This window comes from Geotrypetes seraphini, chromosome 3, assembly GCF_902459505.1.
Source record: "Geotrypetes seraphini chromosome 3, aGeoSer1.1, whole genome shotgun sequence".
Lineage (NCBI taxonomy): Eukaryota > Metazoa > Chordata > Amphibia > Gymnophiona > Dermophiidae > Geotrypetes > Geotrypetes seraphini.
This window is the reverse complement of record NC_047086.1, coordinates 502,315-1,055,018: the sequence shown is the minus strand read 5'-3', so window position 1 is coordinate 1,055,018 and position 552,704 is coordinate 502,315. Positions and strand designations below refer to the sequence as shown.

The 552,704-nt window shown below is 44.5% G+C and overlaps 3 protein-coding genes across 5 annotated transcripts; 2 read left to right on the top strand and 1 right to left on the bottom strand.

Annotated features, from left to right (window-relative positions):
• Window positions 1-153,411: 153,411 nt before the first annotated feature.
• DSE (dermatan sulfate epimerase) lies at window positions 153,412-397,568 on the top strand. 3 transcript variants are annotated; one of them, XM_033937233.1, is made up of 6 exons: window positions 153,412-153,541; window positions 198,231-198,699; window positions 245,143-245,396; window positions 277,477-277,716; window positions 283,601-283,808; window positions 397,486-397,568. In XM_033937233.1, exons 2-6 carry the CDS (start codon window positions 198,284-198,286, stop codon window positions 397,490-397,492), a joined length of 1,125 nt encoding a protein of 374 aa, XP_033793124.1. In that variant the 5' UTR covers window positions 153,412-153,541; window positions 198,231-198,283; the 3' UTR covers window positions 397,493-397,568. The 3 variants fall into 3 exon arrangements, with proteins under 3 accessions (XP_033793124.1, XP_033793122.1, XP_033793123.1); XM_033937231.1 differs by lacking the exon at window positions 397,486-397,568 and adding an exon at window positions 344,387-346,213; XM_033937232.1 differs by lacking the exons at window positions 277,477-277,716; window positions 397,486-397,568 and adding an exon at window positions 344,387-346,213.
• Window positions 397,569-418,432: 20,864 nt separating this feature from the next.
• On the top strand, window positions 418,433-435,301 carry CALHM6 (calcium homeostasis modulator family member 6). The gene is made up of 3 exons (XM_033937234.1): window positions 418,433-419,289; window positions 425,984-426,424; window positions 434,772-435,301. Exons 1-2 carry the CDS (start codon window positions 418,738-418,740, stop codon window positions 426,398-426,400), a joined length of 969 nt encoding a protein of 322 aa, XP_033793125.1. The 5' UTR covers window positions 418,433-418,737; the 3' UTR covers window positions 426,401-426,424; window positions 434,772-435,301.
• A 15,822-nt stretch (window positions 435,302-451,123) lies between these two features.
• TRAPPC3L (trafficking protein particle complex 3 like) lies at window positions 451,124-552,404 on the bottom strand. Its single transcript, XM_033938414.1, has 5 exons — window positions 552,336-552,404; window positions 513,202-513,299; window positions 488,047-488,146; window positions 480,908-481,093; window positions 451,124-451,538 (listed from the first exon to the last, which is right to left on the bottom strand). Exons 1-5 carry the CDS (start codon window positions 552,381-552,383, stop codon window positions 451,419-451,421), a joined length of 552 nt encoding a protein of 183 aa, XP_033794305.1. The 5' UTR covers window positions 552,384-552,404; the 3' UTR covers window positions 451,124-451,418.
• Window positions 552,405-552,704: the final 300 nt, after the last annotated feature.

Below are 552,704 nucleotides of genomic sequence, written 5' to 3'. Positions count from 1 at the left end.
GGAGACTGTGGAAGCAGTGCTCCCTGACCAGGGAGCAACTGCAGAAGAAACCGAGGTAGGACAAGCAGACGGAGGTGGATTCCAATCAGAATCAAGCCAAGACAGCTTTCCTTTTCAGGACGGTGAGCATTTCTACACCCAGCAAAGGTTTCCTATTTGGGAGAAACCAGCACAAGTGACTTTCGACTCTTTATGGGATCTGATTGCAAATTTTACTAAAACTATCAGTCCCAATTTCCAATATATAGAGGGGAAATTGATTCAACATACTAGAGAGCTGAAAGATTTAACAGCGGATTTGACTGTCTCAAAGGCTACGATTCAAACGCTTGATCAAGATATGCTTATAGTTAAACAAGTACAAGAGTCCCTAATCAAAGATAATACTAATCTCAGGAAGAAAGTGGAAATACTTGAAAATAATTCACGGAATAATAATCTGAGATTTATTAATTTCCCTAGATTAACCACTGTTACTCCTAGGGAAATGTTAAGGAGATATCTGATTGAAATATTGCAAGTTTCTGAGGAAATTTTACCACCATTTACTCAAGTGTATTATTTACCAAATAAAGATGGGGCTCAAGTGCAGTCTAAAATATCGAATCAAATACCATTGAATGTTTCTGAAATTTTAGAAACATCAGATAGAGAGACAGCAGTACCTTCTACAATGGTTGTGACTCTAGCTCTCGCAATAGATAAAGTATGGGTATTGAGACTTTTCTTCAAAAATAAACAGAAAGAGTTTCTTGGATGTAAAGTACAAATGTTTCCTGATTTTTCAAGAGAAACTCAAAAGCGTCGTAGAGAATTTCTACGTTTGAAACATGGAGTCACTTCACTGGGTGCGACGTTTTACTTAAGATATCCTTGCAAGTGTATTATTTGCTACCGTTCAGTTAAATATGTTTTTTTGAACCTCATAGAAACATAGAAAATGATGGCAGAAAAGGGCCACGGCCCATCTAGTCTGCCCACACAAAATGGCCCTCCCCCTAACTACCTCCATCTTTTCTTAAAATCTGGCATACTGCTGGCCTCAATTACCTGTTGTGGAAGATTATTCCAGCGGTCAACCACCCTTTCGGTGAAGAAATATTTTTTGGTGTCGCCATGAAATTTCCCACCCCTGATTTTCAACGGATACCCTCTTGTTGCCGTGGGTCCTTCAAGGAAAAAGAGATCCTCTTCCACTTCGATACGGCCCGTGACATATTTGAACGTCTCGATAATGTCTCCCCTCTCTCTGCGTTCCTCGAGTGAGTACAGCTGCAACTTACCCAGTCGTTCCTCATACGGGAGATCCTTGAGTCCTGAGACCATCCTGGTGGCCATTCGCTGAACCGACTCAACTCTCCGCACATCTTTTTGATAATGTGGCCTCCAGAATTATACACAGTATTCCAGATGGGGTCTCACCATGGATCTGTACAACGGCATTATGACCTCGGGCTTATGGCTGACGAAACTTCTACTGATACAGACCATGATTTGTCTAGCCCTGGATGAAGCTTTCTCCACTTGATTGGCAGTCTTCATGTCTTCGCTAATAATCATCCCCAAGTCACATTCTGCTACAGTCCTTGCTAGGATCTCACCATTTAGGGTGTAAGTCTTGCATGGATTTTTGCCGCCAAGGTGCATGACCTTGCATTTTTTGGCATTGAAACTTAGTTGCCAAGTCTTTGACCAATGCTCCAGCAGGAGTAGGTCCTGTGTCATACTGTCGGGCACTGTGCTTTTGTCAGGCACTGTGCTTTCATCTGTTGTGCGGTTGCCTATTATGTTGCATAGTTTGGCATCATCGGCGAATAATGTAATTTTACCTTGAAGCCCCTCAGCCAAGTCTCTTACGAAGATGTTAAATAGATCGGGCCCAAGACCGAGCCCTACGGCACTCAGCTGATCACCTCCGTCGTATCAGAGAGGGTACCGTTTACCACTACCCTCTGAAGTCTACCTCTAAGCCAGTCCCTAACCCATGCGGTTAATGTTTCACCCAGTCCCATCGAACCCATCTTGCTCAATAACCTGCAGTGTGGGACGTTATCAAACGCTTTGCTGAAGTCCAAGTACACGACGTCCAGGGACTCCCCTATATTCAGCTTTCTTATTACCCAGTCAAAGAAGCTGATTAGATTTGATTGGCAGGACTTCCCTTCGTAAAACCATGTTGATGGGGATCTCGTAGATTCTCCTCATTCAGGATCGTATCCAATTGGCGTTTGATTAGTGTTTCCATAAGTTTACTCACTATCGATGTGAGACTCACCGGTCTATAATTCTCAGCCTCCGTCTTGCATCCCTTTTTGTGGAGTGGAATGATGTTAGCCATTTTCCAATCCAACGGGACACTTCCTGTACTTAGGGAAAGATTGAAGAGCACGGATAACGGTTCCGCCAGGATGTCACTCAACTCCCTGAGCACCCTGGGGTGTAGTTTGTCCAGTCCCCTAGCTATGTTCACCTTGAGTCTTGATAGCTCCTCGTAGACACTGCTGGGCGTAAACTCGAAATTTTGAAACGGGTCTTCCGAGTTTTCCCTTGTCGGCAGCTGAGGGCCGGATCCAGGCGCCTCGCAAGTGAAGACCGAGCAGAAGTATTAATTTAAAAGTTTGGCTTTGTCGGAGTCCAATTCTACATAGTTCCCCTCGGGTTTCCTAAGGCATACTATCCCATCTGTGTTTCTTTTTCTGTCACTAATATACCGGAAGGATTTATCGCCCTTCTTGATGTTCTTCGCAAGGTTCTCCTCCATTCAGAGTTTGGCCTCCCTGACTGCCGTTTTGACCGCTTTTGACTTGGCCAGATAGTCTTCCTTGGATTCTCGCTTCCATGATAGTTTGTAGAGGATGAACGCTCTTTTCTTCTTTTTTTATGAGGTCTGATATCTCCTCAGAGAACCACTGTGGTCTATTATTTCTACGCCGTTTACATACTGATTTGACGTAGCAGTGGGTTGCTTTGTGTAAGGTTGATTTCAGAGTTGACCACATTACCTCTACATTATCTGTTTCGGCATGGTTTTGCAGTACCCGATGGATGAAATCTCCCATGCTTTCAAAGTTTGTGCCCTTAAAGTTGATGTGCTTGATTTAATGAAACCTTTCCTGAGGTTGAACCATATCATGTTGTGGTCACTGGAGGACAACGTATCGCCTACCGAGACCTCTGTGACACTTTCTCCATTGGTGAGTATTAGGTCTAGTATCGCCCAATCCCTAGTGGGCTCTAATACCATTTGTCTGAGACTCGCTCCCTTTATAGAGGTTAATAGCTTCCTACTGCCGCTGGACACAGCGGAAAGTTTGTTCCAATCCACATCAGGCATATTGAAGTCTCCTAACAATACTGTGTCTCCATGCAAAGTGATATTCTCAATGTGTTTGACTAATTCTATATCCATGTCATCCTGTTGTCTTGGAGGTCTGTATACTACACCAAGATACAGGCATTTGTCCTTCCCCCTAGCCAAATTCACCCAGAGGGATTCCCCGGTGTACTTGACATCTGCGATTTTGGTAACTTTGATGTCCTCTTTAGTGTATAGTGCTACCCCTCCTCCCATTTTGCCCTCTCTGTCCCACCGAAGTAAGTTGTATCCCGGTATAGCCAAATCCCACCCATGGGAGTCCGTGAACCAAGTCTCGGATATCGACACTACATCTAGGTCGGCGTTCCTCATTTCCGTCTCTAATTCCAGAATCTTATTGCCCAAACTGTGGGCATTAACGTACATAGCCCTCCATATCTTATGTTTGCTATATCTCTGTGTAGATATTCCTGCTTGAGCTAATTGGATTCCTATAATGCTGTTTGCAATGTGTGTACTTATCTCTGACTCAGAAATGCAGTGTGTACTTACCTCGGACTCAGAAATGGATTGGCAACTTACCTCGCCAAGTTGGTTACTTGTGCCAGCACGTGAGTGGGTACTCTCCCCCAACTTACTTAGTTTAAAGCCCTACAAAGTAGGCGGGCTAGTCGGTGTCCAAAGACGTTCTTTCCCCTTCTGGTCAGGTGAAGTCTGTCAGGTCCCTGTAGTCCTTGCAGTGCCTCTCCATGGTTCAGGAATCCGAAGTTCATCTCCCTGCACCATCCATCCAGCCAGTCGTTTGTCCTCTGGATACGATCCTCCCTGGCTCTCCCCTTGCCTCTCACTGGGAGGATCGAGGAGAAGACCACCTGAGCTTCCATCCTCCTCAGCTTCTCACCCAGGGCTCCAAAGTCTACAGATATGTTCTCCGTGGTGTTCCTGGCAGTGTCATTCATTCCAACGTGGATGAGAAGCATGGGGAAGTGGTCATGGGGCTTGATAGGTCTGTCTAGGTAGGCGGTTACATCTCGGATCCTGGCTCCTGGCAGACAGCAAACCTCTCTTTATTGGATATCTGGTCTGCAAATTGGTCCCTCAGTGCCCCTCAGCAGGGAATCCCCAATGACTACCACTCTGCGCTTCTTTGGGGGGAGTTGATCTGTTGTCTCCAGAACCGGAACCGGAATTGTCTGTTGGACAACTTCCAGTACCTCATTGGCAGGTCTAGAGAATGACACGGGGAAAAAATCTGTTCCCGTCACTGCACCGTCCCCGGCCCACCATCCTCTGCACCGCCCCGTCACCGCCGTTCCCTTCACCGCCCCGTCACCGCCATCCCTTTCACCGCCCCGTCACCGCCACTGCCATCCCATTCACCGCCCCGTCATCGTCCCCGCAGCATCCATATAAGCCTTAGTACTGCAATATTTAGCTTATTCCTTTCTTATAAATCAAAGTTCCTGCTGCTGAACTAGAGAAAGATGTTCAGCTGGCAGGGCTTTGTTTATAAATTTTTATCAACACAACTAATATACCATTATTGATCAAGTCCCATTGGCTGCCCATTAACCATCGAATTACCTTCAAAATAGCATTTTTAGTTTTCAAAGTACTATTATTTAACGAGCCACAATTCATATCCAGAATGATTATCCCATATCATTCATCTTGATCTCTCCGATCTTCTTATCAAGATCTACTATCGGTTCCATCTCTAAAAATAGTGGGAACAAGGAGAAATGATATGTTCTCTGTTTTAGCTCCCCAAACTTGGAACGCCCTGCCACTTTTTATTAGAAAAGATAAAGATCTTATCTCCTTTAAAAAACTTTTAAAAACATTTTTATTTAATGATGCTTTTACTGACTAATTATTCATGCCAAGGCCCCTTTTTCCATTTTTAAAATTTTTTTTTTTTTTTCCTTTTTTCCTTCCCCCCTCCCTTGTGGTTTTTTCCCTTATATGTTTTTTCTCTATTCTGAGACATTTGTAACTTTATTTCCCTCTTCCCTTTACTTCCTGTTTGTCACTAAACCACTTGTATAGAGAAATCTTTAAATCTCTAGAGTTTTGTTTTACATGTGTTGTTAATAATTTTTGTTTTCTTAAATTGTTGTTCTTTTTTTAAAAGTGTCCTAAGATTGTCTGTTCCCCCATAAGTTGTTTTTAAATTGTACATTGCTTAGAATGTTTTATATAGGCGATTCATCAAATAAATTTGAACTTGAACTTATACTACTTTATCCTAAAGCAAAAAATAAATAGAATTTTTTTTCTACCTTTGTTGTCTGGTTTCTGCTTTCCACATCTTCTCATTCAATTCCTTCCATCCACTGTGTGTCTTCTCTCTGCGTCTTCCATTTGCTGTTACTGTGCCTCTCCCTTCAACCCCTCCCACAATTGGTCTAGCACCCATCTTCTTCCCTCCGCTCCCCCATATTCTGGCATCTGTCTTCTTCTTCCCTTCCAGCGTCTTCTCCCCACTCTGCCTTCCACATTTCCAAGGAAGAGAAACTTTTCCCTTTCACCTCCTCCTTCCTTGTGTGAGCCGGAACACGCGGTCCCCACAGCCCCCACCCGCACGCCGGCTCGATCATTTAACCAGCTTCCTCTCTCCAGCTCTCCTTAGTTTGCCGGCTTTCTTTTTCGGCGACCGGCACGCGCAGCTGCTCAAAGTTCAATCTTCTGCTCTGCTGCAACTTCCTGTTTCCAGTTGGGTCAGAGCAGAAGATTGAATACTGAGCAGCCGCGCATGCGCGGCTCTTTTGAAAGCGTTCCGGTCGCCGAAAAAGAAAGCTGGCAAACTAAGGTGAGGTGGAGAGAGGAAGCTGGTTAAATGATCGAGCCGGCGTGCAGGTGGGCGGGTGGGGGCTTCGGGGACCGCACGATCCTTTATGCCTCACTGCAGTGACAAGACCATTCATCGCTCCACGGGGCGGTGATGGCCTTGTCCCCGTCCCCGCAGAGGCTGCTAATTTTCATTCCCCGTTTTTGGCGGGTTACCCGCGGCTAAAAGCGGTAGCCGCGGGTAAACCGCCACCGTGTCATTCTCTAGGCAGGTTCCTCCTGTAACAGCTGGAATCTGTTCCTCAAGATGATTAGTGGGGTCGATGTTAAATTGCCCTGTGAACGAGAGAAAGAGACAGAGGAAGAGGAAGAAGAAAGTCTTCTACGTTTGCCGGTGGATGAAGTCACCAGCTGCCAGAGTCAGCGTCTCCAGCCTCTTCTTGTACCCCAATCGTTGGTTTCAGGGTTGCAGGTTCGGACAGTTTGGGCGTCCTGAGGATGGTCTTGTTTGGCTCCTGCTCAGTGACCTGGGACAACTTCTGGATGACTCTGTCGATGAAGGCCTCGTCCTCTCGGATGCTTCTCAAGCGCTTTACCTCCTCTCTCAGGCTCCTCAGCTCCTGCAAGATGTCTCCGTCTAGCTGATCCATCTTTTCTGTCTGTATCTGGCTTTTCTGGCTTTGTCTCGACAGGATAAAGAGGAATTAACAACAATAGCTCAATAGTTTATATAAGCTGTTCTTATATCTCAGTTCTGTCTGTATTTTGTCTAATTTATATAATAATTTTTCTTCTTTTTCTCGCTTAATGTAATGTTGGATCTCTTTTTTTGAGGACTTGAGTTGGGTTAGTTGAAAGAATTTTCTTTATGTTTATTGTGATTCACATTGATTATAAGTTATATTTCACTAACCTACTTTCTGTACAAGTGAATACTTGAATATACTATTAAAAATGATGCATATTTGTTTGTATTGAGCACCTTGAGGTGCCTGGGCATTGTATTTGAAGTTGTTTGCATCAATAAAAATTGTTTGAACCTAAAAAAAATATTACTATGTAACTTCATTGAGTATTTCCTAGTCTTTGTACAGCCTCTCTAGATCACTTTGTTCGACTCAACAAAATCTCCTTTCAATCCCTTCGATTCGCCATATCGTATATGATACCACCTGGAAAACTATCTTCTCAGTCACTGCACCAACCCTATGGAAAGCCCTACTTAATCACCTAAGACAGTGGTAGGCAAACTCATTAGTCAAAAGAGCCAAAGATCAGCAGTACGATTAAGATTTCTTTTGAGAGCCAAATTTCTTTTCAAGAACCATGTTTTTAGGATTTGTTTTAAACTAGATACTAACATTCAATAAAACCAGATATAATATTAATAATCTTATTTATTGCCCCAAAAATATTTTTTACATTAAAATATAAATATGACAAAACACGTATTTAATAACACCCCGCTCGCCCACACGTAGTCGAAATCGATTTGTGGCAAAGCCTAGAGAATGACACGGGGAAAAAATTTGTCCCCATTCCCACAAACCATCTGATCCCATCCACACAAGCCTCAAATAGTTTTATACTGAACTTATTAAAGTATAAAAAGAAACAATATTCTGTACAATTGTCAATTTATAAATCAGCGTCTTCTCCCCACTCTCTTCCCCATTTCCCTTCAGCATCTTCTTCCCACTCTCCACTTCTCTTGCCCATTTCCATTCAGCGCCTTCTCCCCATTCTCCACTTCTCTTCCCCATTTTCCTTCAGCGTCCTCAGTCCACTGTCTCTCCACTTCCCTTCAGCGCACACGCATAAAATCAAGCAAGCAATTTTGTATCATTTTCATTCTATTCATTCATAGAAATTAAAGTCTAAATAATGCCAGTCACAAAACAAAACATGATTTTATAAAAATAATTCCCTGCACAGTCAAGCCTACAATGATTACTAGATGTCTTTCAGCAGCTCCCCTCCCTCCCCCTTACCTTCGTGGTGATTTTTTTTTTTGTCTTCCAGCTGCCTGAGCCGACTTTCATCAAGTCACGTGTGGCTTCCAAAACTTCTCCTCTGATGCAACTTCCTGTTGTGTCAGAGGAGAAGCTTCGGCAGCCACACGCAACTTGATGAAAGCTGGCTCGGGCAGCTGGAAGACAAAAAAGAAAAATGCTACAAAGGTATGGGGAGGGGGGAGGAAGATGCCCGATCGGTGATGTGTCATTCTCTAGCTCAGGGGCACCCACACTTTTTGGGCTTGCGAGCTACTTTTAAAATGACCAAGTCAAAATGATCTACCAACAATAAAATTTTAAAAATACACAAAGCACACAGTACACAGAGAAAATGTTAATTATCATTTATATTCTGTGGGTTTTCAAAGAGGTCAAGGCAGATGACTTTATGCAATGTCACCTCGGTAACAACTATACAAAAATAGACAAATATACCCCCTCCCTTTTTACTAAACCACGATAACGGTTTTTAGTGCAGGGAGCTGTGCTGAATGTCCTGCACTGCTCTCGATTCTCATAAGCTCCCTGCGCTAAAAACTGCTATTGCAGTTTATTAAAGAGGGCCATAGTGCAAAATATAGACAGCAGATATAAATTCACAAAATGGACACATTTTGATCACTAAATTGAAAATAAAATCATTTTTCCTACTTTTGTTGTCTGGTAATTTCATGAGTCTATGGTTGCACTTTCTTCTTCTGACTGTGCATCCAATCTTTCTTCCTTCTTTCAGCCTGTATGCTTCCTCTCCTCCAGACCTCATTCCCTCCCCAAACTTTTTCTTTCTTTCTCCCTGCTCGCTTCTTTCTTTCTCTCTTCATGCCCCCTTTCTTTCTATATGTCTGTCTTTCTCTCTCCATGCCCCCTTTCTGTCTGTCTCCCAGTCTTTCTGTCTCCGGTCTCCCTTCTTTCTTTCTGTCTCCCTGCCCCCCCTTTCTTTCTTTCTCCTTGCCCTCCCCCAAGCCACCGCCATTGGGGAACAGGCCACCACCACCGCCGACATCGGGGAACAGGCTGCAGACAAGTTCTGAGCTCTCCCTGTTTCCCTTGCCCGTAAAGAGGACGCTGAAGCGCTGGGTCGACCAACCTTCCCCACCCCTAGTCAATTCTAATATTGGATAGGAAGTTCCAGGCCAGCCAGGCAGCGATTGGCTGGCACGGAACTTCCTCTCCGACATCAGAACTGATGTCAGGTGGGGAAGGTTGGTTGGCCCAGTGCTTCAGCGCCCTCTTTACAGGGAAGGGAAGCAGGTTGGGCACCCCTGCTGTAGCTAGCAGACCCGCGAGCCACACTCAAGTGGCTAAAGAGCCGTGGTTTGCCGATCACTGACCTAAGACGAGAAGACTGCTTAGCAAAATTCAAATCCAGTCTTAAAACATTTCTGTTTAAAGATGCTTTCACTGCATAATTTCATTCATCAAGACTTACTTCTAATATCTCCTCCCTGCTGTGTTGCCCTCTTTTTTTATTTATTTTAAAAATGTATAGTCCGCCTATCCTGCAATTCTAGGCGGGTAACAATAAAGCATATGTAATAAAATCACACACAATTACATGACAATGAAAATTTATACAAACCCAGGCAAAAAGCATGTCAAACATAAAATTAAAACACCAGTTTATGAAAGGAACATTTGTTCAAACAGCCTAGTTTTTAACATCTTCCTAAACTGCAGAATCTCTGAGACTCAACTCCATGGGTAACTCGTTCTAGTACAAGACCCCTTGTATCGTCAACATAGCCCTCCGTTGCCCCAAGAGTCTCACCACACTCAAAGATGGCACATCCAGACACAATTTGTCCATGGATCGTAATACTCGTAATGGCTGATAACAGAGAACGAAGTATCAAAAGCCCATCATCCTTCAAAAGCTTGAAAATCAGGCACAAGACCTTAAATTCAATACGTGCGTTAATGGGCAGCCAGTGCAAATTGCATAAGATGGGTAAAATATGATCAAACCTCGAGGCTTGCACTATAGTATGTGCAGCACGTTCTGAGCAACTTGTTGCAATTGAACATATTTTGGCAGCCCAAGGTACAAAGCGTTAAAAGTCGAATATTGGAGTCAGTATCACACTGATGGTAGTTTTAAAATTGTCTACAGTCAGATAGTCTCTCAGTCTACAAAGTAGATGAAGTTTGAAGAAAACCCTCGACAACACCGACTTCACTTGGGGCTTGAATGACAGTGTGGAGTCCACAAAAACTCCTAAATACTGTACGCTATATCAACTGGCTCACCTTTATCCACATGTTTATTCACACCTTCAAAGAAGTCAAGCAAATTTGTGAGGCAAGATCTCCCTCGGCTGAACCCATGCTAACTCCGTCTCATTAAATCATGTTTGTCTTCGTGTTCCACAATTTTATTTTTTATAACAGCAGATCAACAATTTCATGTTTGAATCTTTTAGTACCCTGGGATGTATAATAATAATAATAATAATAATTTTATTTCTTATATACCGCCAAAGCCATAGTAGTTCGAGGCGGTTTACAATGAAGAAGGGCTGGACAATCAGCGAAAATGGTACAATGGTACAAGCAGAGAAAATAGGTACAATGGTACAAGCAGAGAGAAAAAAAAATGGTACAGAGAAAAAAATGGTACAATCAGCGAACAGTGGTACAATCGGCGAAGGATGGTACAATCGGCGAAGATAGGTACAATCAGCGAAGATAGGTACAATCATGGCAATAAATGGTACAGGGAAGCAGGTCAATACAATCCATCCAGTCCAGGTGATTTATCACTCTTTACTCTGTCAGTGTGGTTTAGTACATTTTCCAGGTTCACTGAGATTTCTATTAGTTCTTCTGCATCATCACCCTTGAAAACCATTTCCAGTTCAGATAGATCTCTTACATCTACTTCTGTAAAGACTGAATCAAAGAATTTATTTGGTCTCTCTGCTATGGCATTATCCTCCCTGAGTGCCCTTTTTTCTCCTTGATCATCCAACATAGTAACATAGTAGATGACGGCAGATAAAGACCCGAATGGTCCATCCAGTCTGCCCAACCTGATTCAATTTAAATTTTTTTTTTTTTTCCTTCTTAGCTATTTCTGGGCGAGAATCCAAAGCTTTACCCGGTACTGTGCTTGGGTTCCAACTGCCGAAATCTCTGTTAAGACTTACTCCAGCCCATCTACACCCTCCCAGCCATTGAAGCCCTCCCCTGCCCATCCTCCTCCAAACGGCCATACACAGACGCAGACCGTACAAGTCTGCCCAGTAACTGGCCTAATTCAATCTTTAATATTATTTTCTGATTCTAAATCTTCTGTGTTCATCCCACGCTTCTTTGAACTCAGTCACAGTTTTACTCTCCACCACCTCTCTCGGGAGCGCATTCCAGGCATCCACCACCCTCTCCATAAAGTAGAATTTCCTAACATTGCCCCTGAATCTACCACCCCTCAACCTCAAATTATGTCCTCTGGTTTTACCATTTTCCTTTCTCTGGAAAAGATTTTGTTCTACGTTAATACCCTTTAAGTATTTGAACGTCTGAATCATATCTCCCCTGTCTCTCCTTTCCTCTAAGGTATACATATTCAGGGCTTCCAGTCTCTCCTCATACGTCTTCTGACGCAAGCCTCCTATCATTTTCGTCGCCCTCCTCTGGACCGCCTCAAGTCTTCTTACGTCCTTCGCCAGATACGGTCTCCAAAATTGAACACAATACTCCAAGTGGGGCCTTACCAATGACCTGTACAGGGGCATCAACACCTTCTTCCTTCTACTGACTACGCCTCTCTTTATACAGCCCAGCATCCTTCTGGCAGCAGCCACTGCCTTGTCACACTGTTTTTTCGCCTTTAGATCTTCGAACACTATCACCCCAAGGTCCCTCTCCCCGTCTGTGCATATCAGCTTCTCTCCTCCCAGCATATACGGTTCCTTCCTATTATTAATCCCCTAATGCATTACTCCGCATTTCTTTGCATTGAATTTTAGTTGCCAGGCATTAGACCATTCCTCTAACTTTTGCAGATCCTTTTTCATCTTTTCCACTCCCTCTTCAGTGTCTACTCCGTTACAAATCTTGGTATCATCTGCAAAAAGGCACACTTTTCCTTCTATCCCTTCAGCAATGTCACTCACAAACTTATTGAACAGGATTGGCCCCAGCACTGATCCCTGAGGGACTCCACTACTCACCTTTCCTTCCTTCGAGCGACTTCCATTAACCACCACCCTCTGACATCTGTCCGACAGCCAGTTTCTGACCCAGTTCACCACTTTGGATCCTAACTTCAGCCCTTCAAGTTTGTTCAACAGTCTCCTATGAGGCTTTGCTGAAATCCCATACAGACAAACAGTCCTGGAGGGTCAATATTAAGTTCTACAATACAGTACTTAAAGAAGCAAGGAAAAACTTCTATGATGATAAAATCTCCAGATCCAACAACTAGAGTAATAATAATAATTTAATAATAATTTATTTCTTATATACCGCTATACCGTGAAGTTCGAAGCGGTTTACAATAAAGATACATTTGACAGTACATGGGATAGAAACGGTTTACAATAAAGATACGTTTAGTCAGTACATGGGATGCAAGTGGTTTACATTAAAGATTCATTTTGTCAGTACATGGGATACAAGTGGGTTACAGTAAAGATATATTTTGTCAGTACATTGGATGCAAGTGGGTTACAATACAAGTGGTTTACAATCAAGGTGCATTTTGTCAGTGTAAGGGATACAGGTGGGTTACCATAAAGATACATTTAGTCAGTACATGGGTTACAATAAAGATACGTTTTGTCAGTACATGGGGTGCAGGTGGGTTACAATAAAGATACATTATGTCAGTACATGAGATTCAAGGTGGAAAATATAATTAGTTTCGGGCCTTGGAATTAGGGGGCGAGGTGGAAGGGTCATGGTGTGGAAGAGTTGGGTATGGGAATTTAGAATTTGTTAAACAGTCGAGTTTTCAGGGATTTTCTAAAGTCTGCGTATGTAGTGGCCTCAAGTATGGGCTTACCAAGCCATGTGTTCAGCCTAGCTGCCTGGAATGATAACATTCTATCTAGAAACTTTTTGTATTGGTAAGATTTCAAGGAGGGGTAAATTAAATAGGTTTGTTCTGCGAGTGCTCTTGTTGGACTCGTTGGGGGAGAACTGGGAGATTAGGTAAGCTGGAAGAATCCCAAAGACAGCTTTGTAGCAAAAACAAGCAAACTTGAAGAGGACTCTGGATTCTGTGGGTAACCAGTGGAGTTTCAGACAGAAGAGATGGATCAGCTAGATGGAAGCATCTTGCAGGAGCTGAGAGAGGAGATAAAGCGCTTAAGAAGCATCCGTGATGACGAGGCCTTCATCGACGGAGTCATCCAGGAGCTGTCCCAGATCACCGAACAGGAACCAGACAAGACCATCCTTGAGACACCCAGAACGACCAAACCTGCAACCTTGAAACCAACAATTGGGATACAGGAAGAGGCTGGAGACACTGACTCCTGGCAGCTGGTGACTTCCTCCACAGGAAAACACAGAATACCTTCCTTTTCCTCTTTTGTCTCTTTCTCTCGAATACAGGGCAGCTTTACATCGACCCCACAAATCACCTTGAGGAACAGATTCCAGCTGCTACAGGAAGGACCTGACAACGAGGCTCAGGAAGTGGTCCATCAGATGGTTATGGTTCCAGAGACAACAGGACGGGTTCCCCCCCCCCCCCCCCAAAGAAGCACAGAGTGTAGTCATTGGGGATTCGCTGCTGAGGGGCACCGAGAGACCAATTTGCAGACCAGATATACAATCAAGAGAGGTTTGCTGTTTGCCAGGGGCCAGGATCCATGTAACCGCTTGCCTAGACAGAACCTTCAAGCCCCAGGACCACTTCCCCATGCTTCTCATCCACGTTGGAACAAACGACACCATCAGGAACACCCCGGAGAGCATACCCGAAGACTTTGGAGCCCTTGGTAAGAAGCTGAGGAGGATAGATGCGCAGGTGGTCGTCTCCTCGATCCTCCCAGTGCGGGGCAAGGGAAAAGCCAGGGATGATCGTATCCAGAGGGCAAACGACTGGATGCACGGATGATGCAAGGAGATGAACTTCAGGTTCCTGAGCCATAGGGAGGCATTACAAGGACTACAGGGACCAGACAGGCTACATCTGACCAGAAGAGGAAAGAACGTCTTTGGACACCGAATAGCCTGCCTACTTCATAGGGCTTTAAACTAGGTAAGTTGGGGGAGGGTACTGGCACCAATAACCAACCTGGCGAAATAAGATGCCAATTTATTTCTGAGTCTGCGGTTAGAACACATTGCATTTCTGAGTCTAGGGTAAGTACACATTACAATTCTGGGTCTAGGGAGAGTACACACATTGCAAACAGTACACATTGCAATTCTGGGTCTAGGGATAGTACACACATTGCAAATAGTACTAAAGAATTCAAATTAGCTCAAGCGAGAATATCTCCACAGAGTCATAGCAAACATAAGGTATGGAGGGCTATGTACGTCAATGCCCACAGTTTGGGCAACAAGATTCTGGAATTAGAGACGGAAATGAGGAACACCGAGTGGAGAAGGCTTCATCTAAGGCAAGGCAGATATTGGGTTGTATCAATAGAAGTTTCGTCAGCCGAAAGCCTGAAGTCATAATGCCGTTGTACAGGGCCATGGTGAGACCTCATCTAGAGTACTGTGTGAAATTCTGGAGGCCACATTAAAGATGTGCGCAGAATTGAATCGGTTCAGCGGACGGCCACCAGGATGATCTCGGGGCTCAAGGGTCTCTTGTACGAAGAGAGACGGAACAAATTGCAGCTCTACACTCTCGAGGAACGTAGGGAGAGGGGAGACATGATCGAAACATTTAAGTACCTCACGGGACGTGTCGAAGTGGAAGATGATATTTTATTTCTCAAGGGACCCTCGGCCACAAGAAGGCATCTGCTCAAACTCAGGGGCGGAAAATTTCATGGCGACACCAGAAAGTATTTCTTCACAGAGAGAGTGGTTGATCATTGGAACAAGCTTCCAGTGCAGGTGATCGAGGCAGACAGCGTGCCAGACTTTAAGAATAAATGGGATACCCATGTGGGGTCCCTATGAGGGTCAAGATAAGGAAATTGGGTCATTAGGGCATAGACAGGGGGTGGGTAAGCAGAATGGGCAGACTTGATGGGCTGTAGCCCTTTTCTGCCGTCATCTTCTATGTTTCTATGTTTAGATGTGGTGGCGATATCCGAAACCTGACTAATAGACTCCCATGGGTGAGATATTGCCATACCAGGTTACAACTTACTCCGTTGAGACAGAGAGGGCAAATTGGGAGGAGGGGTAGCACTCTACGCTAAAGATGACATTAAAGTTACCAGAATTGCAGATGTCAGGTACACCGGAGAATCCCTCTGGGTGAATTTTGCCAGGGGGAATGACAAATGCCTTTATCTTGGCATAGTATACAGACCTCCAAGACAACAGGATGACCTGGATAAAGAATTAATCGGACATAGAGAACATCACCTTGCGCGGGGACACAGTATTGGTAGGAGACTTCAATATGCCTGGTGTGGATTGGAACACACTTTCCTCTGCGACCAGCAGCAGCAGCAGAAGGCTGTTAACCTCTATGAAGGGAGCAAGACTCAGGCAAATGGTATTAGAGCCAACTAGGGATCAGGCGATACTGGACCTGATACTTACCAACAGAGAAAGCGTCACAGAGGTCTCGGTAGGCGACATGTTGGCCTCCAGTGACCACAACATGGTATGGTTCAACCTCAGGAAAGGCTTCACTAAATCAAACACACTGACCAAGGTCCTCAACTTTAGGGACACAAACTTCGAAAGCATGGGAGATTTCATCCATCAGGCTCTGCAAAACCAGGCAGAAACAGATAATGTAGAGGAAATGTGGTAAACTCTGAAAGCAACCATACATGAAGCAACCAACCGCTATATAAAATCAGTAAGTAAACGGCGAAGAAACAATAAACTGCAATGGTTCTCTGCGGAGATCTCAGGCCTCATAAAAAAGAAAAAAAGAGCGTTCATCTTCTACAAACAATCAGGGAGGCAGAAATCTAGGGAAGACTATCTGGCCAAGTCAAAAGCCGTCAAAACAGCAGTCAGAGAGGCCAAATTCCAAATGGAGGAGAATCTAGCGAAGAACATCAAGAGGGGCGTTAAATCCTTCTTCAGGTATATCAGTGACAGAAACAGAAACACAGATGGGATATTACACCTTAGGAAACCCAACAGGAACTATGTAGAATCGGACTCCGATAAAGCCAAACTTTTAAATGAATACTTTTGCACTGTCTTCACTTGCGAAGCGCGGGGATCCGGCCCTCAGCTGCAGACAAGGGAAATCTCGGAAGACCTGTTTCGAAACTTCGAGTTTACGCCCAGCAGCGTCTACTTCGAGCTATCAAATCTCAAGGTTAACAAAGCTATGGGACCGGAAGCTCGAAGCCCGAGGTCATAATGCTGTTGTACAGATCCATGGTGAGACCCCATCTGGAATACTGTGTACAATTCTGGAGGCCACATTACCGCAAAGATGTGCTGAGAGTTGGGTCGGTTCAGCAAATGGCCACCCAGATGGTCTCAGGACTCAAGGATCTCCCTTATGAGGAACAGCTGGATAAGTTGCAGCTATACTCACTCGAGGAACGCAGAAAGAGGGAAGACATGATCGAGACATTCAAATGTCACAGGCCGAATCGAGGTGGAAGAAGATATCTTTTTTCTCAGGGGGCCCACAGCAACGAGAGGGCATCCGCTGAAACTCAGGGATGGGAAATTTCATGGTGACACCAGAAAATATTTCTTCACCGAAAGAGTGATTGATCGCTGGAATGATCTTCCACTGCAGGTAGTTGAGGCCAGCAGCGTGCCAGATTTTAAGAAAAAATGGGATTGGCACGTGGGATCTCTTCATAGAGGTAGGTAAAGGGGGGTCATTGGAGTGGGCAGACTAGATGGGCCGTGGCCCTTTTCTGCCGTCAGTTTTTATGTTTCTCTGAGCTCAACTGCTGGTTTAAAAAGAACCAAACCAAATCCACCGACACCTGAAAAAATGGCCCCTGAAAAGAAAGCTGCAACCTCTAATGTTATGTTAGATGAAATAAGAGCTCTTAGAGAATTGACCACCAGACACTTTGAGACAACAAAGGATCTTAAAGAAGATTAGTTGCAATCAATTCTTCATTATCTGCATTTCAGGTGAGAATTGAAAAACTTGAATCACAAGCAGATACTACTGCTCTTGAAGCAGCTCAATACCAAGACCTAACAGACAAAAAGATAAAAAAGCTGGAACAAGACCTGGAAGACCTGGCTAACCGTAGCCATAGAAGTAATGTGCGTATAATTAGGTTAAAAGAAGGAATTGAAGGAAATAATATGACTGCCTTCTTGCAAAAATGGCTGCCTAAAGTTCTCAACCTTAATACTGTTGATGCTCTGGACATTGAGCGCTCCCACTGCGTGCCATCACATCTGCACTTCAATCAGCCTTCTCCAAGACCTATAGTCGTCAAATTCCTTCGTTTTCCACAAGCGCTACAAATCCTCACGGCGGCTAGAAATCACCGTGGTCTGACCATCGACGGCAAAAAAATATTGCTGGTTCCGAATCTAGTGAAAACCACTGCGAGAAAAATGAGATTTTTCCTGGCCATGCAGCCGCATCTAAAATCACTTGGGGCATGCTTCGGCCTACACTCATAACAACTTAACGAAGGTCTTCGACTCACCTGAATTACTGCAAACCTTTCTGGATCAGCTTCCCCACCAAAGCCAGGGTCTTTGATTCTCCTGCAGACAGCGAAGGCTTCTATTTAACCTTGTTTATCAGGCTATCGACATGCTGTGACTGGTAGTTCCTGGGTTCCCGCGCTGCGTCTGCTCCTACGCTCGGTTTCCTGCAACTGTACCGGCGAGCGAGTTTGGACTTTTTTCCATTTCTATGCTGTTTCATATAAGACTCTTTAAAATTGTTGTTTCAAGGTACTCTGACCTGCCGCTTCTGTAATGTAGTATATTTTTTCTTGCATTTTTTTTCTTCGGTTCCTGTCACGTTCTTTCCCTTTATTTTTGTGCATCACTTCTCCAATATAATTCTACTTCTGATTTTATCTGGCTTGTAAATACCCTTTAAGCTACTATAGTTTTAACGCCTCTCAACATACATATTCTCCTGTCGCTTGCTTTTAATTTGTATAACTGGTTTTTCCCTACTTTCCTACGAGACTATATCACTGCCATTAATTGTATGTTTAGGCATTTAGATTATTTCATAATGACTTCACTCACCCTTTATTACAATTTCAACTTCTTTACCCCTCTGAACCATTTTCCTTTCTTTATAATGAACTTCCATAGACAAGCTTTGTAGTTGCATCGACTCCTGCTCGTTTATGTTAATTTAATTTTCTTGTATACTATACATACCTCATGATCAGTGCATCAATCAATTGCTCTTAAACATTACAAGCGTTTTGAATATCCATCTCCTTTTATTTACTTACATCAATATCTTATATTTTTAGAATTTTATTTTAAATTAACTTTCCCGCTCCTCTGAAATATAGTAATGCTAACAGAATAAGGCGTTCTCTTTTTTTCCCTGCACCTTCAATCCCTATTCGTAATAATGGGCTTATTGCTTAAACGTCTTGTGTTACCGCAGTCATGCTTGTTTTTCTTTTCACAAATATATTGTTTTGTATATTCTTTTTCTTCTTTAGGCTTTCAACAGAGGCTCTCCCCTTCTTACTAAATCTTTAAATTAATGGGTTCCTCACATGATATTGTCTTTTATGAATTTTTTCATGAACTGACATCTAATATACCATCCTTGATATCATCAGTTATTCAGACTGATTTGACTATCCATTATTGTTCTATATCTTGAATGGCTCATATCATCTGTATATTACCGTATTTTCACGCAAATAACACGCACCCGTATAAAACGCGCACACGTGTATAGCGCGCAGAAATCACGATGATAAGCACAAAAACTTTGGTATAACGCGCTCACGATTATACCGCGCATACTGCCCGACTCTCCGTTCACCCCCCTGACTTCCGTGCACTGCCCCGCCTCTCCGTGCGCTGTCCCGACTCTCCGTTCACCCCCCCCTGACTTCCGTGCACTGCCCCGCCTCTCCGTGCGCTGTCCCGACTCTCCGTTCACCCCCCCTGACTTCCGTGCACTGCCCCGCCTCTCCGTGCGCTGTCCCGACTCTCCGTTCACCCCCCCCTGACTTCCGTGCACTGCCCTGACTTTCCGGGCGCTGTCCCGCCTCTCCGTTCACCCCCCCCTGACTTCCGTGCACTGCCCCGCCTCTCCGTGCGCTGTCCCGACTCTCCGTTCACCCCCCCCTAACTTCCATGCACTGCCCTGACTTTCCGTGCGCTGTCCCGACTCTCCGTTCACCCCCCCTGACTTCCGTGCACTGCCCTGACTTTCCGTGCGCTGTCCCGACTCTCCGTTCACCCCCCTGACTTCCGTGCACTGCCCCGCCTCTCCGTGCGCTGTCCCGACTCTCCGTTCACCCCCCCCGACGTCCGATTCATCCCCCCCCCCGGCAGGACCATTCGCACCCCCACCCCGAAGGACCGCCGACTCCCCGACAATATCGGGCCAGGAGGGAGCCCAAACCCTCCTGGCCACGGCGACCCCCTACCCCCACCCCGCACTACATTACGGGCAGGAGGGATCCCAGGCCCTCCTGCCCTCGACGCAAACCCCCCTCCCCCCCAACGACCGCCCCCCCCAAGACCCTCCGACCGCCCCCCCCGGCCGACCCGCGACCCCCCTGGCGACCCCCACGACGCCCCCACCCCCCCTTCCCCGTACCTTTGGTAGTTGGGCCAGAAGGGAGCCCAAACCCTCCTGGCCACGGCGACCCCCTAACCCCACCCCGCACTACATTACGGGCAGGAGGGATCCCAGGCCCTCCTGCCCTCGACGCAAACCCCCCTCCCCCCCAACGACCGTCCCCCCCCCAAGAACCTCCGACCGCCCCCCCAGCCGACCCGCGACCCCCCTGGCCGACCCCCACGACCCCCCCACCCCCCCTTCCCCGTACCTTTGGAAGTTGGCCGGACAGACGGGAGCCAAACCCGCCTGTCCGGCAGGCAGCCAACGAAGGAATGAGGCCGGATTGGCCCATCCGTCCTAAAGCTCCGCCTACTGGTGGGGCCTAAGGCGCGTGGGCCAATCAGAATAGGCCCTGGAGCCTTAGGTCCCACCTGGGGGCGCGGCCTGAGGCACATGGGCCCAACCCGACCATGTGCCTTAGGCCGCGCCCCCAGGTGGGACCTAAGGCTCCAGGGCCTATTCTGATTGGCCCACGCGCCTTAGGCCCCACCAGTAGGCGGAGCTTTAGGACGGATGGGCCAATCCGGCCTCATTCCTTCGTTGGCTGCCTGCCGGACAGGCGGGTTTGGCTCCCGTCTGTCCGGCCAACTTCCAAAGGTACGGGGAAGGGGGGTGGGGGGGTCGTGGGGGTCGGCCAGGGGGGTCGCGGGTCGGCTGGGGGGGCGGTCGGAGGTTCTTGGGGGGGGACGGTCGTTGGGGGGGAGGGGGGTTTGCGTCGAGGGCAGGAGGGCCTGGGATCCCTCCTGCCCGTAATGTAGTGCGGGGTGGGGTTAGGGGGTCGCCGTGGCCAGGAGGGTTTGGGCTCCCTCTGGCCCGATATTGTCGGGAAGTCGGCGGTCCTTCGGGGTGGGGGTGCGAGTGGTCCTGCCGGGGGGGGGGATGTATCGGACGTCGGGGAGTCGGCCGGGCAAGAGGGCTTGGGCTCCCTCTTGCTCCGATCGTGGGTGCGGGTGGGAGCGCGTGCGAGTGGTCGTTCGGGGTGGGGGTGCGAGTGGTCCTGCTGGGGGGGTGAATCGGGCGTCGGGCGGGGTGGGAACTATGTTTTAAAACTTTCGTATACCGCGCTCACGCATATAACGCGCGAGGGGTATGCGCGGTAGGTAAAAACGCGTATAACGCGCGCGTTATATGCGTGAAAATACGGTATACTTAGTTTTTTGGTCTTTTTTTCAACCTACACGTCTGTCAACCTCATTATTGCACTGTTTCTATAACTATATTTATTTTATATATTGAAAAAGATGACACCGTTTTTTGTACTTCCCTATATATTATATTACCCTTATGAATTTACATATGTACACCTCTACATAATCTCTTCCAACGTCTCCTGAACGTCAATTCCATATTTATTATTAACCTGCCTTGTCTCATGAATTGAACTTTTAGATGTTGGTATTCATGAACTCCTTGCCTTTTTGATCCCTTCTGTACACTGGTTTTTCTGTTTATATTTACTATATCTTTTTGGCAATGATGACGATTGTTTTACAATTTTTTATATTTGCACTCTATTACTATGAATTTTACCTACGTACACCTCTATATAATATTTTCCTACATCTCATGTGCCTTAATTCTATGTATATTTTTACTCAGAGCCGCATTATGAACTGCAACCTTAGATATTGCTACTCATGAATTATTTAATTAATTGATTAGTCTCTTACATGTATTGGCTTTTATACTTCTATTTCTCATGTCTTTTGATAATAATAATACTTGTTTATACATCTCTTATTCTATTCTACCATCCTTATGAATTTTACCTATGTATATCTTTAAATAATGTTCTCATACATTTCATGCACTTTAATTCTCTATTTTTGGTCAGCCTGACTTATATTATGAATTGCAATTTTGGATATATGTATTCATGAATTCTTTGATTGATTTGTCTATCTTGTGTCTGCATATTTTATTTTACATATTGATTGCATACCTCCTTGGAATATTGTCTTCTATAGATATAGTCCCTTTATAAATACGCTTTTATCAATTCCTTCCCTGCATAGATTAACTTGTATCTGTGAAAACACTGTTCCATGCAATGAATTTGACTAATCTACATGTCTTTTACCTATTTTCTCCCTACTATTACAGTTTGCTTCTCAATTTCATATCCTCTTTTACCTCTCTCTCTTATCTCAGGAATTATTATAATTATTGTTTACTAATCTCTTTTTGTTTTCTCGCTTTTACTTAGAATCCCATTGAACTGATTACAGTTTTTCTACTTAACCATTTTCTTTACTTTCTTTAAGAACATAAGAACATAAGAGGTTGCCTCCGCCGAGTCAGACCAGAGGTCCATCTCGCTCAGCGGTCCGCTCCCGCGGCGGCCCATCAGGCCTAGTTGCCTGAACAGTGTCCCTGACTAATTCTGTACTGTTTCTAATCCTATCCCTATAACCTACCTCTACTCCTATTTATACCCCTCAATCCCTTGGTCTTCCAGGTACCTATCTAAACCTTCTTTGAAGCCCTGTAGCGTGCTCCTGCTTATCACATCCTCCGGTAGTGCATTCCATGTGTCCACCACCCTCTGTGTGAAAAAGAACTTCCTGGCATTTGTTCTAAACCTTCCCCCTTTCAATTTCTCTGAGTGCCCCCTTGTACTTGTGGTTCCCCATAATTTGAAAAATCTATCCCTATCTACTCTTTCTATGCCCTTCATGATCTTGAAGGTTTCTATCATGTCTCCTCTAAGTCTCCGCTTTTCCAGGGAGAAAAGCCCCAGCTTTTTCAGTCTGTCAGTATATGAGAGGTCCTCCATACCCTTTATTAGCTTAGTTGCTCTTCTCTGGACTCTCTCAAGTACTGCCATGTCCTTCTTGAGGTCTGGCTTCCCTACATTTTTAATCTTTTCAATGAGGGACTGTTATTCTTTTTCAGGCGTCCCTTGTCTAGTTGCTTTTCCCCCGTTCTCTCACTTTGTTTTCACTTGGCTGAGCTCTTTCTTTCTAGCTCTATATGCCTTCTTCTGATATTTTCCCCCAGAGGTCCTCTTCTCTTTTTTTCTTTCTATTTCTGCCTGTTTTACAGTTGACTCTATGGACTTTAAACATTTCATACCTTTCATATGGCCTCAAATAGCGTACTATCTTCGCTGACCTTTATATCTTGGAATGTTAATGGGCTAAGACATCCGATAAAATGGAAAAAAATCTTCATTCATCTTAAAAAATTAAAACCGTCTATTGTATTTTTACAAGAAACCCATGTCCCTAATATTTCTCTTTCCTTAGGCTCTCATGCCTGGCTGACTTATGTTGCTGAAGCTCCAGCATGTGGTAGAAAGCATGGAGTTGCAATCTTATCTTACAAAAATATTCCTATTCAACTTCTGGAATCTAAGCAGGATCCTGCTGGTAGATGGGTACTAGTGAAAGCGACTATCTTTTCACAAGAGGTTCTTCTCAACAATGTATATGCTCCAAATACAGACTCTCCTGAATTTTTTACGCACCTTTTTCAGACTATTTTTGAATTTGATCCCCTTCCTATTATAATGACAGGTGACTTTAATCTACCACTTGATATCTGGCTAGATCGACATTCTTCTACCATTAACCCATCTAAAGCGAATTCTACTCTCCACTCTTTCATTAAACTATATAATCTCTCAGAACCATGGAGATTGCAACACCCAGATACTAGAGATTATACATACTTCTCTTCGCCCAATCACAGTTATTTGAGAATAGATTATTTTCTTATTTCTTCTTCCTTGGTTCCTAATCTGGAAACAACTGATATGAAACCAATGGTTATATCCGATCACGCACCAATTTCTCTCTCATTGCAATGGTCTTCCATTCTGTCCACTAAATCTCCTATCTGGCGACTGTCTAATATTATTCTTAGTGATGACTCAGCTAAAAACAGATTAACTACATTTTTGATGATTTTTTTCTGTTCAATAATTCCGATACATTGGATACATTAACCATATGGGAGGCTTCGCTTAGAGGTGAACTTATTTCTATTCAAGCTTACCAAAATAAACAGAACAATAGGGAACTACAAACTCTTGAGTCCCAAATTAAAAGTAAAGAGCATGCTTTTTATAATTCTAACGATAAAAGCCTTCTGCCAGATATATATAGATTGAAATATTCCTATATTAAACTAACTAGTATAAAAGCTCAACAGGATCTTTTCCTTACTTCCACTAAATATTATGTGGAGATGAACAAAACTAGTAAGATTCTAGCTAACTATCTTTAAAAAAAAAGAATTAAAGTGCAGATTCCATCCATTAAATCTACTCATGGTCACCTTCTCTCCTCTCATACTGATATCTCCGCAGCTTTTCACTCTTTTTATTCTAAATTATACTCCTCAGATATATCAGATCATCAGGCGACTATTAACGACTTCTTTGCCTCTTTACACTCTCCCAAACTAAATATAAATGAATATCAATCATTACAAAATCCATTTGATGTATCGGAAACTTTAGCATCTATTAAACACCTTTCCTCTGGGAAAACACCCGGATTAGATGGACTCACAGTGGAGTTTTATAAAGTCTTTTGTGATAGACTGTCTTCTATTCTTACATCCTTGTTAAACTCTCTTAACTCTCAGAAGATTTCCACCAGCCATTTCCTTGATGCCGCTATCACGGTTATTCTTAAACCCAATGGGGATTTTCCAGTTGTAGGGATCGTGCTGATGAGATGGAAAGTCTCTTTTCTCCTTGTGATCTACGAGGACGGTTAGGGATACAGGTTTGTAATTTTCCTGATATGTAAGCTGAGGCTTTGTTGTCAAAGAATCTGAAGGCAAGCATTTGAGCTCTGAAGAAGCAGCGATTTCGGATAGGCAACCAGCGTGCAGTAGCCAATGCTGGGGAGATGGAATCGCGGAAGTTCAGATTTTATAGGAGGCGGATTGCTGCATTTTGCACACGTTATAAAAACATAAGAATATAAGAATTGCCGCTGTTGGGTCAGACCAGTGGTCCATCGTGCGCAGCAGTCCGTTCATGCGGCAGCCCTTGGTCAAAGACCAGTGCCCTAATTGAGACTAGCCCTATCTGCATATGTTCTGGTTCAGCAGGAACTTGTCTAACTTTGTCTTGAATCCCTGGAGGGTGTTTTCCACTACGACAGACTCCGGAAGAGCGTTCCAGCTTTCTACCACTCTCTGAGTGAAGAAGAACCTGGAGTACTGCGTGCAATTCTGGAGGCCGCATTACCGCAAGGATGTGCTGAGACTGGAGTCGGTCCAGAGGATGGCCACCAGGATGGTCTCGGGACTCAGGGAGCTCCCGTACGAGGAGCGGTTGGGGAATTTGCAGCTCTACTCACTCGAGGAGCGTCGAGAGAGGGGAGATATGATCGAGACATTCAAATATCTCACGGGCCGCATCAAGGTGGAAGAAGACATCTTCTTCTTCAAGGGTCCCGCGGCAACAAGGGGGCATTCGTGGAAAATCAGGGGCGGGAAACTGCACAGTGACACTAGGAAGTTCTTCTTCACTGAAAGGGTGGTTGATCGCTGGAATAGTCTTCCACTTCAGGTTATTGAGGCCACCAGTGTGGCGGATTTTAAGGCCAGATGGGATAGACATGTGGGATCTATCCGCAAAGATAGATAGCGAGGATCACTGGAGTGGGCAGACTTGATGGGCCGTGGCCCTTATCTGCCGTCTATTTCTATGTTTCTATGAACTTTCTTACATTCGTACGGAATCTATCCCCTTTCAATTTTAGATTGAGACATATGAAATGTACTCGTATTAAAACTGTCTAAAAACTTCACCAGCTGGTCATTCACAATCCCCTCCATAATTTTTACAAACAAGGGAATTGAGGTGATTGGTTTAAAGTTAGTTACTAAGGATTTTGAATCCTAAAGATTTTTTTTTTTTTACAATTGGTGTAACAACTATATGGCTTATTTCTTCTGGAAATGATCCTTTTTCCAACATATCACACAACCATTCAAACCGCTGAAACTTAGAAGCAGTAGGAGCTGCAGACATAACAACAGGAGGGCATATGTCTAATGGAGGATAGGATTTCTAGTGCAATAGGTGTGTCATTCTGGACAAGTGGGTTATATCCCAGTACTCGTGAGCCTTGCAGTAGGAATCCACTCGTTTTTGAGGGCTTCACAGAGGGCTCTGCTGTTCCCTGCATGTGAGCTGGAAGGAGTGCTTCTGATCTGCTCTGCTTATTTCTTTGTCAGTTGGGGGGGTAGGGTTTTTGCTTGATTTCGGTGCTAAGAGCTCCCCTAGTTGAAGGTCCAGATCTGCCTCTGTAGGAGAGAAGCAGACTAAGGTCTGCAGCTGACAGCTGTACCTGTTGGTCAACCTGCATTGCAGAGGCTTGATCACAGGCTGTTAGGTATCCGTAGGGGGCTCAGCAGGGTCTCGCCAGATGCTGGCTGTGTTTCACCTCCACAATCGTTGCCTGCACTAACCGCTGCTGGGCTACTGTTGCTGGAGGGTTAGAACGAAGGGCCCCTTCCGCTTCCCCATGTCTCCAGACAGGGGAAGGTTAACAAGCAGTATCAGCAGAGCAAGGTAATGAAGCTCTCCTCTCAAGTGTCTGCTTCCGACGCCATCTTGTTTTCTCGATAACTCCCATAGTCATTTAGAACACTGGTCTTTGACCTGAGGGCCACCGCGTGAGCGAACTACTGGGCAGGATGGACCACTGGTCTGACCCAGCAGCGGCAATTCTTATGTTCTTAAGACATGGGGGAAGCCACTACTTGCCCTGGATCGGTCGCATGGAATGTTGCTACTCCTTGGGTTTTGGCCAAGTATTAGTGACCTGGATTGGCCACCGTGAAAACGGGCTACTGGGCTTGATGGACCATAAGTCTGACCCAGTAAGGCTATTCTTATGTCAGCTTCGGAGGAGGGGGGCATGTAGCTGGAGGGCAGGATGGAGGCCTGTTTACATATGGGATCCCTGACTGCAGCAGTGAATGACAGTGGCTCCACATTGGGGAGGAAGGGGGTGGAAGACCCATGCAATGCCATGTATCCCCCCAAGCGGTTAATAATGGTAAGGAGCAAGGGGGGGGGGTACTTCCAACTGCGAGGACAAAGCTTTTCACCATTCTTGCGGGTGGTGAAAAGTTTTGTTCCCATATCTGCAGTGTCTTTGTAGCCACAGGCAAACCATGGTGTACCATGGTGTTTGTTCTCCGTGTCATTCTCTAGCACCCAGTTAAACCAGATTTAAAGGCACATCAATGCCAGTGTCCATTAGAGCAGGCTTTTACCATGTGGTAAATGAAGGTCCTCAGGAACTCAGCACTAAACTCATGTACAAGTTCACATGAGGACATCCACCACATCATCTAATCCCAAATGCCACCTGTAGCCTTAAACCCTCAGCTTCTGAGTAACAGTATTCAATTGGATAGCTTGGGTTCTCAGTGAGCTTGAAGCAGTTGCTAGATCAGACAAAAGAGTTCCTTTTGCTTGCACAAACACCCTAAACGCAGGTGCTCACTCCCTGCTTCTGGCCTGCCGCCTCTGTGTACAGTATTATGCAGACTCCCTTCACAAACACACAATCGCTTACAGTCCTCGTCTATACCAACTGTAAACATGAGAACTTTTGCACAGCACTGTCACAACACTCGTTCTAAGAGGCCACTTTCTTTGGACCTGGTCAGCAACACCTCTCTGGCCACATTCTCAACAAAGGGTGCATTCTGCCCCAGACATTGGCACTTTATATAAACCTAGAACAGCTTCGAAGTTCCTAACTTCCCCCCCCCCACCTATGGGGTTTTCCTCCTAACATTATACCTGTCCCTGCATTCTCTGGCTTGTTTAAAAGAGAGTCTGTCTTTTTGAGCTCTCCAGAAAGCTGTTTTTAATTGGACTCAACAAGTACTTCATTGATCCCCTGTGCCCCCAAGCCACTCCTGAACTACAGTTCCCAGCATTCCTAAGCTCACTGCCTTTTAGAGCTCCCCCTAGTGCTGGGCACTCTGCTTACCACAACAGGTCCTAATGAACTCCAGTGCTGCTAATCCCACATTCAGGGCCACCATGTTGGCACTTCTGAGCCTAAGTGGGAAAAGGAGTAGGTTTGGAGGTCTAACCTTAGCCGAACGCCCCAGAATCCGAACGCTGCTTTGGTATCCAAACGTACAGGAACTGTAAGCGTTGCTCAGGTCAAAGCTTCCCCTCCGACGTAGCTTCCTGTTTCCGCCTGGGCGCTGTGCTGTCTATGCCATAGCGCATTGTTCCTGCACAACCCTCAGGCCATCTATATTAGCCATGTGTCCAGCAGAAAGTAAGAGCAAGAGGACCAAGAAACAGATTAATCCAGTTTCTATTATTTTCAATGGAAAAAATTGTCTTGGAACGTGAATGGGGTTCTGGAACGGATTAAGTTCACTGTATATGAATCCTCCTCCCCTAAAGGAGCAGCATTTCCAGAAACAGAAGGAAAGTAAGAAATCTCTGGGCAAAGTGATTTAAAGGCAGATCTGAGGAACATGATTTTTAGTAACAAGCCACACGTCACACATGAGTACCTAGGAAAAGGCAGCATCTTACATACTGCAGTGAGCAGTACATCAATACACCCATTGTAAAACTAAACAAGCCAGCCTAGTACAGATCAATCTTACACCGTCAATCCTAACAGAAAACCATGTCTTTCGAACACACAGAACACAGAAAACACCTTCGCCTAGTATGGAATAAGTCATCACAAACTAACCCCTCCCCCTTTTACAAAACTGTAGTGTGGATTTTAGCCACGGTGGTAACAGCTCGGACGCTCATAGAATTCTGAGCATCAGAGCTGCTACCACCACGGCTGGCGCTAAAAAACGCTCCACAGTTTTGTAAAAGGGGGTATAAAATAGAAATACATAGACAAAGGTTAAATTGAACCAGCAAGAAGCTGGACTCTGCATAAAATGAAACACCACAGAAACAGTGACACATGTCTCCTAAAGCAATAAATAAATAGAAAATTTTTGTTCTACCCATGTCTTCTCTGGTTTCTGCTTTCCTCATCTTCTTGTTACTCTCTTCCTTCCATCCACTGTCTGCTGTCTCTCTGCCCCTCCCTATATGGCATCTTCTCTCCTTCTATGCCCCTTCCAGAAACTGTATGCCTCCCCCTTCCATTTCCCCTTTCACCCCCATTGGTCTGGCATCTCTCTACTCTCCTTCCCTCTCCCACACCTCTCTTCTGCAATCCCTTTCGTCCCTCATTTCCCTTTTCAATTTATTTTCTGCAATTGTTGGGCCTGAGGAAAAAAGAAAGAAAGAAATCACCAGACAACAAAGGTAGGAAAAATGATTTTATTTTCAATTTAGTGATCAAAATGTGTCGTTTGGAGAATTTATATCTGCTGTCTATATTTTGCACTATATTTGTCGATTTTTCTATAGTTATTACTGTTTGATGGTCAGTATATCAAATTGTAAATAAACTTGGAAACTTGGAGGTGACATTGCATATTTTAAAGTTATCTGCTTTGACATCTGTGCCCTGTCCCTGCCCACCCTGTGCCCTGTCCTAACCTACCACTAGACCACCAGAGTAGGGACAGGGTGTAGAGCCTGGTAGGGATGGGGGACATGGTGCAGAGCCTGGCAATGAGTGTTTTCAAGTTTCATGTTTATTAAAATTTTTGATTAAACGCAAATCATGATTTCTAAGCATTTTACAAATAATATTTAAAAAGGGGGAGACAAGACAAATGAATATCCACTTAACAATATTTGACCAACAAAAAAAAACACAATAGGAAAGTTGGGAGAACTACAAATTCAAAGTAAAGAAGACATAAAAGGTAGACCACAGTAGGGAGGGAAACAATCAGGATTATTGAATAACTCTGGCTGTATTCAAATTCTATTTAAGAGTCATATGCATCTTGGAAAAGGTAAGTCTTTAAATGACCCTTAAATTTGTCTAAGTTTTTTTCCATCCTGATATACAGAGGTAAGGAATTCCATATTGTAGGGGCTGTAATTGCAAATGAAGTAGCCCAATGTGTGCTAATAATTTTTAATGATGGTGTATGAAGAAGATACTGAGAGGAAGATCTTAAGACTCGTGTAGGTTCGTGAGGAATAAGAAATTTATGGATAAAGGCTGGTTCTTTGGTGTTTTGAGATTTAAAGGAGAGAATAGCTATTTTATAAATGATACAGTGTGGGGTTGGGTGCAGAGCCTGGCAGGGAGAATTTGGTTCAGAATCTAGGATGCGTCTTATGGTCAGGTGCGTCTTATGGAGTGAAAAATAGGGTAATCACTATTTTAGTTATGTCCTCTGAACTCCCTTCTTTTCTGCACTGTTTTATGGTTCATTATATTGCACAGAGATTTCTTCGTTCATCAAATCAACATCTCTTGAGTATTCCTTCTTTTAGGCAGTTATTTCTTGATGTACATAGAAACTCATTTTCAGTTAAGGCCCCCATTCTCTGGAACTCTCTTCCCATCTATCTTCATGAAGAAAAATAATTCTCTACATTCAAAGCTCCATTGAAGGCATTCTATTTTTCTCAAGCATTTTTCTCATAATTTTTTTAATATATTCTAAATTATTTTTTAAAATCTTTTTTTAAGTAGGTTATATTATGGTTTCCCTGTTTTTGCCCTTTCCCTACACAATTTTTACTGTAATCTAACCTTATTGTTTTTTCCTTTAAGTGTTATGAAGTTTGTTTTTACCGCCCCAATTTATATTCATTGTAAACCGCTTAGGTTTTAACTCTGGTTTTATATTTGCTGTATATTACATAAATTGAACTTGTTGGTAAATAGCATCCACTAATCTTGCATTCAAATGGGTCTCTACCCTGAGTATGTAAAGAATGAGCTCACTGATCTGGACAATTCTGATATGGGCAGAGGCCAGAGCTTATTGCTTCAAAAGTATTGAATGAACTGAACTTGGAGAAACTTTAGAACAAAGAAAACAGAGCTTTGCATTGTAGAGACAGACTGGGAGTTGTCGTCGTGATTCATTCCAAATGTAGTTGCCAAAAAAGAAAAATCCTAGACTTTATTCATATGAGAAAGTGTGTATAAAAATGTGTAATAAGAGAAGGCATTTTTGAGACTGAAGTCAAATTTAAGTTGCAGTATATGGTTACTTTTCCTGCTGGCTAAGATTCAATTTTAAACATGCCGAGAGACTATTTCAAACAGCAGTAACTCCCTTCAAACCTGGGATAATGAATTCTACCAGCAGGTTTAAATGCTCAGAAATGAAGATACCGGTACATTTTTTTTGTCCATGTCTGACATGACATGTCAAAGCAATATTGAGTCTTAATCTCCGATCAGTTCTGGGTGTTAAGAAAATAATTTGCATCACTGAGAATGAGTCCATGGCAATCACAATTTTTTACACACTTCTGCTGTGGGTGAAATGGTGATATTCGGCTGCAGTATTGGGATACAAGTGATATTTATCTCACTAACCCAATAGCTCCTTACTGGCTAAGGTCAGTGGTCTCACTAACTAGACACAAGTATTTGGAGGGGGCAGAGGGGATACAGGGAAATCAACTAAGGTATTGGGAGAATCAAGCTAAACTGATTTTTCTGCCTATCATAGTCCTTTACCCCCCACCCCCTTCAAATTAGTTATATGAGGGGTTACTGAAAAGTTCTCAGCCCGACCAACAGAGTTGGTGCAGTTTCCATTGAGGATTATACACTTAGTTCAACAATTTTCCACTTTTTCATTCTGTATTTTTCCGATGAAACAAAAAAAGTGAAAAATCATTGGACTGTGTATAGTCCTCAATGGAGACTGCCCCAGCTTTGTTGGGTGGGCTGAGAATTTTTCTGTAGCCCCCGTAACAGCTCCTACAATATTTGTTGTTGTTGCCCTACTGGCACCGACCGAAGGTCCATCAAGCCCAGTATTCTGTTTCCAACAGTGGCCAATCCAGGTCCCAAGTATCTAGCTAGATCCCAAGTAGTAAAACAGATTTTATGCTTCTTATCCTAGGAATAAGCAGTGGATTTCCCCAAGCCAGTTCAATAATGGCCTAAGGGCTTCTCTTTTAGGAAATTATCCAAATCTGTTTTAAACTCCGCTAAACTAACTGATTTCACTACATTCTCCGGCAATGAATTCAAGAGTTTAATTACACAATATGTGAAGAACTAAGAGGACTTTCTTAAGAGATCAGACTCCACAGTAGACCCTTGAGGGGAGGAATGCTCAAACACTAAATAAGCATCCAATATAACCCTAAGATTATCTATGAAACAAACACTAAATAAAGCAAATAATATAATCCTAAGGCTCTTTATACTAGTCTAATATATTAATCAGCTCAATAATAAGATGGAGACAGTAGTCCAGCAGCAAGAGGTTGCTATCCAGTCTTTTGCACATGTATGATTTTCTCCCGGTTGGCGAGAAGTTATATGTGTGTGCTCACTGCAAAGAGCGAGTACGTTCCCTTGAGGTTGAGATGAAGTTCAACATTGAAAAATGTAAAGTATTACATGTGGGGAGCAGAAACTTGAGGTACAACTATACAATGGGAGGGATGTTATTGAAAAAGAGTACCCAGGAAAGGGACTTGGGGATAATGGTGGACATGACAATGAAGCCGTCGGCACAGTGTGCAGCGGCCGCTAAGAGAGCGAATAGAATGCTTGGTATAATCAAAAAGGGTATTACAGCCAGAACGAAAGAAGTTATCCTGCCGTTGTATCGGGCGATGGTGCGCCCGTATTTGGAGTACTGCGTCCAATATTGGTCGCCGTATCTTAAGAAGGATATGGCATTAGTCGAGAGGGTTCAAAGGAGAGCAACACGTCTGATAATAGGTATGGAAAACCTGTCATATTCTGAGAGATTGGAGAAGCTGGGTCTCTTTTCCCTGGAGAAGAGGAGACTTAGAGGGGATATGATAGAGACTTACAAGATCATGAAGGGCATAGAGAGAGTAGAGAGGGACAGATTCTTCGAACTTTCGAAAAATAAGAGAACAAGAGGGCATTCGGAAAAGTTGAAAGGGGACAGATTCAAAACAAATGCTAGGAAGTTCTTCTTTACCCAACGTGTGGTGGACACCTGGAATGCGCTTCCAGAGGACGTTATAAGGCAGAGTACGGTACTGGGGTTCAAGAAAGGATTGGACAAATTCCTACTGGAAATGGGGATAGAGGGGTATAGATAGAAGATTACTGCACAGTACCTGGACCTGTTGGGCCGCCGCGTGAGCAGACTGCTGGGCACGATGGACCTCGGGTCTGACCCAGCAGAGGCATTTCTTATGTTCTTAGGCTAGAGTAGCACTCTTGGAAGAGCTGAGGGAGACAGAGAAGTACATAGATGAGACCTACAGGGATGTTGTAGAGAAGTCCCACCTCCAGTCCAGTAGCCCCTGTGCTGCCTTGGAGGAGAGAGATCTCCTAGAAGGAGAGCATCACCCTGGTGAAGTAGGAAATAATCCTGTAGCTAAGACCTGCCCACCAGGGGATGCAATATCCTCTCGCACCAAGGATGTGTCTCCAGGGACTTCTGCCTAGGAGGGAAAAGTTAGGACAGCGGTTATAGTTGGTGATTCGATTATTAGGCATGTAGATAGCTGGGTGGCTGGTGGGCATGAGGATCGCCTGGTCACTTGCCTGCCTGGTGCGAAGGTGGCGGACCTCACGCGTCACATAGATAGGATTTTAGATAGTGCTGGAGAGGAGACAGCTGTTCTGGTACATGTAGGTACCAATGACTTAGGAAAATGTGGGAGGGAGATTCTGGAAGCCAAATTTAGGCTCTTAGATCAAAAGCTGAAATCCAGATCCTCCAGGGTTGCATTTTCAGAAATTCTCCCAGTTCCACACACAGGACCCAAGTGACAGGTAGAGCTCCAAAGTCTCAATGCGTGGTTGAGACGATGGTGCTGGGATGAAGGTTTTAGATTTGTTAGGAACTGGGCAACCTTCTGGGAAAGGAGGAGCTTGTTCCAAAAGGACGGACTCCACCTTAATCGGGATGGAACCAGGCTGCTGGTGCTAATGTTTAAGAAGGAGATAGATCTTAACCAATTGTTAGTGTAGTCCTTATTTACTTCTCTCTAAATCACTAACTATACTCTATACTCTTTTTAAATCTCTAATATTGTAAAGCTATATGGTGCCTATTTATATATTGTGGCCCCATATACACTGTAAAGAGATTATTGGTCTAATACTAACATATACTTCATAATATAAATTCTTTATTTTTTCATTTGTATGGACCTTCGGATATCAACTGGACCATGAATAATGCCCAGCAATCTCTTGTACGGAGACCAGTGCTGGACGCAGTACTCCAGATGAGGGCGTACCATGGTTCGGTACAGCGGCATGATAACCTTCTCTAATCTGTTCGTGATCCCCTTCTTTATCATTCCTAGCATTCTATTTGCCCTTTTTGCTGTCGCCGCACATTGTGTCGGCTTCATCGACTTGTTGATCAGAACTCCCAAGTCACTTTCCTGGGAGGTCTCTCCAAGTACCGCCCCAGACATCCTATATTCGTGCATGAGAGTATATGTTAGTATTAGACCAATAATCTCTTTACAGTGTATATGGGGCCTCAATATATAAACAGGCATCATATAGCTTTACAATATTAGAGATTTAAAAAGAGTACCGAGAATAGTTAGTGATTTAGAGAGAAGTGAATAAGAAGGAGATAGAGCAGCTTTTAAACTGAGATGGGGGAAAAGCCAATAATCACCCTGTAGCGGATGGTTCGGTGTGAGGTATCCTTGGAGGATACTATTGAAACAGGATATTTAGGGAGTCCCATTCGAGAGGTTCCAATAATGGTGAAAGAAAGCCAGGAGAGTATAAGCGGAAGGCAGAGTAAAAGACTCAAATTTTCCCTGTCTTCTCAGCAGCTTATAGTTGCAAGGAAAAAAAACACAATTTGAAGTGTCTGTATGCAAATGCTAAAAGCCTAAAAAATAAAATAGGAGAGTTAGAGTATATAGCACTGAATGATGAGATAGATATAATAGGCATCTCAGAGACCTGGTGGAAAGAGGACAATCAATGGGACACTGTGTTACCTGGGTACAAATTATATCGCAAGGATAGAGTAGATTCCGTGATGCACAAGAATCCAGGGCTAAGATCCTCAAGTAGGTCCTTCAAAATTTGAGTCTTCTTGCATGCAGATCTGGTGTTGAAATAAAGAGTCGGGACTGGCGTTAAGAGAGTCAGAGGCATGGTTGAGAAGATTGGCAGGGGGAAAGGCTTTAAAGAGGCGTGATTGACTCTTCGAGGGGTTTTTTTTGGAGGGATGACTTTTGGTGCGCATAAGTGTGGGGATTCTGAGGCCAGGGCAAATGTTACTGCCATTTGTAGACTCAAGTAAGTTGCGAGAGGGATGATTAATTTATTTATTTATTTATTCAATTTTCTATACTGTTCTCCCAGGGGAACTCAGAACGGTTTTACATGCATTTATTCAGGTACTCAAGAAGTTTTCCCTGTCTGTCCCAGCAGGCACACAATCTATCTAATGTACCTGGGGTAATGGGATTAAGTGACTTGCCCATGGTCACAAGGAGCAGCATGGGTTTGAACCCACAACCTCAGGGTGCTGAGGCTGTAGTTTTAACCACTGCGCCTTAATGGATCAGACTAATGGTCCATCAAGCCCAGTAGCCCGTTCTCAGGGTGGCCAATCCAAGTCACCAGTACCTGGCCAAAACCCAAGGAGTTGCAACATTCCATACTACCGATCTAGGGCAAGCAGTGGCTTCCCCCATGTCTTTCTTAACAGACTATGGGCTTTTCTTCTAGGCCAGCTGAAAATGCCGAACCCAGTGGAAAAATCCATCGTTGTTCGCGTTGATGCAGTGTACATCTGACATCACCACGCCAAGCTGTGAAATTGATTTGCTCTGGACTGACTCCATCCTTTTTATATATTTTTGAAAGTGCGGTCTTCAGAATTGGACACAATATTCTAAACGAGGTCTCATAAGAACATGAATAGCCTTATTGGGTCAGACCACTGGTCTATCAAGCCCAGTAGCCCGTTCTCACGGTGGCCAATCTAGGTCACTAAAACCTGGCCAAAACCCAAAGAGTAGCAACATTCCATGCTACCAATCCAGGGCAAGCAGCAGCTTCCCCCATGTCTTTCTCAATAAGAAACTATGGACTTTTCCTCCAGGAAATTGTCCAAACCTTTCTTAGAACCAGTATAAAACTCACCAGGAATTGGTTGGCGGGTAGGAAACAGAGGGTAGGAGTGAAGGGCCACTACTCAGACTGGAGGAGGGTCACGAGTGATGTTCTGCAGGGCTAGGTGCTCGGACCGCTGCTATTTAATATATATATAAATGATCTAGAAACAGGGACGAAGTGCGAGATAATAAAATTCGCGGACGACACCAAACTATTTAGTAGAGCTCGGACTAAAGAGGACTGCGAAGAATTACAAAGGGACTTGAACAAACTGGGGGAATGGGCAACGAGTTGGCAGATGAAATTCAACATTGAGAAATGTAAAGTACTACATGTGGGAAGCAGAAACCTGAGATACAGCTATACGATGGGAGGGATGTTAATGAATGAGAGTACCCAAAAAAGGGACTTGGGGGTAATGGTGGACATGACAATGAAGCATACGGCACAGTGCGCAGCGACCGCTAAGAGAGCGAATAGAATGCTAGGTATAATCAAGAAGGGTATTACAACCAGAACGAAAGAAGTTATCCTGCTGGTGTATCGGGCGATGGTGCGTCCGCATCTGGAGTACTGCGTCCAATATTGGTCGCCGTACCTTAAGAAGGATATGGCGATACTTGCGAGGGTTCAGAAGAGAACGACACGTTTGATAAAAGGTATGGAAAACATTTCATACGCTGAGAGATTGGAGAAACTGGGTCTCTTTTCCCTGGAGAAGAGGAGACTTAGAGGGGATATGATAGAGACTTACAAGATCATGAAGGGTATAGAGAGAGAGTAGAGAGGGACAGATTCTTCAAACTTTCGGAAAATAAAAGAACAAGAAGGCATTCAGAAAGGTTGAAAGGGGACAGATTCAAAATGAATGCTAGGAAGTTTTTCTTCACTCAACGTGTGGTGGACAACTGGAATGCGCTTCCAGAGGACGTAATAGGGCAGAGTACGGTACTGGGGTTCAAGAAAGGATTGGACAATTTCCTGTTGGAAAAAGGGATAGAGGGGTACAGATAGAGGACTACTGCACAGGTCCTGGACCTGATGGGCTTCCGCGTGAGCGGACTGCTGGGCACGATGGACCTCTGGTCTGACCCAGCAGAGGAACTTCTTATGTTCTTATTACATACAATCACACCAAATCCCGCTTTTCTGTTGCACACATAAGTTCTTCACCCCTAAACTGTACCATTCCTTTATGTTTTTGCTGCTCAAATACATGACCTTGCATTTCTTACCATTAAATTTTAACTGCCATATTTCAGACCATTCTTAAAGCTTTGCTAGGTCATGTTATTCACACCATCAGGGGTATCTACTCTATTGCAGATTTTGGTATCTGCAAAGAGGCAAATCATACCTGTGAACCCTTCAGCAATATTTCTTACAAAAATGTTAAAAAAGAACAGGCCCAAGAACCAATACTATGAAATGAAATGAAAAGTGTGGAGTAACTTATAAGTTTCATGGCTCCACATCATTCTCTTCTTGGTTGGGCTGAGAACTTTTCAGCGGCACATTGTACATTTAACTTAGCCAATTTAGATGTCTATTTTGCTGATCTTGTAAAAGAGACTGATATCCCTTGCCAGTATGAGTTTTTTGGTGGGCAGGGGGTCATTCACCACTGGGGGATTAAGGGACAACCTCCATATATTGCTACTCATTCAAAGATGTTTCCCAAGTTATTATACCAAATAGATCAACAGCTATTTTAATGTGTACTTACGATCAGCAACTTGCTGATGAAAGAAGTTAACAACCCTTTCCCCTCACAAACACACACACATACACACTGGGGCTGTCCTCAGAAGCACCTGATCTGGGTAATAAGGACCCCCTGTCAGGCAGAAGAGCTGTGAATGTGCTTCTTATGGGCAACTCCTTAGCCATAACCAGCAGAAAATGTATTCAAATAGAAATCATAATGAACCTTTAAGTATAAATTGTAGTGTAAACAGACAGGAATGTCCCAAAACCACAGGAAAGAAAGGTGCCAGGTGAATCAGAAGGCATTAAGCTAGAGATTATATGAAAAGTTTCAAATGTGGAGAACTCTAAACCATGATTGAAACGAGTCAGTTTCATCTGAGCAGAACTACGAGAAGAGATCATATTTAATCTGAAAATAATAAAAATAAATTTTCAAAGAAGCAAACACCAGGAGTTAAAGACAAATTACAGGACACAAAAATGTACACAGAATTAGAGTCTCAGAATATGATACAGTTTTTATGTTCATGGGGATGTGTAGGACTTGGCTCCCAAAAGCACTGGAACTTTCCATGTTTACAGTGAAACATGCACAAAAAGCCCAAGGGTAGGCACAGTAGCAATACTTGTAACCCAGACTGGCCACTGCCAGGGACAGGATGCTTAGTTCGGTGGACCCTGCTCTGACTCAGCACAGCACGGCTTTCCTTGTGTAATTAACACTAATTCTGTCCCTTAAGTGCAAAATGAAATAGCTTGGTTCTACTAAACAAATCCTTCTATTGATGTTGCAGTAAAGAGACATCTTGTCTCCCCAAAAAAGGTGTTCATACTGTGCAAATAAGATTCTTTGAATCCCCAAAGGAGTACCTTTCAACCTTTTCAACACAATCTGGTCCTTCTTGACTTGAATGACATTGGCAAGGTTAATAACAAGGATCAGTGCTGGACTCTTTCTTCAAGTCCGCTATGACTGTGTCTCTGCTGATAAGGTTCACTTGCCATAACTGTGTTATATCTGGTTTGTGTCCTTCATTCCTTTGAAAATCTCTTTTCCAAAGAATGTTATTAAACTGTGGACAGAGGTGCAGAAAATCTGTTCAAAGCCATGTTTCTGAAAATGTAAACCTTTATTCTAGATGTCATGGGCAAGAATCTCTTTTTTATTCCATGAAGTCCATGTGTTCCTTACAAGAGAAAACACAAACAATAAGAACACCTGAGGAGGAGACAGTTCAGAAATGGTTGTTTTCCCTTTCAGACAATATCAGAACTAGGGTAAACTTCATGAACAAACGGGAAACACAGTTTTTCATTCAGCAATACAGATAAACTATGAAATTTGTTGCTACAAGATGTGGTGAAAGCAACTAGTACAGCTGATTTCATAAAGGGTTTACTTTCCAAGAAAAAAAGTCCATTAGCCAAGTGGAATTAGGAAAGCCAAAGCTTAATGAATGTATCTACTCTTTAGGATGGGAAGCTGGACTTGATGGGCCTTTGGTCTGATCCAAATGGTAATTCTTACAATTTCATATCCAAAAGAGAAAAAGTTGATATAGTGCACAATACTCACATCACTAAGAAGATAAAAGCTAAGGAGAAACTGAGTTGGGCAAAATCAGTCATTGATAAATGAAACCCTGCCCCTTTTCATTCGCCAATGGCAGTCTTACACAAGCAGAGAATGAGGTTGGGCATTTTTAATAGGACTGGGCAGTCAATAAAGACATTTCCTCTGTCATCCTGTGATCCTTGGACCCTCCCTTGATCCATAACCCCCCCCTCCATCCCATGGCCACAGAAACATCCAATATGGTAGCAGAGGCGCTGACTTTTCACCTGACTAGATGCTACTGCAGCCATGAACAAGAGTGAGTGGACATTAGTACTTCCCCAATGGACCTCTGTTGACCCTCCAGGGATTCAGATAAGCTTATGAGACATACAGAGAGGAAATGGCCACAAGGAAGTCAGGGGGGGAGGGGGCTCTCGTCTGCTCTTGATAGGGGGTACAGCAAGGAGACATGGCATGGGGGCCAAGGGAACAGGAAAGAGGCCCTGGAAATTTACATTATCATCTCCCATGGCAACAAGGGGGGGGGTGAACTCCAAACAAAATGTTTCTGTGTACCCATCCCTTCATATATATTTCATCCCCTTATAGGGAGCTGTGGTACATGGAAGGCAAACAGTCTCGTACTTTTACTACTGTTCAGCCAGATTGTCATGTTCTAAAGTCTGTGTTATATACACATTACATTTTTTTGAAAAAGTGTAGTAAAATTTTTGAAATTTGAGATGATTGTACATTTGGGGAGGGGGGAGAGAAATCTTTATCATGCAGATATTGAAAAAGACAAATCCCCACACACAAACAGTTGAACCTAGACTCAGATTTGCTCTCCAAGAATCTAATGTTAATTGAGTCTTGGAGAAAATCAAACCCTAACGTAAGAGAAGTTTCGGTATGTTCTTTTCCAAACCACATGCAGTGTTCTCCAGGCTCAACTGGGCTCTTATCTCTGGACAAATAACCACTGTGGACACTTGAGAGGCTAATACTCCCATTTTAGTTGCAATAGATCTCCCTTGCAAAAAGAATCTAATCTTTTCTTTGGAAACATTGCCTTTGCCTATATTTGGACAAACTTTTCAAAAACATCTTTCAAAAGTGGGAAAACTACAGTATTTCTATCATAAAAAAGACCCCCAAGATAATTCTTTTCTGTTATGGGACATTTGAAAAGCAATTTTTAAGAAGCAATGCTTCTTTCACTGCAAGAAATGTAAAAAATATAATGAAAAATGAAATCAACAACTTGAAAATGTAAAAAAGGTCTTTTGAATCAACTGTACAATATCTACTCTTAATAGTTTGCTGAAACAGTGAGCTTAATGTATGTGAAACATGGCTTCCATCTGAATAATAATAATAATAATAACAGTTTATATACCGCAGGACCGTGAAGTTCTATGCGGTTTACAATGATTATAAGGTATTACAGATCGAATGGAATAAACAAAGTTCAGAGTTGGTGAATAACAGTTCTAAAGATCATTTGTTGAGGACTAAGATTGTATAGATCAGTTATCTAAGCACTTCAAGAACAGATGTGTTTTTAGGCATTTAGGTTGTTCCAGGTCTTTACCCCATAATGCTGCTTGATGTGAGAGAAGATGTTGGTGATGACTTTTAAATTTACAACCTCTAACCGGTGGAGAAACAAAGGTCGGATGTGAGGTTCTCCTGAATCTGTTGGTTGTGAAGGAGAAAAGGTCTGTTATATATTTAGGGTCTAAGTCGTAAAGTACCTTGAAGCAAAAACAACCAAACTTGAATTTCACACGTGCCTCCATTGGCAGCCAGTGCAGAAGTCGGTAGGAAGGTGTCACATGATCAAACTTCTTCAGTCCGCAAAGTAACCTAACTGCTGCATTTTGTACCAGTTGCAATCGTCACATGTTCTTCTGGGAGGGTGCCAAGTAGGCGATGTTACAATAATCAAGTTGACTTATTATGAGGGATTGTACCAGAATTCTAAGTGATGAGACATTGAAGTAAGCTCTGATGGACCGAAGCTTCCAGAGGGTGAGAAAGATCTTTCTAATCAGGGAGTCTACCTGGTCTTTCATGGTCAGGCTCTGGTCCAGTGTTACTCCCAATATCTTCATAGTGGGTTGAATAGGATAACTAAGGTTATTGATGCACAATGATGCTTTGGTGTCAAGTGGGCGTGGCAATGCTATAAAAAATTTTGTTTTCTCTGCAAGCTTTAGTCTGAATTCGGTCATCCGTTGCTCCATCCAATTTAGTACTTCTGTTGCTTTGGGGGTGACTTCTGAGACAGAGGTAGTAAATGGGATAATTATCGTGAAGTCATCAGCATAGCTAAATAGTTTTATCCCCAGTTGGGAAAATTGCGCACCCAATGAGGCCATGTAAATATTGAAGAGCAGTGGGGATAATGGTGATACCTGTGGCACGCCAGATGGATTGGCCCATGTATCAGAGAGATCGTAATTAAAACGGACTTGGTAGGTGCGTGAAGTAAGGAAACCTCGAAACCAGTTTAATACCTCTCCTCTGATTCCAATTGGGTCTAAGCATTGTAATAGTTTCCCATGGTCTACCAAGTCGAAGGCAGAGCTCATGTCAAATTGCATGATTAGGGCATTGAGGCCCTTACTAAACAAGTATGGGAATATACCTGCAAGCGCAGAAACAGAAAGCAGGTCAGTCTTCAATATCCCATTTTCTCTACTTGTCTCAGGCTTTCTTGAATTCAAGATATAGTCCTTATCTCTTCTGCCTCTAATGGGAGGCTATTCTACACATCCACCACTCTTTCAATATTACTCGAGTCTCTTTCTCACTCCAGTGCATCCTTTCTATCTAAAGACCAACTTTTCCTGGGCATTTATACCACTGAGATAATTAAGTCTCTATCATATTTCCCCTTTCCCTCATCTTCATGATACAGTTGCACTCCTATCACTATCCTTTTCCCCCTTGCACATGGAATTCCTACCATAGGGATTCCAAAGTGTGTTTCTGCTCCTGTAGAATTTTTAGACCGTTCAATTCAAGGCCCTTCTTAACATATAACACTACGTCTCCACCGATTCGATCCACCCTATCACTACAATATAGCTTGTACTCTGGTATGACAGTGTCCTATTGGTTATCTTCCCTCCACCAGATTTCAGAGATGCCTATTATAGCTATCTTTTTATTTAGTGCAATATATTCTAACTCTTCCATCTGGTTTCTTAGGCTTCTGGCATTTGCATACAAACATTTCAAACAATGTTTGTCATATCTATGTACAATTTGCTCAGCAGTTGGCATGGATAATTTGCAATCTTTAAAATCAGACTGCTCTGTATTTAAGGAAACCTGGTCTATCATGGCCTATATTGCATCTCGCTATCGGGGTGCTCTGTCTTCCCTTTTATGGTGATATCTATTAAAGATACCTTGTTCCGAATCATGCTCTTTGGAGCAACTGTCGGCCTTCCCCTAGTTTCTAGTTTAAAAGTTGCTCTATCTCCCTTTTAAATGTTGATGCCAGCAGCCGGTTCCACCCTGGTTAGGGAACATTTTCTAGTCAGGAATGTTTGTGGTTTGAATGTGCAGTCTGATATCCCTCAGCATATCCAAGACAAAGCTTAGTTAGAGTGCTGACCTGCTTCAAGTCGACAGGTTGAGAAATGTACAATCTGTTCATTTATACATAAGCAAACTTCATGAAATGGTCTTAAAAGTACTGGTTATAAATAAGTAACAGCAGTAGGGTGTGAGCTTGGTAACTTTCCTTTCCTGAGAAAAAAACAGGAGGCAGCCTTTCTTTAAATGAATGCAATAAGACTAGGTCAGCAAATTAGTGTACCAGATGGAAAGATTCTTCTGCTAAAATGGAGAGACATGAGAGAGAACCCACTCTTAATGGGAGCTCTGAGGCTGCTATTCTAAAGATTAGACCAGATAAATTCGGGAGTGATATGGATGTACTTTATATCAATAAAATACATTTTGAATTTCTCAGTCTCTCATTCTGGTAAATGTAACATAGTAATGTAGTAAATGACACCAGATAAAAACCTGAATGATCCATCCAGTCTGCCCAATAATTACACGCATTATAAGTTCATGATTAAATTAAATTGTCTTTTTTCATAGTTATTTCTGGACCATTAACCATAGAGTCCTTAGGTTCTAGCTACTGGATTTACCACCAAAGCTCACTCCAGACTGTCCAAACCATCTCTTTTTGGGGGAATACAGTCTGAAAAGTCTGTCTAGCATTATCCTCATGTTCCAAATGACTTTCATTCCCATCGAAGCCATCCCCAGAACCGAGCTGCCATATACATGACACAGACCATGGAAGTCTGCCAGATACCAGCCATAGTTCATCAATTTATACCATTCATCCCACACTTTTAATTCATAAGAACATAAGCATCGCCTCTGCCGAGTCAGACCATAGGTCCATCGTGCTCAGCAGTCCGCACTCGCGGCGGTCCCCCAGGTCCATGACCTGTAGTGTTCTTTCACTTAAGACATTTTATCCTTTATAGTACCCCTCTAGCTATACCCCTCAATCCCCTTTTCCTTTAGGAACATGTCCAACCCCTTTTTGAAACCCAAAATCGTACTCTGCTCTACCACCTCCCCTGGAAACGCATTCCAGGTATCCACCACCCGCTGGCTGAAGAAGAACTTCCTAGCATTTGTTCTGAATCTGTCTCCCTTCAGTTTTCTTGTGTGCCCTCTTGTTTTTGTTTCCCCCGCCAGTCTGAAGAATCTGCCCCTCTCCACCTTCTCTATACCCTTCATGATCTTGTAAGTTTCTATCATGTCCCCTCTAAGTCTCCGTTTTTCCAGAGAAAAGAGCCCCAGTTTTTCCAGCCTCTCAGCATATGAGAGGCCTTCCATGCCCCTTATCATTTTTGTTGCTCTTCTCTGGACCCTCTCGAGTGTCGCTATATCCTTCTTAAGGTACGGCGACCAGTATTGAACGCAGTATTCCAGATGCGGGCGTACCATCGCACGATATAGCAGCAGGATAACTTCTTTGGTTCTGGTAGTGATTCCTTTTTTAATAATTCCCAACATTCTGTTTGCCTTCTTGGAGGCCGTTGCGCATTGTGCTCCCGACTTCATTGATTGGTCCACTAAAACCCCCAAGTCCCTTTCTAGGTTGCTCTTCCCCAATACCATCCCCCCCATCTTGTAGCTGAACATTGGGTTTCCTTTCCCTATGTGCAAGACTTTGCATTTCTCTACATTGAAACACATTTGCCATTTATTTGCCCATTCACTCAGTTTGTTCAAGTCCCTTTGTAGTTCTTCACATTCTTCAACAGTTCTAACTCTACTGGAGAATTTTGTGTCGTCCGCAAATTTTATGACTTCGCACTTTGTCCCCACTTCCAGGTCATTAATGAATATATTGAACAGCAGTGGTCCCAGCACTGACCCCTGCGGGACACCGCTCGTGACTGCTTCCCAGTCAGAGTAGTGTCCTTTTACTCCTACCTTCTGCTTCCTGTTCGCCAACCAATTACAGATCCATCTGTGCACTTCCCTCTCCACCCCATGGTTCCACAGTTTCCTTAGCAGGCGTTCATGGGGTACCTTGTCGAAGGCTTTTTGAAAGTCCAGATATATGATGTCTATGGGGTCACCTTTGTCCAATTGTTCGTTAATCCCCTCGAAGAAGTGCAGTAGGTTCGTTTGGCAGGATCTCCCTTTACAGAAACCATGCTGGCTGATTCTCATCAGATTATTTCTTTCTATATGTTCATTTATGCTGTCTTTGATTAATGATTCGGCCATCTTTCCCAGGACTGAGGTCAAGCTCACCGGTCTGTAGTTCCCCGGGTCACCTCTGGATCCCTTTTTGAAGATAGGTGTAACATTCGCTTTCCTCCAGTCCTCCGGGACTACCCCTGTTTTCAAGGATAGGTTGCAGATCTTCTGTAGTAACTCCGCTCTTTTGTCTCTGAGCTCCTTCAATATTCTCGGGTGGATTCCATCAGGTCCTGGCGATTTGTCAGTTTTTAGTCTATCTATCTGTTTGAGTACGTCCTTGAGGCTCACTTCTATTGATAATAATTTTTCCTCTTGATCCCCCCTGAAGGTTTTTTCCGGTTCTGGCACGTTATTTCTGTCCTCTTTTGTGAAGACTGACGAGAAGAACGTGTTTAGTCTGTCTGCTACCTCCTTTTCCTCCTTTACTACTCCTTTTCTGCCTCCCTCATCCAGGGGTCCCACTTCCTCCCTTGCCGGTTGTTTTCCTTTCACATATCGAAAGAATGGTTTAAAATTTCGTGCCTCCTTGGCAAGTCTCTCCTCGTACTCTCTTTTCGCTGTTCTAACCACACAGTGACATTCTTTTTGATGTTTCCTGTACTCTTTCCAGTTTTCCTCAGTTTTATCCTTTTTCCACTTCTTGAATGATTTTTTCTTGTTCCCTATCACCTTCTTAACTTCATTGGTTATCCATGCTGGGTCTTTTGTTTGATTCTTTTTGCTCTCTTTCTAAATCTGGGTATATATGTAATGTAATGTAATGTAATTTATTTCTTATATACCGCTACATCCGTTAAGTTCTAAGCGGTTTACAGAAAATATACATTAAAATTAAAAATAAGAAAATAATAATAAAGGTACTTAAAAAATTCCCTTTCTGTCCCGAAGGCTCACAATCTAACTAAAGTACCTGGAGATTAATAAATGAATTAAAAATAAAGATAGAAGAGAAGAAAAGTAATAAACATTTTAACAAGACAGCATTGAATTATATTCTTAGGTAGATAGAAGAGAGAAGAGCAAAGAATAAATGCATAAGGGGAGACCGTTAAACAATAGAATTCTGGCAATATTTAAAATGACAGGAATGGTATAAAATGAAGAAAAAAGGCAAAACAATAAATAAGATTAAAGATAATTCATAATATAGTAGGGAAAGAAAATAAAAATAACACATTGTCTTTGAAAAAGGGCTTCTTCATGGAAGAGACTTGGTTGATTGTCCTAGGATGTTATGTCTTCTTCCCTTTGATGGACTCTTATCCTTCTCACGACTTACTGCCCGTATCACATCTGCCATCATAATTGTTGCCAATAAGATTTTGCTCCAGATGAGGCCAATAATGAATGGGAGATATCCTCCTCTGTGGGAAAGTTACTCGGTGTTGAAAGTCATTATGTTTTGTTTCTGTTGTAACTGGGTCTGACATGAGACTACTGTCCTGCTGTTCCTGTGCACATCGGCCGAGAGCTCTGGAAAGAAGCCGAGTTAATGGGCGAAGGGGATATATATATATATATACAGGCTTTGCGCCTCATTTACCGTGTCCTTGAATAAGGTCCAGGCTTGCTCCACAGTCTGTGTTTTCCTGGAGCTGTTCTTGAGTTTTCTCCTTACCATTTGCCTCATAGCGTCATAGTTCCCTTTCTTGAAGTTAAACGCTATTGCAATGGTTCTCTTCCCCTTTGGCATTTCTATTTCCACTTTGAATCAGATCATGTTGTGATCACTGTTTCCTAATGGTCCTACTACTTTCACTTCTTGGGTGGGTCCTTTCAACCCGCTGAGGATTAAATCTAGTATAGCAGTCCCTCTTGTTGGTTCCTTGACAAGCTGCTCCAAGAAACAGTCCCGTACTGCCTCCAGGAACTTCATTTCCCTTGAACATCTTGAGTCTCCATGGCTCCAGTCTATCCCAGGATAATTAAAATCTCCCATAATTATAGTGTTTTCATTTTTACATTCTCGTCTCAGTTCAGCCCTCAGTTCTTCATCCATTGCTTCTGTTTGTCCAGGTGGGCGATAGTACAGTCCCATCTTTATCTCGGTTCCCTTTCTTCCTGGTATTTTAACCCATATTGATTCCGGTTGGTCCTTTGTCACTGCTGCATCCACTCCGGTTGAGTGAATGGTATCCTTTATATAAAGTGCTACTCCTCCCCCTTTTTGATGCGTCCTGTCTCTTCTGTAGAGCTTGTATCCTGGTAGTACTGTGTCCCATTTGTTTTCTTCGTTCCACCATGTTTCCGTAATTGCTATGACTTCCAGGTTCTCATCCTTGGCCATGATTTCTAGTTCACCCATTTTGTTCTTCAGGCTTCTTGCATTAGTGTACATACAATTTAAGTCTTGATATTTTTGTTTTTTCATTACTTTCCCATGTGATTTGTTGTTTGCACTGTCCCCTTCCTGTCCTGTAGACTCCTGTTTAATGTCTCTTATGTTATCCCCTTGTGATACGTTCTTGTTTTCCTCCTTATGCTCCTTCCCCTCCTCCTGTTTCTTTTTGTCTTCCCCTTGTAGTAGACTCTTCCTAACCTCCTCTTAACTCGTCTGGCTCTGTCGGTCTTTCACCACCCGTTGTGTGTCTTTGGTGTCTTCCCAGCACATTCCCCACCCAGTATCCTTTCAGGATACTGTCTTCCGAATCATCGACGCCTGGTCGACTGTCGGCTTTCCCCTTCTTCTTAGTTTAAAGCTTGTTCTATTCCTTTCCTGATGTTGTTTGCTAGTAGTTTAGTTCCCGCTGTGCTCAGGTGTAGTCCATCTCTCCTGAATAGCTTGTTCTTGCCCCAAAACGATGTCCAGTTCCTCACGAAGTGGAAACCCTCCTCTTCGCACCATCTCCTCATCCACGCATTAATTGATTGTAGTTCCGTTTGCCTCTTCACATCAGCCCTCGGCACTGGTAGGATCTCCGAGAACGCTATCCTCTGTGTCCTCATCTTCAGCTTCCTTCCCAAGATCTAAGAACATAAGAAATGCCTCTGCTGGGTCAGACCTGAGGTCCATTGCGCCCAGCAGTCCGCTCACGCGGCGGCCCAACAGGTCCAGGACCTGTGCAGTAAATTTCTATCTATACCCCTCTATCCCCTTTTCCAGCAGGAATTTATCTAATCCTTTCTTGAACCCCAGTAACGTACTCTGCCCTATAACGTCCTATAATCTTGAACTGTTCGGTGAGTGCATTCCTGTTGTAGTCTCTCCTGGCGACATCGTTTGTCCCGACGTGGACTATCACTGCCATCTCCTCCGTTTCTGCTCCTTCCAGGATCCTATCAATTCTGTCAGCGATGTCCTTAGTCCTTGCTCCTGGGAGACAGGTCACCAGCCTATCCTCTCTTCCTCCCGCTATGTGACTGTCCACTTGTCTTAGGATCGAGTCTCCCACCAGGATTGCAGATTTCCCCTCTTTCAGCCTCCATCACCGTTTTCCTCTCCACCATCTCCCTTAGGAGGGTATTTCAGGCATTTACTACCCTCTCTGTGAAAATGAATTTCCTAACATTACTCCTATGTCTACCACCCTACAAGCTCAATTAATGCACTCAGTTTATCTCTCCTGTCCCTCCTCTCCTCTAGAATATACATATTCAGGCCCTCCAGTTTCAAGTTTCTATTAAAATTTGATAATACTGCTTATCCGACTACTAAGCGAGATACAGATTAAAATAAGGGGAAAACAGATTTAAAAAAATAGCCAATAATAGACAATTAAAAAAAGAGTAAAAAACAACATTAATCAAATGGCATAACTAGTCAAGCAAAAAGAAAAACCCTCTTAGATATTATAGCCAATATGAACCTGACCAAGATGCTACTAAAGAATTGGCTAAATCTCCTTGGACCTGAAAAGAAAAGTCTGACAAAATAGTTGCTCTTAGAAAAAACACTGGGGATGGAATAAAGGACATCAGTATGAGCCCATCATAAATCGCATCAACCTCTGGCTCAGGCTAAATCTCAAAGGTGACTAGCACCAGACATACATCTAAATGAGAAAAGCCTCATACATCATGTAGTCAATAATCATCCCCTGTGAAAAAAATAATATTCAAACTTCCAAAATAAATAATTGCAGACTTGACATTCAGGAGAAAGGGGGGAATAAAGACATCACAACATATATCCCTAAAACGACTAAACCAACACAATATATAATGAATAAGTGAAGGGTGTGAAGTGGGATTGATAATTTATACTCTAAACTGTAATAAATACATGATAATTTATACTCTAAATTGTAATAAATACATACATAAACACTGACCAATTAATACATCACATCCAACTTAGCAAATCTCACTAAATAAATATCAACTATACTAAAAATGTACAAAAGGAATATACAAAGAGATAAATGTGCAAAGACCCTGAGATAAATAGATAAAATATTTATGAAAATGTTATATACTTATAAAAATGTATCTATAAAAAATGTCAGTGCAAAAGTTACTATCTATATATATATAAAATCGGAGGTATGTATGTGTGTATGTATGTGTGTGTGTATGTGCCGCGATCACGCAAAAACGGCTTGACCGATTTGAACGAAACTTGGTATGCAGATCCCTCACTACCTGGGGTGATATGTTCTGGGGGTCTCGCGGCCCACCTAAACACGTGGGCGGAGCTACAAACAGATAATCAGATTTCACCCATTCATGTCAATGGAAAAAATGTAAAAAGCTGCCATTCTCACAGTAATTCAAAAACGGCTTGACCGATTTGAACGAAACTTGGTATGCAGATCTCTCACTACCTGGGGTGATATGTTTTGGGGGTCTCGCAACCCACCTGCACACGTGGGCGGAGCTACAAACAGAACATCAGATTTCACCCATTCATGTCAATGGAAAAAAAAGTTAAAAGCTGCCATTCTCACAGTAATTCAAAAACGGTTTGACCAATTTGAACGAACCTTGGTATGCAGATCCCTCACTACCTGGGGTGATATGTTCTGGGGGTCTCGCGGCCCACCTGCACACGTGGGCGGAGCTACAAACAGAAAATCAGATTTCACCCATTCATGTCAATGGAAAAAATGTAAAAAGCTGCCATTCTCACATTAATTCCAACTACCTGGGGTGATATGTTCTGGGGGTCTCACGGCCCACCTGCACACATGGGCGGAGCTACAAACAGAAAATCAGATTTCACCCATTCATGTCAATGGAAAAAATGTAAACAGCTGCCATTCTCACAGTAAATCAAAACCGGCTTGACCGATTTGAACGAAACTTGGTATGCAGATCCCTCACTACCTGGGGTTATATGTTCTGGGGGCCTCGCGGCCCACAACTCTATGTTGCTTGCTCAAGGGTGGGTTCACCCAAGAATTTATATGTTCTTGCTCCAGGAGGTGAAACTAAAATTGTTGTTTATAATCACGTTTTGCGTTAGTTGTATTGTATTCATTTTGTCAAATATTTCACATTATAATTTGAATATTGTACTTTTTATTAAGCTGTAAAAAAATAATTTCATTCACCACTATAAAGTATCTTTATTTGAATCCATTTACAGTGTTATTGCTATAATTAAATACCCGTGCAATGCCGGGGCATCAGCTACTCACCTATAAAATACCAAAGACAAAAGCAAAACCTAATGAGAAAGCTTAAAAGATCAAATGAATCTACTAACATCTAATAAGCAGCTTGTGCGTGTTTCCGTTATTTGACGTCATCACGCAGTTTTAGGGCGTTGTCACGGCTGATTCTCCAAGGCGTTCTTAAATCCCGCAGACGCCATGTTGCTTTCCTCAAGTTTCAGCGTTATTTGATTGTACACGCTGTTGCTTTTTTCATTTCCAGCGTTGTTTGAATAGGTATAAGTGACACACAAATGGAAGATTAGAGTAGATTAGAATGACTAAAAAGGAAATTAGAAGGGTTTAAATGTTGAAAACATCCTTAAATAAATGGCTCTTAAGTTGGCCTTTAAAGTGGTTTAGATTATTTTCTTCTCTTACTGGGGTTGGAAAAGTATTCCACAGTTCGGGGGCAACCACTGAAAAAAATGACATGCCTTTTAATTCCTATTATGCACAGAGAAGGAACAGTGAGTAATTTACAGTCATAAGATCTAAGGATGCGGGACGGCTTATAAGGAATCCAATATTTGTCTATAAATTGGGGTGCTTTTGTTTGCATTGTTTTAAAAGTTAATAGGGCTATTTCATATGAGATCCGTTGTTTGGTTGGCAACCAATGAGCCTTTCAGAGCAAGGGGGGTCACTTGATCATTTTTCCTAGCTTTAGTTATGAGTTTGATAGCCACATTTTGAATTGGAGGCATCTCAATTATTTCTGGGTGGCTCCTATGAGTAAGCTATTGCGGTAGTCTAATTTTGCAATGATCAGTGAGTAGACGAAGATGTTCAATGACTATTGTGCTAATATGTTTGTGGTATGAGAGTTTTTTGTCGAACATAACCCCTAGTATTTTTTTGAAGAGACATCGTCTAGAGCAGTGGTTCCCAACCCTGTCCTGGAGGATCCCCAGGACAACTGGGTTTTCAGGTTAGCCCTAATGAATATGCCTGGAGCAGATTTGCATGCCTGTCACTTCCATTATATGCAAGTCTCTCTCATGCATATTAATTAGGGCTAACCTGAAAACCTGATTGGCCTGGAGGTCCTCCAGGATAAGGTTGGGAACCACTGGTCTAGAGGACAATTGTTCAGAATTGGGGAACATAGCGTGATTCCCTCTTTCCAAGGGAAGATTATGGTTTGTGTTTTTGAGGTGTTTAAAGCTGACATATTCTCTTCCGTATGCCTTTTGACTCAAATTCCCTATCATTTTTGTCACCTTTATCTGGACTGCTTCAAGTCTTCTTATATCCTTCGCAAGATACAGTCTTCAAAATTGAACACAATACTCCAAATGGGGCTCACCAATGACCTGTACAGGGTATCACGGGTAGGGCAGCGCTGCACCATCTGTAACGCCCGTGTGCCCTAAGCAGACCTAGAAAGGGACCTATATTCCTTGCCCAGAAGATGCCAGAGCATCCCAAACCCATAAGAATGACCGGGATGTGGGTAAAAGTAAAAACTCTCAAATTAACTGGAGAGAGGTTAGCTGTCAAACCAGACCTTGGGTTGCAGTTTCCCAGGGGAAGGAAAAGAGAGCAACATCAGGGTGCATGGAGATTAATAACCATACTAAATACACAGAGGAAGCACCTGTGAGGAAAAACAAGGGTGTGCCCCGCTACACAGAGGGGAGACAGGAGAGAGGAACCCAAACCCAAGCAAGTTTGCCAGAGGGAGGTTGGCCAGAGGGAGGACTTGGAAGAGAGCTCCAGCCTTCAGGAGAAGTCAGACATAGAAATGTTAGATGCTGCTGAGAGTAATGGGGAGTCCTCATTAGAACAGTTCCAGCCTATGGAAGTTACTCCCGAGTGGGCAAGTAATCTCCTGAATGGGGCTGGAGAGGAAGTAGCCATGGAGATGCTGTTGGCCAAGCAAAAAGGTTGGGAGCTACAGAAACTGTAAATGTTTTTCTTTCAACTTTAAAAGAGAACTGGCTACTGTTTGGGTAGAAACATAGAAACATAAAATATGACGGCAGATAAGGGCCATAGCCCATCAGATCTGCCCACTCTACTGACCCACCCCCAAGTCTACTATCCTAGGGATCCCACTCCTGGTGACAGATTCCCTTGGCTTAACCCTCTAAGGGATCCCACATGGGCATCCCATTTGCTCTTAAATTCTTGCACTTAATCACCTGCACCGGGAGCTCGTTCCAAGGATCAACCACTCTCTCGGTGAAGAAATATTTCCTGGTGTCGTCATGAAATTTCCCGCCCCTGAGTTTGAGCGGATGCCCTCTTGTGGCTGAGGGTCCTTTGAGAAAGAGAATCTCTTCTTCCATCTCGATACGGCTAGTAATATACTTAAACGTCTCGATCATGTCTCCTCTCTCCTTACATTCCTCGAGTGAGTACAGCCGCAAATTTTTCAGCCTTTCCTCGTACGATAGATCCTTGAGCCCCGAGACCATCCTGGTGGCCATCCATTGCACCGAATCTACTCTCAGCACATCTTTTCGGTAGTGTGGCCTCCAGAATTGCACACAGTATTCCAAATGAGGCCTCACCATGGTTCTGTATAATGGCATGACTTCAGGCTTCCGGCTGACGAAACTTCTGTGGATGCAACCTAACAACTGTCTTGCCTTAGATGAAGCCTTCTCCACATGATCAACAGTTTTCATGTCTGCGCTGATGATCACTCCCAAGTCTCGTTCTGTTGAAGTTCTAGCTAAGGTCTCACTATTCAAGGTGTAAGTTCTGCACGGATTTCTGCTGCCAAGGTGCATGATCTTGCATTTCTTAGCGTTGATGCCCAGCTGCCAGGTCGAGGACCAAAGCTCCAACAAATGTAGGTCCTGTGTCATACTACATATATAGTAACATAGTAACATAGTAGATGACGGCAGATAAAGACCCGAATGGTCCATCCAGTCTGCCCAACCTGATTCAATTTAAATGTTTTTTTTTAATTTTTTTTAATTTTTCTTCTTAGCTATTTCTGGGCAAGAATCCAAAGCTTTACACAGTACTGTGCTTGGGTTCCAACTGCCAAAATCTCTGTTAAGACTTACTCCAGCCCATCTACACCCTCCCAGCCATTGAAGCCCTCTCCTGCCCATCCTCCACCAAACGGCCATACACAGACACAGACCGTGCAAGTCTGTCCAGTAACTGGCCTAGTTCAATATTTAATATTATTTTCTGATTTTATATCTTCTGTGTTCATCCCACGCTTCTTTGAACTCAGTCACAGTTTTACTCTCCATCACCTCTCTCGGGAGCGCATTCCAGGCATCCAATACCCTCTCCGTAAAGTAGAATTTCCTAACATTGCCCCTGAATCTACCACTCCTCAACCTCAAATTATGTCCTCTGGTTTTACCATTTTCCTTTCTCTGGAAAAGATTTTGTTCTACGTTAATACCCTTCAAGTATTTGAACGTCTGAATCATATCTCCCCTGTCTCTCCTTTCCTCTAGGGCAGTGTTTTTCAACCTTTTTTGGGCAAAGGCACACTTGTTTCATGAAAAAAATCACGAGGCACACCACCATTAGAAAATGTTAAAAAATTTAACTCTGTGCCTATATTGACTATATATAAAGTAATTCACTTGAGTGCCACCGCCGCCATCGGGAACAGGCCGTCGCCAAGTTCTCCCTGCTTCTCTTCCCCGCGGGGCCGACCAACTCTCGCCACCCGTCGTCAATTCTAACGTCGGAGAGGACGTTCTAGGCCAGCCAGGCAGCGATTGGCTGGCCCAGAACGTCCTCTCCGACGTCAGAATTGACGCGAGTGGCGAGAGTTGGCCGGCCCCACAGGGAAAAGCAAGGAGAACTTGGCGCCGGCCTGTTCCCGATGGCGGCGGTGGCACTCAAGTGGCTAAAGAGCCGCAGTTTGCCGGCCTAGGGACAACACTGGAGGGTGGCCAGCTGTGCACCCCCTTGGGACGTAAACCCGGGGTGGGGCAGACCGCCCCCCCCACCCTGGTATGCCACTATCTGTACCTCACTCCCTCCCTATGACCAAAAATTCTCCTTTCTTCTATTCCCCGTGTACACAACCATCTCTTTCCCTCCCTTCCTCTCTCCAAAGTCCATGCCTTCTGTGTCCAAACACTCATTCCCTCCCCCACCTCAGCATCTCTTTCCCTCCCTTCCTCTCTCCCAAGTCCATTTCTTCTGTGTCCAAAAACGCATTCCCTCCCCCACCTCAGCATCTCTTTCCCTCCCTTCCTCTCTCCCAAGTCCATTTCTTCTGTGTCCAAAAACCCATTCCCTCCCCCACCTCAGCATCTCTTTCCCTCCCTTCCTCTCTCCCAAGTCCATTTCTTCTGTGTCCAAAAACCCATTCCCTCCCCCACCTCAGCATCTCTTTCCCTCCCTTCCTCTCTCCCAAGTCCATTTCTTCTGTGTCCAAAAATGCATTCCCTCCCCCACCTCAGCATCTCTTTCCCTCCCTTCCTCTCTCCCAAGTTCATGCCTTGTGTCCAAAACGCACTCCCTCCCCCCTTTTGTGTTCCGTGTTTGCCTCCCAGCCCATCTTTGCAACTTTCTCAGCAAAACGAAGCTCAAGCCGCGAGGCTTGTCTTCTGCTTCCTGCCTGCCCTGCCGCGCACAAATAGCCGAACGGAAGTATTCTCCGACGTCAGCGCTGACGTCGGAGGGCAGGCTTTGCTTAAGCCCTCCCTCCGACGTCAGCGGTGACATCGGGGAAAGCTTGCGATCGACTATATGTTAGCTGCAGGGCAGGCAGGAACAGAAGACGAGCCTCGCGGCTTGAGATGTATTGAACTCCGTGGGTCCCCCGTCCAGCTCTCTCCTGTCCACGTGGGGCGGATCGCCCCTCTCCCTAGACTGTGGCCTAGGACCCTGGGGGAGCCCGGGGCCCCTAAATGCAGGACTGGTGGTACTGCCCTGATGGCGGCCCTGACCGTACGGCACACTAGGCAACATCTCGCGGCACACTAGTGTGCCGCGGAACAGCGGTTGAAAAACACTGCTCTAGGGTATACATATTCAGGGCTTCCAGTCTCTCCTCATACGTCTTCTGGCGCAAGCCTCCTATCATTTTCGTCGCCCTCCTCTGGACTGCCTCAAGTCTTCTTACGTCTTTCGCCAGATACGGTCTCCAAAACTGAACACAATACTCCAAGTGGGGCCTCACCAATGATCTGTACAGGGGCATCAACACCTTCTTCCTTCTACTGACTACGCCTCTCTTTATACAGCCCAGCATCCTTCTGGCAGCAGCCACTGCCTTGTCACACTGTTTTTTCGCCTTTAGATCTTCGGACACTATCACCCCAAGGTCCCTCTCCCCGTCCGTGCATATCAGCTTCTCTCCTCCCAGCATATACGGTTCCTTCCTATTATTAATCCCCAAATGCATTACTCTGCATTTCTTTGCATTGAATTTTAGTTGCCAGGCATTAGACCATTCCTCTAACTTTTGCAGATCCTTTTTCATATTTTCCACTCCCTCTTCAGTGTCTACTCTGTTACAAATCTTGGTATCATCTGCAAAAAGGCACGCTTTTCCTTCTAACCATTCAGCAATGTCACTCACATACATATTGAACAGGATTGGCCCCAGCACCAAACCCTGAGGGACTCCACTAGTCACCTTTCCTTCCTTCGAGCGACTTCCATTAACCACCACCCTCTGGCGTCTGTCCGACAGCCAGTTTCTGACCCAGGTCACCACTTTGGGTCCTAACTTCAGCCCTTCAAGTTTGTTCAACAGCCTCCTATGAGGAACTGCATCAAAGGCTTTGCTGAAATCCAAGTAAATTACATCTAGCATATGTCCTCGATCCAGCTCTCTGGTCACCCAATCAAAAAATTCAATCAGGTTCGTTTGGCACGATTTACCTTTTGTAAAGCCATGTTGCCTCAGATCCTGTTACCCATTAGATTCAAGGAAGTACACTATCCTTTCTTTCAGCAACACTTCCATTATTTTCCAACAACTGAAGTGAGGCTCACCGGCCTGTAGTTTCCTGCTTCATCCCTGTGACCACTTTTATGAATAGGGACCACATCCGTTCTCCTCCAATCCCCAGGAATCACTCCCGTCTCCAGAGATTTGTTGAACAAGTCTTTAATAGGACTCGCCAGAACCTCTCAGAGCTCCCTTAGTATCCTGGGATGGATCCCGTCTGGTCCCATCGCTTTGTCCACCTTCAGTTTTTCAAGTTGCTCATAAACACCCTCCTCCGTGAACGGCGCAGAATCTACTCCATTTTCTCGTGTAACTTTGCCAGACAATCTCGGTCCTTCTCCAGGATTCTGTGAACACAGAACAGAAGTATTTGTTTAGCACATTTGCTTTCTCCTCATCACTTTCCACATATTTGTTCCCAGCATCTTTTAGCCTAGCAATTCCATTTTTTATCTTCCTCCTTTCACTAATATATCTGAAAAAATTTTTATCTCCCTTTTTTACATTTTTAGCCATTTGTTCTTCCGCCTGTGCCTTCGCCAAACGTATCTCTCTCTTGGCTTCTTTCAGTTTCACCCTGTAGTCCTTTCTGCTCTCCTCTTCTTGGGTTTTTTTATATTTCATGAATGCCAACTCTTTCGCCTTTATTTTCTCAGCCACTAGGTTGGAGAACCTATTGGGAAAATTGCCATCTCTCACTATATTGCATAGTTTGGCGACGTCAGCGAATAATGTTACCTTACCTTGAAGCCCCTGAGTTAGGTCACCTATGAATATGTTGAAAAGGAGCAGGCCCAAGACTGAGCCCTGCGGTACTCCACTGGTCACCTCCGATGTTTTAGAGAGGGTACCGTTAACTACCACCCTCTGAAGTCTGCCACTCAGCCAGTCATTTTACCATGTAAACATAGAAACATAGAAACACAGAAGATGACGGCAGAAAAGGGCTACAGCCCATCAAGTCTGCCCACTCTGCTTACCCACCCCCTGTCTATGCCCTAATGACCCAATTTCCTTATCTTGACCCTCATAGGGATCCCACATGGGTATCCCATTTATTCTTAAAGTCTGGCACGCTGTCTGCCTTGATCACCTGCACTGGAAGCTTGTTCCAATGATCAACCACTCTCTCTGTGAAGAAATACTTTTTGGTGTCGCCAGTTAGTGTTTCTCCCAGCCCCATTGATTTCATCTTGCTCAACAGCCTGTGATGCGGGACACTATCGAAAGCTTTGCTGAAGTCTAGGTATACGACGTCCACGGATTCTCCCAAGTCTAACTGTTTTGTTACTCAGTGAAAGAAGCTGATGAGATTGGATTGGCAGGACCTACCCTTGGTGAATCCGTGTTGACTGGGATCCCATAGATTCTCCTCATCCAAGATTGCGTCTAATTTACGTTTGATTAGTGTTTCCATGAGTTTGCATACTATTGATGTGAGACTCACCGGTCTGTAGTTTGCAGCCTCTGCCCTGCAACCCTTTTTGTGCAGGTACTGTGAAGATTTGCAGTGGCTCTTACCTAGAATGGGGGATGGGATAGAAGCACTGATATCCCTGCAGTACGGGCTGAGAGGAAAGGTTCCAGCTGTGTGATTACTGCTATCTCCCTTTGCTCTAACCTAAATACTTACCTGATAAAGCCATTAAGGACTAGTGCTGTGCACAAAGCCTTAGGAGTTATGAATGATAAGCACTAATGCCTGTCCCGGGAAGAGACCTGAGAGTGATTCGCAAAGTCCTGCTTTCAGCAGAGAGAGGAGGGAAAGACCTCTGCTAAACTGTTTCAGTTTGCCCTAGAGACAAGGGGCTTTTTTTCACAAACTGTTTGAGTTTCAAAGTGATTATTTTGACCTGTTTGAAGCTGAAGAAGATTATTTTGAATTGTAAATGATTGTGGACACTCCCCAGAGCACTGTTTGTGGTCAAGTTCTGGGTTTTTTTGTGTGGTAAAAGAAATAAAGAAATTGCTGAATTTAAGCCTTGCACCGTTCTGACTATTATTTGGAGGCTCATGAGAATGAGTAACCACATGGCCGTCCAGAAGTGTGCGCAACGGCTGGTGGCACAAATTACATCAACACCTCCCTTCTTCTGCTAGTTATTCCTCTTTCTATACAGCCTAGCATCATTCTGGCTACAGCCACCGTCTTGTCACACTGTTTCATTGCCTTCAGATCCTCAAACTATCAGCCCAGGTCCCTCTCCCTGTGCGTGCATATCAATCTCTCACCTCCCAGCACATATGGCTCCCTCGGATTTCTACTCCCCAAGTACATCACTCTGCACTGAATTTTAGATGCCAGACATTAAACCATTCTTCCAACTTTGAGATCCTTTTTCATGTTTTCCACTCCCTTCAAGATGTCCATTCTGTTGCAAATCTTGGTATCAGCTGCAAAAAGTCAAACCTTATGTTCTAACCCTTCAGCATTCAGCCCCAGCACCGATCCTTGAGGCACTCCACTACTCACCTTTCCTTCTTTCAAGCAAATTTCATTAACCACCCTCTTTGCATCTGTCCGTCAACCAGTTTCTAATCCAGTTCACCACTTTGTCTCCTAACTTCAGCCCGTCAAGTTTATTCAAGAGCTTCCTATGAGGAACCGTGTCATAAGCTTTGCTAAAATCTAAGTAATTACATCTAGCACACGTCTTTGAACCAATTCTCTGGTTGCCCAGTCAAAGAATTAAATCAGATTTGTTTGGCACAATTTACCTCTAGTAAAGCCATATTGTCTCAGATCTTGCAACTCATTAGATTCTAGGAATTTCACTATCCTCTACTTCCAATAACCGAAGTGAGGCTTACTGGTCTATAGTTTCCCGCTTCATCTCTGCGACTACTTTTGTGAAGAGGAACCAAATCCTCACTATTGTCATCCCTCTTACAAACAATCACCTGTCATTCATCCTGAAACAGATCGGATTATGGATGACTGAATTCAAACTAAAACTCAACTCAGACAAAACCAAATTTTTCTTAGCAAGCCCAAATGACAAAATTAAAGACTCAACAATCTTGGTGAATGGTCAGTCCTTCCCTGTTGAAGATTCCTTAAAAATCCTAGGAGTGACTCTGGACCGCCACCTTTCCCTAAATATACACACAGATTTACTGGTTAGGAAATGCTTCTCAATATTATGGAAACTCAGAACCATCAGAAAATATTTTGACGCAGTCTCATTCCGCTTACTGGTTCAATCTTCCATTCTTAGCACACTTGACTACTGTAACATCATTTATTTGGGAACCTTCAAAAAATCCCACCAAAGACTCCGAATCATTCAAAATTCGGCAGTTCGTCTGATTTTTGGGCTGAGAAAATGGGAACACGTTAGTCCCTACTACCAGAAATTTCACTTGCTGTCTCTGGAAGCACGAGTTTTGTTCAAGTTTTTCTGCCTTTGTTATAAATCAATTTTTGGCCTATTAGGCCCACACGCCTAATTCACATGTTCTCCTTCCCATCCTTAAAGGACTGCCGCTACATAAGATTTCTGGACAGAACTCTTGCCTCCCAGGCAGGTAAATGAAATGACTGGCTGGGTAACATTATCATGCATTCCTCATCCTACTTCAAAACAAATTTGTTCAATCGATTGTAACCTAATTATCTTATAATGTATCATGGTACCCCAAATACGATGACTTTGTATTGTACCACTTCACTGTATTGTACCACTTCGCTGTTTGTCCAGCACCTCTTATTGTAAACCGCCTCGAACTATCATGGCTTTGGCGGTATATAAAAAAATAAATTATTATTATTATTATTTATTACTAGCTGATGCCCCGGCGTTGCACGGGTATTTAATTATAGCAATAACACTGTAAATGGATTCAAATAAAGATACTTTATAGTGGTGAATGAAATTATTTTTTTACAGCTTAATAAAAAGTACAATATTCAAATTATAATGTGAAATATTTGACAAAATGAATACAATACAACTAACGCAAAACGTGATTATAAACAACAATTTTAGTTTCACCTCCTGGAGCAAGAACATATAAATTCTTGGGTGAACCCACCCTTGAGCAAGCAACACAGAGTTGTGGGCCGCGAGACCCCCAGAACATATCACCCCAGGTAGTGAGGGATCTGCATACCAAGTTTCGTTCAAATCGGTCAAGCCGGTTTTGATTTACTGTGAGAATGGCAGCTGTTTACATTTTTTCCATTGACATGAATGGGTGAAATCTGATTTTCTGTTTGTAGCTCCGCCCACGTGTGCAGGTGGGCCGCGAGACCCCCAGAACATATCATATCACCCCAGGTAGTTGGAATTAATGTGAGAATGGCAGCTTTTTACATTTTTTTCCATTGACATGAATGGGTGAAATCTGATTTTCTGTTTGTAGCTCCGCCCACATGTGCAGGTGGGCCGCGAGACCCCCAGAACATATCACCCCAGGTAGTGAGGGATCTGCATACCAAGTTTCGTTCAAATCGGTCAAGCCGGGCAGCTTTTTACATTTTTCCCATTGACATGAATGGGTGAAATCTGATGTTCTGTTTGTAGCTCCGCCCACATGTGCAGGTGGGCCGCGAGACCCCCAGAACATATCATCCCAGGTAGTGAGGGATCTGCATACCAAGTTTCGTTCAAATCGGTCAAGCCGTTTTTGCGTGATCGCGGCACATACACACATACATACCTCCGATTTTATATACTGTATATAGATTATTTTCCAATCCAATGGAACCACTCCCATTTCCAGGGATTTATTGAATAAACATTTAAGTGGAGCCGTCGGCACCTCTCTGAGCTCCCTACATATCCTGGGATGAATCCCGTCCAATCCCATGGCTTTGTCTATCTTCAATATTTCAAGTTGTTCATAAACACTTTCTTCCAAGAATGGTGCAGTATCCACTCTGCTCTCACATGGAACTTTGCCAGCCAATTGCGGTCCTTCTCCGGGATTTTCTTCCATGAACACAGAACAGAAGTATTTGCTTAGCATGTTTGCTTTTTTCTCATCACATAAGAACATAAGCAGTGCCTCTGCTGGGTCAGACCAGGGGGTCCATCATGCCCATATCTTCTTTCAGTCTTGCAATTCTATTTCTTGTCTTGCTTCTTTTACTAATTTATCTGAGAATTTTTTATCTCCCTCTTTTTATATTTCCATTTGTTCTTCTGCTTTCGCTTTTGCCAGATGTATCTCTGATCAAAAGGTGACCCAGGAAATTACAGACCGGTGAGTCTGACCTCGGTACCGGGGAAAATGGCAGAAACACTGATAAAAGAAAAAATTGATGAACATTTTGAAAGAAACGAACTTCTGATAACCAGCCAACACGGTTTCTGCAAGGGAAGATCTTGCCTAACTAACTTATTGCACTTCTTCGAAGGAATTAACAAACGGATGGACAATGGAGACCCCATAGACATCATTTATTTTTTATTTTTCCTTTCTCTCCCTTCTTTCTGCCTCTTACCGCGAGTAAGTACTTGCCTCAACAATGCTACCCTATCCCTCACGTTCTATCCCCTCCCCACTTTCTCCTTCTTTACTAAAGTACGTAATTTCTCCCCTCCTTCCCTTATATTCCTCACCTTCCAGTTTGTCTAGTCTATGTCATTTACGTTCACTTTATTTTATAAAATTTTTAGCCTTTACAAAACATTGTTAACCGGCCAGACATTTGCTTGATGGTCGGGATATTAAAAACTAATAAACTTGGAAACTTGGAAACATATATCTTGATTTCCAAAAAGCCTTTGACAAGGTGCCCCATGAACGCCTACTCCGGAAACTGAAGAACCATGGGGTGGAAGGAGATGTACATAGATGGATCAGAAGCTGGTTGGCGGGTAGGAGGCAGAGGGTGGGAGTGAAGGGCCACTACTCGGACTGGAGGAAGGTCACGAGTGGGGTCCCGCAGGGCTCAGTACTAGGGCCGCTGCTATTTAATGTATTCATAAATGATCTGGAAACAGGGACGAAGTGTGAGATAATAAAATTTGCAGATGACACTAAACTATTTAGTAGAGCTCGGACTAAAGAAGACTGTGAAAAACTGCAAAGGGACTTGAACAAACTAGGGGAATGGGCAACGAGATGGCAGATGAAGTTCAATGTTGAGAAATGTAAAGTATTACATGTGGGAAACAGAAACCCGAGGTACAACTATACGATGGGAGGGATGTTTTTAAATGAGAGTACCCAAGAAAGGGACCTGGGGTTGATGGTGGACTTGACAATGAAGCCGTCGGCACAGTGCGCAGCGGCTGCTAAGAAGGCAAATAGAATGCTAGGCATCATCAAAAAGGGTATTACAACCAGAACGAAAGAAGTTATCTTGCCATTGTATCGAGCGATGGTGCGTCCGCATCTGGAGTACTGCGTCCAATATTGGTCGCCGTACCTTAAGAAGGATATGGCGATACTCGAGAGGGTTCAGAGGAGAGCGACACGTCTGATAAAAGGGATGGAAAACCTTTCATACGCTGAGAGATTGGAAAAACTGGGACTTTTTTCCCTGGAGAAGAGAAGACTTAGAGGGGATATGATAGAGACTTACAAGATCATGAAGGGCATAGAGAGAGTGGAGAGGGACATATTCTTCACACTTTCAAAAAATAAAAGAACAAGAGGGCATTCAGAAAAGTTGAAAGGGGACAGATTCAGAACGAATGCTAGGAAGTTCTTCTTTACCCAGCGTGTGGTGGACACCTGGAATGCGCTTCCAGAGGGCGTGATAGGGCAGAGTACGGTACTGGGGTTCAAGAGGGAATTGGACAACTTTCTGCTGGAAAAGGGAATAGAGGGGTATAGATAGAGGATTACTGCACAGGTCCTATCAGGGGAGGGAAGTTTCGTGGAGACGCTAGGAAGTATTTCTTCACGGAGAGAGTGATCGAGCATTGGAACAAGCTTCCAGTGCAGGTGGTCGAGGCACGCAGCATCCCAGACTTCAAGAACAAATGGGATACCCATGTGGGATCCCTACGAGGTCATGCCAAGGGATAGGGTCACTAGGACTTGAATGAGCGGGTCAGTAGAGTGACAGTATAATTACAATTATACTTAAGGGGTCAGAAGACTTAAGAGGGTGGGTAAATAGTGTGGGCAGACTTGATGGGCTATATGGCCCTTATCTGCCGTCATCTTTCTATGTTTCAATGTTTCTATGTCCTAGACCTGTTGGGCCACCGCGTGAGCGGACTGCTGGGCACGATGGACCTCAGGTCTGACCCAGTAGAGGCATTTCTTATGTTCTTATGTTAAAACCCACATTTGAGTCGCAGCTGGAACAGGCTTTCCATATAAATGTTGTCAGCTTGTAGTTCAAGGAGTCATGTGTTTTCTTTGGCTGTGATAAAGGGGATTGATAAATGCTGGTTTAAGCTTTTAACCAGAAAACATTTTTATACAGCACTATCCAGGTAAAATGTAGTCGGGGGAAATACCTAACCAAAAGGTAAAAGGAAATGTACTGAGTAAATCTAGCCAGGACTTAAAAGATTTACTTATCATGCTTAGCTTTAACCAGACATGCCACCTCTGAAAATTGTTCCCAAAACGTCTGCTCATAAAAGAAATCCCTTCAGATGTGAGCTCTCTGTTAGTAATTTACAAGACTGGCCATTGAACTAGTCCTTCTGTACTGTTGCTGTGGTGTCCTGTAATTCCCTAAAAATACAAGAACGATCTGTCAACTGCCTCCACAACATGAGGGTTTTACACATGAAGAGAGAGTAGGGAGTATGGAGTAGAGAATGATGCGGGGGAAAAATTTGTCCTCATCCCTGCTTAGTCCCCGTCCCCGCAAACCGTCTGATTCTATCCATACAAGCCTCGAATAGTTATGATTTTATATTGAACTTATTTTATTAATATCAATAAATAGGAATACTCCACTTGTTAATCTAAGAGCAACGGAAGAAAAAGCCTCAGGTGTTATCATGGCAGAGCATGAATGCTCAAGCCTCCTTCACCCATATCATCGGCAAAAACTCTCATTAAATGGAGTAAGAAAAAAGCCACTACAGCGACAGGACGGTCCTGCACGAAAGAATAGTGGTTAAAGCACATTATCTCTGGAAGGTTTGCCGATGACGTGGGTGGAGGAGGCTTGAGCATTCATGCTCTGCCATGATAACACCTGAGGCTTTTTCTTCCATTGCTCTTAGATTAACAAGTGGAGTATTCCTATTTATTGATATTTATTTGCCCACTTCCACTATTTTAAATAGATTAGCATTTGACTTATTTTATTAAAGCATAAAAAGAAACAATATAATTCTCATTTTATAAATCCCAAATAATACAGAGCAAGGATCAACAAAACCCCTGTCTCCCCTCTACTCTCGAGAAAACTGAATAAGCCAAATTATTATGAAACATCATGCCAACAGAATACCACAGTCACCCATGACAGGAATAGTATTAGGTGAGTACAACTAGGGTAACTGCCCCTTGGTCAGAGAGAGCCCTGAGCCAGCTGGAAGCTAAAGAAGCACAGCCTGGGCTTTGCGGTCCCCAGTAATGCCTAACATCAGCTTTTAGCAGGACACATATTTCAAATCTGATATATTCTAATCACAAAATAGAAAATAAAATTGTTTTTTCTACCTTTTGTTGTCTCGGCATTTGATTTTTCAAATCATGTTGGTCTTTTTTCTTTTATCTTCTCTTAACTCACTTGCCAGGGTTTCCTGCCCATTTGACGTCTTCTTTCTCCATGCTCACCATCCATCTTCTATCTCTTTGCATGTACTGTTCTTCATGTTCAGCATCTTCCTACTCTGTCTCCTATATTTCCCTTTCTAGTATTTCCCTTGTGCCCATCCCCCTGCCTTCATCATCTCTCCATTCTATGACCCCCCTCCCCCTGTGTACAGTATCACTCCTCTATATTCCCTTTGCCTAGCATCTTCCTTCTGTGTTCTTATTCTTCCCTATGTCCATCTTATCTCTGTATCCATATACCCTCTTGTGTCTAGCATTACCCCTATGTGTCCATAGATCACCCCCATGCAGCATTCCCCTTTTGTCCCCGTTCCTATGCTCCTATACATGCTCACTATCTCCCCTAAGAACATAAGAAATGCCTTCACCGGATCAGACCGTGGTCCATCTTGTCCGGTGATCCGCGCACGCGGTGGCCCATTTAGGTCCTCCTCTTTGGAGACCCGGATTTCCCGTATCCCTCAATATGACTTGCAAGAAGGTGCGCATCCAACTTGCGCTTGAAACTCGGAACAGTATTCTCCGCCACAACCTCCTCTGGGAGAGCATTCCAAGCGCCAACCACTCGCTGTGTGAAACAGAACTTACTAATATTTGTCCTAAACCTGCTGCCACTCAGTTTCAGGCTATGACCCCTTGTCCGTGTCACCTCCGAAAATGTTAGTAATGCTGCTTCCTGGTCTATTTTATCAAAACCCTTTAATATTTTAAAAGTCTCTATCAAATCTCCTCGTAATCTTCTCTTCTCGAGAGTGAATAGTCCCAGTTTTATGAGGCATTCTTCGTAGCTCAAATTTTCCATACCTTTGACTAGTTTCGTGGCTCGCCTCTGCACCCTCTCCAGCAGAGTTATATCCTTCTTAAGGTATGGAGACCAGTGCTGGACACAGTATTCCAAGTGAGGTCTGACCATTGCTCTGTAAAGTGGCATTATGACCTCTTCCGATCTGCTCGTGATCCCCTTCTTAATCATGCCCAACATCCTGCTTGTTTTCTTCGCCGCCGCCACACATTGAGCTGAAGGCTTTAGGGTTCTGTCTATCAGTACCCCCAAATCCCTTTCTTGCTCGCATTTGGCTAATGTCACCCCCAACATCTTATACTCATGTTCTTTGTTTTTCTTTCCTAGATGCATCACCTTGCATTTGTCTATGTTAAAATTCATCTGCCACTTTTTCGCCCAAGTTTCAAGCTGGTCTAGATCCTTCTGGAGATCCTCGCAGTCCCCTAGAGAGCCAACCACCCGACATATTTTTGTATCATCTGCAAACTTTGTTACATTGCATGTTGTTTCCTCTTCAAGGTCGTTTATAAAAATATTAAACAAGATAGGCCCAAGAACCGAACCCTGGGGCACGCCGCTGGTCACTCTCTCCCAGTCCGAGAATTGCCCATTAATGCCCTTCTGTTCTCGAGCCATTTTCCAATCCATCTGTGCACTTCTCCTCCTATTCCATGGCTCAGTAGTTTTCTCATAAGCCTTGCATGTGGAACCTTTTCAAATGCTTTCTGGAAATCCAAGTAAACTATATCCACTGGATTTCCACTATCCAATTGTATATCTCCCTGTTTCCAGCTTCTCCCCTCTCTTACTCCCTTATACCAATGTGTCTCTCACACTCTCTCTTTTCTCTCTTCTTCCACTATCAATATTTCACTCCCTCTTCCTTCATCCCCTTGGTTCAGCTTTTTTCTTTCCCTTCCCTTCCTTTCTCTTTCTTCCTCTGTGCAGGTCCTTCACCTCTCTCCCTTCCCTCTAGCCCTCTTCCTATGGGTCCAGTACCTCTATCCCTTCTCTTCAGTGACCAGGTGTGGGTCTGGCACCTCTCCCTTCCCTCCAGCACCAGTCCCTACATCACAAGGACCCGGCACCTCTTTCCCTTCCCCCCAATCCCCAGACCAGATCCAACACCTGTCTCCCTTCCCTTAAGCTCTAGCCAGTCTACAGCCCGAGCAACCCCTCCCCCCTTTGCATGTACAACAGCAGCCCCCCCTCCCGATTGAGTCTAGCAGCCCCCTCTCTCCCTCCATATCTCCATCTCATGGGTTCAACAGCCTCCTTCCCTCCCTCTCATGGGTCAAATGGCAAAAAAAAAACCCCAAAAACATTGCAACTCCCTTAACGGGTCAGCCCCTTTGTGCCTTCCGGACCCCCCCCCCCCCCAATACATCGCCTTAGGCACCTGGGCCAACTGGAATCTTAGTCCCTATTTGCAGTGCTTTCTGGGATGCATTGGGAGTGGCCTGATTCTGATTGGCCAGATCCCTTAGGCCAACCCCTCCCCCCATGGGATGCAGGGAGGATTCCTGCGATGTTTAGGGGGGTTCCAACAGGAGGGACTGGGCATCCCTCCTGCCTTAGGCAATAACTGAGTGGTTTACAAAATTATAGTTAAAATAGAAAGGAACTTCATATCCATAAAAGAAAGAAGGGATAGCAAAAAATGGGAAAAAAATATTAATTTAGGAAAGAAAAAAATATATAAAACATTTTGCAGATTGCTTCACTAGTACTCATGACACCAGAATCATCTAACTAAATAGAAAAAGTTTTCTGGAAAAGAAATGTCTTCAAGAGAGTTCTAAATTTCCAAATAAGTGGGTTCAAGACTATCCCCCCTCTTTTAGAAACGCATAGCGTGGGTTTTAGCACTGGCATATGCTCATAGGAATTCTATGAACGTCAGAGCAGTTACCGCCACTGCTGGCGCTAAAACCCTTGATAAGCATTCATAGAAGAGAATTCCAAATAGATGGTAAAATACAAAAAAAGCTCTTGCTCTATTTAATTCATAATGGACTGAATGATCAGGGGGAATTTGAAGACACCAATCATTCAAAGAGCACACAAGTGAAGAAAGATAAGCTGGACTATTGCAATGAATTGGTTTTAAAGTTAAAAGAAATTGGAAGCCAATGATGCTGAAAATGATCAAAACGAGAGATCATGTGATGTTGTGAGCTGAATGGCAGCACGTTCGTTCGGCTCCGGAGCCCTGCACTTCTAACAAGCGCAAATTGAGCACAGGCGCGAGACAAAATTACCCCCATTACAGGCGGAACGGGTGCAAACTTTATGGACAGATCTGTGGCACACTCACCCGCTCCCATAACTTCCCGAACGGCGAAAAAGGACCGGGAGAAGGCGCGGCCTGGCGAGGACAAGATGGCGGCCGCGCCTCGTGCAGATGCATCAGCGGCAAATTTTTCCCCCGAAATGCTGTCAGAACTGCACAGGGTGATCTTAGAGGCTCTGGGACCGCGGATGGAGACGATTTCCACTCAACTAACTAAATTGGAAACTCTCCTGGAGGACAATGCAAAGCGAGTAACGGACCTGGAGACGAGGGTGTCGGCGGTGGAGGATGGGGCAATAGCAATGGACGCTACGGTGTCCACATTGACCTCTCAGCTCCGCTCCTGCCAAGACAAACTTGAAGACTTGGAGAACAGGTCTCGTCGTGGGAACTTGCGCTTTATAGGCTTACCAGAGACAATCTCAGATTCGGTACTCCTCTCGGTGGTGGAATCCTGGCTGGCCAGCGAGCTCCCCATGCCTACCTCCTTGGGCCCGACCCGTTTTGAGCAGGTACACCATGTGGGCTCTCGAACTGGAGCCGAACAACGACCGTAAACTTCATTGGTAAACTTCATAACTACAGACATAAGGTGGAACTGCTGCGAGCCTTTCGTGCTAAAAGAGAATCTCTGACCTATGAACCCTCCCCGGTGCGTATAGGACAAGACTACTCTGCAGCGCTCACCGAAAAGCGTAAAGTCTTTCATCCTCTATGCTCCAAACTTGTGGAACAAAAGAGACGATTTATGTTTTTGTATCTTGCAGTGCTGAAAATTCACCAAAATGGAAAATGGCATGTGTTTGACTTTGCAGCATTAGCGAGAGAGTTTATTAACCGTCCAGACTAACTCTGGAGCTGTGTGATAAAAGTACACTGCAACACTGATAACACTGGTACTGGGGTGTATTGCACTTTTGTTTGAAAGTTGATTGTTGTTTGTACATCTAGCAAGGTACAATTTAAGAAGGCAGGGCTCTGATAGCCTCAGAGATGTGATCTGCTATCCTAAGGCCTGGTGGGTTTTGGGTTAGTATCAGAACTAGATGGGTAGGGCATTGGAGGGAGGGATGGGGACGGAGGGTGGGTGGGGGCTGGGTTGGATAGGGATTAGTGGGGGGATGGGGTTTGACTTGGGGGATTTGGAGGGACTTATTTGTTCAAGTGAACTACATTCCGGTGCAGTTTCTGAGTATTTTTTCTATTCTTCCTATCACTATACAATGCTGTTTTGCTTGTGGTTGGGTATTCCCCGAATTGGCTGGGAGTCAGGGGTACCAGGTATGAGATACTGGGCAATGTACTATTTTCTTGTGTTTTCATGACTCCTTCTACATTTCGTATTATATCTTGGAATGTCTGTGGGATTACCTCCCCGGTTAGAAACATAGAAATAGACGGCAGATAAGGGCCACGGCCCATCAAGTCTGCCCACCCCAGTGACCCTCCCTATCTATCTTTGCGGATAGATCCCACATGTCTATCCCATCTGGCCTTAAAATCTGGCACACTGCTGGCCTCAATAACCTGAAGTGGAAGACTATTCCAGCGATCAACCACCCTTTCAGTGAAGAAGAACTTCCTAGTGTCACTGTGCAGTTTCCCGCCCCTGATTTTCCACGAATGCCCCCTTGTTGCCGCGGGACCCTTGAAGAAGAAGAAGATGTCTTCTTCCACCTCGATGCGGCCCGTGAGATACTTGAATGTCTCGATTATATCTCCCCTCTCTCGACGTTCCTCGAGTGAGTAGAGCTGCAATTTCCCTAACCACTCCTCGTACGGGAGCTCTTTGAGTCCCGAGATCATCCTGGTGGCCATTCTCTGGACCGATTCCAGTCTCAGCACATCCTTGCGGTAATGTGGCCTCCAGAATTGCACACAGTACTCCAGGTGCGGTCTCACCATGGATCTATACAGTGGCATAATGACTTCAGGCTTACGGCTGACGAAACTCCTGCGTATGCAACCTATGATTTGCCTTGCTTTGGATGAAGCTTGCTCCACTTGGTTTGCAGACTTCATGTCTTCCCTGACAATCACCCCGAAGTCTCTTTCTGCTTCAGTTCTTGTCAGAATCTCGCCATTTAGGGTGTAAATCTTGCATGGATTTTGGCTTCCCAGGTGCATGACTTTGCATTTTTTGGCATTGAAGCTGAGTTGCCAGGACCTAGACCAGTGCTCCAGCAGAAGTAAAATTCTTCAGCGTCTTCAACATCATAAAGCAGATCTGGCCTGTCTACAGGAGACCAGACTTTCGGATACTGAACACGCTAAGCTCTTGAGAAGTTGGGTGGGTCATGTTTTCTATTCTTCTTCCACAACTAAAAAAGCTGGAGTGGTGCTTTTGGTCAGAAAGGGATTTCTGGGGAAAGTGGAACAACTATACCGGGACACACTGGGGAGGACATTACTTTGTAAGGTTACCATGTCCGGATCTACCTTTAATCTACTAATGATATATGCTCCTAACCAATATGACCATTCCTATTTTAAGACTTTGGCGGGGGTAGGTGTGCGTGATCCGGCTACTCCCCTGATTTTGATGGGTGACTTTAACCAGGTGCAAGACCCATCTATGGATAGAACGGGCCCGGGGCCTTCTCAGTCCTGTGGTCCCACTAAGGAAATACACTATCTATGTGATACTTTAGACCTCATTGATCCCTGGCGAGTAACACACCCTACAGAACGTGACTACACGCATCAATCTCGGACACACCACACGTTCTCTCGCATAGATTACATTTTGACATCGTCTGCATTTTTACCTAAAATACAGAATTCTGAGGTGGGTCCCCTTTCGGTGTCTGATCATTGCCCTATTTGGATTGATGTCCAGAGTGATGCCGACCTGGGGTCTGGAGGGACCTGGAGGTTTCCATCATACTTATTCAACAATTCGAATTTTAAGAAATATATCACACAGAAATGGGAAGATTATGCGACTTTTAATTCACAGCATAAAGATAGACCCTTATTATTTTGGGAGGCAGCTAAATCCGTATTACGAGGGGACATCATATCTTACGTCAGTGCACATAAACGTCGGATCTCCCGGGGAGTTTTACAGTTAGAAAGGGAATACCAACGTTATAAACGCGCCCATATTGCACACCCTACACTGCAATCACAAGAGGCCCTGACGGCGGTGCTGACTGCCTTGAAAACTTTATTGCATGAACGCAGCCAACATTATTTTCATTATTGTAAGTATAAATTTTTCAGATATGGTAATAAAGCAGGGCGCCTGCTGGCCAATATGACTAAACCACGCCGTCCAAACCGCCATATTTCTCGAATTGTACTTGGCTCGGGCCAGGTATTGACCTCTACCCCTGAAATTGCTGATGGTTTTCTACAGTATTATAGAGACTTTTACGCATCAAGGGATGGTGGGGAGGACCAGAGGTGGAGAATTACTTGATGGACGCGGGGTCCCCAGATTGTCATCCCCAGATAGATCGCTTTTGAATCGCTCTATTCAGCGTAAGGAGCTGCAGTTAGCCATTAAACAGCTTAAAGGGGGAACTTCCCTTGGCCCTGATGGTTTTTCCCCAGAGTTCTACAAACTCCTCACTCATTCTCTCTGTGGCCCCCTGGAAGCATACTATAATGCAGCTTTAGAGGGTGGGACCCTTCCCTTGGGGGCAAACCAGGCCTTTATTACTTTAATACCTAAACCGGGCAAACCGGAGACGGACCTAGAGTCCTATCGGCCTATCTCCTTAATTAATGTAGACATTAAAATCTATATATATATATAAAATCGGAGGTATGTATGTGTGTGTGTATGTGTGTATGTGCCGCGATCACGCAAAAACGGCTTGACCGATTTGAACGAAACTTGGTATGCAGATCCCTCACTATCTGGGATGATATGTTCTGGGGGGTCTCGCGGCCCACCGGCACACGTGGGCGGAGCTACAAACATAAAATCAGATTTCACCCATTCATGTCAATGGAAAAAATGTAAAAAGCTGCCATTCTCACAGTAATTCAAAAACGGCTTGACCGATTTGAACGAAACTTGGTATGCAGATCCCTCACTACCTGGGATGATATGTTCTGGGGGGTCTCGCGGCCCACCTGCACATGTGGGCGGAGCTACAAACATAAAATCAGATTTCACCCATTCATGTCAATGGAAAAAATGTAAAAAGCTGCCATTCTCACAGTAATTCAAAAACGGCTTGACCGATTTGAACGAAACTTGGTATGCAGATCCCTCACTACCTGGGGTGATTTATTCTGGGGGTCTCGCGGCCCACCTGCACACATGGGCGGAGCTACAAACAGAAAATCAGATTTCACCCATTCATGTCAATGGAAAAAATGTAAAAAGCTGCCATTCTCACTGTAATTCAAAAACGGCTTGACCGATTTGAACGAAATTTGGTATGCAGATCCCTCACTATCTGGGGTGATTTGTTCTGGGGGTCTCGCGGCCCATCTGCACACATGGGCGGAGCTACAAACAGAAAATCAGATTTCACCCATTCATGTCAATGGAAAAATGTAAAAGGCTGCCATTCTCACAGTAATTCCTACTACCTGGGTTGATATGTTCTGGGGGTCTCGCGGCCCACCTGCACACGTGGGCGGAGCTACAAACAGAACATCAGATTTCACCCATTCATGTCAATGGAAAAAATGTAAACAGCTGCCATTCTCACAGTAAATCAAAACCGGCTTGACCGATTTGAACGAAACTTGGTATGCAGATCCCTCACTACCTGGGGTGATATGTTCTGGGGGTCTCGCGGCCCACAACTCTATGTTGCTTGCTCAAGGGTGGGTTCACCCAAGAATTTATATGTTCTTGCTCCAGGAGGTGAAACTAAAATTGTTGTTTATAATCACGTTTTGCGTTAGTTGTATTGTATTCATTTTGTCAAATATTTCACATTATAATTTGAATATTGTACTTTTTATTAAGCTGTAAAAAAATAATTTCATTCACCACTATAAAGTATCTTTATTTGAATCCATTTACAGTGTTATTGCTATAATTAAATACCAGTTCAACGCCGGGGCATCAGCTAGTATTGGATAAAATACTAGCCAACACTGGAAAAATGGTCCAAAAAGTGGCAAATGAGTTTCAACATAGGGAAATGCAAGGTCATGCATATAGGGAAAAAAACTCCGATGTTCACTTACAAAATGGGGGGGGGGGGGGGGGATCAGCGCTAGGGGTGAGCGACCTTGAAAGAGCTATCAAAAACTGGATAGTGGAAGATGTATATCAACAATAACAAAAACAAGTACTACAACAAGTTGATAATTAATTAAAAGTTTTACCTATTAGGAGGAAAAGATCTCAGATTTTACCACATAGGGAACATGTATGTTTTCTCCCTATATAATTGTGGCATATGGTTTCTTTCATTGATCAAAAACCTCCTCTATTAAAGATTTTTATGTTATAAATTTTATTTAATTTTTATCTTTTTATGTTTTTATAGTAGTGGAATGAAACTTATTCGTAACTATAATTATTAAAAAACTTTATAAAGTGCAGAGAGAATTACTTATCTGCCTCTTTCTGTATGTAGAAACATCTTGTGAAAGTGCTGCGTGCTTTAAACGAAAGTGCTTCAATAGAAGGTGCTTCAAAATAAAGTGCTTATGCCTGAAAAAAATTGCACATAAATAGAGATAAAGTGCAAATGCTTAAAGCTGCCACAATATTCCACATCAAACTGGCAAAAAAACAGCACTTATCTCAAGAAGCTAACAAGCTGTTAAAGTGCAACGTGCTCTTGAAGTCACTCCAAAAACTTAAAGGCTGGGAACAGCACTCATGCAGCAACAATTCACTGTCTGTTCAATCATCTACGGGCCCCGTTTCACCCCAAAAGAAGGGGCTTCATCAGGAAACACTCTAAATATGAATACAATTAAACAAAGTTAAGTATCATTCTATACCACATAAATATCTCATATAGTCATACGGACTTACTTAGTGTCTGCAATGCATCAATTCAATACACACTTTAACAATAAATAAAATGGCGCTTTTATCTCAAAGAACGCTGGCACATGCGCGTTGCATCGCCAAAAACATGACGTCATTTAAAGTGCTATCGCGCAAATTGCAATTCATCAAAAATAATGACTAATTTGAGGGAAGAAAAGAAAATATTGTTGTCAGACATTAAGAAAACCATCCAAACTGGAATGTTAAATGAAACTCGACCATTCAACTTTCGAATTTAAACCGTGTGGATGCACACTATTTAATCTGAATATCCATCTGGATTCACGTTGTTTAAGACGACCAATACGGTCCCCTCCTCTGGACAACTTAGGTTCTACATCGATTACAAAGCAACGTAAATCATTAAAAGAGTGGCATTTTGATTGACAGTGCTCAACAATGACTTCAGAGCACTGACCCAATTTTAAATTTGACTTATGTTCACGCATGCGTGTTCTAAGATCGCGTGACGTCATGCCGACGTAAAATTTGTCACACGGACAAATAATTAAATAAATTACAAAATTGGTTTTACAGTTAGTAAAATGTCTTAAAGTGTATTTTTTCTTGTCTTGAGGATTAATGAATTCCTTGAATTCTTTCGTGATATTGCATATAACAGCCGCACTTATAATGTCCTAAAACAATGTCTTTCACTGAGCGTTTGAATGGAATAGAAGAAGGACTGAGAATTTCTTTTAAGTTCTGATTCCTAGAAAAAGCAATTCGTAACTTGCTATTTTCAAAACAAGGATGTAAGTTGATGATCTCCCAATTTTTTCTAATGATGTCAGCAGCTAACTTACTTCTTGAACAATATCTCATAATAAATGTAAGTTGATCTTCTTCTTGAGTAGGGATACCTTTCAATTGTTGTAACAGATGATCACGATTTAAATATTTGGCACGTTTTCGAGCCTGATTTAATGTTGTTTTAGGGTATCCTCTAACTGCAAGTCTTGATGATAAATCTTTTGATTGTACATTAAAATCACTGAGAGATGAACAGTTCCTTCTAATCCTGACCATTTGAGAAAATGGGAGACTTTCCTTTAACTTTCTTGAATGACTGCTGTCAAATTTCAAAAAAGTATTACGGTCTGTTGGTTTGAAATATACTTTAGTAGAAAAATTGTTATACATATCCAAAAAAATATCAACGTCCAGAAATTGAATATTCTCGGTTGAAGATTTTAAAGTGAATTGAATGTGTGTATCACAAGTACCCAACCAAGAATAAAATTCATTTAACTCTGATAGGGTTCCCCCCATAACATGAAGATATCATCAATGAAGCGATACCAACATAAAACTTTTTCTGCGAAGGGAGAATGTTGTACCCATTCTTTTTCAAAGTTGCTCATATATAGGTTAGCAATGGACGCCGCAATTCAGATTGTTAAAATTACATTAGAAAATCTTCCCAGGCCTCATCTGATTCCTTTTGAATTTTTGACTAATATTACCAGATTAGCCGTCACTGAAAATTTTTTTATGTTCAACAATGAACTTTATTTGCAAACATCAGGTGTAGCGATGGGGGCAGCATTTGCACCCTCCATTGCTAACCTATATATGAGCAACTTTGAAAAAGAATGGGTACAACATTCTCCCTTCGCAGAAAAAGTTTTATGTTGGTATCGCTTCATTGATGATATCTTCATGTTATGGGGGGAACCCTATCAGAGTTAAATGAATTTTATTCTTGGTTGGGTACTTGTGATACACACATTCAATTCACTTTAAAATCTTCAACCAAGAATATTCAATTTCTGGACGTTGATATTTTTTTGGATATGTATAACAATTTTTCTACTAAAGTATATTTCAAACCAACAGACCGTAATACTTTTTTGAAATTTGACAGCAGTCATTCAAGAAAGTTAAAGGAAAGTCTCCCATTTTCTCAAATGGTCAGGATTAGAAGGAACTGTTCATCTCTCAGTGATTTTAATGTACAATCAAAAGATTTATCATCAAGACTTGCAGTTAGAGGATACCCTAAAACAACATTAAATCAGGCTCGAAAACGTGCCAAATATTTAAATCGTGATCATCTGTTACAACAATTGAAAGGTATCCCTACTCAAGAAGAAGATCAACTTACATTTATTATGAGATATTGTTCAAGAAGTAAGTTAGCTGCTGACATCATTAGAAAAAATTGGGAGATCATCAACTTACATCCTTGTTTTGAAAATAGCAAGTTACGAATTGCTTTTTCTAGGAATCAGAACTTAAAAGAAATTCTCAGTCCTTCTTCTATTCCATTCAAACGCTCAGTGAAAGACATTGTTTTAGGACATTATAAGTGCGGCTGTTATATGCAATATCACGAAAGAATTCAAGGAATTCATTAATCCTCAAGACAAGAAAAAATACACTTTAAGACATTTTACTAACTGTAAAACCAATTTTGTAATTTATTTAATTATTTGTCCGTGTGACAAATTTTACGTCGGCATGACGTCACGCGATCTTAGAACACGCATGCGTGAACATAAGTCAAATTTAAAATTGGGTCAGTGCTCTGAAGTCATTGTTGAGCACTGTCAATCAAAATGCCACTCTTTTAATGATTTACGTTGCTTTGTAATCGATGTAGAACCTAAGTTGTCCAGAGGAGGGGACCGTATTGGTCGTCTTAAACAACGTGAATCCAGATGGATATTCAGATTAAATAGTGTGCATCCACACGGTTTAAATTCGAAAGTTGAATGGTCGAGTTTCATTTAACATTCCAGTTTGGATGGTTTTCTTAATGTCTGACAACAATATTTTCTTTTCTTCCCTCAAATTAGTCATTATTTTTGATGAATTGCAATTTGCGCGATAGCACTTTAAATGACGTCATGTTTTTGGCGATGCAACGCGCATGTGCCAGCGTTCTTTGAGATAAAAGCGCCATTTTATTTATTGTTAAAGTGTGTATTGAATTGATGCATTGCAGACACTAAGTAAGTCCGTATGACTATATGAGATATTTATGTGGTATAGAATGATACTTAACTTTGTTTAATTGTATTCATATTTAGAGTGTTTCCTGATGAAGCCCCTTCTTTTGGGGTGAAACGGGGCCCGTAGATGATTGAACAGACAGTGAATTGTTGCTGCATGAGTGCTGTTCCCAGCCTTTAAGTTTTTGGAGTGACTTCAAGAGCACGTTGCACTTTAACAGCTTGTTAGCTTCTTGAGATAAGTGCTGTTTTTTTGCCAGTTTGATGTGGAATATTGTGGCAGCTTTAAGCATTTGCACTTTATCTCTATTTATGTGCAATTTTTTTCAGGCATAAGCACTTTATTTTGAAGCACCTTCTATTGAAGCACTTTCGTTTAAAGCACGCAGCACTTTCACAAGATGTTTCTACATACAGAAAGAGGCAGATAAGTAATTCTCTCTGCACTTTATAAAGTTTTTTAATAATTATAGTTACGAATAAGTTTCATTCCACTACTATAAAAACATAAAAAGATAAAAATTAAATAAAATTTATAACATAAAAATCTTTAATAGAGGAGGTTTTTGATCAATGAAAGAAACCATATGCCACAATTATATAGGGAGAAAACATACATGTTCCCTATGTGGTAAAATCTGAGATCTTTTCCTCCTAATAGGTAAAACTTTTAATTAATTATCAACTTGTTGTAGTACTCGACCTTGAAAGAGACCACAACATTGAAGGCGTCGGCGCAGTGTGCCACGGCCTCAAGGAAAGCAAACAGAATGTTGGGTATCATTAAGAAGGGTATCACGACCAGGACAAAGGAAGTCATCCTGCCACTGTATCGTGCTATGGTGCGCCCGCACCTGGAATACTTTCAGTTCTGGTCGCCGTACCTCAAGAAGGACATGGAGGTACTTGATAGGGTCCAGAGAAGAGCAACTAAGCTAATAAAGGGCATGGAGGACCTCTCATATACTGACAGACTGAAAAAGCTAGGGCTTTTCTCCCTGGAAAAGCGGAGACATGATAGAAACCTTCAAGATCATGAAGGGCACAGAAAAAATAGACAGGGACAGATTTTTCAAATTAAGGGGATCAATAAGTACAAGGTGGCACTCAGAGAAATTGAAAGGGGAGAGGTTTAGAACAAACGCCAGGAAGTTCTTTTTCACACAGAGGGTGGTGGATACACGGAACGCGCTACCAGAGGATGTGATAAACAGGAGCACGCTACAGGGGTTCAAAGACGCTTTGTATAGGTACTTGGAAGACAAAGGGATTAAGGGGTACAGATAAGAGTTAAGGTAGATTATAGGGATGGGATTAGAGATAAGTTACAAAATTAATCAGGGACCACTGTTCAGGCACTAGGCCTGATGGGCCGCCGCGGGAGCGGACCGCTGAGCAAGATGGACCTCTGGTCTGACTCAGCGGGGGCAACTTCTTATGTTCTTATTATCAACTTTGCTGCCGAAATTGATGTTTGAAAAAAACACCCAATTGGGCAGGAAAATCGAATCAATAAACCAATTCAATAGGCTGAATTGACTCGAAATTTTTTTTCCTGAATCTGGCAGCACTAGTTTGCGCTACTGTCTTAGACTTTAGGACCTGGGATTGGGGAGAGATGGCATCCTCAGTACTTTATAATGCAAGTGAAATGAGGATTTGGTCAGATTTTTGAAGGGTCTGCACTCTGCAGAAGAAAAATATTGTATAGGCCGGGGACATGAGACAGCATGAAATGGGAACTTTTCTTCCTTCTATTTTTGTGAATGGAAAAGCTGAGGATGTCAGAGAATTCAGTTAAAATATGTGCTTTATAAGAAAATATAATAATGTGTTTTATAAAGTTTATAGCATTGCTGGCCTACCCGGTGAGGTGTTCCTAGCGGTGGTGGCGGCAGCGTGTCAATGTGTTGAGAGGAAGAGGTGATCTGGGAAAGTCTGCTGAGCAAACTCCGGGCCCATTTCCACCCCCCAGTTAGTCCACTCCACTCAACTGGTTCACACACTGAGTGGGTCTTTGGGTGTTGTTCCTGGGTAGTTGTTTTGGGATCTCTTCCAGTGGTTTGTCAGTATCTCATTGAGGTCCAAAGAAGGAAACTTTGTTATCCTTAGCATTGACCTACAGAATATGTTTGTAACAGCGCTGCTTGTGTGGCATTAGTCTATGTAGTGATCGAAAGAAAAAACCAGACCTTTGCACATTTTTGCACTATATGATGGGTGTATGAGGAGATTCACATTTCCTGCACAGCTAAGTCCGTCTGAAGTTACCTTGTGCTGTATTTGACATCTAGCAAAGTCTCTGTTTGGAAGGAAAGATCTAAACTTAAAACTGAAGTGGCCAGAAGTTATGGTAAAAGCAGATAGCGTAGCTGGTTTTAAGAAAGGTTTGGACAAATTCCTGGAGGAAAAGTCCATAGTCTGTTATTAAGACGTGGGGGAAACATCTGCTTGCCCTGAATCGGTAGCATGGAATGTTGCTACTCTTTGGGTTTTGACCAGGTACTAGTGACCTGGATTGGCTTCCATGAGAATGGGTTACTTGGCATGATGGACCATTGGTCTGACCCAGTTAGGCTATTCTTATGTTATGTTCTCATTTGTTTTCACTTCTTATTTTAATGTATTTTTTTTTCTGAGAACTTATCAGTGTTTTTTATAATGGGAACAAAAATGGAAGAGAATTAATGTGTGTGGGATGAGGGGGTAACTAATTTCTTCAGCTAAATAATTCAATCCACCTCAACCAGACATAGAACTCACGCATCATTCACACACCCTCCAACCAAAAACGTCAAAAGAAAAAAAAAAAACAGTTCGACAACCTCCTAGCCATTCCAGCTGCAACACTCGACCCCCAACTCTACAACCTATTGACCTCGACCACAGACTACAAAACCTTCAAAAAGAAATAAAAACCCTTCTATTCAAAAAACACATAAAACCGAACTAACACAATCAGAACTGTCCCAAGCATCACCTGCAACTACTCCATATGTACTTCTGATGTCATGACAATTCAGACATAATTTATGTTATGTTATGGTATGGTATGTTTGGAATAATGGTTACATATATGAGGTTCAATAAAAGAAAATTTTCACTGCCTGTTTCTATTATGACCATTTATTCAGTTTCATGGTTATTACAAAAAATATTTTTTTACATGGTGGGGGGGGGGGGGGGGTCAATAAATTATGGGCCCCGGGTGCCACATACCCTAGGTACGCCACTGGTGATAACTAATTTGAGCTTTCTTTTCACAAATGGATTACTTGTCTGACAGTAAACTGCATTTGGCTATTTTTATATAAGAACTAGCTGATGCCCCGGCATTGCACGGGTATTTAATTATAGCAATAACACTGTAAATGGATTCAAATAAAGATACTTTATAGTGGTGAATGAAATTATTTTTTTACAGCTTAATAAAAAGTACAATATTCAAATTATAATGTGAAATATTTGACAAAATGAATACAATACAACTAACGCAAAACGTGATTATAAACAACAATTTTAGTTTCACCTCCTGGAGCAAGAACATATAAATTCTTGGGTGAACCCACCCTTGAGCAAGCAACATAGAGTTGTGGGCCGCGAGACCCCCAGAACATATCACCCCAGGTAGTGAGGGATCTGCATACCAAGTTTCGTTCAAATCGGTCAAGCCGTTTCTGCGTGATAGCGGCACATACACATACATACATACCTCCGATTTTATATATATAGATTATATTTAGATGATGGTTTTCTACAGCTTGCATCAAATATCTCCTGAGATATATTTTGGTGCATCTGGAAGTGATGAGTGTTGTTTATCTCAAAGAAAATTTTTTGTCAGGTGTTTTTTTTTTCTGACATTTTCTGTTAGAGATAAAGAAGGTAGACAATACATGTAAATCTAAAGAAAAGTATAGCAAAACTAGAAAAGGTTCAAGAAAGAGCGACCAAGATGGTAAAAGGGATGGAACTCCTCTAAAGACTAAAACAGTTAGGGCTCTTCAGTTTGGAAATGAGACAGATGAGGGGGGATATAATTGAAGTCTATAAAATCCTGAATGATGTAGAACGGGTACAAGTGGATCGATTTTTTTTTTTTTTTACTCCTTCAAAAATTACAAAAACTAGGGGATACTCGAAGTTACAGGAAAATACTTTAAAACCAATAGAAACAAATATTTTTTCATTCAGAGAATAGTTAATTGTGGTAAGAGCGGATAGAGTAGCTAGTTTTAAGAAAGGTTTGGACAAGTTCCTGGAGGAAAAGTCCATAGTTTGATATTGAGAAAGACAAGGGGGAAACTACTGCTTGCCCTGTATTGGTAGCATGGAATATTGCTACTCCTTGGGTTTGGGCCAGGTACTAGTGACCTGGATTGGCCACCGTGAGAACGGGCTACTGGGCTTGATGGACCATTGGTCTGACCCAGTAAGGCTATTCGTATGTTCTTAAGCTCTGGAACATGTTGCCAGAGGTTGAGGTAAGAGTGATAAATATAGCTGGTTTCAAGAAAGGTTTGGACAATTTCCTGGAGGAAAAGTCCATAGTCTATCACCTACCGCAAAAAAATCACAAGTGAACTGTCTGGTTCCAGTTTCTCAACAAACTTCCCCCTTTCCCCAAACATGCGGACCCAGACTCAAACTGGCACAACTGGGTAACTCTTTCCAGGACCACGTACTGTGCTCTTGCCCCATTATCCACTAAACCCATCTCCTACTCCCACAAGGCTCCCTGGTATCTCCCTTACCACAGGGAATTAAAGCAGAAATGTCGAGCCTTGGAGCAAAAATGGAAAAAAATCGAATTCCCCTTCAGACAGACAATCCTGGAGAGACAACATCAAGTTCTACAACACCGTATTAAAAAAAGCTAGGAAGAATTTCTATGGAGACAAAATCTCCAGGTCAAAAAACCAAAACAGGACACTGTTCCACATCTGGCGCAACCTAATTTCAAAAAACGACTCCACCTTTTCCCCCTCCCTCCCATCTCCAAACGACCTAGCCAAATTTTTCAACGAAAAGATCACTACCATAAAGAGTTCACTCACCCCAGCTGTCTCTTACAATTCTCTACCTCTGAATGACTCCAACCCTATCCCTGCTGACAGATCATGGACTTCCTTCGAACTCGTATCCGAACCCCAGATCTCTAAATTTTGTCTCAAACTTAAATCCTGCAAATGCATCCTAGATCCTTTCCCATCCTACCTTTAAGAAAACATTCCTGCTCAGGCCATCTCCTCCCTTACCAGCCTTATAAACAAAGCATTACTATCGGGCCTGTTCTCCACAGATATGGGACACATTGCTTTATCCCCTCTTCTAAAAAAAGCCGATCTCGACCCTACCTTACCATCGAACTACCGCCCCATAGCAAATATCCCTCTTCTAACTAAACTGCTAGAGACCATAGTCGCTATTCAGCTTTCCTCTTACCTAGAGAGATTCTCCATTCTCCAACACTACCAATACAGATTCAGACCCAACTTTAATTGCCTATTCCCCAAAGAAAAGAAAATAGCTATTGCTCCCCTCAAACTTTGCTTTTGTGACCAGGACATCGATATTTTGAAATTTACCTTTTTTGCAGAACATTCCTGATTGAATCAAGCTGAGCAATCTTAGGGCCCAATGTGCATCCTAAGAACATAAAAACATAAGCAATGCTTCCGCTGGTCAGATCTGAGGTCCATCGTGCCCAGCAGTCTGCTCACATGGCGGCCCAACAGGTTCAGAACCTGTGCAGTAATCATCTATCTATACCTTTCTATCCCCTTTTCCAGCAGGAAATCATTCAATCCTTTCTTAAACCCCAGTACCGTACTCTGCCCTATTACGTCCTCTGGAAGCGCATTCCAGGTGTCCACCACACGTTGGGTAAAGAAGAACTTCCTAGCATTCGTTTTGAATCTGTCCCCTTTCAACTTTTCTGAATGCCCTCTTGTTCTTTTATTTTTTGAAAGTTTGAAGAATCTGTCCCTCTCTACTCTCTCTATGCCCTTCATGATCTTGTAAGTCTCTATCATGTCCCCTCTAAGTCTCCTCTTCTCCAGGGAAAAGAGACCCAGTTTCTCCCATCTCTCAGCGTATGCATCATTTTGTATTTGTCCGCATTACATTTCATCCCCAGTCTTCACATTTCCTAAGGTCTGTTTGTACTTCATCAAAGACTATGTTTTTCAAGATCTGACTGCTAAGATCAAGTTCAAGATAAGTCATTAAGGATATTTTCAAGCTATAATGCACTAAAGATGTTAAAGGGGAAAGAGAATGTGGCTTGTATACTGCCTGTTTGTGGTTACATATTCAAAGTGGTTTATATACTGTATATACAGGTATGGAGGATTAGGTGACTTGCCCAAGCTTACAAGTAGTAAGTGTGCTGGGTGCAGAGGAAGCAGCCCTACCACTAGGCCTCTCCTCACCACTTTGATGTGTGAGAAATTGAAATATGAAATTTAAAAAAATGAACTGCTGAGGATTTGAGTGATTGGCATTGACATTATTCATGACAGACTCACATACTGAAGGTCCTACAAGTCTTGAAACCGGGTACGGTATGTGAGAAGTTGGTTTGAATGGTGACAGTTAGAAGGGAAACATAAGGGTTGATGGATTTTGGGGCTTTTGGTTTGGACATTTGGGATTGAATTTTTATTGCCGATTCCTTTGGAGGAATAGCGGGAGATGAAATGTTGATTAAATAAATAAAATGAACATTTTTAGCAGACATCAGCAAATCATTGCCCTAGGAAATAAAGTGGGTGGGGAAGATGGCCTTGTCATCCCAATCTGCAGTCTGGGTGGCTGTGTCAGCTGAAGGTCTGGATAGTGTGTTACTATTGGCTATTAACTTCAGAAAGGAATAACACTTGAAAGATTTAACCAAAGAACTGAGTAAAAAGGGCAAATGCTTTGATTTGTTTGAACAGAAGTAATCAGACCATTTCCAAACAATTCTGTGGGATTGTTCATGAAACCAAGCTGACTCTATTCCAGGAAGTAAAAACAAAGCACATTTCATTCTAGCATCATTCTCATACACCTTGTGATTGAATACAGAGATTTGTTGATCAGTGATACAAACCTTTTTAAATGCATGTCTGAATACATACAAACTTGTTTCTTGAAATGAAACTGAACCTGAATCATCTTTTTTGGGAGATTTTAATGAACATGTTAACTGGACGAGAAACTAATAAAGCCAAAGAAAAGGAACTCAGAATGTGGCATTTGATGGTGATGGTAAAGTTTCCAAGTTATTTAGTGCTTTATTTTCTACACATCAGGGGGGATAATTGCAGGCGGAAAGGACACAGAAAGGGACATGACGGTCAAAGAGCATGGGAGCGGGAGATTCTGCAGATTAGAATGAGAACGTGTGAGAGCGGCAACTATCTGTGGTTTTAAGATAGGAATGACACAGTATGTTAAAGTTTCCTGGAACCCATGATCAATTAGATGGAGGTGCAGTAATCTGAGTACAAGAGAGTGTATTAATGTGTAGAGCAGACTAGATTCAAGTTCACTGAATGTCCTCGAACATTCACTGATCATTTCAAAGCTGGACTACTGCAACTCGCTCTAAAAGAAATCTGACGATTACAATTAATTCAGAATACCGCAATCAAAATTGCCCATAGAATCTCCTTTAAAATTGCATTATTAACATTCAAATTATTAACAACTAAAACCCCATCTTTCCTAGAAAGGTACATTATCCCATATATTCCTACTAGAAGCCTGAGATCAGAGAATAAAAACCTTCTAGTAATTTCAGTGCTAAGAATAATAAATACTAGACAAGATATGATCTTTACTGTTACCACGACCAAAATATGGAACTCTCTACCAGCATTAATTAAGGAAGAAAAATTGCTAATTAAATTTAAAGGATTGTTAAAATGCTGGCTGTATAAAGATGCCTTTGAGACATAATCATTGCAGGGTATTCTTTCGACCCTGCACCTTGCAGAAATTTCTGGTTCCTTTATTCCAGACCTTGAGAAATTAAAACACTTTTAGTTTCTTTTTATTATTTTAAAAATTCTTGCCCTCCCATTGTTCTTACCTTTTATGTCTTCTTTACTATGCTTATTGTAGTTCCCCCCCTTCTCTTATGTATAAATCTGTAATGTCCATGTGTTTGTTGTATTTAATAATTGAGTCCCCGTTTTTAATTGTAAATCGCTTTGAATTTATGATTCTGCGAAACATCAAAATTTTAATGAAACTTGAAGAAGCAATGCTGAACTAGAGAGGTGATTTGGGGTTGAAAACCCAGGGTGACCCCAAATATCTTTAATGAGAGCCCTAATGGGACTTCTAGGCCACATAACAGAAGTGGAGAGGAAAGGGTTCTACAATCAGAATCAGAAGAAAGAAGAACGTAAGCTGGGCAGGAGTTGAACCTCAATTGCTCGGTTCCAGGCATAAAATGGTAGCTGTAACCTCTAGCTGTACTCATGTGATACTAAGGCTAAAGGTCATGGCTGTAATTTTACACTTGGAGCAAGCATAGGCAGGAGCGATTGGGGGTCTACAGTGGGTAAGGAGGGTCTCTCTGCAGGCATGGGGAATAGGGAGGAGGAAGTAAGCTCAGAGAAATTGGGGTAGGGTAAGCTCTTGGCACTGGCACTACCAGCCGTACCAAGAGGTTCCTAGATTGGACTTTATCATTTCAAGCTGGTAAATGGAATAAAGGTTTAAGTGAATTTATCGTAAATGTTTTCTCTTATCAAACCTTTAGAAGATCAGTTAAAACTTATCTTTTTGACAAATTTGTTGATTGTATATCTTTGCTGATGTATTTTTGAATGCCTCCTGTAATATCACTGTCTCTTTTTGCTGTAAACTGTTTTGAACTGTTCTAGGTATTGCGGTATACAAAAATAAAGTTATTATTATTATTGATGTTCTCAGAATATAGACGCGAGCTGGACGCGAGTTTTGGGAAAACTCGCATCCAAATTATGTAGATGTGGGGTTACGAGGGCGTAACGTGGGCATGGTTAAGAATAGGTACACATAGACCAGGGGTAGGGAACTCCGGTCCTCGAGAGCTGAATTCCAGTCGGATTTTCAGGATTTCCCCAATGAATATGCATGAGATCTATTTGCATGCACTGCTTTCAATGCATATTCAAAATACCAACCATAACCAACATTGAAATCAACGCAATCAACTATCCCATACAAACCACCCTAAAACTGCTAGGAATAACTATCGACAGATGCTGCACCATGCAACCGCAAATCAATAAAACAATACAAAAGTCATTCTTAGTCATGAGAAACTTAAGACAAGTTCAGAAATTCTTCGAGAAAACTCAATTCCAGCTCATAGTTCAGTCCTTAATACTAGGCCTACTTGACTACTGTAATATCCTCTACCTCCCATGCCCTACAATTATAACAAAACAACTACAAACTATCCAAAAAACAGCACTAAGACTCATCTACTCATTAAAGAAACATGATCACATTACAGAAGCATATCTCCAATCGCACTGGCTTCCGATCCCAGCAAGAATACAATTTAAATTCTACTGCCTACTATTTAAGACTTTATACGGAGACAGTCCAAACTACCTGAATAACCACCTCATCTACAACACCACAACCAGACATAGGAAAACTCACACCCCATTCTCATACCCCCCCAATTAAGGAGGTCAAACAGAAAAAACTATATGATGGCCTCCTGGCCACTCAAGCAGCCAAACTAGACAACCAAATCGCCAATCTACTGACGGCATCCCTTGACTACAAGATTTTAAGAAAATAAATAAAGACCATACTCTTCAAGAAAACTCTGAAAAAAAGAAATAATACCGCAAGTCTCAAACTTCACCTCTCACTAAAGCCAACTACCCCAAACAAATAACCTTACCCATTTCTCACTCTTTTTGAAAATGACCAATTTTTTTTTTTTTTGTAAGTTCTTGTTGTAATACATCTTGGATAATTCTTTTGTAATCCGCCTTGAACTGCAAGGTAATGGTGGAATAGAAATCCCTAATGTTATGTAATGTAATATTCATTGGAGAAATCCTGAAAACCCAACTGGAATACGGCTCTCGAGGACCGGAGTTCCGTACTCCTGACATAGACGCTAGTTAGGCGGCAGACCACATCTAAACATCGTGGAAAATGTAGGCGAAGGAAAAGCTGGTCTAAGCAGGATGTAAGTTTGGGGGGGGGGAATACTGGAAGGGAGAGGAATAGGTCTTATCAGGCTGCTACCTAGAAGTTATCTGGGGACTGCCATTATTCAGTGCTGGAATAGCTAACTGGTAAAGGAAGAATGTTTTTTTTTTAATGTGGTTCTGTCTGTCCAGTTAACAGTGTCCAGAGAAATGTCAGCTCTATCCCTCTAGAATACCCTGGCACTATCTGGATAATGTGAAAGGAGTCAGCGCTGAAGACAGAATTCCAGAGAACAAGAGAGCATAACCTCGAATGTGGCATAAACAGTTGGAGAGAGACTTCAGAGGAACAGAGCAGTGCCCCGAATACAGCATAAACAGCTGGAGTGACTTAGGGAAACAGAAATCAGTGCCCTGAGTGCAGCATAAACAGCAGAGAGGACAAGGGCATTAGAGGAGGAGGCTGAAGACAGCAGAGACCACTGAAGGCAAATCTCAAGAGAGGACAGTTCATGGACATTGGGGGTGGAGGGAGGAAGACTAAGAATTCAGTTCAAACAGCTTTAGGATACATTTTGGAAAGAGGAATTCTCGGACTTGTCATTCTTCTTTCAGGAGATTGTAGAACTAATATTATGAATAGCTTCCTATCTCTTAATGAAGGCGAGAGCTGCCCTGAAGGGACAAGGATGCAGCTGAGGTGAATCTTGGGCTACAGACGGAGCAACCTTTCCCTGCCTCTTGTAAGTGCCGAGAGACAGACACTTTGGCAGCTTCTTCTGTGCTTGGCTCCAGCAGGCGGGTTACCAGAATTCTTTCCACTGGTTTCACTTACCACACAGGTCTCCCAGATCAGCTCTCCTGCCCCCTCAGACCACTACATGTTTGGCAGCGTCTCCTGGTCTGTGAATTTTCCTGTTTGGTCTTATTTTGAGCTAATACAGCATTTGTATGTTCATTCGCCTTCTCTTTGGTGTACACAGACTTCTTAATCCTGTTTCACTGCCAATCCCTAAAGCAGGTGGAATTATTTATTTATTTTTCTATACAGTTCGCCCAGGGGAGCTCAGAATGGTTTACATGAATTTATTCAGGTACTCAAGCATTTTTCCCTGTCTCTTCTACCTAATGTACCTAGCTAGGGCAATGGGGAGATTAAGTGACTTGCCCAGGGTCACAAGGAGCAGTGTGGGTTTGAAACCACAACCCCCGGATGCTGTGGCTGTAGCTTTAACCACTGCTATACACACACACATACACTCCATCAATAGCCCAATACAACCCTAACATAGTAGATGACGGCAGATAAAGACCCAAATGGTCCATCCAGTCTGCTCAACCTGATTCAATTTAAATTTTTTCTTCTTAGCTATTTCTGGGCAAGAATCCAAAGCTCTACCCAGTACTTGGGTTCCAACTGCCGAAATCTCCATCAAAACCGACTCCAGCCCATCTACACCCTCCCAGCCATTGAAGCCCTCCCCAGCCCATCCTCCACCAAATGGCCATATGCAAACAGACACAGACCGTGCAAGTCTGCCCAGTACTGGCCTTAGTTCAATATTTAATATTATTCTCTGATTCTAGATCCTCTGTGTTCATCCCACGCTTCTTTGAACTCAGTCACCATTTTCCTCTCCACCACCTCTCTCGGGAGCGCATTCCAGGCATCCACCACCCTCTCCGTAAAGTAGAATTTCCTAATAGAGAATGACACGGTGGTTGTTACCCACAAGTAGCTGCGGGTAACCCACCGAAACGCGAAAAGAAAAAATAGTGGTCGCTGCGGGGACGGGGACAAGGCCAATCATCGCCCCGTGGAGCGGTGAATGGTCTTGTCTCTGCAGTGAGGCAATCAAGGATTGCGCGGTCCAGCAGCCCCCACCCGCCCGATCGCAGCATTCCGCCATCTCCCTCCCTCCACCTCACCTTAGTTGCAGAGTTTGCTGGCTTTCTTTTTCGCCCAGCGCGACTGCTCGAGTTGTTCAATCTTCTCCTCTGCTGAAACTTCCTGTTTCCGGTTGCATCAGAGGAGAAGATTGAACAACTGAGCAGCCGCGCGTGTGGCTGGGCAAAAAAGAAAGCCAGCAAACTCTGCATCTAAGGTGGGGTGGAGGGAGGGAGCTGACGGAACGCTGCAATCGAGCAGGAGGGGGCTGCTGGACCGCGCGATCGCGCGTGTTCCCAGCTCACACTAGGAAGAAGGGAGTGAAAGGAAAGAGATTCTGGGCTAAGGGGATGAAGAGGGAGAGAAAGAGACCCAGAGCAAGAAAGAAAGGGGAGGACAGGCAGGTGAGCCAGATGCTGGAAGCAGGGGGGGGGGGGTAAGAAAGAGGGAAAAAAGCTAGATGGGGTTGAAGAGAAGAGACACATTGGTGTGGAAGAGGAAGAGAGGGGAAATCTGGACACAGGAAGGTAACAGAAACAGAGGGAAAATTATGTGAATGGGGGCATAGGGACAGAGAAATAAAGGGAACATACATGCAATGGGGATGATATATGGACACAGGGGGGGCAATGCCAGATACATAGGGGAGATATTAGAAATGGGGACCGAGCTCACAGGCTCCAGCGGCTTGCACAAATTACATTGTAACGTGCCACGAAAGTAAGAGGGAGGGAGGGAGATAGGCCAAGTGAGAGGAGCTGAAGGGTGGTAGAAAGGAACAGATAGTGAAGGAGGGAGGGAAGGGTGGTAGTGGAAAGGAATAGAACAGACATTGAAGGAGGGTGGAGAGGAACAGACCCTGAAGGGAAATGTGGAAGACAGAGTGGGGAGAAGACGCTGGAAGGGAAGAAGACAGATGCCAGACTATGGGGGAGCGGATGGAAGAAGATGGGTGCCAGACCAATTGGGGGGTGGGTGAAGGGAGAGGCACAGTAACAGAGCAAATGGAAGACGCAGAGAGAAGACACAGAGTGGATGGAAGGAATTGAATGAGAAGATGAGGAAAGCAGAAGCCAGACAGCAAAAGTAGAAAATAAAAATTCTATTTATTTTCTTTTTCTGTTTTTTTGCTTTAGGATAAAGTAGTATATTAGTTGTGTTGATAAAAATTTATAAACAAAGCCCTGCCAGCTGAACATCTCTTTCTCTAGTTCAGCAGCCAGAACTTTGATTTATAAGGAAGGAATAAGCTAAATATTGCAGTACTGAGGCTTATATGGATGCTGCGGGGACGGTGACGGGGCGGTGAATGGGATGGCAGTGATAGTGATGGGGCAGTGAAGGGGATGGCGGTGACGGGGCGGTGAAGGGAATGGCGGTGAAGCGGACGGTGGGACGGGGATGGGGCAGTGACGGGGACAGAGTTTTTCTCCGTGTCATTATTTCCTAATATTGCTCTTAAATCTACCACTCCTCACCCTCAAATTATGTCCTCAGGTTTTACCATTTTCCTTTCTCTGGAAAAGATTTTGTTCTACGTTAATACCCTTCAAGTATTTGAACGTTTAAGTCGACCACATTTCTTCCACGCTATTGGTTTCTGCTTGTCCTTGTAACGCCTGGTGAATGAAGTCTCCCATTTCTTTGAAGTTTGTGTCCTTGAATTTGAGGACCTTGGTCAGTGTGGTAGATTTAGTGAAACCTTTCCTAAGATTGAACCATACCATGTTGTGGTCACTGGAGGCCAATGTGTCGCCCACCGAGACCTCTGTGACACTTTCTCCATTGGTAAGTAATAGGTCCAGTATTGCCTGATCCCTTGTTGGGTCCAACACCAGTTGCTTGAGACCAGCTTAATAGCCTCCTGCTGCTGCCGGAAGCAGAGGTAAGTGTATCCCAATCCACATCAAGCATGTTGAAGTCACCTAACACTACTGTGTCCCCACGCAGGGTGATATTTTCTATATCACTGATTATTTCCATATCCAGGTCATCATGTTGCCTTGGGGGTCTGTAAATTACACCAAGATACAAGCATTTGTCCTTCCCTCTGGCCAAATTAACCCAAAGGGATTCCCCAGTATACTGGACATCTGAGATTCTTGTGACCATAATGTCATTTTTAGTATATAATGCTACACCTCCCCCTATTCTGCCCTCCCTGTCCCGGCGAAGCAAGTTGTAACCCGGTAAGACCATGTCCCACCCGTGGGAGTCTGTGAGCCAGGTCTCAGATATTGCCACCACATCCAGGTTGGCATTCCTTATTTCCATTTCTAATTCCAGGATCTTGTTTCCCAAACTGTGTGCGTTGACGTTGTCACCACCACTATAGCCCAGGGCTGGGCTCTATAGCAATCCCAGTGGTTACCATAAACAGTGCACCAGCGTGTGACCCAGCATGGAGTCACCCTGCAGGACTGAATTCTCAGCAGTAATCAAAATTAAAGCCAAATAAAATAAAGTTCCAACAATTGTAGTGGATTATAGAAATAGTTCTTTTTACTCAATCCTTCATGCAGGTAAGTAATTCATTAAACTTTCACAACATTGGTCAGGATTTCACACAGCATTAAAGAAATACTATCAAAAATGGCAAGAAAATAAAACAGTCCAAAATAAAGTCCAAAACTTTCTTTCACTCCTAATAAAGTCCCAATTGCTCTTGAGACCACAGCTCTCCACAGAGCTAGCACTGCCTGCTCCAAAGCAGGAAATTCAGTAAATCAAAAAATGCAGTTCAGGATAATAGTTTCCCCAATTCTCAGTCCTTAAGAAAAATGAGGAAAGCCTCTGGCAACATTTATGACTGCCAGGAAAGGAGAGTGTACAGGTTTTGTCAAAATACAGCCACAGAAATGGCTTTCAAAATCCCACCCCGAGTGAAAACAAAACCTCTCCCCACACACTCCTAGCTTTCCCAAAACCAACATCAAAAAACACACAGCAAACAAACAGTTCCCAAAAATCCAAACTCACTGTTTGTAGCTTGAGGCCAAGTCCACCTGCATAGGCTCAGGATAATTAGCTTCACAACCTGCACAAGCTTTTTGACATTCCATAGGCTCTCCATTCAAGAGTGGCAAGTCTTCATCTTGTCCAGCCTCTGTCAACTCCATAGGCATAAGGTTGTTGCTCCTGTTTGGCCCAGGTGGATCTTTAGGGAGGCAAGGCCTGAACTTCCTCCCTAACTGGCCTGCTGGTTTGAATGCCACTGCTGGCTTACATACCCTAGGGGTGTGGCCTGATCTGAGTGAGTCAGCAGAAGTCCAGGGGCCTCTTGAGCTCCCCCGGTGGTGACTCAAATAAAGCTCACCTACTTCCTCCTCAGACGAATCCAGCTCCCTCTGGTGGTCAATGGCATTATCTCCTGAAACATAACCCTGTATTTTTACATTTTTCCCTGGCTTAACTGGGACCTTGGCAGGCCCCGTGTCTGACTGGTCACAACGTACATAGCCCTCCATGTTGTATTTTTGTTACGTCTCAGTGGGGATGTTCCTGCTTGAGCTACTTGAACACCTTTAGCATTGTTTGTATTCTCCATAGACTCATGACTACAATGTGTACTCCCCTTGGACCCAGAATTACAATGTGTGCTCCCTCTAGACTCAAAATTACAATGTGACCCATAATTGTCATATGAACATACCCCCGATTCGAAAGTTTTCGTACTCGAATCGGGGGTATGTTCATATGACAATTATGGGTCACATTGTAATTTTGAGTCTAGAGGGAGCACACATTGTAATTCTGGGTCCAAGGGGAGTATACATTGTAGTTATGAGTCTAGGGAGAATACAAATAATGCTAAAGGTGTTCAAGTAGTTCAAGACGACCAGCAAGACTTAACATAAGAACATAGAAACATAGAAAATGACGGCAGAAAAGGGCCACGGCCCATCAAGTCTGCCCACCGTAATGACACCTCCCCCTAACTTCACCCTACCAGAGAGCCCACATGCGTATCCCATTTCTTCTTAAAATCTAGCACGCTGCTGGCCTTAATCACCTGCAGTGGAAGTTCATTCCAATGGTCAACCACCCTTTCGGTGAAGAAATACTTCCTAGTGTCACCATGAAATTGCCCGCCCCTGATTTTCAATGGATGCCCTCTTGTGGCCGAGGGTCCTTTAGGAAAGAAGATATCATCTTCCACCTCGATACGGCCTGTGATATATTTAAACGTCTCAATCATATCTCCCCTCTCTCTATGTTCCTCGAGTGAGTATAGTTGCAATTTATTCAGCCTTTCTTCGTATGGGAGATTCTTGAGCCCTGAGACCATCCTGGTGGCCATTCGCTGAACCGATGCAATTCTCAGCAAATCTTTTTGATAATGCGGCCTCCAGAATTGTATACAATACTCCAGATGAGGTCTCACCATGGATCTGTACAAAGGCATTATGACTTCGGGCTTCTGGCTGATGAAACCTCTACGGATACAACCCATCATTTGTCTAGCCTTAGATGAAGCTTTCTCCACTTGACTGGCAGTTTTCATGTCTTCACTAATGATCACTCCTAAATCCCGTTCTGCCTTAGACCTAGCTAAGGTCTCACCATTTAGAGTGTAAGTTCTGCACGGATTCCTGCTGCCAAGGTGCATGACCTTACATTTTTTAGCATTGAAGCCTAGCTGCCAAGTCGAGGACCAATGTTCCAATAAGAGTAGGTCCTGCGTCATGCTGTCGGGCAAATGGCTTTTACCTACTATGTTGCATAGTTTGGCGTCATCTGCGAATAATGTTATTTTACCTTGAAGCCCCTGAGTCAGGTCTCTTATGAATATGTTGAAAAGGATCGGGCCCAAGACCGAGCCCTGCGGTACTCCACTAGTCACCTCCGACTTACTGGAGAGGGTGCCGTTAACCGCCACCCTCTGAAGTCTACCCCTGAGCTAGTCCCTGACCTATGCAGTTAATGTTTCTCCTACCCCATCGATGTCATCTTGCTCAACAACCTGCGGTGTGGGACGCTGTCAAAAGCTTTACTGAAGTCCAAGTACACGACGTCCAGGGACTCCCCTATATCCAGTTTTCTTGTAACCCAGTCAAAGAAGCTAATTAGATTGGATTGGCAGGACCTACCTTTTGTGAATCCATGCTGGTGAGGATCCTGTAGATTCTCCTCATTCAGGATTGAATCCAATTTATGTTTAATTAGTGTTTCCATGAGTTTACTCACTAGTGATGTGAGACTCATCGGTCTGTAATTTGCAGCCTCCGTCCTGGAATCCTTTTTGTGCAGTGGAATGATGTTAGTTGTTTTCCAGTCCAAGGGGACTCTTCCCGTACTCAGGGAAAGATTGAATAGCACGGATAATGGTTCCGCCAGGACATCACCTAACTCCCTAAGCACCCTGGGGTGTAGGTTGTCTGGGCCCATGGCTTTGTTCACTTTGAGTCTTGATAGTAGAAACATAGAAACATAGAAAGATAACGGCAGATAAGGGCTACAGCCCATCAAGTCTGCCCATACCATTGACCCCCTTTTAAGTCTACTGGCCCCCTTAACTCTACTGACCTGCTCTATTAAGTCTATATCCTAGCGACCCTATTTATTGGTATGACTCCCGCAGTGATCCCACATAGGTATCCCATTTGTTCTTGAAGTCTGGGATACTGCGAACCTCGATCACCTGTACTGGAAGCTTGTTCCAATGCTCTATCACTCATTCCGTGAAGAAGTACTTCCTGATGTCTCCACGAAACTTCCCTCCCCTGAGTTTGAGCGGATGTCCTCTTGTGTTCGAGGGTCCTTTGAGAAGAAAGATATCATCTTCCACCTCGACCCGTCCCGTGATGTACTTAAATGTCTCAATCATGTCTCCCCTCTCCCTACGCTCCTCGAGAGTATAGAGCTGCAATTTGTTCAGTATCTCTTTGTACGAGAGACCCTTTAGCCCCGAGACCATCCTGGTGGCCATCCGCTGAACCGACTCAATTCTGAGCACATCTTTATGGTAATGTGGCCTCCAAAATTGCACACAGTATTCTAGATGAGGTCTCACCATGGCTCTGTATAATGGCATCATGACCTCAGGCTTCCTGTTGATGAAACTTCTTTTGATACAACCCATCATCTGCCGTGCCTTAGATGAAGCCTTCTCCACTTGAGTAGCAGTCTTCATGTCTGCACTGATGATCACTCCCAAGTCTCGTTCTGCTGTAGTCTTGGTCAAAGTTTCTCCATTCAAGGTGTAAGTTCTGCATGGATTTCCATTTCCGAGATGCATGACCTTACATTTCTTGGCGTTGAAGCCCAGCTGCCAGACAGAGGACCAACTTTCTAAAGTACGGAGATCCTGTTCCATAGTATTCTGCAGATTGTAGCCGTTTATGATATTGCATAGTTTGGCATCATCAGCGAATAAGGTTACCTTACCTTGAAGCCCTTGAGTCAAATCCCTAATGAATATGTTGAAGAGGAGTGGACCCAGGAATGAGCCCTGCGGCACTCCGCTGGTCACTTCCGACGTTTTGGAGAGGGTACCGTTAACCATCACCCTCTGAAGTCTGCCACTTAGCCAATCTTTAACCCATGCAGTTAGTGTTACTCCTAACCCCATCGATTCCATCTTGTTCAGCAGTCTGCGGTGTGGGACGCTGTCAAAAGCCTTGTTGAAGTCAAGGTATACGACGTCTAAGGACTCTCCTGAGTCCAGCCTTCTTGTTACCCAGTCAAAGAAGCTAATAAGATTGGACTGGCAGGACCTACCCTTGGTGAATCCATGTTGACTGGGGTCCCAGAGATTCCCCTCATTCAAGACCATATCTAATTTATGCTTAATTAGTGTTTCCATGAGTTTACACGCTATAGAAGTGAGACTCACTGGTCTATAGTTGGCAGCCTCAGCCTTGCAACCCTTTTTATGCAGAGGAATGACGTTGGCTGTTTTCCAGTCCAACGGCACTTTCCCCGTGCTTAGTGAGAGATTGAAGAGCACGGCCAACGGTTCCGCCAGAACATCTCTCAATTCTCTAAGCACTCTTGGGTGTAAATTGTCCGGTCCCATGGCCTTGTTCTCCTTGAGCCTTGTCAGCTCGCTGTAGACGTCTTCAGGTGTGAACTCAAAATTCTGAAACGGGTCTTCCGCAATTTGTTTTGCCTTCAACTGTGGTCCGTGTCCCAGTGCCTCACAGGTGAAGACTGAGCAGAAATATTCATTTAGTATTTCGGCTTTTTCAGAATCCGCCACCGCGTAGTTTCCGTCCGGTCTTCTAAGGCGTACTATGCCGTCTGTGTTCCTTTTCCTATCACTAATATACCTGAAGAAAGATTTGTCCCCTTTTTTAATGTTTTTTGCCAAAGTTTCTTCCACTCGAAGTTTGGCCTCCCTAACTGCTGTTTTGACCGCTGCGGACCTGGTCTTATATTCTACTTTAGTTTCCCTTCTCTGCGTATGTTTGTAGGAAAGAAATGCTGTTTTCTTCTCCTTAATGAGGTGCGAGATCTCCTCAGTGAATCATTGGGGTTTATTGTTTCTTTGCCGTTTGTCTACCGATTTTATGTAGCGATTAGTAGCTTCGTGTATGGATGATTTCAGGTACGACCACATAGCTTCCACATTACCGGTCTCTGCTTGGCCTTGCAGCGTCTGATGGATGAAATCTCCCATGCGTGTGAAGTCCGTGCCCCGGAAGTTAAGTACCTTTGTTTTTGTGATTGATTTAGGGAATCATTTCCTAAGGTTGAACCATACCATCTTATGGTCGCTGGAGGCTAGCGTATCTCCTACCAAGACCTCTGAGACGCTTTCCCCGTTGGTGAGTACCAGGTCAAGGATCGCCTGGGCCCTAGTGGGCTCCGTTACCATCTGTTTTAGTTGTGCACCGTTTATGGAGGCCAAAAGCCTCTTGCTGCTACTGGTGGTTGCTGAAAATGTGTTCCAGTCTGCATCAGGCATGTTGAAGTCCCCAAGCAGTACAGTGTCGCCCCGTAGAGTGATATTCTCTATGTCCTCGATTAATTCCATGTCCATGTCTTCCATTTGTCTTGGGGGTCTGTATACCACACCAAGATACAGGCATTTATTGCCACCTCTTGCCAGGTTAACCCAGAGGGACTCCCCGGTGTATTTGACATCTGTGATCCTGGTGGTTTTGATGTCTTCTTTAATGTATAGTTCTACCCCACCACCTAACCTACCCTCTCTGTCATGACGAAGTAGATTGTACCCCGGTATAGTCATATCCCACCCATATGAGTCCGTAAACCATGTTTCGGGTATTGCCACCACGTCTAGGTTGGCATCCCTTATTTCAGTTTCCAGCTCTAGAATTTTATTGCCTAAACTGTGAGCATTAATATACATGGCCCTCCACACATTGTGTTTGCTAGGTCGCTGTAAGGCGTTTTCCACCTGAGTCTGTGTGGCTCCTAGAGAACTGTTTGCTATGTGTGCCCTTACCTTGGAAGCAGAGTGTCGACTCGTCCCATCTGGATAGTTCCTTTCCGCACCAGTACATGAGTAGGTACCCTCCCCCAACTTACCTAGTTTAAAGCCCTACGAAGCAGGCGGGCTAGTCGGTGTCCGAAGATGTTCTTACCTCTGCTGGTCAAGTGGAGTCCGTCTGGTCCCAGAAGTCCTTGTAACGCCTCTCCATGATTCAGGAATCCAAAGTTCATATCCCGACACCATCCTTGTAGCCATATCTTAGGATACATTCATCTCTGGCTCTTCCCTTGCCTCTGACTGGGAGGATTGAAGAGAAGACCACCTGCGCACCCGTCTGCTTCAGCCTCACAACCAAGGCTCCGAAGTCTCTGGCAATGGTCTCCTGGGTGTTCCTTGCAGTGTCGTTCATACCTATGTGGATAAGAAGCATAGGAAAATGATCATGAGGTGTGAGTAGTTTACCCAGGTTGGTGGTGACGTCCCGTATCTTGGCTCCAGGTAGACAGCAAACCTCTCTCGAGAGTGTATCCGGTCTACAGATTGGTCCCTCGGTGCCCCTCAGCATGGAGTCCCCAATGACTATTACTCTGCGCTTCTTTCGTTGTGGGGGGGGGGAGTCGGTCATCAGATGGAGCTGCTTGTTGGGTCTGCTCCTGTTCTTCGTGTTGGGTCTGTTCTTGTTTGTCGTCGGTAGCTTCTTGGAGAATCTGGAATCTGTTCCTCAGGACGAGGTGAGGGGTTGATGTAGGGTTGGCCTGTTGGGGAGAAAAAGAAGAGGATGAAGAAAATGAAAAAAGGGGGGGATCTCCTTTGTTTTCCTTTGCCTGTGGAAGAGGTCACCAGCTACCAGGTGTCATTGTCGCAGGCCATTGCCTGTATCCCAAATGTCGGTTTCAAAGCTGATGATTTGGGTGTCTCGAGAATGAACTTGTCGTGGGCATGTTCTGTGACTTGAGACAACTCCTAAACGACTCCGTCGATGTAGGCTTCATCCTCGCGGATGCTCCTCAGGCGTTCCACCTCCTCCCTGAGGCTCCACAGTTCCTGCATGAGGGCCCCATCCAGCTGAGTGGCCTCCTCTGTCTGCGTGGAGACTGTAGTGTAATGCCGAGGGATGGACTCGGTCTGCACGGAGACCTCTGTCCATCGTCCTGGATCCTCCTCCCTCTGCACGCCATCCGTGATCTCCTCCTTGATTCCCATGGTGGCTGGAATGCTGGAGTTGATTGTAGCCTTGGCGCTTCTAGTCCTCCCTGCCATTTCCAAGTTGTGATTTAGGTCTGCCTGTTAGAGAAAAAAAACAAAAAAGAGAGAGAAAGTTAGAAATAGCCGACTGAGAGTTAGTGTGAGATTGCGAGAGATATTGATGTCTGAGAGATTAAGGAGATTGAGAGATTAATGCGAGATTGTGAAGGTTTGGATTGTCTGAGAGATTAAAAAGTTAGGAGCTGAGAGTGTATGAAGGGGTGGTTGTCTGTGAGTTAGTTTGAGAGTAGCGAGTTTGTGTGAAGTACGAGGGTTTGTGAGATTAGGGGGAGGGTATAGGTTAAAGGGATAGGTTGCTGCTCTAAGATATCCTAGTTGAGTGTAGTTTGGCTCTCCTCAAGGCTCTTCGCAAAGACGCTCTCGCTAAGGCGAGTGCCTTTGCCGCTCGCCTTCGCCGTGCGCCGAACGGCTGGGCGCCGTTGGCTCCCTTCTTCTTAAAGGGGGAGCCCGGGCCCGATGCAACCTGTGACGCGGGTGGGGGGGGTGGAGCTAACTCTCGCCACGACCCCGGACTTGCAGCCTGCTCTGGCTGCTCTTCCTGCCTTCCCCTCTGCCTCTCCTCCTGCAAAAAGGAAAAAAAAAAGCACAAAAAAGCCTTGTTCGCAGTAGACGCTGCTGGGTGTGAACTCAAAGTTCCGAAATGGGTTTTCCAAGCTATGCCTTTCCTGCAGTTGTGGACCGTTCCCCGGCGCCTCGCAGGTAAAGACTGAGCAGAAGTATTCATTTAGTAGCTCGGCTTTATCAGAATCCGATTCTACAAAATTCCCGTCTATTTTCCTAAGGCATACTATCCCATCTGTGGCTCGTTTTCTGTCCCTAATGTACTTGAAGAAGGATTTATCCCCCTTTCTTAATGTTCTTTGCCAGATTCTCTTCCATTCAAAGCTTGGCCTCTTTGACTGCTGTTTTGACAGTTTTGGACCTTACCAGATAGTCTTCCTTTGCCACCCGTTTTCCTGATTGCTTGTAGGAAATAAAAGCCTTTTTCTTTTCTTTAACGAGGTCCGAGATCTCCGCAGTGAACCATTGGGGTTTATTTTTTTTCCGTCGTTTGCTTACTGTTTTTATATAGCGGTTTGTTGCTTCATGTAGGATACTTTTCAGGGTTGACCACATAGCCTCTACATTATCGGTTTCAACTTGGTTTTGCAGCTTCGATGGACGAAATCTCCCATGCGTTTACAATCAGTGCCCTGAAAGTTAAGGACCTTTGTTGCTGTATTTGATCTAGTGAAGCCTTTCCTGAGGTTGAACCATACCATGTTGTGGTCGCTGGAGGCTAGCATATCGCCTACCGAAACCTCCGAGACGCTTTCTCCGTTGGTGAGTACCAGGTCCAGTGTCCCCTGATCCCTAGTGGGCTCCAGTACCATTTGTTTGAGTCGCGCTCCCTTTATGGAGATTAATAGCCTTCTGCTGCCGCTGGTTGTAGAGGAAAGTATGTTCCAGTCTGCATCGGGCATATTGAAGTCCCCTAGTAATACTGTGTCCCCTCTCAAAGTGATGTTCTCTATGTCTTCGATTAATTCTATATCCTTGTCTTCCTGTTGTTTTGGAGGTCTGTATACCACTCCGAGATACAGGCATTTTTCGTTTCCTCTGGCCAGGTTCACCTAGAGTGATTCCCCGGTGTACTTGACGTCTCTGATTCTGGTAGCTTTGATGTCTTCTCTAGTGTATAGTGCTATCCCTCCCCCTATCTCGCCCTCTCTATCTTAACGAAGTAAGTTGTAACCTGGTATAGCCATATCCCACCCATGTGAGTCCGTGAACCAGGTCTCAGATATTGCCACCACATCTAGGTCGGCGTTCATCATTTCTGTCTCTAATTCCAGAATTTTATTGCCCAAACTGTGTGCATTAACATACATAGCCCTCCATACCTTACATTTGCTAGGGCCCTGTGTGGAATTTCCCGCCTGAGTCTGAGTGACTCTTATAGTATTGTTTTTAATGTGTGTACTTACCTCGGACTCAGGAATGGAGTTCCGATTTACCTCACCAGGATAATTACTTACTGCGCTGGTATGTGAGTGGGTACCCTCCCCCAACTTACCTAGTTTAAAGCCCTTCGAAGTAGGCGGGCTAGTCGATGTCCGAAGACGTTCTTACCTCTTCTGGTCAGGTGGAGTCCGTCTGGTCCCTGGAGTCCCTGTAGTGCCTCTCCATGGTTCAGGAAACCGAAGTTCATCTCCTTGCACCATCCGTGTAGCCATTCGTTAGTCATCTGGATACGCTCTTCCCTGGCTCTGCCCTTGTCTCTTACTGGGAGGATCGAGGAAAAGACCACCTGCGCTCCCATCCGCCTCAGCTTCTCACCCAGGGCTCCAAGTCCTTAGGTATATTCTCAGGGGTGTTCCTGGCAGCGTCGTTCATTCCCACATGGATGAGAAGCATGGGGAAGTGGTCTTGGGGCTGGATAAGTCTATCCAGGCAGGCAGTGACATCTCGGATCCTGGATCCAGGTAGACAGCAAACTTCTCTTGATTGTATATCCGGTCTACAGATAGGCCCCTCAGTGCCCCTCAGCATGGAGTACCCAATGACCACTACTCTGCGCTTCTTTGGGGGGATCTGAACGGTTGCCGTATGCTGGACATCTTCCTGTACCTCATCGGCAGCACCCTCCTGTAAAATCTGGAATCTGTTCTTCAGGGTGACTTGTGGGGTTGATGCAAAACTGCTCTGTTTGCAAGAAGAAGAAGAAAAAGAAAAAAGGGGAGTCTTCTGTGCTTGCCAGAAGAGGAGGTTACCAGTTGCCAGGAGTCATCATCACCAGCCATTTCCTGCACCCCAATTGTTGGTTTCAAAGCTGAAGGTTTGGTCGGCTTGGGTGTCTCGAGGATGGTCCTGTCTTGCGCCTGCTCGGTGATTTGGGAAAGTTCCTTGATGACCACGTCGATGAAGGCCTCATCTTCCAGGATGCTTCTCAAGAGCTTCACCTCCTCCCTTAGGCTCAACTCCTGTAAGATGTCTCCATCTAGCTGGCTCTCCTCCTCTGTCTGCGTAGAGACTGTAGTGTACTGCTTGGGATGGACTCTGTCTGTACAGAGACCTCTGTCCACCGTCCAGGGTCATCCTCCGCCTGTATGTGGGCCGTGGCCACCCCCTGGATCCCTTTGGTGACTGGAACGCCAGTCTTGATTGTAGTCCTGGTGCTTCTTGTTCTCCCTGCCATTTTCAAGTTGTTGTTAGGTCTGATTGCTTGTTGGTTAGATAGAGAAGTGACTGTTAGATAGTTTGAGAGTTAGATGGAGAAGTGTCTGTTAGATAGTTTGAGAGTGTGAAAGTTTGGGTGTCCTGCGAGGAGCGCAGAGAGAGGGGAGACATAGAAACATAGAAACATAGAAATTGACGGCAGATAAGGGCCACGGCCCATCTAGTCTGCCCACCCTGATGACCCTCCCCTACCTTTGCCTAGTGAATAGAGCCCACGTGTCGATCCCATTTGGCCTTAAAATCAGGCACGCTGCTGGCCTCAATCACCTGCAGTGGAAGATTATTCCAGCGATCAACCACCCTTTCAGTGAAAAAGAATTTCCTGGTGTCACCTCGTAGTTTCCCGCCTCTGATTTTCCACGGATGCCCTCTTGTTGCCGTGGGTCCCTTGAAAAAGAAGATATCTTCTTCCACTACGATGCGGCCCGTGAGATACTTGAACGTCTCGATCATGTCCCCCCTCTCTCTGCGCTCCTCAAGTGAGTATAGCTGCAGTTTGTCTAACCTTTCTTCGTATGGGAGATCTTTGAGTCCCGAGACCATCCGGGTGGCCATTCTCTGTACCGACTCCAATCTCAGCACATCTTTGCGATAATGTGGTCTCCAGAATTGCACACAGTATTCCAGGTGGGGCCTCACCATGGATCTATACAATGGCATAATGACTTCCGGCTTACGGCTGACGAAACCCCTGCGTATGCAACCTAGGATCTGTCTTGCCTTAGATGAGGCCTGCTCTACCTGACTGGCATGATCGAGACGTTCAAGTATCTCACGGGCCACATCGATGCAGAGGAGGATATCTTCTTTTTCAGGGGTCCCACAGCAACAAGAGGACATCCGTGGAAAATCAGAGGCGGGAAACTGCGTGGTGACACCAGGAAATTATTTTTCACCGAAAGGGTGGTTGATCGCTGGAATAGTCTTCCACTTCAGGTGATTGAGGCCAGCAGCGTGCCTGATTTTAAGGCCAAATGGGATCGACACGTGGGATCCATTTGCAGAATAAAGGCAGGGGAGGGTCAGTAGGGTGGGCAGACTGGATGGGCCGTGGCCCTTATCTGCCGTCAATTTCTATGTTTCTATGTTTCTATGTTTCTACTGTATTTCTACTGTAGTGCCACTTAGTGTTCTGACCAGGGAATACCAGTGGCCACTTGAAAATAAAACAGGGCAGATATTGAAATGACCCAGGAACATAAAATCAGTCAGGCTGAAACCAAAGAGTCACAGACAGATCCTTTCATATAGAGTGCAGAAATTTATGTATGAGAGAGGAAAGGTGCCACAGCATTTTCACAGCTCAAGTTTCAAGTTTCATTTAAATTTGATAAATCGCTTATATATAATTTACTAAGCGAATTACAATAAAATATAAAATAAACATACAATTTAACGTACAGCTTAAAATGGGTTAGACGGACAGACATATAGACAAACTTGAATACATGAGGAAAAAAGGGAGAAAGTTACAAAGTTAATATTTTTCATTTTAAAAAAGAAAAGAAGAAGCCATGAATGGAAGGTAAATGAGGAAAGGTAAAATTTTATTAATTTTTTTTTTATATATATATAAATGGTGTTGGTACGTTGGGTATAAGCCATTTAAAGATTAAAAGCGTCTCTAAAAATAAAAGTTTTCAGGTTGTTTTTAAATCTATTAAGATCTTTTTCTTCTCTGATATGTTGTGGTAGGGTATTCTATGTCTGAGGGGCCATTACTGAATATATGTCATGGCGTCTAGTACTAGTGATGACATGAAGGCTGCCAATCAAGTGGAGAAGGCTTCCTCCAGGGCAAGACAAATGATGGGTTGTATCCGTAGGGGTTTCGTCAGCAGAAGACCTGAAGTCATGATGCCATTATACAGATCCATGGTGAGACCTCACTTGGGAGTATTGTGTTCAATTCTGGAGACCACATTACCGGAAGGATGTGCTGAGAATCGAGTCGGTCCAGCGAATGGCCACCAGGATGGTCTTGGGGCTCAAGGATCTCATGTATGAAGAAAGACTGAATAAACTGCGGCTGTACTCACTTGAGGAACGAAGAGAGAGAGGAGACATGATTGAAACGTTTAAGTACATCACGGGACGTATCGAGTCGGAAGATGAGATCTTCTGTCTCATGGGACCCACGACCACCAGAGGGCATCCGCTGAAAATCAGGGGAGGGAAGTTTCATATCGACTCCAGAAAGTACTTCTTCACCGAAAGAGTGGTGGATCATTGGAACAAACTCCCACTGCAGGTGATTGAGGCCAACAGCGTGACAGATTTTAAGAGAAAATGGGATACTCACGTAGGATCCCTAAGGGAGTGAATTCGGGGGGGGGGGGTATTTGGAATGGGCAGACTTGGTGGGCTATAGCCCTTTTCTGCCATCATTTTCTTTGTTTCTATGTTTCTATATAGTTAAAGAGGTCTGCCTGTTTGTTAGTGAGCTAGAAAGGTCTGCCTGCTAGATAGTTAGAATAGTCTGCCTGTTAGATAGTTTGAGAGTTTGAAAGATTTGAGTGTCTTGCTATATAGTTAGAGAGGTCTGCCTGTTGTTAGTGAACTAGAAAGATCTGCCTGCTAGATAGTTAGAAAAGTCTGCCTGTTAGATAGTTAGATGGATTAGTTTGAGAGTTAGAAGGAGAGTTAGAGGGATAAATAATCTAGGAGATAGAGGGAAAGATAGTCTGGGAGATAGCTTGAAAGTTGATTAGTTAGATATATGTGCCTGATGATCCTACTCCACCTTGTTGTAGTTGAGTCCTTACCTTGGCGGTTATCTGGAACCCTGCAAGATAAAGATTTGGTCCTCCTAGAGACCCTTCTTGAGGCCCTTCGCAAAGGCGCTCTCGCTAAGGCTACTGACTTTTTAAAAATCTAAACAGATCTTTCCATTACAGGTTCAAGGCGATTTACATGATAAGAGGCCCATGTAGAGTAGCAGCAGTGTAAACCAGTGTTGAATTTGAATGAACACTGCACGTAGTTTCTTAGTGTGATGACAGTGCCCCCTTGTGGTCTGTCAGTATAATATTATGTGGAGCCTTATCAAGTGCTAGTGTAAAAAAGCTGTGTGTATAAACAGAAGCACATATGTGGTGGAAAGTGCAGTATTTTCAGCACATAATTTCATTAAGAGTTACCTAGACCCATTTAATTAATTGAATGGAAAGGAGAAAAGGCCCTTGTATCGCTCTATACTATGGCTGCACCTCAAATACTGTATGCAAATTTCAAAAATGATGTAGCAGAATTAGAAAGGATGCAGAGAAGGGTACAGAAATGATAAAAGGGATTGAATGACTTCCCTATGAGGAGAAGCTAAAGCGGCTTGGAGACAGCTCAGGGGTGATATGATTGAGGTCTGGAAAGGAATGAAGTGGAAAGGGTAGATGTGAGAAACTCTTTAGGAGGCTGATCAAAATCCAATGCATCCAAAAATGCTTTAGATTTCTTTGAATCAGATTCTAGAGGGATAGAAAGTGTCTCTGACATTTCCCTCAAAAACTTTGAAAAAGAAGTCTGTTCTGGTTTAGGAACAGGTTCTTGAGAAGAGGGATCTTCATCAGAGGAAACCTCATCTGTCAGAAGAGGCTCCTCAGAATCCTCCCAGAGATCTGAGTCTCACACCGGAGGTAAACGACCCTGAGAACCCGGAATTGAGGAGTCAATATGCTTGGTCTTCCACACCGATTTCCCCGATCTGACCGGCATCGTGTCAGGAGAGGTATGAGCAGACGAACGATGTCGAACTGGCTCCGATATTGACCCCTGGGCAGGCGCCGCCGAAAGAGGCCTTTGCTGAGGTGGTACAACTGGAGACACCGGTTCCACAAAGGTCGGTGCTGAGGAGACAGGCTCAGACTGCACCAGAGCCGGCGTTGGCATCCCAGTCAGAGCAAATTGGTGCCACAAGGGTCGATGCCGATAACAAGGGCTCAGACCGGACCGGCACCGAGGAAGCCGGTGGCAACAAGGAGGGAGTATTAGTTATAACTGCTCCCGTAATTGGACTTGCATTATTGCTGTAATTTTGTCGTCCAAGGATTGCACTGGTACCGCTTGCTTTTTCGCCGGTACCTTTGGTGCTGCTCTGCATTCCGGAGATGAGGAGGCTGATGACAAGGCACTCACCTCAATGGGAGCCGAGTGCTTTTTGGGGCGTCTTGAGGTCTGCAGGACTTGGCTCACTGCTGAAGCAAACTGAGGGCCTGTAGGGGTAGGGGAAGGCTTTTTAGCTGACTTACCTACTGGCTGCGAAACCAAGGAAGAATCCTGCGGTGTCGAAGTAGGCGACGTCGATTTCGACTTGGGTGCCGATGTTGGAGTCGATGCTGAATCACCTTCCATACCGGACCTGAACAGTAACCGCTGCTCAATTCGATGGTTTTTGAGGGTCCTTTTCTGAAGAGACGAACAATGGGTGCAAGAATCAGCCCTAGGATCTGGACCCAGACACTGGAGGGACCAGCGATGTGGATCCATAAGGGAAATAGGGCAGGCACACCGTTGACACTTCTTGAAGCCCGACTGTGGACGGGACATGAAGGGAAACACAGCCTCAGCAAAATCGAAGGTTGAGGCCTGAATTGTGGCAACAGGCCCCGCCAGGCCGCGGCCACAATAATGTGAAAAAACTGAAGTTTTGTGGGGGGGTTTTTGAAAAATAAAGAAAAGGAAAAACTAAATTAAAAAATGACAAAAAGTCAAGGAAAAAAGGCGCGCGAGCGGGAAGGCAGCGAGAAAAAAATTCAACAGCTGTTGAAACGCGACTTCTTAGCTCCGCAGAAACTAAGAAACTGAGGGACCGCGCGCCTCCGTCGGGCGGGAAGGCACTCGCGCATGCGTGGTGCGGGCTAGCCAGAACTTTCTAAGTTCTTAGAGTGCAATTCACTCTAAAATGTCTGTACCAGGGCTCCTTCGGTGCCATCACTCATCAGTGAGAATATGCTGCCTGCTTGTCCTGGGATAATATAACAGTGTGCTTAATTTTTGACCTAAAGAAATATGACCATATTAGCCCATTTTATCGGCAATTACATTGGTTGCCCTTTGAGGCACAGATTCTTTTTAAATTCAGTTGTCTTTGTTTTAAATCTCTTTTTGGTTTGGCTCAGGGATATCTAACCTCTCAATTTCATTTTTACACTTCATTAAAAAATACTCATAAGTTAATGTTCATGTATCCTTTAGTTAAGAACTGTTGTTACAAGAAATTTTTGAATAGGACATTTGCCTTTCAGCTAGGCAAAGTGAACTCTTGGTTAAGCCCGCTTATTTGTCAAAGAGACTCTTATAATGTTTTTAGAAAATTTTTTAAAACACACTTGTTTGATAAGTTTGGCAAATAATAGAGTAATATTCTTCTTATTTCATCATCTTTTTTATATTTTACCTGATGTATTTTTCACTGATTGCACAGTTCTTTGTTGTTAACCGCATGGAACTTTGTGGTAGGGCAGTATACAAGAATAAATTTATTATTATTATGTAGGAGACACCTAAAAACATATTTATTCCTGAAGCACTTAGGTAGCTGATTTTAAAATTTTACACAATAACTGATCTCTACGTTTTTAGTTATTAGCTTGTAGCTTTGTAAATTTTATTCAATTTGTAGCTTTTTTTTTTTTTAAATTCTTTATTAATTTTGAAATAAATACAAATGCAATATAATATACAAACATATGACAGGGAAGGTAAATCGGGAGGAGGTGTAGCACTATACACCAGGGAAAGCATCAGAACTACCAGAATCACAGATGTAAGATACACCGGGGAATCGCTCTGGGTGAACTTGGCCAGAGGGAATGAAAAATACCTTGGTGTGATATACAGACCTCCCAGGCAACAGGAAAACAAAGACATGGAATTAATCGAGGACATAGAGAACATCACACTACGCGGGGACACAGTATTGCTAGGAGACTTCAACATGCCCGATGCAGATTGGAACACACTTTCCGCGACTACAGGTAGCAGTAAAAGAATATTAACCTCCATAAAGAGCGCACGTCTCAAGCAAATGGTATTGGAACCCACCAGGGACCAGGCGATACTGGACCTGGTACTCACCAACGGGGATAGCGTCTCTGATGTCTCAGTAGGTGAGACACTGGCCTCCAGTGACCATAATATGGTATGGCTCAACCTCAAGAAAGGTTTCTCTAAGTCAAACACAGCAACAAGGGTTCTCAACTTTAGAGGCACAGACTTCAACCGCATGGGAGATTTTGTCCATCAGGAACTGTATAAACAAACAAAATCTGACGATTTAGAGGATATGTGGTCGTCTCTGAAGTCCATCCTACATGCAGCAACAAACCGATACATAAGAACAGTAAGTAAACGCAGGAGAACCAAAAGACCCCAATGGTTCACTAGAGAGATTTCAGACCTAGTTAAAAAGAAAAAGCAAGCATTCATCACCTACAAACATTTAGGAAACCAGGGGGCGAAAAAGGACTATCTAGACAGAGCTAAATCTGTAAAAAAAGAAGTCAGAGAGGCCAAACTTCGAATGGAAGAAGAGCTAGCACGGAATATTAAGAAAGGGGATAAATCTTTCTTTAGCTATATTAGTGACAGGAAAAGAAACAAAGATGGGATAGAACGGCTGAAGCAATCGGACGGTAACTTTGCGGAATCAGATTCTGTCAAGGCAGAACTACTAAACGAATACTTCTGTTCAGTCTTCACCTGTGAAGCGCCAGGAGCTGGTCCACAGCTTCAGACGGGAGATAACCAGAAAGACCCATTTCAGGATTTCGAGTTTACGCCCAGTAGCGTCTACAACGAACTATCAAGACTCAAAGTAAACAAGGCCATGGGACAACCTACACCCCAGGGTGCTCAGGGAATTAAGTGAAGTCCTGACAGAACCATTATCTGTGCTTTTCAATCTTTCTCTACGCACAGGAAGAGTCCCCTTGGACTGGAAAACAGCTAATGTAATCCCACTCCACAAAAAGGGCTGCAGGACAGAGGCGGCAAACTACAGACCAGTGAGTCTAACATCTGTAGTGTGTAAACTCATGGAAACTCTGATCAAACGGAATCTTGACACAATCCTAGACGAGGAAAACCTACGTGACCCCCACCAACACAGGTTCACCCAGGGTAGATCATGCCAATCTAATCTGATTGGCTTTTTTGACTGGGTTACTAGACAACTGGATGCCGGAGAATCACTGGATGTGGTATATTTGGATTTCAGTAAGGCATTTGATAGCGTCCCACACCGAAGGCTATTGAACAAATTGAAAACGATGGGATTAGAAACATAGAAACATAGAAAAATGACGGCAGAAAAGGGCCATAGCCCATCGAGTCTGCCCATACCAATGACCCACTCCCTGATTCTTACTCTTCTAGAAATCCCACATGAATATCCCATTTTTTCTTGAAATCTAATACGCTGCTGGCCTCAATCACCCGCTGAGGCAGCTCGTTCCAATGATCGACCACCCTTTCGGTGAAGAAGTACTTCCTAGTATCACCCCGAAATTTCTCACCCCTGATTTTCAGCGAGTGTCCTCTGGTTACCGAGGGCCCTGTAAGACTGAAGATATCGTCTTTCACCTCTATACGCCCAGTAATATACTTAAAGGTCTCAATCATGTCCCCTCTCTCTCTTCGCTCCTCCAGCGAGTACATCCGCAGTTTTTTTAACCTTTCTTCATACGTGAGATCCCTGAGCCCCAAGACCATCCTGGTAGCCATTCGCTGAACCGACTCAATTCTCAACACATCTTTTCGGTAGTGTGGTCTCCAGAATTGAACACAATATTCGAGATGAGGTCTCACCATGGATCTGTACAGTGGCATTATGACTTCAGGTTTTCTGCTGACAAAACCCCTACGGATACAGCCCATCATTTGTCTTGCCTTGGACGAGGCCTTCTCTACTTGATTGGCAGCCTTCATATCGTCGCTAATGATCACTCCCAAATCACGTTCCACCTTGGTCCTGGACAAGGTTTCACCATTTAGTGTGTAAGTTCTGTGTGGATTTTTTTTGCCTAGGTGCATTACTTTACATTTTTTAGCATTGAAGCCTAGCTGCCAAGTTGATGACCACTGTTCAAGCTGTCTTAGGTCCTGCGTCATAAAGTCAGGCACACTGTTTTTGCCAACTATGTTGCATAGTTTGGCATCGTCTGCAAACAGTGATACTTTTCCTCTCAGTCCTTGGGTTAAATCTCCTATGAATAAATTGAATAGAATCGGCCCTAAGATGGAGCCCTGAGGCACTCCACTCATCACTGTTGACGTTTTCGAGGGGGTACCGTTTACCATCACCCTTTGAAGCCTACCATCTAGCCAATCCCTTACCCATGTAGTGAATGTATCCCCTAATCCCATCGATTTTAGTTTGTTCAACAGCCTGCGGTGTGGAACGCTATCAAAAGCTTTGCTGAAGTCCAAATATATCACGTCAAGGGACTCACCGGCATCCAGATGACTGGTCACCCAATCAAAGAAGTCAATCAGATTAGATTGGCAGGACCTTCCCCTGGTAAATCCGTGTTGATGTGGATCACGTAAATTTTCTTCGTCTAGAATTTTGTCAAGTTCCTGTTTGATCATTGTTTCCATGAGTTTGCACACTATGGATGTAAGACTCACCGGTCTGTAATTTCCTGTCTCTGTTCTGCAGCCCTTTTTATGGAGTGGAATTATGTTAGCTGTTTTCCAGTCTAGGGGTACTTTTCCCGTGCGCATGGAAAGATTGAAGAGTACGGATAGTGGTTCAGCCAGGACTTCACTCAGTTCTCTGAGTACCCTGGGGTGTAGATTGTCTGGCCCCATGGCTTTGTCTACTTTGAGTCTTGAAAGTTCGTGGTAGACGCTACTAGGTGTAAACTCGTAATCACGAAACAGGTCGTTTTGGCTGTCTCTTATTTGTAGTTGTGGACCATCTCCCGGTGCTTCACAGGTGAATACTGAGCAGAAGTATTCGTTTAGCAGTTCTGCCTTGGTAGTATCAGATTCTGCGTAGTTTCCATCTGATTGCCTAAGGCGTTCTATTCCATTTTTGTTTCTCTTCCTGTCGCTAATGTACCTAAAGAAGGATTTGTCCCCTTTTTTAATGTTCCGTGCTAGATCTTCCTCCGTTTGAAGTTTGGCATCCCTGACTGCCTTTTTGACAGCCTTAGATCTGGCCAGATATTCTTCTTTTGCCTCCCTTTTCCCAAGATGTTTGTAGGTGATAAATGTTTCTTTTTTCATTTTAATGAGGTCCGAAATTTCCTTGTTGAACCATTGGGAGACACTCTAACTACATGGGTTGGGGACTGGCTGAGCGGTAGACTTCAGAGGGTGGTGGTGAACGGTACCCCATCCAAGGCATCGGACGTGATCAGTGGGGTGCCGCAGGGCTCAGTCCTGGGTCCAATTTTATTCAATTTATTCATAAGAGATATGACGCAAGGACTTAAAGGAAGGGTAGCACTGTTCGCTGACGACGCCAAACTTTGCAACATAGTAGGCAAAAGCGTATTACCTGACAATATGACACATGATCTACTGCTGCTGGAAAGATGATCAACTACTTGGCAGCTAGGCTTCAATGCTAAAAAATGCAAGATAATGCACCTGGGCAAGAGAAATTCGCGTAGAACTTATGTACTGAATGGTAAAACATTGGTTAAGACCACGGCAGAACGCGATCTAGGGGTGATTATCAGTGAGGACATGAAGGCTGCCAATCAAGTGGAGAAGGCTTGAAGAAGAGCGTCCAGACGTTGTTGTGGAAGGAATGCTCTGAGTTGGACAGTGTCCAGAACAATTCCGATGAATTGCAGATTCTGTGAGGACTGAAGTTTCCCCTGTAGAGGCTGATGGAAAGCCGCAATCGCACTCAGGTGGACTCGTATAGATGTCGACTTGAGACCAGACTGAGACAGGTGTAAAAGATAGTCCAACACAGAGGATAGAGAGGCTCACTGAGGCTCCTTAGAGTTGGAAATACACCATGAAGAAAATCTAGTCCATTTTTGGGAGTAGCATTGACGAGTAGCAGGCTTCCTGGAAGCCTCCAAGACATCCCTCACCTCCTGGGAAAACTGGTTAGGGGTTACGTTGAGAGGAACCAAGCTGTCAGGTGGAGAGACTGCAGGTTGGGATGAAGTAGAGAACCCTGATGCTGAGTAAGCAGTGAAGGAAATACCGGAAGGAGGAATGGCTCCCTGCTGCTGAGTTGAAGTAGAAGGGAGAACCAAGGCTGTCGGGGCCACCGAGGACCTATCAGGATCATGGTGGCATGGTCGGACCTCAGCTTGACCAGAATCTTTTGAATGAGAGGAAATGGCGGAAACGCATACAGAAAGCGATTCCCCCAATCCAGCAGAAAAGCATCTGCCTCCAGGTGATGAGGAGTGTAGATCCTGGAGCAAAACTGAGGCAGGTTGAAGTTGTGGGGAGCCGCAAAGAGGTCTATCTGAGGCGTTCCCCAGTGAGCAAAGATCTGATGAAGGGACGTGGAATGGAGTGTCCATTCGTGAGGCTGGAGTAGACGACTCAAGTTGTCTGCCAAGACATTGTCCTTCCCCTGAATGTAGACAGCTTTGAGGAAAGCGTTGTGGCGAACCGCCCAATCCCAAATTCTGAGAGCTTCCTGGCAGAGGGAGGCCGAGCCCGTGCCCCCCTGCTTGTTGACATAATACATGGCGACCTGATTGTCTGTGCGAATGAGGACCACCATGTCGTGAAGCAGATGTTGAAAAGCTTGAAGAGCATTGAAGATGGCTCTGAGCTCCAGAAGATTGATTTGATGGAGTCGGTCCGCACTGGTCCAGAATCCCTGAGTGCGAAGACCATCCAAATGCACTCCCCAGGCATAGGTCGAGGAATCGGCTGTGAGAACCTTCTGGTGGGGAGGAGTGTGAAACAGCAAATCTCTGGATAGATTCGAAGAGGTCATCCACCAAAGTAGAGACTGCCGAAGAGCAGGAGTGAAGACGATGTGTCGAGACAACGGATCCGAAACCTGAGTCCATTGAGACGCCAGGGTCCACTGTGGAATTCTGAGATGGAGTCTGGCAAACGGCGTCACATGAACTGTAGAGGCCATGTGCCCCAGGAGGACCATCATGTGTCTCGCTGAGATGGACTGGCGAGAAGACACAGACTGGCAGAGATGAAGAAGAGCATCCCTGCGCTGAGGAGGAAGGAATGCTCTGAGACGGCTGGTATCCAGGACCGCCCCGATGAAGGGGAGCGATTGGGTAGGCTGTAGATGAGACTTGGGGAAGTTGATCTCGAAGCCCAAACTCTGCAGGAAGGAAATAGTGGCCAGGGTCGCTGAGATGACCTCCGGAGCCGAGGGGGCCTTGATGAGCCAGTCGTCGAGGTAGGGAAAAACCTGAAGACCATTGCTTCGGAGTGCCGCGGCCACCACTACCAGACACTTCGTGAAGACTCTGGGAGACGAGGACAGGCCGAATGGAAGCACTCGATACTGCAGATGTAGATGTCCCACCCAAAATCTGAGGAACTTGCGGGAGGCCGGATGAATGGGAATGTGAGTGTAGGCCTCCTTGAGATCCAGAGAGCATAACCAGTCGTTCTGCTCGAGGAGGGGGTATAGAGAAGCAAGGGTCAGCATGCGAAACCTCTCTTTGACCAAGAACTTGTTGAGGACCCTCAGGTCTAGAATGGGTCGCAGATCACCCGTCTTCTTCGGGACAAGGAAGTACCGGGAGTAAAACCCCCGGTTGTGTTGGTCCACAGGCTCGACGGCACGAAGCTGGAGCAAGGCTTGAGCTTCCTGAAGAAGAAGGGCGGTCTGAGTCAAGTTTGAAGGATACTCTCTTGGAGGGTGGTCCGGCGGGACCCGAAGGAATTTATTTATTTATTTATTTATTTATTTTATTTTATTTATTTATTTGGATTTCTATCCCGTCCTCCCAGTAGCTCAGAACGGTCTACAATGAACATACATAGTGGAGAGTAAATAGACATATTGAAGAGAGTACCCTTCCCTGATGATAGTAAGGACCCAGAGGTCGGTGGTTATCGCCTCCCAACGATGACAAAAATGATGGAGCCGCCCCCGATGGGAAACACAGGAGGAGGCAGAACGAGACTGGTTATGCCCTCGAAGAGACAGTCAAAAAGGCTGAGGAGCCTTGGGGACAGTAGACGGCTGAGGCTTTTGCTGAGCTTTCTGAAGAGGCTGCCGCTTCGCAGGTTGCCTCGCAGGCGGAGCTTGCCTCAGCTGATAACGCCGTTGATAGATCAAAGGCGGTCGAGAGGGTCGAGACTGCTGAGGCTTAGGCTTCGGCCGAAGAATGGACTGAAAGGACTTTTCATGATCAGACAATTTCTTCGTGACGGTCTCGATGGATTCGTCAAAAAGATCCGCCCCAGCACACGGGACGTTCGCCAGGCGATCCTGAAGATTCGGGACAATGTCAATGGTCCGCAATCAGGCCAACCGGCGCATCGCCACAGAGCAGGCTGCCGCCCGGGCCGAAAGCTCGAAGGCATCATAGGAAAATTGCATCAACTGAAGTCGAAGCTGGGACAGCGAAGCAACCACCTCCTCGAACTCAAAACGAGCCTGGGATTCAATGTAGGGCGTAAACCTCCGAAGCACAGGAAGAAAAAATTCCAAATAGGTAGCAAAATGGAAATTATAATTTAGAACTCGGGACGCCATCATAGAATTCTGATAGATGCGTCGTCCAAACTTATCCATGGTTCTGCCCTCGTGGCCCGGAGGTACCGAAGCATACACCTGGGCCAGATGAGACCGCTTGAGCGAGGATTCGACCAGGAGGGACTGATGGGAAAGCTGAGGTCCCTCGAAGCCCTTATGATGCGGTACCGAGCATCCAATTTCCCAGGGACCGCAGGCATAGAGTAAGGAGACTCAAAGCACCTCATGAAAGTCTGGTCGAGGAGCTTGTGCAGCGGCAGGCGTAAGGACTCAGCTGAAGGACGAGGCAAATGCATGGTATCGAGGTACTCCTTGGAGTATCGAGAGCCAGAATCGAGGGTTATGTCCAGGTCATCCGCCATCTGCCTCAGAAACGAGGAAAAGGACAGTTGGTCCGCCAGCACTGGTCTTCGAGAAGGGCTGGAGGAAGTCGAGGCCTCGGGCTCTACTGAGGCCTGAGAACAACAGGGTGAGTAAAAAACTTTGGGGTCCTCGAACTCCGGTCCCAGAGGAGGAGATCCAGCCGAAGCAGAGTATCCCATACGAGGCAATTTCTTCTGAGGAGAGACGGTCGAGTGACGAGAGGAATGCCTCGAAGAGTGCCTGGATCAATGCCCCTCACGATGTCTGGAAGGGGATCGAGCTCGCCTTTTAGAATACTGATCCCCTGAAGACTCCATAGAGCAGATAGGACTCGAGGCTGTAGATCGGAGAGGCGGAAGATTCGTCGCCTCCCCAGACGCCGTCCAGGCTTGATAGGGGGTACGGAAGAACTCGTCCTGCTTCCTGCTATGCCCAGGACTGGGAGGCCTCGAAGGTGGACGCCACACTGACTCATGGGGAGGAGTAACAGGCTCCAAGGGAGGTAAGTCACTAAGGGAAGCTTTCCTAGAGGGAATAGGCTCCAAGGGAGGCATGTCACTAAAGGAGGCCTTCCTCGAGGCATTAGGCTCCAAGGGAGGCATGGCACTACCCGAGGCCGTCCTCGAGGAACGGGACGCCGACCGCTGCTCCTCCTCGCCGAGCAACGAGGTCGTGCGGTGCGGCGGAGGAGGAGGGGGCGGTCCGCCCCTCGGAATCGGAACTGGGAGGTCACCCTGGATCGAGGCAATCAGCCAGGGTCCCATGGTGGTCATGAGTTCCACAAACTGAGCCTCCAGAAGGGACCGCAACGAAGCCGATATGGAGGGATCCGCACCAAAAGGGGGCCCTTCCGCACGGTCTCCGCGCTCCTTCGGTGCCGAGTGCTTTTGCTTGCCAGCCTTCGGCACTTTGAGCACCACCGGTGGGACCGTAGGGGTAGGTACCTGTTCCGAGGAGACGGAGGAAGGCACTGGCGCCGAGGTCGAGGGCCGAAACCGGCGTGAACGATGCCGGTTTCAGAAGACTTGAAACAGCCGGGGAGGCAGAGGGCTTCGCAGATGGAGTCGAAGCACCAGTCGATGTCAAAGCTGAAGGATCCAACGCAGCTTCCATCTTGAACATGGACTCCCACAGAAGACAGTGACGCTTAAACGCTCGCGCTGTCAGAGTGGAGCAAGGCCAGCACAATTTCGGAAAGTGATCCGGACCCAGACACTGGAGGCAGCGTCGATGCGGGTCCGTGAGCGAAATCGCGCGCTGGCACTTGCTACACTTTTTAAAACCGGTTATCGGCCGGGACATAGGCCGGAAAAGCTCCGCCGCAAGGTCGAAGGCGCGGGGCCCAAGCCATGCGGCCGACCCGGTGTCGGAAGAAAAAATTTATTTATTTATTATTTTTTTTAAAGAAATCAAAGAAAGAAACAACACACGGCAAGAGTAAAAGGAACTCAACCCGCGGCGATGCAGAAGGCAAAAAATCGAATTCAATGGGCGCAGAAATGAAGTAAACTTCTCAGCTCCGCGGAAGAAAAAGAACTGAGGAGACACGCCCGGGCCATCGGGCGGGAAGGCACTGGCGCATGCGCGGTGCGGGCAATTCAAAACTTCTGAGTTTCTTCAAGCAAGACATGCTTGTGAGACGTCCGTATCGGGGCTCTGTCGGATGACATCACCCACTAGTGAGAATACCTGCCTGCTTGTCCTGGGATAAAAGGCCACCAGTTAGACATAGTTACCTTTTCGCAAAAAGAAATCCCTAACCCAAAGATCCATCATATTTATTTTTTCACTTTCTTTTTAGTTTATGATATTTTATTTTTAAATCTTATTCATTGTTTTTCCACTTGGTTTTTGTTTCCTATTTTATTATTTAAATTTCCCAAGTATTCTATAGTTTCAACGCTCTCCCTTCTGCTTCTATTTCCTATCTCCCCTCTTTTTTCAACCTTTCAAAGTCCTTTAGACCATTGTAGTCTTATTAGAATGTTTATTTTCTTATTTTTTCTCTTCTATCTCTATTTTATTTTTTCATTACTCTACTAATTGTCATTTTTCTAGGTACTTTAGTTAGACTGTGAGCCTTCGGGACAGTAAAGGAATATCTAAGCACCTATTTTACTTATAATTTTAATGTACCCTATTGTCTATTTTTCTATAAACCGCTTAGAATCCTAACGGAGTTTAGCGGTATATAAGAAATAAATTACATTACATTACATAACACAAGGAACTGGGGGAAATGCATCTGGTCAGATCACTACTCATGTTATTTTAATATATACTGGCAAAAAAAATCACCCAAACAAAAATATAAAAGAAAAAACCCAAAACCAAACACAATGACCAGAAGAGGAACCATAAATCCTACAGAATTCTGGGCCCACTACGAACTACAACCCAAAACTAAGGAAATACAGGATTTCCCAACTAGATAGGCTGAGTTTAGCAAAGAAGTGTTAGACCAAATAGCACCACTCCAAACATACAAAAAGAAAGAAAGGAAATTAAATAAATGGTTTGACTCTGAATTACTAACTCTAAAACAGGAACTGAGAAAACTAGAAAGAACCTGGCAAAAAACAAACAAAGAGGAAGACAAAGTACACTGGAAACAAAAAATGAAAAACTATAAAAACCGGATTAGAGAAAAACAAACAAAACATTACAAACAAGAAATAGGGACACCCAAAACAAATAGCAAAAAACTTTTCAAGCTGGTAAACAGTCTAACTGACACTACTCAAATCTTACTACAGAAAAATGAATGTATACCATCAGCAGAAACCCTGGCTACTTTTTTCAACAACAAAATCTTAGAAGTAAGAGCGACTGTACCCCCACCCGCACCGAACTTCACACTCCAAATCAGACCCCTCGAAAAAGAACCCAGAGTAGACATGATCTGGAATCACTTCGAACCTCCTGATTGGCACCAATTTCTTACCCTGTTCAATAAATATACTAAATCAAATTGCCTCCTAGACGTATGTCCCTCCAAGACCCTGAAAACATCCACACTAGATTTTAAGAGGGACCTATTCAATTGGATAACAACCACTCTCAAGGAAGGTACATTTCACGAGGAAATGTGACATATACTAATCACACCCATCCCAAAAGATCAAAAAATCTCTCTAGCTTTGAAAACCAACTACAGACCCATAGCAAGCATCCCCGTATTTACCAAGATTATTGAAGGATTGGTCAACGTGGAGCTAGGAAACTATCTAGACAAATTCAGCATACTAAACGAACACCAATCAGGATTCAGGAAAGGCTTTAGCACTGAGACAGTCCTAACCTCGATCCTAAATCACCTATACGGCCTATTCAGCAAAGGAACAAGTGCTCTAATTCTACAACTAGACTTCATCAGTGCTTTTGATCTAGTTGACCACGAAATAATGATACATTGGCTAGATGCAATAGGAATCATGGGAAAAGCAAGGAACTGGATACAGGGCTTCCTAACAAAGAGATCATACCGAGTGGTTAGTGGTGGGACATTTTCAAACTCCTGGAGAAATCCCTCGGGAGTACCACAGGGTTCACCACTTTCACCCACACTGTTCAACATTTACATATCATCCCTAGGGCACTTACTGCAAAAACTAAACTTGAACTACTACATATATGCAGATGACATTTCCATTTTAATCCCATGAACAGCATTACAAACGAAACCTCAAAATACATTTCTCATATTATGACTGAAATAGAACATTGGACAATCAACTTCAAACTGAAACTTAACACAGAAAAAACAAAAATCTTCCTTGCAAGCCCAATGGATAAAATTACCAACACAACATTACACATAAAAGACCACGATTACCCGATTACTAATACAATAAAAATATTGGGAGTCACATTGGGCACACACCTGACAATGGTTGAACACACGAACATAGTGGTAAAAAAATGTTTCCTGATATTATGGAAATTAAAGACCATCAAAAAATACTTTGACCCATTATCATTCAGATTACTAGTGCAATCACTAGTGCTTTCTACTTTGGACTATTGCAATATCGTTTATATGGGTATACCCCAAAAAACAGTAAGGAAACTTAGAATTATTCAGAACACAGCGTTCTGCTTGATATTTGGATTAAAAAAGAGCGACCATCAAAGGTGATTGCTTTGGGGGCAGTGTTCCAGTTAAGATTTCCCTGTAAATGTTTTGTCTCCTATCAAGGGAGTAAATATATTTTCTTTGAACCTGCCCAATTAGGTTTTTTCCTGGAGGGTAAAGGAATCTCTAAACAGTCCGAATGAAACAGGTTATTAATGCGGTATTAATTAATGGATAGGATAATATCTTACACCGCTCTATTTCCTAATTTGTGATTTTCTTGGGTATATGTTCCCCTTTCCCAAGGGGCTTTATTTAATTTTGTCTCTTCTCCTCTAATTGTGGACTGCATTTGATGATTGTTTTCATTGTTTATTTTTGTTTCTTAGTTTTTTAACTAAGTAAGATTATAATTTTTGTATTTCCTTTAACATCTTTGTAAATGGGATGTAATAAAATGATAAATAAATGATAATTTAAAAAAAAAAAAAGCGACCATGTCACCCCCTACTACAAACTACTACACTGGCTGTCAGTCGAGGCATGAATAATTTTCAAGTTTTCCTGCATATGTTTCAAACTAGTTTGGGGACTAGCTCCTACATATTTACTATCTCACTTTGTATTCTACTGCCCTATAAGACAAACCAGAAACTGCTATCTTTTTGCATACCCAAGCATTACCAATTGTAAATACAACACCTTTCTGGATAGAACTTTCGCATACCAAGCAAACAACAACTTTGGCTAGACAACTACATTAATAAAGCTAGACTGACCTACAACGCTTTTAGAAAACTCATAAAAACTGCCTTATTCGATAGATATATCACCTAAACAAAATCTTCACCGAACACTTTTTTTCTTGTTTCGTTTTCCCAATAGGCCCCCTCTGAAATCCTAATCAAACTGTATTTTGTAATTCGGGACCTTTCATCTAATATGTCCCCTCTGAAAATTCCTAACAAACTGTATATTTAATTTTCGCTGTATTTTTTTTGTAATTCGCGACCTTTTCCTAACAGGTCCGCTCTGAAAATTCTTAACAAACTGTATATTGTAATTTTCGCTTTCTTAAAATTTCTTTACTCTGTATTTCCTCTGACTATCTGCATATTGTAACTCGCTGAATGTCCAGCTCTCTTGAATATAAACCCTCTAGAATTCGCAAGATTGTGGCGGTACAGAAGAATAAAGTTATTATTATTATTATTAGAAGGAGCTGGCTTAGGCTTTGGTCTGATGATGGAGGCAAAAGATTTAGAATGGTCAGACAACTTTTTGGTGGCTGCCTCGATGGACTCATCGAAAAAGTCATTGCCTTCACAAGGAATGTTGGCCAGGCGGTCCTGGAGATTAGAGTCCATGTCGATGGTGCGAAGCCAGACTAGACGACGCATGGCCACAGAGCAAGCCGCTGCTCGGGCAGAGAGCTCAAAGGCATCATAAGATGACTGTAGAAGATGGATACGCAGCTGAGAGAAAGAAGCAATGACTTCTTGAAATTCGAAATGCATACTATCATCCAAGTAACCCACAAACTTTGCAAGAAGGGACAAAAGAAACTCAAAATAAGTGATAAAATAAAAATGATAATTGAGGACCCTCGAAGACATCATAGCATTTTGGTAAATGCGACGTCCAAATTTATCCATGGTCTTTCCCTCCCGCCCAGGAGGAACTGTGGCATATACTCTCGAAGGATGGGATCTCTTTAAAGAGGATTCCATGAGCAAGGATTGATGTGACAATTGGGAATTGTCAAAACCTTTATGATGCACCGTTTTATATCTGGCATCCAACTTTCCTGGAACTGCTGGAATGGAAAAGGGAGTCTCCATGCATCTAGTAAAAGTCTGATCGAGAAGCTTGTGTAGTGGCAGCTTGAGAGACTCAGCCGGAGGTTGAGGAAGGTGTATGACAGTCTAAGCAACAAAGTTCATGATCTGCAAGCCCTGATGTTAGAGGCAGATCTAGATATTGTCGCTATCACAGAGACATGGTTCAGTGAATCACATGGATGGGATGCAAACATACCGGGATATAATCTTTTTAGGAAGGACAGAGATGGTCATAAAGGTGGAGGAGTAGCTCTCTATGTAAAGATCAATATCCAAGCGACCGAAATGCAAGGGACCTGGGGAGAGGAAGAAGCGATATGGATTGCTCTGAAAAGAGAAGATGGAACTTCTATCTACGTGGGTGTAGTCTACAGACCTCCGACTCAATCGCAGCAAATTGATAAGGATCTGATTGTGGATATCCAAAAGTTTGGAAGGAAAGAGGAGGTTCTGCTATTGGGAGATTTCAACCTGCCGGATGCGGACTGGAATGTTCCGTCTGCGGAATCGGAAAGAAGTAGAGAGATTGTGGATGCCTTTCAAGAGGCTCTGCTCAGACAAATGGTGACGGAACCCACAAGGGAAAAAGCGATATTGGATCTGGTCCTCACAAATGGAGAGAGTATCTCTAATGTTCGAGTGGGTGCTCACCTGGGTAGTAGCGATCATCAAACGGTTTGGTTTGATATAACGGCTAAAGTGGAGAGCGGCCGCACGATACTTAAAGTCCTAGATTTCAAACGTACGGACTTTAATGCTATGGGAGAGTACCTGAAGAAAGAGCTGTTAGGATGGGAGGACATAAGAGAAGTGGAAAGACAGTAGTCTAAGCTGAAAGGAACGATAAAAATGGCTATGGACCTTTATGTGATGAAAATCAATAAAAACAAGAGAAAAAGGAAGCCGATATGGTTCTCCAACCTAGTGGCTGAGAAAATAAAGGCGACAGAGTTGGCGTTCGTGAAATATAAAAAAAACCAAGACGAGGAGAGCAGAAAGGACTACAGGGTGAAACTGAAAGAAGCCAAGAGAGAGATACATCTGGCGAAAGCACAGGCGGAAGAACAAATGGCTAAAAATGTAAAAAAGGGAGACAAAAATTTTTTCAGATATATTAGTGAAAGGAGGAAGATGAAAAAAGGAATTGCTAGGCTAAAAGATGCTGGGAACCAATATGTGGAAAGTGATGTGGAGAAAGCGAATGTGCTAAACAAATACTTCTGTTCTGTGTTCACAGAAGAAAATCCTGGAGAAGGACCGAGATTGTCTAGCAAAGTTACATGGGAAAATGGAGTAGATTCTGCGCCGTTCACGGAGGAGGGTGTTTATGAGCAACTTGAAAAATTGAAGGTGGACAAAGCGATGGGACCAGACGGGATCCATCCCAGGATACTAAGGGAGCTCAGAGAGGTTCTGGCGAGTCCTATTAAAGACTTGTTCAACAAATCTCTGGAGACGGGAGTGATTCCTGGGGATTGGAGGAGAGCGGATGTGGTCCCTATTCATAAAAGTGGTCACAGGGATGAAGCAGGAAACTACAGGCCGGTGAGCCTCACTTCAGTTGTTGGAAAAATAATGGAAGTTTTGCTAAAAGAAAGGATTGTGTACTTCCTTGAATCTAATGGGTTACAGGATCCGAGGCAACATGGCTTTACAAAAGGTAAATCGTGCCAAACGAACCTGATTGAATTTTTTGATTGGGTGACCAGAGAGTTGGATCGAGGACATATGCTAGATGTAATTTACTTGGATTTCAGCAAAGCCTTTGATACAGTTCCTCATAGGAGGCTGTTGAACAAACTTGAAGGGCTGAAGTTAGGACCCAAAGTGGTGAACTGGGTCAGAAACTGGCTGTCGGACAGACGTCAAAGGGTGGTGGTTAATGGAAGTCGTTCGAAGGAAGGAAAGGTGAGTAGTGGAGTCCCTCAGGGATCAGTGCTGGGGCCAATCCTGTTCAATATGTTTATGAGTGACATTGCTGAAGGGATAGAAGGAAAAGTGTGCCTTTTTGCAGATGATACCAAGATTTGAAACAGAGTAGACACCGAAGAGGGAATGGAAAAGATGAAAGAGGATCTGCAAAAGTTAGAGGAATGGTCTAATGTCTGGCAACTAAAATTCAATGCAAAGAAATGCAGAGTAATGCATTTGGGGATTAATAATAGGAAGGAACCGTATATGCTGGGAGGAGAGAAACTGATATGCACGGACGGGGAGAGGGACCTTGGGGTGATAGTGTCCGAAGATCTAAAGGTGAAAAAACAGTGTGACAAGGCAGTGGCTGCTGCCAGAAGGATGCTGGGCTGTATAAAGAGAGGCGTAGTTAGTAGAAGGAAGAAGGTGTTGATGCCCCTGTACAGGTCATTGGTAAGGCCCCACTTGGAATATTGTGTTCAATTTTGGAGACCGTATCTGGCAAAGGACGTAAGAAGACTTGAGGCGGTCCAGAGGAGGGCGACGAAAATGATAGGAGGCTTGCGCCAGAAGACGTATGAGGAGAGACTGGAAGCCCTGAATATGTATACCCTAGAGGAAAGGAGAGACAGGGGAGATAACCGCTTAGAACCTAACGGATGTAGCGGTATATAAGAAATAAAATAAATTATATTACATATGATTCAGACGTTCAAATACTTGAAGGGTATTAACGTAGAACAAAATCTTTTTCAGAGAAAGGAAAATGGTAAAACCAGAGGACATAATTTGAGGTTGAGGGGTGGTAGATTCAAGAACAATGGTAGGAAATTCTACTTTACGGAGAGGGTGGTGGATGCCTGGAATGCGCTCCCGAGAGAGGTGGTGGAGAGTAAAACTGTGACTGAGTTCAAAGAAGCGTGGGATGAACACAAAGAGTCTAGAATCAAAAAATAAGATTAAATATTGAACTAAGGCCAGTACTGGGCAGACTTGAATGGTTTGTGTCTGTATATGGCCGTTTGGTGGAGGATGGGCTGGGGAGGGCTTCAATGGCTGGGAGGGTATAGATGGGCTGGAGTAAGTCTTAACAGAGATTTCGGCAGTTGGAACCCAAGCACAGTACCGGGTAAAGCTTTGGATTCTTGCCCAGAAATAGCTAAGAAGAAAAAATTAAAAAATTTAAATTGAATCAGGTTGGGCAGACTGGATGGACCATTCGGGTCTTTATCTGCCATCATCTACTATGTATGTTACTATGTATGAGGTATTCCTTAGAGTACTTAGAGCCAGTGTCTAGTGGAACGCTCAAGTCCCCAGCCATCTGTCTCAAAAAAGAAGAAAAGGATAACTGGTCTGCAGTTGCACGGCTTCGAGAAGGGCTCGAGGATGTCGAGGCAGCTGGAGTCGAAGAAGAAGAGGCCTCGGCAGGAAACCATGGAATGAAGGAACCTGGAGACTTGGACGAGGCACATGACATCGGGATATCCTCGAGCGCCGGCATTGGAGACTTGGAACGAGGAGTTGGAGGTCTGGTCGAGGCTGGAGAGGACCGAGGCTTGGAGGCATGATGTCTCGAAGAATGCCTCGAAGAAGGCCTCGAATAATGTCGAGAAGTGTGTCTCGAGCTGGATCTCGAAGATCAAGCAGAGGTGGCCTCGGATGCAGTAGATCGAAGATCAATAGGCGTGGAGGAGCCCTGAAGTAACTTCGAAGACTGGACTCCCTTGGCAGTATGGGAGGTATCCTGTCGATGCACTCGCACAGACTCTGCTCTATGCGTTTCGTGCTTAGAAGCCCGACCAAACACTCGCAGAGCCTCTGCTCCCTGCATCGAGTGTGGATGATCAGACCAGGGCACAGGTGGCTCGACCTCGCGGGAGACTTCTGCATGCCCAGGCTGAAGCAGAGTGAGCAGTGTAGGCCCCATGGTAGTGAGGACCTTAAGAATCTGCACCTCCAAAGAGGGCTGGGGGGTAGCCGGCAAGGAGGGTATCGCGTCTGAAACCGGCCCACCTGCCTTGGCTGGAGGTTCTTGCACAGTGGGGTGAAAGTGTTTCGACTTGGAAGGCTTCGAAACTTTAATCACCACTGGCGGAACCGAGTGCTGAGCTATCTGACCTGAGGAGACAGGAGAAGATATGGCAGCTGAGGACGTCGAAGCAAGAGCCACTCCAAAAGACGAAGGTCTGATGAGGCTCGAGGTGGAAGCAGTAGGAGAGGCGTCGACCGGGGCCGATGCCAAAGACATTTTCGATGCCGAGAGATTAGAAGACTCCATGTCGAAGAGGTGATCCACCAAAACGCAACGACGGTTAAAAGCACGAGGCTTAAATGTTTGGCAAGGCAGGCACGAGGTAGGATGATGTTTCGGCCCAAGGCACTTGAGACCATGAGGGACCGTAAGAGATATCGTGCGCTTGCACTTGCTACACCATTTGAAACCGGTAACAGGCAGGGGCATAGACGGAAATACAGCCGATGCAAAGTCAAAGCTCGCGGGCCGCGGCCGAGCGGTCTGTACCAGACGAACAGACGGAAGTAAAAATTTATTTATTTATTTATTTTAAAAGAAAGAAAATGAGTAACACAGCGATTCGTGAGAAAATAAAATACAAACCACGGTGAGAGAAGGCACAAACGACAAAGTTACCGGAGAGAGCCAAAAAGACGGACTTTTCGGCTCCGCGGAAAACTAAGAACTGAGGAGACGCGCCTTGTGCACTGGGCGGGAAGGCACTCGCACATGCGCGGTGCGGGCGACTCGAAACTTCTAGTTTCTTCAAGCAAGTCTGCTTGTGAGGCGTCCGCATTGAGGCTCCGTCGGATGACGTCACCCATATGTGAGAATACCTGCCTGCTTGTCCTGGGATAAAAAAGGTAAACCAGCTGCAGACACAGAACAGGAGGAAGAACAGACAAACGAAGGTGAGGAAAATTCACTACCATGCCAGAGCAATACCAATAGTGCCCCTATAAGTGACCCAGCATCAGTATCAGTAGTGCTGCAGGGACATATGAAAGACAGTGACATTGAAAGAATAGTGGAGAAAGTGGGCCCAATGCCTTTTAACATAAATGAATGGTGCAAATGAGCTACTGACATACTGATTCACTTGGGTCTAGGCAAATACAAAAGGAACAATGCAGATTTTGATAAGCTTATGCACCTAGCCCTGGGTCCACATTATTATAAATTTGGATCTCTTGTTCATCCATACCAATTTGTAAAGGTGGGCATCGAACAACTATTTTGATGCACCTCTTTACAGGTACTTAGAACGGTTCATAGTCATTTGCGCGCAAGTCTCAATAGTGCAAGACAATAGGCATGCAATAGTCAGCGCATTGCCACCCTTAGAACTCTTTCACCCCTGCCAACCGATACACTAGAGCAGTTTGCATATAGGGTGTGGGTAATAAATGCTGTACTTAAAGAGCATGAACACTGGCCTAGTTCAGCAGATTATGGTCAGAGAAAGCATAAAGAATATCTATTAGAATTATTATCCCCTGAAATTACTAAACACCTTCTGATGATCTACTCATCACAACTACTTATCATAATCTACTATTAGCTTTCAAGTTCTTCCGAAAAACCCAGATTAACAATTGTATCTTGACACATTCTTGAATCTATGTACTGCACCGCTACTGGAAATGTCCAGTCTTATAAATTGTAATCCGCTTAGAACCGCAAGGCACAAGCGGAATATAAATCACTAATGTAATGTAATGTAATGATGTTTTCTGAGGACCCTAAAGCAACCCCTTTTGACAATTTACTGCTCAGGATTGGGTCTGTGTGGAAGACCCAGCCAGCTCAAATTATTTCAGTATTGGAAGCCAAGAGGTGGCCTGCTGAAGGGTTTCCCCAATACAAAGAAACCACACATACAGGAAATAGAGGGCATGGCAGAGGTAGTTACAGAAATTAAATGGGAACAGGATAGACATACAAAGCAGTTAGAATTGGACAAAGTAAAGCGTGATTTGACAGCCAGGAAAAATAGCACTACAGCATAGGGTTGTCCTGACTCTCTGTGTCCAAATACCCGGGTGACTCAAGCCGGACTCCTTTCACTTACCTGTGGACTCACTTTTGGAGACGCAGGATAAGGGAAAGAAGTCAGCTTGAGGCATGTGGCACCTTTGATACTGGACACTACCACAGAGGGTCAGGATAAATTAGCTTTGATTGATACAGGGGCCAGAATCAGTTTTACAAATAGAGCGCCTCCTACTGGATATAAGAAAAATGTGGAAATTTGTGAGATTCAGGGCTTAAATGACAGCTGCATAGTGTATGTCTATCCCTGTAGAAAAGGAAAAATTGAAAGACAGTGTAGAAACCACTGCCAGCACCAGTGAGAATACCAACAAAGAAATAGTTAATGTGACTGGTCTTGCAATGAGGCAGGATACAGGAATTCCAGTTCATGAGGGTATTCTTGTGCAGTTATCCACGCAGTGTAGCATGCCAGCATGATCTTAGTGTTACTCACTCAGAGGCTGCAGATGTTTCAGTTTGGGCACAAGATTGTGGGAAAAGGAACATGGAAATTTTGTTAAAGGGTGAAGATCCTCAACTACAAACACCACACCCAGTACTTCCTCCAGCAACAGAACTGGTGCCTAAAATGGAGGAGAGGGGTCTGGGTGGACCTATCTCTTCAGCATGTGTCTCTCCTGCTTGGTCAGTTGCTAAATACCTAGACAACTGACCTGTTCTTCTCCCTCGTACTCACTCACTCTTTCCGCTCTTAAGTCCAATTATTCTGTACCTACTCTAATCTTTTGTAAACCGCATAGAACTTCACGATATTGCGGTATATAAACTGTTATTATTATTAAAACAGGGGGCTCCATTAGGCTCACTATAGACTCTCAGGCCCTAAATAAGGTTTCAAAGTCCGTGGTACCAGTGGCAGCCTTTTACTCTGAAATTTAACCCCAAATGTGCCTTTTTCTCTGCCTTAGACATGTCTAATGATTTTTGCAATCTGCCTCTTCCCTCTGAATGCCAGGACACGACAGTGCAGACAACAGAAGATTCATCTAGCCTGCACAGTGGGACCCAGGTGGCAGACATGTGGTCCAGGTTGGCCTGAATGGAACATGGACAAATTTTGCTCTAAGTGACCCTGATGATGTTGTCGATTTAAAATGCTGCTTCTTTTTCTTAACCATCCCAGACCAGTTTTGGCACAGAGATATTATTAATGTACTCCAAGGATCCTCTTTATTACTGCAGAGATAAAGATGCTCCAAAGAGACATTAGCTTTATGCCTTTTCTGAATATGAGATGGTTATGCTATGCTTTATTTGTACATATACACTACTTGTCACATTATTAGATACAGCCCGACAACACATCAGTAAAGGAAAAAAAATGATATTAATACAATTAGACCTCTCCGCAGCATTTGACCTAGTTGACCACACCTTATTACTACAAATTCTCGACGCCATAGGAATCTCAGGCAAGGTCTACAAATGGTTTCAGGGGTTCCTCAAATCTAGAACCTACAGGGTAAAATACAATGATATCAAATCAGAACCATGGACAAATCCCTGCGGAGTTCCACAAGGATCACCTCTCTCACCTACGCTCTTCAACCTCTTTATCTCCTCCCTAGGAGCCACTTTAGATACCCTAGATGTCACATCTTTCAGCTATGCTGATGACATCACCATAATCCTCCCATTCGACCCATCAGAGACCACCACCACAACAAAGCTAGAAACAACCTTAGACACAGTAGAAAAATGGATGATGGATCACAAACTAAAACTAAATTCTGAAAAAACAAAATTCCTTTTGCTCGAAAAAGCCCAAACTCCTACCATCACTGAACTGAAAATCAAAAATACCAAATACCCAATACAACCCGAACTAAAACTCCTAGGAGTTACGATAGACAGATGTTGCACAATGCAGCCCCAGATCAACAAAACAACCCAGAAAGCTTTTCTAACCATGAGAAATCTCCGTAAAATCAGAAAATTCTTTGACCAAGCACAATTTAGACTAATCGTCCAATCCCTAGTCTTAGGTCTGCTGGATTATTGCAACTCCCTATATCTTCCTTGTCCAGCCACTATGATAAAACAACTCCAGACCATATAAAACACCGCCCTCAGATTGATCTACTCACTCAAAAAATATAATCACATAACAACTGCCTTCTTAGACTCTCACTGGCTACCCATACAAGCACGAATCCAATTCAAATTCCACTGCCTGATATTCAAAGCATTACACGGCTCTTCCCCCTCCTATCTAAATAACCGCTTAAACCAAATCTCCACCTCAAGACACAGAAGAACCTCGAACCCTTTCGCCTTCCCCCCACTCAAAGGCACACAACGCAAGAAAATGTTTGACAACCTTCTAGCAACACAAGCAGCAAAAATCAACCATTCCATCTCCAATCTTATGACAATATCAGACAACTTCAAAACATTCAGAAAAGAAATCAAAACCCTGCTTTTCAAAAAATTCATCCAAATATCTTAACCCCTCCTCTCTTACCTCCAGAAGATTCACCTACCTTCAGATAACCTTCCCCCAAATTACCCACCTTAACACCTTCCAATTAAACAAATACCATAAATAGATTGTAACCTACCCTCTCTAACTGAATTCCATATGTATTTTTCATACAGTTCTTCACTGTCAGTTTAATTTCCATCCTATAAATTCACATAGAATTTTTCTTTTTTCAACCATCTTTATTTTCTCTTCTTTATTAATTTCCAGGTACTTTAGTTAGATTGTGAGCCTTCGGGACAGTAAGGGAATTTTTTAAGTACCTTCTTACTTCTCATTTATAATCTTAATGTATATTTTCTTCAAACCGCTTAGAACCTAACGGATGTAGCGGTATATAAGAAATAAATTACATTACATTACATATACTTTGCTCATGTGGAAGAACAGTTTCAAGCCTAAAACTTTGTTCTTTTCTGTTTCTGTTTTGTCTGTGCCATGTGGTCTCTGTTTTGTTTGTTTTAGTTTGATACATAACATTGGCCATTTCTAGAGCTCTTTTTCCACTTTTTATAGTTTTCATAGCCTATGTGTAGCTTAGTCAGGGGTTCTATTATTAAGAAAAGGTTTTAAACAGGGTTTATTCTATGGTGCTCACTAGATATGATCAATTCAACACACATTTTTTTTTTGTTCAATACACTCAGCACATAATTATGGTCTCTCTGAAATGCCATAATAGCTGTGTGCAACACACAAAAACATATCTACGGTATATTGTCAGATGTTGCCACATTCAGTACAGGCAACCTAGTCTGTCTCTCACTTTTTCTATCTCTTCTTTGGATCACCTCACTGCTGCTGGACTTCTTTCAAGCCGGTGTATCTCTCCCTGTATGCACAGACACCATTTTATCCCAAGGGTGAACTTTACTAGTTTAAAGAGACTGTCAGCTCCTACTGGACCCTGACTGCAAAGATCTCCTACTTCTCTACTTCCTCACACATGTTGTATCACCTCAGAGCTGGACACTTGTGTTTTCACCTGTTCTTTCCACAAAATGTTTCCTGTTCATTGGATCCATGGATACATGACAGCCATCTTCCTAAGAACACTTTGATGTACAGTTCAAGCTCTTTACTGAACAATACCTGGTGTCCTCCATCAGCATTAATGGGACAACCTACTCCACACCTCTGGTAACTAATGATTCTATGGACATTCCAGACGTTATTTCATATGCTGTGCATCCACTCCCTCTTGGCATGGGGAACGAGACATTTCACAAGCTGCTGAACTTTACTGAACTCCATGCCTACATTGAACAACCTAAGAAAACCTCCACAGAAGTGAATCATACCATCACTTTTGAAAATGGACAGACTGCACAAACTGTTGAAAAAGTGCTACAAGACGCTCATTTCTCAGTTTGGGAACTTTTCTTTGGATATTCGCCTACTGCAAATCATATCTTTCATGTTTTAATTCACCTTATTGTTATCTTAATTATTGTACAAAGTTTGCTGTGTATTATGATTTTTGCTTTGCTGCAAAATGAAACATATGTACATCTCTTTACAACGCATATCCCACAAAGTTCCCCCTAGCTTTTATGACAGTTATACATGAATTTCCAGTATCGTCTCTGACACTTGCTAATTTGGTTCTAACTTGGTTGATTTGGCATGACCTACTGCGTTGTATACACTCTCATACTCATGGCATCTTGGTACCTTTAAGCCCGAACCTCCTGAGAAAGATATAGCAAATTGGGTGTCCCCGCCCACATGACTATACAACCTAAGACAGAGGTCTGAACTCATAATGGGAACTGTTTATCTTCATAGCTTAGAGATTGTGCAGGACAAGGAACATATTGATATAATGTTGGAGGTATGAAAGGTATCTTCAAAGGGCAAACCGGCTGTTTACAAAACAGTTGCAGAAGTGAATAAACTTGCCTTCATTTCAAAGAAAAAACAGGTATGGAGTGTCAGCCCAGCCTTAACTTGCTGGCCTTACCAATGTCAGCAAAGGCCTATGGGAGATCATATCATTCATATCAGTGCAAACAGCATCAGATTGCCTCAGACAGCTTAAATTACATCAGTGCTTAAAGGTAACAAAGGACCTTGGTACAGCTAAGAGGTGCTAATGTCTGTGCTTAAGATGGACAGCTAGTCTATGTCTAACACAGATAGTTAGCTTAATCAGAAACCATTCAGAGTGATACTGGAAATTCTCCCTCTTTTCTTCTCAAACAGAAAGATACTGGGACATACAATAGTTTCTATTTTTAGAATAAGACTCCAACCTATAAAAGCCTCCTCTCTGCAACACCCCCTTTCTCTCTCTGGAACCAAAGCTTGGAACATTACACCTCCCCCCCGGCCTCCTTTTTCTCTCTACCTGTCTCTCTTTCTTTGACCTCACAGCACCTTTTCAGGAAGCTGTCTTTTCTCTCTCATTCACAAGAGCACAGAAGCAGTCTGTATTTGTAAAGCTTATTTCTGTAATTGTAATGCTTGATTGGCCCTATTCTGATTGGCCCAGGCGCCTTAGGCTCCACCTGTGGGCAGGGCTTTGCAATGGCTGGGCCAATCCGGCCCCATTCTGCTGTTGGCTGCCTGCCGGACAGGCGGGTTTGGCTCCCGTCTATCCGGCCAACTTAAAAAAGGTACGGGGAAGGGGGGTGGAGGTGGGGGGGGGTCGGCCGGGGGGGTCGCGGGTCAGCTGGGGGGGCGATCGGGGGTTCTGGAGGGGTGATCGTTGCGGAGAGGGGGTTTTGTCGAGGGCAGGAGGGCCTGGGATCCCTCCTGCCCGTATTGTAGTGGAGCGTGGGGGTAGGGGGTCGCTGGGGCCAGGAGGGTTTGGGCTTCCTCCTGGCCCATTCAAGTAGCGGCGGGGGGGTCGCCGGGGCCAGGAGGGCTTGGGCTCTCTCCTGGCCCGATGTTAATCGCGAGGGGGGGGTGATGGATCGCGGCAGGAGAGATGCCTCATCTCCCCTACCTCGATGCCATCACTCCTCTACCGGAACTGCTGCGGCCCGCGGCAGGAGAGATAGGGCATCTCTCCTGCTGCGGGTCGCGGCAGATCGGGTAGAGGAGTGATGGCATCCCGGTAGGGGAGATGAGACATCTCTCCTGCCGTGATGCTTGTGGTAGGTAGGTTGCCGGGCCGCTAAACTGATGGCGTCAGCGGCCATCAGCTCAGCGACCCCTTTTTCGGCACTTAGACCTGGTTTGACTATGTCTAAGTCAAAATGGTCTAAGTGCCTACTAGGCAACCTGTAAATGTCACGCCCATCTTTAAAAAGGGATCAAGAGGTGACCCGGGAAACTACGCTGAGAGATTGGAGAAACTGGGTCTCTTTTCCCTGGAGAAGAGGAGACTTAGAGGGGACATGATAGAGACTTACAAGATCATGAAGGGCATAGAGAGAGTAGAGAGGGACAGATTCTTCAAACTTTCGAAAAATAAAAGAACAAGAGGACACTTGGAAAAGTTGAAAGGGGACAGATTTAAAACGAATGCTAGGAAGTTCTTCTTTACCCAACGAGTGGTGGACACCTGGAATGCGCTTCCAGAGGGAGTAATAGGGCAGAGTACAGTACAGGGGTTTAAGAAAGGATTGGACAATTTCCTGCTGGAAAAGGGGATAGAGGGGTATAAATAGAGGATTACTGCACAGGTCCTGGACCTGTTGGGGCCGCCGCGTGAGCGGACTGCTGGGCATGATGGACCTCAGGTCTGACCCAGCAGAGGCATTGCTTATGTTCTTATGTTCTTATGTACCTGTTGTACGCCTAGGTGTAGGTCGGCCCACCTCCTGCCCACTGCCCACCCTTTCCCCTCCTCTAAACACACCTCTTTTCTCTTTGTGCGTCTAGAGGCAGGGGAAAGGCCTAAGCTGTTTTTATGGGTACTTGGACGATCAGGCTTTTTGATCGTCCAAGTAGCCATTTAGGACACTTTTTAGACTTTTTTTTTAAAATTATTACCCCCTTATTCTTTATGCAAGCACTCTTAGCTGTCATTGTCAGTAATTTTACTGCCTACTAAATCTTCAACAAGGTTATTGAACCTGGGACCTGGCGGATTTTAAGGCCGCTTCAACATTACCCCTCCAAAACCTTACATTTTGGGGGCTAAACCTTACACTAGTGACCTGAATTGGCTACTGTGTGAGCGGACTACTGGGCTTGATGGACCATTGGTCTGACCCAATAAGGCTATTCTTATATTGTCATTGAACCACATCTCCATGATAGCGACAATATTCAAGTCTGCCTTTGTTAGATTGTGAACATTTGTGTACATAGCTTTTCAGTTACTTGTCTCTCACCATCTGTTTTTCCTTCTGTGGAGTCTTCCCATCTATCTTTTTGCTAAGATGGTTTATTTGATTTCTTTCTCCACTGCTGTCACACTCTTGCTTTTGGTTTGGGTGGGGGTGACTTCTGGAGTTCATATTTCCATTTAGCACCCCCATCTTCTAGTTTAAATGCCTAGAAATATATTGCCTGAATTTCTCTCTAAGGATCCTTTTTCCTGTGTCAGAAATATGGAGGACAACAAAATAATACAATTTTTCTTTTTGAAATACAGTATTGTCATCCATTCTAAATAATACAGAAAACCCCTTTTCCCCAGATCAAAGATTATACAACAAAAAGAAATGTTATACATTACCCAATTGACAGTAATCATCCATAGGAGCCCAGACCCTCTTGAATTGCTGAATCCAAGTGTTCAACATCAGCCACCTCGTCATATTTAAGTACAACACATACTCCAGCTGATCATGCATTAAAATACAGCAGTGCCAAACCCATAAGGATGACAAATAGCTTAGACTTTCCTTCTTGCACCAAATGAGGCAAAGCTGCTGACCGTAGAATAACAATTTTATAAGTTAACTTGCCCTCAAGTGTAAAAACATCTAGAACCCTGCGCCAAACCAAGCACCAGAAAGCCTTCACATTAGCACACCTAAATAACATATGATAAAAGGTATCTTTATCTAACTTACAAGCTCAACACAAACTAGATCCATGAGCAGAAAATGTTGAAAATTTATAAGGAGTTCACAGTGCCAGATGTGCAACGTATAAACAAGATTTGAATCACAGAGGCAGCCTTTTGTTTTTCAAGGTATTGCCCCATCTTCTGATATACAGTACTTAAAAATCTTCTTTTTGGCACCAGGTTTTTAGCCACTTATTGAAGTTTTCTATATTTGGTAGACTTTGGGCTCCTTTTATCAAGCCGCGCTAGCCGCTAACGCCTGCCTTGAGCAGGGGGTAGTTTTTTGGCCAGTACGGGGGTTAACGCGTGATTAAAAGTCACGCACGCTAACCCCGCTAGCGTGGCTTGATAAAAGGAGCCCTTTATTCACACTGTCCATAAGCAGACCTCCAACCTTCCTCCAGCTTTTGGAAATACAATCCATGCCCAGGTCATTTGTTCTCATCTCTCCCCTTCACTCTCTTCTTCTCACTGTCTCTCACATATATTTCCAATCACAACAGTCTCTCCTTTGTTTCCCAATCTTCTCAGTCTCTCCTTTTCTGTCTCTCACACACGTCCCATCCTCCTCTCAGCCTCTTTTTCTCTCACAATATTTTAATTATCTGTAGTTTTGTAAACCACTTAATACTTTTGTCATAGCGGTATATCAAGGATAATAAATCCAATCCAATCCATCCTTCTCTCTATCTCTCACATACATTTCCAGTCCTCCCCTCAGTTTCTCTTTCTCTGTCTCTCATGCATATACTTCCCATTCTCTCCTTATGGCTCCTTTTACTAAGGTGCGCTAGCATTTTTAGCGGGCGCATGCTGCCCCCCCCGCGCTACGCATAAAAACTAACGCCAGCTCAATGGTAGCGTTAGCGTCTAGCGTGTGCGGCAATGCAGCCTGCGCTAAAACCACTAGCGCAGCTTAGTAAAAGCAGCCCTTAGTCTCTTCTCCTCATAAGAACATAATAATTGTAAATACTAGGACAGACAGAAGATCCATCAAGCCCAGTATCCTGTTTCCAACAGTGGCCAGTCCAGGTTACATGTATCTGGCAAGATCTCAAGAAGTAAAACAGATTTTATGCTGCTTATCCTAGGAATAAGCAGTGGTTTTCCACAAGTCCATCTTAATAACAGTTTATGGACTTTTGTTCTGGGAAATTATTCAAATCTTTTTCAAACCCTGCTAAGCTAATTGCTTTCATCACATAAATTCATCAATGAATCCCAGAGTTTAATTACACGTTGAATGAATAAATGTTTACTCTAGTTTGTTTTACATTTACAACATAACATAACATCTTACTTATAAACCACATAACCGTAAGTTCAATGCGAGTAACAAAAGATTAAAAATAACATAACCTAGGGATCATTTAAATTAATTCACCAAGTATTTTGAAAAAAGACAAGTTTTCAGTTGAGTTCTACAGTGTTTGGAAGAACAAGCACTAGACAACAATGGCCTAAATTCCCTGTCATAGAAAGCAGCCTGAAATGCTAGAGTATGTTTAAGGATTTCCTGCTCTTACATCCTTGAGCAGATAGAAAATTAAACAAAGCATGTGATTCTCTCCTATGTTTATGGGATGCTATGAGGAATCTATCGGTCATATAGATTGGAGCAATACCATATGCAACTTAAACAAAATGCGCACCTCCACTGGAAGCCAATGCATCTCACAGTAGAAAGGAGTCACATGATCGTATTTCTTTAGACCATAAATCAATTTGACCCCCGTATTCTGAATCAGTCTAAGCCTAGCCATCTCTTTCTTGGTACATGTGAAATAGACAATCCTATATAATAAAACTCTAGCCGCGCATGCGCACTCCTACTTTCGTGTTCTGTGTTCCCTGTTCCATGTTCTGTAGGTCCGTGGCCAAGCAGGAGTGCGCATGCGCGAGTCCCCAGCTCCTACTTACACTCGCAGCACTGGCCGCCATTGCTGGACTCCCTGCTCTTCGGTAACTCAGTTCTCCCAACGTCTTGCCGCCCCTCCCCCTTCCCGTGGTCCCGACTCCAAACCTGCAGTACTCCAGCAGCCTGCAGTACTCTGCACATGCTGCTTCGGGCCCTTCTACTGCCCTGATTTACTCTGGCATGTCTCTGATGACATCATCAGAGACGCGGCAGAGTAAATCAGGGTAGTAGAAGGCCCCGAAGCAATATGCAGAGTGTTGCAGGCTGGATTCGGCAGGTTTGTTGGGACCGCAGGAAGGAAAGGGAAGAGGGGGGCGGCCATGGACTAAAGAAGCTGGCTAGACCGTGAGAAGGGAAAAGGGGGGGAAGGGAAAACGCTGCTGCTGCACAGGGAAGTGGTGTGGAGGGAGGGAAATGGAGAGGGAGGGAATGCTGCTGTGGCTGCACAGGGAAGTGGGGGGGAGGGGGAGAGAAATGCTGCTGCATAGGAGGCAGGGAGAGAAACAGACAGATAGAAAGAAAGACAGACAGCGGGAGGAAGGGAGATAGAAAGAAAAGAAGAAAGACACAGGGGCAAGGAGAGACAGAAAGACAGACAGACAAAGGGGGCCAGGGAGAGAGACAGACAGAAAGAAAGATAGCGGGAGGGAGAGAGAGACAGAAATAAAGAAAGACAGACAGACATATATTCTAGCACCCGTTAATGTAACGGGCTTAATGACTAGTATTACAATAGTTGAGAAGATTCAGAAGTAATGACTGCACTAAAAGATTAAAGGCCAGAAACTCAAAATATGATTTTATGGTAGGCAGTTTCCACAGTGTGTGGTAACCCTTTTGTACCACAGCATCTACTTGCTTTTTCATGACCAAGTGTTGATCTATAACAACCCCCAATATTTTAATTGTTGGATTGATCATATAGAGTGTTGGTCTATAGTAATTGATGGTTCATGTAAAATTCTATGTGGCGACGCAACAAAAAATTTGGTCTTATCAAGGGGGCACTCAGAGAAATTGAAAGGGGACAGGTTTAGAACAAACGCCTGGAAGTTCTTTTTCACCCAGAGGGTGGTGGATACATGGAACGCGCTTCCGGAGGCTGTGGTAGGCAGGAGCACGTTACAGGGCTTCAAAGAAGGTTTGGATAGGTTCCTAGAGGACAAAGGGATTGAGGGGTACAGATAGGAGTAGAGGTAGGTTATAGGGATAGGAGGTAGGTTATAGAAATAGTCAGGGACCACTGCTCAGGCAATAGGCCTGATGGGCCGCCGCGGGAGCGGACCGCTGGGCGAGATGGACCTCTGGTCTGCCTCAGCGGAGGCAACTTCTTATGTTCTTATCCATGATTCCATCAATTTCAATATAGACTCAATTATCTGAGTAATTTGGGGTAAAGCTGTGTTACAAGGAATGATGATCGTAATGCCATTGGCATAACTAAACAGTCTACAACCCAATTTGTTCAAATGAGACCCCAGAGAAGGTAAATATACATTGAATAATGTGGGAGAAAGTGGGGAACCCTGAGGGACCCCACAAAGGTTTTTCCAAGCTACAGAAAGCTGGTTGTTAGATTTACGATCCAAGGAACCCTTTGAACCATGAAAGAACATTACGGACTTGCCCCTAAATATATAACTGACCTTTTCGTCTTCTCAGCCAACAGACACAAGAGAAGCTCACATTCCAACTTCATTTCCCCCCCCCCAGTGAGAGGTTGTAAACTGAAAAAACACCATGAACATCTTCTCTCGCACCAAGCAGCGTCATGGGGTAAAGACCTAGAACAATTGCTTTCGCCCACTACTTATGAGGAATTTAGGAAACGTCTGAAAACACACCTGTTCTTAAAGTATCTAGACAACTGATCCTCTCTTCTCTCTCCCCTCTATAGCGATTAACTTGTTCTATTGATCACTCTCTCCTCAAAATGGATTTCCTGTCCTATTAACCCTCTTTCTTCCTCCCCTCTTAAAGTCAATCAATTTGTACCTTTGCTTAATCTTTGTAAACCGCATAGAACTTCACGGTATTGCGGTATATAAGCTGTTATTATTATTATTATTACCTTGCAACCCTAGGGCGTCTAGGCAGGCCAGTAACTTGGTGTCATCCACTCCTTGCTTCGGGCCCACCAGCATTCCTCTCCCCAACGTCAATTTTGCCATCGGAGAGGAAGTTCCGCTGGCCAGAACTTCCTCTCGGACGGCAGAATTGACGTCGGGGAGAGGAAGGCTGATCGGCCCAAGATCGACCTATTGAGAGAAATGCTGCCGAGTCCTGCCTTTGAGGAAACAGAAAGTAGGCAGGACCTGGCAGCAAGAAGAGAAAATCGCAAGCTTCACTGACCTGTCTCCCGCTTTAGCACGCGAACGGGGCTCTAACATGTGCGTGCCGGCTTCCCTTCTCTCCCCCTCCCACCCCCGGACATAACTTCCAGTTTCAGAGGGAAGCGAAGGGAAGCCGGTACAAGCACACGTTAGCCCCCGGAGCATAAATTCTCCAAGCCATTTTTTGTTTTTTTTTAATGTTGAGCAGCGGAGGCAGCAGCAGAATTCAGGAGCAGGCCAGTCAGGAGGGGAAAAAAGAGAAGGGAAGAAGGGAACCCGCTCTGCGATCGACTGGGGTCGCCTGAGCGAGCGACCTGTCGATCGCGATCGACGTGTTGGGCACCCCTGATTTAGATGATCTAACATTGTAGCTATCACCGTTTCTGTACTATATTAAGTTCTAAAGCCAGATTGAGAATTGCTCAAGGTATTTTGTCAACTGAATTTGGACCAAACCCTCCATAATCTTTACAAAAAAGGGAATCGATGCCACAGGCCTATAGTTAGCTGGTAGTGAGATAGATTCATTCTTATTTATAATTATTGGAGTAATAAATATATTACCCTCCTCTTGTAGAAATTTTCCTGCCGAATCAGATAGCCAATCCAATAATTTTAATTTAAAGTTGTTTTTGGGGTTGTTGTTTTTTTTAATTATTTATAAAATTTCAAATTTTAACATGATCAAAAAATACATCATATACTGAAATAAACAGTGTAGTCAGCAAGGCCTATTAAAGGAAATTCCCAATAAAATTCAAAATAACATCATAATATTGCTAGGCCATAATTAGTCTTCAAACAGTAGAGGAGGATAACCTTAATATATACGGATTAATCAAATTAAATTATTAAGAAAAAAAGGAAAATGAGGAATCCTGAGGGTTAGCCTGACCTATATATTGGAGCTTTATTCCTGGATATTGACTGGTGTACTAGTCAAAGTCTGCCTTTTACTTACAAGAAATCTAGATAGCTGCGAAGATTCAAACAAGATATATCTATCTCCTTGGAAGTTAACCAAACACTTACAGGGAAATCTTAAAACAAATGTTGCTCCCAACCGAAAACAGCGGCCACATCGGCGGGTCTCGAGCACCGCTCCGCCCACCCACCCCCAAGCCAGCAGGGGAAACTTTCCCCATGTTTAAGTCTAATTGTGAAATCTTTCATCGTTAAGCATAATCGTGAACCCATCCAACTGTAAAGTTCATTTACTAGCTCTCAAAAAAAAATAAAATAAAAAAAATATACATAAAGCAAAAGTAATCAAAAAATTATCTTAAATACCTGTTGAATCTTATAATCTGTTAAATGCTTGCTGTCTTCTTAATTTTTGTCAATTAATTGTTGTCAATTCTTAACTAATTTGTTAAATGCTTATTCTATGCTAATTTGAATACCGATTTGATAGCCAGATTATCTTCAACCCCCTTCCACGAGATCATTTTCAGAATAACTCCAATTCAGAAACGCTTTACTAGATCTGTCCAATATCGTTTGTGCTGATACCTAGAACGTTTTTACCTAGTCGCTCCTCCATCCTTAACCTACTCTCACACGCCTCAAACAGGACATCTAACCCATAGTTCTCTAATCTCTCATCATGAAGCCACCTTCATGGCTCCTTCTTCTCCTACTCTTCTCTTCTCTCAAACTCTTCCCCTGCCTGACACCCACTGCCTGACACCCCCTGCCCCCAACCTCCTCGACTCTACAAATGCTCGCAATATCTGCCCTGGCCTCAGAATTCCCACGCTCATTCGCCCCAAACACTACCCATCCTACAAAAACCCTCGCAAAGTCAACCATGCCTCTCTAAAACCTGTCCTCGCTTCCACTCCCCCCAACCATGCCTCACATTCTCTCACCCCAGTCCCAACACTCTATTCCAATGCCAGATCCGCTTGCAATAAGATACAAATCTTGAAGGACCTACTCGAGGATTCTGACCCCGGATTCCTATTCATCACAGAATCTTGGATCACAAAAGATGACCAGTTTACTCAAAACGAACTCTGTTCCCACGGCTACCAAGGCCTCTTCTCTCCCAGAACCAACCGAAGAGGAGGCGGCCTGGCCCTCCTTTTCAAATCATTCTTCGATGTCCAACTCCTTGAAAAGGGCAGCTACTCCTCATTAGAATACATGTTAGCCTCAGTCAATGACGAATTCCACCCTCATCCTCTGGGTATCCTGCTTCTATACAGCCCACCTGCCCCTTGGAACAATTCCTCCGAACTCGTCTTTGAAACCATAACAAACGCCTTCCTCAAATTTCAAAGATTACTGATCATCGGAGACATCAATCTCCACCTTGACGATGTCACCAACAAGGATACATCCAAATTTAATAGCTTCCTCTCCGCTTTAGGCTTTCCCCCCCCCCACACTCTCCCCAACCCCTCTACACCATCCAGCTACCGTCCAATAGCTAACATTCCCATTCTTACCAAGATGCTAGAGTCCATCATATCCACTCAACTATCTTCCTACCTTGAGAAATTCACCATTCTTCAACCCTACCAATACGACTTCCGTCCCAATTTCAGCACCGAATCCCTTCTGACCTCCTTAATCTCAAAAGTTCAATATCTCCATTCTTGCAACAAGTTCGCCGTCCTTCTTCAATTCGACCTCTCTGCAGCTTTTGATGTCGTCCATCATGATATTCTAATTTACCAACTCACCGAGATAGGCTTAAACTCCACAGTCTTTGACTGGTTCTCGAAGTTCTTACGCTCCCGCTCCTACATAGTCAACATGAAGGGCACTTCTTCCTCCCCATGGAACCCGATCTGTGGAGTCCCGCAAGGCTCACCTCTCTCTCCTATCCTCTTCAACATTTATATGTCCTCCCTTAAACTCCTCCATCTCTCCCCCCTTGAAACGCTCTACACTTATGCAGATGATATCTTTGTCCTCCTCGAGACTGACCAGAACCTCACCAACCTCTTGGCGAACATATCCTCATGTATATCGAACCTTCAATCCTGGGCCCACACTGTGCAGATGAAACTGAACGAATCTAAAACAAAACTTCTCTGGCTCAGCCCAAAATTGGACCAACTGCCCACCTCCATCCCACTGTCCTCTGGCCCCACTCTGCATCTTGAATATTCTAGTAAAGTTCTGGGAGTCATCATTGACTCTACACTTTCCTTCAACGACCACCTGAACTCCCTAGTAAAAAAATGTTTCTTCAGCCTTCACATGCTGAGAAAAGTGAGATCCTGTTTCCATCAAAAACACTTTGCCGTCCTTGTCCAATCCACCATCCTTTCCAGAATGGACTACTGCAACTTTATCTACCTTAGCCTAACAAAGAAAAACCTTCAAAGACTCCAGCGGATTCAGAATACCGCTGCTAAGCTTATCTTCGCAAAAAGCAAATTCGACCACATCTCACCGCTTTTATCCAAGCTCCACTGGCTTCCGATTATCTCCAGAGTCCACTTCAAATGTGTCTGCCTCACTTTCAAGATCCTACACGGTATCCTCCCTCCCTTCATTCCTCTTTCCTGGAACTCCTCTAACCCCAATTCTGCCAGATCCACCCAAAAACTGAAACTTTCCTTTCCCTCTCTAAAAGGCATTTCACTTGTAGGAAAACTAGGTTCTTCCCTCCCTTTCAGAATCACTCAGCTCTGGAACAACCTTACCTCCCCTCTTAGGAATCTGAGCTCCCTCCAACTCTTCTGTAAACATCTGAAAACCTGGTTATTCTCAAAAATGTAACTCCTCCTCCTTCTCTGGTTATTCTAGTCCTCTAAATTTTCTCTTCATTTTGCCTCTTCCCTCCACTGGAGTTCCTTTCTACCCTAACTCTTGTTAACCGTGTCGAGCTTTACGAATGTAGAGATGATGCGGTATACAAACCTAAGGTTTAGATTAGATTAGATTAGATTAGACTTGGGGTTGCAATAATAGGAATTGCTTCCTTTTTTTGTGTTACTCTGGACACATCTGGATACATTTGAATTCTATAGGTCATAAACAATTTTTCTCTGGCTTTAAAAAACATCTTTAACAACCATTCTCTATCAGATTCTAAAGCTAATTGTACAAACAAAGTACCTGTTTGAACTAATTCAGTCAGATTTTTCCAAAAAGCACAGTTACTTACCGTAACACAGGGGTGCCCAACGCGTCGATCGCGATCAACCGGTAGCTCAGGAAGGCAAAGTGAGTCGATCCCAGAGCCCATCCCAGGCTCTGTGATAGACTCGTGTTGCCGTCCCGATCTACCGGGCCTATCAGCCTTCCTCTCCCCGACGTCAAAGACGCCGACGCCGGGCATTAGGCTGTTTTTGTCATTTCGGGGGGGGGGGGCAGTGTGGTGGCGGCAGCAGCAACAGCCTGAAAAAGAAATCATTCTGACCCGGGTCGGTGTCATACTCCGGAACTTCTACCTCTTCCAGCAGCCCTCTCCCTTCTACCTGCTTCCGGCCACACCCCCTGCTCCGCGGATCTCTTCGGCAACTCAGCAGCAGCGATCGATGCAAGCTTCTGACGACGGGGCCTACCCTCTGCGAGTCCCGCTTGTTTCAACTTCCTTTTTCCACAAAGGCGGGACTCGTAGAGGGAAGGCCTCAATGTCGGCAGCTTGTCTTGATCACCGCTGCTGACGAGTTGCTTAAGAGAGCCGCGGAGCAGGGGGGTTTTGCCAGGTGCAGGTAGAAGGGAGAGGGCCAGATGCAGGACTCGTGGGTGAGGGAGGAGAAGAGAAAGAGAGAGGGGAGGGAAACAAAAGGAAATATTTCATACTGGGCTGGGCTGGAGTGGAGGGAGGGTGGAAAGATTCTGGCTACAGGGTGCAGTAACAAAGGAAAAGGGGGGAAAGCTGAAAATGGAGATAGTGACACAAAGAAGAGAAAGGGTAAGCAGGACCTACTGAATAAGAACAGAGGGGACATGAAGAGGAGGTGAAATAGAGACATAAAAGTAATGCTGAAAAAAGGGGGGGGAGATAAAGACATTGAAAGGGTAAATGGTGAACATGGGGTAAAGACAAGGACAGAGACAAATGAAGATTCTGAAAAAGTGTTGAGATAGGGATATAGGTGAGATGGACACAAAGAAGGGTGATGCTGGAAAATAGGTGGAATGGTAATTCTGACAGACACAGAAGGGAAATGCTGGATCAAGGAGAGATGGGGCTCAGGCTGGATGGAATGAGGAGAAATGCCTTGTTGGCCCGGAACTTCCTCTCCTACGTCAGAATTGATGTCAGGGAGCAGAATGCTGGTCAGCGCGACGCTTCTGCAGGGAAAGCTTGGGATGGCAGTGGCTTGGGGGCTGTTCCCCAATGGCGGTGGCAGCAAACCGAGTGGCTTGGGGGAGGGCACGGAGAAAGAATGAAAGGGGGCAGACAAGGAGACAGAAAGAAGGGGGAACAGGGAGACAGAAAGAAAAAGTTGGGGGAGAGAATGAGGTCTGGAGGAAAGGAAACATACAGGAGGCTGAAAGGAAGAAAGATTGGATGCACAGTCAGAAGAAGAAAGTGCAACTAGAGACTCATGAAATCACCAAACAGCAAAGGTAGGAAAAATGATTTTATTTTCAATTTAGTGATCAAAATGTGTTGGTTTTGAGAATTTATATCTGCTGTCTATATTTTGCACTATGGCTCCCTTTTATTAAACCGCAATAGCGTTTTTTAGCGCAGGGAGCCTATGAACATTGAGAGCAGCACGAGGCATTCAGCGTAACTCCCTGTGCTAAATCCTACTATTGTGGTTTAGTAAAAAGGGAGGGGGTGTATTTGTCTATTTTTGTATTTTGTTACTGAGGTGACATTGCATATGAATATGAATAATTAACATTTTATCTGCCTTTCAGTGTGCTTTGTGTTTTTTTAAAAATTTTATTGTTGGTAGATCATTTTGACTTAGTCATTATAAAAGTAGCTCGCAAGCCCATAAAGTGTGGGCACCCCTGCCGTAACAGGTGTTATCCAGGGACAGCAGGCAGATATTCTTGACTGATGGGTGACGACACCGACGGAGCCCCGGTACGGACAATTTTAGAGTGATTGCACTCTAAGAACTTGGAAAGTTCTAGTAGGCCGCACTGCGCACGCGCGAGTGCCTTCCCGCACGACAGAGGCGCGCGGTCCCCAGTTAGGATAAGCCAGCTAAGAAGCCAAACCGGGGAGGTGGGTGGGACGCAAGAATATCTGCCTGCTGTCCCTGGATAACACCTGTTACGGTAAGTGACTGTGCTTTATCCCAGGACAAGCAGGCAGCATATTCTTGACTGATGGGTGACCTCCAAGCTAACAAAAAGAGGGATGGAGGGAAGGTTGGCCATCAGGAAAACAAATTTTGCAAAACAGATTGACCGAAGTGTCCATCCCGTCTGGAGAATGCATCCAGACAATAGTGAGATGTAAAAGTATGAACTGAGGACCAAGTAGCAGCCTTGCAGATTTCCTCAATAGGAGTGGAACGGAGGAAAGCTACAGATGCTGCTATAGCTCTAACTCTATGGGCCGTGACAGAACCTTCCAGTGTCAGTCCGGTCTGAGCATAACAGAATGAAATGCACGCTGCAAGCCAATTAGACAACGTACGTTTAGAAACAGGACATCCCAATTTATTCGGATCAAAGGACAGAAAGAGTTGGGGAGTTGATCTGTGGGGCTTAGTATGCTCCATCATAGTGCAAAATAGTAAGCTAGAGCCCGCTTACAGTCCAAAGTATGCAGAGCCTGTTCTCCAGAATGAGAGTGAGGTTTCGGAAAGAAGACAGGCAGAACAATGGATTGGTTGAGATGGAATTCAGAGACAACCTTAGGGAGAAACTTTGGATGTGTACGCAGAACCACCTTGTCATGATGAAAGATTGTAAAAGGTGGATCCGCAACTAGTGCATGTAGCTCACTGACCCTCCTGGCAGAGGTTAAAGCAATAAGGAAGACCACTTTCCAAGTGAGAAACTTGAAAGGAGTCGTAGCCAAAGGTTCAAACGGAGGCTTCATTAAGGCGGAGAGAACCACATTGAGATCCCAGACTACAGGGGGTGCTTTAAGAGGTGGTTTCACATTGAAAAGACCCCGCATGAATCTGGAAACCAAGGGATGAGCTGAAAGGAGTTTCCCATGAACTGGCTCATGAAAAGCAGCAATAGCGCTGAGGTGGACTCTGATGGAAGTAGACTTGAGACCAGAGTCAGACAAAGAAAGAAGGTAATCCAACAAGGTCTCCACTGCAAGGGAAGTGGGATCATGATGATGAAGAAGACACCAAGAAGAAAATCTTGTCCACTTCTGATGGTAACATTGCAGAGTTGCAGGTTTCCTGGAGGCATCCAGAATAGAACGAACGGGCTGAGACAACAAAGTATCATTCGAAGTCAGCCCGAGAGATACCAAGCTATCAGGTGCAGAGACTGGAGGTTGGGATGCAGAAGGGTCTCCTGATGCTGTGTAAGCAGAGAAGGAAACAATGGAAGAAGAATAGGCTCCCTGGAACTGAGTTGAAGTAGAAGGGAGAACCAATGTTGCCTGGGCCATCGTGGAGCGATGAGAATCATGGTGGCCTGTTCCCTTTTGAGCTTGAACAAGGTTCGTAACATGAGAGGTAGCGGAGGGAAAGCATACAGGAACAGATTGGACCAATCCAGGAAAAATGCATCCGCTGCCAGACAGTGAGGAGAGTAGAGTCTGGAGCAGAAGAGGGGTAGCTGGTGATTGTTAGGAGCTGCAAAGAGGTCTATCTGAGGAGTGCCCCACTGAGCGAAGATAGACTGTAGAGTTAAAGGATCGAGAGTCCACTCGTGAGGCTGGAGAATTCTGCTGAGTTTGTCCGCCAAGGAATTCTGTTCTCCCTGAATGTAGATCGCCTTCAGGAAGAGTTGGTGATCTGTGGCCCAAGCCCAAATCTTCTGGGCTTCCTGGCACAAGAGGCGAGAGCCTGTCCCACCCTGTTTGTTGATGTAGTACATTGCAACTTGATTGTGCACAGCAGGAGGACTTGAGGAAAGAGAAGATGTTGGAAGGCCTTGAGGGCATAAAACATCGCTCTGAGTTCCAGGAAATTGATGTGATGTTTCATTTCCTGGGCTGTCCAAAGACCTTGAGTTTGGAACTCGTTCAAATGAGCTCCCCAGGCGTAAGGGGAGGCGTCGGTGGTGATGATAAGTTGATGAGGAGGTAGATGGAACAGAAGACCTCTGGAGAGATTTGAGGATATCAACCACCATTGCAGAGACTGACGAAGAGACGATGTCACAGATATGTGTCGTGAGCAGGGATCCGTCGCTTGGGACCACTGAGTAGCTAGGGTCCATTGAGAAGTGCGCAGGTGAAGACGTGCGAAGGGTGTGACATGAACTGTGGAGGCCATGTGACCCAAGAGTATCATCATTTGCTTGGCAGAGATGGAACGTTGTGGAAGTACCTGCTGACATAGAGACTGAAGAGTTTGAAGACGGTTGGACGGCAGGAACGCTCTCATGAGGACTGTGTCCAGCACCGCTCCAATGAATTGAAGTCTCTGAGTGGGGATGAGATGAGTTTTGGGTAGATTGATCTCGAACCCCAGAAGTCGTAGAAACAGGATGGTTTGGTTGGTGGCCAGAAGTACTGTCTGAGATGAATTGGCCTTGATTAACCAATCGTCCAGGTAAGGAAAGACTTGAAGGTGGTGAGAACATAGAAAGGCAGCCACCACAATCAGACATTTGGTGAATACTCTTGGAGAGGAGGCAAGACCGAAGGGCAGCACCTTGTATTGGTAATGACAATGATGGATCATGAAGCGGAGGTACTGTCTGGAGGCCAGATTGACCGGTATGTGGGTATATGCCTCTTTGAGATCGAGGGAGCATAGCCAGTCGCCCTGATTGAGAAGAGGGTAAAGAGTGGCCAGAGAAAGCATTCTGAATTTCTCTTTGACCAAGCATTTGTTGAGATCGCGAAGATCTAGGATGGGTCTGAGATCTCCTGTTTTTTTGGGGACTAGAAAATAACGAGAGTAGAATCCCTGTCCCTGCTGATCTAGAGGAACCTCCTCTATGGTGTTCAGAAGGAGGAGGGATTGAACCTCTTGAAGAAGGAGGGAAGACTGAGGAGTGTTCAAAGCAGACTCTTTTGGCAGACTTTGGGTAGGCAGAGTCTGAAAGTTGAGAGAGTAGCCGTGGCGGATGATGTTGAGGACCCACTGATCCGAAGTGATATTTTCCCAACGGCTTATGTAATGAGCAAGGCGTCCTCCTATGGGCTGCGGAAGATGGGCAGATGGTAGAATACTGGCTATGTCCTGGAGAACCAAGTCAAAAGGGTTGGGAGGACTTTTGTGGAGGAGGAGGCTTCACTTGTTGTTGCTGTTGTGCTGGTCTAGGGTTTTGCCTCTGTTGTTGCCGCTGACGCCGGGGCTGTTGAGAGGCCGGTGGCAAAGGACGAGCCACAAATCGGCGTTGGTAGGCTGATTGCTGCCGAAAAGGCCTGGTAGGTGGGGTCTTCTTTTTTGTTTTGAGGAGAGTATCCCACCTAGTCTCATGAGCTGAGAACTTTTGGGTAGTGGAGTCCATGGATTCTCCAAACAGCTCATCACCCAGGCAAGGTGCATTAGCCAGTCGATCTTGATGATTGACATCAAGTTCTGAAACCCTGAGCCATGCTAGACGACGCATGGCCACCGACATAGCCGTGGCTCGAGAGGTCAGCTCAAAGGTGTCATAGATCGACCTGACCATGAATTTACGAAGTTGTAAAAGTGATGAAGAAGTTTGGCGAAAGGCAGATCTTTTGCGATCAGGGAGGTACTTTTCAAAAGCTGACAAATTCTGAATGAGATGCTTAAGATAGAATGAAAAATGGAAAGCATAATTCCCTGATCTATTAGCTAGCATCGCATTCTGATACAACCTCTTGCCAAACTTATCCATGGCCTTACCTTCTCTGCCAGGAGGGACCGAGGCGTACACACTAGCTCCCGTGGATTTCTTTAAAGTGGATTCCACCAAGAGGGAGCTGTGGTTTGTCAAAGCCAGGAATGGGGATGACCTTATATAAGGAGTCCAGTTTGCGAGGGGCTCCTGGGATGGTCAAAGGCGTCTCCAGATTTTTGTAAAAAGTCTCTCTTAATATATCATGGAGAGGCAATTTTAGAAATTCCCTTGGAGGCTGTTCAAAATCCAGTGCATCGAGAAATGCCTTGGATTTTTTGGATTCAGCCTCCAAGGGAATAGAGAGAGAGTCACACATCTCTTTGAGAAAAGAGGTGAAAGAGGTTGCATCAGGCTTAGAGGACAGATCTAAAACAGAAGGATCCTCATCTGCCGATGAACACTCCCCCTCAGAGAGAAGAGGTTCTTCAGAGTCACCCCACAGATCAGGATCCCTTACTTGGAAGCTGCGGTCTCGGGACTCTGGTGTGGAGGGTTCCAGGTGTCGAGTTTTGTGTGTCGACTTACCCGACCTCTGGGAAACGGTAGCGGGAGATGTTATGGGTTGTGCCGGTGCCGAAGTTTGCACAGCCTGGTGTAAGGACCTCGGTTCCGGTGCTAAGATCGGCATGGATACCGACGAAGCCGAATGTACCGGTACCGACAGAGTGGATGCAGATAAAAGAGGTTGCTCCACTGCCGGTACCGATGGCTCAGACCGGACCGGGACTGAAAGGCTCGGTTTCAAAAGAGCAGGAAGGAGCTGCTGTAATTGCTCCTTGAGCTGCACCTGCAGGACGGCGGCAATTTGCTTGTCCAGCGAAGGCACCGGCACCGCTTTTTTCTTCTGCGGTACCTTCGGTGCCACTCTACACTCCGAAGAGGAACCCGAGGTCGAGGGGCTCACCTCAATCGGTGCGGAGTGCTTCCGCGGGCGCCTCGAGGTCGGCAGGACTGGGCTCGCTGCTACTGAGACCGGAGGACGCTCCAGCGGGGAAGGCTTCTTAGCCGGCTTACCTGGAGGATGCGACGCCGGTGCGGTGTCGATGAGGTAGGTGCTGACTGCGTCGGGGCCGATGTCGGGGCCGGTGCCGCCGAATCCGACATATCGGTACCAAACAATAACCGCTGCTGGATCTGTCGGTTTTTTAAGGTTCTCTTTTTTAGAGTGGCACAGCGGGTGCAGGTGGACGCCCGATGGTCAGGACCCAGGCACTGTAAGCACCAGTTGTGCGGGTCGGTGAGAGAAATGGGCCTCGCGCACCGCTGGCACTTCTTAAACCCGGGTTGGGGGGGCATGAACGTAAAAATGGCTTCTGCCAAATCGAAGGCTGAGGCCTCGATGGTGGCAGCAGGCCCCGCCGGGGCAAAACCGAAAAAAGAAGAAAAAAATAAAATTCTTTTTTTTTTTTTTTAAATAAGAAAAAAGAAAAAAAGGAAATACAATTTCCAGAAAGGTTTACGCGAGCGGGAAGGCGAATGAGGAAAAAAATTTCAACAGCCGTTGAAAGTGCGTCTTCTTAGCTCCGTGGAAACTAAGAAACTGGGGACCGCGTGCCTCTGTCGGGCGGGAAGGCACTCGCGCGTGCGCGGTGCGGCCTACTAGAACTTTCCAAGTTCTTAGAGTGCAATCACTCTAAAATTGTCCGTACCGGAGCTCCTTCGGTGCCGTCACCCATCAGTCAAGAATATGCTGCCTGCTTGTCCTGGGATAATATCAGTTATATTTAGAGCTTCAGTCCCTGGTTGAGCTTGATCTTCAATCAGTCTTTTCTTTCCCAAAGGAAGATAGAAAATCTTTGAGATAGGAGGATATGAAGATTCAGGCACTTTTAAGATCTCAGAAAGATATCTCTTAAACAAATCTAAGGCAGAAGCAGTAGGTACTTTAGAGAAATTAATCAATCTGAGATTCTGTCTCCGTGTTGCATTCTCCAATATCTCCAATTTACTATTAATATATTCATTTTCTCTCATTAGGAGCTGATTTTGTGCTCCTAAATTTTCTAAATTTTTCTGTTGGTCCAGGACTTTGGTCTCTAATTTCCATAATTTCAATTGTAGTTTAGAAGTTTCTAATGCAGATCCTGAGGTCTGTAGAGCTAATTTTTTAATTGAAGTCCCAGGAGAAGACTGTAGGATAGAAATTGCTTCCCAAATTGAATCCAAGTCTACTACTGGGGGTTTCTTCAAAGGAGTTTCAAGTTTTCAAGTTTTAATAGGTTTTTTGATTAATCGCTTAATCATACTTCTAAGCGATGTACAGTTTAAAATTACATTTCTTGGGTAACGATACAGTAAATTAAAAAAAAACTTGAAAAAGTACAGAATTACAATCAATTTAACATACTCATAATAGCAAAAGAAGATTCAATCTCTTTAATCACAGTACCTGGAGGTAATATCGCTGTGGCAGATCCCAGTAGTTCACCAGGCAAAATCAAGATGTCGGATGATGGTGAAAGCAGTGCTGAGGCAATGGAAACTCTGTGTACTGCAAGGTCTTCGTTCTTCTCGCTACCCTCCAGCATTGCGGCCTTGCTTTTTTCCGACAAAAGTCAGGGTCGTGGCTGATCTGGTGATCTCCGCTCCTCTGGAGAGAGGCTGACTGCCTCAAAGGAAGCTTGAGAGTGTTCCGTCTCGCTATCTTTTCTAGCCGTGGACTTCTCATCCGGCAACACCTCAGGCCCTCGCTCGATAAAAAGATCCATCGGGCCAAATACTTGAGGAGTCGACCCGGGTTCCATAGGATAAACCTGAGTCTTAGATTTCCTTTTACCATCTAGGCAGGAAAAAGGCACGATGGCATTCTGTCGCTCCCTCAGGACGCCATCTTGGTAAGCCTCCTCCCCTTAATTTAAAGTTTAAAGGTGCCGCTGTCATAAGATCTGAAGGGCAAGGATCCAACATACAATATGATTTAACATATCTACAGAATAGTTTAGAAAAATCCTCCCAATCTGGGTTTTCAAATGTAGACCAATACAAATCTGCATGGACCTCAATTTCATTCATATTTAGATGACTCATAATTTCCCAGACAGGGTAAACAAGAAGATCTCAGATTTAAGACTTTAGAACCGAAGAAATTTGCTAAATCATGCCCCCTAGTCCTAATATTTTTGGAAAGTATAAATAAGCAATTCACATCTACCTGTTCATAAGAACATAAGAAATGGCTTCGCCGGATCAGACCCTAGGTCCATCCAGTCCGGCGACCCACAACCGCGGAGGCCAAACCAGGTGTTCCCTGTTGAGAAACCTTGTTTACTCGTATCCCTCAATGTGATTTGCGAGAAGGTGTGCATCCAACTTGCCCTTGAATCCCGGAATGGTAGTCTCCATCATGACCTCCACTCAGTATTTTATAGACCTCTATCATATCTCCTCTGAGCCATCTCTTCTCTAGGCTAAGCCACTTTAGCCTTTCATCTTAGGGAAATCATCCCACCCGTTTTATTATTTTCGTTGCCATTCACTATACCTTTTCTAATTATTTCTTTGATTTATTTTTTTTTGCCCATCCTCCCAAAGGAGTGCAGAATGGGTTACAAATCAGGTACTCAAGCATTTCTGCTACATCTTTTTTGAGATGAGCAGACCAGAATTACACACAGTATTTGAGGTACAGCGGCACCATGGAGTGATACAAGGGCATTATAACTTTCTCATCTTTGTATTCCATTCCTTTCCAGATAATTTCTAACATTCTATTTGCTTTCTTAGCCGCTGTTGCACACAGAGCTGAGGGAAAAGGTAGTCTCAATGAAACCTTTTCCTCCATGGTGATTCCTAACCTGGAAATGTGTGTGAGAGTCAAAGGAGACTGAGAGGAGAGACAGAGGAAATAATGGGAGCAAATTAGAGGATTAACAGCCCAACAGTTAGTGCAGCAGACTGTAATTCTGGAGAACTGGGTTCAATTCTCACTGCAGCCTTCTAAAATCACTTAACCCTCAGTTGCCTCCAGGTATAAAAAATAAAGCTTAGGTTGTGAGCCCTTGAGAGACAGATAAAGTATCTGCATATACACACAGCACTGTGAATAATGATTAGTAGTAGTAATCTCCTCTTCTCTGTCTCTCACATTTTCCATTTTTCCTCTCTTGTTCTGTCTCTTGTCCTCTCCTAAGTCTCTTTCTCTCATACACATTTCTCATCATCTGAGTCCCTTCTTGGCTTTTGTCTTTCACACACATTTCTCATCCTGTCCTCATTCTCTCCTTCTCTGTCTCTTACACACATTTCCCGCCCTCTCCTCAGTCTTTTCTGTCTCTCATAGACATTTCCCATTCTCTCCTCAGTCTTTCCTACATTTTCCACCCTCACCTCAGTCTCTCCTCTCCTTCTCTCACAAGCATTTCCCATCCTCTGCTTAGCCTGTCCTTCTCTCTGTCTGTTTTGCAACCTCTCCTCAGACTCTCACACGTTTCCCACCTTCTTCTCTTCAGTCAGTTTTTCCCGCCCCTTTTTTCGCGCTCTTTTGTTTTTCGTTTCCAGCCGTGTTCCCTTTGACTGTGACGTCACCCTCCCCTTCCCCCTTCCCCTCCGCCTCACCTCCCCCCTCCTCCGCGTTCTTCCGCCGTCGAGTCTTGGCGGTTCCCGTTCTCCGGTTCCCTGAAGGAGAAGCGGCCACCGACCCCTCGTCTGAGCCCCGAGCAGAGGAAGAAGTTTCCCAGGAGGTGAGTGGGGAGGGGGAGGGAGGAGGTCGGGGCGAGAAAGTGGGGGGGGGGGAGAGAGAGAGTGGCGGGGAAAGAGCTACATTGGAAGGTAGGAAAGAGAGCGACCAGATGCTGTGCACGGGGCGGCTCAAGAGACTGGAAGAGAAAAGTGGCCGAAAATAAATGAGAGAGAGAGAGAGAGAGAGTGGAAAAGCCAACAGAAGCGAAAAGGTAAAATGCGTTTGGGGAGACCGAGTCCTAAGGAGGAGGAAGAAATGTCAAAGGCTCCACAGCACATGAGGAGGGATCTTACTGCTCCAAAACGGATTCACATTTCAACATGGAACAAAATATATACGATAGCATTTCTCCAATAAATACATTTGCATGAAAGGATAAATAAGTAGGGATGCTCCTAAGTTCAGTAGGTAATGAGAACCCAAACCTGAGCTTTATTTAATGCAGAGTTTATAGACCCACTGGCACCTTCCTTCCACGCCACACTCGCGCCCTCCCTTCCCAGTACCTTTTTAAAACCTTCACCAACATGAGTAGCTTCTCCAACCTGCTGCCCGTGCTGGCTTTCCCTCTGATGTCATTTCCTGTCCCCCACAACACAAGTGATTTCAGAGGGAGCCAGGCTGGCATGAGCAGCAGGCTAGATAGAGTAATTGCTGGCGAAGATTTTAAAAAGGTATGGGGGGGGGGGGCAAAGAAAGGAGGGCACGAGTGTGGCATGGCGGGATGGAGAGGTGCTGGTGCCCCTACCAAGATGGCACCCAGGGTGGTCCACCCCCCTTACTATGTCACTGTATATACTGCTGAATCATCACACTGGTTTCGAAGCGGTTTACAAGAAAACAAACAAAAACTAGACTTATACAATGACCAAAAATCTAATCAGGTACTTTAAGTAATTTCCCTCTCTATCCCAATGGACTCACAATCTAACTGTAGTACCTGTGAAAAGGAATGAACAAACAATGATTATCTTACATAACAATCATTATTCCCTATTATTTCCCTATCTTACATAACAAACATAGATAAAGAAAGGAAGAAGGAATAATAATACAGTACACTCTGGGTTAACTGGCACCCAAACCTATGGGGGACAGATAAATGCCGGATAAATGTACTTTCTGGATGCATCATAATGAAAACTCACTGGCAAACATTTTTCTATTTAACTCTGAAAAGGAAGGGGAAATGTAGCAATGAAATCCCCAGCTCAGAAGAAAACAAACCAATCAGATATTCAGGGCAGATCCCTAAGAACATTTTATAGACCCAACATGTAAGCTTAAAAAAATACCAGCACTTAATGATAGCCAATGTACTTTACTCAGACAAGGAGTCACATCTCTCTCTCCGAAATACCAACTTTGCGCCAGTATTTTCCCTAACTTGTAATTCAGAAAGTGATTCTATATCAGAAAAACAGGGGGTCACATCAGTGCTGCATCAATGATCCATCACAGAGGCCAATCCAACTCTTTTTATTCTAAGTTGTTATTTGTTAGAATTAGATAGGTTGATTGAATTGAATTGTTATTTATCTTTTTAAGTTTTTATTTTAGAGCTAACTATGTTGATGGATTTGGATTTGTATTAATTCTAAGCTCTTACTCTAAAGTTAGATTTTGTTTTTTCAAGCTATTAAGTTTTTAAGCCATTCAAAATGTTTTTTTTAAAAACTATTTTATAAGAACATAAGAAGTTGCCCCCGCTGAGTCAGACCAGAGGTCCATCCTGCTCAGCGGTCCGCTCCCACGGCGGCCCATCAGGCCTAGTGCCTGAACAGTGGTCCCTGATTAATTTTGTAACTTACCTCTAATCCCATCCCTATAATCTACCTCTACTCTTATCTGTACCCCTCAATCCCTTTGTCTTCGAAGTACCTATCCAAAGCTTCTTTGAACCCCTGTAGCATGCTCCTGTTTATCACATCATCTGGTAGCGCGTTCCATGTATCTACCACCCTCTGTGTGAAAAAGAACTTCCTGGCGTTTGTTCTAAACCTCTCCCCTTTCAGTTTCTCTGAATGCCCCCTTGTACTTGTTGATCCCCTTAATTTGAAAAATCTGTCCCTGTCTATTTTTTCTATGCCCTTCATGATCTTGAAGGTTTCTATCATGTCTCCTCTTAGTCTCCGCTTTTCCAGGGAGAAAAGCCCTAGCTTTTTCAGTCTGTCAGTATATGAGAGGTCCTCCATGCCCTTTATTAGCTTAGTTGCTCTTCTCTGGACCCTCTCAAGTACCTCCATGTCCTTCTTGAGGTACGGCGACCAGAACTGAACACAGTACTCCAGGTGCGGGCGCACCATAGCACGATACAGTGGCAGGATGACTTCCTTTGTCCTGGTCGTAATACCCTTCTTAATGATACCCAACATTCTGTTTGCTTTCCTTGAGGCCGTGGCACACTGCGCCGACGCCTTCAATGTTGTGTCTACCATCACTCCCAGGTCTCTTTCAAGGTCGCTCATCCCTAGCGCTGATCCCCCCATTTTGTATGTGAACATCGGGTTTTTTTTCCCTATATGCATGACCTTGCATTTCCCTATGTTGAAACTCATTTGCCACATTTTGGCTCATTTTTCCAGTGTTGTCAGATCTTTTTGGAGATCTTCGCAGTTCTCCATGTTATTGACCTTGCGATATAGTTTGGTATCATCCGCAAATTTAATAACCTCACACTTTGTTCCTGCCTCCAAGTCGTTAATGAATATATTGAATAGGAGCGGTCCCAGCACTGACCCCTGTGGAACTCCGCTCTTGACGCATTGCCAGTCTGAGTAATGTCCCTTTACTCCAACCCTCTGTTTCCTGTCCGCCAGCCAGTTTTTGATCCATCGGTGGACCTCCCCTTGCACCCCATGGTTCCATAGCTTCCTTAGTAGTCTTTCATGTGGCACCTTGTCGAAGGCTTTTTGGAAGTCAAGGTAAATGATATCTATGGATTCCCCTTTATCCACCTGGCTGGTTACCCCCTCAAAGAAGTACAATAAGTTCGTGAGGCATGACCTACCCTTGCAGAAGCCATGCTGGCTCGACTTTAGCTGCCCATAGTTGTCGATGTATTCCCAGATGCTGTCTTTAATCAGCGCTTCCATCATCTTTCCCGGGACCGAAGTCAAGCTCACCGGCCTGTAGTTTCCTGGGTCTCCCCTTGAGCCTTTCTTGAAGATGGGTGTGACATTTGCTATTTTCCAGTCTTCCGGAATCTCTCCAGTCTTTAGGGATAGGTTGCATATTTGTCGAAGTGGCTCAGCTATTTCGTTCCTTAGTTCCTTGAGCACCCTTGGGTGAATGCCATCCGGACCTGGCGATTTGTCGCTCTTTAGCCTGTCTATCTGCCTGAGGACATCCACCTTGCTCACCTCTAGCTGGACCAGATTTTCATCCTGCTCTCCTTTTACGATCTCCTCGGGCTCCGGAATGTTGGTTGTGTCCTCCCTCGTTATTATTGCTACTTTTACATAGACTTAGGAATGTTAATACTTTACCCCTGGAGTTATTGTCAGTAGATAATTCTCCACATAGAGCTATTTATTCTGGGCAACAAGTAACCTCTATTCCATCCAGATCTGGGGAGCCCCTATCATATGCTATCAAAATTCATACAACCTCTTATCCCAGGACAAGCAGGCAGCATATTCTCTACATGTGGGTGACGTCATCCACGGAGCCCCGTCGCGGACAGCTTTTCAAGCAAACTTGATTGAAGATCTTAAAGTTTGCTATTGCTGCACCGTGCATGCGTGTGCCTTCCCGCTCAGCTAGAGGGCGCGTCTCCTCAACGTGGTCCTCAGTTCTTAGTTTTCTGCGGAGCCAGAAAGCCCTGTCTTTCTTCTCTGCGAAACTAAGTGCCTTTCTTGCACTGCGGCATGTTTATTGTTTTCATCAGAAGTCGCTGTGCCCCGCATTTTTTAATTACATCGATCGCGACCGGGGGATCCCGGTTTATTCCTAGGCTGCCCGGCTTCGCGTGGCTGCGGCCTATTTTTCCTGCCTTATGTCCCGGCCTCTGACTGGTTTCAAGAAATGCATGCAGTGTGGTCGGGTGATCTCGATCACAGATCCGCACCATTGGTGTATACTTTGTCTAGGTGTTGATCACCCTACTCGTGCCACCCTCCAACCTTGAGCTCTTTGTCAACGACGGGCCAAGATTTTGGAGCTTTTCACCATGGATAAAGTCTCAACCCCGGTCTCGGTCTCGACGTCGACCTCGGCCTCGGTCTCTATGTCAGCCTCGAAGACCTTGGTCTCGAGCATGTCTCCCTCGACTTCGAAGGCCTTGGCTGCTCCGGCTTCGAAGACCTCGACCTCGGGTAAGTCTCCTCTTCCTCCTTCAGGTTCAGCTCAGCTACCGAAGAAGCCATCCTCGGAGTCTCTGGCCACTCAGGCAGTTTATTAGGATTTTATATACCACCTATCAAGGTTATCTAAGCGGTTTTACAATCAGGTACTCAAGCATTTTCCCTATCTGTCCCGGTGGGCTCACAATCTAGCTAATGTACCTGGGGCTATGGAGGATTAAGTGACTTGCCGAAGGTCACAAGGAGCAGCGCGGAGTTTGAACCCACAACCCCAGGGTGCTGAGGTTGTAGCTTGAAAGTGTAGTCCTGCCGGCCTCTGCAAGGACTCCTCCTAAGCGTGCCTCCACATTACGGAAATACTCTACATCGAGGTCGCCTTCGGTGGAGTGCACTGTTGCACCAGTCCGTCCAAATCCTTTGGTCTTGGTGCTGATGTTCGAGGATATGCTTAAAGCTATCTTAACCTCGCAGATCTCCTCTGCTTTGGTTCAGCTTGCCCTGACCTCGACCTCGCTCGTTGTTGACCAGCCTGGGTGTTGCGCCGAGGGCTCTCGAAGCAAGGTGCGTCGGTCCCACCGCTTGTCCTCGAGTGACTCCTTGCCTACTCCATCGAGGCAGACTTCCCCCGCCGCCCAACCTCGTTCGAAGCACTGGCCTAAACATACTTCTTCGAGGCAGCGGTCCGCCAAACGGCCCAGGGATTCTCCCCCGAGGCAGGGTAGGTCGCCAGGTCCTCGAGCAGAACGACTGGTTATGCTCTCTGGATCTCAAGGAGGCCTACACTCATATTCTCATTCATCCGGCCTCCCTTCAATATCTCAGATTTCAGATAGGGAATCTACATTATCAATACAGAGTGCTGCCTTTCGGCCTGGCTTCATCTCCCAGAGTGTTCACCAAGTGCCTCGTCGTGGTAGCAGCAGCTCTACGGAACCATGGTCTTCAGGTATTTCCCTACCTAGACGACTGGCTCATCAAAGATTCAACAGCTCAGGGGGTTATTGTAGTGACCCAATGAACTACCTGGTTCCTACAAAGCATGGAATTCGAAATCAACATTCCCAAATCCCAACTTCAGCCCTCACAGAATCTGCAATTCATCGGAATTGTTCTGGACACTGTCCAACTCAGAGCATTCCTCCCACAACAACGTCTGAACGCTCTTCTTCAAGTCTACATCGATCTGAGTCCATCTCAGTGCAATTGCGGCTTTCCATCAGCCTATTGAAGGGAAACCCCTCTCTGCTCATCTGGTGGTTTCCAGATTCATGAAAGGACTTTTCAATGTCAAACCTCCTCTCAAACCGCCTCCTGTGTTTTGGGACCTTAATGTTGTCCTTTCTCAACTGATGAAGCCTCCATTTGAACCAATTGACAAGGCTCATCTGAAGTATCTCACTTGGAAAGTGGTGTTTCTCATTGCCCTCACTTCTGCTCGACGAATCAGTGAGCTGCAAGCCTTATTTGCTGATCCACCTTTCACGGTGTTTCATCATGACAAGGTGGTCCTACGTACTCATCCAAAATTCCTCCCTACAGTGATATCGGAATTTCATCTCAATCAATCTATTGTTCTTCCAGTGTTATTTTCGAAGCCTCATTCTCATCCTGGAGAAGTAGCTCTTCATACTCTGGACTTTAAACGTGCTTTGTCCTTCTATTTGGAACGCACTATTTGATCCAAATAAGTTGGGACATCCTATCTCTAAGCGTACTATCTCCAACTGGATGGCTGCTTGTATCTCCTTCTGCTATGCCCAGGCTGGATTACCCCTCCACAGTAGAGTTACAGCCCATAAAGTCAGAGCAATGGCAGCTTCCGTAGCTTTCCTCAGATCTACACCTATTGAGGAGATTTGCAAGGCTGCTACTTGGTCCTCGGTTCATACTTTCACGTCTCACTATTGTCTGCATACTTTCTCCAGACAGGATGGACAGTTTAGCCAAACAGTATTACAAAATTTATTCTCCTAAATTGCCAACACTCCCACCATCCCATTCTGGTTAGCTTGGTGGTCACCCATATGTGAGAATAGGCTGCCTGCTTGTCCTGGGATAAAGCACAGTTACTTATCGTAACAGGTGTTATCCAGGGACAGCAGGCAGCTATTCGCACAACCCACCCACCTCCTCTGGTTGGCTTCTCTGCTAGCTATCTGAACTGAGAGACGCGCCTTGCGCTGGGCGGGAAGGCAGTCGCGCATGCGCGGTGTGGTCGATTTGAAACTTCTAGTTTCTTCAAGCAAGTCTGCTTGCGCGCTTCCGCATCCGGGCTCCGCTGATGACGTCACCCATAAGTGAGAATAGCTGCCTGCTGTCCCTGGATAACACTTGTTACGGTAAGTAACTGTGCTTTTTTGTTTGTTTATTTTGTTTACACCACAGCACAAGTGTGGGTAGGAGAGGGCAAAGGGGGTGAAGAGGCTATAAAATAAACCCACCAGGATGTTTGGAAAAAAAACACCTAATTGGGCATGAAAATCGAATCGAAAAATCGATCATTATTCCTTGTAATACAGCTTTGTCCCATATCACTCAGACATTGAAAGTGATGGATTCATGGATGCAGGAATTTAAGTTTAAATTAAATCATGATAAGACAAAGTTCTTTGTTGCGTCTCCACATAAGATTTTACATGACCCATCAATTACTATAGACTCAATACCGTATACAAATAATCCGACGATTAAAATACTGGGAGTTGTCATTGATCAACATCTGACCATGAATAAAGGATATAGATGCTATGGTACAAAAGGGTTATTATACATTATTACATTACATTACATTAGTGATTTCTATCCCACCAATATCTTGCGGTTCAAGGCGGATTACAAAAGAAGTTATCTGGCCATTTCCAGAGGAATTCAATAGTAGAGCGAGTTGCTTCAGAGAATTGGGATGAGTCTTGTGGTGTTAGTTTGTCTTCAAGGATTTCTTGAATAGGATGGTTTTTATTTGTTTTCTGAACGATTTGTAGTCTGGAGTTGTTGTCAGTAAATTGGAGAGTTGGTAGTCTAGTTTTGCTGCTTGTGTGGCTAAAAAGCCATCGTACAGTTTTTTTTCATTTGACGCCTCTGATTGGAGGATGCCTGAATGGTTTGTGAGTTCTCCTGTGTCTGGTTGAGGTAGTTTGGATTAGGCGGTTGTTTAGATAGGCCAGGCTATCTCCGTTTATGGTTTTAAATAGTAGGCAGTAGAATTTGAATTGTACTCTTGCTTGTATTGGGAGCCAGTATGAATCGAGGTATGCCGCCATTATGTGGTCGTGTTTCCTCAGTGAATAGATAAGTTTTAGCGCTGTGTTTTGAACTGTTTGTTGTTGTTTTATCAAGGTTGTGGGGCAGGGGAGACTGAGTATGTTGCAGTAGTCTAGAACAGTGGTTCTCAACCCTGTCCTGGAGGACCACCAGGCCAGTCGGGTTTTCAGGATAGCCCTAATGAATATGCATGGAGCAGATTTGCATGCCTGGCACTTCCATTATATGCACATCTCTCTCATGCATATTCATTAGGGCTATCCTGAAAACCCGACTGGCCTGGTGGTCCTCCAGGAGAGGGTTGGGAACCACTGGTCTAGAAGACCTAGGACTAGGGACTGGACCAAGAGCTGGAATTGTGTTCGGTCGAAGAATTTTCAAACTTGCCTTAAGTTTCTCATGACCGCAAATTATTTTTGTATTGTTTTGTTGATTTGTGGTTGCATGGTACAGCATCTGTCTATTGTCATTTCTAGAAGTTTTAGAGTGGGTATGTGATTGAGTTTATTACTAGATTTGTTATAGTTGGGGTTTTATTATTTTCGAGAAGAATGAATTTTGTCTTGTCTGGGTTCAGTTTCAGTTTGTGATTATTCATTCATGTTGCTACTGTTTCAAGTGTCCTGTGTAGTGTGTCTGTCATGGAGGATGTTGATTGGTCCAAAGAAAGGAGAATGATGATGTCGTCTGCATAGCTATAGAGGTTAAGCCTAATTTGTCCAGGCAGTTGCCGAGGGATGCAATGTAGAGATTGAAGAGAGTTGTGGATAGTGGAGATCCTTGGTGTATTCTGCAGGGGTTGGACCATGGTTCTGATTTTTCTTTGTTCAGCTTTACTCTGTAAGTTCTGGATTGTAGGAATCCTTGAAACCATGTGTGTACCCTGTCTGTGATTCCTATTGTATCTAGTATTTGTAGTAGGATGTTGTGGTCCACCAGGTTAAATGTTGTGGTGAGATCTAGTTGTATAATCAGCATTTTTCTACCTGAGCTGAGGTGTTGTCTGGCTGTGTCTAGGAGGAAACCTAGTAGTGTCTCTATGCTGTAGTTGGTTCTGAAACCCGATTGTGTAAGGTGGAGTATGTTGTGGTCTTTTAGGTAGTTGGTGAGGAGTTTGGCTACCAGGCCTTCCATTAATTTGACATAAAGTGGTATTGAGGCTATGGGTCTGTAGTTGGATGGTTGATCTGTTGCTCCTTTAGGGTCTTTTAGGATCGGGGTGACGACGATTTCGCTGAGGTCTTGTGGGAAAAGGCCATCTGTGAGCATGGTTTGTATCCATTGTAAGAGGAGAACGCGGAATTTGGTACTGGAGGATTTTAATAGGTATGGAGAGCAGTGGTTGAGGTCGCAGGCTGTGTGGCTGTATTTTTTGTAGAGTTTGTTAAGGTCGGACCATTGTATTGTGGGGAAGTGGGACTAAGTTCTGTCTGCCGCAGCTGAATCTTTTTCTGTGGGGGGCATTGTGATCTCTTCTAGGTGGGTTGAGCTTCCGGAGAGGGTAGTCCTGGCAGTTGTGATTTTGTTTTTAAAGTATTCGGCTAAAAGTGTAGCTGAGGGGGAAGGTTTTCCGTTATTGGTCAGATAGGGTTTGGTGTCTGAGTTCTTTTAGTATTTGGAATAGGTTTTTTGTGTCTTAGGTTTCTTTGCCTATTTAGTTGGTGTAGTTTGTTTTTCTTTTTTCTTTTAGTTTCAGCTTGTATTGTTGGTTTAGTTTTCTCCATGCTGATTTCGTGGGTTCTTGTTTATTCTTTCTCCACTTTCTTTCTAATCGTCTGCATTGTCTTTTGAGTAGGAGTAGTTCGTTATCGAACCATATGTCTGATCATCTGCTAATTCTGGTTTTTGTTTGTATTGGGGCTAGCTCGTCTAGGATAACTGTGCTTAGCCTGCACCCTTGTGAGATGAAGTCCTTGGGGGTTGAATTCTTGGATTGTTGCATCTGTTTTAGTCCAGAATTTGGAGGGGTCGATGTATTTACGAGAGTTGTAGGTTGATCTTTGGGGTTTTTGTTTGGTTTTGTCTTTGGCCCAGTTGAGGTTGGAGTATGTGTAGTGGTCTGACCAGAGTTCGAGACCACTTTCCATTTGATGTTTGAATCTCTGGCAGTAAGGACTGTTGGGTCATGAAGACTTCAATGTCTAGTTGGTGACCTTTCTCATATGTGATTTGTGGGTCTGAAATCTTGTATGTTAGGGCTTTGAGGACTGACAGATGTTTTCTACTTGTTTGGAGGATTGGTCTTCGAGATGGAGGTTTAAGTCTCCTAGGATTACCGTATTTTCGCGGATATAACGCGCACCCGTGTAAAACGCGCACACGGGTATAGCGCGCGGGGAACACAAATCTATGTAAAAAAAATTTAATATAGCGTGCACACGCGTATACCGCGCATGCTAAAACCTCTCCCGCCTACTCCGAACCGACATCCTCCCCCCCGCTAGCTTACCCGCGTTTACAACTTTTTTTTTTCAATCCGATCCGGCATCCCCCTACGAACCGGCATCCTCCCCCCCGCTAGCTTACCCGCGTTTACAACTTTTTTTTTTCAATCCGATCCGGCATCCCCCTACGAACCGGCATCCTCCCCCCCCCGCTCACGTCACACACCCCTCCCCCGCGATCCTACATCCCCCCCCCCCAGCACCGCAAAACATGTCTTACCCGATTGGGCACCGGCACCAGCACCAATGCACAGGATGTGCCAGTGCCAGTGCCCGAAGATCCTCCCTCGTTGGTTTGGGTTGGTTTGGGCTGGGCTGAGCTGGGCGGTGCGGTGCAGGAGAGATCCTCCTTCTTCCTGCGCCGGGCTGGACTAGGCTTTGAGCACAAATGCTCAAAGCCTAGTCCAGCCCGGCGCAGGAAGAAGGAGGATCTCTCCTGCACCGCACCGCCCAGCTCAGCCCAGCCCAAACCAACCCAAACCAACGAGGGAGGATCTTCGGGCACTGGCACTGGCACATCCTGTGCATTGGTGCTGGTGCCGGTGCCCAATCGGGTAAGGCATGTTTTGCGGTGCTGGGGGGGGATGTAGGATCGCGGGGGAGGGGTGAGCGGGGGGGGGGGAGGATACCGGTTCGTAGGAGGGATGCCGATCGGATTGAAAAAAAAAAGTTGTATACCGCGCTCACGCATATAACGCGCGAGGGTTATGCGCGGTACATAAAAACGCGTATAACGCGCGCGTTATATCCGCGAAAATACGGTAGGTTGTAAGTTGAGGTTAGTGAATTTTGGTATATAAAATCTTCAAATTCGGGTCTTGCTGTGTTCCAATTCCCTGGTGTTATGTAGTAGAGCATGCAAGTTATGGATCCTTTTAGTGTGGTGCATGAGAGTTGGCAGGCTAGTAGATCCATGTTTTGTCTAGTATATTCAGATTTAGGGAGTTTCTGACTTTGATGGCTAGACTTCCTCCTCCTTTTTTTTTTTCCCCTGCAGACCACTGTTATTTTGTATCCCTTAGGGCAGACTTCTGTTTTCCTGGGATCTGAGTCTGATGTAAGCCAGGTTTCTGTGAGAAAGAGGCAGTCAAGATTCTCCTTTTCTATCCAGTCTTTTATATGTTCTGTCTTAGGGCCTAGAGCTCTGATGTTTTGGTTTTTTTTCAGAATTTTTATTTTAACAAAGACACATACAAATTAAATACAACAGTCAGAGCACATACAAAACTTGTGCTCTGATGTTTATGTAGGCACATGTAAGTGTGGTGTATTCTGTTTGTGCACTGTTTATTGTTTTTGGGTAGATGAGTGGTCTTGGGTGAGGGTGTGGTTTGGTATTAGAGGGGTTTGTTGGTCTTCTCGTGTTGGTGTGATGGTGTGGTGTGTATAGGTCTGGTAATTTATGTGCCTGTCTACTGTGGTTCTCCTGGCTGGGTGGTAAATTCTGTTAGTAGTTGAAATAATTGGAATTGGGGAGATGTTGTTTGCTGCTGCTTTCCAGTTGGTTTGGAGTAGGATGATCAGTAGGATAGTTTGCGTTTGTTTTTGTGTTGTAGGAGTTGTTGGGCGTGCAGTTATAGGTGGTCCTTTAGGTTAGAGAGGTTTTTTTAATAAGAAAAGAAAAGGAGCGCCGCAAGGGCCATTGGAGGTGGAGCTGGTCTCCCACACCCGACCAACTCCTTCCCTTGCAGCTGCTGAGGTCCGGTTGGGTTGGGGCAGCTCCCGATTCAAGCAGAGCTGCCCTGAAGAGGAGAATCTTTTTATGAAAATGGAGTGCCGCAAGGGCCGTTGTGAGTGGAGTTGGTCTCCCACACCTGACCAACTCCTTCCCTTGTGGCTGCTGAGGTCCAGTTGGGTTGGGGCAGCTCCCGATTCAAGCGGAGCTGCCCTGAAGAAGAGAATCTTTTTTGAGAAAAAGGAGTGCCGCAAGGGCTGTTGGGGGTGGAGTTGGTCTCTCACACCTGACCAACTCCTTCCCTTGCGGCTGCTGAGGTCCGGTCGGGTTGGGGCAGCTCCCAATTCAACCAGAGCTGCCCTGAAGAGGAGAATCTTTTTATGAAAAAGGAGCGCCGCAAGGGCCATTGTGGGTGGAGTTGGTCTCCCACACCCAACTAACTCCTTCCCTTGTGGCTGCTGAGGTCCAGTTGGTTTGGGGCAGCTCCCGATTCAAGCGGAGCTGCCCTGAAGAAGAGAATCTTTTTGAGAAAAAGGAGTGCCGCAAGGGCTGTTGGGGGTGGAGTTGGTCTCTCACACCCGACCAACTCCTTCCCTTGCCGCTGCTGAGGTCCGGTCGGATTGGGGCAGCTCCCAATTCAAACGGAGCTGCCCTGAAGAGGAGAATCTTTTTAAGAAAAAGGAGCGTTGGGGATGGAGTTGGTCTCCCACACCCGACCAACTCCTTCCTTTGCGGCTGCTGAAGTCAGGTTGGGGAAGCTCCCAATTCAAGCAGAGCTGCCCTGAAGAAGAGAATCTTTTTGAGAAAGTTGGAAGTTGCGTACTATAAAACCATATTTTGAGTTTTCTGCTTTCAAACTTCTAGTTCAATCATTGTTGTTGAATCTTCTTGACTATTGTAATATAGTCTATTTATGGCTAGACTTTGATTAAGTCAGAATACGGCAGTGAAATTGATTTATGGTTTGAAGAAATGTGACCATGTGACGCCCTTCTATCGCGAGTTGCACTGGCTTCCGGTGGAGTTTGGTTGTCTTTGTTATAAAGTCGTGTATGGTACTGCTCTGATTTATATAACTGACAGATTCCTTATAGCTTCTTATAAACATAGAAGAGGATCATTACATTACATTACTGACTTCTATTCCGCCCATACCTTGTAGTTCTGGGCGGATTACATCTGGGCATTTCCAGGAGAAATTACAAGAAGATTGGTGGATTACCAGAAGCTTGGTGAATTACAGTTTTGGGAATGGGATACAACATGGAAGATTGGGCTATTCCAGTAGATTTACAATTTGGGGAGATGTACTAATTGGGGAAAGTGCAGTTCCAGTATATATACAGTTTGGGAAGCAGTTGACATGCTTGAGGCTTTGAAGAGTAAGGATAACTGGAGAGGGGGAGAGGTTGAGGGAATTACATGGAGGGGAGTCCAAGGTTAGAGTTAAGACATCTGGATAAATTTTTTGAATAGTTGGGTTTTGATTTCTTTACGAAAAGATTTGAAGTCGCTTGTTGTTATCAGCAGGTTGGAGATCACATGCTTTGTTTCTTTTTCCATCTGTTCAGGGTTGTGAAAGCAAGAAATCTAGCATTCCAGGCTGCTTCCTACGATAAGGAATTTAGACTTTTGTTGAGTAGCGCTTGTTCTTACAAACATTTTAGAACTCAATTGAAAACTTATCTTATTTCAAAGTACCTGGTGAATTGATTTATATGTTTCTTATGTCATTTTATTATTAATCTTTTGTTAACCGCGTTGAACTCACGGTTACACAGTTTATAAGTACGATGTTATGTTACGTTACCTGGCAGAAACCCTAATAGTAACAAAAACATTCCATGCTACTAGTACCAGGGCAAGCAGTGGCTTCCCAATGTGAAGGTGGGAGGTGGCCTACCTCGCCCTATTCTCCATCCCCCACTCTTTCGCTGCCCCCCCTGCTGCGCATGCGCCCCTTCCCCTGTACCTGTTTAGCTTTCCAGGTGCAAGTAGCATCTCCGACTTTTTGCCCATGCCAGTGTAGGCTCTCCCTCAGAAGTCGCTTCCTAGTCTTGGGACCTGGAAGTAATGTCAAAGGGGAGCGCTGATGCCGGCACAAGCGGGAGGCTGGAGATGCTGCTCACACCAGTGAAGAGCTATAGATACTTTGGGAGGGGGGGGGAGTGAAGGCACGTGCACGATGGGGGAGGAGTGGGAAGGTGCGGTGGACAAAGAGTTGCCAGTGCACCCATCAAGACAGCTCCCGGGGTGATCACCACCCCCCCTTACTATGCCACTGTCCCCACTTCTGTCTCAACAGCAGACTTTGGATTTTTCCTCCAGAAACTTGTCCAAACCTTTTTTAAACCCAGCTACGCTAACTGCTGTTAACACATCCTCTGGCAACAAGTTCCAGAGCTTAACTATTTATTTTCTGAGTGAAAAAGTATTTCCTCTTATTTGTTTACTTGGGGTGAGAGAGAAGATAAAACAAGAAGAGAGAGAATAAGACACCATAAGGAAGTGCTACAAAATGTGGCAAGCAAAAACAGTTTTATTTAAATCAGAATTTGAAAGGGTTGGTCCTATATTGAAACAATTACAGTATTGGCCTCCATTCCCCCCCTAGGAGTGTGTGGCGCGGTGGTTGAAGTTATAGCCTCAGCACCTTGGGGTTCTGGGTTCAAACCCTGCGCTGCTCCTTGTGATCCTGGGCAAGTCACTTAATCTTCCAGAGCCCCAGGTACGTTAGATAGATTGTGAGCCCACGGGGACAGATAGGGAAAATATTTGAGTACCTGATTGTAAAACCGCTTAGATAACCTTGATAGGCGGTATATAAAATCCTAATAAACTTGAAACTTAATCTGACTTTTAAAATTTTAACTGGCCTGAGCACTTGTTAGTTGGCTTCTTATTTGAAGTTGCTCTCTTTTCATGGCATGATTTACTTTTGTATAAAATTGAGCTTCTGTCTGTTTAATTTCAAATCTTTATGTCTGTATGAAGTATAATTTTACAAAGGTCTATCCCACATTTATAGAGCTCTTCATTTGACCTGAGACAAATATTTACATTTTTGTGTTTAAAAACATGGTTTGTTCACTAAATATTTTAATAAATCTTGAATATTTTTTCTCAACATATATAACTCTTAAGAGAGGCCACTGAAAATTCCTCTGCCCAACCAACAAAGTTGAGGTAGTCTCCATCGAAGGCTATACACTTACCCTCCCCCCCCCCCAGTTTACAAAAGTATAGAAGTATAGCTCGGTTTTTAGCGCTGGCTGTGGAGGTAGCAGCTCTGAAGCTCATAGAATTCCTATGGGCCATATGGCCTTTATCTGCCGTCATGTTTCTATCAAGGATTCATCACAAACAGTTCAGCATGGCATCAACTCATTAATTTGTCTCCTGGAGCTGCTCGAGTTTGCCATCAACTACCAAAAGTCGCATCTGTACCCTTCTCAGATGTTGGAGTTCATAGGGGCTCTCTTGGATACTACTCAGGGTCGAGCTTTTGTACCGAAGCAGAGAGTAGACAATCTGATTCGCCTGTGTCAAAACAGAGTCCACTCTTCAATGCACTTCAGAATGACAGATGTTACGCCTCTCCAGTCATATGGTGTCAGTGGTACACGTTACTCCATTGGCATGTCTTCACCTCATAGTTCCACAATGGACTGTGTTGATCCAATGGTCTTAAGTCACAGGACATCTGTCTGCTCTGATCCAAGTCACTCTCTCCAATGGTAGATGATTTCTCACAATTTAATTATTTATTTATTTTCATATTTATATACCGCTTATAGCCTAAGCGGTTTGCATTCAAGTACTCAAGTATCTCTTGAGGTCTTCCCTTCCAGCCCCTCTTTCCCCACCATCAAAAACTAACCACAAATGCTTTGATGCTAGGATTGGGTGCTCATGTGGACGGCCTCCACACAAGAAGTATGGTCTCTCCATGAGCAAACTCTCCATATCAGTCTTGTAGAATTGTGAGCAATAGGCAATGCTTTTAGAACATGGCAACTTGATTGTCTAGAATGACAAGAACTGCCAGTTAGAGAGATGCTCCTGGAATGTTTTATCTGAGCATACAAAGGAGCATGGAATCACATCCCCTTTGCATGGAAGCAATCAAGATCTGAAGTTGAGCAACTGATTATAGCATTCTTCCCAGAGCAATTTACTTAGTGGGGAAGTGGAATGTGTTAGCAGACAAATTGAGCAAACTCTATCAGAAGAGGTACTGTGAGAGAGAGAGACAGAGAGATCTTCACTGTAAACTTAGTAAATAATGGAAGATAAAGACCCGAGTGGTCCATCCAGTCTGCCCAACCATATATGCTCCATAAATTAATTATTTAGTTTAAATGGTCCTTTTTCAGAGATATTTCTGGGTCAGAAGCCCAGAGCCCTGCCTAGTAGTGTGCTTAAGTTCCATCTACTGGAGTCTCCATCAAAGCTCACTCCAGCCCATCTTAACCATCCCAGCCTTCGAAACCCTCCCCAGCCCGTTGTTCCGCCACTTATTTCTGTCAGATGGGATGATCAGTGACACTCAGAAAAGCACACAGACAATATAAAAGCATAGACAATAACCCTTTATTATACTTATATATATAGATGAATATAAAAATAGAATAACTTCACCGTGATCCCAGGCATCACCATCCTTCACAATCGGGAATCCCTGCGATTGATAGGTGGGTAGGGCACGGGACTGCCCCGTGGTTGCAACGAAATGGATTCTGATTCTGGGGGACAGTCCCGTTTCTTATATAGGGTGAAAACTGCTGAGTTCATAGTTATACAAGCCGATCCTGCAGTAACCAGCTTCCTTCACTACGACTCAGGCACACCTGGTCCTGTTCTTTTGTTCTTTGTTTTGGCAACACCCAGTTCACTGTGGTCAAGAGGTCAGGATAGCAGATAAGCAGGCTTGTTGCAGAAACCAGCTTTCTTCACTACGACACCTGGTCAACCTGGTTTTACTGTTCCTTTGTTCTTTGTTTTGGCAACATCCAGGTCACATTCGGTCAGGATAGCAGATAAGCAGACTTGAGGAGACATATCACGTAGTATGCTGAGTTTCAGTTACCCCCTGGCCATAGGCATAACACCCGTCCTCAACTGAATGTTCATTTATGGGACACAAGCCTTGCAAGCCTGCCTAGTACTGGCTTTAGTTCCTTCTATGTATACCCATTATTTTCTGATTAGAGATCCTCTGTATTCATCCCATGCTTGTTTGACAGAGTAAGACTTTGCTGGGAAATTGCTTACAGACTTGGGAAAAGGGAATCCTGAAGTTAAATAGATAAGCTCAGGGACTTATTTTATTTAAAGTACTTTGCTCTTTTACCAAGGGAGTTTTAGAGAGAGTTTTTCTTAGCATAGGAAGTGTCTGTTAGTGTACATATGCTAGCATTTCAAGGGGTCTATTTTGAAATTGCTATAGTATCAGTATACAGTAAAGCACAGCTAATAGGCACAGGCAGCTTCAGTTTAGACTTTAATTCTCTCCCTCCCACCCACTCCTGGCCTGATTTCTAATTTTAAGGCTCTTTAACCAATTAGAAGGCTAAAAAATAATTAGCTCTTAATTATGCAATTTTATGAACCGTTTAGCTATAAACGGTATAGAAATGTTTAAAATAAATAAATAGTCTAAAAAATACTTGGAGGGTAACCTATCAATTATAACATTGCAAAATAAAATAAATAATTAAACATTACCATAGCCTAACATAACTAGCAATCTTAGGGGATCTTAGAAACCTAACAAAGAAATCAAGGATATTAAGGCAGCAGTTCAGCAGCAAGATGGGGCTATCCGGTGTTTTGCGCTGAGTGTCACATGTTTGATTATCTCACAGTTGGTGAGAGTTCTTATGTGTGTGCTTGGTGCAAAGAGCTCCTAGCATTCAAGGAATGGGTCCGATCTCTTTAGGCTAGAGTAGCAGACTTAGAGGAGCTAAGGGAGACAGAGAGGTACATAGAGGAGACCTACAGGGACATTGTAGAGAAGTCCCACCTCCAGTCTGGAAGCCTCTGTGCTGCCTCGGAGGAGGGAGATCTTCTTAAAGGAGAACATCACCCTGGTGAAGTAGGAAGCAATCCTGTAGCCAGGACCTGCCTACCAGGGGAGTCAATATCCTCTCACACCGAGGATGTATCTTCAGGGGTTTCTGCCCAAGAGGAAAGGGTTAGAATGGCCTTTATACTGGGAAATTCAATCATTGGGCATGTAGATAGCTGGGTAGTTGGCAGACATGACATAACAAACTCAAAAAAATATGACCATGTAACACCATTTCTAAAAAATGCTCACTGGTTGTCAAAATTCCATCGTATCTCCTATAAAATTGCACTACTGTCATTTAAGATCCGTCAAGCCAATCCTCCTATTTTCCTAGATAGATTATTGATTCCATACACTCCGTCCAGAACTCTGAGGTCATCTGACGAAAATCTTTTTTCTCTACCATCTTTAAAAGTTATCGGAATGAGACGAGCAGAAATTTTTTCAGTAGCTGCGCCACAGTTGGAATTCATTGCCCGGATATATCAGAGGAGAAGCTGCTTGACAAGTTTAAAAATTTTTAGAAAATGTTTCTTTTTAATGATGCTTTCGAAAAATAGAGTTCCTTAGCCGATAGCATTTTTGAAGCCTCTCTATTTTTAAACTTTTGCTCCTGCTTTCCATCCCCTTCCTATTATGTGAACCCTCAATGTTGTCTTTTTCAAAAAATTTTTGTAGTTCCACTCTCTTTCCTACTCTAGTCTGTAAGTCTGTCCATTTTTGTCCAATATATGTACAACTAAATGATTTGTCACCCCATTTTTTACATTTGTAATTCGCTTTGAAACTATGTTATACTATGTTATATAAGCATTTGCATCAAATTTTAATAAACATGAAACATGATTGCTTGGTCACTTGCCTGTCTCATGCGAAGATGGTGGAACTCACGCATCAAATGGATAAGATTTTAGACATTGCTGGGGAGTAGCCTACTGTCTTAGTACATGTGGGTACCAATGACATAGGGAAATGTAGTAGGGAGGTTCTGGAAGCCAAATTTAGGCTCTTAGTTAGAAAGTTAAAATCCAGAACCGCCAGGGTAGCATCAGCAGTGCTCTCTGTTCCATGCTCATGACCCAAGAGACAGGCAGAGTTCCAGAGTCTCAATGTGTAAATGAGGTGATGGTGTAGAACATAAGAAATGCCTTCTCCGGATCAGACCTAGGTCCATCTAGTCCGGCGATCCGCACACGCGGAGGTCCATTTAGGTACTCCTTTATGGAGACCCGGATTTCCCGTATCCCTCAATATGATTAGCAAGAAGGTATGCATCCAACTTGCGTTTGAAACCCAGAACAGTAGTCTCCATCACAACCTCCTCCGGGAGAGCATTCCACGTGCCCCCCACTCGTTGTACGAAACAGAACTTTCCGACGTTAGTCCTGAACCTGCTGCCGCTCAGTTTCAGGCTATGACCTCTTGTCTGTGTCACATCTGAAAATGTTAATAATGCTGATTCCTGGTCTATTTTGTCAAATCCTTTTAATATTTTAAAAGTCTCTATCATATCCCCTCGCAGTCTTCTCTTCTCGAGGGTGAATAGTCCCAGTTTATCGAGGCGTTCTCTGTAGCTCAAATTCTCCATACCTTTGACTAGTTTCGTGGCTCGCCTCTGCAACCTCTCCAGCAGAGTTATATCCTTCTTAAGGTATGGAGACCAGTGTTGGACACAGTATTCTAAGTGTGGTCTGACCATTGCTCTATAAAGTGGCATTATAACTTCTTCCGATCTACTCGTGATCCCCTTCTTAATCATGCCCAACATCCTGTTTGCTTTTTTTGCCGCCGCTGCACATTGAGCCGAAGGTTTTAGGGTTCTATCAATCACTACCCCCAGATCCTTTTCTTGTTCGCATTTGGTTAATGTCACCCCCAACATCCTATATTCATGTTCTTTGTTTTTCTTTCCCAGATGCATCACCTTGCATTTGTCTAAGTTAAAATTCATCTGCCACTTTTTCGCCCATGTTTCCAGCTGGTTGAGATCCTTCTGAAGATCCTCGCAGTCTCTTTGAGCGCCAACCGCCCGACATAATTTTGTATCATCTGCAAACTTGATTATATTGCATGTTGTTTCCTCTTCCAGGTCATTTATAAAAATATTGAACAAGATAGGCCCAAGAACCGAGCCCCGAGGCACGCCGCTAGTCACTTTCTCCCAGTCCGAAAATTTCCCATTTATGCTCACCCTCTGCATTCTGTTTTCTAACCATTTGCTGATCCATCTGTGCACTTCTCCTATTCCATGACTTTGTAATTTACTCATGAGACTTGCGTGCGGGACCTTGTCAAATGCCTTCTGGAAGTCCAAGTAAATTATGTCCACTGGATCTCCCCTATCCAGTGGTTTGTTCACCTTGTCAAAGAATTGTAGTAAATTTGTCAAACATGACTTCCCTTTCCTGAAGCTGTGTTGACTAGTTCTTATCAGGTTGTGATCCTCCAAGTGTTGTACAATGGTATCTTTAATTAGTGCTTCAATAAACTTTCCAGGAACCGAGGTGAGACTCACAGGTCTGTAGTTTCCTGGTTCCCCTCTTATTCCTTTTTTGAAAATTGGGATGACATTTGCTATCTTCCAGTCATCTGGTATTTGCCTGGTTTTTATTGACATGTTAGCCAAGGATTGTAATAGTTCCCCAATTTCTACCTTAAGTTCCTTTAATACTCTTGGGTGAATTCCATCCGGTCCAGGGGATTTATCACTTTTTAGTTTGTCAATCTGGAAGTATACCATGTCCAACTCCACATTTACTGTTGTTAGGCTTTCCTCAATGTTGCCGGTGAATATATTCCCTGTGTCTGGCATTGTTCAAGTTCAAGTTTATTTGTTCTTAATGAATCGCCTATTTTAAATTACTAGGCGATGTACAATACCACAAAAAAAAATACAAATAAAACACTGGTGTCAACATATAAACTAACTTTTGTTATGCGATAATAATTATCATACAAAAATACATACATATAATAAAAAAAAAATATTAGTTATAGGTGAGAACATACAAGAGTGGTGAGGACAAGTAGGGGGGAAATTACAATGTTTAGACAGGAAAGAGAGAGAAACATAAAAGGGAAGAACACATCGGAGGGAAACCTATGTTAATCAGTTAAATAATAATTATTAAAATATTAAGAATCAAGCATCTTTAAAAAAAATGTTTTTAGTGTTTTTTTAAATACAGCTAAATCTTTTAATTCTCTAATATATTGAGGTAAGAGATTCCATGACTGAGGGGCCATAATCGAAAACATGTCGTGTCGTCTGATACCTATGACTTTCAACGAGGGAACCGAAAGAAGGTTAGAGGAGGTTGAGCGGAGAGATCGTGTAGTGTTGTAGGGAATTAGCCACCTATTGATAAATTGTGGCTCGTTAAAATTTATAGCTTTAAAAACTAAGAGTAATAATTGATAAGTAATGCGGTGGCTTACCGGGAGCCAATGAGATTTAATTAACAGAGGGGTGACGTGATCATATTTTTTTGCATTGTTGTTGTATCCTCATTCGTGAAGACAGAAGCAAAGAATGAATTTAGCCTATCGGCTACCTGTTTGTCTTCTTTAATTGTCCCTTTCCTTCCTTGGTTGTTGAGAGGGCCCACTGCCTCTCTTGCTGGTTTCTTGACTTTCACATATCTAAAAAAGGGTTTGAAGTTTTTTGTTTCTTGGGCTATCTTTTCTTCATAGACTTTTTTTGCGTCTCTTACCACTTTATGACATTTTTTCTGGTCGGTTTTGTGACAGTTCTAGGCCTCCGTCGTTTTTTCCCGTTTCCATTTTTTAAACGAGTTCCTCTTTTAAAAAATGGAAACGGGAAAAAACGACGGAGGGAGAAGGGTTTTAGATTTGTTAGGAACTGGGCAACATTCTGGGGAAGGGGAAGCCTGTTCCGTAAAGATGGGCTCCACCTTAACTGGGGTGGAACCAGGCTGCTGGTGTCAACATTTAAAAAGGAGATAGAGCAGCTTTTAAAAGAGAAAATGGGGGAAGACCAATAGTCGCTGAAAAGAGCATGGTTCAGAACAAGGGATCTTTAAAAGATATCACCATAAAGGAGATTATCCCAGGACAAGCAGGCAGGTATTCTCACTAGTGGGTGACGTCATCTGATGGAGCCCCGATGCGGACGTCTCACAAGCATACTTGCTTGTAGAAACTTTAGAAGTTTCGAGTTGCCCGCATCGCGCATGCGCGAGTGCCTTCCCGCCCAGTGCACCAGGTGCGTCTCCTTAGTTCTTACTTTTCCGCGGAGCCGAGAAGTCCGTCTTCAACTCTCTGTGCGAAGTAACTTCACTTGTGCCTTCTGAATCCGCGGTTTTGGGTTCTTTTTACTCATAATCGTCGTTTTTGTCGTATTTCTTGTTTTTTCAAAAAAAAATAAAATAAAATAAATTTCTTCCATTAGTTTGACTGGGCAGGCCACATGGCCGCAGCACCGCGGCTTCGATCTTGCGGTGGAGCTTTTTCGGCCTATGTCCCGGCCTATCACCGGTTTTAAGAAGTGTGTCAAGTGCCAGCGCGCGATTTCGCTGACGGACTCTCATTGACGCTGTCTTCAGTGTCTCAGGCCTCAACACCTTCCAAAATCATGCCGGTCTTGCTCCACACTTACAGCACGTGCATTCAAGTGTCGCTGCATCTTGTGGGAGTCGCTGTTCAGCATGGAGGCTTCGACGGAGCTGTCCTCCTTGAAGAGCGTTACACCTTCGACTTCCTCCTCGACTATTCAGCCTTCCACCTCTGCGGCTCCGAGTCTGCTCAAGCCTGCTTCGTTTGTGCCGGCTCCGGCTCCGACGCCTGCTGCGGTGCCTTCCTCTTCAGGTCAGATAGCGCAACAGCCCATTCCCCCCCTGGTGCTCAAGGTGCCCAAGGCTTCTAAGCCCAAGCACCAGGGCTCCAGGAAGCGCGAGGCCCGTGCAGGAGGACCCATTGCGAATGCGGATCCCTCCTTGTCGGCTTCGTTCCAGACCTTGCTGGAGAAGCAATTCATCGAGCTCTTTACCACTATGGGGCTGAAGCTTCTTTCCCAAATCCAGCCTGGGCATGCTGAAGCCTCCCGCGAGGTCGAGCCGCCTCCAGAGCCTCAGCGATGCACGCGCACTCTCTGCAGGGAGCCGAGTCTCTGCGAGTGTCTGGTCTGGCATCGATACATGTCTCGCAAGGAGCAGAGTCTTTGCCCATGCCTCCATTGGAACCGATTCACTCGATGAAAGGAGCAGAGTTTTTGCGAGTGCCTCCGTTGGAACTGATTCACTCGATGCAAGGAGCAGAGTCTTTGCGAGTGCCTCCATTAGAACCGATACCCTCGATGCCAGGCCAGTACCTCGAGGTGCTTCCACCCATCCACCTCTGCTGCGATCCACCACCTCCAGCCCCATCCACTCGCTGGACGCCTCGATGACGCCTCGCTCGCCCCGACGTTCGAAGCCTACTTCCAGGCACGGTTCTGGTCATCGCTCGAGGTATTCTTCGAAGCATTCATCCAGGCATGCCTCGCCTCGTTAGAAGCAGCCTTTCCTCGAATGTTCGCCACAGGCCACCTCGCCTCCTCCTATGCCGGAGCTCGAGGATACCATGGGATCTTTTTCCCCCTGTCGATCCACGGCCTCGTTGGATCCAGAGGCCTTGACGTCCTCGAGTCCTTCTCGAGGTCCTGCTCTGGCTGACCAGCTGTCTTTCTCTTCCTTCCTTCGGCAGATGGCTGTGGATTTGGACATTAACCTGGACTCGGGGTCCAAATTTTCTAAAGAGTATCTGGAGACGATGCATCTCCCTCAACCGCCTGCTGAGTCCCTCCGGCTTCCTCTGCATAAGCTGCTGGATCAGACCTTCATGCGCTATTTTAAGACACCTTACTCCATCCCCGCTGTTCCTGGAAAGTTGGATGCCAGGTATCGCACGGTACACCATAAGTGATTCGATGGTACCCAGCTCTCCCATCAGTCCCTCTTGGTGGAGTCCTCGTTGAAGCGGACTCACCCCTCCCAGGTCTATGCCACCGTTCCACCTGGCCAGGAGGGCAAGACCATGGACAGATTTGGCAGGCGCATCTACCAGAACTCGATGATGGCCTCTCGAGTCCTTAATTATAACTTTCATTTTACAACCTATTTTGAGTTTTTCCTCTCGGTCCTGCAAAAGTTCCTGCCCTATTTGGACTCAAGCACAGTTTGAGTACCAGGAGGTTTTGGCTTCGCTGTCCCAGCTTCGCTGTCCCAGCAGATGATGCAGTCCTCCTACGACGCCTTTGAACTCTCTGCAAGGGCTGCTGCTTGTTCGGTGGCCATGCGACGCTTGGGGTGGCTTAGAACCATCGATATGGACCCCAATCTTCAGGACAGGCTGGCTAACGTCCCTTGTACTGGAGCCGACCTCTTCGATGAGTCCATCGAGGCGGCACACAAAAAGCTGTCGGACCACGAGAAATCCTTCCAGTCGATTCTCCGCCCGAAGCCCAAGCCTGCTCCTCCTCGTCCATCACGCCCGCCTTTGATCTATCAGCGGTGTTACGCACTAAAACAGGCCCCTCCTATCCATCAGCCTGTTAAGAGGCAGCATTCGCAGAAACAGCCACAAAAACCTCCAACTTCTGCTGTCCCCAAGGCTCCTCAGCCTTTTTGACTGTCTCATAGAGAGCATAATGTCCGTCGTTCTGCCCTTCCCTGTTTTTCCCCCCATCGGAGGTTGCCTCCATCTTTTTTATCATCGATGGACAGCTATTACCACCGACCTCTGGGTCCTTTCCATCGTAAGGGAGGGATACTCTCTTCAGTTCCATCGAGTTCCTCCAGAACATCCTCCAAGAGAGTATCCTTCCAACTTAACTCAGACCGCCCTTCTTCTTCAGGAAGCTCAGGCTTTACTCCAGCTCCGGGCTGTCGAGCCAGTCCCTTTGGCTCAACGGAACAAGGGTTTTTACTCCCGGTACTTCCTTGTTCCAAAGAAGATGGGCGATCTGAGTCCTATTTTGGATCTCAGGGTACTCAACAAGTTTCTGGTCAAAGAAAAGTTTTGCATGTTGACCCTGGCTTCTGTCTACCCCCTCCTTGAACAGAACGACTGGTTATGCTCTCTGGATCTCAAGGAGGCCTACACTCACATTCCCATTCATCCGGCCTCCTGTCAATACCTCAAATTCAGGGTGGGACATCTTCATCTTCAATACCGAGTGCTCCCTTTCGGCCTGGCTTTGTCACCCAGAGTCTTCACCAAGTGCCTAGTTGTAGTGGCCGCAGCACTCAGGTGTTTCCCTACCTTGACAACTGGCTCATCAAGGATTCCACGTCTCAGGGAGTCGTCCAGGCGACCCAGAGGACGATCTGGTTCCTGCAGAGTCTGGGGTTCGAGATCAACTTTCCAAAATTCCATCTGCAACCTTCCCAGACTCTTCCCTTCATCGGAGCTGTTCTGGATACTATTCAACTCAGAGGGTTCCTTCCTCCACAACGCCTGGCTGCTCTTCTTCGTCTTTGTCACTCAGTGTCCTCTTGCCCGTCCATGTCGGCGAGACACATGATGGTTCTTCTGGGTCACATGGCCTTCACAGTATACGTGACTCCTTTTGCCAGACTTCATCTATGGATTCCTCAGTGGACTCTGGCATCTCAATGGACACAGGTCTCCGACCCTCTGACTCAACACATTCAGGTCACTCCTGCTCTGACACAGTCTCTTCACTGGTGGATGCTCTCTTCCAATCTCTCCAGAGGTTTGCTGTTTCACACGCCTCCCCATCAAAAGGTTCTCATGACTGACTCATCGACCTATGCTTGGGGGGCTCATCTGGATGGTCTATACACTCAAGGCTATTGGACGAGTGCAGACCGCCTGTGCCACATCAATCTGGAACTCAGGGCGATTTTCAATGCTCTCAATGCTTTTCAGCATCTCTTTCACGACATGGTAGTCCTCATTCGCACGGACAATCAGGTCGCCATGTATTATGTCAACAAGCAGGGAGGCACGGGTTCGGCCTCCCTCTGTCAGGAAGCTCTGAAAGTTTGGGATTGGGCCATTCGCCACAACACCTTCCTCAAAGCTGTATACATTCAGGGGGCGGACAATGCCTTGGCGGACAACTTGAGTCGTCTTCTCCAGCCTCACGAATGGACTCTCCATTCCACGCTCCTTCATCACATTTTCTCTCTATGGGGGATGCCTCAGATAGACTTCTTTGCAGCCCCCCACAACTTCAAGCTGCCTCAGTTCTGCTCCAGGATCTACACTCCTCATCGCCTCGAGGCAGATGCTTTCCTTCTGGACTGGACGAATCTCTTTCTATATGCGTTTCCTCTGATTCAAAAGACGCTGGTCAAGCTGAAGTCCGTCCATGCCACCATGATTCTGATTGCTCCTCGGTGGCCCAGACAACCGTGGTTCTTCCTTCTGCTTCAACTCAGCAGCAGGGAGCCCTTCCTTCTACCAGTTTTCCATCGCTGCTTACACAGCATCAGGGATCTCTGCTTCATCCCAACCTGCAGTCTCTACACCTGACAGCTTGGTTCCTCTCAACGTAACTCCCCTCCAATTTTCTCCAGCTGTGCGGGATGTTTTGGAAGCTTCACGGAAGCCTGCTACTAGACAATGCTATTCCCAAAAATGGACGTTGAAACCTTCTGTGGCGATGGCCAAAAATGCAAATAAGATGCTATGAATTATTAAAAAAGGGATGGTTAACAAGACTAAAAATATTATAATGCCATGGTGCGACTTCATCTGGAGTATTGTGTTCAGTTCTGGTCTCTTTATATGAAGAAAGATACAATGGCACTAGTAAAGGTTCAAAGAAGAGCGACCGAGATGGTAAAGGGGGTGGAACTCCTCTCGTATGAGGAAAGACTATAAAAAGGTTAGGGTTCTTCAGCTTGGAAAAGAGATGGCTGAGGGAAGATATGATTGAAGTCTACAAAATCCTGAGTGGAGTAGAACGGGTATAAGTGGATTTATTTTTCACTTCAAGAAAAATTACAATGACTAGGGGACTCTTGATGAAGTTACAGGGAAATACTTTTAAAATCAATAGGTGGAAATATTTTTTCACTCAGAGAATAGTTAAGCTCTGGAATGTGTTGCCAGAAGTAAAAGCGGATAGCATAGCTGGTTTTTAGAAAGGTTTGGACAAATTCCTGGAGGAAAAATCCATAGTGTGTTATTAAGACATGGGGGAAGCCTCTGCTTGCCCTGGATCGGTAGCATGGAATGTTGCTATTCTTTGGGTTTGGGCTACTGGGCTTTATGGACCATTGGTCTGACCCAGTAAGGCTATTCTTATGTTCTTATATTGGCACGATTGGTATGATGCCATTTATATTTCTGCTTCACAGTTGAGACACCTCCCATTAAACACCTCATTCAGCGACCTGATCATCTCACTTCTCACCCCCTACTAGTTTATTTTTATGTGCAAGACAGGAAGAGGTTACAGACGTGAATCCACAGTAACAAGGGTTAACATTTTTCTCATTGGATAGTGCCTTAAAGCCCTGATCTTAAATGTGTAATCTTCAGACCTGCTATCTTCATGAGCTTTGGATTTAAATGTGCAGTGAACACAGTTTTTTTGTGTACTGAACTTCTTTTGGCATATGGAAAACTCTGTGCACAACCCGCATTAAGCTCTGCACCACTTTTACTGTATGATATTACATACTTGCAGGAGATAAGGCTAGAATCACTCCGTCTCAGCTGTTACCTGAAATTTGATTCACTGGTTTATTTTGCTAAGAATGGAACACGCTAAACACACACCTTTTATGAAGCTGCGGTAGCGACGTTTAATCATGCGCTAACCCCCGCGCTAGCTAAAAAACTACCGCGGCTTCATAAAAGGAGCCCTAAATGCATGCATGTTATTCTATGGACACATTAGCGGTTAGCGCACGCTAAATCTGCGCTAAAACGCTTAGCGCGCCTTTGTAAAAGAGGGCACTACTGTGATCATTTATAACAAATGAATCAAAAGGAGAGTTGAAATTTTAAAATAACATTGTTTCTCCTTGTAGATTTTATTTACATTTATGTTCCATGTGAACATATTTTGTAACAATACAACTTCAGAGATCAAATAAGAGATTTGTTGACTGGATTAACTATTCAAAATCTTCCTTTTGACTTTTTTTTAAGTTATGAAAACAATATGTTGCATATTTTTTTTATTACATACTAACACTGTTTCTCTAAAGTTTGCTTTCTCTGACCTATCCCCTCGAAATAATTTCAACAATTCCTTCTTTCCTCAGAGGACTTGAGGCCTGTCTTAAACCAGGCTAAGGACTTGAAAAAAGGGCAGGGCTTGAAACTTTTTCGCCTTGCATACAATATTATGATGTACAGTCAGATTCTTGCCGAACAAACTTCCCTTTGCATGTCATTAAGCATTACTTATTTAAATGTGATTAATTAGAATAAATATTAACAAGTTATTTCGACCATTTTTCCAGCAATCAGCTCAGAGTTTCTTGTGGCAACGTGTCAGTACCAGAGTCATCCCTCTCATAGTTGAAAGCTCCAGGAAATCTGCAGCCCTGCCAAATGCATTTCCAGCTGTAGCTAACCCCCCTCCCCTTCCCCCACTGTCCTTTTTCTTTTGCTTCTTTTCTAAATCTGTAAGGATTTACTAAGCTTAGTATTCATAACTGCTCTGATATGTGAGAGGTTTATCAGTTCAAAGGCTATATTTAGAATGGAGTTGGAACATTTGTCTATTGGAAGTTTAAGCTTTAAGTGAATCGAGGAGCAAATCCTCTCAAAATGATTCACTTATTTTCTAGTACAGTATTGCTTTTTTTTTGCTCATTCTTTTCTGACCTCTGGAAAAGAGTGCTAGCAAACTTAACGTACCATAGGCTGGCCACAGAAAATATCATCGTATAGTAACATAGTAAATAATCATCCAGTTGCCCCAACAAGGTGGCCAAAGTCGTATCTAGCACTCTGCATAGGTTCCTCTTCTTCATACTTAAACACTTGCATACTTTATCTCATGTCAATTTTATTATTTTTTTAATAATGTATTTATTCATATTTTCAATAAACAAGCTTTCTTGATTAATGAAAACACTAATTCCAGAGGAAACATAAAAGAAAAAGAAAAATTCAAAAAGATACAGTATCAGAAAGAAAGTAATAAACCACATTTCAAGGATCAACAAATATTAAACAGGGGGCAAACAGAAAAATGAAAAGGCAGGTGATATCCTCCCATTATTAGGTAAATATAGGAATCTCTTCCAGATCAGGAATGAGCAGTTAAGAACATAAGAATTGCCATACTGGGATAGACCAAAGGTCCATCAAGCCCAGTATCCTGTTTCCAACAGTGGCTAACCCAGGTCCCAAGTACTTGGCAAGATGCCAAGGAGTAAAATAGATTTTACATTGCTTATCCTAGGAATAAGCAGTGAATTTCCCCAAACCATCTCAATAATGGCCTATGCATTTCTCTTCTAGGAAATTATCGCAGCCTTTTTTAAACCCCGCTAAGCTAACTGATTTCACCACATTCTCTGGCAATGAATTCCAGAGTTTAATTACAAGTTGTGTGAAGAGATATTTTCTCCAGTTTGTTTTAAATCTACTACTTAGTAGCTTCAATGCATGCCTCCTAGTATTTTTGGAAAGAGTGAACAAGCAATTCACATCTACTCTTTCAACTCCACTCAGTATTTTATAGACCTCTATCATATTACCCCTGAGCCATCTCTTCTCCAAGCTGAATAGCTTTAGCTGCTTTAGCCTTTCCTCATAGGGAAGTCATCCCAAACCTTTTATTATTTTCGTCGCCCTTTTCTGTACCTTTTCTAATTCCGCTATATCTTTTTTGAGATACAGTGACCAGAACTGCACATAGTTTTCAAGTTGTGGCTGTACCATAAAGTGATACAGGATTGAGAGAGGAGCTGCGGCAGGCACCTTTCAAATTTAAAAAAAAAAGTTACTCAGCTGCGGCGGACTTCCTCACCCCCGGCTCTCACTCTGCATGGTACCGGCTCCTCTCTCGAACTGCACCAGACTCTGCTGTTCTTCGGTCTGCCCTGCTCCTTGCCTTACTATATTTTTAAATTGAAAGATGAGGCAGCAGCTCCTCTCAGGATCCCCTCCTTGCATCGGAAGTCCAATGTAGTCGGGGATCTTGAGAGGAGCCGCCGCCACCGTGTCTTTCAACTTAAAAATATACTAAGGCAAGGAGCAGGGTAGAACGATCTTCAAAATGGCGGCAACTCGATCTCGAAAGCGTGCAACCCGGTCCCCGCGCCTGCCTACCCCCCCAACACAGCGCTTGAGGCGGTCCCCGGCTCTCGCCAACTCGCACGATTTCCTGCAATACGGAGCGGAGGCTGCTGGGAGGAGGGCTTTGAGGCAGGCGGCTGTCGGCTGAGGGCAGACGCAGTGCCAGGAGTGGCTTACAGGAGGAGTCGGTTTCGGCCGCGAGCGGCAGCTGCCAGGAGGAGGCCTTCACAGAGTGGCGCAGGCGGCCCTCCTTCAAGGCAGCACAGCTAAAGCACTCAGGTAGGAAGGGAGGCCTACTACTGGACAGGGGGAGCAGGAAGAGGTGCTGATGGACGGGAGGGGCAGAAAAATGAAGGGAGGCCTACTGCTGGACAGGGGGAGCAGGAAGAGGTGCTGATGGACAGGGGGGGGCAGAAAAATGAAGGGAGGCCTACTGCTGGACAGAGGGAGCAGGAAGAGGTGCTGATGGACAGGGGGGGCAGAAAAATGAAGGGAGGCCTACTGCTGGACAGAGGGAGCAGGAAGAGGTGCTGATGGACAGGGGGGAGGTAAAACAAAGGGAGAAGGGCTGCTGCTGGATAAGGGGAGCAGTGAAGGGGTGGTGGTGGACACAGGGGAGGTAAAAGGAAGGGAGAATGGACAGGGGGAGCACGCAAGGGGTGGTGGTGGACAGCCAAAAGAAAGACAAAAAGAAAAAAAAGAGCACGCAATAGGTGGTGGTGGACAGCCAAAAGAAAGACAGAAATACAGAAAGCGGCTAAGGAGGCAGAGAGAGAAAGAAATAAAGACAGACACACACATATATATTCTAGCACCCGTTAATGTAACGGGCTATAAAGCTAGTGTATTATATAATTGGAGGAAAATTACATAGATATGGTAATGTTGTTAAAAAATTTACAAGAAATGTAAAGAAGTACTGTTGCTGATAAACCTGAATTATTACTATGTATGTTCTTATGTAAACCGCTTAGTTTTAAGCAATCTATAATTTTTTTAAAGACAGAAAGAAATACTTTAGGTATTAAGGCTGCTTTGGCTACATTGTTTGTGGCACACAACTATTTCTCTTGACTTCTTATCCTGGAGAGTGAGGCAGTGGATCCCCCTCCTCAACTTCTGATGGCTGGGACAGATTATATGGCAGATCTCATGAGTTTTGGCAAAGATGTCAGCGAACTCCATCTCTGTCCGCCAAATGTTCTGGGTTCGCCAATGGGCTGGTGATTCCACTTCCAAGGCTACTTTGACTCTGCTGCCTTTTAAGGGGCAGTTATTGTTTGGCAAAGGACTGGACAACCTTATGGATTTGGTGATGGACCGTTGCCCAAAAACTCTGCTCAATAGTAGACCAAGACCCTCCAGGAGTTCTAGATGCTCTAATTTTCGTGGCGTTCTAGACTGTATGCAAGTGCCACGTCACATAGATTTTCCAAGGGCCCACAACAACGCTACACTGGCTACAGGCATTTCCAGCCTTCCACCTTCCGTTTTACACTCTCTGCCAAAAAGACTCAATGATGCCAGATCGATGGATGCCACTCTGTGGATAGGGGGCCAGCTCTCAGTGTTTCTTCCTGCCTGGATGTGCATTGTGTTCGACCAGTGGGTTTTGGACATTATTTGGTCGAGTCACAAGCTTGAATTTACTTGACTGCTGACAGCGTGGACTCTCCTTCTGGTTACCCGGACAAAGCTCTCAGGGTTCAAGCCACTGTTCAGCATTTGCTGGATATTCAAGCTATAGAGCCAGTACCATCAGACCTCTCAGGCTCAGGCAGATACTCCATTTACTTTATCGTGCCAAAGAAAGGCTCAGAAGATTGGAGGCCTATTCTGGATCTTCAGCATGTGAATGCGGTTCTCAAGATTCCTTGATTCCGAATGGAGACCATGCATTTGGTCATTGCAGCAGTGGCCCCCTCTCTGGATCTCACAGAGGCGTATTTGCACATTCCTGTTTTACCAGCCCATCACAGATTCTTGCAGTTTCATGTTCTGGAACAGCATTACCAGTTCTTGGCACTGCCCTCTGGGCTAATGACAGTGTTCCGTTCCTCCACCAAGATGATGGTGATGGTGGTGGCTTACCTGTGAAAGATGGGTCTCCAGATTCACCCTTACTTGGCTAATCAGAGCTCCCTTGTTGTTTGTGGGATGACATATGGTGGAGCAGGTGCTACAGATGTTGGAAGAGGTTGGGCTGGATTGTCAACCTCAGCATGAGCCATCTGACATCCACACAATCGCTGGAATACCTGGGAGTCCTTTTCAACATGGCAGCAGGCCGCGTCTATCTACCAGAAGCCCGCAGGCAGAAATGGTGTACTCAGGTTCCTTACCTTCTGGAGTGCCTGGTTTCTTTGGCATGGGATTATCTTCAGGTTCTGGGATCCATGGTTGCCACGCTGGATGTGGCTCCTTGAGCGAGGGCGCATATGCATCCTCTTCAGCATGCTTTATTCTCTCACTGGGCTCCACACAGGGATGCCTTGCAGATCCTTTTACCTTGGACTCTGGAAACACGAGCAAGCGTGGACTGGTGGCTTCTGCCGCAATTGCTCTACAGGGGTGGACCGCTATACATTGCCTCCTGGATTGTGGTGATGACAGATGTCAGTCTTTGGGGCTGGGGAGCACATTGCAATCATTGTCCTGATGGCAGCGCATGTGGTGGGAGTATACAACCTTAAAACACACTTCCTCAGCAGACAGTCTGGATCCAGGTGAGAGGGTTCTGTCCTCAGAGGTGTTCGAAATGATAGTGGGATACTGGGAGTGGTCCCCCTTCAACCTCAGGGCCATGGCAAAAAAAAACAAAAAAGTGGATTGCTTCTTCAGTCAAAGATTCGAGCCTGGAAGCAAGGGACTTGATGATCTGGTGCAGTCATGGCTTCAGGAGATTCTCCTGTATGTTTTTCCGCCTTGGCCAATGATCGGCTGGGTCTTTCGGAGGATTGCAGCTCATCCGGGTCACAGCCTTCTGGTGGCTTCAGATTGGCCTCGCAGTCCATGGTGCACAGATGCGATGAGGCTGCGCAAAGGTCCCTGCCTTCGGCTGAACGCCTATCCGGACCTTCTCACACAGGTCCAGATCATTTTGCTTTTATGGCATGACTCTTGAGCGCGCAGCATTAGAGCATAAAGGATATTCTGCCCTGGTGGTTGTTACTCTTCTGAAATCTAAGAAGTTGTCAACGGTGTCTACTTACGATAAGGCGTGGAAGGCCTTCCAACATTGGTATGCCCAGGAACAGGTGGACCCTTATTCAGTTCTGATCTCGCTAATTCTCGCTTTTCTTCAGGCTGGGTTGGATAAAGGCCTCACTGTAGTTTTTCTTCGGGTCCAAGTGGCCAGGCTCTCCTATTTTAGATCCTGGGAGCGCTAGATTCATGAATGAGGTTCTTCAGGTTTGACCACCAGTCAAGCATCCTTTCCCTTCCTGGGACCTTAACTTGGTGTTATCTAGCCTTACCAAGGCTTTTTTTGAGCCCCTCCAAGATGCTTCCCTCTTAGACTTGACGTTCAAGAAGGTTTTTCTGGTCATCATTACTTCTGCGCGTCATGTGTCAGAATGGCAGGCTTTGTCTCGAAGGACCCTTTCCTCCGTATTTCAGAGACAGGGGTTTCCCTTTGGACAGTTTCTTCTTTCCTGCCGAAGGTGGTTTTGGCTTTCCATGTCAATCAGGAATTGTGTTTGCCTGCCTTTCAACCGACAGGTTCTAAGACACACAACCGCCTGTTGAAGAAACTGGATGTGCGCAGAGTGTTTCTGCATTATCTGGAGGTCACTAACGAGTTTCGCCTCTCTGACCATCTGTAGGGCGCTCCCTCTTCCAAAGCCACGATTTCAAGATGGATCCATAGGGCCATTTTGTCAGCCTGCATTCTTTCAGGAAAACAGCCTTCTGTTTCCATTAAGGCACATTCTACCAGGAGTGTGGCTTCTTCGTGGGCCGAAGCTAGATCTGTCTCTCTTGAGGAGATTGTGGTCTTCTCTGCGTTCTCTTCAATAAATATTTTCTTGATAGAAGCACTCCAATATTGGGATGGGCCCCCAAAACAACTTCTGATTTCAAAATTATGAAGACTGTGCTGACGTTTCAGGCAGTTGATGAACTGGTATATATTTAGAGAATGGATACAACGTGTCTCTTGAAAGCTGCAGTGCCATCCTTAAATATCATTGTTTGTTTGATGCTGATCATTTAACATTCATTGATACATGTTCCAAAGTTGAACTGGAAGCAGTGGTGCTTGATGTCCCCTGCAATTAATTTGGCCAATATAGGTGTCTTCAAAGCAATTTGCTATTGGTACCAATTTGCTATTGGGATCTTCCTGCAATTCTTCAAATGATTGCACAACAGTCTCAGGCGGGACAAAGGCAAGCCTGGTATCATGTGGATCCAACAGGCAAATTTGTGATCGCCTTAATATTGTACTTTCAGTCCTTCATTTTGAACTCTACATCAGAGTGCCTGTGATAGGTGGAAGAAGCAACCTGTGTTCTCAAAACTGGGGAAGACAATATCTGGATTGCAGCTTGTTCAAAATCTGTCATCAGTTTTTGTGGCTGGAGTCCTGGCTGCATGTTCTTCAGCTCTTTTAACAAACCACTCTTCACTTCATGCCAACAAATAGAGATTGTCTCTTGTTCCAAAAATCAGCATATGGTTGTGTTCATTTCCTGAATAAAAATAAAAAAGAATACAAGAATAAAGTCAGATTTTTGAACTGATCTCCAGGAACTCCTGGGGGACAACAAGTTCCCCAATTTCTACAGAGTGGGTCCTTGGTCTTAAGGATTGGAACAGCAAGCCCACCCTAACTGTTCGGGGGACTGCATTTGTACATCCCTACTGGAAAAAGATTATGTTCTTACCCTGGTAAGCTCTTTTCCAGTGGATAGGTGAGAGACATTCTAGACTCCCGCCCTGTCTTTACTGTGCCTGCTTACAGTTTTCGGCCTGTTTATGCTTCTCCAAGCTGATTCTTGGATGCCTGTCAGCCCTTGGGGACTGGGAAGAATTTGTATATATGTTTCCATTTATTGTGGAGTAGTTTCAGAGCTCCTTTGAAGCCCATGTTTGAACAGTACAATTTGTTTTTGCCTGTTGCTACAAGGACTTCTACTTCAGGTATATTGGGTGGCTCGGGTACTGACTGAAGGTGGAGCTACAGAGCCCAGTGAATTATAACAGAGGCAGAGTGAAAAATCCAGAGTGGATTCCTTCTGCAGCATGCGGCTACTATCTAGAACAGTGTTTATTCCAGAACAAGCAGGTAGCCTATTCTCACATGTGGGTGATGTCATCTATGGAATAATAATAATAATAATAACTTTATTCTTGTATACCATATTACCATGGAAGTTCTATGCGGTTAACAGATGAAGAGACTGTACATTTACAGCGAAGTTACATTTTCAGCGATGCTACATTTACAGTGAAGTTATTATTACAGCAAAGTTACATTTGAAATGAAGATACATTTGCTGTGAGTTATATACAGCGGTGATACATAAGGCAGTGTTACATACGGCGATGTTACATACAGCGATGTTCAATAAGGTAGAGCAGAGGCATTTAGAATAAGGAGTTACGAAGACGGGATGGTTAGCTGGATTGAGTGATCCATTTTGCTAAGCCATTTAGTGGCTAAAAAGATTGGGGGAGTCGGAGAGACTGGGGTAAGTTGGGGTTAGAGGAGGTGGCAGGGAAGAGGGGGGAGAAGTTAGAGGAATTTGTCAAAAAGGTAAGTTTTGATTGACTTCCTGAACATTAGATAGGTGGGGGAATTGGAGATGAGGGTTGTAAGGCATTTGTTCCATTTGCCCGCTTGGAATGCTAGGGATCTATTGAGGAATTTCTTGTAGAGGCAGCCCTTCAGGGAAGGAAAGGAAAACAGGTAAGTGTTTCGTCTACGAGAGGGGCCTGCAATTTCGAGATGCTCAGATAGGTAGATTGGTGAAGAGCCTGCTAGGGTTTTGAAGCAGAGGCAGGCGAATTTAAAGATGATCCTTGCCTCTACCGGCAGCCAGTGGAGTTTAGTGTAATAGTGGCTGACATGGTCGTATTTTTTGAGGTCGAAGATGAGGCGGACGGCAGCGTTTTGGACTATTCTTAGACGTTTGATGGTGTTTTTAGAGGATTCCAGGTATATGATGTTACAATAGTCCAGTATGCTTAAGATTAGTGATTGGACCAGAAGACGAAAGGAAAGGTGGTCGAAGTGGTGTTTAATGGTGCGCAGTTTCCAGAGGGAGCAGAAGCATTTTTTGACCTGGGCACTGGCATGATCTTCGAAGGTCAAACATCTGTCTAGGAGGACTCCAAGGATTTTTATGGTGGGGTTGATTGGGTAGTCTAGGCCGTTCAAATTCAGGGAAGTGTTTGTTAGTTTATGGGTAGGACTTGCCAGAAAAATTTTGGTTTTTTCGGTGTTCAATTTTAATTTGAATTGTGAGGTCCATAGTTCTAGCTTGGTGAAGATAGCAGAGGTGAGTTGTTCCGTCTGTTGTGTGAATGAAGTTAGGGGAATGATAATGGTGATGTCGTCTGCGTATATGAATGATTTTAAGTTTGAGTCGGCTAGTGTATGTGCCAGAGGGGCCAAGTAAATGTTGAAAAGGGAGGGGGAAAGGGGGGAGCTTTGTGGGACTCCACAGGGATTGCGCCAGTAATGGGAGAAGGTTCCATTGCTGTGGACCTGGTAAGTACGGTTAGTAAGGAAGCTTGTGAACCAGTTTAGTACTTGGCCGGTGATGCCAATGGAGTCAAGGCAGCTGAGCAGAATATCGTGGTCGACCAGGTCGAAGGCGCTGCTCAGGTCGAATTGGAGTACTAGGACACTTTTGCCCAGTGAGAACAGGTGGAGGAGGTAATTGGTCAGGGCAGCTAAAACAGTTTCTGTGCTGTGGTTTGTGCGGAAGCCGGATTGGGAGTCATGAAGGATGTTGAACTTTTCTAGGTAGTTCATGAGGTCATGGTTAATTAGGCCTTCCATGAGTTTTTGGAAGAGTGGTATGTTGGCGATGGGTCTGTAGTTGGCGGTGGAGGAGATGGGTTCCTTGTTATTTTTGGGGATAAGGGGATACAAGAATGTGGCCAAGATGTGGAGCCCGGATGTGGACAGCCTCGCAAGTAGACTTGCTTGTAGAAAACTTAGAAGTTTTGATTCTGCTGCACCGTGCATGCGCGAGTGCCTTCCCGCCCAGTACAGGGCACATCTCTTCAGTTCTCAGTTTTCCGTGGAGCTGAAAAGTCCGTCTTTGACGCTCTGCGCTGAACTTAGTTCGCTTCGTGCCTTCTCTTCACCGTAGTTTGTGTTTTTATTTTCTTTATTACCGGATCGCTGTGCTTTTCTTTTCATTTTTGTTAAAAAAAAAAAAAAGTTTTATTTTTTCGTCGACTGACTGGTGGGGCCTGCCACACGCCCACAGCCTGTGAGCTTCGACTTTGTATGTCCCGGCCAGTCACAGGCTTTAAGAAGTGTATCCAGTGCCAGCGTGCAGTCTCCCTCACTGACTCACACTGTTGATGTCTTCTGTGCCTGGGCCTGACCATTGCCTGGAGTCGTGCGTTCGCTGTGCTACTCTTCAGCCTCAAGCCCGCAAACGTCATCGGGTTCAAGTGGAAAAGATTTTCAGGATGGACTCTTCTGCTACATCCTTGACCTCTGATTCGGTCAACCCTTCTGCGGGGTGCCCTTCTGCCTCCACAACTCCGACCTCGAGTCTCATCAGACCTTCCTCGTTTGGATCGTCCTTGACCTCGAATAAATCTGCCAAGTCTTCTCCTGAGCTTCCCTCAGGTCAGATACCTAAGCAGACAGTTCCAGCGGTGGTCTTCAAGCTATCCAAGCACTCCAAGCCGAAACATGCTTCCTCTGCCACCTCGGAGCCTTTAGCCTCAGCAAGTGGTCCAGTTTCAGACTTGGATCCACAATTGCAGGCTACCATCCAGACCATTCTAGAGCGGGAATTTGTTCAGTTACTGAGCAAATATTGTCCTGCTTGAATCTGCTTCCTGCAGTCCAGCCTAGGCACTCAGCAGGTTCACAAGAGGTCGAGACCTTGCCTGTGCCTCAAGCTGAATCTACACACTCTATGCAAGGAGTTGAGTCTTTGCGAGTGTCTGGTCTGGAATCTACACACTCTATGCAAAGAGTCAAGTCTTTGCGAGTGTCTCGACTGGAATCTTCACACTCCATACAAGGAGCCAAGTCTTTGAGAGTGCTTCGAGATTCTTCAATCCAAACTACTGAGTCTGTGGGGTTTCGATCTACAGCTTCCAGCCCTATACCCTCTCCAAAGGCATTGCCCGTTTCGAGGCACAGAGTGAAATCTCCTTGACCTCGCACGAGACCTGCTTCCAGGCAGCACTCCTGTCGCCGGTCGAGGCCCTCATCGAGGCATTCATCGAAGCGCAGATCCTCTTCCAGAGAGAGGCCTACCTCGTCCAGGCCTTCCTACTCTTCGAGGCCTCACTAATCGTAGAACCCAGTCTGTCTATTCACTGGGATACCAATACTCCAGAGAGGCCTTACCTTCGTTTTCCACTCGAGGCGCCATGAGGTCATAAGTTCAAAGAAGCGTGGGATGAGTTCAAAGAAGCGTGGGATGAACACAAGATTTAGATTAAGAAAATAATATTAAATATTGAACTAGGCCAGTACTGGGCAGACTTGCACGGTCTGTGTCTGTGTATGGCCGTTTGGTGGAGGATGGGCTGGGGAGGGCTTCAATGGCTGGGAGGGTGTAGATGGGCTGGAGTAAGTCTTAACAGAGATTTCGGCAGTTGGAACCCAAGCACAGTACCGGGTAAAGCTTTGGATTCTTGCCCAGAAATAGCTAAGAAGAAAAAAAATTAAAAATAAATAAATAAATAAATTTAAATTGAATCAGGTTGGGCAGACTGGATGGACCATTCGGGTCTTTATCTGCCGTCATCTACTATGTTACTATGTTACTATGAACATAAGAACATAAGCAATGCCTCCGCTGGGTCAGACCTGAGGTCCATCGTGCCCAGCAGCCCGCTCACGCGGCGGCCCAACAGGTCCAGGACCAGTGCAGTAATCCTCTATCTATACCCTTCTATCCCCTTTTCCAGCAGGAAATTGTCCAATCCTTTCTTAAACCCCAGTACCGTACGTCCTCTGGAAGCGCATTCCAGGTGTCCACCACATGTTGGATAAAGAAGAACTTCCTAGCATTTGTTTTGAATCTGTCCCCTTTCAACTTTTCCAAATGCCCTCTTGTTCTTTTATTTTTTTGAAAGTTTGAAGAATCTGTCCCTCTCTACTCTCTCTATGCCCTTCATGATCTTGTAAGTCTCTATCATATCTCCTCTAAGTCTCCTCTTCTCCAGGGAAAAGAGACCCAGTTTCTCCAATCTCTCAGCGTATGAAAGGTTTTCCATCCCTTTTATCAGACATGTCGCTCTCCTCTGAACTCTCTCGAGTAATGCCATATCCTTCTTAAGGTACGGCGACCAATATTGGACGCAGTACTCCAGATGCGGACGCACCATCGCCCGATACAACGGCAGGATAACTTCCTCGTCCTGGCTGTAATACCCTTCTTGATTATACCTAGCATTCTATTCGCTCTCTTAGCGGCCGCTGCGCACTGTGCCGTCGGCTTCATTGTCATGTCCACCATTACCCCCAAGTACTTTCATTCAATAACATCCCTCCCATCGTATAGTTGTACCTCGGGTTTCTGCTTCCCACATGCAATACTTTACACTTCTCAATGTTGAACTTCATCTGCCATCTCAACGCCCATTCCCCTAGTTTGTTCAAGTCCCTTTGCAATTCTTCGCAGTCCTCCTTTGTCCGAGCTCCACTAAATAGTTTGGTGTCATCCGCAAATTTTATTATCTCACACTTCGTCCCTGTTTCTAGATCATTTATGAATATATTAATCATCGAGGCCATGCTCTGTCGGATCAATTGTCCTTTTCCTCCTTCCTCTGTCAGATGGCTGAGGACCTAGACATTAAATTGGACGCTGGATCGAAATACTCTAAGGAGTATTTAGAGGAAATGAATATACCTCGGCCTCCTGCAAAGTCTCTCAAGCTTCCTTTAAACAGGCTTCTGTCTCAAACTTTCAAGCGAAACCTCGAGATTCCTTATGTGATTCCTGCTGTTCCAGACAAGTTGGAATTGAGGTATAAAACCCTCCATTGTAAGGGCTTTGAGAATTCACAACTATCTCACCAATCCCTTCTTGTGGAATCTTCATTGAAGAGGACCCATCCTTCCAGGGTTTATGCCACCATACCTCCTGGAAGAGAGGGTAGGACCATGGATAAGTTTGGCTGTCGTCTTTTTCAAAAATTCAATGATGGCCTCCAGGGTCCTCAATTATAATTTTATTTTCACTACTTATTTCAAGTACTTGATTGATATACTTTCTGGTTTTTCTAAAGACCTTGGTCAGCATAGACATTTGGAGTTTCAGCAAGTCACTTCTACCTTGGCACAACTCATGTTGCATCTTCTCCAGTTATCTTATGATGCCTTTGAACTTTCCTCCAGGGTCACTGCATTCTCGGTAGCGATGCGCCACCTGGCCTGGCTTCGCACCATCGATATGGAATCCAATCTTCAAGATCGTCTGGCTAATATTCCTTGTGAGGGCAATGACCTCTTTGATGAATCCATAGAGGCTGCCACCAAGAAGTTGTGTGAACATGAAAAATCTTTTGCTTCTATTGTCAGACCAAAGCCTAAGCCAGCTCCTCCAAAGCCTTCTCGACCTCTTCTATCCTACCAGAGGAGTTATCCTCCAAGGGTGGCTCCTTACACTCGAGCACCTCCCAAGAAACAAGAGCAGCAGAAGCAACAGAAACCTCAGCATTCTGCTGCACCTAAGGCTGTGCAATCTTTTTTACTGTCTCACACAGAGCATAACCTCCATCGTTCTGCCTCTGTCCTCTCCTCCTCCCATAGGAGGTCGCCTCCATTATTTTTACCATCGATGGGAGTCCATTACATCCGACCTCTTGAGTGTTGTCAATAATAAGGGAAGGATACTCTCTTCTTTTCACTCAGATTCCACCAGAGCTTCCTCCAAGAGAGTATCCTTCCAATCCATCCCAGACCGCACTTCTTCTTCAGGAAGCTCAAGCTCTGCTTCATCTTCATCTTCAAGGAAGTTCTTCTGGAACAGCAGAGCAGGGGGTTTTACTCCCATTACCACCTAGTTCCAAAAAAGACGGGCGATCTGCGACCCACCTCCATAATAATAATACTAATTGTAATGCAATTTCTTCCATTCATTTTTCATATACACATAATATAATCTTATTAATACATAATAAAGCTTAATACCATGATAAAGCTTAACCCCCCTCTTACCATCCCCTCCCTAACCCCAGATCCTACTTTTCCCTCTCTTGGAAACCTTCTCTGATCTAACGTTGTAACCCTTCTTCCATAACTCTTTTTGTAATCCGCTTTGAACCGAAAGGTAATGGCGGAATAGAAATCTGTAATGTAATATAATGTAATGTAATGTAATAATGGTAACCACAAAATTTAAAAAACCCAAAGTACACTGTATGCAGAGAAAATGTTAATTATCATTTATATTTGAGGTTTTTTTTTCAAAGTCAAGGCAGATGACTTTAAAATATGCAATGCCATCTCAGTAACAACTATAGAAAAACAGAAAATATAGTGCAAAATATAGACAGCAGATATAAATTCTCAAAACGGACACATTTTGATCATTAAATTAAAAATAAAATCATTTTTCTACCTTTTGTTGGCTGGTGATTTCATGAGTCTCTGGTTGCACTTCCTTCTGACTGTGCATCCATAAGAACATAAGAATAGCCTTACTGGGTCAGACCAATGGTCCATCAAGCCCAGTAGCCCGTTCTCACGGTGGCCAATCCAGGTCACTAGTGCGTGGCCAAAACCCAAAGAGTAGCAACATTCCATGCTACCGATCCAGGGCAAGCAGAGGCTTCCCCCATGTCTTAATAACAGACTATGGACTTTTCCTCCAGGAATTTGTCCAAACCTTTCTTAAAACCAGCTACGCTGTCCACCTTTATCACAACCTCTGGCAACGCGTTCCAGAACTTAATTATTCTCTGAGTGAAAAAATATTTCTTCCTATTGGTTTTAAAAGTATTTCCCGCCTTGGGGATTACTTTTCTGGAGCACATCGTTTCTCCCTGGTGGTGCTTTCCCTTCTTATCAAGAGCTTTTCCAGAGAGGGCTGGCGGGATGGGGGCATTGTTTCGCTTTCCATCAACTTAAGCATTATTTTGGTTCCCTTCCCGCTGATCCAGTGACCTTTTTGGTGGGTTGTAAGCTTTGAAAGTTCTTTGAAGATGTGGACCCGGATTGTCCTTCTATTGCAGGGATCCATAGAGCCTTGCTTTCTTTGGGTGTGCCTTTGAATTTTTCATCTTTGCGAGCTACTTGGGAACAGGATCTTGGGCTCTCTCTCCAAGCTTGGGATATTGGGGCCAGTTTGCATGGTATTCGTCACCTTGTTTACAAAGTCATTATCGCTTCCTTAATTGGGCTTATATCACTCCCACGCAGCTTCATCGTATGGGTTTTTTGGCTAACAACGTTTGTGCTAAGTGTTCTTTGGAAAATGCTAATTTTTTTTCATGTTTTTTGGACCTGCTCAATGGTGCATGTTTTTTTGGAAAAGAGTTTGTGCATATATGCGGTGGAGGATCACTATACAGGTCCTATACCTGATGGGCTGCCGCGTGAGTGGACTGCTGGGCAAGATGGACCTCTGGTCTGATCCAGCAGAGGCACTGCTTATGTTCTTATGTGTTGGGGCAGGTGATACTTTGCGATCCCATTCTTTGTTGGGTTTTTCAGAGACCTTTATTCTCCCAGGGCGGGGAACCCTTGCTTGGATTCGAAAAGTGTGTCTCTTGGGCTGCAAAGTGATTCTGCAGGTTTGGACCACTTCCTCTGTCCCTTCTTACTGGGCTTGGCAAGCTCATATTGCTAGACTGATTGCTTGGGAAGTGCAAGATGCGGACCATACATTTAAACGGTGGAAGCTTTTCTTACTTATCTGGAATCCATATTTGCAATCTCTGCCCCAGAGAGCGCGTAGTCATCTTTTGAACATGTTAGGGGACGCGTCCCTTTAGGGCTACTCAGGTCCCTCTTTCTTTCTCGCTTTCTATCTGGATCTCTTGATTTTGGTGGCATTTGTCTTTGCCTTTGGCATCTCCTACACTAGTGTTTTTGGATCGGGGGAGACCCCTGCCAGGAATTTCAGTTATTCTGTTGGTCCTGTGTTCCCGGACTTGTGATTGGCTTTGATGGGGGTGGGAGGGAGGGGGCTTTGGCTACTTAGTTGTTTACTGTTTTGACACCTGTCTGTATATACCTTCTTGAGATTATGGGTTTTTTTTTTATATGTTGCAGTATTTGGGCTCGGTGGGATGGGGTCGGGAGGGTGGGATTATAATTTTTTGTTTGGTTTGCCCTTTTTTATTGCATCTTTTGTACTGTTCAGGGTTTTCTTGTTGGCTAATAAAAAATATTTCATTCTAAAAATATTTCCCTGCAGTTTCATAGAGTGTCCCCTAGTCTTTGTAATTTTTGACCGAGTGAAAAATCGATCCACTTGTACTTGTTCTACTCCTCTCTCGTTCTACTCCCTCTCACAAAATATGCACTATGGACTTTGAGGCCCAGATTCTGTAAACTGTGTCCCAATTGTAGGCAGCTGTCTAATCCTACAGCTGTCTAATCAGCCAATCGGAGGCACATTTTCTAAAAAAAAAAAAAAATGCTCCCCAGGCAGGCTGCCTATATTGGGGGAGGGGCCTTAGGTGCCTGGGTCAATCAGGCCCTAGAATCCTGTGGGTTGGGCAGGGGAGGGGCGTGCCCACATCATAAAGACGGAGGCGGGCCTGCTGGCTGGCTGGTACAAGGACCCGTCCGGCCAACTTGCTGGTAAGTTGGCCGGGGGGAGGGAGGGTGGTGGAGGGGGGAGGGGGGTGTTCCAGGGTGGGGGTTTTGTTGAGGGGGTCCGGGGGGTTGGGGCGTTTTGTTGTGGGGATCGTTGGGGGGGTTCGGCAGGAGGGCTTGGGCACCCTCCTGCCGCGATCGTCGGGGGGGTTGGGGGTTCTACCAGCAGGAAGGGTTGAGCACCTTCCTGCCAGCGATCATGGGGAGTGTTTTGGCAGGAGGGGTTGGGCACCCTCCTGCCTCGTTCGTTTAGGGGGTGGGGGGAGGGGAGATTGGCAGCCATAGCCACGACTGCTATACTAATCGTGGCAGGGAGATCCGGTTCTGTAACTGGCGTCTGTAACATGGACGTCGGTTACAGAATCAGGTTTAGTGTGGGCGGGTGTAGGCTTGATTCTGTATAGGACGCCCATCCCGGGTGTCCTATACAGAATCCAGGCCTAAGTGTGTATTTGCAGAATAGTACTTAGCTGATATGCTGACATTTACACACATGCTAGCATTTAAAACATTTATGTGCACAACTAAAAAATATTCAAAGTATTTTCTAGAAGGATAAATGCAATGGCGAATATTGGAAATGAAGTTGGTAATTATTTTTAATTTGTTAACATAAAACTAGTAGTTATACTTTTTCCTTTAAACATCATTTGCTTATTTCTTAAGTATCTTTATTCTTAAATCCTCTAATTTTCAGTTCATCTGTGCTCTTTCCTAGGAAGTCCTAAAGATGAACTGGTTGATCCTAGGATTTGGAAACTCAATGCCACAATGAGGACTTACACGCGGGGGGCGCCCACTGTGTTTTTCTTATGTTTAGTTTGTTGTATTGTGTCCTGTAAAGCAGACAAAAATCCAAATCCTGTAATTCCGTTCCTCAATGCAAATTATGACAGCCACCCCATGCTCTACTTTTCTAATCAAGACATAGAAGATCTACGACTCAAGGCAGAGAGCACTCATCAGCATATTACGATTCGCATAACTCAGGCTGCTCACACAATGCTGGCAAATCCTGGTGAATATCTTCCTCCTTGGGACCCTGAGGATTTCAGTGCTCGTTGGAATGAAATATATGGCAATAATCTGGGTGCCCTGGCAATGTTCTGCATCCTTTTTCCTGAGAACACCAAAGCTCTGGACTTGGCCAAGGAGTATATGGAAAGGATGGCGGCTCAGCCTAGTTGGTAGATTTTTTTAAATCTTTGTCTCTTTAATTCCTAACTCTTTGATCTAGAATGACTCACAAGTTGTGCATGAAAATGTCTGTTGTATTTTCTGGTCAAGATTTGCTTAAACCATTAATGAAGTGGTGTATGTTGGACCAACACATAAAAACGGGATACAGTTGCAAAGATACAAATGTACAACACAAAAAGCAATCAGGGTATGCAAAATTAATAAAGGTTTAATCACCTCAGCTGATATTTTATATACAAAAACATAAACCATATAATATGGTGGGTTACCAAAAAGTAGAAATAATGTAGACAATTGCACAAATACTGTCTACTTAAGCATTTCCTAAAAACTAGGGGGCCAGATTCTGTAAAAGACATAGGCCCAGATTCACTAAAGATAGCGACTCAATCATTGTTGGCCGATTCTCTGGCAAATTTTTATACAGTGATTGATTCACTATCAAGTTTACATACAAATAATTTGCACGGAGGTGCTCACTGAGCGATTGAGTCAGTGCAGAGCCCTGACAGTAGTGACAGGAAAAGCAGCCTCCTGTCACTGCTGTCAGGGCTTCTGCCAGGGTTTTTTTTCCTTTTTTTTTTTTTTTTTATTGGGCAGATATTTTGTGTGTATTACATACACAAAATATCTGCCAAAAAGAAAAAAAGCCCCCCCGAAAAAACTCCCTCCCCGAACCCAAAAAAATAGCAAGAGGGATGCACACTACCTCCTGCCACCACCACCCTTCCCTTGGGAGGAGCCTGAGGCGCCTGAGCAAATCAGGTCCTTGGCTCATCCCTGTGCATCACATGATGCACTGGGGTGTGGCCTAAGGCCCGCATTGCTTATGGGGGGTCGGTGGAGGAGCAGGAGGGACTGAGCACCCCTCCAGCTCCCAACTTAAAGGTATGGGGAGGGTGACGGCGACGAGACCCGGGGGGGGGGGGGGAGAGGGAACTGTATAATTGACAGGTCTGCTGGTTTTTTTGACAGGTCTACCTGGTTTGTTTGGTTTTTTCATTTTTTTTAATGTAACAGATATTTTGTATGTGTGCCATGGAAAAAAAAAAACACAGTCAGACCTATCAAAAAACCAGCAGACCTTTTGGTAACACAGTTACCGACAGGTCTAGAGCAGTCGGGTTTTAGGATCATAAAACCCAATGCAAAATAGCCAAGCAAATGTTAGTGAATCAATTGCTTGGCTATTTTGCATAGGGGGTTTACAAATTTGCATGGCCAGATCGAAGGGAAAAATAGGCGGTGGGCCATTATGTGAATCAGGTCGGTCAGCAGTGATTGGTTAGTGACGATTGCTGACTTTAGTGAATCGGGGCCATATTAACATACTAAATGACGGCAGATAAAGACCCGAATGGTCCGCTGGGATAATACTATGTAAAGGACATAGTATTATCCCAGGACAAGCAGGCAGCATATTCTCAACATGTGGGTGATGTCATCCACAGAGCCCCTTAGCGGACAGCCTCGCAAGCAGATTTGCTTGAAGAACTTTCAAAGAGTTTGCAAGTGCTGCACCGCGCATGTGCGAATGCCTTCCCGCCGAAAGTAAGTCGTGCGTCTCCTGTGAGGTACCTCAGTTCTCGTTTTTCCGCGGAGCCAAGAAGCACCTGTTTCTCAGCTCTGCTGTCTTCGAGTTCTGTCTTCTTGCACCACGGCTTTCTTTTTCCTTTAATTGTCTATTTTTAGTAATCACTGTGCGGCGCGTCTCTTTTTTTTATATTTTTTTTTAAGTTTTCTTTTTTACGTCAGTTCTCATCCGGTGGGGCTTGGGCTCAGGCCCTGCCGCCAACCCTTGTTTGGCTGCAGCCATATTTTTTTCTATGTCCCAGCCTCTTACGGGTTTCAAAAGCTGTAGCCAGTGTAACTGGGCAATTTCTCTCACCAACCCACACCGTTGGTATATTAAGTGCTTGGGACCTGAACATTGCCCTGAGTCCTGCCCGCTCTGTGCTACCCTTCAAAAAAGAGCTCTCTGGAGACATTGTGTCCAAATCCAGCAGCTCTTTGGTTCCATGGAGCCGTCTGCAGAAAAGGCCTCGACCTCGAGCAAGTCACCCTCGTCTGTGAAGACCTCATCTGCTGTGCCTCTTAAGGTCTTATCCTCAGGCAAGTCTGCTCTTTCCTCTGCAGGTACGCTAGCTAAGAAGCCTCCAGCTGAGTCTCAGGCAGTCCAGGCAACTAGTGCAGTTGTGCCAGCCTCTATGAGACCTCCTCCAAAGTGTGCCTCCAAAAATAGGGAATACTCATCCTTGAGGTCACCCTCTGTGGAGCGCACTGCTGCACCTTCTAAACCAGAGTCATTGGTCTCGGTACCTGTCTTCGAGGACATGCTGCAAGCCATATTGACCAGGCAGCTCACATCTGTTTTCACCAAGCTTGCCCCTGCCTCGACCCTGCTTTCTGTGAGCCAGTATGAGCATTCTCTGAGCCAGTCTGCCAGTCTGAGCATTGCGAGCCAGTCTGAGCCAGTGTCGAGGCCAGTCTGTCAGTCTGAGCATTGCGAGCCAGTCTGAGCCAGTGTCGAGGCACAACGATTAAAACCTGTTAGGTCTTGGCCTTTGTTCTCCAGTGACTCCTCACCCCGTCCTTCCAGGTCCTGGTCTCCAGCTACTCAACCTGCTCGAGAGATGGAGGACAAGCCTTGATTGAGACCCCACTCTAAGCAGTCCTCGTCATCGAGGCACCTGGCTTTGAAGAAGGATAAAGAGTCTTCTATACCTCATCATTTGAGGCCCATCGAGACCACTTCAAAGCTAGGCATAAGTCTCGAACTCCGAAGCTTTCAACACCTCGTACTTCTGTATCTTGAGGCTCGTCTAGGTCCCGGAATCCTCTTTCGAGGCATACTATGAGTGATCCTTGTTCGCCTGTTTCTGTGAGGCACGAGTCGAGACATTCAGTTCCTCATACTCCTGGGACCTCTTCATCAAGACATCTCAAACATAAGCACTCTCTGACTCCGCCTATATCACACACCAGAGCTTCTTCTGTGACTCTTATGATGGATACAGATGTCCCTTCCCAATACTCCAGGGAGGCTTCTCCTTATTCAGAAACGCCTCAGTCTCGCTCCACTTCTCCTGAAGGCTCTTCATCTTCGAAATCCACATCTTTTTCAAGATTCATCTTTGACATGAGTAAGGCTTTTCAAGTTGATCTTCAATCTGAGTCTAAGTATACTCCTCAATATTTGGCTGAGATGGAATTGCCACATCTGCCAAAGGACACCATGAGACTTCCCATGAATCCTGTTTTGAAGCAAACTTTTCTGAGAAATCTCGAGACTCCTTATTCAATTCCGGCTATTCCCTCAAAAATGGAATCTTGTTACCGTACGGTTCCTTGTAAAGGGTTTGAGAAGCTGCAATTGTCTCACCAATCTTTGGTGATAGAATTATCTCTCAAAAAATCTAATCCCACCAAGGTTTATGCTGCAGTCCCTCCAGGCAGAGAAGGACGGACGATGGATAAATTTGTACACCGTCTGTATCAAAATTCCATGATGGCAAACAGGATTTTGAATTACAACTTAATGTTCACATCTTATCTGAAGTACTGCATAAAGACTATGCCCTACTCTGAGAGGGGGCACTCGGAGAAACTGAAGGGGGATAGGTTCAAGACAAATGCAAGGAAGTTTTTCTTCACCCAAAGGGTTGTGAACACATGGAATGCGCTCCCGGAGGAAGTGATCAGGCAGAATACAGTACAGGGATTCAAACAGGGATTGGACGGATTCCTGAGGGACAAAGGGATCGTAGGGTACTGAAACCAAGGGGTGATTCAGACAGGTCGTGACCTGTTGGGCCGCCGCGGGAGCGGACTGCTGGGCGGGATGGACCTGTGGTCTGACCCAGCAGTGGCACTGCTTATGTTCTTATGTTCTTATGATTTACCTGTGCACCGGTTGCCTGAGTTTCAACAACTCTATAGAGGTATAGATAGAGGGTTACTATACAGGATATTAAATGATTAGGGAATAAAAAGTTTTAGGTAAAAGATCACTTACAGGTCCATCTTCATCCATCAGTCTTCTCTCCTCCCCATAGGAGGTCATCTCCATCACTTTTACCAACAGTGGGAGCAGATTACATCAGACCTCTGGGTTCTCACTATCATCAGAGAGGTTACTCGCTTCAATTTCTTCAAATTCCACCAGATCTCCCTCCAAAAGAGTTTCCTTCCAACATGTCACAACTTCCCCTTCTTCTTCAGGAGGCTCAGGCTCTTCTTTGCCTCCATGCTGTTGAGGATGTTCCCTTGACCCAATGGGACACAGGGTTTTATTCCCGTTATTATCTGGTCCCTACTTCTTTCCTATTTCGCAGATGGAACATTCCAGTTCACATCCGGCAGATTGAAGTCACCAAACAGAAGTACCTCCTCTTTCTGTCTGAACTTTTGGATATCTGCAATCAGATCTTTATCAATTTGCTGTGATTGAGTCTGAGGTCTATAGACTACACCAACATAGATAGTTTCATCTTCTCTTTTCAAAGCGATCCATATTTCTTTTTCCACTCCCCAGGTCCCCTGCATTTCAGTCGCTTGAATATCGATCTTTACATAGAGAGCTACTCATCCACCTCTTTGACCATCTGTGTCCTTCCTAAAAAGATTATATCCCGGTATGTTTGCATTCCATCCATGGAAGTCACTGAACCATGTCTCTTTGATAGCAACAATATCCAGGTTTGTTTCTAACATCAGGGCTTGAAGATCATGAACTTTGTTGCTTAGACTGCGAGCGTTTGTTGTCATTGTTTTCCAGCTATCAGTTGTTTGTTATGCTTACAACCAACTTAAGTTAAAGCTGCACTTTGAATGGTCGGATCAAATGATTGATTCCCAAGTGCTGTTCGATACATAAATATTAGGTTGTGCATCAGTCTTGGAGGAAAAGTAACTATGTCTAAATGATGACCCTGCTGATGAGATTTAGAGAACTAGAGATTCCTGGTAGAGAGGTTCCAATAATGGTGAAAGAAAGCCAGCAGGGTTTAAGAGGATGGCAGAGTAAAAGACTAAAATTTTCCCTGTCTTCTCAGCAGACTGTAGTTGCAAGGAAAATCACAATTTGAAGTGTCTGTATGCAAATGCTAGAAGTCTAAAAAATAAAATAGGAGAGTTAGAGTATATAGCACTGAATGATGAGATAGATATAATAGGCATCTCGGAGACCTGGTGGAAGGAGGACAATCAATGGGACACTGTGTTACCTGGGTACAAATTATATCGCAAGGATAGAGTAGATCAAATTGGAGGGGGGTTGAGCTATATGTTAAAGAGAGAATTGAATCAAATAAAATAAACATTCTGTATGACATAGATAGCAGTGTGGAATCCTTATAGATAGAAATTCTATGTGTGAAGGGAAGGAATATAAAGGTTGGGTTATACTACTGTCCCCCGGGACAAAATGAGCAGACAGATGAAGAAATATTTTCAGAGATTAGGAAAGCTGCAGAAATGGGTAACACTATAATAATGGGTGATTTCAATTACTATATCTCAAAAAGAATGCATAATTCAAATATCAAAGAAAAAAAATTATGCTTGACACAGATATGATCACTCCACTAATCCCTATGTGCTACAATACAGAATATAGCAAAATTGGAGTATAAAGCACTCAACTAACCAAAGCATGTTTGTGGAGAAAAAAGCCTCAGTTAACACTTCATTGGCTCAAAAAAAACTTATTTGTGATCTCTTTCAGTCACACCGCTTCTGCTTGTTTCAGACACCAATACCCCGACAGGGAATCCCCATTTCGCTGGTCAAGGCTGCGTCAGGGGATAAATGACCATGCTCCAGTTACAGCGCTCTCACATGCTGCAACAAACTTGGGTTAATCCACACGGGTTTCAGGAAAGATGGCAAAACTCGTAGCAATTTTTTTAGGTACATCAGAAGCAGAAAACCTGTGAGGGACTCTGATCAAGGAGTGAAAGGGGCGCTTAGGGAGGATAAGGCCATAGCGGAAAGACTGAATGAATTCTCTGCTTCTGTCTTTACGGAAGAAGATGTAAGAGATCTACCTGAACCAGAAATGATTTTCAAGGGTGATGATGCGGAGAAACTGCAAGAAATCTCGGTGAATCTGGATGATGTACTGAGCCAAATCGACAAGTTAAAAAGTGATAAATCGCCAGGATGGCATACATCCCAGGGTACTAAAAGATCTCAAACATGAAATTGCTGACCTGCTGTTAGTGATCTGTAACCTGTCTCTCAAATCGTCTATAGTACCTGAAGATTGGAGGGTGGCCAATGTTAGGCCGATTTTTGAAAAGGGCTCTAGGGGAGATCTAGGAAATTACAGACCGGTAAGCCTCACTTCAGTGCTTGTCAAAATGGTAGAAACAATTATAAAAAATAAAATAACACGTAGACTAACATGATTTAATGAGACGGAGTCAGCATGGGTTCAGCTGAGAGAAATCTTGCCTCACAAATTTGCTTGACTTCTTTGAAGGTGTGAATAAACATCATGCCGCTGTACCGGGCCATGGTGTGCTCCCACCTAGAATACTGCGTCCAACACTGGTTGCCGTACATGAAAAAGGACATAGTACTACTTGAAAGGGTCCAGAGAAGAGCGCCAAAAATGGTTAAGAGACTGGCTAGAGAAACTGGACCTCTTCTCCCTTGAAAAGAGGAGACTGAAAGGGGACATGATCGAAACATTCAAGATATTGAAGAGAATTGACATAGTAGAGACAGTTAAAAGGGGATTTTTTCCTTATAAACGTAAGGAAGTTCTTCTTCAGCCAGAGAGTGGTAGAAATCTGGAACGCTCTTCCAGAGGCTGTTATAGGGGAAAACACCCTCCAGGGATTCAAGAATAGGTTAAATAAGTTCCTGCTGAACCAGAATGTATGCAGGTAAGGCTAGACTCAAATAGGGCACTGGTCTTGACCTAAGGGCCGCCGCACGAGCAGACTGCTGGGCACGATGGACCATTGGTCTGACCCAGTAGCGGCAGTTCTTATGTTCTTAACATGTAGATAAAGGTGAGCCGGTTGATTTAGTGTATCTAGATTTTCAGAAAGCTTTTGATAAAGTTCCTCACAAGAGGCTCCTGAGAAAATTAAAGTGTCATGGGATAGGTGGCAAAGTTCAGTTGTGGATTAGGAATTGGTTATCGGATAGAAAACAGGGTAGGGTTAAATGGTAATTTTTCTCAATGGAGGAGAGTAAACAGTGGAGTGCCACAGGGGTTTGTACTGGGATCAATGCTATTTAACTTATTTATAAATGATCTAGAAATTGGAACGATGAGTGAGGTGATTAAATTTGCAGATGACACTAAACTGTTCAAAATTGTTAAAATGCATGCAGATTGTGAAACATTACAGGCAAACCTTAGGAAATTGGAAGACTGGGCGGCCAAATGGCAGATTAAATTTAATGTGGACAAATGCAAAGTGATGCACATTGGGATGAATAACCTGAATCACAGTTACCGGATGCTAGGGTCCATCTTGATGGTTAACGCCCAAGAATAGGATCTGGGTATCATTGTAGACAATACGATGAAACACACCCAATGCGCGGCGGGGGCCAAAAAGCAAACAGGATGCTAGGAATTATTAATATGGTTAACAAGACTAAGAATGTCATAATGCCCCTGTATCGCTATCATGGTGCAACCCCATCTGGAATATTACATTCAGTTCTGGTCTCCTATCTCAAGAAAGATATAGTGTTACTAGAAAAGGTTCAAAGAAGAGCGACCAAGATGGTAAAGTGGATGGAACTCATATGAGGAAAGACTAAAACGGTTAGGGCTCTTCACTTTGGAAAAGAGAAGGCTGAGAGGAGATATGATTGAAGTCTACAAAATCCTGAGTGGAGTAGAACGGGTAAAAGTGGATCTATTTTTCACTCCGTCAAAAATTACAAAGACTAGGGAACATTCGATGAAGTTAAAGGGAAATACTTTTAAAACCAGTAGGAGGAAATTTTTTTTAACTCAGAGAATAGTTAAGCTCTGGAACACATTGCCAGAGGATGTGGTAAGAGCGGATTGCGTAGCTGGTTTTAAGAAAGGTTTGGACAAGTTCCTGGAGGAAAGTTCATAGTCTCTTTTTGAGAAAGACATGGTGGAAGCCACTGCTTGACCTGGATTGAGTCCATAGTCTGTTATTGAGAAACACATGGTGGAATCCACTGCTTGGTCTGGATTGGTAGCATGGAATGTTGCTACTCTTTGGGTTTTTGCAAGGTACTTTTTCCGCACTGCCACTACCAAAGTTGAATAGTCCTGCACACAATACTTTATTGCCAGCATAGGTAAGTGTAGTCCCTGACTGGAGAGCCTGCAAGATGACCTGCTTGTGAGAAAAATGTAGGAGGCGGATGATAACAGCTCACAGCTTAGCCCCCGGCTGCCTCAGAGGTACCATTCAATGTACCTGCTCAATTTGTACCAGGCCTAGCTGGGAATTCAAACTTATCACCTCCATCAATCAAGTTTCCAACAGACGCGCTAGTCTCTGTCCTTTGATGTCTCTGGTATGCCCACAAAGCAGAGAGTGTTCTGCCATGAGCGATTATCCAAATCGTCAAGCTTAGCCTTGAGGTCTGCCAGTTTCTTCTGCAACACCACCGTGGGGCCTTCAGCTGAAGCCTGCTCATCCTCTGTTGCAGTTGGTTCAACTCTAAGTCAATACTGTCCAAATGATTATAGGCTTCCTCAGCCCAATCGTATAGAGCTTGTAGCTTTTTGTCAAGAATGGCTTCTACTGCCACCGTGACATTTTGAATTTAAGATTTTAGTTTCTAAGCAAATAAAATGCTTAGACATCTTAGCATGTCACCTATCTTCTCACAATTTAAAAAACCCTTTAACTTGTATTCTTTTCTATGTTCCTCCTGGTAGTTTGTTTAAGGTCAAGGAGGATGTTTATGATTTTGTATTTTATAACTACTTTAACATCTTACTGCTTACTTTTAGGAGATGTAAATTCTGTTTTAGTGTCGTGTGATATTTTTGGGTCGAGGAGGGTGTCTGCTTGGGGGGTGGGTTTGATCCAGGGATGGATTCGGGAGGCGTTTATGGGTCTTCTCCCCAGGTCTGGGGGATGCTGTGGTGCATGCTGGTGGAGCAGTCAACCACATCTACCGTATTTTTACGCAAATAACGCGCCTACGGAACCAAGCATTTATGTAAAATAATTTCGGTATAGCGCACCCATGTGTATACCGCGCATGCTCCTCCTGCCGCAGATTAACTCTTTCGTAGCTGGGCAATTTGCTTCGACCGGGTGAATAGGGGCGCTTACATTCATAAAGTCGGCCCAGCAGACCTTGAGCATGCGCAGATGCTCAAGGCCCTTCATCCCAGCATAGAGCGCCAGCGTGGGCTTCCAGAGCATCGGGACTGTAAGTGAGATGTTGGTTTGGGGCTTGGGTAGTGGAGAATAGGAGTGCTGGTCATCAGGGAGGGAAAAGATAGCAATGTCAATCATCAAGGAGATAACAATGCTGGTCATTGGAGAGTGAGGGAGATAGCCATGCCAGTCATCGGAGGGAGGTGCAGGATAGCAGTGCCGGACATCGGGAGGGGTGGAAAATAGCAGCGTTGGTCATCAGGTGGGGAGGGGAGGAAAAAAGCACCATGATTGAAAGGAGGCTCAAATATAAAATGAGACCCCATTTTTTGGCCAAAAATCTTGGTTTATATTCAAGAATATACGCTATGATTTCCCTCTCATGAAGCAGAATTTGTATTAGCTGGTTATTCCGTATTTGTAAAATCTTATATAGCGCGCGCGTTATATGCGTAAAAATACGGTATATGGTTTCTCCCTACTGGGTGGTGGTTTCTATTGCTTGTTACTATAACTGGAATTGGTGAGTTATAGTTTCCTTTTGCTTTCCAGAATGTTAGGATCAAGAGTAGTAGGGCGATGACTATTTATTTCTATTTTATTGGCTTCATTTTTTGTGGAGTTGGGAGGTTAGGATTGGATGGAGTGAGCTGTATTTCTTTTGGTGTTTTCACTGGTGATTGTTGTGGTTGGGAGAGGATTATTTTGTTGTAGGGGGGTCTTTTACTGTGTTGTTTGGTGTCCTGGTCTACACAAAGGGCCTTCCAAAGGATGGCCTCTGGCAATAGTAACTACAACCTCTGGCAATAGTAACATAGTAAATGACATCAGATAAAGACCTGAACGGTCCATCCAATCTGCCCATAAGTTATACTCATTAAAAAATATATGATTACATTAACTTGTCTCTTCTTTGATACTTCTGGGCCGTGGACTGTAAAGTCTGGTATTGTCCTAGGTTTCAAATGCTGAAGTTGCCATCCAGACTCACTTCAGCCTATCCAACCATCTTGTTTGCAGGATATCTACCGTAAGGTCTGGCAAGTAACATCCTCATGTTCCATATTAGTGGTGCTCACATTGATGCCTACCCCAGCCCTTCCTACACTGAATCACCATATACGGGACACAGACCATGCAGGTCTGTCCAATACTGGCCTTTGTTCTTTAATTTACATCCTTCATTTTCTAATTAGAGATCCTCTATTTTATCCCACACTTTTTTGAATTCCATCACCGTTTTCCTCTCCACCACTTCTCTCGGGAGGGCATTCCAGGCATCTACCACCCTCTCTGTGAAGAAGAATTTCCTAACATTGCTCCTAAGTCTTCCTCCCTGTAACCTCAAATTATGGCAGTACGTGTGGGTGTCCAGAGGAGAGCGACTAAACTGATAAAAGGAAAATTTTTCATACGCTGTGTCACAACCCTAGCCCTAAAGCTCGGCTTGTGCCAGGTAAGGCTTTGGATAAACCTAGCCCAGCCATTAAAAGAGCTAATCAGTGTGACAGGCTTTAAATCCCAGATTACAGATCCCTGGGGAGAAGAGGACTATGAGGGTAACAGCCTGGAACAGCCACTGAATCCTCCTACTCTCTCAGCTAACTCCCAGCTGCAGGAGCTAATTAGAAGTCCTAGGAAAGCTAGGCAGAAGCTGCCCCTCAGAGAACAGGGCGTGGTCGCCTCAATGCACTAGAGGCTGCTCTGAGGAGGAAGCAGTCAGTCTGCCCTGGGTCAGCCCAGGAAGGAGGTTGGCAGGATAGCTCTCCTGAACCTCAACTTTGCCAGGACATTGAGATGGTGGATCCAGCCCCTGACCCTGAAGCTAACCAGCTAGCAGAACCAGAGCTCATGGACTGCCTTGAAACTGCCAACATTACAGAAGCTTGCCCTATGGAGGAAAGTTAAGTTTAATTGCTGGTTGTGTTCTGTTTGTGTGCTCATGCTAGCAATCGTTTAGGCTTCTTGCTGGGGAATGCTGTGCACCTGTAAGAAGTAAGGGAGCAGTGCTGAGCTCCTTACTAGGTGCCTGGAAGTGAACCTTTTGGTTAGGCTTCAGTGTGCTGGACTGTTTGAGTTTATGTTTTTGTTTTGAAAGCCAGCAAAGTTTCAATTTTTGATTGTGTGCCTGAGGAAGTAGTTTGGGGAAGAATCCACATAATATCCTAGGTTGGGATTGTGGGGCGTTTTGTGGCATTCTGTTACTTACAGAGTAAAGTTAGTGGATTCTGCTACTCCCCTCCCCCACCAACTACTGTTAAGTTGGTTGGGGCCAAGCCGGCTTCAATCTAGGCTTGGGCACAGCACTGGCTTTATTTATAAAGGAAGTGTGACAATTTGTTACTGCCTGTTTGCCAAAGGCAGAACGATTGGGACTACACTTTGCTACTTACCTGTATCACCTGCAAGGTAGGTGTGAGTTGTTGGCTGTTTGCTTTTCAACTCGATTTGATTTTTGTTCCATTTTTCTTATGTTTTGGGAAAGAATGAACTGAACCTTGTTCAAGCTGCATTGCCACAATAAAGTGGGACTTTATTTTATTTTGAAAGTGACTGTTTGGAATCCTTTTTGCTTCCTCATTGGATTGTGTGCCCAGCAGGACTTCCAGCTTTTCTGGAAGCACGTAGGACGCAGGCTATTCTGAGCGCTGACCGGAGCCAAGCGTATCCACGGGTCCGGCAGCGCCACAGCTGACAGGTTGAAAATGCTGGGGCTGTTCTCCCTAGAGAAGAGGAGACTTAGAGGAGACATGATAGAAACCTTCAAAATTCTGAAGGGCATAGAGAAGGTAGACAGGGACAGATTCTTCAGACTGTGGGGAACCACAAGTACTAGGGGTCACTCGGAGAAATTGAAAGAGGACAGGTTTAGAACAAATGCTAGGAAGTTCTTTTTTACCCAGAGGGTGGTGGACACATGGAACGCACTTCCAGAGGTTGTGATAGGCCAGAGCACAGTACAGGGGTTCAAGGAAGGTTTAGATAGGTTCCTAAAGGATAAGGGGATTGAGGGGTACAGATAGAAGCAGAGGTAGATTATAGAAATGGTCAGGAACCACTTCACAGGTCATAGACCTGATGGGCCGCCATGGGAGCGGACCGCTGCACGCAATGGACCTCTGGTCTGACCCAGTGGAGGCAACTTCTTATGCTCTCTAGTTTTACCATTTTTTCTTATCTGGAAAAGATTTGCTTATATATTAATGCCTTTCAATTATTTAAATGTCTATCATATCTCCCCTGTCCCTCCTCTCTTCCAGAGTATACATATTTAGGTCTTCCAGTCTCTTCTCATACTTCTTTTTGTTCAAACCTCTTACCATTTTCTTTGCCTTCCTCTGGACCGCTTCAAGTCTTTTTATATCCTCCAAAACTGAACACAATACTCCAAGTGTGGCCTCACCAATGACCTATACAGGGGCATCAACACCTCCCTTTTTCTGCTAGTTACTCCTCTTTCTATACAGCTTAGCATCCTTCTGGCTACAGCTACCGCCTTATCACACTGTTTAGATGCCTTTAGATCCTCAGACACAATCACCCCAAGGTCCCTCTCTTCGTTTGTGCTTATCAGCATCTCACCTCCCAGCACATATGGTTCCCTTGGATTTCTACCTCCCAAATGCATCACTCTGCACTTCTTCGCATTGAATTTTAGTTGCCACATATCAGATCATTCTTCTAACTTTTGCAGATCCTTTTTCATGTTTTCCACTCCCCCCGGAGTGTCCGCTCTGTTACAAATCTTGGTATCATCCGCAAAAAAGGCTAACCTTACCTTCTAACCCTTCGGTAATGTCGCTCATAAACATAATGAACAGAATCAGACCTAACATCGATCCTTGAAGGACTCCACTACTCATCTGACCCTCCTCTGAGTGAATTCTATTTACCACTACCCTCTGGCGTCTGTCCATCAACCAGTTTCTAATCAAGTTCACCACTTTGGGCCCTAACTTCAACCCATGGAGTTTGTTTAAGAGCCTCCTATGAGGAACTGTGTCAAAGGCTTTGCTGAAATCTAAGTAAATTACATCTAGTGCATGTCCTTGATCTAATTCTCTGGTCACCCAGTCAAAGAACTCAATCAGGTTTGCATTCGGTTTATACTTAACTATTCTCTGAGTGAAAAAATATTTCCTCCTATTGATTTTAAAAATATTTCCCTGTAACTTCATCGAGTGTCCCGTAGTCTTTGTAATTTTTGATGGAGTGAAAAATCGATCCTCTTGTGCCTGTTCTACTCCATTCAGGATTTTGTCAGTACATTATAAACTGAATGCAAATTTACACACACAAGTTGTGGGGGTAGAACAAACGTTATTAAGAGATTTAAATGTTGCAGTTGTTCAGGTCTTGCCGCAAATAGGTAGGTAGAACTGACGTCTCAGCAATCGTGATACCAGCTGCAGAAGTCTAAGAGAAGGGGAAGGGATTGGGACTCATATCACCTTTGTGTAGTTAAACAATCACACTCAAAGAGGTTTACGTTCAGGTACTTCAAGCATTTTTCCTATCTGTCCTGGTGGGCTCACAATCTATCTAATGTACCTGGGGTAGTGGAGGATTAAGTGGCTTGTCCAGGGTAATTGTTTTTGCTGTGTTGTTCAGCTGGCAGTTTATTTTTTCATATTTGATATACTGCTTTATCCCAGGACAAGCAGGTAGTATATTCTCACATGTGGGCAGGGCCGGATTTTCCTATAGGCTAACTAGGCTTCAGCCTAGGGCCTCAAGATCCGTGTCACATTTTTTATAAAGGTTAGTACCAATAACAACATGTTTCATTTAACATATTGATATATATTACAGTAATGATGTATTTTATTATCTCTAATGTAATTTACAAACTTAAAAATGGGAGGTGAAAGGGCCTCATAAGTGGAATAGCCTAGGGCAGGGGTGTCCAATGTCGGTCCTCGAGGGCCGCAGTCCAGTCGGATTTTCAGGATTTCCCCAATGAATATACATGAGGTCTATTTGCATGCACTGCTTTCATTGTATGCTAATAGATCTCATGCATATTCATTGGGGAAATCCTGAAAACCCGACTGGATTGCGGCCCTCGAGGACCGACATTGGACACCCCTGGCCTAGGGCCTCTTTTCAACTAAATCCGGCCCTGCATGTGGGTGACGTCATCAGTGGAGTCACGATATGGACAGCTTTAAAAGTGCATCGCCACTTTAAGAACTTGAGAAAGTTTGTGAACTACCTGCACAGCACATGTGCGACTGCCTTCCCACCCGACGCCACTCGCGGCTCCTCAGTTTTTTGTTTTCCACGGAGCTAAGTTTCAAGTTTTCAAGTTTATTTAAAATATTTGATATAATTGCAAAATCCAAATCCAGTGCGATTTACATTAGTTAAAATTTAAGTTAAAATAAAAAATCCAACAACAGGACAGTAAAAACTAATTATAAAAGACTAATACATTTTGATAAGGGAGGCAGGAAAAAAATGTCTTAAGTTTCAAGTTTAATATAATATAATATATCAAGTTTAATATAAATTTGATTGATCGCTTATTCAAAATTCTAAGCAAATCAGTAAAATTATAAAATTTAGGGGACAACAAAGCAGACGACAGAAACTAAATCTTGTAAGACATATTAAAAACTAATATTACAAACATTAAAACAAAGGGAAGAGAAATACAAGTTGTTTGATAGTAAATAAGACATTTATGGGGAAAAACACTGGGAAGGGAGAGATCATATATTTCAGAGAAGTAATGAAATGCAATTGAAATAAGTCTACTAGTCAGGCTTTCTAATTATCAAATGCATCCTTAAAAAGAAAGCTTTTTAATTAAATACAATTCCAAAAAACCCAAAACAAAGGGATGGGTAAATGAAACAAAAGGTTGGGGAACATTACCCGCTTAATTTTTACTTGACAGTGTTCCTTGTCAAATATAAAGGTGTAAAATTTTGAGTGCATCAGTTGAATGTATCCTTGAACAGCCAACTTTTTAGGAGACTTTTGAACTTATTGAGTAATTTTTCTTCTCTTATGTTGAATGGAAGCGCGTTCCAAATTTGTGGGGCTGTAACAGAAAAGATCGTATCCAACCTTGAATAAATTAATTTTAACGAAGGTATTACTAAAAGAGATTTTTCTTCCGATCTTAAGGATTTTGCAGGGGTATATGGTGTTAGAAATCTTTCTAAGAATGCAGGCGCTTTGTTTACTAATATTTTATGTTATTTTATGTGTGAGTAATGCAATTTTATATGTGATTCTATGATTTACTGGCAACAAATGATTTTCCTTAAGAAGTGGAGTTACATGATCAAATTTTTTTCTTTTCATAATTATTTTTATCCCAGGACAAGCAGGCATTCTCACATGTGGGTGACGTCATCTACGGAGCCCCAACGCGGACAGCTTTTCAAGCAAACTTGATTGAAGTTTCAAGCTTGCTATGCTGCACCACGCATGTGCATGCCTTCTCCCTCCACTAGAGGGCACATCCCCACCTTGTGGTCCTCAGTTCTGTTTCTTCCGCGGAGCCAGAAGCCCTGTTGAGTTTTTGCTCTGTGCTTTATTGCCTTCTGTCACCGCAGCTGGGGTTTATTTCTTAGTCGCTGTGCTTTTTTTTGTTGTTGCTTTGATCACGTATTTGAAATCCGTCAAAAAAAAAAAATTTTTTTTCGTTCCAGGCTCCGGGGGCTCCCGGTAGCCGCGGCCGTGGGACCTTGTCCGTTCGCGGCCTTGTTTTTCGTTCATGTCCCGACCCTTGTCGGGCTTTAAAAAGTGCACCCGGTGCGATCGGTTGCTTTCCATCACCGATCCCCACCGGTGGTGCCTTGTCTGCCTGGGTGCGGATCACCCGACAGACTCTTGCACTAGGTGCTCCACTTTTCAAACTCGAGCGCTCTGCCGCTGGCACGCCCGCATGGCGGAACTCTTCATTGTCGAACCCGCGGCGAGGAAGGCCTCGACCTCGGCCTCGGCAACCTCGACCTCGCCGCGGATGCCTTCATCTTCGAAGCCTGCGTCCTCGACACCGAAGTCGGCCCCGGGTAAGTCCCCGCTTCCTTCCTCTACTCCAGAGTCCTCTAAGAAGCCGTCCTCGAGCTCCTCGACGGGGGCGGGTGGGTTGTCCTCGGCCCCGCCCCGGGCGTCGAAGTCGGATGCTCCGCGGGAATACTCGTTGCCAAGGTCGCCCTCGAGGGAGCACCCGCCGGCACCGGACATGCCGTCCATGATGGCCATTCCCATGTTTCAGGACATGCTCCGAGCGCTTATCTCCTCGGAGCTGTCCTGTGCCCTAGTCCACCTGCAGCCGTCCTCGGACCCGGCCGCGACCCCGACCTCTGCTCCAGCCTCGGTCCCGGTGGTTATTCCTGCCTCGGCCCCGGCCTTGGCCTCGGCTATTGACCAGCCTGTGTGGAGCGTGCGACCTCGGGACAAGGTGCGCCGGGTTCGCAGGATTTCTTCTTCCGAGTCCTCGACGGGGTCCTCATAGAAACATAGAAACATAGAAAGATGACGGCAGAAAAGGGCTATAGCCCATCAAGTCTGCCCACTCCACTGTCCCACCCCATTAAGTCAGAGTGCTGCTCGACCCACGTAGAGATCCCATGTGGATGTCCCATTTAGTCTTAAAGTCGAGCACGCTAGTGGCCTTGATCACCTGCACCGGTAGTTTGTTCCAGTGATCCACCACCCTTTCTGTAAAGAAATACTTCCTGGTGTCACCACCAAATCTCCCTCCTCTGAGTTTGAGTTGGTGCCCCCTTGTGACTGAAGGTCCCTTAGGAAAGAATATGTCGTTTTCCACCTCGACACGACCTGTGACGTATTTAAATGTCTCAATCATGTCACCCCTCTCCCTGCGCTCCTCTAGAGAGTAGAGCTGCAACTTGCCCAGTCTTTCCTCGTATGAGAGACCCTTGAGTCCGGAGACCATCCTAGTGGCCATTCGCTGGACCGACTCAGCTCGAAGTACATCTTTACGGTAATGTGGCCTCCAGAATTGCACACAGTACTCCAGATGAGGTCTCACCATGGTTCTGTACAGTGGCATTATGACTCCAGGTTTACGGCTGACGAAGCTTCTATTGATACATCCCATCATCCGCCTTGCCTTGGATGAGGCCTTCTCTACTTGTTTGGCAGCCTTCATGTCTGCACTGATGATTACTCCCAAGTCCCGTTCTTCTGAGGTCGTAGCTAGTGTTTCTCCATTCAAGGTGTATGTTCTGCATGGATTTCTGCTGCCGAGATGCATCACCTTACACTTCTTTGCGTTGAAGCCCAGCTGCCATGTCGAGGACCAGTTTTCCAACTTGATCAGATCCTGCGCCATACCATCCGTGAGATTGCTTTCACCTACTATATTGCATAGTTTGGCGTCGTCGGCAAACAGCGCTACTTTTCCCTGAAGCCCTCGGGTCAAGTCCCTTATGAATATGTTAAAAAGGGATGGTCCCAGGACTGAGCCCTGCGGCACTCCGCTAGTCACCTCCGATGTCTTAGAGAGGGTGCCATTGACCACTACCCTCTGAAGTCTTCCACTCAGCCAATCATTGACCCATGCCGTTAGTTTCTCACCTAACCCCATCGATTTCATCTTGTTTAATAGTCTACGGTGTGGGACACTGTCAAACGCTTTACTGAAATCCAAGTACACTATGTCCAGAGACTCTCCCGAGTCTAGCTTTCCTGTCACCCAATCAAAGAAGCTGATAAGATTGGATTGGCATGACCTGCCCCTAGTGAATCCATGTTGACAGGGATCCCTCAGATTCCCCTCATCCAATATCGTGTCTAATTTCCCTTTAAGTAGAGTTTCCATGAGTTTACACACTATTGATGTGAGACTTACTGGTCTGTAATTTGCAGCCTCCGCTCTGCAACCCTTTTTGTGCAGAGGAACAACATTGGCAATTTTCCAGTCCGGGGGGACTCTCCCCGTACTTAGGGAGAGATTGAAGAGCATGGCTAACGGTTCCGCCAAAACATCGCATAGCTCTCTGAGCACTCTTGGGTGCAGATTGTCCGGTCCCATGCAGTGTTCCCTCTAAGCGGGCGGGTGTTGTGAGCAAACTTTTTTCACTGTGAGCTAAAAATATCGGGCGCCAGCAAGTTATGAGCCAAATAAATATGTTGCTTTCTACCACAGAACTTCCTTACGTTTGTATGGAATCTATCCCCTTTCAACTTTAGAGAGTGCCCTCTCGTTCTCCCTGCCTTAGCTACTAAGTCTATTCCCTTCAGTACCTTGAATGTTTCTATCATGTCCCCTCTCAATCTCCTCTGCTCAAGGGAGAAGAGGCCCAGTTTCTCTAATCTTTCGCTGTACGGCAACTCCTCCAGCCCCTTAACCATTTTAGTTGCTCTTCTCTGGATCCTTTCAAGTAGTACCGTGTCCTTCTTAAAGTACCAGTGCTGGACGCAGTACTCCAGGTGAGGGCGTACCATGGCCCGGTACAGCAGCATGATAACCTTCTCTGTCTCTTCAGTCCAGCATCTGCCCCTTCCATTCACTGTCTGTCTTTCCCTGCCATCTCTCCTCCTGCCCCCCCCACCCCCCAATTTGGTCTAGCATCCATCATCTTCCTTCTGTTCCCCTCATGGTCTGGCATCTCTATCCTTCCCTCCCCCCTGTGGTTTTTAGCATATCTCTCTTCTCATTTCCTCCACTCAGATCTGATCATTCTCTGCTCTCTCTTCCCTTTTCTTCTCTGGTCTTCCTTCTCTATTTTCTGCCTCCATCTAAATTAAATTCTTTCTTACTATTTAGTCCCGTTTCCCTCTTTTCACTGTGTCTACACACAGCTTGTCACCCCTTTCCCTCACCCCTCCATTATCTTACTATTTTCTTCCCCCTTTATTTATCTCCTCCTTCCATCCAGTATGTGTTCTTTCCCCACTTCCATTCAGCATCTGCTCTCCCTTCTCAACTGACATCCATCTGCCTTCTGCTCTCTCTCCCTTCTTCTCACTTCCATCATCTGTCCCCTTCTCTCTCTCTCTCATCTCCTCCATTCCATCATCTGCCCCTTCTCTCTCTCTCTCTCTCTCCCCCCCCCCAACTTCCATCATCTGCCCCCCTTCCCCTCACCTTTGTGGGTCACTTTCTTTCCCCTGAGGGTGGCTCATGTCACAGGGGAAGCTTTGGCCGAGCAGAACCGCTTGATTGACAGTGGAACTTACTTGATTGATGTCGATGCTGGGGCCCGTTGCCGTTTGAAGGAAAAAAAAAAAAGGTGGAAAAAAGGAACCTGTAAAGGCGAGAGGAAGGGAAACCTCCAGGACAGCTGCTTTTTGCCCTCCTTCAGCGGCCCAAGAGTTCAGACCAGCAGCGGCAGCTCTGTATGCTTTTAACTTCGGCACAGAGCTGCCCCTAATCAATAGTTTAGCGCGGTTTCATGAGGCAGCCTCGGGGCCTTTGATAGCCGGCCCGCTTCGATGATGCGATGTGGGCCGGCCTAGCAAAGGCCCCGAGGCTGCCTTATGAAACCGCGCTAAACTATTGATTAGGGGCAGCTCTGTGCCGAAGTTAAAAGCATACACAGCTGCCGCTGCTGGTCTGGAGGTGCGGAGACAAGGCAGGAGGCAAACGCGGTGGAAGGCAGGAGTCCCGGCGAAGGCAGGAGTCCCGGCACAGCGACTACAACAGGAAGTTGCAAGTCAGCTGACGCCGGCCTTTCGTTGCGGCGGGGACCGAATCCTTCGCGGACCGGCAAGATTTTGTTTGCGGACCGGCGGTTGAAGAACTGTGCTCTACACTGTGTGCGCTGTGACGAGAAACTTGTGCGCTGCGAGGTAATATTTTGTGCGCGTGCGCACGTCAACGCAGCTTAGCGGGAACACTGGTCCCATGGCTTTGTTCACCTTGAGTCTTGACAGTTCTTTGTAAACATCAGCTGGTGTGAACTCAAACTTCTGAAATGGGTCATCCATGCTTTGCTTTGCATCCAGCCGAGGCCCGTGCCCTGGTGCCTCGCAGGTAAAGACTGAACAGAAATAATCATTCAGTAGTTTGGCTTTATCGGAGTCAGTTTCCACATAATTCCCATCTGGCGTTCTAAGGCGTACTATCCCGTTTGTGTTCTTTTTCCTGTCGCTAATGTATCTGAAGAAGGATTTGTCCCCTTTCTTGATGTTCTTCGCTAGAGTTTCTTCCATATGAAGTTTGGCCTCCCTGACTGCTGTTTTGACCGCTGCACACTTTGGCCTGTATTCAACGTTTGCTTCTTTTTCCCCCATGTGTTTTTATGATAGAAATGCTCTTTTCTTCTCCTTGACGAGGTATGATACCTCATCTGTGAACCATTGGGGTTTCCTTTTTCTTTGTTGTTTGGTTACAGATTTTATGTAGCGGATAGTTGCCTCATGAAGGATCGATTTCAAGGTTGTCCACATAGCTTCCACATTATCAGTAACTTCTTGAACCTGCAGCGTCTGGTAGACGAAATCTCCCATGCGTGCAAAGTCAGTGCCCCTGAAATTGAGTACCCTTGTTTTTGTTTGTGATCTAGGGAAGCCTTTCTTAAGGTTAAACCATACCATGTTATGGTCACTGGTGGCTAGCGTCTCTCCCATCGAGACGTCCGAGACGCTTTCCCCATTCGTAAGTACCAGGTCCAGGATGGCCTGGGCCCTAGTGGGCTCTAGTACCATTTGTTTGAGCCTTACTCCCTTCATGGATGTTAATATCCTCCTGCTATCACAAGTTGTCGCTGATAGTGTGTTCCAGTCCACATCAGGCATGTTGAAGTCTCCTAATAGAACAGCCTCCCCCCGTAAGGTGATATTCTCAATGTCTTCAATTAATTCTGCGTCCTTTTCCTCCGATTGTCTCGGAGGTCTGTATACCACACCAAGGTACAGGCATTTTTCTCCACCTCTGGCCAAGTTTACCCAGATGGATTCCCCAGTATACTTGACATATGTGATCCTGGTTGTCTTAATGTTCTCTTTGATATAAAGTGCTACCCCACCACCTAACTTACCCTCTCTATCTTGTCTAATCAGGTTGTATCCTGGTATGGTTATATCCCACCCATGAGAGTCTGTGAACCATGTTTCGGATATTGCTACTATGTCTATGTCTGCATTAACTATTTCTGTTTCTAGTTCTAGAAATTTATTCTCTAGGCTGTGTGCGTTAACATACATAGCTCTCCACTCTTTCTGTTTGCTAAGCTCCTGTTGTGAGCCACCCATTTGAGTCAAATTGTCTCCTAGCGATTCGTTTGCAGTAAGGGTACTTACCTCAGACCTAGAAACGTAATGTTGGTTCGCTACATCAGGAATGCTACTTACTGCTCCGGTGTAAAATTGGGTACCCACCCCCGACTTACCTAGTTTAAAGCCCTTCGAAGTAGGCGGGCTAGTCTGTGTCCGAAGACATTCTTACCTCTGTTGGTCAGGTGGAGTCCGTCTGGTCCCTATAGTGTCTCTCCGTGATTCAGGAATCCGAAGTTCATCTCCTGGCACCATCGTTGTAGCCACTCATTCATCTTCAGGATGCGTTCGTCCCTGTCCCTTCCTCTGCCCCTTCGTCCCTTTCCTCCCGCGGGTCCTCGGCCTCGGGTGAAGCGCCGGTCCCGTAAGTCCAAGCGCCCTCGTGGGTTGCCTCGGAGGCGCGGTCGTTCCTCGCCAACCCGGGAGGCGGAGGCTCTGAAGGTTTCGGAACTCAGCCTGACTAATCCACGGCTGCTCCGTTCCCCTGCGGGGAAGGGATCGAGGGATTCCTCCCCGAGGAGGAGGAAGGCTTCGGTACCCCGGGGACTTCCCCGAGGGGCTCCTCGGAACTTCGGAGGTCTCCAACCCCGACGCGGTCCCTCGGGGCGGCTTCCTGGGAGTCGGAGGCTGGCACGGGTCGTGAGCCCAGATACTCACGCGAGGCTTCTCCGTCCTTCTCGGCGGCGCGGGCCTCTCGCTCCCCTTCCCCTCCCTCGAGGCCCTCCTCGTTTTCGAGGTTTGTGGTAGATATGGGGAAGGCTTTGAACCTGGACTTTTAACGGGGTCCCAGTATTCCAAATAATTTTTGGAGGAACAGGATTTACCCTCTCCTCCGCGGAAGTCTCCACGCCTGCCCTTAAACAAGGTCCTGCAACAGACCTTCTTGTGGAATTTGGATTCCCCTTATGCGGTAACGGCTGTCCCCTCAAAGATGGAATCGAAATACCGCACGGTCCCTGTAAGGGGTTCGAGAAGGCTCAGCTGTTCCACCAGTCTTTGCTGGTGGAGTTGTCGCTGAAGAAATCCCAGCCTTCTCGAGTGTCCGCAGCGGTTCCGCCCGGGCATGAGGGGTGTACCCTGGATAAGTTTGGGCGCCGCCTCTACCAAAATTCCATGATGGCGAATAGGGTGCTTAACTACGCATTTACATTCTCTTCGTACCTGCGCCATCTGGTCAAGTCCATGCCCCGTTATCACGGGGTCATGCCCGACTCGCATAAGGGGGACTTTGGCAAGCTCATGGATTCTCTGTCCCAGCTGCGCCTTTTCCTTTTCCATGCCGTCTACGACGCCTTCGAATTAACATCAAGGGTCTCCACGTTCGTGGTGGCAATGCTCCGCCTAGCGTGGTTGCGCATTGTAGATATGGACCCCAATCTGCAGGAGCACCTGGCGAATTTGCCCTGCGTGGGCTCGGAGCTCTTCGATGAGTTCCTGGAGGCGGCTACTAAACGCCTTTCCGAACATGAGCGCTCCTTCGCCTCCCTGGTCTGCCCCAAGGCGAAGTCGTCGGCTCTGAAGCAGTACCGTCCTCCACCGCGGCGCTATCCGCTGAAGTCCACGCCGGCTTTCTCCAGGCCTCCGCCCAGGCGGCCCCCTCAGCAGGCCAGGGCTCCACAACAGAAGCCTCAGGCGCAAGGGGCGTCCAAGCTGGCGCCGTCTTTTTGACGCTCTGAGCGGATGGGGGCGGGCCCCCTCCGCGCTGTCGTCGACCCCGCTACCCATCGGGGGTCGGTTGAGGGCATTTCATCCTGCCTGGACTCTCATCACCTCCGATGCTTGGGTGCTCCAAGTCGTCTTGGAGGGTTACTCCCTCAACTTCAGGGAAATCCTGCCGGACAGTCCACCCGGCGCGTGTCCTTCAAACAGGTCGCAGCTCCCCCTGCTCCTTTCGGAGGCCAGGGCCTTGTTGGGTCTCCGAGCTGTGGAGCGGGTGCCCCCCGACCAGCGGGAGAAGGGTTTTTACTCCCGCTATTTTCTGGTCCCGAAAAAGACCGGGGACTTACGCCCCATTTTCGACCTCCGGAGGCTCAACAAGTTCCTTGTCCGGGAGAAGTTCCGTAGGCTATCTCTACCGATCCTGTACCCGTTGCTGGACGAAGGGGACTGGATGTGCTCCCTGGACCTCAAGGAAGCTTATACCCATGTTCCGGTGCATCCCGCCTTCCGCAAGTTTCTACGGTTCCAGGTGGGGGAGTTGCACCTTCAATATCGGGTCCTCCCCTTTGGCTTGGCTTCGTCCCTTCGAGTCTTCACGAAGTGTATGGTGGTAGTCGCAGCGGTCCTGCGATCCCAGGGTCTGCAGGTCTTTCCCTACCTGGACGATTGGCTGATCAAAGCTCCGTCCAGGGAGGGGGTTATCTTAGCGACCCGACAGACTATCATCTTCCTTCAGCGTCTGGGGTTCGAAGTGAACTTTCCCAAGTCTCAATTGTGCCCTGCTCAATCCCTTCAGTTCATCGGGGCCGTGCTGGACACGGTTCGCCTCCGTTCGTTCCTCCCTCCTCCGCGGTTGGAGGCCCTTCTCCACCTCAGTCACCAGGTATCGCTGCTGCCCTCGGTATCGGCGCAGCGCCTGATGATTCTGCTGGGCCACATGGCATCTACAGTTCATGTCACGCCGTTTGCCCGCTTGCACCTGAGGCTTCCTCAGTGGACGTTGGCCTCACAATGGCGTCAGGATCGGGACCCGGTCTCCTCCCCTGTGACAGTGACTCCCTCCTTGAGACGCTCGCTCCGTTGGTGGACCAACTCTTCCAATCTTTCCAGGGGTTTGCTCTTTCTCGCCCCTCCACATCGCAAGGTCCTGACCACGGACTCTTCGGAGTACGCTTGGGGGGCTCATCTCGACAGTCTGCGGACTCAAGGACTGTGGTCATAGTAACATAGTAGATGACGGCAGATAAAGACCCGAATGGTCCATCCAGTCTGCCCAACCTGATTCAATTAAAAAAAAATTTTTTTTAAAATTAAATTTAATTTTTTTAAATTTTTCTTCTTAGCTATTTCTGGGCAAGAATCCAAAGCTTTACCCGGTACTGTGCTTGGGTTCCAACTGCCAAAATCTCTGTTAAGACTTACTCCAGCCCATCTACACCCTCCCAGCCATTGAAGCCCTCCCCTGCCCATCCTTCACCAAACGGCCATACACCGACACAGACCGTGCAAGTCTGCCCAGTAACTGGCCTAGTTCAATATTTTATATTATTTTCTGATTCTAAATCTTCTGTGTTCATCCCACGCTTCTTTGAACTCAGTCACAGTTTTACTCTCCACCACCTCTCTCGGGAGCGCATTCTAGGCATCCACTACCCTCTCCGTAAAGTAGAATTTCCTAACATTGCCCCTGAATCTACCACCCCTCAACCTCAAATTATGTCCTCTGGTTTTACCATTTTCCTTTCTCTGGAAAAGATTTTGTTCTACATTAATACCCTTCAAGTATTTGAACGTCTGAATCATATCTCCCCTGTCTCTCCTTTCCTCTAGGGTATACATATTCAGGGCTTCCAGTCGGCGGAGGACCGTCTTTGTCACATCAATGTCGTGGAGCTTCGCTCCATTTTTATGGTTGCTCGAGCTTTCTGCCACCTGCTGCACGATCAGGTAGTCCTAGTGCGGACGGACAACCAGGTGGCAATCTACTATGTGAACAAGCAAGGGGGGACGGGCTCTTGGTCTCTGTGCCAGGAGGCCCTTCGCCTCTGGGAGTGGGCGGTCTCTCAGAACATCTTCCTTCGGGCGGTTTATATTCAGGGAGAGCGGAACTGTCTGGCGGACAAACTCAGCCGCCTCCTACAGCCGCACGAATGGTCGCTCAACTCCCGAGTCCTGCACGAGATCTTCGACCGTTGGGGGACTCCTCAGGTGGATCTGTTTGCCTCTCCGGAGACTCACAAGCTCCTTCTCTATTGTTCTCGGATGTACTCCCCGGTTCGTCTCGAGGCCGATGCCTTTCTTCTCGACTGGGGAGGGAGGTTCCTTTATGCGTTTCCTCCTTTCCCTCTGATCTTGAGAACGTTGGTACATCTCAAATCGACCAGAGCCACTATGATTCTCATTGCGCCTCGTTGGCCTCGTCAACCATGGTTCTCCCTGCTCCTCCAACTCAGTGTCAGGGAGCCTCTGCTTCTGCCTGTTTTTCCCTCTCTGCTGTCTCAGAGTCGGGGTTCGCTGTTGCATCCCAATCTTCAGTCCTTACATCTGACGGCTTGGTTCCTTTCCCTTTGACTTCGGTGCCTCTTTCTCAGTCTGTCAGGGAGGTTTTGGAAGCTTCGCGCAAGGTCTCGACTCGGCTTTGCTATTCCCAGAAGTGGACCAGATTTTCATCCTGGTGTTCCTTGCATCATCTGGATCCGAGCTCGGTTCCGGTGGCTTTGGTCCTGGAATATTTGCTTCATTTATCTCAGTCTGGTCTGAAGACGACTTCCATTCGGGTGCATCTCAGTGCTATTGCTGCTTTCCATCGGCATCTCGAGGGCAGGTCTCTCTCCCTTCATCCTCTGGTTACTCGTTTCATGAGGGGTCTTTTGAACGTCCATCCTCCTGTTAAGCCCCCTCCTGTGGTTTGGGATCTCAACGTAGTTCTGGCTCAACTGATGAAGCCTCCGTTTGAGCCTATGGATAAATCTCATCTCAAGTTCCTCACTTGGAAGGTGATCTTTCTACTAGCACTCACTTCCGCTCGGCGGATTAGTGAGCTGCAAGCTTTGGTTGCGGACCCACCTTTTACTGTGTTCCATCATGACAAGGTGGTTCTCCGCACCCATCCTAAATTTTTGCCTAAGATTGTGTCTGATTTCCACCTCAATCAGTCCATTGTTCTTCCGGTGTTTTTTCCGAAGCCCCACACTCATCCTGGTGAGGTGGCGCTTCACACGCTTGACTGTAAGAGGGCGTTGGCTTTTTATCTTCAACGCACTCAGTCTCATCGGAGGGTTCCTCAATTGTTTTTGTCCTTCGACCCTAATCGGTTGGGACGTCCTGTTTCCAAGCGCACCTTGTCAAACTGGTTGGCTGCTTGTATTTCTTTTTGCTACGCTCAGGCTGGTCTCATGCTCCATGGTCGAGTCACGGGACATAAGGTCCGGGCTATGGCAGCTTCTGTTGCTTTTCTCCGGTCTACACCTGTTGAGGACATCTGTAAGGCTGCCACTTGGTCTTCGGTTCATACTTTCACCTCCCACTACTGTCTGGATACTTTGTCCAGGAGCGACGGCCGGTTTGGCCAGTCGGTTTTGCGTAACCTGTTTTCCTAAATTGCCATCCTCCCACCTGCCCTTTTTTAGTTGGCTTGGAGGTCACCCACATGTGAGAATATGCTGCCTGCTTGTCCTGGGATAAAGCACAGTTACTTACCGTAACAGCTGTTATCCAGGGACAGCAGGCAGATATTCTCACAACCCGCCCTCCTCCCAGGGGATGGCTTCTTTGCGGGATATGGAACTGAGGACCACGAGGTGGGGATGCGCCCTCTAGTGGAGGGAGAAGGCATGCACATGCGTGGTGCAGCATAGCAAGCTTGAAACTTCAATCAAGTTTGCTTGAAAAGCTGTCCGCGTTGGGGCTCCGTAGATTACGTCACCCATATGTGAGAATATCTGCCTGCTGTCCCTGGATAACACCTGTTACGGTAAGTAACTGTGCTTTATTGCAGTTGTGTTTTTGAACGCTGTTCAAATTTTTTGCATTTTGCCTTCCCACTCTTGCATTATTCCTTCTTTTTTTCTATAATTTTTAAGTTTAAGTGCCTTGGCCCGGAGAACTGCATAGAATCTTTTGCTCAGTGTTCTACCCTGCAGAAATGTTCCATTCAGAGCCAGAAACTTCAACAAGAAAAATTGGCATTGACTTGGACTCAGAGAAGACGTCACAACTTTTGATGTCGAAGGCATCGACATTGACACCAGCGTCGGGAGGCATTGTTCCACCTGGTAAGCCAGCTAAGAAGCCACCAGCTTCCCAACTGATGTCGTAGGTCACCCTCGTATCGAGTCCCTTGATGCCGACCAAGTGACGACCTTTCTTGTGCTTTGCCTTTCCTACATCTAGGTGTGCATCCTCTTCGAGGTCACCCTCTCCGAGGCAAGACACAGCACCGATGGTACTGGCAGAAAGGCCAAAGGTACTGATGCTTTCCTTCCGTGAAAAGCTTGATGCGCTTTTCCAAGTGAATGATATGTTTAAACTCCTCACCCCAACATTGATTCCCTTGGTACTGGCTCAATCTGAGCATAAGGCCACCAGGTCCTGTGCTTCCAATACTGGCTCTCCAGAGCAGCATCGACATTCCATATCCAAGCATAGACCAGTTCTCCATCAAGGCCCCGCTACAGTTCATCAAGGCATCGTCATTCTTCCTCCTCATCTCGACGCTCCAAATCCAATAAGCATAATTCCTCTTCAGGAGCTTTGAAAAGAAAACATCACTCTCCCTCATGGTCTTCAAAGAGTAAAAGAGTGTCACATCATCATCGTCTTTGGATAGACACCAGGATCGACATCAGCATCGATCTTCTCGATGCATTCCTTCACCAAAGCCCTTTTATGACTCCAACTTACACTCTGATTCAGCTGAGAACATACCCGAGTCTACAACGGAAGCTTATGACACTACCTTGGAAAAGTCTCCACAAAAGTCTCCACCAAGGGCTAAATCAACCTACTGAAAGACTTTCTTTTACAAAATTTATTAGGCAGTTGGGTAAAGAGCTGATTCTGCCTTCAGTGCTGAATACTTGGAGGCTTTAGATTATGATGAGCCTCCTAAAGAACTTCTCAGACTACCTTTGCATGGAATTCTCAAAGAGGCTCTTCACAAGAACTGGGAAACACCCCCAGGAAAGAGACTTGGGAGTTCTGATCGACAAGTCGATGAAGCCGTCCATGCAATCTGTGGCGGCAGCAAAAAGGGCGAACAGAATGCTAGGAATGATAAAGAAGGGGATCACGAACAGATCGGAGAGGGTTATCATGCCGCTGTACCGGGCCATGGTGCGCCCTCACCTGGAGTACTGCATCCAGCACTGGTCACCGTACATGAAGAAGGACATGGTACTACTCAAAAGGGTCCAGAGAAGAGCGACTAAGATGGTTAAGGGGCTGGAGGAGTTGCCATACAGCGAAAGATTAGAGAAACTGGACCTCTTTTCCCTCGAACAGAGGAGATTGAGAGGGGACATGGTCGAAACATTCAAGGTACTGAAGGGAATAGACTTAGTAGATAAGGACAGGTTGTTCACCCTCTCCAAGGTAGGGATAATGAGAGGGCATTCTCTAAAATTGAAAGGGGATAGATTCCGTACGAGCATAAGGAAGTTCTTCTTCACTCAGAGAGTGGTAGAGAACTGGAACGCTCTTCCGGAGTCTGTCATAGGGGAAAATACCCTCCAGGGATCCAAGACAAAGTTAGACAAGTTCCTGCTGAACCGGAATGTATGCAGGTAGGGCTAGTATCAGTTAGGGCGCTGATCTTTGACCAGAGGGCCGCCATGTGAGCAGACTGCTGGGCACGATGGACCACTGGTCTGACCCAGCAGCGGCAATTCATATGTTCATTGGCTCCCAGAAAATTTGACTCTCTATATAAAATAATTTCTTCTCCGGGTTTTGACAAACCACAGCTTCAGAACCAGTCCTTAGTGGCAGAGTCGACTTTGAAAAAATCTACTCCATCGAGAGTCCATGCCTCTGTGCCACCAGGGCGTGAAGGGCGCGTCGAGCTCTACGCACGTGGAGATGATGCGGTATACAAATCTAAGGATTAGATTAGATTATGGATAAATTTGGATGTCGCCTATATCAAAATTCCATGTTGGCGAATAGAGTTCTAAATTACAATTTCTATATTTCCTGCTATGCAAAGCACCTTGTTAAGAAATTGCCTTCTTTTGATAGATACGTTTCCTGCACAACATTTACAGGAATTTCATCATATCTATTACCCTTGACTTAGCTAGGAGATATATGGCAAGATCTGTACACCGTTTAGACACTTGTTTTGATAGACGGTATATCAAAAATAAAGAAACTTGAAACTTGATTTGCTTATGATGCATTTGAATTATCTTGCAGAACCTCAGCTATGTCGGTGGCAATGCGACATCTCGCATGGCTAAGAGTCTCAGATATGGACATCAATTTTTAGGACAGATTAGCGAATATTCCCTGCTTGGGTGATGAGCTGTTTGGTGACTCTATTGAAAATGCCACACAAAAGGTCACTGATAATGAGAAACATTGGGATGTTTTGGTTAAATCCTTTCAACTTCTAAATATTTTAAGCCTTCTTCATATCAAAGGCGTTTTTCTTCAAAACCAGCTGCTCCTCTTAGACTACAGCAGAAAAAGCAAAACAACAGCACCCTCAGAAATCTCAATCGGCAGTTTCTCAAAAGCTTACTCAGTTTTTTTTTGACGGGCTTCTAGAGAGCATAGCCGCTGTTCCTTTTCTCATCCTCTTCCTGAACCAATTGGAGGTCGGCTCCAACTGTATTATCCCCTTTGGGAACTGATAACCACAGACCTTTGAGTTCTAAAAGTCATTCAAGAGGGATACTCTCTTCAATTCATCAATATGCCTCCAGATCTTCCTCCAAGAGAGAGTCTTCTTTCAACCCTCAGCAGATGTCCTTTCTTCTTTGGGAGATAGAATCCCTTCTTCTCAATGCTATAGAAAAGGTTCCATCTGCGCAGAGAAACCGGGGTTTTTACTTCCGGTATTTTCTCATCCCAAAGAAGATAGGAGGTCTGCATCCAATCTTAGACCTCAGGGGCCTAAACAAGATACTAGTGAAGGAAAAGTTTCGGATGTTGTCCTTGTCAACTTTATATCCCCTCTTAAATCACAGTGACTAGCTTTGCTCTCTAGATCTCAAAGAGGCTTATATTCACATTCTAGTGAATCCGACCTCTGGGAAATTCCTCAGATTTCAGGTAGCACAGCATCATTATCAATACAAGGTCTTGCCCTACCACGTCCTTCTTATCTGCATGGATAATCAGGTTGTAATGTTTTACATAAACAAGCAAGGCAGCACGGGCTCTCTCTGTCTATGTCAGGAAGCCCAAAAGATTTGGACCTGGGTGATTGCTCACAAAATTTCTGAAGCAATATACATTTAAGGGGAAAATAATTATTTTCCAGACAAACTCAGCAGGTTTCTTCAGCCACATGAGTGGACACTCAACTCTGCAGTTCTGCATCACATCATCTCTCAGTGGGGGACTCCTCAGATAGACTTGTTTGCGTCCCTCCTCAACCACAAGCTGCCCCAGTTTTGCTCCAGGCAGTACTCTCCTCAGCGTCTGGAAGCAGATGTTTTTCTACTGGACATACAAGTTTTTCTTTGCGTTTCTTCCAATCCCTCTCCTCCTCAAGACACTTGTCAAGCTCATATGGGATTCTCATAGCTCCTTGGTGGCCCAGACAACCCTGGTTTTCCCTTCTACTTCAACTCAGTATCAAGGAACCAATCTGGTTCATAGACAACGGCGCGAAAGACAAAAGCGCGCGCCGACAATTGAGCACAGTGCGTGCCGCCGCACCGCTCTAAATTACAGTTTTTAGGGGCTCCGACGGGGGGTTTTGTTGGGGAACCCCCCCACTTTACTTAATAGACATCGCGCCGGCGTTATGGGGGGTTTGGGGTGTTGTAACCCTCCACATTTTACTGTAAACTGAACTTTTTCCCTAAAAAGTGAAGTTTTCAGTAAAATGTGAGGGGTTACAACCCCCCACAACGCCCCCACAACGTGGCGCAATGTAAAGTGGGGTTCCCCCATGCCCCCCCGTCGGAGCGCTAAAAACAGTAATTTAGAGTGGCGCGGCGGCGCGCGCTGTGCTCAATTGTCTGGGTGCGCCTTTGTCCCGGCGCGCTTTTGACCTGACACCAACCAATCCCTCTTCAGATTTTTCCATCTCTTCTCATGTAGAGTCACGGATCTCTTCTGCATCCCAATCTTCAGTCGTTGCAACTGACAGCTTGGTACTTCTCAGGCTGACATCGGCTGACCTTCGTCTTTCCCAGCCTGTCAGACTTATCTTAGAAGCATCAAGAAAACCGTCTAATCAACAGTGTTATCAGCAGAAATGGAAACAGTTTTCCATGTGGTGTACTCTTCATAATCTTGATGCTAAATCCACCTCTTTATCTTCAGTATTGGATTACCTTCTACATTTATCTAATTCAGGCCTCAAGACCACTTTGATTAGAGTTCATCTTAGTGCTATCAGTGCTTTTCATAGACCAGTTGATGGAAAACCTCTCACTGCTCATCATCCTCTTGTATACAGGTTTATGAAAGGACTTTTCAATGTCAAACCACCTTCAGTGGTTTGTGATCTTAATGTGGTTCTTGCTAGACTAATGAAGCCTCCTTTCGAACCAATGTCTACGGCACATCTCAAGTACCTCACTTGGAAATTAGTTTTTCTTATCTCCCTTTCTTCTGCTCGAAGAGTAAGTGAACTTTGAAGCGCTGGTGGCGGATCCACCCTTCACAGTGTTCTACCATGACAAAGTTGCACTTCGTACCCATTCAAGGTTTCTTCATAAAGTCGTCACTGAATTTCATCTATTGTACTTCCAGTGTTTTCCCTAAGCCTCATTCTCGCCCTGCTCTTCAAAATTTAGACTGCAAAAGAGCGTTGGCTTATTACTTGCAGAGAACTCAGCCACATAGAACTTCTCCTCAACTTTTCATCTAGCAAGTTGGAACTCCTGTATCCAAGAGAATGATTTCTACATGGTCGGCGGCTTGTATTGCCTTCTGTTATGCTCAGGTTGTGCTCCAACTGGAGAGTCGAGTCACAGTCCACAAAGTCCGAGCTTTGGCAGCCTCAGTTACTTTCCTACGCTCCACTCCTATTGATGAAATCTGTAAAGCTGCTACTTGGTCCTCAGTTCATTACATTACATTAGTGATTTCTATTCCGCCAATACCTTACATTCATATCACAGTACTGTCTGGAATCTTATTCCAGACGGGATGGTCACTTTGGCCAAGCAGTATGGCAAAATTTATTTTCCTAATGGCCAACACTCCTTCTATCCCATTATCCCAGGACAAGCAGGCAGCCTATTCTCAACATATGGGTGACATCATCCACGGAGCCCGGATGCGGACAGCCTCACAAGCATACTTGCTTGTAGAAAACTTCAGAAGTTTCGAGTCAGCCGCACCGCTCATGCGCGAGTGCCTTCCCGCCCAGTACAGGGTGAGTCTCCTCAGTTCTCAGTTTTCCATGGAGCCAAGAAGTATGTACTTTGACACTCTGCGTTGAACTTCATTTGCTTCGTGCCTTCTCTCACCACGGTTTGTGTTCTTTTTAGTTGTAAATCACTGTTACTTTCTTTATTTTTCTTTTAAAAAAAGAAGTCTTATTTTAATTTTTTCTTCAGTAACTGACTGGCGAGCCAGGCTGTGCAGCCACAGCCTGAGGGCGTGGACTTCGCAGTGGATATCTTCCCTCCTATGTCCCAGCCAGTCACAGGCTTAAAGAAGTGTAGCCAGTGCCAGTGTGCGATTTCCCTCATGGACCCACACCACTGGTGCCTTGGGCCTGACCATAATCCGAAGTCGTGTGAGCGCTGTGCTACTCTTCAACTTCAAGCCCTTAAACGTCGTCGAGTTTTAGTGGAAAAACTCTTCAGCATGGAGTCTTTGGTGACACCCTCGACCTTGAGTGCTACCTCGGTCCCGCCTTCCAGTGAAGGTTCAAGTTCAAATTTATTCATTCTTAATGAATCGCTTATTTAGATTGCTAAGCGATGTACAACATAATATAAATGTGCAGATAAAATATTGGTGCTGACGTACAAAATGACTTTTATATTGTGGGTTAAAACTTACAAGAATTGTGTGGGAAAATGGGGAGAAAGTTACAATCTTTAAATAGGAAAAAAAGAAAAACATAAAAGGAATGAATAAAAGGGGGGGTAATTTTGGCTACTTAAATAAAAATTGTTAATTTGAAAGCTAAAAATCATATGCATCTTTAAAAAGATATGTTTTTAAGGGTTTTTTAAATGAGGGTAAATCTTTTATGTCTCTAATGTATTGAGGTAGGAGGTTCCATGATTGGGGAGCCATTACAGAAAACATGTCGTGCCGTCTAATTCCTATAACTTTCATCGAGGGAACGGAAAGAAGATTGTGGGAAGTCGAGCGGAGAGATCGTGAAGTGCTATATGGGATTAACCACCTATGAATAAATTGTGGTTCATTATAACTCAAAGCTTTAAAAACTAAAAACAGTAATTTAAAAGTAATGCGGTGGCTTACCGGAAGCCAATGGGATTTAATCAACAGGGGTAACATGATCATATTTTTTCGCTTTGTGGATCAGTTTCACGGCAGTATTTTGGATTAATTGCAGCCATCTTTTTTTCTCCTGCTTCCACAACTTCAACCTCGAGCCTCATCAGACCATCCTCGTTTGGATTGTCTTTAGCCTCGAGTACACCTGCTTTATCTTCCCCTGAGCTCCCCTCAGGTCAGATACCTAAGCAGAGCCCTATCCATTCACCAGCATCATTGCCTGTTTCCATACATAGGGCGAAGTCTCCTTGATCCACGAGACCTGCTTCCAGGCACCACTCATTGCCGATCGAGGCCTTCATTGAGACATCCATCGAGGCGCAGATCTTCTTCTAAAGAGCAGCCTTCTTCGTCTAGGCCTCATTCCAGACCTTCCAGTTCTTCGAGGCCCCCAACTCCTTGCTCTAGGTCACCGCTTCTGGACCCTGAGGAATCAGCTGCTTCCATTGCCTCCTCCAAGTCTCCATATTCTTTGGATTGCCACTTCTCCAGAGAGGCTTCACCTTCGTTCTCGAGGTCATCAAGTCCCTCATGAGGCAGGGCATTGGCGGATCAGATGTTTTTCTCTTCCTTCCTTCATCAGATGGCTGATGATCACCAATCTGCTGACTTCAACCACAGACTACAAAACCTTCAAAAAAGAAATAAAAACCCTACTCTTCAAAAAATATGTAAAACCAATATAACACAACCAAACGGGCTCTGAACTCCTGCAATTACCAAATACTCCTTAATAAATTAGAAAATGCTCAAACTATTCCTTAAGTACCTCTTAATATCTTAACAATATGTTCTTCTTATTGTCATAACAACTCTTATGTAATCCGCCTTGAACCGCACGGTAAAGGTGGAATAGAAATCACTAATGTAAAATTCAGTTAGATGCTGGTTCTAAATACTCTAAGGAGTATCTCGAGGTCATGCATCTACCTCAACCTCCTGCAGAGTCACTTAAGCTTCCTCTTAACAAGCTTTTGTCTAAAACTTTCAAACGTTGTCTGGAGACTCCTTATGCTATACCTGCTTTTCCAGGCAAATTGGAATCAAGATATAGAACTCTGCATTGCAAAGGGGTTGAGAATTCACAATTATCTCACCAATCCCTCCTTGTGGAGTCTTCTTTGAAAAGAACCCATCCTTCCAGGTCTATGCTATGGTTCCTCCTGGAAGGGGGAGGATAAGACCATGGACAAGTTTGGATGCTGTCTATCAAAATGCTATGATATACTCCAAAGTTCTTAATTAAAATTTTGTCTTCGTTACTTATCTCAAGTTCCTTATTGATCTTCTTCCAGGTTTTCTGAAGAACCTGGATCAACATAGACATTTTGAGTTCCAGGAAGTCACTGCTACTCTGTCACAACTCAGTTTGCATCTTCAGTCATCTTATGATGCCTTTGAGCTGTTGGCTAGGGCCACTGCTTTCTCTGTAGCAATGCGCCGCTTGGCCTGGCTTCGCACCATTGACATGGACCCTAATCTCCAGGACCGTCTGGCTAAAATTCCTTGTGAGGGCAATGACCTCTTTGATGAATCCATAGAGGATGCCACTAAGAAATTGTCTGAGCATGAAAAGTCTTTTGATTCCATTGTCAGACCAAAGTCAAAACCTGCTCCTGCAAAACCTTCACGCCCTACTCCAGTTTTCCAGAGGCGTTATACTCCAAAGGCGGCTCCTAACACTCGAGCCCCTTCTAAGAAACCTAAGTACAGAAGCAACAGAAACCTCAGCCTTCTGCTGCACCTAAGGCTTTGCAGCCTTTTTGACTGTCTAAAACAGAGCATAACCTCCATCATTCTGCCTCTGTCCATCCTTCCTCCCATAGGAGTTCGTCTCCATCATTTTTATCACCAATGGGAGACCATTACATCTGACGTCTGGGTGCTGTCAATAATCAGGGAAGGATACTCTCTTCATTTTACTCAGGTTCCACCAGAGCTTCCTCCAAGAGAGTATCCTTCCAATCCATCCCAGACTGCCCTTCTTCTTCAGGAAGCTCAAGCTCTGCTTTGTCTCTGTGCCATCGAGGAAGTTCCCTTAGAACAGCAGAGCAGGGGGTTTTACTCCCGTTACTTACTAGTTCCAAAGAAGACAGGCGATCTGAGACCCATTTTTGATTTCAGGGCTCCCAACAAATTTTTAGTCAAAGAAAAATTTTGTATGTTGTCCCTGGTGTCCCTTTATCCCCTTCTAGATCAGAACAATTGGTTATGTTCTCTGGATCTCAAGGAGGCTTATACTCACATCCCCATTCATCCGACCTCCCGTCAGTACCTCAGATTTCGGGTGAGGAATGCATTATCAATACAGAGTGCTACCCTTTATCTTGGCTTCGTCTCCTAGAGTGTTCACCAAGTGCCTGGTGGTGGTAGCAGCAGCTTTAAGGAACCATGGTCTTCAGATGTTCCCCTACCTGGACAACTAGCTCATCAAAGATTCAACTTCTTAGGGGGTTATTATAGCGACCCAATGGACTACGTGGTTCCTACAAAGCTTGGGATTCTAAACCAACTTTTCCAAATCCCAACTTCAGCCCTCTCAGAATCTACAGTTTATCGGAGCTGTTCTGGACACTATCTAACTAAGAGCATTCCTTCCGCAACAACATATGGGGGCTCTTCTTCAACTCTGTCATGCAGTGTCTTCTCGCTCTTTCATCTCAGCGAGACACATGATGGTACTACTAGGTCACATGGCCTCCACAGTACACGTGACTCCTTTTGCCAAACTTCACCTCAGAAATCTTCAGTGGACGCAGGCTTGCGAACCACTCTCTCGACACATTACAGTCACTCCTTCGTTGAGACAATCTCTCCACTGGTGGATGCTCTCTTCCAATCTCTCCAGAGGTTTACTGTTTCAGATGCCCACTCATCAGAAGGTCCTCATGACAGATTCCTCGACCTACGCTTGGGGGGCTCATCTCGATGGTCTCCGTACTCAAGGCCACTGGACCAGTATGGATCGTCAGTGTCACATCAATCTGCTGGAACTCAGAGCGATCTTCAATGCTTTAAAAGCTTTTCAACATCTTCTTCACAACCAGGTAGTCCTTATTCGGACGGACAACCAAGTCGCCATGTACTATGTCAACAAACAAGGGGGGACGGGATCTCCCTCCCTTTGTCAAGAAGCTCTGAAGTTTTGGTACTGGGCAATCCTTCACAACACCTTCCTCAAAGCCAGCTACATCCAAGGGGCGAAAAACAGTTTGGCGGATAAATTGAATCGTCTTCTGCAACCTCATGAATGGACACTCAATTCCTCGCCTCTTCATCATATTTTTTCGCAGTGGGGAATGCCACAGATAGATCTCTTTGCATCTCCCCTCAAACACAAACTGCCTCATTTCTGCTACAGGATATATTCTCCTCATCGCCTTGAGGCAGATGCTTTTCTACTGGAATGGACAAATCTTTTTCTGTATGTATTCCCTCTCATTCTCAAGACTCTTGTCAAGTTGAAGAACAATCATGCCACCATAATTCTGATAGCTCCTCGGTGGCCAAGATAAGAACATAAGAACATAAGCAGTGCCTCTGCTGGGTCAGACCATAGGTCCATCCTGCCCAGCAGTCCGCTCCCGCGGCGGCCCAAACAGGTCACGACCTGTATAAATCACAAAAAGGTGCCCCCATGCCTCCTTGGTTTCCTAATTGAGTCCTATCTTCCTATCAAAGTCCTAGCCCTCCGGTCTTGCACCTGCACGACCTGGTTGGGTTTCTACATTTATTTTCTGGTTAGCTTTCTCAGTATCCCACGATCCCTTTATCCCTCAGGAATCCATCCAGTCTCTGTTTGAATCCCTATACCGTACTCTGCCTGATCACTTCCTCCGGTAGCGCATTCCAAGTGTCCACGACCCTCTGGGTGAAAAAAAACTTCCATGCATTCGTTTTGAACCTATCTCCCTTCAGTTTCTCCGAATGCCCCCTCGTACATGTTGTCCCCTTCAGCCTGAAGAATCTGTCCCTATCCACCCTCTCTATGCCCCTCATGATCTTGAAGGTCTCTATCATATCACCCCTGAGCCTCCTTTTTTCCAGAGAGAAGAGCCCCAGCCTATCCAACCTCTCAGCATATGGGTAGTGTTCCAGCCCTCTTATTTTTATTCTGTACAACGCTTTGAAGAAACGAAAAAGCGTTTAATCAAAAATTGAATAAACTATAAACTATAAACCAGTTTCGTTGCTCTCCTTTGGACTCTCTCAAGTACCTCCATGTCCTTCTTGAGGTACGGCGACCAATATTGAACGCAGTATTCCAGATGCGGACGCACCATCGCTCGGTACAGTGGCATGATGACTTCCCGCGTCCTGGTAGTTATGCCCCTCTTTATGATGCCCAGCATTCTGTTGGCTTTTTTTGAGGCCGCCACGCACTGTGCAGATGGCTTCAGTGATGCATCCACCAGCACACCCAAGTCTCTCTCAAGATTGCTTTCTCCCAACAATGCCCCCCCCAATTTGTAGCTGAACAACGGGTTCTTTTTCCCTATATGCATAACCTTGCATTTTTCCACATTAAAGCGCATTTGCCATTTGTTTGCCCAGTCTTCCAGCTTGTCTAGATCCCTTTGCAGGTCCTCACACTCCTCCCTGGAGCTAACTCTATCGCACAGTTTGGTATCGTCTGCAAATTTTATAACCTCGCACTTTGCCTCCTTTTCCAGGTCATTGATAAATATGTTGAAGAGTAACGGCCCCAGCACCGATCCTGCGGCACACCGCTCGTGACTCCCCGCCAGTCAGAATATTGGCCCTTTACTCCGACCCTCTGCAGTCTACCCGACAACCAGTGCTCGATCCATCTGTGCACATCCCCTCCCACCCCGTGGTTCCACAGTTTCCTAAGCAGCCTTTCATGTGGTACCTTGTCAAAAGCCTTTTGAAAATCGAGGTAAATGATGTCGATGGGTTCCCCAATGTCCACCCGACTGCTTATTCCCTCAAAGAAGTACAGAAGGTTCGTTAGGCACGACCTTCCCTTACAGAAACCGTGCTGGCTTGTTCTCAGTAGGCCATTTCTCTCAATGTGCTCGCAAATGCCGTCCTTTATCATAGCTTCCACCATCTTCCCTATAATTGAAGTCAGGCTCACCGGCCTGTAGTTCCCGGGGTCACCTCTCGATCCCTTCTTGAAGATAGGTGTGACATTCGCCAATTTCCAGTCTTCTGGTACCTCTCCAGCTTTCAAGGATAGGTTACAAACATGCTGGATTGTGCCCGCTATTTCTTGTCTTAGTTCCTTCAGAACCCTTGGGTGGATCCCGTCCAGACCCGGTGATTTGCCGCATTTTAACCTGTCTATCTGTTTGAGGACATCCTCCTTACTTACCTCTATGTGCTCCAATTTTTCAGCCTGTTCCCCACTCATGAGCTCCTCTGAGTCCGGTATATTAGATGTGTCTTCTCTCGTGAAAACCGACGAGAAGAACGTGTTCAACCTCTCAGCTACCTCTTTATCCTCCTTAATCACTCCCTTCCTATCCCCATCGTCCAACGGCCCCACCTCCTCTCTTGCTGGTCGTTTCCCCTTTACGTAACTGAAGAATGCCTTGAAGTTTTTTGCTTCCCTGGCCAGCCCCTCTTTGTATTTCCCTTTTGCTTTTCTAACCTCTCGGTGACATTCTTTTTGGCATTTCCTGTGCGCCTGGTGATTTTCCTCCGTTGGATCCTTTTTCCATCTCCGGAAGGATACTTTTTTTGTCATTTATTGCCTTCTTTACTTCTGCTGAGATCCAAATCGGGTCCTTTGACCGCTTGTTCTTGCAGCCTTTCCTGAAACTGGGGACGTATGTTTTTTGTGCTTCCTGCAGGGTGTCCCTGAATAGGGTCCAGGCGCTTTCCACAGTCTCCATCCTAAAGATGTTTCTGAGCTTCCTCCCCACCATTTCCCTCATAGCAACATAGTTCCCTTTCTTGAAGTTGAGCGCAGTTGTTGCGGTTCTCCTTACTATGGGTGACCCCCTATCTAATGTGAATCTGATCGCATTGTGGTCGCTGTTGCCTAGTGGTCCTCCCACTTCTACCCCTCTTGCAGGCCCCCCTAATCCGTTCAGGATGAGGTCAAGGGTAGCACTCCCCCGCGTCGGTTCCTTGACCAGTTGCTCCATGAAGCAGTCCCTCACAGCTTCTACAAATCCTGTTTCCCTAGTGCAGTTGGAGTGACCCATACTCCAGTCTATCCCTGGGTAGTTGAAGTCCCCCATCACTGTTACACTTCCAGCCCTGCACTCCTGTCTCAGTTCAGCTTCCAGGTCGTGTCCGAGTCCTTCCGGCGTGCTGGTGGGCGATAGTACAACCCCAGTTTTATGCCTGCACCCTTGTTTCCCGGCAATTTGACCCATAGCGATTCCAGCCCCTCTGCCTTCGTTGCCATATCCATCCCGACCGAGTAGATAGAGTCCTTTATATATAGTGCTATGCCTCCCCCCTTCTTGTGGGTCCTGTCTCTCCTGTAGAGCTTGTACCCCGGCAGCGCCACATCCCATTGATTCTCCTCTGTCCACCATGTTTCTGTAATTCCAATTATATCCAGGTCTTCCCCCTTGGCCACGACCTCTAGTTCATCCATCTTGGCCATGAGGCTTCTTGCATTTGCGTATAAGCACCGCAGGTCCCGTCGTTTTTCCTCCACCTCTGCATTCACCTCTGCAATCACCTCTGCATTCACCTGGGCCGCCTCTCCTGCTCCCTGTACTTCTGTTTTGCCCTTTGCCTTTACCCTCGTAGCTTTCAGCTTCTCCACATTTCCGCCACCCCACTTCCCCGCTTTTCCTCTGGGTTTTCTTGCCCCCTCCTGGGCCCCGGCCTCTGTTCGATCCCCCTCGCCTTGTGTAGCCCCTATAATGCCCTCAGCTTTCGCCCTCTTGCCACCCAGTCCCCCTGTGTCTCCATGCACCTTAGTCTCCACACAGCAAGCTCCCTTTACCTGTTGTTTCCCTCGCTGTCTGATCCTGAGATCCACTGGTCTCTCTACTTCCTCCGTGCAGTCAGCCCGTTCAGCATCTGTTCTGGATACTGTTGTCCGAAGCGTCAACATCAGATCAGCTGTCGGCTTTCCCCCTCTCCTCAGTTTAAAGCCCTCTCGATCTCCTTCCTCACATTGGCAGCCAGTAGTCTAGTTCCCTCTGTGCTCAGGTGCAGGCCGTCCCGCCGGTAGAGCTTACTCTTTCCCCAGATGGACATCCAGTTCCTTACAAAGTGGAAGCCCTCCTCCTGGCACCATCTCCTCAACCATGCATTCACAGCCTGGAGGTCTGCCTGCCTTTTTGCATCTGCTCTCGGCACAGGCAGGATCTCTGAGAATGCTATCCTCCGGGTACTCCGCTTCAGTTTTCGTCCCAGTACCCTGAACTGGTCAGTCAGCGTGGCCATGCTGAAGTTCCTCCGGCTCACATCATTTGTTCCGACGTGGATTATCACCGCAGTCTCCTCTGTCTCTGCTCCGTCCAGGATCCTCTCGATCCTATCAGTGACATCTCGTGTCTTGGCCCCTGGGAGACAAGTCACTAGCCGATCCTCCCTTCCTCCAGCTACGTGACTATCTACCTCTCTCAAGATCGAGTCTCCCACCACAATAGCAGACTTCCCTTTCCTCAGCAACCTCCTCTGCCTCAGGTCCGTGTCCTCGGTGTAGTGAGGTGTCTCACCCTCGGGGTCTCGGTGAGTCACGGTCTCCTCCTCTTGTGTGATTCCTCCGCTAGGTCCTTCCCCGGTGTCGCCTTGTGGATCCTGGGTCTCGTCTGCCGACATCTGTCTGTGCAGCTGCTGGTCCTGTCCTTCCGCCTTCCTATAGGCCTCCTCGATGAATCTCTCAAGGTCCCTCACCTGGTCCACAATGAGGCCTGCTCCATCTGTGTCCTTGGTTGACCAGCTCGTCTCCTCTATGTTGCGCAGTCCCTCCAGTCCCTCCAGTTCCTGGACCTTGACCCTCAATCTGCCGACCTCCATCCTCAGGCTTTCCAGTTCCTGACACCGACCGCATATGTATGCCCGCCTCCCGGAGGGGAGGTAGTCATACATATGACACTCAACGCAGTAAACTGGGTAGCTCTGCTGGGTTCCTGTAGCCTCCATTTCTTTCTCCTTGCTCCTACGGTCCCTCGGTGGTTGAGAGTGGCTTTTGGCGTGCAGCTAGTTGAAAGGGTAGAGAGAGAGAGAGAAGAGTGAGAAGTTGCAAGGGTAGAGAGAGAGAGAGAGAGAGAAGAATGATAAGCCGAAAGGGTAGAGAAGGAAGAAAGTGGTGAAAAGAAATATTTTTTTTTTGTTTGTTTTTTTTTTTTTTTTTTTTTTTTATATTTGGGTTGAAGTTAGGTTTGCTGCTAGGCTGCCTGGGCTCCTTCTCAAGGCTCCTTCGCGAAGGCGCACTCGCTAAGGCGAGCGCCTTTACCGCTCGCCTTCGCCGCGCGCCGAACGGCTGGGCGCCGTTGGCTCCCTTCCTCTTCTAGTGGAGCCCGGGCCGATGCGACCTGTGACGCGCGGGGTGGGCGGAGCTAACTCTCGCCGCGACCCCGATCTGCCTGCCTCCCCAGTCCTCCTTTCCTCAGCGTCCCCGGCTCACCTCTCTGCCTGAAACCAAAAAAAAAACACAGAGAAACAACTCTACAGCCAGCAGAAGCGCCGCTGCAGGTCTCCTCGTGTCCCGGCTCCCTTCCTCTAACCTTGGTACTCCCTTCTACTTCAACTCAGCAGCAGGGAGCCACACCTTCTACCAATTTTTCCATCTCTGCTTACACAGAGTCAAGGATCTCTACTTCATCCCAACCTGCAGTCTCTACACCTGACAGCTTGGTACCTCTCAACATAATTCCTCTTCAGTTTTCTCAACCTGTAAGACATTTTAGAGGCTTCTAGAAAGCCTACCACTAAACAATACTACCACCAAATATGGACTATATTTTCTACATGGTGCATCTCTCATGATAAGGAGCCTCAAGATTCCTCCTTATCTTCTGTTCTAGATTATCTTTTGCACTTATCCACCTCTGGCCTCAAATCTATATCGATCCGAGTCCATCTCAGTGCAATTGCTGCTTTCCATCAGCCTATTGAAGGGAAACCCCTCTCTGCTCATCTAGTGGTTTCCAGATTTATGAAAGGACTTTTCAATGTCAAACCTCCTCTCAAACCGCCTCCAGTGGTTTGGGATCTCAATGTTGTTCTTGCTCAATTGATGAAGCCTCCATTTGAACCAATGTCTACGGCTCATCTGAAATATCTTACTTGGAAAGTTTTTTTTTTTCATTGCCCTCACATCTGCTAGAAGAGTCGGTGAACTGCAAGCTTTAGTTGCTGATTCACCTTTCACAGTTTTCCATCATGACAAGGTGGTCCTCCGCACTCATCCTAAATTCTTACCTAAAGTGGTTTCAGAATTTCATCTCAACCAATCCATTGTACTTCCAGTGCTTTTCCAAAGCCTTGTTCTCACCCTGGAGAATCAGCTCTTCATACGCTGGACTGTAAACTTGCTTTGGCCTTCTGCTTGGAACGCACCAAACCACACAGAACTGCTCCTCAACTTTTTGTCTTCAATCCAAACAAGTTGGGACATCCAATCTCTAAGCATACCATCTCCAACTGGATGGCTGCTGATATCTCTTTCTGCTATGCCCAGACTGGACTACAACTACAGAGTCGAGCCACAGCCCACAAAGTCAGAGCCATGGCAGCTTCAGTAGCTTTCCTCAGATCTACACCTATTGAGGAAATTTGCAAAGCTGCTACCTGGTCCTTGGTTCATACTTTCACCTCTCACTATTGTCTGGATGTTTTCTTCAGATGGGATGGCCATTTTGGCCAGAGAGTATTACAAAATATATTCTCCTAAGTTGCCAACACTCCCACCATCCCTTTTTGGTTAGCTTGGAGGTAACCCACATGTGAAAGTAGGCTGCCTGCACAGTTACTTACCGTAACAGTTGATATCCAGGGACAACAGGCAGCTATTCTCACAACCCACCCACCTCCCCTGGTTGGCTTCTCTGCTAGCTATCTGAACTGAGGAGACTCGCCCTGTGCTGGGCGGGAAGGCACTTGCGCATGCGCGTTGTGGCTGACTCGAAACTTCTGAAGTTTTCTACAAGCAAGTATGCTTGTGAGGCTGTCCGCATCCGGACTCTGAGGATGACGTCACCCATATGTTGAGAATACTGCCTGCTGTCCCTGGATAACAACTGTTACAGTAAGTAACTGTGCTTTCTAGTAGTAGTGGGAGTTCCCACATGTGAGAATATGCTACCTGCTTGTCCTGGGATAAAGCACAATTACTTACCATAACAGGTGTTATCCAGGGACAGCAGGCAGATATTCTCGCAACCCACCCACCTCCCCTGGATGGCTTCTTAGCGTGCTTATGGAATTGAGGTACGCAAGTGGCGTGGTGCGGGCAGTCGCAAAGTTTCTCAAGTTCTTAAAGTGGCAATGCAGTTTTAAAGCTGTTCGTACCGGGGCTCTGTGGATGACGTTACCCACATATGAGAATATCTGTCTGCTGTCTCTGGATAACACCTGTTATGGTAAGTAACTGTTTTTTACATATATTAAATACTGGTACATTTTTCTGCCCCTGATGGGCTTGCAACAATTCATCATTTGTTTTGGGGATAAAGAGATCATTCCAGTCAATTTACTGCATTTCTTTATCATATGCACATACTGTGCAAATGAAATGTCCTGTGTTCCATTACTAATTTATTTTTTGAGGTATATTAGCGACAGAAACAGAAATACAGGCGGGATCGTACGCCTTAGGAAACCAGATGGGAACTATGTAGAAGCGCACTCGGAAAAGGCTAAACTTTTAAACGAATACTTCTGTTCGGTCTTCACCCGCGAGGAGCCGGGATCCGGCCCTCAGCTACAGACAAGGGATAGCTCAGTAGATCCGTTTAGAAGCTTCGCGTTTACGCCAGGCAGTGTCTACTGTGAGCTGTCTAAACTCAAGGTTAACAAAGCGATGGGGCCAGACAACCTACACCCCAGGGTGATCAGGGAGTTAAGTGATGTCTTGACGGAACCACTATCCGCGCTCTTCAATCTCTCCCTTAGTACGGGTATAGTCCCGTTGGACTGGAAAACGGCTAACGTCATTCCACTCCACAAAAAAGGTTGCAGAGTGGAGGCTGCGAACTATAGACCGGTGAGTCTCACATCAATAGTGAGCAAGCTGATGGAAACTCTAATCAAACGTCAATTGGATACGATCCTGAACGAGGAGGATCTACGGGATCCCCGTCAACATGGATTTACTATGGGGAGATCCTGCCAATCCAACCTGATCAGCTTCTTTGACTGGGTGACGAGGAAGCTGGATGTTGGGGAGCCCCTGGACATCGTATACTTAGACTTCAGCAAAGCTTTCGATAGTGTACCACACCGCAGGCTGTTGAGCAAAATGAGTTCTATAGGATTGGGTGACACTTTGACAAAATGGGTTGAGAACTGGCTTGTAGGTAGGCTTCAGCGGGTGGTGATGAACGGCACCCCCTCTGAAATGACGGAAGTGATCAGTGGAGTACCGCAGGGCTCGGTCTTGGGCCCGATCCTGTTCAATATCTTTATAAGAGACTTGGCTGAAGGGCTTCGAGGTAAAATAACGTTATTCGCAGATGACGCCAAACTATGCAATGTAGTAGAAAGGAGTGCAACGGTCAAAAACTCAATGTCCGACAATATGACGCACGACCTACTCCTACTGGAGAGCTGGTCTAGGATCTGGCAACTAGGTTTCAATGCCAAAAAATGCAAAGTCATGCACCTTGGCAGCCAAAATCCATGCAAAAGTTACACCATTAATGGTGAGATCCTAGCAAGGACTGTAGCAGAACGGGACTTAGGGGTGATCATCAGTGAAGACATGAAGACTGCCAATCAAGTGGATCAGGCTTCATCTAAGGCTAGACAAATCATAGGATGTATAAGTAGGGGTTTTGTCAATCATAAGCCTGAAGTCATTATGCCATTGTATAGATCCATGGTGAGACCCCATCTGGAATACTGTGTACAATTCTGGAGGCCTCATTACCGCAAAGATGTGCTGAGACTGGAGTCGGTCCAGCGAATGGCCACCCGGATGGTCTCAGGACTCAAGGACTTCCCGTACGAGGAACGGCTGGATAAGTTGCGGCTATACTCACTCGAGGAACGCAGAGAGAGGGGAGACATGATCGAGACGTTCAAATATCTCACGGGCCGTATCAAGGTGGAAGAAGATATCTTCTTTTTCAAAAGTCCCACGGCTACAAGAGGGCATCCGTGGAAAATCAGGGGCGGGAAGCTGCACGGTGACACCAGAAAGTACTTTTTCACCGAGAGAGTGGTAGATCGCTGGAATAGTCTTCCACTTCAGGTGATTGAGGCCAGCAGCGTGCCTGATTTTAAGACAAAATGGGATCGTCACGTGGGTTCTCTTCACAGAGAAAGGTAGGGGAGGGTCATTAAGGTGGGCCGACTGGATGGGCCTTATCTGCCATCTATTTCTATGTTTCTATATTATATACTTCCTTTAACCATAAATAAACACACTTACAATATAATTTTTATTTTCTTTCATAGGTTAGTGAAAGATGCCCCATGGGATGAAGTCCCTCTTGCACACTCTCTGGTTGGTTTTGCCACTGCTTATGATTTTCTATACAGCTATCTTAACAAGACCCAACAGGAAAAATTTCTTGAAGTAATCGCCAATGCATCTGGATATATGTATGAAACATCATTCAGGCGTGGATGGGGTTTCCAGTACCTGCACAATCATCAGCCTACCAACTGCATGGCCCTTTTAACAGGAAGTTTGGTTCTAATGAATCAGGGTGAGTTTTAAAGGCATGTCTAAAATTGTTCAGGATACGTACATGTAAATCTGGTGACAATAGGAAATATATGGAAAACCAAACAGCTATATTGTAAAGATGGGCTAAATCTTTCTGCCACCAAAGTAATCTGCATGGTATCTAATACACGATTTGTTAATCACACTAATACCAAACAGGTTCAAGGCGATTTACAATAGTAAGAAACCATACATAATCTATGGAAAAATACATGGATCAGTGAAGATTCACATTAAATCAAATTAAACAAGATATTCTAGGCAGTTTCATATAAAAAGTTTACTAAGTTCAGTCCTCATTTGCAATGATAAATTGTTCCAAATAGCAATAGCAAAAACAAAAAAACCCTGCAGACTCCTATGTACCAGATGCAGGCAATGTTTATTATACCAAATATTTTATGCAGTTGAAAATACCACCTTATAACAAACCAAGGGACCTATTTTTGTTTAGAGGTTTCAATGAATAGGATCATAAGATCAAATGAGCATTTATTGAGAATGCAACACCATTTGTCCAGAAATGCCTGATCATCAAGGTACAAAGTGGGGCCTTTCATAATCCGTAGTCCTCTAGAGATCATTTGTTTCCGGCAGTATTCCAGCAAGAAGGCATAATGGAGGTCTGCTCTAATGACTTCCTTATTCATCAAGATGATCTCCTTCCAGGTACAAAAAGCGATGAAGAGTCATCATCCTCCTCTTCTATAACACGATTTTCTTCCAATAGATTATTGAGCTGTTCTTCCGGAAAACTGAATACATGATCCCAGGCGGAAAAGGCCATGTTGGAAAAAACAGCAAGGCAACACAAAGGAATCCAACAAAAACTGCAGTATTCAGTTTTCTGGAAGAATGGCTCAATAATCTATTGGAAGAAAATCCTGTTATAGAAGAGGAGGATGATGACTCTTCATCGCTCTTTGACACCAAATAATAAAAAACAATTTGATTTAAATAGTAAAATTCCCACTGCCCAAGAACTCTCTGACTATTTTAATGAAAAAATTTCAAACATAAGGAAAACCTTTAATAATGCTAATGTTCAAATGGAATTAGATCAGATTGACCAAGATGTATTATTTTCAAAATGTTCAAAATTTAAAATACCGAGCCTTAAGGAGATTGAAATTACTCTTCAAACTCTGAATATCAAAAGTTCAAAAGCAGATTCAATACCACCATTTCTTCTTAAAAAATACTTTGACATCTTTGGACCTTGGATTCATGTATTAGTAACAGAAAGTTTAAAACAACAAACAGTTCCTCTAGATTGGAAAAAATCCGTTATTCGACCTATTCTTAAAGATAAAAATGCCAATCATGATGATTTGTCTAACTTTAGACCAATATCCAACATTCCATTTTTAGCAAAGTTAACAGAAAAAATCGTCTTTAAGCAAATTTCAGAGTTTGTTGAGCAAACAAATGTGTTACATCCTAATCAAACCGGTTTTAGACAACACCATAGTACAGAACATTCACTAATTGGTATGACAACTTCAATTCAATATTTCTTGGATCATCATCAATCGGTGCTTTTAACATCTCTTGATCTCTCAGCAGCGTTTGATACGATTGATCACGAATTACTCCTTGCTAGACTTCAATCTATTGGGGTTACAGATGATGTTCTAGCATGGTTTACATCTTACTTCAGTAATCGCACATCTACAGTAATCTTCAATGATTCTTCTTCTTCTATTTCACAAATATCATATGGGGTTCCTCAGGGATCAATTCTTTCACCTTTACTTTTTAATATATTTTTGGCACCTCTGTTGACATTATGTCAATCTATAGGATTTCATGTTTTTGCCTATGCTGATGATATTCAATTATTGTACCCTCTAAATAATAACAATATAAATGAAATTCTGACAATTAATGAGAAACTGGAGCAAATTCATCATTGGCTGGACAAAAACAGGTTGGCTCTCAATATTAAAAAAACAAACATTATGCTGTTTCCTTGGAAGGAAAACTTTTCTTTAGTTACTCCTATTATGATTCAAAATATTCCTCTTCAATTAGTTAAAAATACTAAAATTCTAGGAGTAATTTTTGATAATAAACTCAATTATCATGATCACATTAGTAGTATTGTTAAAACCACCTTCTATAGATTGCGGAAAATTCGATCCATTTCTAAATTCCTTTGTCCTAGAGCACTTAATATTCTTATTCACTCTCTGGTGATGTCTAAAATCGATTACTGTAATTCATTATTTACAGGAATTACGTTACAAGAAATTAAACGTTTACAAATTATTCAAAATGCTTCTATTAAATTAATAACAAAATCTAAAAAATTCGATCATGTGACACCTCTCCTTAAAAAGGCTCATTGGCTTCCAGTCATACACAGAATTACACATAAATTATGTACTATTATCTTTAAAACATTAGAAAATAAGACTCCAGCATTTTTATTCAGACTACTTATTCCATACTCTGTTAAAAGAACTTTAAGATCTAGTGAACGGAATCTTTTATCAATTCCTACGTTAAAAGTAATAGGCACAAGAAGACAATTTATCTTCTCATGTACAGCTCCCCAGATCTGGAATGCGCTTCCTATGTTTTTACGGGAGGAGAAAGTGTTTGGGAAATTTAAAAGCGAATTAAAAACCTTTTTATTTAAAGACGCATTTTTAAACTAAGTAAATTTTATTATATAGTGTTATTCTAGTTAATTATTTTTCACTTATTTTTTAAATTCCTTATGTGTTTTCCCTGTATGTTCTTTCTTTACTATAAAAAATGTATTTCTCCCTCTCTTTCCCTTTGTTTTTGTTATAATTGATAAATTGTATGTAATGTTTTCGTTTTCATATGTGTATATTTTATTGTAAATCGCTTAGAAATTTGATTAAGCGATTCAACAAACAACCTAATAAACTTGAAACTTGAAACTTGAAACTTGAATAAGGAAGTCATTAGAGCAGACCTTCATTATGCCTTCTTGCTGGAATACTGCCGGAAACAAATGATCCCTAGAGGACTACGGATGATCAGGCATTTCTGGACAAATGGTGTTGCATTCTCAATAAATGCTCACTTGATCTTATGATCCTATTCATTGAAACCTCTAAACAAAAATAGGTCCCTTGGTTTGTTATAAGGTGGTATTTTCAACTGCATAAAATATTTGGTATAATAAACATTGCCTGCATCTGGTACATAGGAGTCTGCAGTTTGTTTTTTGTTTTTGCTTTGGCTGGTGATACTGCAGTTTTCGTTGGATTCCTTTATGTTGTCCAAATAGCAATAGCAGCATTAACAAATGGGAAATTAAATTGATGTTTAAATCGTACTCCTCTAGTTTGCTTGTAATGCAGTAAAAGTGTACCACTTAACCTAATAGATGAATAACATAACATACATTTTTATTTATATATCACAAAAGCATTTCAGTTCTATGCAATTTACAAGACAGGAAGACTGACCATTGTCAGTGAGCTAAAAAAGAACATTGACTTCATGCAAGTAATAATAGATATACATAAGTGAAATTCTTAGGAAGGGGTTACAAGAATTTGGTGAAAAGATATGTTTTTAAAAGCTCTTTAAAGTGTATATAGATGGCTGCTATTCTAACCTTTCATTCAAATTTGGGATCCCAGGAAGCAGCTTGGTATGATAGGAGTCTGTTAAAGAACCTTTTCTGAGTACAACCTTTGAACGAGGGGAAGGAGAAGAATAATTTATGATGAGTGGTCCATGCAAACAGGAACTGAGCCTGATCAAATAATTTTCTTATGGATCTTAGTTTCCAAAGAGTGCTGAAGCTTTTGCATATGACTTGGTCCACTTGGGTTGTCATGGATAACTGTTTATCAAGATAATAATAATAGTAACTTTATTTTTTCTATACCGCCATAATCTTGCGACTTCTAGGCGGTTCACAGTGAAGATAAGCTGTACAGTCAGCGAATTACAGTGTACAGATAAAGAAGAGATTACTGGGCGGTCAGTGATTACATGATGCAAATTGGCAAGAGGAAAGATATACATAGGTTACTATATAATTTTGACATGTTACATTGAAATGGTTGAAAAACCAGCGAATAGCTGGATACAAATTGTGAAGAAGACATTGAACAGTCAGTGAATACAAGATGCCGTTAATGAGGAAAAGTGGATTCAGTAAGATAAGCGGTAGCTTTGAAAAGGGGGGAGGAAGTCTGGCTAGGAAATGAATTTATTGAATAGAGTGGTCTTTATTTCTTTCCGAAAGGCGCCATATGTCAACCTGGCGCCATCAGTGAAGTAGCCTAGCCATCAGTTTGCTGCCTACCAGCTTGAAACTTGAATGTTCTATCCAGAAAGGTTCGTTATCTGCAACCTGCAATTTTCGGGTAGGCAAAGAGGCTGTGATTTCCGGTTGTCCTTGTGGGGGAGTAAAATTCGAAGTGAGATAGTAAATAGCTGGGGGCCAATCCCCACACCAGTTTATAGCAGAAGCAAGAGAATTTGAATAAGATTCGTGCCTCAGTTGGCAACAGTCTGTAGAAGGGACTAACGTGGTCACTTTTCTTTAGTCCGAATATTAAGCGGACGGCAGTGTTTTGAACTATTCTTAATTTTCTCACGGTTTTTTTAGGTATACCCACATAAATGATGTTGCAGTAGTCCAGGGTGGATAGAATCAATGACTGTACCAGTAGTCTGAAAGATAGCGGATCAAAATATTTTTTTATGGTTTATAGTTTCTAAAGTATGGGCCGAGCCAAAGTAGTTTTGGTCTCATTCAATTTCATTTGTACGGTGAGAGCCCAGGATTGGAGGTTCGTTATACATGAAGAAATGTTCTCAGAGAGATTAGTGAGGTTCGAGTCGGTCTCGAGGAGAACAAGGATGTCGTCAGCGTAAGTGTAAAGTGTTTCTATGGGGGATAGTTGGAGGAGTTTCAGGGAGGACATGTAGACATTGAAAAGAATAGGGGATAGAGGTGAACCCTGAGGAACTCCACAAATCTGTTTCCAGGGAGAGGATGAGGTGCCATTCATGTTAACGGAGTAAGAGCGGGAACGTAAGAATTTTGAGAACCAATCTAAGACTGTGGAGTGTATGCCAATTTCAGAAAGTTGGAAAATTAGCATATCATGATGGACAATGTCAAAAGCTGCAGAAAGGTCGAATTGAAGAAGAACAGCGAACTTATTGCGAGAGTGAAGTTGTTGGACCTTTGAGATTAATGAGGCCAATAGGGATTCAGTGCTAAAGTTGGGTCTAAAGTCATGTTGGTAGGGAAGGAGGATGGAGAATCTCTCAAGATAGGATGAGAGTTGGGTAGATATGATGGACTCTAGCATCTTGGTCAGGAGAGGAATATGTGCTATTGGGCGATAGTTGGATGGTATGGAGGGGTCTAGATCAGCTTTTTTTAGTAGAGGGGACAAGACAATGTGTCCCATTTCTGCAGAGAATAGGCCTGAAAGTAGGGCAGAGTTTATAAGATTGGTGAGAGATGAGATGGCCTGTGTGGGAATTTTCTCATATAGGTAGGAGGGGAACAGTTGCAGGATTTTAGTTTGAGGCAGAGTTTAGAGACCAGGATCTGTCAACTGGGATATGGTTGAAGACGGCTAGAGTAGGGTTGGAGTCGGTGGGCATCAGAGAGCTGTAAGAGACTGTTGGCAGGAAAGAGCATCTTAAGGTAGTGACTTTCTCGTTGAAGAATTTTGCTAGATCGTTGGCAGATGGAGAGGAGGGGGCATGGCGGAATCATTTTTAGAGGATATGGAGCGCCAGATATTAAACAATGTATTACTTTGGTTATTGGATCTGGAAATTTTGTCGCCGTAGTACTTCTTCCTTGCTTTTTTTAGTGCAGTATTATAGAACTTAATATTGACCCTCCAGGACTGTCTATCTGTGGGGGATTTAGATTTTTTTCCATTTGCGTTCTAGTATTCGACATTTCTGTTTCAGTTCTCTGTGGTATGGAAGGTACCAGGGGACCTTGCGGGAGTAGGAGATAGTTTTAGTGGATAGTGGTGCGAGGGAGTGGTAGGTGGACTCGGAGAGGGAGACCCAGTTGTGCCAGTTGGATTCAGGGTTTAGAGGGTTAGGAATGGTGGAGATTAGGTTGAGGAATTTGGTCCAGAACAGTTCGCTAGTAATTTTGTTTTTGGAAGGTAATGGAGTTTGAGGAACGGGGTGGGGACCCGAGGTGCAACATGAAAATGGGGAGGCAAAAAGGCCCTAAGAAGTGGTCGGACCAAGGGACATGTTCCCAGCGAATGTCGTCGACTGAAGTTTTGTAATTGGTGAGATCGAGGAAGCTGATGATGTCTAGCGTGTGTCCCTTTCCATGGGTTGGAGATAATGCAGGGGGGAGAAGCCTAGAGAGGTGAGGAAGTTATTAAATTCAGTTGCATCCTTGCTGGTGGTATTGTCCAGGTTGAGATTAATATCCCCAATGATTAGTAATCTTTTAAATTTGAGGAAGGCGTTTGTTATGGTCTCGAGGATGGGTTCAGAGGATTTGTTCCAGGGGGTTGGTGGACGATATAATAGTAGGATACCCAGTGGGTGAGGGTGGAGACTAGCATATATTCCAGAGAGGTATGGCTACCTTTTTTGAGGAGCTGGACATTGAAGAATGATTTGTGGGAGTTAATTCTGGGGGAGAAGAGGCCTTGGTAACCGTGAGAACAGAGTTCGTTTTGTGTAAATACGTCGTCTTTTGCAATCCATGATTCTGTGATGAATAGGAATCCGGGGTCAAGATGCTCAAGTAGTTCCTTCAAAATTTGGACTTTGTTGCATGCAGATCTTGCATTGCAGTAAAGAGTCGGGGCTGGGGTGAGAGAGTCAGAGGCATGGTTGGGAAGGTTGGCAGGGGGGATGGGCTTTAAGTAGGCATGATTAAATCTTCGAGGATTTTTTTTGAAGGGATGGCTTCTGGTGCGCAATAGCGTTGGGGATTCTGAGTCCAGGGCAAATAGTACTGACATTTATGGGGTCGAATAAGTTGGGAGAGGGAGGTTTCAGGCAAAGGGTGATATTGAAGGATGAGCAGAGTAGGAGAAGAAAAATCCACAGGTGTGGTGTCATGGTGGGAGTTGGGGAAGCCTTAGGGAAGACTGGGATGCAGGAATAGAGGAAAGGCTTGACGTCTAACTCAGGGAGAGAGCTTGGGAATTATTTGATCTCTGAGCGGTGGTTAGAATCAGGGGGATAGCTCAGCACCTAATTTAATTGCTGCTGATAGGACGAGAATGGAGGTGAAAATTGTTCATCTATTGAGTGGGAGCTAGATCAGAGGTAGAACTGGGCCTGTAATCAGGGTAATACTTCACAATATGTCCAATTAACGTCTATTGGTTTCGAGGTAGAGTTTAGCATCTAAGACAAGAAGAGACACAGGAGAACCCACACAATATTCACACACACACCAACCAAAATCATCAAACAAATAAAATTGTATGACAACCTACTGGCCACCAGAGCAGCGAAACTGGACAGACAACTCACCAATCTGCTGATCTGGACCACAGACTACAAAACCTTCAAGAAAGAAACAAAAACCCTACTCTTCAAAAAATACATAAAACCAATATAACACAACCAGACATGCCCCAAACTCCTCCTGCTATACAATCTACTTCTTATCAAATTAGAAAATGTTCAAACTATTCCTTAGAACTTCTTATTCCTTAACAATATGTACTTCTTAATATCATACAATTCTAATGTAATCCGCCTTGAACCGCAAGGTAAAGGCAGAATAGAAATCACTAATGTAATGTAATGTAAATGTGCTCTTGCTTGGACTTGCTAAAAGCTTAAAGTGACAGTACACTTTACCACTGTCCATACTGGGCTTCATGGATGGCATCACCCACATGTGAGAATACTGCCTGCTGTCCCTAGATAACACCTCTTATCCTTGGACAAGCAAGCAGCATATTCTCACAGGTGGGAGTGACATCATCAATGGAGCCCGGTATAGACAGTGCCAAAGTTCACTATCAATTCAAGATTTTGAAGCTTCTAGACCAGTGGTTCCCAACCCTGTCCTGGAGGATCATCTGGCCAATCGGGTTTTTGGGATAACCCTAATGAATATGTATGAGAGAGATTGGCATATAATGGAGGTGACAGGCATGCAGATCTGCCCCATGAAAATTCATTAGGGCTATCCCAAAAACCTGACTGACCTGTTTTAGACTTCCCGCACCTCACATGTGTGACTGCCTTTCTGCCTGACGTTGGCTCACGGTTCCTCAGTTTTTCGTTCTCTGTGGAGTGAAGAAGTTGTATTAGACTTCCCCTCGAAAGTTTTTCATTGGTCTTTTTTGCCTTTGACATCTTTATTTCTTTTTCTTATCGTTTTAGAATTAACAAAAAAAAATTATATATAATTTTTTCAGGTTTTTCTTTTTTCCTCACGGCTATCGTGCCTCCATGTTCAGTCAAAGATTGAATCCTTTGACCTTGCAGCACAAATTTTTCCGTCCATGTCAGAAGCCAACGAGCAGTATTAAAAAGTGTTCCTGGTGCCAACAGCTAATCTCAGTCACTGATCCCCATAACAGGTGTGTTCAGTGTCTGGGTCCGGACCACCAGGTGGACACTTGCATCTGTTCTATGCTTCAGAAATGCTCCCTCAAGGCTCAATGACTTCAACAAGAGAAGCTTAGCAGACAACTTGGAGACGCATCAATGCCATTGGTACCGAAGAAGGTACTGGCATCCTCTTCTCTTATGGCATCGGACACCATTCCTGCATCCTACAGCTAAGAAGCCTCTACTACCCCATCGGCGTCGCAGGCATCTTCGGCATTGAGTTGCCAATGCTCTCCTTCAGTGCAGGCGGTGTAACCTATGGGGCATGCATCCTCATCGAGGTCACCCACCCCTCATCATCCTGCAGCATCGATGGTACTGGCTGTTGAACGATACTAGGGTGCTCAGGGATTTGAGTGACATGCTGGCGGAACCGTTATCTGCGCTCTTCAATCTTTCCCTAAGTACAGGAAGAGTCCCGTTGGATTGGAAAATGGCTAACGTCATTCCACTCCACAAAAAGGGATTCAGGACGGAGGCTGAAAATTATAGACCGGTGAGTCTCACATCGATAGTGAGTAAACTTATGGAAACACTAATCAAACGCCAATTGGATACGATCCTGAACGAGGAGAATCTATGAGATCCCCATCAACATGGTTTTACGAAGGGAAGGTCCTGCCAGTCAAATCTGATCAGCTTCTTTGACTGGGTAACAAGAAAGTTGGATATAGGGGAGTCCCTGGACGTCGTGTACTTGGACTTCAGCAAAGCATTTGATAGCGTCCCACACCGCAGGTTATTGAGCAAGATGGGTTCGATGGGACTGGGTGAAACATTAACCGCATGGGTTAGGGACTGGCTTAGAGGTAGACTTCAGAGGGTAGTGGTAAATGGTACCCTCTCCGATACGACGGAGGTGATCAGCGGAGTGCCGCAGGGCTCTGTCTTGGGCCCGATCCTATTTAACATCTTCGTAAGAGACTTGGCTGAGGGGCTTCAAGGTAAAATTACATTATTCGCTGATGATGCCAAACTATACAACATAGTAGGCAACCGCACAACAGATGAAAGCACAGTGCCCGACAAAAGCTCAATGCCCGACAGTATGACGCAGGACCTACTCCTGCTGGAGCATTGGTCAAATACTTGGCAACTAAGTTTCAATGCCAAAAAATGCAAGGTCATGCACCTTGGCGGCAAAAATCCATGCAGGACTTACACCCTAAATGGTGAGATCCTAGCAAGGACTGTAGCAGAACGTGACTTGGGGGTGATTATTAGCGAAGACATGAAGACTGCCAATCAAGTGGAGAAAGCTTCATCCAGGGCTAGACAAATCATGGGCTATATCCGTAGAAGTTTCGTCAACCGTAAGCCCGAGGTCATAATGCCGTTGTGCAGATCCATGGTGAGACCCCATGTGGAATACTGTGTACAATTCTGGAGGCCACATTATCAAAAAGATGTGCGGAGAGTTGAGTCGGTTCAGCGAATGGCCACCAGGATGGTCTCAGGACTCAAGGATCTCCCGTATGAGGAACGACTGGGTAAGTTGCAGCTTCTAGAGCCTGGGCCAATCAGGCCTTAGGCTTCGCGGGATGGGCTGGGAAGGGGCGGACCCGCCTCATTTCGACGAGGCAGACTTGCCGGCTGGGTGGTACCAAGACCCGGCTGGCCGGCCAACAATTAAAGGTTAGTTTTGGGGTGGAGGTTAGTTGGGGAAGTTAGGGGTGGTCATTGGTGGCTGTTAGCTTGGGGGGAGGGCTGTTAGCATGGGGGGGGCGTCCGGAGGGGGGGCATCTTCCGGCAGGAGTGATTGGGCACCCTCCTGCCCAAAGCTCTGGATCTGAAATTTTTCCTCCCTTTTACATAAAAAAATTCTTTAAACAGCTAGGGCCAATCATCCACTCAATCATTCTAAAAAGCTTGGCTACTTCTTCAGTCCCTACATCGTGGAAAACTACTGTCATTACGCCTCTTCTTAAAGATTATAAAATCAGCAATAATGACCCTACTAATTACCGACCAATTGCAAATATCCCTTTTTTAGCTAAACTGACAGAAAAAGTAATATTTAACCAAGTATCTGACTTCATTGAAACAACAAACATTCTGCACCCTAACCAAACAGGCTTCCGTAAATATCATAATACAGAATATTCCACGATCGGTTTAACAAATAACATCCAATATTTTCTAGATCATCATAAGTCAGTCGCTCTATTTTCATTGGATATATCTGTTGCATTTGATACAGTTGATCATGATCTTCTACTCATAGAAACATAGAAATAGACGGCAGATAAGGGCCAAGGCCCATCCAGTCTGCCCACCCTAATGTCCCTCCCCTACCATTGCCCTGTGAATAGATCCCTCCTCTTCCTTTGCCCTGTGAATAGATCCCACGTGACGATCCCATCTGGCCTTAAAATCAGGCACGCTGCTGGCCTCGATCACATGTAGTGGAAGACTATTCCAGCGATCAACCACCCTTTCTGTGAAAAAGAATTTCCTGGTGTCAGCTCGTAGTTTCCCTCCCCTAATTTTCCACGGATGCCCTCTTGTTGTCGTGGGACCCTTGAAGAGAAAGATATCTTCCTCCGTCTCTATGCGGCCCGAGAGATACTTGAACGTCTCGATCATGTCCCCCCTCTCTCTGCGCTCCTCGAGTGAGTATAGCTGCAATTTGTTTAACCATTCCTCGTATGGGAGATCCTTGAGTCCTGAGACCATCCGAGTGGCCATTCTCTGAACCGACTCCAGTCTCAGCACATCCTTGCGATAATGCGGTCTCCAGAATTGCACACAGTATTCCAGGTGGGGCCTCACCATGGATCTATACAATGGCATAATGACTTCCGGCTTTCGGCTGACGAAGCCTCTGTGTATGCAACCTATGACTTGTCTTGCTTTGGATGAAGCTTGCTCCACTTGATTGGCAGCCTTCATGTCCTCACTGACGATCACCCCTAGGGTCACGTTCTGCTTCAGTTCTTGTTAGGATCTCGCCATTTAGGGTGAAAGTCTTGCATGGATTTTGGCTGCCCAGGTGCATAACTTTGCATTTTTTGGCATTGAAGCTGAGTTGCCAGGACCTAGACCAGCGCTCCAGTAGGAGTAGGTCGTGCATCATGTTGTCGGGCATTGAAACATCATCTATTGTGCATTTGCCCACTACATTACTTAGTTTGGCGTCATCGGCGAATAATGTTATTTTACCCCTAAGCCCTTCTGCCAAGTCCCTTATAAAGATGTTGAATAGGATTGGGCCCAAGACCGAGCCCTGTGGCACTCCACTGATCACCTCCGTCATTTCAGAGGGTGTGCCGTTCACCACCACCCTTTGAAGCCTACCTCCAAGCCAGTTCCCAACCCATTTCGTCAATGTGTCACCTAATCCTATATAACTCATCTTGCTCAGCAACCTGCGGTGTGGTACGCTATCAAATGCTTTGCTAAAGTCCAGATACACGATGTCCAGGGACTCCCCAATATCTAGCTTCCCCGTCACCCAGTCAAAGAAGCTGATCAAGTTGGATTGGCACGATCTCCCTTTTGTAAATCCATGTTGACGGGGATCCCGTAGATTCTCCTCATCCAGGATCTTATCCAATTGGTGTTTGATTAGAGTTTCCATTAGTTTGCTTACTATCGATGTTAGACTCACTGGTCTGTAGTTTGCTGTCTCCATCTTGGAGCCTTTCTTGTGGAGTGGAATGACGTTAGCCGTCCTCCAGTCCGACGGAACGCTGCCTTTGCTAAGGGAGAGGTTGAAGAGCTTGGACAGTGGCTCCGCCAGGACATCACACAGCTCCCTTAGCACCCTGGGGTGTAGGTTGTCAGGCCCCTTTGCCTTGTTAACCTTGAGCCTTGATAGCTCACTGTAGACACTGCTGGGCGTAAACTCGAAGTTACTGAACGGATCAACTGAGTCAACCCTTGTCTGTAGCTGAGGGCCAAGCCCCGGCGCTTCTCGGGTGAAGACTGAGCTGAAGTATTCATTTAATAGTTGGGCTTTTTCCGAATCCTTTTCCACATAGTCTCCGTCTGGTTTCCTAAGACGTACAATCCCGCCTGAGTTTTTACTTCTGTCACTGATATACCTAAAGAAGGATTTATCTCCCTTCTTGATGTTTTTTGCCAGAGACTCCTCCATGTGAAACTTAGCCTCCCTGACTGCCGTTTTGACGGCTTTTGATTTGGTCAAGTAGTCTGCTCTAGAGACCTGTTTCCCTGATTGTTTGTAAGAGATGAATGCTTTTTTCTTCTCCTTGATAAGGGCCGAGATCTCTGTAGTGAACCACTTCGGCTTATTGTTCCTTCGTTGTTTACTTACTAATTTAACATAGCGGTTTGTCGCTTCCTGTATGGATTCAGTCGACTTGAATCGACTTCCTGTATCGATTCAGTCGACTTGAATCGATAGGCATTTGCGATCAAGTCCTTGGCTGGTTCACTTCATACCTTTCTAATCAAATCTCTTTAGTTAAGTTTAACAATGAATACTCCAATCCTTACTCTACATCCTTCAGTATCCCTCAAGGATATATTTTATCGCCACTTTTATTTAACATTTTCCTCTCCCCATTGTTGAGTCTTTGTCAATCAGTCGGTTTTACCTCCTTTTCATATGCTGATGATATCCAATTAATGTTCCCTTTCGATCCCGAAAACCAGGAAGACATATTGTCTATAAATAAAAAACTTGATCTAGTACATAATTGGCTAAACATGAATAAATTGGCGCTAAGTATCAAGAAAACAAAAATTATGATCTTTAATTGGAAAAACGACATAACTCTCAAATCCCCATTTGTCCTAAACAATAATTCCATAGAGATTATTCACAATCTAAAAATTTTGGGAGTTATAATCGACGACAAACTGATTTTCCATGACCTGTTTGGGCCGCCGCGGGAGCGGACTGCTGGGCAGGATGGACCTATGGTCTGACCCGGCGGAGGCACTGCTTATGTTCTTATATCAATAATATAGTTAAATCTTGTTTTTATAAACTGCGACTAATAAGATCGATCACTAAATTTTTGGAACCTAAATCTCATAACATTCTCATCCATTCTTTAGTTATAACAAAGATCGATTACTGTAATTCTTTATTAATTAACATCACTCAAAAAGAAAAATGACGTCTTCAAATTATTCAAAATACCGCTATTAAATTGATTTACAATGCAAAGAAATTTGATCACGTTACGCTTCTATTTATCGATGCTCATTGGCTTCCTATAAGCCATCGTATTTTATACAAGGTATTGCTGCTTATATTTAAAACTTTAATTTATAATGAGCCTCAGTTTATATCAAGAATGTTAATTCCTTACAATCCCATTCGCTCTTTAAGATCATCCTCCCAAAATTTATTAGTCATACCATCCTTGAAAACAATAGGAACAAGAAGAGCAGACATGTTTTCTGTCATGGGCCCACAATGGTGGAATTCTCTCCCACAATATATTACAATCGAAAGAGATTTACATTCTTTTAAAAAATCTTTGAAAACACACCTTTTTAAAGACGCTTTTAATTCTTAATATTATTTAATCTTTTCTTAGCATTTTAACTTTTAATCTAACCCTTTCCCTTATGTTTTTTCCCTATTTGTTTTCCTAACTAAGACAGATGTAATCTTTTCCCTTTCTTTCCCTCCATCTCAAGTTTGTCTTGTCTTAAACTTATGTTATTACGTTTTAATTTTGTATCTCTATATTTTATGTTTTATTTTGTACATCGCTTTGTAAACAGATTTAGCGATAAATCAAATGTTAATAAACCTTGAACCTTAAAATCATTCATATACGCAGATGACAGCACCATTATCATTCCTCTTACTTCATTCACACAACAGACGGAACAACTCACCTCCTCCGTCCTCACCAAGCTAGAACTATGGGCCTCACAATTCAAATTAAAACTGAACACCGAAGAAACCAAAATTTTCCTGGCAAGTCCTAACCATAAACTTACAAACACCTCCCTGAAATTGAACGGCCTAGACTACCCTATCAACCCCACCATAAAAATCCTTGGAGTCCTCCTAGACAGATGCTTGACCTTCGAAGATCATACCAGTGCCCAGGTCAAAAAATGTTTCCACTCCCTCTGGAAACTTTGCACCATTAAACGCCACTTCGACCACCTCTCCTTCCGTCTTCTGGTCCAGTCACTAATCTTAAGTATACTGGATTATTGTAACATCATATACCTGGGATCCTATAAAAACACCATCAAACGTTTAAGAATAGTTCAAAATGCAGCTGTCCGCCTCATCTTCGGCCTCTTAAAATATGACCACGTTAGCCCCTATTACACTAAACTCCACTAGCTGCCGGAGGAGGCAAGGATCATCTTCAAATTCGCCTTCCTCTGCTTCAAAACCCTAGCAGGCTCTTCTCCAATCTACCTATCCAAACACCTTGAAATTGCTGGCCCCTCTCGTACATGAAACACCTACCTGTTCTCCTTTCCTTCCCTGAAAGGCTGCCTCTACAAGAAATTTCTCGACAGATCCCTTGTATTCCAAGCGGGCAAATGGAACAAATGCCTCACAGCACTCATCTCCAATTCCCCCCCCCTACCAAATGTTCAGGAAGTCAATCAAAACCTACCTTTTTGATAAATTCCTTTAACTTCTCCCCCCCCCCTCTTCCTTGCCTCCTCCTCGGACCTTGACTTACCTCAGACTCTCAACTCCTCCTTTCCTGTCAGCTACCAAATGGCTTAACAAAATGGATCACCCTATCCAACTTATCACCCCTTCTTTGTTACCTCCCTTACTAAATGCCTCTGCTCTGCTTTATTGAACTCCGCAGTATGTAACACTACTGTATGAACTCCGCTATATATATGCAACTTACAACAAATGTAACTTCTCTGCAATGGTAACCGACCTGAAAAATAACTTCACTGTAAATGTAGAGTCGCCGAAAATGTAAATGTAGCTATGCCAAAAAAAAAAAAAAGTGTAACTTCGCTGTAATGTACAGTCTCTTCATCTGTTAACCGCATAGAACTTCCATGGTAATGCGGTATACAAAAATAAAGTTATTATTATTATTAACTTGTTGTAAACCGCTTTGAACTTATGGTATAGCTGTATATAAGAAATAAAATTATTATTATTATTATTTACCACCGGTGTGAGAATCAGATCTCTGGGAAGATTCTGAAGAGCTTATTGTGACAGATGATGAGGCTTCTTCTGACGAAGATCCTTCCTCTCCAGCACTGGTGGCCGTACATGAAGAAGGACACGGTACTACTCGAAAGGGTCCAGAGAAGAGCGACTAAGATGGTTAAGGGGCTGGAGGAGTTGCCGTATAGCGAAAGATTAGAGAAACTGGGCCTCTTCTCCCTTGAGCAGAGGAGATTGAGAGAGGACGTGATCGAAACATTCAAGGTACTGAAGGAAATAGACTTAATAGATAAGGACAGGTTGTTCACCCTCTCCAAGGTAGGGAGAACGAGAAGGCACTCTCTAAAGTTAAAAGGGAATAGATTCCGTCCAAACGTAAGGAAGTTCTTCTTCACCCAGAGAGTGGTAGAAAACTGGAATGATCTTCCGGAGACAGTCATAGGGGAAAACACCCTCCAGGGGTTCAAGACAAAGTTAGACAAGTTCTTGCTGAACCAGAACATACGCAGGTAGGGCTAGTCTCAGAGTGCTGGTCTTTGACCAGAGGGCCGCCGCGTGAGCGGACTGCTGGGCATGATGGACCACTCTCCGACCCAACAGCGGCAGTTCTTATGTTCCTAAACCAGAACAGACCTCTTTTCCCAAATTTTTAAGGGAAATGTCAGAGGCACTTTCTATCACTCTGGAGTCTGATTCAAAAAGATCTAAAGCATTTTTAGATGCATTGGATTTTGATCAGCCGCCTAAGGAGTTCCTCAAACTCCCCCTTCATGACATTCTTCGGGAGACTTTTTATAAAAAACCTTGAAACTCTTTTAACCATCCCTGGAGCTCCTTGTAAGCTGGATGCCCTTTATAGGGTTATTTCTGTCCCAGGTTTTGACAAGCCTCAGCTTCCTCATGAGTCCCTTCTGGTGGAGTCCACTCTGAAGAAGGCTGCAGGGGCCAGTGTTTATGCTTCTGTTCCTCCTGGTGGAGAGGGTAAGACAATGGACAGATTTGGCATGCATTTGTTTCAAAATGCCATGCTTGCCAACTGGTCTGGCAATTATGCTTTCCATTTTTCCTTTTATCTCAAACACGTGGTTCAGCAAGTGTCTGCCCTTCAGAAGTATCTACCTGAGCACAAGGTACCTCTTTTACAACAGTACATTTCCAGTTTGTTACAACTGCGAAAGTTTTTGGTACGCTCAATTTATGACACCTTTGAGTGTACATCTCAAGCTACCGCCATATCTGTGGCTATGAGGCGCTTAGCTTGGCTTTGGTATCTGAGCTGGATGTTAACCACCAAGATCGCCTAGCCAATGCTCCGTGTTTGGGCGATGAACTTTTTGGAGAGTCTTTAGATACCACTACCCAAAAGTTATCGGCTCATGAAACCAGGTGGCATACTTTGATTAAGAACAAGAAGAAGCCTCCACCTGCTTGTCCTTTCAGGCCACAGTCTTCTTATCAAAGACGTTTTACTGCTCGACCTCTGCAGGCCTCTCATTCTTAACCTCATAGACAAAGGCAACAGCAGCAACCGCATCAGAAGCAACTGCAGAAGCAACAAGCTGGCAAGCCTTTTTGACATGTTTCTTCGGGGCGTAGCCAGTCTTCTCATTGCTCAATCTTGCCCTCAGCCCATCGGGGGTTGTCTTCAGTTGTTCATCACTCGTTAGGAACTCATAACCTCGGACCTTTGGGTCCTCAACATCATTCGTCAGGGTTACTCTCTAAATTTTCAAATTCTTCCACCAGACAGTCCTCCAAGAGAGTCTGCTTTGAATGCTGTACAGTCCTCCCTTCTTCTGCAGGAGGTGCAATCCCTTCTTCTGCTGAATGCCATCGAGGAAGTTCCTCTCAATCAGCGGGGTTGGGGATTTTACTCCCGTTACTTCTTGGTACCCAAGAAGACCGGAGGACTGAGACCCATCCTGGATCTCAGAGATCTCAACAAATTTCTGGTGAAGGAGAAATTCAGGATACTATCCCTCGCCCTGCTATATCCTCTCCTCAATCAGAACGACTAGCTATGCTCCCTAGATCTCAAGGAAGCCTACATACATATACCTATTCCTCCGTCTTCCAGGAAGTACATCAGGTTTCAGATTGATTGATGTCATTACTAATACAAGGTACTCCCCTTTGGTCTGGCATCTTCTCCCAGAGTGTTCACGAAGTGCCTGATTGTAGTGGCCGCATCTTTCCGTTACCATGGCCTTCAAGTCTTTCCTTAGCTGGACGACTGGTTGATCAAGGCTTCTTCATCTCAGGAAGTGGTCCAAGCAACATCTCAGACCATTTATTTTCTTCAGCTTCTGGGATTCGAAGTCAGCTTCCCCAAATCACATCTCATTCTGACTCAGTGTCTTCAGTTCATTGGGGCAATCCTGGACACAACTCTCATGAGAGCGTTCCTCCCACCAGATCGTCTTCAGACTCTCATCCGTCTCTGTCAGCAACTGCTTCCACTTCAAACCATCTCTGTCAGACACATGATGGTTCTTCTAGGCCAAATGGTTTCCACAGTTCATATCACGCCATTGGCAAGACTCCATCTGCGTACTTCTCAGTGGACTCTGGCTTCTCAGTGGTCTCAAGCGACAGATCGTCTTTCACAGCACATATCTGTGACATCGTCTCTTCTGCAGTCGCTTCAATGGTGGTTGACCTCCAATCTTTCTAGAGGTCTCCTTATGCATGGGAGGCACACATCTGCAGACTCTGTTACTCTCCAGTCTGTATTTGCTCAATGGGGCACTCCACAGGTGGAATTATTTGTAGCCCCTCACAATCACCAGTTGCCCCAGTTTTGCTCCAGACTTTATTCTCTCCGTTTGGCAGCGGATGCTTTTCTTCTGAATTGGATGGGTCGGTTTCTATATGCCTTCCCTCCACTTCCTCTGATGTTGAGAACTCTGTTCAAGCTCAAGAGAGAAGCAGTCACCATGATTCTCATTGCTCCATGGTGGCCCAGACAACATTGGATCTCCCTTCTACTTCAACTCAGTTCCAGGGAACTCATACTTTTACCAATATTTCCTACCCTGCTTACTCAGAATCAGGAATCGCATCTACATCCCAACCTGCAGTCTCTGCACCTGACAGCTTGGTTTCTCTCAGGCTGAGTTCCTCTCAGTTTATCCTCTCTCAGCCTGTCAGTCAGATTATTGATGCCTCCAGGAAACCGGCCACACAGCAATGTTACCAACAAAAGTGGACTTGGTTTTCTTCCTGGTGTCTTCTTCATCATCATGATCTAACTTCCTTGGCAGTGTTGGATTATCTCCTTCCTCTTGTCTGACTCTGGACTTAAATCTACGTCCATTAGAGTCCATCTCAGTGCCATTACTGCTTATCATGAACCAGTACACGGAAAACCTCTTACTGCTCATCCTTTGGTCTCCAGATTCATGAAAGGGCTTTTCAATGTGAAACCACCTTTCAAGCCTCCACCTGTCATCTGGGACTTTAATGTGGTTCTTTCCAGTTTGATGAAGCCACCATTTGAACCAATGGCCATAGCTCATCTCAAGTTTCTTACTTGGAAAGTGGTCTTCCTTATTGCTCTCACCTCTGCCAGGCAGGTCAATGAGTTACAAGCACTAGTAGCAGATCCACCTTTCACAGTTTTCCATTATGATAAGGTGGTTCTGCGTACACATCCAAAGTTTCTTCCAAAAGTTGTCTGTGACTTTCATCTCAATGAGTCCATTGTTTTACCAGTATTTTTTCCTAGGCCTCATTCTCATCCTGGAGAAGCAGCCTTTTAAACTTTGGAGTGTAAACGAGCTTTGGCTTATTACCTTGATCGCACAAAACCCCATAAGAACATAAGAATTGCCATGGCTGAGTCAGACCAGTGGTCCATCATGCCAACAGTCCGCTTATGCGGCGGCCCTCTGGTCTAAGATCAGCACCCTAACTGAGACTAGCTCTATCAGTGCACGTTCTTGTTCAGCAGAAACTTGTCTTTGTCTTGAATCCTTGGAGGGTGTTTTCCCCTGTAACAGCCTCTGGAAGAGCGTTCCAGCTCTCTACCACTCTCTGGGTGAAGAAGAACTTCTTTACCTTTGTACGGAATCTATCCCCTTTCAACTTTAGAAAGTGCCCTCTTGTTCTCCCTACCTTGGAGAGGGTGAACAACCTGTCCTTATCTACTAAGTCTATCCCCTTCAGTGCCTTGAATTTCGATCATGTCCCCTCTCAATCTCCTCTGTTCGAGAGAGAAGAGGCCCAGTTTCTCTAATCTTTCGCTGTACGGCAGCTCCTCCAGCCCCTTAACCATCTTAGTCGCTCTTCTCTGGACCCTTTTGAGTATTACCGTGTCCTTCTTCATGTATGGCGACCAGTGCTGGACGCAGTACTCCAGGTGAGGGCGTACCATGGCCCGGTACAGCGGCATGATAACCTTATCTGATCTGTTCATGATCCCCTTCTTTATCATTCCTAGCATTCTGTTTGTACTTTTTGCTGCCACCGCGGCTTCATCAACTTGTCGATCAGAACTCCCAAGTCCCTTTCCTGGGATGTCTCTCCAAGTACCGCCCCGGACATCCTGTATTTGTGCATGAGATTTTTGTTACCGACATGCATCACTTTACACTTATCCACGTTGAATCTCATCTGCCATGTCGATGCCCATTCCTCGAGCTTGATTATGTCACATTGCAGATCTTCGCAATCCCCCTGCGTCTTTACTACTCTGAATAACTTCGTATCATCCGCAAATTTAATCATCTCGCTCGTCTCCCCAACTTTTCATCTCTTTTCATCCAAACAAGTTGGGGCATCTTGGAAACAGTAATCCATGCAGGACATAAACCTTGAACGGTGAAAACTTAGCAAGAACTACTGCAGAAAGGGACTTGGGAATACTCATTCGGGACAATATGAAAGCTTCAAATCAAGTGGAGAAAGCCTCAGCAAAAGCTAGACAAATGCTGGGTTACATCAGAAGGAGCTTCATCAGCCGAAAGCCTGAAGTCATACTACCATTGTACAGATCCATGGTGAGACCTCACCTGGAGTACTGTGTCCAGTTCTGGAGGCCACATTATCAAAAGGATGTGAAGAGATTGGAGTCGATCCAGAGAATGACCACTAAGATGATCTCAGGACTTAAAGATCTTTTTCACCCAGAGGGTGGTGGATACATGGAATGCGCTTCTGGAGGCTGTGGTAGGCAGGAGCACGTTACAGGGCTTCAAAGAAGGTTTGGATAGGTTCCTAGAGGACAAAGGGATTGAGGGGTACAGATAGGAGTAGAGGTAGGTTACATAGAAACATAGAATATGACGGCAGAAAAGGGCTGCAGCCCATCAAGTCTGCCCACGCTAATGACCCACCCCCAGACTTCACCCGGCTAGAGATCCTACATACATATCCCATTTCTTTTTAAAATCAAGCACGCTGCTGGCGTTAATCACCTGCAATGGAAGTTCATTCCAATGATCGACTACCCTTTCGGTGAAGAAATACTTCCTGGTGTCGCTATGAAATTGCCCGCCTTTGATTTTCAGCGGATGACCTCTTGTGGTTGAAGGTCCTTTAAGAAAGAAGATATCGTCTTCCACCTCGATGCGGCCCGTGATATATTTAAAAGTCTCAATCATGTCTCCCCTCTCTCTACGTTCCTCGAGCGAGTATAGCTGCAGTTTATTTAGTCTTTCCTCATATGGGAGGTTCTTGAGTCCCGAGACCATCCTGGTGGTCATTCACTGAACCGACTCGATTCTCCGCACATCTTTTTGATAATGTGGTCTCCAGAATTGAACACAATATTCAAGATGAGGTCTCACCATGGATCTGTACAGGGGCATTATGACTTCGGGCCTCTGGCTGACGAAACCTCTACGGATGCATCCCACCATTTGTCTAGCCTTGGATGCAGCTTTCTCCACCTGCTTGGCAGTTTTCATGTCTTCACTAATGATTACTCCCAAATCACGCTCTGCCCTAGTCCTAGCTAAGGTCTTGCCATTTAGAGTGTAAGTTCTGCACGGGTTTCTGCTGCCAAGGTGCATGACCTTACATTTTTTGGCATTGAAGCCTAGCTGCCAAGTCAAGGACCAATGTTCCAATAAGAGCAGGTCCTGTTCCATACTGTCGGGCAGGGTGCTGTTATCTACTATGTTGCATAGTTTGGCGGCGGCGGCAAATAGGATTATTTTACCTTGAAGCCCTTGAGTCAGGTCTCTTATGTATATGTTGAAAAGGATCGGTCCCAAGACCGATCCCTGTGGCACTCCACTGGTCACCTCCGATGTATTGGAGGGGGTACCGTTAACCACTACCCTCTGGATTCTATCGCTTAACCAGTCATTGACCCATGTCATCAATGTCACTCCCAATCCCATTGAAGTCATCTTGCTCAACAATCTGCGGTGCGGGACGCTATCAAAAGCTTTGCTGAAGTCCAAGTACACGACGTCCAGAGACTTCCCCATATCCAGTTTCCTTGTAACCCAGTCAAAGAAGCTGATCAGATTGGATTGACAGGACCTTCCCTTTGTGAATCCATGCTGGTGGGGATCCTGTAGATTCTCCTCGGTCAGGATCGTATCTAATTCGTGTTTAATAAGTCTTTCCATGAGTTTGCTCACTATTGAGGTGAGACTCACCGGTCTGTAATTCGCAGCCTCCGTTCTGCAACCTTTTTTGTGCAATGGGATGACGTTAGCTGTTTTCCAGTCCATGGGGACTTTTCCGGTACTTAGCGAAAGACTGAACAGCACGGATAGCGGTTCCGCCAGGACATCACACAACTCCCTAAGAATCCTGGGGTGTAGATTGTCCGGTCCCATGGCTTTGTTCACCTTCAGTTTTGATAATTCGCCGTGGACGCTGCTGGGTGTAAACTTGAAATTTTGAAATGGGTCTTCCGAGGTTTTCCTTGCCTGCAGTTCTGGACCGGTCCCCGGTGCCTCACAGGTAAAGACTGAGCAATAGTATTCATTTAGTAGTTTGGCTTTATCAGAATCCGTTTCTGCATATGTCCCGTCTATTTTCCTGAGGCGTACTATCCCATCTGTGTTTCGTTTCCTGTCGCTAATGTATCTGAAGAAGGATTTATCCCCTTTTTTAATGTTTTTCGCTAGATGTTCTTCTGTTTGAATCTTGGCCTCTCTGACTGCCGCTTTGACTGCCTTAGACCTGGTCAGATAGTCTTCTTTTGCCACCCTGTTTCCTGTATGCTTGTAGGAAATAAAAGCTTTTTTCTTTTCCTTAACAAGGTCCGAGATCTCTGCAGAGAACCACTGGGGCTTGTTCTTCCTCCGTCGTTTGCTTACTGTTTTTGTATAGCAGTTTGTTGCCTCATGTAAGGTGCATTTCAGGATTGACCACATAGCCTCTACATTATTGGTTTCAGCTTGGTTTTGTAGCGCCTGATAGACGAAGTCTCCCATGCGTTTAAAGTCAGTGCCCCGAAAGTCGAGGACCTTTGTTGCTGTGTTTGATCTAGTGAAGCCTATCTTGATGTTGAACCATACCATGTTGTGGTCGCTGGAGGCCAGCGTATCGTCTACCGAAACTTCTGAAACGCTTTCTCCATTGGTGAGTATCAGGTCCAGTGTTGCCTGATCTCTAGTGGGCTCCAGCACCATTTGTTTGAGTCGTGCCCCTTTTATGGAGGTTAAAAGCCTTCTGCTGCCGCTGGTAGTAGCAGAAAGTGTCTTCCAATCAGCATCGGGCATATTGAAGTCCCCTAGCAGTACCGTGTCCCCGCGCAAAGTGATGTTCTCAATGTCTTTGATTAGTTCCATATCCCTGTCTTCCTGCTGTTTTGGGGGCCTGTATACCACACCCAGATACAAGCATTTTTCGTTTCCTCTGGCCAGGTTCACCCAGAGTGATTCCCCGGTGTAGTTGACATCTGTGATTCTGGTGACTTTGATGTTATCTCTAGTGTATAGTGCTACCCCACCCCCTATTCTTCCCTCTCTGTCCCGACGAAGTAAATTGTATCCTGGTATAGCCATGTCCCACCCATGTGAGTCTGTGAACCAAGTCTCAGATATCGCTATCACATCGAGGTCGGCGTTCGTTATCTCTGTCTCTAATTCTAGAATTTTATTGCCTAAGCTGTGTGCATTAACATAAATAGCCCTCCATACTTTATGTTTGCTAAGACCCTGTGTAGAATTTCCCACCTGAGTTTGAGTGGCTTTTATATGATTGTTTTTACTGTGTGAACTTACCTTGGTCTCAGAAATGGAGTGTCGATTCACCTCTCCTGGAAAATTACTTACTGCGCTAGTACATGAGTGGGTACCCTCCCCCAACTTACCTAGTTTAAAGCCCTTCGGAGTAGGTGGGCTAGTCGATGTCCAAAGACGTTCTTGCCTCTCCTGGTCAGGTGGAGTCCATCTGGTCCCTGCAGTCCCTTTAGTGCCTCTCCATGGTCCAGGAAGCCGAAGTTCATGTCCCTGCACCATTCATGTAGCCACTTGTTCGTGCTCTGGATACGCTCCTCCCTGGCTCTTCCCTTGTCTCTTACAGGGAGGATCGAGGAGAAGACCACCTGCGCTCCCATCTGCCTCAGCTTCTCGCCCAGGGCTCCAAAGTCCTTAGGTATGTTCTCTGGGGTGTTCCTGGCAGTGTCGTTTGTTCCAACGTGAATAAGGAGCATGGGGAAGTAGTCCTCGGGCTTGATGAGTCGGTCCAGGCAGGCGGTTACGTCGTGGATCTTGGCCCCTGGCAGGCAGCAAACCTCTCTCGACTGCATATCCGGTCTGCAGATTGGTCCCTCGGTGCCCCTCAGCAGGGAGTCCCCAATGACTACTACTCTGCGCTTCTTTGAGGGGAGCTGATCAGTTGTCTCTGGAACTGGGACTGTCTGAAAGTTGACCTCCTGTGCCTCGCTCACGGGTCCTTCCTGTAGTATCTGGAATCTGTTCCTCAAGGTTATTAGTGGGGTTGATGTAGGGCTGCCCTGTGTGCAAGAGAAGGAGACAGGAGATGAAAAAGAAGAAATAGAAGAATGTTTTCCGTGTTTTCTTGTGGAGGAGGTTACCAGCTGCCAAGGGTCAGCGTCCCCATCCTCCTCCTGCACCCCAGTCGTTGGTGCCAAAGTTGTAGGTTTGGTCAGTTTGGGTGTCTTGAGGATGATCTTGCCTGGCTCCTGCTCGGTGATCTGGGACAGCTCTTGGATGACCTCGTCGATGAATGTCTCGTCCTCCCTGATGCTCCTCAAGCGCTTCACCTCCTCTCTTAGGCTCATCAGCTCTCGCAAGATGTCTCTGTCTAGCTGGTCTATCTCGTCCGTCTGTGTGGAGGCTGTAGTTGTCTGCTTGGGGATGGGGATGGGGAGGGCCTCGGTCTGTACAGAGACCTCTGCTCTCTGCCCTGGTTTTACCTCTGTCTGCACGTGAACTGAGGCCATCCCCTGGATTCCTTCTGTGACCGGGCTGCCGGTCTTGATTGTAGTCTTCGCATTCCTCGTTCTTCCTGCCATTTCTAAGAAAAAAGAAAACTTTTTTTTTTTTTTTTTTTTAAAGATAGTTTCAAAGAGTGAGAGTGGATAGAAAGACTGGTAGGGTCTGCCTGATGTCTGGTATGAGAGGACTGTCTGCTTGTTTACTAGCTAGAAGGGTATGAGAGTTGAATAGGGGTATAGGGATAGGAGTAGAGGTAGGTTATAGAAATGGTCAGGGACCACTGCTCAGGCAATAGGCCTGATGGGTCGCCGCGGGAGCGGTCCGCTGGGCGAGATGGACCTCTGGTCTGCCTCAGCGGAGGCAACTTCTTATGTTCTTATGAGGAACGTCTGGCCAGACTGCGCTTAAATTCTCTCGAAGAGCGCAGAGAAAGGGAGGACTTGATAGAAATATTCAAATACATCACAGGCCGCATTGAAGTGGAGGAAGAAATCTTTTTTCCCAAGGGTCCCACGGCGACAAGAGGGCATCCGCTAAAACTTAAAGGGGGGAGATTTCATGGTGACACCAGGAAATACTTCTTCACCGAAAGGATGATTGATCAATGGAATGGTCTTCCACGCCAAGTGGTCGAGGCCAGCAACGTGCTCGACTTCAAGAGACGATGGGACAAACATATGGGGTTGCTACAGAGTTATGCTTAAAAGATGGATTCTCGTGGGAGAGGGGATTCTAGAGTGGGTAGATTTGTTGAGGGAAGGTTCTTGAGTGGGCAGACTTGTTGGGCCACCAGCCCTTATCTGCCGTCATACTCTATGTTTCTATGTTTCTATCCTGTTTCCAAGAGAACGATTTCCAACTGGCTTGCTGCCTGCATCTCGTTCTGTTATGCTCAGACTGGACTGACACTGGAGAGCCGTGTCACAGCTTAGAGTTAGAGCTATGGCAGCTTCTGTGGCTTTTCTCAGATCTACTCCCATTGAGGAAATCTGTAAAGCTGCCACCTGGTTCTCAGTTCATACCTTCACTTCTCACTACTGTCTGGAGTCTTTCTTCAGGTGGGATGGGCACTTCGGCCAATCTGTTTTACAAAATTTATTTTCCTAATGGCCAACTTTCCCACCATCCCATTCTTTTAGCTTGGAGGTCACCCATCAGTGAGAATATGCTGCCTGCTTGTCCTGGGATAAAGCACAGTTACTTTCTGTAACGGGTGTTATCCAGGGACAGCAGGCAGATATTCTCACAACCCACCCATCTCCCAGGGTTGGCTTCTTAGCTGGCTTATCTTAACTGAGGGACCGTGCGCCTTCGTTAGGCGGGAAGGCACTTGCGCATGCGTGGTGCAGGCTAGACAGAACTTTCTAAGTTCTTAGAGTGCAACTCACTCTAAAGTGTCCGTACCGGGGCTCCGTTGGTGCTGTCACCCATCAGTGAGGATATCTGCCTGCTGTCCCTGGATAACACCTGTTATGGTAAGTAACTATGCTTTTCCAGAACTCAATGCTTAGCAGAAGAGTTCTTAACTATAACTGCTATATGACCTTTTATTTAAAACAACTCATTAAGAAGTTACCAGATTTTGAGCAGTTCATTCTGTCCGACAGACTTGCAGAATTTCAGGATATTAGCCAAATCCTGCTTCAGACACAAAAGTTTATGGCAAGGACATCTTTCAATGCCTTTGATGTTACCTCAAAAGCTTTAAGTTTTATTTAAAAATTCTTACCTCGTAATCAAATTTCTAAGCCAAGTACAATAATAATAAAATTTTATGCAACTTATATTAACGTAAAACAAGGTTAAAATATAACATAACATTACATGGTGTCAATGGGGATGGTTAATATAATCAAAGACTTACACCATGAACAAACAAAAATGGAAGGAAAAAGGTAAGAACTACAGTATTCTGAGAAAAGAAACAATGGGAGGGGAAGAACAATGGGAGGGGTAAAACAGTAAAAAAAACCAGCGTGATTTAGCCCTTACAAGCAGGGTTGTGGAGTTGGTAAATAAATCCTTCGACTCCAACTCCTCAGTTTCTGGTACCCACGACTCCGACTCCAGGCACCCAAAATGTCTCCGACTCCAACTCCACAGCCCTGCTTACAAGATCCGTTATGATTTGAAGGCATCAAGGAATAAAAAGGTTTTTAGCTTTGTCTTGAAATGACTTAGAGATGCTTCTTTGCATAGATAAGTGGGTATGGAGTTCCAGAGGGAGGACCCATTGCCCCAGGTACATTAGATAGATTGTGAGCCCACCGGGACAGACAGGGAAAAATGCTTAAGTACCTGAATAAATGCATGTAAACCGTTCTGAGCTCCCCTGGGAGAACGGTATAGAAAATTGAATAAATAAATAAAAATGCAGTCACCGCAAAAATATCTAATTTCAGGGTATTAATATGCTTTAAAGATGGAATAGTAAGAAGGTTCTGGGTCATGGATCACAGTGATTTGGAGGGGTTATACGCAATGAGAAGTCTGTCGATAAATTCGGACTGGTTACTTAGACAGGTTTTGAAAGTTAGAAGAAGGATTTTATAGCTGATTCTACTGGTAGTCAGTGTGCTTTGTACAAAAAGGGGGAGACATGGTCATATTTTTTAGCATTAAATATGATCTATATTGCAATATTCTGCACTATCTGAAGGTGCTTTATTTCTTTTTTTGTTATGCCTTTCTAGAGGGCATTACAGTAATCTATACAGGAGATCACGAGAGTGTGGACCAAGGTATTCAGAGAGGAAGGTTCTAGCAATTTGGAAAGAGATCTAATCATTCTAAGACAGTAAAAACAATTCTGGCCCACAGTGCTGATGTGAAGGTGGTAGGAGAATTTGTTATTGAAAGTGACTCCTAGTAATTTTAAAGAGGTTACAGTTTTGATGGGTAGAGCTTTAAATTTGAGAGGAGCCTATATAGATAATCCTTCTTTGCAATGAGACATCTCACGTGGCTCCGAATCTCTGACATGGACATTAATGTGCAGGATTGACTAGCAAACATCCCCTGGCACGGAGAAGAGCTCTTTGGCGTTAAAGTGGAAGATGCCACTCAGAGACTTGCCCAGCATGAGCAGAGCTGGTATACAATGAAGGGCTCTAAAGCTAAAGCTCAGGTTCCTAAGACTAGTCAAAGGCCTTCTAATTATGCCTATAAGAGGCACTTCCTCTGCCTCCAAACCTCAACCTCAGAAGAGGCAAAGACCACAGAAGTCTCGGAAACCTCAGCCTTTCACTTCCCAAAAACCAACTCAACCTTTTTGATGTGCTTCTGGAGAGCATAGCCACCCCCTCAGCCCATTGGAGGACGACCTCTATCATTTCATCATCATTGGATTCTAATCACCATGGACACCTGGGTTCTTACCATAATTCGGAAGGGTTACTCTCTCCATTTCACATCAGTACCACCAAACAACCCTCAAAGAGAGTCCTCTTTCACATCACAACAGACGTCCATTCTTCAGGAATTAGAAGCTCTGTTTCAACTAAATGCCATAGAAGTAGTACCTCCTTCCCAGAAAAATCAGGGGTTCTACTCCAGGTATTTCCTAATTCCAAAGAAGACGGGATATCTTCGTCACGTATTTGACCTCCAAGCCCTCAACAAATATCTCAAAGAAAAGTGATGTGAAATAACTTCTCCTGAGTAGACCACAACCCCTGAGTTTTGAGACCGACTAGGTGAGCTCCCCAAGCATACATGGACGCATCTGTCGTGAGCACTTTTTTATGAGGTGGTATGTGATATGATTGAAGCCTATAAAATCCTGAGTGGAGTAGAACGGGTACAAGTGGATCAATTTTTCACTCCGTCAAAAATTAGAAAGATTACAGGACACTCAATGAAGTTACAGGGAAATACTTTTAAAACCAATTGGAGGGAATTTTTTTTCACTCAGAGAATAGTTAAGCTCTGGAACGTGTTGCCAGAGGATGTGGTAAGAGCGGATAGCGTAGCTGGTTTTAAGAAAGGATTGAACAATTTTCTGGAGGAAAGTCCATAGTCTGTTATTGAAACAGACTTGTGGGAAACCACTGCTTGCCCTGGATCGGTAGCATGGAATGTTACTACTCTTTGGTTTTTTTGCCAGGTACTAGTGACCTGGATTGGCCACTGTGATGACAGGCTACTGGGCTAGATGGACCATTGGTCTGACCCAGTAAGGCTATTCTTATGTTCTTATGTCTAAATACAGATCATTTGGACATGGAAGGGACCACCATTCTAACAGACTAGCCACACAGACATACCAACAGGGCAGTGTGGTACTTTAGAAGGCACTGCTGAGAACTTCACATAAAGGGTACCAGATGTACATCTCACTATAATCCCCTTATAATTTATGGTAAGTCCTCCAAAACTTCCCCCAAACCTACTATACCCACCTGTCTACTATCCCAATAGCCCTTATGGCTGCAAGTAGCACCCTTATGGCAGTAAAGTTGGGTTTTGTAGCCTCACACTTTCTACCATAAATGTAGTAATTAGATTGGATTATGGGCCTAGGTCCTCCTCTTCATCATTCACTAGCCCACCCAGCAGGCTACTTAAGACATTTGTGTGCTGCTCTAGTAAGCTTTCCCATACCAGGTGCTGCTGCTCTAGAGACAGATATGTACTGTTTCATTTAGATCTTTGGGGGTGGGGGGTCAGTAACCACTGAGGTAGGGGGGGAGGCATAATTTAATCCCTCCAGTGATCATCTGGTTAGTTTTGGTATCTTTTTGGCACTTATACGCTTTTAAAGCAAATCTATCTCCAGACGTCTAAGTTCCATCTTGGAAGTCTTGGGAAATGTTGATTATCACTGTAAGATATTCAAATACTAAGCATGCCCAAAGCCCACCTATAACACGCCTCCAACAGACTTCTCGAACTTTGGGCACACATCTAAACTAAACTAAACCTTGGGTTTGTATACCACATCATCTCTTACATTCGCAAAGCTCGACATGGTTAACAAGGTTGTTAGCTGTTAGGGTAGAAAGGAACTCCAGTGAAAGGAAAAGACAAAATGAAGAGAAAATTTAGGACAGAGTAACCAGAGAGAGGAAGAGTTACATTTTTGAAAATAACCAGGTTTTCAGATGTTTACGGAAGACTTGGAGGGAGCTCAGATTCCTAAGAGGGGAGGTAAGATTGTTCCAGAGCTCAGTGATTCTGAAAGGGAGGAAGGAACCTAGTTTTCCTACTAGGGAAACGCCTTTTCGAGAGGGAAAGGAAAGTTTCAGTTTTTGGGTAGATCTGGTGGAATTGGGGTTAGAGGAATTCCAAGAAAGAGGAATAAAAGGGGGGAGAATGCCGTGTAGAATCTTGAAAGTAAGGCAGGCACATTTGAAGTGGACTCTGGAGATTATTGGGAGCCAGTGGAGCTTGGACAAAAGTGGTGAGACGTGGTCGAATTTGCTTTTTGCGAAGATAAGCTTAGCAGCGGCATTTTGAATCCGCTGGAGTCTTTGAAGGTTTTTCTTTGTTAGGCTGAGGTAGATAGAGTTGCAATAGTCCAGTCTGGAAAGGATGGTGGATTGGACAAGGACAACAAAGTGTTTTTGATGGAAACAGGTTCTCACTTTCCTCAGCATGTGAAGGCTGAAGAAACATTTTTTTATTAGGGAGTTGAGGTGATTGTTGAAGGAAAGTGTAGAGTCAATGATGACTCCCAGAATTTTACTTGAGTATTCAAGATGCAGGGTGGGGCCAGAGGACAGTGGGATGGAGGTGGGCAGTTGGTCCAGTTTTGGGCCGAGCCAGAGAAGTTTTGTTTTGGATTCGTTCAGTTTCATCTGCACAGTGTGGGCCCAGGATTGAAGGTTCGATATACATGAGGATATGTTCGCAGAGAGGTTGGTGAGGTTCCGGTCGATCTCGAGGAGAACAAAGATGTCATCTGCGTAAGTGTAAAGTGTTTCAAGTGGGGAGAGATGGAGGAGTTTAAGGGAGGACATGTAAATGTTGAAGAGGATAGGAAAGAGAGGTGAGCCTTCTGGGACTCCACATATCGGGTTCCAGGGGGAGGAAGAAGTGCCCTTCATGTTGACTAAAAAGTCTAACAAGACGTCCAGATGCTACTTTATGCCATTTTTTGGACGTCTTTTCTGAAAATGAGCCCCTAAGTGTCCCTCAAAATTGCCAGATTCTTTACCACCTAGATTAGGGAAGATTAATATCTTCTGTATTAAAACAATCTGCAAATCTGTATCATTAGATTTTAGTTAAAGATTGTTTAAAAGTATTTCTGATTTCTTACAGTGTGGATCTGGTTTTGTACATATGTCTAAAATCGATTACTGCAACTCATTATTTACAGGAATTACGTTACAAGAAATTAAACGTTTACAAATTATTCAAAATGCTTCCATTAAATTAATAACAAAATCTAAAAAATTCGATCATGTGACACCACTCCTTAAAAAGGCTCATTGGCTGCCAGTCATACACAGAATTACACACAAATTATGTACTATTATCTTTAAAACATTAGAAAATAAGACTCCAGCATTTTTATTCAGACTACTTATCCCATATTCTGTTAAAAGAACTTTAAGATCTAGTGAACGGAACCTTTTATCAATTCCTACGTTAAAAGTAATTAGCACAAGAAGACAATTTATCTTTTCATGTACAGCTCCCCAGGTCTGGAATGCGCTTCCTATGTTTTTACGGGAGGAGAAAGTGTTTGGGAAATTTAAAAGCGAATTAAAAACTTTTTTGTTTAAAGACGCATTTGCAAATTAATTAAATTTTATTACACAGTGTTACTCTAGTTAATTATTTTTTACCCATTTTTTAATCTCCTTATGTGTTCTCCCTGTAAGTTCTTTCTTTACTATAAAAAAAAATGTATTTCTCTCCCTCTTACCCTTTGTTTACGTTATAATTGAAATTGTATGTAATGTTGTTGTTTCCTTACATGTATATTTTATTGTACATCGCTTAGAAATCTGATTAAGCGATTTAACAAGCAACCTAATAAACTTGAAAACTTGAAACTTGTCTTTTAGGTTATCTTCAGGAAGCTTATTTCTGGACTAAGCAAGTTCTCACAATCATGGAAAAGTCTCTAGTCATACTGAGAGAAGTAACAGATGGATCTCTTTATGAAGGAGTAGCCTATGGCAGCTACACTAGCAGGTCTTTCTTTCAGTACATGTTCATTGTGCAAAGACACTTTGGTATCAACCACTTCAACCACCCGTGGCTTAAACAGCACTTTGCCTTTTTATATAGAACCGTTCTGCCAGGTAAGTTAGAATTTAAAAATATTAAAGCATTCCTATGTTTAGTTTAAATGATTTGTTTATAACAGTTTATATACTTCACTATCCTAAGTCCTAAGGCAGTTTACAAAAATCAATACTAACATAAAATTCTAAAAAATAAAACTTCTAAAATACAAACACTAATCAAAGGCCCTGCAGCAAAATAAACCTTAAGCTGCTTCCTAAGCTCTAAGTAAACTTATAGCCACTAGAGAGTGCCATGTGTGAAAATATGCTGTATGCTTGTCCCCGGATAAAACACAGTTCCTTACCTGAGCACGATGGACCAATGGTCTGACCCAGCAGCGGCAGTTCTAATTTCTACGCACAAAAACTTGGTTCGCCAAACAACAACACCAGAAATCTTTTTAAACTAGTCAGCAATCTCTAAGACATACAGTCCTTTTCCCACCCTACCTTAGACTCTCCACCATCGGCCGATGCGCTGGCTGAGCTCTTCAACAACAAAATTATCAACCTGAGATCCATCCTTTCGATCACTACAACCAATCATTCAAACTACCCAGTTGCCAACTCATAGTCGAACCTAGGGTAGACATGTTCTGGAATAATTTTAACACCCCCACCTGGCTTCAATTCTGCAAATTCTATTCAAAATACGCTGACTCCTACAGCAAATTAGACGGTTGCCCACCAAACATTATGAAAGTCGCCCCAGTCTCCTTTAAAGCCAAATTACATACTTGGCTCTCCTCTCTACTACTGTCAGGCACTTTTCCCGATACCTCAGGCCAAATTCTTATCACTCCGATCATAAAAAATCCCAAGGAATCCATTAAGCTGACCACAAACTACAGACCCATCGCGAGCATCCCATTTTTTATAAAGCTGATGGAAGGCCTGGTTAACCAGAACTTAGTTCCTTACCTGGATAAATTCAACATACTGCACGACAACCAATCAGGTTTTCATCCGGGGATTAGCATGGAAACAGTTATTGCCTCTCTACTAGATTCCCTCCCTACTAGATTCCCTCCACAGATTATTCAGTCAGGGTACAAGCGCTCTGGTCCTGCAATTCGACTTAAGTAACGCTTTCGACCTAGTCGATCATGACATCCTACTCGAATGTCTGGAGTCAATTGGCCTTTCAGGTAATGTCCTAAAATGGTTCCAGGATTTTTTAAGGATACGCTCATACCAAGTTTACAGTGACAACGATCATTCATATTGCTGGGTCAACTCATGTGGAGTCCACAAGGTTCCCCCCTTTCCCCTACACTATTTAACATCTACTTAGCCCCATTGGAGAACCTACTGCAAAGCTTAAAAGTCAAATTTTACATTTATGCAGATGACATCACTTTAGTTTTTCCCCTAACAAACCTATCCCCTGAAACAAAGAGCCCCCTGGCATTCATATTAAAGCAAATTGATCAATGGATGGCCCAATTCAAACTGAAACTCAACTCAGAAAAAAACAAATTCTTCCTAGCTAGCCCGAATGACAAACTCAAAGATGCTTCAATTTCCTTGAATGGTCAAGTCAATCCAATTGTCAACTCCATAAAAATTCTGGGAGTTACCCTGGGCCATCACCTTACTCTTGAAGCGCACACAGAGCTATTGATTAAAAAAGGCTTCTCGACTCTATGGAAACTAAGAACCTTCAGAAAATACTTCGATGCAACCTCATTCCGTTTCAACTAAACTAAACCTTAGGTTTGTATACCGCATCATCTCTACATTCGCAAAACTCGACACAGTTAACAGGAGTTAGGGTAGAAAGGAACTCCAGAGGAGGGAAGGATGAAGAGGAAATTTAGAGGACTAGAATAATCAGAGAGGGAGGAAGAGTTACATTTTTGAGAATAACCAGGTTTTCAGATGTTTATGGAAGAGTTGGAGGGAGCTCAGATTCCTAAGAGAGGAGGTAAGGTTGTTCCAGAGCTCAGTGATTCTAAAAGGGAGGGAGGAACCTAGTTTTCCTACAAGGAGGAGACGCCTTTTAGAGAGGGAAAGGAGAGTTTCAGTTTTTGGGTGGATCTGGTGGAATTGGGGTTAGAGGAATTCCAAGAAAGAGGAATAAAGGGGGGGGGGATGATGCCGTGTAGGATCTTGAAAGTAAGGCAGGCACATTTGAAGTGGACTCTGGAGATTATCGGAAGCCAGTGGAGCTTGAACAAAAGAGGTGAGAAGTGGTCGAATTTGCTTTTTGCGAAGATAAGCTTAGCAGCGGCATTCTGAATCTGCTGGAGTCTTTGAAGGTTTTTCTTTGTTAGGCTTAGAAACATAGAAATAGACGGCAGATAAGGGCCAAGGCCCATCCAGTCTGCCCACCCTAATGTCCCTCCCCTACCTTTGCCCTGTGAATAGATCCCTCCCCTACCTTCGCCCTGTGAATAGATCCCATGTGACGATCCCATTTGGCCTTAAAATCAGGCACGCTGCTGGCCTCGATCACATGCAGTGGAAGACTATTCCAGCGATCAACCACCCTTTCTGTGAAAAAGAATTTCCTGGTGTCAGCTCGTAGTTTCCCTCCCCTAATTTTCCACGGATGCCCTCTTGTTGTCGTGGGACCCTTGAAAAGGAAGATATCTTCCTCCGTCTCTATGCGGCCCGAGAGATACTTGAACGTCTCGATCATGTCCCCCCTCTCTCTGCGCTCCTTGAGTGAGTATAGCTGCAATTTGTTTAGCCGTTCCTCGTATGGGAGATCCTTGAGTCCTGAGACCATCCGAGTTGCAACAGTCCAGTTTGGAAAGGATGGTGGATTGGACCACATGACGCCCTACTACCGGCAGCTACATTGGCTGCCGATGAAGGCACGCGTAAAGTTCAAATTTGCCTGTTTCTGCTTTAAAGCATTACACGGACTTGCTCCCAAATACATTACTGACCTTTTCTCCTTCTCAAACAACAGACACAAGAGAAGTTCACATTCCAACTTCGTTTCCACCCCAGTGAGAGGTTGCAAACTGAAAAAACACCATGAATTCCTTCTCTCACTCCAAGGATGGCAAAGTGTTTTTGATGGAAACAGGTTCTCACTTCCCGGTCGGTCTCAAGGAGGACAAAGATGTCATCTGCGTAAATGTAAAGTGTTTCAAAGGGGGAGAGATGGAGGAGTTTAAGGGAGGACATATAACTGTTGAAAAGGATAGGGGAGAGAGGTGAGCCTTGTGGGACTTCACAGATCGGGTTCCAGGGGGAGGAAGAAGTGCCCTTCATGTTGACTGTGTAGGAGCGGGAGCGTAAGAACTTCGAGAACCAGTCAAGGACAGTGGAATTAATGCCTATCTCGGTGAGTTGGTAAAGTAGGATATCATGATGGATGACATCAAAAGCTGCAGAGAGGTCGAATTGAAGAAGGACGGCGAACTTGTTGCGAGAATGAAGATGTTGAACTTTTGAGATTAAGGAGGTCAGAAGGGATTCGGTGCTGAAATTGGGACAGAATCCATATTGGTAGGGTAGCAGAATGGTGAATTTTTCAAGGTAGGAAGATAGTTGAGTGGATATGATGGATTCTAGCATCTTGGTAAGGAGAGGAATGTTTGCTATTGGACGGTAGCTGGAAGGTGTAGAGGGGTCTCGATCAGGTTTTTTCAGTAGTGGGGTTAAGGAGATATGGCCCATTTCTGGGGAGAATAGACCCGAATGGAGGGCGGAGTTTATGAGAATGGTAAGAGATGAGATGACCTGAGGGGGAGTGTTCTCATAAAGGTAGGCGGGGAATGGATCCAAGGTACAATTGCAGGATTTCAATTTGAGGCAGAGATTATGGACCAGGGATTCAGAAACAAGTTCGAAGGAAGACCAGGATCTGTCAGCTGGGATAGGATAGGAGTCTGTAAGGATAGGGTTGGGGTTGATTGGAATCAGAGATTTGTAGGAGATTGCAGGAGGGAAGGAGCGCCTCAAGGTGGAGACCTTGTCGCTGAAGAACTTTGCCAGAGAATCGGCTGAGGGGGAGGAGTGGAGGGGAGGATGGAGGCATTTTTGGAGGTTAAGGCACGCCATATGTTAAATAATGTGCTAATCTGGTTGTTGGATTTGGAGATTTTGTCACCGTAGAAGTTTTTCCTTGCTTTTTTTAGAACAGTATTGTAGAATTTAATATTGACCCTCCAGGAGTGTTTGTCTGTAGGGGATTTAGATTTTTTTCCATTTTCGTTCCAGAGTACAAGCCTCCATACTAAACTTACTCGACTGCTGCAGCATCATTTATCTGGGATCTTTCAAGAAAACTATTCAAAGACTCCGAATCATCCAAAACTCAGCCATCTGACTGATTTTTGGCATTAAAAAATGGGACCACGTAACCCCCTATTACCAGAAACTTCATTGGCTGCCCCTGGAGGCAAGAGTCTTGTTCAAGTTTACTTGTCTTTGTTTTAAATCTATACTTGGCTCGGCCCCCACATACCTAGTTGCATATTTCAACTTGGACTGCCCCAGCAGACCTATACGCAGAGTCCATATGTTCACCCATCCATCAATAAAGGCCTGCCGATACAAAAGATCCCTAGACAGAACACTTGCTTTCCAAGCAGGCCAAATTAACAACTGGCTGAGCATCTTAATAACGCACGCTTCCTCCTATCTAAGTTTTAGAAAACTAGTAAAAACAAACTTGTTCAACCGTTTTGTATCTTAATTGCTTCCTTTGCCCTATCGCTTTACTCCATCTGATTTTTACCACGTTCTCTCATTTCCTCTCTGCTCTTGGCCTACTGGAATTGATGTCTGTCCAATGTCCCACTCTCGCTGATTGTTTGCAGCAGGCACCTGCTCTCTTTTTCCTGTATCTGCTTCATGTACTTTAATACCTTCTTGTACCTATCTTCGCTGATTGTCCAGCTCCTCTTATTGTGAACCGCCTCGAACTACTATGGCTTTGGCGGTATATAAGAATAAAATTATTATTATTATGTTCTTACCTGTTGCAGGTGTTTTTTGAGGGCAGATATTCTCACAATCGTTCCTCCTCCCCTAATTGGTTTCTTAACTTTGTTACTGAACTGAAGGTCCTACAAGCCGACATTGGGTGGGAAGGCACTGAGGCATGTGTAGTATAGGCAGTCTCAAGACTTTTAAAATGACAGAACACTTTTGCACTATCCGTGCTGGGTTCTGGATGATATCACCCACATGTGAGAAGATCTGTCTGCTGCCCTTGGATAACACCAGCTACATGTAAGTAACTGTGCTTTATCTGCCATCATTTACTATGATACTATATTTGCACCACCTACAAGGGAAGTTCAGGTCTACTTTCTCACCTTTTTATATTACTGTTAACAAGTATGTTCACAGAATATAATTAGAAATTATGATATTTAGTCATGATATTGTCTTTGTGTTCATTTGTGTGCAAAACATTTTAAGATAACTATAAATCAAACTTGAAAATAAATTTGATTTAAAGTTTTTAAAAATTAGATTAAGGCGACATTGCCTTCAAAAGCCAGTCAAAAAATGTATTGAGTCCAATAAAAAGATACCTATTTTTTGTTTTGTTTTTCTATTTATTGATCTTAAAAAATTACTGATTATTAATCCATTCCAATCTTGTTGCACCTCACTATTTATATATTGTAATATACATTTAACCATTTAGAAGCTTCCTCTTATCTTGATTTTAGAAAACAGATTAAAAACTCAATTATTCAATAGACTAGCAACCTAATATATCTTATTACTTACTTATAATTTTTATGTCATTTTAAATTGTTTGTATCTTCCCACTGTAAGCTTTTAACTTTGCTGAAATTTTAGATGATTTAAATTTTAAATATCTATTTGTAGTATATGTATAATGATTAATTGAACCGCCTAGTACTCCTGGGTATGGCGGTATATAAAAATAAACTATTATTTTTTGTTGTTGTTTTCCCAGGTTTCCAGAGAACTGTGGCGATTGCTGACTCAAACTACAATTGGTTCTATGGCCCTGAAAGCCAACTGGTGTTTCTGGATAAGTTTGTGATGCGCAATGGCAGCGGGAACTGGCTGGCAGAACAGATTCAAAGGAATCGTATAATGGATGGTCCAGGAACTCCAGCCAAAGGGCAACGCTGGTGCACCCTACACACTGAATTTTTGTGGTATGAGACAAAATGAATATACTTGAAATAGTGACACCCAGCAGATTTTAGTGTGACTAAACATGATATCAGTAGGGAATGGGATTTCTCATAATGCCTTTCTGTGATTATAGTCAACATGGCTTGCATATTCTATACAGGTACTTGTTTTATAGCTAGGTCAATAGAGAGTTAAGTGATTAGCCCAGAGTCACAAGGCACTTCAGTGGGTTTTGAACCCCTGGTTCATAAGCCATTGCACTAACTACAGTGTTCTCCCCAGAAATTTTTTCCAGCTGGGTGGCATGAAAAAGTAGCCGGGTGGGGCGGGACAGGGAAATTTGGTGGTGGGGAAAATTAAGGGCTCCTTTTATTAAGCTGCAATAGTGTTTTTAGTGCGTGCAGAATTGCCGCGCTACACAGCTAGAACTAACGCCAGCTCAATGCTGGCATTAGCGTCTAGCACGTGCGGCAATTCTGCGCGAGCTAAGCGCGTGGTAAAACCACTAGCGCAGCTTAGTAAAAGGAGCCCTAAATGTGTACTATTTGTATTAGTTAATTATTATTAGTTATTTTCCAATGCTCAATATGGCAGCCTTTCTTAAGGTTTGACACTTGTTCCATAATTTTTTATTGAATTTAAGAAGTATCCAATTCTAGAAGTGAATATTTAGATATTTGCCCTCTTTCAAATGGTATAGCGCAGCGTCTCTCAAACGTTTTTTAACTCCGGCACACTAAACGGAGCAAATGCTTTTTGTGGCACACTAAATGCAGCAAATAGTTTTCATGGCTGTAAAACATTTCTGGGGAGAACACTGTTGCCGTTAGTTTTCAAGGTCCAATCACGTCAAAGACTGATGCTTATCTGGGCAGTTGTATAATAAAAAGAATGGATAAGATAACATGAGAAGAGATATTGTCATGAATCAGAGGGATACATACCCTGTAGGTCCTAAAAGCAGGCTTGTGGATTAGATATAAACTATGAAGGCAGTGGTGTACCTAGCATATGTGACACCCAAGGCCCATCATTTTTTTACACCCCCCCCCCATCTGTATGAAAAACATGATTTTTATAACAATCCACACATCACACAAGAGTGTACCTAGGAAAAGGCAGCATCTTACATACTGCAGTGAGCAGTTTAACATCAATACACCCATTGTAAAACAACAAGCCAGTCTAGTACAGATCATTCCTAACTGAAAACCATGTCTTTCGAACACACAGAAAACACCTTCGCCTAGTATGGAATATGTAATCACAAACTAACCCCTCTCCCTTTTACAAAACTATAATGTGGTTTTTAGCCAAGGTGGTAAAAGCTCAGACTCTCATAGAATTCTGAGCAATTACCACCATGGCCGGTGCTAAAAAAACGCTCTACAGTTTTGTAAAAGGGGGATAAAATAGAAAAACGTAGACAAAGGTTAAATTGAACCACCAAGAAGCTGGACTCTGTATACAATGCAACACCACAGAAACAGCAATGCATCTCCCCTAAAACAAAAAAATAAATAGAATTTTTTTCTACATTGTCTTCTCTGTTTTCTGCTTTCCTCATAGTCTTGTCACTCTCTTCCTTTCATCCACTGTCTACCCTCTCTCTGCCTCTTCTATATGGCATCTTCTCTCCTTGTATTCCCCTTCCATCTCTCCCTTCACCCCTATTATTCTGGCATCCATCTTCTTCCCTTCCCTCCTCCAATGGTCTGGCATCTCTCTCCTATTCTTCCCTTCCCTCTCCCACATGCCCATGGTCTGGCATTTCACTCTCTCCTCTCCCTTCCCCCCACTTCTTTCAGCATCTGCCCCCTTTCTTTCCCTCCAACCCAATTCCATCCAGTATCCTTCCCCCTTATGTCTCTCTCTCCTTTCCCTGCACACCAATTCCATCAGCATCTGTCCCCTTTTTCTCCCTCCACCACCATTCCATAACACCCTGACCCCCTTTTTCTCCCTCTACCACCCTTCTATGCTCCTCTCTCCCTCCAAACCAGCAAGGTCCCATGATGACTGCTTCTGTTGCCTCTGCCTCTGCCTCCACCCGACGCCACTCCTGCTGGATCGTGCGGACCTGCTCTTCACCAGCAATCTTTGCCCCACAGCCCACCCAAGAGCTGCCGAAGCCCCTGCAAGACTGTACTAGCACGCTCGGGCTCCCCTCTGTCCCACCCCACCGCCCTCCCCCTCCTTGGCCTATCAAGGTCCACTGAAGGCCTCCAGACTCTCAACTCCCCTTACCCAACCCGGATTCTGCCCGTTGTCAAAGTTTACCATTGTTTATTCCCCTGTTTTCTATACCATATTTTACCACTGTATTTACTTCTGTTTTGATGTCAAACTTTTACCTGTTTTTTTGCTCACTCTCTGCACCACACTGTACTCTCTGCCAAAGGTTTTGTTACCACTCTCTCACTCCAGTTGCCCCGTTCCCCTAGCACATCACTGTGCAATCCCCCTATTACCCATTTATTACCCCAAGTCTCTTCCGCTCTAGGCACCACACGGAAAGCGCTTAGCCACAAATCGTCCCCTCTAGCCCCTTTAGCCCAAAAAAAAAAAAAAAAAAAAAGGCTCTCCTCCCCTCTCTCGGCCCCGTACTTAGTAAGCTCAATTCAAATTCCCCTGCTCCTTCCCCAACCAACTCTACTCCCCCTTGCTGCAGACTCTCACACACCAACCACCCCACCATGAATCCATCCTTCTGGATCCTTCTCCTCCTACTCTGCTCACCTCTCTATCCTTCCCTCTGTCTGAAACCTCCCTCCCCCAACCTTCTCGACCCCGCTAACTCCAATACCATCTGCCCCGGACTCAGAATCCCCACATTGATACGCACCAGAATTTCCCCTCCCAAGAAAAACCCCCGAAAAGTCAACCAAGATTCCCTAAAGCCCCTACCCCCTGCCAATCCTCCCAACACTGCCCCAGACTCTCTCACCCCAGTCCCTACACTTTACTGCAATGCCAGATCCGCGTGCAACAAGACCCAAATCTTGAAAGACCTTCTAGACGAGCTCGACCCTGGATTCCTGTGCATCACAGAATCATGGATCGCCAAAGACGACCTATTCACGCAAAACGAACTCCTCCCCCACGGTTACCAAGGCCTCTTTTCCCCCAGACCCAATCGAAAAGGAGGTGGCCTGGCACTCCTCTACAAATCTTTCTTCGACGTCCAGCTCCTCGAGACGGGCACCCATCCTTCTCTAGAACATTTGCTTGCTTCAGTCAATGACGAACTCCGCACCCACCCACTGGGCATCCTATTACTATACCGGCCACCCACCCCTTGGGCAAATTCTTCAAATCTCGTCTATGAGACCATAACAAATGCCTTCCTTAAATTCCAAAGACTTCTGATCGTTGGTGATATCAATCTCCACCTCGACGACACAAACAACAATGATACATCCGAATTCAACAACTTCCTTACCTCTCTTGGCTTTCCCTCACCCACCCCATCCCCAACCCACGAAAAAGGGCATACTCTAGACTTCACCACCTTCATCGATCTTACCACCTTCAAAACCTCAACCGACGACACTCGCTGGGAACAAGTCCCCTGGTCAGACCACTTCTTAGGGACTACCTGTCTCCCCGTCTTCATGTCACACCTTGACTCCCCACCCCACTCCTCCCATTCCATAACCTTCCGAAAAAAAACCTCGAGCAACCTATTCTGGCCCAAATTTCTCAACAAACTCTCCTCCAACCCTAGACCTATAGACCCCGAATCACATTGGCACAATTGGACTGCCCTCTCCGAGTCCACCTACCACTCCCTTGCTCCACTAACCACCAAAACCATCTCCTACCCCCGAAAGGCCCCCTGGTACCTACCTCTTCACAGAGAATTAAAACAGAAGTGTCGCGCGTTGGAGCGCAAATGGAAAAAATCCAAATCCCCCTCCGATAGACAGACCTGGAGGGCTAACATTAAATTTTACAATTCAACATTAAAAAAAGCCAGGAAAAACTTCTTTGGAGACAAGATCTCCAGATCCAACAACCAGGTCAATGCGCTGTTCAACATCTGGCGCTCCCTAACTACAAAAAAAGACCCGTCGTTGCTTCCACCATCTCTATCAGCCGAGGCCCTTGCAAATTTCTTTAATGAAAAGATTTCCACCCTAAGACGCTCCTTCCCCCCCACAGTCTCCTACAATCCCCTGACCTCTACTGTCCCCAACTCTACCTTACCTGTATCCATTCCTGCCGACAGATCCTGGACCGCCTTCGAGCTTGTCTCTGAACCGCAAGTCTCTAAACTCTGCCTCAAATTAAAAACTTGCAAGTGCATTTTGGATCCTTTCCCCTCCTACCTATACGAAAATATCCCTACACAGGCCATCACTTCCCTCACCGAACTTATAAACTCTGCCCTAACATCAGGCCTTTTCTCCCCCGACATGGGACACATTTCACTGTCCCCTCTACTGAAAAAGGCCGATCTCGATCCCTCCATTCCATCAAATTACCGTCCTATAGCAAATATCCCTCTCCTAACCAAACTATTAGAATCCATCATATCCACCCAACTCTCATCCTACCTAGAACGATTCTCTATCCTCCTACCCCACCAATTCGGCTTCAGACCCAACTTCAGCACCGAATCCCTCTTGGCCTCACTAATCTCTAAGGTGCAACAACTTCATTCTCGCAACAAACTTGCTGTTCTTCTTCAATTCGACCTCTCCGCAGCCTTCGATGTCGTTCACCACGACATCCTAATCTTCCAACTCTCCGAAATAGGCATAAGCTCCACAGTCCTGGATTGGTTCTCGAAATTCCTACGCTCCCGCTCCTACACCGTTAACACAAACGGTACCTCATCCCCCGCCTGGAAGCCAAAATGTGGAGTCCCGCAAGGCTCACCCCTCTCCCCTATCCTTTTCAACATCTACATGTCCTCTCTGAAACTCCTTCATTTATCCCCCCTAGAAACTCTCTATTCCTACGCTGACGACATCCTCATCCTCCTCGAAACCGACTCGAACCTCTCGAACCTTGCTGAGAACATCTCCACATGTATTATGAACCTCCAATCCTGGGCCCAATCTGTACAAATGAAACTGAATGAGTCCAAAACCAAACTTCTTTGGCTCGGCCCAATCTCTGACCATTTACCCACCTCCATCCCTCTACCCTCCGGCCCCACTCTTCAGCTTGAGTTTTCAAGCAAAGTCCTAGGCATCATCTTAGATTCCTCTCTCTCCTTCAACGATCACCTCAACTCCCTGGTAAAAAAATGCTTCTTTAGCCTCCATATGTTGAGGAAAGTAAGATCCTGCTTTCATCATTCTCATTTCGCCATCCTCGTCCAATCCACCATCCTCTCTAGACTGGACTACTGCAACTCCATCTATATAAGCCTAACTAAGAAAAACCTCCATAGACTTCAACTAATTCAGAACGCCGCAGCCAAGCTTATTTTCGCAAAAGGCAAGTTCGACCACGTTTCCCCACTCCTCTTCAAGCTTCATTGGCTCCCAGTATACTCCAGAGTCCTCTATAAATGTGCCTGCATAGCCTTCAAGATTCTACATGGCGTCCTCCCTCCCATTATCCCACTCTTCTGGAATTCCTCAAACCCGCTCTCGACTAGATCCTCCCAAAAACTGAAACTATCTTTCCCTTCCATAAAAGGTATATCCCGCGCAGGAAAACTTGGAACATCCCTCCCCTTCAGAACCATTGAACTCTGGAACAATCTTTCATCCCCGCTCAGAAATTCTAGCTCCTTCCAATCCTTCCGCAAACACTTGAAAACTTGGCTCTTTTCAAAAATCTAATCACCTCCCGTGCTCTAGTATCCTGTCCCCCCTTATCTCCTCAGTCCCTCTCCTATATCCTTTCTTTGTAGTTCCTTTCCTTTCAAACTCTGTAAACCGTGCCGAGCTCTGCGCACGCGGAGATGGTGCGGTATACAAACCTAAGGTTTAGTTTAGTTTAGTTTAGTTTAGTGATGTTGGAGGGGGGTGGGCCGGCAGACGCAGGGAGTTGTGGCAAGGTTCCGCAATGACTGCAGCTGCCAGTCCACCCCTTCCAATGCCACTTACGTCTTCCAGAGGCAGAGGCGGCAAATGCAGTCATCGCAGGACCTTCCTGCACTTCAGTGTGGCTGCCGACTCTGCTTCGGAATAAGTATGGCAGCCATGCTGAGGTGCAGGTGCCATTTAGAGCAGCTCGGAAGGTTCTGGATCCAGCCGACTGTGTACCCCCTTAAGGCTGGCACCCGGGGCGGTCTGCCACTGTATGAGGGGACAAAAAAATAATTAAAAGAATGGATAACTTGACCGATTTAGACATGTCATACAATTATAACCACAAAAATATGTCCTAAAATGTAATTTTAAACTCAAAAGACTCCAGACGAAAAGCAGACTATAGAAAGGAAACCAGAAAACACCGGGTAGATGAAAAGTGAAACCTGGGAAAGATCTAAATTATTGTTCAAATGAGCTTCTATTAAAACCAAAGAATAAAACCACAGCACTCGGGAAAGTAAAAAAGGGAGAGTAAAATGGACTTAACGAAAAGGTCTCTGCACTGATGAGATAAACTTGTACGCAGAATAAATGTAAACACGCGACAGTGGGGCTATGATATTTGATCTGTTGAAAGAGGCGTCAAAAAAGTGTCGGCAGTGGATTGAATGCACACTGATAGGGGATGGGCATCGGGCTGTTAAAAAAGGCTGCTTTAATAAATAAATGAAAATACTGGTGAAAAACTAAATAAAAAACCAAAACCATGATAAAATGCCGAACCCGACTGCAAGTGGTAGTGAAAGTAGCATAAGGCACCCGTAATACTGTTAGTGCCAGAGCTGCTTAGAATAAAGAACCGTGCTGTACATGAGGAGAAAAAAAGAAAGAATGAGGTGATAAGATGTAAAGTGCTGGCCCCTCACTGCACCACTTGATAAAACTAAGGAGCGATGTTCTAGAGCAGGGGTGCCCACACTTTTTGGGCTTGCGAGCTACTTTTAAAATGACCAAGTCAAAATGATCTACCAACAATAAAATTTTAAAAAAACACAAAGCACACTGTACGCATAGAAAATGTTAATTATCATTCCTATTCCAGGGTTTTTCAAAGAGGTCAAAGCAGATGACTCTATGCACTGTCACCTCAGTAACAACCATACAAAAATAGACAAATATACCCCCTCCCTTTTTACTAAACCACGATAGCAGTTTTTAGCGCAGGGAGCTGCGCTGAATGCCCAGCGCTGCTCTCGACGCTCATAGGCTCCCTGCACTAAAAACCTCTATTGCGGTTTAGTAAAAGGGGACCTTAGTGTAAAATATAGACAGCAGATATAAATTCAGACACATTTTGATCACTAAATTTAAAATAAAATCATTTTTCCTACCTTGTCTGGTGATTTCATGAGTCTCTGGTTGCACTTTCTTCTTCTGACTGTGCATCCAATCTTTCTTCCCTACTTTTAGCCTGTATGCTTCCTCTCCTCCAGACCTCATTCCCTCCCACAACTTTTCCTTCCTCTCTCCCTGCCCTTTCTTTCTCTCTGCCTCCCTTTCTTTTTTTTCTGTTTCTCTTCTTTCCTTCTGTCTCACTGTCTGCCCTTTTTCTTTCTTTCTCCCTGCCCTCCCCCAAGCCACTGCCACTGCCATCGGGTACCAGGACCCAAACCGCCACCAATAACAGGCCCGAAAGCCGACGCTGCCCCAAGCTCTCCCTGCTTCGGCCGACCAGCATTCCTCTCCCCGATGTCAATTCTGCCGCCGGGGAGAGAAAGGCTGATCGGCCCAAGATCGCGATCGACCTATTGGGGGAAATGCTGCCGGGTTCTGCCTTCGCGGAAACAGAAAGTAGGCAGGACCTGGCAGTAAGAAGAGCAAATGCTTCACTAATCTGTCTCCCGCCTTAGCCCATAGCGAACGCTTGCTTCAGGGCTCTCAACATGTGCGTGCCGGCTTCCCTCCTCCCCCCTCCCCCCCCGGACATAACTTCCGGTTTCGGAGGGAAGCCGGCACGCACACGTTAGAGCCCCGGAGCATAAATTCGCTACGGGCTGAAATCTCAAAGCCGGGGTTTTTTTGTTTGTTTTTTTTTATGTTCAGCAGCGGCGGCGGCAGCAGATGATAGCCGGGCGCTCGTCTAAATTAGCTGGGCACACCGCCAGCTAAAAGGCCCTAGGGAGAACACTGAACCATTAGGCGACTGCCCATATTTTAAAAATATGGGGAGGATTTAAAATTTTAGCATAAACAGTGATGAAGCATTCAAGGCATAGAGTCAGTTAGAAACAGAATCATGAAGGCAGATAAAGGACAAATGGCCCATCCAGTCTGCTCATCCGCAGTAACCATTATCTCTTCCTCTCTCTAAGACAGTGTTTTTCAACCTTTTTACATCTATGGACCGGCAGAAATAAAATAATTATTCTGTGGACCGGCATCGGTCCGTGGACTGGCGGTTGAAGAACATTGGGCTAAGTCGTGGGCCAGACCCCGCCCATCTCTACCCAATCTCCACCCCAGACCCTGCCCCCATAATACTAATTGCACCTTGCACATCCCATGCCTCATCTGGAAGCCTTCCCTCATCAGAGAGAAGGCTTCTGGTTCAGGCGCAGGATGCCCATAGGAGCCACTGCTCGTGGCTTTGTGCACTGAATCAGTTTGGAAGAGGGAGCTGGCTCAAAAATAACGCCGCATTGATTGCACCGTGGACCGGCAGTTGAAGAACACTGTTTTGGGCCTGATGCTTGTGCTGGCCCTGTGGACCGGCAGGAAATTTCTGTGAACCGGCATTAGTCCATGGACCGGTGGTTGAAGAACACTGCTCTAAGAGATCCCAGGTGCCTAACCACACATTCTTGAATTCAGATACAGTCTCTGTCTCAACCACGCATCAATCACACTTTCTGTATAAAAGTAATTCCTTAGATTACTCCTGGGTCTACCATCTCTTAACTTCATCCCATGCCCTTTCATTCCAGAGCTTCCTTTCAAATGAAAGCGACTTGACTCACGTAGGTATTTAAACATCTCTCTAGAACAATAATAATAACAATCTATAAATCAATCTCAAAAAATATAATGTTATTAGCCAAGTGGTGAAAATGCCCACTGAAAAACCATTTCATTAAAGTGGAGAAAAAGCCTCAACTTAATTTTAGATGCAGATGGCAACCCAATGAGTTTTCAGCCGTTCTTATTCTTTATCGTGGGCAAAAAACTGCACTACTTTTCAAAAAATGTAATCTTTCAAACCGGGAACATATCCCACCACTGTGCACAGGGAATAGGTAAAAGAACCTATGGAAAAGTTTCACTTATCTTCACAGCTGTTGATCAGATCAGGATCGCGATCCAATGCAATGATCTTCCTGCAATAACAATTTCGGCATTGAAGTGAAGATAAGAAACCAATGTCCAGATCCAACAAGGCTCTTGTTTCACCAACGAATGGCTGCTTCAGGGAGTTCCCTCTTATTCTGTCCACAATTTGGCTCCACCGTAACATAGAAACATAGAAAATGACGTCAGAAAAGGGCCACAGCCCATCAAGTCTGCCCACTCTAATGACCCACCCCCCTAATTTCTTCCACATGCTTATTCCACATGCTTATTCCATTTTTTCTTAAAATCTGGCACGCTGCTGGCCTCGATTACCTGCAGTGGAAGATCATTCCAATGATCAACCATCCTTTCAGTGAAGAAATACTTCACTAACAGGTCTTTGACCTGGAGGGCCGCCGCGGGAGCGGGCTGCTGGACATGATGGACCTATGGTCTGACTCAGCAGAGGCGATGCTTATGCTTATGCTTGTGGTGTCGTTATGAAGTTTCCCACCCCTGATTTTCAACGGATGCCCTCTTGTTGCCATGGGTCCTTTAAGAAAAAAGATATCTTCTTCCACCTCGATATGGCCCGTGACATATTTGAACGTCTCAATCATGTCTCCCCTCTTGCGCTCCTCGAGTGAGTATAGCTGCAACTTACCCAGCGTTCCTCATACGGGAGATCCTTGAGTCCTGAGACCATCCTGGTGGCCATTCGCTGAACCGACTCAACTCTCAGCACATCTTTTTGGTAATGTGGCCTCCAGAATTGTACACAATATTCCAGATGAGGTCTCACCATGGATCTGTACAACGGCATTATGACTTCGGGCTTTCGGCTGACGAAACTTCTACAGATACAACCCATTTGTCTAGCCTTGGATGAACTTTCTCCACTTGATTGGCAGTCTTCATGTCTTCACTAATGATTACCCCCAAGTCTCGTTCAACTGTAGTCCTTGCTAAGGTCTCGCCATTTAGGGTGTAAGATCTGCATGGATTTCTGCTGCCAAGGTGCATGACATTACACTTTTTGGCATTGAAACTTAGTTGCCAAGTCATGGACCAATGTTCCAGTAAGAGTAGGTCCTGCGTCATACTGTCTGGCACTGTGCTTTTGCCTACTATGTTGCATAGTTTGGCGTCATCGGCAAATAATGTAATTTTCCCTCTAAGCCCCTGAACCAGGTTCCTTACAAAGATGTTAAATAGGATCGGGCCCAAGACTGAGCCCTGCGGCATTCCACTGATCACCTCCGACATATCCGAGAGGGTACCATTCACCACCACCCTCTGAAGTCTACCTCTAAGCCAGTCTTTAACCCATGCAGTTAATGTTTCACCTAATCCCATTGAACTCATCTTGCTCAATAACCTGCTGTGTGGGACGCTATCAAAAGCTTTACTGAAGTCCAAGTACACGACGTCCAGGGACTCCCCCATATCCAGCTTTCTTGTTACCCAGTCAAAGAAGCTGATTAGATTGGATTGGCAGGACCTTCCCTTTGTAAATCCATGTTGATGGGGATCTCGCAGATTCTTCTCGTCCAGGATCGTATCTAATTTGTGTTTGATTAGTGTTTCCATAAGTTTACTCACTATCGATGTGAGACTCACTGGTCTATAATTCGCAGCCTCCGTCCTGCATCCCTTTTTATGGAGTGGAATGACGTTAGCTGTTTTGCAGTCCAATGGGACTCTTCCTTTGCTTAGGGAAAGATTGAAGAGCGCGCATAACGGTTCCGCCAGGACATCACTCAACTCCCTAAGCACCCTGGGGTGTAGATTGTCTGGTCCCATGGCTTTGTTCACTTTGAGTCTTGATAGTTCACAGTAGACACTGCTGGGCGAAAACTCAAAATTTTATAACAGGTCTTCCCAGCTTTCCCTTGTCTGCAACTGTGGACCAGACCCAGGCGCCTCGCAGGTAAAGACTGAGCAGAAGTATTCATTTAGTAGTTCGGCTTTATTGGAATCCGATTCGACATAATTCCCGTCTGGTTTCCTAAGGCGCCATAATTCCCATCTGGTTTCCTAAGGCGCCTGACTTATCTCGTGACGTCATTTCTGCCGGATACATTATTGACGAAGCACAGTACTTCATTAAGGACCAGATTCCAAAAATTAATAGAACGTATACCATTCTATTTTTTGATTGAGACCGTTAGGCCAAATGGTATTCAAGAAATAAATAGACCTTTGCTCACTTTGAAACAATCTAGTCTTCACATCACCTCTCCGAGTTGTTTAGGGATATGGTCTAATACAAAACATCTAAATTCAGCACAATGACGAGTCAGCACATCCACTTGTCTTTTATGTGTGATATTAGATCGATGCTCAAACAATCGAGTTTTTAAACTCCTTGCTGTATGCCCTATATAACAGAGATCACACGGGCATACTATTGCATACACTACACCCGTGGTTTCACATGTGACCAAACATGTCATTTTCCAGAGTTTTTTTCTTAGAATATGTACTCGATCTCCTTCACAAATCAATGAACAAGCTATACAGTTATTACAGCGAAATAAACCCACTCTTTCCATCCCTTTAGTGGACTATATATCTGAAGGACATAACAGATCTTTTAAATTCTTATTTCGTGAGAATACCACTTTACAGTCCAACTCTTGGCAATTCCGTTTAGTTTGTAACTTCGGGCATAAGCTTTTAATTTTCCTTCCTAGCCACTGAGAAATACCAGAAAACCGCAATGCACATGTCACAAAGTCAGCGGTCCCAGAGTCCTGTTTGTACTGTAAAAGTTGTTCGCGAGAACTATATCTCGCTCGTTTATAAACTTTAGAGATCACTGATTTTGGATATCCACGTTCTTTATATTTATTTTTCAGCACTTTTGCTTTACTCATGAAATCTTCCGTTGAATGGCAAATCCTTCTATACCTGAAGAATTGCGGTACTGGAAGGTTATTCTTCAAAGTACTTGGATGCGTACTTGTGTACCGTAGCAATGTGTTTCCATAGGTTCTTTTACCTGTTCCCTGTCCACAGTGGTGGGATATGTTCCCGGTTTGAAAGATTACATTTTTTGAAAAGTAGTGGAGTTTTTTGCCTATGTTACAGAATAAGAACGGCTGAAAACTCATTGGGTTGCCATCTGCATTCAGCAGACTCACGCAAGGTCGAGCCGCTTCCACTGCCTCAGGCTGACCTTTCACACTCTTTGCAGGGAGCAGAGTCTCTGCGAGTGTCTGGTCTGGCATCAGTGCACGTACAGCAAGGAGCAGATTCTTTGCCAGTGCCTCGGAAGGAATCCTCACACTCTATACAAGGAGCAGAGTCTTTGGGAGTGCATCAAGGTTCCTCCATCAAGCCTCTGGAGCTTCAATCTACAGCCTCCAGTCCCATACATTCGTTGATACCATCGGCTGCTTCCGTCTCCGAGGCGAAATCTCCTCGATCTTCGAGATCTGCTTCCAGGCATAGTTCTCATTGACGATCGAGGCCTTCTTCGAGGCATCCTTCTAGGCATAGTTCTAAAGAAAGACCTTCTTCAACTAAGCCTCGATCTACTTCAACTTCGACTAGACCACCGACTCCTTGTTCGAGGTCTCCAATGCCGGACCTCGAGGATGTCCCGGTTTCGATTGCCTCGTCCAAGTCACCATATTCCTTTGATGCCTTCTTTCCTGCCGAAGCTTCATCTTCGACCCAGGCTGCCTCGACGTCCTCAAGTCCTTCTCGAGGCAAAGCATTGGCAGATCAGCTATCTTTCTCATCTTTTCTTTGTCAGATGGCTGTGGACTTGGACCTTCAATTAGATACTGGCTCCAAATACTCTAAGGAGTATCTCGAAGTCATGCATCTTCCTCAACCTCCGGCAGAGTCTCTTAATCTTCCACTTCATAAGCTTTTGAATCAGACTTTTGGTCGATGCATGGAGACACCTTTTTCCATACCAGCTGTTCCAGGAAAATTGGACTCCAGGTATAAAACTGTGCATTGCAAAGGGTTTGACAACTCACAGTTATCTCATCAATCCCTGCTTGTCGAGTCCTCCTTAAAGAGGTCCCATTCTTCCAAGGTTTATGCCACCGTTCCTCCTGGAATGGAAGGGAAGGGAAAACTATGGACAAATTCGGACGTCACATCTATCAAAATGCTATGATGTCCTCTAAAGTCCTCAATTATAATTTTCAATTCATCACTTATTTTGAATTCCTTATTTCTCTATTGCCAAAGTTTTTGACTTATCTGGATACTCAAAAGCATTTTGAATTTCAAGAAGTCCTGGCTTCTTTATCCCAACTCAAGATTACATCTCCTGCAGTCATCTTGTCATGCAGAAACTGACAATCCGGAAACTATGTGGTCATATATAAAATCCATTCTGAACGAAGCATCTAACCGCTACATAAATACAGTAAGCAAACACCGGAGAAACAAAAAACCACAATGGTTCAGCAATGAAATTTCTGGCCTCATTAAAAAGAAAAAAGAAGCATTTATCACCTACAAACATCTTGGAAAAAAGGAGGCAAAAGAAGACTATCTGGCCAGATCTAGAGCTGTCAAGAAAGCAGTCAGAGAAGCCAAACTTCAAACAGAAGAAGATCTAGCACGGAATATTAAAAAGGGGGACAAATCATTCTTCAGGTACATTAGTGACAGGAAGAGAAACAAAGATGGGATAGTACGCCTTAGGCAATCAGACGGAAACTACGCAGAATCTGATAATACCAAGGCAGAACTGCTAAACGAATACTTCTGCTCAGTATTCACCTGTGAAGCGCCAGGAGCTGGTCCACAACTACAGCAAATAGACATCCAAAATGACCTGTTTCATGATTACGAGTTTATACCCAGTAGCGTCTACCACGAACTTTCAAGACTCAAAGTAGACAAAGCCATGGGACCAGACAATCTACACCCCAGGGTACTCAGAGAGCTGAGTGAAGTTCTGGCTGAACCACTAGCCGTGCTCTTCAATCTTTCCATGTGCACGGGAAAAGTACCCCTAGACTGGAAAACAGCTAACGTAATTCCACTTCACAAAAAGGGCTGCAGAACAGAGACAGAAAATTACAGACCGGTGAGTCTTACATCCATAGTGTGCAAACTCATGGAAACACTGATCAAACAGAATCTTGACAAAATTCTAGACGAAGAAAACTTACGTGATCCACACCAACACGGATTTACCAGGGGAAGGTCCTGCCAAACTAATCTGATTGACTTCTTTGACTGGGTGACCAGTCATCTGGATGCCGGGGAGTCCCTAGACGTGATATATTTGGACTTCAGCAAAGCTTTTGATAGCGTCCCACACCGCAGGCTGTTGAACAAACTAAAATCGATGGGATTAGGAGATACATTCACTACATGGGTAAAGGATTGGCTAGATGGTAGGATTCAAAGGGTGATGGTAAACGGTACCCCCTCCAAAACGTCAGCTGTGACGAGTGGAGTACCTCAGGGCTCCGTCTTAGGGCCGATACTATTCAATTTATTCATAGGAGATTTGACCCAAGGACTTAGAGGAAAAGTATCACTGTTTGCCGACGACGCCAAACTATGCAACATAGTAGGCAAAAGCAGTGTACCTGACTTTATGACGCAGGACCTACGACATTTGGAACAGTGGTCATCAACTTGGCAACTAAGCTTCAATGCCAAAAAATGTAAAGTAATGCACCTAGGCAAAAAAAACCCACACAGAACTTACACACTAAATGGTGAAACCTTGTCCAGTACCACGATAGAACGTGATTTAGGAGTGATCATTAGCAATGATATGAAGGCTGCAAATCAGGTGGAGAAGGCTTCGTCCAAAGCAAGACAAATGATGGGCTGCAGAAAACCTGAAGTCATAATGCCACTGTACAGATCCATGTTGAGACCTCATCTCGAGTATTGTGTTCAATTCTGGAGACCACACTACCGGAAAGATGTGTTGAGAATTGAATCGGTTCAGCGAATGGCTACCAGGATGGTCTTGGGGCTCAGGGATCTCACATATGAAGAAAGACTAAAAAAACTGCGGATGTACTCGCTGGAGGAGCGAAGAGAGAGGGGGGACATGATTGAGACCTTTAAGTATATCACGGGGCGTATAGAGATGAAAGATGATATCTTCAGTCTTACAGGGCCCTCGATAACCAGAGGACACTCGCTGAAAATCAGGGGAGGGAAATTTCAGGGTGATGCTAGAAAGTACTTCTTCACCGAAAGGGTGGTCGATCATTGGAACGAGTTGCCTCAGCAGGTGATTGAGGCCAACAGCGTGTCAGATTTTAAGAGAAAATGGGATATTCACATGGGATCAATAGGGAAGTAAAAGTCAGGGAGTAGGTTATTGGTATGGGCAGACTCGATGGGCTATAGCCCTTTTCTGCCGTCAATTTCTATGTTTCTATGTTTCTATCTTACGATGCCTTCGAGTTGTCTGCCCGGGCAGCTCCTTGTTCTGTGGCTATGCGTCGTATTGCTTGGCTTCGTACCATTGACATGGACTCTAATCTTCAATACCGCTTGGCTAAGATCCCTTGTTACGGCAATGACCTGTTCGATGAATCCATCGAGGCAGCCACCAAGAAATTGTCTGACCATGAGAAATCCTTTGCATCTATTGTCAGACCCAAGCCAAAGCCAGCTCCTGCTAAACCTGCATGCCATGCTCCTATCTATCAGCAGCGTTTTACTATGAGGATGGCTCCTTATAATCGCCCTCCTCTAAAGAAACAGCAGCCTCAGAAACAACAGAAACCTCAACCTTCTGCTGCACCTAAGGCCACTCAGCCTTTTTGACTGTTTAAAACAGAGCATAACCTCCACCGTTCTGACTCTGTCTCATTTTCCCACTATAGGAGGTCGTCTCCATCATTTCTACAATCAATGGATGATAATTACATCCGACCTCTGGATACTTTCCATCATCAGGGAAGGATACTCTCTTCATTTCTCTCAGATTCCACCAGAGCTTCCTCCAAGAGTATCTTTCCAATCCATCCCAGACCGCCCTTCTTCTTCAGGAAGCTCAAGCTCTGCTTAGTCTTCATGCCATCGAACCAGTTCCCTTGGAACAGCAGAACAGGGGTTTTTACTCCCGTTACTTCCTTATTCCAAAGAAGATGGGCGATCTGCGACCCATTTTGGATCTCAGGGCTCTCAACAAATTCCTAGTCAAAGAAAAGTTTTGCATGTTGTCCTTGGCATCCCTTTATCCCCTTCTCGAGCAGAACTACTGGTTATGCTCTCTGGATCTCAAGGAGACCTACACTCATATCCCCATTCATCCGACCTCCCGTCAGTACCTCAGATTTCGGGTGGAGAATCGAGGGCCATATTGAGGTAGAAGAGGATATCTTCTTTTTTAAAGGTCCGACGGCGACAAGAGGACATCCATGGAAAATCAGGGGCGGGAAATTGCACGGCGACATCAGGAAGTACTTTTTCACCGAAAGAGTGGTTGATCGCTGGAATAGACTTCCACCTCAGGTGGTTGAGGCAAGCAGCGTGCCTGATTTTAAGAAGAAATGGGATCGTCACGTGGGATCTCTGCACAGAGTTAAATAGGGGAGGGTCATTAGGGTGGGCAGACTAGATGGGCTGCGGCCCTTATCTGCCGTCTTTTTCTATGTTTCTATGTAATCTGCATTTTCAATACAGAGCACTACCCTTCGGCCTGGCCTCATCTCCCAGAGTGTTCACCAAGTGCCTGGTTGTGGTAGCAGCAGCTCTAAGAAATCATGGTCTTCAGGTATTTCCCTACCTAGACGACTGGCTCATCAAAGATTCCACATCTCAAGGGGTTATTGTAGTGACCCAACGGACTACCTGGTTCCTACAAAGTCTGGGATTCGAAATCAACTTTCCCAAATCTCAGCTTCAGCCTTCACAGAATCTACAGTTCATTGGAGCTGTTCTGGACACTGTCCAATTCAGAGCATTCCTTCCACAAGAACGTCTGGAAGCTCTTCTTCAACTCTGTCAGACAGTGTCTTCCCGCTCTTCCATCTCAGCGAGACACATGATGGTACTTCTGGGTCACATGGCCTTCACAGAACACGTGACTCCTTTTGCCAGACTTCACCTCAGGCAGCTATTCTCACAACCCACCCACCTCCCCTGGTTGGCTTCTCTGCTAGCTATCTGCGGGCGACTCGAAACTTTGAGTTTATTCAAGCAAGTCTGCTTGTGAGGTGTCCGCTTCCGGGCTCTGTCGATGACGTCACCCATATGTGAGAATAGCTGCCTGCTGTCCCTGGATAACATCTGTTATAGTAAGTAACTGTGCTTTCCATATCTTATAAGAATAGCCTTACTGGGTCAGACCAATGGTCCATCAAGCCCAGTAACCCATTCTCACAGTGGCCAATCCAGGTCACTAGTACCAAAACCCAAGGAGTAGCAATATGCCATGCTACTGATACATGACAAATAGTGGCTTCCCCCGTGTCTTTCTCAATAACAGACTATGGACTTTTCCTCCAGGAATTTGTCCAGACCTTTCTTAAAACCAGCTACGCTATCCGCCCTTACCACATCCTCTGGCAACGCGTTCCAGAGCTTAACTATTCTCTGAATGAAAAAATATTTCCTTCTATTGGTTTTAAAGTATTTTCCTGTAACTTCAAGTTTCAAGTTTATTAAAAAATTTTTATACTGCTTATTCAAATTTTCTAGGCGGTGTACAGCAATAATAAAAGAGATATCTTTAAAAAAAAAAAACAAATTAGGGTTAAAATAATTATACAAAACAGTATTAAATTAGTAGACATTTACAGTGGAACACATACTAACGTCACACAATTGGGAAAGAGGGACTGAACTACAATATTTGAATAAAGCACACTTAGGGGTAAAACAATAGGTAGGGAAAGAGACTGTAGTTGATTTAATCCTAAGAAGTACAGTTTTATCCAAAAGCATCCTCAAATAAAAAATGTTTAGAGTTTTGCTCTAAATTGCTTTGTCGAAGATTCCATTCGTAAATGATTAGGCAATGAATTCCAAAGGGAGGGTGCAGTGACGGCGAAATTATTGGATGGTACAACTAGGAGATTTTGTGATACAGAGCAAAGAGACTTAGCGGGATAGTAGGGAGTAAGAAGTCTATCGATAAACTCTGGTTGACTATGTGAACAAGTTGTAAAGGTTAATAATAGAATTTTATAACTAATTCTATGTTCAACAGGCAGCCAGTGAGCATCGATTAAAAGGGGAGAGACATGGTCGTATTTCTTTGCGCCATAAATGATCTTAATAGCAGTATTTTGTACTATCTGTAGGCGTCTTATTTCCTTTTTAGTAATGCCCTTATAGAGGGCATTACAGTAATCTATACAAGCTCCCAATAACTTTAGAGTAGTTACAACTTTAATTGGGAGGATTCAAATTTCAAAGGGGCCTGAAGAGTTATTCCCTCTTTAAAGGGAAAAATCATTAGCTTAGATTTGTTGATGTTGAGTGATAACCTATTTGAATCTAACCACAGTTTGATTTTTTCAAGTTTTTGGTTGATGGAAACAACGTCCGCGATGTTATTTAGATCGATAGGGTGGATTAGTTGCATATCATCGGTGTAAGCAAAGGTGGTGAAGCCGATAGATTGGCCCACAGTCAGAAGAGGGGACAAAAAGATATTAAAAAGTAGTGGTGATAGGATAGAACCTTGCGGAATTCCATGTTTAGTGGAAGAAGGTTAGGATGATAAATTGTTAAAGATGACCTTGGATGATCTGTCTGAAAGGTAAGAGGTGAACCAGTCCATGACTTGACCTGTTACACCTATTTTATAAAAATGGGATAGTAATAAACTATGATCGATGGTGTCGAAAGCAGAAGAAAGATCTAGGGAAATGAGCAGAACTGATTGATGATGGTCAAGATGGTAAAGTATTTTTGTAGTTAAGCCTAACAAAGAGAGTTCAGTGGAGTGATGATGGCGAAAGCCAGTTTGATTAGGTTTAAAACTTTTGTTTTTTCAATGAAATCGGATATTTGATGGAAAATAAATTTTTCAGTGAGTTTAGCTAAAAATGGTATATTAGCTATGGGATGATAGTTAGACATGTCTTGAATGCTAGATGTGCGATCCTTAACAATTGGATAAATGATTGATTGTTTCCAAGATTTGGGTAGGGAACCTGATGATAGGCTAGAGTTGACCAAATCTTTGATATATGGACCAAAAATAGAAAAGAATCGTTTTAAGAGAAAAGGAGGAATGACCTCTGAGCTGGTCCCTTTTATATTGAGTGAATTAAGACATCTTTGTATTTCTTGTAAAGTTGGGAGAATAAAACAAGAACATTTAGAAAAGGACAAATTAGAAGTAGTAGAATCAGTGAAATCTTTAGAGCTGCTAAGGGTGGAAGTTTATGAAAAAGTTTCCCTAATTCTTTGTACTTTATCTGCAAAGTAAGTAGCAAGGGCTTGTGCCGATGGTGCTTGATTGATTTGGTTTGTTTCTTTTTTCTTCGAAGTTAGAGATTTGACTATTGCAAATAGTGCAGAAGTATTTTTTGCTTTCTTAATTAGTTTGGAATAGTATTCTTTTTTTAGCTTTATTGATTTCAGTTCTGTAGTATGCCACATGTTCCTTAAACTTATTAAGATTGATGAGTGTTTTATTCTGTCTCCATTTGCGTTCAAGTGTCCCTTAGTCTTCGTAATTTTTGAAGGAGTAAAAAAATCGATCCACTTGTACCCGTTCTACTCCACTCAGAATTTTGTAGACTTCAATCATATCTCCCCTCAGCCGTCTCTTTTCCAAACTGAAGAGCCCTAGCCTTTTACCTTCCCTTCCTATCCTAAAGTTATTAGGAAATGTGTCTGTTAAATGATACTTTTGATGTGCGATCTTTAAAGTAAGAGATGAACCAGTTAAGACCTGATCTGATATAAGAAAATTAGAATTGTCGCTGCTGGGTCAGACCAGTGGTCCATCGTGCCCAGCAGTCCGCTCACGCAGCGGCCCTCTGATCAAAGACCAGCGCCCTGAGACTAGCCCTACCTACGTACATTCTGGTTCAGCAGGAACTTGTTGAACTTGGTCTTGAATCCCTGGAGGGTGTTTTCCTCTATGACAGACTCCGGAAGAACATTCCAGTTTTCTACCACTTTCTGGGTGAAAAAGAGCTTCCTTATGTTCATTCGGAATCTATCCCCTTTCAATTTTAGAGAGTGCCCTCTCGTTCTCCCTATCTTGGAGAGAGTGAACAACCTGTCCTTTTCCACCAAGTCTATTCCTTTCAGTACCCTGAATTTTTCAATCATGTCCCCTCTCAATCTCCTCTGTTCGAGGGAGAAGAGGCCGAGTTTCTCTACTCTTTCGCTGTACGGCAATTCCTCCAGCCCCTTAACCATCTTATTCGCTCTTCTCTGGACCCTTTCGAGTAGTACCGTGTCTTTCTTCATGTACAGCGACCAGTGATTGACGCAGTACTCCAGGAAAGGGCGCACCATGGCCCAGTACAGCGGCATGATAACCTTCTCCGATCTGTTCATGGTCCCCTTCTTTATCATTCCTAGCATTCTGTTCGCACTTTTTGCCGCCGCCGCACATTGCGCGGACGGCTTCATCGACTTGTCGATCAGAACTCCCAAGTCTCTTTCCTGGGAGGTCTCTCCAAGTACCGCCCCAGACATCCTGTATTCGTGCATGAGATTTTTGTTACCTACATGCATCACTTTACACTTTTCCACGTTGAACCTCATCTGCCATGTTGATGCCCATTCCTCAAGCCTGATTATGTCACGTTGCAGATCTTTGCAATCCCCCTGTATCTTCACTACTCTGAACAACTTTGTATCGTCCGCAAATTTAATCACCTCACTCGTACCTATGTCCAGATCGTTTATAAAGATGTTGAAGAGCACGGGTCCAAGCACCGAGCCCTGCGGCACCCCACTGGTGACGCTCTTCCAGTCTGAGTATTGTCCATTTATCCCCACTCTCTGTTTCCTATGCTCCAGCCAGTTTTTAATCCACGTGAGTATTTCACCCTCGATTCCATGGCTTGTAATTTTCTGAAGTAGTCGTTCATGCGGAACCTTGTCAAATGCCTTCTGAAAATCCAGATATACATTGTCGATCGGGTCGCTCTTGTCTATCTGCCCGTTTACTCCCTCAAAGAAGTTCAGCAAGTTTGTCAAACAAGATCTGCCTTTGCTGAAACTGTGCTGGCTGGTCCGTCAGTTTGTGTTCATCAAGGTGATCGATGATGCAGTCCTTTATCAGCGCCTCCACCATCTTTCCCGGTACCAAGGTCAGACTCACCAGTCTGTAGTTTCCCCGGTCTCCTCTTGAACCTTTTTTGAAGATCGGCATAACATTTGCCACCTTCCATCCTCCGGAATCTTTCCTGATTTGATCGACAGATTGGCTATTAGCTGAAGCAGTTCAGCTATACTCCCTTTCAGTTCCCTGATGATCCTCGGATGGATACCGTCTGGTCCTGGGGATTTATCGCTCTTAAGCCTATCAATCTGCCTGCATACCTTTTCTAGACTGACCGTTAACCCTGTCAGTTTCACGTTTTTGCTTCCAGCATATAGCCTAATGGGTTCCTGTGTATATCCTCTTCGGTAATTACAAATGCAAAAAATGTGTTCAGTTTGTCAGCGATTGCTTTGTCCTCCTTTAGCGCTCCCTTTATTCTTTGGTCATCCAACGGTCCCACCACTTCCTTCGCGGGTTGTTTCCCCTTAATCTATCGAAAGAACAGCTTGAAGTTTTTTGCCTCCTTGGCTATTTTCTCCTCGTAGTCTCTTTTGGCCCCGTTTACCGCCTTATGGCACCTGCATTGATGTTGTTTGTGCTTATTCCAGTTTTCATCAGTTTTTGACCTTTTCCATTCCTTAAATGAAGTTTTTTTTCTCCCTGATTTTTGTTCTTCTTTTTCTTCTTGGATCCCTTGTTGATATGCTGTATATATAGATTTTGCGCCTCGGTGACCGTATCCTTAAAAAGGGACCAAGCTTGTTCAAGTGTTTTTACATTGTTCATGCTCTTCTTAATCTTCTTCCCCACCATGCGTCCTATCCCTTTGTAATTCCCTTTTCGAAAGTTCAGTGCCGTGGCCGTTGTGCTTGACCAATGTTTCGCCCCTGCGTCCAGGTCAAAGCGGATCATATTGTGATCGCTGTTTCCCAGCGTTCCTTCTACTTCTATACCTTGTGCCGGTCCTCGCAGTCCATTTAGAATTAAGTTCAGAATTGAGTTTCCTATTGTATTTTCCTTGACATTTTGTTCCAGGAAGCAATCGCCTGCAGCATCCAGAAACTTGGTCTCTCTAGCGCAGCCTGAGGTGCCTAGGTTCCAGTCTATCCCCGGATAGTTAAGACACCCATGATAACTTAACAAACACTTCCCTCAAATTGAATGGTCTAGATTACCCTATCCAACCCACCATAAAAATCCTTGGAGTCATCCTGGACCGCACCCTGATCTTCGATGACCATACCAGTGCCCAGGTGAAAAAAATGTTTCTGTACCCTCTGGAAACTGCGCACCATCAAACGTTACTTCGACCACCAAGCCTTCCGACTACTCGTTCAATCTCTGGTATTAACATAGTAACATAGTAGATGACGGCAGATAAAGACCCGAATGGTCCATCCAGTCTGCCCAACCTGATTCAATTTAAAAATTTTTATTTTATTTTTTTTAATTTTTCTTCTTAGCTATTTCTGGGCAAGAATCCAAAGCTTTACCCGGTACTGTGCTTGGGTTCCAACTGCCAAAATCTCTGTTAAGACTTACTCCAGCCCATCTACACCCTCTCAGCCATTGAAGCCCTCCCCTGCCCATCCTCCACCAAACGGCCATACACAGACACAGACCGTGCAAGTCTGCCCAGTAACTGGCCTAGTTCAATATTTAATATTATTTTCTGATTCTAAATCTTCTGTGTTCATCCCACGCTTCTTTGAACTCAGTCACAGTTTATTAAGCATATTAGACTACTGCAACATTATTTACCTGGGATCCTATAAAAATACCATCAAACGTCTAAGAATAGTCAAAAATGCGGGCGTCCGCCTCATTTACGATCTCAAAAAATACGACCATGTCAGCCCCTACTACACCAAACTCCACTGGCTTCCAGTAGAGGCAAGGATCATCTTTAAGTTCGCCTGCCTCTGCTTCAAAACTTTAACAGGCTCTTCCCCAATTTACCTGTCTGAGCACCTTGAAATAGCAGGCCCCTCTCGCACATGAAACGCCCACTTATTCACCTTTCCCTCCCTAAAAGGCTGTTTCTACAATAGATTCATTGATAGAACCCTAGCATTCCAAGCGGGCAAATGGAACAATTGCTTAACCACCCTCATCTCCAACTCTCCGCCCTACCACCTGTTCAGGAAGTCACTAAAAACCTACCTCTTCGACAAATTCCGCTAACTCTCCCTTCCCTCCTTCCTTGCCCCCCTCCCGACCTCGATATGCCTCCAAACCCTCTGACTTCGCCCTCCTTACCAAGCCACTTATGGCCTCTCTTACTCAATCTCTGTTTTTATCTAATTGCCCTGCCTGTCAGGCCTCCATAGTATATGCCTTTTTATTGCCATATATGTAACATCGCTGTAAATGTAACATCGCTATAATATGTAACATTGCTGTAAATGTACAGTCTCTTCTTTAATATATGCCTTTTCATTACCATATATGTAACATCACTGTAAATGTAACAACGCTGTAATATGTAACATCGCTGTAAATGTACAGTCTCTTCTATTGTTAACCGCATTGAACTTCCATGGTATTGCGGTATACAAAAATAAAGTTATTATTATTACGTTGCCTCCCTTGCAGTTGCGTTTAATCTCATCCGTCATTTCTCCATCAATTTCTTCAGATGACCCTGGGGGTCGGTAGTAGATGCCAATCCTAGTTTCCAATTCATTTGTTCTTAGAATTTTGACCCATAGAGACTCTAACTTATCTGTCTGTTGTGACATGTTCTCTCCAGTAGATTCAATTCACTCTTTGACTTATATGGCAATGCCTCCTCCTTTTTGAGTCACTCTGTCTCTAAACTAAACTAAACCTTAAGTTTGTATACCGCATCATCTCTACATTCGCAAAGCTCGACACGGTTAACAAGGGTTAGGGTAGAAAGGATCTCCAGTGAAGGGAAAAGACAAAATGAAGAGAAAATTTAGGACAGAGTAACCAGAGAGAGGAAGAGTTACATTTTTGAAAATAACCAGGTTTTCAGATGTTTACGGAAGAGTTGGAGGGAGCTCAGATTCCTAAGAGGGGAGATAAGGTTGTTCCAGAGCTCAGTGATTCTGAAAGGGAGGAACCTAGTTTTCCTACAAGGGAAACGCCTTTTAGAGAGGGAAAGGAAAGGTTCAGTTTTTGGGTAGATCTGGTAGAATTGGGGTTAGAGGAATTCCAAGAAAGGGGAATAAAAGGGGGGAGGATGCCGTGTAGGATCTTGAAAGTAAGGCAGGCACATTTGAAGTGGACTCTGGAGATTATCGGAAGCCAGTGGAGCTTGGACAAAAGTGGTGAGACGTGGTCGAATTTGCTTTTTGCAAAGATAAGCTTAGCAGCGGCATTTTGAATCCACTGGAGTCTTTGAAGGTTTTTCTTTGTTAGGCTTAGGTAGATAGAGTTGCAATAGTCCAGTCTGGAAAGGATGGTGGATTGGACAAGGACGGCAAAGCGTTTTTGATGGCCTCAAGTCTACATCGATCCAAGTCCATCTCAGCCTATTGAAGATAAACCCCTTTCTGCTCATCCGGTGATTTCCAGATTCATGAAAGGACTTTTCAATGTCAAACCTCCTCTCCAACCACCTCCAGTGGTTTGGGACCTCAATGTTGTTCTTACTCAATTGATGAAGCCTCCATTTGAACCAATTGATAAGGCTCATCTGAAGTATCTCACTTGGAAAGTGGTGTTTCTCATTGCCCTCAGTTCTGCTCGAAGAGTCAGTGAGCTGTAAGCCTTAGTTGCTGATTCACCTTTCACTGTGTTCCATCATGACAAGGTGGTCCTCCGTACTCATCCTAAATTCCTACCTAAAGTGGTTTTAGAATTTCATCTTAACCAATCCATTGTTCTTCCAGTGTTCTTTCCAAAGCCTCATTCTCATCCTGGAGAATCAGCTCTTCATACTCTGGACTGTAAACGTGCTTTGGCCTTCTATTTGGAACGCACCAAACCACACACCTTCGATCCAAATAAGTTGGGACATCCTATCTCTAAGCGTACCATCTCCAACTGGATGGCTGCTTGTATCTCCTGCTATGCCCAGGCTGGATTACCCCTACAGAGTAGAGTCACAGCCCATAAGGTCAGAGCAATGGCAGCTTCAGTAGATTTTCTCAGACCTACACTTATTGAGGAAATTTGCAAGGCTGCTACTTGGTTCTCGGTTCGTATTTTCACTTCTCACTATTGTCTGGATGTTTTCTCCAGACAGGATGGCCATTTTGGCCAGACAGTATTACAAAATTTATTCTCGTAAATTGCGAACACTCCCACCATCCCATTCTGGTTAGCTTGGAGGTCACCCATATGTGAGAATAGGCTACCTGCTTGTCCTGGGATAAAGCACAGTTACTTACTGTAACAGGTGTTATCCAGGGACAGCAGGCAGCTATTCTCACAACCCACCCACCTCCCCTGGTTGGCTTCTCTGCTAGCTATCTGAATTGAGGAGAGGTGCCCTGTGCTGGGCGGGAAGGCACTTGCACATGCGCAGTGCGGCTGATTTGAAACTTCTAGTTTCTACAAACAAGTCTGCTTGCGAGGCTTCTGCATCGGGGCTCCGTCGATGATGTCACCCATATGTGAGAATAGCTGCCTGCTGTCTCTGGATAACACCTGTTATGGTAAGTAACTGTGCTTTATAGTTTTACAGTTCGGTAAGCTTGAACCTGCTGATAGAGATAGTTTCTGGCAGACAGAGCAGGGTCTGGCTTAGACTCCCGCCCACCCCTAGCTCATTTCTATACTGTGGCCGGGCCAGACCCCAAGTAGGTGGGAAACCCCAGCTCGGATCACAGGTAAGATTTTTAAGAGCGCCTTTTATATGGTTGGTCAAAGGAAAAACCCGGAGACTGGACTTCTAGCAAAACTTCCTTGGGTTTATTAACTTGCAAACCAAAACATCACTGCATGCACATTTGTCACAGGGCAAAGTCATTGAGTTCACCATATGTTACACAAGTCCAGGGCACACTTGATATGTCTCCGCCTGGGACTGTCAATCTTCCTCAATACATTGGAATCATAAAACCAAAATCTGAAAAATGCTTCTGCAGTTTCTTCACTGCCTCCGTAGTGTTCACTCTCAGGGCTAAGGCTTCTCCCAACCAGAGCTGGATTGCTAATTCCCAGCTGAGCACAGCAGGTGCCAGCAAGCTTTCCACTATACTTTCAAAAAAAACAAAATGTTTTTGACTTTTATTATTTTTCCTCTCTCTCTCCTAGTCCCTCCCTTTGAAGGACGTTCACAACCTGAACCCAGGTTGTGCGGGCAAACCTCCCGTATGCTAAAGGTCTTATCGCCCACCCGAACATGCCTCTAACATCCAGAATTTTAATTCAAAGGGCACTTAGGAGAACTGAGGTTTAAGGAATTATTTTGGCATTACTTAATTAGGCACTGCTGCCATGCCTTTTTCAGCTCAAGACTCCATGTCCATGTCTTCCTCAAACATGTACCGTATTTTCACGCATATAACGCGCGCGTTATACGCGTTTTTACCTACCGCGCATACCCCTCGCACGTTATATGCGTGAGCGCGGTATACAAAAGTTTTAAAACATAGTTCCCACCCCGCCCGACGCCCGATTCACCCCCCCAGCAGGACCGCTCGCACCCCCACCCCGAACGACCGCTCGCACGCGCTCCCACCCGCACCCGCATCCACGATCGGAGCAAGAGGGAGCCCAAGCCCTCTTGCCCGGCCGACTCCCCGACGTCCGATACATCCCCCCCCCCCCGGCAGGACCACTCGCACCCCCACCCCGAAGGACCGCCGACTTCCCGACAATATCGGGCCAGAAGGGAGCCCAAACCCTCCTGGCCACGGCGACCCCCTAACCCCACCCCGCACTACATTACGGGCAGGAGGGATCCCAGGCCCTCCTGCCCTCGACGCAAACCCCCCCCCCTCCAACGACCGCCCCCCCCCCAAGAACCTCCGACCGCCCCCCCAGCCGACCCGCGACCCCCCCTGGCGATCCCCACGACCCCCCCACCCCCCTTCCCCGTACCTTTGGTAGTTGGGCCAGAAGGGAGCCCAAACCCTCCTGGCCACGGCGACCCCCTAACCCCACCCCGCACTACATTACGGGCAGGAGGGATCCCAGGCCCTCCTGCCCTCGACGCAAACCCCCCTCCCCCCCAACGACCGCCCCCCCCAAGAACCTCCGACCACCCCCCAGCCGACCCGCGATCCCCCTGGCGACCCCCACGACCCCCCCACCCCCCTTCCCCGTACCTTTGGTAGTTGGCCGGACAGACGGGAGCCAAACCCGCCTGTCCGGCAGGCAGCCAACGAAGGAATGAGGCCGGATTGGCCCATCCATCCTAAAGCTCCGCCTACTGGTGGGGCCTAAGGCGCGTGGACCAATCAGAATAGGCCCTGGAGCCTTAGGTCCCACCTGGGGGCGCGGCCTGAGGCACATGGGCCCAACCCGACCATGTGCCTCAGGCCGCGCCCCCAGGTGGGACCTAAGGCTCCAGGGCCTATTCTGATTGGCCCACGCGCCTTAGGCCCCACCAGTAGGCGGAGCTTTAGGATGGATGGGCCAATCCGGCCTCATTCCTTCGTTGGCTGCCTGCCGGACAGGCGGGTTTGGCTCCCGTCTGTCCGGCCAACTACCAAAGGTACGGGGAAGGGGGGTGGGGGGGTCGTGGGGGTCGCCAGGGGGGTCGCGGGTCGGCTGGGGAGGCGGTCGGAGGTTCTTGGGGGGGGGCGGTCGTTGGGGGGAGGGGGGGTTGCGTCGAGGGCAGGAGGGCCTGGGATCCCTCCTGCCCGTAATGTAGTGCGGGGTGGGGTTAGGGGGTCGCCGTGGCCAGGAGGGTTTGGGCTCCCTTCTGGCCCAACTACCAAAGGTACGGGGAAGGGGGGTGGGGGGGGTCGCCAGGGGGGTCGCGGGTCGGCTGGGGGGGCGGTCAGAGGTTCTTGGGGGGGGGGCGGTCGTTGGGGGGAGGGGGGTTTGCGTCGAGGGCAGGAGGGCCTGGGATCCCTCCTGCCCGTAATGTAGTGCGGGGTGGGGTTAGGGGGTCGCCGTGGCCAGGAGGATTTGGGCTCCCTCCTGGCCCGATATTGTTGGGGAGTCGGCGGTCCTTCGGGGGGGGGGAGGGATGTATCGGACGTCGGGGGGGGCATCAGGCTTTCAGGATGGGGACAGACCTTCAAGGGGGGACAGTGCACGGAAGTCAGGGGGGGTGAACGGAGAGTCGGGACAGCGCACGGAAAGTCAGGGCGGGCGAAAGGAGCGTCAGGCAGCATGCGCGGTATACCCGTGGGCGCGGTATACCAAAGTTTTTGTACATATCATCGTGATTTCTGCGCGCTATACCCGTGTGCGCGTTTTATACGGGTGCGCGTTATTTGCGTGAAAATACGGTATTCTCCAGAGCTTTCCTCACTGAGCATTTCCCAGGCTGGCTCCAGGGGATTAGGGCTCTCTATGAAGTCCTGCGCTTCTGCTGGTTCTTCCCATCCCCCTCTTTGAATACCTACCAGCCCTCTCAAATCATTTTCCCCTTCAGGAACACCCCCTAGCTCCTCACCCCAAAACGTGCTAGGAAAGTTATGGTACTTCCCTGGAGGTAATCTCTCTCCCCTGGTGGGCTGATGTCCTGAAAGCTTTCTTGGCTGGCTTCTGGCAGAAGGGAGATAGCAGCTATCCTGGTTTGCTGCTGGGCTCCTACAATCAGGAACAGGTGAGCCTCCTCCTCCCTGATTACTCTCCCTTCTGCCTATTTGAGGTTTGCATGGTTGCAGGGCTCGGTGACCAGCTCCACCCCCTTCTACCTGGATTCCTCTAACCTGGGGAAAGGAGTAATAGGGACTGGCCTGTGATTTCAGTGCCCTCCCTTCCAGAATCCTGGGCTGACTCCACCCCTGCTTTTCCGCCATGTTATGTGGTTGTACTACCCTGCTGCTTTTACCAGGAGAAACAGGCTTTAGTTTAGAGCTGGCAGCCTTAAGGGCTGTATTTCTGATGGGTCCCACCGTCTTTTCCCCTGGGACAGGAGCTTCCCTGTCACAATATTTATAGTCTTAATTTATTGTCAGTTATTCTAATTAGGACAACAAGAGAGCTCTTTATATTTCATTACCAGTAAAGAATCAAACAATAAATTAGCATACAATATAACCCTAAGACTATCTAAGAAACAAACACTAAATAAAACATTTAATAAATTAGACAGTAGTCCAGCAGCAAGAGGGTTGCTATCCAGTCTTTTGCATTGAATGTCACATGTATGACATGTATGGTGAGAAGTTATATGTGTGTGCTCACTGCAAAGAGCTCCTAGCTCTCAGAATGAGTACATTCCCTTGAGGCTAGAGTAGCAGACTTCGAGGAGCTGAGGGAGACAGAGAAATACATAGAGGAGACCTACAGGGAAGATGTAGAGAAGTCCCACCCAGTGGCGTAACTACATATGTGACACCCATCATTTATGACACCCCCCATCTGTATGAAAAAACATGACCTGCAATCTCCTACAACTCCCTAGTGCTCACTGACCCCTACCCTACTCCAACGGCCTCTAGCACTATCCCAGCCGACAGATTCTGGGCAGCCTTTGAGCACGTACCCGAATCCCTCATCCTTAAACTCTGTCTCAAACTGAAATCTTGCAACTGTTCTTTAGACCCTTTCCCCTCCTACCTCTACGAAGAAATACCCACTCAGGCCATCTCTTCCATTACCATACTCCTAAACTCCGCCCTGCATTCGGGCCTTTTCTCCCCAGAAATGGGCCATATTGTCTTAACCCCTCTATTGAAAAAACCCGACCTTGACCCTTCCTCTCCATCCAGCTATCGCCCAATAGCAAATATTCCTCTCTTAACCAAGATGCTCGAGACCATCATATCGACCCAACTCTCATCCTACCTTGAGAAATTCTCCATTCTCCTATCTTACCAATATGGCTTTCGCCCCAATTTCAGCACCGAATCCCTATTGACCTCCCTAATCTCCAAGGTTCAACAACTTCACTCCTGTAACAAGTTCACCGTCCTCCTGCAATTCGATCTCTACGCCGCTTTCGACGTTGTTCACCATGAGATTCTGATCTACCAACTCTCCGAGATCAGTATCACCTCTACAGTCCTTGAATGGTTCTCAAAATTCCTCCGTTCCCGATCCTATATTGTCAATAGGAATGGCACCTCATCCCCCCCCTGGATACCAATCTGTGGAGTCCCGCAAGGCTCACCTTTATCTCCTATTCTTTTCAACATTTATATGACCTCTCTAAAACTCCTCCATCTATCCCCCCTTGAAGCAATTTACACCTACGCTGATGACATCCTTGTCCTTCTCGAGACCGACTCGAACCTCACCAATCTCTCGGAGAACATATCCTCTTGTATCTCAAATCTCCAATCTTGGGCCAACACCGTCCAAATGAAACTGAATGAAACCAAGACAAAACTACTCTGGCTCGGCCCAAAATTAGCTCAGCTACCCACCTCAATCCTACTGTCCTCTGGCTCCACTCTGCAGCTCGAATTCTCCAGCAAGGTCCTGGGCGTCATCATTGACTCTACACTGTCCTTCAATGACCACCTCAACTCCCTGGTAAAAAAATGCTACTTCAGCCTACACATGCTGAGGAAAGTAAGATCAAAAACATTTTGCCGTTCTCGTCCAATCCATCATCCTCTCCAGACTGGACTACTGCAATTCTATCTTCATAAGCCTAACGAAGAAAAACCTTCGCAAACTCCAACGGATTCAAAATGCCACGGCCAAGCTCATCTTTGCAAAAAGTAAATTCGATCACGTCTCACCGCTCCTTTCCAAGCTTCATTGGCTCCCGATAATTTCCAGAGTTCACTTCAAATGCATCTGTCTAACTTTCAAGATCCTCCATGGCATCCTTCCTCCATTAATTCCACTTTCTTGGAATTCCTCAAATCTTAATACCACCAGACCTACCCAAAAATCAAAATTATCCTTCCCCTCACTAAAAGACATTTCCCACCCTGGAAAACTGGGGACTTCCCTCCTCTTCAGATTCATTGAGCTCTGGAACAGCCTTGCCTCCCCTCTTCGGAACCTGAGTGCTCTCCAACCCTTCCGTAAACATCTGAAAACCTGGCTTTTCTCAAAAACCTAACTCTCCCTCCTCTTCTGACATCCTAGCCTGCTAACACTCTTCCTTCTCCGATCTTCACCCAACCCTTCCTTGGAGTTCCTTTCTCATTATAATTCCTGTAAACCGTGCCGAGCTCCACAAATGTGGAGATGGCGCGGCATATAAACCCAAGATTTAGTTTAGTTTAGTTTAGATTTTTAGTAATAATCCACATGTCACACAAGAGTGTACCTAGGAAAAGGCAGCATCTTACATACTGCAGTGAGCAGTATATCAATACATCCTTTGTAAAACTAAACAGCCAGACTAGTACAGATCAATCCTGCACAGTCAATCCTAACAGAAAACCATGTCCTTTGAACACAGTCAACACAGAAAACACCTTCGCCTAGTATGGAATAGGTAATCACAAACTAACTCCTCCCCCTTTTACAAAACAAAGTTAGACAAGTTCCTGCTGAACCGGAACATATGCAGGTAAGGCTAATCTCAGTTAGGACACTGGTCTTTGATCTAAGGGCCACTGCGTGAGCGGACTGCTGGGCACGATGGACTACTGGTCTGACCCAGCAGCGGCAATTCTTATATTCTTAACTGTAGTGTGATTTTCAGCCTTGGTGGTAATAGCTCAGACTCTGATAGAATTCTGAGCATCAGAGAGGTTACCACCACGGCTGACACTAAAAAACTCTCTACAGTTGTGTAAAAGGGGGGATAAAATAGAAATACATAGACAAAGTTTAAATTGAACCACCAAGAAGCTGGACTCTGCATACAATGCAACACCACAGAAACAGCGATGCATCTCCCCTAAAGCAAAAAAAAAAAAAAAAAAAATTTCTACCTTGTCTTCTCTGGTTTCTGCTTTCCTCAGCTTCTTGTCACTCTCTTCCTTTCATCTGCTGTCTACCCTCTCTCTGCCCCTTCTATATAAGAACATAAGATTTGCTGCTGCTGTGTCAGACCAGTAGTCCATTGTGCCCAGCAGTCCGCTCATGCGGCGGTCCTTAAGTCAAAGACCAGTGCTCTATTTGAGTCTAGTCTTACTTGCGTATGTTCTGTTCCAGTAGGAACTTATCCAACCTTGTCTTGAATCCCTGCAGGGTGCTTTCCCCTATAACAGCCCTGGAAGAGCGTTCCAGGTTTCTACCATTCTCTGAGTGAAGAACTTCCTTACATTTGTACAGAATCTTTTCCTTTCTAACTTTAGCGAGTGCTGTCTCATTCTCTTCACCTTGGAGAGGATGAACAATCTCTCTTTCTCTACTAAGTCAATTACCTTGAATATCTTGAATGTTTCAATCATGTCCCCTCTCAGTCTTCTCTTTTCAAGGGAGAAGAGGTCCAGTTTTTCTAGCCTCTCATTGTACGGCAACTCCCCCAGTCCCTTATGTGTACGGCAACTCTCCCAGTCTCTATTACGTGTGTGCTGTTGTAATTCACCTTGTAAAAGGCGGATTAAAAATAAACAAACCATAAACTATAATACTGAAATGGAGGGTTAATGGGACACAGAAAGGGAGCAATACTGAAGGGGGATAATGCTGAAAAATGGAGGTAAAATAGAGACACAGAAGCAAAGCTGAAAAAAGGGAGGCATCTTCTCTCCTTCTATTCCCCTTCCAGAAACTTTATGCCTCCCCCTTCCATCTCTCCCTTCACCCCCATTGGTCTGACATCCATCTTCTTCCATTCCTTCCTCCAATGATCTGGCATCTCTCTCTTTTCCTTTTCTTTCCTCCCCTCTCCCATACCCCCATGGTCTGGCATTTCACTCTCTCCTCACCCTTCCCCCCACTTCCATCAGCATCTGCCCCCTTTCTTTCCCTCTAACCCAATTCCATCCAGTATCCTTCCCCCTTATGTCTCTCTCCCCTTTCTCTGCACACCAATTCCATGAGCATCTGCCCCTGTTCCCTCCAACCCAATTCCATCCAGTATCCTTCCCCCTTATGTCTCTCTCTCCTTTCCCTGCACACCAATTCCATCAGCATCTGCCCCCTTTCTCTCCTTCCACCTCCCTTCCATACCACCCTGCCCCTTTCTTTCCCTCCACCACCCTGACCACTTTTCTCTCCCTCCATCACCCTTCTATGTTACTCTCTCCCTCCAAACCAGCAAGGTCCTGCGATGACTGCTTCTGCTGCCTCTGCTCCGGAAGATGTAAGTGACATCGGAGGGGATGGGCAGGCAGACGCAGGTAGTTGCGTCAAGGTCCCACAATGACTGCAGCTGCTGGGATACCCCCTCCGACGTCACTTACATCTTCCGGAGCAGAGGCAGCAGACACAGTCATCGCGGGACCTTCCTGCACTTCAGCGTGGCTGCCGACTGCTTCAGAATATGTACGGCAGGCATGCTGAAGTGCAGGTGCCATTTAGAGCAGCATGGAAGGTTCCGGACCCGGCCGACTGTGCACCCCCCCTAGGGCGAACCGCACCCCCTGCCCCGCCTTTGGTGTGTCACTAGTCCCACCTCCAATTTGGTAGCTCCTGTGCTGCCTTGGAGGAGAGAGGTCTCCTAAAAGGAGAGCATCACCCTGGTGAAGTAGGAAATAATCCTGTAGCTAGGACCTGCCCACCAGGGGATGCAATATCTTCTCGCAACGAGGATGTGTCTCCAGGGGCTTCTGCCCAGGAGGGAAGAGTTAGGACAGTTGGTGATTTTTTTTATTTTTTTTTTTTTAATATTTTTATTGAAGGATCAATGCATACGAGAAGATACAAAGTGTGACCAAACGAGAAAAACATCAAGTACAAAATTCAAGGGTTCATGTAAAGAACAGACAAAAATAAACAAATCCCCAACATATCGTCTCCCATGCAGATCCAATTTTTGAATGAAACCCTCCCCCCCAACCCCTCCCCCCCACCCCTGTGCACCCCTGATCTCTAACCAGCACTAAAAGGAACTCCAATAATCCAAATAGGTCCTAGATTTCCAGCTCGCAACCCCCCGGCGGTGCTGCCTCTCCCATCCAGCCATCAAAGACATATTGGCCCGCCACTGTTGGACTGTTGGCCGCGTGGTGCCAATCCAGTAGCGAAGAATTAGTTTCTTTGTGATTCCTAAGGCCACCAAAAGAAAGCGCCTCCCAGGTTCGCCAACACCCGCCTCCACCAGGGGACTTGTGACACTCAACAGCAACGTCTTGTAAGACCAATCTATAGTCAGTCCTATAACTTTCTCCAACTCCCGAAGCACAAAGATCTACAAGGGCCCTACATATGAGCATTCCAGAAAGTGATGTACCAAGGTGTCCCGACGAGCTGGACATCGGGGACAGCAGTCATCAGGCCACAACCCCATCTTTCGACCCTTACATCTCGTTAAATAAGATTGGTGTAGAATCTGCAGATGTACTTCCCGCAAACTCACATTAGGGGAGGCAGAGGCACATTCCTGAAAACACAGAACTAATTCATCAGCAGTGACCTGCTCTCCCAAAGCTAAAGTCCAATCCATTGCCATATCATCAAGAAATCTACTAGACCGTCTTTCCTTCCCCACTTTATACCACTCCGAGAGCGTATTAAATTCAGATGAGGCGGACAAAAACTGATGATCCAAGGAAGTGAAAGTGGGCAAGCTGTTCTCCGGTGAGCGGAGCGCCAAACAATAACTACGCAGCTGCAGGTATGCAAACATAGACCCTGCAGTCCAACCCCAGCGGTCTCGACATGCCAGAAAAGAGGGAACCGAACCCGACCCAACCTCAACAACCTGTCCCACAAAACGGCACCCAGACGTCCGAACTGAGGCAAAAAAAGCATGTAACGATCCAGCAGGAAACTTAGGGTTTCCCACCAGTTCCGTAAAAGGCGAGGGACCCACCGCACCCCCCAATGAAGACCGCCACCAGCACCAGGCCATTCGCAAGGGACGAAGCATAGAAGGGCAGGGTCCCGCCCCATGCCACAGGAGGTTAAAAACTGACACCGGAGCTGACAAAAGGTGCCAGAATCCAACCGGGGCAAACCTGTCAACTCCCGTATATAATTCATGCACTCATCTCAACAAAGCAGCAGCATTATAAAGACGCAAATCGGGCAAGTTCACACTTCTGTGTTCGCGCCCCCTAATCAGTTTGTTATAGCCAATTTTCACCCGGCGAGAGCGCCATAGAAAGGACGAAACGATCCCCCTATAAGCCTGCACATCTTTCTGTTTGATCCAAAGGGGCACCATTTGTAGTGGATACAGGAGCTTCGGCAAGAGGACCATTTTAATAAGGGCAACGCGCCCCAAGAGCGAGAGGGGAAATTCCATCCACCTCTTACACAAAGCTCGAACTGCATCTAATTTATCAAGTACGTTCTTCCGATAAACCACCCCTGGATCTGCATGCAGATATATTCCCAGATATTTGAGCGTACCTTTAGACCACTGCAGCGGAAAGGAAGGATCGTGCCACAGAGCGCACGGAGGGCGGACCGCCAAGGCCTCCGACTTATCAAAGTTAATTCGCAACCCAGAAAAGGCACCAAATCTCTGTATAAGGTCTATTAATCGAGGAACCCCATCTGCAGCGTCCCCCAGAAAGATGAGCATATCATCCGCAAACAAATTAATTTTAAATTCCTGGGAACCCAAACGAATACCATGCATATCAGGGCTCTGACGAAGCTTAGCCGCAAGAGGCTCTAGAGCCAAGACAAAGAGCATCGGGGAGAGGGGACAGCCCTGGCGCGTCCCCCTCTCGAGTTCAAAAGAAGAGGTAAGCTCCCCGTTAATCAGGATCTGGGCCGTAGGATGAGCGTATAATGATCGAATCCCATTCAGAAAGCTTCCCATAATGCCGAACTGAGGAAGAACCCAAAAAAGATAGTCCCATAACACTTTATCGAACGCTTTTTCCGCGTCTAGATTAACTATAAGAGCGTTCTTCTGTCCCGGGTGTTGCCCAACTAGTCCAGGATTCTGAAGCACCGAAAGCGCCCTCAGCACATTAGCAGAGGAATAACGGCCCGGCACAAAACCTGCCTGGTCCGAATGAACCAAGCTGGGCAAAACCCGACCCAGGTGTGCCGCCATAATAGCAGCAAACAACTTGATATCTTGATTGAGCAGAGAGATAGGTCTATAGGAACCCAGCTGATCTTCCTCCCGCCCCGGTTTCGGTAGAACCACAATATTAGCGTGAGTTAGTCTATGCGGAGGCAGGTCACCTCTACTAAGAGCCCCACATAGGGCTTGAAATGGGCCCACCACTTGTGCCCCCAACAACTTATAATATTCAGAGCCCAGTCCGTCAGGCCCAGGGGCTTTAGCCAATTTTAAGGCCTGAATAGCTTGTTGGATTTCCAACCCTCGCACCGGGGCATTTAACACCTCTCGCTGCTCATGTCCCAAGGACGGAAGCTGCAGGTCTTGAAAGAAAGCCGTCCTCTGTACTGTATCACAAGTCCCCTTATCATAGAGAGCCCTATAGTAATTAACAAAACTCTGCTGTATCCCAGTTTGGGCAGTTATTTCTCTACCATCAGGCGCCTGAATTCTTGATATAACGCGCTTCGGAGCCCTTGAGGTAACCAATGATGCAAGCAGTTTTCCCGCTTTGTTTCCCCATCGATGTAGGCGGTATTTATACATTCTAATGTCCTTAAGGGCTCTGTCAGCCAATAAGTCATTAATTTGCCTACGTAGGTCAAAATATTGAGATCGAGCTGTCGTGGCACCCGGAGCATGTAAACTCCCACATAGCGCGGCCAAACGTTGTGTCAAGTCCAACAGTGTCTTATCTTGGGCTCTGCGTTTGCGGGTAGTATACTCAATAATTTTACCACACAAGACCGCCTTGCTTGCCTCCCAAAACACCACCTCTGATACATCAGAAGCAGGGTTTTCGTTCACAAAGAAATCCCATTGTTGTTCCAAGAAATCCTTAAACTCAGCATCTTCATATAACGTGGGATTCATACGCCAACTAGTGGTCAACCCCTGGGACCCCGACTTATCAATGAGCTCCAACCAAACCAAATGGTGATCTGATAAAACACCGTCTTCAATCACCACTCGTGGAATACCCGCCAGCAAAGAAGGAGCCACTAGTAGATAGTCCAAATGACTGTGAACATCATGTACATGAGAGTGAAAAGTAAAGTCCGATTCAGTAGGATGCAGCGTGCGCCACACATCAATCAGACCCAGTTGGTGCATCACAAAGTTCATCCCTTTATGTTCACCTCCTTTCAATCGAGGCTTAGGTGGCCTGCAATCAACAAGTGGGTCTGCTGTAATGTTAAAATCCCCACCTAATACCAATTGGTATTCAGAAAAAGGCATCAGAGCCGCTACTAGTACAGAAAAAAATCTATGAGAATATACATTAGGTGCATAAAGAGAACAAAACACAAATTTTTTCCCCAGGAACACACCTGCCCAGATCACAAATCGCCCCTCAGGGTCCTGTATCACTCTGTGCATAGTACAGGGATGTTTTTTATGGAAGAGGAGAGCAACACCTCGCTGTCTGGAGTTATATGAAGCAAAAGCTACTTCCCCTACCCAATCCCTCTTCAATTTAACATGTTCTGACACGCTGAGGTGAGTCTCCTGAAGCATTAAAACATCCACGTTTAATTTCTTACAGTATTGAAATAATTTGCTGCGCTTCACTGGGGAGTGCAAGCCATCAATGTTGAAGCTGGCAATCTTAACAGAACTCACAAGAACAGTTGGTAAGAAGTAAGTCCCCCCTAAGACAACAGGCCTGTGGGGCAGCTGCGCCGGTCTCCCAGCCAAACCAGCCCGCCACCCAATGAATTATCATTACAGTACTGATCAGAGACCCCAGGTGCATCCCACCCCCATCTTATCCCACCAAACCCCCCCTCCCACCTTAATCCCATCTTCTCTTATCCCCTCAACGCTACCCCCAGGTCCCCCACACATCTCAACCATTCTCACACCAATCAATCCCCACACACACAACCAAAACCCCAGCACTACTTCCATCCCATTCTCTCCCTCCTCACACGAACACTCTCGTCCCCCCATCCACCACCCAGCCCCCCAACCGAAAACTAATGGAAGAACCCCCACAGAACTTCAAAGGGCTTAAACGCCCAGGTATGTGGAAAACACTTCAAAACATTGTAAAGAGAGCTGCATAAATAACAAAACTGCCAAATCTCTCAAACAAGCACTCATCAGAAATCTCAAACCAAGTGTCCAGAAGCCAGAAGTCCTTGCAGTGCAGGTCTCAGTCTCCCAATGGAAGTCGAGGCATCTCGTCTGCTGATAGCTCAAGGAGACTGTCAGGGATCACGCCACGCAAGCATAGCGCACTGGCGTAGGCCAAACATACGACCCCAGCAGCACCAGGCAGAAAAGGATCAACACCACACTGATGGATGGCCAAAGCAACGTGATAGAAGAAGAACCACCAGCAATCTCACGGCCGGCGCCCAGCAGCCCTCCTAAGGTGCCGGCAGCTTCTCAAGGAACTTTTTCAGTTCATCCGCCGTGCTCAGGGTGAAAGTCCGATTTTCATGAGTTAGTCTCACCTTAGCAGGGTAAAGAAATGCAAATCTTATTCCCCTCATGACCAACTGCGAGCAATACGACGTAAGGGCCCTGCGCTGCTCCGCAACTTTGGTGGAGAAATCTTGAAATAGCATAAGCTTAGCCCCTTCATAGGACAAAGATCTGGTTTTCTTGAACAGGTCCAACAGGCGCGCTTTGATTGCATAACTATGGAATCTGGCCAGCACCGGCCTCGGGCGGCCCGGTCCGTCTCCATCTCGATGTTGACCAACACGATGGACCTGCTCTACCACCACAGGGCCAGCTTGCTCCGCCAGGCCAAGCTCCTTCGGCAGCCATCTTTCCACCACGTGGAGAAGATCAGAATCTTTCACCGACTCCGGGAGCCCTATCAGACGGAGGTTCTTTCTGCGTGCCCTATTCTCCTGGTCCTCCACCCTCTCGAGCAGTTGGCATACTCGGGTCTCCAAAGAATCTAGCCTGCCATCCGCGACCGCCGCTCTGTCTTCTTGTGCTGAAACACGTTCTTCCACCTGGTGTATTTGCGCTGCATGCTCCGCCATCACATCTTTAATCTCATCCATGGAAGCATGCAGCTTAGCCAACTTGTCATCTAATAGTTGGGATAAGTGCCGCATAGATACCTGGAGCACTTCATCCAAAGTGCGTTCCACCGGCGCCTCCGTTTGAGTCCCGGCCATTTTGAAAGTCGGCACCACGTTGCTTCTTGGGGCCTTCGGGGTTCGAGTCGGCATCCCCTGCGCCGCCACCGTGAGTCACGCGTCGGGCGCTCCGTAACCAGCAGGAGCGAACCCGTAAGTGTGGGAGCCACGAAAAACAAGAAATTGCCGCCGGCGGCAAGCGTTAGGGGAGCCGGATGGTGTAGGGAGGACGGAGCTCCGCGTTCAGGCGTCCGCTCAGGTGCCGGCCATCACGTGACCCCCTGGGGACAGTTGGTGATTTGATTAATAGGCATGTAGGTGGGTGGCTGGTGAGCGTGAGGATCGCCTGGTAACTTGCCTGCCTGGTGCGAAGATGGCGGCCTCACACATCACATAGATAGGATTTTAGATAGTGCTGGGGAGGAGCCAGCTGTCCTGGTACATGTAGGTACCAATGACATAGGAAAATGTGGGAGGGAGTTTCTAGCAGCCAAATTTAGGCTCTTAGGTAGAAAGCTGAAATCCAGATCTTCCAGAGTTGCATTTTCAGAAATGCTCCCAGTTTCACACGCAGGACCCAAGAGGCAGGTAGAGCTCCAAAATCTCAATGCGTGGTTGAGACGATGGTGCTGGGATGAGGGTTTTAGATTTTTTAGGAACTGGGCAACCTTCTGGGAAAGGGGGCGCTTGTTCCAAAAAGACTTTACCTTAACCAGGATGGAACCAGGTTGCTGGCGCTAATGTTTAAAAAGGAGATAAAGCAGCTTTTAAAATGAGATGTGGGAGAAAGCCGACAGTCATCCGGGAGCAGATGGTAAGGTATCCTTGGAGGATACTATTGAAACAGGATATTTAGGGAGTCCCGGTAGAGAGGTTCCAATAATGATGAAAGAAAGCCAGGAGGGTTTAAGAGGAAGGCAGAGTGAGCGACCCAAATTTTCCCTGTCTTCTTAGTAATCTGTAGTTACAAGAAAAAACACAATTTGAAGTGTCTGTATACAAATACTAGAAGGCTAAAAAATAAAATAGGAGAGTTAGAGTATATAGTAGTGCTGCCCGATTCAGGAAAAAAAAGTTCAATTTGATTCAGCCTATTGAATCGATTATTTGATTTGATTTTCCTGCCCAATTGGGTGTTTTTTTTAAACATCCTGGTGGGTTTATTTTATAGCTTCTGCACCCCCTTTGCCCTCTCCTACCCATGTTGGCGCTGTGGTGTAAACAAAATAAACAAATAAAGACTTTTCCTCTCTCTGTTAAATCCTAGCTCACTTTTGCAATCTAACACCAGCTCTGGCAGAATACACATTTCAAATCTGACATATTGTAATCCCGAAACAGAAAATAAAATTATTTTTTCTACCTTTTTGTTGTCTGGTCATTATTCAAATCATGTTGATCCCAAGCTCTGGTTGTCTTCTGATAACTCACTTGCCAGGATCTCCTGCCCATTAGAAACATAGAAGATGACGGCAGAAAAGGGCTACAGCCTCTCAAGTCTGCCCACTCTGCTTACCCACCCCCTGTCTATGCCCTAATGACCCAATTTCCTTATCTTGACCCTCGTAGGGATCCCACGTGGGTATCCCATTTATTCTTAAAGTCTGGCACGCTGTCTGCCTCGATCACCTGCACTGGAAGATTGTTCCAATGATCAACCACTCTCTCTGTGAAGAAATACTTTCTGGTGTCGCCATGAAATTTTCCGACCCTGAGTTTGAGCGGGTGCCCTCTTGTGGCCGAGGGTCCCTTGAGAAAGAAAATATCATCTTCCACTTCGACACGTCCCGTGAGGTACTTAAATGTTTCGATCATGTCTCCCTACGTTCCTCTAGAGTGTAGAGCTGCAATTTGTTCAGTCTCTCTTCATACGAGAGACCCTTGAGCCCCGAGATCATCCTGGTGGCCGTCCGTTGAACTGATTCAATTCTGCGCACATCTTTACTGTAATGTGGCCTCCAGAATTGCACACAGTACTCCAGATGAGGTCTCACCATGGCCCTGTACAATGCTAATCATCCATCTTCCATCTCTGCCCTCCCATATAAAATTATTCAGGATAAGTCCTCAAATGTATCCTTAAAAATTGTACCTCATACCTTGAAATATGTGAAAATCAAAACCTGCTCCCTACATTTTAGAGATAAACAGACTCTAGTGAAGAACAAGAGGTGTTTAAATCCTGTACTTTATTCTAATTAAATAGTGAGTTTTAAATCTCAATTGCACATTCCATCTTAAGAATGCTCAAGTTCTTTCTCGAGGCTAAGCTGTGAAAAGCCATTACAACCTCCAAATTTACTTTTTCTGTTGCAGTGTCTCTTTAAACCATCTAGATATAAATAAAATTGCTTGAAAAACCTGCTTACTTATTTTATAGAGGTTCTCATTCATTACTAATTTAAAAGGGTTCTTATCTCCAACCATGCTTTGCTTTTAATACATACTTATTCTCATTGCCTGCCACACTTTACATAACTCAGCTGTTTTTAATTAAACTCTTTGCGCGGCGGTGTGCAAGTTTACTTTTTGTGTGTGTTTTTCATTTAATATTCAATGGTTTCATGCTTGGGCTGTCCGGCTGCGAAGCCCCCTCTTGTCCTGAGCCTGCTCCCACCATTGCAATGGCCCCCCTACCTGCAAAGAAGGAAGCTCCGGAGAGCAGCAGCAAAGCGCTGCCCCAGTACAGAAGAAGAAGCTGCAGTGTCATGGTGCCACATCTACTGTCACCTGGCGCATGAGGCAGGGAGAGATTGCGTGGGGGGAGGGTTGCCAGGACCAGCACTGGGAGGCTTTCCGGGTCCCTGCCCCTCTTGCTGCCAGCTGTGAGTTGTTCTGCACACTGTCAGAGAGTTCCAGCTAGGTTTTATTCCTCTTCTTTCTGAAGTGCAGAGTATTGAGCCTCCCACGCCACTTCTTTGCTGCCTCACTGCTTTAAAGGGAAGATCTTTGGCAAGGCCGGTTTTAAAAAACAAACAAATCAATTCAACCGAAGTGAATCGGTAAATCAAATCTGAAATCGGGCAGCACTACTATATAGCACTGAATGATTAGGTAGATATAATAGGCATCTCAGAGTCCTGATGGAATGAGGACAATCAATGAGACACTATATTACTTGGGTACAAATTATATCGCAAGGATAGAGTAGATCAGATTGGAGGAGGGTTGCGCTATATGTTAAAGAGAGAATTGAATCAAATAAAATAAACATTCTGCGTGACATAGATAGCAATGTGGAATCCTTATGGATAGAAATTCCATGCTTGAAGGGAAGGAATATAAAGGTAGGGTTATACTACTCTCCCCCGGGGCAAAATGAGCAGACAGATGAAGAAATGTTTTCAGAGATTAGGAAAGCTGGAGAATTGTGCAACAGTATTATAATGGGTGATTTCAATTACTGAATTCACTGAATACTGATTTACTGAATAAGCAGAAAGACCTGATTCGCTTGGAAATGCATAGTGCCTCATTGGTCGACTATTTAAATTAGAGATCATCCCTAGGGGGCTCCGGATGACCCGAGCACCACGTTTGTTTGAGGATGACCCCAATTTTGTTGACCAATGGAACAAAATTCATAATCGTTCCCTGGTTTTAATGCTGCTCCTTATTCAAACAGCTCAGAGCAGGATTCAGGGGAAGCAACAGATTCAGACCGAGGCACTTGAGGCTCTTAAGAACACTGAGTCATATGATAGTAAATTAAATGATGCCTATATATTCCCACCTTTGAATACCAACCACACTTTTGAAAGTGATTTCATTCTCTTTCTTTTTTATTAAGTGGAGATTTTTTTATCAAATGAGGCTCAACTGAGGTTTTTTTTCCTCTACTTTTCATTCCTTTTTTTGGGTGTAAGCTGTGTATGAGAGTATGTGTGTTTGTGTGGTAGATAGGCCTTTCAGCGTTGTAAGGGACCCCTGTTGTTCTATATAGAACATTATTTTGATTGAGTGTGATTCAATTACCCCAATATTGACTGGTTTAATGTTATTTCAGGGACTGCTTCTTGGAGCAACTGGTCCAAGAACCGACAAGAAGAGGAGCTATTTTAGATTTGGTCCTTAGTGGAATACAAGGCATAGTACAGGAGTTAAGTGTGTTGGGTCCGCTTGGAAACAGTGATCATAACATGATCAAATTTGAGCTGATACCTGGAGTAACATTACAAAAGAAATTGCTGTAGAGGCATTTAATTTTCAAAAGGGAGACTCTGATAAAATGAGGAAAATGGTTAAAAAGAAGCTAAAAGGATTAATTGCAAAGAATAGGACTGTAAATCAGGCATGGATGTTATTTAAAAATACCATCGTGAAAATCCAGACCAGATGTATCCCATATTTATTTATTTATTTAGATTTTTATCCCGCCCTCCCAGTAGCTCAGAACGGTCTACAAGTGAACATACACAATGGAGAGTAATTAGACATATAAGAAGTACAATAGGTTTAAATGTTTGGACATACAAGACTGTAGTAATTTAAATACAGGGAGTATACAGCAAATTAAGAGTAGAGTTTAAGTATAAGTAGTTTAGTTTAAGTACAAGTTATTTGAGCTTAGATACAATTTGTCAGAGTATAGACTAAGAGAGGACTATACTGAAATTTAGGGAGAAGATAGACAAGTAGAAAGAAGAGGAAACGACAGCTGGCATGGTTAAAAAGTGAAGTGAAAGAGGCTATTAGAGCCAAAAAAAACATCCTTTAACCCTTTCAGGACCATAAGGATCGTAGGCCAATTTTTGTGGTTTTGACAACATTTTTATGGTAAAAAGGGCTTGCAGATGCCAAAAAATTGATTTTTTTTTGTGAAATATCATTATTTTTTTTTAAAAAAGTCAAACTTCTGGCTTATGGACAGTGTGGCAAGTGAATCTTCTCGTCAATCTGGCAACAACGCTAATGAATGAATGTCGGAACCAGTTTGTTTACATAAAGGCAGTATCATATGGAATCCGTACATATCAAATTTAGAACTGTAGACTATCCCAATCAAAATTTATAGGATTTTAAAGTTATGGGACAAATATGTCCCTTGGTCCTGAAAGGGTTAAAGAATGGAAAAAGGATCTGAATGAAGAAAATAAGAAGAGACACAAGCACTGGCAAGATAGATGCAAAGCATTGATAAAGAAAGCTAAGAAAGAATAGGAAGATAAACTTGCCAAAGAGGCAAAAACTCATCACAATTTCTTTAGGGAGATCAGAAGTAGAAAACCATTGAGGGAATCTGTGGGACCGTTGGATGATCTAGGAGCAAAAGGGGCATTCAGGAAGGATAAGACCATAGTGGAGAGACTGAATAAATTCTTTGCTTCGGTCTTTATGGAAGAAGATGTAAGAGATCTACCAGAACTGCAAATGGTTTTCAAGGGTGATGATGCGGAGGAACTGAAAGAAATCTCGGTGAATCTGGAAGATATACTAAGCCAAATCAACAAGTTAAAAAGTAAATCACCTGGACTGAATGGTATAAATCCCAGGGTACTAAAAGAGCTCAAACATGAAATTGCTGACCTGCTGTTAGTTATCTGTAACCTGTCGTTAAAATCATCTGTAGTACCTGAAGATTGGAGGGTGGCCAATGTTATGCCATTTTTTAAAAAGGGTTCCAGGGGAGATCCGGGAAATTACAAACCAGTACCGGGCAAAATAATGGAAACAATTATGAATAAAATTGTGGCACACATAGACAAACATGATTTAATGAGACAGAGTCAGCATGGGTTCAGCCGAGGGAGATCTTGCCTCACCAGTTTGCTTGACTTCTTTGAAGGTGGATAAAGGTGAGCCAATTGATATAGTTTAGTCTCTAGATTTTCAGAAAGCTTTTAACAAAGTTCCTCATGAGAGGCTCCTGAGAAAATTAAAGAGTGGACTAGGAGGCAAAGTTCAGTTATGGATTAGGAATTGGTTATCGGATAGAAAACATAGTAATATAGTAGATGATGGCAGATAAAGACCCAAATGGTCCATCCAGTCTGCCCAACCTGATTCAATTTAATTTTTTTTTCTTCTTCTTAGCTATTTCTGGGCAAGAATCCAAAGCTCTGCCCGGTATTATTCTTAGGTTTCAACTGCTGAAGTCTCCGTCAAAGCTCACTCCAGTCCATCTACACTCTCCTAGCCATTGAAGCCCTCCCCAGCCCATCCTCAACCAAATGGCCATAACCAGGCACACACCATGCAAGTTTGCCCAGTACTGCCCTTAGTTCGTCATTATTTACTATTATTTTCTGATTCTAGATCCTCTTTGTTCATCGCATGCTTTTTTGAACTCTGTCACCGTTTTCCTCTCCACCACCTCTCTTGGGAGTACATTCCAGGCATCCACCACCCTCTCCATAAAGAAGAATTTCCTTACATTGCTCATGAATCTACCGCCCCGTGCAGATCGCTCACAGGAAATGGCTGCCTTGAGCTCCTATAGTCTCTCAAGCCATTTCCTGTGAGTGATCTGCATGGGGCAGGAGCGTGGGAAGATCGCTTCTGCCCCGATAACCCACTAGACCACCAGGTAAGGCTTAATGGGGGGCTTAAAATAGCCTGGAATAAAAGGAATTTTAGGTTTAAAATTGCGTACAAGTGAATCTGTAGATACGGAAACCGCGAATACGGAGGGGGAAGTGTACCATTTTTTCCATTCATTTTTCATATATACACATAATATGATCTTATTAATCAATAATAATAAAACGCTAGAGCGCGCATGCGCTCTCGAAAATTCGTGAGTCCTGGCGCCGTGAGGTGTGCTTCTTTGGCAACATTCTAACCTCACGGCGCATGCGGGGGCTGAAGGTGCGCGACTGTTCTCTCTCCCTGTCCTCGGCACGTCACTGCCCGCCCTCACTCGACGCTGCCTCTCACTGCGCCGTGAGGTGGCAACATTCTAATTGATACCTCACGGCGCTTGCAGGGACTGGAGGCGCATGCCGCGACTGTGCTATCTATATACCTCCCGGCTCCAGCGGACTAGGCAGCACCAGTGGCAGCAATGGTGGACAGCAGCCCCGCTCCGGCCGTTGACCCTCCACAAACCTCCCGGCTCCAGCGGCGTAGGCAGCACTATAAACACGCTGCTTCGCGCCCTGCTCTGCCGATTTCCTCTGCCACGTCTCTGATGACATCATTGGAGACAGACGCGGCACAGGAAATCGGCAGTAGAAGGCCGCGAAGCAGCGTGTTTAAAGTGCTGCCTACGCGTCTGGAGCCCCGAGGTTTGTCGGCGGTGGGAGGGTCAGGAGCAGGCCAGATCGAGCAGGATAACGGCAGTAAAAGGGGGAGGGGCCGAACGGAGCAGGGAAGAGAAGATAAGAGAAGGGAAAGGGGGTGGGGGAAAATGCTGCTACTGGCTTCTGCACAGGAAAGGGGGGGATAGGAGGGAAATGCTGCTGTTGCTGCTGCATAGGGAAGTGGGATGTAAATTCTGCTGCACAGGGAAATGGGGAAAAATGACAGACAGAGACAGCGGAGGGAGGGCGACAGAAAGAAAGAAAGACACAGGGGCAGGGAGAGGGACAGAAAGACAGACAGAGAAAGGGGGCCAGAGAGAGAATCAGTGGGAGAGGGAAAGGGGGCTGCTTTGGGGGGAGGAGTGTGCTTGGGGCAAACAGCTTTGCTCTGGGGGGGGAAGACAGAAGGGGCCATGGAGAGACAGGGAGAGGGAAAGGGGGCTGCTTTGGGGGGAGGTGTGCTGGGGACAGACAGCTTTGCTCTGGGGGGGGAAGACAGAAGAGGGCCATGGAGAGACATTTGGGGGGAGGTGGGTGCTGGGGGCAGACAGCTTTGCTCGGAGTGGAGGGGGAGACAGAAGGATACAGACGGCGGCCAAGGAGAGAGAGATAAAGAAACACAGACAGACAGACACATCTATTCTAGCACCCGTTAATGTAACGGGCTTAAAGACTAGTAATACATAATGGTTAACTACAAAATTAAACTACACAAAACACATTGTATGTTTCTCAACATTCATTCCTACCAGAACACAGATAACCCCTTTGCAAATATGGGACCACAAACTAAAAGTACTAATATATACAAACCAAACCCTAAGATTCAAGACTCTGCATGCAGTACAACCCCCAGAGAAAGAAACAAATGCATTTATTCCTGAACAGTGCAAAATATAGACAGCAGATGTCGTTTCCGAAGCTGACATAATTCAATCACTAAATTGAAAATAAAATCATTTCCCCTACCTTTGTTACCTGGCGATTTTGGTTTTCAAACCATCTTTCCCACTCTCTGGCTATACTTCCTTCTTTCTGTGCTCTTAACTGTGTATCCAGGGCCACCTTATCCATTTGCTGTTTTTCTCTCCTTCACTTTCAGCAAAAAAAAAATCCATCTTTAGCATTAACTTTTAACATTCAACTTTGTTCCATTTTTCTGCATTCTTCTCAAAATCTACTTTTCCTTGCCTTCCCTTCCCATCTATCCATGTGTACCATCTCCTCCCTCTTTCTTCTCCCCTACTCCCATCTATCCATAAGAAGCATTTCTTCTTATCTTTTCCCTGTTGCACCTATTGCTGTGCACCATCTCCTCTCTCTGTCTCCCCTTCCCCTCCATTCCTATGCACCATCTCATCCTTCTCCCATGGTCAGACATCGCTGTCTTCCCCCTTCCCCCCTCATATGGTTTGGCATCTTTCTCCTCTCCTTCCCATAGCCTGGAATCTCTCTCTTCTCCCATGGTCTGGCATCTCTCTCTCCTTCCCTCCCTCTTTCTGAGGTTTAAAATTTTTTCCTCTCCTTTCTGCGGTCTGGCATGTCTCTCTCTCCTCCTTCCCTTACATTCTGTGGTCTGGCATCTCTCTCTCCTTCCTATTCTCTCTCTCTCTCCTTCTCATTCCAGTGATCTGACATCTCTCCTTTCTTTGGGTCATCGCTTCTCCCTCCCAGTGTAACATTTCTCCCTCCCTCCTCGCCACCACTATCATGTCCAACAATTCTCCCTCTTTCTTCCTTTCCCCATATACATCATCTCTCTTTCCCTCTCACACCACACACCTATGTCCAACAATTCTCAGTTCCTTTTCCCTCCCCCAGGGCAGCATTTCTTTCTCTCTCTTTCCACTACTCCACCTGTGCAGCATCTCTCTTTTCCTACTTTCCTACCCTCCCCCCATGCATTTGTCTTTCCCAACTCTCTCCCTGTATGTGCAGTATCTGTCTTCCCAACCCCCTGAGCATCTGTCCTTCCTACACCCAGCTCCCTTCACCCCACCCCCCCATTATGCACTGCACCTAGCCCCCTCCTCCTGTCAGACTCTGCATCCAGCCCCATCCTCCTACCTCCTCTGGCCTGGTGGTCCAGTGGTGCAGCGGGCAGGAATGAGCTTTCCTCGTTCCTGCCCCGCTGCTAACCCGGTCTTCAAGGCTGGTTTCTTCTGACACTGAGCGCAATGAGCGGGAGCGCGCTTTGGCTTTCCTGCTCGGTGCTCAGCGGCTTCTTTGACTGGCTCCCGCAAATTCTTGTGAATCACAAAAGTTCACGGGAGCCAGTTAAAGAAGCTGCTGAGCGCCAAGCGGAAGTCATTATGCCATTGTATAGATCCATGGTGAGGCCCCACCTGGAATACTGTGTGCAATTCTGGAGGCCGCATTATCGCAAGGATGTGCTGAGACTGGAGTCGGTGCAAAGAATGGCCACCCGGATGGTCTCGGAACTCAAGGATCTACCATACGAAAAACGGCTTGACAAATTACAGCTATACTCGCTCGAGGAGCGCAGAGAGAGGGGGGACATGATCGAGACGTTCAAGTATCTTACGGGCCGCATCGAGGCGGAGGAAGATATCTTCTTTTTCAAGGGTCCCACGACAACAAGAGGGCATCCGTTGAAAATCAGGGGCGGGAAACTACGAGGTGACACCAGGAAATTCTTTTTCACCGAAAGAGTGGTTGATCGCTGGAATAGTCTTCCACTACAGGTGATTGAGGCCAGCAGCGTGCCTGATTTTAAGGCCAAATGGGATCGGCACATGGGATCTATTCACAGGGCAAAGGTAGGGGAGGGACATTAAGGTGGGCAGACTAGATGGGCCGTGGGCCCTTATCTGCCGTCTATTTCTATGTTTCTATGAATGCCAAAGCGCACTCCTGCTCATTTCCCTCAGCAGCAGAAGAAACCAGCCGCGAAGACCGGGTTAGCGGGGCAGGAGCAAGGAAAGCTCACTCCTGCCCGCTGCACTGCTGGACCACCAGTGATAATAGTAAGTGACAATTTTGGGGGAGGCCACGGCCCCTGTGCCCCCCCTCCCTGTTCCGGTGCCTATGTTAGGAAGAATAACCCAAATCACAGTTGCCGGATGCTAGGGTCCACCTTGGGGGTTAGTGCCCAAGAAAGGGATCATTGGGTCTGCAACTTGACTTGAGTAGTGCATTTGATTTGGTTGATAATTCTATTCTTTTGGACTGTTTAGAATCCATTGGAATCTCAGGCAATGTCCTGAATTGGTTCCGCGGGTTCCTGGAAAAAAGATCGTACAAGGTGTTGAAGGATGATAATCTCTCTTATGGCTGGGACAATTCCTGCGGAGTTCCTCATGCTCCCCTTTATCCCCCACCTTGTTCAACATTTATCTTGTTTCATTGGGAAACCTTTTGCAGAGTCTAAAGCTTAAATTCTTTATTTATACAGAAGACATCACTATTGTCATCCCGCTAATTTGTCTTTCATCTGAGCTTATAAATTCCTTATCAATCATTCTAAATCAGGTTGAACCTTGGATGTCTGCTTTCAGATTAAAATTAAATACAGAAAAGACTAAATTCTTTTTAGCAGCCCCTAATGATGAAATCAAGGAAACTATGATACATGTGAATGGGATGGATTATAATATTGAACAATCTCTAAAAATACTGGTAGTAACTTTGGATAAACATCTTACATTAGAAAAACATTCGGACTTAGTGTTTAAGAAAAGTATTTCAGTTCTCTGGAAACTCCGTACTATTAAAAAGTACTTTGACAAAGTCTCCTTTCGTCTGTTAGTGCAATCTTCTATCCTTAGTATTCTCGATTATTACAACATTATTTATTTAGGCGCTCCCAAGAAAATTATTAGAAAATTGAGGATGGTCCAGAACACGGCCGTCCGCTTTATTTTTGTGAACATGTTACTCCCTCTTATCAAAAGCTCCATTGGCTGGCATTTGGATCTAGAGTTCTGTTTAAGTTTTCATATTTCTGTTATAAAACAACATTTGGTATGCTACCGAGTTACCTTAACCCTTACTTTAATATGAGTTATACTAATAAGAGTTCTCGAAGAATACATTTGTTGAGAGAACAGATCCAAGATGGCGATCTGAGAGCAGGACGCGCTGAGCTGCGTGTCCCAGGATCGTATTCGTTTGAATTTTCCTAGCGGTTTTTACTTACTGCGATGCCGAAGAGACGGGGCCGGAGTGCCGCTTCTGCCTCGCGGCGTCCTGGAGCCCCGGGTCTCGGAAATATACAGGATCTCCTGAGGCGCATGCAGGAGGCCACGGCGACGTCGGATGGCGGCCCGCAGAGGACACAGGGAGGCGAACCCGTTGTGGATACTCCTGGGCCCGATACCACGCTGAGCCCTGACGTTAGGGCACCGCCCCCGCAGCCCCAGACGACCAGCTCTCCCAGGGGCGGGGAAACCCCGGATTCAATGGTTTTCTCCTCTCCAGAGGCAAGGAAGGATTTACTGGAGAGCTTGGAGGTTGGGGCCCACTTTTCCAGGGCCCCCATGGAGATGTCTGGGGGAACACCATCTCAATCTGAGGGGGAAGGACAGAAGACTCCCCTCGAAGGACTTCAGGACGGTGAGCAATTTACACTTACACAAACTCCAATTGTACTGATTAAACCTGCAGTAGTGACTTTAGACTCTATTTGGGACTTAATGGCTGGTTTTGTTAAAAATATTACTCCTACATTTCAACAAATTGAAGAGAAAATTAAGGAACATGATAAGGAACTGAAGAACTTAAGAGAAGAAACAAATACTTCTAATTCATCAATTCAAAAAATAGAAAAAGAAATTGAATCATCGAAACAAATTCAAGAGATCTTAGTTAAAGACAATATTAACCTAAGGAAGAAGATTGAAATGCTTGAGAATAACTCACGTAGCAATAATTTAAGGTTAATTAATTTTCCAAGACTCGAGTTAGTAACACCTAGAGATATGCTTAAGAGATATCTAATGGAAAATTTAGAGATATCCGAGGACTCATTACCACCATTTTCAAGGGTTTATTACTTGCCTGATAAAGAACAAAATCAACAACCAAAAGTAAAATCTTCAGATCAAGAACCTTTAAATATTTCACAGGTTTTAGAAACATCTGAGAAGGATTTAGCATCACCAGCCACTATGATTATCACCTTAGCTTTGCCAATTGACAAAACATGGTTGTTAAAACTTTACTTTAAAAATAGACAAAAAAGCTTTCTTGGTTATAAAATATTAATGTTCCCAGATCTGGCACGGGAGACGCAAAGGCGCCGCCGTGAATTTCTTCTTTTGAAACCTGGGGTTTTATCTTTGGGGGCAACTTTTTATTTGAGACATCCGTGTAAGTGTATTGTATATTATCGTACGTTTAAATATGTGTTTTTTGAACCATCACAACTGACTAACTTCGTGGCTATGTCTCGTCTGAATGTTAACAATCTTTGAGCCCTATAATTTAGATATTGTGACCCCTATCTCAATGCTATAGCTCTCAGTTTTCTGTTATTATTACTGTTCTTTTTTTTTTTTTTCTTCGCCAAGTTTCTTTAATTCTTGGATCTTAATTTGTGGACTTGAGCATAAATAGTATAATTGTTAACTTAGGAATTATATTACTATTGTATTTGATATCCATTCTATTCTTGCTTTCTGTACAAGTGTAATACTTGAAATTTAAGTTGAAAATAATAAAAATATAATATAAAAAAAAAAAAAAAAAGAATACATTTGTTTGCGTATCCCTCAGTAAAATTTTGCCAGTATAAAAGGTTCTGTGAAAGAACCTTTTCCTTTCAGGCTAAATTAAATATTTGGCTTGCCAAGTTTGTGTTAGAAGCCTCTTCTTATCTTGATTTTAGAAACAGATAAAAACTCAATTATTTAATAGGCTAGGGTCTTCAAAACATTTTTCCAATTTTATCTTTTATTCTTTGTAAAATTCTCCACACTCTTTTACATCGCATGTATTTTACATTGTATGTATTTCTTTCCACTGTAAGCCTTTCAATTTGTTGAATTTTTTCTAAATAACATGCACTGTTTGTATTATGTTCAATTGTTGTAAACCGCCTAGAACTTTCGGGTATGGCGGTATATAAAAATAAATTTTTTATTATTATAATACAATGAAACCTTCCATCCAATGTACAGCGGCAGCCAAAAAAGCAAACAAGATGCTAAGAATTATTTTAAAAGGGATGGTTAACAAGACTAAAGATATTATAATGCCTCTGTATCACTCCATTGTGCGACCTCACCTGGAGTATTGCATTCTGTTCTGGTCTCCTTATCACAAGAAAGATATAGTGGCACTAGAAAAGGTTCAAAGAAGAGCAACCAAGATGTTAAAAGGGATGGAACTCCTCTCATATGAAGAAAGATTAGAAAGGTTGGGGGCTGTTCAGTTTGGAAAAGAGAAGGTCGAGGGGAGATATAATTGAAGTCTACAAAATCCTGAGTGGAGTTGAACAGGTACAAGTGGATCAATTTTTCACTCCGTCAAAAATTACAAAGACTAGGGGGACACTCAATGAAGTTCCAAGGAAATACTTTTAAAATCAATAGGAGGAAATATTTTTTCACTCAGAATAGTTAAGCTCCGGAACGCGTTGCCAGAGGTTGTGGTAAAAGTGGATAGCGTAGCTGGTGTTAAGAAAGTCCATAGTCTGTTATTAAGACATAGGGGAAGCCTATGCTTGTCCTGGATCAGTAGCATGAAATGTTGATACTCTTTGGGTTTTGGCCAGGTACTAGTGACCTGGATTGGCTACAATGAGAACTGGCTACTGGGCTTGATAGACCATTGGTCTGACCCAGTAAGTCTGTTCTTATGTTTCTATATCATTTTTGTAGAGATTAGGCAAGCTACATTCTCTATTGCAGGACCATTGCTTTAGAATAACCTATCTGGGTATTTAAGGCTCATCATTACATTGCAGCAATTTAAGAAAACGTTGAAGAATTATTATTTTTTCCCCCCAGGCTTTTCTTTAAAGGTAATGCTGTAAGTTATTTGGATATTTGTAAGTGGAAGCATTGCAAAAAAAAATTCTCAAATGTTTTAATTGCTTGTACTTTCATTTTTTGTATATTTTATGATGTAAGCTGCTTAGGTTTAAGTGGGTTAGAAATATTTAAAATAAATAAATATACCGAAAATTAATGGAGTTTTCTTTTTTAGACATTTCAGCAGAAAGAATATTTTACTTACTGGTCATAGGCTTGAATAGCATGAGTACTTGAGGATATGAGCATCTATGAAGGATCTTTAAAAAGTTCTTGCACTTTCATTTTTTTAAAATTATTTATTCAGTATCTCAAAACAAATTACATCACTACCTGCAATGTGAGCCAGCTTGCCTGAATAATTACATGATATTTTATGACATGCCCTCTTCCCACTTCTCCGGCTCCAAGCATTTCCCACAAAAATATAAAAGTACGGAAACTTTTTGAAGAACCCTCATACATAAATTTCCTATTTTAAGAGTTAAGGGGCTCATAATAAAAAGAAACACCAATGTCTAAAAAGTGGCCTAAATGGGTACTTGGACAATCAAAAAGCCTGATCGTCCAAGTACCCATAACCAAAGCTGGTTTTAGATGTATCTAAAACCAGCTTAGGCCTTTCCCCTGCCTCTAAACGCATAGAGCGAAAAGAGGCATTTCTATAGCACTCTCCAGACCAGTAGAGGGTAATCTTTACGAATAGGTATATATCCAATCATGACCAGCAGGTGGAGACTGAAAACAAAACTGTGGGACAGTATATAATATACTCCCTTCTCTATTTACCTCAGTTTTCTTTCAGTCTCCAGCAGGTGTTGAGTGATCTGTACCCATCTCCCTTGGTAGGGCTGTTGGAATTTGTTTAGGGGGTTTCTAGTCCCTGTTTTTGGCCGGACAGAGCTTGGGCGGGCCCTGTTTGGGGGTCCGTCCGACCTTGGGGGTGTCAAACCCGGCGGGTCTCGAGCGGGTCCCTTCCCCCCACTTCCTCCACCTCCCCACATTTTTTTAGAGGAGCCTCAGCTTCGAGAGCCTGTGGAGTCTGTTCTGTAAAAAAAAAAAAAAAAATCCTGAGGTAGTGCCGGTCTGCAGGGTTGCTTCCCTGTCGGTTTACTGTTTTTTACTGTATTTTTGCACTAACTGGCACTTTTTCTCCTAGCTAGGTCGCGTATGGAGCCATTGTGCCCTTCTCCGGGGGAGTGGGACACAATTTGGTCCAGCCGCGAGGCCACGGAGGGATTCCCCGAACCACCAACGGTCGGGTTGCAAAGGATTCCCTCTCAGCTGATTTTTTGACAGCTGATGCCGACTTGCCAGTTTTAGCGGCTGGGACTGTTCAGGCTTCTCAGCAGCTACAGGCTATGGAGGGAGCATTTTTGGTGGGAACTTTGCCATTTTCTCTGTCTGGCCCCTTCATTTTGTCTGCAACCTCAGGTGACCTTCCCCCTGTATTGCAAACACAGGGGCAGGTTTCAGCAGGGACCCCTGCTGGGGCAGGGAGTCCATGGGGACCCCCAGGGGGTTTTTACCCCCAATTTAATTTCTTTGTGCAGACGTGCACCTGGGGGGCTTCGGGGGTGGTTTCCCTCCGCGCCCCCTGTGGCTTTGCCTCCCTCTTTTCGTTTGGCATCCCCTCTTCCTCCTCCCTCATCCAAGCGCTCGCGGGGGGCTTGGATTGCAAATTGTTGGTCGGAGGAGCATGTTGGCGTGATTGAGGACCTGGCCGCTTTGGCGGGCTTCCAGGATCCTCTAGAGGGGACGCCCTCTGGCAGCGGGGCGTCGGGTTTCCCGTCTTCCAGAGCAGATGCGTCCGTGGTGCGCTTTTTGTTCAGAAGGATGAGCTTTTAGACCTGATGTAGCAGGTCTCCTCGGTGCTGCATTTTTGAAGTTGCGCCACCGGAGACCCCGCGTATGGGGGCCCCTCTGCTTCAGAGGGTCTGTCCTGTTTCCCGCTCTTTTCCTGTGTGTCAGGATTTTCGGGATTTTGTGCTGGCGCAGTGGACTACGGGTGCCGTTTCAGTTGGTGCGCGCCTTGGCTCATGGGTATCCCATCCCGGAGGGGGATAGGGCTACCTTAATTTCACCAATGGGGGACGCGGTGGTCTCGGCACTTACTAAGCAGCATACCGTGCCTGTTACGGACAGTTCTGCTCTTAGAGTCTCTGAGGAGTGTACATTAGAGACACTTCTTAAGTATAATTTTGATGTCTCTGCCTTGGGGGTCCAGGCGGCTATTTGTGTGGGGCTGATGGCACGTGCACTAATCTTTAAATCTTCCATCTGGTGTGCTGGCGTTTGCTTATACTTCTAGAGATACAGCACTTTAAAGTACAGTAAATTTCAGCGCATTCGCGGTTTTTCATGAGCTTTCACCTCCATTGTAATTATTCTCGCTGCCGGTTCCCTGACGCAGGGTCGAAATGTGGCACGTCGGAACCAGCCACATACTAAAGTTAAGTTTTTCAAACCACTTTTTCAAACATTTATTACTTGGATGGAAAGCTTAGCATAGCTGTTATAGCTAGCAATATACAAGAGAAAGCAAGGCTATATATATATATATATATATACATTTCTTGAACACTGTAATGATTGGGTGGTGAGGCGGAACAAATTGCCTTCATGTCTCTGAGCAGAGTTTTACTGAATGTTATATGAGTAATATAGCAATACCAATGCAATTGTGATGTAGTGACTTTTTCGTTTGTGCAACACTTCTTTAGTCACTATCCTTTAAGTATTTTTTGTTTAAAGTGTTTGCCCCTTCTATATATTTTGACTGTGTTTACAGCGGTGGCACCCGAGGAGTTTTTGATTTCCTTGGGTCTCACAGAAGGGTATCTACACATCCTGATTTTCCCAGAACATCTGAGGTTCCTGTAGTTTCGTGTTCTAGGGAGGCAGTTCCAGTTGGCTATGCTCCCTTTCAGTTTGGCATCGGTGCCCTGAACCTTTACCTAGTTCATGGTGATGGTGGCTGCCCTTCTGCGATCTCTGGGTGTGTTAGTGCATCCATTCCTCGCCGACTGGCTGGTCAGAGCTCCCTCGTGGGAGCAGGGCCGCTTGGCGGATCGCCTAGTGGTGTCTTGGCTGGAACGTCTTGGATGGGTGATCTATCTGAAGAAGGTCGCTTCGTGCCGACCCAGGTATTGGAGTACCTGGGAATCCGGGGCTGAACTGGGCATTTCTTTCAGAATCCCACATTCTGAACCTCTGGAGTGTGATTCTGGACATTTTGGCAGTCCCAGCTCTGTCCGCCTAGCGGTACCTGCAGGTGTTTTGTCTCATGGTGGCAACCATGGACGTCATCCGTGGGTGAGAGCTCGCCTGCGTCCTCTTCAGTTTTCTCTTCTGTAAAGGTGGAATCCCCTGAGAGCTGCGCTGGGGATGCTGCTGCCTGGGTTGGCAGCAACGCACAGCAGTATGCTGTGGTGGTTGAACCCAGTCACTCTGTCCACAGGCTTCCTCTGCAGATCTTGGATTGGGTGACCTTGACTAAGGTCAAGAGTCTCTCCAGTTGAGGAGCAGTTTGCATGTCTGTCTCGGTACAGGTCTGAGTCAGAAAGAGCCGATGATCGGTTAGCTCCACTACGGTTCCAAGTGTATCTCCTCAGGACGGCTGTCTGTGTGTTCTCATCCAATGCGATGGCTGTTGCCTATGTCTGCCGTCAGGGGATGCGAGGAGTCCCCGGCTGGGGATTGGAGGCTCGGAGGTTCTTTCCATGGGCGGTGCGTCATCTCTTGGCTTTATCCATGGCTCATGTGGCCAGCGTCGACAGCATTCGGGAAGACTTCCTCAGTTGTCAGTCTCTGGACCAGGGAGCATGGTACCTGTCCAGGCTGGCTTTCGCTCCTTTGATCTGATGGCGTCCTAGTGAACAGGAATGCGGACAGATTCTTCAGCCTTCGACGAGAGGTCGGCGTCGTTGGACTCAACGCTCTGGTTCATAGTAACATAGTAGATGACGGCAGATAAAGACCCGAATGGTCCATCCAGTCTGCCCAACCTGATTCACTTTAATTTTTTTTTTTTTTTTTCAACCTTGGCACACAGGGGACCTTCTGTGCGTCCTGCTTACGTGGTCCAGGATAGGGTTCGTTTTGTGCTGGGTGTCCTAGCACAGGGGCCCGGTGATCCTTGTGTCTTCGGACTGGCCCAAACGACATTGGTGCGCAGACCTTGTGAGATTGAGCTCCGGGAGTGGTCTGCATCTTCCTTGCCATCGGCGGTTCCTCACGCAGGGTCAGTTTGCACTTAAAGATCCGGACCGCTTTGGTCCTGCAGCCTGGTGCTTGAGCGGGCAGCCTTGACGGCAAGGGGTTAGTCCTCTGCGGCCACGCTCCTGCAATTAAAGCGGAAGTCACCGGTCTCGGCCTATGCGAATGCCTGGGGGTGTTTTCGGCTTGGTGTGCGGGGCTCCAGGTGGACCCTTTGGGTTCCGTCGGTGGCTCCGGTTCTGACCTTCCTGTAGGCTGGCCTCAGGAAGGGTCTGGCAGTCTCTCTCTACGTGTTCAGTTTGCGGGCCTCTTCTGTTTGGGTCCTTCCTCGTTCAGGGGTTCTCTAGCTTCTCACCTGGTCACCAAGGTAATGGCGGAATAGAAATCCCTAATGTAATGTAATGTAATGTAATGTTGTTGTCCAGTTCTTGCGTGGGGTAGGGAGGCTTGGGCCTCCCTTATGACGGCCTTGCCGTCGTGGAGCCTGAATTTGGTCCTACGCTCCCTGACTCGTCCGCCCTATGAACCCCTGGATGAGATCTCTCTGAAAGATCTTACCAATAAGACCGTCTTCCTGGTAGCGTCACTTCTGTACAACGAGTGTCAGAGCTTCTGGCTTTGTTGTGCAGAGATCCTTTTCTCCACATCTCGGAGTCGGCAGTGATTTTGAGGACTGTGCCTTCTTTTCTTCCGAAAGTGGTTTCTTCTTTCCCCATAAACCAGGGAGTTCGGTTGCCGGCCTTCTGTTCCTTCGGATTCCACGTCTCGGGTCCGTGTTTTGCGGTCTCTGGCTATCTGGCGTCGTCTTTTGAGATACCTTGGGGCCACTACCGACTTACGTCTGTCAGCCCATCTGTTTGTTCTGGCGGGCCCCGTCGGGGTCGGCCTGCTTTTGAGACTTCTCTTTCGCGTGGATGCAAGCGGCTAACTCCGCGGCCTATGTGGCAGTACAGAAGAAGCCTCCCCTTGGGGTGGAGGCTCACTCTCCTGAGGAATGGCTTCCTTGTGGGCTGAATCTCAAGCGGTCTCGCCTGTGGAGACTTGTCGGAAGGCCCTGTAGGCTTCCCTTCATAACTTTTGCAGGTTTTCCAGGCTTGATGTGGCAGCTACGGGTGATACGGTCTTTGGCGTTTCTGTTCTTGTGGCAGGCTCATTGGCACCCCCCCCCCCCCCCGAGTTTTAGGACGGCTTTGATATGTCCCATCCGTTCAGCATCCCGAGAGCTTGTACAAGAATGAAAGATTAGGTTTCTTACCTCTGCTAATCTTCCTTCTTGTATAGCTGCTCAGGATGCTGAACACCCGCCCTTCTGTTTTTTAGTCCGATTCGCAGGTCTCCTCTTCAGTACCTGATAAGCAGGATTTCTGTCTTTGACTAGCCTCACTACATTAAAAAAAATAAATAAATAAATAAATTCATGCGTATTCCCCTTTGTTGGGTTTAAAAGTTGGTGGGGGTTCCCCGGGGGGGGGGGGGGTGCCCCTTCTGATCTTCAGGCTGTCCCTTCTGATCTTCAGGCTGTCCCTGTTCTAGGATTTTCCCGTGTTTTACAGTTTATGTTGTTTGCATTCTCTGTTTGTTTCCAGTTGGCCATTGTTGGCCGTAGTTTTTGGTATAATACGATATTGAGCAGAATTTAACTGGTAGCGGGAGTTCCCGCGCCCTCTCTCTTTTTTCTTCTGTTTCCTGATGTCATAGATCTACGTGGCTTTTCTACTAACTGAAGCAAGACAGTAAGCTCCCAGGCAGGTAGCCCAAAGGGGAGGGATCTTTTAGTGGCCCTGCAGCTGAAACTAATAGAGATACAAGAACCCATCTGTTCAGCATCCCGAGCAGCTATACAAGAAGGAAGATTAGCAGAGGTAAGAAACCTAATCTTTCATTTTCTCTACTTCTACTTTCAACATTTAGGGCCTAAGGCCAAAAGGGGACTTTGACGTTTTTTTTTATTATTATTATTATGTCCCTCCACATGCCTAGATCTGGCTTCCTAAAAATTTTCACAGTTTAGTATCTAAATTTAGGAACTTTCATTTACAAGATTGCTAAATTTAGGCACTTAAAATTATATATGGAAAGTGCATGGAAGGAGAATTAAGTTTGGCACATAAACTAAAGAGAATCAATGGCTAGCCTTCTTCTAGTAAACTCATTTGCGCCCTGAATTCCAGAGTGAACTTTTTTTATAATATCAGGATCATAGTCCCCTGTGACCACAACTGTTGCTGCTGCTAATGCCTAGGAGGTAGGTGAGAGTTCATGAAGTGATACAGATAGATGATGGAGAAGGAAAGGAATGAAGAGATGACTACATACAAGACTATAATAAAGTTGGTATTCCTATTCTTAAATTTATTCTGTTTTTTTGTTCCTGTGTAGGTATGATGCAAGCTTGCGTTCTGTGCCACCACCAGATTTTGGCATTCCAAAATTACATTACTTTGAGGATTGGGGAGTTGTAACCTATGGAAGTGCCTTACCTGCTGAAGTCAACAGGCCCTTTCTTTCCTTCAAGTCAGGAAAATTGGGAGGGCGTGCAATCTATGATATTGTCCACAGGAACAAGTACAAAGATTGGATCAAAGGATGGAAGAACTTTAATGCTGGTCATGAGCACCCAGACCAGAATTCTTTTACGTTTGCTCCAAATGGTGTGCCATTCATAACAGAAGCTTTATATGGACCCAAGTATACATTCTTAAACAATGTATTAATGTTTTCTCCTGCTGTGAATGCTAAGAGTTGTTTTACTCCCTGGGAAGGGCAGATTACAGAGGAATGTTCATCAAAGTGGTTAAAATACAAACGGGACCCAGCTGCAAGTTCCCATGGGCAGGTAACGTCAGCTTTGGACAAGAATGGAATTGTTTTCATTAAGGGAGAAGGAGCAGGTGCCTATAATCCTGAACTAAAGTTAAAAAGCTTTCAAAGGAACCTTATACTTCTCCATCCACAACTACTACTTTTAGTGGATGAAATCCATCTAGAAAATGATAGCCCTTTGGAAGCAACAACCAGCTTCTTCCATAATGTGGACACAGCATTTGAGGAGGCAGTTATAGACAGTGTCCATGGCGCTTGTCTAAGACACAAAGATGGAATATATAAAATGTACTGGATGGATGACACTGGCTATAGTCAGAAGGCTGTTATTTCTTCAGTTGCTTATCCACGAGGCTACCCATACAACGGGTCTAATTATGTTAATGTTACAACTTTTCTCAGAAAACCAGTCACAAGAGCTGTGTACCTCTTCATTGGATCTTCTGTGGAAGTGGAGAGCTTTAGTGTCCGAGGAGATTACCAACAGGTGGATATATACTTAGCTACAAGTGAGCATGCTTACGCAGTTTATCTTTTCACTGATACCCCTCGTCAGTCAGTCTTTGCACAGGTAGTTGTAGACCGACAAAAAATTGTATTTGAGAAAGTGTCGTTTATAAAGAGTACTCCAATGAAGGAGGTGAAGGACTATGCCAGAACTGTAGAACAGAACCTCTTACATTTCAAACCAGTTTTCAAGCAGCTTGAAAAGCAAATCTTGTCCCAGGTTCAAAACACGGACAGCTTTCGAAAGACTGCAGAGCGTTTGCTGAGATTTTCAGATAAGAGAAATACTGAGGAGGCCATTGAAAGGATATTTGCCATCTCTCAGCAGCATCAGAGCAAGACAAAAAGGAGCAGAAAGGGTTCCAAAGGCTACAAGTTTGTAGATTCCATTCCAGATATTTTTGCTCAAATTGAAGTAAATGAAAAAAAAACACGCCAAAAAGTGTTAGCTCTTGCACAGAAAGAGTTGCCCGTGGATGAAGAAGAGGAGATGAAAGACCTTTTAGATTTTGTAGAAGTGCCCCATATAAACCAAAGAAATAGTGTTTTGGTAAAACTAGGCAGATATGGTCCATCACAGATAAGCACTTCTCGAAGTAGAGCATTATCAATATCCGCATCTTATACTAGACTCTTCTTAGTTTTAAACATTACTATCTTTGTGGTATTGCTGGTTTTGCAGCTGACTCGATTTCAGAAGTCCAAGAGACTACATGGTCAAAGATGCCTTTATTCAGTTCTCTTAGTTGATAGCTGTATATTGTTATGGCTGTATTCCTCTTGTTCTCAGTCACAGTGTTAGGGATAAACAGTATATAATTTATCCCAGGACAAGCAGGCAGGTATTCTCACAAGTGGGTGACGTGATCCAATGGAGCCCCGATGCGAACGCCTCACAAGCAAACTTGCTTGAATAAACTCGAAATTTTGAGTCGCCCACACTGCGCATGCGCGAGTGCCTTCCCGCCCAGCACAGGGCGCGTCTCCTCAGTTCTTACTTTTCCGCAGAGCCAAGAAGACCGTCTTCGACTCTCTGCATGAAGTGTTTTTCACTTGTGCCTTCTTTTGTCCGCGGTTTTGTGTTATTTTTCTCAGAATCGCTGGTTTTATTCGTTGTTTTCTTGTTTTTTTTAAAAAAAAATTTCTTCCGTTTGTTCGACCGGGCAGGCCACGTGGCCGCAGCCCCGCAGCTTCAATCTTGCGGCGGAGCTTTTTCAGCCTATGTCCCGGCCTGCAACCGGCTTTAAAAAGTGTTCCAAGTGCCAGCGTGCGATTTCCCTGACGGACCCTTATCGACGCTGTCTTCGGTGTCTCGGGCCTCAACATCTTCCGAAATCGTGCCGGCCTTGCTCAACACTTACGTCCCGTGCTTTCAAGCGCCGTTGCATCCTGTGGGAGCAGCTTTTCAGCATGGAGTCTTCGATGGAGCTTTCATCCTCGAAGGGTGCTTCGCCCTCGACATCATCCGATGCTCTCCAGGCTTCCACAGCTTCTGCTCCGAGCCTCATCAAACCTGCCTCGTTTGTACCGGCTATGTCTTCGACGCCTGCTGCAGTGCCTTCCTCTGTCTCTTCAGGTCAGATAGAACAGCAGCCCATTCCCCCGGTGGTGCTTAAAGTGCCCAAGGCTTCTAAGTCCAAGCACTCTCACACTGCCTCGAGGGAACACGAAGGCCATGCAGGTGGTCCCGTTGGAGACGCGGATCCATCCTTGCCGGTTTCGTTCCAGACCTTATTGGAGAAGCAATTAATTCAGCTCTTTACAACCATGGGGCCAAAGCTTCTCTCACAAATCCAGCCTGGGCATGTGGAGGTCTCCCACGAGGTCAAGCTGCCTCCTGTGCCTCAGTCGTACGCACACTCTCTACAGGGAGCAGAGTCTCTGCGAGTGTCTGGTCTGGCATCTCGGCATGCATCGCAAGGAGCAGAGTCTTTGCTCATGCCTCCGTTGGAACCCATACACTCGATGCCAGGAGCAGAGTCTTTGCGAGTGCCTCGAGGTTCTTCCATGCAACAGTCTTTGCTTCGTTCCACAGCCTCCAGCCCTATCCATTCTCTGGGGGCTTCGGCGGGGATACGCTCTCCTCGATTGTCGAGGCCTGCTTCGAGGCACAGCTCGCATCATCGACCGAGGCATTCTTCAAAGCATTCATCCAGGCATGCCTCGCCTCATCGGAAGCAGCCTTTTCTTCAATATTCCCCACCGTCTGCTTCGACCCTTCCGCTTCCGGATCTCGAAGACCTGGTGGGTTCTTTTTCTCCATCCAGATTTCCTTCTTCATTGGAGCAAGCTGCCTCGACACCCTCGAGTCCCTCTCGAGGCCAGGCTTTGGCAGATCAGCTGTCTTTTTCCTCTTTTCTGCGTCAGATGGCAGCTGATTTGGATATTCAACTTGACACTGGATCTAAGTTTTCCAAGGAGTATCTCGAGACCATGCATCTTCCTCAACCTCCTGCTGAATCCCTCAAGCTTCCTCTTCACAAGCTTTTGATCAAACCTTTGTCCGCTATCTGGAAACTCCTTATTCCATTCCAACTGTTCCAGGCAAATTGAATTCCAGATATAGGACTGTACATCACAAGGGGTTTGACAGTGCTCAATTGTCTCACCAATTCCTTCTGGTTGAATCTTCTTTAAAAAGTTCTCACCCTTCCCAGGTGTATGCCACTGTTCCTCCGGGCAGGGAAGGCAAAACAATGGACAGATTTGGTCGTCGCATCTACCAAAACTCTATGGTGACCTCCAGAGTCCTCAACTATAATTTTCATTTCATCACCTATTTTGAGTTCTTTCTCTCCATCCTTCAAAAGTTCATGCCTTATCTGGATTCTCGTGCGCATTTTGAATACCAAGAAGACCTTGCATCCTTGTCCCAACTTCGGCTGCAGCTTCTTCAGTCCTCCTATGATGCTTTTGAGCTATCTGCTCGAGCTTGCTCGGTGGCCATGGGGTGTCTGGGGTGGCTCCGTACCATCGACATGGATCCTAACCTCCAGGACCAGCTGGCTAATTTTCCTTGCGCTGGCAATGACCTCTTTGACGAGTCTATTGAGGCAGCCACCAAGAGCAAAAGAGAACCGGCATGGCTTACCATACAGGTGAAGGAAGCCATAAAAGAAAAGAAAGACTCTTTCAAAAAATGGAAATGCATAAAGACAACCGAAGCCTGGAACAAACATAAAGATGATCAGAAGAAATGTCACAAGGCGGTGAGGGATGCCAAACAGGATTATGAGGAAAAAATAGCCCAGGAGGCCAAAAACTTCAAGCCCTTCTTTAGATACGTGAAAGGGAAAAAACCTGCAAAAGAGGCAGTGGGACCCCTGGACGACCAGGGAAGAAAAGGGTACATCAAGGAAGATAAACAAATCGCAGACAAACTAAATTCCTTCTTTGCGTCTGTCTTTACGAAGGAAGACACCTCAACAATACCTGAAGCAGAGAAAGTGTTTCCAGGAGAAATAGAGGACAGCCTCACCACAGTTGAAGTGGACTTAGACCAGATATACTATCAGATCGACAAACTTAAAAGTGACAAATCCCCTGGACCGGATGGAATTCACCCGAGAGTCTTAAAGGAATTGAAGGTTGAAATCGGAGAGTTATTGCACAAACTTGCAAACCTGACAATCAGAACTGGACAGATACCGGACGACTGGAGGATAGCGAACGTCACGCCAATTTTCAAAAAAAGATCGAGAGGGGAACCGGGCAACTATAGGCCTGTGAGTCTTACGTCGGTCCCCGGCAAGATGGTTGAAGCACTGATCAAGGATAGCATAGTCCGGCACTTGGACGCACACGACTTGATGAAACCCAGTCAACATGGATTCAGGAAAGGGAAATCATGTTTGACGAATTTACTCCAATTTTTTGAGACCGTAAACGAGCAAATTGATAGTGGGAAGCCTGTGGACATAATATACTTGGACTTCCAGAAAGCGTTCGACAAAGTTCCACACGAAAGACTTCTCAGGAAACTACAAAGCCATGGCATAGAGGGAGATATACAAAGATGGATAGGCAAATGGCTGGAAAACCGAAAGCAGAGAGTGGGCATAAATGGGAAGTTCTCCGACTGGGAGAAAGTGACTAGTGGTGTACCCCAGGGCTCGGTACTTGGGCCGATCCTTTTTAATATTTATATCAATGACCTGGAGGAAGGAACATCCAGTGAGATCATCAAGTTTGCAGACGATACAAAACTATGCCGGGCGATCAGATCGCAGGAGGATAGAGAGAAACTCCAGAGCGACTTGTGTCGGTTAGAAACATGGGCGGAGAAATGGCAGATGAAGTTCAATGTGGAGAAATGCAAGGTAATGCATTTAAGCAATAAAAATAAGGAATACGAGTATACAATGTCAGGTGCAACTCTGGGGAAGAGTGAACAAGAAAGGGACCTGGGTGTACTGATAGATAGGACCCTGAAGCCGTCGGCACAATGCGCGGCAGCGGCAAAGAAGGCAAATAGAATGTTGGGCATGATAAAGAAAGGAATCTCGAGTAGATCGGAGAAAGTTATAATGCCGCTTTATAGGGCAATGGTCAGACCACACTTGGAATACTGCGTCCAACATTGGTCTCCCTACCTAAAGAAGGATATAAAACTGCTGGAGAGGGTGCAGAGACGAGCAACAAAACTGGTGAAGGGTATGGAGAGACTGGAATATGAGGATAGACTTATAACACTAGGATTGTTCTCCCTTGAGAAAAGGAGAATGCGTGGGGATATGATCGAGACCTTCAAAATACTGAAAGGAATCGACAAAATAGAGCAGAGAAGATTATTTACACTGTCCAATTTGACACGGACTAGAGGACATGGAATGAAGCTAAGGGGGGACAGGTTCAGGACTAATGTCAGGAAGTTCTGCTTCACTCAGAGAGTGGTTGACACCTGGAATGCCCTCCCAGAGGAGATTATTGCGGAATCGACCGTCCTAGGCTTCAAGAGCAAACTAGATGCATATCTCCTTAAGAGAGGCATATAAAGATATGGTGGACTATAAATTACGCCAGGTGTACACCTGGCGGGGCCTCCGCGTGTGCGGATCGCCGGACTTGATGGACCGAAGGTCTGATCCGGAGATGGCAGTTCTTATGTTCTTATGTAAGAAGCTTTCAGACCACGAGAAGTCTTTTGCATCCATTCTCCACCCGAAGCCGAAGCCGGCTCCTCCTCGCCCTACACGCCCTCCTCTGATTTACCAATGGCGTTTTCCACCAAAACAGGCTCCTTCCATTCGTCAGCCTGTCAAGAGGCAATATCCTCAGAAGCAGCAGAAGCCTCAGCCACCTGCTGTACCCAAGGCTCCTCAGCCTTTTTGACTGTCTGATAGAAAGCATAACCTCAGTCGTTCTGCTATTTCCCGTTTTTCCCCCTATCGGAGGTCGTCTCCATCATTTTTACCACCGATGGATAACTGTTACCACCGACCTCTGGGTCCTTTCCATCGTCAGGGAGGGATACTCTCTTCAGTTCCATCAAGTTCCTTCAGAACATCCTCCAAGAGAGTATCCTTCCAACTCTGCCCAGACCGCCCTTCTTCTTCAGGAAGCTCAAGCTTTGTTGCAGCTCCGAGCTTTCGAGCCGGATCCTTTGCCTCAATGCGCAGCAGCGGCAAAGAAACCTAACAGGATGTTAGGCATGATAAAGAAGGGAATCACGAGTAGATCAAGGGAGGTCATAATGCCGCTTTATAGAGCAATGGTCAGACCACACTTGGAATACTGTGTCCAACACTGGTCTCCATACCTGAAGAAGGATATAACACTGCTGGAGAGGGTGCAGAGGCGAGCGATGAAGCTAGTAAAAGGTATGGAGAACTTGAGCTACAAAGATCGCCTCAGAAAACTGGGATTATTCACCCTTGAGAAGAAAAGACTGAGAGGGGATCTGATAGAGACTTTTAAATTGCTAAAAGGAATTGACAAAATGGAGCAAGCTCACTCACCAGCAGGGGGAAAGGATGGTGAGCAAGAAACAGCGTTATTCACATTGGCAAATATGACCCAGACTCGGACCAGAGGTCATGGCCTGAAGCTGAGAGGGGACACGGCCAGGACAAATGTCAGAAAGTTCTGCTTTACACAGTGAGTGGTGAACACCAGGAACTCTCTCCCAAAAGAGATGGTGGAGGAAACCACCATTCTAGGATTTAAGGGAAAATTGGACACACATCTTCTTGCAGGACACATTAAGGGATAAGATGACTAATGTATTCGTTAGGGTACGCCTGGCTGAGCCTCCGCATGTGCGGATCACCGAACTGGATGGACCCCCAGGTCTGATCCGGTGCAGGCATTAAAAAAAAAAAAACCAGAACAAGGGATTTTACTCCCAGTACTTCCTTGTTCCGAAGAAGACGGGTGAGCTGCGTCCTATTTTGGATCTCAGGATGCTCAACAAATTTCTGGTCAGAGAAAAATTTTGCATGCTGACCTTAGCTTCTCTGTATCCCCTCCTCGAGCAGAACGATTGGTTATGCTCTCTGGATCTCAAGGAGGCCTACACTCACATTACCATCCAACCAACCTCCCGTCAATACCTCAGATTTCGGGTGGGAAATCTTCATTATCAATACAGAGTGCTTCCTTCAACCTGGCCTCGTCACCCAGGGTCTTCACCAAATGCCTGGTAGTGGTGGCCGCTGCGCTCAGGAACCATGGTCTTCAGGTGTTTCCCTACCTAGACGACTGGCTCATCAAGGATTCCATGTCTCAAGGAGTCGTCCTAGCAACCCAGCAAACTATCTGGTTCCTGCAGAGTCTGGGATTCGAAATCAACTTTCCGAAATCCCATCTCCAGCCTTCTCAGACTCTTCCATTCATCGGAGCTGTTCTGGATACTGTCCAACTCAGAGCGTTCCTTCCTCAACAATGTCTGGAAGCTCTTTCCATCTTTGTCATTTGGTCTCCTCTCACCCGTCCATCTCGGCGAGACACATGATGGTTCTTCTGGGTCACATGGCTTCTACAGTACACGTGACTCCTTTTGCCAGACTTCACCTCAGAATTCCTCAGTGGACCCTGGCATCTCAGTGGACGCAGGTTTCTGACCCTCTGACTCGACACATCCAGGTCACTCCTGCTCTGACAGTCTCTTCGCTGGTGGATGCTCTCTTCCAATCTATCCAGAGGCTTACTTTTTTACACACACCCCCCCCCCACATCAGAAGCTTCTCACGACCGATTCTTCAACTTACGCTTGGGGGACTCATCTAGATGGTCTCCGTACTCAAGGCTATTGGACCAGTACGGATCGTCAGTGTCACATCAATCTCCTGGAACTCAGGGCGATTTTCAACGCTCTCAATGCTTTTCAGCATCTGCTTCACGACCGTGTAGTCCTCATTTGCACGGACAATCAAGTCGCAATGTATTATGTCAACAAACAGGGAGGCACGAGATCTTCCTCCTTCTGTCAGGAAGCTCTGAAAGTTTGGGATTGGGCAATTCGCCACAACACCTTCTTCAAAGCTGTCTACATTTAGGGGACGGACAATGCCTTAGCAGACAACTTGAGTCGTCTTCTACAGCCTCACGAATGGACTCTCCATTCCGCGCCCCTTCATCACATCTTCTCTCAGTGGGGAACACCTCAGATAGATCTCTTTGCAGCCCCCCACAACTTCAAGCTGCCTCAGTTCTGCTCCAGGATCTACACTCCTCATCGCCTCGAGTCAGATGCTTTTCTTCTGGACTGGACGAATCTCTTTCTATATGCGTTTCCTCCTTTTCCTCTCATTCAAAAGACGCTGGTCAAGCTGAAGTCCGACTATGCCACCATGATTCTGGTTGCTCCTCGGTGGCCCAGACAAGCCTGGTACTCCCTCATAGTAACATAGTAACATAGTAGATGACGGCAGATAAAGACCCGAATGGTCCATCCAGTCTACCCAACCTGATTCAATTTAAATTTTTTTTTTTTTTTTCTTCTTAGCTATTTCTGGGCAAGAATCCAAAGCTTTACCCGGTACTATGCTTGGGTTCCAACTGCCGAAATCTCTGTTAAGACTTACTCCAGCCCATCTACACCCTCCCAGCCATTGAAGCCCTCCCCTGCCCATCCTCCACCAAACGGCCATACACAGACACAGACCGTGCAAGTCTGCCCAGTAACTGGCCTTAGTTCAATATTTAATATTATTTTCTGATTCTAAATCTTCTGTGTTCATCCCACGCTTCTTTGAACTCAGTCACAGTTTTACTCTCCACCACCTCTCTCGGGAGCGCATTCCAGGCATCCACCACCCTCTCCGTAAAATAGAATTTCCTAACATTGCCCCTGAATCTACCACCCCTCAACCTCAAATTATGTCCTCTGGTTTTACCATTTTCCTTTCTCTGGAAAAGATTTTGTTCTACGTTAATACCCTTTAAGTATTTGAACGTCTGAATCATATCTCCCCTGTCTCTCCTTTCCTCTAGGATATACATATTCAGGGCTTCCAGTCTCTCCTCATACGTCTTCTGGCGCAAGCCTCCTATCATTTTCGTCGTCCTCCTCTGGACTGCCTCAACTCTCCTTACGTCTTTCGCCAGATACGGTCTCCAAAACTGAACACAATACTCCAAGTGGGGCCTCACCAATGACCTGTACAGGGGCATCAACACCTTCTTCCTTCTACTGACTACGCCTCTCTTTATACAGCCCAGAATCCTTCTGGCAGCAGCCACTGCTTTGTCACACTGTTTTTTCGCCTTTAGATCTTCGGACACTATCACCCCAAGGTCCCTCTCCCCGTCCGTGCATATCAGCTTCTCTCCTCCCAGCATATACGGTTCCTTCCTATTATTAATCCCCAAATGCATTACTCTGCATTTCTTTGCATTGAATTTTAGTTGCCAGGCATTAGGCCATTCCTCTAACTTTTGCAGATCCTTTTTCATATTCTCCACTCCCTCTTCGGTGTCTACTCTGTTACAAATCTTGGTATCATCTGCAAAAAGGCACACTTTTCCTTCTAACCCTTCAGCAATGTCACTTACATACATATTGAACAGGATTGGCCCCAGCACCGAACCCTGAGGGACTCCACTAGTCATCTTTTCTTCCTTCGAGCGACTTCCATTAACCACCACCCTCTGGCGTCTGTCCGACAGCCAGTTTCTGACCCAGTTCACCACTTTGGGTCCTAACTTCAGCCCTTCAAGTTTGTTCAACAGCCTCTTATGAGGAACTGTATCAAAGGCTTTGCTGAAATCCAAGTAAATTACATCTAGCATATGTCCTCGATCCAGCTCTCTGGTCACCCAATCAAAAAATTCAATCAGGTTCGTTTGGCACGATTTACCTTTTGTAAAGCCGTGTTGCCTCGGATCCTGTAACCCATTAGATTCAAGGAAATACACTATCCTTTCTTTCAGCAACACTTCCATTATTTTTCCAACAACTGAAGTGAGGCTCACCGGCCTGTAGTTTCCTGCTTCATCCCTGTGACCACTTTTATGAATAGGGACCACATCCGCTCTCCTCCAATCCCCAGGAATCACTCCCGTCTACAGAGATTTGTTGAACAAGTCTTTAATAGGACTCGCCAGAACCTCTCTGAGCTCCCTTAGTATCCTGGGATGGATCCCGTCTGGTCCCATCGCTTTGTCTACCTTCTTCAACTCAGCAGCAGGGAGCCATACCTTCTACCAGTTTTTCTCTCTCTGCTTACGCAGCATCAGGGATCTCTACTTCATCCCAACCTACAGTCTCTCCACCTGACAGCTTGGTTCCTCTCAACATAGTTCCTCTCCAGTTTTCTCAATCTGTGAGAGATGTTTTGGAAGCTTCACGGAAGCCTACTACTAGACAATGCTATCACCAAAAATGGACTAGATTTTCTGCTTGATATTTTTCTCATCATAAGGAGCCTCAACTTTCCTCCTTATCTTCAGTTTTGGACTATCTGTTGCACCTTTCTCAGTCTGGTCTCAAGTCTACTTCGATCTGAGTCCATCTTAGTGCAATTGCTGCTTTCCATCAGCCTATTGAAGGGAAACCTCTCTCTGCTCATCCTGTGGTTTCCAGATTCATGAAAGGACTTTTCAATGTCAAACTTCCTCTCAAATCGCCTCCAGAGGTTTGGGACCTCAATTTTGTTCTTACTCAACTGATGAAACTTCCATTTGAACCAATGGACAAGGCTCATCTGAAGTATCTCACTTGGAAAGTGGTGTTTCTCATTGGCCTCACTTCTTCTCGATGAATCAGTGAGCTTCAAGCGTTGGTTGCGGATCCGCCTTTTACAGTGTTCCATCATGACAAGGTGGTTCTTTGCACTCATCCGAAATTCCTTCCTAAAGTAGTCTCGGAGTTTCATCTCAACCAATCCATTGTTCTTCCAGTGTTTTTTCCAAAGCCTCATTCTCATCCTGGAGAATCAGCTCTTCATACTCTGGACTGTAAGCGTGCTTTGGCTTTCTACTTGGAACGTACCAAACCACACAGAACTGCTCCTCAACTTTTTGTCTCCTTTGATCCGAACAAGTTGGAACGTCCTATCTCTAAGCGTACCATCACCAATTAGATGGCAGCTTGTATCTCATTCTGCTATGCCCAGGCTGGATTTCCTCTTCACAGTAAAGTCACAGACCATAAGGTCAGAGCAATGGCAGCTTCTGTGGCTTTCCTCAGATCTACACCTATTGAGGAAATTTGTAAAGCTGCCACTTGGTCCTCGGTTCATACCTTCACCTCTCATTATTGTCTGGATATTTTCTCCGGACGGGATGGACAGTTTGGCCAAACAGTATTGCAAAATTTATTCTCCTAAGTTGCCAACTCTCCCACCATCCCACTTTGGTTAGCTTGGAGGTCACCCACTTGTGAGAATACCTGCCTGCTTGTCCTGGGATAAAGCACAGTTACTTACTGTAACAGTTGTTATCCAGGGACAGCAGGCAGATATTCTCACATCCCACCCACCTCCCCAGGTTGGCTTCTCTGCTAGCTATCTGAACTGAGAAGACGCGCCCTGTGCTGGGCGGGAAGGCACCCGCGCATGCGCGGTGCGGGCAACTCGAAACTTCGAGTTTCTTCAAACAAGTCTGCATGTGAGGCTTCCACATCGGGGCTCCGTTGGATCATGTCACCCACTTGTGAGAATAGCTGTCTGCTGTCCCTGGATAACAACTGTTACGGTAAGTAACTGTGCTACTTGGTTATAATATAGTCATCATAACATTGCTTTAGACTGTGTACATTTGAATCATTCTACATCTGTCAAACAGTTATGAACATTGTGTTGCTCAGTCAGTCCAAGGCCACGTGTGCCAGAAAGTTAACTGTGATAAAATCTCCATTCTAACTCTGCTATGAGTACAAAGTACAATATGCATATGTATATGTAAAATATGTTTTTATTTGTTTCTAAAATAGATAAAGATGAGACCAAAACTCAGCAAAGATGAGACCAAAACTACTTGACTGTACTGTGAAATGATATTGTGACATAAATGAATGTACTGTTTGATTAATTGCAGTTCTGTAACTAATTATGGCATATGCCTGGGATATGTACAATGTTGAGCAGTACACTTGCTTTACAGTCTGAAGTTAAACTATTCTTAGTTTCATGTGGTAATATAATAGCATAATAATAAAGGTAGAGAAAGAGCAATATGACCTATCGAGACTGACCAGAAAGGTTGCTGCACAGTGTAGTTTACTTTCCCCATTTTTCTGTTGAAGACTTCTTTCCTCATGCTTATGGTGTTGGTGTATCACTTTTCCCCTATGAGTTCTTAAAAGTGCAAAAGTAACTTAGGGCTGAAGTGCTGCTATGCTTGGTTTACATTATCTTGACATATACAGTGCCACTGATATCCAACTTTTGAATTCCTGCAACATTTTTGTTTCCAACACTTTTTTCAGGAGGGTATTCCAAGCATCTATCACCTTTTCTATAGCTTAATAATCATGTCTTCTAGTTGTGTAGCTTCTCTTTATTCAGTCATTCCTTTCAAGTATTTAAAAGTCTAACCATATCCTCTCTGATCCTCCTACCCTCTAGGTCAGGGGTGTCAAACTCAATTACATTAAGGGGCCAAAATCCAAAACACAAGCTAAGTCGCAGGCCAAACCCAGCTCAATCTCTGCCCCAGACCCCGCCCCCTTAATAATACTAATTATAACACCAATTTTTCCATTCATTTTTCATATATACACACACACAATATAATCTTATTAACACAGAATGGTAATGGTTAACCACAAAATTAAACTACACAAAACACACTGTATGCTTCTCAACATTCATTCCTACCAGAACACAGATAACTCCTATGCAAATACATGACCAAAAACTAAAAGTACTAATATGCATGCAGTACAACCCCTAGAGAAAAAGCACAAATGTATTTCTTCCTGAGCAGTGCAAAAGATGGACAGGAGATTAAAATGCTCAAAATTGACACAATTCAAATCACTAACTTCAAAATAAAATCATTCCCTCTACCTTTGTCTCCCTCCATGCTGTGCCTCCCTCTGGTGGGTGTCTAACCTTCTGGCCAGCTCCAACCTGGCCATTTTATTCAGCCCATGGTCCGATGCCCCCAGTGTTACCTTGTGGCCGGCTCCCTCCTCCTCACAGCCGTAGTGTGCACGGAGCTGCATGTAGCAGCTCCTCGTGCATCCTGCACCTGAACCGGAAGCCTTCTCTCTGATGTTGCAACATCAGAGGGAATGCTTCTGGATGAGGTGTGGGCCCTCGGGCCTTGAGTTTGACACCTGTGGTCTAGGGCAGTGGTTCCCAACCCTGTCCTGGAGGACCACCAGGCCAATCGGGTTTTCAGGATAGCCCTAATGAATATGCATGGAGCAGATTTGCATGCCTGTCACTTCCATTATATGCAAATCTCTCTAATGCATATTCATTAGGGCTAGTCTGAAATCCCAATTGGCCTGATGGTCCTCCAGGACAGGGTTGGGAACCACTGCTCTAGGGTATATATATTTTATGACCTCCAGTTCCTTCCCATATGCCTTCTGAATTGAACATTACTATCTTGGTCACTTTTCTCTATACTGTCTCCAGTTTCTATATGGCATATCTTCTTCACAAGCTGTTCTCAAGAGTTCCAGGAAAGACTCCAGTTTAGAATCCAGAGCAAACTGTATGTTGGTGTAACTTTAATTCTCTTGAGGACAAGCAGGTATTATATTCTCACGTGTGGGTGACATCATCCATGGAACCCAGCATAGACTACCAACTGCAATGTCAATTTAAATTTTAAGATATTACACATACCGTGCGCATGCCTGTGCCTTCCCAGCCAGCGTCATCTCATGGAACTATCAGGTCATCGTTTTCTGCAGAGCTGAGAAGCTGTGTCTTTAATTATCTCTTCAGCATGTCAAACATTTTTGTATTTTTGCTGCCTTCCTGTCATTATTTTCCTTACTTTTTATCATAATTCTTTATTTTTATTACGTTTCTTCATTTCTACCAGATTTGGTTCATTTTTGTCAACATTTCCGTTTTTGGCCTTGAGCCCTTTTTTCATCCTAGGAGCATCAATTATTTTTGGATCCGTCTTTACTCAAGCTCTCTGGGCCATTGAGCCCTTTGACTTAGTAACATAGTAGATGACCATCCGTTTGTTAATTCCTTTGAAGAAGTGCAATAAGTTCGTTAGGCACGATCTCCCCTTGCAGAAACCATGTTGGCTCATTATTAGAAGTTCGTTTTTTTCAAAATGTTCATCGATGTTTTCTTTTATCAGTGGTTCCGCCATTTTCCCCGGAACCGAGGTCAGACTCACCGGTCTGTAGTTTCCTGGGTCACCTATTGATCCCTTTTTAAAGATGGGCGTAGCGTTGGCTATCTTCCAGTCCTCCTGGATCATGCCTGTTTTCAGGGATAGATTGCAAATCTGCTACAGTAGTTCCGCTATCTCCTCCTTTAATTCCTTCAGAACCCTTGGATGGATTTCGTCCGGATCCGGGGATTTGTCAGTTTTTAGTTTTTCTATCTGCCTGCGTACATCTTCAAGGCTCACTTCCATGGATGTTAATTTTTCTACTTGATTTCCATTGAAGAATTGCTCAGATTCCGGTATGTTGGATGTGTCTTCGTTTGTAAATACAGACGAAAAGAACATGTTAAGTCTTTCTGCCACTTCTTTCTCCTCCTTCGCCACTCCCTTCCTGTCTCCGTCATCCAGCGGTCCCCCCTCCTCCCTAGCCGGTTGCTTCCCTTTAACATATCTAAAGAACGGTTTGAAATTTCTTGCTTCCCTGGCTAGCCTCTCTTCATACTCTCTCTTAGACGTCTGTGTACAACACTGTCAAAGGCTTTGCTAAAATCTAAATACAACACATCTAGTGTACATCCTCTATCCAATTCTCTGGTCACCCAGCCAAAGAAATTGATCAGATTTGTCTGACAAGATATACCTCTGGTGAATCCATGTTGCCTTTGATCCTGTAATCCATAGGATTCCAGAAATTTCACCATTCTCTGTTTTAAAAGCGTTTCCATTAATTTGCTTACCACAGAAGTCGAACTTACTGGCCTGTAATTCCCTACTTCTTGCTTACTTTCACTTTTGTGGAGAGGGACCACATCCGCTCTTCTCTGGGGGACTTTAACTACCCTGGGATAGACTGGAGTATTGGAAGCTCCATCAGCGCTAGGGAAACTGAATTCCTAGAGGCCATACGGGACTGTTTCCTGGAACAACTTGTCAAGGAGCCAGCGAGAGGAAATGTTACACTTGACCTAATCCTTAACGACCTGGGAGGGCCTGCAAAGGATGTAGACGTAGTAGGACCGCTAGGGAACAGCGACCACAACATGATCAAGTACAAATTAGAAGTAGGAACAGCCAAAGGGAAGAGAACCACAGCAACAACGCTCAACTACAAGAAAGGGAACTATGACGCAATGAGGGCAATGGTGAAAAAGAAGCTTAGAACAGCTTAAAAAAAAACCAGACCGTGGAGCAAGCCTTGTCCCTATTTAAGGACACGGTGGTAGAAGCACAAAATCTGTACATTCCTAGATTTAGAAAGGGGTGCAAAAAGAATAAAACAAAAGACCCAGTATGGATAACAAATGTAGTGAAAAAAGCAATAGGAGACAAGGAAAAATCATTCCAGAAGTAGAAAAAGGACAAAACCGGGGATAACTGGGAAGAGCACAGGAATCTCCAAAAAGAATGCCACCAAGTGGTTGTTAGGAGAGCAAAAAGAGAATATGAAGAGAGACTGGCCAGGGAAGCAAAAAAATTCAAATCATTCTACAGATATGTTAAAGGGAAGCAACCGGCAAGGGAGGAAGTAGGACCACTCCAACTCAGAGGTCTCTGATTCATTCTAATCTGCACTGAATTCCATTGTCAGTTGCTTTTTCTCGGGTTGCGTCCTTCTCAGCCTATTGTTATCTTCTGGATGTCTCCAGGAAAGTAGCCACTTAACAATGTTTCCATTAAGAGTGGTCTTGGTTTTTCATATTGGTGTCTTTTTTTATCTTCATGGGGCACACCGCTTGTAACCTTCTCCCAGTCCGAGAACTTCCCATTTATGCTCACTCTCTGCAATCTGTTTTCCAGCCATTTGCCTATCCATCTTAGTATATCCCCCTCTATTCCATGGCTTTGTAGTTTCCTCAGAAGCCTTGCGTATGGAACCTTGTTGAACGCTTTCTGGAAGTCCAAGTAGATTATATCCACCGGTTCTCCATTATTGATTTGTTTGTTTACCTTCTCAAAAAATTGAAGAATACATATGTTCAGCCACCCTATAATAAACATATGTTCAGCAGAATACATATGTTCAGCCTCAGGAAACTAGCCACTTAACAATGTTTCCATTAAGAGTGGTCTTGGTTTTTCTTACTGATGTCTTTTTTATCTTCATGTTCTACATGAAGAATACATATGTTCAGCCACCCTATAATATACATATGTTCAGCAGAATACATATGTTCAGCCACCCTATAATAAAAATCTGCCGATACAAAAGATTCCTTGACAGAACTTTAGCCTTCCAAGCAAGTCAACAGAACGGCTGGCTAGGCAACATCATCAAGCACTCCTCATCCTATCTTAACTTTAGAAAACTAATTAAAACCAACCTGTTTAACTGATTTGTAACCAAGTACTCTTAAACCTTCCCCTGTACTCTTATCACATGTACTCAATATCCCTACATTGTGACTTCATTGTTATTTTTTTTTTCGCTGACTGTCCAGCTCTTCTTGATATAAACCACCTCGAACTACTATGGCTTTGGCGGTATATAAAATTATTATTATTAGTCCAGAGATCTTCTTTTGTAATCCGCCTTAAACCGCAAGGTAATGGCGGAATAGAAATCTCTAATGTAATGTAATTATTATTACATTCCTACATAGTGGAATTTCTCATGCATTCGTTCTACTTTTGTTGCTTTTAGTCTCGAGTCTATATCTCTCGGACTTCTTTTCAGTGCTATTGCATATTTTCTGTTTGTCAGTCGAGGGTTAACCTCTTACTGCTTCAGTGCTATTGCATATTTTCTGTTTGTCAGTCGAGGGTTAACCTCTTACTGCTTCTCTTCTGGTCTCCAGATTCATGACAGGGATTTTTAATGTGTAACCACATCTCATGTTTTCTCCTGTCATTTGGGCCTTATTGTAGCCCTTTTCACTTGGTTTCCAGGATTATGGTAAGGTTTTGTCCCCTGTAGAGAGCTGCACGGGAACAGGGACGATGGGAATCCCGCGGGGATCCCGCGGGTTTCCCCTTCAGGTCATGGGGATCCTGTGGGGACACCCCCTAGGGTCGCGGTGATCCTGTGGGGACGCCTTCTAGGGTCACGGGGATCCTGCGGGGTTCAATACAACTCGAGCCGCGAGGCTCGTCTTCTTTTTCCTACCTGCCCTGCCGCGCACACATAGCCGACCGGAAGTCTTCCCCGATGTCAGCGCTGATGTTGGAAGGAGCGCTTAAGCAAAGCCCTCCCTCCCTCCGACGTCAGTTGGACATAGTGGTGAAGGGAATGGAGGGAGAGATGTGGCATGGTGCTGGAGAGGGGTGATAGAAGGAGAAATGTTGGGCATGGGGCTGGTCGGCAGGCACGAAAGATGAGAAAGGGATAAATGCTGGACCATAGTAGGAGGAACCAATGGACAGCAACAGAAGAATTTACAGAAGATGGGAAAGCAGAAAAAAAGAAATTGGGACCAACTTTATGGAAAAATAAGTCTCCAGACAACAAAGGTAAAAAACGGAATTTATTGACTAAAATATGTTAGCTTTGGGGAAAAGTATATAGCAGATGTATTGTGTTCAAAAGAAAAGGAAATGCATTTCTGGTTTTATTTCTACAGTGTTGAAGTACTTGCTGACCCTTGCTGTGACTGGTGGGGATCCCCAAGCACCGCCAGCAGAGGACCTCCTCTAGAGACAGCCAGAACTCCCCTCCTCCAAGCACAGCAGTCACTGGCAACATCCATGAGCCACTAAGATGCCAGCATCTGTGACTCAGGGATGCTACTGCTACCTGCCAAGCTTGGCAAAAGGGAACACCGGCCAACTGCAAAGGAAGTCCTAAGCTGATAGCTTGGGGGTTCTCATCAGCTGAGTATTTATATTTTATATTTACATTAGAGGCTCTGGTAGAAACCCATTTACAAAGTATGTATTCTTCCCAATTAATATTTCCAAATTAATAAAGTCTCTTTGCTTATTTGTAAATGGGTCTTTACCAGAGCCTTTAATTCAGAAGCATAATTAAATGAAATAACTATTTCTGAAATTTATAGGGACGGGGGGGACGGAGGGGATTCCTTGCGGGGATGGGTGGGGATGGAAGGAATTCCTCACGGGGACGGGTGGGGATGTAGGGATTCCTCACGGGGATGGGTGGGGACGGGTGGGATTCCTCATGGGGACGGGTGGGATTTTGGCGGGGACAGGTGGGATTTCTGTCCCCGTGCAACTCTCTAGTCCCCTGTGAAACCACCTCTCTAGTCCCTTCATGTCGTTTGGGACCTTACTGTAGTTCTTTCCAGTTTGTTGAAGCCATTTTTTTGGCGGTTCATCTTTAATTTCTTGCCTGGCAAGTGTGTTTCCTTATTGCTCCCACCTCTACCAGGAGGGTCGGTGAGTTACCTGTATTAGTAGCAGATTCATCCTTTGCAGTTTTTCATCATGCCAAGGAGGTTCTTCATACCTGTCCAAAGTTTCTTCTACAAGTTGTCACTTTTCTTTTCACTCAGTCACTTGTTCTGCCTGTGTGTCTTTCTACACCTCATTCTCCTACTGGAGAAGCTGCTTTGTATACTTTGGACTGTACCTGGACTTTGGCCTACTACTTTGACCGGACAAAACCTCAGTGAACTTTTCTCTAATTTTTCTTTTGATTCACAAAAGTTAGGTCATCCTTATTCAAGAGAATGTTTTGCGCCTGGCTGGCGTCTATATCTCGTTCTGCTATGCTCATTCTGGCCTGGCACAAGACAGTCATGTCACAGCCTACAGAGTTCGAGCTCTGGCAGCTTTTTTGTTGCTGTCCTTAGATCTACACCATTAAAGCTGCCACCCGGTCCTCAGTTCATACCTTCACTTCTCACTGTTGTCTGAATTCTTTCTCCAGACAGGATGGGCACTTCAGCCACTCTGTATTTCAAATTATATTTTCTTTGGCCACACTTCCACCATCCCATCTCTGTTAGCTTAGAGGTCACCCATCAGTAAGAATATATTGCCTGCTTGTCCTGGGATAAAGCACAGTTACTTACTGTAACAGGTGTAATCCAGGGACAGCAGGCAGATATTCTCACAACCCACCCACCTCCCCGGGTTGGCTTTTTAGCTGGCGTATCTTAACTGAAGTACTGTGCGCCCTCATCGGGCGGGAAGGCACTAGTGCATGCACGGTTCGGGCTATCGCAAACTTTTTGAATTCTTAAAGTGGCGATGCACTTTTTAAAGTGGTCCATACCGGGGCTCCGTCAGTGATGTCACCCATCAGTGAGAATATCTGCCTGCTGTCCCTGGATAACACCTGTTATGGTAAGTAACTGTGCTGTCAGGAGGTGACATATATGTCTTATAATGGTGCTTCTATTTTTATCTGTTAAGCCCCATTCTCACCCTGGACAAATGACTCTTCATCCTTTGGACTGCAAAATAACCTTGGTTTTCTCTTACAAACAACTATGCTCTACAGAACCTCTTTACAATCTTTATCTTTTTTGCTATATTTGGGCTATACTCCAACTTGGGGCATCTCTGATAGCACGTAAGATGTGGCTTCAGTTGCATTCTACTTGGTCCTCAGTCTACTTATTCATTCACCTCTCCTGTCTGGAATCTTTTCTATAAGGGAGAGTCGCTTCAGCCAAGTAGTTTTCTCCAAAATTTATTTACTTCTTTGGCCAACTTTCCCTCCATCCCGTTCTACATAGAAACATTAGGGCAAATAATGGCCAAATGGTCCATACAGTCTGCACATCTGCAGTAACCGTTATTTCTTCCTCTCTCTAAGAGATACCACGTGCCTATCCCAGGCTTTCTTGAAATCAAACACACTGTCTGTCGCCACCACCTCTACCGGGAGACTGTTCCACACATCTACCACCCTTTCTGTAAAAAAGAATTTCCTTAGATTGCTCCTAAGCCTATCACCTCTTAATTTTATCCTATGCCCTCTCATTCCAGAGCATCCTTTCAATTTAATAAGCTAAGGAGTCCCATATAGAAACATAGAAATAGATGGCAGATAAAGGCCACGGCCCATCCAGTCTGCCCACCCTAATGACCCTCCCCTACTTTTCTCTGTGAAGAGATCCCACGTAATGATCCCATTTCGTCTTAAAATCAGGCACGCTGCTTGCCTCAATCACCTGAAGTGGAAGACTATTCCAGCGATCAACCACTCTTTTGGTGAAAAAGTATTTCCTGGTGTCACCGTGCAGTTTCCCGCCCCTGATTTTCCACGGATGCCCTCTTGTTGCCGTTGGACCTTTGAGAAAGAAAATATCTTCTTCTACCTCGATACGGCCCGTGAGATATTTGAACGTCTCGATCATGTCTCCCCTCTCTCTGCGTTCTTCGAGTGAGTATAGCTGCAATTTATCCAGCCGTTCCTTGTACAGGAGATCCTTGAGTCCCGAGACCATCCAGGTGGCCACTCGCTGGACCGACTCAAGTCTCAGCACATCCTTGTGGTAATGAGGCCTCCAGAATTGTACACAGTATTCCAGATCGGGTCTCACCATGGATCTATATAATGGCATAATGACTTCAGGCTTACGGCTGACGAAACTCCTACGTATATACCCTATGATTTGTCTAGCCTTAGATGAAGCTTGCTCCACTAGATTGGCAGTCTTCATGTCTTCACTGATGATTGCCCCTAAGTCCCGTTCTGCTACAGTCCTTGCTAGGATCTTGCCATTAAGGGTGTAAGTCTTGCATGGATTTTGGCTGCCAAGGTGCATGACTTTGCATTTTTTGGCATTGAAACTCAGTTGCCAGGTCCTAGACCAATGCTCCAGTAGAAGTAGGTCGTGTATCATATTGTTGGGCATAGAGTTTTTGTCCGTTGTGCTCTTGCCTACTATATTGCATAGTTTGGCGTCATCGGCGAATAACGTTATTTTACCTCGAAGCCCCTCAGCCAAGTCCCTTATAAAGATGTTGAACAGGATCGGGCCAAAGACCGAGCCCTGCGGCACTCCACTGATCACGTCCGTTGTTTTGGAGGGGGTGCCGTTCACCACCACCCTCTGAAGCCTACCTCCAAGCCAGTCTCCAACCCATTTTGTCAATGTGTCACACAATCCCATAGAACACATTTTGCTCAACAACCTGCGGTGTGGTACACTATCGAATGCTTTGCTGAAGTCCAGGTATACGATGTCCATGGATTCTCCAACATCCAGCTTCCCCGTCACCCAGTCAAAGAAGCTGATCAGGTTGGATTGGCAGGATCTCCCCTTGGTAAATCCATATTGACGGGGATCCCGTAGATTCTCCTCGTTCAGGATCGTATCCAATTGGCGTTTGATTAGAGTTTCCATTAGTTTGCTCACTATTGATGTGAGGCTCACTGGTCTAGTTCGCAGCCTCCATCCTGCAACCTTTTTTGTGGAGTGGAATGATGTTAGCCGTTTTCCAGTCCAACGGGACTCTACCTGTACTAAGGGAGAGATTGAAGAGCGCGGATAGTGGTTCCGCCAGGACATCACTTAACTCCCTGAGCACCCTGGGGTGTAGGTTGTCTGGCCCCATTGCTTTGTTAACCTTGAGTTTAGACAGCTCACAGTAGACACTGCTTGTCGTAAACTCGAAATTACTAAACGGGTCTACTGAGCCATCCCTTGTCTGTAGCTGAGGGCCGGATCTCGGTGCCTCGAGGGTGAAGACCGAACAGAAGTATTCGTTTAACAATTTAGCTTTTTCCGAGTCTGCTTCTACATAGTTCCCGTCTGGTTTCCTAAGGCGTACTATCCCACCTGTGTTTCCGTTTCTGTCACTAATATACCTGAAGAAGGATTTATCACCTTTCTTGATGTTCTTTGCTAAAGTTTCCTCCATTCGGAATTTGGCCTCTCTAACTGCTGTTTTGACGGCTCTTGCCTTGGCCAGATAGTCTTCTCTAGAGTCCTGATTCCCTGATTGTTTGTAAGAGATGAACGCTCTTTTATGAGGTCCGAGATCTCTGCAGAGAACCACTGTGGCTTATTGTTCCTGCGCCGTTTACTCACTGATTTTATATAGCGGTTGGTTGCCTCCTGAATGGTAGCTTTCAAAGTTGACCACAGTTCTTCTACGTTATCTGTTGCTGCTCGGTTTTGTAGTGCCTGATGGATGAAATCCCCCATGCCCTCGAAGAATATGCTGCCTGCTTGTCCTAGAATAAAGCACAGTTACTTACCTTAACAGGTGTTGCTGGAGACCATAACTTACCATAACAGGTGGTGCTGGAGACAGCAGGCAGATATTCTCACAACCCATCCACCTCCCCGGCTTGGCTTCTTAGCTTGCTTATGGAACTGAGGTACCATCAGCGAGCATTGGGCGGGAAAGCACTTGTGCAGTTTCTTAAAACTTAAAGGGACAATATACTTTTCATGCTGTCCATACCGGGCTCCATGGATGATGTCACCCATATGTGAGAGTATCTACCTGCTGTCTCCATATGTGAGAGTATCTGCTTTCTGTTATGATAAGTAACTGTTCTGTACAACCTGCCTGACTCAGTACATCAGGCTCCATTTCTAGTAGTATTCAAATCCAGGCTGAAAGCCCACTTCTTTGAAGCTGTGTTTAAATCCTAACCCTATCAACTTGTAAAGCACAAAAATCTGTTTGTCATTCCCTCTGTAGTCCTCTACCCTCTCTACCTCATCATTCCCTCTGTAATTCCAAACCTAAACAACATATATAGATTCACCTTTTGTCCTGTATGTCTGTCATAATAAGACTATAAGCTCTTTCAAGCAGGGACTGTCTCTTGTGTGTTTAATGTACAGTGCTATATTCACCTGGTAGCAGTATAGAAATAAATAGTAGTAGTTACTTGAACTATCCAAGCCAGATGTTTTGAGTTATACATGCTATTTATGTAGGAGTCATAGATGTATAATATGCACTTTAGGTACTGAATGTTACTGCCTAGATGATATTGTGCCAATTTTCAATAAAATGCCTTTTGTGTCCTAAGTTATCCATATAAGATATCTGAGTAGCACACTGAATATTGCTTTTATACAGACAAGTTTAAGGACTGCTTTGGTAAGATCCACTTAAGAGACAGTTCTATAATAGGGTGCCCCCTTTTAGGTGCCCTGGTGATTCACTGTTACAGCCTAGCCTAATCTCAATATTTACACGCCATAGATCTAACAAATCTATGAGAATTCGCGGGAGCCAGTAAGGAAGCCGTTCAGCGCCGAGTAGCAGCGCCAAATCGCACTACTGTTTATGCCGCTGAGATGGACTAAGTGGATCCATGCAGCCAGTTAGCAGCGGAGCAGGAGTTCAGAAAGCTTGCTGCTGCCCGCTGCACCTCCACCAATGATCGGCAGAAGACCCGCTGCACCTCCAGCAGATCGGCAGAGGTAGGAAGATAGGGCAGAGCTTGGCCGCCGCAGCCTTAAAAAATTCTGTGAGGGGGATAGATTTGAATATAAACTGGAACTCCCATTTTTGGGCCAATTTTTTGGCCCCAAAATCCCAGTTTATATTCGAGTATATACGATATCTTACCTTTTCTTGAATCCCTGAAGAGTGCTCTCCCCTATAACAGCCTCTGGAAGAGCATTCCAGATTTCTACCACTCTCTGGGTGAAGAAGAACTTCCTTACATTTGTACGGAATCTATCCTCTTTTAATTTTAGCGAGTGCCCTCGTTCACCTTGGAGAGGGTCAACAATCTCTTTCTCTACTAAGTCGATTCCCTTCAATATCTTGAATGTTTCGATCATGTCACCTCTCAGTCTCCTCTTTTCAAGGGAGAAGAGGCCCAGTTTCTCTAGCCTCTAATTTTAGGCAACTCCTCTAGACTCTTAACCATTTTTGTCGCTCTTTGGACCCTTTCGAGTAGTACTATGTGTTGGATGCAGTATTCCAAGTGGGGGCGTACCATGGTCCGGTACAGCGGCATGATAACTTTCTCCGATCTGTTTGTGATCCCCTTCTTAATCATTCCTAGCATTCTGTTTGGCCTTTTCGCCGCCATCGCACATTGCGCGGATGGTTTCATTGACTTGTCTACAAGTATTCCCAAGTCTCTTTCCTGGGGGCTCTCTCCGAGTATAGCACCAGACATCCTCTATTCGTGCATACGAGTTTTGTTACCGATGTGCATCACCTTGCACTTATCCACCTTGAACCTCATTTGCCATTTTGCGGCCCATTCCTCGAGTGTGTTTATGTCCCATTGTAGGTCTTCACAGTCCTTCTATATCCTCACTACTCTGAATAACTATGTATTGTCTGCTAATTTAATCACCTCACTGGTGCCAATTTCTAGGTCGTTTATAAATATATTGAAGAGCACAGGCCCGAGCACTGAATCCTGCGGCACTCCACTCATGGCGCTTTTCCAGTCCGAGTATTGTCCATTTATCCTCACTCTCTGTTTCCTATCAACCAAGCAGTTTTTAATCCACATGAGTATATCAACCTTGATTCCATGGCTCGCAATTTTTCGAAGTAGACGTTCATGTGTGATCTTGTCGAACACCTTCTGAAAATTTAGATATATGATGTCGACTGGGTCACCCTTGTCTACCTGCCTATTTATTCCCTCGAAGAAGTGCAGTAAGTTTGTCAAGCAGGATCTTCCTTTGCTGAAGCCATGCTGGCTGGTCCTCATCAGTTTGTGTCTGCCAAGGTAATCGATGATGTGGTCCTTTATCAGTGCCTCTACCATCTTTCCCGGTACCGAAGTCAGCCTCACTGGTCTGTAGTTTCCCGGATCTCCCCTCAAACCTTTCTTGAAGATCGGCGTAGCATTCGCCACTTTCCAGTCTTCCGAAATCTTTCCTGATTTGATCGACAGATTGGCTGTTAGTTGAAGCAGTTCAGCTATAACCCCTTTCAGTTCCTTGATTACTCTCAGGTGGATGCCATCCAGTCCCAGGGATTTATCATTTTTAAGCCTATCAATCTGTCTGCATACCTCTTCTAGATTGACCGTCGACCCTGTCAGTTTCCCGTCTTCATTTCCTGTGTATAGTCTGTTGGCTTTTGGTATATTGGATATGTCCTCTTTGGTAAATACAGACACAAAAAATGTGTTCAGTTTGTTGGCAATGGCTTTGTCCTCCTTTAGTACTCCCTTTATTCCATGATCATCTAACGGCCCCACTGCTTCCTTCGTGGGTCGTTTCCCCTTAATATATTGAAAGAACAGCTTATAATTTTTGCCTCCTTGGCTATTTTTTCCTCGTAGTCTCTTTTGGCCCCTCTTTCCACCTTATGCACTTGCTTTGATGTTTCTGCTTTTTCCAGTTTTTGTCCTTTTCCATTCCTTAAATGAAGTCTTCTTGTCTCTGATCGGTTCCTTCACTGCTACAGTGAGCCACGCCAATTCCTTGTTCTTTTTCCTCTTGGAACCCTTGTTGATACGCGGTATATATAGATTTTGCGCCTCGGTGACTGTGTCCTTAAAAAGGGACCATGCTTGCTCTAGCGTATTTATAGTGCTTATCCTCTTCCTAATCTTCTTCCTCATCATGACTCTCATCCCTTCGTAGTTCCCTTTTCGGTAGTTCAGTGCTGTGGCAATCGTTCTGGATCAATTTGTTTTCCTGTGTCTAGGTTGAAGTGGATCATGTTGTGATCACTGTTTCCCAGCATCCCTTCTACTTCTATACCAATTTACTTCATTTCTTTGAAGGTGTGAATAAACATATGGATAAAAATGAGCCGGTTGATGTAGTGTATTTAGATTTTCAGAAAGCTTTTGACAGAGTTCCTCATGAGAGACTCCTAAGAAAATTAAAGAGGCATTCAATTAACATAAGAACATAAGCAGTGCCTCTGCCGGGTCAGACCATAGGTCCATCCTGCCCAGCAGTCCGCTCCCGCGGCGGCCCAAACAGGTCACGACCTGTCTGAATCACCAGAAGGGGCTCCCTTGCCACCTTGGTTTCTCATTGAAGTCCTATCTTCCCATCGAAGTCCTAACCCTCCGGTCTTGCACATGCACGACCTGATTGGGTTTCTATACTTATTACCTGGTTAGCTTTCTATACTTGTGTTACATCCCAGCACCTCTCTCAGTATCCCACGATCCCTTTATCCCTCAGAAATCCGTCCAATCCCTGTTTGAATCCCTGTACCGTACTCTGCCTGATCACTTCCTCCGGTAGCGCATTCCAAGTGTCCACGACCCTTTGTGTGAAAAAAAACTTCCTTGCATTTGTTTTGAACCTATCTCCCTTCAGTTTCTCCGAATGTCCCCTCGTACCTGTTGTCCCCTTCAGCCTGAAGAATCTGTCCCTATCCACCTTCTCTATGCCCCTCATGATCTTGAAGGTCTCTATCATATCTCCCCTGAGCCTCCTTTTTTCCAGAGAGAAGAGCCCCAGCCTATCCAACCTCTCGGCGTATGGGCAGTGTTCCAGCCCTCTTACCAGTTTCGTTGCTCTCCTTTGGACTCTCTCAAGTAGTGCCATGTCCTTCTTGAGGTACGGCGACCAATATTGAACGCAGTATTCCAGATGTGGACGCACCATCGCTCGATACAATGGCATGATGACTTCCTGCGTCCTGGTTGTTATGCCCCTCTTTATGATGCCCAGCATCCTGTTGGCTTTTTTCGAGGCTGCTGCGCACTGTGCAGATGGCTTCAGTGATGCATCCACCAGCACACCCAAGTCTCTCTCAAGACTGCTGTCTCCCAACAATGCCCCCCCCAATTTGTAGTTGAACAACGGGTTCTTTTTCCCTATATGCATGACCTTGCATTTTTCCACGTTAAAGCGCATTTGCCATTTGTTTGCCCAGTCTTCCAGTTTGTCCAGGTCCCTTTGTAGGTCCTCACACTCCTCCCTGGACCTAACTCTGCCGCACAGTTTGGTATCGTCTGCAAATTTTATAACCTCGCACTTTGCCTCCTTTTCCAGGTCATTGATAAATATGTTGAAGAGTAATGGCCCCAGCACCGATCCCTGTGGCACACCGCTCAAGACTCCCCGCCAGTCAGAATATTGTCCCTTTACTCCGACCCTCTGCAGTCTACCCGACAACCAGTGCTCGATCCATCTGTGCACATCCCCTCCCACCCCGTGGTTCCACAGCTTCCTAAGCAGCCTTTCATGTGGCACCTTGTCGAAAGCCTTTTGAAAATCGAGGTAAATGATGTCTATAGGTTCCCCATTGTCCACCCGACTGCTTATTCCCTCAAAGAAGTACAGAAGGTTCGTTAAGCATGACCTTCCCTTACAGAAACCATGCTGGCTTGTTCTCAGTAGGCCATTTCTCTCGATGTGCTCGCAAATACTGTCCTTAATCATAGCTTCCACCATCTTCCCTATAATTGAAGTCAGGCTCACCGGCCTGTAGTTCCCGGGGTCACCCCTCGATCCCTTCTTGAAGATAGGTATGACATTCGCCAATTTCCAGTCCTCTGGTACCTCTCCAGTTTTCAAGGATAGGTTGCAAACATGCTGGATTGTGCCCGCTATTTCTTGTATTAGTTCCTTTAGAACCCTTGGTTGGATCCCGTCTGGGCCCGGCGATTTGCCGCATTTTAACCTGTCTATCTGTTTGAGGACATCCTCCTTACTTACCTCTATGTGTTCCAATTTTTCAGCCTGTTCCCCACTCATGAGCTCCTCTGAGTCCGGTATATTAGATGTGTCTTCTCTCGTGAAGAACGTGTTCAACCTCTCAGCTACCTCTTTATCCTCCTTAATCACTCCCTTCCTATCCCCATCGTCCAACGGCCCCACCTCCTCTCTCGCTGGTCGCTTCCCCTTTACGTAACTGAAGAATGCCTTGAAGTTTTTCGCATCCCTGGCCAGCCCCTCTTCGTATTTCCCTTTTGCTTTTCTAACCTCTCGGTGGCATTCCTTTTGGCATTTCCTATGCGCCTGGTGATTTTCCTCCGTTGGGTCCTTTTTCCATCTCCGGAAGGATACTTTTTTGTCATTTATTGCCCTCTTTACTTCTGTTGAGATCCAAACCGGGTCCTTTGACCGCTTGTTCTTGCCGCCTTTCCTGAAACTGGGGACGTACATTCTTTGTGCTTCCTGCAGGGTGTCCCTGAATAGGGTCCAAGCGCTTCCTACAGTCTCCATCCTAAGGATGTTTCTGAGCTTCCTCCCCACCATTTCCCTCATAGCAACATAGTTCCCTTTCCTGAAGTTGAGCGCAGTTGTTGCGGTCCTCCTTACTGTGGGTGTCCCCCTTTCTAATGTGAATCTGATCGCGTTGTGGTCACTGTTGCCTAGTGGTCCTCCCACTTCTACCCCTCTTGCAGGCCCCCCTAATTCGTTTAGGATGAGGTCAAGAGTAGCACTTCCTCGCGTCGGTTCCCTGACATCTACTCCAAATTCTATATGTGTGGTGATTTATTCCTTCCTGTGAACTGGCTTGCAGAAAGGAACTACAACTTTGAGCACCTCCCCTATAGAGGCAGAGCCCCAGTCCACAGCTCAATTTTTTTTTTCTGCAAGTGAACTATTCAGAGGGGTTCTGATCTGCTCTGCTTAGGTTTTTTTTTTACTTTCCTTTGAAGTTCAGATTTTCTGAGGCGTCAGTGCCCTGAGCCCCTTCTTGTGGATTCTCTACCTGGGAAAGGACTCAAGCCTGCTGTCTGCCGGTCTGCAGGGCAAGCCTTCATTTGGACTTGGAGGGCCAACCTACTGTGTGTTCTGGGCTCATGGTCCATTCCCTTGGGAGCCAGCTCACCTTTTGAATTTCTCAGTGGCTTGAGCACAGGCTAATGGCACCCTGAGTAAGAGCCCTTGGAGTAGCAGGGCACTGGCTGCATGTTACCCACCCCGCCACGTCCTGAGGTCCCTGGAAGGGGTGGAGGTCGGTCCATCCTGCTTGCAGCCGAAAGATTCCATTGTCTGGAGGAGTCACAGGAAGTATTTGAGGCAGAAAAGTCCTTTTCTCCTTACAGATGCATTGAAAGAGCTTTAACCCCCACCCACTAACTGCCACTCAATCAATCAGGTGATCTCAAATCTTGCTACCTACTTAAAGCCCTTGCATGAGCCACATTGTGCAATGAAGGAGCACAAACAAGGGGAATGTACTCTTTAGTATGCTCCTTCGAGCATCTCCTGAGGATGCCTCCCTATTCTTACTATCACACTTCCTTTATATGTTTCCATTTCCTTTATTCCTCTCCTTCTGGCTCCAATTCACTTTCTGCTTCTCATACTCATGCTCCCCAATCTTACTCCCTTTCCACTTCCATTCCACCCCACAAGCTCCTTTTCCTATCCCATCTTGTCATCTAACTTATTCTCTGTTCTCAAGCTCAAACTTTTTCTCTAGTTCATCCATCTCTTTTTGAGCACATCATCTTCGTCATTACCCTTCACGTTTTTTTTATGCACTCTCCTACTCCTGCTCACTGTGAGGGATGTCGACCTCAGTCCAGGTCCTTCTTGTCATCTGCTTCCCCACTTGTGTAACCACCACAACCTTTCTCTCCTTCCATCCTCTCTCCCTTTCTAATTTGCCTTGTGGAAGGTTACCATGCCGCTGTACCAGGCCATGTACCCTAATGGTGCGCCCTCACCTGGAGTACTGTGTCCAGCACTGGTCGCAGTACATGAAGAAGGACACCGTACTACTCGAAAGAGCCCAGAGAAAAGCAACTGAGATGGTTAAGGGGCTGGAGGAGTTGCCGTATAGCGAAAGATTAGAGAAACTGGGCCTCTTCTCCCTTGAGCAGAGGAGATTGAGAAGGGACATGATCGAAACATTCAAGGTATTGAAGGGAATAGTCTTAGTAGATAAGGACAGGTTGTTCACCCTCTCCAAGGTAGGGAGAACGAGAGGTCACTCTCCAAAATTGAAAGGGGATAGATTCCGTACAAACATAAGGAAGTTCTTCTTCACCCAGAGAGTGGTAGAAAACTGGAACGCTCTTCCGGAGTCTGTCATAAGGAAAACACCCTCCAGGGATTCAAGACAAAGTTAGACAAGTTCCTGCTGAACCGGAGCGTACGCAGGTAGGGCTAGTCTCAGGGCCCTGGTCTTTGACCAGAGGGCCGCCACGTGAGCGGACTGCTGGGCACGATGGACCAGTGATCTGACCCAGCAGCGGCAATTCTTACGTTCTTATGCATCTTTTTTTTTTTTTTTTCTTTTTTTTCTCTACTCTTTTCTAGAGTATATATATTTCACTATTCAATTTTAAAAATCCAACAACAAATAGAGGCTTCTGTTTTCTGTCAAAATTGAGTTTAATTTTGCTGAAACCATATTCCTGTCCATGTCGAAACCGTTAACATGGTTTAAAAAGTGCTGTAGGTATCAAAGGCCTGTTTCCCTCACAGACCCTCATAGTTGGTGCCTACAGAGTCTTGTGCCTGAATATTGGGCGTTACATAGTAACATAGTAACATAGTAGATGACGGCAGATAAAAACCCGAATGGTCCATCCAGTCTGCGCAACCTGATTCAATTTAAATTTTTATTTTTTTATTTTTTTTTTATTTTTCTTCTTAGCTATTTCTGGGCAAGAATCCAAAGCTTTACCCGGTACTGTGATTGGGTTCCAACTGCCAAAATCTCTGTTAAGACTTACTCCAGCCCATCTACACCCTCCCAGCCATTGAAGCCCTCCCCTGCCCATCCTCCACCAAACGGCCATAAACAGACACAGACCGTGCAAGTCTGCCCAGTAACTGGCCTAGTTCAATATTTAATATTATTTTCTGATTCTAAATCTTCTGTGTTCAACCCACGCTTCTTTGAACTCAGTCACAGTTTTACTCTCCACCACCTCTCTCGGGAGCGCATTCCAGGCATCCACTACCCTCTCCGTAAAGTAGAATTTCCTAACATTGCCCCTGAATCTACCACCCCTCAACCTCAAATTATGTCCTCTTGTTTTACCATTTTCCTTTCTCTGGAAAAGATTTTGTTCTACGTTAATACCCTTCAAGTATTTGAACGTCTGAATCATATCTCCCCTGTCTCTCCTTTCCTCTAGGGTATACATATTCAGGGCTTCCAGTCTCTCCTCATATGTCTTCTGGCGCAAGCCTCCTATCATTTTCATCGCCCTCCTCTGGACCTCCTCAAGTCTTCTTACGTCTTTCGCCAGATACGGTCTCCAAAACTGAACACAATACTCCTAGTGGGGCCTCACCAATGACCTGTACAGGGGCATCATCACCTTCTTCCTTCTACTGACTACGCCTCTCTTTATAAAGCCCAGCATCCTTCTGGCAGCAGCCACTGCCTTGTCACACTGTTTTTTCGCCTTTAGATCTTCGGACACTATCACCCCAAGGTCCCTCTCCCCGTCCGTGCATATCAGCTTCTCTCCTCCCAGCATATACGGTTCCTTCCTATTATTAATCCCCAAATGCATTACTCTGCATTTCTTTGCATTGAATTTTAGTTGCCAGGCATTAGACCATTCCTCTAACTTTTGCAGATCCTTTTTCATATTTTCCACTCCCTCTTCGGTGTCTACTCTGTTACAAATCTTGGTATCATCTGCAAAAAGGCACACTTTTCCTTCTAACCCTTCAGCAATGTCACTTACATACATATTGAACAGGATTGGCCCCAGCACCGAACCCTGAGGGACTCCACTAGTCACCTTTCCTTCCTTCGAGCGACTTCCATTAACCACCACCCTCTGGCATCTGTCCGACAGCCAGTTTCTGACCCAGTTCACCACTTTGGGTCCTAACTTCAGCCCCTCAAGTTTGTTCAACAGCCTCCTATGAGGAACTGTATCAAAGGCTTTGCTGAAATCCAAGTAAATTACATCTAGCATATGTCCTCGATCCAGCTCTCTGGTCACCCAATCAAAAAATTCAATCAGGTTCGTTTGGCACGATTTACCTTTTGTAAAGCCATGTTGCCTCGGATCTTGTAACCCATTAGATTCAAGGAAATACACTATCCTTTCTTTCAGCAACACTTCCATTATTTTTCCAACAACTGAAGTGAGGCTCACCGGCCTGTAGTTTCCTGCTTCATCCCTGTGACCACTTTTATGAATAGGGACCACATCCGCTCGCCTCCAATCCCCAGGAATCACTCCCGTCTCCAGAGATTTGTTGAACAAGTCTTTAATAGGACTCGCCAGAACCTCTCTGAGCTCCCTTAGTATCCTGGGATGGATCCCGTCTGGTCCCATCGCTTTATCCACCTTCAGTTTTTCAAGTTGCTCATAAACACCCTCCTCCGTGAACGGCGCAAAATCTACTCCATTTTCTCGTGTAACTTTGCCAGACAATCTCGGTCCTTCTCCAGGATTTTCTTCTGTGAACACAGAACAGAAGTATTTGTTTAGCACATTTGCTTTCTCCTCATCACTCTCCACATATTTGTTCCCAGCATCTTTTAGCCTAGCAATTCCATTTTTTATCTTCCTCCTTTCACTAATATATCTGAAAAAAATTTGATCTCCCTTTTTTACATTTTTAGCCATTTGTTCTTCCGCCTGTGCCTTTGCCAAACGTATCTCTCTCTTGGCTTCTTTCAGTTTCACCCTGTAGTCCTTTCTGCTCTCTTCTTCTTGGGTTTTTTTATATTTCATGAACGCCAACTCTTTCGCCTTTATTTTCTAAGCCACTAGGTTGGAGAACCATATCGGCTTCCTTTTTCTCTTGTTTTTATTGATTTTCTTCACATAAAGGTCCGTAGCCATTTTTATTGCTCCTTTCAGCTTAGACTACTGTCTTTCCACTTCTCTTATGTCCTCCCATCCTAACAGCTCTTTCTTCAGATACTTTCCCATTGCATTAAAGTCCGTACGTTTGAAATCTAGGACTTTAAGTATCGTGCGGCTGCTCTCCACTTTAGCCGTTATATCAAACTAAACCGTTTGATGATCGCTACTACCCAGGTGAGCACCCACTCGAACATTAGAGATACTCTCTCCATTTGTGAGGACCAGATCCAATATCGCTTTTTCCCTTGTGAGTTCCGTCACCATTTGTCTGAGCAGAGCCTCTTGAAAGGCATCCACAATCTCCCTACTTCTTTCCGATTCCGCAGACGGAACATTCCAGTCCGCATCCGGCAGGTTGAAATCTCCCAACAGCAGAACCTTCTCTTTCCTTCCAAACTTTTGGATATCCACAATCAGATCCTTATCAATTTGCTGCGATTGAGTCGGAGGTCTGTAGACTACACCCACGTAGATAGAAGTTCCATCTTCTCTTTTCAGAGCAATCCATATCGCTTCTTCCTCTCCCCAGGTCCCTTGCATTTCGGTCGCTTGGATATTGATCTTTACATAGAGAGCTACTCCTCCACCTTTATGACCATCTCTGTCCTTCCTAAAAAGATTATATCCCGGTATGTTTGCATCCCATCCATGTGATTCACTGAACCATGTCTCTGTGATAGCAACAATATCTAGATCTGCCTCTAATATCAGGGCTTGCAGATCATGAACTTTGTTGCTTAGACTGCGAGCATTTGTGGTCATCGCTTTCCAGCTATTTTTCAGCAATAATCTCCTTTTTCGTATGGATTTTTGTGTCGTTTCACTTTTCGTTGCAATACTAAGAAATGAGTTGCTGATATTGCTTATGTTGCAGCCTTTACTACTATCACATCTTTTCTTTTGCCGGGGGTGGTCTCTATAATTGTTCTTTGTACATACACCACCCCCACCTTCTAGTTTAAATGCCTAGAAAAATATTGTCTAAATTTCTCTGCAAGGTTTCTTTTTCCTGCTGTAGTAATATGTAGCCTATCAGTGCAATATAGCTTCTTGTCCTTCCATGTATTTCCCCATCCTCCTATGTACCTGAAGCCTTCTTGATGACACCAGGCTCTGAGCCATCTATTAAAGTCCTCTGTGTTTTTCACTCTTTGCACTCCCTTTCCATATGCAGGCAGTATTTCAGAAAAAGCTAAAGTCTTTACAAAAGGTTTCACGCCCTCACCAAGCTCCCGAAAAGCTTTCTGTGTTGCAAGTGTGGAGTTGTTGGCCAGGTCATTTGTTCCCAGATGGATAACAACATCAGTGTTAAAATCCTTAGTTTCTTCCTTAATTATAGTCAGTATTTGCCTGGAACTCCTGGTAGCTGAGGATCCTGGAAGACATTTCACTATTTTGGTCTCCTCGCCCTGTGTTCCAAGGTTAATGCCTCTGATGATGGAATCCCCCAACAGTAATAGTTTTCTGTTTTTGGCTTTTTTATTTGTGCTTAGGGTGCGCTTGTTCTCTTGAGTTACCTTCATTGGTTCCAGTCCCACCTCCCTTCTGTTTTCCTGAGTATCGCAGTGCACTAGTGGAGCGAAGGAATTCTGTAGAGGTAATATTAGTGAAGGTGGATGTTTCTGTGTTACATGTCGCAGTCTTCCTGAGCCTACTGTGACCCATTTATTCCTGGGCTGTTTTATTCTTTGAGGTAGAGGTGGTAAGTTGGTATGATTTTGTGGAGTGATGGAAGCTGCTTTAATTGTATTCAATTCCTGTTTAAGTTTACAGAGCTCCTCCTTAATACTGGCAAGTTGAAGACAGATGGGGCAAGCCTTAAGCCTCCAAATAGTATGTCTTGGAAATAAAGCACCACAGTGATTGCATAGAATAAAGGTCATCTTGATTGGTTGTGAAGTGACTTGATTTGAGTAGTCCTGATTATATGGGTCTCTATATATGAATAGTGGTCCCTGGGGTTGGTGGGACTATAAGTCTTACCCTTATTCCTATGAAGGGAAAGGGAAAGAAGAAATAAGATTTTTACAGAGGAAAGAGAAGGGTTTATTTTTTTGTGCTTTTTTTTTTTTAGTAAGAAATAGGGATGAGAAGAGAAATTAAGCAGATATAATGCTGAAAACCAGTGAAAAGAGCAGAATATGAAATGCTGAGTAACAGCTTTTAGAAGTTCACAGGGCAGCCTTGTTCACAGCACTGTCCCAAAGATAATGCAATTAACCTTAGAAGTAAAACAGAGCCCCTCCCTTCTCCACCTAATCAGCAGAAAACAATGGCTGAATACTAGTAAGACAGAAATATAGGCTCTATACCACCTAAAACACAGTATTTTAAACAAAAATGCAGGTTCTTTCAGTGCTACCCTAAAACACAGGATTTATAACAGGATTTTCCCTACTTTAGTCACCCTGAGCCATAGGCACCAGGATTTAATTAGAGTTAACAAAGTCTTACCCTTTTTCCTATGAAGAGGAAGAGGAAATAAGATTTAACAGAGGAAAGAGAAGGGTTTATTTTTTTATTTTTTATATATTTTTTTTAGTAAGAAACAGGGAGGAGAAGAGAAATTAAGCAGATATAATGCTGAAAACCAGTGAAAAGAGCAGAATATGAATTGCTGAGTAACTTAGCTTTTAGAAGTTCACAGGGCAGCCTTGTTCACAGCAATGTCCACTTTTCAGAAGTGCTCTATCAAAGTCAGTTGACTTCAACAGGAGAAGTTGTTCGGCGCGGCCACGGACATTGAAAAGATCTCACAAACATCAACATCGGTATCAGGAGATCTTACTCCATCAGGGACGGCAGCTAAGAAGCCGCCAGCTTCCCAGACACCATCGCAGGTCGCACTAGCATCGAGCCCCTGGATGCAGACCAAGCAGCGACATCCTTTCTTGCGGCTTGTCTCTCCCACTGGTAACAAACTAAACTAAATTAAAGCTTAACTTTATATACTGGGTCATCAACCTAAGGAAGCTCGACTCGGTTTACAACAATTAAATAAAAACTAAAGAAAGTTTACAACAGTTCAATAAAAACTAAAGAAAGTAAAAAAAAAAAGTTTCAAAAGAAATTAGTTTTCAAAATGTTTGGCAAATAGAAAAGTTTTTAGAAATTTATGGAAAGATTGGAAAGAACTGGGACTCCTCAGAATTAAGGGGAGTTCATTCCATAGTTGAGAAAGTTTAAAAGCCAAAGATTGACTGAAGTTTTTTTTTTTTAATTCTTTATTTATTATTTTAACATTTGACAATCTTTACAAGTCAAACAGGAAAAAATACCATGTTAATGAAATACAGAAGCCCAAATTATTCAAAAAGTATCTCCTTAATGCAAAGCATAGTTAGTAACATAGTAACATAGTAGATGATGGCAGATAAAGACCCGAATGGTCCATCCAGTCTGCCCAACCTCTATAATCTTGGGGACGTAGCTAAAGTGTAACTGAAATTAAACATAGGTAATCAAATAATAAGAAAATAGAGAAAAATAGCCTGACTGCTCATGAATAATTATTTCCCTGAGCTATCTTAGAAAACAGCAAATTTCAAGTAGTAGATATTAGTTGCTTTCTGGCCAAAACAAATTTAGACAACTGTTGCGGTTCATAAAAAACATATCTATCATCCTTATATTTTAACACACACTTGCAGGGATATCTTAGAACAAAAGTTACCCCCCAACTGGACTGCCCGGGGCCTCAAAATGAGAAATTGCTTCCTTCTCTTCTGGGTAGACTAAGAAACATCTGGTTACATTCTTATAGTGTTCATCAGGAAAGGTACATCCTTATGTTTAAAAAACATCTTAAACATCCATTCCCTATCAGAGTCAATAGCAAACTGTACAATCAATATAGCTGAAACCTGTACCTCAGAATCCGACCTCTCAAGGAAATTAGTCAGATCCAGACTATCAGCACACACATTCTGCTGGTCAGGATTTTGAGGTTTAGTGATCATAGGAAGGTAAAAAATTTTTGAGAGAGGTGGGTATGAGGTCTCGGGCACTTTCAGAATTTCACTCATATATCTTTTAAACATTGCTAAGGGCAGTATAGGATGAACTTTAGGAAAATTAATAATCTGGAGATTACATCTCATGATAGAATTTTCCATCATTTCTTGCTTAAAGTGCAAATTAGCACTGTCCTTAGCCTAAGTTAGCGCTTGTACTTCCAAAGATTTTATCTTCACCTCAAAGTCACTAGTTTTAGACTCTAAACTTGTTACCTGGGTCTTAAGTTCCAAATTTTCTGAAAGTGCAATGGTGCATTTTGTGGAAAGTTGGTGAATTTGGTTCCCGAGAGAAGTTTGCATGGCTGAAATAGCATCCCAAATTGTTTCCATCGTGAAGATCTTAGGCCTCTGTAAGGGAGCAGCTTCTGCTCCAGAGCTCCCTGCAGCTCCCTCAGTACCTTGAGCCACCTCAGTTGTAGAAAAAGCTCCTTGAGTTTGCTGTCCTCTAGTCACCCGCTGGAAAGTTGTTATTTTCTCCTCTTGCTCCTTCTGGAGTCGGACCTCCCGCTCCGTGGAGCTAGCAAGAAGGACTCCCGGGGCGGCGCGTATAAGAAAGACTCTCCTGTTGCGCTGGGACAGCTGGGTGGACTTCGCTCTTCGTAGGAAAGAGTGACGCCCTTGAAGGAGAGATCTCGCGCCTTAGTTTGCGCGAAGTCGCCAGCCATGAATACCTCCAAACTCCGTGCTGTAGAGCTGCGTTCCACAAAGGCATCCATTGGGCCTGACAGTGGAACAGTTTCATCCGAGAAAACCAAGAGCTTAGACTTCCTTTTTACCATTGGGTAAAGTGAAAATTCAAATGCAGGTACGATAGCGTCCTTGGAAAGGCATCAGGTCGCCATCTTAGTTTCGCTCATTGACTGAAGATCTTAACTCCTTTAATCCCTTTTCTAGAAGGAAGGGAGAGTTTGAATTGTTTGATGCCTCTTGCAAAGGAAAATCTGTAAACATTCCATAATAAAGGAACGAGGGGAATAAAAATGCCATATAAAATTTTGAAAGAGATGCAAGCACATTTGAATTTAATTCTAAGATAAACCAGGAGCCAATGAAGACTCAGGAGCAAAGGGATCACATGGTCAAATTTACTTTTTCCAAAGATCAGCTTTGCAGCAGTATTCTGGATTAATTGTGAGCAGAGTTTTGGTTCTACCCTGCCCACAGGTTTCACTGACATGATGATAATTGTACAAATATTTCAGATAAAATCTTGTTTTATTAAAATTCAACAGACAGTCCTGTTTCAAGGCATTCATTTGTACAATGGAGGAACATTACAAGTCAGAGAGTGTAAATGCAACTTCCCTGACATAACGCCCTCAAAATTCTGTTCTGCTAAGTTCACTTAAATATACCTAATACATGATGACATTTTACTGCCTGCATCTAATTGGTCATGAATACTTGATACCATATAAGGCGCTTGTATGAATATTGGGGGAGTGTCCATCCCCCTCGCACAAGAATTCCTAAAAGTTACATTTTAATACTAGTTTATCTAATAAAGAAAAGGTACAGAAGAAACCAGGAAAAAGTATTACAATATAATATACTTACAGAGGAAAAATTATCCATTCACACAGCTTTAAATCATTTCTCTTTAAAAGTCAAACTACTGCTCCCCATGTTACTGAGTCATTTAAGAGCATGCACTGAAAATCCTGTGTCTCAGTGAAAGAAAAGGGGATTGGCTAATCCACTCCCACAAACCCTACATTTTCCTATATGCATCCTCCAGTACAATTTTTAGAGGTAATTATATTTCAATCTGAACCCTTGAATATGAAAGTTCCTACGTTATTAGTTCACTAAAATTTAATTCATCATATATGCATTTTGTATATTCGATTAGAATTTCTAACTTTACCCTGCAAAAAAGGAGAGGGAACCCTCTCCCCTGGAATGTAATCTCCGTAGTAAGAAGAAAAGTCCATCTCTGTAGCAACCAGGTCAAAAGCCAACCCTTATCTCTCCTGCAGGTCTCTGGAGACCAGACTGAACACACATTGAAACAATGGGACTTCATAAAACTAAGCTACAGCCTGTGTGTATCTTCTCTGGTCCTTCAACAAACTATCAAATTCATTTCTAGGGTCCTAAGAGAATGCTGCTCTCTCCCTGTTTTCAGTGATCTCAGCACAAAAACACATATTTAGATCAATATATTATCCCCTGTTTGTCTTATCTGGTTTGTGTTCTGGCTTCTCCAATTGTAATTTTATCTAGCCATTTAAACCCTCCTCCTTTGCCCTTGGATAGGTCCTTATCTTATAAACAAACCCTGACTAGTCAATCCAGAGCAATGGAAGGAAAATATAATGGCTATTTTATTTTTCATGCTTGCCCATTCCACCACATAGCTGTCCATTTTTAATAGGCTGCCCTGCCCAGGTTCAAAAGAGCCTCATCAATTGTAATCTTTGGAGACAGATCTTTGTGATGCCAAGATAGATAGCATTGCAATAATCTACTCGAGATAATATGATTGATTGGACCAAGACAGAGAAATGTCGATGATGAAAAAGATGTCTAACCTTCCTCAACATGCATAAACTAAAAAAGCATTTCTTGACCAGGGAATTTATTTGGTCCTTAAAAGGTAAGAGAGGAATCAAAAAGGACTCCCAATATCTTAGAAGAGAACTCGATCTGCAAAAAGGGCCCAGATTCCAAAGCTACAGTAGGAGGAAGACAGTCCAATTTTGGATCTAACCACAGAAGTTTAGTTTTAGTTGTATTAAGCTTCATCCGGACAGACATAGCCCAGGCTTGAAGTTTGGAAATGCAATGATTTACATTAGAAACTAAATTGGTAATATCTGAATTGATTTCAATCAATATAAAGATATCATCCACATAGGTGAACAGCGTTTCCCAAGCTGACAGCTGAAAAGTATTCAGTGTGGTCATATAGAGATTAAATAGAATTGGAGAAAGCGGAGAGCCCTGTACTCTGTGTCCTATTCATATTATGCTGTGTCACAAGTCTCTGAAGTATGTCCATTATTCAGCTACATCTTTATATAATATTAGTGCCCTTTAAGGTCTTAACTAAAATTGTATCTAATACATATTGGTTATGCCCCCCCCCCCCTTATATCCTGCATAATACAGACTTTTCTCTGCTTTCTGGGACTTGTATAAGTATCTCTCACACTGTAATTTGTGATTGTACCATAGTGATGATACTTAAATTGGATTATATGACATTTTCTTCCATTGCATGTATGTAAAAGATGTGTCATGTTTTTAATCTTACATATATTTCAGAGAAGAGATATTGGGGGTTATTGTCAAAAAAAAAAAGGAGCTTTTACTGAGAATCTTTTACAAGCAAGGTTAAAGATAGAGAGAGGAAATGTATTAGTGGGAAATGTGATTTATAGTAAGACACTAGTCCAATGTTAGATGTGTTCATAGAAAAGAAATTGCAAGTAAACCTGAAGGTATGTGTATGTGAAAGAAGAAAATGAGTATGTTACTAGAAGGAGATTTATAAGGAAATGAGAATTTATGTATACAAATTAACAATGAAATTTATTGGGTTGCTATCAGAGTCAATAAGGACATTTAAATGCCATAATTGACTGGACTATGTCCCACATTCAAAAATGATGAAGATGGCTATGATGAATTATTTTTGCTGTTTGTACTTTGGTAGAATCATCTTTTTATCAGGACTTCCGTTTACAGTGTATCCAGAGGAGGGATGAGTTCCCCTACATAGATAAAACCAAGTTACAGAGAAAGAGACTTAACAAGTGCCTGAAATCTGGGAAAGAATGTCCATAGCTGAGTACTGCAGCCCAACATGGATCAACAAAACACACCAGGACTTTTCTTTGTTGGCTACCACAAAAAGACTGATTGACTGTTGCTACCAGGATCATCGGCCTACAATGGCAGAGTGAAATTTAAGAGACTGGACTTTAAAATTTTACTGGTTTATTTGTATTACTAAGTATGTGCAATAACAAAATAGTGATAGGCCTATTGAAAGTAATATATATTTTACTAGATGTACCATTTAGGAAGCTTGTATGTCTTTTCATCCCATTTTGAATCTTTGCCCACTTCATGAGACTCTTCCTATGCCCTTTTTGCGGCCCAGCTGGAGTGAAGTGCAGTGAAGAAAAGATGAAGATGCCATTGGCTGTTATGAAATGGAGACAATGCCTACTGCAACAGATACTGCCTCATGACTGAACCCCAATCATTTTTCTGATCCAGAGGTGGAGACTTCTGGATTGGATGGTGGAATTTCTGAAAATGAGAGAATAGGAGATTCTAATATGGTCACCCAGACTTCAAAACCTGCACTGGTTACAACTTTTCTTAGGAGGGTTTGGAAACAATCTAGCTTGAAGTGAAAATTTTGTTAACTTATTTCTTTAGGTGTGGTTAGCTCATGACAGAATGAAATCATAAAGCATATTTAAATGTACAAAAGTTTAGGAACAATGTTTATTTGGATAGGCTGTTTGAATTAGGAACTACATTACCCATACAATTTTAGTTAGATGTAGAGTTGATGATATAGAATACTGTACCCTGCCTTAATAGGATTGACACACTTAGGGGCCTCCTGTGACCTCAACCACTGCCCTTCATATCTCCTTACTACCTCCAGTGTAAAATTCCGTACTATACTTCTACAATAGATTCAATCCACGCTCACAGACGGCATTTTCCCTACTGACCTCAGCGAAATCGTCATCACCCCAATCCAAAAAGACTCAAAAGAACCATCAGACCACCCATCCAACTTCAGACCTATTGCCTCAATACCGCTATACGTCAAAATTACAGAAGGCCTAGTAGCCAAACTCCTCACCAACTACCTAGATGACCATAACCTACTCCACCCCATGCAATCAGGCTTCAGAACCAACTTCAGCACAGAGACACTACTAGGCTCCCTAATGGACACAATCAGACAACACCTTAGCACAGGGAAAAAATGCTTCTCATACAACTGGACCTAACTGCAGCACTCGACCTAGTTGATCATAACATCCTTCTACAGATCTTGGATGCAATAGGTATCTCAGATAAAGTATACTCTTGGTTTGAAGGCTTCTTAAAATCCAGAACCTACAGTGTAAAATCAAACAAAGAAAAATCAGAACCTTGGTCAAACCCCTGCGGCGTACCACAAGGATCCCCACTATCCCCTACACTCTTCAACCTTTACACTGCTTCTCTAGGAACACATCTGGACAATCTAGGCATAACCACCTATAGTTATGCAGATGACATTACCATCCTCATCCCATATGATCAGCCTAAGCCCACCATGACAAACACACTACATCGAACACTAGAAACAGTCACGACCTGGATGAAAGATCACAAACTTAAACTCAACCCAGACAAAACCAAATTCATCCTCCTTGAAAATGACAAAGTCCAAACCATAACCAATTTAGAACTCAACTCAATTAACTATCCCATCCAAACCACCATAAAACTACTTGGCATGACTATAGACAGATGCTGCACCATGCAACCGTAAATAAAACAATACAGAAATCCTTCGCAATCATGAGAAATTTGAGACTAGTCCGGAAATTCTTTGAAAGAACACAATTCCAGCTTATAGTACAATCCCTAATTCTAGGACTGCTGGACTACTGCAACATCCTCTTCCTTCCATGCCCAGCTACTATGACTAGACAACTTCAAACAATCCAAAATACAGCTTTGAGACTCTACTCATTGAGAAAACATGACCATGTCACAGAAGCCTACATCAACTCATATTGGCTACCAATCCAAGAAAGAATACAATTTAAATTCTGCATGTTATTTAAAACCCTAAACGGAGACAGCCCATCCTACCTGAACAACCACCTCATCCAAGCATCCACTACCAGACACAGAAAAACGCACTCCCCATTCATACCTCCCCCGATCAAAGAAGTAAAACGATCAAAACTACACGACGGCCTCCTAGCCACTCAAGCCGCAAGACTGGACAACCAGATCTCCATCCTTCTGACGACCACCCCAGACTACAAGACATTCAGAAAAGACATAAAAACAATATTTTTCAAGAAATTCCTGAAGCAGCCATAACATCACATACTCTTAATAACTCTAGAATTGACAATTGATCTACTCTTTACTTCACTAGTAACAACAATTGTGCTTCCATTGTTACCCCCTTTTAATTCTTTTGTAAGCCGCCTTACCCTTAACAACCCGAGAAATGTTAAAAGATCTACTACTTACCTCTAGTTAATCAATAGTTCTCCCATTGTAACCCCCATTTTATTAATCTTTTGTAAGCCGCCTTGAACCGCAAGGTAATGGCGGAATAGAAATCCCTAATGTAATGTAATGTAATCCCTGAATCAAAGGGGGGAGCTGATGGTGCTAATTGTATTATGCAGGATATAAGGGGGCCCCCATAACCAATATGTATTAGATACAATTTTAGTTAAGACCTTAAAGGACACTAATATGAAAAGATGTAGCTGAATAATGGATATGGTTCAGAGACTTGTGACACAGCATAATATGAATAGGATGCAGAATACATATTGTTACCAGAGAGAGAAATATTTAGGTTTCATGTGCGAGATAACCTAAATGTTGCAGTTGAATTTTAGTTTAAAGTCATAACTAAGTGCACTCTGACCTCAGAGTTAACATATTTTGTACTGTTCCCTTGACAATTGCTTGAGGAGGCAGACTTAGCTGTTTACCACCATAACATAGGGATGTCTTGTAGAGTTAGGAGAAATCATGTGACTATAACCATGTGACTGTAGCCTACAGAAGAGTATTGTCTAGCAAATATTAAGAGTTTTTGTAAACTAGATGTTCGCAATAGAATAGAGCATGTCTACAAGGTCAGCATGCCCTCGGTGAGCATGTTGTTCACTTCCTATTGCTAAGAGAGGTGAAACCATGTGACTTGAATAGAACCAATAGAATATTGTTAAAGTATGCAATTTGTAAATGGATTGTAATTGGAAGATGTACCAACTACGTATGTTTAATAATGAATTAATTGATGATGTCATTGTCCCAATAAAATGGCCAGTCACTTGTATTAGGGAAGCCTTTCTGATGTCCCATGCATTAGAGGATGCAAAAATGCTTCTCAAGGCCTTGAATATTAACTACACTTTTCTGTTAGATTTCTTTGATCTCCTCTGAGATAGAATTAAAAGCTGAGAGGGAAACTTGCCCACATAGTTATTTTGACCAAACACATCCTCATCGACATCACCCTCTCCGAGGCAAACTGCTGCACCGATGGTACCAGCAGATAAGCCAACAGTACTAGTGTTTTCTTTTAGGGAGAAGCTTGATGAGTTCTTCCGGAGGGAGATTGGTGATATATTCAAACGCCATGCACCAATATTTACATTGACTCCCTCGGTACTGGCCCAGTCTGAGCATACTGTTACGAGATCCCACAGTACTGTCAACTCTCCTGTAAACATTGACATGGATTTTCATCGAGTCATCATCGATCCTCGACATTGATCATCACATTGAGAAGAACACATACCGTTCACACTGAGGAGCTGAATATAACACACAAAGAGCCTGAACAAACCTACCATGGAACCCATATGATTGAAGAATCAAGAATAAAAAGTCCCAGCACACTCGATCGAAGGCCTTCTCCACATCAAAACTGATCAGCAGAAAAGGCCACAGGGACATAAGGATCCACCACATATTCTTGAAGATCCAGTTCTCCATCGGTGCACCAATCCACTTCGTCCAGACATCGATGTTCTGCTTGACGTTCCAAGTTCAGGAAGCATCATTCTACATCACGCACGTCAAAGCGGAAAAGAGCTTCACACCGAACCTCATTATCATTTTCCTCTGATCGGTACCAAAGTCGTAGAAAATGTTAATCCTCTCGACACTCACCTTCTCCAAAGCTGTTTTATGACTCTGATTTACAGTCTGATTCAGAGGGTGACCTCTCTGGTTCTGGAACTGTCTCCTCAGAAAACTCCAAAGTCAAGACTTCCTACAGAAAGACTGTCTTTTACCAAATATATTAGGCAGCTAGGCAAATACCTGCCTGTTAAACTAGAAGCTGACTCTGTTTTCAGTTCTGAATACTTAGAAGCCCTAGGCTATGATGAGCCTCCAAAAGAGTTCCTAAAATTGCCTCTGCATGGTATTCTCAAAAAGACTCTTCACAAGAATTGGGAAACACCCCTGACCATTACAGTTGCTCCGAGAAAGTTGGATTCTATTTATAGAATCATTTCTTCTCCAGGATTTAATAAACCACAGCTTCAACTTCAGTCACTAGTTGTGGAGTCAACATTTAAAAAGTCCTTTGCTTTAAGGACTATGCCTCAATGCCACCTGGATGAACTATGGACAAACTTGGACGTCACCTGTATCAAAATTCTACATTGGCGAACAGTCTTTAACTATAACTTCTAGATATCTTGTTATATGAAACATCTAGTAAGAAAACTACCTTCATTTGACAAATATATTCCTGCACAACATCTTCAGGAATTTCACATCTTCTACACTCTTTTCCAAACTAGAAAATATTTGGCACGATCTGCTTATGATGCCTTTGAGTTATATGTGGGAGTCTCGACCCTGATGAAAAATAATTTGAAACATGTGCGTGTTGGTAGAGGCGCTCCTAACAATTACTACATTGATCAAGATAAGTACCTATAAGATTAAACTCAATATGAAAAGATTGTCAAATAACTTATACAAAAAATATATAAATATCGATCCTATGACGATCGGGTGATTATGATTTGCTTCACATAAACTATATGGGCTTTTGTAGCCCTCTGAGGATCATATATACATATAATATAAAAAGAAGAAAATAGAAGATATTAAGACTGGAAGGTGTATAGTGGTGTTTATATTTAGATCCAGTCTATGAATAGCCAGTGATATTGATACTAATTTGAGTTATCTAGAGCATCTGCTATGTCAGTGGCGATGAGACGCCTAGCACTGTTGAGGGTCTCAGATCTGGACATCAATCTCCAAAACAGATTAGCTAATATTCCCTGTTTGGGTGAAGAGCTATTTGGTGATTTCATTGAGGTAGCCACACAAAAGTTAACAGATCATGAAAAGAATTGGAATGCTTTGGTCAGAATGAAAACTAAGCTGCCCTCAGCTTCACAGGCATCTAAACTTGCCTCTTCATAACAGCGCTACTATTTGGCTAAATCTTCTCATCCACCTCAGCAGAAGAAGCAAAAGCAACAGCAGCCCTAAAAATCTCAACTAGCAGCTCCTCAAAAGCCTGCTCACTCTTTTTGACATGCTCATGAAGAGCATAGCCACTGTTCCTCTCTCTCAGGCTCTTCATTTTGTCACTATACCTCCAAATCATCCTCCAAGAGAATCCTCTTTCAACCCTCAGCAGACGTCCCTTCTTCTTCGGGAGATATAATCTCTACTAAGGAATGCCATAGAGATAATACCCTCTGCTCAAAAGAATCAGGGCTTCTACTCCCAGTATTTTCTCATCCCAAAGAAGATAGGAGGTCTCCTTCCAATTCTAGACTTCAGAGACTTGAACAAATTCTTGATAAAAGAAAAGTTTTGAATGTTGTCCTTGGTGACTCTATATCCCCTCTTAGATCAAAACGATTAACTATGCTCTCTGGATCTAAAAGAAGCTTATACCCACATACCCATTCACCCTGCCCACAGGAACTTTCTGAGATTTCAAGTAGCCCATCAACATTTTCAGTACAAGATTCTGCCCTGCAGCATAGCATCCTCACCCAGAGTAATCACCAAGTGCCTAGTAGTAGTGGCAGCAGCTTTAAGGGCTCAAGGTCTCCAATTTTTTCCTTATCACGATTGGCTAATAAAAGATGCCTCTCCTCAAGGGGTGCTCTCAGCAACACAATCAACAATCCGGTATCTTCAGCAGGTGGGGTTCGAAGTCAACTTTTCAAAATCTCAACTTCAACCCTCTCAAACTCTACAATTCATAGGAGCCCTGCTTCACACTATTCAACTCAGGGCATTCTTACTTCAGCAAAGACAAGACAATTTGCTTCAACTTTGCAACCAGGCTTATCACCTTCCATTCTTCTCAGCTAGGTGGATGATAATACTATTGAGTCACATGGTTTCCACAGTCAATGTTACCCCCTTTGCGTGACTCCACCTCAGGACATCTCAGTGGTCACTAGCGTCCCAATGGTCTCAAGCTCTCGATCCACTCTCACAAGAGATTTTAGTCACATATTCACTTCATCAATCTCTGCAGTGGTGAATGAATTCCTCAAAACTTTCCATAGGGCTGTTTCAAATCCCTCCACATCAGAAAGTTCTAACCACAGACTTGTCCAAATACACTTGGGGAGCTCATCTGAATGGTCTTCACACACAGGGTCACTAGTCCACTCAAGAGCAGCAATGCCACATCAATCTCTTGGAACTCAGGGCCATTGGCAATGCTCTCAAAACTTTTCAGCACATGATATCCAATCAAGTCCTACTAATACACATGGACAATCAAGTGGCAGTAGCGTACTAAGGAGGGGCTGGGGGGCGGTCTGCCCCGGGTGACAAGCCCTGAGGGGGTGCTCCCGGCCTTGCCGTTCAGTCCCCCCCCACCCCCGAAGGACCGCTCACCCACCTGGCCACCCTGCACCACCAAGAAGCAGCCGGCAGCGGGATCACAATTTCAGCAATCCCTGAGCTGCTTTGGCGCTTCCTGCGCCACGGTCTTGCCCCTCCTCTGATGTCAGAGGAGGGGCGGGACCGCGGCGGAGGAAGCAGCTCCGAAGCAGCGCAGGGATCGCTGACATCGCGATCCTGCTGCGGGGTGCTTCATAGGTGGTGCAGGGGGGCTAGCGGTCCTTCGGGGTGGGGCGGGCGGGCAGGCAGGCCTTCAAGGGGGAGGGGGTGGCAGGCAGGCCTTTAAGGGGGGGACAGGCAGGCCTTCAAAGGGGAGACAGGCAGGCAGGCCTTCAAGGGGGGGGACAGGCAGGCAGCTTTTCAAGGGAGGGACAGGCCTTTGAGGGGTTCAGGCCTTCAAGTTGGGGAGACAGGCAGGCAGGCCTTCAAGAGGGGATGCAGGCCTTCGGGGTGGGATGCAGACCTTTAAGGGGGGGAACAGGCCTTCAGGGTGGGGGGCCCTGGTGTAAAAATACACGGAGGGAATGGGGGGGTTCAAAGACGCGCATATGCCAGACTTTGGGTGGGAAGAAATAATGGGTCTGAAAATAGAGAAGAGGGAGAGAGATGATGGACCATGGTTTTTAGAGAGGGAAGGAACAGAAAGGGAGAGAAGTTGGACACAAGGGATGGTGTGGAGGGGGGTAGAGATACTGGATAGGAGGGTAGGTGGGAAAAGAAAGGGAGAGATGGTGGACTCTGGAGTGGTGGGGAAGGAGGGAGAGATGCTGGATGAAAGGGTAGTTAAGAAAAGATGAATCTGTGGAAGGAGACGAAAAAAGGATAGATGCCAGACCTCCTGGGGAGGGAAGGGAAACGGGGAGGACAGAGATGGCAGATGGATGGTTAGCATGCAGAAAGAAAGAAGAAGGAGACCCTGGCAAGCAAGTTATCAGAAGACAACCAGAGCCTTGGACCAACAAGATTTGAAAAATAACCAGACAACAAAAGGTAGAAAAACTAATTTTATTTTCTGTTTTGTGATTACAATATGTCAGATTTGAAATGTGTATCCTGCCAGAGCTGGTGTTAGACTGCAAACGTGAGCTAGGATTTAACAGAGAGGAAAAGTCCTTTTTGTTTCTTTATTTTATTTACACCACAGCGCCAGTGTGGTTAGGAGAAGCCAAAGGGGGGTGAAAAAGCTATAAAATAAACCCACCAGGATGTTTGAAAAAACAAACAAACACCCAATTGGGCAGGAAAGTTGAATCGATAAACCAATTCAATAGGCTGAATCGAATCAAAAAAATTTTTTTTTTTTTTTCTTGAATCAGGCAGCACTAGTTTGCGCTACTGTCTTAAACTTTAGGACCTGGGATTGTAGAGAAATGGCATCCTCAGTACTTTATAATGCAAGTGAAACGAGGATTTGGTCAGACTTTTGAAGGGTCTGCAGAAGAAAAATATTGTATAGGCCGGGGACATGAGACAGCAGGAAACAGGAATTTTTCTTCCTTCTATTTTTGTGAATGGCAAGGCTGAGGATGTCGGAGAGTTCAGTTAAAATATGTGCTTTATAAGAAAATATAATAATGTGTTTTATAAAGTTTATAAGCATTGCTGGCCTACCCGGTGAGGTGTTCCTAATGGTGGTGATGGTGGCGGCAGCGTATCAATGTGTTGAGAGGAAGAGGTGGTCTGGGAAATTCTGCTGAGCAAACTCCAGGCCCATTTCCACCCCCCAGTTAGTCCATTCCATTCAACTGGTTCACACACTGAGTGGGTCTTTGGGTGTTGTGCCTGGGTAGTTGTTTTGGGATCTCTTCCAGTGGTTTGTCAGTATCTCCTGGGCCAAGGAAGGAAACTTTGTTAACCTTAGCATTGACCTTCAGAATATGTTTGTAACAGCACTGCATGTGTGGCATTAGGCTATGTAGTGATCGAAAGAAAAAACCAGACCTTTGCACATTTTTGCACTATATGGTAGGTGTATGAGGAGATTCACATTTCCTGCACAGCTAAGTCCTTGTGAAGTTACCTTGTTCTTTCTGTATTTGACATCTAGCAAGGTCCCTGCGTCTGGCAGTTTGGTAGCTTTCGGGATAGCCTCAGCTGCCACTGATCTTTCCAATCCTGTCTGACTCATTTTGGATGCATCCAGAAAAACCTCTACACAGCAATGCTACCAACAGAAGTGGACAAGGTTTTCTACGTGGTGTAATAATAACTTTATTCTTATATACCGCCAACAATCTTGCGACTTCTAGGCGGTTTACAATGAAGATAAATTGCACAGACATCGAATTACAGAGTGTAGCGGTGAATATCTGATAGTAGCAACAATAAAAATAATAACAACAGTTTATATATTGCAGGTCCGTGAAGTTCCATGCGGTTTACAATGAATTAGAAAAATTCCATAAATTGTGAGGAACATTCATAGTTAGAGATTAGAGGTTAACAGTTTACAAGATCTAAATTGGGGAGGGATTGCGATGGGGGCTATTGTCCTGATTCGTTACCTAGGTATTTCGAGAACAGGTATGTTTTTAGGTGTTTCCTAAATTCACCATAATTGTTTGAGTGTGTAATTAGTTTTTCCAAGTCTTTGCCCCATAAGGCTGCTTGGTATGATAGAAGTTGTTGATGGTGTCTCTTATATTTGCATCCTCTGGCTGGTGGGGAAACGAATTTCTGGTGTGCTCTTCTCTCATGTCTGTTGGTTGGGAATGAGAAGAGATCTGTTATATATTTAGGGGCTAGACCGGATAATACCTTGAAGCAGAGACATCCTAGTTTGAACTTAGTACGTGCCTCCATTGGCAGCCAATGCAGGAGTCGGTAGGAAGGGGTTATATGATCGGACTTTTTCAGTCTGAAGATCAACCTGACTGCTGCGTTTTGGATCAGTTGAAGTCTCTGCATTTGCTTCCGGGTGATTGCCAGATGGGTAATGTTGCAATAATCAAGGTGGCTTAGTATTAGGGATTGTACCAGAATTCTGAATGCTGAAGCGTCGAAGTATGCTCTGATGGACCTGAGTTTCCAGAGAGTAAAAAACCCCTTTCTGACTAGGGAGTCCACATGGTCTTTCATAGTTAGACCTTGATCCAGTATTACCCCCAGAACCTTCATTGTAGGTTGAATAGGGTAGTTAAGATTGTTAATGCGTAGTGGTGTTGTGGTGATAGGTGGGTGTGGCGATGCTATGAAGAATTTAGTTTTATCTGAATTAAGCTTCAGTTTGAATTCTGTGGTCCATTGTTCCATCAGGTTTAGCGCTTCTGTTGCCGTGGGGATGATTTCGGAGGGTGACGTATTAAACGGGATAATGATTGTGAAGTCATCCGCATAACTGAATACTTTTATACCCCGTTGGGCCAGCTGCATGCCTAGTGATGATATATAGACGTTAAAGAGTAGTGGGGATAATGGAGACCCCTGTGGAACGCCTGATGGGTTTCTCCATGTTTTAGAGAGGTTACATTTGAAGCGTACTTGATAGGTGCGGGTCGTAAGGAATCCTCGGAACCAGTCGAATACCTCACCTCCGATGCCGATTGCGTCTAAGCATTGTAGCAATTTTTTGTGATCCACCAGGTCGAAGGCCGAGCTCATGTCAAATTGCATGATTAAGGCATTGTGGCCCTTGCTGAATAAGTTGCGTAAGTATTCTAGGGTCGCTGCAATCGCCGTCTCAGTGCTAAACAGAGGTCTGAAGCCAGACTGGGTTTCATGTAGTAGTGAGAACTGATCAAGGTAGTTCATCAATTGGGTATGTACTAAACCTTCCATTATTTTTACGAAGAATGGAATGGATGCTACCGGTCTATAGTTGATTACAGATGTTAGGGATTGTTTACGATTTTTTGGAATTGGGGTGATTATAATGTGACTGTTATTCGTTAGGAATTTTCCGTTTTTGAATTTATTGGTCAGATAACTCCACAGTGTTAGTTTAAAGTCTAATGGGGCAGTTTTCATAATGTTGGGGGGACAGGGATCTAGAATGCAGTGTGATTTAGTGTACTTGTTATAGAGTTTTATGAAGTTATTCCATTCTAGATCCTGAAAGGAGGTCCAAAACATATCCACAGGTATTTCGTTTTCATGTATGTTGGCTATTTGATGTGCAGGTATGTTGTTTGTTGGGCAATTGTTCCTTAGGTTCTTAATTTTTGAGTCAAAGTGTTGAGCTAGATCGTCTGCTGATGGAAGTTTTATGTCGTGCATGGATTGATTGTGGCGTGTGGTGTCGAATAAATTTGTAATCAGGTTGAACAGTTCTTTAGTGTTGAATCCTTTTGAACTCATATTGGATGTATGAATTTTGGATGAGTAGAATGTATTTCGTTTTTCTTTTATCAGTTGTTTGTAGTCCTTTATGTTGGATCTCCAATTGTTCCGGTCTGATATTTCTCCTGTTTTATTCCAGATCCTTTCTAGTCGTCTTACTGATTGTTTCATGTTTAATAGTTCGGAGTCGAACCATTTATTATATTTATCTGAGCGGTTTGTTCTGTTTCGTTTAGGGGCTATTTTATCTAGGATGGATGTGCTTGTTTTCGTCCACTGTTCCCAGAAATCATCCCCTTCATTTATTTCCTCACGCGATTCGTAATGTGCCCAGTATTCCTCTGGGTTGATGTGGCCCCTTGTGAGATGTTCTTTTTTTATCTTTGGGTGAGTTTTTTTCTTTTGGTTGATTCCAGATTAAGTTAAAGTAGTAGGTGAAATGATTGGACCAGATGTCGTGGTACCAGATACCGTCGGATATAGAAATAGAGGGATTCAGGATCTCTTTTGAGGACATAGCTACCAAATCTAGCTGATGGCCTTTTTCATGAGTTTGTGTGGATGAAGGGAGATTGTAGTTGAGTGAGGATAGGAAGTTTTTAAGATCTTTCGTGTCAGGATTGTCCTCATTCTCTAAGTGTATGTTTACATCTCCTGCTATAATATTGTAAGACGGAGTAATTGAATTAGGTAGAATGAATTCGTAGAAATCCTCTCTGGCCTTTGACCAGCTTTTTGGCGGGATATAAAATAGAATACAGGAGAGGTATTCTTCTAGATTCTTATTACTAATTTTGCATGCTAGTATATCATCATCATGCTAGTATATCATCATCATCATGATACTTCATCCGCCTCTATATCTTCAGTATTGGATTATCTTCTTCATTTATCCAACTCAGGTCTTAAAACCGGACACTTTGGTATCAACCACCCATGGCTTAAACAGCACTTTGCCTTTCTCTACAGAACTATCCTGTCAGGTAAGTAAGTCAAAAGATTCCTACATTTTAAAATTGTTTTATTGAAAAAAATCCTAACTATAAATTACAGTATTACAGAAACATTAGCGGCAACTACAGCAGAGGATTGGCACAGTTGAAAGTGTGCCAAAGTAGAGCGACCCCATGCGTGAGGGAACATTTGAAATCTGTGAGCAATGCTCTCAAAAACTATGAGCGATCACTCACATGCTCACGTCAGAGGGAATATACCTTAGGAGAGGAGTCTCTCTTGTCTATACCCTTCTCCTGACCTGCCAACTCCTGACTCCACCCCTTCTGCCTTGCTGCGCCGTTTGCCTAGAACAACCTGACTGATGGGGCAAACCAGGCCCCATCTTTGGCAGTTATTCAAATCCAGGCTCAAAGCTTACTTTTTCAAAGCTGCGTTTAGGCCCTAATCCTTCTTACATATAACATAGTATATCTGTTTCTCATTCCCTCTGTAACCCCTACCCTTTGTACTTCTGCATCCCTTTGTGGCTCCTTTTGCAGCATATATTAATCCACCCTGTGTCCTGTGTGTCTGTCATAATTACATTGTATGCTCTTTCGAGCAAGGACCATCTCTTGTTTAATGTACAGTGCTGTGTGCGTCTGGTAGTGCTATAGAAATAATAAATACTGGGAGGAGGAAGAGTGTAGCCTAGTATCTAGGGCAGGGTGATCAAAGTGTAGCCTAGTATGTGGCAAGGTGATCAAAGCTCCCAGGTGAGTATAAGCCCTCAGGTAAGTAAATCACTGAATACCTCTACACAGATGGAAAGAGGGGGCAATGTCTGGAAAGCTCAAAATATGGGAAACAAGATTCTGGATCTAGAAGCTGTGATGGAAGAAGATGAGTTGGATATAGTGGCAATTCTGGAGACATGGTTCATGGAGAACCATGACTGAGATGTAGTTATACCGGGCTATAATCTGTTCAGGAAAGACAGGGTAGGAAGAAAAGGAGGATGAGTAGCATTATATGTTAATGATCATACAAAAGCCACACAATTGCAGGATCTGCAGGGCAAGGAAGAGGCACTATGGATCAATTTGGAAAGGGAATGGTGAATATATTTACATCGGTGTGATATACAGACCTCCTTCACAGACGGAAGAAATAGATAGAGATTTAATAGTAGACATTCAGAATATATCTAAAAAAGGGGAAAGTTTGCTAATAGGTGATTTTAACATGCTGGATGTTGATTGGGGTTTCCCTATTGCAGGGTCTTCTAGAAGTAGGGAGATCCTGGATTCTCTACAAGAACTGTTTCTGCAGTTGCTAATGGAACATACGCGGGATGGGGTCATACTGGACTTAGTGCTTACAAACGGGGAAAATGTTTCTGATATTATAGTGGGTGATCATCTGGCATCCTGTGATCACTGCATGGTAAAGTTTAATATTAAGATGGGTATAGAGAGGGCTCATTCAAAAGCAAAGGTTCTAGACTTTAAAAAACTATCTTTGTTCGGATGGGGGTTTACATCAAGGAATTGTTGTCTGGGTGGGAACGTCTGCAAGGAGTAGAAATGCAGTGGGCAAAACTGAAAGCAGCGATTGTAAGGGCAACAAACCTTTTTGTTAGGCAAGTAAGTAAGAGGAAAAGAAGGCCACTTTGGTTCTCAAAAGTAGTAGCTGAGAAGGTTAGAGGTTAGATTTCATAACCTACAAAATATCGCAGAAAGAGAAAGACAGGCAAAAATATTGGAAAAGTTAAGAGAGGTTGGTCGTATAGTCAGGAAAGCAAATATGCAAATGGAAGAAAAAAATAGCTGACGATAAAACAGGGAGACAAGAATTTTTTAGACATATTAATGATAGGAAGAAGAGCAAAAGTGGCATTGTGAGACTCAAAGGTGAAGGGACGTAACATTCGCCACTTCCCAGTCTCCAGAATCCTTCCTGATTTGATCGACAGATTGGATATTAGTTGAAGCAGGACTGGAGGCAACAAGGATTCACTAGAGGTAGGTCTTGTCAGACAAATCTGATCAATTTCTTTGACTGGGTGACCAGAGAATTGGATAGAGAATGTGTGCTAGATGTGGTGTATTTAGATTTTAGCAAAGCCTTTGACAGTGTTCCACACAGACATCTGATAAATAAATTGAGTGCTCTTGGGATGAGTCCCAAAGTGACATGCTGGACCAGGATCTGGTTGAGTGGAAGATGACAGAGGATTGTGATCAATGGAGATCACTCTGAGGAAAGGGATGCTACCAGTGGTGTGCCTCAAGGTTCTGTTCTTGGGCCTGTTCTTTTTAACATTTTTATAAATGATATTGCTAAAGGGTTGTCTGGTAAGATTTGCTTCTTTGCAGATGATATCAAAATCTGCAATAGAGTAGACATGCCGGATGGTGTGAATAACATGAAGAAGGACCTGGCGAAGCTTGAAGAATGGTCTGAAATTTGGCAGCTAAAATTTAATGCTAAGAACTGCAAGGTCATGTATTTGGGCTGCAAAAACCCGAGGGCAGTGGCGTACCTAGCATATGTGACACCCGGGGCCCATCATTTTTTGACCCCTCCCCCCATATATATGAAAAATATGATTTTTAGTAACAATCCACATATCGCACAAGAGTGTACTTAGGAAAAGGCAGCATCTTAAACACTGCAGAGAACACTAGAACACCAACACATACATTGTAAAACTAAACAAGCCAGATCCTGCACAGTCAATTGATCCTGTATAGTCGATGCTATCAGAAAGCCAGGTCCCTTTCATACACACAGACAGATACACCCTCTCCCAATATGGAATAATCACAAACTAAAAATAGAAATATGTAGACAAAAGTTAAACTGAACCACCAAGAAACCAGATTCTGCATACAATACAACACCACAAAAACAGTAATACATGTCCTCTAATACTGTGCAAAATATAAAGACAATAGATGTAAATTTGAAAAAACTGATACATAACAATCACCACTTTACAAATTAACAAATAAAAATAAAACAAATAATGAGAAATAAGAAAATACCATTTTATTGGACTAATCCCCGTAAGCTCGGTCCCCATCCCCGCAAACCACCTGATTCCATCCACACAAGCCTGGAATTGTTTTATATTGAACTTATTATATTAAAGTATAAAAAGAAACAATATTCTGTACAATTGTCAATTTATAAATCAGCGTCTTCTCCCCACTCTCTCTTCCCCATTTCCCTTCAGCGTCCTCAGCCCACTCTCTCTCCACTTTCCTTCAGCGCACGCACATAAAAACAAGCAAGTAATTTTATATCATTTTCATTCTATTCATTCATAGAAATTAAAGTCCAAATAATGCCAGTCACATAACAAAACATGATTTTACAAAAATAATTCCCTGCACAGTCAAGCCTGCAAGGATTACTAGATGTCTTTCAGCAGCTCCCCTCCCTCCCTCCCCCTTACCTTTGTGGCCTGATCTACCAACAATAAAATTTTAAAATCACAGAGCACACTGTACGCAGAGAAAATGTTAATTATCATTTATATTCTGCGGGTTTTCAAAGAGGTCAAGGCAGATGACTATGCAATGTCACTTCATTAACAACTATACAAAAATAGACAAATATACTCCCTCTCTTTTTACTAAACCGCGATAGCAGTTCTTAGCGCAGGGAGCTGCACTGAATGCCCCACGCTGCTCTCGACGCTCATAGGCTCCCTTTGCTAAAACCCGCTATTGCGGTTTAGTAAAAGGGGGCCATAGTGCAAAATATAGACAGAATATATAAATTCTCAAAACGGACACATTTTGATCACTAAATTGAAAATAAAATCATTTTTCCTACCTTTGTTTGGTAATTTCATCAGTTTCTGGTTGCACTTTATTCTTCTGACTGTGCGTCCAATATTTCTTCCCTTCTTTCAGCCTCCTGTATGCTTCCTCTCCTCCAGACCTCATTCCCTCCCCAAACTTTTTCTTTATTTCACCCTGCCCCCTTCTTTCTTTCTCTCTCTATGCCCCCTTTCTTTCTGTATGTCTGTCTTTCTCTTTCTCTCTTCGTGCCCCATTTCTTTCTTTGTTTCACCCTGCCCCCTTCTTTCTCTCTCCATGTCCCCTTTCTTTCTCTATGTCTGTCTTTTTCTCTCTCCGTGCCCCATTTTTTTTTCTTTGTTTCACCCTGCCCCCTTTCTTTCTTTCTGGCTCCCTGTCCCCACCCACCTTTCTTTCTTTCTCCCTGCTCTCCCCCATGCCACCGCCATTGGGAAACATGCTGCTGCCACCGCCGCTGGGGAAAGGCTGTCACTGCAGCCATTGGGAACAGGCCGGCGCCAAGTTCTCCCTCCCTGCTTTTCTTCCCCGCAGGGCCGACCAACTCTCGCCACCCGACGTCAATTCTAATGTCGGAGAGGACATTCCGAGCCAGCCAGGCAGTGGTTGGCTGGCCCAGAACTTTCTCTCCGACATCAGAATTGACGTCATGTGGCGAGAGTTGGTCGGCCCCGCGGGGAAGAAAAGCAGGGAGGGATAACTCGGCACCGGCTAGTTCCCGATGGCAGCAGTGGTAGCCTTTCCCCGGCAGCAGCCTATTCTCCGGTGGGTGGCCAGCTGTGCACCCCCTTGGGGCGTGCACCCGGGGCGGATCTCCCCCCCTTGGTACGCCACTGCCCGAGGGAACGGTACAGTTTAGGGGGTGAAGAACTTATGTGCATAACGGAAGAGCGGGACTTGGGTGTGATTGTATGTGATGATCTTAAGGTGGGCAAACAAGTTGAAAAGGTGACAGCAAAAGCTAGAAGGATGCTAGGGTGAATAGGGAGAGGTATGGCCAGTAGGAAAAAGGAGGTATTGATGCCTCTGTATAAAACTCTGGTGAGATCTCATTTAGAATATTGTGTACAATTCTGGAGGCTGCACCTTCAAAAAGATATAAAAAGGATTTAGTCGGTCCAGAGAAAGGCTACTAAAATGGTGCGTGGTCTTCGTGATAAGGCATATGGGGACAGACTTAAAGATCTCAATCTGTATACTTTGGAGGAAAGGCGGGAGAGGGGAGATATGATAGAGATGTTTAAATACCTACGTAATGTAAATGCGCATGAGTCGAGTCTCTCATTTGAAAGGAAACTACAATGAGAGGGCATAGGATGAAGTTAAGAGGTGATAGGCTCCGGAGTAATCTGAGGAAATACTTTTTCACGGAAAGGATGGTAGATGCGGGGAACAGTCTCCCGGAGAGGTGGTGGAAACAGAGACTGTGTCTGAATTCAAAAGGGCCTCAGATAGGCATGTGGGATCTCTCAGAGAGAGAAAGAGATAATGGTTACTGTGGATAAGAAGACTAGATGGGCCATTTGGCCTTTATCTGCCGTCATATTTCTGTGTTTCTAATGGTTAGAGCTGCTGTCTCAGCATGCTGAGGTTATGAGCAGTGACATTATGAGGGTGAGGGGCGCCCCTCCCTGCCCTCATCTCTTCCTCACCCTGCTCCTTCCCTGCTCCTGCCTGCCATGCATGCTCCCTTTTCCCTTCCCCCGTAGTTGAAATTGTTGCTCACAGCAGTCAACAACTTGCTCCTCACGACCCCGTTAGCTCTCCCTGTGATGTCACTTCCTATGTGCGGCACCCAGAAGAGACGTCAGCAGGAGAGCCAAAGGGGTCGCGAAGAACATGTTGACCGCTGCAAACAACTTCAACTAAAGGTATGGGGAAAGGAAAACGGGGCGCATGTGTGGAGGGAGGCATGGGAAGAAGCAGGGAGGGCAGAGAGGATGAGGAATGCCAGCGCCCCCACCAACGTGGCGCCTGGGACGGACCACCCTCTCGCGTCCCTTACTACGCTACTTGTTGTGAGTTGAATCCCAGCTTGCTTCTTGTGACCCTGGGCAAGTCACCTAACTCACCATTGCGTCAGGTAGCACACTTAAATTGTGAGCCTGCCAGGATAGGCAGAGAAAATACTTAAGAGTACCTGATTACTATTCAATGGATTGTAAAGTTTTCATGAAAAGGTGGATAATAAATCAATGTTCTATAATAGCTGCTGTAATTTTACAGTTTTTAAACCATCAGATTGGATTCATTATAATAGTGAGCTAATGTGATGAATGTGACTGATAGCAACACAGTGAAACCACAGGGGAAAAGAAAGCGGTTGATCTCTGTAACAAAAAGTTTGAATAGTGGAAACTTAGTGAAAAAGCATCTGCAGGGACAACAGAGAGGAAGTGGTGGCAATGAGGTGAAGATGAATTTACATAGTACAAGCTACAGTACTTTGTTTAACAGAAAGGAGAAGGGAAGCCAAAATAGGAGAGGCGCCACACAGATCACAGCGTGATGAAACAGAGCTTCCTTTTTGCAGTCTGCTCAACTCTTTTTGTGATGAGAAGGCCTGCATAACAGGAAAGAGTAAGATGTCAGCTCCTTTCTCTTCCTCTTTTTTTTTTTATCTACACAGTAAAACTGCAGAATTGCAGATTTTCTACTTCACCTCTTGGCAAAGCTAACCAGCAATAAATATTTTCAAGCCCACCCAGTGGCATAGTGAGGGTGAGAGGCATCTGTGGCGGTGGCACCCCTCTGCCCTCTTCTCTGCTCCTTCACATGCTCCTTCTCCACCCCCTCCTGCCGCGCACATGCACCGTTTCCCTTCCCTTCCTCCGTACTTCTGTAACATTCGTGGAGCGAGCAGTAATCCCTAAGGATGTTTGGGCTCCCTTTTGGAACTCTTACACCTACTGCATGCAGTTATTTACTTAATTTGTAAACATATTTTCTAATTTTCTCTTTTTACTGGGCTTCCTACCCATTGCTACTGTACATTGAGTAGAGGACTTGGGAACACAATTTTTCTTTGGTACACGCCTGGGTTTAGGTGGGAGGGGTGAAAATATCAGAAATTTTACTTTCTTGTCATACAGACTATTGTTTCTTGTTTTCAAATTGCTTGTTTCGCTTGTTTGTGCTGTATCTTCCTTTTTACTGCACAATAAAAAATATTTTTTTTAAAAAAAAAGAGCATAAATACCCACAAACTGTGGCATATTGAAGTCCTCTTATGACAGATATGGAGCAGAGTGTGGCATAGAGGTTAGAGCTACAGCCTCAGCACCCTGAGGTTGTAGGTTCAAACCCCATACTGCTCCTTGTGACCCTGGACAAGTCACCTAGGGCTAGATGCACTAGAGATACTGACTCTATCACTGTTGGCAGATTCTACGGCCAATTCTCCAGCAGTGATTAATGCGCTATCAAGTTTGCATGCAAATGCAACCAATCAATCGCTCAGTGAGCGTCTGACACATACACAGGGCCCAAAAGCAGTGACAGGAGAAGTAGCCTCCTGTCACAGCTGTTAGGACTTTGTTTTTAATATGGCACAGATATGTGTGTGTTACACAAGCACAATCTGTCCCATTAAAAAAAAGAAAAAAGCCCACCCCCCGCGCCATGCCTCCTCTTGCCATGAAGGACCTTCCATGCCAATTACCTCCCCAACCACTCCCTCCTGCCATCCTAATAACACCCCCATGGCAAAACTGCTAGATACACTAAAGTCAGCAATCATCGCTAAACCTGTTTTCACAGCTTTAGTGACGAGCTCTGTTACCGACCCGATGCACAAAACGGCCCACCGCGTTTTTACCTTCGATCGTCCATTTTCTGATCCGGCCATGCAAATTAGCAAAAACCCCATGCAAAATAGCTAAGCGACTAATTGCACTAACATCGCTTGGCTATTCCAAATAGATTTTAGCGATTGTAAAAACTGACTATTTTGGGTTTTTTCATTTTTTTTCCAATAGCACAGATATTTTACTTGTATTACACACGCAAAATATCTGTCCCATTTTTATGTTTAAATATTTTTATTAAAAGTTTGCAATAAAGTGCCAGCAAAGAATACAAAATGAACAACAAAATTCTCAAGTATGTGCACAAAACACACCATTGCCCCAAACCAGTGCACTGTTCCCTCTAAGCTGAGCAGGAGTCCTCCACCCACAGTCTCACCAATAGAGGGTGCTGTTTTACTGTCACATTTTTCAATTGTGAGGGACAGGCAAGTTCTGCAGGACTCCAGGGAACATACCTGTCCTTAGCGACTGAAAATATTCCACCCCCTAGTGGTAGCAATGCAGCTGGAGGACACCTGCTCAGCTTAGAGGGAACACTCCCACCCCCCCAAAACCCACATTACAGGATCAAATCAAGAGCAGGTGCGAGAGAAAGGGGAAAAAAAGATAATTTTGATTTAAGAGTCTGCTGCGGGCACACGGAATAAGGGCCATCCAAAAGTGCTCCCAGACAGAGCAAAAGCGTCTTCCGAGCTTAGAGTCCAGGTCCCCAAGTTGTCTACGTTCCAGGGAGGCATGTACAATCATCAATGATCTCCATTGGGCATATGACGGGGGTTCAGGGGACAGCCAGTTGAGCAAAATGGCTTTTTTACCAAGGAGTAAAGCAGTTAATCCTTGCAAGAAAAGCAGTTAATCCTTTAGGATTTGGTGATGTAATGATATAGTGTCCAAAGAGTGCTCTTTGGGCCGGCGTCCAACGTCATCCCCAGAGGGAGGTAATGTATTGTCCCAAATAGTGCCAAAACTGGAGAATACAAGGGTAAAACCAGAACATGTGTCCCAGAGAGGCATTGTTACAGGAACATTTAGGACAGGTGTGTACTGGAGTGATGCCCATCTGATAAGCTCGCAAGGGAAATATAAAAAGACGTAACACAAACTTTAGTTGTAGTTCCCAATGTGTAACGTTAGCAGATACCCGTCTCATGGATTTTAGCACTTGCTGTATCTGCAATGTTGTCAGGGAACAATCTGTCCCATTTTTAAAAAATGAAAAAAGTCCCCCACCACTGATGAAGGTCTTCCCTGATAACCTCTGACAAATGTGACCCCCTCCCCCCCGAACCAGGCACCCCCGAGCACTGTCCACCCCCACACCCAAAACAAATGGCAGGAGAGATGCCCATTCTCTCCTGCCATCCCAATGACACCCCCACGGAAAAACTGCAGGAGGGATGCCAACTCCATCGAAAGAATGGCTTAAAGTTTTTGGCCTCCTTGGCTATTTTTTCTTTGTAGTCTCTTTTGGCCCCTCTTACCGCCTTATGGCACTTGCTTTGATGCTGTTTGTGCTTTTTCCAGTTTTTTCCATTTTTGTCCTTTTCCATTCCTTAAACGAAGTCTTCTTGTGTCTGATCACTTCCTTCACTGCTACAGTGAGCTACGGCGGTTTCTTCTTCTTCCTCTTGGAACCCTTGTTGATATGTGATATATATCAATTTTGTGCCTCTGTGACTGTGTTCTTAAAAAGGGACTTGTTCTAGCGTATTTACAGTGCTTACCCTCTTCCTAATCTTCTTCCTCACCATGACTCTCATCCCTTCGTAGTTCCCTTTTTGGAAGTTCAGTGCCGTGGCCGTCGTGGATTGATTTTTTGTTCCTGTGTCTAGGTTGAAGTGGATCATGTTGTGATCACTGTTTCCCAGCGTCCCTTCTACTTCTATACCTTGTGCCGGTCCTCGTAGTCCATTTAGAATTAAGTCTAGAATTGCATTTCCTCTCGTATTTTCCATGACAAGTTGTTCCAGGAAGCAATCACCTAAAGCATCCAGGAACTTGGTCTCTCTGCTGCAGCTGAAGTTGCCTAGGTTCCAATCTATCCCCGGATAATTGAAGTCGCCCATGATAACTGCGTTGCCTCCCTTGCATTCATGTTTAATCTTGTCCGTCATTTCTTCATCAGTCTCTTCGGACTGCCCTGGGTGTCGGTAGTAGATGCCGATCTTCGTATCCATTCCATTTGTTCCTGGTATTATAGCCCATAGAGACTCTACCTTATTGTTTGTTTCTGGCGTGTTCTCCCTGGTAGACTCAATTCCCTCTTTTATGTATAGGGCAATACCCCCACCCTTTTGTCCTACTCTGTCTCTGCAGTATAGCTTGTATCCAGGTAGTACAGTGTCCCAAACGTTGTCCTCGTTCTACCATGTTTCTGTGATGCCAATGATGTCTAGGTTATCTTTTAAACTAAAACTTAGCATTATATACCGGGTCATCACCCAGAGGAAGCTCGACACGGTTAACAATTATTAATAAAAATATGCTAAAATTGCAGGGAGGTTAATTTTCAAAATGTTTAGCAAATAGAAAAGTTTTTAAAGATTTACGGAAAAATTGTAAAGGACTAGGACATCTCAAAGTTAAAGGAAGTTCATTCCATAATTGAGAAAATTGAAAAGCCAAAGAAAGGCTAAAATTCTTGACTTCTTTAATTTCTTTCCTAGAAAGGAGGGAAAGTTTAAATTGTTGAGTGCCTCTTGCATAGGAAAATCTGTAAACGTTCCATAGCAGAGGAACAAGAGGAATAAAATACCATATAAAAATTTGAAAATAATGCATATACATTTAAATTGAATTCTGAGATGAACCAGGAGCCAATGGAGGCTCAAGCAAAGGAGTCACATGGTCAAATTTGCTTGTTCCATAAATCAACTTCGCAGCAGTATTCTGAATCAATTACATAGTAACATAGTAGATGACGGCAGATAAAGACCTGAATGGTCCATCCAGTCTGCCCAACCTGATTCAATTTAAATTTTTTTTTTTTTTTTTTTTTCGTCTTACCTATTTCTGGGCAAGAATCCAAAGCTATACCCGGTACTATGCTTGGGTTCCAACTGCCAAAATCTCTGTTAAGACTTACTCCAAATCTGCCCAGTAACTGGCCTAGTTCAATATTTAATATTATTTTATGATTCTAAATCTTCTGTGTTCATCCCACGCTACTTGTAACCTTTGGAGGCAGATCTTTGTGATGCCAAGATAAATAGCATTACAGGAACATTACAGGAACATTACAGGAACATCAACCCCCCTCGTAACATCATCACATACCTGATCTTACAAACTGCTAACCCCAACCCCTAACCACTAACTATGAACACTCTATTCAATTTACGGAACATTTCAACTTCTGTGCAAACAGCTTGGCACTTCCTGGCCTTGCAACGCACAAACTGTTACTAACATTATTAATATTATCAAATGTATAATGCTATACTCTTTAATCCATTGTACGAGATGTATACGGCTATATTCTTTAATTCATTGTATGCAAAGTTTCCCTTTATTGTATTGAGATATACACTGCTATACTCTTTAATTCATTGTACGTAAAGTTTCTCTTTATTGTATTTACATGTCCTTCATTGTATTCACAGTTTCTTTTAATGTAAACTGCCTAGAAGTCGCAAGATAGCTGGCGGTATATAAAAATAAAGTTATTATTATTATTATTATTAAACTAGCCAAGATAGTATAATTGATTGGACCAAGAAAGAAAAATGACATTCATGGAAAAGAGATCTAACCTTCCTCAGCATTAGTAAACTGAAAAAGCAGAATTTATTTGATCCTTAAAGGTAAGAGAAGAGTCGGAAAGTATTCCCAAAATCTTTTTGTGCCATACCTACCATTATCCCAGGACAAGCAGGCAGGTATTCTCACTAATGGGTGATGTGATCCAACGGAGCCCCGATGCGGACGCCTCACAAGCATTTTTGCTTGATGAAACTCAAAGTTTCGAGTCGCCCGCACCTCGCATGCGTGAGTGCCTTCCCGTCCAGACCAGGGCGCGTCTCCTCAGTTCTTACTTTTCCGCGGAGCCGAGAAGTCCGTCTTCGACTCTGCGTGAAGATTTTTCACTTGTGCCTTCTTTTTTTTTTTTTTTTCAATTATCTTTATTAACAATTGCAAAGGAACAAACAACCCGGAGCAGAACAAGCAGAAAACAGAGCATTCAAAAATAGAACGGATAATAATGACAACAAAGGCCCACAGTACAAAAAACCCCAGGGGTTATTTTTCTCTCAATCGCTGATTTTCGTCGTTCTTTCTTGTTTTTAAAAAAAAAAAATTTCTTCCATCCGTCCAACTGGGCAGGCCACGTGGCCGCAGCCCCGCGGCTTCGATCTTGCGGCGGAGCTTTTCCGGCCTATGTCCCGACCTATCACTGGTTTTAAAAAGTGTGCCAAGTGCCAGCGCGCGATTTCGTTCACAGACCCTCATCGATGCTGTGTTCGGTGTCTCGGACCTGAACACCTTCAGAAATCGTGCCGGCCTTGCTCCACACTCACCACACGTGCTTTCAAGCGCCGTTGCGTCTTGTGGGAGTCGCTATTCAGCATGGAGTCCTCGACGGAGCAATCGTCATCGAAAGGCCCCTCTCCTTTGACTTCATCCGCTGCTCCTCAGCCTTCCACCTCTGCGGCGCCGAGTCTCATCAAGCCTGCATCGTTCGTGCCGGCCCCGACTCCAGCGCCTGCTGCGATGCCTTCCTCAGTCTCTTCAGATCAGGTAGCACAGCAGCCTATTCCACCGGTAGTGCTAAAACTGCCCAAGGCTTCTAGGCCCAAGCACTCACACACTACCCCCAAAGAACATGAGGCCCGTGCAGGTGGTCCCATTGCAGATGAGGATCCGTCCTTGCCGGCCTCATTCCAGACCTTGTTAGAGAAGCAATTCATTGAGCTCTTCATCACCTTTGGGCCTAAGCTTCTCTCTCAAATCCAGCCTGGGCACGGGGAGTCCTCCCGCGAGGTCGAGCCGCCTCCAGTGCCTCAGCGATACACACAGTCTCTACAGGGAGCAGAGTCTCTGCGAGTGTCTGGTCTGGCTTCGGTACATGCATTGCAAGGAGCAGAGTCTTTGCCCATGCCTCCATTGGAACCAATTCACTCGATGCAAGGAGCAGAGTCTTTGCGAGTGCCTCCATTGGAGCTGATCCACCCGATGCAGGGGTTCGAGTCCCTACGAGTACCCCGGGGTGATTCCAGCCATCCACCTGTGCTTCGATCGACTGCTTCCAGCCCCATCCACTACCCGGGGGCCTCAGCGAAGATCCATTCACCTCGTTCATCGAGACCGATATCCAAGCACGGTTCACATTGGTCGAAGCATTCATCGAGGCACTCGTCTAGGCATGCCTCGCCTCATCAGAAACAGCCTTTCCTCGAGTATTGTCTACCGGCTACTTCACCTCCTCCGATGCCGGAGCTCGAGGACACGATGGGGTCTTTATCACCACCACGATCCCCGTCCTCATTGGATCCCAAGGCCTCGACGTCCTCGAGCCCTTCTCGAGGCCCTGCTTCGGCTGACCTTTTGTCGTTCTCCTCGTTCCTTCGACAAATGGCAGACGACCTAGACATCCACCTGGACACAGGTTCTAAATTCTCCAAGGAATACCTGGAGACTATGCACCTCCCTCAACCACCTGCTGAATCCCTCAAACTTCCTCTTCATAAGTTGCTGGATCAGACCTTTATGCGATGCCTTGAAACACCTTATTCCATCCCCGCTATACCGGGCAAATTGGATACCAGGTACCGCACAGTGCACCATAAGGGGTTCGATGGTTCCCAACTCTCCCATCAATCCCTCTTGGTGGAGTCCTCACTGAAGCGGTCTCACCCCTCCCAGGTCTATGCTGCCGTCCCACGTGGTAGAGAGGGCAAGACCATGGGACCAATTTGGCAGAAGGATTTACCAGAACTCCATGATGACATCCAGGGTTCTGAACTACAACTTCCATTTCATCACATATTTCGAGTTCTTCCTGTCGGTACTCCAGAAGTTCTCGCCCTATGTGGACCCTAGGGCACAATCCGAGTACCAGGAGGTTCTGGCCTCGCTGTCCCAGCTCCGGTTACAGCTGATGCAGTCATCCTACGATGCCTTTGAGCTCTCGGCTCGGGCTACAGCGTGTGCAGTGGCTATGCACCGGCTGGCATGGCTCAGGACCATCGATATGGACCCTAATCTCCAGGACAGGCTTGCCAATGTTCCATGCGCTGGTACCGACCTCTTTGATGAATCCATCGAGGCGGCGACCAAGAAGCTCTTGGACCACGAGAAATCCTTCTAATCCATCCTGCGTCCGAAGCCTAAGCCTGCTCCTCCTCGTGCTGCACACCCACCGTTAATATACCAGCGGCGTTGCCCACCGACAGACTGTGAAGCAGCAGCATTCCCAAAAACAGCAGCAGAAGCCTCAGCCATCCTCTGTCCCTAAGGCTCCTCAGCCCTTTTGACTGTTTCATAGAGGACGTAACTTCAGTCGTCCTGCCATTCTCAGCTGCTCCACCAATTAAAGGTCATCTCCATCACTTTTACCATCAATGGACGACTATTACCACCGACCTCTGGATCCTTTCCATCATCAGAGAAGGATGCCAAACGAACCTGATTGAATTTTTTGATTGGGTGACCAGAGAGCTGGATCGAGGACATATGCTAGATGTAATTTACTTGGATTTCAGCAAAGCCTTTGATACAGTTCCTCATAGGAGGCTGTTGAACAAACTTGAAGGGCTGAAGTTAGGACCCAAAGTGGTGAACTGGGTCAGAAACTGGCTGTCGGACAGACGCCAGAGGGTGGTGGTTAATGGAAGTCGCTCGAAGGAAGGAAAGGTGACTAGTGGAGTCCCTCAGGGTTCGGTGCTGGGGCCAATCCTGTTCAATATGTATGTAAGTGACATTGCTGAAGGGTTAGAAGGAAAAGTGTGCCTTTTTGCAGATGATACCAAGATTTGTAACAGAGTAGACACCGAAGAGGGAGTGGAAAATATGAAAAAGGATCTGCAAAAGTTAGAGGAATGGTCTAATGCCTGGCAACTAAAATTCAATGCAAAGAAATGCAGAGTAATGCATTTGGGGATTAATAATAGGAAGGAACCGTATATGCTGGGAGGAGAGAAGCTGATATGCACGGACGGGGAGAGGGACCTTGGGGTGATAGTGTCCGAAGATCTAAAGGCGAAAAAACAGTGTGACAAGGCAGTGGCTGCTGCCAGAAGGATGCTGGGCTGTATAAAGAGAGGCGTAGTCAGTAGAAGGAAGAAGGTGTTGATGCCCCTGTACAGGTCATTGGTGAGGCCCCACTTGGAGTATTGTGTTCAGTTTTGGAGACCGTATCTGGCGAAAGACGTAAGAAGACTTGAGGCGGTTCAGAGGAGGGCGACGAAAATGATAGGAGGCTTGCGCCAGAAGACGTATGAGGAGAGACTGGAAGCCCTGAATATGTATACCCTAGAGGAAAGGAGAGACAGGGGAGATATGATTCAGACGTTCAAATACTTAAAGGGTATTAACGTAGAATATAATCTTTTCCAGAGAAAGGAAAATGGTAAAACCAGAGGACATAATTTGAGGTTGAGGGGTGGTAGATTCAGGGGCAATGTTAGGAAATTCTACTTTACGGAGAGGGTGGTGGATGCCTGGAATGCGCTCCCGAGAGAGGTGGTGGAGAGTAAAACTGTGACTGAGTTCAAAGAAGCGTGGGATGAACACAGAAAATTTAGAATCAGAAAATAATATTAAAGATTGAACTAGGCCAGTTACTGGGCAGACTTGTACGGTCTGTGTCTGTGCATGGCCGTTTGGAGGAGGATGGGCAGGGGAGGGCTTCAATGGCTGGGAGGGTGTAGATGGGCTGGAGTAAGTCTTAACAGAGATTTCGGCAGTTGGAACCCAAGCATAGTACCGGGTAAAGCTTTGGATTCTCGCCCAGAAATAGCTAAGAAGAAAAAAAAAAATTTTTTAATTGAATCAGGTTGGGCAGACTGGATGGACCATTCGGGTCTTTATCTGCCGTCATCTACTATGTTACTATGATACTCTCTCCAATTCGATCGAGTACCCCCGGAACATCCGCCAAGAGAGTATCCTTCCAACTCGACCCAGACCGCCCTTCTTCTTCAGGAAGCTCAGGCTCTATTACAGCTCGGAGCCGTCGAGCTGGTTCCTGTGTCTCAACAGAACAAGGGTTTTTACTCCCGGTACTTCCTTGTTCCGAAGAAGATGGGCGATCTGCGACCCATTTTGGACCTCAGGGTGCTCAACAAGTTTCTGGTCAAAGAAATTTCGCATGTTGATCCTCACATCCCTGTACCCCCTCCTCAAGCAGAGCGACTGGTTATGCTCTCTGGATCTCAGGTAGGCCTACACCCACATTCCCATTCATCCAGCCTCCCGCCAATACCTCAGATTCAGGGTGGGACATCTTCATCTCCAATACCGAGTGCTTCCCTTCGGCCTGACCTCATCACTCCGAGTCTTCACCAAGTGCCTGGTAGTGGTGGCCGCAGCACTCAGGAACCACGGCCTCCAGGTATTCCCCTACCTGGACGACTGGCTCATCAAGGATTCTACGTGTCAGGGAGTCGTCCTTGCGACCCAGAAGACGATTTGGTTGCTGCAACATCTGGGATTCGAGATAAACTTTCCGAAATCCCATCTACAACCCTCACAGACTCTTCCCTTCATCGGAGCTGTTCTGGATACTATCCAACTCAGAGCGTTCCTCCCCTCCGAACGGCTGGAAGCTCTCCTCCATCTTTGCCACTTGGTGTCCTCTTGCCCGTCCATCTCGGCGAGACACATGATGGTTCTCCTGGGCCACATGGCCTCTACAGTTCACGTGACTCCTTTTGCCAGACTTCACCTCAGGATTCCCCAGTGGACCCTGGCATCTCAGTGGACGCAGATATCCGACCCTCTGTCCCGACACATCCGGGTCACTCCTGCTCTGCAACAGTCTCTTCGCTGATGGATGTTATCCTCCAATCTATCCAGAGATTTGCTGTTCTAAACTCCCCCCCCCCCATCAGAAAGTCCTCATGACCGATTCGTCCACTTATGCATGGGGAGCTCATCTGGACGGCCTACGCACTCAGGGTCACTGGACCAACACAGACCGCCAGTGCCACATTAATCTCCTGGAACTCAGTGCGATTTTCAGTGCTCTCAATACCTTCCAGCACCTGCTTCAAGATGAGGTGGTCCTCAAGTCGTCATGTATTATATCAACAAGCAGGGAGGCACGGGATCGGCCTCCCTCTGTCAGGAAGCTCTGAAAGTTTGGGATTGGGTGGTTCGCCACAACACCTTTTTCAAAGCCGTCTACATTCAGGGGGCGGACAATGCCTTGGTGGACAACTTGAGTCGTCTGCTGCAACCTCACAAGTGGACCCTCCACTCAACGCCCCTCCATCACATCTTCTCTCAGTGGGGAACTCCTCAGATCGACCTCTTTGCAGCCCCCCACAATTTCAAACTGCCTCAGTTCTGCTCCAGGATCTACACTCCTCACCGCCTCGAGGCAGATGCTTTTCTTCTGGATTGGACGAATCTCTTCCTATATGCGTTTCCTCCATTTCCTCTCATCCAGAAGACTCTAGTCAAACTCAAGTCAGACCATGCCACCATGATCCTGATCGCTCCACGGTGGCCCAGACAACCTTGGTACTCCCTTCTACTTCAACACAGCAGTAGGGAGCCCTTCCCTCTACCAGTGTTTCCATCACTGCCTACGCAGCAGCAGGGATCTCTACTTCATCCCAACCTGCAGTCTCTACACCTGACAGCTTGGTTCCTCTCAACGTAACCCCTCTCCAGTTTTCTCAACCTGTGAGAGAGGTCCTGGAAGCTTCAAGGAAGCCTGCTACTAGACAATGCTACCACCAGAAGTGGACTAGATTCTCTGCTTGGTGTTTTTCTCTCACCCACAACACTCCTCCTTGTCTTCAGTTTTGGATTATCTCTTGCACCTCTCTCATTCTGGTCTCAAGTCTACATCGATACGAGTCCATCTTAGTGCGATTGCTGCTTTCCATCAGCCTCTCCAAGGGAAACCCCTCTCTGCTCATCCGGTGGTTTCCAGATTTATGAAAGGACTTTTCCATGTCAATCCTCCCCTCAAACCACCCCCAGTGGTTTGGGACCTCAATGTTGTTCTTTCTCAGCTTATGAAACCTCCATTTGAACCTCTCCACAAGGCTCATCTGAAGTACCTCACTTGGAAAATGGTGTTCCTTATTGGCCTCACCTCTGCTCGTCGAGTTAGTGAGCTTCAAGCATTGGTGGCGGATCCACCTTTCACAGTATTCCACCATGACAAGGTGGTCCTTCACACTCATCCAAAATTCCTCCCCAAAGTGGTCTCGGAATTTCATCTGAATCAATCCATTGTTCTCCCTGTGTTTTTTCCAAAGCCTCATTCTCATCCTGGAGAATCAGCTCTTCATACTCTGGACTGTAAACGTGCTTTGGCTTTCTACAGAACCCTAAAGCCATCGGCTCAATGCGCCGCCGCAGCGAAGAAAGCAAATAGGATGTTAGGCATGATTAAGAAGAGGATCACGAGTAGGTCGGAAGATGTTATAATGCCACTTTACAGAACAATGGTCAGACCACACTTAGAATATTGTGTCCAACACTGGTCTCCATACCTTAAGAAGGATAAAATTCTGTTGGAGAGGTTGCAGAGGCGAGCCACGAAACTAGTCAAAGGCATGGAGAATTTAAGCTACAAGGAACACCTCGGAAAACTGGGACTGTTCACCCTCGAAAAGAGAAGACTGCGTGGGGATCTGATAGAAACTTTTAAAATATTAAAAGGATTTGACCAAATTGACAAGGAAGCAGCATTACTGACATTTTCAGATGTGACACGGACAAGAGGTCATAGCCTGAAACTGAATGGCAGCAGGTTCAGGACAAATGTCAGGAAGTTCTGTTTCACACAACAAGTGGTGGGCGCTTGGAATGCTCTCCCGGAGGAGGTGGTGGCAGAGAATACTGTTCTGGGTTTCAAACGCAAGTTGGATGCACACCTTCTTGCAAATCATATTGAGGGATACGGGAAATCCGGGTCTCCAACAAGGAGCACCTAAATGGGCCTCCGTGTGTGCGGATCGCCGGACTAGATGGACCTTGGTCTGATCCGGTGAAGGCGTTTCTTATGTTCTTATGTACCTGGAACGCACCAAGCCACACAGAACTGCTCCTCAACTTTTCATCTCCTTTGATCCGAACAAGTTGGGACGTCCCATCTCTAAGCGCACCATCTCCAACTGGATGGCGGCTTGTATCTCCTTCTGCTATGCCCAGGCTGGATTACCCCTTCACAGTAAAGTCACAGCCCACAAGGTTAGAGCAATGGCAGCCTCTGTAGCCTTCCTCAGATCGACACCGATTGAGGAGATTTGTAAGGCTGCCACTTGGTCCTTGGTTCACACCTACACTTCTCATTATTGTCTGGATACTTTCTCCAGACGGGATGGACAGTTTGGCCAAAAGTATTACAAAATTTATTCTCCTTAGTTGCCAACTCTCCCACCATCCCATTGTGGTTAGCTTGGAGGTCACCCATTAGTGAGAATACCTGCCTACTTGTCCTGGGATAAAGCAATGTTACTTACTGTAACAGTTGTTATCCAGGGACAGCAGGCAGCTATTCTCACGTCCCACCCACCTCCCCTGGGTTGGCTTCTCTGCTAGCTATCTGAACTGAGGAGATGTGCCCAGGTCTGGGCGGGAAGGCACTTGCGCATGCGCGGTGCGGGCGACTCGAAACTTCAAGTTTCATCAAGCAAAAATGCTTGTGAGGCGTCCGCATCAGGGCTCCGTTGGATCACGTCACCCATTAGTGAGAATAGCTGCCTGCTGTCCCTGGATAACAACTGTTACGGTAAGTAACATTGCTATTCCTGCGTTTGTGTACATACACTTAAGTTTGCGGCCTATTACTTTTTTGCACTTTCTTCCTCCTTCTGTCTCCCTCGCTTCCGTCCCCTTCGATCCGTTGGGATTTCTATCTTGCCTTGAACACAAGTTGATGGTATTGTTCCCTAAGAGGAAAGGCTAAAGCGGCTATGGCTCTTCAGCTTGGAGAAGAGATGGCTCAGGGAAGATATGATAGAGGTCTACAAAATACTGAGTGGAGTGGAAAGGGTAGATTTGAATCGCATGTTGTCTTTCCCAAAAAATACTAGGACTAGGGGGTATGCGATGAAGCTACTAAGTAGCAGATTTAAAACAGACCAGAGAAAATATTTCTTCACACAACATATGAGAGATTAGAGAAACTGGGCCTCTTCTCCCTTGAAAAGAGACTGAGAGGGGACATGATCGAAACATTCAAGATAGTGAAGGGAATAGACTTAGTAGATAAAGACAAGTTGTTGTTCACCCTCTCCAAGATAGAGAGAACGAGAAGGCACTCTCTAAAGTTAAAAGGGGATAGATTATGTACAAATGTAAGGAAGTTCTTCACCCAGAGAGTGGTGGAAAACTGGAACGCTCTTCCAGAGGCTGTTATAAGGGAAAACACCCTCCAGGGAACAAGGAGGTTCGCTGATAGGGCTAGGCTCAGTTAGGGCGCTGGTCTTTGACCTAAGGGCCGCTGTGGGAGCAGACTGCTGGGCACGATGGACCACTGGTCTGACCCAGCAGCGGCAATTCTTATGTTCTTAATTGCAAGAGAATGTGGTGAAAGCAGATAGCTTAGCAGGATTTTAAAAAGGTTTGGACAATTTCCTAAAAGAAAACTCCATAAGCAATTATTAAGATAGTCTTGGGAAAATCCACAGTTTATTGCTAAGCTATGCAGCATGAAGTCTGTTTTGCTCTTTGAGATCTTGCCAGGTATTCGTGACCTGGGTTGGCAATGGTTAGAAGCAGGATACTGGGCTTAAAATGCTGACACATTTAATACTTGCTATTTAGGAAGCACAAATTTCCTGGTTTATTTGTTTGTCCATATGCATGAATGAATTTTATAAAGTATGCATCTTACGATACACATTTATGAGTGTGCATATGGTCCAGAGAATTTTTTAAAGGCTGCATCGGCACAAAGAACACTATTCACCCATTAAAATGTATTTTAAAATTACCCCCTAAGTTGCTCTTGCCTTTTCCCCACCTACCCTGTTCCCTGGTGTTGTCAGCTCTTGACTAAGCATAGTCAGTATGCATCTTAGCATTCTTGGCCATTCAAATCATAATTCAGTGTAAAAGAAAGTGAAACCTATAAGTCTACTACTCTGAAACATCAGATTTGTTCTTTTTTTGTCTTATGCGAAGGTTGTACTGCAGCAGGCAACAGACCAGGAGAGGAAGAGAAGTGTCGGCAGAGGCAAAGAAAGGTAGGGAGAGAGTAGAAAAGGGCAAAGGACGGCTAGGAAGAAGAGGGTCATAGAAAGCAGAGAAGGGAGCAGAAAGACACAAGATTACAAAGAAGAGAGCAGAGGGAGAGAATAGGACAGAGAACAGGGTCAGAGGAAGGTTAGGGAAAAGAGAGTGGAGGGGAGAGAGTAGGACTGAAAGTAGAGAGAGGGCAGAAGAATCTTAACAGATGGCTCCCTTTCAGCCAGTGCTAAAACTAGCGGTGAAGCATTCAGCTCTGTTTGGTTATGGGACCCTGTCCCTGTTGGCTGCTGGTGGAGAGCAGCTCTTTTCTGCTGTGGTCTTCAGGTGCCCCTGTAACTCTTGGAGCTTCAGGTATGCTATGGTCTTCCTGCTAGTGCCTGCTCTGCTACTGCTGCTGCTTGGCTATATCCTGAGTAGACGGATGTGGAAGCTGTTTACAGGCTGCTGTGGTTCGCCAAATCACCGACTGTATGGGGGTGACAAATGCCGCCAGAGCCTGTGGGTTTTCTGTCAGGTGACTGCCGGGGTGGCTCTGGCACCTCTAACGTGGATCGCATCAGCTTTATTGAATACCACTTTCTTTGAATGTGCTGTGAGTGGCAATCCAAACCTCACCTTGGGAGAGCCTCTGTGCCTGAACAAGAAACCAGAATGCCAAGAGCAAGTGTCCCGCCTGCCCTGTGCCAATATCCTACCCTTGGACCTGGAAAAGTCCCAGGTGGAAGAAATGCTACTGCGACTCAGGGCAGAGTCTCAGGTACTGTAGAGATTCTTGATCTGACTTTCCAATGTTTCTGCTGTTTGATCCTTTCACTGAAATCAAGATCAGGGGAGAGCTTGAAGCTAATGTACATGTCTAGCTCTAGAGAGCTTAGATTCCTTCCTCTGCCTGTCAATAGCTCCTTTTCCCATTCCAGTACTTTCTTTTATTTATTTTTTCCTACCCAACAGAAGTTTGAGGAACAAAAAAACTCCAAAAAGTTAACAGAATGAAATGAAACTTGGCCTGAGTGAAAAATCAGTACCAAGAAAATGAATTTGAAAATGAGCCAAATCAACTACTTATAAGAACATAAGAATTGCCACTGCTGGGTCAGACCACAATGGGCTCCTTTTATCAAGGCGTGCTACGGGGGTTAGTGCGTCAGACATTTCATCACGCGCTAACCCCTGCGGCAGCCTAAAATCCTAGCGCCTCGTCAATGAAGGCGTTAGGTACTAGCGTGGCAGGCAGTTTAACGCGCAGTATTCTGCGCATTAAACCGCTACTGCGCCTTTGTAAAAGGTTAAGCCCCTTAATCTTTCAAATATATTCTTATAATGTTTTTAGAAAGTTTTAAAAAACACACTTGTTTGATAAGTTTGTTACATAACTTTGTTCTTAACTGTATTTTTATTATATTTTTTTCTGAACCTATGTTTATTTCACTGATTGTACAGTTCTTCTTTGTGAATCACCTGGAACTTCTATGGATGGGCGGTACACAAAAATAAAGTTATTATTATTATTATTTATTATTTCCTTTATTTCTTCAATCAGTATTAAGAAAAATATCCACATTAACCATATTAAAAAACTAACGGACCCGTGGATATTTTTCTTAATACTGATTGAAGAAATAAAGGAAGGTCAAGAACATTGTGTTTTGTCCACAGTTTGTTTTGTTGTTGGACTAATCATTTCTATAGCACTGCAAGACGTACTCAGCACTGTACATTATACATGTAAGAGACAATCCCTGCTCGACAGAACTTATAATCGAATTAAAATGGACAAATACGGGATAGGGAATTTCTCACAGAGGGAATGATAAAACAGACATGGGGCTATATTCACTAAGCAAACCGTTCGTGTACCTATCGGTTTGCGACCCCTTAACGAGCAAATTTCCTTCCAGCCTGATTCACTTACCTCTCCTGCGATCTGCTTCGAATCCGTGCATGCAAATGAGGAGAAACGCATGCAAATTGGACAGTGACCCGATTAACTACACAAAATTTACATCGGACAGGGCTGGCCGATCAACGGAAGAAGCAACTGCTGGGGACCAGTCGTTCAGCGGTTTCCAACTGCTCTCTGCCCCAACTCAAGCACAAATCTCCTGCCCCCAAGTCCTGCCGTCCTGCACTGCCCTGAAGTCCTGCCGCCCTGCACTGCCCTGAAGTCCTGCTGCCCTGCACTGCCCTGAATCTTCCCGAAGTCCTGCCACCTTGCACTGCCCTTCCCCGTCCTGCGAGCCCATGGTTTTAACCCGCGAGTTTAAAGCAGGTTAAAACCACGGACTCGCAGGGCTCAAAACTACTAAAAAAAAAAAAAGATTGCAGGTCCGATGGACTGAAAGTTGGGAGTAGGAGGGGTGCTCGATTCCTCCTGCTCCTAGGCCTCCCGGCCTGGTCCTGGTCAGCCCAGGCGGTCAGGCCTGGCCCACCCACCCCAGTACCTGTAAAATAGTTGGGAACATGAGGGGTGCCCGGTCCCTCCTGCTCCTTGGGCAAGGCTCCCAACATCTTCGGGAGCAGGAAGGGTGCCTGGACCCTCCTCCTGCTCCTACACACCGCCAAAATCTTCGGGAGCAGGAGGAAGCTCCTCCTGCTCCTACTCTGCTGCCAGCCGCCGCCCAATAGCAGCTTTAGGCCTTGCCCTGGTGCATCATCTGATGCAGGGGGAGAGGCCTAAAGAAGTCCCTGATTGGCTGAGGTGCCCCGGCCCCTCCAAAGGGAGGATCCTGAGGTGCCTCAGCCAATCAGTGCCTTAGGCCTCTCCCCGTGCATCAGATGATGCACCGGAGCGGGGCCTAAGGCTGCTATTGGGCGTAGCGGGCAGCAGAGTAGGAGCAGGAGGTGTTTCCTCCAGAAGATTTTGGCAGTGCTCCCAACTATTTTACAGGTACCGGGGTGGGTGGGCTGGGCCCGACCGCCTGGGCCGACCAGGACTGGGCCGGGGGTTAGGAGGCCTAGGAGCAGGAGGGACTGAGCACCCCTCCTGCTCACAACTTTTTATTGCCAGGGGTGGGCCGTGCCCGTCAGCGGGGGGGGGGGGGGGGTGAGGGCCATGCTGGTCAGGGGGGCACGAGGGCCATGCTGCATGCATGCAGCATTTTTTTTTTAAAGGCCGATGGCAGGAGGGAGTTGGTATCCCTCTTGCTTTTTTCTCTGGGGGAGGGGGGTGGGCAATGCAGGGCAGGCAGGAGAGATCGAGGTCTGGGGGAGGTGTCAGGCAGATCTCTTTTGCCTGCTCCCGGATTCTCCTGCTCTCTGCCGCCGTTCTCCACAGTGCAGGCCTGCTTTAAAACCATGGGCTTGCACTGCAGGGAACAGCGGCAGAGAGCAGGAGAGTCCGGGAGCAGGCAAAAGAGATCTGGGCTGGGCTGAACCCTGACAGCAGTGACAGGAGGCTGCTTCTCCTGTCACTACTGTCAGGGTGTGCACATGAGCGGGGCTCGCTCTGGCCATGGGTAGGGGGCATGCTAACGATCGTCCCCATATGCATGCAGGCCTTTACTGAATCAGTCGGCCGGCTTGCAAACGGAAACGGATCGTACACGCTTTGGAGGTTTAGTGAATCCTGCCCATGGTACTTTATGAGAGTGGGAATTAGGAGTTAAAAGCAGCCTTGAAAAAGTGGGTTTTTAGATTTGAACACTTCCAGAGAAAGAGCTTGACGTACTGACTCAGGCAGTCTGTTCCAGGCACACGGTGCAGCAAGATAGAAGTCTGGAGCTGGCAACAGAGGAGAGGGGTACAGATAAGAGAGATTTACTAGAGAATAACACGGGGAAAAAATCTGTCCCTGTCACTGCACCGTCCCCAGCCCACTGTCCCCTTCACCACCCCGTCACCACCATTCCCTTCACCGCAATATCCATACAAGCCTCAGTACTGCAATAGTTAGCTTATTCCTTCCTTATAAATCAAAGTTCTGGCTGCTGAACTGGAGAAAGATGTTCAGCTGGCAGAGCTTTGTTTATAAATTTTTATCAACACAACTAATATACTAATTTATCCTGAAGAAAAAAAAAGAAATTGAATTTTTTTCTACCTTTGTTGTCTGGTTTCTGCTCATTTAATTCCTTCAATCCACTGTCTGTCTTCTCTTTGCATCTTCTATTTGCTCTGTTACTGTGCCTCTCCCTTTCTCCCCCCTTCCAAATTGGTCTGGCACCCATCTTCTTTCCTCCGCTCCCCCCATAGTCTGGCATCTCTGTCTTCTTCCCTGCCAGCATCTTCTCCCCACTCTCTCTTCCCCATTTCCCTTCAGCGTCTTATCCCACTCTGTGTTCCCCATGTCCTTTCAGCGTCCTTCTCCCCATTCTGTCTTCCCCATGTGCTTTCCTTCTCCCCCCCCTCTTTCTTTCCCATGTCCTTTCAACGTCCTTCTCCACCCCCCTCTGTCTTCCCCATGTCCTTTCAGCGTCCTTCTTCCCCCTCTGTCTTCCCCATGTCCTTTCAGCGTCCTTCTCCCCTCTCTGTCTTCCCCATGTCCTTTCAGTGTCCTCCCCCCTGTCTTCCCCATGTCCTTTCAGCATCCTTCTCCCCCCTCTGTCTTCCCCATGTCCTTTCAGCGTCCTCCCCACTCTATTTTACCCATTTCCCTTCAGCGTCTTTTCCTCTCCACCCCACATTTCCTCCTCCCTGCCCCTTACCTTCATGGCGCTTTCACCTCCCCCACTCTCCCACCCCGGACAACAGGCCCGGTCCGACAAACCTCCCTCCCCTTTATCTGTGGCCGGCGATGTCTAAACTGCCTTCTTACAGCAGCCGGAGCGTCTTAGTTGCATATGGCTGCTGTAAAGGTCGTCTCTGCTGCAACTTCCGGTTGCATCAGAGATGACCTTTACGGCAGCCACACGCAGCTTCAACTCTCTGGCTGCTGTAAGAAGGCAATTTAGACTCGCGGCCACGAAGGTAAAGGGCACGGAGGGAGTAGGGAGCTGTGTCAACTCAGCAGCAGCAGTAAAGAGGGAGGGAGCGCGATAGGTGACCGCGCGTGTTCCCTCCCTTAACTGCGGGGACAAGGCCATTCACCGCTCCAAGGGGCGGTGAATGGCCTTGTCCCTGTAGCCACGGTGAACACAGGTTTCTCCTCACTGTTTTGGCGGGTTAGCCGCGGGTAACAGCCACCGTGTCATTCTCTAAGATTTACCCAACTGGGAAGGATAAGAGAGGAAAGATATTGAAGAGCTGAAGAGTGAATGCACTTGTAAGTCAATAAGAGAAGTTTGAACTGTGTGTGGAAATGGATAGGGAGCCAATTAAGTGACTTGAGGAGAGGGATGATGTGAGCAAAGCAACAAGTCATGCAGCAGAATTTTGAACAGACTGGGGCCAAGAGAAATAAGCCCCCTTTAAAATAGCTCAATATCTTTTGATGAGAGGCAGAATTCCAGTTTCTGTAGTACAGAAAAATTAATGGATTGGGATGAAACTAAAGAACTGGGAAACATCATGGGCCAATATTCAAAATAATTGAAACAACCAGGATAAGTTTATGGCCATTTAAATTGTCTACCCAGAGCTTGTTGAACGTTTTCAGGTAATGCCCAAGGCGAAGAGTCCTTTTGTGGTGTTCTGGGGACAGAATTAGTACTTGGCGAGTTAAGATAACAGCATAAACAAAACTCCATAAATGTAGTCCTACCTTTATGCAGTTCTTCATAGCCAATGAAGAGCCATATATTGCACTTAATCTGTTATATTATCATGGGCTCCCTATAGCCAGGAATTCAATGCTGGAGTTCAGACATGGTCTGGCACTGAATTTCTGAGTATTAAAACTCTGATCACTACTGGTTGATTATCAGGCCTATCGAGTTAAAAGAATGGGCCAAAGTGGATCAGGGATTGAGTATTGCACAGAGTTCTGGTCACCGTATTTCAAAAAAGAATTAGAAAAGGTTTGAACAAGAGTGATCAAGATGATCACTCTTGTTCCAGAGGAGGGCAACGAAAATGATAGGAGGCTTGCGCCAGAAGACGTATCAGGAGAGACTGGAAGCCCTGAATATGTATACCCTAGAGCAGGGGTGTCCAATGTCGGTCCTTGAGGGTCGCAATCCAGTCGGGTTTTCAGGATTTCCCCAATGAATATGCATTGAAAGCAGTGCATGCACATAGATCTCATGCATATTCATTGGGGAAATCCTGAAAACCCGACTGGATTGCGGCCCTCGAGGACCGACATTGGACACCCCTGCCCTAGAGGAAAGGAGAGACAGGGGAGATATGATTCAGACGTTCAAATACTTGAAGGGTATTAACGTAGAACAAAATCTTTTCCAGAGAAAGGAAAATGGTAAAACCAGAGGACATAATTTGAGGTTGAGGGGTGGTAGATTCAGGGGCAATGTTAGGAAATTCTACTTTACGGAGAGGGTGGTGGATGCCTGGAATGCGCTCCCGAGAGAGGTGGTGGAGAGTAAAACTGTGACTGAGTTCAAAGAAGCGTGGGATGAACACAGAAGATTTAGAATCAGAAAATAATATTAAATATTGAACTAGGCCAGTTACTGGGCAGACTTGCACGGTCTGTGTCTGTGTATGGCCGTTTGGTGGTAGATGGGCAGGGGAGGGCTTCAATGGCTGGGAGGGTGTAGATGGGCTGGAGTAAGTCTTAACAGAGATTTCAGCAGTTGGAACCCAAGCACAGTACCGGGTAAAGCTTTGGATTCTTGCCCAGAAATAGCTAAGAAGAAAAAAAATTTTAAAAAAAAAAAAGTAAATTGAATCAGGTTGGGCAGACTGAATGGACCATTCAGGTCTTTATCTGCCGTCATCTACTATGTTACTATAAAGGGGATGGAAGTGGTGTCATGTGAGGAAATGCTAAAGAGGTTGGGGCTCTTCAGCTTGCAAAAGAGATGGTTGAGGTCTATAAAATCCTAAGTGGTGTAGAATGGGTGAGAGTGAATCAATTTTTCACTCTCACAAAGCACAAAAACCATGGAACACTCAATGAAATTACATGGGAATACTTTCAAAATAAATAGGAGGAAAAGTGGGGAGTTTTACATTAAAGAATGGTTACGCTCTGGAACTCATTGCCAGAGGAGATGGTTAAGGTGGTTAGTGTAGCTAGGTTTAAGAAAGGTTTGGAGGAAAAGTTCAAAGACTGCTATTGAGGCAGAAATGGAAGAAGCCACAGCTTGCCCTGGATCGGTGGCATGGAATGCTGCTACTCTTTGGGTTTTTGCCAGGTATTAGGGTCTTGGATTGGCCTCTGTGAAGACGGGATGCTTGGCTAGATGGAGCATTGGTCTGACCCAGTAAGGCTATTCTTATGTTCTTACCACATGTATACAGGCAGCAGTGGGCCTCTCCCCACCCCCCTCTAATTGCTTTTTCCAATTTCTTTTTTCCATATTAGTTGGCTTGATCAATGATGTCTTTTTACTGACTGCTTTGATTTTGCAGGATCATTGCTCTAAACTGAAAATCTTATCTCTGTTCTCTAGGTGCTGGGATGGATTCTGATAGCTTTCATCCTGACTTTAGGTTTGGTTTTCATGTGCCTCAGCCACTGCTGCTCCCCTGTTAGTTTCCTGCAGCTGAAATTTTGGAAAACCTATTTGCAAAAGGAACAAGACCTGTTTGAGCAGAAGGCTAAAGAACACGCATGTGAACTGGCAGAAAGAAATCTGAAAAGCTTTTTTGAGTCCACCAAACCATCCCCATTTTTAAGTCCAAGCACCAAGTCATGGCAGCAGGTCTCCTCCCTCTACAGTTTCAATCCGAATGGACAACATTACAGTATGTTACACAAATATGTGGAATGTGCTGAAGGAAACTCCAGTATCCAGCATTCAGAGGGGGAGGAAATCCCGCCCATCGTTCTGGGCTTTGTGGACCATTGTGAGGAATCTGGATTTTAAAGAGACTGAGGCCTCTTCTTTCTGGTAAATATTTAATATCTCCTAGAGAGTTGTATATAGGTATATCAGCTTCTTTGCACATATGCTGTTCCTGACACTTTCATGTTATAGAGGATTCCTTTTTCAATAGAACATAGCGCTGAATGTTTAAATACATAGTTTTACAACTAAAATATTCCACCTACAAGGAAAAGCTTATTAACATCAGTCTATCTGTGTGCCTGTCTACCCCTTCATATCTTTTCAACCATCCAACTTCCTTCAAATGTAAGTCACACATGGCCATTGCCACCCCTCCAATTCCCCTGCAACACACCTCTTTTTCCCTCAGCTCACAATTTGTATGTGTCTTAATGGTTCTGACACATAGAATCCACATTTGTCTTCCTCCCCTACTTTCCTATAGGGAAAGATGTTCATCCAATCTGCAGAAATATAAGGTAAGCCAGATTATGTTTCAAATTCCTCCACCACGGAAACTTCAAGAGAGAAGTTGAGAAGTTTTTAAACTAGGAAGAAGGTGATTAAATTTGCAGACGATACTAAGGTGATTAAATTTGTGGACGATACTAAGCTATTCAGAGTAGTGAAGATGCAGGAGGATTGCCATGATCTGCAACATGACATAAACATGCTTGAGAAATGGGCTGCGACATAGCAAATGAAGTTCAACGTGGATAAATGTAAGGTGATGCATGTCGCTAACAAAAATCTCATGCACGAATACAGGATGTCTAGGGCTGCACTTGGAGAGACCTCCCAGGAAAGAGACTTGGGAGTTCTGATCGACAAGTCGATGAAGCCGTCCACACAATGCGTGGCAGTGGCGAAAAGGGCAAAGAGAATGCTAGGAATGATAAGAAGGGGATCACGAACAGATCGGAGAAGGTTATCATGCCACTGTACCGGGCCATGGTGCGCCCTCACCTGGAGTACTGCGTCCAGCACTGGTTGCCGTACATGAAGAAGGACACGGTACCACTCGAAAGGGTCCAGAGAAAAGCAACAAAAATGTTTAAGGGGCTGGAGGAGTTGCCGTACAGTGAGAGATTGAAGAAACTGGGCCTCTTCTCCCTTGAAAAGAGGAGACTGAGAGGGGACTTGATCGAAACGTTCAAAATACTGAAGGGAATAGACTTAGTAGATAAAGACAGACTGTTCACCCTTTCCAAGGTAGAGAGAACGAGAGGGCACTCTCTAAAGTTGAAAGGGGATAGATTCCGTACAAACATAAGGAAATTCTTCTTCACCCAGAGAGTGGTGGAAAATTGGAACGCTCTTCCGGAATCTGTTATAGGGGAAAACACACTTCAGGGTTTCAAAACAAAGTTGGGCAAGTTCTTGCAAAACTGGAATATACGCAGGTGAGGCTGGACTCATTTAGAGCACTGGTCTTTGACCTGAGGGCTACCGCGTGAGCGGACTACTAGGCAGGATGGACCACTGGTCTGACCCAGCAACGGCAGTTCTTATGTCATTGTTCTAGTCTAGGACTGACTTAACCAGTGTAATCAGGCACTTGAACAACAGTTGCTAAATTACTGTAAGTCTTTACTGGCAGATGTAGCATAACTGACATTGAACATAAGAACATAAGAAGTTGCCCCCGCTGAGTCAGACCAGAGGTCCATCTTGCTCAGCGGTCCGCTCCCGCGGCGGCCCATCAGGCCTAGTGCCTGAACAGTGGTCCCTGATTAATTTTGTAACTTACCTCTAATCCCATCCCTATAATCTACCTTTACTCTTATCTGTACCCCTCAACCTTTACTCTTATCTGTACCCCTCAATCCCTTTGTCTTCCAAGTACCTATCCAAAGCTTCTTTGAACCCCATGTAGCGTGCTCCTGTTTATCACATCCTCTGGTAGCACGTTCCATGTATCCACCACCCTCTGTGTGAAAAAGAACTTCCTGGCGTTTGTTCTAAACCTCTCCCCTTTCAATTTCTCTGAGTGCCCCCTTGTACTTATTGATTCCCTTAATTTGAAAAATCTGTCCCTGTCTATTTTTTCTATGCCATTCATGATCTTGAAGGTTTCTATCATGTCTCCTCTAAGTCTCCGCTTTTCCAGGGAGAAAAGCCCTAGCTTTTTCAGTCTGTCAGTATATGAGAGGTCCTCCATGCCCTTTATTAGCTTAGTTGCTCTTCTCTGGACCCTCAAGTACCTCCATGTCCTTCTTGAGGTACGGCAACCAGAACTGAACACAGTACTCCAGGTGCGGGCGCACCATAGCACGATACAGTGGCAGGATGACTTCCTTTGTCCTGGTCATGATACCCTTCTTAATGATACCCAACATTCTGTTTGCTTTCCTTGAGGCCGTGGCACACTGCGCCGACGCCTTCAATGTTGTGTCTACCATCACTCCCAGGTCTCTTTCAAGGTCGCTCACCCCTGAATAAGATATAAAATATTCAAAACAGCACCACTCATATCCTGCTGAGGGAGAAATTATTTGATAGGTCTCACATTGCAGGAACTGCTGTTGTCTGCTCTCTAGGTGTCATCATTGAGGATATGTTGAAATCCTCAGTTTATTTTGCTTAGGCAGATAAGAAAGCAAATAGAATGTTAGGAGTTAGCAAAAAAACAGAAAATAACGAGAACAATGTTATAATGTCCTTGTTTTGTTCAATGGTGCAGTTGCACCTTGAATACTGTTTGTTCAGTTCTGGTCACCACATCTCAAAAAAAGATATAATAAAAAAAAAATACAGAGAAGGACAACAAAAATGATAAAAGGGTTGGGATGACTTCCCTATGAGGAGAGGCTAAAGCAACTAGGTCTTTTCAGCTTGCAGAAGAGATGGCTCAGGAGTTTTATGATAAAGGAGTTTTTATGATAAAGGTTTTATGATAAAATACTGAGTGGAATGGAAGGGGTAGATGTGAATCACTTGTTCTTTCGAAAAATACTAGGCCTAGGGGGCATACCATGAAGCTACTAAGTAGTAGATTTAAAACAAATCAGAGAAAATACTTCTTCACACAACGTGTAATAAAACTCTGGAATTCGTTGCCAGAGAATGTGGTGAAAGACATTAGCTTAGTAGGGTTTAATAAAGGTTTGGATCATTTCCTAAAAGTCCATAAGCCATTATTAATTTTATTTTATTTATTTTCAAAATTTATAAACTGCTTAAATCTAAGCAGTATACAAACATCATACATACACAAATTATAAACACAGAGAAAACATCATGAAATACTACAAATGACTTAACTTAATCTTTCCAATTTTCCTTAGTACCAAAATTTAATGAAATCTATATAAAGCAAAGCCCACTGAATTTTGAGAAAGGTGTCCACAAATAGTTGTGTTTTTAATAATTTTTTGAATGACGTACGATTTTATTGTTCCTGGGGTGGAATTCCAGAGGTTTTTACCAGCAAAGGAAAAGAGAGATATTTTAGATTTCACATAATGAATCCTATCTTTAGACTAGTTAGTAACATTCCCCTAGCAGTTCTCAAGCTTCTTTTGGATTGATAAACTTCCCACAAGTGGGAGTGGAGGAATACAATACTTGGTGAACAACTGACAATACTTTGTAACATATCCACTGCTGAATAGGTAACCAGTGTAAAGATTTTAGGACTGGAGTAATATGGGCAATCCTAGGAATTCCCATTACCAATATAGCAGCTGAATTCATTAGGAGCTGTAATGGTTTACATGTTTTCTTTGATAGTCCCAGGTAAAGTAAATTACAATAATCAAGTCAAGTCAACAACAGAGCGAAAATCTACAGGCAAAAGCATTGGTTTCAATCTAAATAGAATGTGGAGTTGGGCGTATTCTCCTTGTATTACTTTAGCAATATGCTTTTTCATGGAAAGTAGAGATTCCAACCATACACCAAGAACTAATATCTCATTCTTCGCCAATAATTGTGTATCCATAATTGAGAACTGAATAGGACCACCCACGGTACCAATTTCTCCCACAATCATAACTTCGGGGGGTTTCATATTTACCCTCCAGGGATTCAAGAAAAGTTAGACAAGTTCCTGCTGAACCTGAACATACGCAGGTAAGGCTAGTCTCAGTTAGGGCACTAGTCTTTGACCTAAAGGCCGCCGCGGGAGCAGACCGCTGGGCACGATGGACCACTGGTCTGACCCAGCAGTGGCAATTCTTATAAGGAAAACATGAAGGCAGTTCAGTGATATGCTCGGGCCCCTTTTGTCAAGCTGTGTTAGAGGTTTTTAGCATGACTGGTGAGGTAAATGCTTCCAAACTCATAGAATTCCTTTGAGCATCACAACGCTTACCTTGCTGGGGGGGAGGGGGGTTACCTTTGAAAGCTCATCATAAAATGCATTGAGTTAGTCCAATAAAAAGATATTATCTTATTTCCCTTGGGTTTTTTTTTGTTTTATTTCTATATATTATCTGCATTAAGCAAAAATAATAGCAAATGTTAAGAAAAACAGAGCTTTATGCAATTGAGGGACCCCAGGATGGGCTTTAAAAAAATTTTAAATAATTATTTTCTGATCAAGCACAATCAAATTAATGGGAAAAACTTAAATTCACACTGTTTTCCATCTTTTGGTTTTTCTGGACAACCTTAGTGTGACATCTTAGTCATTGCAGGGTGCTATCCAAAGGCTTTCCTCCTTCCCTCCCCCCTTTCTTTCCATGTCATCTCATAGGTTTCAAGGTTGTGGACACACTGTAATGAGGGTAGCTGCAAAATCAGGCCTTGATCAAGGACAGAGCTGTTAATATGGGTTCAATGCCAGTAATACTTACATTGGTAGGGTTGCCAGATTTTACATTTGTAAAATTTGGACCCACCCATCCCTTCCTTGTTACGTCCCAGTCCTGCCCATAATCCCACCCTAGCCACACCCCTGCTGCTTGCTCTGATTGGGCAGGAGGGCATCTGCGCATGCATAGATGCGATGCGATGATGTCACATGCGTATGTGCGGATGCCCTATTGCCTGACACAATTTTAGGGGAAGCTTTTCAAATCCCAGACAAAGTGCCGGGTTTTGAAAAGCCATCTGTACCCCGAACATGTCCTCAAAAGGACATGTCCAGGGAAATCTGGACATCTAGTAACCCTAAACATTGGGCCCTGAGGCACCCCCTTATGTGCCAGGTTAGGGTGGGATCTTCCCAGCATACAGGAATGTGCCGGAGCGATTCTAGATCCCTATGGACCCTGTACTGACTGCAAAACACAAGTTGGTGGAAACAACAGGTGGTGGGCCTTCTTGGTGTCACATACCTACATTTCACATGCAATGCTGCTCACAGAGCCTGGAACCAGTGCAACAGATGGATGAGGGAGAGTCCGAGGGGGGCTGTGTGAGACGTGCTAGTCATGGGGACAGAGGATGTCATGGTGGGTTTGGTGTAAAGCAGGGGTGTCCAACCTTTTGGCTTCCCTGGGCCGAAAATTTTTTTTCTGTGGCCGCACAAATGCGCAAACGCTGCAGCAAAACAGAGGAGGGAACCGGCAAGACAGTAAACACCCGGGGGCAGCAGAGGAAAACATTGCATCACTCTCAACTGGGGTTGGACACCCCTGGTGTAGAGCATGTGCAGTGTTGGTGGAAGGTGAGAATGGGCAGTGGGATAAAGCAGGTGTACCTTTGGTTGGCTGCATGTACTTTGAAACATTTTGAAGGTTGCTACCAACATTCTTAGAAGTATGTAGACATCAGCCTGCATGCAGAAAGGGGGGTGGGGGGGAGGTAGATACATGCAGCCCCTCGTGTCAACATTTTAGGCATAGTTGGGGAGAGGGCATGACACATTCGGGACATTATGATTTCAACAATGTTGTCTTATTCTGTACAATGACAACTACCGTAGTTAAGAGTTGCCATACTAGGACAGACCAAAGGTCTATCCAATTTAATATCCTATTATCAACAGTGGCCAACCCAGGTGACAAGTATCTGGCAAGATTCCAAGGAGTAAAACAGATTTTCTGTTGCTTACCCTAGGAATAAGCAGTGGGTTTCCCCAAATCCATCTTAATAATGGCTTATGGATTTTTCTTTTAGGAAATTATCTAAACCTTTTTTTTTAACCTTGCTAAGCTAACTGCTTTTACTGCATTCTCTGGTAATGAATTCCAGAGTTTAATTACATGTTGAGTAAGAAACATTTCTCAGGTTTCTTTTAAATCTACCACATAGTAGCTTCAGCGCATTCGCCCTAGTCCTAGTATTTTTGGAAAGAGTGAGCAAGCAATTTACATCTACCCTTTCCACTCTACTCAATATTTTATAGACCTCTATCATATCATACCTGAGCCGTCTCTTCTCCAAACAGAAGATCCCTAGCCACTTTATTCTTTCCTTATAGGGAAGTTGTCCCATCCCTTTTATCATTTTTGTCACCCTTCTTTGTACCTTTTCTAATTCCTCTATATCTTTTTTGAGATATGACGACCAGAATTGCATGCAGTATTTAAGATGTGGCCATACCATAGAGCAATACAATGGCATTATAACATTTTCATCTTTGTTTTCCATTCCTTTCCTGATAATTCCTACCATTCTATTTGCTTTCTTAGCCACAGCTGCACACTAATCCTTTTTCTGGGTAGTGATGGCTAACGTGGAACCCTGCCCAGGAAATGGATGTGTGTGTCATCATAGCTGAAACTAGCAAAAGGAATTCACTATATGTGACCCTGCCTATGTATGATGCTTGCACGAGTGGTAAGGGGATCTTGGGGGCACTGCTGCACACTCACTTTCCCGACTGCTCGTTATTTCCCTTCTTGCCCTCATGGAGACATGGTGGAGAAGATAGGTGGTGGTGGTACTTGAATATGTTTCCTGTGCCTGAGATACACTGAAACTGGACTTCCTGCAGAGAAACATAAGGGGCCACACTGGACAATGTTGTTTCATGAAAAGTATTTCTGCACATTTAGCACGTGAAGGGAATGTCTGGCCATTGCTACGGATGTTTCCTGTATATGGGGACCAATAATGCAGGTGGATGTTTTGCGTAGTATATTCCCAATGGGTGGAAATGTTTATCTTGACTCCTCTTGTATATGGATGTTTGAAATGTTTCCTTGGAGCATTTTCAAATGCTGGGAAACATCTATTTCTTTCATTATGGTCTTTAGTTTTTCAACATTTTGTGGGAAATGTCTATTTTTGCATTGGGGCATCATATTGAAAATGCCCCTCCCCATCTATTTGTAATGAAATACCCACACCCATGATCAATTTGTAATGAATCACCTCCCCCCCACCATAACAAATCCTGATCCCCATTAGCAAGGAGCCATCCTCTCTCCTTCCTTGTATCTATCTCCCCTGATGCCTACCAGTTGGCTCCCTCATTCAAAATAGTGAAACCCCTAGCGTACTAACTACCACTAGGAGTCAGGCTGCAAATACGTTTCCCTTTAAGTTGCACTCCAGGAAAATCAAACCATTTGTTAGCAGACCAGTGCTCTCAGAGAGGAAAGTTAACATGTGAGATGCTAGGAATTATTAATAAAGGGATGGTTAACAAGACTAAGAATGTCATAATGCCCCTGTATCGCTCCATGGTGCAACCTCATCTAGAGTATTGTGTTCAGTTCTGGTCTCCTTATCTCAAGAAAGATATAGTGGCGCTAGAAAAGGTTTAAAGAAGAGCGACCAAGATGGTAAAGGGGATGGAACTCCTCTCGTATGAGGGCAGGACCTGACTCAACTTTATGCCCTGAATGTAACACCTTTAGTTGCTCAAACAAGGAAGAAATGTCAGGCCTGGCAAGCTTACCCGCTCACTCTACTTGGCAAAATAGCATTGTACAATATGATGGTGATCCCTCAATGACTTTACATTCTCCAGACCTTACCACTGCTCTTACTACAGAGCTCTTTGCTTAAATACTTGTAGGAAGGCAAATTCCCTCGTATTCCTTTGCAGACTTTACTACTCCCTAGGGATCAAGGGGGTCGGGGTTATTACATTTGGGCAGGTTTAATATAGCTTATCAATTTACACATGTGATCGATTGGTTCAGTGGGACTGAATATTTTTCTGCAATTTCTCTGTTTGGCCTTTTTTCCTTACTGTTTTAGCTACATATTTTATGCCAAAAAAAACTGCCGGAACGTGCACATTCTTATGGGGATGTAAATCCAGCATGTAAATCTTGGAAACACCTATGTAAAATGTTAACTATAACCTCACATGTGACTCCATGCCTACCTATAGGGGTAAATGGAGATTTTATTCTGGGGATGTGTCAAAGGTCATTTCAGGCTTGGACACAGAAGGGACTGATTTATTTGTCTCAGGTGTTACAGATGCTGAAAGAGTCCTTCCATCTTAGATGGAAGATTAGTATTCTTGTAGCTAATTGCATCATTAAATAACATCTCTCTCTAGAAATGCATTGCTGGAGGAAATTCAAGAAAAACTATCTGAATCCCTGTGTCCGACAGCCCAGGTGCCTATCCCACTCCGGTTTCATCATCGCTTTCTGCAGGAGTTGGCTGATGAACTTAACTATGCAGAAGTGGCGGCCCGCTGGTCTCAAGATCTTCAGCTGCTCATTTCAGCGGACGATATAAAGAAAAGTGTGAAGCTTGGTACTCGACTATTAATATTGTAGCGTGATATTATCTGCAAATACCATTTTGACCACACTCCATACTCAAAATGGTCTCTCTTTTCCCCTCCCCCCCCCCTTTTTTTCTTTCTTTTCCTTTCTTTCAAGGTTTAATAAGTATTTTGTATATAGTTTATTATAGCAATTGTATCTGTAGTAGAATGTGTGCTTTTATTTCCAATTATTATATTTAGTTGTTGGATGTACATTAGTGCTACCCGATTCAGGAAAAAAAATAATTCGATTCGATTCAGCCTAATGAATTGATTTTTCGATTCAATTCGATTTTCCTCCCCAATTGGGTGTTTTTTTCCAAACATCCTGGTGAGTTTATTTTATAGCCTCTTCACCCTCTTTGCCCTATCCTACCCAAACTGGTGCTGTGGTGTAAACAAAATAAACAAACAAAAAAGACTTTTCCTCTCTCTGTTAAATCCTAGTTCAGCTCTGGCAGGATACAAATTTCAAATCTGACACATTATAATCACAAAACAGAAAATAAAATTATTATTTTTTTACCTTTTGTTGTCTGGTCATTTTTCAAATCATATTGGTCCCAGGCTCTGCAACAAACGTCTTCTGATAACTTGCTTGGCAGGGTCTCTTGCCCATATCCATCATCTCTCATTTTTTCAACTACCCTGTCATCCAGCATCTCTCCCTCCTTCCCCACCAGCTCTCCCTTTCTCTTTCTAACTACCCTATCTAGTATTTCTATCCCCCCACCATCCCTTGTGTCCAACTTCTCTTCCTTTCTGTTCCTTCCCTCCCTAAATCCCTCTCCTGTTTTTAGATCCTTACTTATTCTATCCTTCCCCATCTCACCTCTCCATAATCTCCTGCAAGTCCATCTCCCCCTTCACCAAGTTCATTTCTCCCATCTATCTTCTCACCATCTTTCCTCCAGTCCACCAACTCCCCTCTCCCTCCATCTACCATTTTTATGGTACACAAAATATTTATTGTGGTGTAGCACAATTATTAAAGATTTTAGCCAGAAAAGAAAAAGGCTTTATACTATTTCTCTAAGGCACATAAATGTGAGACCCTTCGGAGTGGCTGGGACAAGGACATTTCATCATTAGGTTTAGCCAGTGTGTCACTCTCCTTTCACCACCCCACTGGAATTTCCCAATCCCCCCTCTCCAGATCCCCCTACATCAGTAGACCTCCCAAAAACCTTTAGACCCCCTGGCACTCCTAAGCTACCCACCATCACCAACCCCCTGCACTTTTCCCTTGCATCTTTCCAGCAGGAGGGATGCATCTGGGAAGAGGTCTGCCAGTGGCGGTAGCGATCCACTCCTGCCAGCACTCCTTGCGTCTTCTCTCCACTGCGGCCCGCCTCAGTGAAAACTTCCTGTTTCCGCTTGGGCAGCCGAATGGAGAGTAGACACCCGGAGTAGCATCAGGGAAGTGAATTGCATTCGCTACCGCTGCTTTTGCCTGGCCAGGGAGGAGAGGAGAGAGCCTAGCTGCTGACGATTTGCACCAGAGACCCATTCGGGCTTTCCCTCTGCCACCGGAGTCCTTGCTTCGATGTAACTTCCGGTTTTGCAAAACCAGAAGTTACATCAGAAGCAAGGACTCTGGTGGCAGAGGAAAGCCCAAACGGGTCTTTAGCAAGGGGGCCAACGAATCGGTAAGTCTGATTTTCTTCAATAACAAACCAATTCTAATCGATTCACCCAAAGTGAATCGAAGAATCGATTTGAATCATGAGTTGGGTAGCACTAATGTAAATTATGTAAGTTTGCTTAAAATGACTTAAAGTAAAGAAAAGTTTTGGGCCCTGCTTCGAGCCATCTTATCCAGGTGCTGTGCTAAAGGCATCTATTAGAAAAGCATGACTGAGTGTGCCAGTAAAAGGACTGAGCTATTTTAAAGGACAAAGGCATGGCCAGACAGATGCAGCTCAGGTGAATAAACAAATACATGGATATACCAGTACCCCTGCTCCCTCCAGTCTGCAAGAAAATCTAATCAAATGACATCACCAAAAACAAGACTGCCCTGCTCTGTGATGCACTGCTCTATTACTGGATGTGATGCTAGAGACTGCCCCTGAATTTTGATGCATCCTGGGACACCCCCCCCCCCCCACACACACACACACAGCATTTGTGAGTAAATTTGATCCTTTAACCTTAGAGAAATTTTGTCTAGTGTAATTCTATTATCTGTGCTTAAAGACCCCATCTGTAACAGCTTCTACCTGCTTGATTTTAATTTTATACTTGCTCTAAAAAGAAAATAAACTTTAGTTTGTTTATAAATGTTCTGAGTCTTAGTTCTTGAATAAATATTCACATATATTAAATATTTAATTATGGTAACAGAGCTAAATTTTAATCAAGTGAGCTAACTTTCCCCAAATTAATAGTTCTTTATAATATATATTTCGCTAAGTCAGAGAGAAATGTATATTATTGGCGGAGTTCCCCTCATTTAATAATAATTTTTATAACAATATCTGCAGTTGAAAAGGAACTTTATTATAAGTTTCTATTGCGTGCTCACTTTGCCCCGAACAGGGTGTACAGGGCACACTTGAGCACTACGAATTGTTCTATATGTGCGGCATCCCGAGCTACCTTGGGACATATGTTTTAGTCTTGCACTGGTATAAAGGCCTATTGGCAAAGACTGTGGACCCAGATTGCCTAACATAGTAGATGATGGCAGATAAAGACCCGAATAGTCCATCCAGTCTGCCCAAACTGATTCAATTTAAATTTTTTCTTCTTAGCTATTTCTGGGCAAGAATCCAAAGCTTTACCTGGTATTCTGCTTGGGTTCACATTGCCAAAATCTCTGTCAAAACCTACCCAGCCCATCTGCACCCTCCCAGTTATTGTAGCCCTCTCTAGCCCATCCTCCCCCAAGCGGCCATATACAGACCATGCAAGTCTGCCCAGTACTGGCCTTAGTTCAATATTATTTTCTGACTAGCTGATGCCCCGGCGTTGCACAGGTATTTAATTATAGCAATAACACTAAGCTAAGTAACTGCCATTGCAGCAATACTTTAGTAATGAAAATTACAACTTATTTAAGCACTTGCACTTTATAAATTATTATGAAATACTAGCTGATGCCCCGGCATTGCACGGGTATTTCATTATAGCAATAACACTGTAAATGGATTCAAATAAAGATACTTTATAGTGGTGAATGAAATTATTTTTTTACAGCTTAATAAAAAGTACAATATTCAAATTATAATGTGAAATATTTGACAAAATGAATACAATACAACTAACGCAAAACGTGATTATAAACAACAATTTTAGTTTCACCTCCTGGAGCAAGAACATATAAATTCTTGGGTGAACCCACCCTTGAGCAAGCAACATAGAGTTGTGGGCCGCGAGACCCCCAGAACATATCACCCCAGGTAGTGAAGGATCTGCATACCAAGTTTCATTTAAATCGGTCAAGCAGGTTTTGATTTACTGTGAGAATGGCAGCTGTTTACATTTTTTCCATTGACATGAATGGGTGAAATCTGATTTTATGTTTGTAGCTCCGCCCACGTGTGCAGGTGGGCCGCGAGACCCCCAGAACATATCATCCCAGGTAGTGAGGGATCTGCATACCAAGTTTCGTTCAAATCGGTCAAGCCGTTTTTGCGTGATCGCGGCACATACACACATACACACACACATACATACCTCCGATTTTATATATATATAGATTCTAGATCCTCTGTGTTCATCCCACGCTTCTTTGAACTCCATCACCGTTTTCTTCTCTACCACCTCTGTCAGGAGCGCATTCCAGGCATCCACCACCCTCTCTGTAAAGTAGAATTTCCTAACATTGCTCTTGAATCTACCACCCCTCAACCTCAAATTATGTCCTCTGGTTTTACCATTTTCCTTTCTCTGGAAAAGATTTTGTTCTACGTTAATACCCTTCAACTATTTGAACATCTGAATCATATCCCCCTTTTCCCTCCTTTCCTCTAGTCTAGGGTATACATATTCAGGGCTTTCAGTCTCTCCTCATATGTCTTCTGGCACAAGCCTCCTATCATTTTCGTCGCCCTCCTCTGGACCGCTTCAAGTCTTTTTATGTCCTTCGCCAGATACGGTCTCCAAAATTGAACACAATACTCCAAGTGGGGCCTCACCTGTACAGGGGCATCAACACCTTCTTCCTTCTACTGGTTATGCCTCTCGTTATACAGCCCAGCATCCTTCTGGCAGCAGCCACCGCCTTGTCACACTGTTTTTTCGCCTTTAGATCTTCGGACAATATCAACCCAAGGTCCCTCTCCCCGTCCATGCATATTAGCTTCTCACATTCCAGCATATACAGTTCCTTCCGATTATTAATCCCCAAATGTATTACTCTGCATTTATTTGCATTGAATTTTAGTTGCCAGGCATTAGACCATTCCTCTAACTTTTGCAGATCCTTTTTCATATTTTCCACTCCCTCTTCGGTGTCTACTCTGTTACAAATCTTGGTATCATCTGCAAAAAGACACACTTTTCCTTCTAACCCTTCAGCAATGTCACTCACAAACATATTGAACAGGATTGGCCCCAGCACCGAACCCTGAGGGACTCCACTAGTCACCTTTCCTTCCTTCGAGCGACTTCCATTAACCACCACCCTCTGGCGTCTGTCCGACAGCCAGTTTCTGACCCAGTTCACCACTTTGGGTCCTAACTTCAGTCCTTCAAGTTTGTTCAACAGCCTCCTATGAGGAACCGTATCAAAGGCTATGCTGAAATCTAAGCAAATTACATCTAGCATATGTCCTCGATCCAACTCTCAGGTCACCCAATCAAAAAATTCAATCAGGTTCGTTTGGCACGATATACCTTTTGTAAAGCTATGTTGCCTCAGATCTTGTAAACCATTAGATTCAAGAAAGTACACTATCCTTTCTTTCAGCAACACTTCCATTATTTTTCCAACAACCGAAGTGAGGCTCACCGGCCTGTAGTTTCCCGCTTCATCTCTGTGACCACTTTTGTGAATAGGGACCACATCCACTCTCCTCCAATCCCCGGGAACCACTCCAGTCTCCAGATATTTGTTGAACAAGTCTTTAATAGGACCCTCCAAAACCTCTCTGAGCTCCCTCAGTATCCTGGGATGGATCCCATCTGGTCCCATTGCTTTGTCCACCTTCAGTTTTTCAAGTTGCTCATAAACACTCTCCTCCGTGAACGGCGCAGAATGTACTCCATTTTCTCGTGTAACTTTGCCAGTCATAGAAACATAGAAACATAGAAAGATGACGGCAGATAAGGGCCATAGCCCATCAAGTCTGCCCACACTATTTACCCACCCTCTTAAATCTACTGACCCCCTAAAGTATAATTGTGATTATACTGTCACTCTACTGACCCGCTCATTCAGTCCTAGTGACCCTATCCCTTGGCATGACCTCGCAGGGATCCCACATAGGTATCCCATTTGTTCTTGAAGTCTGGGATGCTGCGTGCCTCGACCACCTGCACTGGAAGCTTGTTCCAGTGCTCAATCACTCTCTCCGTGAAGAAGTACTTCCTGGCGTCTCCATGAAACTTCCCTCCCCTGAGCTTGAGCGGATGACCTCTTGTGGTCGAGGGTCCCTTGAGAAGAAAGATATCATCTTCCACCTCGACCCGTCCCGTGATGTACTTAAATGTCTCAATCATGTCTCCCCTCTCCCTACGCTCCTCGAGAGTGTAGAGCTGCAATTTGCTCAGTCTTTCCTCGTACGGGAGACCCTTTAGCCCCGAGACCATCCTGGTGGCCATCCGCTGAACCGATTCAACTCTGAGCACATCCTTACGGTAATGTGGCCTCCAGAATTGCACACAGTATTCCAGATGCGGTCTCACCATGGCTCTGTACAATGGCATCATAACTTCAGGTTTCCTGTTGACGAAGCTTCTCTTGATACAACCTATCATTTGCCGTGCTTTAGATGAAGCCTTCTCCACTTGAGTGGCTGCTTTCATGTCAGCACTGATGATTACTCCTAAGTCTCGTTCTGCCGTAGTCCTGGCTAAAGTTTCTCCATTCAGGGTGTAAGTTCTGCAAGGATTTCCGTTACCGAGATGCATGACCTTACATTTCTTGGCGTTGAAGCCCAGCTGCCAGATCAAGAACCAACTTTCTAAAGTACGCAGGTCTTGCTCCATAGCATCCTAAAGATTATAGCCGTTTACTATATTGCATAGTTTGGCGTCATCAGCGAATAAGGTTACCTTGCCTTGAAGCCCTTGAGTTAGATCCCCAATGAATATGTTGAAGAGGAGTGGCCCCAGGACCGAACCCTGTGGCACTCCGCTGGTCATCTCCAACATTTTAGAGTCAATATCGGTCCTTCTCCAAGATTTTCTTGTGTGAACACAGAACAGAAGTATTTGTTTAGCACATTTGCTTTTTCCTCATCACTCTCCACATATCGGTTCCCAGCATCTTTTAGTTTAGTAATTCCATTTTTCATCTTCCTCCTTTCACTAATATATCTGAAAAAATTTTTGTCACCCTTTTTTACATTTTTAGCCATTTGTTCTTCCGCCTGTGCTTTCGCCAGACGTATCTCTCTCTTGGCTTCTTTCAGTTTCACCCTGTAGTCCTTTTTGCACTCCTCTTCTTGGGGTTTTTTATATTTCACAAATGCCAACTCTTTCGCCTTTATTTTCTCCGCCACTAGTTTAGAGAACCATATCGGCTTCCTTTTTCTCTTGTTTTTATTTATTTTCTTCACATAAAGGTCCGTAGTCATTTTTATCACTCTTTTCAGCTTAGACCACTGTCTTTCCACTGCTCTTATGTCCTCCCATCCTAACAGCTATTTATTGTGCATGTGGAGGCCCACGGATACTTTTTTTCACTTTGAAACTTTCGTTGCTGCTGGTTCGACTGGGCTGTGCAGCTTTTGTTCAAAAATCCTATTTATGGGTATTAAAGCCATTCTTCAGTGCTGGTTATCATCTCACACTCCTACTCTGATGATAAAGTTGGAATACTCTGATGATAAAGTTGGCAGGGTATGAAGGCCAGGCTATTTCGAATATTGGCTCTAAACAGGGCACTTTGTTTCTCCGGTTCTGGTTACCGTTCTGTTCCACCTTAACACCACTTGCCAGAAGCAGACTTTTGAACTGATACACATCATGACTCCATGATTTTGTTGGGTTCCAAAGGAGGGTGGAGGGATTCTATAGATTGTTGTTAGGACATTGTACTGTGATGTTGCATTTCTTTGGTTTGTATTTCTGAAAAACTTTAATAAAAATGATTAAACATTTTTTAAAAAACGGTTAAGGCCCTTCAGCTTGGAAAAGAGACAGCTGAGGGGAGATATGATTAAGTCTACAAAATCCTGAGTGGAGTAGAATGGGTGCAAGTGGATCGATTTTTCACTCCGTCAAAAAATAACAAAAACTAGGGGACGCTCACAGTTACAGGGAAATATTGTTAAAACCAAAAGGATGAAATTTTTTTTCTCTCAGAGAATAGTTTAGCTCTGGAACGCATTGCCAGAGGTTGTGGTAAGAGCAGATAGCAAAGCTAGTTTTAAGAAAGATTTGCACTCACCAAAAATTGGAGAGAAAAACTATCTTCTTCTGTGATACTAACGTAATATATGAAAACAATAATCACAGTTGTAATTTTTAAAAAACTTTTCAAAATTATTTATGAAAAACTCAGACCCTGAACCCGTGAATAATAGTGTAATCACACCACCTGAGGTTCAATAGGGGACCATCATAGTTTTTCACTGTCCCCATATACCATCCAAACTATATGACAAAATAAATACACCAGGTACTTATCTGAAAAGGATGGATTATCGCTGTTGCAGAATCGCAGACGTGTGTGATGTGCCAAGTGCAATAAAATAGCAACAATAAAGTTGATTGAAGAAAAATTAACTCTAATGACCCTGTCCCCCCGGAGTAGCATTTTCATTCACTTTTACCGGTCAGCCCATCCCGACAAGGTTACCTCTCTGAAGTTGTGCGCCACTAAGAGGTATTTATATATAGTTTTTTGATTGAGTGTTAAATTGTTAATTTTGTAAGGGATATATATTCATATTTCCTGAGCCCATTGATAGTGGGTTTTTTCATTTTTAGATAGGATTTTCTTCACTAGTTTCATTTGTGTTTTGGTTCACTAGTATCCTTCCCTGAAGAAGACTTGAAACTCGAGTCGGGGGGACAGGGTCATTAGAGTTAATTTTTCTTCAATCAACTTTATTGTTGCTATTTTATTGCACTTGGCACATCACACACGTCTGCGATTCTGCAACAGCGATAATCCATCCTTTTCAGATAAGTACCTGGTGTATTTATTTTGTCATATAGTTTGGATGGTATATGGGGACAGTGAAAAACTATGATGGTCCCCTATTGAACCTCAGGTGGTGTGATTACACTATTATTCACGGGTTCAGGGTCTGAGTTTTTCATAAATAATTTTGAAAAGTTTTTTAAAAATTACAACTGTGATTATTGTTTTCATATATTAAGAAAGATTTGACCAAGTTCCTGGAGGAAAAAAAAAAAAAAAATATATATATATATATATATATATATATATATATACACCCTTTCTTCTATACTCATTATTTCTTCTCTCTCTACTTCTCCACCTAGATACACGTCGGGCACACTCCAGCGCACCAAACTTTAATCACAAGGAAGGAATAATGGAGGCAGCAGAAGGCCAGCGAAGCTTTCCAGTATACTGCATTGACTGTCACATGTATGACTACCTCCCTTCCGGGAGGCAGGCCTACATATGCAGTCGATGTCAGGAACTGGCTAGCCTAAAAAAGGAGGTCGGGAGACTGCAGATCAAAGTACAGGAGCTAGAGGGACTCTGCTCCACAGAGGAACCAAGGGAATCTGAACCGACAGAGGACACCACCAGAGAAAACCACATCAACGAACAGGTCAGAGAACTCGAAAGATTCATCGAGGAGGCCTGCAAGATGGTAGAAACACAGGATCACCCCCTCTTCAGAAGGGAACAAACGGATGGAGGACAGGACCCGCCAGGAGCCACCAGGACCCACCAAGAGCCGAGGGAGAGGAACCTTGCGGAGGAACCAACCAGGAGAAGGAAGGATTGGAGGACCCAATCATCGATACAGACCTGAGACCCAGAAGGAAGCTGAGGAGAGGAAAATCTGCTATCGTGGTGGGAGACTCAATCCTGAGAGAGGTGGACAGTCACATAGCAGGAGGCAGAGCGGATCGCCTAGTGACATGTCTTCCAGGGGCGAGGACAAAGGACATCTCCGACAGAATCGAGAGAATCATGGAGGGAGCTGAGACAGAGGACACAGCAGTGATAATCCACGTCGGAACAAATGACGTCAGCAGAAGGAATTTCAACATGACTACACTGACCGAGCAGTTTAAGATCCTGGGGAGGAAGCTGAAGCTGAGGACAGGGAAGATAGCCTTTTCAGAGATCCTGCCAGTACCAAGGGCAGATGCGAGGAGGCAGACCGAGCTGCAAGCAACAAATGGATGGCTGAGGCGATGGTGTGACGAGGAGGGTTTCCTCTTTGTACGGAACTGGTTAACCTTCCTGGGGAAAAACAAGCTCTACAGGAAAGACGGACTGCATTTGAGCACGGCTGGGACGAGGATGCTGGCACGTAACATCCAGACCTGCATAGACATGACTTTAAACTGATAACAAGGGGAAACCCAATAGTCGATCTGACCTCAACACATCGGACCACAGTATCGAGCAATGATACTGAAACAGGAAATGGCGATAGTGGACTAGAGACAAAATGGACACTTTATGGACATATACCCAAAGATGCAGCACAGGGACCCGAGAGGAAATTAGAACTAAAGAACAAGACAAGGAGGAAACAGCCGGAACCAGAGGGCTATCGAAGAATAAAGAAGCGGGCAGAGGACGGGATAGACACATCACAGGAGGCAGCATGTGAGGAGACCAGCAGGAGCAACAAATCAAGAGTAGATCCAAAAGAAAAGGTAACAAACTGGGACTTAAATTGCCTATATACAAATGCTAGGAGCCTAAGGACTAAAATGGGGGAGCTAGAAGTTATAGCCGGAAATAAGGACCTAGACATAATAGGAATCACAGAGACATGGTGGTCAGAGGACAACAAATGGGATGTGGCCCTACCAGGGTACAAACTCTACAGGAGGGACAGGGCACACAAGAAGGGGGAAGGAATAGCACTGTATATAAAGGACTCCATTCCTTCATCCAGAACAGAAACAACAATAAGGGCAGACGGTCTGGAGTCACTATGGGTTAAGCTGACAGGAGGGGAAGGAGCTGACATCAAGTTGGGACTGTACTATCGCCCACCAGGACAGCCAGAAGCAAACGACCTGGACCTGGAGGCCGAACTGAGGCAGGTGTGCAAAAGTGGAAGGGTGGTGGTTATGGGGGATTTCAACTATCTGGGAATAGACTGGGACATTGGGCACTCAAATTGCACGAGAGAAACTAAATTCCTAGAGGCGATAAGGGACTGTTTCATGGATCAACTGGTCACGGAACCAACGCGAGGGGATGCCACTCTAGACCTAATCCTCAACGGGCTAGAGGGACCCGCAAAGGAAGTGGTGGTACTAGCACCATTAGGGAACAGCGATCACAACATGATCCAGTACAAATTAAACATGGAAACATCAAAGGTGAAAAGAACCACAACGACAGCACTCAACTTCAGAAAAGGAAACTACAAGGACATGAGGAAAATGGTAGGAAAAAAGCTCAAGGAAGGTGAAGACCATAAAGGAAGCCTGGGCACTGCTTAAAGGCACAGTGCTCGAGGCACAAGACCTGTGCGTCCCAAGGTTTAGGAAAGGGTGCAAAAAAAACTGAACTAGAAACCCAGCATGGATAACAACTGCAGTTAAAAAGGCGATAAGCGACAAGAAATCGTCCTTCAAGAAATGGAAAAAGGAACCAACAGAGGAAAACCATGAAGAGCACAAAAGACACCAGAAAGAATGTCATCGAGAGGTCAGAAAAGCAAAGAGAGAATATGAGGAAAGACTGGCAGGAGAAGCAAGAAACTTCAAACCCTTCTTCAGGTATGTGAAAGGGAAACAACCAGCCAGAGAGGAAGTGGGACCCCTGGACGACGGAGACAGGAAAGGAGCGATAAAGGAGGAAAAAGAGATAGCAGAAAGGTTAAACAAATTCTTCTCGTCAGTCTTCACCAGAGAGGACACATCCAATATCCCAGAACCCGAGGTGATTATAAACGGAGAACACGACAAAAGGCTGGTACAACTAGAAGTAAGCAAAGAGGATGTCCTCAGACAAATAGACAGACTAAAGAGCGACAAATCACCAGGCCCGGACGGCATCCACCCAAGGGTACTAAAAGAACTGAGAAACGAAATAGCAGAGACACTTCGCCAAATATGTAACCTCTGTCTAAAAACTGGGGAGATCCCAGAGGACTGGAAAATAGCACATGTCACGCCCATCTTTAAGAAGGGATCAAGGGGTGACCCGGGAAACTACAGGTCTGTGAGCTTGACCTCGGTTCCAGGAAAGATAATGGAAGCAATGGTAAAAGACACAATCTGCGAACATATAGAAAACAATGGACAACTGAAGGCGAGCCAGCATGGCTTCTGCAAGGGAAGGTCGTGCCTCACGAACTTGCTGTACTTCTTTGAGGGAATAAACAGCCAGATGGATAAGGGGGAATCCATAGACATCATTTACCTTGACTTCCAAAAAGCCTTCGACAAGGTACCTCACGAATGGCTACTTAAAAAGCTGTGGAACCACGGGGTGCAAGGGGATATATACCGATGGATCAAACACTGGTTGGCAGGCAGGAAACAGAGGGTTGGAGTGAAGGGCCAATACTCAGATTGGCAGTGGGTCACAAGCGGAGTTCCGCAGGGGTCGGTGCTGGGACCTCTACTGTTCAATATATTTATTAACGATCTGGAGACAGGGACAAAATGTGAGGTTATCAAATTTGCTGATGACACCAAACTCTGCAGCAGGGTTAGAAACACGGAAGATTGTGAAGACCTGCAAAGGGACCTAACGAGACTGGAAGACTGGGCAAAAAAGTGGCAAATGAGTTTTAACCTAGAGAAATGCAAGGTCATGCATGTAGGGAAAAAGAACCCGATGTTCATCTACAAAATGGGGGGAACACTGCTAGGGGTGAGTAACCTGGAAAGGGACCTGGGGGTGATGGTCGACACATCACTGAAACCATCGGCGCAATGTGCGACAGCCTCAAAGAAAGCAAACAGAATGCTGGGCATCATCAAAAAGGGTATCACAACCAGGACGAAGGAAGTCATCATGCCGCTGTATCGCGCAATGGTGCGCCCGCACTTGGAGTACTGTGTTCAATACTGGTCGCCGTACCTCAAGAAGGACATGGCGGTACTCGAGGGAGTGCAGAGGAGGGCGATTAAACTGATAAAAGGTATGGAAAATTTTTCATATGCTGACAGGTTAAAAATGCTGGGGCTGTTCTCCCTGGAGAAGAGGAGACTTAGAGGGGACATGATAGAAACCTTCAAAATCCTTAAGGGCATAGAGAAAGTGAATAAGGACAGATTCTTCAAACTGGGGAGGCACAAGCACTAGGGGTCACTCAGAGAAATTGAAAGGGGACAGGTTTAGAACAAATGCTAGGAAGTTCTTTTTTACCCAGAGGGTGGTGGACACATGGAACGCGCTTCTGGAGGATGTGATAGGCCAGAACTCTGTACAGGGGTTCAAGGAGGGTTTGGATAGGTTCCTGGAGGATAAAGGGATAGAGGGGTACAGATAGAACTTGAGGTAGGTTATAGAAGTGGTCAGAAACCACTTCACAGGTTGCAGACCTGAGGGGCCACTGCGGGAGCGGACCGCTGGGCGAGATGGACCTCGGTCTGACCCAGTGGAGGCAACTTCTTATGTTCTTATGTTATTGGGGGAAGCTACTGCTTGTCCTGGATTGGTAGCATGGACAATATATTGCTACTCATTGGGTTTTGGCCAGGTACTGGTGACCTGGATTGGCCACCATGAGAACGGGCTACCAAGCTTGCATTTTATTGCACCTTTAGAAAATTGGTTAAGACCTATTTGTTCAAAACATTTGTTACTTGATTGATGACTATGTCATAGTTTCTTATTGTATATTTCACTATTGAAATATTGTATTGCTTTTCTGTATGCTTTGTATTATCACTCAAAATCTTAATAGTGCACAAATATGTCAAATCTGAGATAACATCAGACCTAAATTAGCCACCTAGATAGTGAAGATCTACACACAAGTTCCTCAGAATGCCAAACCGTGTATTCGTGTGGTAGCCGTCCTCATAGGAACATTATAGTGTGTATTTATTTTGTTTCATAATCTATATATATAAAATCGGAGGTATGTATGTGTGTATGTATGTGTGTGTGTATGTGCTGCGATCACGCAAAAACGGCTTGACCGATTTGAACGAAACTTGGTATGCAGATCCCTCACTACCTGGGGTGATTTGTTCTGGGGGTCTCGCGGCCCACCTGCACACGTGGGCGGAGCTACAAACATAAAATCAGATTTCACCCATTCATGTCAATGGAAAAAATGTAAAAAGCTGCCATTCTCACAGTAATTCAAAAACGGCTTGACCGATTTGAACGAAACTTGGTATGCAGATCCCTCACTACCTGGGGTGATATGTTCTGGGGGTCTCGCGGCCCACCTGCACACATGGGCGGAGCTACAAACAGAAAATCAGATTTCACCCATTCATGTCAATGGAAAAAATGTAAACAGCTGCCATTCTCACAGTAATTCAAAAACGGCTTGACCGATTTGAACGAAACTTGGTATGCAGATCCCTCACTACCTGGGGTGATATGTTCTGGGGGTCTCGCGGCCCACCTGCACACATGGGCGGAGCTACAAACAGAAAATCAGATTTCACCCATTCATGTCAATGGAAAAAATGTAAAAAGCTGCCATTCTCACAGTAAATCAAAACCTACTTGACCGATTTAAATGAAACTTGGTATGCAGATCCTTCACTACCTGGGGTGATATGTTCTGGGGGTCTCGCGGCCCACAACTCTATGTTGCTTGCTCAAGGGTGGGTTCACCCAAGAATTTATATGTTCTTGCTCCAGGAGGTGAAACTAAAAATGTTGTTTATAATCACGTTTTACGTTAGTTGTATTGTATTCATTTTGTCAAATATTTCACATTATAATTTGAATATTGTACTTTTTATTAAGCTGTAAAAAAATAATTTCATTCACCACTATAAAGTATCTTTATTTGAATCCATTTACAGTGTTATTGCTATAATGAAATACCCGTGCAATGCCGGGGCATCAGCTAGTAATAAATAATAATTTATAAAGTGCAAGTGCTTAAATAAGTTGTAATTTTCATTACTAAAGTATTGCTGCAATGGCAGTTACTTAGCTTTTGAAACTGGGTCAGCCTCAATCCCCAGGGTGGGGGATGGAGAAAGCTATAAAAGAACAAACATTGTATAAATTAAAGAACCCAGTGAGTAAAATATTAAAACTAAACTGTTGCTAAATTCCTTACCAGAGCAGTTCTGAATCTTAGCAAAATGCTAAATCCCTGTTCAATTTGCTGGGTTGGTGTCACATGATCAGGGGAACCGGCTTATTAGATCCACCTACCACGCCGTGGCCATTTTCTAACCCCGGCAAATTGAACAGGGATTTAGCATTTTGCTAAGATTTAGAACTGCTCTGGTAAGGAATTTAGCAACAGTTTAGTTTTAATATTTTACTCACTGGGTTCTTTAATTTATACAATGTTTGTTCTTTTATAGCTTTCTCCATCCCCGACCCTGATGAAATCATGAAACGCGTCGGTGGGGATTGAGGCTGACCCAGTTTCAAAAGCTAAGTAACTGCCATTGCAGCAATACTTTAGTAATGAAAATTACAACTTATTTAAGCACTTGCACTTTATAAATTATTATGAAACAAAATAAATATACACTATAATGTTCCTATGAGGACGGCTACCACACGAATACACGGTGTGGCATTCTGAGGAACTTGTGTGTAGATCTTCACTATCTAGGTGGTTAATTTAGATCTTGTATCATCACTGGAAAGTCCAGTCCTCTTTATTCTGTGAACTGCCTAGAACGTTTTGGGTGTTGGTGGTATAGAAAAATAAGGTTATTATTATTATTGGTTTGATTCAGTAAGGCTATTCTTATGTTCTTATGCTTTGCATCTTGTGATTAAAAAAATATCCTGCCTTCAGCTGCATTATTGAGAAATTGCACACAGTATTGTCAATCAATTCCAAATAATACAGCTGCGTAAAAAGTAGATTAGTTAGGCACCATTGACTTGTGTTCAAGTCCTAGCAACTTGATAAATTACAGATCTAAAAGATCAGTTTTATGCTAGTCCTATAAGGTCCTCTAGCGTCATTCTCATGGTTGTTTTCATGTCCAGCCAACTGATTGCTGGTCGCCCTCTTCGCCTGGTTCCGTTGATCTTCCCAAACATGATATCCTTCTCCAATAATCTTTCTGTTCTGCCAGTGTGACAGTTGTAACTTCGTCATTTGGGTTTTGAGTGACATAGCCAGTTTGATCTCTTCTAGAATCGATTTGTTAGATCTTCTTGCAGTCCACGGCATGCATAAAATCCTTCTCCAGCACCAAAGCTCAAATGAGGCAATCTACTTTCTGTCTTGTTTCCGTAGTGTCCAAGAAAATGAGTGCGTGGACAAGTCTGATCTTTGTTTGGAGTGTTATTTCCTTTGTTGAGAGCCTTCATTGAAGAGCACTTCTGTGCTAAAGCCATTAATGAGGGTTATAGGAAATAAGTTTCATTGCATAAGATGGGGCCTGAAAGAAATAACATGTGTTAGTGCGGTAGTTCCTTTAAGGTTAAATGTCTGGCTCAAGGTCACAAAGAGCCTTAGCAGGATTTCAACCCAGGCTTCTCTGGCTCTCAGGCCACTGATCAAACCACTCCTTTTGAGACACAAAGAATGAATGAATGCTGTCAAAGACCTTTATTTTAGCATTATATTCATACTGTAGAATGAAATTGAGTACATCAGATGCAGAGAGTCAGCACATTGCAGTGGAAAGCAAACCTTTTGGTACATGCTTAGAGAGAAGGGATTGCAGACTGTGATTAAGCACACACAGGGGCATTTTATCTTTCATATTACAGGGGCTCTGGAAAGCTACATTAAGAGACACTGCACACCATGTATTACATGAAAGTCAAATAAAAACTCAGTTTAAAAAGAATAACTACACTAAACTCAGCATGGGAAAAATTAATTGTTTCTCTGTGCAGTCTTGAAGAAGGTTCAGTAATTAAAAGGTAAAGCATTGTAAATCCAGTCACCAATAGCACTGCTGAACACATCGACATTCATTTTTTAAGGCTTTTTTTTTCCTTTTTCTCCATTTCTACTTATTTCGTCTGTGTTTTTTGTCATCATTCTTTCTCAGAAAGGTTATTCCTATTTCTGTCACATTTCCACCCTTCAGTTGATCTTGAATAAATTGTACATCTGCCGGCAAATGAATCTGGAAATAAACAAAATATCATATTTCTTCATTAATATCAACACAGAATAAATTAATTCAACAAAGAACAGGAGAACCAAATCCACAAAACTCAATAAAGAAAACAAGGAATGGAGATGTCCAATGAAGACTGGTGAATTCAATCTTTCTTAAAAGGTCCTTTATTCATCCCAAAAATCTCAATGACTTGAAATGTACATGTTTCGGCTCGCTAATTCAGCACTGAGAACGCTTCTTTTATCAGTCATGATTTGTACAAGATATACACTTCTCCCTCCATATTCACTGTGATAGGGGATTAACAGAACCGCAAATACAGAAAAATCACAAATAACTTTTTCCTATGTTATTCGCTGTTTTCTATTAAAAACCATTAACACACAGTGGCAATTCATCTTTTCAGTCACAGCCCCCCAAACATGGAATTCCCTCCTTATTTATTTAAGGGAAGAATGCAATCTAGACAGATTCAAGAGCAAGTTAAAAAGCTTTCTTTTTAAAGATGCATTTGACAGCTAGAAAGCTAGATTAGGAGCCTCAATTAAATCCTATTTCCCAACTTTTTTGAAGCACACTGCTCTCTCCCTTCCTATTGTTTTTTTTTCCCATACATGTCTTATTTACTATCAACTTGTATTTTTTCCCCCATCTTTTCCTTTTGTTTAATATGTTTTGTCAGGTTTAGTTCTATTCGTTTGTTTTGTTTCCCCCAGAAATTTGTAATTTTATTGTTTTGTACATCACTTAGAATTGTGAATAAGCGATTAATCAAATTTATAATAAACTTGAAACGAATATGGTGAAACCGCGAATAACATGGTGGGAGACTTGGTCTGTACCTGAAGGAGAGGCAAAACACGGTAAAGAAAGTGCTGGGAATCAGTACTTTTCTTTGTAAATGCTTGGAATCAGCGATTTCTCTATGCAAGCTGATGTAATTTGGGGAGAGGAGCCTGCAAGCTAAAAAACGTGAATAATCGAAACCACGATTGCTGAAACCATGATTACAGAGGGAGAAGTGTAATATAAAATGAGTGACTAGGAAGTCCTTTCATTCTGAAGATTTTAAGACTCCTGAAGCAGGCCGATTTGGCCGAAACATGTACATATCGAGTCACTCAGATTTTTGGGATGAATAAAGGATCTTTTAAGAAAGAATAAATTCACCAGTCTTCATTGGACAGCTCCACTCCTTGTTTTCTATTATTGCAAGTAAAACATTCTGAATGTCAAATGAGGATTGGTACAACTTAAATCTTTCAGATGAACAGATCAGAGTTAAACAGTTAAAATAGGTGCTTTTTTTAAATGTACTGGGCAGTAAATTGATAACTTTTACCCCAATGACTCAATTTGTGGCCTAAAGTTACCTAGAAAGCAGGAGTCAGAGATGTGTTCTGAGCAAGGCTGGCGGTAAAAGTTAACCAGTTAAGTCAGGTCATATAAAAGTTAACTTTAACCAAATATGTTCAGTGCTATCTTAACCTGTTAGGTGAATATCCAGTTGTGACCTTGGGCAAGTCACTTAAACCCCCATTGCCCCAGGTACATTAGATCAGTGGTCCCCAACCCTGTCCTGGAGGACCACCAGGCCAGTTGGGTTTTTGGGATAGCCCTAATGAATTTGCATGGGGCAGTTTTGCATGCCTGTCACCTCCATTATATTTATTAGGGCTATCCCAAAAACCCGACTGGCCTGGTTGATGGTCCTCCAGGACAGGGTTGGTAACCACCGCATTAGATGGAGTGTGAGCCCATTAGGACAGATAGGGAAAAATTCTCGAGTACCTGAATGTAAACCACTTAGCCAAGGGCTGTAAAACTCAATCACAATTCCCACACCCGCCAACCAAAAATGTCAAACGAAGAAAAATGTATGATAATCTACTGGCCACCAGAACAGCGAAACTGGACCGACAACTCATCGATGTGCTGACTTCGACCACAGACTACAAAACTTTCAAAAAAGAAACAAAAACCCTACTCTTCAAAAAATTCATAAAACCAATATAACACAACCAAACAGGTTCCGAACACCTCCTGCAGTTACCAACTACTCTTTAGCAAAATAGAAAAGGTTCTAAATATTCCTTAAGTACTTCTTAATATCTTAACAATATGTACTTCTTATTATCATAACAATTCTTATGAACCGCAAGGTAAAGGCGGAATAGAAATCACTAATGTAATATAATGTAATGTAATTAAGGGGCCAAAATCCAAAACACAGGCTAAGTCGCGGGCCATTGGCTCTAAGATTAGCCAAGGCTCTCCCTTATATGATAGGTATGCACCAAACGGGTTTCGTTGCTCAAAGACATTCTTCAAATAATACTAGATTAGCATTTCATATGCTATGTTTATCAAAAACAATGAATGATCTGGCTTTTTCTGTCTCTTTGGATGCAGAGAAGGCCTTTGATCGTGTGGAATGGACTTTCATGTATCAAGCGATGGATTGGTTTAGTATAGATTCCGGATTTATACAAATGATTCAAACCTTGTATAGTTCTCCCTCAGCTAGACTCTATATTAATAATACATTTTCTGAATGTTTGTTTGGGGAGAGGAGTTAGACAAGGATGTCCGGATACAACGGACTACTGGCCACTCAGGAAGCGAAGATAGACAGCCAAGTCTCCAACCTATTGACAACAACCCCAGACTACAAGATGTTCAGAAAGGAAATAAAAACTATACTCTTCAAGAAATCCCTTAATAAAGCTTAATACCATGATAAAGCTTAACCCCCCTCTTACCATCCCCTCCCTAACCCCAGATCCTACTTTTCCCTCTCTTGGAAACCTTCTCTGATCTAACCCTTCTTCCATAACTCTTTTTGTAATCCGCTTTGAACCGAAAGGTAATGGCAGAATAGAAATCTGTACTGTAATGTAATGTCCCTTATGTCCTTTGCTTTTTGATATTGTTCTGGAACCCTTATTATTGGCTATATAGCAGGCAAGGGAGATACAGAAGATTCCTTATGCAGGTTGGGAATATAAAATCTCTGCTTATGCAGACGATATCTTGCTTCATTTGAAGAATCCTGAATCCACCATTCCGCATTTACTGGAATTGATTGATAGATTTGATAAATTTTCTGGGTACAAAATAAATTGGAGCAAATCTGAGGTTATTCCATTAAATGTGCATTGTGCAAAAGGATCTTGCTTGAAGAACTTGCTGCACTTCTTCGAGGGAGTAAACAGGCAGATAGACAAGGGTGACTCGGTCGACATTGTATATCTGGATTTTCAGAAGGCGCTCAACAAGGTTCTACATGAACGACTACTTCAAAAAATTGCGAGCCATGGAATTGAGGGTGAATTACTCACGGGGATTAAAAACTGGTTAGCGGATAGGAAACAGAGAGTTGGGGGTAAATGGACAATACTTGAACTGGAAAAGTGTCACGAGTGGAGTGTCGCAGGGTTCGGTACTTGGGCCCGTGCTCTTCAACATATTTATAAACGACCTGGAAATTGGTACGACGAGCGAGGTGACTAAACTTGCAGATGATACGAAGTTATTCAGAATAGTGAAGACACAGAAGGATTGCGAAGACCTGCAACATGACATAAACACACTTGAGAAATGGGCTGCAACACGGCAAATGAGGTTTAACGTGGAAAAGTGTAAGGTGATGCATGTCGGTAACAAAAATCTTATACACGAATACAGGGTGTCCGGTGCAGTACTTGGACAGACCCCCCAGGAAAGATACTTGGGAGTACTAGTCGATAACATAGTAACATAGTAGATGACGGCAAATAAAGACCCGAATGGTCCATCCAGTCTGCCCAACCTGATTCAATTTAAATTTTTTTTTTTTTAATTTTTCTTCTTAGCTATTTCTGGGCAAGAATCCAAAGCTTTACTCAGTACTGTGCTTGGGTTCATAGAAACATAGAAATAGACGGCAGATAAGGGCCCACGGCCCATCTAGTCTGCCCACCCTAATGACCCTCCCCTACCTTTCTCTGTGAATAGATCCCACGTGTCTATCCCATTTGGCCTTAAAATCAGGCATGCTGCTGGCCTCAATCACCTGTAGTGGAAGACTATTCCAGCGATCAACCACTCTTTCAGTGAAAAAGAATTTCCTGGTGTCACCTCGTAGTTTCCCGCCCCTGATTTTCAACGGATGCCCTCTTGTTGTCGTGGGACCCTTGAAAAAGAAGATATCTTCCTCCGCCTCGATGCGGCCCATAAGATACTTGAACGTCTCGATCATGTCTCCCCTCTCTCTGCGCTCCTCGAGCGAGTATAGCTGTAATTTGTCAAGCCGTTTTTCGTATGGAAGATCCTTGAGTCCCGAGACCATCCGGGTGGCCATTCTTTGCACCGACTCCAGTCTCAGCACATCCTTGCGATAATGCGGCCTCCAGAATTGCACACAGTATTCCAGGTGGGGCCTCACCATGGATCTATACAATGGCATAATGACTTCTGCCTTACGACTGACGAAACCCCTTCGTATGCAGCCCATGATTTGTCTTGCCATGGACAAAGTCTGCTCCACTTGATTGGCAGACTTCATGTCCTCACTGACGATTACCCCCAAGTCTCGTTCTGCTACCGTTTTTGCTAGGATCTCGCCATTAAGGGTATAAGACTTGCATGGATTCTGGCTGCCCAGGTGCATAACTTTGCATTTTTTGGCATTGAAGTTGAGTTGCCATGTCCTAGACCATCGCTCCAGTAGGAATAGGTCGTGCATCATGTTGTCGGGCATTGAATCTTCGTCTGTTGTGCATTTGCCCACTACATTACTCAGTTTGGCGTCATCGGCGAATAATGTTATTTTACCTCGAAGCCCTTCTGCCAAGTCTCTTATAAAGATGTTGAATAGGATTGGGCCCAAGACTGAGCCCTGTGGTACTCCACTAATCACCTCCGTCATTTCAGAGGGGGTGCCGTTCACCACCACCCTTTGGAGCCTACCTCCAAGCCAGCTCCCAACCCATTTCGTCAATGTGTCACCTAATCCTATATAACTCATCTTGCTCAGTAACCTGCGGTGGGTTACGCTATCGAATGCTTTGCTAAAGTCCAGGTACACGATGTCCAGGGACTCCCCAATATCCAGCTTCCCTGTCACCCAGTCAAAGAAGCTAATCAGGTTGGATTGGCAGGATCTCCCCTTAGTAAATCCATGTTGTTGGGGATCCCGTAGATTCTCCTCATCCAGGATCTTATCTAATTGGTGTTTGATTAGAGTTTCCATTAGTTTGCTCACTATCGATGTTAGACTCACTGGTCTGTAGTTTGCTGTCTCCATCTTTGAGCCTTTCTTGTGGAGTGGAATGACGTTAGCCGTCCTCCAGTCCAACGGGACGCTGCCTGTACTAAGGGAGAGGTTGAAGAGCGCGGACAGTGGCTCCGCCAAGACATCACTCAGCTCCCTAAGCACCCTGGGGTGCAGGTTGTCCAGCCCCATTGCTTTGTTAACCTTGAGCTTTGACAGCTCACCGTAGACACTGCTGGGTGTAAACTCAAAGTTACTAAACGGGTCAACTGAGCCAACCCTTGTCTGTAGCTGAGGGCCGAGCCCTGGCGCTTCTCGGGTGAAGACTGAGCAGAAGTATTCATTTAATAGTTGGGCTTTTTCCGAATCCTTTTCCACATAGTCTCCGTCTGGTTTCCTAAGACGTACAATCCCGCCTGAGTTTTTTCTTCTATCACTGATATACCTGAAGAAGGATTTATCTCCCTTCTAGATGTTCTTTGCTAGAGACTCTTCCATGAGGAATTTAGCCTCCCTGACTGCTGTTTTGACGGCTTTTGATTTGGTCAGGTAGTCTGCTCTAGAGTCCTGCTTCCCTGATTGTTTGTAAGAGATGAATGCTTTTTTCTTCTCCTTGATCAGGTCTGAGATCTCCGCAGTAAACCACTGTGGCTTATTGTTCCTTCGCCGTTTACTTACTGATTTTACATAGCGGTTTGTTGCTTCTTGTATGGTTGCTTTCAAAGTCGACCACATGTCTTCCACGTTATCGGTTTCTTCTTGGCTTTGTAGCGCCTGGTGAACGAAGTCTCCCATTTCTTTGAAATTTGTGTCCTTGAATTTGAGGACTTTGGTTAGTGTAGTAGATTTAGTGAAACCTTTCCTGATATTGAACCATACCATGTTGTGGTCGCTGGAGGCCAATGTGTCGCCCACCGAGACCTCTGTGACACTTTCTCCATTGGTAAGTATCAGGTCCAGTATTGCCTGATCCCTTGTCGATTCCAACACCAGTTGCCTGAGGCTTGCTCCTTTCATAGAGTTTAATAGCCTCCTGCTGCTGCCGGAAGCAGAGGTAAGTGTAACCCAATCCACATCAGGCATGTTGAAGTCACCTAGCAATACTGTGTCCCCACGCAAGGTGATATTTTCTATATCTTCGATTATTTCCATATCCAGGTCATCCTATTGTCTTGGGGGTCTGTAAATTACGCCAAGATACAAGCATTTGTCCTTCCCTCTGGCCAAATTAACCCAAAGGGATTCCCCAGTATATTGGACATCTGAGATTCTCGTGACCTTAATGCCAAAATCTCTGTTAAGACTTACACCAGCCCATCTACACCCTCCAGCCATTGAAGCCCTCCCCTGCCTATCCTCCACCAAACGGCCATACACAGACACAGACCGTGCAAGTCTGCCCAGTAACTGGCCTAGTTCAATATTTAATATTATTTTCTGATTCTAAATCTTCTGTGTTCATCCCACGCTTCTTTGAACTCAGTCACAGTTTTACTCTCCACCACCTCTCTCGGGAGCGCATTCCAGGCATCCACCACCCTCTCCGTAAAGTAGAATTTCCTAACATTGCCCCTGAATCTACCACCCCTCAACCTCAAATTATGTCCTCTGGTTTTACCATTTTCCTTTCTCTGGAAAAGATTTTGTTCTATGTTAATACCCTTCAAGTATTTGAACGTCTGAATCATATCTCCCCTGTCTCTCCTTTCCTCTAGGGCAGGGGTGCCCACACTTTATGGGCTTGCGAGCTACTTTTATAATGACTAAGTCAAAATGATCTACCAACAATAAAATTAAAAAAAAACACAAAGCACACTGAAAGGCAGAGAAAATGTTAAATATTCATATTCCGGGTTTTTTCAAAGAGGTCACGGCAGATGACTCTATGCAATGTCACCTCAGTAACAAAATACAAAAATAGACAAATACACCCCCTCCCTTTTTACTAAACCACAATAGTAGGTTTTAGCACAGGGAGTTACGCTGAATGCCTCGTGCTGCTCTCAATGCTCATAGGTTCCCTGCACTAAAAAACGCTATTGCGATTTAGTAAAAGGGAGCCATAGTGCAAAATATAGACAGCAGATATAAATTCTCAAAACTGACACATTTTGATCACTAAATTGAAAATAAAATCATTTTTCCTACCTTTGCTGTTTGGTGATTTCATGAGTCTCTGGTTGCACTTTCTTCTTCTGACTGTGCATCCAATCTTTCTTCCTTTCTTTCAGCCTCCTGTATGTTTCCTCTCCTCCAGACCTCATTCTCTCCCCCAACTTTTTCTTTCTGTCTCCCTGTTCCCCCTTCTTTCTGTCTCCCTGCCTGCCCCCTTTCTTTCTTTCTCCATGCCCTCCCCCAAGCCACTCGGTTTGCTGCCACCGCCATCGGGGAACAGCCCCCAAGCCACTGCCATCCCAAGCCTTCCCTGCAGAAGCGTCGCGCTGACCAGCATTCCGCTCCCTGACGTCAATTCTGACGTAGGAGAGGAAGTTCCGGGCCAACAAGGCATTTCTCCTCATTCCATCCAGCCTGAGCCCCATCTCTCCTTGATCCAGCATTTCCCTTCCAGTCTCTCCTCATACGTCTTCTGGCGCAAGCCTCCTATCATTTTCGTCGCCCTCCTCTGGACCGCCTCAAGTCTTCTTACGTCTTTCACCAGATACGGTATCCAAAACTGAACACAATACTCCAAGTGGGGCCTCACCAATGACCTGTACAGGGGCATCAACACCTTCTTCCTTCTACTGACCACGCCTCTCTTTATACAGCCCAGCATCCTTCTGGCAGCAGCCACTGCATTGTCACACTGTTTTTTCGCCTTTAGATCTTCGGACACTATCACCCCAAGGTCCCTCTCCCCGTCCGTGCATATCAGCTTCTCTCCTCCCAGCATATACGGTTTTTTCCTATTATTAATCCCCAAATGCATTACTCTGCATTTCTTTGCATTGAATTTTAGTTGCCAGGCATTAGACCATTCCTCTAACTTTTGCAGATCCTTTTTCATATTTTCCACTCCCTCTTCGGTGTCTACTCTTACAAATCTTGGTATCATCTGCAAAAAGGCACACTTTTTCTTCTAACCTTTCAGCAATGTCACTCACATACATATTGAACAGGATTGGCCCCATCACCGAACCCTGAGGGACTCCACTAGTCACCTTTCCTTCCTTCGAGCGACTTCCATTAACCACCACCCTCTGGCATCTGTCCGACAGCCAGTTTCTGACCCAGTTTACCACTTTGGGTCCTAACTTCAGCCCTTCAAGTTTGTTCAACAGCCTCCTATGAGGAACTGTATCAAAGGCTTTGCTGAAATCCAAGTAAATTACATCTAGCATATGTCGTCGATCCAGCTCTCTGGTCACCCAATCAAAAAATTCAATCAGGTTCGTTTGGCACGATTTACCATTTGTAAAGCCATGATGCCTCGGATCCTGTAACCCATTAGATTCAAGGAAGTACACTATCCTTTCTTTCAGCAACACTTCCATTATTTTCCAATAACCGAAGTGAGGCTCACCGGCCTGTAGTTTCCTGCTTCATCCCTGTGACCACTTTTATGAATAGGGACCACATCCGCTCTCCTCCAATCCCCAGGAATCACTCCCGTCTCCAGAGATTTGTTGAACAAGTCTTTAATAGGACTCGCCAGAACCTCTCTGAGCTCCCTTAGTATCCTGGGATGGATCCCGTCTGGTCCCATTGCTTTGTCCACCTTCAGTTTTTCAAGTTGCTCATAAACACCCTCCTCCGTGAACGGCGCAGAATCTACTCCATTTTCTCGTGTAACTTTGCCAGACAATCTCGGTCCTTCTCCAGGATTTTCTTCTGTGAACACAGAACAGAAGTATTTGTTTAGCACATTTGCTTTCTCCTCATCACTCTCCACATATTTGTTCCCAGCATCTTTTAGCCTAGCAATTCCATTTTTTATCTTCCTCCTTTCACTAATATATCCGAAAAAATTTTTATCTCCCTTTTTTACATTTTTAGCCATTTGTTCTTCCGCCTGTGCCTTCGCCAAACGTATCTCTCTCTTGGCTTCTTTCAGTTTCACCCTGTAGTCCTTTCTGCTCTCCTCTTCTTGGGTTTTTTTTATATTTCATGAACGCCAACTCTTTCGCCTTTATTTTCTCAGCCACTAGGTTGGAGAACCATATCGGCTTCCTTTTTCTCTTGTTTTTATTGATTTTCTTCACATAAAGGTCCATAGCCATTTTTATCGCTCCTTTCAGCTTAGACCACTGTCTTTCCACTTCTCTTATGTCCTCCCATCCTAACAGCTCTTTCTTCAGGTACTTTCCCATTGCATTAAAGTCCATATGTTTGAAATCTAGGACTTTAAGTATCGTGCAGCCGCTCTCCACTTTAGCCGTTATATCAAACCAAACCGTTTGATGATCGCTACTACCCAGGTGAGCACAAACTCGAACATTAGAGATACTCTCTCCATTTGTGAGGACCAGATCCAATATCGCTTTTTCCCTTGTGGGTTCCGTCACCATTTGTCTGAGCAGAGCCTCTTGAAAGGCATCCACAATCTCCCTACTTCTTTCCGATTCCGCAGGCGGAAGATTCCAGTCCGCATCCGGCAGGTTGAAATCTCCCAACAGCAGAACCTCCACTTTCCTTCCAAACTTTTGGATATCCACAATCAGATCCTTATCAATTTGCTGCGATTGAGTCGGAGATCTATAGACTACACCCACATAGATAGAAGTTCCATTTTCTCTTTTCAGAGCAATCCATATCCATAAGTCAATGAAGCCGTCCGCGCAGTGTGTGGAGGCGGTGAAAGGGCGAACAGAATGCTAGGAATGATTAAGAAAGGGATCACAAACAGATCGGAGAAGGTTATCATGCCGCTGTACCGGACCATGGTACGCCCTCACCTGGAATACTGCGTCCAGCACTGGTCGCTGTACATGAAGAAGGACACAGTAATACTCGAAAGAGTCCAAAGAAGAGCGACTAAAATGGTTAAGGGGCTGGAGGAGTTGCCGTACGGTGAGAGATTAGAGAAACTGGGGTTCTTCTCCCTTGAAAAGAGGAGACTGTGAGGGGACATGATCGAAACATTCAAGATAATGAAGGGAATGTAGATAAAGACAGGTTGTTCACCCTCTCCAAGGTAGAGAGGGCACACTCTAAAGTTAAAAGGAGATAGATTCCGTACAAACGTAAGAAAGTTCTTCCTCACCCAGAGTGTGGTGGAAAACTGGAACGCTCTTCCGGAGGCTGTTATAGGGGAAAATACCCTCCAGAGATTCAAGACAAAGTTAGACAAAGTTCCTGCTGAACCAGAACGTATGCATGTAAGGCTAGTTAGGGTACTGGTCTTTTACTGCTAGGCACGGTGGACCACTGGTCTGACCCAGCAGCAGCAATTCTTATGTGCTTATGGGATACACTGGGAAGGGCCTAAGACTGATTGACCCAGGCATCTAAGACCCCTCATAGGTGCCTGGACTAATCAGAGTCATAGGCCACCTTCCAGTGCATCCCAGGGTACACTGGGAAAAGACCTAAGGCCCCTCCTATGGGATGCACTTAGAGGGTCCTAAGACTTTGATTGCTTTAGGCACCTAAGCCCTCTAAGGTGCCTGGGCAATCAGGCATCTCCCAATGCATCCCAGGGTATACTGGGAAGGGGCCCAAGGCCCTGATTGGCCCAGATGCCTATGACCCCTCCTATGGGAAGCACTGAGAGGGTCCTAAGACTTTGGTTCAGGCACCTAGGCCCTTTAGGTGCCTTGGCCAATCAGGCCCCTCATAGTGTAGCCCAGGGTGCACCAGGAAGGGGAAGGCCTGCCAGCAAGAGGAAGTGGGCATCCCTCTTTCTGGTTTTCCAGCCAAAGGTACAAGGGTGGTGTGTAGGGATTTGTGGGGATGTCAGGGGTGTATGGGGTGTTGGGTTTGGTGGGAGGGTGCTCTCCTTAGAGAGGTGCTGGGGGGATCAGTGGGAGGGTGGGAGAGAGAGAGAGAGAGAGGAATCAGGGACCTCTCTGCTGGTTCAGCAAATCGCGGCAGGGCAATCCCCAATCAGGTGAGCTGGCAGGACTCCCCAAAGCCACGGTTTGGGGGGTCCTGCTGGCTCAGCTGATTGGGGATTCCCCTGCTACAATCAAGTGATGGCAAGCTATGGACTATTTTTGGGGGCTCCCAGCATAGATAGGTGCCAGAAATGTAGGTCATGGTTTTCCAGACCTACATTTCCAGCACCTATCTATGTGTGAATCGCATCTACATTGGCACTTTTGGCCACCTAATACCACTTCTGGCATTGGCCATACCTACTTTGGCATTCGGCAGCCTATAGTGCCTATATAGGCGTGATTTTGACGCCTTTTATTTAGGCACCATTAGGCACTTCAACCTTGCCGTTTTCTGCTGTTTCTCATGACGTTCTTCAATTAACTTAGATGCCGGTAGGGCACCAGTTTTAGAATTTCCCTGTAAATGTACATCTGGGCCTTAAGATATTGAGTTTCTAATGCATTAAAAAATATTAATGACAGGGAATCGGCATGGAATCTACAGACTCCCAAAGGGTCAAAGTACTTTGTACACTCATCAGTATTTTTTCCAGAGTAATTTGTCCTCTTAGAAAAATTGTTTTGTCTCTGAGCCAATATTCAACCTTCCTGCAGCAGACACAGTAGGTTCAATAACAGACATGACTTGGAGCTCCTTCGAAAGCCCAGACTGGAACCTTTTTCTCAAACTCTACTCAAAATATGCAAACTCCAACTGCCTACTAGACAATTGCCCACCCACCATCATGAAATCTGCCCCCCCCTCATTCAAAGCCGAACTCTTCAATTGGGTCTCACTATGCCTGTCCACTGGTCACTTCCCGACTGAACTTGGCCACATTCTTGTCTCCCCCCGCCTTAAAAACAACAAGGAACCCATCTCCTCCACTGCCAACTACAGACCCATCGCCAACATATCACTCTTCCAAAAACTCATGGAAAGTCTTATTAACCATGACCTCATGAATTACCTAGATAAGTTCAACATTCTTCATGATTCCCAATCTGGCTTCCGCACAAACCACAGCACAGAAACTGTCTTAGCAGTTCTGACCAATTACCTCCTCCACCTGTTCTCACTGGGCAAAAGCGCCCTAGTACTTCAATTCGACCTAAGCAGCGCCTTCGACCTGGTCGACCATGATATCCTGCTCAACTGCCTTGACTCCATCTGCATCACCGGCCAAGTACTCATCAGAACATAAGCAGTGCCTCCGCCGGGTCAGACCACAGGTCCATCCCGCCCAGCAGTCCGCTCCCGCGGCAGCCCAAAACAGGTCAAGACCTGTCTGAATCATCAGAAGGGGCTCCCTTGCCACCTTGGTTTCCCATTTAAGTCCTGCCTTCCTATCGAAGTCCTAGCCCTCCGGTCTTGCACATGCACGACCAGGTTAGTTTATACTCATTACCTGATGTATTTCCTATACTTGTGTTACCTCCCAGCTCCTCCCTCAGTATCCCACGATCCCTTTATCCCTCAGGAATCCATCCAATCCCTGTTTGAATCCTTGTACCGTATTTTGCCTGATCACTTCCTCTGGTAGCGCATTCCAAGTGTCCACGACCCTTTGGGTGAAAAAAAACTTCCTTGCATTTGTTTTGAACCTATCCCCCTTCAGTTTCTCAGAATGTCCCCTCGTATTTGCTGTCCCCTTCAGTCTAAAGAATCTGTCCCTATCCACCTTCTCTATGCCCCTCATGATCTTGAAAGTTTCTATCATATCTCCCCTGAGCCTCCTTTTCTCCAGAGAGAAGAGCCCCAGCCTATCCAGCCTCTCGGCGTATGAGCAGTGTTCCAGCCCTCTTACCAATTTCGTTGCTCTCCTTTGGACTCTCTCAAGTACCGCCATGTCCTTCTTGAGGTGCGGCAACCAATACTGAACGCAGTACTCCAGATGTGGACGTACCATCGCTCGATACAAAGGCATGATGACTTCCCGTGTTCTGGTTGCTATGCCCTTCTTTATGATGCCCAGCATCCTGTTGGCTTTTTTCGAGGCTGCTGCGCACTGTGCAGATGGCTTCAGTGATGCATCTACCAGCACACCCAAGTCTCTCTCGAGTCTGCTGTCTCCCAACTAAACTGGTTCTCAAGCTTCCTAACTAACCGTACTTACCAGGTCCACAGCAATGGAACCTTCTCCCATCACTGACGCAATCCCTGCGGAGTCCCACAAGGCTCCCCTCTATCCCCCTCCCTTTTCAACATTTACTTGGCCCCTCTGGCACGGACACTAGCCAACTTAAACCTAAAATCATTCATATACGCAGATGACATCACCATTATCATTCCCCTTACTTCATTCACACAACAGATGGAACAACTCACCTCTTCTGTCCTCACCAAATTAGAACTATGGACCTCACAATTCAAATTAAAATTGAACACTGAAAAAACCAAAATTTTCCTGGCAAGTCCCACCCATAAACTAACAAACACCTCCCTGAAATTGAACGGCCTAGACTACCCAATCAACCCCACTATAAAAATCCTTGGAGTCCTCCTAGACAGATGCTTGACCTTCGAAGATCATACCAGTGCCCAGGTCAAAAAATGTTTCTGCTCCCTCTGGAAACTTCGCACCATTAAACGCCACTTCGACCACCTCTCCTTTCGTCTTCTGGTCCAATCACTAATCTTAAGCATACTGGACTATTGTAACATCATATACCTGGGATCCTATAAAAACACCATCAAACGTTTAAGAATAGCTCAAAATGCTGCCGTCCGCCTCATCTTCGGCCTCAAAAAATATCACCACGTAAGCCCCTATTACACTAAACTCCACTGGCTGCCAGTGGAGGCAAGGATCATCTTCAAATTCGCTTGCCTCTGCTTCAAAACCTTAGCAGGCTCTTCACCAATCTACCTATCTGAGCACCTTGAAATTGCAGGCCCCTCATAGAAACATAACATAGAAACATAGAAGATGACGGCAGAAAAGGGCTACAGCCCATCCAGTCTGCCCACTCTGCTTACCCACCCCCTGTCTATGCCCTAATGACCCAATTTTCTTATCTTGACCCTCGTAGGGATCCCACATGGGTATCCCATTTATTCTTAAAGTCTGGCACGTTGTCTGCCTCGATCACCTGCACTAGAAGCTTGTTCCAATGATCAACCACTCTCTCTGTGAAGAATCAACCACTCTCTCTGTGATCAACCATTCTCTCTGTTTTCCTTTCCTTCCCTGAAGGGCTGCCTCTACAAGAAATTCCTCGACAGATCCCTAGCATTCCAAGCGGGCAAATGGAACAAATGCCTCACTACCCTCATCTCCAATTCCCCCCCCCTATCAAATGTTCAGGAAGTCAATCAAAACCTACCTTTTTGACAAATTCCCCTATTCCTGTCAAAATCATGAAAAGGCGACTTTTATTTTTATCTAAAGTGGGTTTAACATGGAGAATCGTTCCACATATTATCGCCTCATATGTCAAGGGGATAGATGCTTCAAGAATAAGATTAATTTGTCCCCAAATTGACTTCCAAAAGCTAAGTATCAATGGACAAAAATATATCAGATGATCAAAGTCCCTATATCAATATGACAATGGCATCATCTATTAGATTTAGAATTATCTATTTTATTTAACCGAACTGGGGTCCAGAAAATCCTATGTAATAAAAATAACCATGTTTGTCTCATAGATGCTGACATTGTACATTTCAACCTCCAAGTCCAAATTCTTGGCCAACGAGATACAGAAATATACTGTTTTATCTCGATACTCCAAATGTCTCTAAGACTATTTTTTGGCTTCTTATTTAAAAATCCAGAAATCAATTTGTACCACTGAGCAGCCTGATGTCCTACTAAATCTGTTTGGTAGCAAAGGATCTGCAAGCTGAAATATGTTTTTAAATTTTTCCATTCGGGGAACCCACTCTGAATTAACTGCTTCAACTGCAATCATCTATATTGTTGAGACTTTGAAATGCCAAATGAATGCTGCAGTTGTGAAAACTCAAGCAGTTTTCCAATAGATATAACGTCATCTAATGTCCTAATATTTTCCTGCATCCAATTCTTCCAAGCGATCCCAGCACCGCCTATTTGAATCTTGGAGTTTAACATAAGGACTGTAAAGTAGAATTCATTATTGGAACGTCTGTTAATTTGTCAATAAATTTTATTGTTTTCCAAGTATCCAATAAAATTATGTTGTCCTTAGCATATCTAGGTAATCTGATACTTAGTATATGTGATAGTCGCATAAGGGACATAATTTTCCATTCAAGATATAGCCAATCTGGTTGATGTTCCATAAGCTCAGGGAGGATCCAATACATACCTTGACGCATTATATAGGCTTGATGATACCTATAAAAATTAGGAAAATTTACCCCACCCTCCACAATTGGTTTTTGTAACGATACTAAAGCAATTCTTGCTTTTTTCCCAAGCCAACAAATTTTGATAGTTTACTATTTAATTTTTTGTAAAAGGACCCTTGAAAATAAACTGGCAACATACCCATTTGGTAACAAACCACAGGCAAAATCATAATCTTTATTGTTTGAATTCTCCCCCACCAAGACAAATGTAAAGGATTCCATTGCTCACACAATTCCGTAACCTTCAACAATAAGGATTTTTCATTTACCTTCATTGTTTCTTCCAATGTACTTTTTATCCAAATACCTAAATATTTTATTCCATCTTCCTTCCAACTAAATTGAAACGAATCAAACTTCTGATTTATTCCAATGTATTTTATAACCAGAGAATTTTCCAAATCTGTCTCTCATATCCAGTAAATGTGGAATGGTCGATTCAGGATTTCTCAAATGAATCAAAATATCATCTGCATATGCAGATATTTTATATTCCCGACCTGCATAAGGAATACCCCTTATCTCCTCTGCTTGTTAAATAGCTGAAAGTAAAGGTTCCAGAACAATATCAAATAATAAAAGAGACAATGGACAACCCTGTCTAACTCCCCTTTTTAAACAGAACCTTTCTGAAAAAGTATTATCATATATAATAAAATGCTAGCCGCGCATGCACACTCTCGCCGCATGTTCCCTGATCTGTCGCGCTAGGCGAGAGTGTGCCTGCGCGCTTAGTACGTCACCACAGCCTCCCTGCTCTCCATCTCGCACCGCTACAGTAACGGCCCCACACTCGTGACTCGCCTTCGTTCCGGAGCCGGCAAAGAAGAGCTCTCCCCAATCGGAAAAGCTGCCCGGACTCTATGTCATCGAGGCTCCTGGCCGGAGCGGGATCGGACATCCTTCCATGGGGCAGCAACTGACGGCAGGAGCCGGGAGGAACTCCTCGCTTACTTTTCGCCCCTCTCCAACTACTGGCTTTCTACCCCACCCACCCTCCCTATACCACACCTTCTACGTGACCTCTGCTCCCCCCTCACGCCCTACCTCCCCCCTACCCTTCCCACACGCTCTCTACCTCCCACTCCCTATCCCCCGGCTCCGCATTGATGGCTCGCGCCAGGCTCCCACGCAAACCGACGCCGACTCTCCCGTTCAGAGCCTTCTCTTCCCCCCTACTCCACCCTTATGACTTTCGCGTTCCCCGCTGCACCCCCCACAAGGAGGACCGAGCGCGGGTGTGGCGGGTGGGGAGCGGTACCACCGGCTTCCGGGCAGGATATTTCAGAGGAAAAGTCCCAAACTGACAACTGTGGGCTAGGGAGACGAAGAAGGAGGTAGAGAGAGATGCCGGATCTGCAAGGTAGAAGGAAGGGAATAGGTGAAGGGAAGAAAATAGAGAGACTAGACTGGACAGACAGGGGAGGGCTGCAGGGAATGAGAAATCAAGTTTCAAGTATTTATAATGCATCCATCACATAAAGATGTACCATTCAGTGTCCCAGTGCTCCAGAGCAGGGGGCAAAAGGAAGGGAGGCCTACTGCAGGACAGGGTAGGTAAAAGGAAGGGAGAATGGACAGGGGGAGCAGGCAAGGGGTGGTGGTGGACAGCCAAGGAAAAAGAAAGACAGAAAGCGCAAAGGAGAGACAGAGAGAGTGAAAGAATTAAAGACAGACACACACACATATATTCTAGCACCCGTTAATGTAACGGGCTATAAGACTAGTTTATATATAATCTAGCAGAAGAGGAACTATACAAGAATTGAATCATTTGTATAAATCCAGAACCAATACCAAACCAATCCATTGCCTGATACATGAAGGTCCATTCTACTTGATCAAATGCCTTCTCTATATCCACGGATACAGAGAAGGCCGGATCCATCATTTCTTTTGTTAAGTTTAACATATGAAAAACGAATCTGGTATTATTTGAAGAATGTCTTTGAGCAATAAATCCTGTTTGGTGCATACCAATAATATAAGGGAGAGCCTTGTTCAAAAGTAAAGCCAATATCTTAGCTAACAATTTTCCATCCACATTAATCAAAGAGATAGGCCTATAGTTTGAAACCAACATAGGATCTTTGTTTGGCTTTGGCTAAACTATTGTTAAAGATTCTGCCATAGTACCCGTAATACAACCTTTATTTAATTGAGACTGATATAAATTGAATAGATGAGGTAACAAGGTAATTTGAAAGGATTTAAAAAACTCTACCGTATATCCATCACCTCCTGGAGCAGATCCAACTCTAAGAGACTTTAAAGCCTTCTGAATCTCTTTTTGTGAGATAGGTGCTTCGAGACTTCCTTTCATATGATCAAGAATTTTAGGCCCCTCAATCAACTGTATAAACTCTAAACCATCTTTCTCTTTAGTTGAATAATGCTCACAATACAAGCTTTTATAAAATTTCAAAAATTGTTTTAAGATACTGTATTTCTAATTTGAGATTGAATTATTCCATTCTCATCTGCAATAGCCATTATATTTACTCTTCTTTTTTTTGCTTTAAGATAATTAGCTAGTAATCTTCCCATCTTATTTGAGCTTCCATAATACAAAGCTTTATGGGATACCAACTCTTTCCTGGCCACTGTCCTCTGGCCCTACTCTGCATCTTGAATATTCTAGTAAAGTTCTGGGAGTCATCATTGACTCTACACTTTCCTTCAATGACCACCTCAACTCCCTAGTAAAAAAATGTTTCTTCAGCCTTCACATGCTGAGAAAAGTGAGATCCTGTTTCCATCAAAAACACTTTGTCGTCCTTGTCCAATCCACCATCCTTTCCAGACTGGACCACTGCAACTCTATCTACCTTAGCCTAACAAAGAAAAACCTTCAAAGACTCCAGCGGATTCAGAATACTGCTGCTAAGCTTATCTTCGCAAAAAGCAAATTCGACCACGTCTCACCGCTTTTATCCAAGCTCCACTGGCTTCCGATTATCTCCAGAGTCCACTTCAAATGTGCCTACCTCACTTTCAAGATCCTACACGGTATCCTCCCTCCCTTCATTCCTCTTTCTTGGAACTCCTCTAACCCCAATTCTGCCAGATCCACCCAAAAACTGAAACTTTCCTTTCCCTCTCTAAAAGGCGTTTCACTTGTAGGAAAACTAGGTTCTTCCCTCCCTTTCAGAATCACTCAGCTCTGGAACAACCTTACCTCTCCTCTTAGGAATCTGAGCTCCCTCCAACTCTTCCGTAAACATCTGAAAACCTGGTTATTCTTAAAAATGTAACTCCTCCCCCCTCTCTGGTTATTCTAGTCCTCTAAATTTTCTCTTCATTTTGCCTCTTCCCTCCACTGGAGTTCCTTTCTACCCTAACTCTTGTTAACCGTGTCGAACTTTATGAATGTAGAGATGATGCAGTATACAAACCTAAGGTTTAGATTAGATTAGATTAGATCAAGTACAAGTGGAGAGGGAGGAAATAAGTTGAGTGGGAGTAAGTCAGAGTGAAAAACACAGAGAGAGGCATCGTGTAAATGTAGGAAGCGTACATGGTAAGGCATTAAGAGATCTTGGTTACAAATCGGTTGAACAGGTTTGTTTTAACTAGTTTTCTAAAGTTAAGATAGGACGAGGCATGCTTAATGATGTTACCCAACCAATCGTTCTGTTGGCCTGCCTGGAAGGCGAGAGTTCTGCCCAGATATCTCTTGAATTGACAGGCCTTTAATGTTGGGTGACTAAACATGCGTACCCTGCGAATAGGCCTGGTGGAACAGTCCAAGTTGAAATGGGAAACCAGATAAATAGGGGCTAAGCCTTGAATGGATTTGAAACATAGACAGGCAAATTTGAACAGTACTCTTGCTTCCAGGGGCAGCCAGTGAAGTTTTTGGTAGTAGGGGGTTATATGTTCCCATTTTTATATACCAAACATCAGTCGAACTGCCGAATATACAATCCGAATATACTATCCTTTATACACATCCATTTTCTCCCATATAATCCTTATATACCGTCCCACACCCCTACACCCTAAAAAATATGAACGCTTGATAACGCACATCCCGACCAGTAATTGAACAGCTCCAGTAAAGAGAAGCCAGTTCTCCAACCCCTCGCACCGATACTTGCGGGCCGCCGGGGAGTCAGAGACCAGCAGAGAGGAGAGGAGCATGGGAGCACTGCTCTGTCCCTCCCCCGAACCAGCAGGGGACCTCCGACAGTAAAAGAACTGCTCTAGCAATGAGCAGCCAGTTCTCCAGCCCCCCGCACCGATACTTACAGGCCGCCGGGGAGTCAGAGACCAGCAGAGAGGAGAGGAGCATGGGAGCACTGCTCCGCCCCTCCCCTGAACCAGCAGGGGACCTCCGACAGTAAAAGAACAGCTCCAGCGACGAGAAGCTAGTTCTCCAGCACCCCGCACCGATACTTGCGGGCCACCGGGGAGTCAGAGACCAGCAGAGAGGAGAGGAGCGTGGGAGCACTGCTCCGCCCCTCCCCCAAACCAGCAGGGGACCTCCGACAGTAAAAGAACAGCTCCAGCGACGAGAAGCCAGTTCTCCAGCACCCCGCACCGATACTTGCGGGCCGCCGGGGGGTCAGAGACCAGCAGAGAGGAGAGGAGCGTGGGAGCACTGCTCCACCCCTCCCCTGAACCAGCAGGGGACCTCCGACAGTAAAAGAACTGCTCCAGCGACGAGAAGCCAGTTCTCCAGCACTCCGCACCAATACTTGTGGGCCGCCGGGGACTCAGAGACCAGCAGAGAGGAGAGGAGCGTGGGAGCACTGCTCTGCCCCTTCCCCGAATCAGCAGGGGACCTCCGACAGTATAAGAACTGCTCCAGCGACGAGAAGCCAGTTCTCTAGCACCCCGCACCGATACTTGCGGGCCGCCGGGGAGTCAGAGACCAGCAGAGAGGAGAGGAGCGTGGGAGCACTGCTCCACCCCTCCCCCGAACCAGCAGGGGACCTCCGACAGTAAAAGTACTGCTCCAGGAACGAGAAGCCAGTTCTCCAGCACCCCGCACCGAGACTTGCGGGCCGCTGGGGAGTCAGAGACCAGCAGAGAGGAGAGGAGCGTGGGAGCACTGCTCTGCCCCTCCCCCGAACCAGCAAGGGACCTCCAACAGTAAAAGAACAGCGCCGTTCAGCGCGCCAATGAAGGCGCATGACAAAGGCGTGTACGCCTTAGTGCGCGTTCGCCGTAGTGCGCGCCTTTGTGAAGTGACTGCAGGTAAGCAGTCCAACCACCATCGACGGCAGATATGACCATTCTCCCCAAAAATCTTCCATAAACCACTTTCTACTCTGAACCTACTCCATCCTACCAGCCTTCCAGGAAAGGAAGCTATCTCAACGCTCCCGACGCCGGAAAATCGCCCACTCCACCAAACTCAGAGGGAACACCAGTGGTCTTACCCTCAAAGTGAGTGAGTCCCACTTCACTTACTCCCCCCAACCAACTGGAAGAGGAAACATTCCCAGATCAGAACTCACAAGTGAGCATTGCAGACTCCCTAACACAACAGGACAGAGTGGAAGAAAGACAGTCTCCCCTCCTCTCCCCTCTTCCAACCTTCTCTACACCTCCCAGATTCTTGCACCTCACACCAGGTACCAGGCTAAAGAAGATACCCCTCTACACACAAAAACACAATGTCTCCCGGTTTAACAACAAGTTTACTCGTCCATCTACTACTCTTCCTATTCCTAACCAACAGAAAAACAGCAGGGTACCATACATCTTCAAACCCAACCTTATCAGAATCCTACAGGCATCCTCATCCATCCAGAAAACTCTACCAGAAACCTGATAGACTGCTCCTCATTCAACCATATCAGCATACCTACTAGCTGGGGAAAAAGACCACCCCCAAAACCAAGATCTTCAGTCCACAATTCTCACCCTCAAACTAAAAATTTCCTCCACCCAAAATGCACCCCCTCTCCCCATACAAACTATACCTCACTAGCCTGTTCATATATGAACATCCGATCACTAAGCACAAAAGCAAACCTTATAAAGGACTGGATAGTTAAAAAACAGCTAAGTTGCTTATTCCTAGCCGAAACCTGGCTAACCTCTGACTCGGATCCCAGCATCACAGAACTCTGCCCGAAGGGTTACAAAATAGAATTGGTCTGCAGAGAAAAAAAGCGAGGAGGAGGTCTAGCCATCATACTCAAAAACAACATCAACTTAAAGACCCTAGACAAACACTCCACTCCCCATCTAGATCTCCTAGCCTGCCAATTATCCAACGATAACTCATAGGAACTCTAACCTGCATTCTTTGTTACACAAACAAGCTCTCGAAGAATTCATTTATCAGAACTCCCTAACATCCCCTCATAACCTACTCCTTGGAGACATAAACCTCCACCTAGAAGACCACACCTCCAAACAAGTAGAAAATATACTCTCATACCTCAAAGCACTGAACTACCAGATCCTCAACCCCCAACCCACACACGAAAAAGGCCACCAACTAGATGTCGCTACATACATGTCCCAACACACTCACAATCCCTAAATCCACATCTCAAATGGGGCCTGGCATCCCTCCCTCTGGTCAGATCACTACAAATACACCTTTAACATCAATTGGGCTCAACGCAATAACAAGCAACCCCCTCCCAAAACCTCCTTCAAAACACACCAAAAAATCGAACCCTCCACATTCTGGGACAAAGCAGACCCCGCAATCACCAATATAGCCCCCAACGAATTCATAACACAATGGCGTACTGTAAGCGAAACCATCCTGAATGAGCTAGCTCCTGAAAAATCAAAATCCAGAATCTGCAGACCGTCAGATAAATGGTTCGACACTGAACTTCTCCAACTAAAAAAGCTCTGCAGACAACTAGAAAGAGAATGGAAAAAAAAGAGCCTAGAACACACAAAAACAGCATGGAGAACTCAAATCAACCAATACAAGAACAAACTCAAGGAAAAACGGAAAGCCTACTACTCCAAAATGATAGGCACGGAAACCCTAGACACAAAAAAGTTATTCAATCTAGTAAAGAATCTCACCGACACCAAACCTCACCTAGCTACACAAGGAAACCACCCACCGACAGCTATCCAACTAGCAGATCATTTCAAAAATAAGATCACCAAGATCAGAACCGCATTCAACAGTACTCACACCCACCTTGACAAGATAACAACAAACCCTTCAACAGGAGAAGCCATCGCTGCAGACAGAAGCTGGACAGTTTTCCCCGCATTACATTGGTCGGATATGAATCGACTCTACAAAAAATACAGCCAAGCTTCTTGCGACTTAAATAACTGCCCCACCTACCTGTTATCAAACTCCTCCACCACATTCAGAGCCAACCTTATGCTATGGATTCAAACCACATTAACAGAAGGTCAATTCCCTCAAGACCTTGGAGAGATCATAATCACCCCAATCATGAAAGACCACAAAGGCCCAATAGATAACCCCTCCAACTACAGACCAATCGCTTCAATACCAATATACGTTAAAATAATAGAAGGTCTAGTTGCACAATACCTCACCAACTACCTGGAAGACCATAACCTACTTCACCCCTCACAGTCAGGATTTCGAACCAACCACAGCACAGAAACACTACTTGTAACACTACTAGACACAGCTCAACAGCAAATTAGCAAAGGCAAAAAGATGATGCTAATCCAACTTGACCTCTCCGCAGCATTTGGCCTGGTCGACCACTCCATACTGCTACAGATACTTGACGCCATTGGGATATCAAGCAAGGTCTACAATTGGTTCCAAGGATTCCTCAAATCAAGATCCTACAGGGTAAAGTCCAATAATATCAAATCAGAACCATGGTCCAACCCATGCGGAGTTCCACAAGGATCACCTCTATCACCTACGCTCTTCAACCTCTTTATTTCCTCCCTTGGAGCCATTTTAGATAACTTAAATGTTACATCCTTCAGCTACGCAGACGACATCACCATACTCCTCCCCTTCGACCCATCAGAGCCCACCACTACAGCAAAACTGGAAATAACCCTAGATGCAGTGGAAAAATGGATGGTAGACCACAAACTGAAACTAAACTCAGATAAAACAAAATTCCTTCTGTTCGAAAAGGCCAAAACTCCCACCATTACAGAACTGAAAATTAAAAACACCAAATAACCAATACAGCCCGAACTCAAACTCCTAGGAGTAACGATAGACAGATGCTGCACAATGCAGTCCCAAATCAATAAAACATCCCAGAAAGCTTTTTTAATTATGAGAAATCTACGTAACATAAGAAAATTCTTCGACCCAGCACAATTCAGGCTAATTGTCCAATCCCTAGTCTTAGGTCTACTGGACTATTGCAATTCCCTCTATCTACCTTGTCCTGCCAACATGATAAAACAACTTCAGACTATACAAAACACTGCCCTCAGACTGATCTACTCCCTGAGAAAATATGATCATATTACAACTGTCTTCTTAGATTCCCACTGGCTACCTATGCAAACACGAATTCAATTCAAATTCTACTGTCTATTATTCAAAGCATTAAACAGCTCCGCCCCCCCTATCTAAACAACCGCCTAAACCAGATCCTCACCTCAAGACAAAGAAGAACTCCGAACCCTTTTGCCTTCCCTCCACTCAAGGGCACTCAGCGCAAAAAGATGTTTGATAACCTTCTGGCGACGCAAGCAGCAAAACTTAACCACTCCATCTCCAACCTGTTGACGGCAACAGGCGACTTCAAAACTTTTAGAAAAGAAATCAAAACCCTACTTTTCAAAAAATTTATCCAGATATCTTAACCCAACCCTTCCCCCTCCTCCTAGATAAATTCTCCCCCAAAACCTCCACTTAAATAATCTCTTCCTCCCCAAAACACCAACCAAGTATTCAGATCCCTGAAATATAACGTAATCTTATTTGTACTCTAACTGTAATCTATTTGTTATATCACACAGTAACGTACAGTCAATTTAATATCCAATTTGCAAGTTCTTCCGGAATTAATCCAGGTACCTCTCCTCCCTTGTAACCAAAAAAAACCCCAAAACTGTTGTAACTTCACTGGAAATGTCCAGTTAGCTCTTTTGTAATCCGCCTTGAACTGCAAGGTATAGGCGGAATAGAAGTCCCTAATGTAATGTAATGTAATTGAAAAACTCTTCCTCAGCAACCTATTATCATAAACTATAAGCAAATCATATTATCTTATAAAATTATATTATTATTCCAATAGTACAAAATTTGTATATTATAAGAGTTGAATCCATTAATTACAATCATTACTATAATAAATTAAAGTATATTTTAAATTTCTTATTGAACCATTTTTCATAAATTAATTTATTTTCTAATCTTAAAACAACTCTTCATTGAGATATCTTTTATCTGTTATCATTATCAATGAAAACCATTTTATGACATTAAACTAATAAAAACAATATAAATAACATTAAGAAGTTCATTAAAATATCACCACTTTTTTTTACAATATATTTGAAATTAGTACAACAGATCTATCATCTTTTCCCAATCAATCCCTCAAACATACCTTACAAGAAATCCCAATTAAATATTATGATTGCCAATATATAATTGAATTAAGAAATCCTAAAAATACAATATCTCAAGATCCTAGCATAACTTCATACATAAACACACTTTCAAATTAATAATTAGCATATAATATTAACCACTGAAATACATATAAATAAATATATAACTAATTAATATCTGTCCCTTCTCTTTAAATTTATCTATATTTCATGTTCATTTCATATATATTAATTACAGTTAATCCCTTAACTTGTTAATAAATTTCTTCAATTAAACCTCTTAAAATCCAGCCCAATCAATCAATCTCTCACGAATGTCCATACCATTTATTCACACTTATATCCATTTGAACATGTAATCTTAAATATAGTACCGTTTAATCATACTTATCTAGCAATATTCATTTCTATTATAACTTGAGCATTCTTTCAAGTCGCAACTTTCTTTCACAGCATGAACATAAGAACATAAGCAATGCCTCTGCTGGGTCAGACCTGAGGTCCATCGTGCCCAGCAGTCCGCTCACGCGGCGGCCCAACAGGTCCAGGACCTGAGCAGTAATCCTCTATTTATACCCTTCTATTCCCTTTTCCAACAGGAAATTGTCCAATCCTTTCTTGAACCCCAGTACCGTACTCTGCCCTATTACGTCCTCTGGAAGCGCATTCCAGGTGTCCACCACCCGCTGAGTAAAGAAAAACTTCCTAGCATTTGTTTTGAATCTATCCCCTTCCAATTTTTCCGAATGCCCTCTTGTTCTTATATGTTTTGAAAATTTGAAGAATCTATCTCTCTCTACTTTCTCAATGCCCTTCATGATCTTGTAGGTCTCTTTCATGTCTCCTCTGAGTCTCCGCTTTTCCAGGGAGAAGAGCTCCAGCCTCTCCAATCTTTCAGTGTATGAAAGGTTTTCCATGCCCTTAATCATTCGTGTCGCTCTCCTCTGGACCCTCTCAAGTATTGCCATATCCTTCTTAAGGTACGGTGACCAATACTGAACACAGTACTCCAGGTGCGGGCGCACCATTGCCCGATACAACGGCAGGATGACTTCTTTCGTTCTGGTCGTAATACCATTCTTAATAATACCCAACATTCTGTTTGCCTTCTTTGCGGCTGCTGCACATGCTTAACAATCCAATCTCATCAGCCTTTCATTCATTCCAAAATATAACATCTATTGTTTTACCAATCTGAAAATAGATCCTATTCTAATTCCAATTCTCAAATACTTGTAAATGAGGAAAGCAAAGTATGGAGTGTCATATGCCCACACTTTAAAGATGCCTTCATAAACTTATCATAAGAGACTTTTCCACACCAACCTTTTAGTCTTTGAACTAATTTTATTTTTCTTTTTACAATTTTATTGAAATAATTTTTCTTTTTTTCTTTTTCTTTTCTTTTTTACTCCCCTTTCCTTATGTGTCCACCTTACCTGTTTTTTCAACTTCTACACAAATTGTAACTTTTTCCCATCTCTTCCCTGTGTTTCTAGTCTTGTTAAATGTCAATAGTCTTGTTAGTCTTAGTTACTGTATTATCCCCCTTATATTGTAATTTTATCAGTATGTACATCGCTTAGAATTTAGATTAAGCGATTAATCAAATTATTATTAAACTTGAAACTTGAAACTTTAATTTTACGTTCATCTGTAATTAGCCTGACGCTTTTTCTTACTGAATGACTATTAATTGCACTTATTTTGATGTAAAGTATTCCGACATTAAAGTATTATAATGTGAAGAAACTTCCAATATCGTTTACATAGTCTCTCTCTTTCTTTTTGTTGAGCACAATATTTCTCCACCTATTCATATTAATTAATCTAAATGTATTGAAACGTATCTCCTCTATGACGAGTCTGACTCAAAAAGAATCTTTCTTTGACTTTTCCTCCTCTCCGCAATGCAATCAAAACAATTCAGCTGTCTTTTTATTTATTTTGTTTAGATGAAAAGTTACTCTGTCGTATCAATATTCTCCTACTTCTTCGTAAAGATCTTTAGACATTCAGACTGAATTAGATTATAAATAGCCTATTAACATCAGTTTTAGAACGATATGAGTCATGAGCCTTATCGACAGTTGGAATTTAAACTACATAGCGTATTTTAAAATTGAGAGTATAAAAACAGAGATGTTACCCTTTTAAATATTTTTACATGGATCTTAATAAGTTAAAAATCACTTTTGTGATTAGATACTATTGATTTCTGAAGTTGCTCTTTTATTCCATGGGTTTTTCATACTCTGCAATATATTGTTGTAACTTAACCGGATCTTCATACTTTATTGTCTGATTATATTGTGGGTCACTCTTATATACGCCGGATAATACAAACCATACCTCGCTCCTAATTGCTGTAATTGGGGCCGTCATAATAAAAATCATTTCCTTTTTGCTGCAGTTTTTTGTGAAAAATTTGGTACAAACACTAAATTAGAATCTTTATACTCCAACTTTCTCTTCTCTTTAGCAATCCTCAATATTTCTAATGCATGCTGCAACCGAAGTACTTTGAATATTATGGGTCTTGGCCTGGGTTGTCCGTTGAACTGCCTCACAGGAATCCTGTGTGCTCGCTCTATTTCTAGAGGATATTTTGCTGAAATAGGGAATAGCTTTAGTATTAAGTTTTCCAAGAAGTTAACAGTCTTTTCCCTCCAATCCTTCAGCCATGCCAAGGATCTTAACATTACATTGACAAGAGTAGTTCTCATAAGCCCTTACGTTTTTGCAGGTCCTTTAGTTCAGTATGGTCTTTCCTGCATTGCCTCTGTTCCTCTTCCGTTTTCTTAATACGGGACTCTAATTGATCCACACGCCAATTAGACACCTCCAACTGCTTGGTATGGTTAGAGATTTCCTCTCTCATGGCAGCCACATTTTCAGCATTTTCTTTCAGCATCACTTTAATAGCCCGCAGTTCATGTATTATGTCCAAAGAATCTGTAGTTTCTGCCGGTAAGGGAACTTGACTAGATGTGATCAGGTCTGCTTTTAACCTTTTCGCCTTTCCTCCCGCAGAGAAAGCAGTTTCTAATTTTGTTTGCTTCGAGGAAGCCATTTCAACTCTTCCCTTCTTTATTTTAAAAAATTAATTTGCTTAAATATTCAAATTAACCGCCGAGTGTGATGAGCTCCTCAATCAACCAGTCATTCCGTTGTGCTGGCAAGCCACGCCCCCAGACATTTTTCTTTTTGAAAAACAGCATTTTAGCTTATTTTAGCAAAATGCTTTCAAGGGTAAGGAGGAAGCATGGTCCGGCATCTTCTTCTTTCCATCCCCTCCCCCTTAGGCCAGCTTATCATTAAGTCATTCTGGCCCTGCAGCCAGTGACAGCCCTGCTGAAAAGCTGCCTGCAGCTGCACCAGGCCTTTCCCTCAGAAAGGGCTGGCCCAGGTCAGGGAAAAGGTCCGGTACAGGCCACAGGCAACTTTTCAGCAGGGTTGCCACTGCCTGCAGGTGAAAGAGTGGCTTAAGGCAACTAGAGGCACATCGAGCCTGGTGATGGGGTGCAGGGGAGGGCGTCAGAGGAAGGTAGGAAAAAAGTTAGTTGCACCTGCTTGTGCTTTTTTTTATTTTTTTTTTTAATCTGGGCTCGACTATCGCAGTGGGAACAGTCCAACAAGGGAGGTCAGAGGCACGGCCAAACCAAGCTCACTGCTTCAAAACAGATGGGGAGTTTGATGGACATGCAAGGAAGTACTCAAGCTCTGTTTCCCTGATTGGTGGATGAGCAGAGCTCTCCCTCCATGTTCAAACTACTGAGCACTGAATGGCAATCAGCAATAGGTGTGCTGCGGTGTGAAATAAGCTGCGAAGCTACACGGCTTAGAGGGAACATTGCTCACCTGGCACCCTTAATGTGAAGTTCACAACAGTGCCCCCTAGGGTGTCCCATTGCTCTGCTGGCATGTTTGTGTGGCCAGTCCATTAAAAATGCTGGCCCCTCCTACATGCAAATGGCTTGTTTTAGACATTTTTTACATTAGCTGTCTAAGGGAGTGAAAGATACAGTCGATGGCATGGATGGGCAGACTGGATAGGCCATGTAATTCTTTTCTGCATTTTCATGTTTCTATTACCTATGAAGTTTATCATAGCAATATACTCTATATGTACATAAGAAAATGTTTGGAATATGTTAGCATCTATTGAAAACAAATCTTTCCTCAAAAGTAACTTCTATTGTTCAGAGGGCACCTATTGCAATGAACATACCATCTCCAGAGCACCTCTTAAAACTCCACAGAGCAGATTAGAGAAGCAGAGTGAGGCTCGTCCCACTGGCAGCTCTTCCACAAAGTCTAATAAAGGATTTTTATCCAGCACCAGGGAAAATTCATTTGCTGACTCTTTGCGGCATATCACACTGGGTGTAATTCCAAGGTACATTTTGAAAGCTATCTGGAAAATAAAGCAGTGTTGCATCCATTACTTATGGCTTAAATCCTGTACATTTATATTTATAAAACAATATTGGAATCTATTTTCTATGAAGCAAGAATGGAAAAGTTGCTAAACACAACGATTGGAATACAGGAGATGATTGGAGAAGCAGGCCCCTGGCAGCTAGTAACCTCCTCTACAGGCAAGCGAAATAAACCCACCTCATTCTCACTCTCTTCTTCTTTTTCTCTTCAACAGGATAGCAGTTCATCACTACCACAGCTAACTCTGAGAAATAGATTTCAGATCCTACAGGAAGGAGCCACCGAGGAAATATCAGAAGAAGCTCAAGAGGATGCCCAGCTCACAACATCATTTCCAGAGCACGCGGACCAGCCCCGTCGGAAGGAACGAAGAGTGGTAGTCATTGGTGACTCCATGCTAAGGGGCACCGAGGGACCAATATGCAGGCCTAATTTGCAGTCAAGAGAGGTCTGCTGTCTCCCTGGAGCCAAGATCCAGGATATTACCACTAACCTAGACAAAATTCTAAAACCTAATGATCATTTTCCCATGTTTCTCATCCATGTAGGCACAAACGACACTGCAAGAAATACCACAGAGAACATACCCAGAGATTTTGGAGCGCTGGGAAAGAAGTTGAAGCAGATAGGAGCACAGGTGGTCTTTTCATCAATTCTTCCAGTAAGAAACAAAGGCAGAGCTAGAGAAGAGCGTATTCAACGGACTAACGAATGGCTCCGAGAATGGTGCAGAGAAATGAACTTTGGATTCCTAAACCACGGCGAGACGCTCCAGGGACTACAAGGACCAGATGGACTCCACCTAACCAGAAGAGGTAGAAACGTATTTGGACATCGATTGGCCCGCCTACTCCATAGGGCTTTAAACTAGGTAAGTCGGGGGAGGGTACATACTTATATCCCAGAGCAGTAAGAAACCACCCTGAGGAGGCAAGTCGCACTCACACTACCAAGTCTAAGGTAAGTACCAATGACATCCACATTAATTCAGGGAGAAATATCACTGATAATTTAGGAGCCACACTAACTCATAAAGTAAACTCTTCACAGAAATGGAGGGCCATGTATGTTAATGCGCACAGCTTGGGCAATAAGATTCTAGAATTAGAGACTGAAATAACAAATGCCGATCTTGACGTGATAGCGATATCTGAAACCTGGTTCACGGAATCGCATGGGTGGGATATGGTTATACCAGGGTACAACCTACTTCGCTGCGACCGAGTGGGTAAATTGGGAGGAGGAGTAGCGCTATACACCAAGGAAAGCATCAAAACCACCAGAATCACAGATGTTAGATACACTGGGGAATCCCTCTGGGTAAACCTGGCCAGAGGGAATGAAAGATGCCTATACCTTGGTGTGATATATAGACCTCCCAGGCAACAGGAGGACAAAGACATGGAATTAATCGAGGACATAGAGAACATCACACTGCGCGGGGACTCAGTAATGCTAGGAGACTTCAACATGCCAGATGCAGATTGGAATACACTCTCCGCAACTACGGGCAGCACCAGAAGAATATTAAACTCCATAAAGGGCGCACGTCTCAAGCAATTGGTATTGGAACCCACCAGGGACAAGGCGTTACTAGACCTGGTTCTCACCAACGGAGATAGCGTCACGGAAGTCTCAGTAGGAGAAACACTGGCCTCCAGCGACCATAATATGGTTTGGCTCAACCTCAAGAAAGGATTCCCGAAAACAAACACAGCAACAAGGGTTCTCAACTTTAGAGGCACAGACTTCAACCGCATGGGAGATTTCGTCCATCAGGAGCTACATAAACAAGCAAAAACTGATAATGTGGAGGATATGTGGTCGTCTCTGAAGTCCATACTACACGAAGCAACAGACCGATACATAAAGACTGTAAGTAAACACAGGAGAAACAAAAGACCCCAATGGTTCAGTAAAGAAATTTCAGACCTAGTTAAACAGAAAAGAGACGCTTTTATCGCCTACAAACATTTAGGCAGAGAGGGGGCAAAAGAGGACTATCTAGACAGATCTAAAGCTGTCAAAACAGCAGTCAGAGAGGCCAAACTCCGAATGGAGGAAGAGCTAGCACGGAAAATTAAGAAAGGGGATAAATCTTTCTTCAGCTATATTAGCGACAGAAAAAGAAACAAAGATGGGATAGTATGCCTGAAGCAATCGGACGGTAACTTTGCAGAATCAGACTCTGTGAAGGCAGAATTACTAAACCAATACTTCTGTTCAGTGTTCACCCGCGAAGCGCCGGGAGCTGGTCCACAGCTGCAGACGGGAGATAACCGGAAAGACCCGTTTCAAGATTTCGAATTTACGCCCAGTAGTGTCTACGGCGAACTTTTAAGACTCAAAGTAAACAAAGCCATGGGACCAGATAACCTACACCCCAGAATGCTCAGGGAGTTAAGGGAAGTCCTGGCAGAACCATTATCTGTTCTTTTCAATCTTTCCCTAAGCACAGGAAGGGTCCCATTAGACTGGAAAACAGCCAACGTAATCCCACTCCACAAAAAGGGCTGCAGGACAGAGACAGCAAACTACAGACCAGTGAGTCTCACGTCTATAGTGTGTAAACTCATGGAAACACTGATCAAACAGAATATTGACACAATCCTAGATGAAGAAAAACTGCGTGATCCACACCAACACGGGTTCACCCGGGGTAGATCCTGCCAATCTAATCTGATTGGCTTTTTTGACTGCGTTACCAGACAACTGGACGCCGGAGAGTCACTGGACATGGTATACTTGGACTTCAGTAAAGCATTTGATAGCGTCCCTCATCGAAGATTACTGAACAAGCTGAAATCGATGGGATTAGGAGACATTCTAACTACATGGGTTGGGGATTGGCTGAGCGGTAGGCTACAGAGGGTAGTGGTAAACGGTACCCCATCCAAAGCATCGGACGTGATCAGTGGAGTGCCGCAGGGATCGGTCCTGGGTCCGATCCTATTCAATTTATTCATAAGAGATATGACAAAAGGACTTAGAGGAAGGGTATCACTGTTCGCCGACGATGCCAAACTTTGTAACATAGTAGGCAGATGCGTATTACCTGATAATATGACACACGACCTACTGCTGCTGGAACAATGGTCAAAAACTTGGCAGCTAGGCTTCAATGCTAAAAAATGCAAGATAATGCACTTGGGCAGGAGAAACCCCCGTAGAACTTATGTACTAAATGGTGAGACCTTGGTTAGAACTACGGCGGAACGCGATCTAGGAGTGATCATTAGCGAGGATATGAAGGTTGCCAATCAAGTGGAGAAGGCTTCCTCCAGGGCAAGACAAATGATGGGGTGTATCCGTAGAGGTTTCGTCAGCAGGAGACCTGAGGTTCTGATGCCATTGTACAGAGCCATGGTGAGGCCTCACTTAGAGTACTGTGTTCAGTTTTGGAGCCCACACTACCGAAAGGACGTGCTGAGGATCGAGTCGGTTCAGCGAACGGCCACCAGGATGGTCATGGGGCTCAAGGATCTCACGTATGAAGAAAGACTAAAGAAGTTGCGGCTGTACTCACTTGAGGAAAGAAGAGAACGGGGAGATATGATTGAAACGTATAAGTACATCACGGGACGCATCGAGTCAGAAGATGATATCTTCTGGCTCATGGGACCCTCAACCACCAGAGGGCATCCGCTGAAAATCAGGGGAGGGAAGTTTCATGGCGATCCCAGGAAGTACTTCTTCACCGAAAGAGTGGTGGATCATTGGAACAGACTCCCACCCCAGGTGATAAAGGCCAGTAGCGTAACGGATTTTAAGAAAAAATGGGATACTCACGTGGGATCTTTAAGGGAGTAAATTCAGGGGGGGGATACTTGGAATGGGCAGACTTGGTGGGCTATAGCCCTTTTCTGCCGCTTTTTCTATGTTTCTATGTTTCTATGTAATCTTTTCTCCATAAAACAATTTTAAACAGAATAAGTCCTGAAATCTAATGTCCAAGAAACATTTCTCATAAGAATTAACCCTGCCATCTACTGGCCTTCAAGCAGTCTATTCTACACTAAACTGGACCAGATTTATTCATTTGTTTGTTTATTTCTCACCCGCCCTTATCCAGGACGAGTTTCATATTAACATGCAAACTAAAAGATTTACATTTATCATACAAAACACTTCAAGGACACACTATAACAAAATACATACTTACATATCAAATCAAATTACATATAACATACACGTCGCATCAATGACGGATATCTTTTAAGGCCAAAACTGGCCAACCCACACATACATCAAAATATAAAATTCTATAAGTCATACAAGGTGCCTCAATAACAGACATCAATAAACCAAATAAACTAAACCATTAGAGAGACCAAGTTCTTGGATGCTGTAGGCGATTGCTTCCTGGAACATCTTGTCAAGGAAAATACTAGAGGAAATGCAATTCTGGACTTAATTCTAAATGGCCTGAGAGGACCAGCACAAGATGTAGAAGTAGAAGGGACGCTGTGAAGCAGCGATCACAATATGATCCGCTTTGATCTGGACACAGGGGAGAAACATCGGTCCAAAACGACAGCCACGGCACTGAACTTCCGAAAAGGGAATTACGAAGGGATGAGACTCATGGTAGGGAAGAAGATTAAGAAGAGGATAAGCACTGTAAAAACGCTAGAGCAAGCTTGGTCCCTTTTTAAGGACACAGTCACTGAGGCGCAAAATCTATATATACCGCGTATCAACAAGGGATCCAAGAGGAAAAAGAACAAAGAACCGGCGTGGCTCACTGTAGAGGTGAAGGAAGCGATCAGAGACAAGAAAACTTCATTTAAGGAATGGAAAAGGTCAAAAATGGATGAAAACTAGAACAAGCACAAACAGCATCAACGCAGGTGCCATAAGGCGGTAAAAGGGGCCAAAAGAGACTACGAGGAAAAAATAGCCAAGGAGGCGAAGAACTTCAACATGACATAATCAAGCTCAAGAAATGGGCATCAACATGGCAAATGAGGTTCAATGTGGATAAGTGCAAAGTGATGCATGTTTGGAACAAAAATCTCACGCACAAATACAGGATGTTCGGGGCGGTACTTGGAGAGACCTCCCAGGAAAGGGACTTGGGAGTTCTGATTGACAAGTCCATGAAATCATCTGTACAATGTGCTATGGCGGTGAAAAGGGTGAATAGAATGCTAGGAATGATCAAGAAGGGGATCACGAACAGATCCAAGAAGGTTATCTTGCCGCTGTACCGGGTCATGGTGCGCCCTTACCTGGAGTAAACAGAGAACACAGAAACATAGAAGATGACGGCAGAAAAAGGCTATAGCCCATCTAGTCTGCCCACTCTAACAACCCCACCCCCTTGAATTTACCCCCCTAGAGATACCCCATGTGTATCCCCTCTACATTTTTTTACCTCCCTAGAGATCCCACATGTGTATCCCATTTCCTTTTAAAATCCGGCACGCTGCTGGCCTGAATCACCTGAAGCGGAAGTTCATTCCAACGATCGACCACTCTTTCGGTGAAGAAGAACTTCCTGGTGTCACCATGAAATTTCCCACCCCTGATTTTCAGCGGATGTCCTCTTGTGGCCGAGGGACCTCTAAAAAAGAAGATATCATCCTCCACCTCAATACGGCCGGTGATATATTTAAACGTTTCTATCATGTCTCCTCTCTCTCTACGTTCTTCGAGTGAGTATAGCTGCAATCTATTCAGCCTTTCCTCATACGGGAGGTCTTTGAGTCCCGAGACCATCCTGGTGGCCATTCTCTGAACCGACTCAACTCTCAGCACATCTTTTTGGTAATGTGGCCTCCAGAATTGTACACAATATTCCAGATGAGGCCTCACCATGGATCTGTACAACGGCATAATAACTTCGGGCTTCCTGCTGATAAAGCTTCTTCGGATACAACCCATCATTTGTCTTGCCTTTGATGAAGCCTTCTCCGCTTGATTGGCAGTCTTCATGTCTTCGCTAATGATTACCCCCAAATCACGTTCAGCACTGGTCGCCGTACATGAAGAAGGACACGGTATTACTCGAAAGGTTCCAGAGAAGAGCGACTAAAATGGTTAAGGGGCTGGAGGAGTTGCCGTACAGCGAAAGATTAGAAAAACTGGGCCTCTTCTCCCTTGAAAAGAGGAGACATGATCGAAACATTCAAAATACTGAAGGGAATAGACTTAGTAGAGAAAGACAAACTGTTCACCCTCTCCAAGGTAGGGAGAACGAGAAGGCACTCTTTAACATTGAAAGGGGATAGATTCTGTACAAACGTAAGGAAATTCTTCTTCACCCAGAGAGTGGTAGAAAACTGAAACGCTCTTCCGGAGTCTGTTATGGGGGAAAACACTCTCCAAGGATTCAAGACAAAGTTTGACAAGTTCATGCTAAATTGGTGAGACTGGACTCATTTGGAGCACTGGTCTTGACCTTGGGGCCATTGCGTGAGCGGACTGCTGGTCAGGAAGGACCATTAGTCTGGCCCAGCAGCAGCAATTCTTATGTTCTTATGTTTCATATTAAAAATACAATATAATACAGCATTTGTATTCCACTAGAAGTAAAAGCTAGGGAGATGTATATCCATGCACCCTACCTCAGTTGGGCCCATATTTTAAAACTCACATATCTGCCTCTTCTGTAAATTGAGCACTTCAAACATACAAGTGTACATATCTCCTTGACAGAGTTGCCTTCATAGCCAGTTCAAATAGATAGCATGCTTAAACATTTTCTGATTGCTTGCAAACATATTATTTATAAATTAACCCCTTTGTTTCTCCAGGAAAGCATCAGCTTGTTTCCTGATAAATGCTGACTTAAATAAAATGGTTTTATGCTAATCAGCAGTGGTAATTGCAGAAGAATTATACAATTATCTATAAAAGACAACATTCATGGCATTGCAACTGAATGCAAAGTTAGCTGAATTTATCAAATACTCATTAAATTACCTTTGCAATGATGTCAGCTGTCTCATTATAACTTCGGCATTTCTTTATACTGGAACGAGCTAGAAAATCCTCCACTAACCTTATACCAATGTTATATCCCCTATAGACAAGAAACATATTAAGTATTTTCAGCATTAATTGCAGTCTTAAGCAAAACTGATCAAAGGTCATTATGTTGAAAAGTAAAGACACACAAGGACAGTGTAGTTGAAACTTGATACCAAAGAAAGTCTTTGTCATCTTTATGTTATCGTATACAAATCAGGATTTTTTTTTTCTAAGATAAGAACTTCTCCCCATATTACTTTTCAGACCTCTGCCTACATAAGAACAAAAGTGTCCTACTGGATCAGACCAAAGGTCCATCTAGCCCAGTATCCTATTTCTAATAGTGGCCTGTCCAGGTCACAAGAACCTGACAGAGACCTAAAAGATAGCAAACTTTCATGTTACTTTATAACCTCAGGGATAAGCAGTGGCTTTCTCCAGGTCAGCCTTAATAATGATGAAACCATTTTGAATAGTTGTGTGTCATCTGGAAATTTGATGACCTCACTTGTGTTTTCCATTTTCAGATAATTTATAAATATACTCATAAAAAAACAACACTGCTTCCAGTACAGATTCATGATGCATATGGGAAAGAGGAACCCAAATTATAGCTATGTGATACTGCCCAGGAAAAGGATCTAAGTGTCATTCTGCGGCGGCTGCTAAGAAAGCAATGAGAATGTTAGGAATTATCAGGAAAGGAATGGAAAACAAAGATGAAAATGTTATAATGCCCTTGTATCGCTCTATGGTATGGCTGCACCTCGAATACTGTGTGCAGTTTTGGTCATCATATCTTAAAAAGATATAGTGGAATTAAAAAAGGTATAGAAAAGAGCAAAGAAAATGATAAAAGGAATGGGATGACTTTCCAATGACTCTTCAGCTAGATGAAGAGACGGCTCAGGGGTGATATGATAGAGGTCTATAAAATACTGAGTGGAGTGGAAAGGGTAGATGGGAATTACTTGTTTATGCTTTCCAAAAACACTAGGGGCAAGATTCTCAAAAGTTTAACGCCACCGCTAAACTGTTTTTCGGTGGTTTAGCCTGTACACAGTTTAGCGGCAGATTATCAAAATGGATTATCTCCATTTTTAGCGAGGTTTCTAACAGTCTCCAACACTGACATGCAAATGGGCTCTTCAATATTGAAATGAGCCCTCCAGTGGGTTCTTAAAAAATGCCGAGCCATTTTCAAAAAGCAACATCGACTTTTGGTGACAAAAAAAAAGCGACTAGTCCAGAGGTGCCGGCCAGTGTCAGAGACTTCTAGAAAGCTCTGTGTTGTGATGCAGCAGGCGAGATGCCCATTCTCTCCGCTGCATCACAACATCCCTTCTATAAAATCCCAGCCACGACCCCCCTGCAGCATGAGAGATACCCACTGTCTCCTGCTGCACTAAACTCAATCCAACCGACCCCTCCCTGCAGCAAGAAAGATGCCCACTTTCTCTTACTGCACTAAACTACCTGCCGTGACCCGACCGCTCCCCCACTTAGTAGCAATCCCACTACCCCGTCTCCGCCACCCCTCTTCCCCTTACCTGAACAGATGAGCTGGAGAGATGTGGACACCCTCCTCACAACTGCTGCTGCTTCATCTAAAATGGGAATTTCCCTCCCCGGTGCAACTTGGGATTCACCAGGGAGGGGCCTGAGGCTCTGTTTGGCCCATGTTGTTTAAGGCTAATCAGAGCCTCAGGCCCCTCCCCGGATGCATTGAAAAGGGTTCTAAGGCTCTGATTGGCCCAGACACCTAAGGCCCATCCAATGAGATGTCAGGACCAATCAGAGCCTTAGGACCCTTCCTGATGCATCTGGGAAGAGGCCTGAGGCTATGATTGGCACAGGTTAAGGCCCCTCCCATGGGAGGAGCCTTAAACAACCTGGGCCAATCAGAGCCTCAAACCCCTCCCCGGTGCATCCTAAGATGCACCAGGGAGGGGAAGTCCCATTTTAAAATCATACAGCAGCAGCTGGGAGGAGGGTGTCCATGTCCCTCCGGCTCATCTGTAGAGGTAAGGGAGAGGGGGGTGGCAGAAATGGGGGAGGGGCTCACTACTAAGTGGGGGAGCGGTCATGTCGTGGCGGGGCGGTCAGATCACAGCAGGGTTTATTGCAGGAAAGAATGGGCATCTCTCCTGCTGCAGGGAGGGGGATGTTGGTTCGGGTCGAAGTAGGGTTTAGTGCAGCAGGAGAGAGTGGGCATCTCTCCTGCTGTGGGTGGGGGATGTCAGGGCCAGGATTTTAGGGCAGCAGGAGAGTGTGGGCATCTCTCCCACTGTGTGTTTTTATTTTGGGGTTGTTGTTTTTTACAGCGTTGACAGTGGGTTTTTCTGCGCATGTGCCCATTGCTATCACCAGCAATGGGCATATGCAAATTTAGCAAATCTTCGCTGTTGTCCGCCGACCTCAATTGCATGCACAATTTTTTAAGAATATCTCAAATTTTTAGATTCGGTATCAAAACAGCTACATTAGCAGACCATCGCTTTTTAAAGCGCGTTTTTGAGAATCCTGACCTAGGACCATGTGATAAAGCTATTAAGTAATAGATTTAAAACAAACCAATGAAAATATTTCTTCACACAATGTGTAATTAAACCCTGGAATTCATTGTTGGAGTATGTGGTAAAATCAGTTAGCTTAGCGGGGTTTAAAAAAGGTTTGGATAATTTCCTAAATGGTAAGTCCATAGGCCATTATTGAGATGGCTTGGAGAAATCCAGTGCTTATTCTTAGGATAAGCAGCATATTAAGAGGAAACGACCCTCGAAGGAAGAGGTGGGGCAGTTAGATGACCATGGAATAAAGGGAGTGCTAAAGGAGGACAAAGCCATCGCCGACACATTTTTTGTGTCTGTGTTTACCAGAGAGGATATACACAATATACTGGAAGCCAACAGGCTAAACACGGGAAACGAAGATGGGAAACTAACAGGGTTGACAGTCAGTCTAGAAGAGGTATGCAGGCAGATTGATAGGCTTAAAAATGATTAATTCCCGGAACCGGATGGCATCCATCCGAGGGTAATCAAGGAACTGAAAGGGGCTATAGCTGAACTGCATCAACTAATAGCCAATCTGTTGATCAAATCAGGAAGGATTCCGGAAGACTGGAAGGTGGCGAATGTTACGCCGATCTTCAAGAAAGTTTTGAGGGGTGATCTGGGAAACTTCAGACCGGTGAGTCTGACCTTGGTACTGGGAAAGATGGTAGAGGCGCTGATAAAGGACTGCATCATTGAGCACCTTGACGGACACAATCTCATGAGGACCAGCCAGCACGGCGTCAGCAAAGGAAGATCTTGCTTGACGAACTTGCTGCACTTCTTCGAGTGAGTAAACAGACAGATAGACAAAGGTGACCCGGTCGACATTGTATATCTGGATTTTCAGAAGGCATTCGACAAGGTTCCGCATGAATGACTACTTCAAAAAATTGCGAGCCATGGAATTGAGGGTGAAATACTCACGTGGATTAAAAACTGGCTGGCTGATAGGAAACAGAGAGTGGGGGTAAATGGACAATACTCGGATTGGAAAAACGTCACCAGTGGAATGCTCCATGGTTTGCTGCTTGGACCCGTGCTCTTCAACATATTTATAAATGATCTGGAGTGAGGTGATTAAATTTGCAGATGATACTAAGTTATTCAGAGTAGTGAAGACGCAGTAGGATTGCGAAGATCTGCAACGAGACATAAACATGCTCGAGAAATGGGCCGCAACATGGCAAATGAGGTTCAACGTGGATAAGTGTATGGTGATGCATGTCGGTAACAAAAATCTTACACAAATACAGGATGTCCGGGGCAGTACTTGGAGAGATCCCCCAGAAAAGAGACTTGGGAGTACTGGTCGACAAGTCGATGAAGCTGCCTCGCAATGCGCGGCAGCAGTGAAAAGGGCTAACAGAATGCTAGGAATGATTAAGAATGGGATCACGAACAGATCGGAGTAGGTTATCATGCCGCTGTACCGGGCCATGGTACACCCTCACCTGGAATACTGTGTCTAGACCTGGTCGCCATACATGAAGTACACAGTACTACTCGAAAGGGTCCAGAGAAGAGCGACTAAAATGGTTAAGGGGCTGGAGGAGTTGCCGTACAGCGAGAGATTAGAGAAACTGGGCCTCTTCTCCCTTGAAATGATAGGAGGCTTATACCAGAAGACGTATGAGGAGAGACTGGAAGCCCTGAATATGTATATCCTAGAGGAAAGGAGGGACAGGGGAGATATGATTCAGACGTTAAAATACTTGAAGGGTTTTAACGTAGAACAAAATCTTTTACAGAGAAAGGAAAATGGTAAAACCAGAGGACATAATTTGAGGTTGAGGGGTGGTAAATTCAAAGGCAATGCTAAGAAATTCTATTTTACGGAGAGGGTGGTGGATGCCTGGAATGCGCTCCCGAGAGAGGTGGTGGAGAGTAAAACTGTGACTGAGTTTAAAGAAGAGTGGGATGAACACAGAGGATCTAGAATCAGAAAATAATATTAAATATTGAACTAAGGCCAGTACTGGGCAGACTTGCATGGTCTGTGTCTGTGTATGGCCGTTTGATGGGCTGGGGAGAGCTTTAGTGGCTGGGAAGGTGTAGATGGGCTGGAGTAGGTTTTAACAGAGATTTCGGCAGTTGGAACCCAAGCACAGTACCGGTAGAGCTTTGGATTCTTGCCCAGAAATAGCTAAGAAAAAAAAATTAAAAAATTTAAATTGAATCAGGTTGGGCAGACTGGATGGACCATTCGGGTCTTTATCTGCTGTCATCTACTATGTTACTTGAAAAAGGAGACAGAGAGGACATGATCAAAACATTCAAGATACTGAAGGGAATAGACTTAGTAGATAAAGAGAGGTTGTTCACCCACTGCTAGGGAGAACGAGAGGGCTCTCTCTAAAGTTAAAAGGGGATAGATTCAGTAAAAACGAAAGGAAGTTCTTCTTCACCCAGAGAGTGGTGGAAAACTGGAATGCTCTTCCGGAGGCTGTTATAGGGGAAAACACTCTCCAGGGTTACAAGAGAAAGTTAGACAAGTTCCTGCTGAACCGGAACATACGCAGGTAGTGCTGGTCTCAATTAGGTCTTTGACCTAGGGGCCACTGCAGGCGCAGACTGGACCACTGGTCTGATCCAGCAGCGGCAATTCTTATGCTCTTAAGTTCTCTTTCTCTCTCTGAGAGATCCCACGTGCCTATCCCAGGCCCTCTTGAATTCAGACACAGATTCTTTTCCCACCACCTCTTCCGAGAGACTGTTCCACGCATCTACCACCCTTTCTGTAAAAAAGTATTTCCTCTGATTACTCTGGAGCCTATCACCTCTTAACTTCATCCTGTGCCCTCTCATTGCAGTTTCCTTTCAAATGAAAGAGACTCGACTCATGCACATTTATATTATGTAGGTATTTAAACTTCTCTATCATATCTCCTCTCTCCTGCCTTTCCTTCAAAGTATACAGATTGAGATCTTTAAGTCTGTCCCCATACGCCTTATCATGAAGACCACACACCATTTTAGTAGCCTTCCTCTGGACCGACTACATCCTTTTTATATCTTTTTGAAGGTGCGGTCTCCAGAATTGTACATAATATTCTAAACTAGTCTTATAGCCCGTTACATTAACGGGTGCTAGAATATATGTGTGTGTGTCTCTCTTAATTTTTTTTTCTCTCTCCTTAGCCGCTTTATTTTTTTTTTCTCTCTCCTTAGCCGCTTTCTGTATTTCTATCTCTTTTTTTTTTCCCTTGGCTGTCCACTACCACCCCTTGCCTGCTCCCCCTGTCCATTCTCCCTTCCTTTTACCTCCCCTGTGTCCTCCACCACCCCATCACTGCTCACCTTATCCAGCAGAAGCCCTTCTCCCTTTGTTTACCTCCCCCTGTACATCATCACCTCCTTCCTGCTCCCCCTGTCCAGCAGTAGGCTTGTCTTCATTTTTCTGCCCCCCCCTGTCCATCAACCCCTTTTCTGCCCCTCCATTTCTGTGTGCTGCAGCATTTCCCTCCCACCCCACTTCCCTGTGCAGTATTTCTCCCCCCCATACCTTCCTCCTTAACTCCATGCCCTACCATTCTCTCCCCTTCTGCTCTCTTTCCTCCTTCAACTTCATTGGGCAGCAGCAGCAGCAGCATTTATAATTAATTGCTGTTGACGGCTTCAGTCTTCTTCTCTGGCAGGTCCTGTCTACTTCATGAAAACATGAAGTAGGCAGGACCCGCCAGAGAGGAAGGCATGAAGCCGGCAACAGCATCGAATTTTAAACGCTGCTGCTGCCCGAAGAAGCCAGGCCTTAAGCACAAAGCTGGGGGGGAGGGTTTTAAAAGGTATTGCGGCATCGACAGTGGTGGTGGGGGGAGGGGGTTGAAAAGCCATCGTTTAAAAACTTATTTTAAAATGCTGTCCGGGTTTGGCCACCGCAGCCTGCAGCAGCCGACAGCCACCACGGTCGACATCCGACTCGGGCCGCCACGGTCGACATCCGCTTCTGGGGGAAGGAGAGAGAGAGCTTTGCGCGCATGCGCACTCCTACCTGCGGTGCCCTACAGCTCACAGCCCGTTACATTAATGGGTGCTAGAGTAGATGTCTGTCTCTCTTTTGTTTTTTTAATTTGTCTCTCTCTCCTTGGACGCTGTCATTCTTTCTGTCTGTGTCTTTCCCTGGACCCCTGTCTGTCTATCTTTATTTCTATCTATCCTTTATTTCTGTCTATCCTCTTCCCTCAATCCTGCTTGTGGCCTTTTTTCTTTCTCCTCCCCACTTCCTTCCAACGTCTGCTCCCCCTGTCCTCCACACTTCCATGCGGTGTGTCTCCCTCTCTCTACCCCTTCCATCTACTGTTCACCCTCTATCTTGCCCCTCTCTTCTCTTTCCATCCAGTGTCCGCCCTCTCTCTCTCTGTTCCATATGGCCTCTCTCCATCTCCTTCCTTTTCCCTTGGTCTGGCATACCTTCCTCCTTCCCTCCAAGCCATTTTCTCCCCCTCTGCTCCCTTTCCTCATTTAACTACTTCATTGGTCAGCAGCAGCATTCACAATTCATTGCTGTTGCTGGCTTCAGGTCTTTCTCTCTGGCCGGTCCTGTCTTCATGAAATCAGGAAGTAGGCAGGACCGGCCAGAGAGGAAGGCAGCAACAGCAGCGAATTGTAAACGCTGCTGCTGCCTGAAGCACCCAAGGCAGAAGCTTCTCTCCCCTCCCAGCCCAACCCCCGCTGACTTTGCGACCCTCCCGGCGAGATGACTTTAATAGCAAACCTCCCTCCAGCGTTGGCAGCCGCAGCACGCTAAACAGGCTGCTTCGCGGCTTTCTTCTGCCGTTGAGTCCCTCTGTTGCGTCATTGATGACGTCATCAGTGACGCATCAGAGGGACTCAACTGCAGGAGAAAGCCCGAAGCAGCCTGTTTAGCGTGATGCGGCTGCCAACGCTGGAGGGAGGTTTGTGGCTGTAGGTGCACAACCGGTATGTCCCTCCCCCTCCAGTACGTGTGCAGCACTTTGCGCGGCGCATCCTCCCACGATCCTGGGTCGGCCACAGCGCTCCAGTGTGGGCCCTAACCACACATCCGGTCTCCTGCCTGCCACGGACCTACGATCGGCTGGTGACGTACTAGCGCGCATGCGCACTCCTTCGGCCACAGACCTACACGCACGGAACACGCAAATAGGAGTGCACATGCGCGGCTAGCTCTTTATTATATTAGATGAGGTCTCATCAGAGTCTTATAGACAGGCATCAGTACCTCCTTTTTCCTACTGCCCATACCTCTCCCTAACATCTTTCTAGCTTTCGCATCACCTTTTCAATCTGTTTGGCCACCTTAAGATCATCACATACAATCACACCCAAATCCCGCTCTTCCATTGTGCACATAAGTTCTTCACCCCCTAAACTGTACCGTTCCCTGTGGTTTTTGCTGTCCAAATGCATAACCTTGCATTTCTTAGCATTAAATTTTATCATTAAGTTTCAGACCATTCTTCAAGTTTCACCAGATCTTTCTTCATGTTATTCACACCATCTGACATGTCTACTCTATTGCAGATTTTGGTATCATCTGCAAAGAGGCAAATCTTACCCGACAACCCTTCAGCAATATCATTTGTAAAAATGTTAAAAAGTACAGGCCCAAGAACAGACCCTTAAGGCACACTACTGGTAACATCCCTTTCCTCAGAGTGATCTCCATAGATCACTACCCTCTGTCACCTTCCACTCAACCAGTTCCTGACCCAGCCCATCACTTTGTGACCCATCCTAAAGGCACTCAATTTATTTATTAGACGTCTGTGTGGAACACTATCAAAGGCTTTGCTAAAATCTAAACACACCATAGTAACATAGTAACATAGTAGATGACGGCAGATAAAGACCCGAATGGTCCATCCAGTCTGCTCAACCTGATTCAATTTTAATTTTTTTTTTTAATTAATTTTTTCTTCTTAGCTATTTCTGGGCAAGAATCCAAAGCTTTACCCGGTACTGTGCTTGGGTTCCAACTGCCAAAATCTCTGTTAAGACTTACTCCAGCCCATCTACACCCTCCCAGCCATTGAAGCCCTCCCCTGCCCATCCTCCACCAAACGGCCATACACAGACACAGACCGTGCAAGTCTGCCCAGTAACTGGCCTTGGTTCAGTATTTAATATTATTTTCTGATTCTAAATCTTCTGTGTTCATCCCACGCTTCTTTGAACTCAGTCACAGTTTTACTCTCCACCACCTCTCTCGGGAGCGCATTCCAGGCATCCACTACCCTCTCCGTAAAGTAGAATTTCCTAACATTGCCCCTGAATCTACCACCCCTCAACCTCAAATTATGTCCTCTGGTTTTACCATTTTCCTTTCTCTGGAAAAAATTTTGTTCTACGTTAATACCCTTTAAGTATTTGAACGTCTGAATCATATCTCCCCTGTCTCTCCTTTCCTCTAGGGTATACATATTCAGGGCTTCCAGTCTCTCCTCATATGTCTTCTGGCGCAAGCCTCCTATCATTTTTGTCGCCCTCCTCTGGACCGCCTCAAGACTTCTTACGTCTTTCGCCAGATACGGTCTCCAAAACTGAACACAATACTCCAAGTGGGGCCTCACCAACGACCTGTACAGGGGCATCAACACCTTCTTCCTTCTACTGGCTGTGCCTCTCTTTATACAGCCCATCATCCTTCTGGCACTGCCAGAATGCCCTTCCAAATTTTATTAAACTTGAAAAAGACATCACTTCTTTTAAAAAAATTTTAAAAACATATTTATTTCAAGATGCATTTGATTTATGATAAACATATTCCAATTTCCTGCATTTTTATAATAATCAACTAAAATTTTTTACATATCTATCCCATTCTTACCTAATGTGCTTCCCGTTTTATGTAATTTCACTAAATATTACAATTGTAACTTTTTCCCCTCTTACCCACTCATTCATGTTGTAACCGGGTCTGTGGCCTGAACGAGCCTCCACAGCACCTCACAGTGGTTACACACACAACAACACCTGCGTGTGACCCGGCTTGGAGTCACCCTGCAGGCATGGACTGACACCAAGAGTAAAAGCAAAAATAAACCACAATTCTTCAGCATGAACAGTAAAAGAAAATTCAGGTTTTATTTTCCTCAACGTAATAAGGGCAGGCTTATTAGAAGTCCTACTCCAAAACAGGTAAGTGATATCTTCAGTCCAAGTTCACTAAGAAGAGTAATGCACAGTCCAAACATAAAATAAAAGCAAAAAAAAAAAAAAATACTTTTTCCTTTTTTTTCTTCACCCAACTGGGTTTTATGTTTTCTTTAGCTCTCAATTAATCCTGCTACTAAACAGGGCAATTTAGTTCCTTCCAAACACTGAATAATACAATAGGGTTTAAGGCACTGGCTGCCCTATTGTTAGTGTTTCAAAGAAGCCTCTGACAGCCAAGCCTTGCACTGTCAGGATAAGGAGAGTGCCTCAGGTTTGCTTTACTTTTCAGCATATAACAGCTTCAAATTTCCCTCCCAGATTATAGCAAACCTCTCCCTCAGTTCAGGCACTATCAGCTTCAACCAAAATGCAAAACAGTAAAAAAAAAGAAAGTCCTCCAAGGTTCAGCTTCATTCAAACAGTCTCTCAAACAAAGAAAGCTGAACAAAATGCACTCACTGTTTCTTCAATGGTTAGCAGGTACAGCTGGTGGATAAACCAACTTCCATGGCTTCCTCAGCCAAGCTCATTTCTTCTGGCAGGTTATTAGTCTCCATAGAAAGTTCCAGCTCAGCTACCGATTCTGCCAGGATATCTCCAGCCTCTTGCACCTCCATGGGTGTAACTGGTTCGCTCTTGCCTGGCCCAAGGAGACTCTCAGGGAGGAAAGGTCCCAACCTTCTCCCTAACCTGCTTCCTTGCTTGTACACAGCTGCTGGTTTTATATAGATTGGGCCACGCCCTAGCCTGGCTGATTCAGCAGTCCTCAAGGCAGCTCTAGAGCTCCTCCTGTGGTGCCCTGGATATTGCTGGTCTAGGGAACTATTGGGAAACTCAGGCTCCCTCTGGTGGTCAGTCTGAGAATCAGCCAGATCCTCACTAGGACAGCTTTTAGACACTCCTTTCCGGGTTTTACCGGGAGTCTTAATAGGCACCCTATCTGGAACCAGGGCAGGCACGAAGTCTGTCTGGTTACATACCCCCTCCCTTAAATGATGCTTATCCTTATAAGCATGGGGTCTACTCGAATTTTCAGGGATGCGTGACAGAGCATCAACATTAGTATTCAGACTCCCTGGGCGATGAACCACAGAGAATCTGAAAGTTTGTAAGGTTAAGTACCAGCGAGTAAGGCGAGCGTTGTTGTTCCGCATGGTACCTAACCATTTAAGAGCTGCATGGTCAGTTACTAACGTAAAGTGCTTTTCTCCTAGATAGTGTTCAAGTGTCTGCATGGCCCACTTTGCAGCTAAGCACTCTAGTTCTACCACTGCATAATTTCTCTCGTTGGGATGTAACTTACGGCTCAGATATAGGACAGGGTGCTCTATGCCCTGACTCTCCTGGCTGAGTACCGCTCCCAATCCACATCCAGATGCGTCTGTCTGAAGGACAAGGGGCTTGCTGAAATCAATAGCTGCCAACACCGGCTGTTTACACAGACTATCCCTCAAATCCATAAACGCTTTCACCCCTTCCTCCTCCCAGTGCAACGCATCCGGAACGTCTTTTCTTAACATATTGGTAAGAGGGGTGGCCCTAGTGGCAAAGCTAGGTATAAATCTCCTATAATACCCCAATAGGCCTAAAAACCCTCGCAATTGTTTTTTTGTGCCAGGACGAGGATACTCCTGGATACACTTTACCTTATCTATCAAAGGTTTTACCTGTCCGCGGCCCACTGTGTATCCCAAGTACCTGACCTCTCGCTGGCCCAGAAAACACTTTTTCGGGTTAACAGTGAAGCCTGCCTTCCTTAAAGCTTCCAACACTGCTCCAACATGCTCTACATGAGATTGCCACGAAGATGAGTATATTACCACATCATCCAGGTAGGCCTCAGCGTAAGCATGGTGACCCCTTAAGACTTCATTTACTGCCCGCTGACAAGTTGCAGCTGCACCATGCAGTCCGAACGGCATGCGGGTGAATTGGTATAGCCCATACGGGGTGCTAAAGGCAGTTTTGGGTTTAGCACTATGGGTCAACGGAATCTGCCAATACCCTTTAGTCAGGTCGATAGTGGAAAGATACTGTGCCTGACCTAATTTATCAAGTAATTCGTCTACTCTTGGCATGGGAAAAGCATCGAATTGTGACACCTCGTTGACCTGTCTAAAATCGATGCAAAACCTAGGAGATCCATCTGCCTTTGGAACGATCACTATGGGGCTGCACCAGGGGCTTTGTGAAGGCTCAATAACCCCTAGGGAGAGCATTTCTTGAACTAGTTCACAAACCAGCTTCTTCTTTTCCTCCGAGAGGCGGTAAGGCCTCACTCGGACTATTTTACCCGGACTGGTAATGATGTCGTGTGTAACCCCCTTAGTACGTCCCGGGACCGATGAAAATACATCGGAGAATTGGTCAACAAGTGTCTGTACTTGACGAGACTGTGAGGCAGACAACTCTTTTCCTACATTCACTTTTTCAGCCTGTCCCAAGTCCGCTATCTGGGGCCCTAGATCGTCCTCCTGACAGCGCTGAGCTATAAGAGCTAAGGCTTCCCTATCCTTCCAGGCCTTTAGAAGGTTGACGTGATACGTTTGTACCCGACCTTGCTCCTCCTTAACTCTATAACTTAATGGACCAGCCCTCCCAATAATCGTGGCGGGACCCTTCCAATGGGCTAGAAATTTATGAGGGTCTGAGGGCACCAATATTAATACCCTGTCCCCTATCGAGAATTGGCGTTCTTTAGCTCCCCGGTCATAATAGACTTTTTGCTTTTTCTGAGCCCACTCAAGGTTTTCCCGTCCCAATTTGGACACTTGTGCCAGACTTTTCTTCAACTGAGACAGGTAAGAAATAATATTTGTTCCTGTCTCTTCAGGAGGGTCCCAACCCTCCTTAATCACATCCAGAAGTCCCCTGGGTGTCCGCCCATATAATAATTCAAAGGGACTAACCCCCAGGGAATCCTGTACCTTCTCCCTAGCAGCAAACAGCACAAAAGGGAGGAACAGATCCCAATCTCTCAAATTGTCTTCCAATCCCTTCTTTAACATATGCTTTAGGGATTGATTAAACCTCTCGACTAACCCATTGGCCTGAGGGTGATAAGCAGATGTTCGGATATGTCTCACCCCAAGTCCTTTCCAGAATTCCTCCATTTCCCTGGACAAAAAGTTGCTTCCCCGATCAGAAAGAACTTCCCTCGGAAAACCTATGGTCGAGAATAACCCCATGAGTTCCTTCATCAATACCCCCGAGGTAGTCTTTCGCAAAGGAAAAGCCCAAGGAAATCTGGTGGCCACGTCCATTACCACAAAAATAAATTGGTACCCCCTTGGGGTCTTTTCCAATGGTCCTACAATGTCCATGGCTAACCGCGAGAGAGGTTCTTCCACTACAGGTATAGGGACAAGAGGTGCCCGTGCAGGTTTGCTCAAAGCCAGCCTTTGGCAGGTGGGACAAGATTTACAAAAACCCTCAATTTCTTGCCTCCACCCAGGCCAGTAGAACCTCCGCTGTACCTGTACCTGTGTGGCCTGAATCCCTTTATGTCCTGCGAGGGGTGAGTCATGGGCAGTTTGTAAGATGGCCTTCCTAAATCCCTTGGGAACCACTAACTGTTCCCCTCCTCCGTCCTGGTCTGAAGTGCCAGCTCTTTCTTTATACAGGAGGCCACGTATAACTCTCAAGCCTGATCCAGCGGATTGGGGTCCTGTAGCTTGAAGCCACAGTTCCCTCAATGAAGGATCAGCCTTCTGTTCTTGGGCAAACGTGGGGAAGGTATTGCTAATTTCCTGCGGAAGACTGGGAAATTCTTTCCTTCGCTCAGTTTGTCTAAGATTCTGTGCCCTCTGCTGTTGCTGTCTTCTTTTCTGTGCTCTGGAGGCCCTAGCCTGTGTCTGCGCCGCCGGTCTAATCACTCCTTTTTTAAAGGGAAAAACTTTTCCCAACGGGGTCTCAGGCTCCAGGCTAGGCCTTCCTTGAGAACGGGTGTTAACCAACCCCTGCTTAGTTTGCAAACAGTCCTCTAACCCGGCCCAATCCTGACCCAACACTATTTCATAGGGGACCCCGGGAATCAAGGCCATCGGAACCTTGTATACACGGTCCTTATGCAGGAGAGTAGTTGGCCTAAGAGTATAGTGAGCACTGTCTCCGTGGATGCATTTGATCACCACTTTGCCTGCCCCAAATGACTCTTTTTCCCCAGGGAAGATCCTTTTCCAGAATGGAACAGCCATCATGGACTGATCTGCCCCTGTATCCACCAACGCCTTCACCACCTGGCCCCCTACTGATACATTGACGAGGTATTTAACCTCACCCCCGTTTCCTGGAGCCTTTGAACCTAACATGCTCTGATGGGCCGTTGGTTCTTTCTCCTTGTAAACCTGGGCCTGCTTATTTGGAACCCTGGTTTTAACTTCAGGGTAAGAGACCCTACAAAACTGTTGTGTGTGTCCCTGCTTTCCACACCTGTAACACCTTCTGTCCCCACCCTGAGTGTTAGGTTTAGGACTTGGACCACAGGGATCCTTAACCTGCGGCTTCTTACCCCAACCTTCGCCTAACTCCCGTGGGTTCGATCTAGGTGTGTGGTGAGCTAAGGGACTCATATTCTCTCCTGAAGGTTCTTGGCCATCTATAAATGCTTCAGCCACTTCCAGAACTTGTCCTAAAGTCTTGCAGTTCTGTCTCTTAATCCAGGACCTGATGTTCTTTGGGACAGCTTCTAAAAGTTGTTCCCTCACTATTTCTGTGAATAAGGCCCTGGCATCATTCAGAACTGGCTGCAGCCATTTTTCAGCCAGTTTGGTGACACGCTGAAGCAACGCTTTAGGCCGTTCTGTATGAAGCATTGTGGTTGCCCTGAACTTTTGTCTGTAGTGTTCTGTGGTGAAGCCTAAGAAATCCAATATATGGGCTTTTACTACAGGGTAGCTATTGGCAAGCTCGGGCCCTAGGGTCTGGAATGCCGCTAGAGTCTCCCCGGCCAGGCAAGGCAACAACCGGTACACCCATTGCTCTGGAGACCATCCAGCAGCCACAGCAATTCTTTCAAAAGAATTAAGAAAATCGTCCGGTGCATCCCCAGGTGCTATCTTGCATAAGTTTAAATGCGATAAAAGATTAGGTCCTACCGGCGCTGGAACAGATACAGCTGGTAATGTCTGTCCTGCAGGATGTATAGCAGTCTTTTGAAGAATTTGTGAAAATGCTTTGGCCTGGTCCTGCATTGTGGAAATCAGTTCCCCATGTTGCCGCATCATTGCTTCCTGATTCGCCTGCCAGCGTTCCTCGCTTGACTTCAGGATGGATTTCAAATCATCACACTGGCGCTGCCGCTCGCCGGCAAGTGTGGCTAGGATCTGGGCCTGCTCCATCCCGATCACCTAAAACAAACAACAAGAGAAGAGAACCCAAGTGTGGCCGCTTGGAAAGTTTTGTTCCTCCCCTTTACCAGACCCCCCAGTCTAGGTACTCTTACCGATAGCACTGGTGAGTCTGCGCCTTTGGTGTTTAGGCCTCCTTGGCCTCCAGTCGTTCTCCGCACGGCTTGCCCCTCTGAAACTCCTGGAACTCGGTTCTGGAACTCTGGTCCGGTTCTTTCCACCTCCGAACTCCAACTGACTCCTCGCCGCACTTCTCCACAGGATATGCTGTAGTCTTTTTTCCTGCTTCCGCCTTCCGGTGGGAAACTCCTCCTCCGAATAGGTAACAGGAACCTCCTCCAATAAAGTACTCCAACAAAAATTAGGATTTTTCAAACAAACAATTGGTCAATAGTTCAATAGTCCAATTACCAAAAATAAAGGATAGTCAAATATGCCTTTCCAGCACAAGTTCAAAATGGCACCAACAAAAATTTTTTTTTTTTTTTTTTTTCAAAATTGCAGTACCTTGGTGTCGCCTGCAGGAGGTGCACTATCCCACTCCTGATACCAAATATGTGTAACCGGGTCTGTGGCCTGAACGAGCCTCCACAGCACCTCACAGTGGTTACACACACAACAACACCTGCGTGTGACCCGGCCTGGAGTCACCCTGCAGGCATGGACTGACACCAAGAGTAAAAGCAAAAATAAACCACAATTCTTCAGCATGAACAGTAAAAGAAAATTCAGGTTTTATTTTCCTCAACGTAATAAGGGCAGGCTTATTAGAAGTCCTACTCCAAAACAGGTAAGTGATATCTTCAGTCCAAGTTCACTAAGAAGAGTAATGCACAGTCCAAACATAAAATAAAAGCAAAAAAAAAAAAAAAATACTTTTTCCTTTTTTTTCTTCACCCAACTGGGTTTTATGTTTTCTTTAGCTCTCAATTAATCCTGCTACTAAACAGGGCAATTTAGTTCCTTCCAAACACTGAATAATACAATAGGGTTTAAGGCACTGGCTGCCCTATTGTTAGTGTTTCAAAGAAGCCTCTGACAGCCAAGCCTTGCACTGTCAGGATAAGGAGAGTGCCTCAGGTTTGCTTTACTTTTCAGCATATAACAGCTTCAAATTTCCCTCCCAGATTATAGCAAACCTCTCCCTCAGTTCAGGCACTATCAGCTTCAACCAAAATGCAAAACAGTAAAAAAAAAGAAAGTCCTCCAAGGTTCAGCTTCATTCAAACAGTCTCTCAAACAAAGAAAGCTGAACAAAATGCACTCACTGTTTCTTCAATGGTTAGCAGGTACAGCTGGTGGATAAACCAACTTCCATGGCTTCCTCAGCCAAGCTCATTTCTTCTGGCAGGTTATTAGTCTCCATAGGAAGTTCCAGCTCAGCTACCGATTCTGCCAGGATATCTCCAGCCTCTTGCACCTCCATGGGTGTAACTGGTTCGCTCTTGCCTGGCCCAAGGAGACTCTCAGGGAGGAAAGGTCCCAACCTTCTCCCTAACCTGCTTCCTTGCTTGTACACAGCTGCTGGTTTTATATAGATTGGGCCACGCCCTAGCCTGGCTGATTCAGCAGTCCTCAAGGCAGCTCTAGAGCTCCTCCTGTGGTGCCCTGGATATTGCTGGTCTAGGGAACTATTGGGAAACTCAGGCTCCCTCTGGTGGTCAGTCTGAGAATCAGCCAGATCCTCACTAGGACAGCTTTTAGACACTCCTTTCCGGGTTTTACCGGGAGTCTTAATAGGCACCCTATCTGGAACCAGGGCAGGCACGAAGTCTGTCTGGTTACAATGTATGTCCAAATCCTCTGTCTAATGTCTTGTCCCACCATATTAAATGTATTACCAAAATCTGTTGGTTTTTAATTTGTACATCGCTTAGATATTGTAATAAGCGATCCATCAAATGTAAATAAACTTGAACTTGAAACTTTATCGCCTTTAGATCTTCGGACACTATCACCCCAAGGTCCCTCTCTCCGTCCGTGCATATCAGATTCTCACCTCCCAGCATATATTGTTCTTTCCAATTATTAATCCCCAAATGCATTACTTTGCATTTCTTTGCATTGAATTTTAGTTGCCAGGCATTAGACCATTCCTCTAACTTTTGCAGATCCTTTTTCATATTTTCCACTCCCTCTTCGGTGTCTACTCTGTTACAAATCTTGGTATCATCTGCAAAAAGGCACACTTTTCCTTCTAACCCTTCAGCAATGTCACTCACAAACATATTGAACAGGATTGGCCCCAGCACCGAACCCTGAGGGACTCCACTAGTCACCTTTCCTTCCTTCGAGCGACTTCTATTAACCACCACCCTCTGGCGTTTGTCCGATAGCCAGTTTCTGACCCAGTTCACCACTTAGGGTCCTAACTTCAGCCCTTCAAGTTTGTTCAACAGCCTCCTATGAGGAACTGTATCAAAGGCTTTGCTGAAATCCAAGTAAATTACATCTAGCATATGTCCTCGATCCAGCTCTCTGGTCACCCAATCAAAAAATTCAATCAGGTTCGTTTGGCACGATTTACCTTTTGTAAAGCCATGTTGCCTCGGATCCTGTAACCCATTAGATTCAAGGAAGTACACTATCCTTTCTTTCAGCAAAACTTCCATTATTTTTCCAACAACTGAAGTGAGGCTCACCGGCCTGTAGTTTCCTGCTTCATCCCTGTGACCACTTTTATGAATAGGGACCACATCCGCTCTCCTCCAATCCCCAGGAATCACTCCCGTCTCCAGAGATTTGTTGAACAAGTCTTTAATAGGACTCGCCAGAACCTCTCTGAGCTCCCTTAGTATCCTGGGATGGATCCCGTCTGGTCCCATCGCTTTGTCCACCTTCAGTTTTTCCAGTTGCTCATAAACATCCTCCTCCGTGAACGGCGCAGAATCTACTCCATTTTCTCGTGTAACTTTGTCAGACAATCTCGATCCTTCTCCAGGATTTTCTTCTGTGAACACGGAACAGAAGTATTTGTTTAGCACATTTGCTTTCTCCTCATCACTCTCCACATATTTGTTCCCAGCATCTTTTAGCCTAGCAATTCCATTTTTTATCTTCCTTCTTTCACTAATATATCTGAAAAAATTTTTATCTCCCTTTTTTACATTTTTAGCCATTTGTTCTTCCGCCTGTGCCTTCGCCAAACGTATCTCTCTCTTGGCTTCTTTCAGTTTCACCCTGTAGTCCTTTCTGCTCTCCTCTTCTTGGCTTTTTTATATTTCATGAACGCCAACTCTTTCGCCTTTATTTTCTCAGCCACTAGGTTGGAGAACCATATCGGCTTCCTTTTTCTCTTGTTTTTATTGATTTTCTTCACATAAAGGTCCGTAGCCATTTTTATCGCTTCTTTCAGGTTTGACCACTGTCTTTCCACTTCTCTTATGTCCTCCCATCCTAACACCTCTTTCTTCAGGAACTTTCCCATTGCATTAAAGTCCGTACGTTTGAAGTCTACGACTTTAAGTATCGTGCGGCCGCTCTCTACTTTAGCCGTTATATCAAACCAAACCGTTTGATGATCGCTACTTCCCAGGTGAGCACCCACTCGAACATTAGAGATGGAAAACCTCTCATACGCTGAGAGATTGGAGAAACTGGGTCTCTTTTCCCTGGAGAAGAGGAGACTTAGAGGGGATATGATAGAGACTTATAAGATCATGAAGGGCATAGAGAGAGCAGAGAAGGACAGATTCTTCAAACTTTCGAAAAATAAAAGAACAAGAGGACACTTGGAAAAGTTGAAAAGGGACAGATTTAAAACGAATGCTAGGAAGTTCTTCTTTACCCAACGAGTGGTGGACACCTGGAATGCGCTTCCAGAGGGCGTAATAGGGCAGAGTACAGTACATGGGTTTAAGAAAGGATTGGACAATTTCCTGCTGGAAAAGGGGATAGAGGGGTATAAATAGAGGATTACTGCACAGGTCCTGGACCTGTTGGGCCGCCGCATGAGCGGACTGTTGGGCATGATGGACCTCAGGTCTGACCCAGCAGAGGCATTGCTTATGTTCTTATGTTCTCTCCATTTGTGAGGACCAGATCCAATATCGCTTTTTCCCTTGTGGGTTCCATCACCATTTGTCTGAGCAGAGCCTCTTGAAAGGCATCCACAATCTCCCTACTACTTTCCGATTCTGCAGACGGAACATTCCAGTCCGCATCCGGCAGGTTGAAATCTCCCAACAGCAGAACCTCCTCTTTCCTTCCAAACTTTTGGATATCCACAATCAGATCCTTATCAATTTGCTGTGATTGAGTCGGAGGTCTGTAGACTACACCCACGTAGATAGAAGTTCCATCTTCTCTTTTCAGAGCAATCCATATCGCTTCTTCCTCTCCCCAGGTCCCTTGCATTTCAGTCGCTTGGATATTGATCTTTACATAGAGAGCTACTCCTCCACCTTTATGACCATCTCTGTCCTTCATAAAAAGATTATATCCCGGTATGTTTGCATCCCATCCATGTGATTCACTGAACCATGTCTCTGTGATAGCAACAATATCTAGATCTGCCTCTAACATCAGGGCTTGCAGATCATGAACTTTGCTGCTTAGACTGCGAGCATTTGTGGTCATCGCTTTCCAGCTATTTTTCAGCAATAATCTCCTTTTTCGTATGGATTTTTGTGTCATTTCTCTTTCCGTTGCAATACTAAGAAATGAGTTGCTGATATTGCTTACGTTGCAGCCTTTACTACTATCACATCTTTTCTTTTTTAAGGGGATGGTCTCTATAATTGTCCTTTGTACATACACCACCCCCACATCTAGTGCATATCCTCTATCCAATTCTCTGGTCACCCAGTCAAAGAAATTGATCAGGTTTGTCTGACAAGACCTACCTCTAGTGAATCCATGTTGCCTCCGGTCCTGTAATCCACAGGATTCCAGAAACTGGAGTAGATTCTGCACCGTTCACAGAGGCGAATGTTTATGAGCAACTTGAAAAACTGAAGGTGGACAAAGCATTGGGACCAGAAGGGATCCATCTCAGGATACTGAGGGAGTTCAGAGAGGTTCTAGTGGGTCCTATTAAACACTTGTTCAACAAATCTCTGGAGACGGGAGTAATTTCTGGGGATTGGAGGAGAGCGGATGTGGTCCCTATTCATAAAAGTGGTCACAGGGATGAAGCAGGAAACTACAGGCCGGTGAGCCTCACTTCAGTTGTTGGAAAAATAATGGAAGTGTTGCTGAAAGAAAGGATAGTGTACTTCCTTGAATCTAATGGGTTACAGGATCCGAGGCAACATGGCTTTACAAAAGGTAAATCGTGCCAAACAAACCTGATTGAATTTTTTGATTGGTGACCAGAGAGCTGGATCGAGGACATATGCTAGATGTAATTTACTGGGATTTCAGCAAAGCCTTTGATACAGTTCCTCATAGGAGGCTGTTGAACAAACTTGAAGGGCTGAAGTTAGGACCCAAAGTGGTGAACTGGGTTAGAAACTGGCTGTCGGACAGACACCAGAGAGTGTTGGTTAATGGAAGTCGCTCAAAGGAAGGAAACATAAGAACATAAGCGTTGCCTCTGCTGAGTCCATCTCGCCCAGCAGTCCGCACCTGCGGTGGCCCCCAGGTCCATGATCTGTAAGTGATCTTTTACCTAAAACATTTTATTCCCTATTCAATTTATATCCTGTATAGTAACCATCTAACTATACCCTTTAATCCCCTTTTCCTTCAGGAAATCATCCAATCCCTTTTTGAAACCCAAAATCATACTCTGTCCTACCACCTCCTCTGGAAACACATTCCAGGCATCCACCACCTTTTGAGTGAAGAAGAACTTCCTAGCGTTTGTTCTGAAACTGCCACCTTTCAGTTTTTTTGAATGCCCTCTTGTTTTTGTTGCCCCCGCTAGTCTGAAGAATCTGTTCCTCTCCACCTTCAAGATCTTATAAGTTTCTATCATGTCCCCTCTAAGTCTCTGCTTTTCCAGGGAAAAGAGCTCCAGCTTCTCTAGCCTTTCCGCATATGGAAGGTTTTCCATACCCTTTGTCATCCTTGTTGCTCTTCTCTGGACCCTCTCGAGTATCGCCATATCCTTCTTAAGGTACGGCGACCAGTATTGAACGCAGTACTCCAGTTGCGGGCGTACCATCGCCTGATACAGTGGCAGGATAACTTCCTTCATTCTGGTCGTAATACCTTTTTTGATAATGCCCAACAGGTGAGTAGTGGAGTCCCTCAGGGTTCGGTGCTGGGGTCAATTGTGTTCAATATGTTTGTGAGTGACATTGCTGAAGGGTTAGAAGGAAAAGTTTGGTCGCTAGTGCTGTTTAGCACTTTTCTACATCGGGACAGGCAGTCCCGCTGCTGCCCGACCCAGCCAGCTGAGAGGGTCCTTGGGAGGATCCTTAAGCACGGTCCAGCCGCGAGGGAGTCTGTCACTATTGCTGTTTAGCACTTTTCTACATCGGGACAGGCAGTCCCGCTGCTGCCCGACCCAGGCAGCTGAGAGGGTCCTTGGGAGGATCCTTAAACACCGGTCCAGCCACGGTACGCGGCCCGCGGTCGTGAGCCCCGGGTCGTGAGCTGAAGGGGCCTGCCCCTTTTGAGCCCCTTCGAAGCCCAAGAGGAGTAGGGAGTAGGGTTATCGACTTTTCAATATGGGCAAGAGGAAGGCCAAAGCAATACCATCTGCTGGAACAACGGGCCCGATGGATCGCCATCTTATGGTTCCCATTTTGCCACATTCTGAAGAACAGGTAACTCCTAATATTCAAGCTGTCTCTTTATCCTCTGGGGAACCAACACCACCTCCTCAACCATCATATTCTTCACGGTTAGAAGAATCTCCTTCCTTTTTTAAGGAAGGAATAACTTCTTCTTCCCCTCAATTATCTTTATTATCTGGACTGGAGGTTTCAGGACAATCCTTGGGGCAAGCTAAAGAACTAATCCCAGTACAGATGATTACTGGGCAAGGCTCGGACGTTCCCCCCAGGGATAAAGTGATCACTCTAAATGATGTTTGGCTTAGCATTAACAGAATAGAGTCATCTTTACAAAAAACCATTTTGAATTTATGTCAATTTTCATCTGATGCAATAGTAAAAATCAAAGAGCAAGATATTAAAATTGTAAAAACAGCTGTGAAGTTTGAAAAGCTAGATCAGGCAGTAGGTACTTTACAAGCTAGTGCTGTTTCCAATATAAAGGATAGTATGATGATACATGCTAAATTAGAAAAAAATGGAAAACTCTATCAGGGCTAAAAATCTTCGATTGTTAAATTTCCCAATCACACATTATCTATCCCCGATGGAGCTCTTGAGAATGTATTTGAAGGAGATATTACATTATACTAAAGTGGAGACTTCTGAGGTTGATAACCTCTATTACATCTCAAGAGACTCCAAGGAAAGGGCAGATGAAGGTGAAATGGATAAAATAGTGTCACCTGATAGTTTGAATGTATCACAGTTTTTGGAGTCATCTAAAGACATAATAGATAAGCGAGCAACTCTTTTCGTGACCTTCAAGACAGAGCTTGAAAAACAAGATATCTTAAAATTATATATTTTGAAAAAACAAGAGATGTTTTGTGGTCAATGGGTGATAATTTTCCCAGATGTCTCCAGAAAAACTCAGTTTAAAAGGAACCAGTTCCTTCAGCTAAAGCCTAAGGTTTTGGCAGTTGGAGCTACTTTCTTTTTGAAATTCCCATGCAAATGCCTTATTTCATATGGAAGTGATAAATATGTGTTTTATGATCCAGTCCAGTTGGAAGATTTTATTAAAGAGAAACCTTTGTTGAAAGTTTAATTTCTAATACTGACTTTATTTTTGAAGGATGATGTATAATATATATAAATGCCATTTGCCTGTCCCTAGATAGTAGACAGATAGATTTGATCTTTTATTTTTTTTTAATACTGGCGACCAGTGATAATGTGAACTAGGACACGGTTGATTAATTGCCTTATATATTTTGTTGTTCTTTATATGGAATTTGTATTTTAGTGGTCATTCATGAATATTTATTATTAAGTCATTGTAACGAATAATCAAATAAATAAAGAAAAAAAAAAAAAGAACGAAAAGTTTGTCTTTTAGCAGATGATACCAAGATTTGTAACAGAGTAGACACTGAAGAGGGAGTGGAAAATATGAAAAAGCATCTGCAAAAGTTAGAGGAATGGTCTAATGCCTGGCAACTAAAATTCAATGCAAAGAAATGCAGAGTAATGCATTTGGGGATTAATAATTGGAAGGAACAATATATGCTGGGAGGTGAGAATCTGATATGCACGGACGGGGAGAGGGACCTTGGGTGATAGTGTCCAAAGATCTAAAGGCGATAAAGCAGTGCCAGAAGGATGATGGGCTGTATAAAGAGAGGCACAGCCAGTAGAAGGAAGAAGGTGTTGATGCCCCTGTACAGGTCGTTGGTGAGGCCCCACTTGGAGTATTGTGTTCAGTTTTGGAGACCGTATCTGGCGAATGACGTAAAAAGACTTGAAGAGGTCCAGAGGAGGGCGACGAAAATGATAGGAGGCTTGCGCCAGAAGACGTATGAGGCCAGACTAGAAACCCTGAATATATATACCCTAGAGGAAAGAAGGGACATAAAAACATAGGAAATGCCGCTGCTGGGTCAGACCAGTGGTCCATCATGCCCAGCAGTCTGCTCACGCGGCGGCCATTTGGTCAAAGACCAGCGCCCTAACTGAGACTAGCCCTACCAGCGTATGTCCTTGTTCAGCAGGAACTTGTGTAACTTTGTCTTGAATCCTTGGAGGGTGTTTTCCCCTATGACAAACTCCGGGAGATATGATTCAGATGTTCAAATACTTGAAGGGTATTAACATAGAACAAAATCGTTTCCAGAGGAAGGAAAATGGTAAAACCAGAGGACATAATTTGAGGTTGAGGGGTGGTAGATTCAAGAGCAATATTAGGAAATTCTACTTTATGGTGGTGGTGGATGCCTGGAATGTGCTCCCGAGAGAGGTGGTGGAGAGGAAAATGGTGACAGAGTTCAAAGAAGTGTGGGATGAACACAGAGGATCTAGAATCAGAAAATAATAGTAAATATTGAACTAAGGCCATTACTGGGCAGACTTTCATGGTCTATGTCTGTCTGTATATGGCTATTTGGGAGAGGATGGGCTGGAGAGGGCTTCAATGGCTGGGAGGGTGTAGATGGGCTGCAATGAGTTTTGAAGGAGATTTCAGAATTTGGACCCAAGCACAGTACCAGGTAGAGCTTTGGATTCTTGCCCAGAAATAGCTAAGAAGAAAAATTTTAAAAAATTTAAATTGAATCAGGTTGGGCAGACTGGATGGACCATTCGGGTCTTTATCTGCCGTATTCTACTATGTTACTATGTTAAAAGCGTTTCCATTAATTTGCTTACCATAGAAGTCAGACTTATCAGCCTATAATTCCCTACTTCCACTTTTGTGGCGATCCGCCCTTCTCCAGTCTCCCGGTACCACTCCCGACTCTAGAAACTCATTGAAAAGGTCAGTCAGCGGAGCTACCAGAACTTCCCTAAGTTCCTTCAGCACCTTCAGATGTATGCCATCCGGCCCCATCACTTTGTCTACCTTTATTTTAGCTAGCTCCTCACGAACACAACCCTCTGAAAATCGATCAGGGTCTATTACTCATCCATCCGTATTCACGTTTGTCTTCTGCAGTCCCGCTCCCGGCACTTCAGCCGTGAACACAACAGAAATATTTGTTAAGCAATTCAGCCTTTTCTTTATCAGCTTCTACATATTCCTTTATTAGCTTCTACATATTCCTCCCCTTCACCTTTTAGTCTCACAATGCTACTTTTGCACTTCTTTCTATCACTAATATATCTAAAAATATGTCGTCTCCCTGTTTGCCTGATCAAAGGTGGTGCAATAAACATAAACATTCTTTGAATCCCAATCTAGATGGGCATGACACCAGAATTCAGATCTGTTGAAGATGTGATTCCTTATGACCAAAGGGAATTAAGAAATATTATCAAGAAAAAATTGCTGATTCCTACAATATAATCAATGAATAAACCATTCATAATATGAAACAGATGTTAAAATAAAGCAATTCCACTTACATCTGGTCTAGATATTTATTGACATCTTCATCAGCTTCGTGATCCTTGCATAGCTGAGCTACCAAAGCTCCATGGGTTAGCACAAACAGTTCTTTACTCTGAAAAAATGCAGTGTTGTTCAATTTTATATTATTTTCCTCTTAAAACACAAGAGTCTCAACACATTCATCAGGATTGTCATATGAACTGATTTTGACATAGATTATTTCTTCCTGCTCTGCTGTTATGAGAAACAAGTTAACTTTGAGAAGGAAATGTTCAGACTGACTGAGGGGCTTGCAAGCAAGACAGGTTCAAAGGGAAACTCATACAGCTGCTAGACTTCTGGGGATTGTTTAGCCTGTACATTTTGAAGGTGTGAAATATATAGAGCAGGGTTTCTCAACACGTGGTACGCGTAACCCTAGGGGTACACAAGCCAATTGTAGGGGGTATGTGGTGTGAGTCTCCCACCCCCTTTCCTCTAGCGGCATGCCCCCTCCGCAGAAGAGCCTTCATGTCCAAATGCTTGGGAAGGTCCCGTCAGCTCCACCTACTTTGACATGTTTGCTTAAGAGGGGTGGTACCAACAGGGCTTCACAAGCTATAGACTCAAAGGCTCTGCCTCAGTTAAGCTAGCATCAGTGCTGGGCCTTGTATAGACTCCGAACTCCCTGACAGGAGGGTGGCAGAAGACGGAGGGCTCTTCATCGCTGGAGTTAGCGTGGTGTTGCCCGGACTGTGGGGCCACCCTGGCTGACCCGGAAGGCGGAGGGAATGTACACAAATTTGATTGAGTGACCCTTTTATATTTGTTTTTACCATTGGTTGCCATTTCAATACAGATCATAATTAAAATGATTAACCCTTGTTCATAGAGCATTACATACAGATATTTCATCTTATTTAGCACTAGCTAATCACCCAGCATTGCCCAGATATTAGAGAATGACACGGTGACAAAATTCATCACCGTTCCCGTCCCCGCGGATAACCGCGGGAAACCATCTTCATGTCATTCTTTAAGGAGAGAGGGAAAAATCAGAGTATGAATGGCAACAACCACTGACCCACATGCTTTGCTTTGAAGAATGCTGGTGTAGAAGGACTGAGGTTGAAATAGACACTAGAAAATGACATGGGATTATTTCCCGCGGTTATCCGCGGGGACGGGAACGGTGATGAATTTTGTCATCGTGTCATTCTCTACCAGATATCTTAATCCCGAATATCCTAATCTCAGCAGCAAGAATGGCCCTCTCTATGTCTCAGCGAGCCCAAAAACTATGGATTAGACATTTATCTTTCATATCCTGTAGTCGGGCCTCACACTGTTGTACTATCTCTGAAGCTCTAGATGTAGCAGCTCTCTTTTTCATATCCTGAAGTTAGGCCTTATGATGCTGGACTGTCTTTGAAGCTCTAGATGTAGCTTTGATTACATTAAGTTTCCTTGGAGGCATTGTTTCAGCAATTACAGCACAGTATAGTGTGACATCATTCCCAAGCTTCACACAATTGGTCAAAGCAATATCTATCTTTTTCGATAATTCTTTACATGTCATCCCCCTTCCCACCCCCCACAGTGTTTGTTCCCAGAGAGTAAGTGATATGTATACCAAGTTTGGTTGAAATCTTATGCATTTCGGAGTTATGCTGGAAATACATACATACATACATCTGATTTTATATATATATATATATATATGTATATGATCTTGCCTTATGTACTTGGAAAGGCTCTTAGGACTACCAGTGCACATAGATTGATTGTACACCTGCTTTCTCATAATGCATGACTGGAATCTACCAGAGAGAAAGCATTTTTTGATTGGTTCCATTTTTGTGGAATAAGCTTCCAGTGGCCATCAGAGCAGAAAGTTATTATAAAATATTTAAGAGTTTTTTGAAACCATATTACCGGGGCTGGCTCATTCTATGGTCTAGGTGAGGCACTGGCTTAGGCACTGTTGAAAGGGATAGATGCCTAACTGAGTTTTTGGTACCCTGTATCACCTGCACTCTAAGCCAGTGACTCATCTGGTCAAGCAAGGTAGGGGGGGGTAGTGGTAAAGATTTATAAGGGGGTGCAGCAGATGAGCCCTCAAAATATAAGGTCGTGGCCCCACAATGCACCATAGGTCCTAGGTTCAGCACCTTCAGAGGAGGTTCAGCAGGAAGTGAAATTAATGACAATGACAGCCTAGAGTCACGAACATATAGGGCAATACCTCCACCTTTCTGCCCCACTCTATCTCTTCTGTTCCGTTTGTATCCCTGCAGTACTGTATCCCATTTGTTTTAGTCATTCCACCAGGTTTCCGTTATGCCAATGATTTCCAGTTCGTCGTTTTTCGCTATTGCTTCTAATTCTCCCATTTTGTTTCTCAAACTTCTAGCATTCGTGTACATACATTTGAGTTCCCTGTGTATTACCTTCTTGGACTCTTTAAGCTTAGCAGTTTCTCTTGTTTCTTTCACGGTATCCTTTTCTGCTCCTGTGTTGTCTCTCTTATATGCTTTGTGCACATCCCCTTCTGTGTCTGAGTAGTTGTCCGTAGTTCCTTCTTTGGGACATCTTGTTTTCTTCTTTTCTTACTGCATTTAGGAGGTGCTGAGCAGTTTTAGCTGACCCGAAGCACGTGGGGAGAAGGTGGAAGCCAGCGGGGATAGCGAGTAGCTGCAGGGAGAGAGGCAGTCTGAGCGCTGAGAGGCATAGGGAGGAGCTGAGAGCGGAGAGGAAAGAGTTCAGTGAAGCGGAGAGAGAGGCAGACTGTGCAGAGGGGGTCCAGAGTAAGGAGAAGGAGAGCGAGTGAAAGCAGCCGAGCAGGCAGAGGAGAAAGCAGGACAGGAGCGGACCCAGCAGAGTCGAGGGGAAAGATGTGAGAGATAGCTCCACCCACCCCCAGACGTCACCAGCTGACTCCCCCATAAAAGGGGTCGAGCCAACGGCGCGCAGCCGTTCGGCGAGCGGCGAAGGCGAGCGGCAAAGGCGCTCGCCTTAGCGAGAGCGCCTTTGCGAAGGGCCTCAAGAAGGGCTTCAAAGGAATAACCTTCAACATTAATCTGTACTTGAGCTTCTACAACTACTAACTACCAAATTAAATTAACTACAATCTAAACTTCCAACTTCCTAACAAATCTTTCCACTCTCTACCAAACCACCAAACACCCACAACTTTCACGCTAAGCAGGCAGACCACACCAGTCACTTTCCTCAACCTTCTAGACCTCCCTAACCCACTGAGACACAGACAGTCTTAACTAACAATCATCTGACTACTGACTATATCTCTTAAACCTCAACACTAGCTAACCTATAACCTCAACACTATCTAACCTATAACAAAAACTTTAACTATAACTATCTAAAAAAATAAATAAATAAATATATATTAAAAAAAAAAAAGGGGGGGGATTTCTAATTAATTTACACCTTCTAAAATGGCAGGTAGAACCAGAGGTAGCAAGACTTCAATCAAGACAGGCAGTACAGTCACCGAGGTTATCCAGGGGGTAGCTACGGCACATGTGCAGAAGGAGGGGCAGCCAGGACGGAGTACGGAGGTCTCTGTGCAGACCGAGGCCATCCCCTCGAAGATGTCTACAGTTGCTACACAGACAGATGTAACGGATCAGCTAGATGGAAGTCTTTTGCTGGAGCTGAGGAACCTGAGAGAGGAGGTCCAGCGCTTAAGAAGCATTCGAGACGACGAGACCTTCATCGACGGCATCATCCAGGAACTGTCCCAGATCACCATACAGGAACCTAATGTGGCCATACCCGCGACACCCAAACAAACTACCAATCCTGATACCTCCAGACCAACTATCGGAATACAGGAGGAGGCTGGGGACACTGACTCCTGGCAACTGGTGACTTCCTCCACAGGAAAACGCAGAAGACCTTCCTCATCTTCTGTCTCTTTCTCTCACACACAGGGCTGTTCTACATCGACCCCGCAGATCACCTTGAAGAACAGATTCCAACTGCTCCAGGACGAACCTGACAACGAGGTACAGAGAGATGATCAACAGGAGATTCCAGTTCCAGAGACACCAGATCGAACCACCCCTAAGAAGCGCAGAGTGGTTGTCATTGGAGATTCGCTACTGAGGGGCACCGAGGGACCAATCTGCAGACCGGACTTGCAATCAAGAGAGGTTTGCTGTTTGCCAGGGGCCAGGATCCGGGATGTAACCGCTTGCCTGGATAGACTCATCAAACCTCAGGACCACTTCCCCATGATCCTTATCCACGTCGGAACAAACGACACTGCTAGGAGCACCCAGGATAGCATACCGGCAGACTTCATAGCCCTGGGTGAGAAGCTGAGGAGGATGGATGCACAGGTGGTCTTCTCCTCAATCTTCCCTGTAAGGGGCAAGGGCAGAGCCAGGGAGGATCGCATCCAGAGGACTAACGACTGGCTGCGAGATTGGTGCAAGGAGATGAACTTCGGGTTCCTGCAACATGGAGAGACACTACTAGGACTACAGGGACCAGATGGGCTACACCTGACCAGAAGAGGGAAGAACGTCCTTGGACACCGACTGGCCTGCCTACTTCACAAGGCTTTAAACTAGGTATGTTGGGGGAGGGTACAAGCACAAACACAAACAACTTATCTGACGAGCTATGTCATCAACATTTCTCTGAGACTGGGGTAAGCAAACACCGCAATCCTGGGCCTGGGTCTGTGATGAGTAAACACATTTCTAAGTATGGGGCGAGTACACACATTTCTAAGTCTAAGGTAGGTTCACACTGTAATTCCGGGTCTAGGGAGGGTACACACATTGCAAGCTGTACTAAAAGAATAAAAGTAGCTCAAACAGTTATTCCCCCACAGAGTACAAACACTTTCGAACCTAGGGCAGGTACACTTTGCAATACTGGGTCTAGGGAAGGTACACAAACTACAAGTAGTACTGAAAAGGTCCACGCAGCTCAAACAGGAACAGCCCCAGGGAGGCATAGCAAACATGCTACAAGGAGGGCCATGTATGTCAACGCCCATAGTTTGGGCAACAAGATCCTGGAACTTGAGACTGAAATGAGAAACGCTGACCTGGATGTGGTGGCGATATCTGAGACCTGGCTCACCGACTCCCACGGGTGGGACGTGGTGATACCAGGATACAACCTCCTTCGCCAAGACAGGAAGGGCAGAATGGGAGGTGGTGTAGCATTATACACTAAGGATGATATTAAAGTCACCAGAATCACAGATATCAGGTACACAGGGGAATCCCTTTGGGTAAATTTGGCCAGGGGGAATGACAAATGCCTGTATCTTGGCATAGTTTACAGACCCCCAAGACAACAGGATGACATAGATATAGAACTAATCAGTGACATAGAGAATATCACCTTGCGTGGGGATACAATGTTGTTGGGAGACTTCAACATGCCTGATGTGGATTGGAACACACTTTCCTCTGCATCCAGCAGCAGCAGGAGACTACTGAACTCTATGAAGGGAGCTAAACTGAGGCAACTGGTATTGGAGCCAACGAGGGAACAGGCAATACTGGACCTGTTGCTTACCAATGGTGAAAGTGTCACTGAGGTCTCAGTGGGCGACAAGTTGGCCTCCAGCGACCATAATATGATATGGTTCAAGCTCAGGAAGGGTTTCGCCAAAACTAACACATTGACCAGGGTCCTTAGCTTCAAGAACGCCAACTTTGAGGGTATGGGGGATTTCATCCATCAAGCACTACAAAACCAAGCAGGAACAGATAACGTAGAGGAACTGTGGTCGACTCTGAAAGCTACCATTCAGGAGGCGACCAATCGCTATATAAAATCAGGAAGTAAACGGCGTAGGAACAATAAGCCACAATGGTTCTCTGCGGAGATCTCGGACCTCATAAAAGAGAAGAAAAAAGCGTTCATCTCCTACAAACATACAGGATCTCAGGACTCTAGAGAAGTCTATTTGACTAGAGCGTCAAATCAGCAGTTAGAGAGGCCAAAATCCGAATGGAGAAAACTTTAGCAAAGAACATCAAGAAGGGCGATAAATCCTTCTTCAGGTACATTAGCGACAGAAACCGCAGCACAAGCGGGATAGTACGCCTTAAGAAACCAGACGGGACCTATGTAGAAGCAGACTCGGAAAAAGCTGAACTGTTAAACGAATACTTCTGCTCGGTCTTCACCCGCGAGGCGCCAGGTTCCGGCCCTCAACTACAAAAAAAGGATGGCTCAGTAGACCCGTTTAGTAACTTCAAGTTCACAACAAGCAGTGTCTACTGTGAGTTGTCAAAACTCAAGGTTAACAAAGCAATGGGGCCAGACAACCTACACCCCAGGGTGCTCAGGGAGTTAAGGGACGTCCTGGCGGAACCACTATCCACGCTCTTCAATCTCTCCCTTAGTACAGGTAGAGTCCCGTTGGACTGGAAAACGGCTAACGTCATTCCACTCCATAAAAAAGGTTGCAGGACAGAGGCTGAGAACTACAGACCAGTGAGTCTCACATCAATAGTGAGCAAACTAATGGAAACTCTAATCAAACACCAATTAGATATGATCCTGGATGAGGAGAATCTGCGGGATCCCCGTCAGCATGGATTTACCAAGGGGAAATCCTGCCAATCCAACTTGATCAGCTTCTTTGACTGGGTGACGGGGAAGCTCGATGTTGGAGAGTCCTTGGACATTGTATACTTAGACTTCAGCAAAGCATTTGATAGTGTCCCTCACCGCAGGTTATTGTGCAAAATGAGTTCTATAGGATTAGGTGACACTTTGACTAAATGGGTTGGGGACTGGCTTGGTGGTAGGCTTCAGAGGGTGGTGGTGAACGGCACCCCCTCCGTAACGACGGCAGTGATCAGCGGAGTGCCGCAGGGCTCGGTCTTGGGCCCGATCCTTTTCAATATCTTTATAAGAGACTTGGCTGAGGGGTTTCGCGGTAAAATAACGTTATTCGCCGATGACGCCAAACTGTGTAACATAACAAGCAAGAGCACAACGGACAATATGAAACACGACCTACTCCTATTGGAGCAATGGTCTAGGACCTGGCAACTGAGCTTCAATGCCAAGAAATGCAAAGTCACGCACCTTGGCAGCCAAAATCCATGCAAGACTTACACCCTAAATGGCGAGATCCTAGCAAGGACTATTGCAGAACGGGACTTGGGGGTAATCATCAGTGAAGACATGAAGACTGCCAATCAAGTGGAGCGGGCTTCATCTAAAGCTAGGCAGATCATGGGATGTATACGTAGGAGTTTCGTCAGCCGCAAGCCTGAAGTCATTATGCCATTGTATAGATCCATGGTGAGGCCCCATCTGGAATACTGCGTACAATTCTGGAGGCCTCATTACCGCAAGGATGTACTGAGGCTTGAGTCAGTCCAGCGAATGGCCACCCGTGTGGTCTCGGGACTCAAGGATCTCCCGTACGAGGAACGGCTGGATAAATTACGGCTATACTCACTCGAGGAACGCAGAGAGAGGGGAGACATGATCGAGACGTTCAAATACCTCACGGGCCGTATCGAGGTAGAAGAAGATATCTTCTTTTTCAAAGGTCCGACGGCGACAAGAGGACATCCATGGAAAATCAGGGGCGGGAAATTGCACGGCGACACCAGGAAATACTTTTTCACCGAAAGAGTGGTTGATCGCTGGAATAGACTTCCACTTCAGGTGATCGAGGCAAGCAGCGTGCCTGATTTTAAGAAGAAATGGGATCGTCACGTGGGATCTCTGCACAGAGATAAATAGGGGAGGGTCATTGGGGTGGGCAGACTAGATGGGCCGCGGCCCTTATCTGCCGTCATTTTCTATGTTTCTATGTTTCTATCCTGTTGCCCGGACCATCGACTGGTGGTAGACTGTCGGCTTTCCCCTGTCCTTTAGTTTAAAGCCTTCTCTATGGCCTTCTTCATGTTGCCCGCCAATACTCTTGCTCCTTCCTCGTTGAGGTGCAGTCCATCCTTCCTGTAGTACTTGTTTCTTCCTCAGAACGCTGTCCAATTGAGCACGAAGTCAAAGCCTTCCTCTTCACACCATCGTCTCATCCAGGCGTTGATCGCTTGCAGTTCCCCTTGTCTCCTTCCATCCGCTCTTGGTACCGGGAGGATCTCAGAGAAGACATCCTGATGTTGTTGAGGAAGGAATACTCTGAGTTGCACAGTGTCCAGTACAGCTCCAATGAACTGTAGAATCTGAGAGGGCTGTAGCTGGGATTTGGGAAAGTTGATTTTGAACCCCGTACTTTGGAGGAACCATGTAGTCCGTTGAGTCGCTCCAATAATCCCCTGAGATGTTGTATCTTTGTTGAGCCAGTCGTCCAAGTATGGGAAAACCTGAAGACCATGGTTGCACAGAGCTGCTGCTACTACTACAAGGCACTTGGTGAACACTCTGGGATATGATGCCAGGCTGAAGGGTAGCACTCTGTATTGAAAATGATTATTTCCCACCTGAAATCTGAGAAATTTGAGAGAGGCTGGATGAATGGGAATGTGTGTGTAAGCCTCTTTGAGATTCAGAGAACATAAGAAGGTGCCTCTGCTGGGACAGACCAGAGGTCCATCCTGCCCAGCGGTCCGCTCACGCGGCGGCCCACCAGGCCTATCGCCTGAACAGTGGTCCCAGACTAATTTTGTAACTTACCTCTAATCCTATCCTTATAACCTACCTCTACTCCTATCTGTATCCCTCAATCCCTTTGTCCTCTAGGTACCTATCCAAACCTTCTTTGAAGCCCTGTAGCGTGCTCCTGCTTATCACTTCTTCTGGTAGCGCATTCCATGTATCCACCACCCTCTGTGTGAAAAAGAACTTCCTGGCATTTGTTCTAAACCTACCCCCCTTTCAATTTCCCCGAGTGCCCCCTTGTACTTGTAGTTCCCCATAATTTGAAAAATCTGTCCCTATCTACTTTTTCTACACCCTTCATGATTTTGAAGGTTTCTATCATGTCCCCTCTAAGTCTCCGCTTTTCCAGGGAGAAAAGCCCCAGCCTTTTCAGTCTGTCAGTATATGAGAGGTCCTCCATACCCTTTATTAGCTTAGTTGCTCTTCTCTGGACTCTCTCAAGTACCGCCATGTCCTTCTTGAGGTACGGCAACCAGTACTGGACACAGTACTCCAGGTGCGGGTGCACCATAGCACGATACAGTGGCAGGATGACTTCCTTCGTCCTGGTCGTAATACCTTTCTTAATGATACCCAACATTTTGTTTGCTTTCTTTGAGGCTGCCGCACACTGTGCTGACGCCTTCAAGGTTGTGTCTACCATCACTCCCAGGTCTCTTTCAAGGTTGCTCACCCCTAGTGGTGAGTTTCCCATTTTGTAGGTGAACATCAGGTTTTTTTTCCCTACATGCATGACCTTGCATTTCCCTATGTTGAAGCTCATTTGCCATTTTTTGGCCCACTCTTCCAGCGTTGTCAGATCTTTTTGGAGATCTTCGCAGTCCTCCATGTTATTTACCCTGCTGTATAGTTTGGTGTCATCCGCAAACTTAATAACCTCACCTCTGATCTAGAAGGGGATACAAGAATGCTAGAGACAAGAAATTTTTCTCTGACAAGAAATTTGTTGAGAGATCTGAGATCCAATATAGGTCGCAGATCCCCTATCTTCTTTGGAACTAGGAAGTAATGGGACTAAAACCCCCTGCTCTGCTGTTCCAGGGGAACTTACTCGATGGCACAGAGACAAAGCAGAGCTTGAGCTTCCTGAAGAAGAAGGGTGGTCTGCGACGAATTGGAAGGATACTCTCTTGGGGGAAGATCTGGTAGAATCTGTTTGAAATGAAGAGAGTTGCCTCTCTGAGTATTGTGAGGACCCAGAGGTCAGATGAAATGAGTTTCCATCGCTGGTAAAAATGATGGAGATGACCCCCAATGGGAAGAGGAGAGGACAGAGGCAGTACGACTGAGGTTATTCTCTGTGTTAGATAGTCAAAAAGACTGAGAGGCTTTAGGTGCAGCAGAAGATTTAGGTTTTTGATGCCGTTGTTGCTGCTGCTGCTGTTTCTTAGGAAGCGGCCTTGAATAAGGGGCTGCCTTTTGAGGAAAACACCTCTGGTAGGATGGAGTAGGCCTATAACCTTTGGCAGTGGAAGACTTTGGCTTTGGCCTGATTATGGAGGCCGTCTTAACTTCAATGCTTGATTATCTTCAAGGTCTATTTAGCAAAGGCACTAGTGCCTTAATTCTTCAGCTAGATTTTAGTAGTGCCTTTGATCTAGTAGATCATGAAATATTGTTGAGTTGTTTAGACATAATAGGACTTTCAGGAAGGGTCTGGAACTGGTTTCAAGATTTTTTGAAGAAAATATCTTATCAAGTGATTTGTGACGGTAACTATTCTCATTCATGGAACAACCCATATGGTGTGCCCCAAGGTTCTCCGCTATCGCCTACCTTATTCAACATCTATGTTTCCCCTTTAGGACATTTATTACAGAGTTTAAATGTAAAAAATTATATATATGCAGATGACATTTCTATTTTAATCCCACTAAATAATTTTACCGCTGATAGAACAGTGGACAATTAATTTCAAACTGAAACTCAATACGGAAAAGACCAAACTTTTCTTGGCTAGTCCCAACAACAAAATAACAAATTCATTGCTTCATCTTAATGGTCATGACTACCCGATTATTAAATCTATCAAAATTCTGGGAGTCACACTAGAGTGACATTTAACACTAATTAAGAACCATAAAAAAATATTTTGATCCTTTATCGTTCAGACTATTGGTGCAGGCATTAGTTTTATTTCTTTTACACTATTGTAACATCATCTATTTAGAAGCACCCAAAAAAATTCTAAGGAAATTAAAGATAATTCAGAATTCAGCTGTTCGATTGATTTTTGGACCATATTAGTCCATTTTATCGTTTACTTCATTGGCTGCCTTTGGAGGCAAGAGTATTATTCAAATTTTCCTCTGCTTTAAGCTGATATTGGGATTGTCTCCAGCTTACCTTTTTCCTCATTTTGTGTTGCATAGACTAACAACAAAAACTAGAAACTTCTACTTATTTGCTTATCCAAAAATTAATGGGTGTAGATATAAGACCTTCTTAGATAGGACCCTAGCATTTCAAGCTAGTAGGCAATAATCGTGGTTAGGTAAATGTATTCAGCAAGCTATGTTATCCTATTGCAGTTTTCAGAAATTAATTAAGACCACTTTGTTTGATAAGTTTATTACTTAGTGAGTTTTATTATTGAAATTCTATTTTACAAATATTTGTATTTTTTTACTGTATTGTTGTATTTCGCTGATTGTCCAGCTCTTTTTAGTGTAAACCGCCTTGGGGCCACTGCATGAGCGGACTGCTGGGCAGGATGGACCATTGGTCTGACCCAGCAGCGGCAATTCTTATGTTCTAAATGTTAAAAAATTTAACTCTGTGCCTATATTGACTATATATAAAGTAATTCTCTTGAATAGGAATCAAATAAACAAAGAAAGTATTTTATAATTACTTTATTATGAAATATTAAGTAAACAGAATAGTGAAAAATTATAAAATACTTTATTCAGTGCGAAACCTGGGCCTGTTTGGCTGAACACAAAGCTGATATTCTGGCTGGAATCGAAGAAAGACACACACGTAGCTCTTCGTCAACAGCTCTCAGTCTCTCTCTGTATTTGGTTTTTATAGCATACAAAAATAGACAAATATACCCTCCATCCTTTTTATTAAACCACAATAGCAGTTTTTAGCGCAGGGAGCTGCGCTGAATGCCCAGCGCTGCTCTTGACGCTCATAGGCTCCCTGCGCTAAAAACCACTATTGCGGTTTAGTAAAAGGTGACCATATTGTAAAATATAGACAGCAGATATAAATTCAGAACTGTGCATAGTAAGTGAAGGGAAGTTTTCATCTCTGGGAATTTACCCAGTTAACTATTAAGTTATTTGGGCAAATTCCTTTGAAAACTGTGGTAATACTGCCTCCACTTTGCTAAATTTAAAATAAAATCATTTTTCCTACCTTGTCTGGTGATTTCTGGTTGCACTTTCTTCTTCTGACTGTGCATCCAATCTTTCTTCCCTTCTATCAGCCTGTATGCTTTCTCTCCTCCACACCTCATTCCTTCCCCCAACTTTTTCTTCCTCTCTTCATGCCCCCTTTCTTTTTTTCTGTTTCTCTTCTTTCCTTCTGTCTCCCTGCCTGCCCCCTTTCTTTCTTTCTCCCTGCCGTTCCCCAAGCCACTGCCACTGCCGCTGCCATCGGGGAACAGGACCCACCAATGGATAACAGGCCCCAAAGCCGACGCCGACGCATGCTCTCCCTGACGTCAATTCTGCAATCGGAGAGGAAGTTCCACCCAGCCAGGCAGCGATTGGCTGGTCCGAACTTCCTCTCCGACTGCAGAATTGACGTCGGGGAGAAGAAGACTTATCGGCTCGATAGATTAGATTGCCAAGACAAAGTGAGTCCTGGGTGATCGACTCACTTTGCCTTGGCGAGCTACTGGCGCCCCTGCCTCGGGCCCCCTGTCAGCTCCGGGCCCCTGAATGCAGGACTGGTAGTACTGCCCTGATGGCGGCCCTGCGGCACACCAGGCAACATCTCGCGGCACACTAGTGTGCTGCGGAACAGCGGTTGAAAAACACTGCTCTAGAGGACATTTCGAACACAGCATCGGGTGAGGAGAGTAGCGAGGAGAAGAAGGAAGAGAGAACAAGAAAGTAAAAGTAAAAGGGCACAAACCAAACTAACAGAGATTTGCAAAAGAAGACAGAGAGGAGCAGGAAGCTAGGGGCAGCGGCGAGAGTAAGCTCCGCCCACCCCACCGCGTCAGCAGAAGCATCGGCCAAATTCCCTCTTAAAAGGGAAGGAGCCAACGGTAAAGGCGCTCACCTTAGTGAGAGCACCTTTGTAAAGGGCCTCAAGAAGGGCCAAGTCACTACCACCAAGGACACCAGGGAAGGCTAGCAAGGCAAGGAAGCGGCAGGCACAGAAGATAATGGGGAGGCAGGCACAAAAGCAGCAGGCACACACAAGGAAGAAGCAGGTACAGAAGAGAACACACACACACAAGCAAAAGGCAGAGTACTCCAAATAGGCGGACAACAATGGAAGCAGAGGGAATCCAGAGGATGAGTTTCCCAGTGTACTGCACAGACTGCCATATGTACGATTACCTCCTCTCCGGGAGGCAATCGTATGTATGCAGTCGGTGTCAGGAACTGAAAAGCTTGAAGAAGGAGGTTAGTCACCTGAAGTACAGGATTCAAGAACCGGAGGGACTTTACATCATGGAAGACCCGTTCAGAACAGAAGACCCGCCCAGGACAGCTGATGACCCAGAGAGAGAGAAGCACATCGAGGAACAAGTCAGGGAGCTCGAGGAGTTCATCAAAGAGGCCTACAGGAGGGTGGAAGAACATGAGCATCGTAGGAAGGACGAAGATACACCCGAATGGAATAGAGGACAAGAGCAATCGGACTCCAAGGAAGAAGAAGCCCATAGAAGAACTTCGCAGGAAGGGGAGGCAAGGCCTTGCCGGTGCCTAGAAGAGGAAGCAGCAAGGCACACCAAGGACACAGACCTGCGACCGTAGCAAAAATTGAAAAAAGGAATGTCTGCGATCCTAGTGGGAGACTCAATCCTAAGGAATGTAGACAGCCACATAGCAGGTGGGTGACAGGATCGACTGGTGACCTATCTCCCAGGAGCGAGAACAAAGGACATCGTGGACAAAATTGGAGAAATCCTGGAAGGAGCAGAGACGGAAGAGACTGCAGTAATGATCCACATCGGGACAAATGATGTCAGCAGGAGGGACTACAGTAGAAGTGCACTGATAGAACAGTTCAAGATTCTGGGAAGGAAGTTGAAGACGAGGACCCAGAAGAAATTACATTACATTACATTAGGGATTTCTATTCCGCCATTACCTTGCAGTTCAAGGCGGATTACAAAAGAATTATCCAAGATGTATTACAACAAGAACTTACAAAAAAAAAAAAAAAATTGGTCATTTTCAAAAAGAGTAAGAAATGGGTAAGGTTATTTGTTTGGGGTAGTTGGCTTTAGTGAGAGGTGAAGTTTGAGACTTGCGGTATTATTTATTTTTTTCAGAGTTTTCTTGAAGAGTATGGTCTTCATTTCTTTTCTAAAAGTCTTGTAGTTGAGGGATGCCGTCAGTAGATTGGCGATTTGGTTGTCTAGTTTGGCTGCTTGAGTGGCCAGGAGGCCATCATATAGTTTTTTCCGTTTGACCTCCTTAATTGGGGGGTATGAGAATGGGGTGTGAGTTTTCCTATGTCTGGTTGCGGTGTTGTAGGTGAGTCGGTTATTCAGGTAGTTTGGACTGTCTCCGTATAGTAGGCAGTAGAATTTAAATTGTATTCTTGCTGGGATCGGAAGCCAGTGCGATTGGAGATATGCTTCTGTAATGTGATCATGTTTCTTTAATGAGTAGATGAGTCTTAGTGCTGTTTTTTGGATAGTTTGTAGTTGTTTTGTTATAGTTGTAGGGCATGGGAGGTAGAGGATATTACAGTAGTCAAGTAGGCCTAGTATTAAGGACTGAACTATGAGCTGGAATTGAGTTTTCTCGAAGAATTTCCGAACTTGTCTTAAGTTTCTCATGACTAAGAATGACTTTTGTATTGTTTTATTGATTTGCGGTTGCATGGTGCAGCATCTGTCGATAGTTATTCCTAGCAGTTTTAGGGTGGTTTGTATGGGGCAGTTGATTGCGTTGATTTCAATGTTGGTTATGGTTGGTATTTTGTTGTTTTCTAGGAGGATGAATTTCGTTTTATCTGGGTTCAATTTCAGTTTGTGATCTTTCATCCAGGATGCTATTGATTTTAATGTTTAGTATATTGTGTTCGTCATGGAGAGTTCAGGTTGATCGAAGGGTATGAGAATGGTAATGTCATCGGCATAGCTGTAGGAGGTTATGCCTTGTTTGTCCAGGTGAGAGCTGAGGGAGGCTTTATAGAGATTGAAGAGAGTCGGGGATAGAGGGGATCCTTGGGGAACTCCGCAGGGGTTTGACCAAGGTTCAGATTTCTGTTTGTTCAAAAAATGGAAAAAAGACCAAACAAAGGACAACCAAAAGGAGCACAAAGAACACCAAAAGGAGTGTCACCGAGTGGTTAGAAAAGCAAAAAGAGAATACAAAGAGAGACTGGCGGGGGAAGCAACAAACTTCAAATCATTCTTCAGGTACATTAAGGGGAAGCAACCGGTAAGGGAGGAAGTGGGACCCTTGGATGATGAAGACAAAAAGGGAGTGGTAAAAGATGAAAAAGAGATAGCTGACAAGTTAAATGAGTTCTTCACGTCAGTCTTCACGAGGGAAGACACTAACAACATTCCGGAACCCGAGGAGATCGTAAATGGAGACCAAGATGTTAAGCTGGTCAAATTAGAGGTAAGCCAAGAGGATGTCCTCAGGCAGATAGACAGGCTAAAGAGCAACAAATCGCCAGTTCCGGACGGCATTCACCCAAGGGTACTCAAGGAACTAAGGAATGAAATAGCAGAGCCACTTCGACAAATATGCAACCTGTTTAAAAACTGGAGAGATCCCGGAGGACTGGAAAATAGCAAATGTCACGCCCATCTTCAAGAAGGGTTCAAGGGGTGACCCAGGAAACTACAGGCCGGTGAGCTTGACCTCGGTCCTGGGAAAGATGATGGAAGCACTGGTTAAGGACAGCATCTGTGAACACATTGAAAACAATGGACAGCTAGAGTCAATTCAGCATGGCTTCTGCAAGGGTAGGTCATGCCTTACAAACTTATTGTACTTCTTTGAAGGGGTAAACAGCCAGGTGGATAAAGGGGAATCTATAGACATCATTTACCTTGACTTCCAAAAAGCCTTCGACAAGGTACCACACGAAAGACTGCTTAAGAAGATATGGAACCACGGGGTGCAAGGGGAGGTCCACCGATGGATCAAAAACTGGCTGGCGGACAGGAAGCAGAGGGTTGGAATAAAGGGACATTACTCAGACTGGAAATGGGTCACGAGCGGAGTTCCGCAGGGGTCAGTGCTGGGACCGCTCTTGTTCAATACCTAGAGGTGGGAACAAAATGTGAGGTTATTAAATTTGCGGATGACACCAAACTATACAGCAGGGTTAAAACCACGGAAGACTACGAAGATCTCCAAAAGGATCTAACGACACTGGAAGAGTGGGCCAAAAAGTGGCAAATGAGCTTCAACATAGGGAAATGCAAGGTCATGCATGTGGGGAAAAAGAACCCGATGTTCACTTACAAAATGGGGGGATCACTACTAGGGTTAAGTAACCTTGAAAGAGACCTGGGAGTGATGGTAGACACAATACTGAAGGCGTCGGCGCAGTGCGCCACAGCCTCAAGGAAAGCAAACAAAAGTTGGGTATCATTAAGAAGGGCATCACAACTAGGACGAAGGAAGTCATCCTGCCACTGTATCGTGCAATGGTGCAGCCGCATCTGGAATACTGTGTCCAGTGCTGGTCGCCGTACCTCAAGAAGGACATGGCAGTACTTGAGGGAGTCCAGAGAAGAGCAACTAAGTTGATAAAGGGTATGGAAAATCTCTCATATACTGACAGATTGAAACAGTTAGGACTGTTCTCCCTGGAGAAGCGGAGACTTAGGGGAGACATGATAGAAACCTTCAAGATCCTGAAAGGCATAGAGAAAGTAGACAGGGACAGATTTTTCAAATTAAGGGGAACCACAAGTACAAGGGGGCACTTGGAGAAATTGAAAGGGGACAGGTTTAGAACAAATGCTAGGAAGTTCTTTTTCACGCAGAGGGTGGTGGATACATGGAATGTGTTTCCAGAGGCTGTGGTAGACAGGAGCACATTACAGGGCTTCAAAGAAGGTTTGAATAGGTTCCTAGAGGACAAAGGGATTGAGGGATATAGATAGGTGTAGAGGTAGGTTATAGGGATAAGAGTAGAGGTAAGTTATAGGAATAGGAGTAGAGATAGGTTATAGAGCTAGTCAGGGACCACTGCTCAGGCAATGGGCCTGATGGGCCGCCGCGGGAGCGGACCGCTGGGCGAGATGGACCTCTGGTCTGTCTCAGCAGAGGCAACTTCTTATGTTCTTATGTTCATACTCTATAGGTTCTTGATTTAAGGAATCCTTCAAACCATGTGTATACTTTATCTGTGATACCTATTGTATCCAGGATTTGTAGTAGAATGTTATGGTCAACCAAGTCGAATGCAGCGGTAAGGTCTAGTTGTATGAGCATCATTTTTTTTCCTGTGCTGAGATGTTGTCTGGCTGTGTCCAAGAGAGATCCTAGTAGTGTTTCCATGCTGAAATTGTTTCTGAAGCCGGATTGTGTGGGATGGAGTATGTTATGGTTTTCTAGGTAATTGGAGAGGAATTTTGCAACTAGTCCTTCTATTATTTTGACGTAGAGTGGAATAGAGGCAATGGGTCTGTAGTTGGCTGTTTGGTCTATCGGTCCTTTGGGGTCTTTGAGGATCGGGGTGATGATGATTTCGCTGAGGTTGGTAGGGTAGTGGCCGTTTATTAGCGAGATTTGTATCCAGTTTAGAAGAAGAGAGCGGAATTTTGTGCTGGATGTTTTTAGGAGATATGGTGGACAGTTGTTGAGGTCACAGGATGTATGGCTGTATTTTTTGTAGTATTTGTTGAATTCAGGCCATTGTATATTGGGGAATTGAGACCATTTTCTATCTGCTGCAGTAGAATCTCTATCTATGGGGAGAATTGTGAATTCGTTAGGATGGGTAGAGGTGTCATTGAGGGTAGCTCTTGCATTGGTAATTTTATTTTGGAAGTGTTCTGCTAATAGAGTGGTTGAGGGGGGGTAGTATTATTAGTGGTCAGGTAGGGTTTGGTGTCAGTTAGGGTTTTTAGAATTTGGAATAGGTTTTTTTTTTTAAAAGTTCAATATGTTTATTTATTTTCTGAATATTAGCAGAGAAGTACATGACGGAATCATACAAAATGATAACAAGTCAAAATAGAGAAATGAATAAGTAACAGTCAAGTATGTAGAAACAACAGTCAGCAGTACAAGATGTTATTAGTACCAGCATACAGTCAATAAGTGTGTGCAGCATAAAATAACAGCAATAGTATATCACATCAAGCAAGACGAGTTAAAGAGTCACAATAAGAAGACATTAAGTGCCAAACAGCATCATGTGCATGAGAAGCACCTCTTTTTTCAGCAAAACAGTTTTCATATCTCATTAATAAGCAAACATTATTCCACCATGAGTTATAAGATAGATTGTCAGCATGCTTCCAATTAGTAAGAGCAAGTTTCAGAGCAACCATTAATAAGCATCTCAATAATTTAGCAGCAGAGTCGTCAAGCTGAGTGCGTAGCCATACCTGCCGTAAATTATTATTGCCAAGGTCAACTCTTCCTGGAGCCCAAAGATCACAGAAATAGTTTTCCAGATTTGAAACCAGAACATATTGACAGGGGGACAGTGAAAAATCATGTGATCTAGTGTTCCCGCATCAGCCTTACACGACCAGCAGCAAGAGACATCAAAGTTAGGTATTTTAGCAAGTTTGTAGGGCATCCAAAAGGCTCTGTGCATTAAGTAAAACATGGACTGTTGAATGGAAGAGGAATGAAGTGAGGAGTAAATCTCTTTCCAAATTTTAGGCCGAGTTGAATGACTCATAGTAACTCCAGTGTCATGTGCCTAAATGTCCCATAAGCCCAAAGGTAAATTAGTTTTCAAATCAATGAGAATAGAATACCACACTGCAGATTGACCCTTAGGTTTACACGCTACTAGATCATACAATCTCCAGATGGAGGGTTTGTAGTTTTGGAAGCGGACATGTTATAACCAGCCTTAATAGCATGGCACAATTGCATCCATCTATAATAATGCGATTGAGGTAGATTGTACGTTTGGCATAAGGTTTCAAACGGAATCCAAGAACTGTCGCAATATAAGTGAGTGAGAAAAGAAATACCAGATCTCTTCCATATGATCCAGTTGACAGGTTTTCCTTGTATTTTAATTTTAGAATTGTTCCACAAATATACGTATAGAGTATCCCCCACTTCGTTTTTAGAAGTTGATCTGTGGACCTGAGAGCCAGTTTAGTGGATTGAAGTGGTTCAGGAAAAATGGGCACTGTTGATTCAGTGAAGGTGAACAAAAAATATCATCATCAGTACATTCTTTTTCAAGTAACACCCAGGATGGCGTATTCAAGGAGGATTTCTGAGGGAACAAGTGCGACCCCTGTCGCAACAGCATAGCAGTATGATATTCGTAGAAACTAGGAAAACGGACGCCTCCATCTAGTTTGTCTTTTTTCAATTTTTGAAGGCCAATGCAAGGCGTTGAGTTATTCCACAAAAATCTCGTAAGCAGTGTTTCAATATGTTTATAGGTAGCTCTAGGTAAGTAGACAGGAATCATACTCAGAGTGTAATTTATAACCGGAGAGATCATCATCTTAATCATGTCTAGCCGACCCCACCACAAGAGACGAAGAGGTGACCAGCGAGTGGTGAGATTGACAACAGAGGCAACAAGATGTTCTGCATTGCAACGCACAGTTTCCTCAATGGTTGGGGAAAAATAAACCCCAAGATATTTGATCTTCCTTCCTGTCCAGCGCAAACCAAGCTTTTGAATGGTGTCATAAGCTTCAGGAAAGTTTAAAGACATCACTTCTGTTTTGGACAAGTTCAGTCTATAACCAGAAATGCTGGAGTAAGAATCGATGATCTTCAGGACATAATGGATGGATTCAATCGTAACATACAACAACACATCATCCACATATGCCGATAATATGACGTCTCGTTCTGCACATGTAATCCCGTGAATATCAGGGTGGACTCGAAGAGCTATGAGCAGGGGATTCCAATGCTATATTAAACAGTAGGGGGGGACAAAGGACATCCCTGTCGAGTACCTCTGGCAGGAGAGAAAGGAGCAGAGAAGAACCCATTGATATATATCCTCGTAAGCAGAGATGAATACAAGATCCGAAGCATAGCAATAAAATCATGATGGAAGCCAAACCAGCTTAATACTTGGAATAAATAAGGCCATTCGATCCTGTCAAACGCTTTCTCAGCATCAAGGCTCATAGCCACCAGAGGTTCAGACATAGATTGAGCACGAGCTATAACATTAAGAAATGTGCGAGTGTTGTCACTAGAGAGTCTGTTAGCTAAGAAACCATTCTGGTCCACAGAAATAATTTTAGGGAGAACCCTTTGAAGTCTCATGGCTAGCAATTTAGCGTAGATTTTTGCATCTGTGTTAATCATCGATAAAGGTCTGTAATTGGAAACATCAAGTGGATCTCTATTAGGCTAAGGTAGTACAATAATCGATGCTTCAGTGAAGGAACCCCTCACTTCTCCTGAGGAGATAAGATAGTTGAAAAAATCCAGAAGATGGGGCAGTAGCGGTACAGCAAAGGCTAAGTAAAACTCAATTGTAAGACCATCAGGTCCAGGCGTTTTAGCTCTGGTCATAGACATAAGAACTTCCTGCAGTTCATTAATATTTAGAGGCTGACATAAAATTAAATTATCAGATTCTTCAACACTACAATGCGGTAAGTGGGTGAGGAATTCTGATATGTCACCAGCAGGGTTCGCTTCAGAGGAGTATAACTTCTTGTAGTATGATTGGAAAGCAGAGAGTATATCTTTCGGGTCAGTTAATAACGAATTATCCTCAGAACGAATAGCAGAGATATTAGTCTTATCTACCCTTCCTTTCAGGTAATTAGCAAGGCTATGTCCACATTCAGGGTAATATGTGGCAGACTAAGTAAAAACTTGTTTGGCAGCAGTCCTACTCAGAGAGATATTGTAAGTATAATGTAAAGCCTGCAACTTGCCTAAAGTGTCCATATCAGAAGGGTTCAAACAGTGAGATCTTTCAAGGGATTTTATCTCAGTCTCCAGTCTGATCAAGTCAAACACAGCGGCTTTACATTTTGAGGCAGAGAAGGAGATGATAAGGCCTCTGACATAAGCTTTGAACGCATCCCAGACATAGGTCCAGTTTGTTTCCACTTGAGTGTTAAAGATGAAAAACTCCTCAATCGCCATAGAAAGATATTCAGTGAAGGCAGGGTCCTGAAGGAGAGTGTTGTTGAATCTCCATTGACTTGAGGAAAAGGCAGAAGCTCCAAATGCAGTAAACTTAAGCTGTACTAAGGCATGATTCGACACACTTATTTCTTTAATGTCAAAAGAATCTAGAATCTCATCAGTGAAGGACTCACCAAAAAGTAGTCCAGTCTAGAGTAGGAGTTGTGAGGAGTGGAGAAAAAAGTGAATTCAGAGTCATCAAGGTGAGTGATCCTCCATGGATCAAGCAACTGAAACTGAGAGATGATATCTTGTAACAATAACCAATTTTTGGACTTTTTATATGACATAGTGGACTTTCTGTCTTTCAATGGGTCCTGAATAAAATTAAAATCACCCCCTATGATACAGTGATGATCTCTATATGCATTTAACATATCAGCTAAGTCAGTGTAAAAAGACACATCATCTATATTAGGACCGTATACATTCAGAAACATGAGTTTAATACCAGCAATGTCAAGAACTACCTGTATCCATCTGCCATCAGAATCAGTACAATGGGACACAATGGACATATCAGATCGTTTCCTGACAAACATCATTACCCCATTTTTCTTTCCCAGGGCGGGTGAGTATAAGACAGGATATGCCCAAGGGAGGAACCATTTTTTAGCTTCTGGTTCAGTAAGATGCGTCTCCTGCAAACAAATGACATCTGCCTGAAATCTGGATAAGTAAGCATGTATTTTCTTCTTTTTGATAGGATTGTTCAATCCTTTAACATTAAGTGTTATACAGTGCAAAGGCATGTGATAAACCACATAATTGATGGCAAAATACCATATCCTATACTGCAACACATTAGATGAAAAAATAAGACTGTGATTTACATATGACTGTCAAATATTGAGGAAGATATTTGAAAAAAACTCAGGCATAGCGTTGATAAAATGCTTGAGATAAGAGGTGAAGATAAAGTTGTAGTTCAAAATTCGGTTTGTCATCATTGAATTTTGATACAGCCGACGACCAAACTTGTCCATGGTCCTGCCCTCTCTTCCAGGAGGGATGGTGGCATAAACCTTGGCAGGATTGGTTCTTTTTAAAGAAGACTCCACAAGAAGAAACCGATGGGATAATTGAGACTTCAAGTCCCTTACAGTGGACCATCCTATAGCAAGATTCTAACTTTGCTGGCACAGCAGGGATGGAATAAAGTGTTTCAAGATTTCTTTTGAAGGTAATTTGAGAGACTTCCTAGGAGGATGAGGCATACCCAATTCTTCTAAATACTCCTTAGAGTATTTTGAGTCATAGTCCAAGAAGATGTTAAGATCTTTACTCATTTGCCAGAGAAATTTAGTAAAGGTTACCTGATCTGAAGAGGTACTACCTTGTGGAGGAGAAGGTTACCTCGAGGTTCCTCTCATTGCAGAGAACGAGGGTGAAGCCTCTCTGGAATATTGATACCTGAGATCTAAATCCATAGGCAAAGATGACCCACTCATAGAATGTAAAGAGAACCTCGCAGGAGAGGAGTTCGACTGACAAGAGTGGTGAGGATCTGGAACAGATTTCCTCGACAGAGGAGTTGGTGGCTTTGAGTATTCTCTATGCCTCAATAAACAAGACCTGTCTTGAGAAGAAGACCTAGGCCTTGATGAAGACCTCGACATATGATGTGGAGAACTATGCCTCAAATCACAGTCCCGTGATTGAGTTAGATCCAGCCTGGAAGATGAATGTTGAGGAGTCCTCATCCTATGCCTCGAAAGGACCTTATGTGAGGAGGGAGGACTGGTAGTTGGAGAACGACATCGAGAAACCAAAAAGGACTCAGCTCCTTGTGTCACGGTATCTCGATGCATAAATATTAGTAGAAATTAGGGAAGGTAATAAACTGGGAAATACAATAACAGTGAGTAATTTCAATTACCAACTTGGGAGAAAACAGAAAAACATGCTGGAGCGAGAAGAGGGGGAGAGAAAATCAAGCCGAGACATCCAGATAGAACTACCTACTCTGATTCTGAGAAGGTTTCTTGAAACTAGGACTTCTAAAGAGCATCACCCAATGCTGTAGGATGGAACGCTGATGACTTACTGCTACACATCTTAGTATTTCCGCAGCAACTTCCTTTAACTTCCAAGATCAAGTTTGTAATAAACATAAAGGTTTTGAGGAAAGTGAGAAAATCTGCTTTTAATTTATTTACAATGACTCGGTGCAAAGTTTAACTAGAAATCAGCTTTATTTCCAGCATTCGAGGACACATGTGGGAAAAAGTACGTCTGTATTTTAAAAAAATTATTATTTATGGCCGTATTGAAACATTCTGCAATGAATCGTTCCATTCTATCTCAATCATGGCCTCTGGACTTCTCTTTTAGGAAATAATCCAAGCCTTTTTTAAACCCCGCTATGCTAACTGATTTCACCACATTCTCTGGCAATGAATTCCAGAGTTTAATTACACATTGTGTAAGGAAATATTTTTTCTGGTTTGTTTTAAATCTACTACTTAGTAGCTTCATCGCACTTCCCCTAGTCTTAGTATTTTTGGAAAGAGTAAACAAGCAATTCACATCTACTCTTTCCACTCCACTTAGTATTTTATAGACCTCTATCATATCACGCCTGAGCCATCTCTTCTCCAAGCTGAAAATTGTAGTCAATTTAGCCTTTCCTCAAAGGGAAATCATCCCCTCAACTCTTTTGTCATTTTCGCTACCCTTCTCTGCTCCTTTTCTAAATCTGCTATATCTTTTTTGAGATATTGCGACCAGAACTTCAAAAAAGGTACCTAAACTGACCAGATGACCACTGGAGGTATGTAAGCATGATCCCCCACACTTCCCCAGTAGTCACTGACCCCCCTCCCCCAGGATATGAATGAAACTGTATATACACCTGCCTATACGACAGCTTCAGAGAGCAGCAAGTAAGTCTCTGGAGTAGCCTGATGATCAGTGTAGTGAACTGCAGAGAATGGGACCCAGGCCCACATCTCACTCCAACTGGTCCAAGCCTACTGGACCATCATATAGGTGATATCTATAGGTGTAAGGGTTATTGTTGTGGTGTACATTTGGGTTTAATAGGTTTTAGAGGGCTATTATGGTGAGATGTGTATATGGGGCATTTTAGGTGAAGTTCACTGCAGTGCCCCTTGAGGTGTCCCACTGCTCTGCTGGGATGTCTGTGTGGCTACAAATGCTAGTCCCACCTACATCCTCAATGCTTTGTTTTGTCATTTTTCTTTTGAAAATGGTTCAAAAATATAGACGCCCATCTGGTTAATGCATCGGGTGAATCGATTCAAATTGATTTAATTTTTTTTAAAAATCGGCTTCCCGATTCGGACTCTCTCCCTTCGCTCCGCACCTGTTTTAGAGGGCGAGGAGGGAGGGTCAGTCGGGAAGTGCTGCATCTGGCTTCCCTCCTAGCCTCCCCGAAGGACTGCCCCCCCAAAAGACTGTGCATCCCCTGGGAAGGCCTCCGTGTTTCCCCTAGCCTCCCCGAACCATTTACCTTACAGCTTGAGCCTGCAGCCGAAGATCGTGGTTACAGTGCTTTGAGCTGTTTCCCCCACTGCAATCCTGCCTCTGACATCAGAAGAAGCAGCAGCAGAGGAAATAGCTCAAAGCACTGCAGTGCAAAGACGCTATAACCGCGATCTTTGGCTGCAGACTCAAGCTGTAAGGTAAACGGTTCGGGGAGGCCAGGGGGAACATGGAGGCCTTCCCGGGGGGGTGTGCAGTCTTTCGGGGGTGGGGCTGTCCTTCAGGGGGGCAGTCCTTCAGGGCGTGGGACAAGCCTTGGGGGGGTGCAGGCCTTCAAGGGGTGAACAGGCCTTTAACGGGGAACAGGCCTTTAAGGGGAGAAGTCCTTTGGGGGGGCAGTTCTTCAGGGGGTGGGGCAGGCCTTGGGGGGTGCAGGCCTTCCAGGGGGAAACAGGCCTTTAATGGAGGGGACAGGCCAGGGATGGTGGCATAGCCCTTCAGGGGGGACAGGCAGGCCTTCAAGGAAGGGACAGACCTTCGGGGGAAGGTGTAGGGCTGCAGGTCTTCAGGAGGGGGGGGCCGAACTTCAGGGGAGGGGGGCCCTGGTGTAGAAGTACACGGAGGGAGGGAAGGGGGGATTCAAAGAGATGTGCATATGCCGGACTTTAGAAGGGGAAGAAATAATGGGTCTAAAAATAGAGGAGAGGGAGGGAGATGATGGACAATGGGATTTAGAGAGGGAAGGAACAGAAAGGGAGAAAAGTTGGACACAAGGGATGGTGTGGAGGGGGATAGAGATACTGGATAGGAGGGTAGTTGGGAAAAGAAAGGGAGAGATGGTGGACCCTGGAGTGGTAGGGAAGGAGGGAGAGATGCTGGATGAAAGGGTAGTTAAGAAAAGGTGGATCTGTGGATGGAAATGAAAAAAAAAAGATGCCAGACCTCTGGAGGAGAGAAGGGAAACGGAAGGGGAGGACAGAAATGGCAGATGGATGGTTAGAACAGAGAAAGAAGAAGGAGACCCTGGCAAGCAAGTTATCAGAAGACAACCAGAGCCTGGGACCAACAAGATTTGAATAATGACCAGACAACAAAAGGTAGAAAAATAATTTTATTACAATATGTCAGATTTGAAATGTGTATCCTGCCAGAGCTGGTGTTAAACCTTGAACATGAGCTAGTTTTTAACAGAGAGAGGAAAAGTCTTTTTTGTTTATTTTGTTTACACCACAGCGCCAGTGTGGTTAGGGGAAGGCAAAGGGGGTGAAGAGGCTGTAAAATAAACCCACCAGGATGTTTAAAAAAAAACACCCAATTGGGCAGGAAAATTGAATCGAATCGAATTGAATCAAAAAACCAATTCAGTAGGCTGAATCGAATCAAATTTTTTTTCCTGAATCAGGCAGCACTACTGAGCACTTCCTGAATAAAAGACAGAAAGTGCTCGGGGGAAATTTTTTTTTAATGAGCAGGCACTAATGCTGTCATGGCCAGAATTCAACACATAGAAACAAAGTCCCATTTTACGACCACACTGGACATGGGCTTAGTGTATAGTAAAATCCTATAAACCCATTTACTAGTATAAGGGTCCCATAAGATCTTAAACAATTGGCAACACATCCTCATTCCTGCAGAAAAAAGAAATTGACATAATTTTAGAAAATGGCATGCAGTGTACATACCATGTTATGTGCTGAAGCAGAGGAGGAAATGGCTGGTAAATGCCAGTCCTTTAACATAAACAAACAAGAGGAAACCATGTAACAGCATTTGCAAACAAGCCTAAATATAAAATAAAACCTATTGAAATAGAATTTGTTGTAGGTAGATACAAAGAAACTAATGTCTAGAGTGATTTAGCTGCTTAGCACAAGTTTAACCTGAGTAGATGAAAAGATTTGAACATTTCTTTATGGTTCAATATATATATAGCTATTTTTTCTCATGATAATGAATAAAATAATAAATATAAAACTAAATGTGTATTTAGTGAAAAGTGCTCAATGCCCTTTGTCTCCTAAGAGGACAAATATGGGACCATCATATTCACTTTTCTGTCCCTGTATTGGCTTAACAGTCAATATGTTACTTCGGCTACTCAAGCTAATATAACAGCAAATGAAACATCTCCAACACATTGAGATGCACTAAAGCTTCAAAGCAGCCCAGTAGGATCTTTCTTTAATCTTTTTTCTTTCTTGCTTCCCAGGAAAGTAGCTCCTGCTGACTCAATGTGCATAAATTAGCTGCTCCTCTACTTGAACCGTTTCACCTGGAAAGGCTTCCTCAGGAGGAGAGTAGAATGCAATGGTGCTGGAGTGAGCTGGCAAATTGATCCGGACCCAGCATGCCTCACTCGCGCTGAGAGTCTCATAGCCAAATATATATAGGCCCAAAGCCTTGCTTTCCAGATCCCACCTGGATTTTCAGTGGCATTTACTCAGATACTGCCTCTGAAAATCCAGTCAGACCACTTCAGTATGATCTGTGCAGTGCTGAGCTTGTAGGTGGATACAACCTTGTTCTTACTTTCTGGGTATAAAAATTGTATTATTATTATTAGTGTAATGCAAGGCATTGTACAGGAGTTAACAGTGTGGGGTCCGCTGGGAAAGAGTGATCATAACGTGATCAAATTTGAGCTGATACCTGGAGTGACATCGCAAAAGAAATCTACTGTAGAGGCATTTAATTTTTAAAGGGTGATTGATAAAATGAGGAAAATGGTTAAAAGAAGTTAAAAGGATCAGTTGAAAAGGTTAGGAATATAAACCAGGTGTGGAAACAAGAGCCAGCACGGTTAAAAGTTGAAATGAAAGAGGCTATTAGAGCCATAAAAATCCTTTAAAAAATGGAAAAAGGATCCGAATGAAGAAAATAAGAAGAGACACAAGCATTGGCAAGTTGGATGCATTGATAAAGAAAGCTAAGAAAGAATAGGAAGAGAAACTTGCCAAAGAGGCAAAAACTCATAACATTTTCTTTAGGTAAATCAGAAGCAGAAAACCAGTGAGGGAATCCGTGGGACCGTTAGATGATGAAGGAGCAAAAGGGGCACTCAGGGAGGATAAGGCCATAGCGGAGAGGCTGAATGAATTATTTGCTTCTGTCTTTACGGAAGAAGATGTAAGAAATCTACCTGAACCAGAAATGGTTTTCAAGGATGATGATGCACAGGAACTCAAAGAAATCTCGGTGAATCTGGAAGATGTACTAAGCCAAATTGACAAGTTAAAAAGTGATAAATCACCTGGACCGGATGTTATAAATCTCAGGGTGCTAAAAGAATTGAAACATGAAATTGCTGACTTGCTGTTAGTGATCTGTAACCTGAAGATTGGAGGGTGGCCAATGTTACATCGATTTTTAAAAAGGGGTCCAGGGTATCAGAAAATAGTATGAAATTGAGTCTAGAGGGTAAGAACTCATTACCCATTGAACCCCAATCTGTAACTTTCCCCTCTTCACTATTGTATTATATTTAGACTCATTGTACGATACTGTATTAGACTTATGTATGGTGTTGTCTTTAGACTTATTGTATTGTATTATATTTAGACTCGTTGTATTATATTGTACTGTGTTGTATACACTCATTGTATTGTATTGTATTGTATTGTATTGTTTTGTCTTGTATTGTATGTTGACTTATTGTATTGTATTGTGACCTTGTTATTCGCTGAATGTCCAGCCTTCTTACAGTGTGAACCGCCTAGAAGTCACCTGACTATGGCGGTATAGAAAAATAAAGTTATTATTATTATTATTATAACATAAGAACATAAGAAGTTGCCTCCACTGGGTCAGACCGAGGTCCATCTCGCCCAGCGGTCCGCTCCCGCGGCGGCCCATCAGGTCTGCGACCTGTGAAGTGGTTTCTGACCACTTCTATAACCTACCTCAAGTTCTATCTGTACCCCTCTATCCCTTTATCCTCCAGGAACCTATCCAAACCCTTCTTGAATCCCTGTACAGAGTTCTGGCCTATCACTTCCTCCGGAAGCGCGTTCCATGTGTCTACCACCCTCTGCGTAAAAAAGAATTTTCTAGCATTTGTTCTAAACTGTCCCCTTTCAACTTCTCAGAGTGACCCCTAGTGCTTGTGGCTCCTCTCAGTTTGAAGAATCTGTCCTTATTTACTCTCTCTATGCCCTGTCAATTACTCATGTCTGTGGCAAGTGCTAAACTCTTGAATACCCTGTCTGGTATTCTGCAATTTTGTGCTGGGAGGAATAATTTCAAGAAAATGTTGAAAATGCAACTATTTGCTAATGCCTTTTTCTGGTAATACCTCCTTGTGGTTGTTAATGCTTTTCTGGAATTTTATGATATAATTTTATAATATAATCCTTTCCAAACTAGATTACTGTAATTCCATCTACCTAAGTCTAACTAAAAAGAGTCTTCAAAGACTTCAACTAATTCAGAACATTGCGGCCAAGTTGATCTTCGCAAAACATAAATTTGACCGTGTTTCCCCACTTTTGTCCAAACTTCACTGGCTCCCAATAATCGCCAGGGTTCATTTTAAATGTTCCTGTCTAGGTTTTAAAATCCTACACAGCATCCTCCCTCCCCTAATTCCTCTATCTTAGAACTCCCCGAATCCCGACAACACCAGGCCTACCCAAACTATCCTTCCCCTCACTATAAGGTATCCTCCATGTGGGAAAATTGGGAAAATCTCTCTTCTTCAGAATCACAGGGCTTTGGAATAACCTTACTACCCCATTGCGGAATCAGGTCTCTTTCCAACTATTCCATAAGCACCTGAAAACTAGGCTTTTCACAAAAACGTAATGCAGATAGAGGTATAGATAGGATTATGTAAGGGTATAGATAGAGGAATAAAGGGGATTGAAGGGTTTTAGGCAAAGGATCACCTTACAGGTCATGGACCTGATGGGCCCCTGCGGGAGCAGACTGCTGGGCACGATGGACCTATGGTCTGACCCAGCGAAGGCAACTTCTTATGTTCTCCTCTCCCCCTTTACTCAACCACCAAACTCAGTGTGTTATACTTCCCTTTATTAAGCTCTTGTAAACTGTGCTGAGCTCTATATTCATGGAGAGGATGTGGTATATAAGAACATAAGAATATAAGAAGTTGCCTCCACTGGGTCAGACCAGAGGTCCATCCCGCCCAGTGGTCCGCTCCCGCGGTGGCCCATCAGGTCCTTTGACCTGTGAAGTGATTTGACCATTTTTATATCCTACCTCTGCTTCTATCTGTACCCCTCAATCCCTTTATCCTTTATGAACCTATCCAAACCTTCCTTGAACCCCTGTACTGTGGTCTGGCCTATCACAACCTCTGGAAGAGCGTTCCATGCGTCTACCACCCTCTGGGTAAAAAAGAACTTTCTAGCATTTGTTCTGAACCTGTCCCCTTTCAATTTCTCCGAGTGACCCCTAGTGCTTGTGGTTCCCCACAGTTTGAAGAATCTGTCCTTGTCCACTTTCTCTATGCCCTTCAGGATTTTGAAGGTTTCTCTCATGTCCCCTCTAAGTCTCCTCTTCTCCAGGGAGAACAGCCCCAGCATTTTTAACCTGTCAGCGTATGAAAAATTTTCCATACCTCTTATCAGTTTTGTCGCTCTTCTCTGGACTCCCTCGAGTACTGCCATGTCTTTCTTGAGGTACGGTGACCAGTACTGGACACAGTATTCCAGGTGCGGGCGCACCATTGCACGATACAGTGGCATGATGACTTCTTTCGTCCTGGTTGTGATACCCTTTTTGATGATGCCCAGCATTCTGTTTGCTTTCTTTGAGGCTGTCGCACATTGCGCCGATGGTTTCAGTGATGTGTCGACCATCACCCCCAGGTCCCTTTCCAGGTTACTCACCCCTAGCAATATTCCCCCCATTTTATAGCTGAACATCGGGTTCTTTTTACCTACATGCATGACCTTGCATTTATCCACATTGAAACTCATTTGCCATTTTTTTGCCCACTCCTCTAGTCTCGTCAGGTCCCTCTGCAGGTCTTCACAATCCTCCTTGGTTTTGACCCTGCTACAGAGTTTGGTGTCATCAGCAAATTTAATGACCTCACATTTCGTCCCCGTCTCCAGGTCGTTGATAAATATATTGAACAGGAGTGGTCCCAACACCGATCCCTGAGGGACTCCGCTCGTGACCCATTGCCAGTCTGAGTAATGCCCTTTTACTCCAACCCTCTGTTTTCTGCCCGCCAGCCAGTGTCTGATCCATTGGTGTACATCCCCTTGCACCCCGTGATTCCACAGCTTCTTAAGCAGCCTTTCGTGAGGTACCTTGTCGAAGGCTTTTTGGAAGTCGAGGTAAATGATGTCTATGGCTTCCCCCTTGTCCATCTGGCTGTTTATTCCCTCAAAGAAGTACAGTAAGTTCGTGAGGCACGACCTACCCTTGCAGAAGCCGTGCTGGCTCGCCTTCAGTTGTCCATTTTTTTCTATGTGCTCGCAGATTGTGTCCTTGACCAGTGCTTCCATTATCTTTCCCGGGACCGAGGTCAAGCTCACCGGCCTGTAGTTTCCCGGATCTCCTCTTGATCCCTTCTTAAAGATGGGCGTGACATTTGCTATTTTCCAGTCCTCTGGGATCTCCCCAGTTTCCAAGGATAGATTACATATTTGGCAAAGTGTTTCCGCTATTTCGTTTCTCAGTTCCTTTATTACCCTTGGGTGGATGCCGTCCAGGCCCGGTGATTTGTCGCTCTTCAGTCTGTCTATCTGTCGGAGGACATCCTCTCGGCTCGCCTCTAATTGGACCAGCTTTTCATCGTGGTCTCCATTTATGATCTCCTCAGGTTCTGGGATATTGGATATGTCCTCTCTCGTGAAGACTGACGAGAAGAACTTGTTTAATCTGTCAGCTATCTCTTTTTCCTCTGTTACCACTCCTTTCCTGTCTCCATCGTCCAATGGTCCCACTTCCTCCCTGGCTGGTTGCTTCCCCTTCACATACCTGAAGAATGGTTTGAAGTTTCTTGCTTCCCCTGCCAGTCTTTCCTCATACTCTCTTTTTGCTTTCCTAACCTCTCGGTGACATTCTTTCTGGTGCCTTTTGTGTTCCTTCTGGTTGTCCCTTGTTGGGTCCTTTTTCCATTTTCTGAAAGATGATTTCTTGTCATTTATCGCCTTTTTTACTGCATTGTTTATCCACGCCGGGTTTCGAGCTCAATTCTTTTTGCACCCTTTCCTAAACCTTGGGATGTACAGGTCTTGTGCCTCGTGCACCGTGCCCTTGAGTAGGGCCCAGGCTTCCTCTACGGTCTCCATCTTCATTGAGCTGTTGCTGAGCTTTTTTCCCACCATTTTCTTCATGGCCTCGTAATTTCCTTTTCTGTAGTTGAGTGCTGTCGTTGTGGTTCTTTTCACCTTTTGTGTTCCTATGTTTAGTTTGTACTGTATCATGTTGTGATCGCTGTTCCCTAATGGTGCTAGTACTACCACCTCCTTTGCGGGTCCCCCTAGCCCATTGAGGATTAGGTCCAGAGTGGCATCCCCTCGCGTTGGTTCCGTGACCAGCTGTTCCATGTAACAGTCCCTCGTTGCCTCTAGGAATTTAGTTTCTCTCGTGCAATTTGAGTGTCCAGTGTTCCAGTCTATTCCAGGGTAGTTGAAATCCCCCATAACCAACACACTTCCAATTTTGCATACCTGCCTCAATTCGTCCTCCAGGTCCTGGTCGTTTGTTTCTGGCTGTCCTGGTGGGCGATAGTACAGTCCCAATTTGATGTCTGCTCCATTTCCTCCTGTCAGTTTAACCCATATTGATTCCAAGCTGTCAGCCCTTACTGTTGTTTCCATCCTGGTTGAAGGAATGGAGTCCTTTATATACAGTGCTACTCCTCCACCCTTCTTGTGTGTCCTGTCCCTCCTATAGAGTTTGTACCTAAGGTTTAGTTTAGTTTAGTTTAATTTTCAAGAATATTTTGAAAATGCATTTGACTAAAATGTCTTCTTGGTTTTTGGTTGTGTGTTGTTGTTTTTTTTCTTCTTCAATCTGTTTTATTGCATTTAGTTGAACAAACATACAAACAGAACATCAAAATATATAAACAACAATCTTGCAGGAGTAAATCATACATGAAAAATAATACAATATATAGTTAGCTCCATTTTAAACAAATACATATAGTAAATATGATGTAAGTAATATGTTGACCAATGACAAATTAAAGGCTACTGTAAATGGTTAATCAGTTAGCATGTATCTCACAATATTTCATAACCCTTGACCATACCTTGTTAAATGATGATAGTGTATTTGTTTTTTCAGCTACAATTTTTTTTAAAATTTATAATAAAGGCAGACAGTGTTCCACCGCACATTATAATTTAGAGAAGTAAAGTCTTTCCAACAAGACAAGATGGTTTTCAGTGCTAGTAGCAATAAACATTTGAGTAATTTAGATTTATGTTTATCTAATTTAGAGTTAATAGCCGATACACCAAAGATTATTGCTGAATATGACAAGGAATCCCTGATGGGTAGAATCTTGCAAATTAGTGGACCAGATCTCTGACCAATATAATTGTAAGTGAAGACAATGTCTTCTTGTTTTAATCTTGTTGAAACTTGGCCTGCTATTGTCTGTTCATACGTTCTTGGAATTTTGTGATACAGTGTGGGGAGGATGAAGTCCAAGAACATGTTAAAAATGTGTCTGACTATTTCTACCTTCCACTGTTACACTTGTTGTTAGTTGTTTCTATTGTGTGTACATGGATTTAAGATGATTTGAATGTAATTTGTAAACCGCATAGTCAATATGCGGTATACAATAAGCTTCAACGCTAAAAAATGCAAAGTCATGCACCTTGGCAACAATAATCCATGCAGAACGTACACATTAAATGGAGAAACCCTGGCTAGGACTGCAGCGGAACGCGATTTAGGGGTGATCATTAGTAAAGACATGAAAACTGCCAATCAAGTGGAGAAGGCTTCATCCAAGGCTAGGCAAATGCTGGGTTGTATCCACAGGAGCTTTGTAAGTTGGAAGCCCGACGTCCTAATGCTACTGTACAGAACCATGGTGAGGCCTCACCTGGAGTACTGTGTGCAATTCTGGAGACCACATTACCGTAAAGATGTACTGAGAGTTGAGTCGGTTCAGCGAATGGCCACCAGGATGGTCTCTGGGCTCAAGGATCTCCCGTACAGAGAAAGGCTGAACAAATTGTGACTATACTCTCTTGAAGAACGTAGGGAGAGGGGAGACATGATTGAGACATTTAAATATATCACTGGTCGTATCGAGGTGGAAGAGGATATGTTCTCTCTTAGGGGACCCTCGACCACAAGAGGGCATCCACTAAAAATCAGGGGCGGGAAGTTTCATGGCAACACCAGGAAGTATTTCTTCACCGAAAGAGTGGTTGACAATTGGAATGAGCTTCCAGTGCAGGTGATCGAGGCCAGCAGCGTGTCAGATTTTAAAAACAGATGGGATGCCCAGGTCGGATCTCTAGGAGGGTAGAGTTAAGGGGATGGGTCATCAGAGCACAATATCTCAAAGGGTAACTAGGAGGGCGGATCAATAGAGTGGGCAGACTTGATGGGCCTTGGCCCTTTTCTGCCGTCACTTTTCTATGTTCTATGTTTCTATGTATATAAATTTTTAAATAAATAGAGGACATGAGGGAAATTACAGACCAGTAAGCCTGCCATCAGTGCTAAGCAAAATGCTGGAAACAATTATAAAAAATAAAATTGTGGAACATGTAGACAAACATGATATAATGTGAAAGAGTCAGCATGGGTTCAGCTGAAGGAGATATCGCCTCACCAATTTGCTTGACTTCTTTATAGGTGTGAATAAACTTGTGGATAAAGGTGAGTTGGTTGATAGAATGTATCTAGATTTTCAGAAAGCTTTTGATAAAGTTCCTCCCTTGAGAGGCTCCTGAGAAAATTAAATAGTCATGGGATAGGTGGCAAAGTTCAGTTGTGGATTAGGATTGGTTATCAGATAGAAAACAGAGGGTAGGGTTAAATGGCCATTTTTCTCAATGGAGGAAAGTAAACAGTGGAGTGTCGCAGGGGCCTGTACTGGGACCGGTGCTATTTAACTTATTTATAAATGATCTGGAAATTGGAATGATGAGTGAGGTGATTAAATTTGCAGATGACACTAAACTGTTCAAAGTTGTTAAAATGCATGCGGATTGTGAAAAATTGCAGGCGGACCTTAGGAAATTGGAAGACTTGGTGTCCAAGTGACAGATGAGATTTTATGTGAACTAATGCAACGTGATGCACATTGGGAAGAATAATCCAAATCACAGTTATTAGATGCTAGGGTCATAGTAACATAGTAGATGATGGCAGATAACGATCCGAATGGTCCATCCAGTCTGCCCAAACCTGATTCAACTTAAAATTTTTTTAATTTTTCTTCTTAGATCTTTCTGGGCAAGAATCCAACTGCCAAAATCTCTGTCAAAACCGATTCCAGCCCAGCTACACCCTTCTAGCCATTGAAGCCCTCTCCAGCCCATCCTCCCCCAAACGGCCATAGAAACGCTTCTCAAAGCTTTGACTATTACCTACACTCTTGTGTGGATTTCTTTCTCTGATCTTCCCAGAAATAGAATAAAGAACTGAGGAATATATGGAAGTTTAGGAGGCAGGCAGATATTTGTCTATATGGTTATTTCAACCAAAGAGCGCCACTATATCTTTCTTGAGATAAGGAGACCAGAATTGAATGCAATACTCCAGATGAGGTCGCACCATGGAGCGATACAGGGGCATTATAACATTCTTAGTCTTGTTAACCATCCCTTTTAAAATAATTCCTAGCATCCTATTTGCTTTTTTGGACGCCACCACACATTGAGCGGAAGGTTTCATTGTATTGTCTACGATGATACTCAGATCCTTTTCTTGGGTGCTAATCCCCAAGGTGGACCCTAGCATCTGGTAACTGTGATTCAGGTTATTCTCAATGTGCATCACTTTGTATTTGTCCACATTAAATTACATCTGCTATTTGGATGCCCAGTAGCCCAGTCTCCTGTTTCCAACAGTGACCATTCCAGGTCACAAGTACCTAGCAGAATCCCAGAGCAAGCAGTGTGTGTGTGTGGTGGGGAGGAGTTGTACCTGGGACAATGGAAGATTAAGGGGGTCTTTTAATAAGGTGCACTAACTGATTTAATGAGGCACCCATTATATTCTATGGACACGTTAGCATTTAGGATACGCTAAATCAGCTAGCGCGGCTTAGTAAAAGACCCCCTATGTGACTTGCTCAGGATCACAAGGAGCTGCAGTGGGAATTGAACCCAATTCCCCAAACTCTCAGTCCACTGTACTAACCATTACACTACTTCTCTGCTCCAAAAGCCTGACACACTAGATCACTAGGGACTGGTTGTGCTTCCTGTCTCTTGTTTCTTAAGATTTTTTTAATTTGAGAAATCCTTGGATAACATTTAACTTTTGATCTTTTCAAATTTAGGGGTCATAAGAACATAAGAAGTGCCTCTGCTGGGTCAGACCATGGGTCCATCATGCCCAGCAGTCCGCTCACGCAGCGGCCCATCAGGTCCAAGGCCTCTATCTATACCCTTCTATCTCCTTTTTCTTCAGGAAATTGTCCAATCACTTCTTGAAATCCAAACTCTATTTTTTCTGTAAGGGCTCCCCAATCCTGGAATGCCCTCCCATTATATTTAAGAGAGGAAAAGAATCTTGAAAAATTTAAGAGCAATTTAAAGAGTCTTCTTTTTAAAGATGCATTCAATGATTAATTGAATTGCTTACGGCTCTGACTTTAACCTAGACCATTTTGATATTTGTTATTCCCTTCCCTTTTGTTTTTAACCCTAGTTGTACTACTTTATAATTAAATTGTAATTCATTCCCAAGTTTCCTAATGTTTCTACTTGTGTGTGTAATTTAATTTATTCTTATGTTTTAGTTGTTTTGTTACTTGTCATTTTAAGTCTGTCTTCCTTTACTCTGTAATTTTTATTAATCTGTACATCGCTTAGAATTCAGATTAAGCGATTAATCAAATGTAATAATAAACTTGAAACTTGAAAACCGTACCCTGTTCTATCATGCCATCTGGAAGCGCATTCCAGGTGTCCACCACCCATTGGGTGAAGAAGAACTTCCTAGCATTGGTTCTGAATCTGTCCCCTTTTAATTTTTCTGAATGCCCTCTCGTTCTTGTAGTTTTCAAAAGCTTGAAGAATCTGTCCCTCTCCACTTTCTCTATGCCCTTCATGATTTTGTAAGTCTCTATCATATCCCAAGTCTCCGCTTCTCCAGGGAAAAGAGCCCCAGTTTCTCCAAACTTTCAGTGTATGAAAGGTTTTCCATACCTTTTATCAAACGTGTTGCTCTCTTCTGAACCCTCTCGAGTATCGCCATATCCTTCTTTAGGTATGGTGACCAATATTGGATGCAGTACTCCAGATGCCCGATACAACGGCAGGATAACTTCTTTCGTTCTGGTTGTAATACCCTTCTTGATTATACCTAGCATTCTATTTGCTTTCTTAGCGGCCGCTGCGCACTGTGCCGCCGGCTTCATGGTCTTGTCCACTATTACCCCCAAGTCCCTTCCTTGGGTACTCTCACTCAATGACAGCCTTCCCATCGTGTAGCTGTACCTCGGGTTTCTGTTCCCTACGTGCAATACTTTACATTTCTCTACATTAAATTTCATCTGCCATCTTGTTGCCCACTCCACTAGCGTGTTCAGGTCCCTTTGTAAATCTTCGCAGTCTTCTTTAGTCCTAGCCCCATTAAATAGTTTGGTGTCATCTGAGAATTCTATTACTTCATACTTCGTCCCTGTTTCTAGATTATTTATAAATACTAAGGTGCGCTGATTTAGCACACACTAAACGCTAACACGTCCATAGAATATAATGGACACAGTAGCATTTAGTACGCGCTAAATCGGCTAGTGCGCCTTAGTACAAGGACCCCTTACTTTGCACTGTTTCCTTTTTAGGCCATATCAGTTTGGGACCTATTTTAGAGAAGAAGTAGAATAGAATAGAATGAAAGCCAGGGTTGGTTTGTTTTTGAAGTAGGGGAGTGGACTAGAAACAATTTGTTTTTAACTGAACTTTTGTAAGAACTATTCTTTATTTAGCGAGCCATTTTACAAGTGGCTGCCAATGCTTTGTATTTTCTAAGGGAACGTATGTACAAAGAATGTACATGCATACATTCATACCTGCTACTTACTGTACACAAATTTCACTTTTTTTTATGGACACACACATGTATTTTATAAAATGTGTGTGTACTTTCCTCTCCCAAAAATGCCTCTGCTCAGGTTGGTTAAACTTATGTACCTACAGGCTCTATCCACACAGGGTTAAGGCAAAGCTATAAGGACCTATTTTTGGCAAATAAGCCTCAGTATTTTGTACGTAAATAAGTCTCTTAACTCTTACATGGTTATTTAATTGCTATGCATTCATGTTTGATTGTGACTCTTTTATTGTGTGTACATTACCTTTAGCTTTCAAATAAGGTAATTAACAAACATACCCCCTCCTTTACTAATGGGTAGCGCAGGTTTTAGTGCCAGCAGCGGCAGTAACAGCTCTGATGCTCATAGGAATTCTATGGACATTGGAGCAGTTACCGCCACTGCCGGCGCTAAAACCTGCGCTACGCATTAGTAAAGGAGGGAGATAATTACATAATTTTATTTTTCTGTTACATTCTGATAGTTTCAGGTTTCAATTTATTTGATATACCGCAAATACAACTACAGTTAAGGCCTCTTCTATTAAACTGCACTAGCAGTTTTCTAGTGTGGGAAGCCACGCTGAATGGCCCGCGCTGCTCACGATGCTCATACAGTTCCTATGAGCGTCATGAGCAGTGCGGGCCTTTCAGTGCAGCTCTCTACGCTAAAAACTGCTAGTGCAGTTTAATAGAAGAGGGGGCTAGTCTAAGTGGTTTGCAATAATAATATATCATTAAAAGAAAAGAAAAACAAAAATTAAAAAGACATAACAAGGGAGACAATAAACAAAAACATAAGTTTACCCAACATACAAGCAAAAATGGGTACAAGGGAGATAAAGAAAGGGGAGGTTACAATAAAAACTAAAAGGTTGGGAAAGGGAAGGAGTAGAACAAAAGGAAAGAGAAATCACAGTGAAATTCTGCCCAATTAAGGATCATTGAGCCATGATGTGATCTAGCCTCTGAATTATTCCACACAAGAACAGGCCACCTTATTATCCTTAACCTACTAGACACCATCATTTTGCTCATCCCCTAAGCTGCATCAACTTGAGAGCACCGACTATCATTCCAAATGACGTTAAGAGGTCGAGATGGAAGTAGCCTCCCTAATGACCCATTTTCATACAGTATATACAGATCCCTTCCTTCTCTCTCATAATTAAAGAAAACCAGAGCCATTTACTGACAACAGCTTCCTTTTCAGTAAAATAAATAGCTCTTTACTGCAGAACTCAGATTTATCACTTATGTAGGAAGATAAAACCTATCATAGCACAGATTAACATAAAAGTGAGCTGTCCTAATCTTCAGTAAGCAATATAGCCTAAAGCAGGACTAGCCGGAAAATAATATTATTTTAATTTCCTACTCACTATTTTGTGGTTTTCTGGTCTTCTGTTGGTTGGCCGAGACATGGCCATCAATACATTTCTTTTATTCTGTACATTTCCTCTCTCTGACGTCTCTTAGTGTAGCAGGAACTGCTGTAGCACTTCTGTCCGCTCCTCCCACTTTCAAAATGCATTAAACATTTAAGAATAAATTGATTGGTAGTAGATGTGCTCACAAGCACAATAAGCAGCCACAGATCAAATAATGAAGCTCTTTTATCCAGCAGGGTTGTTGTCTCAAACAATTGCAATGTGAAATTAGGACAATGCTTGTAATACCAGATTTGATTGCTGATGGATTTGAATGTTCTTGTAGAATAAACATACAGCAAGAAGGTGATGCAAAAACCT

Coding starts and splice junctions, on each gene's coding strand:
- DSE (XM_033937231.1), top strand. CDS start 198,284: ATGAGGACTTACACGCGGGGGGCGCCCACTGTGTTTTTCTTATGTTTA. Junction 198,700..245,142: donor ATGGCGGCTCAGCCTAGTTG/GTAGATTTTTTT, acceptor TTTCTTTCATAG/GTTAGTGAAAGATGCCCCAT. Junction 245,397..277,476: donor TTTGGTTCTAATGAATCAGG/GTGAGTTTTAAA, acceptor CTTGTCTTTTAG/GTTATCTTCAGGAAGCTTAT.
- CALHM6 (XM_033937234.1), top strand. CDS start 418,738: ATGGCTCCCTTTCAGCCAGTGCTAAAACTAGCGGTGAAGCATTCAGCT. Junction 419,290..425,983: donor GACTCAGGGCAGAGTCTCAG/GTACTGTAGAGA, acceptor TCTGTTCTCTAG/GTGCTGGGATGGATTCTGAT.
- TRAPPC3L (XM_033938414.1), bottom strand. CDS start 552,383: ATGGCCATGTCTCGGCCAACCAACAGAAGACCAGAAAACCACAAAATA. Junction 488,147..513,201: donor AATAAATATCTAGACCAGAT/GTAAGTGGAATT, acceptor TCTTGTCTATAG/GGGATATAACATTGGTATAA. Junction 481,094..488,046: donor CAGCTGACATCATTGCAAAG/GTAATTTAATGA, acceptor TTTATTTTCCAG/ATAGCTTTCAAAATGTACCT.